Source organism: Pinus tabuliformis, chromosome 1_2, assembly GCF_031772625.1.
Source record: "Pinus tabuliformis cultivar Carrire ecotype Pingquan chromosome 1_2, CPIR1, whole genome shotgun sequence".
NCBI lineage: Eukaryota > Viridiplantae > Streptophyta > Pinopsida > Pinales > Pinaceae > Pinus > Pinus tabuliformis.
Genome location: NC_142298.1, coordinates 359,479,863 through 360,056,578, shown reverse-complemented (window position 1 = coordinate 360,056,578; position 576,716 = coordinate 359,479,863). Strand labels below are relative to the sequence as shown.

At 38.7% G+C, this 576,716-nt stretch overlaps 1 protein-coding gene and 2 pseudogenes across 2 annotated transcripts; 1 reads left to right on the top strand and 2 right to left on the bottom strand.

Moving 5' to 3' along the window:
- Positions 1 to 100,915: 100,915 nt before the first annotated feature.
- Positions 100,916 to 101,489, bottom strand: LOC149205863 (F-box protein At3g58530-like; annotated as a pseudogene).
- A 471-nt stretch (positions 101,490 to 101,960) lies between these two features.
- Positions 101,961 to 106,389, bottom strand: LOC149205862 (uncharacterized; annotated as a pseudogene).
- Positions 106,390 to 116,909: 10,520 nt separating this feature from the next.
- On the top strand, positions 116,910 to 563,344 carry LOC149205861 (putative E3 ubiquitin-protein ligase ARI8). Of its 2 annotated transcripts, none has more exons than XM_089395193.1 (15): positions 116,910 to 117,438; positions 199,137 to 199,261; positions 231,946 to 232,054; positions 232,172 to 232,262; positions 232,744 to 232,916; positions 315,360 to 315,464; positions 315,628 to 315,716; positions 382,189 to 382,296; positions 382,625 to 382,715; positions 382,854 to 382,943; positions 383,065 to 383,112; positions 446,268 to 446,339; positions 468,064 to 468,163; positions 468,317 to 468,454; positions 562,833 to 563,046. In XM_089395193.1, the coding sequence occupies exons 1-15, from the start codon at positions 117,253 to 117,255 to the stop codon at positions 562,835 to 562,837; spliced, it is 1,530 nt and encodes a 509-aa protein (XP_089251319.1). In that variant the 5' UTR covers positions 116,910 to 117,252; the 3' UTR covers positions 562,838 to 563,046. The 2 variants fall into 2 exon arrangements, with proteins under 2 accessions (XP_089251319.1, XP_089251318.1); XM_089395192.1 differs by having other exon boundaries at positions 116,914 to 117,438; positions 468,317 to 468,443; positions 562,833 to 563,344.
- Positions 563,345 to 576,716: the final 13,372 nt, after the last annotated feature.

Genomic DNA, 576,716 nt, shown 5'->3' with positions numbered 1-576,716 from the left:
TTAGATCAGTTGAAAGAGGTTGTTTATTTTTCCAAGTTAGACTTGTATAGTGGCTATCATCAAGTCAGAGTTGCAGAGCAAGATGCATGGAAGACTGCTTTCAAAACAAAGTAGGGATTGTATGAGTGGTTGGTTATGCCTTTTGGCTTAACTAATGCTCCTGCTACTTTCATGAGAGTAATGAATATGTACTCAGACCTTGTCTTGATGATTTTGTTATTGTATATCTGGATGACATTCTTATATTTAGCAAAATGTGGGAAGAACATTTAAAGCATGTTAAGCAGAAATTGGATGTTTTGAAAAGAGAAAAACTTTATGTTAAACTCTCAAAATGTGAATTTGGCAAAACATCTTTGAATTATTTGGGACATATAGTAGGGGGTGGTGAATTGAAGATAGATCCCTCTAAGGTTGCAATCATTATAAACTGGCCTAAACCCAAATCTACTACAGAAGTTAGAAACTTCTTAGGAGCAACACAATATTGGAGAAAGTTTATTTCTAACTTTTCCTTAATTTCAACTCCCTTACATGCTTTAACAAGATTGAACAAGGTGTTTCAGTGGGGAGGCAAACAGCAGAAAACCTTCAACACCTTGAAAGAAAAGATTAGTACAACACCAATCCTAGCATTGCCCGATCTTCAAAGACCATTTGAGATTGAAACAGATGCCAATGACTATGCCATGGGAGCAGTGTTGATGCAACACGGTAAACCCATATGTTATCATTCTGAGACATTTAATTCTGCAGTAGTTAACTATCCCACATATGATAAAGAATTGTATGCATTAGCACAGAGTGTGAAAAAGTGGAAACATTACTTAATGGGCAAAGAGACAGTTATACATATTGATCATCAACCACTTCAGTATCTACACTCCCAAACTAAGTTGCAACAATCAAGACACTATAGATGGATGGGTTTTCTACAACAGTTTCATTTAGTCATCAGATATAAAAAGGGCATACACAATAAAGTTGCAGATATGTTATCTAGACCAATTCTAAATGCATCTACTATACTTAAGCATAATTCAGTATTGCATGAATGCTACATTGAACAATATGCTCAAGATATAGATTTTAAAGATGTATATGCAACTTTGAGTCAAGGCAAAAAGGTAGAAGAATTGGATTAACATATTAAGGACCAACTCTTGTATCATTGTGGGAAGCTATGCATTCCACAAACTGAAAGAGTAAAGATAATTCGAGAATCACACACTTCTCTAATATCAGGTCACTTTGGTGTAAGTAAAACGGTTGCACAACTGCAAAGATTTTGTTAATGGCCAAAAATGAATGAGACAATTTCTAGATATGTAAGAGGGTGTACCATGTGTGCTAAAAGTAAGCCCAGCAATAGAAAACTAGGCTTGTACACTCCACTACCAGTTCCTTCTCATCCTTGGGAAAGTGTTTCCATGGACTTTGTTGGAGGACTGCCTAAATCTAGGAAAGGTCATGACTATTTATATGTTGTTGTGGATAGGTTCAGAAAAATGTGTATTTTAATACCTTGTAACAAAACGATTACAGCTGAACAAACTACAAATTTGTTCTTTCAACATGTATGGGTTCATTTTGGATTACCCGCTTCCATAATATCTAATCGAGATAGCTGATTTATTGGGAAATTTTGGTCAAGTTTGTGGGAATTGATGGACACCAGGTTGAAGAGAAGCACAACTTTTCATCCGCAAACAGATGGTCAAATAGAAGTGGTCAACGGGACAGTGATCTAGTTGCTCAGAGGCTATTTCAGCAAGCATCCCAAACTTTAGGATGAACATTTATGTTATGTGTAGCATGCTTACAACTGAGCTAAACATTCTTCTACACAAAGATCTCATTTTGAGACCAGTTTTGGTTTCACACCAAGATCTCCCTTGGATTTTGTCTTTGGTAAAGACATAGCAGTTGATGGACAAGGCAACCAAGGTCATTGAACAAATCCAAAATATTCACCAGGCACTACAAGAACAACTAGAAAGGAGCCAAGCCAAGTACAAGGCAAGGCATGATAAGCATCGGATGGAGCATAGTTTCCAAGTTGGTGATCAAGTCTAGCTGTATATCAGCAAAGACCAAATGCAAGGAGAAGGTAAGAAGCTGAAGCCAATAAGGTATGTACCTTTCAAGATACTTGAGAAAATTGGTGAGAATGCTTTTCGCCTTGATCTATCAGCTTACATGCACATATACTCAGTTGTTAATGCAGACAACTTGAGATTATTGGAACCTTCATTAATTTAAGATCCCGAAGAGTAGAGTCAATTGCTTTCTATTGATGATCTATTACCTGAATATCTTAATGAGTTGTAGGAAGATACAGTTCTGGACAGGAAGGTAAGAACTAGACACAGAGGGGATGTTGAGTACCTCAGGATCGGACTCAAGGGTTCAAAGCCAAGCAGTGCGAAATGGATAGAAATTGAGCAAGCGAGGAAGCAATACCCTCACTTGATTGATGCTTGAAAGAAAACCAACTTTTGGTCGTCCAAAAGCTTTTTCAGTGGGAAGGTTGTGATCTGAATTGGATCCTAAAACTCTCTAAGTTTTCATGACTGTTCCAAATTATGCTAAAAGATTCAAGTCCTAGAAAAGATCGAAGCTATCAGAAGGAATCCTCATCACAATTGCAGTTGTGGCCAGAGCAGAGCAACGAGGACCCTCGTTCAAGCACGCGAACCGTTGGCCCATGGTAAAGCGCAATGGGACAAAACTGGCAAAACCGAAGGCTAATTCGAGAAACAGAGGTGGATTCTGATATGCGATTAGTGTTAATCACATATTGCAGGGTATCCCCCTCAGTGAAGGAAATCCCAAAGCGCTTAGACCCGAAATCGCTATAAAATTCGGAAAAGTAACTGTTTCAGTTCTGTAGCGCGGGATTCCCCAAACCGGTAGGATATCGAAAGGCTTTGAGGCAGTAAGCAGTTTTTACTGAGCCCCGCATGATGCCACACATCGAGCGACACGTGTCCGATGGATGAGAGAGAAAACCACCCACATCGGATGGGTAAACACCATGCAACTTGTCCGCCCGATATAAAGGACGACGTAGGATCTGGGGGGGTCCAGATCGATGGCGGAGATACGTCCTGATGGCTGAACGGATTTGACAGGTTAAAAAGCAAGATGACAGGGGATTTGAAATCCGATGTGGATGATGAGTTGACAAACAATTCATGTTCACGAGCAATCTTGAAGCAAACAGATTTAACAGCCATTCGAATATGATTCAGGGAATCTGACACCCAGTTCGTTAGTAAACAGGTGGCCACCTCCCTGCGAGGCGTTACTCGGTGATGATGACGCAAAGCAGAGGAATTCAAACGGACAGAGGAAAGGAAACCAGAAGGTTGGGAAGCGAAAACGAACAGTCAAAAGAACAGACTGGCTTTAAAGCCATAAACTGAAAGAAGCAGAGCATACAAAGGCAGGATGCAGAAGGGTAGCATACAGAAAAGCAACACACAGAGAGTAGAATTCGAGCTAACCTGAAGGCAACATTGAGCCAGACATAGCCAGAGAGAGTCAGAGAGTCTGTGTACTCCATTGAAGGCTTGAGAGGTTCAAGCAAACTCCTCGCCTTAGGCCTGTCATACTACTGTGACCCTTAGAGGTCGAGTTTCAGTAAGGAGAGTCTGTGCACTCCATTCCAAATGACTCCACTCTGTTTAGTGAGTCTCAAATCAATCTCATTGTTGTAAAACTTTTCTTGAAAGCATAATAGAGAGGCCACCACTGAAAGGCTGGACCAGGAGACGTAGCCTAGGAGCATTGGGTGAACTCCTTATTAAACTTGTTTTGTTTACATGTTTGACTCTCATGTTTTCTCTGTTTTCCTCAGTGTCTATGTATTCTAGCAATCTTATCGAACCGTTGCATAAGTAACATAGGCACATCCATGCACTTGAGTCTGTAATACCTTTCATTCTTTATCCTAGATAAATTCTAGATCAAAATGCTTTCAATTCCCATAGGAACTTTTCTTTTGGCATGTTTCTCAATATGCTGTAGTATTTTGACCCACATGAACCACTGGTTGTATATCTTGATGTCCAACATAGCACAAGAATCACAAAGATAATGAAGCACTCAAACATGTGCTTGACCTATCAAATGGGCAAGAAACCCATTCTTGATAAAAATAATAATTCTTTTCTTTTACAAGTACAAAGATCAAAATTACATTTATGAAGACCAAACCTAATTACACTTTCTTCAGCACTCCCTCTTAACTAGGGAGGTATTCATAAATCATTAGAAGGCGTTTGTGTATTTTCAATCTGAAGAATTCACATAAGAGAAATCAGATTGGCAATCCATCTGTTCTAGCATCATAGTAACCAACATTGTTTCCTCAACAAGGCCTTGGCTGACAGCTCTATCTCTTAATAGATTAGAGCACAATGTTGGTGAGACCAATGACTATAGACACCTTCATCATTGTCTCTCAAGGTACATACCCACCCGGGTGTTCACTGAATATGACCTTCGAGTACTATTCTTATCTTGGGTTCCCAACCCTCAAAGAATATCGGTCCTCTTTCCTACTCTTGACTTGGATGCCCTACACATCCTCGAAGAGCATCAGATTCCAGATGATTACCCGCTCCTCCATTCTTTATTCCCAAGTGAAGACAATAATGTTGTGTCTATCTCTCCCTCTCAACTAGGGAAGATATTCCCATTCCTGTGAAGGAATGTACCCAAGCTCCCTCTAACCAGGAACTTTCCCAAGCTCCCTCTTAATTAGGGACTTGTCAAAGCTCCCTCTCAATTAGGGACTCTCCTTTCCATCAACAAGTACTTCTTTGTGGGTCCTTCAGCTGCTTGATCACTCTCTTTTCTTGATGTCATGAAATTCAGTCGAGCTTCTTCCTTGTAGGGCATCAGCCATCAATCACCTTCCTTCTTGGTTCATCATGTCATTCCTTTCTACATGGAAGGTGGCCTTCTTTATACATATATGGAACCTTCGTTATATGGCTACTTATTATTCATCATGTTTCTTTTAGGAATTTCCATCCTCTACATGGATGCTAGTTGTATACTTACAACCCTTGTTTCAATAGCCCTGCATGATCTCATCCAAATATTATTCACGAAATAAAACATAACATTGAATCAAACAATACCTGATGAGATGGATTTCCATCATCACATATTATTGCCTTGAATCATCGGCATATTGTATTTCACATCTTCAAGGCCTTCCCAGGTGTCAAGGGTCCTTTGATCTTTTTATACCTTCGTCAGAATTCTCGTGTCTTCTTTTAGGAGATGCCTTTAACAAATTTGTCGGATATTGATTCCTAGTGTCCATGGTATCATTTTATCCCTGATCTCTTTTCTTATATGCTTCTTCATAGGTTTCTTAGTCAACCTCCTCATACTCCATATGAGGAAATTTCTCATATTGACCTTCATCAGTGTGTAAACCACGCCTTCATGCATATTTTAATGAAATAGATCTATCTTTTTATTCTTGACCATGCTTCCAGAGCAATTCTCCATGCTCATTAACACAGATGATGACATTACTTAACTGAAAAATAGATGCATACATATCTCATCTTAGTTCTTTCCTTGATGATCTCAACTTCCTTTGACAGTTTCATGGATTGAGATTACCTCAATCCCCTTTGCTTTCCTACATCTTTCATTACCTTCATATCATCCTTTCTTGAATCCCCATAAGTGGAATTCCTATCAAGACTTCTGCTTTTCTTGGAAGTCATGAACCTTCTATTGAAGATTCCACCAATGGATTCTTGTAGTCCTCATCCTACAATGCTCTTTTCTGTTGATGATAATGGCCTTCTAAGATGATTTGATCATGATCATTCCTTTATGCATTGATGAGGTCATCTAATGGCTTCATCCTTTCTACATGAATATCTTTATAGAGATATCTCTACATAATGTTCCTATATTCCTGAAGATGCCATTCTCACAAATCATGCATCCTATTGTTGCATGTTCCTATGATACCCAAAACTTTAAAGAAGACTTATGTAAAGAAGTTTATATCAATCATATTAGAGATCTGGAGGGTCCTCCTTCTTCTGCTTCTTATCTTCTTCTTTCACTTCTTGGGTAATGTGGGATTCTCCTCGTTTCCTCTTATTGTTTTCCTTTTTGAACTTAGGACAATCCGTCTTATAGTGTCCATATTCTTGGAATCCAAAGCATTGGACTTTGGACACATCAATTTTACCCTTTCTCTAGGGACCAAACTTGCCAAATTTCCTTTTTCTTTTGGCCATAGCAACAAATGCCTGCTCCTTTGATCCCACATAATATTTGGCTTTGAGTCTAGTCTCCTTGATTTTACATAGAGACCAAAGTTCATTCAACGGGGTGGATTCCTTCTTGGTATATATACTTGATGTTAAGTTGCCCCATTCCTTAGGTAATGCATTGAGCACCACAATTGTCATCTCTCTGTTTGACACAACTTCTCTTAGTTCTTGTAGTTGGTCTCTCATCTCAGAGACCTTCATGAAGTAGGGAGTTATTCCTTCTTCCTTAGATATATTCATTTTATATAATTCATTGTGTAACAATATCACTTCTCCAGCTGTACTAACGGAGAATAACTCCACCAACTTATCATAGATTTCTTTAGATGTTTCAAGTTTGGAAACATAAGGAATGAGAGGGTCCTTGATGGATTCTATCAGAATCCTTTGGGCCCTTGTTCATCCTTATTAAACTTTGATAGGAATTGAGTTTGTTCCTTAGCAAGAACAGTGACACACACTTTGATGTAGTCTAGAAGTTCATTTTCTTTGAGAAGTAGGTCAATCCTCTTTTTCCATGAAAGGAAATTAGCAGTCCCAACCAATTTGTTGCTTTCCTTGCAAAAATACATTTTGATATTTTTAGGAGAGGACATAAAAATACTTACTTGAGAGTGTTAGTGATGAGGAGATCTTGTTGCATCCTTTATTAAGTCTCAACTTCTTGGATCTTGGAGTTCTTCAAGATGCTTCCTTCAAGGTGCCTTGTGATAGATTTTCTTGTTGATGAAAACTTCTCAATGTGTAGATCTAGAGATCTTCAATGATGGGCCTATATCTCAGTACCTTCATTTGAATATTATGAGTCTTTGATGTAAGCCCTTCTTGGATGAATCTTCTTAAAGATGCCTTTAGACGAAAGGATTTCTTATTTATTTGTTACCAGGATGGTAGTCCTTCTTGATGGATATAGGAGAGGAGATAGTAATCCTCCTTGTCTTTGATGGATCTGGAACCCTTGCTTGTAGATATGATGTTTCAACCTTTGTGTGCCCTTGCTTATTGTTCTTAATGCTTCAATCTTCTATGTGCTCTTGAGATGCCCTTCCTTGATGTGTCACCTTTGCTCTGATTCCATGTTGAAGAATCTAGGGCATCTGAGTTATAGTGAGATTCTTCTGACAATGATAATAATTTGTGAAGTACTTTTTACTTTTCTTATTAGCACAATATTCTCTTATTATTATTTGTGTGTGTTATATTTCTTCACAAAACAGTTACCAAAATGAAAGAGACAAGAACACAAGATGTTAGCTCTCAGCCCGGGCAAAAACTCTCTCTCCTAGAGAGGAAAACCCTTCTTCAAATTTCTCTTATTGAAGCTTCAATTGACAAATGTTAAACCCTAGGCCCTTGAAAAGTTGATCCTCCAAGCACAAGATACAATCTTTCTTCATTTTGTCCTTTAATTGATTCCTTCTTCTTCCTTCGCACTTCTTCCGACAACTGAGGGTTCTTTTTCCGGCAACTACAGAAACCCTAGGTCTCCTTTGAGACCTCTTCTTAGGAGTCTTCCTTTCCTTCTCTACTTCGCTTGGCAGTCTTCTCTTTCCTTGAAACTTAAGCTAGAGAATGAGCCCTTCCTTGAGAGATATTTCCAATTTAATGGGTTGATCCTCTTACCTTACTGTAGATATAAATTCTTCACACATGTGGTTGATATAGGGCTTGAAATGAGCCCTTTTACTTGCCTCCTTCCTTCAATTTTGGTGTCCTCTTCTTCACTAGAGTTGGAGGCTTTATTTTAGGTCTTTCCTAAGTCCAATAAAACTTGATTATGTTGCTGCACTTGTGGATATGATGTGACTGCAAAACTACCCTCCTTTCTTTGCACGTGTGATAGAATTAGGCACTAAAACAACCCTCCCAAACTTAGTTTCTCTTGCTTCTTCTTCACTGCCATAGAATCACCTTTATGCCCCTTTTTAACACCTCTTTTTCATCCTCTCTTCTTTGTTGATTTCAGAGATGAATGATCTTGCTTTTGTGAGGTCGAATTGCCTTATATATAGGAGTTTGTCCCTCCTTTTAGGCCAACTTGATCAACTGATGAGGTCGACTTTACATTTGTGCATAAAAATTCATTTCTTGAGCCAAATTGAAGAGGAGACTTGTCTTTGTTTTGGAGGATTTTCTTTGATTCTAACATAGATTTATATAATGTAACATGCCCACATGGGTCTTCAACAATTGCATTGACTCTTTGACTTTCCTAGAAGCACTCAAACATGTGCTTGAACTATCAAATGGGTAAGAAACCCATTCTTGATAAAAATAATAATTGTTTTCTTTTGTAAGCACAAAGACCAAAATTACATTTATGAAGACCAAACCTAGTTACACTTTCTTCAACACCTTAGACTAGGTTGTAGTGAGGTTTTGTCCAGCCACCCCTGAGCCAAATTCTTGGCCTATAGGGGATTGCTCTAGGGGCAAAAAAATTGATTTTGTTGGTTGCACCAGGAATCCAAAAAAATCTTCCTTCTCTTGTGTATCCCATTTTCACTGTTTAGACAATGTAATATTCTCCACAGTGTTTGAACCTCGCCATCTCTTGCTAGTGAGTGTTGCTTTTTTCTTGATATCTAGACCTGTCTTTCTAGAACGTATATACAAGTTTTGATGTCCTTGATCAAAGTATCCATGTTTTTCGAACTCTACCTTTTGGTGGTTAGAGTCTAGCTTGGTCCACATCTTTTGGACCAATAAAAGATGTTGCATTCATCCCTTAAATTCTAGATTTTTATTAGTCATCCCTGGTTGGCTTTTAGGTCTGCCTACCAATTCTTGCCGCCCAATCATCTGAATGCCGCATCATCTCTTGCCCCTTTGCTTGCCATTTGTTCTAAGCAACATGTCCTCTTTAGGCAGTTTACAATGTTTAAATTAAGCGGGAAATAATTGGGCTATTACATAGAAGTGGGTGAATCTAAATAGTCTTCAGCAACAAGAAGGTAATTAAAATACCAATATCCTCCATATAAATATAAAGGTTAAAAAGACCAATATTGATATTCTATTCAACTCAAGATCATAGGTCAACCTTATTGCAACAATGTTGATCAACAAATTGGGATTTAAAGTTCGTGATCATCCAAGCCCATATCCATTGGGATGTGTAAATAAGGATGCAAAAATAAAGGTAGTAAAATAATGCAAAATCATATTTGCTATAAGTGCTATTTTTTTATGAAGTAGAACTAGATGTAGTTCCCCTATATATATGTGGAGTGGTGTATGGAAACCTCTATAAACATATGCTAGATGTGATCTTCATGTGAAGAGCTAGCCAATACCACCTTATCAAGGATGGAAAATCATTTAGCATCAATGCACACAAATTCAAGTCAAAAATTTCGTTGATAATTGCTAACCAAGATATGAAACTAATCAATTATAACAAGAAGTATGTTTTACTATTTGAAAGAGAAAATCAATATGTATCAGAGTCAGTGAGAACAAAGGCATCTCTAGAGAGGTGTGCTAAGAAATATAAACAAGTGGAAGAGTTGCTACATGCATACACATATGTGCTCCAGGAACCTAAATGGATACCACCTAAGAGGGAAGTGGAGCACAAGATCTAGCTATTGATGGACTCCCCATTTCCAAACATTGGATTGTACAAGTATTTTTTTATTGCACCGAGAGGCGCTCTACATCCGATTATAGGGGAAATGTGTGTAATGTAGGTAAAGTTGTCAACATTTTTGAATGTCAGCTCAAGTAAATGTATTTAATGTTGACTATATTACAACTAAAAGCAAATGTACAAATACAAAATATACACCAAACATTTCATATTAATATATAATAATAATTATTAATAATTATCTAAATTCCACATCTCTATATATCAATGTACTCTCATTTATAATTTTATTAAAACCTTCATTTAATCTCTATGAAATTGTCAACATGATATTTTTAGTAGTAGTGAGGACAAAGAGTTTAGATATATGTCAAAAGTAATTATAACTTTTTATTTTATTTTGGATTTAATTAGAAAAATGTTACAAAATTAAATTAAATTAAAATATGTTAAAATATTTCGATTGTGAAATGAGTTATGGTTTTTGGGCATGTGGTATTGTAAATCCACGGTATTGACCCATGTTATTGTAGCAAAGCCTATTTACATGTTAACAATATATATGATAAAGTGACAGTAAACATGTATGGTTAAAAATATTTTACCATTAATTGAGCCAACATTTAAATGTTTACACTCATTTACAAACACTACAATATCTCCCCCATAAATATACGACAAACAATACAGTGAATAGTCCATATATTTTTTTCCGTTGGTTTCACCCAATAGGGATTTGAACATTAAATCCCGTGGTTTACATTACTTTAAAACATGACAATGGCCAATAAAACTATCCCCCATGAACATTAAATAGTCTATAATTATATTTTATGTAATTTTTTAGTTTGCCACGTCTTTAATTTAATTTAATTTTTGAATTTTAATTACTCAAACTTATATTTGTACCCTTATATAAGATTTTTATTACCATTTTTATTAAACTTCTTATATTAATCTCTTATATATTAATTATTAATATTAATCCTTTTATAATAATTTCCAATAAAATACAATAATAATATTGACATCATCATTACATTGATATTATAAATTATTAATATGTTAGATGTTTTTTTAATTCTCTTTGTCCTAACTAATTAGTTAAGAACATTAATTTATTAACAACAAGCTTAGATCAATCTTATCTTTAGATCCGCCAAGTGCTGAGAGGGATCAAATATATTTTCAATCTAAAAAATGTTTGCACCTCACAGAGATTTGATCCCTGTCGGCGCTTGGTAGATCCATAGTTAAGATGGATGTAGTTCCCCTATATGTGTGTGTGTGTGTGGAGTGGTGTTTGGAAATCTCTATACGTATATGCAAGATGCAATCTTCATACGGAGAGCTAGTTAGTAGCTCCCTGTCAAGGACGGAAAATCATTCACCATCAATGTGCACAAAGGCAAGTCAAAATTTTCGTTGGTAAGTGCTAACCAAGCCATGAAACTGATCAATTATAGCAAGAAGTATGTTTTACTATTTTTAAGAGAAAATCAATATGTAGTAGAGTTAGTGAGAGAAAAGGCATCCCTGGAGGGGTGCGTTAAGAAACATACACAATAATTGGAAGAGTTGCTACATGAATATATGTATGTGTTCCAGGACCCTAAAGTTCTAGTACCACCCAAGAGGGAAGTGGAGCACAAGATCTAGCTATTGCCACATTCCCCATTTCCAAACACTGGGTTATACTATTATTCTGTTATATAAGCAAGTGAGGTGAAGAAACAATTATAACAACTATTAGAACATGGTGTCATTTGATCAAGTACATTGCAATGAGGGTCACCCATCATCATTGTTCCAAAGAAGGATGGTACTTAGAGAAATTTTATATATTACAGGGCATTAAACAAAATTAGGCTCAAGAACAACTACTCCCTGCCTATAATAGATGATTTGTTGGATTAGTTTCAACAAGTAAAATACTTCACCAAACTAGACTTAAAGTTTGGATACCACTAGGTTTAAGTCAGAGAAGAAGATACTTGGAATACTACCTTCAAAACCAGACAAGGTTTGTATGAGTGGTTAGTCATGCCATTTGGCCTATGCAATGCACTATCTACATTTATGAGGCTAATGAACGATATATTGCACCCTTTTATAGGTTCATTTGTTATTGTCTATTTAGACAAGATACTAGTATATAATGCTACCTCGGAGGAGCACATCTCACATTTGATGCAAGTACTAGGGACTTTAAAGAATCACGAATTGCTAGCAAATCTCAAGAAGTGTGAGTTTGCACATTAGTATTTGGTGTAACTCAAGCATGTGATAGGTGGAGGATACTTGAAGATAGATCTTGCCATGACAGATACCATCATGAAGTGGTCAGTGCCTACTAATGTTTCTTAGGTCATGATTTTAGTTGGGGTAGCACCATACTTGAGGAAATTATTAGCCTTATTTTCAAGGATAGCAACACCACTCCATGCCATAATAATAAGTGGCAGAGTTTCCAGAAAGTAAATGGCCAGTAGAGGTCCTTTAAAGAGTTAAAGAAGAATATTAGTCAAGCATCGGTACTCGTATTACCAAACTTGCAACACCTCTTCGAAGTGGAGACAAATGCAAATGGGTATGCTATGGGAACGGTCTTGGTGCAAGGAGGAAGGCCTATATGCTACCATTTTGAAGTATTTCATTTGGAAGTTCTTAACTAACCTACCTACAACAAGGAGCTTTATGCCCTACTGCAAGCTGCCAACAAGTGGAAACACTACCTAATGGGAAACGAGATAGTAATCCACACAAATCACCAGCCATTATAGTACCTACAGGCCCAGAGTATTCTACAACAAACCGGGAATTACACGTGTATGGGTTTTTTATAGCAATTTCATTTAGTCATCAAGTATAAGAAGGGAAACATAGACAAGTTACCAACATGATTTCAAGATCATCCACATCAAAGATCACAACTTTGGGAACTCTGATGCACATGGAGCCATTCACCCATGATGCATATAGAGAGGCATAATTAGAGGGCAGGGACTTCAAGGAGGTGTATCAATAGTTTCAAATCCAGATTCATGTGCATGATGGTCACAACACGATTAACTACCATCTCAAAGACGAGTTACCCTATAGGTTGGATAAGTTATGCATTCCTAAAGGTGAGCAATTGTAGTTGTTTATATAGGCTCACACCTCTAATGCTGTAGGGAAATTTGGTGTAGGGAAGGCAGTGGCCAACTTGCAGAGGCTTGTGTATTGATCCTCGTCCCTGGTAAAGCATTTCCATGAACTCTGTGGAAGGTTTACCAACAACCAAGAAGGGACTAGACTACCTTTTTGTGGTAGTCAGCATGTTCAATAAGATTTGTGTTTCAATGCCCTATAAAAAGACCATTAGTGGGAAAGAAGAAACAAAATTGTCCTTTTGATAGGTCTTGGTACACTTTGGGATACCATGGAGCAACGTTTCAAACAAGGACACAATATTTCTCAGTGCATTTTGGACTACATTGTGGGAGAAAATGGACATGAAGTTAGAGAAAAAATTAGTTAATAAGACTTTGGTGCATCTTTTGAGGTGTTACGATCAGAATCATCCAAGGACATGGTATGAAAATATGGTATATATACAACACTCTTATAACATAATAATTCAAACTTTTACTGGTAAGTCCCCATTTGATACTTGTTTTAGATATTTGCCACATTCACCTTTGGATATTTCATATGGGCGACAAAGAGGAGTGAGGGAGGATCTTATAAGGGATGCCTTGAGAGAAAAAAAATTGTGGAGAAGATCAGGTAAATCCATATACACATACAAAGAGACATTGTAGAAGTCACAAGAAAAATAAGGGGTGAGGCATGATCAACACAAAACAAAGAAGTCATTCAAGGTGGGAGAGAGAGTATGGTGTTAGTTTTTTTGGGGTAGCAGTAGATAGATGTTCTAGTTTTTAGGATGTTTAAGATGCTAAGGAACACGAGATCTCTAGAACCTGGAAAAGGTTTTGTGAGAAAAGACTTGGAGACACCTTAATACAATTAATTAGCCAATAATAAATTTTTTCCTAAGTCTAACTTAGGAAAATTGGTTAATTAAAGTGAATTAATTAAGAGGGTTTGATTTTGCTCTAGAGACTTCTATTGACGAGGTTAGGCTGATCTTAGCCATCGGTTGATATGTGAATCTGGCCATTGAGACTCCAACAAAAGATTATAAGAGCAGATCGAAGGGTTTGGAGAAGGTATCGAGTATTTTGTGAGCAGTTCGACTACCTAGCTGTCAGTAGTCAACAAGGGAACCATTGAAAATATGGAAGCATTAGAGGTAGGGGGTTCAGAAAACATTTGGGAACATGAGTATTGAGTAAATTTCCTCAATCTTTTCTAGTGTCAGGGAGACAAGAATAGGAGGTCGAATTCATCTGCATAGGAGGCTGCAACAGATAGTGCGAGTAGCTAGATTTCCTAATGCGAGTTGCCGGAGGAGACCACGTTTCAGTTGCTAAAGGCCGGATCTATTTTTCGAAGGTAAAGCGAGTGGGTTTTAGAGGTCAAGGGGGGCAGGACGACTTGATGGAAGGGGGTTCCAGTGGCTGATCAAATTTATGAAGGCTACAATTCACAATTCCCAGAGGTAGTGCGAATATCTTGGGAGAGTGCGAGATGTCGAGAGAGGGCCATATCGAGTAGCAGAGGGAGATAGTTAATCTCTAGATTATTTTTCCAGTGGAGATCAATATTTGCTGGAGGATTGCGAGTGAAAGGCATCTAGTTGTAATTTCTCAAATTGTTGAACATAATAATAATATCCTCATCTACTACACTGGTTTTCCTTGTAGGGTTTTTCGAGGGACATTTGTCCAAAAATAACCGTGTCATATTTTTATGTGTGTGTGCATATTATCTTAGTTCCAATTTTTATATTCTGCAATAGTTTTTAATTGTGAATATTGGAATAGCTATTTAATCGTTATTTTGTGTAAAGTTAATTACATAAGACAAAGAATCTGCAGTAGATAGAAGATTAAATTCTAGTTTATTGCAATTGTGGAAATTTCACATTATTTTATAGCTCTAGAGTGAAGGAAAATAGGGTTGTGTAGTTCACATGGAGATCTGAAGCATAGAGAACCAACAATGTAAATTGAAAAGAGGCAACAGTTCGAATTCCGGTCCAGTTCGGAGGAAAAGTGTGAATTTCCTCATATTAGTAGCAACAACTCTATGTAGGGCAAGGATTACAAAGCACATAGAGTTTTCAGTAGTGGGGATTTCCAAAAAATTCTTAGAGGGTTTTCCAACATTATAGTGAAATGGAGGGAGGACATGATTTCCAGTAAAAGAAGGTTGTGTAGGTAGTGTGAAGTGCCAATGCGAGGTTACCAATTTAGCTAGTGTGTGTTTCAGGGTCAGTAATGCGTGTGCTAGTGCCGAGATATTTTCCAAACGTAGAGTGAGTTACCTAGGAGAAGTAGCAAGTAGAGCAAGTTTCAAGAAGAGATTCTAGAGGCAAGTGTGAATTACCCAGAGAAGAACTATGCACTCCAGAGAGGAGTGCGAGGTGCAGGGAGAAGGTCCAGTTAATTTTCCTGAAGGAGAAGGAGATTTCCCAGTTCGTTAGTTCTCCAATTTATTGAGCTTCACAAAGTTTTCTTAGAGATGGACACAACAATACTAAGAGATCAGGCCATGTTGGATGGAGCGTCCAACTTTGGCCTCTAGAAGGCTAGGATGTTGTTCCTATTAGATGAGGATGGTTTGAAGGAGTTTGTGACAACAATTGTTGTTGTACCAACAAATCCTATCTTGTTACTTGATTATAGGAAGGACATGGCCAAGGATAAGAGGATGGTCCTTGATGGAGTACAAGATCATATCGTCCCACATATTTAGCGAAGGGAACTACAAAGGAGATGTGGGATGCCATTTTCAAATTGTATCAAGATCCTTTAGAGAGCTAGAAGATGATTCCCAAGGAGAAGCTAAGGATGATCAAGATGCAGAAAGGAGAGAATGTAACATTCTATCTCGCTAAGATTCAGGGTGTCAGAGATGAACTTGCAAATTATAGTTTGAGAGAAGCCAACATAGGATGAATTGGTGTGTACAACTCTCAACGAATTTACCAAGGAATGGCGTATGTTCATTCAATTTATTATTGGACATGATAAGCTACCAGATTGGGAACGCCTGTGGAGTGACTTCACTGAGGAGGAGCTAAGGATCAGTCTCATTGATGGTACTACCAACAATAGTGGCAAGGGACTAAAGGTAGAGAAGGAAGAGGAAAATGTCACTCTTGCAGGGAAGGGAAAAGAAAAGAAGGGTCATAGCCAGGGACATGAATCTAACGAAGAGAAGAAGAAGAAAGATTTGTCGAAAGTCAAGTGCTTCAGATGTGGTTAGCTTGGTCATTATGTCAACCAATGTCCGAAGAGGAAGAAGGAAAAGAAGGGGAAGTAGACAACAACTTCAGCAAAGATCAAGGATTTTTGTGCTAGGTTGGAGGATGATTTCACTATGTTTGTAGAATTATCCTCAAGAGGAGGAGGAAAATGACACTCCAGTATACCAAATAGGGAAAGATACGAGGGAAGAGAAACATGAGGTCTACAAATAGCAAAGAAGGGCTTGATCGGTAGATCAGATCTAGTTTCTATGTGTGTTCCCAGTTAGATCATTACCTTGTATATGTGAGCCTAATGATTAAATTAGCAGGAAGATTGAAAGTTCAGCAAGGCGCAGTGAATTACTTGCGAGATAGTGTAGCGCCAGTTAGGCACAATCGAATATTTGAGAGGCAATTGCAAAGCTAGTTTCAGTGACTTAGAAGATGAATGAAGAGATCAATACACACAGTTTCGGTGGTTACAACAACATAGAGGTAGTGAAAGGACATCAATAGTGTGAGATCATAGTAGCGCAGTAGCAATACAGGATGGTTCAGCTACAACATGTAGCAGGAGAATCAAATATTGTGTGCAACATGGATCAGTTATGTTACAACATGTAGCAGGAGAAATAGAGATTATGTGAAACGTGGATTAGTTCAGCTACAACATGTTCCCCCATACCATTAGGTGGTTTATATACTCAAGAAAGCCTTGGGTAGGGAAAAGTTTGTCTATTTCAAGGAACATATTGGCATAGTGGAGGACACCTTCCTTTCTAAGAGAGTGTGTTACCTTTTTGGGGTAGAAATAGACATGTTTTATAGTCTCTATGATGTTTAAAATGCTAAGGAACACAAGATCTCCAAAACCCAGAAAATGTTTCGTGAGAAAAGACTTGGAGACACCTTAATTAAATTAATTAGCTAATAATTAATTATTTACTAATTCTAACTTGGGAAAATTGGTTAATTAAAATGAATTAATTAAGGGAGTTCAATTTTTCTTTGGATATTTCTATTGATGAGGTCAAGATGATCCTAGCCATTGGTTGAGATGTGATCATGGCCGTTGAGACTCCAATGAAACATTATAAGAGCAAGTCGAAGGATTTGGAGAAGGTATGGAGTATTTTGTGAGTAGTTCGACTACCTAGTTGTAGGTATTCAACAAGGATGCAGTTGAAGGTAGGGAAGCATCAAAGGCAAAGGTTTCAACAAAGATTTTGGAGTAGGAGTCCAAAGGAAATTTCCTTAGTATTTTCTAGTGTTAGGGAGATAGGAAGAGGAGGTTGAATTCATCTGCAGAGGAGGATGCATCAGCTAGTGCAAGTAGCCATATTTCCAAGTGAGATTTGTCGAAGGAGACCACATTTTAGTTGTTGGAGGCTAGATCTATTTTATGGATGTAGAGAGAGTGGGTTCCAGAGGCAAAGGGACGCAGGACAAATTGCTAGAAGGAAGTTTCAATGGTTGATAAAATTTCTAAAGGCGACAGTGTGCATTTCCCATAGGCATTGCACATAGCCTGGGATAGTGCGAGTTGCCAAGAGAGGGCCAGATCGAGTAGCAAAGGGAGATAGTTAGGTTCTAGATTATTTTACCAGTGGAGATCAACATTTTATGGAGGATTGTCAGTGAAACACATCCAGTTGTAATTTCTAAAATTGATGAACATAATAATAAAACCCTCATCCCTTGCACTAGTTTTCCTTCGGGGTATCTCCAAGGACATTGTCCAAAAATAATTGTGTCATATTTTTATATTTGTGTGCATATTTTCTCTATTCCAGTTTTTATATTTTGAAATGTTTAGTAATTGTGAAGATTGAAATAGTGATTTAATTGTTATTTGTCATAAATTTAATTAAAAAAGACAAATAATTTGCAGTAGATAGAAGATTCAATACCATTTATTGCAATCATGGAAATTTCACATATGGTTACTATTGAAGGAGAGGCTACAAATTCTTGGTATGAAAATCAAGTTCTTTGATAAGGTCCCTTTGAGATATTGAAAAAGGTGGGAGATAACACCTATAGATTAATTCTATGCCTGTACATGCATATTTACTCAGTGGTGAATGTAGAGAATCTGAAACCCTATGAGCCTTCCATGCCAGATTAGAAAGAGGAAAATGTCATACGTAGAGCATTTGGCATCAGATACTTAGATAGAATTGATAGAATATATATTTTTGCAGAAGAGTCCAAAACTACAAGAGAGGGGAATCATGATCTTTGTTAGGTTGGGTTGAAAGGACAACTTTTAGGCAAGGCTAAATGGTACACCTCAGAGAAGGTAAAGGAAAAATTTCCTCACCTCATTCAATAGAAGCTTTTGAGTACCAAAAGCCTCCCAAAACGAGGAGTTGTGATCCGGATTGGATAATTATATTATTTGTCATCCATATCAATGCTTTTGGAGTGGAAAAACTGGAGGAATCATCTCACAAGATGATTTTTACCAGCAGGATTGAGTTTGGAAAATTAGGATCTAAAACCTTTTGGGAGTAGTTTGAGGCATGAAATGTTTTTTTTTTTTTTTTTTGAGTGGGGTGGGGGGTGAACTTTGTTGCTTTAGCACTACACCTTTTTTCCTATTCTACTCATAAAGACCTTTCCAACGGTGCAAGAATCGCCTTAATAAAAGTCCGTATGTAAAATTTATGCCACTTGGAAGTTTACCTACATGTTTTGACCGCCATTATTCGAGAGGATGTTATGTCAGCCCCCATTACTCATGGAAAAGGGGCTATCCACTTGATCATGATAAAGAAGACTCTAGAAGAGTCAACATTGTAACTCTAATTAAGAGTTGACCTTCTGATTTCTATTGTGTATTATTCTAGTCCATGAGCCATAGGCCTCACTTATTTGTACTTGCATCCATTTTATATGTAGAGAAAGAGAGAAGAGAAGCCTCACCTCATAAATAGGTTTCCTCCCAAAAGGGTTTCAAGGATATATCTTGTTTCAATTGTGGTTTGTGATTTTTTTATTTCACTGTTCTCTATTTTTTGAATAATTATATTTTTCATGCGTACAACACAAACAATAATTTACACATCCATAAATCTAAAGGGAAATAAAACCTCATATTGCAGATTTCAAATTTTAAGTGTAATTTTGTTAGATATGTTGTAACGAGTTGTCCAATAGAATATCCACTACAATTTGTGGATCACTAAAAATTACTCTATTGAACACTAATCTCTGAACAATGAAGATTAGTGACAAACAACTAGGAAGAAGTAAAGTAGAAAAAGTTTAAAATTAAAAGGGAACATAATAAAAGACATACACACATATATAATATATAAAGTATAGTCATATATTCATACCATACAAAAAGTGTGTGTGTGTGTGTGTGTGTCCTTCGTGGGGGCTTAGCACAAAGGAAACCAAGCCCTCCACTCATTCAATAGGAGAATATGTGTTTATTACCTTTGGAATTATCCACCTAATGTTCAATACATAAAAATAGATAATCATCTTAACTAGTAGCCAATGTTTGAAAATAAAAACTAGATAATATGAAATGAATGTTGAGTCAAGTCGAAGGTGGTAGGGAGTTTCCATCCACAAGCTAGTCTTATGGCTTCTTAGTTTCTACCTATTCATCTCGATAAATACAAAAGGATAGGGGAATTAAACTAAGTAGATGAGAGTGGATTGTGTTTCCACAGAGCCAAGGGAGTCCTTCTTATGTTCCATGGAGTTATTTTTGTTAAAAAATTAAGTAACCACAATCTTTATCCCAAACACAAATTTGTAGGTTGTTAATAATTTCTTGTCCAATAGATCAATTATGCAGAGAATATTCTACTATTATAAGCTCCTTTCCTTAAATACTTAGGGAATGAGAGCTTTTACTAACCAAAGAGCTTATAGTATTTTTAAGAACTTTGTGTTGCAAGTTCATGAAAAACCTAGGTCCTAACCTAACCCTCAAATCCCTCTTGAATTTACTCGTTGGACTGTTTTTGTCTATTTTCCTAAATAATACCTTCCATTTTCTCTAATTAAATTTTAACAAAATTAGGGAACCTAGGACAAAAGAAGTGCATTGTTGCCTAAACATATTTCTCAGTGTAGACGACATAGATAAGCTCCTTAGGGAGAGGTTCATTTAAAGTATATGCTCTGACTTTCCTTTTCCCACATCCCCAACCATAGGAGTGTTCCTTTTCTTCATGGTTACTAAGTCTAAGCTGAGACGAAGGATAGACATAATCAAAGACAATAAGAGGGAGAAGTTCATAGAGCTATCTCCTCTACATCACAAGGTAGTGTAGGAGTTCTTGAGAGTCGAAAGTATTCCCTTGTCTTCTTCATATAACTCAAAGAAATGAAACGATAACCCAAACCAAGTGATCTAATTTAGAATATTAGATTGTTGTGCTAAGATCCTCCTCATATTAGAAACAAAATGCATTCATTGTGCTTAAGAATTCATGATTTTTTACAAGTGAAATGATGAGTTTTTATGTTAATTTTATGAGCAATTAAACATAAATAAGAGATTGAACAGCAACATAAACATGTACAGAACATCATCAAAAAAAAATTACAACAGGAACATGATAAAGGAGTTCACCCCTCCTAAGCTACGTCTCCTTGGTCTAGCTTCCAATGGCTTGGGCCTTTCTATTATGCTCAAAAGTGTAAAAAAAAATGTGTTTACAATGCTCAAATGCTTATGAAACCTGCTCCAATGAGTCAAGAATGTCCAAAAATGGCTACCTAGCCTCTTTTTTCATCCAATTTGGTGGAAAACTGAAGAAGTTATGACCTCTCCTAGTTTTCCTAATATTCACTCCACAAATTGCACCATTTTCAGCATGATCCTACAATTTCGCTCCAAAAAGCGCTAACTAGGTGAAAATTTCACTGCGCAGTGACCATAAGCTATCGGCACTGAAAACTCCATCGCAAAGCAATCAGTAGGAACCAACAAGTCTTATGGTTTGTGAACGTAGCGTGGGCGATGTGCAATTGTGATAAGCGGCGGACCCGATGGAACTATCAACTGCAATTTAACTATATTGCATATAGAATATATCACAATCAGCGGAGCCAGGGTAATACATGTAACGAGGCTTTACTCTTTGCGATATGCGATTGTGATATCGCAATCACAACCTGATCTCATTGGGGTTGATTCTATAACACCTCCCTTCTGCGATGTGTGATTGCGATCATCGCATCGCAACCCTGGCTTGTTCTAGGGCCAATTCTTTAATGTCGACCCGCCTGCGATATGTTAGTTAAGAACCAACCTGTGGGCGTGGCGGTAAAGCTTGGTGTTGTTGTGGGTGAGTTCGCGGGTTCAACCCCAACCTCCCCACATAAAATTTTATTCGACCTTTGAGAGGGCATGTGGCGGCCTCCGGGTTTTCCATGTGTCACCCTCTCATTGGTCAACTTGTATAGCCTTCAACCAATAGCATCCTGCCAACTCATGCCTATAATAACATGCCACATGGCACTCAACCATTTGATGATGGGATTACAGTGCCACCTCAACTGCACAGTCAATGCCAACTCGGCATCTTAGTTAGCAGTATGGACTATTGACTGGGATGTCCCTTTTTTTTTCCAAAAATTTACCCATTTGCCAAAGTGAACAAAACGCGTTTTTGAAGCCATATGGGGTCTGTTTCGCGTGAAAAAAGTTGCACCAGATTTAGGATGACGAGAACTACGTGATCATTCAGGTTCCACGCCATTATGATAACTTTGATTTTTTAGCATAATTTTGAGCACTTGATCACTCCTCCCCACTGGAAGCCTTTTGGACCCCAAAAGATCACTTTCAATCTTCCAGAAGGCGAGGGTAAAATTCCCTCACCTTTCCAACCTCTATCCATTTGGATTTTAAAGGATTTGTACCCTTGAGCCCCACTCGAAGATAATCGACACTTCCCATAGTGTCCTACTAAAGCTCATCAAGGAATTCTGGAGAAAAGTATTCAATAGTGTTGAAAATAGCAACACGAAATGATAAAAATAGAATCCAGAAATTCCAATTTTAATTTGTCCTTGAATTAAAAGTGTGAATTAAAATCGAATTTAGTCTCACCAGCTGCTTGGAAATAATTAATTAATTCATTATGGATTAATTAGTTGGAGAAATTCAAGTTAGAAGTCTTTCTACAATCATGCAACAATTATCCCATAAATTAAGGAGATTATCCCTCAATTAAGGAGATGAGATTGAGTTATATTTGAGTTGTAATTAGTTAGCTCAATTTACTGAGTTAAGTCCAGTTAAATTAGTTCCAAATTGTTTGAGGAACTAATTGTGAGTTATCAGTCAGTTGATGCATGCATGCACTTAACCAGTGTACTCTAGATAATTGAAGATTCCCTCATCAGAAACTCATGCATGTCTAATCTGAGAAAGACCCAGTTGAGAGTAAAGACAAGGAAAATGCACTATCAGTTGCATGTTTTCTCCTATAAAAGAAACTCATGCATGCAGAAGGAATAAGTTTCCTTGAGGATTGTGCAATTCTAACAGGGTGTGAGATCAGTTTGAGAGATTAGTGTTCCAATTGGTTGAGATTCTTCCACTTGGTAATAGGAGGATCACCCAGGAGAAACTACACAAGGAAATAGGAGCTTGGAGGGTAGAGGAGAAGGCTTGTGAGAAGCTTTGATTTCTTGTGAGCATCCAAGAGGATTGTACTGAGAGCTGGCTCACTATGAGAGCTAAGGCTTTGTATAATTCTGATGTATTTCCACCTTGTATGATAATATAGATAGTGGGGTTTTTAGCTGAGGCTTTCCCCTGAGTATTTTCTTTGTTTCATGTGCATTGATTCTTATTCTTCTAGTTATATGTGTTCATCTCTGACTCAACTAGATCTTTAAGCTTCCGCAAGTTTGATAATAGAAGTAGATTATAGTATTTTGCTTTGGTATATTGCATTATCGGGTTAATCTACAGTCAGATTTTCTACATAGATCTCAGAGGTAGATTTGTAGATAATTTGCAGGATTTCTACATGGTATCAGAGCTAGCTGATCTATAGAGAAATTTTTACATGGTATCAGAGCTATGAACAATATACGGAGAAGAGAATTCGAAGTTTGAAGTTCGGGGTTGCAGGTACAAATCGAATTCTTATCATACTTCGAGGTTGGCCAATGGCGCTCTATGGCTTGAGACTCAAGTATGCCTTGGAAGGAAGCTCGAATTACATAGAATGGAAAGATTGCATGGAGGTTGTATTAGAAGACAACGACTTGAAGGATTTAATTGATCAAGAAATCCCAAAGCCAGGTTCAACTAATGCACAAGAGTTGGTTGTGTGGAAGAAGTGTGTGGCGAGGGCGAGACGAATCATCCTTGAGGGAGTTGGAGACCATATTGTCTCGAGTCTCCATGGGAAGGATACTCCATATTCAATGTGGAAGACATTGAAGGACCTCTACCAGAACAATAGCGACCAGAGGAAATTGGCGCTCAAGGATAAGCTTCGAAGAATCAAGATGGAGAACGACGATACTATTTCCACATATCTGAACAAGCTCACCACCTATAGAGATGAGCTTGGAAGTGTGGGAATAACTACTACCGATGATGATATGGTGAGCCTCACTCTCCTTGGCCTTCCAAAGAGCTGGAATAGCTACCAGGACTCTATGAATAAAAGGGAGAAACTGTTGGATTGGGAACGACTGTGGTCAGATCTCATGCAGGAGGAGATCAGGAGGAGCACACGAGATGGTTCTTCATCCAAGGATGATGATGAAGAAAATCTAGCCTTAGCAAGTAAGACAATGAAAGGGAAGGGGAAGGATTCCCATTCTGAATCGAATTCTTCTCATGGAGGGAAGAAGGGCGACAAGTCTAAAGTGATATGCTTTAATTGTCACGATATGGGACATTATGCGACTAAATGCCCATCAAATAAGTCCAAGAAGAGATCCTCGAAAGGATCGGAAGGTGAGGCATTAGCCTCTCAGTTCGAAATGGAATTTACCCTCATCGCATGCATGGTGTCATCGATGATGGGTTGTGTTTGTATCTTGACAATGGAGCCTCATTCCACATGACTGACAATAAAAGTTTATTCAATGCCTTGGAGGAGAAAGACCTTAAGATGTGCATAGACATGGGTGACAATGAAAGGTATAGTGTTTCAAGAGTGGGCACGGTTTCTTTTTAGAGGGAGCATGGAGCTCCAATCACCTTGACAAATTTGAAGTATGTGCTTGGACTGAAGAAGAACTTGGTATCGGTCGCGATGTTAGAGGACAAAGGCTACGATGTGTCTATTAGTAAGGGAAAGGTTTTCCTTAGACACATCACCACGAGACATGTGAAACAGGTCGATTCATGAGTCAAGAACCTGTATGCTCTTGAGGTTCAAGATGCATGCAAAGCCTTAAGGAGCAAGACAAATGTTAGAGACATGGTGGTTGAGAGGGAGAGTAAATTACCTATCAACATGTAGTCCCAGAAGAAGTCTCAGACAATCGTGGAGGAGCCACAATTGGAGAATTGGGCAGAGGGATCACATGCAGCCATACTTCCTGGTGTGAGGTGGGGCGATGTGAAGTGATAGTCTCAAGAAGGATAAAATTGGGCAGGGTCCATTGAGAGGTTTTATCTCATGGATCGTACCTTGCTACGGGAGCCCAAATTACATAGTAGCGAGAGGAATCAGTGGGATTGATGTAGTCAGAGATCAAAGTGACAGAGGCTAGAGCAGTCAGATACTGAAGAGCACAGAGAAGGATTGACAACAGTGCAGAAAGGCAGAGTCAGCCGAAGCGCAAATTTTTCAGTTGACAAAGGTAATAACAGTCAGAGACTTTGATGACAGATGCCTCATACTAATTCAGGTTGGATGTTTTTTTTGTTTCTAGATTTGCTAGAGCAACAACACTAGAGAGAAGTGTTGCATGCATAACATTCAAAAGGTTCACGATTGGGATCGAGTTGAATTCCTTTCTTATTGAGAGGGAGTGTTGAAAATAGCAACAAGAAATGATAAAAATAGAATCCAGAAATTCCAATTTTAATTTGTCCTTGAATTAAAATCGAATTTAGTCTCACTAGTTGCTTGGAAATAATTAATTAATTCATTATGGATTAATTAGTTGGAGAAATTCAAGTTAGAAGTATTTCTGCAGTCATGCAACAGTTATCCCTTAATTAAGGAGATAAGATTGAGTTATATTTGAGTTGTAATTAGTTAGCTCAGTTTATTGAGTTAAGTCTAGTTAAATTAGTTCCAAACTATTTGAGGAACTAATTGTGAGTTATCGGTCAGTTGATGCATTCATGCACTAAACCAGTGTACTCCAGATAACTGAAGATTCCCTCATCAGAAACTCATGCATGTCTATTCTTAGAAAGACCCAGTTAAGATTAAAGACAAGGACAGTGTACTATCAGTTGCATGTTTTATCCTATAAAGGAAACTCATGCATGTAGAAGGAATAAATTTCCTTGAGGATTGCGCAGTTCTGACAAGGTGTGAGATCAGTGTGAGAGATCAGTGTTCCACTTGGTTGAGAGTCTTCCACTTGGTAACAGGAGGATCACCTAGGAGAAATTGCACAAGGAAATAGGAGCTTGGAGGGCAAAGGAGAAGGCTTGTGAAAAGCTTTGGTTGCCTATGAGCATCCAGAATGATTGTACTAAGAGCTGGCTAGCTGTGAGAGCTAAGGCTTTGTATAATTCTGATGTATTTCCACCTTGTATGATAATACAGATAGTGGGGTTTTTAGCTGAGGCTTTCCCCTGAGTATTTTCTGTGTTTCATGGGCATTGATTCTTCTTTTTCTGGTTATAGTGTTCAGCTTTGATTCAACTCGATCTTTAAGCTTCCACAAGTTTGATAGTAGAAGTAGATTATAGTATTTTTCTTTGGTATATTGCATTATCGATTTAATCTATCGTCATATTTTCTACATAGATCTCAGAGGTAGATTTGTAGAGAATTCACAGGATTTCTACATGGTATCAGAGCTAATTGATCTATAGATAAATTTCTACAAATAGATGGAATTTGAATATTCTCTCCTTGATCTTCAATTAAAGGAGGCCCATACAACCTTAAATTCTCAACATTAACAACAACATAAATTTGCATCTATGAAGGCAAATCCAACCTGAAGGCATTGTTACCAATCCTTTCCAAAATTCTGAATGGACCATATCCAATTGGTTTTAGCTTTTTACCTTCTCCTTGGACCCTCTCTTTGTTAATGTGAAGCCAAACTTCATCACTGACTTGGAACTTGTGATCTTGAAAATGCTTGTCGTGCCTTGCTTTGTACTTGCCTTGGCTTTTCTCAAGCTGTTCTTGAACTTTTTGGTGTACTAATTGGATTTGTTCAATGAACTTTCTTGATTTTTCTATGTTGCTATGACCTTCAATAACAACATCTTTTGCAATAATAAATCCAAAGGAGATTTTGGCAAGTATCCCAAGCATGCCTCAAATGGTGAAGTTTGAGTTGAAGAGTGCTTGGCTCAGTTGTAAGCATGGTGAATATAGTGCAAATGTTCATCCCACAACTTAGGATGCTTGCTGCAATACCTACGAAGAAGATGTATCACTGTTTTGTTCACCACTTTTGTTTGACCATCTGTTTGTCGATGAAAATATGTACTCTTTTTCAATTTTGTGTCCATGAATCCCCAAAATCTTGACAAAAAATTCCTAACAAACCTATAATATCGATCACTAACAATGGATGTGGGAAATCCAAAATGCACCCAAACATTATGAAAGAATAACTGAGCAGTTTATTGAGCTGTAACTTGCTTTTTACATGGCATCAAAATGCACATCTTGCTAAACATATCCACAACTACATACAAATAATCATGACCTCTTTTTGACAATGGAAGACCTCCTACAAAATCCATAGAAACACTCTCCCACGGTCGTGAAGGAACCGGAAGTGGTGTGTACAATCCTAACTTCCTATTTATAGGCTTACTAATTGCACATAATGAACATCCTTTAATAAAACGAGACACACTTTCAAGCATAGGAGGCCAATAACAATACCTTTGTAGATGTGCCATCGTCTTACTTACACTGAAATGACCAACAATAAGAGAAGTATGTGCCTCTCTTATGACATTAACTCTTTCTCCCTATGGAATACAAATCTTGCCAAGATGGTACAACAAGTTATCATGCAAATGATAATCCAATTCCTCTACTTGGTTACCTGGACTCAAGCTTGCGTAAACATTTTGAAAGTCATTATCTAATGCATATTGATCAATATAACTTTAATGTAAAACAAAATTATGCTTGAGTAAAGTAGTTGCACTAACAATAGGGCTAGAAAGCATATCAACAATTTTATTGTAGATACCTTTCTTATACCTGATTACCAAGTGGAATTGTTGAAGAAAACCCATCCATCGGAAGTGCCTTGATTGTTGGATCTTTGATTGTGATTTCAAGTATTGCAATGGTTGATGATAAATGTGAATGATTGTTCGTTACCCATCAAGTAGTGTTTCCATTTTTTCACACTTTGCACCAATGCATACAATTCCTTGTCATATGTTGGATAGTTAATTACTGCACCATTAAAAGTTTCCAAATGAAAACAGATAGGCTTACCATGTTGCATGAGGACTGCACCCATAGCATAGTCACTAGCATCAGCCTGAATCTCAAATGACTATCTCAAGTCTGGAAGTGCAAGTAGTGGAGCTATACTGATCTTTTCCTTCAATGCATCAAATTCCTTTTGTTGTTTGCGTCGCCAATGAAAAACCTTTTTCACACTTGTCAACGCATACAAAGGAGCAACTATAAGAGAAAAACTAGCAATGAATTTCCTCCAATATTGGTTGCTCCCAAAAACCTTGTTACCTCAGTGACTGTCTTGGGTCTTGGCCAATTTACAATGACATAAACCTTGGAGGGATCTATTTTCAACTCACCTCCTCCAACAATATGACCCAAGTAAATTAAAGAAGTTTTTTGAAACTTGCACTTTGACATCTTAAGATACAACTATTATTTTTTCAAGACATCAAGTACTTTTCTTACATGCATGGCATGTTCATCACGATATTTACTGAAAATTAAGATTTCATCTAAGTAGACTATGATAAACTCATCAAGAAATGGCCTAAACACATCATTCATCACACACATGAATGTAGCAGGAGCATTACATAAACCAAACGGCATAACTAGCCATTCAAACAAACCTTGTTTTATTTTGAATGTTGTCTTCCAAATGTCTCCTTTAGCTATTCTAGTTTGATGGTAGCCACTTCTTAAGTCCAGCTTCGTAAAATACTTTTCATCTTTCAATTGATCAAGTAAATCATCTATTCTAGGCAATGGGTAACCGTTCTTTACCGTAATTTCGTAATTTTGTTCAATGCATGAAAGTCCACACACATGCGCCATGTTCCATCCTTCTTTGGCACCAAGACAATGGGTGAACCACATGGCAAGGAAGATGGTTTGGTGATCCCTTTATTTAGAAACTCTTGAATTTTATTCTTAATTTCAGTGCTTTCCATCATTGACATCTTGTACATGCCAATGTTAGGAAGAGAACAATCTTGCTGCAACTGTATCTCATGTTGGATTCCTCTCTTGGGAGGTAATCCCTTTGGTTCCTGAAACATATCATCATATTGGTTAACTACATCAACCAATTCAAATTTCAAATTTGAATCACAATCTTTAAAAGCTTCATTATCAACATCATTCTTGGGTTTGATCATTAGAAGCACAAAATTCTTACTCGAATTCACTAGTCTTTTCATCTGCCTTGCATTAACAAGCAAAATATTTATTTTCTTGCTATGAGCTCTCACAATATATTCTACTCCATCTTTGAATAAATGATATTTGTTTTCATGTATATGGAAGATAGCTTTTATGTCATAAAGGTACGGGCTGCCCAAAACTATGCCACAAATATCTAACAGCACAACATCAAGCTCCACTTCATCTATGAAATTTGCAGTAATGGCGAATTTCAGTTTACACTTTCTAGTAACCTGTAATTGCGCATTGTCACACACCCATCCAAGTGGATATGGTTTATGATGTGGAACGATTTCCAAGTTTAAACTTTTGACAATGTTTTCAGAGATAATATTGGCTTGAGAGCCACTATCGAAAAGCATATCAATCTTGTTGTGTTTTGAGATTACCCTTATGTGAAAAAGTTCTATTCTCCTCTTTTCATTTGGAGTTTCATTTTGTGATTTTCAAGAAATAGTGCTAGCAATGGATTCTTTTCCTTTTAACCCCATGGCTATGATTTTAGTTTCATCACCTGAATCGGACCCCAAATCCTTTTGAGTGGTTGCAGTTGTCTTTTGTTTTCCCTTGTTACTGTTTCTCTTTGGTCTCATATCAAGATGAAGATTCCAACAATGAGCTTCATTGTGATCCTCCCTGGAACATTGTTTGCATGTAAATTTCTCTCCTTATTTTTTGATAAACACATTTTTCTTTGCCTTCCCTTTGAAAGCCTTTTCCTTTGCTTTACTCTTAAATGGATTTTTACTACCTTCTTCCGGGGTGTTTTTCCCTCTTGCCTCAAGATGAGTGGCTTGCACACACACATCATCTAGATTATTGAGATTAAACATTAAGATAGTATGCCTAAGTAACTATGTAAACCCCCTATGTACTTCAACAATGTGTCCTATGATTGCAAATCTACACCTAACATCAAAGACCTTTTTCTCGATTCTTGGGTGTAATCTTGCACATTTTGACCTTTAAGCTGTCTTAAGTTCTGCCAATTCATGATGGATTTCTTCATATAAGCTAGAGGGTAGAATTGTCTTTTTATTGCAGTAATGAAATCATTACAATAAATTGATATCTTACCGTGTTTTTTAATCTCCTCTTAGGTCTTTGATTCCCACCATACCAGTGTTGCACCCTCCATTCTCAAGGAAACTAGTTGAATCTTTATGTCATCCTATTGAGGTTTTGAATCCTGCAATAGACCTCCAACTGATGAATCTAATTATCAAGCTTCTATGCATTCACTTCACCATTATACATGGGCAGCTCAAATTTAACATCAACTTTAAAAAAAGGTGATTTACCAGTTCCTTTTGAAGTATGATGATGAGTATGAGTAAGGGTTGTGTTAGTGGAAGAGGGTGAAGATGCTAGTGAAGAAGAAGATGAATAAGATGGTGGAGAGGGTGGACGTTTGCCTCCATTTCCATTACCTCCTCCTGAAGAACCTTCTCCTTTGGGAGGTTTGTAACTTTCCCCTTGCAACCTGGTATTCCTCTCTTCATAGAGGACCTTCACCATCTCTATCATATCAAAGAAATCCTTTTTGAAGGTCTTCTCATCTTCTATCATGTTTGCAGGTTCTCCTTCATGAGACATGGTCTCTGGAGTCTCAACTGCAACTTGAGGCTGAACTGGTATTGGAGATTGTGGCAACCTTGCTCTGCTTCCCCTTGACCCAACTTCAGGGCTTCCAACCAGCTTCCCTTCTCCTCTTTTGAGTTTTAACCATGTAAGCATGACATAAACTTGCACAAATAAAACCTAGTGCTCTGATACCAAAATGATATGATTTAGAATATTATATTGGTGTGCTAAGATCCTCCTCAAATTAGAAACAAATGCTTTCATTGTGCTTAAGGATTCATGAATTTTTACAAGTGAAATGATGAGTTTTTATGTTAATTTTATGAGAAACTAAACATAAATAGGAGACTGAACAGCAACATAAACATGTACAAAACATCATCAAAAACACATTATAATAGTAACATGATAAAGTAGTTAACCCCTCCTGGGCTATGTATCCTTGGTCCAGCTTCCAATGGCTTGGGTCTCTCTATTATGCTCAAAAGTGTAAAAAAAATGTGTTTACAATGCCCAAATTCTTCTGAAACCTACTCCAATGACTCCAGTGTCCAAAAATAACTACCTAGACTCTTTTTGCATCCAATTTGGTGGAAAACTGAAAAAGTTATGACCTCTCCTAGTTTTCCCAATATTTGCTCCACAAATTACACCATTTCCGGCATGATCCTACAATTTCGCTCAAAAAAGTGCTAACTAGGCAAAAATTTCGTCGCGCGATGGACATAACCTATCGACACCGACAACTCCATCTCAAATCATAATTGGTGTGAATCGGCAGGTCTTATGGTTTGTGAACGCAGTGTGGGTGATGTGCGATTGTGATACGCTGCGGACCCAACAGAACTATCAACTGCAGTTTAATTGTATCGCATCTGGAATATATCGCAATCGGTGGAGCCAGGGTAATACATGTAACAGGGCTTTACTCTTTGCGATATGTGATATCACAATCGCAACCTGATCCTGTCGGGGTTGATTCCGTAACACCTCCCTTCTGCAATGTGTGATTGCAATCATCGCATCACAACCCTGGCTTGTTCTTGGGCCGATTCTTTAACGTCAACCTGCCTGCGTTATGTTAGTTAATAACCAACCTATGGGCATGGCGATAAAGCTTGGTGTTGTTGTGGGTGAGGTCACGGGTTCAACCCTGACCTCCCCACATAAAATTTTATTGGACCTTTGAGAGGGCAGGTGGCCACGTGTCACCCTCTCATTGGTCCACCTATATAGCCTTCAACTAATAGCATCCTGCCAACTCATGCCTGTATGAACATGCCACATGGCACTAAACCATTTGATGATGAGATTATGGTGCCACCTCAGCTGCACAGTCAGCGCCAACTAGGTAGCGTAGTGAGTAGTATAGACTGCTGACTGGGTTGTCCTGTTTTTTTTTCCAAAAATTTACTTGTTTGCCAAAGTGAATAGAACGTGTTTTTCTGAAGCCACACAGTGTCCATTTCGCGCGAAACGAGTTGCGTCAGATTCAGGATGACGAGAACTACGCGGTCATTCAGGTTCCACGCCATTCTGACAACTTTGATTTTTAAGCACCTGATCACCAAGGTAAGGCACAGTCATAGCCAACCCACCCAACCAAACTCAAAAACTCGAAACTTTTAAACAATAATAGAAATAGAAAATTATGGAATAAGGTATGCGGAAACTAACAATGCTTTCCATTGGTGCACTCATAGGAATTCCAACTTGTATAACCTCTCCATTTTCTTCTAGCAAACCTGGCTTCTTTGGAGCCACAATTGACCTCATGGACACTTAACCTCCATCAATGATGAATAACCCATCACTCTCTATATTAACATAGTGAAAACCATCATTTTCCAACTAGTAGGTTGAGGCTTGAACACCACCAAGTCAAACAAATTTTCCCACGATTCAGAAAATGAGCCATATGGTGAGCTTGACCTTGTATTTTGTTGGGACATTCCTTTCTCCCACACACACAGGGAGACCAAACTCCCTTAGACTTGCATTCATCCCAACTATACTGCCATGTGTATTGATGGCTAGACAACGTACAAGGAGTATCACGTTTCCAACTCTTAACACCCATTTAGGCACATAATAAAATTATGATCATATTAAACTTATTAAAATTAATAATCATTTTTAATTAATATTTATGTCTTAAAATAAAATATGTTTAATAAAATTCTTGTTCACGTGGGTGAAAAACCTATCAACTCAGGTGTCAAAACCTAACAGTGAGGACAGCCATCTCTAGCTGCTAACGTGGAATGTAGGTTTGACTCATCACAGTTAAATAGGAAAACCACGCCACCTGTTATCACAACTATAAAAGAAAATTAAAAATAATAATAATTTTAATAAATTAAATTATTAGGTTTATTAAAAAAATAAAATAAAAATTGTGAACAACCTTTTTTATATTTGAAAACATAAAGACCTAGAGCAACTCACAACAAGCCATAAAACTTTCTGGAATAAAAATAAATAAATAAAACAAGTATTTTTAATACTTTATTATAAATCAATCTAGATCAATCTTAACTTCAAATCTATCAAGCGCCCAAGAAGGATCAAATCTCTTTTCACTTTAAAAGAGGTTTGCAAACTTCTTTTTAAGTGAAAAGAGATTTGATCCCTCGCTTGATAGATCTGAAGTTAAGATAGATCTAGGCTGGTAGTTTATAGATATATATATATAAGAAAACCATGGGAAAAACCATGGGTTAGCAAAACCTACAACCTCAAAGCTCAAATGGTAAATTGAATATTTTACTTCCATTTTATTTTAATTATTAATTCTATTTTTTATTTCATATATATTCTTATATAAGAATACCATGGGCGAAACCATGTGTTGTCAAAACATAGAACCAAGAAATTGACTATTTTTCCTCTATTTTATTTTAATTATTAATTCTATTTTTTGAGAAGATTTCTTCAGCGGAAATCACATTATAACACTTTTGTCGACGCGTTTGGAACCAACCAGTGTGGTTCATCATCAGGACAAGTTGAAGAATTAGATCATCGCTGCATGTTAAATAGGGGGAGCAAATCTTCCAACAGCTATATTTGACTAGGAAACGGCTATATCGGACTGGGCAATTTAACTGAGAAACAACTAAATTTGACTGGCCAACTTGACTAGACCGAGGGAAAGGGAAATATAATTATTACCAAAATTTGAATAAAGATAAAGTTTGTATTTAATAATCAAGAGTATGAATAAATTAGTTATTAATAGGCCTATTTCTCTAATTATAATTATATAAATAAATGGTTCGTTAATAATTATGTAAGTTAGTTTTTGTTATATTTATTACCAAAAAATGTAATTGTTTGAAATAATTACCAAGATCACTAAATCAAAAAGTAGTCATTAATCTAATATCAAAAAACCAGAATTTCTTTTTTTATAATTAAAAACTTAAATCATAATATGAAATAATAAATAAATATATATGTATATTATGAATTAATTATATATATAGTTATAAAATCAAAAAACCTCGAAACAATAATATAACATGGAATAATTTATAAATATATATATATATATATATATATTTTGAATTAAATATAAATATATAAATAAATGGTTAGTTGGTTATTATGCAATCTAGTTTCTTGTTATATTATAAAAAGAAATTGTAAGAATTAACTCCCAAGACCTATTAATAGACCTATCTACTAGTAAAACCAAACAAATAAAAACATAAATCATATATATATATATATATATATATATAAGTTTATTAAACCTAATAAGTTAAATAATGGATCACTAATTAAGTTTAAGGAATCTAATAGTATAGAGAAGAGGCAAATTCCTCCTAATTAAACAACATGGAACTTAAAATCCTTGAAGAAAAATAGGTTGGTTAATTCATTTATAGTTAATAATGTCCAAAAAGGGGGGTTAGATCAATAGTTAATATCAATGTTTAGGAACAGAAGGAACATTCTTAATATATCTGCTCATACAATAAGGTTAATGAAAATGATTATCCATTTGGAGGGAGTGAAAGAAACTCGAAACCACCGAATAAATACTAAAAATAAAGAAACGAGAAGGAAAAAGGAAAACAAACGATAAGGTAATGAAATGATTGGCACCTTATTATCATTGTGAGATTTATCCAATAGCCTAAAATGATTGTAATCACGTTATGATGCTTGCTTTAGAAGTCCTGTGTCTCATCCTACTTTGCAAATATACAAGATAACCTTTATGTTTCCTTTTTCCCTTGGAAAATGATGGATCATTACATCCATTCTTCATGTATACATAGAAATGGGTCTCAAAACATGAAAACTCAGTGCTTATCTCTCTTTCTCTTGATCTTGTGTAAGTGCTTTCTGTGGGTCATGTTACCCACCAAAAGTGGGTAACCCATAGGAGAAAAAATTCTCCTCATTTGACATCCAGCCAACCAGTAGCCACATGATGGTCAAAACATAGCATTATGCTTGAGTTCTCCACCCATTGCTCCAGTCAAATCTCTTTCCTATCTAGCATTCTTCTTGAAGGAAGGTGGGCCATATCTTGGTAGGTACTTGAACGATTCTTCCAATCATGTGCTTTCATTTAATGTTATGGGCATATTGATATGGATCGCGAGGCAAACTAGATGATTGACCTATCTCGATTGTTTCCTTGTTCCACCCTTCACTTGGGAGGTTAGCCTTTGACTCTAGTTCAATGGAACCTCTTCTAAGGCCTTAGAGCTACATAACATCACACGAGGACACGAAACACGGAGGACACCAAAATACGAGTATCCAACGCATGACACTGTGACCCACCGAAACATGACAGGAAGGACACGCTATATATCGTATGTTAAAAAATATAACAAATTAGTGAATTACACAAAAATATGAAATATATAAAACATTTACATGAAGATGATACAAATTCAATCATACAACTAATGCATATAACCAAAATAGCATTGAGTGCAATCCATCTCTAACAAAAAATACATCAATAAAGAGACCCTAAATGGCCTTGTTACCCACCAAAATGGGTAACCCGATAGGAGAATTTTTTTCTCCTATTCTTGACAATCAGTCGCCCAACCACATAGCTAGAAAATCCTAACAACAACCACTAGCTGATGATATGCCATTTTATCTCTGCCACTTGCATCAATCTTATGCTTCTCATCCATCCGACATGAGCACATGGATGAAGGTGGGCTACCTCCCAAAAGGTACTTTGATCATTTTGTAATCAAGTGCTTATGTCGCTTCCCCGCCCTACCCCCGTCCCCAGCCCGTGTCTTCCTTGTTTTCCCCCTCATCCCCTTGATTGTTTGTTTTCCTTTTTTCCTTCTCGTTTCTCTATTTTTAATATTTATTCGGTGGTTTCGAGTTTCTTTCACTCCCTCCAGATGAATAATCCTTTTCATTAACCTTATTGTATGAGTAGATATATTAATAATATTCCTTTTGTTCCTAAACATTGATATTAACTATTGATCTAACCCCCCTTTTGGATATTATTAACTATAAATGAATTAACCAACCTATTCTTCTTCAAGGATTTTAAGTTCCATGTTGTTTAATTAGGAGGAATTTGCCTCTTCTCTATACTATTAGATTCCTTAAACTTAATTAGTGGTCCATTATTTAACTTATTAGGTTTAATAAACTTTTATGATATATCTATATATATATATATATATATATATATGCATATTATATCAATGATTTATGTTTTTATCAGTTTGTTTTTAATAGTAGATAGGTCTATTAATAGGTCTTGGGAGTTAATTCTTAAAATTTCTTTTTATAATATAACAAGAAACTAGCTTGCATAATAACCAACTAACTATTTATTGGTAAAAAGACCTACATAGGAATTTGTTATTCCCCCCCCATCAATTCTAACTTCTATAAGAAAAAGAATCTAGATAAAAATAGTCCTTACAATGGTTTAAAGAATGATATTTCTAGCCTAAGGAATGAAGGCAATATCCTTTTAATGGGTGACTTTAATGCTCGAACTTCAAGCAACCAAGCTATTCTTCTAAGCAATCATTCCAACCCTAATCCTCTTTGGTTAGACGAAGACCTTCCTCTGGCAAGCCGGTACAAAAGGAGTTCTGAAGACCTCGGGGAGAATTTGTTTGGGTCAGAGCTAGTCAAGCTTTGTAGTGCTCAGGATCTCATAATTTGCTATAGTCTAAAGAAGTGGCCCAATTCTAGCTAGATGACCTGCATCCATGGGCTTGGTAGCAGCGTGGTAGACTATGTTATCTCCGATCTCCCTCTATACAACGAAATAACAAAATTTGACATCTTAAACGACCACGAGCTTGACTCTGATCATAGGCCTTTACTTATAACTCTTAATTTTGTCATGCATAGAGATCCCATAGAAGATAATCCTTATAGCCAAAATAAGTTAATCTTTGATAGAAATAAAAAAAGGTCTCTTTCTAAATGAATTAAAAACTAATTGCTTCCTTTATCTAGTATAGACAACATAGAAGATCTCTCTCATAGTTTTACTACAACCCTCTCATATTCTATTAACAAGTTCTCAATTGAAGTTTCAAGTAATAAAAGAAATAACAAAACCAACCCATGGTATGACAAAGATTGTAAAAGTGCGAGGAGAGCAATTAAGGAAGTTGTTGATGAATCTCTTAAAATTAGCAAGATAAAAATATACAAAGCCCTAACTAAAAGGAAAAAAAAGCGGTATATTCGTAAAAGACAAGAGAATCTCTTACACCTCTCTAAGGTAGCTCCTAAGAAATTCTGGAGGCAGATTCTAACTAGGAAAACTAAAGATAATAATAAAATTGCTTTACACGACTGGAATTCCTATATGAAAAAGCTTTATGAATCTCCAAATGTCATGGATAACTTTGAAACCCTGCTCACAACGAAAGAAGTTTTCTCACTAGAAGACATTGATTTTGGGGTTAATCGCTCGGCTAATGGGAAAGCTAAGGACATGGAAGGTTACCAAGCGGAAATCTTAAAAATTGGAGGTCATGTCCTCATCCCCCACATTCACAAGCTTTTCAATCAAGCGGTCAAGCAAGGGTTCCCTAAACCATGGACTCAAAGCCTCATTATCCCTATTTTTAAAAGTGGGGATACAAATAACCCCTCTAATTATCGGACAATTATGATCAGCCATCTCCTAGCCAAGTTATATGTTATTATTTTGGAAAGGAAGTTGAGCATATGGCTTGAAAGTGAAGGTAAGCGGGCTAAAGGCCAAGCGGGTTTTAGAAAGCAACACTCAACAATAGACCACCTCGTTACGCTTAGGATCATTGTGGAGGAATGTTGCAATGATAAATCCAATCTCTTTTGTTGCTTTGTGGACTTTAGAAAGGCTTTCGATACAGTTCCTAGAAACAACCTTTGGAACATATTAGAAGAGCTAAAGGTTCCTTTTGAGTTGAGAGTTGCCGCTATAAGGTTATACGAGAATGTAATTGCCAAGTTAAAGAGCAATGAGGGGTGGTCGAAAGATATTAAGTATAATATTGGAGTTAAACAAGGTTTCCCCCTCTCCCCTACCCTATTTGGCATTTACATCAACAAGCTAGAAGGTTGTTTAGAGGAAGCAGGATGTGTTGACACAATCTTAGCTGGGATAGTCATCATCCTTCTTCTCTACACTGGCGATATTGTTCTTCTCGCAAGGTGCCCATATGATCTTGATAAGCAACTTATACTTCTTAAGGATTTATGCTCTACCATGGGTATGATTGCTAACACTGACAAAACAAAAGTTATGATTATAAAATCCAAGAAGGACAATTATGCTAATTTTATGTATGACAATAGTAACTTGGAGGAAGTGTCTTCCTACAAGTACCTAGGAATTGATATTCATCACAAGCTCAACTGGAACTATAGCATTGAGAAAAGGATTAATGGGGGGTGGAAAGCTTATTTTGGTCTTGAAAATAATTGTAAAACGACAAACCTCGTAATGTGGGATAGAAAGAAGTTCCTCTTTGAAACTTTAGTCACTCCGGTTATCTTATATGGATGTGAGGTTTGGGGTTGTAGCATCTCTAGAGAATCCTAGAGAAAGAGCAAATCCAGAAGTGTTTTATATGTATAACCTCAAAATTAAAAGCAACACACCCTACCCTATTCTCCTTATAGAAGTGGGTCTTTCCCCTATTGAGAGCCTAGCTATGACTAGGCTTATGTTGTACAAGCACAAACTCAATAACATAGGAGACCATAGACTTCCTAAGCTAACTTTAAAGTCCAGCCAAAACCACCTAAGGCTCAAACGAGGTGGGTATAAAGACACCAGGGCCTGGTTAAACCGTTGGGAGATCAACGAGAATGTTGCATTGCAAAACATTAATAACATTAAAAATATTTTTACTTCTAAGTTCAAAGAAAAAAATGTGGTGTGAGAAAGATTTAGCAGTTAAAAGAAAATTAAGATATTATAAGGAGGTCATCAACCCCACCCTAGAAGATCAAAAGTATCTCTCTGTTTTAACTAGCTCAAAGAAGAAAATTAATATAGCCAAGATTAGAACGAACTCTCATGAGCTCCATAGTGAAACGGGTTATTGGGAAATTCCTAAAACACCATGGATGGAAAGGTTCTACCATCTTTGTGAGAATACGAACATCGAGGATGAAAATCACTTCCTCTTAGAGTGACCCGCGTACAACCACATTAGATCTCAATTTCAAAATCTTTGTTGCAATACTGACCTTCCTAGCCTTTTACGATGTCAAAATTACAAAGAGCTTGGGAGGCTTCTCTCCAATATTTTTGAGCATAGGAATAAAATCTTAAATCAAACTAAATAATTCGTTTTTTTAGGTCCGATAGACCAAAGTTTGGTCTCAGTGGACGTTAATTATCATCATTATCATCATTGAATTCAGAATATATATATTTATATATTATTCCACATTATATTATTGTTATAAGGTTTTTTATTTTATAATTATATATATAATTAATTCATAATATACATATATATTTATTTATTATTCCATATTATGATTTAAGTTTTTAATTATAAAAAATAAAAATAAAAAAATTATGGTTTTTTTATATTAGATTCATGGCTAATGTTTGATTTAGTGATCTTGGTAATTATTTCAAACAATTACATTTTTTTGGTGATAAATATAACAAAAACTAACTTACATAATAATTAACTAACCATTTATTTATATAATTATAACTAGAGAAATAGGCCTATTAATAACTAATTGATTCATACTCTTGATTATTAAATACAAACTTTACCTTTATTCAAACTTTGGTAATAAATATAACAAAAATTTTGGTAATAATTATAACAAAAATAACTTTTCCTGTCCCTTTCCCTCGGTCCAGTTAGGTTGGCCAATCAAATTTAGTTGTTTCCCAATCAAATTGCCCAGTCCAATATAGTCGTTTCCTAGGCTATCTTGCCCAGTCCAATCTAGTCGTTTCCTAGTCAAATATAGCCGTTGGAAGATATGCTCTCCCTATTTAACAGGCAGTTGTTTCCTAGTCAAATATAGCCATTAGAAGAAGATCTGCTCTCCCTATTTAATATGCAACCATGATCTGATTCTTCAACTTGTCCTGACGATGAACCACGTTTGAAAGGCGTCAACAAAAGTATTATAATGTGATTTCCGCGGAATAAATCTTCTCAAAAACTTGATATGGATCATAGAAGCTTAAATTCAACAATTATATTTTTTATTTTATTTTATTTTTAAATTTTGTTTTATTTTTATTTTTATTTTGTTTATGTAATTGGACCCAATCAAAATGTTTACAAAACAGGACAAGACATTACAACATCTCTACTAGAGAGTTTATCTCAAGCATTCAAATCCCACTTTGATTGATCATCATCACATGTTAAAGTTATGATTCAAAATAGTGATGTCTTAAGAATAAAAAAATAGGAAGTTATAATTCAAAATAGTGATGTCTCAAGAATAAAAATTAGGTATACGACTAGTTTATGTGAGTTTTGATATCACTCATATGATTAACCTATGGTTTGAGTAGCCCTGACTTATGGGCATCTAAGTTGTCAATATCACTCAGAGATCTCACCCAACCTGGGCCAGCCCTTAGCATGGCTGGATTTTTGCCCACAAAGATTCAAACCAATGACCTTTACATCATAGAATGCCTTAACATAATGCAATTGTCATCATCTATTTTATGCATCATGAATACCATCTATACATTTTAAGAAATATATTTTAATTTTATTTATTATTTAATTTAATATTATAGTTATTTTAATCTATTTGCTTTGCTTGTATATATATATATGAAAATATTGTGTAAAGAATAAGTTTTTTTTTTGTTTTGGCTTTGCTTTTTTATTTTTTGGTTACATGTTTAAGCACCAGCCTAGATCCATCTTCACTCCAGATCTACCAAGGGCTGAGAGCGATCAAATCTTTTTTCACTCTAAAAGGGGTTTGTATCTCAAGAGATTTGATCCCTCTCAACACTTGGTAGACTCAGAGTTAAGATGGATCTAGGCTGGTTTTATTATTATTTATAATTAATTATATTTATAATTATTAGCTATATATTTTATTTTATTTGTATTTCCTGGAATCTCTTCTCACTCTAAAATGGATTTGCATCTAAAGAGATTTGATCCTTTGGACACTTGGTAGATTCAGAGTTAAGATGGATCTAAGATGGTTTTATTATTATTTATAATTATAATTATTAATTTTTAATTTCATTTTATTTTTATTTTTATTTTTAGTTTTATGTAATTTGACCCAAGTCATAATGTTTTATTGATAATTATCATTATTATTATTATTTTCTTAAGTGAGTCAAAATGTTTATTGGACATTACAAAATCTCTACATTTTCAAATGCAAAGTTCCACAGTGGTAATTCATAATGAGAAAAAAAATGTTTATGGAGAAAATGTTTCATAACACTTTATTTATTTCAACAAACGTTGGTCCTACTCTAATATATTAATATTGTAATGTTAATTATTTTAGGCTAGTCTAACTTATAGATAAATAATCTTTTTCATCATAATCTAATATATTAATATTGTAATGTTAATTATTTTAGCCGTAGTCTAACTTATAGATGAAATAGTCGTTTTCATCTACCTATACAATTCATGAAAGATTGTGATTTTTTGTTCTTTATAATACATTTTTCAATGCATAAACGGGTTCAATGCCCTTAAAATTAACAAAAAAAAATGTCGTGAAAAAAGCCATTTCGTCTGTTCATTAGACTATTGGTAATTAAAATAATTTTAATTAATTAAGATTAAGTTAACTAATATTTCAATCTTAATAATTATAATTACTAATTATTTTAATATTAAATAGTTATAAACATAATTATATTTATACTATTTTTTGTGTAAGCTGGTGGCAAATTACATTTTACATATGTTTACATTGTTCACCGAGGGAGGATTTGAACCCTCGGGGGACCAAATTCCTCGCTCAGGCTAATTATATTTATATGTCTTTCATCATCACTTCTAATATTAACAAGTGTTACCTAGTAGCTAGACAAGATTTGAGATGATCAATTAAAGGCTTCATAAAAAAAATAGAAATGAAAGTGAAAATGTTATGCTAAATTGTTTCTTTTTGGTAAGCGCTCTACCTTATTGGTTTTAATGAAGCTTTATAACTTTATTTCTTTGGTAGTGTTTGGTTCAAATTGATATGGAAAAACTTAGTTTCAACTCAATGATATATCAATTCCAAGAAACATATTTTGCACAACCAATTATCTCCTACAAAGTTCATGTTGTACATTATTGATATAGAGTTGAATGCATTTGTGTTTGTGGCAATGAAGGCATGGGAATATGGAACAAAATTTGTAATGCTACCTCTCAAATCTCTGTTTGTTTTAAACATGACTTCTTTCTTTTGCAGAGCAAAATGGAGTTGGGATGATCTATAATTTGTGATTTAGTATTAAATTATTTTTTAAATTAAATTGTAAAAACAAGTTAATTAATAATTATGAATAATTCGTAATAACAATTATTTTACTATTAATTTACAAACTAAATTATGATTATTTTACTATTAATTACAAACTAAATTATGATTATTTTACTATTAATTACAAACTAAATTATGATTATTTTACTATTAATTTACAAACTAAATTATGATTACCATGGTCCGCGTGGGGTAGCTCAAGTGGCAATGGCTGTGGAAATGAAGTCTCACCGAACCGGAAGTCTTGGGTTCAAATCTTGGGCTACCCTTCCCCCGTAGCAGGGTGTGTAATGGACATGAAAATAGGAGAGTCCTACCAGGGTGTGTAATGAATATAGTGAAAAAAAGCACTAATAAAATTTAATTATTAAAATAAATAAAATATATCATTAGCCATTTTCAAATATTTTCTAAATATTATACTTTTTGTTATGATTTATGATTTAGTATTAAAATGGATGAATTTTACATAGTCACTTTGAATAAAACCAAAAATAAAGTTACAATACATTAAACTGCTTTAACAAAATTCATATATTAACTTTTTGGTGTGTAATGAATATAGTGAAAAAAAGCACTAATAAAATTTAATTATTAAAATAAATAAAATATATCATTAGCCATTTTCAAATATTTTCTAAATATTATACTTTTTGTTATGATTTATGATTTAGTATTAAAATGGATGAATTTTACATAGTCACTTTGAATAAAACCAAAAATAAAGTTACAATACATTAAACTGCTTTAACAAAATTCATATATTAACTTTTTGCATGGTAACTCAGGCCAATCTTCTATGTTTGGTTCGAGGAAAGAAGATAAAACAACTTTAACAAACCAATTGAAACAAATGAGAATCGAAGTCTAATCTCCCAATAAATGCCAAGCAATCTCCAACGACTTGAAGCGGAATATGGAACTTCAAAGTGGTATCTTAATCAAGACACACGGAATGATTAAAAAAAAGACTTCTTGAATTCAATTTCTTGTTATAAAATCAATTTCTTGAATTCTTGATATACTTGGAGGCATGACTTAGACGTAAATAAAATAAATTCAACAAAGTTATGAAAAAAATGCTCAAGAGATCCTAAAAATTAGTAACTATACATCAATAAAACTTTCTTAATAAAATTAGGAAAGAAATATTCACAAGATTCTAAAAACTAGTAACTAATTATCATAGTAGTTATTAATTATAAAAACTATGGGTAAACAAGAATTAATGTAATTGGAATTAAAAATAGAGAATTTTTTTTAGAAAAAGACAAAAAAAATATAAGTCAAATTAAAAAAAAAAAAAAAAAAAAAAAAAAAAAAAAAAATCAATACTAGAAAAATATTTTTTAATTGTTTTTTGCTCTTTAAAAATTGTCATCTTAAATTGAAAATATAATTCATGAAAATGGAAATAATAGAAAAAAGAAAAAAAAACAAAAATTCAAAAAGTTAAATAAAAAGGAAATAAAACAAAAAACAAAAATTTAGTAACTAATAGAAATTGAAGTTACTAAATAGTCCATAGTAAGACCTCAACCAATCGCTTTACAAATAAATCAATTTAAATAATAATAAAAAATGAACTCCCAAAGTTATACTAAGATAAGCGATGTAAATTTTTGGTCAAAGACAAACTAAGAGACACTCAATGGAAAAATTGAACACGTAATACCATGCCTCGTGCTGCAGGTATAATAAGTATTTCAATAATAATTATTATTTTATATATTTCTTTATTTATTAATCACTCATTGTAAAAAGATGGGTCCCATTAGTCTCTTTAATATTATATTTTTTGGAATAATAAAACCTTTTCATTAATTTCTTACGTCTCTTTCGGCACCATTGCATTTTAAAGAAATTGTCTTTTTCTCTTCACTTGTGTTTTTCGCTTCATGTCCCTGATGATGGGTGAAAGGTTCAACTTCATCCATTTTGCAACACAATATATTTTTTGGAGTAATAAAACATTTACATTTTCATTAATTTGTGACATCTCTCTTGGCACCATTGAATTTTAAAGGATTGGTCTCTTTCTCTTCACCTATGTTTTTCGCTTCTTTTCCCTTATGATGGGTGAAGGGTTCACGTGAAACATAATATGTTTCATCCATTTTTTCACATAATTCCTCCTTAAACATTTTCTTTTTAACATCCACTGGGTTGGAGAAAACCTCACCTTTTATTATTTTTTAACTAATCCCACATGCTAATGTTTACAAACATTTACACCAGTGCAACATCCCCCACACTTTTTTGCTTTTAGATTTAATTTAAAAATAATATTAGAATAATTTTTTTATTTTTATTTTGAAATGAGTTATGGTTTTTGGGCAAGTGTTATTGATAAACCATGGTACTGGCCCATGACATCGTAACAAAGTCTATTTACAAGTTAATGATATCCATGGTAAATTGGGGGTGAATATATCTATGGTTTAAAATCTTGTTTACACCAGTGCAACATCCCCCACACTTTTTTGCTTTTAGATTTAATTTAAAAATAATATTAGAATAAAATTTTTTATTTTTATTTTGAAATGAGTTATGGTTTTTGGGCAAGTGTTATTGATAAACCATGGTACTGGCGCATGACATCGTAACAAAGTCTATTTACAAGTTAATGATATCCATGGTAAATTGGGAGTGAATATATCTATGGTTTAAAATCTTGTTATATTGTAAATATTAAGTTTTAATTTAAAAAAATGTTATTTATGGTTTTTAAGCATGTGGTATTGATAAGCCATATTATTGTAATGAAGCATATTAGAAGTTAATAATATCCATCTTAAAATCGGGTGAGTATTCATTTTAAAGAATCTTGTTATATTGTAAGTATTAAATATTTATGTGCTATTAATTAAATTTAAATATGGTTATGCTGCCATGCAATCATTGTTTTAATTTATATGGTAAAATAGATCTTAATTTATAACTACTATTTATATGTTGTATATTTTAATGTGATATGTAAAAATGTTCAAACTTACTTACTTACATTATACACATCTCCCCTATACTGGGTTATACAACATCTCTTGGATAATTTATTATATTTTGTTTTATTTTTCCAATTTTTATTTTGTTTTGATTGAGTCAAAATGTTTACATGACATTACAACATCTCAACAGATTGGGTGGGAGAACACCTCTCTAGGCAATTATTTTTAACCTTTATTATTTTTAATTGAGCCCACATGTAAATGTTTACAAACATTTGCACCACTACAACATCTCCCCGGTACCTTTTTGCTTTTAGATTTAATTTTTAAAATGTTATAAAATAGAATAATTTAAAACTTTTATAAAATATTTTGGTTTTGAAATGAGTTATGTTTTGTGGGCAAGAGCTATTGATAACCCATGGTAGTGGCTCATGGTATTGTAACAAAACTTATCTATAAGTTAATGATATCCATGATAAAATGGGGGTGAATATCCATGATTAAGAATCTTGTTATATTGTAAGTTTAAATAAACTCACACACAACATATATTCATTAACTTATATCAACATGACTAAGGGTTGTTACTTCTTCTTTTATCTGATTTCTTTTATCTGCACATATTTTTGAGCCAACAAACATGACATGATTGCACGATGCAGTTTTTGGTTATCATGATTTTCTTTTTATTAGAACTACTTTGCATGTGCTCTTGATGGATGAGCTTTTTGAAATTTTGTATATTGGGGCAAATGTAGTATATGATCCTGAAATATTTATGTTGATATTTTGAGTTGGATTGATCAATATGCATACACATAACAATGTGCCTAATAATAATAATAATAATTATTATTATTATTTTAAATATTTCTGTAGAAGAAAAATTATTAAGCGCTGTGAAAATATACACTCACAAATCAAGTATTAAGTTTCAATTTAATAAATGTTATTTATGGTTTTTGAGCATATTGTATTGATAAGCAATGGTATTGTAACAAAGCCTATTTAGAAGTTAATAATATCCATGTTAAAATGGGGGCTAATTTTCATGGTTAAGAATCTTGTTATATTGTAAGTATTAAATTTTGTGTGCCATTTAATTAAATTTAAATATGATTATGCAATCATTATTTTAATTTATATGGTAAAATGTATCTTAATTTGTGACTACTATTTATATGTTATGTATTTTAATGTGATATGCAAAAATGTTGACAAACTTACTTACTTTAAATTACAAACATCTCCCCTATACTCGGTTATAGAGCACCTCTCGACGCAATACTTTTTGAATACTTCCATTCATTTTGAGGACGATACTCAGGGTAAACCTTAGAATCTCCAGAGCACAACACACTTCCCAACCACTTGGGCTAACCCTAATTGACTAAAGATTCATTTTTTTCCAAAAAAAAAATGTATTAATATTCAAGATGAACATTAATATATTCATTAGGTGCTTCAACACTTCTATCGTAGTCCTTCTAAACCCAAAAATAGTTAAGAGTTCAAAACTTACATGAAAACTAATAAACACCTTTAGCTCATACAAGAACACATGCATCATTTAGTAAGCCCATACATTTTATAGTTGCAATAGTTGGTAGGCCATGGCCTTCCCATCTACAAATTCCAATATAATTGCCTGGATTTTACATAAATCTTCCTTTAATTGCTATCTGCAGTAGTGTTCATTTTTCTGTATTTTTGCATGTACATAATCTTTGTAAACCTTCCTAGAATTTCTTTTATCTATTCAACTAGGAAGCAATATGATATTTGTGTACATGGGATTTATTAGATATAATGAATTTATAACAAGGGAAAACCCACGGTGAGCTTAAAATGTCCTATTATAATGGTGAAATTATCATTTGATGTTGGATCAAACACTCAGCAAACTTGTGGCTATTGAAGGCCATACATTTTTTATATTGGGACACATGAGGTTTTTTAGAGGCACAACTAGTGTAGGTTGATTTTCCTCAAAATCAAACTTGGACAAAAATATAATATGTACCTATTTTTCCATTCACAACTACCTAATGTTTCTACCAAAGGAATACTTTTGTGTTTAACCTCTTGCTTTACTAAAATAAGTTTGATACCAAAAAAATTGAGCTCTATAAAAACCCTATCCTCGCCCTCTCGAGGATCTAATTTTAGAAGTGGTAGAGACCACGAGAGGATTAGTAGCTCCCCTCCTCTTTCTAACATAAAATCCTTAAGATTGTTAATTGTCACTTTGGGCAAACCTGCGAAAACAATAACAACTCAATTCGCTAGGAACTTATAGGAGATCCTTGAAGTAACATTATCCCCAATCCAATGCCAAATATGACAATAGAGTATTAATTGGGAAATTTATGGGGTTAAGGCTATCACCTAGAGTAATGGTGGTTTGGGTCTAGAAGAGTTGGGAGCCCTTGATCAAAATCAAAATGACTTTCTTTTTCTACGAGCAAAGGTTTTAGCCTTTTTATTTGAGACCAAAGAGCATTGGGGTCTTATATTTTGAAGAAAAATTTGTTTATATGGGACTATAGGGATGTGTATGAACTAGAAGATACCCGAGTTCAACATGGAGAAAGGAATTCCTCTAACAATTCTAGTCTGGGTCCAACTTCCTCACCTCCCATTGCATTGTTGGAGTGAAATCATTATGAGATCCATAGGAAACTATCTTGCAATGTATATAGATTTTGCAACATCAAAATATTAAATGTTTGAATGTGTCTGTCTTTGTGTAGAGGTAGATATGGGAGTTTTCAAGGAATTTCCCAAAAAATGTCTTCATAAACCAAGAATCTTTGAACAATGAAGAACAATGGAAAACAACTAAAAAGAAGAAGAGTAGAAAAAATTTAAAATAAAAAGTTCATCACAATAAACAACATACAAACACACACAAAATCTAAAGTATGGTCAAATAGTAATATTATATACACAAATAGGGTGGTAGGTGCAGAGGATGGGTGGGAATGTGATCTTTAGCCCTAGATGACAAGTTGAAATATCATACTCCAGCAGCCTAGACATAGCCTCAAACAATCAAGTAGAGTGGTATGCCTTGTTGCAAGGTATTAAGTTATCTAAAAACTTTCCAGTGCACATGATAACTATGATAAGGGATTCAAACAATATCGTCAACCACTTAAAACTAGGCACCATTCCTTGTAATTGACTTACAATAGAATCAAACTCAACACAAGCATAGTTTTGAAGCTAAAATCCATTCATGTCCTTCATGAGCCAAATGCAACAACATATGCATTAGCAAACCAAGCCACTATATGACCCCATGGAACCTTGTGGGTGAGTGTTTCCACTCAAAACCACTTGATCCCATGATTCAAGGAAGAAAGGCACTTGGATTCCAATTGGAGAGTAATATGCCAAGGTTGATAACAAATCCGAAGCGGGTCCTGGCACATGGAATTATCACCTCACTTAGGAGGCATTAAATACCCTGCAACCTGTGTGGAATGTATTGGGTAGTACATTCTGAGTCTTGACATAGAGGGAAAGTTAACTTGGGTGTGGGAATTATGGAGCCGTGAGCTCTACGTACAAGGAAGACCTTATCCTACAACCATGAAGTTTGTTGGGTCGCTACAATGCATTCATTTGGGAACATTGTCATCATGCTTTAGTGCACATGGAACGATAAAGGTATTAAAAAGGACATATCCCTAGGATCCCCTTTCAGATCCACATATTTCTTATATATTTGTGGTGTTCCTTTGTGCCATTGAATGGGAAGAAAATATAACTATGATGTTGCATAATCAACATTCTAGTTAGAATTTGCAGAGGATAAAGGATGAGGGGAAACATCTCCAATCATCAAAAGGCATGGAAACACGTGAAAGAAGTGAGAAGAGGTTCACGACATCATGGGTTGTGGAGGAATTTGAGCTCCAAGAGAAGTACATGGCCCTCAGTCTATGCACAAAGTAATTAGTAAGGGAACTCACATCCAATATGGAGATTATGATTAAACATTGAATCGTGATTCATAGGTAGGCCGATGAAATCAACATCTTGAGAAGACAATTAGAGGAATTGCAACTTTCTTCTAGTGCCTGTTGCCTCTTGATCTCTTCATTGTGCCTAAGTTTTTCTTCTTTCTCATTTTTCTCCTATTCTAGCCTGCTCTTCTCTTCCTCCTCTTTGGTCTTTTGATCTTCTTGTTGTCTTTTCTTCTCTACTTCTTCCTGGGCCCTTCGCTCCTCCTGCAACTTTTCTTCTAGATGTTTTTCCTTTTCCTCCTCTTCTTGTTGCCTCTTCTTTTCGAGCTGGCCTTGGTCGCTAGAATCTTGAGATTGCTTGAGCTCTTGTGCCCTTTTTCTCTTGAGCTCTTCCTTCCTCTTTGCTAGGGTGGTGTTCCTTTGTTCCAATGTTTCATTATTGTCCTCCTCTTCTGGGTCGCTCAGAATATCTTCAACCTCTTTCTCTTTCTGCTTCTCTGATTTCCTGCTCGCTTTCTATGTCTACCGTTGTTTCTTCTTCAAGGTGGAGGCTCTCTCTCGAAGGCTGGCATTTTCTTGGGAGTGCCCGAGGAGCTCCTCATATCTAGAATGTTGCTCACTAGGATTGAGTTCCCTAGTGGCGTTATACCAATTCTTTACCCCGTCTTCGTGATTCTATATGGCATGTGAATATGACCAGTTGAATTTTACTTTCTTGCAGTGGGCAGTCGCGACTTTCTCAGGATCGTATGTTCGATAGTTGAGGTTTACAAAGTGGCTACCTTTAAATGCTTCAGCTTTTACTTCCACTTGTTTGAAGTTCTCAATTACATATGCTCTAATGATGAGCAGGAAATCTGGCCATGGTTTCTTCTTGCCTTTGCTTAGTACCTTTGAAAAACCTAGCGTTATCTAGTAGCAAACTTCTCGCAGAAGTACTTTGTCTATGACAAACCTAGGCAGAGCATGAGGGGCCTTATGGGTACCGAAGACTCTAATAAACGGGCCCTCCTAGATGCGAAAGTAGTGCGCCACCTTGACCACAGTTTCCATATCCCTCCTAGACATGCACGATGGCTCCTCCCCGAATAGTTGTTGGTATAGTGGGGCGATGAAAGATTTGGAAATAAAATCTATCATAGCCTTATAGGCAGTGTCCCAAAAGACCCTCTAGTGATGGTACATGGGGTTGGCTACTGGTGTATCCCAGTTATAGCTCTAGTTATCAAAGTGACATATTGCGCAGACGACATATAGGAGGTATGAAGCCATGTAGAATTCTGGTGACTTCTCTGGCTCTGGATGCTTGGCTCCAATTATGTTTGTCCTTAGGGATGATGCCAGGATTCTCGCCTAGTTGAATATTGTTCCATGGGTGGCAACAATGTGCATGAGAGGGACCTAGGTACGGTGGAATATGTCACAGTCTTCTTTTCCATATAAGTGGCACATCATAGTGGCAATAAGTTGATACACTTTCCTTGGCCCCTCTATTGTGTATTCCTAATCTTCTCTGACCCATAATTTTAAAGGGTCCTACCACCATTCCCTCAAGATAACTTTAACCGGTATTACAAAGCCAAGGAGCCACCAGGTATTGAAGGTCTCCTACCTCCGAGGGAGTCTGTAATAGGTGGAAATATCAGTAGGGGAGATCACTGCCATGGGTGCTCTACTGTGGTCCCTGACCATCCATGATTATGTATATGTGTTATGCAGGACCTAATCGATAGTTTTAGCGCATGAAAATATCAGAGGGTGTGACGCTATCTTGTGGAGTTTAGACCTCTAGACATTCAGGTATATTGGGAAATTCTCTTGGGTTTCTAGCATGTCCGGCTTCGGGAACTCTTCATAGATATTGTACCAAGAAAGCCTTGTAGTTTTATTTATATTGTAGGTCGTATCCCCATAGATGGGCAGTTCCTCATACTGGTATATTTCCAATGAACTGCTTCCCGAGCTTATATAAGCAACCTTTATAGTTGGGGTCGCCATTTCATCTTCGAAATAGGAGATGGAGATGCACTCAAGGTCCACGACACCTGGAATGTTGAACAAACAATCCCGCTATGAGAGTGATGGCATGAAAATAAAACAAAGACTGCTTAAATAAAATAAATTCCAAGAATATGTAAGGAGGTCTTTTGGTAGGTCGCAGGGGTCGCAAGGCAAGGAGCGCAACTTAGTGACTAAGTATATCAATCACAAGTCGTCACGTCGCACTGGTCACAAGGTCACGGGGTCCCAGTGTTGCACGAGTCGTGAGGTCGTGGGATTGTGAGGTCGCAGGGGCGTGAAGGTCACAGGATTTATGGTATTGTGATTGTGGGCCATGCGACCTATGTTTTAGGCGAGCTAAGAAGGGAAGTTTAAGGCTCAGGGGAGGTCTGGAATTCCTCAAGGCGAAATGGTCAGGCTCATTGGCGAAAACAGGGGTGGCTAAGGGCAAGCAATGGTTGTGAGGGTGGAAAGGGAGATTGCACGGGGCCAGAGTAATTGATTTGAGGTGAAGACTTAGGCCAAAATGGAGATAAAAACCCTCTAGGGTAGAATGTGCATGGTCGGGATGGAAGAGGATAACACTTGGATGGAGAAAATGGTTACAAGGAAGGTGAAAGGTCGTCTACCTGGAAAAATCGTGCGCGCACCCAAGTCGCAAGTCTCCCTCATCTCTCGTGCAACCAAAGGAGTCGTTACAAATGAGCTAGGGTGACCTACTAATTATAGTTTTGGTTGCACGTGTGAGCATCGCATGGGTCGTAAGTCCCTGAGTGGGGGAGGAGTGTGACCTTGCAACCCATGAAGATGGCAAGGGCCTCGTGGTCGTAATAAATACCAATTGCGACCTTTACGACTTAGTGACCTGTTGGTTGCAAGGGTCGCAAAGTTCACAAGCTTCGAGATTCAACCTATGCGACTTGAGCGACCTAGGTTTCTCAGGTCGCATAGGTCGCAGTAGTCGCATGCGAAGGAAAAGTTCGCATTATGAAGTTGCAACTGCCTTACTTGGACCAGCTTGTGATTTAGCTTGACTTAGAAGGAAACCTTGGTTTCTTACGAGGCTTTTCTGGTATGGCTCTCTCTTGAACAGATTCTTAGGATGCGAAAAACTCTTGCACGATAAAAGGGGCTCCTAAAACTTTAAGGTCTTGGAAATTTTGGAGGGGTTGTTGCAGTGGCTACAACAATTGACGATTCACTAGGAGAACTGTAGGATCTCGAGACATCTTATGGCCTAGCTTAAGGGGGACCTGAATGAGTGTTATTTCCATAGAGCTACAGGTCCCACTGATGGTACTCGGGTCTCTTCTTTACACAGATCGGCTATCCCAATATACGAAAACCCAGCCTTTAACACATGGAATAAGACGTCAATTCCTGTTATTCTGGGAAGGAAAGGGAAGCTAAAGTAATGATATGAGCTTTAAGTATTTTCGGTATAGTAGTCATGGTACTCTGGTGTTGCTCCACTGCCAGTGAGCTTGAACAGTACCCCTACCAAGTCACTACCCAGAAATCGCAAACGTTTCTTTGTTGCTAGCGAGCCTGGTCAATACCTCGGTGAAGCCGTTGCCTCACCTCTTTGTGCAAGAATCCTTTCTCAGTCCTTTAGCCCTTATTATTAGTAATTGGATGACATGCTCATTGGCACTTACTTGTCTATGCTTATTTGCACTTATTTAGGGTGGCTTTGTAAGCCTGGGCGGACGAAGGATTCCAACTTATTTGACTTGCAAAGAGGTTGTTTCTGGTGTTTCAGAGACTTTATTGTTTTCCCTAAATGTGTGTATGATCAAAAGGTTTCTTTAGTTCCCCTTCATTCCCAAAACAACGGGTGAGCTATAACACACTATGCTGAAAAATAAAAACAAACTGACTAGTAAGGGAAACAAAATGGAACCATGGTACAATATGGGACTAGCAACCTTGAGGGCTGCTAGGTGAAGTAGAACTTGAGGTCTTGGTCATTCACGGGAAGGGTTTCAACTCGCCCTCCTACAGTTTGCAACTTATAGGTTTGTTGGCTGATTTGCTCTTTGATTTGGAAAGGACCAATCCATAAGGCTTGGAACTTGGTGTGTTTTCCCTTGTCCTCATGGTCCCGATCCCATTTAAGAACCAGATTGCCCACACCAAATTCACAGGTTCCTGCAGAATTTTTGACAAACCACCTTTTAATATGGTTTTGGTGGACAACAAATTTCTCCTTGGTCCTTAGTATCTCCTCTTCCAGTCTAAGGAGTGTGCCAATGCAGCTTTGAATGGCCGGGAAAAGTGGAGCCTTGTGACTCTTGTGTTATTTTGAGGGCCAAGAGATAAAGGCTAGGTGCTAATATGGATTTTTTTCCCTTAAACTAGGAAGTAGGGGGACGTGCCAATGGATGGTTTGGGAGTGACCCGATCAATCCATAGCGCGTTGCTGAGTGCATTGTGCTAGTTCCTTTGGTGAGAGAGAAGGGTTTTCTTGAGGATGCAAATGAGGTTTTTATTGGTAGATTCTGCTAGGCCATTCCCCTTGTGGGTAGTAGTTGGTTGAATGTTTTAAAACAACATTGTTTTCCAATGAAAAATCATACAATTTTAAGGATGAAAAATATGTTGCATTATCAAAGACAAGTGAGGTTGGGACACCAAACTTGGCGATGATGTATTGATTGACGAAAGATATTACCTCATGGTCATTGATTTTCTGCAACGAGATTTCCGCCACCCACCTGGTGAAATAGTCTGTGGCTGTGAGTATATACCTGTGTTGTTTTGATGAGTTCCGAATGATCTCTCCAATGACATACAACCCCCATTGTTGGAAAGGCTCCTCTACCACTATGGGTTGGAATGGGGCGAATGATCTAGCATGTCTGCATGTGTGCTTCTATCAGATGGGACACTTTCGAACATCGACGTGCATGTCCTTTAAGAGTGTGAGCCAGTAGAAACTTGTCTGCATGATCTTATGGGTAGTGGTGTCACCCGCGTAGCGACCTCCTGTGGGTCCATCGTGCAGTTCCTTTAGCACTCGTTGGGCTTCATCATCTTCCAAACATCTTAGTAGTACAGCGAGGTGGTGCTTTCTGAATAGATTTCCCAAAACTATTTGATATGATGTGGCCTTGAGTCTGATGACTCTCATCTGCTTGGTGGACAAAGTATGTGGGAGAGACCCTTGCACTAGGTATTTCTTCAGGTCAGAGTACCATGAAGAGGGATAATGTGAGTCTAGTAGCTCATTCTGGTACATTTCGATCTCATGCTCCTATCCTTCCTCCTTCGAACCCTGTTGATTTGTCGACTTGACGGTTAGTTTACAAAGCCCGTGTCCTTTCACTATATGTGAAGGTTTGATATCCAAATCATACTCTTGGAGGGAGGTCATCCAGTTGGCTCTCCTCTCTCCCAGCTCTCGTTGGAAGAAGAGTGATCTCACGTCCGGGTGCGGGACCATTAATGTGACATGGTTTTTTAGAATGTATGACTTGAAGTGTTTCACTGCTTTGTAGACTGCATATGCATGATTATCGATGTCTGAGTATTTGAGTTTTTTTGCCTTGCAGCCCTGTGCTCATGAAGGATATAGGACGTTCATCATGGTTGCAATCCTTTTGTGTGAGGACTGCGACCAAGGATGAGTCTAAGGAAAAAGTGTATAAGATGAAATCCTTACTAAAATCCAGGTTGAAAAGGGAAGGGGCCTTAGTAATATCTCTCTTGATGCTATCAAAATACTCCTTTTCTTCTTGATTCCATTTGAAGATTGAATCTTTCTTTATCATATTCTACAAAGGTTTGACAATTTGCGCAAAATCTGAAATAAATTTGTGAAGAAAATTGATTTTACCAAGGAAAGACTGCATACCTTTTTTGTTGCTCTGTGGAAGAACCCGTGCTATATCCTTTATGCGATCGGGGTCGACAGTGATTCCATCTTTAGCGATGATATGTTCGAGGAGGTTGCCCTCGGAAACTGCGAATATGCTCTTTTTCGGGTTGAGAGAGATTCCATATTTCCGACACCGTTCAAAAATTTGCTTCAAATGGTGAAGGTGATTAGCCCTTTTCTTTCAAAAAACATTGACATCGTCAAGGTAGACCACCACACTCTAGCCCATTAAACCCTGGAATGCAATATCCATTTCTCTTTGGAAAGTTCCCCACTTTGTTCTGAAGGCCATTTTGATCCGGTCTAGTTCAGCTACTAGGACTTGATTGTAACCGGAGAATCCATCCAACAAGGAGAAAATTTCCAATCCCGAGAAAGTTTGGAGAATCTGCTCCATGGAGGGAATCGGGTAGTTTTCTTTTTATGATGCCCGATTGAGGTTATGGAAATCGACGCATAAACGGATTTCTCCATATTTCTTTTGTATTGGAACCAGATTGGATAACCAAGTAGAGTGTTTAACCTTCAAGATAATGCGAGCATCCAACAAATTCTTGAGTTCCTTCTGGATAAGGGGTTCTAATGCGGGATGCACCTTCCTCAACTTTTGCTGAAATGGTTTGGCCCCTTCTTTCATAGGAATGATTTGCTGGATAATCCGCGTATCATATGTTTTCAGGTCGTCATATGTCCAAGCGAAAATGTCGCGATACCTCTTAAACAAGATGATAAGAGCTTGTCTTTCCTCGGGGGGGAAACCCAGCCCTATGTTGACACATTTGGGATCAAATTCGGTTCTGAGGTTGATTTGTTCATGCGAGAAGGTGGAACTTTGGATATTGGTGTTTGGCGGGCCTCAGAAATGATTTTTTAGATCAAACAAATTTTGTAATGTGACGACTCCTTTAGGTATAGGGTTTCCCTTTCGTGAGTCTGCTTCTTCCTAAAGGGACTTTTCATGTTCCTCCTCTTCAATGGTTGCATCTTTAAACACTTCTGCATTTGTCATGAACTCCAGTATTTGTTGGTCATCATTGAAAATGCGTAAGTTAGTTATGTTATCAGGCACAACTGGTTTATAAAATTTTTCAATTGAAAATCCATCCCTAAGGGGCGTGAATCTAGCTGTTGCATTTTCCAAGGTGTCACCGACGACATTATTAAATCTAGGAACAGAAATAATATTGAAAGCTTTAAACAAGCTTATCAAATGCCATAACTCTTGCTAGTAATTCTTGAGGTGAGGTGAAAAATAGTGAATTTTGTTACGTACCTGTCTTGTAATAATTTCAAAATCCATGATTACCTTCAGACACTCCACCTTTAGATCTATGGCTTTCTTGAGGCCAAGGATTAATGCCTCATATTCTGTAGTGTTGTTAGTGCATTGGAACTCTACCCTATAAGAAATCAAGAATTCGTCCCCTTTAGGGTCTACTAGGACACAACCTGCTCCATCTCTATTCTGAGTCTTAGATCCGCCATAATATAACGTCCATATTCCAATATTGAGGATGGGTGGGTCCGGAGTGTGCAAGTTTAATGCACGGATTTCATTATTATTGGTCGGGGTTTGCAATGGGAGTTCCAACTGGGTATTTGGAGGAATAGTCGAAGTTTGTGACTGATAGCAACCAAATAATTTCACAAGAAAACACACCCGCAGCTCCTCTTGGGCGTAGTTGATTAGCTCATTAGAGCCCTCAAGATTGGTCACGGTGTGTTTCATGCAAGGCTCATTGTTGACTCTGATATGATTATTCTTTACCTTGTAGGGTAGCCATAAGTGGGACCAGCCTATGGCAAAGTAGCCTTGAAGCTTGCAGGACCAATCTCTGTTAAGGAGTGACCCGTAGGCTTCTGGGATGTCTACGAAAATAATGTCAATGCACTGATGCACCCGAGAATCGGAAGACAACCTAATAATAACATTATTCAACTCACCAATGGCCGAGACCTGGGACCTATCCAACTGGATGATTTTAGCATCTGTTTTTCAACTGAATGTTTAGCTTCTTGCAGACTGACCAAGGCATGAAGTTGGTTGACACACTAGAGTCAACGAGGCATGTGTGCACGTTATAGTTGAAAATCTTGAAGGTCAAGAAGAAAGGGGGGGTTGAACATCTCGAGTTTGTGTTTACAGTACTTACAATGGCTTGCAGTTCAACCACGCCCTGGGACCAGCATGAGGAGTTGGTCCTCACTGACAAGGGAGATTTTGAAGGGGTGGGAGAGGTGGAAAAGGTTTTGATGGTCAGCGCATGTTGACTAGTCAACTTGAACAGCTCATACAATGATATGTTAGCCATCGTCTTCTTCATGTCCTCGATAATATTGTAATACAAGTCTATGGCCAAAGTGTCTTCCGACGAGCATTGCAATAATGAGGTGGTTTTAGTTGTTACCCCTTTGGTCTAATTTTTAGGTGTGGATGTGTCCCCTTTGCCAACTGTTGGCGACTCTTTAGGGCTTAGGTCATTTGTCCCTTTGGGGAAAGGGGTGGATGGATGGCTAGTGTTAGCGGGTGGAAGAATCCTTCTTAATAGAGCCCTTTTCTTATCTTCTAGCGTAGAATCCAACACAGGTCCCTTACTCCTAAGACTGTAGCTTTTGGGAGGCTTCGGGGGAGGGGTGTCCCCCATGATGGCCTCTTGAGCAGTCAAAACTTCTCCCCCACAGATGACTTCGAAGGCTAACATGGTGGAAGGAGCATCGTCGTTGGGAGGGGAGTCTTCCTCTTCAGGGTCATTAGTTTCTTCTTCACCCTCTCCCATGGCCTGGTCTTCTAAAATTTGGGTTACTATGGCGGTCATGTTATGGAGCCACTAGGGGCAAGTCTTCTCAGAATGAGAGGCCTGATGGAAAGTGCAGAAGTTGTCCTTTCCTAGTTCTTCCACATTGAAGTTCGTATTGGATCCCTAAGGTGTTTTGGGGGGGGTTTGTTAGTTTTTCGAAAAAAGGGTTTAGTGGGTTCCCCCTCTGGAATTGTCACTGGTCTTTCTCTTCAATTCGGACACCTCATTAGTCAGCTGCTTTAGGGACTTGTCCAATCCTTCGAAATCAAAGGAATCTTTGTCTTTATCGATGGGTTTACTAGATTGAGGCTTAATTTTTCTTGGCGGATGGTTTTGCCTCCTCTCACGAATCGTGCTCGAGGGTGTCGATAGAGAGAATATCCTTTCGATCTCTAGGGTTGTAGAAAATTTTTCCACTAGGGTGAGTTTTGCTTCACGTTTAACGAACACAGCAATGTCCCGCGGCAGGGTCCTTGTGTAATAATCTATCGTGATGGACTCATCAAGGGAAACATTTGTCGAGAACTTATTCAAAATGATGGTGAATCATTGATTGAAATCTTTCACCTTCTCCTTCTGATGGCACTTAAATGTACTAATCTCAGTGAAGAGCATAGAAGTTGTCTCGTCTTCTGAAAACTTATCTAGAAAGGTTTTCCGGAATTCTTCCCAAGTTCGGATGGAGGCAACTGGCAGTGACCGATACTAGGTGGCAGCCTTATTTTCGAAAGTGTGAGGGAAAAGGCGGCAAGCCACATCATCATATTGCACCCTCATCATCTGAAATGTTAGGTATAAGTTGCTAATATGGTCATCAACCAAGGTTCCCTTTTTGAGGTCGAACTTTGGGAGGTGTTTCTCAGGATCGTGGGGCATATCATGAAGTTGGACCCTAATTCCTAATGGGGATTGAGCCATCTAGGTCGACAATTGGTAGCAATTGCCTCTAGGTGGGGGAGGAAATAGGAAGCGATTGTCATTTCCCTCTTATTCACTACCGGTGCCTGACACCCCGCTGGTATGAGGAGGGTGTTTGCCTTCTCTTCGGGGCACTCTGAGGTGTCCTAGGTCTCTAGTATTTCTCGTGTTCCTGAAATTTCCCAGGTTCCCCTGAAATCTTAGGAGTCGTTAATTGTCGTAGAAGTTAATACAGTCTCTAATCTGATCTTTGGTCCCTTGCCCTAGGGTCCCTTCAGTATTCTCTCTCAGAGGTTGGTTGTTGACAATGGTACTTTCTAGGGGATGTTGATTGTTTCCCTACGTCCCTCCCTGTTGTGAATGATTGTTTTCCCTGGTGAATGTATTCTTAGGGTCCTCTCCTTCATCTTCAGGAGGATTGTCCAAACCCTCGATGGAGATCCTTTCAATGGCGTCCGCATAGTCATCGAGCGCTACCCTAATTAACTGCAATATGGAATTAGCTAGGATGCCTTGACACATGTGATGAGGTGTGGAGGTACGAGGGTTGGATAGGGATTTAATGGCAGTAATGCATTTCAAAACCATGGTGAACTATTAAGTAATAGGGTGCATGGCCCTAAGTTGTTCATTGGTGACTTCTAAAAGGGGAAGTTCTTGTCCTCCTGGGACATATTCAAGAGGGGGAGGTTGGGAAACTTCTTTTTGGGGCCTCATGAAAGCTCGACCGTAAGGGGGGATATATGGTATTTTAGGAGGCGTGGGGGGACGGGGTTGGTTACTAGCTTGATCTGAAGTTTCAGTATGAGGGCATGGATTGTTACTTGCCATGACCCTACTTCTAGCAAAATCTATTGACGGGCTGGAATTCTACGCCAATAGCAAAGGGGATCTCCCCGGTGTAAGATCCCAACTAGACCCTACACCGTTTGATTTAGGGATCCTGTCCAGTATGTAGGCCCAGATACCGCTCATATGTGTTGATCTTTCTTTGGACGAAAGTGAGATGCGGACTCAATTGAACACATGAACTTCAATAGACACAAGGAAATAATCGACAAATATCTTATAATGTGCATAACATGAATAGCTAGATTATAAACAACATAAACCTTACGTAAATTAATTGTCAACAGAATTCAAATAAGACTCATGTTCATAAGATAAAGTTCTTAACAATGATAAAGAAGTTCACAGAAATAAAAAATCAATCAACATAAGTAAACATACGGTCAATGATAAATTATGCTAATATCAACGAAATAATTCACCAATACAAGCATAGAGTTAGCAAATCATATACCATCCACGCGTAACAACACAATGTTTGTAGTATGAGACAACACATGAACAGACCATACATCAAAGAACTCTTAGGAACGTTTGATCCATCAAGCGAAAATACTCATGGCATTACGGCATAAAATATTTGAGGCATCCAATAGTGGAACATGACAATTACTCCTTGAATCAATTAGAAGATCATAATTTCTCTCAAATAATATGTCCCAAAAATTCCTCAGCTAAAAGTCCATACAATGTGTCATGAGGGTGTATTTCTAGAATGAGGGTGACCCTTGGCCTACCCCTGACTTTTGGACTTCCTCATGACCTTTCAACTACCTGGTGACTCTTGGACTTCCTCATGACCTTTCATATTCCAAAAATGTCATATCCTATCAAATTACAAACATCACAAAATAAGTTGCTAATCTAATCTATCAATTTAACAATAGTAAGTTCAGGGATGTCCAGGTTGAGCTGCTCCGTTAAGTATGTGCGCCATAGTTTGTACTCGGCTGCAATGGGGTGATCTGCGGTTGTTCTTCATCATGTCTGTGCAGGCATTCGAGTGCATCTAGAATGAGGGTGGTCCTTTTGGCGTTCACCTGGTTATTCAAGGTTACCAATTTGGTGTACATTCTTATTGGTTCCACCACATAGCATGTGATATTTTATTTAGTAACGGGTAGATTGTTTGCATGGTCTGCCTGTTTATATGTATCAATGAAAGCCTACACTTCCCTTGATATATCCTCCTGCTTCATTACATGTTCAACTTCTCTGATAGAAGGAACTCCATGAATTTGGATCATAGACTCTAGGCTGCTGAAAAGGTGTCTGTATGAAGCCAACACCCTGTCCACATCTTCGGCTAGTTTGTCTTTTAACCGGATCTTGATGCGGATCTGAACCTTGGTGTTTTGCATGGTGATCTAATCTGTCATAAGGACTACCATTGGTGATCCTGGGTATTTAACGGACCACTCATGCATGCTATCTAGAGTGACTACAACTTCCTTCAACATTGCAACTCTTTCTCTCGTGTGAGCTTGTATAGCCAAGATTGGTGCCACTGTGTGGTGTAGCTTTGACATCTCTTCATAGACCATTGCCATGGCTTCCCCAAGGGTCTCTACCTCTCCTTTGATTGTTGCCTGGAATTCTGTTGTGCTTGAGTGAATTAAATGGAGGGCTGCATTCTCCTCTTTTGCTCTCCTTCTCTCCTGCTCTGCTTTAGCGGCCCTTTGTTCTGATGTGTAAAGCCTATTCTAAAGGTTCGTGATCTGTTTGCTCATTCAGCCCACATTATGTTCTGTGGAGATTACAAAAGTCATCCCAGCTGAGGCGATCATCTCTAGATTCCCAGTGGTGTTGGGCATAATCTCCTTGGTTATGGTGACCGATAAGGGCTCTACTGGGTTTCTAGCTTAATAGTTCTTCCTTTCCTGCACGATTTTGAGGCTGACTTGGTCGAAGGTGAGCTTAGTGAGATCTAAGACTTCCTCTTCTTGTTCTTCCAAGGGACCCAACTCTTATAAGGGAAGGTGCCCTCCAGTGAGGGGAGTAGAAGGAGGAACATCTAATGGGGGTAGCTCACTTTGTTCCATGTCCAGCTCAGATGTCTTACTGGTCTCTCCCTATTCAAATCTCCTGCTTTCCTCCTATTTACTCTTCATTAGTTCTTCCTGCTCTCACTTCCTCTCTTACTTTGTCAGTGCCTGTTGCCCCTTGAACTCTTCATCCTACCTAAGTTTTTATTCTTTCTCCTTTTGCTCTTGTTCTCTTTCTCCTATTTGGTCTTTTTCTCTTCTTGCTGTCTTTTTTTCTCTGCTTCTTCCTAGGCCCTTCACTCCTCCCGCAACTTTTCTTCTAGCTGTTTTTCCTTTTCCTCCTCTTCCTATCGCCTCTTCTTTTCGAGTTGTGCTTAGTCGTTGGAATCTTGAGATTGCTTGAGCTCTTGTTCCCTTTTTCTCTTGAGCTCTTGCTTCTTCTTTTATAGGGTGGTGTTCCTTTGTTCCATTGTTTCATTATTGTCCTCCTCTTATGGGTCGCTCAGAATATGTTCGACCTCTTTCTCTTTCTGCTTCTCACATTTCCCGCTGGATTTTTGCATCTCCCATTATTTTTTCTTCAAGGTGGAGGCTTTCTCTTGAAGGCTGACATTTTCCTGGGAGTGCTCGAGGAGATCCTCATCTCTATCCTATATCTCACTAGGGCTGATTTCCCTAGTGGCGTTATACCAATTCTTTATCCTGTCTTCGTGATCTTGTCTAGTGTGTGAATATGACCAGTTGAATTTTGCTTTCTTCCAATTGGCAACCACGACTTTCTCAGGATCATACGTGTGATAGTTGAAGTTTATAAAGTGGCTATATTTCAATGCTTTAGCTTCTTCTTCCACTTGTTTGAAGTTCTCAACTACATATGCTCTGATCATGAGTGGGAAAGTCGACCATGGTTTCTTCTTGCCTTTGCTTAGTACCTTTGAAAAACCCTACGTCATCTGGTATCAAACTTCTAGCATAAGTACTTTGTCTGTGACAAACTTGGGTAGAGCATGAGGGGCCTTATGGGTATCGAAGACTCTAATGAACATGCCCTCATGGATGGGAAACTAGTGTGCCACCTTGACCACAGTTTCAATAGCCCTCTTAGACATGCATGGTGGCTCCTCCCCGAATAGCTGCTAGTATAGTGGAGCGATAAAAGATTCGGAAATAACATCTATCATATCATTATAGGCAGTGTCCCAAAAGACCCTGTAGTGATGGTGCACAGAGCTAGCTGCCAATGTATCCAAGTTATAGCTCCAGTTATCAAAATGGCATCTTGCACAAACGACATCTAGGAGGTATGAAACCATGTAGAATTTTGGTGGTTGTTCTAGCTCCGGATGCTTGGATGCAATTATGTTTGTCCTTAGGGACGATGCCAGGATGCTCACCCAGTTGAAGGTTGTTCCACGGGTGGCGACAACGTGCATGAGAGGGATCGAGGTACCATGGAATACGTCACATTATGAATTGCTATACAAGCGAAACATCATAGCAGCAATCAATTGATACACTTTCCTTAGCCCCTCTGTCCTGTATGCCTGATATGCTCTGACCCATAATTTTGACGGGTCCTGCCACTATTCCCTTAGGATATATTTAACCAGTATTAAAAAGCCAAAGATCCACCAAGTATTGGAGGTCTCCTGCCTCTAAGGGAGTCTGTAGTAGGTGGCAATATTCGTAGGGGAGATCGCTGCTAAGGGTGCTCCAAGTCCCTGACCGTCCATGAATTTGTATCCATGTTCTGCAGGACTTAATCGATAGTTTCAATGCACGGAAATATCAGAGGGTGTGACGCTATCTTGTGGAGTTTAGACCTCTTGACATTCAGCTATATTGGGAAATCATCCTAGGTTTCCAATATGTTCATCTTCGCGTACTCTTTATAAATATTGTACTCCTCATAATGGTAGATTTCCAATGAACTGCTTCCCGAGCTTCTATGAGTGGACTTTGTAGTTGGGGGCGCCATATCATCTTCGAAAGAGGAGATGGAGATGCACTCGAGGTCCATGTCACTTTGCATGTCGAACAAAAAATCCCATGATGAGAACGACGACATGAAAATAAAATAGAGACTACTTAAATAAAATCAATTCCAAGAAGTTGCAAGGAGGTCTTTTGGCAGGTCATAATGGAAGGTATGTCGTAGGGGTATCAAGGTAAGGAGTGCGACTTAGAAACTACTTATATGAGTTGCAGGCTTCTGGGGTCGCACTGTTCGCAAGGTCATTGGGTCGCACCGTCGCAAGGTCGCGGGGTCGTGAGGCCGCAGGGTCGCGAGGTCACGAGGTCACAAGCTTTATGGTATCATGGCTATGGGTTGTGTGACCTATGTTTTAGGCGAGCTAAGAAGGGAAGCTTGAGGCTTAAGGGACGTCTGAGATTCCTCAAGGTGCCAAATGGTCAGGCTCACTAGTGAAAACAGGGGTGGCTAAGGGCGAGGAATGGCTGTGAGGTGGGCAAGTGAGATTGCACGGGGCTAGAGTAATTTATTTGAAGTTTGAGGTGAAGATTTAGGCCAAAATGGAGATAAAAACAATATAGGGTAGAATGTGAAGGGTTGGGGTGGAAGAGGACGACACTTAGACGGAGAAAATGATTACAGGGAAGGTGAAAGGTTGCCTACTTGGAAAAATCGTGCGCGCCCAAGTCGCAAGTCTACCTCGTCTCTCGTGTGACCAAAGGAGCCATTAAAAATGAGCCAAGGTGACCTACTATTTATAGTTTTGGTCGCATGTGCGAGGGTCGCATGGGTCGCAAGTCCCTGAGTGGGGGAGGAGTGCGATCTATGTGACCTTGCGACCCATGAAGGTCGCAAGGTTGCAAGAGTTGCGTGGTCGCAAAGGATACTAATTGTGACCTTTGCGACTCAGCGACTTGTTGGTCCCATGGTCGCAAGGGTCACAAACATCACAAGCTTCGAGATCTGACCTATGCGACTTGAGAAACCTAGGTTGCTCAGGTTGCATAGATCGCACTAGTCACATGCGAAGGAAAAGGTCTCATTATGAAGCTGCGTCTTCCTTATTTGGACCAGCTTGCAACTTAGCTTGACTTAGAAGGAAACCTTGGGTTCTTACAAGGCTTTTCTAGTATGGCGAGCTCTTGAAAATATTCTTAGGATGTAGAAAACTCTTGCATGATAAAAGGGGCTCCTACAATTCTAAGGGCTTGAAAATTTTGGAGGGGTTGTTGCAGCGCCTACAACATGGCCTTTTGTGCCTTATTAAAGATAGAATCGTGAAATGGAATTTCACATTTTTATGATGATTTGAAATTGGTCATTAAATGGATACTTGACTAATAATATATAGTTTACATATCATTATAGATAATATAAAAACATCTCAATCAAATCACTCAATAATTTAAAAAAAAAAATCCTTCATACATTGTACAAGGAATTGAATAATGTGGTAGACTCATCATCAAAAGGACTTACTTTGATTCTTGAGACAATTTGTTTGAAAGAATTCAAGAAAGTGTTCATCTTCGACCATACTATGGATGCTTGAATATTTTAATCCTTTTATATTTAATTATGTTTTTTTAACAACTTTCATGTATTTTCAATTATACTAAGAAACATGTAGGACTATGTAATGGCAGATGTCAAAAACTATGTAAGGACTTTTGATGGTCGAGTTATATTGGGTAGATGATGGTTGGCATGGCTAATTTTTCTATGTAGACACCAATATTTAATAGTAGAGTATTTATTTATATCTTCTGATAATATGTACACATGATATATTGAATATAGTATACATTAAGGATCTTTTGTATTCTGCTATCAATACCTTAAGAGTGCATATTTTATTCTATATGGAATAAAAAATGTGGCTTTTCTATGGAAAAAAATATTTATAATCATCTAGATATCATATTTTATTTTCAAATAACAATGCTAAATTAGACTTATCCAAGTGCATACTAGTATAATGATACTTAATATGAAAATTCTATGGTTTTTCAATGGCTATCATTTCAAATTTTAATTTATATTTAAAATTGCAACCCTAAAAATCAAATAAACAGAGAGAGAGAGAGAGAGAGAGAGAGAGAGGGACTCTCTCTCTCTCTCTCTCACTCAACCTTGATAACAATATCATATCTTCATGTTAACAATGTTGGACACGCCAACATGTAAGGGGATATCCTCGGTTAGGAGTCCCAATTAGACCTCAGACCGTTTGGTGTAGGAGTCCGAGCAGTGGGTCGTACGATAATGCCTTGACCGCAACTTTGCATAGAGGCAAGTAGGATAACTTTGTTGGTAGCAAGGGTGTGACAATTGCACTGAGCCAAGGAAGGTGTGTGAGAGGTTCTAACACATGGGGTTTGAGATGAGTGTGCCCCTTAGAAACTTGTGATAGCACACAGTTAAGAAGGGAACACACGAGCGAAGATGCATCTCAACATGGAAGGAAAATTAGCAAGCAATCCAAAGTGATGGTTAAACCAATAACACATTTCAGAAAGATTCATACATACATACATACACAGATAGCTATACATGCATGCGTAAGCAAACCAATACATATATCATTTAGAGTAAATGAGATAGCATAGAATACAATACAACATATGCTTGAAACATGTTGGCTCTTGTTATATTAAGGAGTGTAACTTCCAGTCATACAATACATCCATGTAACCACTAGTTCTGATAGCGGAACGCTACAGCCACAACCGCCTGCTCCTCCAAAGAGATGTACTAGCTTTGCGCAGTGGAGAAGCCAAGGCTCGTTACAATATTGTCCAAGATTTCTCTAAGATACTCCTATTGAAGCTTAGCTGACCAAAATCCTTTACAATGAGTTATGAGGTTCTATTTATAGCAAAGGTTGGGGTGACCCTTGACATTCCCCTTTGTGACAATTCATCTACCCTCATGACTCTTCATCTACTTTATGACTGTTACATCCAATTATCGACACTTGAACTTCCACTTGACAAGACGTTACATTACAATGCACATGTGCTCATGTGAGACAAAATGGATTGAGCAATCCATGCAAGACATCACTGACACTCGGTCCGTTCTGGTGAGACCAACTCTTTGACATGCTTGTGATGGTGAAGGTGATGAGTTGATGACAAGCTTGGTCATCCGTGATGGTGTGCATGCGCTCCATGGTGACATCTTACTAAAGCGAACTCTTGCCTCTGTTGCATCCGGGTCATTCGTATGGCTCCTCCATCCAACTCGTCTGTTAACATGTGCATGGTCTTCTTGGGTGCAGACGAACCGGCAACACACTAATGCATAGTGTCCGTGTTTATCTTCTAGTGTGTGTTGGTGGTCATGTGCATAAACTGTCAAATACATGTTTAGCTCCAGTTGCACTTGCTTCTTGTCTTCACCTCGGTGAGTGTGTCGAATGGGTGGGATCGCATGCGCACGCACAATGACATGCGTGTTGTTGTATTCCCTTGCATGTGATCAACGATACTACTCACCATGTCTACTTTGTGCTAGCTATTAGGATGGATCTTTAACTTGTATGGGTGCAGTTTCATCCGTGAGTGCATGTTGCGCCCACTGTTGTACCTGTTCTTGCTGTAACTCATTCTCTTGTCTATGCAACTATTGTTCTTCCTTGAGTTGTTGCTTGAGCACATGCAACTCCTTCTCTGTTCCGTTCTCTACCTTCGCATGATCTTCATGTCATGTCATCACCTCATAGCCTGAGTCTGCAAAGTTGAGTTCACCACAAGTGGATATGCTTGAGCTTGCAACTTTGTTCCGCTTCTGTGTTGTCAACAACCTTCCTCTTACATTCATTGCATCTGGTATGCTGCCTTTAACTGTTGTTCATGATGTTGTGATGTTGTCATACTACTGTCATCATATCTTAATGTCCTTGTCTACGAACAATTTGATGTCTTTGTGGGTAGGCAAGTCCATAGACACTTTATCGACTGCATCCCCAAGTGTGCTCTTAACAGTGTCTTCGACTCTGCTCTCTTGGAAACCATTGTACCTATACTGCTAAGAGGAAGATGAACACATGTGATACCTGGAGACATGGAAACACTCATGACAAGAAATATGTCGGTCCAAAACCAAAATGGACTTGAGAACTGACTTACAACATACCTGTGTGACTAATCATGAAGGTTGCGCAATTTCTACCGGGAGGTCGGGAGACTGACTCCCAAGTCTGCACAATACATGGTCTGGGCTTCTGCGAGGCTAACTAACTGCTAGAACTATGCAATGCACAGTCCAGTCTGGCTACTGACTATTGGAATTGTGCAATGCGCAATATCAGCTAGCAATGGTTGTAGGCTCAGTGACTGCATTGTACAATTTTCTGGGCCAGCAATCACTGTCCCTCATAATTGTGCAATGCAAGACTGGAGGATAATCAATAGGTAGAAATGTGCATTTCCTGAGAGGAAGACAAAGCCTTACCTCTCAGGATTGCACAATGTTGTCTTGGTGAGGCAGAGTCCGGGCCAACGCTGCCCAGACTCGTCGACGGGCAACTGAAAATGAATGTGAATGTGAATGCATGGATATATTGAGTGTAAGCATAAGTGAATGATCGTGCATGCAAACAGTGAATGAAAGATTCGGAAAATGGAACAACATGCATCTGGGTGAAGCAAGTCGCCAAATCGGCGACCGTTCGTGAAAAACAGTTTCATGCGTGCGACAGTAGTGAGATGTTGACGAAAATTGAAACGGTGCTAGGAAAAGATAATATACATGTAAATGACAATAGGCATTCAAAGAAATCAAGCAAACAATACTCATACAAGCGAAAACATGAAAAGCGACAGAAATGCAACACAAGGCATGGGAAGCAGGATTACCCCAAAACAACTGAGTTGAATGTGCCGATTGCTCCTAGATGTGACATGGAATGTTAGAGCTACAAGGTTGATGTGAAGAATTAGCTCTGTAGTGTCCAGTTGATAATTTTTGATAACATCGAGGTTGTGATGTGCATGCCACAAATCTAGGGAAGCGACACTTAGTGGGAGGTTTCTGAAATGATCCTTGCATGTAACCTCCAACTGCTAAACATAGGTCCCTAAAACAAGGGATGCCTTTGCATGTTGCCTTGGGAGAAGTAGTCCATGCATGTAAGTCAGTTTTTCTCGGTCCCAAGGGGAACCAGTCAACTAAGATGCACATGCAAGAGACTGCTTGATTGCTGGAGAAAAATGTGCATTTCTGGCTGGGAGCTGGGCTGGCTGCCCAAGAGATTTATGCAATTGATGGGCAGAGCAGCTGAATGCTGCCCAGATTTGTGAAAAGTTTGGGCTAAGCAGCCCTAATGGGGAAAATTGTGCAATTCCTGTTGGGAGTGTTGATTGGTAGGATTGCGCAATCTTGGAGCCCAATAGGCTACCAGATAGGATTGCGCAATTTATGGAGGGAAGGTTGGTTGCCCTCCAGAAATGCGCAATTTTCTTGGGGAAGTTGCTCAGCCTGCAGTTGGACCAAGTTTGGGTGAACAACTTATGAGGGGAATGGATCAAGCTGTGATCGATAGGTTGTCTTTGTGCAAAAAAGACATTGAAGCTTGTGAACTTGATGAAGCAAGGCAATCTGTTGTGAAGGTTGGAAGGGAGGCCCCAAAACGAGCCTAAGGAAAACTTTTGGAGGGTGTTGTAGCCGCTACAACAGGTACCACAGTGCATAATCTATTGTGCCTTTTAAATATCTAAAGATTCTTTTTATTGCTAAGTGACATCTTTGCTTTGAAGTTGATTGATATCTTGCTACTAACCCAACAGCTAACATTATGTTTAGTATTAAAGTTGTAAGGTATAATAGGCTGCCAATAATAGATCTATAAAACTTTGGATCACCTTCCAGTGATGCATTATCTTTGCTTAGATTTCATCCAACAACCATGGTACTGGTGACAAGGGAACAATCCTCCATTCTGAACTTTTTCAAAATTTCTTTTAAATATTTCCCTTGAGAGATGATGTTGAAGAATGTAACTAGGTTCGGTCTTCATAATTGTATAATGTAATTTATTTGTCAAAAGAAATTTTATAATGACTTATTAAAACATGGGTTTCATGCTTGAGTTATCATGTTTATAGGTCAAAGCCTCCATTATAGGCTTCTAGGTTTCTTGGGCTTTTGTATTATGTAAAAAGGATTATTTTTAGTCAAATAGGTCATTTGATCTAGGTGGATATTGGTGGCCACCCACCTATACCACCTAGACCTCCAATCAGTTTCATTTGTTTCCTTGTTTATTTCAGCATTTACTATTTTTAGTAGTTTTTAGGGTCCTGAATTTCCGAAGCAGTTTTGACCCCATAAACAGTGGGTTTTTGACGTCCGCTGCAGGCCTGTAGCCAAAGGTAGGGGCATGTGAAAAAATCTTGTAGTACTCAGAGAGACCTTTCAAACAAGGTATCATACACGCCAAATGGAGATAATATGACCAAGTTATGACCCCAGGAAGTTGGCTGCCCAACTAACCCCAACGGGGCCAACAAACTCTTGGTGTTACATCTCATGGGGTTAGGGTTTTGGTTGTTTAGGGTTTTCTCATGTTTATCAATAATAAATAGGCCCTTGAGCCTCATTATAACACAGTTCAGAGGCATGTATCTGCCACATCTCTTCTTGGAGATAAGCTGCCATCACCCAAGCTAGTCTTATTTCCTTTCTGTTTGTAAGCATATTTCAGTATTTGATATTAATGAAATGAAGTGTTATTTCTGCTGCATCTTTGTATTTATGGTTATATCTATAATTTGTTACATTCTTATTTAGATTCAATCAGTGGTATTAGAGCGATCTGCTCTTTCTATATTTTTCTTTACATGTCCCCAACGAGGTCGGGATATAAGGAGTTAGGGCTTGAACTAGTCGAACCTTTACAAGGCCAGCCTCACAAATCCTGACGGACTCCCATGGCAGAAGAAAAGAAAGATGAGGGGGTAGGAGATCCTTTCAAAATATTTCTTGAAGAATTCCTCGAGCGACAGAGGAACGTGATGATGGACAACTTTTCCCAGATCCTTCAACGGCTACCTAAGGGTGACGCATCTACTTCCAGCAACTACTATGGAAGATCCAAATCCTTTAAGGTACAACTTAACTTTGACATTCCCATATTTGAGGGCTAGATAAATGCAGACGTCGTAGATAAATGGCTAACTCTTATAGAAGGATATTTTTTTCTGCTCGTGATTTTTCTAGCTGGAAAAAGATTACTTTGGCTCTTCTCAAAGTCGCTGCCCATGTCAAGGACTGGTGGGAAACCTACTGTGAGCAGAAGGATGAAAGTACGCCCTCACTATTTTCGGCGCACCCCCATGGAATTCATTCCAAGATGCCATCAAGGAGTAGTACTACCCTATTGGGAGCTATGAGGATAAATACATAAAGTGGACCATGCTACGACTGGGAAGGGACCAAGACGTGTCGGAGTTTACCAATGTTTTTCATACCCTTCGCATGAAGTTGGGTATCAAGGGTTCTCAAAAACATTTGGCACTTAAGTACAACGACTGCCTGCACAGGTACATCTAGGATGAGATGGAGTTCTTGGACACCTCCTCGCTCAGCACGACGTACCGATACACTGTCAAGATTGAGTAGAAGCTTAAATAAAAAAAGAGAGACTTTGGATCTGTGAATCTGAAGCAAGGGAAAGGCACCCCCAAACTGCAAAGCAAAGGGAAAATCCAAGGCGAAATGACCTAGGATAACCCGTCAAAGCTGCAAGCAAATAACAACACCACAAAGATAAAGAAGGACACGGGAAAGTGGTGTGAGTTCCATAAGAGCTCCACTTACAACACAAGTGAGTGTCGGGCCAAGAAATCACTAGTGGCCAAGCTGAAGGCTTATGAGTTTGATGCATGTTCTAACTCTGAGTCAGAACCCAACAAGGGGAATGACAAAGGGAATCAAATCATTAGAGCGGAGCCCAGTGCCACTGTGGCCACCACCAAGATCCAGAAGATTGAGCTTGAAGATCCAGCAGAGGGGGAGTGAAAATTGCACTCACAGATGTGGGTGAAGGGTTCTCCACTGCAGTGCATTGTCGACAGCATGAGCCAAAAGAACCTCATTTCAGCATAGGTCATGAAGCCGTTGGGCCTACCAACTACAACACATCTGCAATTGTACACCATTGGGTGGCTTCACCAAGGACGAAATTTCCACGTCAGACAACTGTGTTGCCTTCCCTACAACACCAAGCCCTTCATGGATGAGGTACTACGTGATGTTTATCCTCTTAACGTTTGTAATGTAATATTAGGACAACCATACTTACGGAAATGGCATGTTGTATATGAGTTTAGGCCTCGCTTTGTTATAATTTCTTTGGGTACTAAGTTATACAGGATACCAGACGTAGGGCCCACCTACCACCATCTCTTTGATCTCTACTAAGTAATGTTGTAAGGTCATCTCCCAGGCTAGCAAAATTATTTTCTTTCTTATTTAATCTCAAAGTAAGGGGAAGGTCGTAGTCACATCTTTGGCCCTGGAGAAGGGTTCCTCCAAGTAGTAGAAGCAGGTTGATATGGTCGTGGAAGAATATGGGGACATCTTCTCCTCACCCACAGGGGTACCCTTGCATTGTCAGGTCATGCATTCAATTGATCTGACTCGTGGGCCGATATATCACTGCTCCATTCTGGAAAATGAAGAGATCAAGTGGAAAATCTAGGAATTGCTGCAAAAAGGATACATTTGACCAAGTTCCTCGCCTTGTGGGAGCCTGATTGTACTTATACAGAAGAAGGATGGGACCTGGAGGCTCTGCATTAATTATCATACACTAAACAAAATCATTGTAAGGAACATGTATCCAATCCCATAGATTGATGTCCTGCTGGACCAACTCAAGGGGGCCAATTATTTCAGCAAGATCGATTTGAAGTTTGGTTATCACTAGGTTCCAATAGAGCCCACAGATGTATGGAAGACTGCTTTTAAATCCAAGGAAGGCCTTTTTGAATGGTTGGTTATGCCATTTGGGTTGGCAAATACCCCTATGACTTTTATGAGGCTAATGGATGACATCTTGCAGCCCTTCACCAACTCGTTTGTGGCGGTTTATTTGGAAGACATCCTCATCTTCAATAAGAGTTGGGAAGAACACTTACAACACATTCGGCAGGTCCTTCAAACCCTTTGGTAGCACAAACTGTGTGTCAACTTGGTGAAATGCACCTTTGGAATGAGCCAAGTCCAATACTTGGTTTACATCATAGATGAGTGTGGCGTGCATGTGGACCTAACCAAGATCCAAGTCATTCGGGATTGGCTAGCCCCAACCACTCTAACGAAGCTTTGCAGCTTTTTGGGCCTTGCAACTTTCTATCAGAGGTTCGTGTTGGGATTCTCCAAAATCACTTGGCCTTTGAGTCAGATTACTAATGGTGTGGTGAAAGCAAAGTTTTCCTAGTCTGAATTCCAATAGAAGGCATTCATTGAGTTGAAGAAACCATTTGAGTTCACACTACCACACCTACAACAACCATATGAAATTGAGACAGACGCCTTAGACTATGCTATTGGTGCAGTCCCAACCCAACACAGGCATCTAGTGGCCTATCACAGTGAGACACTTTTTGATACAATTCAAAAGTACCCCACCTATGATAAAGAGATGTATTCCATTATGCAGGCTTACCGACAATGGAAGCACTACATTCTGGGGAAGGAGATGGTCATCCACACCGATCACCAACCTCTTCATTTTATACAGACACAGGGAAAGTTACAAAACAATCTCCATTAGAAGTGGTCTACATATATGTACCAATTCAACTTGAAATTAAATACAAAAAGGGCAACACCAATCATGTTACAAACTTCCTCAGTCGGCCCCCAGTGGCATCACTGACTACTATTCTCAACTCTTGTGGTCACGAGACCTCTAGATGGTTGCAACTATACAAAAAGGATCCAAAGGTGACCTCGACATACCAGATGCTAGTAGCTGGCAAGCAAGTTCCTAATTTCCACCTCGAGGACGCATTATTATGCTACATGGGCCACCTTTGTGTTCCTTCAAGCGAGCGTGCCAAGATGATTTGGGAGGCACACTATAGCCGAGTCGTAGGACACTTTCTTGTGGAGAAAATTGTGGTTGTACTACATAAGCACTTTTATTGGCCCAAACTCCGACTAGATATTAGAAAATATATCAGAACCTTCACTACCTACGCCATCGCCAAGCTAACCATCAAGAAGAAGGGTATGTACACTCCTCTGCCTACTCCCAGCCAACCGTGGGAATCCATTTCCATGGACTATATGTCTGGCCTCCCTTCTACCAAGCATGGTAATGACTGTGTATTTGTGGTCGTGGACATATTTTCTAAGATGCCTATATTAGCAGCCTGCAAGAAGAGTATCACAGAAGAGGACACTGCCAAACTCTTCTTTGAACGATTATGGGTACATTTCGGGATCCCAGAGACCATTATGTCAAATTGGGATAGTAATTACTTGAGCACATTCTAGTTAAGCCTTTGGACACTATTAGACACCAAGCTCAACAAATCGATTTCCTTCCATACCTAGACTGATGGCCAAATGGAGGTTGTCAATAGGATGATAATGCACATACTCCGCATGTACAACTCCAAGCATCCTCGAACCTGGGATGAGAGTATTCCATATGTGTAGCACAATTATAATAGAGCTCTCCATAGCTCAACTGGTCGTAGTCCCTTTCAAGTGGGTCAAGGATTTCAACCATTGTGTCTGATTGATGTTGCCATGCCTCATGCAACTACGTGGACAACATCCACACATGTATTGTTTGAGGCTAATAAAGCAACCAAATTTATTGAACACATCCAACACATCCGCCAGCAAGTTCACAACATCCTGGAGAATTCTAATGCCAGGTACAAGCAGCGACATGATCAACATCGGGTGCCACACAAGCTTTAGGTGGGCGACAAACTCTAGTGCATTTGCAGAAAGAATGCCTTACTGAAGGCCATCGGAAACTCGGACCACTCTAATATGGTCTTTACACCATTACCAAGGCTATTGGAGAAAATTATTTTGAGCTCAAAATTCCCCCATTCCTTAGCCTGCACCTAGTGTTCAATGTGGACCACCTTCGACCATACTTCCAACCATTGTTGGACACATCAGACATTGCAGAACAACTCACACCACCAGATTTAAAACCAGACCACATGGAACATGCCACAACTGATCGCATTATGGACACACGGGTCAAGAACACTCACCAACAAAATATCCAACTATATTGGGTTGTCAAAGCTGGCCAACTCCTGTACCAAGGCAAGTGGCTCACCAAGGACCAATTTCAATAGAAATTTCCTCACCTCATGGAGGATCTACACGCAATGGGGACCATTAATTGCTAAGGGGGTAGGAATGATCTCAGTGGATATTGGTGGCCACCCACCTATCCCAGTTAGACCTTCAATTAGTTTCATTTGTTTCCTTGATTATTTCAGAATTTACTATTTTTAGAAGTTTTTCGGGTCCTGAACTTCCGGAGCAGTTTTGACCCCCTAAATGACGTTTTTTGTAGTACTTAGAGAGACCTTTCCAACAAGGCATCGTACACTCCAAACGCATATAATATGACCAAGTTATGACCCCGGGAATTTGGCTGCCCAACTAACCCCAACGAGGCCCACAAACTCTTGGTGTTACATCTCCTGGGGTTAGGGTTTTGCTTTTTTAGGGTTTTCTCATGTTTTTCATCAATACATAGGCCATGGAGCCTCATTGTAACATAGTTCAGAGGCATGTAGCCACCACATCTCTTATCAAAGATAAGCTACCATTTCCCGAGCTAGTCTTGTTTTCATTCTATTTGTAAGCATATTTTAGTATTTGATATTAATGAAATGAAGTTTTATTTATGTTGCATCTTTGTATTTATGGTTATATTTGTAATTTGTTGCATTCATGTTTAATTTCAGATCAGTGGTATTAGAGTGGTATGATCTTTCTCTGTTTTTCTTTGCATGTCCCCAACGAGGTCGAGATATAAGGAGTTAGCGCTTGAACTGGTCGAACCTTTGCAAGACTAGCCTTACAAACCCCGACGACCACCCATGGCGAAAGAAAAGAAAGACGAGGTGGTAGGAGATCATTTCAAAATCTTGCTCGAAGAAGCCCTCAAGTGACAGAGGAACGTGATGATGGACAACCTTTTCCAGATCCTTGAGCGGGTACCCAAGGGCGAAATATATACTTCCAACAGCTACTCTGGAATCGCCACACCCTTTAAGGTACAAGTTAACTTTGGCATACCCATATTTGAGGGTCTGATAGATGCAGACGCCATAGATAAATGGTTAAATTTGCTAGAAGTATATTTTTTTGTTCATGATATTTCCATTAGGGAAAATATTACTTTTTCTTTTCTCAAAGTCACCCCCCCACGTCAAGGACTGGTAGGAAACCTACTATGAGTAGAAGGATGAAAGTACACCCTCACTATTTTTGGCCGCACCCACTTGGGATTAATTCTGGGACGCCATCAAGGAGCAGTACTACCCTATCAGGAGCTATGAGGATAAATACATAAATTGGAACACACTGCGACAAACAAGACCAAGATGTGCCGAAGTTGCCAATGTTTTTCATACACTTCACACGAAGTTGGGTATCAAGGATTCTGAGAAACTTTTGGTATTCAAGTATTGCAACTGCCTACACAGGTACATCTAGGATGAGATGGAATTCCTAGACATATCCTCGCTCAGCATGACATACCGATACCCTATTAAGATTGAGTAGAAGTTTAAACAGAAAAAGCGAGACTTTGGATTTGCGAATTAGAAGCAAGGGAAAGGGGCCCCAAAACCGCAGAGCAAAGGGCAAAACCAAGGCAAGAAGACCCAGGATAACTCGTCAAAGCCACAAGAAAAGAACAACACCACGAAGACAAAGAAGGTTACAGGAAAGTGGTGTGAGTTCCATAAGAGCTCCACTCACAACACAAGTGAGTGTCAGGCCAAGCAGCCACTGGTGGCCGAGCTGAAGGCTTATGAGTCTGACGCATGTTCCGACTTTTAGTTAGAACCTAACAAGAGTACTAACGAAGGGAATCAGATCATTGACGTGGAGCCCAATTCCATTGTGGCCACCACCAAGATCTAGAATATTGAGCTTGAATATCCAAAAGAGAGGGAGCACCTATTCCACACACAAATGCGTGTGAAGGGTTCTCCGTTGTAGATCATTGTCGACAATGGGAGCCAAAGGAACCTCATTTTAGCAGAGGTCGTGAAGTGTCTGGGCCTACCGACTACAACACATCTGCAGTGGTACACCATTGGGTGGCTTCACCAAAGATGAGATCTCTATGTCAGTCAGCAGTGTCGTCTTCCCTACAGCATCAATCCCTTCACATATGAGGTATTGTGTGATGTTGCTCCTCATGAAGTTTGTGATGTATTATTAGGACAACCATACTTATGGAATCGACATGATGTGTATGAGTCTAGGCCTTGCTCTGTTATTATTTCTTTGGGTACTAAGTTATACAGGATACCGAAGGTAGCCCCACCTACCACCATCTCTTTGATCTCTGCTAAGCAATGCAGTAAGGTCATCTCCCAGACTAGGAAATTTTTTTTCTTTCTGATTCACTCTCAAAGTAAAGGGAAGGTCATAGCCACATCCATGGCCCCTGAGAAGGGTTCCTCCAAGCAGCAGAAGCAGATGGATACGGTCGTGGAATAATACAAGGACATCTTCTCCTCACCCACAGGGGTACCCTTGCATTGCCAGGTCAAGTATTCAATTGATCTGACTCCCAAAGCACATCTACCCAAAGGGCCGATGTATCGTCGGTCCATTTTGGAAAATGAAGAGATCAAGTAGCAAATCTAGGAGTTGGTGCAAAAAGGGCACATCCGACAAAGTTCCTCGCCTTGTGGGAGCCTAGTTATACTTGTAAAAAAGAAGGATGGGACCTGGAGGCTCTGCATTGATTATCAAGAACTAAACAAAATCACTGTGAGGAATAGGTATCCAATCCCACAGATTGATGACTTGCTAGACCAACTCAAGGGAGCCAAGTATTTCAACAAGATCGATTTGAAGTCTGGTTATCACCAAGTTCCAATAGACCCCACATATGTATGGAAGATCGCCTTTAAATCTAAGGAAGGCCTTTTTGAATGGTTGGTTATGCCCTTCGGGTTGACAAGTTCCCCTGCTACTTTTATGAGGCTAATGGATGACATCTTGCGGCCTTCCCCAACTTGTTTGTGGTGGTTTATCTAGACGACATCCTCATCTTCAACAAGAGTTGGGAACAACACTTGCAACACATTCGATAGGTCCTTTAAACCCTTCGGCAACACAAACTGTGTGCCAACTTGGATAAATGCACCTTTGGCATGAGCTAAGTCCAATACTTGGGTTACATCAAAAATGAGCGTGGTGTGTATGTGGACCCGACCAAGATCCAAATCATTCAGGAATGGCCAGCCCGACCACTCTAACAGAGCTTCGCAACTTTTTGGGTCTTGAAAATTTCTATCGGAGGTTTGTGTTGGGATTCTCCCATATCACTTAGCCTTTGAGTTAGATTACTAAGGGCAGGGCGAAAGAAAAGTTTTCTTGGTTCAAATCCCAACAGAAGGCGTTCATTGAGTTGAAGCACTGCCTCTGTTTTGCACCAGTACTCACACTACTAGACCTGCAACAACCATTTGAAATCGAGACATATGCCTCAAACTATGCTATTAGTGTAGTCCTCACCCAACACGGGCATCCAGTGGCCTATCATAGTGAGACACTTTCCAATACAATTCGAAAGTACCCCACCTATGATAAAGATATGTATTCCATCGTGCAGGCTTACCGACAATGGAAGCACTACATTCTAAGGAAGGAGACGGTCATCCACACCGATCACCGACCTCTTCAGTTTATATAGATACAGGGGAAGTTGCAGAACGATCGCCATCATAAGTGGTCTACATATCTACAACAATTACACATGAACATTAAATACAAAAAAGGCAACACCAATCATGTTGCAGTCTGCCTCAGTCGGCCCCTAGATGAAAAACTTACTATTGTTCTCAACTCTTGTGGTCACAAGATCTCTAGATGGCCGCGACTATACAAAAATGACCCAGAGTTCACCTTGACATACCAGATGCTAGTAGTTGGCAAGCAAGTTCTTGATTTCCAACTCGAGGATGCATTATGATGCTACTTGGGCCACCTTTGTGTTCCTTTAAGTGAGCGTGCTAAGATGATCTAGGAGGTGCACTACTGTCAGGTCATTGGACACTTTGGTATGGAGAAAAATGTGGTTGTACTACAAAAGTACTTTTATTGGCCCAAACTCTAACTAGATGTTGGGAAATATATCAAATCCTGCACTGCTTGCGCCATCGCCAAGCCAACCATCAAGAAGCAAGTCTTGTACACTCCTCTGCCTACTCCCAACAGTGGGAATCCATCTCCATGGACTATATGTCTGGCCTCCCTTCTACCAAGCACCATAATGACTGTGTAATTATGGTCGTGAACATATTTTCTAAGATGGCTATATTGGCGGCCTGCAAGAAGAGTATCATAGTAGAGGACACTGTCAGATTCTTCTTTGAACGAGTATGGGTACATTTCAGGATCTCGCGAACCATTATATCAGATCGAAATAGCAGGTTACTGAGCACATTTTGGTCAAAGCTATAGACACTATTGGACACCAAGATCAACAAATTGACTACCTTCCATCCCCAAACTGATGGATAGATGGAGGTTGTCAATAGGATGATAGTACACATACTCTGCATGTACAACTCCAAGAATCCTAGAACTTGGGATGAGAGTCTTCCATATGTGCAACACATTTATAATAGATCTCTCCATAGCTCGACTAGTCGTAGTCCCTTTCAAGTGGGTCTAGGATTTCAACCATTGTGTCTGATTGATGTTGCCATGCCTCATGTGAGTACGTAGATAGAATCCACACATGTATTGTCTGAGGTTGATAAAGTGACCAGATTTATTGAAGGCACCCAACACATCGGCCAGTAGGTTCACGACATCTTGGAGAAGTCTAATGCCAAGTACAAGTAGTGACATGATCAACATCGGGTGCCACACAAGTTTCAAGTGGGCAACAAAGTTTGGTTGCATTTGCAGAAAGAACGCCTTACAGAAGTCCATCAGAAGCTCAGACCACTCCGATATGTTCCTTACACCATTACCAAGGGTGTTGGAGAAAATCATTTTGAGCTCAGCTTTCCCCCATTCCTTGGCCTACACCCAGTGTTCGATGTGGACCACCTTCGACCATACTTCCCACCATCGTTGGACACATCAAACATTGCATAACAACTCACACCAACAAAGTTAAACCCAGACTGAATGGAACATGTCACAACTGATCGCATTATGGATACACAGGTCAAGAACACTCGCCAACAAAAGATCCAACTATATCGGGTTGTCAAAGCTGGCCATCTCCTGCACCAATGCAAGTGGCTCACGAGGGAACAAGTTCAACAAAAACTTCCTCACCTCATGTAGGCTCTTCACGCAATGGGGACCATTGCTTCCTAAGGAGGTAGGAATGATCCTGGTGGATATTGGTGGCCACCCACCTATCCCACTTAGACCTTCAGTCAATTTCATTTGTTTCCTTATTTATTTCAACATTTACTATTTTTAGCAGTTTTTCGGGTCCTGAACATTCAGAGTAGTTTTGACCCCCTTAATGACATTTTTTTGAGGTCTAATGTAGGGCAGTAGTGAAAGGTATGGGCCTACAACAAATATTGTAGTAATGAGAGAGACCTTTCCAACAAGGTATCATACGCATCAAACGGAGATAATATGACCAAGTTATGACCACGAGAAGTTGGTTGCCCAACTAACCCCAACGGGACCCACAAACTATTGGCATTACATCTCCTGGGGTTAGGGTTTTGGTTGTTTATGGTTTTCTCATGTTTTTCAATAATAAATATGCCCTTGAGCCTCATTGTAACACAGTTCAGAGGCATGTATCTGCCACATCCCTTCTTAGAGATAAGCTACCATCGCCCGAGCTAGTCATATTTCCATTATGTTTGTAAGCATATTTTAGTATTTGATATTAATGAAATGAAGTGTTATTTTTGCTGCATCTTTGTACTTATGGTTATATCTGTAATTTGTTGTGTTCTTGATTAAATTTAGATCATCATTTGACACATCCAGACCAAGTTGGCCCTATGATGATGAAGTCGGCCTAGATTAGGGCAATTTGACCCCCATAAGAGGCTATATATAGATAGGCAATTCGATCCTTTTGCTCACTAACTCAACAAGTTCAATACACAAGAAAGAGTGGCAGAAACAGGTGTGAAATTCCAAGAGAAGGAAGAATATTGAAGGAGAAGACAAAGTCGAAGTTTTAGGCCATCTTTCTCTCACATGTGCAAATTTGTTGGGCTATTGTTGGCGCTGAAACTTTGAATTCTACTGTAGGTCAAAGTTTTGTTGCTTGGATCGAATTTCTGATATTGTGGAGGCCGAAATTCATCTATTGCGAGGTCAAAATTCTAGGTCTAAGTTGCTACTGGGAGGACATCACTTGAAGAAGGAGGAAGGGTTGATTTGGTGATTAAGGGAAGTCTGTGTCTAGGTCAAAAGAGTCTTGGACTACCTCATCTTCTCTTTGAATCTACTGAAGGAAGAGTTTTGACAGGGTTTTCCCCTTATAGGGGTTTTGCCCTGGCTGTCTGCCTACATCTTGTGTCTCTTGTTCTTGTGATCTTCATATACACATAAATTGGTCATTTCTTGATGAAACTTAATATAACAAAGAAGTAAAAGAAGCCAACATAATTCACAACTAGTTATCAAAGAAGAGGAATCAAACCCTAATTACTACTAGCATCAATTTCTCAATATGGTGTTAGAGATAAGGTCGAAGAAGGTTGGAGATCACATTGTTGGATTAAAAGGAAAGGATACTCCCTCAATGGAAAGTTACTTGAAGATGGGATTCAATATCAGAAGAATTGCAGGAAGTAGGATTAGAAGGATCTTATACAACCTATCTAAGAAGGTCAAAAGCGAAGGATTCTTGGCTTTACTTACATGTACTCTTGATGATGACAATGCATGTATCATTGATAGTGGAGCATCAAGACATATGATTGGAGAAAGCGGACAACTCCATACTCTATCAAAGGAACAATCAATCTCATGCAATGGAGCTAGGAGACAATAACAATTATGCAGTCAAGGGCCTTGGATCTACTCTTTGAAGCTGGAGAATGGAGAAAAACTACACCTTAACAATATACTCTATGTTCCAGGTTTGAAAAATAATTTACTTTCGATTTCTTAATTAGAAGATAAAGGAGATAAGGTTTCTTTTGTATCTGATAAAGTATTGGTTTGAGGAAGGATTCAAGCATTGAAAAATAAAAAGTCATTGGAGTTCGTGAAGGAAGACTATATAGAGTTTTAACACCATATCCTCAAACCCTAGTTCACATGAAAATCAATCTCATCGAACTATGGCATAGAAGATATGGGCATATACACTACGAGATCATTCTCTCTCTCAATCAAATGGTAAATGGCATCCCTAACATCAAGGAAAATCATAAAGGTGTATGCAATGGATGTGCTTTGGGAAAGAATACAAGGAAGCCTTTCACAAGTAGTGATACAAGGTCTAAATAAATATTGGACCTCATTCATTCACATCTATGTGGGCCTATGTCTAACAAATCACTTGGGGGCCATCTTTATTATGTGACCTTCATTTATGATCATTGTAGAAAGACATGGCTCTACCTTCTCAAATCAAAGGATATATTATTTAAAAAAATCAAGGAATTTAGATCTGAAGTGGAAACCTTAACCGAAAGAAAGATAAAAACCTTGAGATCCGAAAATGGTGGGGAATACACTTCAAAATAATTGGTTTCATATTATAAAGAAGCATGTATTAAGAGGGAGCTCATTGTTCCCTACAAGCCCAGATAAAATGTAGTTTCAGAAAGGAAAAATAGAACAATTGAAGAATGTATACGAACTATGATATTTGATCAAGACCTTCCAAAATTTCTATGGGGTGAAGTAGCTATGACAACAATATATATACAATTCATCATAGAATTATTCAAAATATGACACCTGAAGAGGCATTCAAATGGAAGAAGCCATGTGTGGACCATATTTGAATCTTTGGGTGTCCCAGATATATCCACCTTCCAAAGGACAAGCAAAAGAAGCTAGATTCTACAAACATCAAAGGGATCTTCGTTGGATACATTCTTTCTTCAAAGACATGTATAATCTATGTTAAGGAAAGAAGACAAATTGAATTAAGCATGGATGTTATATTCGATGAGAATCATGCCTACAAGAGATCCAAAAATATTCCAATTGATTTAGTTGATGAAGATACACCACTATTTGAAGAAGAAAAACATAATGATGAGACAACTCCTAACCAAGAAGAAGAAGATGAAGGACCAAGTGAACCAATTCAACCTATGATCATACTTGAAACAAGGAAGAGTACAAATTTCTTGAAAGCTACTCTTGAAGATGTCGAAGGACATGGAGCTGCTAAAGGAACTTTTAGAGAAAGCAAAAGACCGAAAACCAATTCAGGATATGAAACATACATAGAAAAATTGATATAAGTTGAACCAACTAATTTTGAAGAAGTTGCTCATCAAGAAGAATGGAAGAAGGCAATGCAACAAGAATATCAACCCATCATGAAGAATGGAGTCTGGGAAATTGTTCCTAGGCCAAAGTACAAATCAATTTTCACTTCAAAATGGATTTACAAAATCAAACATGCCACTGATGGAAGTATAGATAAATACAAAGCTAGATTTGTTGCAAGGGGTTTCTCTCAAAAGGAAGGTATAAACTATGAATAAAAATTTGCACCTACTGGTAGTTATACTACTATAAGGTCTTTGGTTTCGCTAGTTACTACAATGGGATGGAATATCCATCAAATGGATGTAATTTTGTTTTTGAATGGGACCATCAATGAAGAAGTATACATTGAACAACCGGAAGGCTTTGAAACAAATAGCAGGGACACACATGTTTGCAGACTTAAGAAAGCACTATATCGTTTCAAGCAAGCTCCTAGGGCATGGCATGCAAGGATGGATGCGTATCTCTTAAGAATTGGGTTCGTCAAAAGTTCTATAGATCTAAATCTCTACATTGAGGTAGTGAACAATGAACCAATCATTATAATACTTTATGTAGATGATTTACTTATTACAGGTGTGGACCATAGAATACAAGAATGTAAGAAGATGTTGGAAGTTGAAATCGAAATGAAATATTTGGGACTTATGCACTATTACTTAGTTTTGGAAGTTTGGCAGAAACCAGGAGAAATATATCTGGGTCAAGTCAATTTCAGTTGGAGCCTCGTCATGACCATTGGATAATTACTTTCTTATATATCTCCATGGCACTATGCATCATTACCTAAAATATGATGGAAAGGAAGCTATGTTGACAATTTTCACAAATTTAGATTGGGGTGGCAGTGAGACTCATGGCAGAAGCATTACCGATGGATGTTTTAGTTTGGGAGCTTCAATGATCTCATGGATGAGTAGAAAACAAGATCTTGTTGCATTAAGTAGCGTCGAAGTTGAATATGTTGTTGCATGTGAAGTAGGAAATCAAGTTGTTTGGTTAAGAAAACTCTTGTCATATTTGTTTGGAAAACCTGTGGATCCTACTATAATAAATTGTGATAATCAAAGCAGCATCAAGATTTCCAAAGACCCTGTATTCCATGCAAGGACAAAGCATATCAACAAAAAGTACCACTATATTAGATGTTTGGTACAAGATGGGTTCGTAAAGCTACAGTATATTCCAACAGATGAACGGGTAGTTGATGTGCTGACAAAGTCTCTTCCGAATCAAAAGTTTGAGTATTGTAGAAGCATGATTTATTTGGTTAACATTGCAGGTTTGGTCGATAAAGAGAGATGAAGCATCTAATGGTGGATGCTTGGGAGGACTTCTCATTGACCTATGCGTGTTTGATGTCTAGATCCCGAAGAGGGAGGGTGGCGTTGGTCTTGGAGCTCTAACCTTCGATACACACCTAGATCCTAGGGTTGATGGTTAGTTAGTAAGCCTGATGGTACCTAGAGTGGCTAAAAACTTTAGTCCATCTTATTCCCATTCGGATAGATAACCCTGGTCAGGTATCTAGTTTGTGGCACTTAGTGTGCCTGAACTCTTCGTAGTTCATGTGTTTTTGAGATCTTCCATGTGCGTATATATATATATATATATATATATATATATATATCCCTAGTTAAGAGGGAGTGTTGAAGAATGTAACTAGGTTCGGTCTTCATAATTATATAATGTAATTTATTTGTCAAAGGAAATTTTACAATGACTTATTAACGCATGGGTTTCATGCTTGGGTCATCATTTTTATAGGTTGAAGTCTCCATTATAGGCTTCTAGGTTTTATATTGATTCAATAGAGTCATTGTAAATTTTTTTGGACCCTTCTTGGGATTTTTCTATCATGTAAAAAGGATTATTTTTTAGTCAAATAGGTCATTTGACACCTCCACACCAAGTCGGCCCTATGATGATGAAGTCGGCCTACATTAGGGAAATTCGACCCCCATAAGAGGCTATATATAGATAGGCAGTTCGATCCATTTTCTCACTCACTCAACAAGTTTGATACACAAGAAATAGAGGCAGAGAAAGGTGTGAAATTCTAAGAGAAGGAAGAAGATTGAAGGATAAGGCAAAGTCAAAGTTTTGGGCAATATTTCTCTCACACGTGTGAATTTACTGAGCTATTGTTGGGGCCGAAATTCTAAATTCTACTGCATTTCAAAAAAAAAATTGCTGGGGTCGAAGTTTTATTGCTGGGGTTGAAGTTCTACTGCTAGGGAGGCCGAAATTCTCCTGTTGCCAGGTCAAAATTCTAGGTCGAAGTTGCTACTAGGAGAACATCACTTGAAGAAGAAGGAAGGGTTGACTTGGTGATTGGGGGAAGTATGTGTATAGGTCAAAAGAGTCTTGGACTATCTCGTCTTGTCTTTGAATCTACTGAAGGAAGAGTTTTGACTAGGTCTTCCCATTATAGGGGTTTTTCCCTGGCTGTCCACCTACAACTTGCGTCTCTTGTTCTTGTGATATTCATATACACATAAACTGGTAATTTCTTGATGAAACATAATATAATAAAGAAGTAAAAGAATCAAACATAATTCACAAGTAATTATCAAAGAAGAGGAATCAAACCCTAATTACTACTAGCATCGATTTCTCAACACATCCCTTCTGAGTTTTGTAAGATTTGCAGACCAGGGAAGAAGGAAAGTTCTCCAACCATTGACATTTCAAACTCGGACTTCATTTCATTAGCAAACTATTGGACTAGAGGGCTTTTGTTACTTCCAAATACTATGTCACCAACGTAAACAACTACAATCAAAAGTTCTTTATCATCTAATTTTATGTACAAGTTGTTGCTAGCTACTCCTCTCTTGAAACCTTGCTTTTTAAAATATTTGTCTAAGTGAGAATACCATGTCCATGGTGCTTGTTTGAGACCATAGAGTGCCGTCTTTAATCTGCAAACATTATTAGGATTACTTGATAGTTGGAAGCCTTTATGTTGTTATATATATACTTCTTCTTGAAGCTCTCCATTAAGGAAGGCAAACTTGACATACATCTAGTATGCTTTGAAGTCTTTGTGACAAGAAAAGGCAAGAAACATCTTGATTGCTTCTAGTCTTACCACTGGAGAAAAAAAATTATTCAGAGTTTAATCCTCCTACCTGTGCATAGCCCTTGCACACTAACCTGGCTTTATTTTTTATAATCTTCCCTTGTTCATTCAATTTGTTTTTGAAGACCCACTTTGTGCCTATGATGTTTTTGTTTGTTGGTCTTAGTGTCAACTCCTAAGTCTTATTATTTTCTATCTGGTCCAGTTCCTCATTCGTGTCATCTATCTAGTGTTCATCTTTTCTTGCTTCAAAAAAAAAAATTGGGTTCAATCATGGACAACATGGCAATATGAGTTTGATTTGATGTGTCAACAATTTTTCTTCTTGTATGGACCCCAACATTCTCGTGACCAATGATTTCATTTTCAGTATGGTTCTTTTGTACATACCTCAAAGCTTCTTTCGAATGGGTCTTTATTTCCTCAACATCTTCAAATTGTTCTTCCTCTTCTTCACCGATTGGTTGATCTAAGGGATTGCCAAATCCTATCTGCTTGCTTTGGCTAGGTAATTCCTCATCAACTTTCACATCTATACAGACAACAATCTTGTGCAATATTTTGTTGTAGCACTTGTACCCTTTTCTTTTCATTGAGTACCTAAGGAAGATTCCTTCGTCTACCCTAGCATCAAACTTTCCTAATTTCTCATCATTGTTTTTAATATAACATTTATTGTTGAACACTTTGAAGTGTTTGATTGATGTTGGTTTTCCATGCCATAACTCATAGGGTGTCTTGTCATAGTTAGGCTTGAGATGTGCTTTGTTTAGTATGTGAATTGTTGTGTGAATATATTTTGCCCAATAGGTTTTTGGTATGTTCCTTTCCTGCATCATAGCTCTATCCATTTGTTATATTGATTGATTCTTCCTTTCAGTGACTCCATTATGTTGGGGGTGTCCATAATGGTGTACTATATTTTTATTCCACGTTCATCACATAAATCTTCAAATGCATTTGATGTAAACTCTCTTCCTTTGTCTAACCATATGCACTTTATCTTTCTACCTATTTGATTTTCCACCAGTGCTTTGAAGGCCTTGAATTTCTTGAATGCATCTAATTTATCTCTCAAGAAGGCTATCCATGTTAGTATGGAATAATCATCAATTATTAACATGAATTAACGCTCACCTCCAAGTACTTCTATTCTAGAAGGCCCACAAAGGTCCATATGTACTATTCGAAGTGGCTTGCTAGTTAATAGTTTTTCTTTAGTCTTGAAAGGAACACGAGCTTGTTTCCCCATTTGACATGACTTACAAATAGAATTTTGTGGCTTAGTAATTTTTGGTAGGTCTCTTACAACTCCCTTTTTGTTAAATCCAATTATATGATTGAAGTTTAGATGCCCTAGCCTTCTATGCCATAACCAACACTCATCCTGCTTTCCCAAATAACATTCTTCATTATCTTCCATTAGATAATCTACATTATTTGTTGTTCGGATTCCCTTGGCCAATCTCTTTCATGTTGTAATTGACCTTATTTCACATTATTGAGCCCTAAAGATGAGATCATATCCTCTGTCATCTAACTCACAGTCAATAGATTATGTTTCATCCCATCCACAAAATACACCTTGTGCCTTGCCTCACTATTTATCTCCTATGCTCCTCTTCCTCAATTATGCTTCACTTCTACTCTTCCTCTTTCTCTCTTTGTCCAATAATTCATGAACTAGTTCTCATAGAATTCAATTCATTAATAACTCTGCCATCCAAAAATACATCCTTTTATATACATCACTATTTGAATTTTTGTATTCCAATGCAGGGATTTGAAATGATTCGATGTTCCACCAATTCGTTTCACATTCTTCCAAAAATTTTAAAGATCAAGTCAAGGCAAATGGACCTCGAAATGTTCAAAAAATTCGAGTAATATAAGCCAACAACAATGATTGCATAATTTAAGGACCAAAATTTTCTTTATCCATGCTACAGGACATGGACGTCAATTATCAAATGGTGATCTCGACTACAAACGCTAATTTTCCACTGGAAATCTGGGTTGCAAATGCAAATAGCTAAGCTTTAATAAGTGTCAGTTCCATAAATTAGGGGAAATTCAAAATTATTCTCCCAGATATGCAACCATTTGCATCACAACAACTTCAATCACGTCTACAACATCTTCAACACCAACAACATGATTATGTGAATTCGATTGCAAGTTGGGTACTAGCCAGAGAATTCATGGTTTGGATATAAGTCAGGAGAGTTCACTTCTTGGAAATGTTAACTCAGCCTATAACGTATTGTAAGTTGATGATAATATTCATGTTCAATGGAAATGAAAAATTCTCCAGACCTCATATGTCATGTATTTACCTTACTTATGAAACACAACATCACAAACATTGTTTATGAAACAAACATCATCACAAACATTGTTTACGAAACAAACATCATCACAAACATTGTTTATGAAACAAACATCATCACAAACATTGCTTAGCGTCACAAAATGTTGGTCTGAGTTTAAACAACTATCAAGACACTTATTCAATGGAGCAAGTCACTTCTTCTTAACTCTAAGTCCATATTGAAACTACCAATTACATGTGTTGGCATTCATAACCATTTGAAATCAATGCCAACACTACTAACATGAAAATTTAGCACTGTCTAGCCGCACTTGAGCATATAGATCACTCATATTATAACAAACAACAAATGTTTCTTCTCTTCTTCTTGCAGGTGACTGTTGGGTGTGGAGCCTGATTATCTTCTATAGTACCGGCATATTGGACCCCAGTTCAAAATGGGGCGGCAACGCCGCCAGTAAAATAATCGCTGCCGCCCCCCCCCCCCCCCCCTGGAGGGGGGTTTCGGGGGCATCGCCCCCGAAGCTAAAAACAGCTGTAAAATTGCCTTGTAAAAGTATAGTAATTTCTAGTCAATCTGGGCCGTTCATTAGGCGGATGATCTGACGGTAGAACTTATGTTTAGTTTAGGGTTTTTTGCCCTAGAAGGCAACACCTCTCTTTATATGAGGGCATTGTATTTGAGGCTGCGAGATAGATGTGTATTCGGTGAGCGAGAAACATAGAGGTGAGACTGTGAGAGAAAACAGAGGATATTACAGCGGTTTTGTTGTAGGTTGTATCTCTTCATTTTGCTGGATAATAGAAAGGAAGGACTGGCTGTTCGGGGTGGACGTAGCCCAAACTGGGTGAACCACGTATATCTGTGTCTCTCTTGTTTTATGCGTTTTCTGTGTTTATATTTCTGCAATATTTTATGTGTTCCATTGCTCCGTAATATATAATTTTCTAACAACTGGTATCAGAGCCGAAGGTCTATTTGGCTGATAAACTCGCAGGAAAGAAGGGTTCCTGGTTCGAGTGGGAGCAATGGCGGAAGATGGTAAGTTTAGGGTCGAGAAATTTAACGGCCAAAACTTCTCGCTGTGGAAGATGCAGATGGAAGATTATCTGTATCAGAAAGATCTATACCTACCATTGGGCGGAAAAACAAAGATGCCGACGGGTATGAAAGACGAAGAATGGAACCTTATCGATAGAAAGGCACTCGGAACAATACGGTTATGCCTTGCTGCGTCAGTCGCCTTCAACATTTCGAAGGAAACCACGACAGAGGATTTGATGCAGACGTTGTCGAAACTATATGAAAAACCCTCGGCCTCAAACAAGGTATTTCTTATGAAACGGTTATTTAATATGAATATGTCGGAAGGTGGATCTGTTGCAAACCATTTAAATGATTTTAATACAGTTACAAGTCAGTTAAGTTCTGTAGGGGTAAACTTTGATGATGAAGTTAGAGCTCTGTTATTCTTGTGCTCATTACCAGAAAGTTGGAATGGTTTGGTAATGGCCATTAGTAACTCCGTTTCTGGATCTAGTACTTTAAAGTTTGATGATGTCGTCGGTGCTATCCTTAGCGAGGAAATGCGACGGAAAAGCTCCGGTGAGACATCGGGAAATGCTTTGAGTGCAGAGTCTAGAGGAAGAAAAATGGAAAGAGGAAAGAGCTCATGATATCGCAGTAAATCAAGGAAAGGCAGATCCAAGTCCAGATCGGGGATAGTGTGCTGGAAATGTGGAAAGAAAGGACACCTAAAGAAAGACTGTAGATATCGGAAGGGAAAAGAAGGAGATGCACAGCAAGAAAACAATCATGAAGCAAATGTGACAGGTGAGGTGTTACAAGATGCTTTGATTCTTTCTTTCGAAAATATTACTGATTCCTGGGTGGTAGATTCAGGGGCTTCATTCCATGCCACACCTGATAAGAAATACTTTCATGACTATGTTCAAGGAGATTTTGGACAAGTTCGTCTAGGTGATGATAAACCCTGTAAAATCGTTGGAATGGGTAAGGTTCTTGTAAAACAGCAGAATGGAAACCAATGGCTATTAAAGGAGGTAAGGCATGTTCCAGATCTAAAGAAAAATCTAATTTCAATAGGGAAGTTAGGCGGTGAAGGTTGTGTGACAACTTTCACAGATAAAGCTTGGAAGGTCACTAAAGGAGCCCTGGTAATAGCAAAAGGCGAAAAGGTTGGTACATTGTATTTATGCAATGGTATTTCTAACTCTGTTAATGCTTTAACTTCCAGAGGAGCAGATGCAGCATTATGGCATCATAGGCTCAGACACATGAGTGAAAAGGGGATGAATATTCTTCACTCAAGGAATTTGTTGCCGGGTTTGAAGAATGTTGATTTGGACTTCTGTGAGAACTGCATTTATGGAAAACAGAAGAGAGTCAGATTTCTCAGAGTTGGGAAAGAAAAGAAGAACGAAAAATTAGAGCTTGTGCATACAGACGTATGGGGACCTGCTCAGGTATCATCTCTCGGTGGCTCTCGTTATTATGTTACTTTTATTGATGATGCAACTAGAAAAACTTGGATTTATTGTATTAAGAATAAATCTGATGTATTTGATACTTTCAAGAAATGGAAAGCTTTGGTTGAGATTGAGACAGGAAAGAAATTGAAGTGTCTTAGATCAGACAATGGAGGTGAATATTGCAGCAAAGAGTTTGATAGGTACTGTTCAGAGCATGGAATTCGCAGAGAGAAGAAAGTTCCAAGAACACCACAAGAAAATGGTGTGTCAGAAAGGATGAACAGAACAATCATGGAGCGTGCAAGGTGCATGAGATTGCATGCAGGATTGCCTTTACAGTTTTGGGCAGATGCTGTAGATACTGCTGTTTATTTAATAAACAGAGGACCTTCAAGTTCCTTGGATGGTGGTGTTCCAGAGGAAGCATGGACAGGGAAAAAGGTAAACTACTCTATTTTAAAACCTTTTGGTTGTGAGGCCTTTGTCCATATTGATAAAGAAAATAGAACAAAGCTTGAGGCAAAGTCAAAGAAATGTACCTTTATTGGATATGGTGTTAATGATTTTGGTTATCGCTTATATGATTACGAAAATCACAAAATCATTAGGAGCAGAGATGTAATATTCAATGAAAAGGTCTTGTATAAGAATCAGTTGCAGGAAAAGAAACAGGAAAAGGAAAACAAGGAATACGCAGTTCTTGATGAAATCACTGAAAAAGTAAAGGTGCCTGAAAATAATAATAATCAACAACCACAACAACAGCAACAGACACCCCAAACACCTGAAAGTGGTGTTAGAAGATCTACCAGGACAAGTAGACCTCCTGAACGATACTCTCCTTCATTATATTATTTATTGTTGACTAATTCCGGTGAACCTGAATGTTATGAAGAAGCAATGCAGGTTGAAAGCAAGAAGAAGTGGGAGGTAGCCATGGAAGAAGAGATGGACTCCTTAATGCATAACCAGACTTGGGATTTAGTCAGGTTGCCTGCAGGAAAAACTACATTGAAGAATAAATGGGTTTACAGGCTGAAGGAAGAAGATGGAGGAAAGCAAAGGTACAAAGCTAGACTTGTGGTGAAGGGGTTTGCACAGAAGAAAGGTATTGATTTTGATGAAATATTTTCTCCTGTTGTTAAAATGACTTCAATCAGAACTATTTTAAGTCTTGTAGCAGCTGAAGATTTGCATCTTGAGCAGTTAGATGTAAAGACAGCCTTTCTCCATGGGGATTTGGAGGAAGAGATATATATGCAGCAGCCACAAGGATATGAGGTGAAAGGGAAGGAGAAACTTGTGTGCAGGTTGAAGAAGAGATTGTATGGTTTAAAACAGGCTCCAAGGCAGTGGTATCTAAAATTTGACAAGTTTATGTCTGAACAAGGTTATACTAGATGTCACTCTGATCATTGTGTTTATTTGAAAAAGCAAAATGATGGCAGCTATATTATATTGTTATTGTATGTAGATGACATGCTTGTTGCAAGATCTAACATGCAGGAAATAAATGTGCTCAAAAGAAAATTGGCAAATTCTTTTGCAATGAAGGATTTGGGTGCTGCAAAACAAATCCTCGGTATGAGAATAACTAGAGACAGGAAAAATAGAAAATTAACATTGTCTCGGAATGAGTACATACAAAAGGTGTTGAAAAGATTTAACATGCAAAATGCAAAACCAGTTAGTACACCTTTTGCTAGCCATTTCAAACTTAGCAAAGAAATGTGCCCAAAGACCCAAGAAGACATGGATTATATGTCTAAAGTTCCATATGCATCAGCAGTTGGAAGTTTAATGTATGCAATGGTCTGCACAAGGCCTGATATTGCACATGCAGTGGGAGTTGTAAGCAGGTACATGAACAATCCAGGAAAGGAACATTGGATGGCAGTGAAATGGATTCTCAGATATTTGAGAGGTACCACAAATCAGGCATTATGCTTTGGTGGTTCAAACATATCCCTACAAGGATATGTTGATGCAGATATGGCAGGTGACAGAGATAATAGGAGGAGCACTACAGGATATGTATTTACTGTCGGAGGAACAGCTGTCAGTTGGGTTTCAAAAATCCAAAGTGTTGTTGCACTTTCAACAACAGAAGCGGAGTATGTTGCTGCTACAGAGGCTAGTAAAGAAATGATTTGGTTACAAAGGTTTATGGGTGAATTGGGTAAGGAGCATGATATGGGCACGTTATACAATGATAGTCAAAGTTCCATACATCTTGCAAAGAACTCAGCATTTCATTCCAGGACAAAACACATACAGCTCAAGTACCATTTCATACGATCAGTGTTGGAAGATGGAGAGTTGAAGCTGGAAAAGATACACACTAGCCAGAACCCTGCAGATATGCTAACAAAAGTTGTAACCAGGGAGAAACTGAGAATATGCTCAGTTTCAGTTGGTCTTCAAGGATGACGATGAAGATGAGAAACAACCAGGTCCAAAGAGGAGTCATTGTCCAACAAATGGAGCAGCGGTGGAGTTGCTACAATCAGTCTCCAAGTGGGAGATTGTTGGGTGTGGAGCCTGATTATCTTCTATAATACCGGCATATTGGACCCCAGTTCAAAATGGGGTGGCAACGCCGCCCGTAAAATAATCGCTGCCGAGCGCCCCCGAAGCTAAAAACAGCTGTAAAATTGCCTTGTAAAAGTATAGTAATTTCTAGTCAATCTGGGTCGTTCATTAGGCGGATGATCTGACGGTAGAACTTATGTTTAGTTTAGGGTTTTTTGCCCTAGAAGGCAACCCCTCTCTTTATATGAGGGCATTGTATTTGAGGCTGCGAGATAGATGTGTATTCAGTGAGCGAGAAACATAGAGGTGAGACTGTGAGAGAAAACAGAGGATATTACAGCGGTTTTGCTGTAGGTTTTATCTCTTCATTTTGCTGGATAATAGAAAGGAAGGACTGGCTGTTCGGGGTGGACGTAGCCCAAACTGGGTGAACCATGTATATCTGTGTCTCTCTTGTTTTATGCGTTTTCTGTGTTTATATTTCTGCAATATTTTATGTGTTCCATTGCTCCGTAATATATAATTTTCTAACAGTGACAATTTAACCTTCCTGATGAATACATTTTACAAAACATAAGTTGAGGAAGTAGCCTTTTCAATCTTCTTTCTCAATCTCTTTAGAAATAAATTTCGCTAATAGCCCTTTCATATTACATGAAGTAGCTTCATATCTGTGGCTTATTCATATCTGGCATCCTCCCCTTGAGATTGTAATTCCATTTTTCAATCATTCAATAGTCTTTAGATGCTTCCTTTTGAGTTGAATTAATGAGGAAAAGGAGGTAATATTCCCAATTTTTGCCTTAAATATTCAAAGGGCTCCCTTGCCAAAGGTTGGGTGAATATATCATCTATTTTTTCTTTACTTGATATATACTCCATTTTATAGTCTAGTCAACAACATACTCTCTAAGGAAGTGATACTTGATGGGAATGTATTTAGTTTTAGAGTGAAGGATTGGATTCTTTGATATGTTATTGCACTTGTATTAGCACATTTGATAGAGATTGCTTCATTGTATGTTACCTTCATGTCTTGAAGAGTTTGCTTCATCCAAAGTACTTTTGTGTGATAAGAATTTGTCGCTATGTATTTAGCTCCAGAAATAGATAATGAGACTAGGGTTTGCTTCTTGCTCAACCAAGCAACCAATGATTCTCCTAAGAAAAATGCACCATCACTTGTACTTTTTCTATGATCTATGCAACTTTCTCAATCTACATTTGTGTAAGTTGTCAATAAGAAGCCTTTTATTTTTGGATACCATAGTCCATAATCCATTATGGCTTTTAAATATCTGAAGATTATGTTTTCTGCTAAAAGATGGATTTGCTTTAGAGCTTATTGATATCTTGCTACTAACCCAACTGCTAATGTTATGTTTGGTATTGAAGTTGTTAGGTATAGTAAGCCGCCAATCGTGGACTTATATAATTTTTTATCAGCTTATGGTGATTCATCATCCTTGCTTAGCTTGCATCCAACAACAATGGGAGTGGTGATAGGGGAACAACCCTCCATTCTGAACTTTTTCAACGTTTATTTTAAGTACTTCCCTTAGATGAACATACCTTTTGAGTTTTGTATGATTTACATGCCAAGGAAGAAAGGGAGTTCTCCAATCATTGACATTCAAACCCAAACTTCATTTCACTAGCAAACCATTGGACAAGGGAGTTTATGTTCCTTCCAAATATTATGTCATTAACATATACAACCACAATCAAGGGTTCTTCATCATTTGATTTTATGTATAAGTTGTTGTCAGTTGCCCCTCCCTTAAAACCTTTATTTTGAATATATTTGTCTGAATGGGAATACCATGCTCATGGTGCTTGTCTGAGACCATAGAGTGCCTTCTTTATTCTACAAACACCATTAGGATTCTCTAATGCCCCTCGGGTTATTCTATATAAACTTATTATTCAAGCTCTCCATTGAGGAAAGCAAACTTCACATCCATTTGATATACTTTGAAATCTTTGTGATAGGAAAAGGCAAGAAACATCTTGATTGCTTCTAGTCTTACCACTTGAGAAAAAATTTCTTCAAAGTCTAATCCTTCTATCTGTGCATAGCCTTTGCATACGAACCTTGCTTTATTTATGATAATCTACCCTTGTTCATTCTATTTGTTTTTGAATTCTCGCTCTGTGCCTATGATGTTTTTGTCTGTTGGACATCGTGTCAGCTCCCAAGTCTCATTATTTTCTATATGCTCTAGTTCCTCATTCATGACATCTATCTAGTGTTCATCTTTGCTTGCTTTAGAAAACTTGGGTTCAATCATGGATAACATATCAATCTAAGCTTGATCTAATGTTTCAACAAGTTTTCTTCTTTTTTGGACCCCTACATTCTTGTTACCAATGATTTGATTTTTAGGATGGTTCTTTTGTACATACCTCGAAGGTGCTTTTGAATGGATCTATGCTTTCCCTACATCTTCAACCTATTCTTTCTCTTCTTCATTGATTGACTGATCAAAGGGATTGATGAAACATGTCTACTTGCTTTTGATAGGTAACTCCTCATCAACTTTAACATCTATGTAATCAACTATCTTGTGTAATCTTTTATTGTAACACCTGTACCATTTTATTTTCATAGAGTACACTAAGAAAATTCCTTCGACTAACCTAGCATCAAACTTTCCCATTTTTTCGTCATTGTTTTTAATATAAAATTTACTACCGAACACTTTGAGTGTTTGTTTGATGTTGGTTTTCCATGTCATAACTCATAGGGTGTTTTGTCACAGTTAGGCCTGAGATTTGCTTTGTTTAGTATGTGGATTGTTGTGTGAATAACTTATGGCCAATAGGTTTGTGGTATGTTTCTTTTTTGCATTATGGATTTAGCCATTTGTTGTGCTGATCTATTTTTCCTTTCAACAACTCCATTTTGTTGGGGAGTGTCCGCAATGGTATATTGTCTTCTTATTCCATGTTCATCATATAAATCTTAAAATTCATTTGATGTAAACTCTCATCCTTTGTCTACCCATGTGCAATTTATTTTATTGAATGTTTGGTTATTTTCCAATGCTTTGAATACCTTGAATTTCTCAATTGCATCTGATTTATCTCTCAAGAAAGCTACCAATGTTAGTTTGTAAAAGTCATCAATCACTAACATGAAGTAACACTCACCTCTAGGTACTCCTGTTCTAGAAGTTCCACGCAGGCTGTGTACTAATTGAAGTGGCTTGTTGGTTGATAGTTGTTCTTTAGTCTTGAAAGGAACACAAGCTTGTTTCCCCATTTCACATTATTGCAAATAGGATTTTGTGGCCTGGTAATTTTTTGTCGGTCTCTTATAACTCCCTTTTTTTTGAGTTGTATGATACAATCAAAGTTTATATTCCCTAGTCTTCTATGCCAAAACCAACACTCATATCATTTTCCCGAATGACATTCTTCATTGTCTTCCTTTAGAATATACACATTGTTTGTTGTTCAAATTCTCTTGCCCAATATATTTCTTGTTGTAGCTGACCATATTTCACATTGTTGAGCCCTAAATATGACATCATATCCTTTGTCACACATCCAGTTTACACCCAACAAGTTATGTTTCAATCCATCCAGAAATAATACATCTTGTGCCTTGCCTCTACCCTTATTCATGCTTATTGTAACTTTTCCCACTACATCATTGCCAAAGGTGACATTTCCAAATTTATTTTCATCTGGAGACAAGAACTTGCTCTTATCTCCAGTCTTATGCCTCGAGCAACCATTGTCCACTTCACTGACTATTTTGGTTTTGAGCATAAAGAACAAGACCACACTTACTGGTTTTGTTCTCTTCCTTTTTCTTTTTTCCATAGCATGGGTTCCTTTGTCCTATGCTTATCCTAAGATTGTGATACATAGTTTCTGGGTTGGCATTCATAAGATTTATGTCCAAAGTTGTGGCAATAGAAGCATCTAGTAACATTAAAAAGGGGAGTAAAAGGATTGTTGTTCCTACTTATGTTTCTTCTTGGATTTACAAATCTATTGTTGATCTTATTTCTTTTTTAAGTTCATGTTTCATTCCTTCTGATATATGCTCTATATTTCATTTCTTTGTGTTCAAATTTTTTGCACAAACAATAATATCCATAGAAGAATTTCTCATAACTGGGGAAAGATGGTGCTTGTGAATATGGTCTCCTTGGCATATGATAATTTTGTCTATTGAATAAATAAGGTTTTTGGTAGCTTAGTCCCTGCTGGTCTACTGTTGTTGAGTAGGTTTTTCATTTTCTTACCCTGAGTGGGGTTTATCTTTTGTTGTTGTTGGGTGGTGTTGTTGACATCCTTATTCTTTAGCTATTAATTGTTGTCATTTTCTCCTGTCACAACATTGAAGAAGTTGATGGTATTTTTATCCCTTGTGTTTTGCTTTTTGGTTTCCTTCATAACCCATACCGGTTTTCTTAAGAGGATATCTCTAAGCATTTAGTATCTCACCCAACTTTTTAGACTGCTTAATGTGTTTAAGTTTCATATTTAATTCAACATGTGTTTTCTCTAGCTTCTTTCTCATAACAACTACTTCTTTTTCCAACTTTCCACATTCTTTACCTTTCTCTTTTAACTATTGTAACAGGATGTCTTCAATCTTTTGGGCCTCTTCTAATTCAACTTTTAACTGGAGAATCTCTTCGGACTTAGGTTATTCTTTAACATATTTCATCAAATTTCCTTTAGTTTTTTGTTCTTTTGTTTGAACCTGTCAATTTATTTTACAATACTAAATAACTCTTCTTCTAGATCAACTTCACCCTCTTATTCTTCACTCAACTCACATTCATTGTGTTCTCCATATTGAATCTCTAGGGCCACAAGCATGAACTCACTAATTCCCTCTTCATCAATATATTCATTTGTCTCTTCAAAGAAGTTGCTACCTTCTTGTGTATAAAGATTTTCTTTTTAAATCTTTTAACATTCTTCAATCCATTATATTTTTTATTTTCTCTACCTTTAGACTTCTCTTCCTTTTTAAATGGACATTTTGAGGCATACTACCCTACTCTTCTACAATTAAAGAAATTAAAAAGAAGTTTGCCATTATACTTACCAATCCCTTTCTTTAGTCTTCTTACAAATTTTACTTCTTCGTCTGAGCCTGAACATGAGCACTCTTGGTCTTCTGTAGATTTATTATATGATTTAAATGTTGCATCTCTTGATGTAGAATTTCATTTCGTTATTCTTATTTCATATATTGTTAGATATCCAAGCAATTGATCCATTGTTAGGGTTTCAAAGTTAGACATTTCTTCAATAGTTGATACTTTAGGATTAAACTTGGTAGGGAGTGATCTCAACACTTTTTAGACTATTGTAGACTCCTTAATTTTTTCACCTAGACCCTTCATGACATTAAAAATTTCATCAACTCGAAGAAAGAACTTAGTTATGTCTTCATCATCATTTATTCTCAAGGACTCAAACTGCATTCTGTAAACTTGTAATTTGGCTAATTTCACTTTACCATCTCCTTCATGATTTTTTTTAATTTATCCCACATATCTTTAGCAGTCTTATAATGCATTACTTTTACAAATTATGACTCAGCTAGCCCACTAAGGATAACATTCATGGCTTTGGAATTGAAATAAAATTCAACCTTTCCATCATTGTTAGCTATTACAGGTGGCTCTTCATAGCCATTCACCACTACACCCCAAACATTTGCACCAAGGAAAATTAGATATGTCCCCATTCTTACTTTCTAAAAGGTATAATTAGTACCATTAAACAAAGGAGCTTTATTTGTTGGACACCCTTCCGTACTGGCCATTCTTGTGAACTAGATCTTCCTTCCAGTTTTAGGATGATACAAAAGGAACATGCACTAATATTAATTGTTGGAAACTAGGCAATTACTGAGAGGGGGGATGAATCAATAATTATGTCTTTTAGCATTGACCAATTTAAAACTATTTTAACAACCTTTAAACCTTTTCTTTGGTAATTAGCATAGTTGTATAAGTATCTAGCAATTAACAATGAATTCAAAGGCAACACACAGGTAACACATTCAACACATGTAGACACCATATATAAGTGGAAACCCATAAAGGGAGAAAACCACAATGTTTTGTTGTGATGTAAAGGCAAGCACCCACTCTCTCTTTTAGATCAATTTTGTAGGCTTCTACCTACAAGAGGCTTCATCCACTCGTTTTTTTTTAAGCTACAACTTGCTGGAAGCACCTAATCCCACTTCTTATAGGATCCAACCTATTCTTTATCAGGCTACTACCTAAAAGGAGACACCAATCCCCTAATACATGAAAGTTTTATTTTGCTTACTTACCTAGGCTTTGATTATGAATTATTTCTTCTCTTTGACTATGTTATGTACTATGTCTCTTCCCCCTTTACATTTTTTTATCTCCTCTCCTCCTCTTCCTCACTTATTTTTCACTTCTGCTCCTCTTCCTCTTTCTCTATTTGCCAAGCAATACACGAACTAAGTCTCATACAAATTCAATTCACTAGTTGTGTTGCATTCCAAAAAACAATTTTTATGCAACTCATTATCCCTTTAAATTCCAATGTAGAGATTAGAAACTTGTTGCCTCTTTGCATTCCAGTGTTGTCTCTTTGTGATCCACCCATTCATTTCCCATTCTTCCAAGTTTTAAAGATCAAGACAAAACAAATTCAAAAATAGAGTAACATAAGCTAACTCTAATGAGTGGATAAGAAAGCCATGGATAAATGATCAATAATATACCTAGAGAGTGTTCTCCCTACCATCCTTGTTCTATGATTAAACAATTTTTCAATTCAATTACCCAACTCAAAGTTTCAACTACGAATTTTTTTTACAAATCCATCTAAGAAATTCAAGTGAGAGGCAATTATGGGCAATTTCTTTGACAACAACATCTGTAACATAAACACACCAAGTCAAATTCAACGATACCAACTTCCTTCATTTGGCTATAAATAAAATACCTTCATCAGATAAATTATAGGCACCACACAAGTCCAAGACTTTGAACTCTGTAAGATGTGCAATCTCTTTGTAGGATTTATCAGTGAACTTGATTTTGCATAAAGGTTTGGATATTATATGCTTTCAAAACTATTTAAAATCTACGTCAACCCATTATTTGTTGGCTTCAACCCTGGTCAAGTTCAAATGTTTTAGTCCCTTGTAATGATTCACAATAAGTTTCAAAACTTTTATCTATAAGATTCTTACAACCACTCAAATTGTAGTTCTTGGCCAAGTATTCCACACCTAAATCGGTGACCCTTGCATTTCAATAGATAGAAAAAGACTTTAGTTTGGGACATGCAACAATTACTGCATCTACTCCACTGTTAGTGACTTTTTAGCAATCATTTAAATTGATACACTCTCCTCTCTGGGGTAGCATGCACTTAAGAGACATGAGATTTTGGTCTTCAATATCTTGAGCAAATTTAAGGTTTATCTACTCGACATTCTCCTTCCTCAGCTAGTGGCTTCATTGGGAACACCTATAAGCTTTGAGATTCAAAAGATTTTCTTTCATAACTACGAGAATCATTATGTTGTAGCCATGTGACCGGTTCAATGGGACACCTCTGCATCAAGATTGGTTTTGGAATTGCATTAAGATGCTTAAGCTATAGTGACTTCTATCTTTTAATGCTTCTTGGTGATCCCTAAATTCTATTTGTTTCTTCAATAGGATCTGATATCTCGTCACTACATTTAGTCTGAAAATGGTGCTTATTCAATGATTCCAATAAACTATTTTATTTTTATGTAGTCTGACATCTCTTCTAAGCCCATCAGACGAGCAACAACACTTGGAGTATGCTTTGTTTCACTACTTTGATATTCCATTTCTATCAAATCTCCATTAGAATGGACGTGCTTGTGCATATCCTATGTATTTATTTTGACATAATTGAAGTGTTTGCTCTATCATCAAAAAGTAGTTCTCCTTATGTACAGGTGCAGAGAGAATTTCAAGCCTCCCTTTACAATCTCGTACTATGCCATCACAATCTCGGAAGTATCAAGGTTCAATTTGACAAACCATATATGGCTAATTTCCATAGTCCTCTTTGGACAATATACAAGGATTCCATGTTTGAATTTTCTGCAAGAATTTAGCTTCCTAGATCTCATGGATTTAATTCACAACCTCATTGGTGATTTTTTTATGGTAAAATTCTTTTGGAGCTCCCAAATAAGATCCAAAGCCTATTTCTTTAAGCTTTTGTGAAGATTTATAGCAAACTGGACTTCGTACATTAGGCATCCAATCATGTTGATTGTATATGGCTGATAATTCTTAGGGTTGATTGTCTTCTCCATTACAATTGTTGCAATGTCATGAAATTGCCTCGATAATTGAGTTTTTCTCCTTTCTCGCATTTTGGAGCTCACCTTTATTAAGAACCTCAAAACATACATTTTATTGATCATTTGTTCCAAGAGATTTTATTGAGTCCTTATTTTTTGCCATAATTCCTTTGGAGACATTTGACTATATTGTATAAGACTGCAACACCTCATCCAAAACCTTCTCTTTGGCGCTATTTTAACCCTTCATTAAAATCAACTATGAATCCACATAATGTCGAAGATCAACATTGAGCACTCTATTGGGATGGCTTCTACATAGTGAAGATTCCTTTGACATCAATGACAACGTCACCAACAGTTTGAAATCCCTAGTAGAGAATTGAGATTGATGAAACCAAACAATTTCAAATTGTGGAGTGAAATTAATGGGAAAAGATAGACCCTTCAACCCATAGACTTGATGGTATGGTACCACACTTCCTAATTTATCGTGAAGCAACATTATATGCCTATAATTGTTAATACAATGGATGAAAGTGGGAAATCTCCCATGCTTGACCCATTTGGTGTCTTGTGTTTTGTAGACCGCCATTATCAATTGTCAATTGAAACTATAAAATGATGGTTTACCCTCAAATATGACCCATGCATTCTCTCCTGTCATAATTTGATTTGAAGGATTAAGTTTGTCTATCTCTCTCATTCCCTTCTTGTATGTCGAAACTTTCATGACAATGGTGACCATAGTCACTAGGTTCAATGTGTTTGATCCATAAAATTCCATGGAAATTTCATTGGATAGTTCATCATAACATATCTAATAAAATTATACTTGAAAATCTGAAATCTATATTATGCATATTATTTTTCCTTAGACTTATGGATTTATTAAGTTATAGTTTCATGCATGCAATATGTAAAATGCAAAAAATAGAGAACATACAAAAAGACAATCACTCATAACCATAAGAACAAAAGATATACCTTGGGAAACACTTTTGGGAGAAAAACCAACTGGAGGGTGAGGTTGCTTTGCTCTCTTTTTCCAGATGGAAAATGGATGCAAGAACAAAGAAGTGAGGCTTGTGGTCCATGGGATGCTACTGTGCATGGATCCTCTCTATTTTCTCTCTCTCCCTTTCCACTTTCGACTACTCTACCAATCTATGGAACAAAATGCACTCGAATAGAATGGAACCCCTTTTCCTCTGAGTGGTATGGTTTTAACACAACCCGATTGACTACTAGTGGTTAGGTTTGACTCCTTCAACTCTTAAGTAAAGTTAAAATATTTACTCTTCCATAGTCTTATTCATAATGATCACGTGGTTGGCCCATTTTCTATGAATAATGAGTGCTAATGTGGCATCTTATTAAATTATGGTGGTCAAAATAAGAAGGTCAACTTCCAAGTGGCATAACTTTTGCATATGGACTTTGATTGAGGTGATTCTTGCACTGTTGGAAAGGTATTTATGTATATAATAGTTAAAAAAGGTGTTGTTCTTAAGTGACAAAGTTTTACCCCCCAAAAATGTTGTTTGATGTGTCAAACTACTCCTAAATATTTCAGACCCCAGTTTGCCAAACTGAGTCCCACCAGTAAAAATGGTCCAGTGAGCATATTCCTCCACTTTGAAAGCATCAAGATGGATGAAAAAAAAATAATGATCCAATATTTATCACACCTCCCCATTTTAGGTGGATTTTTGTCACCAAAATCTTATAATAAGTGAGGCAAGGAATTTTTTCCTCCTCCTTCTCTCAGGTGTACCATTTAGCATTTCCTGGAAGTTGTCCTTTCAACCCAACTTTGCAAAGGTCATGCTACCCTTATCTTCAAGTTTTGGATCTCTTCTAGAAAATTGTATCTTTTTTCAACTATGTCTAGATATGTGGTGCCAAATCCTCTACCAAAGGTAGGACTTATTTTTCTTCCTAATCTACATGGAAGTCTCATAGAGTTCCAAATTCTCTACATTCACCACTGAGTAACTGCACATATATTGGGATAGACTGAGTCTATAAGCGTCATCTCCCATCTTTTGAAATATCTTAAAGGGACCATATTACAAAGACTTTATTTTCTTACCAAGAACCTATAGCCTCTCCTTGTTCATTATAATGATACTTTATCTCCCACCCCAAAGGAATTATATGTCATGTGTTGATCATGCCTAACCTTATATTTTTCTTGTGATTTATTAATTATCTCCAATACTTGTATATGGATCTTCCTAATCTTCTCAATCCATTTTTATACCCTCAAGGCATCCCTTGTAAGATCCTCCCTCACTCCTCCCTACTACCCATAAGCAATATCCAAAGTTGAAGGTGGAAAATATCCAAAATAAGTTTCAAATGGGGACTTTTCAACAGAAGTGTGGATTGCTATGTTATAAGAGTGTTGTATATATACCATATTTTCACCTCAAGTCTATGGATGCTTTTGATTGTAACCCACCAAAAGCTACACCAAAGTCGCGTTGACTACTATTTTCCCATTTGTTTGTGTGTGGAATGTTGTAGACATCTTCAACTTCGTGTCCATATTCTCCCACAATGTAGTCCAAAACACACTTAGAAATATTATGTCCCTCTCCAAAACAATGCTCCTTAATATCCATAAGTGCACCTAAACATGTCCAAAGAATAAGTTTGTTGCTTCTTTCCCATTTATGGTTTTTTTACGTGGCATTATAACACACATCTTGCTAAACTTGTCAACTACCACAAACAGGTAGTCATGTCCATTCCTAGTTGTTGGTAAGCCTCAAATAAATTCCATGGAAATGTTTTCTCAAGGATGAGTAGGTATAATAAAGGGATGATATAGACCCTGTTTCCTATTACTAGGTTCATTGGTACAACAAAGCATACATCCTCTTATAAACCTAGCTACTTGTTCTTGCATCTTGGGTTAATACACATACCTCTACAAGTAGGTCATTATCTTCCCTACATCAAACTTCCCTACAACCTTGGAGGTGTGAGCCTCTCTAATCAACTGCAGTTGCTCACCTTTAGAAACACATGACTTATCCAACATGTAGAGTAACCCATCAACTATATTGTCACCATTGTGCACATAACTCACGGCTCTGCAATTGTTGAAACACCTCCTTGAAGTCCTCACCCTTTGAATATGCCTCTTTATATCCATCTTGGGTGAATGGCTCCATGTGGATCAAAGTTCCCAAAGTTGTGATCTTTGGTGTGGGTGGCTTTGAAGGCATGTTGGCCAACTTGATTGTGCTGCCCTTCCTGTACTTGATCACTAAATGAAACTATTATATAAATTTAATCCACTTGTAATGCTTGGTATGTTGTGGCTTGCACATATTCTAGTGTTCAGTGATTTGTGTGGATTATTGTCTCCTTTCCCATCAAGTATTGTTTCCACTTATTCACAACTCGCACCAGGGCATAGAGCTCCTTGTCATAGGTAAGGTAGTTGAGAATTGCCCCATGAAACACTTCATAATGGTAGCATACTAGCCTTCCTTCCTACATCAAGACCGCTCCCATAACATACCCACTTGCATCTATCTCCACTTTGAAGGGCTATTGCAAGTTTAGTAATACTAGAATTGATGCCTAACTAATATTTTTCTTTAACTCCTTAAAGGCCCTCTGTTAAGCCTTTCCCCATTTGAATCTATTTCCACTCATTGTTATGTCATGGAGTGGTGTTACTACTATTAAAAATGAGGCTATGAATTTCCTTACGTACTATACTGACCCATTCAAACTCTTGACCTCAAAAACACTAGTAGGCACCATCTACTTCATGATGGCCTCCACTTGGTAGGATCTATCTTTAACTCTCCTCCACCTAACACATACCCCGAATACACGAATGACCACTGTGCAAACTCACACTTCATGAGATTTTCCAACAGTTGATGCTTCTTTAAAGTCTCCAGCACCTGCTTCAAATGTGATATGTGCTCCTCCAAAGTAGCATTGTATAACATTGTATCATCCAAATAGGTAATAATAAACGAATCTATAAAAGGTTGCAATATATCATTCATTAACATCATAAATGTAGTTGGTGTATTGCATAGGCCAAACAACATGACTAACCACTCATATATACCTTTCCTGGTTTGGAAGGCAATCTTCCAGGTTTCTTCTTCTCTGACTCAAACCTAGAAATATCCATACTTTAAATCAAGCTTGGTGAAGTATTTTGTTTTGTGCAACTAATCCTATAGATCATCTACCCTGGGTAGGGGCTACTTTTTCTTGAGCATAGTTTTGTTCAAAACCCTATAATCAATACACATCCACCAAGTCCCATCCTTCTTGGGCACGTGATGATGGGTGTCCCACATGGTGATGTACATAGTTGAATGACACCCTATTCTAGTAGTTGTTGCAACTGCTTCTTCACCTCACTTGCTTCAATAATGGACTACTTATATAGCCCAATGTGTGCAAATGGGGAGTTCAATGAGAATTGGATCTTGTGCTCCACTTCCCTCTTGGATGGAAACCTTTTAGGCTCCTATAACACATCCACGTATGCCTGTAACAACTCTTCTAATTATTGTTTATGTTTCTTAGTACACCCATCCAAGGATGACTTTGCTCTCATTGACTCTTCTATAGACAGGTTCTCTCTTAAAAAGGATAAAACATACTTCTTGCTAGAATTGATCAATTTCTTGGCTTGATCAACACATACCAATGAAATTTTCGACTTGCCCTTATGTACATTGATGGTGAAGGATTTTCCATCCTTGATGAGGCGATACTAGTTGGACCTTTGCATGAAGATTGCATCTTGCATATACATATAGGGACTTTCAAGCACCACTCCACATACATTAAGGGGAACTACATCTAGTTCTACTTCATCATTAAAACTATAACTAATAATGAATCTAATTTTGCACTAGTTGGTTACCGTTATTTTTGCATCCTTATTTACCCATCCCAATGGATGTGGGCTTGAATGATCATGAACTTCAAATCCCAATTTATTGACTAGCTTTGCAATAATGAGATTCACCTTTTATATTGAGTTGCATAACATTAATCTTTGTCTTATTGACCTATATCTTTATATGGAAGAGTGTAGTCTTTTCATTCTCTTCTTGTTGTTGAAGGCTACTCAGATTCACCCCCTTTTGCACTAATGTATAAATGATATTTTCGTCCACGTAGGAGTTTTTTTCAACCTGAATAAGTGGCCATGAGGTTCTTCTTCTTTACATATTTCTTTTGTTCTTCAAGTTAAGCTTTGGATGTAACTTCCAAGGCTTCTCCTCTATATGATCATCGATGTTACAATGGTTGCAGTGGTTGTTGTGATCTTTTCATTAGTGTGTTGTGGTTTTCATCCTTTTATCTTTTGCCCACTTTCAATTTCTTCTTCCCCTCCTTAGAAGTGTCCCAGAGCTCCTTCTGCTTTTACCTGCTTAATTTCCCCTTCTTTTGGCCAATGTTCTCTAAGTATTATGTTTGTACACAATCCTTGTCCACTTATCTAGGTTTGAACAACATCACTTGATTTCACATATGGCTATGTATACCCCCCAAATGCTCGAGGAGTACACATGGGTTCTTTGGGGAGATATATAGATTTACGACCATCCTTCTAAACTTTGTGGTGTACTCATGTACACTTTTCCCCTGCTTCTACCTAAAGTAATTCCACCAAATGCACTAGTCCTTTGCATACCCAATAGGGTTAAATTGTGACTTTATGATGGTTTTGGAATTATCTCACTTAGTTTTTGGAGGATCTCCGACCAACCTTAAGGTTTCCATGTGGATTTCCCACCAGGTTAAGGATGGCCCTCTAATTTCAACCAAGAAAATGAAATCTTTTGTTCGTACTCTATATGATGAACTCTAAAATAATATTCTAAATGTTGCGACCAATGATTTAGATTCAGAGTGTGATTATCACCTTTGATATGAATTGATTTCAACCTTCACTTCCATTTTTAATAGGGATTGCAAATGGTTCATGACACTTGAACTAGTTTGATTTTTTTTAACTTGTTTCTTTGACTCTTCTCTATTTCTTTCTGATCTCCTGATCTCCCCTTTGATCGGACCTCTGTGTTAGAACATCCATCTTTGCCAAATGGCCCAAGATTATTGGTTAGGGCCACCATGAGGAGGCTCACTTTACTATTTATATCTATAACTTGTGCTTCTAGTAGTGCAAACCCCTCCTCTATGGGATCATGAGGTTTATTCACAAATTTGTCAGTCATGACTTGGGTTTTGTGACTTTCGACTTACCAATTTGGATCCTCTACAACTTCCCACAATATACCTATAGAAACCTTCTCTTATACCAATATGATCCATAAATTTTTGTGGATATTCCACTAGATAATTCGTCACAACAGATCTAATAAAATTATATTTAAGAATATGGAATTTATAGTATGCATATATTTTTCCTGTGACTTTTGGATTTATTGAGTTACAATTTCATGCATGCAACATGTAAAATGCACAAGATAGAGAACATACAAAATACAATTAGTCACAACCATGAGAATACAAGATAGACCATATGAAACCCTTTTGGGAGAAAACCTAGCTAGAAGGTAAGGTTGCTCTGCTCTCTTTCTCTAAATGGAAAATGGATGCAAGTACAAAGAAGTGAGACCTATGGCCTATGGGATACTACAATGCACAAATCCTTTATATTTTCTCTTTGTCCCTATCCATCCTTGGCCACTCTGCCCATCTATGGAACGAATAAAATGTTACCGCCTTTCCTCCTAGTGGTTTGATTTGGTTATAGCCTATTAGTGGTTAGCGTTGACTCCTTCAACTCTTAGCTAGATTTAAAATATCAACTCTTCCAAAGTCTTCTTCATCATGATCACGTGACTAGCTCCTTTTCCATGAACAATGGGGGCTGACATGGCATCTCGAATTATGGTGGTGAAAACATGAACGTCAACTTTCGAGTGCATAAATTGGCATATGGGCTCTGATTGAGGTGATTCTTATGTCATTGGAAAGGTCTCTATGTGTAAAATAACAAAAAATGGTGCCATGCTCAAGTGGCAAAGTTCTACCCCCAACTTCTCTAGAAAGTTTTAGACCTTAATTTTCCAAACTGGGTCCTGCTAGTAAAAATGGTCGTATGAGTTAATTCCTCGACTTTTTCCACTATGAAAGCATCGAGATGGATGATAAACAATATAATGATCCAATTGGGATCAATGCCTTTTGTGAGATGTTAGACTTGTAATGTGTGTTGAGGAGGCATGAGAGATATTTAGTAGTTAATCAATCTATTATTTCTATTATAACAAATAATTTGTATTCTCACAAGGAACTCCAAACTATTGATCATGTAGAAATCCTAGAGATAGTTGTTGAACATAAAAGGAAAATAAAAAAACCTAGAAGAGGAATGCAACATGCTTCATCATATGGTAACAAGCTTAGCTATGAACTCTAAATCAACAATGTCTCAATAAAGAATGTTAATTGGTTCAACACCAAGATGAGCAAACATGGAAGATTCATTCTAACAAAAACCTAGGGAAGTGGAGGTCGAAAACCTATATTAGGAGAATAATCTACTTCGATAGGAATGAAATGGAGACCATAATGAGCATGTTTCTAATTGAATTCCACTCTAAAAGCATTGAGATGGATGATAAACAATATAATGATCCAATTGGGATGAATGCCTTTTGTGAGATGTTAGACATGTAATGTGTGTTGAGGAGGCACGAGAGTTATTTAGTAGTTAATGAATCTAGTATTTATAATATAACAAATAATTTGTATTCTCACAAGGAACTCAAAACTATTGACCATGTAGAAATCCTAGAGATAGTTGTTGAACATAAAAGGAAAATAAAAAAACCTAGAAGAGTGATGCAACATGCTTCAACAAATTGTAACAAGCTTAGCTATGAACTCTAAATCAATAGTGTCTCAATAAAGAATGTTAATTGGTTCAACACCTAGATGAGCAAACATGGAAGATTCATTCTAACAAAAACCTAGGGAAATGGAGATGGAAAACCTATATTAGGAGAATAATCTACCTCCATAGGAATGCAATGGAGACCATAATGAGAATGTTTCTAATTGAATCTAAGTTTATGTTTTGCAAAACAATTTTGATTTTAGGGTAGTATATTAATGTATATACCAATATGTTTTTTATTCTTCAAAGATAGATAGAACAATATTTTATGTTGTAAACTTTCTAGAATTTCACACACTTCTTGATAATTTGGCTAATGGACAACCTTGTTTTTTTGTGTTACTATGCTAAACAATGGTGCTACAACACTTTTATTTTTATAGAAAATGAACTAGTTTAGTATAAAATGTGGTTTAATTAAAGTTCAAGGGTTAAATAAGGCTAATAGGTTATATTATGTGTCAAGAGTTATAGTAGGGATTAAAAGTTGTATTGATATAAAGGGTCAATAATAAGAGGTTTTATTAGAAGTTAAAGGTTAATTAAGGTATGAAGTTATATAGGTGGTAAAGGAGTTTATTAATGCAATGTTAAAATATTGGGAAATTATATTACCATGAGCATTTAGAATTAATGAGCATATATTAGGGTCAAAATACCATACTAAATCTCATGGGTTATGTTAGTATGAGGTCAATATATAATCTAAATTTGGTAAAACATGAAAATATAAGTTATTTATATTGATGGAGATAATCTATGGTTTATTTAGTGTAGTATATTTATCAAGGGTTAACATCATTGGTTATAGATCTACAATACTAAGTAGATCTATAGATATATCATGGGAAAAAGACAATGATAGTTTAGGAGAAAATAAGTGAAAAATCCCCATTTGTAGATCCATCACTGAAGCAAATTTTATAGAATTTGAAATTATGTTTTGGAGCATAGATATATTTTAAAGTGCGGAACTACATTGCATAGGTGTGCCATTCCATTATTATAACCTTTGCCTTGGTTCTTTTTTTAACCTTTAAATTTCAATGAATTCATTATCTATTCAATCTCCCAAAATGGTTACACCTACCTACCAACTAGAAAATCCTAAAAGAGCCTCCATAACAAGCATGGAGAATGTCTTAGCTAGACAAACTTGAAATTATGGAATGTAACATAGGGCATACCATAGACTTTAAATTCCTTAATTTCTTTATTAAACTTGACAACATAATAGAAGCCATTAGTAATGGACTAAAAATAATAGAATATGATCAAATAAATATAAATTAATCAATGCAAACAATGGGGAAAAAACATTAATGTCAATCTCATTAAGAGTGACAAATAAATCATGTGCCTAAGAACATATGTTGATGGTATGCAAGTATACTTCAAAGCACTGGAAATCCACAAACTTTGTCTCAAGGGTGTAGAATCTCTTTGCTCCAAGTAATACCATAAATTTGATAATATTATAAATGTAGGAGGCGTAGCGAGTAGGAAGTAGAAAGAAACACATTTAGACCTACCAGCATGAAATATGAAATTAACAAAACTCTTAAATTGAGACAATAGAAGAAAAGAGGGCCTTGAGATTTATCATTGTAGGCCTTGATGAAATGAATCAAGAAAATACATTTGAAGTTATCAAATCCAAACTTCAATCGCTCTTGGAAATTGACATAGAAGGGATTCTAAAGATAGATATACCAAGAAGAGATCATTGTAAGCTAAGGTTGTATCATCCACATTCAAATATAGTCTCCTTGCTAACTATCCTAAATTAATGGAAATTCGAAGTTTTTTTCATGAAAATTTAATACTAAATGACAATGTAAAATTGAGTAAAGAGGTGAAAAGAACTTAAAGAAGCAAGAAATATTGACAAAGTGGCCTTCATAAGAAAATTAAGTTGTCTTCTTTGAAAAAAATGTTTGACACTACAAAACATTATCACATGAAATGGGAAAGGATCTCCATGGAGAAAGGGTCTTCATCTAAGTTAAGCACTTAAAGATATGTATATGATTTTTTCTCAATAAAACTTGGGAACCTGATAAATTGACTTTCTAATATGGAAGCGTTTAGATTAATCTTGATATGAAAGAAAAGGTATGGAATACATGTGTGGAGGGATTGAATGCTATTTCAGATGAAGTGTATCTAATTATTTTAAGCTAATAAAATTTGATCCAAATCACCAATTTATGCATTTTGAACTAAAAGATAAAGACAAATCAATGTTTTTTGCTATTGCAACCTTACCCCTAGTAACTCTTCTCTTCATAAAAAACATAAATTGGATAAAGGCCTTCCTTGTGACCACTTTGCAATATATTGATAATTTTAATTGTAATGGTAAAATAATATTACTCGATGAATTTTATGCTTGAACACCTCACCAATAATCCATTATCTAATTACGATATTTAACTATATCTTCTCTAGCTTATGGAGGGTTTTAATATAACATGTGAATTTTCAAATATCACATTAAGGACAACTTTGGCAAGGATTTATTATGCTTAATCATATCATCAGGCTTATTATTTGCATTGGCTTAAAATATTGGCCCACTTCTCATTAATTCATATGTATTCATGGAAATGGTAACAACCCTGTAGCCTATGTCATCTCCTCAATATCTTTACTTAATCAAATTAGAGACATTTATATTAGCAATGACAATGAACTAAACTTTGATCACAAATATATTTCTCTAGCTTTAAAAATGAACACAATTCTTGAAAATAACTCTAATATAAGTAATCAAAATTTAACAAAGTTCATATACAAGCCTAGAGATCCTTAACCCTCTTTAAGGGACCTCTACAATTCTTTCCACATGCCTCCTGCCGCCTCTCAACTTTCTATTCTTTATAATACATTCACCTACAAGTTAACTAATTGCATTAACAAGCACTCCCATCTAGTTTGCACCAATCATAATCACTACTAAACTAATAGATGACATGGCCATGATTTTAATGATGTTAGACAAAATATTGGGTTCCCTTGAAGTAAAGTTTGTCTTCGTCACCAAGCAACATGATACTCTTTTAGATCTTTGTATGTGTGCGCGCGTGTGTGTGTATCACTAAACATTTTTGGAAACACATTTTGGCTATACAAGCTATGATTTAGCCTTAGATTGAGACATGCAAATGTATTTTGCACTCTCAAGTAATTATATGTTGCCCCTATGAACATTGAATATGTTTTTAATGATATTCCCACCACATTTGCACACTCTAATCAACTTGTTCTCTTCAAATGACTTTAAAGAAGGCCCGTAAAAGAAAAGACCAAAGACATAGAATGTTGTCAAAATGAAATTCTTGAGATTAATCGTTTTATCTTTACGCCTCACATCCAAGCTCTATTTAATACTTTTATAAGACAAAGATTTCCCAAATAATGGAAGGAAAGCTCCATCATACTTATCTATAAAGGCAAAGATAAAAACAATCCTTTTAATTATAGAACACTAATGATTCCCTTTATTGGCCAAGCTGTTCAAAACTATTATAGAATTGTTGAATTGAGGCTTCTGTGATCCATATCAAATATAAGAGAGTTTCTTCGACGTAAATCACAAGAAATTTCATTTGTTGACGCGTTTCGAACCAACAAGTGTGGTTCATCGTCAGGACAAGTTGAATAAACAGATCAGGCTTAGTATGATTAAATAGATAGAGCATAAACTCCAACGGCTGTATTCCAGGACCAGGTAACCGCCATATTGACAAATAAATTAGAAAATAAATTAGTTGTTTGTTAGATGAAACAAGATTAGAGGTAAATGACAAATTGAGTTCAAGGGCGAGCACTTGTCTGTTGACCACATTCTTACTTTTAGCATACTATTGAAAATTGTCATTGACCACTTTCCTATTTTTGGGATATCGAGGAAAACCATACAACAATAAAGAAGATATATTTGTTTGCTTTATAATTCTAGAAAATCCTTTGACATTTTTCCCACGGAAAATCTTTTAAATTGTATAAAAGACTTAATAACACCCTTTGAGCTTATGTTTCCCATTTATGGACTCTATGGGCAAACCATTCTCAAACCTAAAACAAGTCAAGGTTGGTCTGAGGAAATTAATTGCAACATTGGAGTTAGGAAATATTATCCTTTATCCCCTACCCTTTTTAGAATTTATAGTGTTCATTTGGAAAATTAATTTGAAGAGGTTACATGCATGGGCACCAACCTTCACTACCACAACATTATTTTACTTTTATATGTTGATGTCATTGTCCTCTTGTTCAAACATATTGTAGACCTTGAAAATATTTGAGTGTCCTTCGAGAGTTCTATGATAGGTATAGTTTGATGGTAATCGTTGATAAAATCAAAATCCTGATTATAAAATCCAAAAAGTGAGTCAATTTTGAAATTTCCTTTATAAACTAACCTTTGGATATGATTAACCACTATACTGATTTTTGTATCATTTTAAATCATAACCTCAATTGGAACCTAAATATTAAAAAAATGATATTTGAAGGAAGTAGGGCATATTATGTCTCTGAAAACCATTATAAAGAATAAAAAATTTGGCATCAAGATAAAAATAATTAACTTTTCTCTAACCTCGCAACACCAATGACCCTCTATGATTGAGAGGTTTGTGGTAGAAGCATATCTTGTGAAACTTTGAATAAAATTTAGAAAATCCAAAATCTATTCATACTTACAACTTCAAATTAAAAACAATACTACATATCCCATTCTTCTCATCAAAGCTAGTATGTGCCCCATCAATTGTGTAGCACAAGTACAAATTAGAAAAACACATGCTTCCCATCATTGCCTTGTAGTTTTGCTAATCATCCTTGGCCAAAAAGAGGTTGGAAAAAGGATGTAATCAATGGTTAAAGCTTTGGGACATCCCAGAAGATATAATCTGGCCTTATGATGAAAGTTGAAAGTAAAATATCTAGATTCTCATGCAGTGATGAAACTATCAAATACAAAAGAAAACCAAGTTACCATAAAAAAAGATAAATTATAATCTTAATCATTATTCCAATCCGAAAGCTTATAGGAAAAATTGATGATTGCTGCATAAAAACTAACTTGCATAAACTACGTATAAAATTGACATATAGAATCTTTCAAAATTTCTCTAAAAACACCATGAATTCTAATCTTTGTCACTCTTCAAATCTAAAAGTTTTTAGGAAAAATCGAGGAATGTTAAACAAAAACTAATTTGCATAAGCTACATATGAAACTAAAATATAAAATCTTTAAAAAATTCTCTAAAAACATCATAAATTTTAATCTTTATCATTCTTCCATTCTAGAAACTTACAGGGAAAATTGACGATTGCTACACAAAAAACAAAAACTAATTTGCATAAACTACATATGAAACTAAAATATAAAATCTTTAAAAAATTCTCTAAAAACATCATAAATTTTAATCTTTTTCATTCTTCCATTATAGAAACTTACAGGGAAAATTGACAATTGCTACACAAAAACTAACTTGCATAAGCTGCCTATGAAAAACATATGGAATCTTTTAAAAATTCTCAAGAAATCTACCATATACCATATAGAAGAAAGTGAAATTACTCATTTCCTTCTAAGATGTGGTTTAAGATGTTAATAAAAAAATAATTTTGCCAGATCACAATTTAGATCATGATATCTTAAATTAAGAAAATCAAATTAAGTTCAAAATTTTTATTGAGAATGCAAACTCAAATGGATACTTTAACAAACTAAATTTATATTAAAAAAACATAAAAAATCAATTTTCGAATTTACAAATTTTTGTTTGTTTGTATCCTAGAGGAACCCGTAGCTTGCGTGACATTAGTTACCAATAAACCTCTTCTTAGTAAACTTGGTTGTAACAGAAGGATTTGAGAACCTTGGATCTCTCAGTTTTCTCAGGACTCACATTACTTCGATCACCAATTGAGCTAGCCCCTAGAACCTAACCAAACTATTTTTGTTGTTAGTAAGTTCGACAATGGTCATATCCAAAAATAACACCCAAATAAAACCAGGAATTGAAGCGATGACTTAACGTCTAAAAATGCTTTTAACATCACCATCTACCAAAAACCCCATGAACTAAACTATATATAACTATATATATATATTTTTTTTAAACTAAACTTATTTTTTTTGATTTTATAAATTAAAATTATCTTTAAAATAATATTAAAAAATAATTTTACAACCTAAACTTATCTTAAAAAATGATTAAAAAGCAACCTGACAAATAATTAGATATTTAAAATATTTAGTTTAAAAATTATTACATCTCCCTAAAATAAAATTATATATGTGCAGTGAATGAAAAATGAAACTGAACATTATTATTGAACTAAATATTATAATATTTTTCAGTCATTTGACTTTACAAGTGGAAAAAGACGGAACTTAAAACATTTTCATTTGGATTGAAATTAAAATAATTAAAATATTTTTTTTTGTTTGTTAAAGTGCATGCAACTCACACTGGGTCAACCATTATCATTGTGGAAAATAACCTTAACTTTCATTTAAATCAGAAAATTAACTTTGGCAATGGACGTCCCAAAAAAATATTTTACGATTTTTCTGGACAACATAAAGATGGAAAAGTGTATATAGAGGGGAAATTACTTTTATGGATTACAACAACAGGCAGGGATAAATTGGGAGTTGGTATTTGCAGAGAAGGTAAAAGCAGAAATAAATGCAAGGCAGAAGAGCAGCAGTTTAAGACGAAGAAGCATTAGGAACAGGAGTAGAAGGCGCGCCATCATCCTCGTTGTACCGCTCAGCTTGAATCTGAACGCTGGCACTGGGGGTTTCCCTCAACAACCCACGTTCGAAACCCCTAAAACCCCCCTGACCCCATAGCAAATCCTTCCATCTGCGATACTTTCCCACAAAATGGATTCGGAGGACGATATGCACGATGCCTACGACGGAGATTATCTTGACGACAGCGATGGAGGAGGGGGACGAATTTTAGATTTTGACGACGAGGACAACGTCGACGACGACAGCGATTATGGCTTCGTCGACAATGCAGCAGACGATCTTGATGATCCCGATTTCTCTGCTTGCCGTCCCCAGGTAATCATCACCCAATTTCTGTCATTTGAGGATCCCACCATCTGTTGCATTCTTCTTTAGGGGCCTGATGTTCAAAGCCTTTGCATTTTAACTCTGTGAATTGTGTGTAATTGCGAGCTTAGGGACATGGAATTAACCCCGATTAGTGATTTCTGTAGTGCAATGTTGTACATTGAGCTCCCTAGGAAGTCGACGACGTGACTTGCTGGGATTGACTTATGTTACGGTCATCTCGAGTTTAACAGTTGGATTTGTTTGTTTCTGCTGGCTGTCGAATTAAGGTGGGATTTTGGAAGAATTCGGGGGTTTAGCTTCGGCATTGTGAAAAATTTGTGGAAATTGAGGCAAGTGGCGAAGTTAGCTAAATGCTCATTTGTACCTACCTTTCCACCAGGAAGTAAAACATTACTTGGTGATTTTCTCCAGTTGAAAGGAGAAGTCTATTTCTGTTTCTCTACTCGTTAAATTAACACACATTTTATTGGAACTAGCTGCTGCTCCGTGATAGATTCTGCAGCGCAATTCTGCCAAGTCAAGATAAATGAAAATCAACTAAAAATTGCACCTTTTTTTTGTTGAGAAAAATGCTTCTTTCAACTATTAATATATGCAAAATATGTACTATTAGGGAATTTTACCCAAAAAAGGTTTTTTTTTTTTTTGGTATATTCTAAGCTAAATAGGCGTTCACCACAAGCTAGAAAAAATTGCAGGCATTAAAAGCCATTAGTTTTGCCAAACTCACCTTAGGTCATCTATCATAAAATATTTCCACTTGGCCATAACCATTTAACCTGAATCTCTCATGGTTCCACTTAACCAGATATTGGAAAACTGAGTTTCTCAAAATTGATCACCATCGAGGACAAGAAGGAATGGCAACACATATCTATAAATCATGGAAGCTATTGCTGGGATCATATCTTCATCAGGCTGAGGGTCATCCTTATCAGTCGTGGTAAGTCCCCGCCCCATCATTAGTCAGCTTCTTGTCACAGTATCCCAGCCAATATTTTTGGGCTTCTTCTTATTCTCAGAAATCATTAGTGTTGGAGGGTTGTATGGTTGACTATGATTATGCTCTCTTCTTTTCCTCACAGGCCAGCTTGCGCTGTGCCTTGCCTTCCCGTTGCTGTGATTAGAGTCTAGACTCTTGGGAGCAAGCAAAAGGGTCCATAGACCGAACAAGAGTCTCCCCTCACGGTGCATGGTGCTCCCCCCAATACTCCAGGAGTCGGTGTACTATGATTTGAGCAAAAGATTAACACATATCAAAAACTGTTAGCCCATAAAAGATTTGATCCATCTGGATTTGGCAAGGCAAATAACATTCCTCTTTTCTCCAAATTAATATAAAACTTCAATTCCAATAAGTTACGAGGCACCATGAAACTTGATGTCCCAGACTCTCAAGATAGGTTATCCTCTTTTAGGGCTGATTTTATGAAAGGGAAGCACGAAGGCGTTGGCAAAAAATTCAGAGACTTTCTTCTTGGTCAACTCAGTAAAGCAACAAAGCCATAATAGATGGTTGAGGCTTTCTGTTACCGGTGCAATGGGCGCATGGGTTGGGGAGTTTTAAGATGGACTAATCTGTATCTGACAAGAACTCCACCGAAGGTAAGGGACCAAGCAAAGGCCTTGTTTGACTCCATCAGAGGTTTCTACACACAACAAAGTTAGAATAGCTATTTAGACTACTCAAACATAAGTATTTATGGTTTATTTAGTTGAGCATGCAACATAGGTTTGTGACATAATCACTTGCCACCATCGAATGGCTTATATTTCCTAAATTCCCTAGCCTTATTCCAATTTCAATCCTTTTGCCAGTTTGTAGGAGATTGATGCATTAGCTTCAGTAGGAATAATCTTGATTACGTATCCAAAAATAGCTTGTAAAGGTTGGAGAGTTTGAAGCTCTACTTTAGCTTAGGCCATGTAATCTAATATCTAGACTTAGATGTGAAGAGGTCTTGAATAGTGTTAAGCCTTTTTTTGAAGAATCTCAGTTTCAAGAATTGAGGTGATTAGGCTAGAGTGTTGATAGGTGACCACCAAATCAAGTGTTTGTTGAAATAAATACTCGTCCTTTCCAATTTAGGAAATGCTTATTAGCTTCCTAGGGCTTCCAAATATTATGAGTATCAAAAGTCCCTTTGACTTTAACCATGGACTAAGTGACAAAGAGAGTTTGGAGGTTCAAGGTTGTTCATGTTTTTTTCCCAAAGGGAGCTCCTTAAGTATTACAGTTAGGTAGGAGAACCTTCCAGGCCTCCTTTCCTTCCAATGCTTGAATAACCCATTTAGCAGAGAGTGCGTGAGTTTTTCTGTGAGGATTCGAAGATCCTCATGTGACCCTAGTCCTAGGTAGTGCAACAAAGAAATTCGAAGCTTTCAGAGTTACTTTGAAAGTGTTTACACCATGCTTGGGGGTGATCCATGTGATGTGGAGTGCATGATGTGATGCTTACTCTTGGTTGTATCTTAGTGGATATACACATTGGAGATAGCTTGTTCATGGATTGATAATATATACCTTCACTTGATGCTTGTGTGGCACACTTCCTTGGGAGGTAGGTTTCTTGTGGTATGGTGACATTCTTTATGAGGTGCACATGGAGGGCTTGGTTTCTTTCTTAGGAGGAGAACTCATTTGGAGGAGTGTCGGGGCATTTAGCAAGACGGCATTGAGCCCTAGGTAGCATGGGGCCACTTGGTTATGTACATGGAGACCTGTATTTTACTTGAGAATGATTGGGTTGAGGAGCATTCATGAAGGTGTGGTTGACTAATAGGAGCACATTGCTTAGGAAGTAAGATTGGAGTGTTGGGGATCATTGAAGGGAGTGTTGGACCTTATCTTGTAGAGCACTTAGCTTGGGACCCTTGTTGATGGACATGATTTCCCTAGAGCTTGAGACATGTCACCGTAGAGTTGGAGTGTTTCACATGTGGACCTATTTAGTGATTAGTTAGGTTGCCTGAGATTATTGTTTGTGCCATTTGGAGCTTTTCCACTTTACTACTATTGGTGTCCCTTAAATATTATTCTATATGAAGGGAGGTAAGAGTCTTTATTTTAGTTCATCATATCACATCAATATTGTCTTAGAGATGTGAGAGTTCATTAGGTCATCTATATTTTAAAGATGAACTTATCTTAGAGTCTTTCTATTTGTCTTTATGCAAGGGAGGTAGGTGTTAGGGTTTGTGAGAGCAAAGCCTCGAGGAGACTCAGAGTGGTGGGTTCGAGTCCTATTATGAGAAAGACTTAGGGTTTGTGGCAAAGAAACCCTAGAGGATACTTGGAGAATTTTGGTTGGAAAGGTTGTGTGAGGCAAGCATGGTGGAAGATCAAGCTTGTACTCTTTGATATTGACGCTAGCTTGTTGTGGAGCCCTTGGCGTAGCTAGATAGGTTGGTGGGAGGCCTTGCTAGGCTTTTGTATTGTGGATTAAGGTTTGCTATTTATGGTGGATGGCCTATTTAGGGTTTGGAGGGCATTGGAGAGTCCTAGGTTGTGATAAGCTTGAAAGACTATCTTGTACTAGCTTGTCATAAGTTGTTGGTATGGAGTTGTAGCTCCATTCTTATGTAGAGATTGTTGAGAAATCAAGAGGCCTATGAATTAGGATTAATTTCTTTGCAAGGTATTTTCTTGTGAATTTTTTGGCTTTATTATTATTATTATATGTTCTCTTATTTCATGCAATTACCAAAATATAAATCAAGATCACAAGAAACAATGAACACAAGATGTAGGCTCTCCAAGCCAGGGCCAAAACCCCACAAGGGGAAAACCTAAAGAAATCTCCTCCTCTTATAGAATCAATTCGAAGTGAGAAATCCAAGACCCAAATCCATTGTCAAGAAGCGAAGTCAAGCCCTCCAAATAACACCAATATCTGTCAAAGTCACTTCTATCAATTTCATCTTCATATCCACAGGACACCCATTCTTGTTGAATTGAGGCTTCTGTGATCCATATCAAGTTTATGAGAAAAAGTTTTTCAGCGTAAATCACATGATAATACATTTGTCGACACGTTTCGAACCAACAAGTGTGGTTCATCTTCAGGACAAGTTGAAGAATCAAATCTTGGCTACAAATTAAATAGGGAGAGCAGATCGTCCAACTTGCCATAGGAAGAACTTGCATTTCTCTTAGACTTTCTGCCACAAAAAACTCGCAATTCTGCCCAGGAAACTCGCGTGTCTTTATCATAAAAGTAGCCTATGAACTTTGCATGTTCTTGCCTCAAAACTTGTCACAGAAAAAGCATTGAATTGCTTGCCGAATTGGAGGAGGGGAGGCTGTATGCCAATATATAGTTGTTCTCATATGCGAAAAGTCATGTCTATTGAGTGAGCCGACTTGTCATCTGGGAGGGCCGACTTGGCTTCTCGAGGTGAATTTACCCAAATTACATTTTCAAACAGTCTTTTTTTCCCTTTTCTTTATAAGAAGTTGGGTGTTAGAAGCCCTTACCAAATTGAAGATTAATAGTTCGCTGTAGAGCTTGGTAAATGGATGGAAATGAACAATTACCTTGCTGTTATGTAACTTCAGACTTGTAAAACTGTAAAAAAGTGCAAAAAACAAGTTAAACCCCTCTTTGGGGCCACCCACACATGTAAAAATGTTTTAAGAAGTTGGATCTATTGATTTTTGTGTAGCATCATGAGGTATTCTTGCTTTGCTAAAAGGCCTTTAAGTTGGTGTGATATTCCCACTTAGCGATATTGCTAAAGGGAAATATCAAATTTTGCCCAATTTTGTATTATTTCAAAATTGCACTTAGGAAAGGTGGGTTTAGAGGCCCCACATGAATTTTTGAGTTAAAGGGAGGCCCAAACATTAGAAGAAGGGGGGGGGGGAATGGAATTGCTAGTGGTTAGTGGGGGCTACCCATAGAGACATATGACCCACAAGGAAATACACACTCAGTGGAGGGAGATTGGTGGGGGAAAGTCGATGGTTGGGCCCATGTTTAGCCAATTTAATGTCCTTAAATTGTCAACATAAATTATCGACCAGGGCAGGTATACTGATGAAGCACAAGTGCACTGTATGTGCTAGAAGTTAATTGATGTCGTTAAGATATCTATGTTCTTGTTAAAGTCTAAATTTAGAATTAATATGAATATGGTATTACTGATTATATTAAAGAATTGTGCCTTAAAGTTGTTAGCTACTTATCTTAGAAATTAATTCCTATTGAATCAATTTATGGATGGTTTAAGTGTGATTCTAAGCTTTGCTCTTGTTAGACTATTTTGGATTTTATCTCTGAATTTTATGCTATAGCCAAGCCTAAATTACTATGTGCTAAAGGGATCTATTCTATCAGATTGTAAATGAATGATGTCTGGATTTAACTGTGAAGAAAATGATTGTGACTCTTTTACTCATTCAATGTCATCCAGACAAGTTATAAATCTAATAATCTGAAAAGCAACTATGTTATGAAAATGAAACAGTTGACTACACTAGGTAGAAAGCAAGGAAAATGATCAAACTGTACCAGATAAAAAGCAAATGAAATAACATAATTAAGCTAGGTATAAAGCAAAGGGAATTGCTTATGCAAACAACGATTCAATTATGAATTCCATAACACTGCATTTCAAACACAAAATTGAGCATCTATGATAAAGCAATTAAGGAAATCTATGTGAAATTGGTTAAAGACCTGTACTGGTCGTAAGGGCCGTCCACGAAACAGTCGACAATCTCCAATCAACGTAGTATGGAAAAACATAAACCAAGTCTATTACCTGCAAACAAGTGTATCAAGATGTTCTTAAAATCTACATATATTGGCGCACACCCAAACCACAGAGCGGCCATTGCTTTTATAATACTTCTCTGTATAAAAATACGAGAGTTTCAAGCCTATATATCTTTATTTCGATCCTACTAAATCAAACTATATCGCTAAATAATCGATTTGCTATTTGGAAAAGCAAATCGATAAGATTTCAAAAAAGCTCGGTCTTTGTCTTGGCGATAATGCTACAGTTGACTTTGAGGTTGACCGTGTTGTCATGCGATCTTCTTGAAGGATTGGCTCGAGAGAATAGGAAAGAATCCACGAGGGAATCATTCCTCATCCATCCATATCTTCCTTGGCTAAGCTGGAGCATCTGAACCCTATTAACAAAGGAGATAGTTGCGGAAATCCGAATTAGCTGCAGAAACAGGCCAATTCCGTAGCCAAATGCATACTTTAACAAAACAATAAGGTATATAGACAAATATGAAGAAGAAGACATTTAAATGCTTACTTTTAACAAAACCTTGTGTCTATTGCATTATTTAGGTGATATGTATAAGAAAAAGGAAGAAGTATAGGCAAAAAGGGTGTCAAGGTAAGATAGTCCTTGGACTCTACATTCCCCCATGCTGGAGGTTTTGTATGTCCTCATACAATTCATCATTGTCATTCTCTTGTTCCTTTTGATTATCGCCTTCAGGATTCACTTTTTTCTTCTTTCTGGCAACCACTGGCATCCTTGGTTTCCTCATGAGGATTTTGTATTTTAGGTTGATAATTTCTCTTTGCCTTGTTCTCTTTCTTCAGCTTTTTGTTCTTTTTGTACCACAAACTCAAATGAAGGATAAGGTTGTCACTTTTTGCAATTTGAATCCCATTTTGTGCTTTCAATGTCTGATTTTCATTCTTGAGATATCTGTTCAATGTCTCTAGCTCAAAGATTTCTTGCTTTAAAACATTGGATGCTGAAGGTTCTTGTGGCTCATTGAACTGATTGCTTCCTTCTCCAGGACTTTGGATTGATTCTTTAGTTGTTGCTTCCTTTCTTTCTTATGACTTTATGTAGTCATAAATCTCTTGTTGAACAGGGTCAACACCTGGACTGTGCACTGGACTTTTCAGAGGTGAACTGCAGGGTGGTGATGACACTCTTGGTGATAGTTTTGGTGATTCTTCCTGGGAACCTTCAGGGTTTTCAGTTGGCTCATTTTCTTTGAGATCAATGTATTTCGTAGCTCCTGAGACTGCTTGTTGCATTGTATTCAACCTGGTACTCCTCCTTAGTCCCGGGGTCTGTAATCTCTGTGCTTTCCTTCTTTTGGCTTTTGGCTTTTCTTCCTGAGGAAGGGTCTCGGTTTGTGGTAAATCTTCTGTTCTTTTGCTAGCTTTCTTCCTTCTAAGATTTCCCCTTTTCATTTTCTGCAAAATATCAACTATGGGTAGTTCATCTTCTGATAATTCCTGTTGAGACTGGGGTTCTTTTATTGTTTCCATTGTTCTCTTCTTTCCCTTGAGGGTTCTACTACTGCTGGGCTATTCAAGAGCTTTTTCTTCAAAATGGTTTCTTACCAAGAAATTTTCCCAGTTATCCCCTACACTCTGAAGGTGGAATTCAACCAAGATCTTTACCAATCCATGATGATACATGGTACTGTCTATGAATTGAATCTTCTTTTGAACATTCATGGACATTTTCTTAAGACTATGCAAGAGGAAATAAGGAAGATTCATCTGGTGTTCCTCAAGAAAATGCATCATTATCCTAATGTGGTAGAAATACATGTATCCAAACCGACCCTCACAAGTAATAAATTTTTGAAGTACAAGAAGTAAATTCCTCCATTTACTCTTAAGGGTTGTACTAGGAATACCTTTCTTGAAGATTGTGGTATCCATGTTTGGATTTTTCAGGAAGACTCTCCAATCTTCTCCATTGATTCCCCTGTTTTTGAACCATTTCTCTCCGCTTCTAGGCAATTCAATAGCTTCTGCGATCAGAGACTCCGTTATAGTGAACTTAATGTCTCCTATCTCAACCTCCGTTCCATCAAACGAGCGTGCAAAAGTCTTCGTCACTTCCCTGTGGAAACCGTTGAATTTCTCTATGAATTGTAACCATTGTTTCTTCTGCAACAACTCCCTGGTCTGAGGATATCCTTCTAAGAATTTCTTTCCTACTGGCTCGGTTCGGACAATAACACCCATTATGAAGGATGCTTCGTCTCAAGGACTGCTTATTTTGACAGGAGAAATGGTGTTGGTAGGGTTTCGGTTAGTGGCAGAGAGATAGAAAGGTTATATGAATTCAGAGAAATGGAAGAACATATGAATTATAATGAAGGCTGTGGGAATGAATTTGACCGTTGGAGCGCATTCAAAATAATGATTCGGTGATTTACTTCAACCGATTCGGAATAAGGACAAGACAGAGGTTTTAAGTGGTGGTTTATGATGATTTTGACAGGAGACCTTCACCCTTTATTTGCAATGATTTCGTTTTATTTTGGCAATGCTATGTCCTCTTAGTTCATATATGTAATATATTAATCCTCATTGTTAAATTAAAGTATCACATACCTTTGATTAACTTTGCTAACCTTAATTGTTTTTTGATATCTCCTGCAGGTACTTTGCACTGTCAATTATCCTTCAATTCGAATCACCAAGTGTTCCTGTCAAGTGGCTTCAAAAATTTATTAGGGTTGCAGAAACTTGTCCTAGTTGTAGAAACTTGTCCGAGTTGCGGAAAGTTGTTGATTTTGTAGCTGAAAAGAAAAAACTTTAAGAAAGGAACTTTATTTTTGAAAAGAAAATTTAAGGTGCCAATAGGAGTTGGTTTTCACTTCAAATTTTTTGTATAAACATGCCAACAACATGTTGGTTTTCATGTTTATACTTTTTATTATTATTATATTATTTTTTGAATATTATATATATATATATATATATATATACAATTTATTTATCATTATTATTATTATTTTTAAACATAAAATTGAGTAAAATTTCTAAGGTGGAAAAGAAGGAGAACTCTTTTCAACCATCTTCAATTCTGAATTATCTTGGAAAATTTTGACAAATTCTTCTTTTGTCAATGGCTTCTGATAAAGTTTGAGTCGATGTCCATTTACTAAAAGAGGAATTTTCTCTTCATCAATAGTCCTGATTCTAACTGCACCATTGTCAAAGACATTTTCAACTTCATAAGGTCCAAGCTAGTGGGTTTGGAATTTCCCTTGAAAATTTTTGAACTTTGAATCAAAGAGTAATGCCCAATCTCCTGGATGAAATTTTCTTTCTTTAATGTACTTATCATGCCATCTGGATCTCTGTTGTTGAACTAGGCTGGTTCTCTGGAGGGCTTCTTGTCTTATTTCATCAAGCTCATTAAGTTGTTTCATCCTTTGCTTCTGTGCTTATGATAGGTGAAGATCTAGTTGGACCACTGTTTTATAAGTCTGGATTTAGAACTCTTTTGGAAGTAAGACTTGCTTCCCATATACAAGTTCGTAGGGAGTATGTCCTGTAGTACTTCTCCATGTAGTTCTATATGCCCACAAAGCTTCTGGAAGATTTTTTGCCCAATCCTTCCTATGTAAGTGTACAGTGTTGGTAAGGATTGCTTCAATCACCTTATTTGTAGACTTAACTTGTCCATTGGCTTGTGAATGATACAAAGTAGACTTCCGATGTTTGATTCTAAATTGCTCCACAAGCTTCTGCACTAGTCTGGATGTGATTTGTGTTCCTTGATCTGTTACAATTTCTCTTGAAACACCAAAAAGAGTGAAAATAGCCTAAAAAAGAAATGAAACTACACCATTTATAGTAGCCAAAAGAAGTGCTTTAGTTTCTACCCATTTAGTGACATAATCAGTTCATACCAGAATATACCTCTTTTAACATATTCCTAGTCCAACAAAATCTAGTGTCCACTTTTCAAATGGTTCAATTAGTAGCTGTGGTTGTAATGGCATTTCTTTTGAAAGCGTGGGTTTGCGCATTCTCTGACAACTATCACATCTTTTAACATATTCCTTGGTATCCCTGAAAATGGAAGGCCAATAATATCCTAAAAGTAAGACTTTATAAGCTGTTCTTTTGTCAGAAAAATGTCTTCCACATGGTTTATCATGGCAAGCTTCAAGTATTTTTGGTATTTTGTTCTCTCGAACACATCTTCTGATGATGAGATCTGGTCCTGTTTTGTATAACTTTTCATTTATCCATGAATAAGATGTGCTATTGTGGACTATTCTTCTCTTTTCTCTAGGAGACAAATGAAATGGCATTTTCCCTGTAGCTAAATAGTTAGCAATATCTATATACCAAGGTGATTTAGTAGATACTGCAAAAAGGTATTCATTAGGAAATTTATCTTCTACAGGTTGATCATTATTATCATTTTGAATTCTAGATAAAAAGTCAGCAATTGTGTTTTGTTTTCCGGGCCTATCTAGAATGGTGATGTTAAATTCTTGTAATAATAAGAGCCATCTGGTTATTCTCCCATTAGTGATTGGTTTATTCATTAGGTATCTAATGGCAGAATGGTTTGTGTGAATGAAAGTTTCATAGCCAATTATATAATGTCTGAATTTGTTAATGGCATGAACTACAACGAAAAACTCCTTTTCAGTTACAGTATAATTTAACTCTGCAGGAGTTAAATTTTTATTGGTATAATAGATTGCATAAGGAGTAAGATCTTTTTGCCCTAACACAGCTCCTAAGGCTGAATCTGAAGCATCAGTTGAGATATGGAAAGGTAATTTCCAATTAGGTCCTTTTAAAATAGGTGCTTTAGAAATTCTCTTTTTCAAAGTTTCAAAGGCAGTTTGACATTCAAAATCCCATTTGAATTCACAGTCCTTGGTAAGAAGTTTAAAGAGTGGAGATGCAATTTTTGTGAAGTTTTCTATAAATCTTCTATAATATCCAGTAAAACCAAGAAAACTTCTAACATCTCATTGGCAGTTTGGCACTGATAACTTAGAAATGACTTCAACTTTAGATGAGTCCACCTTAATTCCATTTCCTGAAATATGGTGACCTAAAACAATTCCTTCATTAAACATCATGAAACATTTCTCATGACTTAACGAAAGATTTGTTTCTTTACATCTTATTAACACTTTTTCTAAATTTCCAAGTGCTTCATTAAAAGAATCACCATAAACTGTGAAATCATCCATGTATACTTCCACACAATCATGAATAAGATTAGAGAAAATTCCGAGGACTGCTCTTTGGAATGTTGCCGGAGCATTGCATAATCCAAAGGGAAGTACTCGGTAAGCATAAATTCCCCATGGAGAGGTGAATGTGGTTTTATCTTGATCTCCAGGTGCTATCTGAATTTGGTTATATCCACTAAAACCGTCCAAAAATGAAAAATACTTTTTCCCTGCTAATGTGTCTAAGACTTGATCTATGAAAGGTAGTGGAAAGTGGTCCTTTAATGTTGCTTTATTTAATTCCCTCTAATCGATGCATACTCTCCATTTTCCATTTTTCTTTGGAACTATTACTAAGGGTGAAACCCATTGAATGTCTGATATCAGATAAATGAAATTTACATTTAATAGCTTTTGCAACTCCTCCTTAACAATTTCTTTTAGATTTGGGTTTATTCTTCATTGCGGCTGTCTAACTGGTCTTACATTTTGTTCAATGTAGATATGATGTATGCAAGTTTTAGGATAAATTCCTCTCATATCAGTATATTCCCATGCAAAGCAGAAGAATGTTTCTGCAAGATTTCCATCAATTGATTCTTTTGTAGTTCTTCCAAGTTTTCATTAACATTCAAGTTTTACCTGGAAAGATTTCTATTAAATAATTCCCAAAATTTTCCATAGAGAGCAATGATACTTGTCTAGATGAGAGATATTCATTTCGACTACGATCATAATGTGAGGAAGATTCATTATTTTCCAATAGATTTAAAATTTGGTCTTCCTCTCTTACTTGTTCAGTAGTAAAAACAGGTTGTATATCATCTTCATCATCTATCCATTCTTCATTTTCTGTTTCTATTATTGTTCTTGCAGGAGGGTATAATGTAAATTTCTTTGTAGAATTTCCATCTGAAATAAACATGTCACCTGATCGACAACTGATGAAAGCATCAGCTGTAGCTAACCAAGGTCTTCCTAGGATTAATGGATGTCCTCCTAGATTATTCTTGGGTGTTAAGACCATGAAATCAATAGGATATTCCCAAGAATCTAAGGATACACAAACATCCTCCAATACACCATCAGGTTTGATCACAGACCTATCTGCTAATTGTAATAGCGTTGGTGTGTATTGCAAGTTAGGAAGCCTAAGTGAGTCCATAACTTGTTTACTCATTATGTTTATGGCTACTCCTAGATTAATCAATGTGTTTGGGATTTCAGTTCCATTGATGTGAATTTTTACAATGGAGCTTCCTGGATCTAAATATTTTTGAATTGTCATTTTCTCCATCATGATGTTTGCAATTTTTCCGACTAATTGATTTTTTTTTTTATGTCCTTTTTTTTCATCCCGATCTTTGAGTAGTAATTCCTTAATTGTTTTCTCAAAGATTGGTATTTCTTTTATGGCTTGTAACAAAGGAATTTTGATACAAACATTTCTTAATTCATCCAACATATCATAATCAGGAAATGTAATTTGTTTTTCTACTCCTTCATCATTTTTAATCGTTCAGGGAAAGGTGGCCTAATTGACACCAATGGTTGTTCTATGATAGGAGTATTTATTGGAACATTTTTTGTTTGATTATTTTCTTTTTGAGGGAGAGAGGTCTCTCCTTCTTTAGATTGATTTTTATCTTTATGAAGATTTGGTCTCGTTTTCTGAATAACAACAGGGGGTTTTTTTTGTAACACTCTTCCAGACCTTAATTGGACATTATTTAGATCTAGTGGAGTTATTACATAAGTTTGAGGGTTTTGCCCTTCCATGTTGTACACGAATTGTTTTGGTATTTTATTATTAGGATTCGGAAGTGGTTGAGCGGGTAGTTGATTTGGTTTTGTGGAAATGGTAGGGAGAGCTGTGGGTTTTGATTTTGAACTTGGATTTGAGATAATTGATCAGCTTGGGGAATTTGATTAGATTGGGGTAGAAATTGCGTTGGAAGATAGGATGGTGAATATTGTGGATATGAGCATAAGCCCCATAAGGACTTTGCCATCCTTGATTCCAAGATTGTGATTGTGGCTGAGCTCAAGGTTGCCAAGATGGATTCCAATTATTTTGTGAAGACTAAGCAAATTGTTGTGGTCTGAAGCCTTGTGGTTGATTTGGTTGAGAGTTTTGCCATGGTCTCTTGGCTATAAAGTACAAAGGGTCTACTTGGTCTGGTATTCCTTCATCATTAAATACAGACTTGAGACCTGGTAAAGAAGGACATTCCTTAGCGTCATGATTATCTGCACATATGACACAAGTTTCTATAGCCTTTGAATCTAAGGGACATTCTCTTAGTGCGTGTTTCTTTCGACATCTAGGACAGAAAATAGATAATGCAACATTTTCAGATTTTTCCTTGTTCTGTATTTTAAGGGTGTCTATTTTTTCACTTAGACTCCCTAAAATATCTGTCTTGAAGGTATCAAACAAACTTCCTAATTCTGTCCTGCTGACTGTCCCATTTGTAGATTTATTAATTCTTGATAAGAGGGGGTATCTAGGACTCTTTCCAACTCGTGCTTTACCCCTTGAGATATGTACACATAAATCACAAATATTTGCAAATGGTAATTGAGAAGTATCTCCTTTCCCAGTTAAGTTAAGGAGATCGATCCATTCATCTTTACTAGCGCTTTAAACAATAGGGCTTTTAGAGTTTCCTCATCCAAATTGTCCATTTTTGCTCTTTTAATATTGTAGACAAATCCCTCTACTAAGTCTTCAAGATTTTTCATCTTCTTTTTGTGTCATTTTGAAGACTTCATCTTTAAGGTTACTAGGCATGCAAAAATCTCTATATTTGCCTAGGAAAGCCTCTTTCATTTGTTTCCATGTTCTTATAGAATGTGTCCCTAGACTCATGAATCATTTTAATGCTGAATCCTTTAAGGTAGCAGGGAACAATTTTAGTTTTTGAGCATCATGCAGATAGTCATATGATCTGCATAATACTTCAAATTCGAAGAGAAATGTCTCTGGGTCTTCATTTCTTTTTTCGTTGAAGTTAGGAAGAATTGAGGGTGATATATTCTTCATTATGAGAGTTATATCTTCATCAAGAATAGGAAATCCAAAAAGATCTTGGTTTCCTCTACCTCTACCCCCTCCTCTATTCCTATCTCCACCTCCTCCTCTACCTCTACCTCCTCCAATCCTATTTTCCTCACCATTGACATTGTGTACCTCTCCTTCCCCTTCCTCAGCCATGACAGATTCTTTAGAATCAATATAGGGTTCTTCTAATTCTTCTGGTTCTTCTATCAATGGTTGTTCAAAATAAGTTTCCTGTTTCTCTTCTTCACTAGGAACTTCGAATTCTTCTTGCAAAATTTGTTCACCAGTGGAGGATAGAAAAACTACTCCTGTAGCTGGGGATATAGGATTTTCTTCAATTACAACTTCAATAGATGAAGTAGGTGAAGTTTTGGATTGGATTTTTGATCTTGAGACTTTAGGAAGTCTTTGTCGACCTGCAAATGGAATCCGAGTTTGAGTAGGTGGTGTGGAATTTCGAAATCGAGGTGAAGTGAGTGGATTTGTGGGAATTAAACTTCTTCCTCATCCTACAAATCTACCTCTAGAGTCTCTATCCCTACGCATATCATGTTAATGATTTTTTTTAACTTCTATTTGTACTTCCCCGACAACGATGCCAAAATGTTTAGCCAATTTAATGTCCTTAAATTGTCAACATAAATTATCGACCAGGGCAGGTATACTGATGAAGCACAAGTGCACTATATGTGCTAGAAGTTAATTGATGTCGTTAAGATATCTATGTTCTTGTTAAAGTCTAAATTTAGAATTAATATGAAGATGGTATTACTGATTATATTAAAGAATTGTGCCTTAAAGTTGTTAGCTACTTATCTTAGAAATTAATTCCTATTGAATCAGTTTATGGATGGTTTAAGTGTGATTCTAAGCTTTGCTCTTGTTAGACTATTTTGGATTTTATCTCTGAATTTTATGCTGCAGCCAAGCCTAAATTACTATGTGCTAAAGAGATCTATTCTATCAGATTGTAAATGAATGATGTCTGGATTTAATTGTCAAGAAAATGATTGTGACTCTTTTACTCATTCAACTTCATCCAAACAAGTCATAAATCTAATAAACTGAAAAGCAACTACGCTATGAAAATGAAACATTTGACTACACTAGGTAGAAAGCAAGGAAAATGATCAAATTGTACTAAGATAAAAAGCAAATTAAATAACAAAATTAAGCTAGGGATAAAGCAAAGGAAATTGCTTATACAGACAACGATTCAATTATGAATTCCATCATACTGCATTTCAAACACAAAATAGAGCATCTACGATAAAGCAATTAAGGAAATCTATGTGCAATTGGTTAAAGACCTGTACTGGTCGTAGGGGCCCTCCACGAAACAATCGACAATCTCCAATCAACGCAGTATGGAAAAACATAAACCAAGTCTATTACTTGCAAACAAGTGTATCAAGATGTTCTTAAAATTTACATATATTGGCGCACACCCAAAACACAAAGCGGCCATTGCTTTTATAATACTTCTCTGTATAAAAATACGAGAGTTTCAAGCCTATATATCTTTATTTCAATGCTACTAAATCAAACTATATCGCTAAATAATCGATTTGCTATTTGGAAAAGCAAATCGATAAGATTTCGAGAAAACTCGGTCTCTGTCCCGACGATAATCTTGCAGTTGACTTTGAGGTTGACCGTGTTGTCATGTGATCTTCTTGAAGGATTGGCTCGAGAGAATAGGAAAGAATCCACGAGGGAATCATTCCTCATCCATCCATATTTTCTTTGGCCGAGCTAGAGCATCTGAACTCTGTTAACAAAGGAGATAGCTGCGGAAATCCGGATTAGCTGCAGAAACAGGCCAATTCCATAGCCAAATGCATACTTTAACAAAACAATAAGGTATATAGACAAATATGAAGAAGAAGACATTTAAATGCTTACCTTTAACAAAACCTTGTGTCTATTGCATTATTTAGGTGATAGGTATAGGGAAAAAAGGAAGAAGTATAGGCAAAAAGGGTGTCAAGGTATGACAATCCTTGGACTCTACGGCCCACATGGGCATTTGGGAGGCTCTTTGACAAGAGAGGAGGAGACCATCATTTTTGGGCATTTTTGATCATTTGAGTTTTCTCTTAGACTATCATGGTTGAGTTGAAGCCAAGTCTGCAAGTGCTGTCGAGCACAAGAGGTTTCCAGGCAGAAATATGACTCCTTGCTTCGATGGACTTCGAGTGTTAGCCCAAGGAGGGAGTCTCATCCTTTTCAGATCGATCCAGGAGCAGCGTGGTGTGAGTGTGGGGAAGTTCTAGTAGCAGCAGTGCAGGCACTGCGCAATTCTTTGTAGTGTCGTACGTGGGGGTTTGAGGAGAGAAGGGAATTTTGGGCTGAAACTTGTGGGGGAGTCCGAGAAGGAGATTTGTTGGTGATTGCAGTCATTTTGGGGGCATTCAACAACAGGATTTACAGGTGGGTTGAATTACCCAGCAACAAAGCCATTGAGGGAAATTGGGCCGAAATTCCATGGTGAACATTTGGTCAATTGCTTTGTGGGTTTTTGTGGGTATTTGGTTTTAGACCATGGTTAATTTCTCGAAATTTTTTGAGCACCGGAGGAGGCCCTAACAACTATTCTTCAAAACCAGCAACTCATTTTCTGTGCAGTTCAGCATAGAGCCAAAGGGAGATCAACCAACACACTTGGGGGACTTCATCTTCATCACTTGGGCTTTGCTAGCTTGCCTTGGGCAAGCCCAGGTGCATACTTTCCAAGCACCCATTGTAACCTCATGTTTTATCAATAAAATGGCTTAGCAATGCAATTTTTGGCTCTATCTTATGGTCCGATTTGTGATCAAATTTTCTATATGTTTTTATCTATGAATGCTTTGTTTATTATTGTAAATTTTCCTTAGGGTTATTACAGTGGTATCAGAGCTCATAGTCTTGGCTCGGCCCGTGGGAGCAACATCAATATATGACACCAGAAGACCAACAAAATGTAACTTACTGGAGGCAGAGGTACAGGAGTAGAGAGAGGCAGCTACAAATTACCCTAGATCCAGTGATAGTTGAATCAAAGGTCGAAAGGCCAAATATGGGGCCATACAAGATTTATCTAAGGTTATTGAGGAGCTGAGGTAACACAATTGTAGTAACAATTAGGGCAAAGGGATTCAAGAGGAATTCCAAATTGGTGAGGGCTCAGGTACTTCGCATCACCAAGGGGGTCATGGCCCCAACGCACCCCTCATTCCCAACACACCACTTAGGTACACTATTCCCACATTTGTAGTATCCGGTGCTAGAGGGCCGTAGGGGCAAGAGGAGATGCCCATGGGGGACTATTTTGTGGGGTGTCAGTCATATGGGTCGGACTTTAGAGAGGCCATTACCTTTAGGGACTTTTGTCAGCTGAAAGGTAATAACAGGGCAAAAGGGAAAGGTGGAGGAAGCTACACTCATGGTATCGATTTGCAACGCACCATGGGGAGACTGTTCCTCCCAACTTTCGATGGTTCATCCAAGAGCTCAACGAAAGCATGGGTTGAGAAGTTGGATGTCTACTTCCAGCTCAATCAGATGACGAAAGGAGAGGTAATTAAAATTGCCACATTGCATTTAGAAGGGGAAGCCCATGACTGGTGGTTCCATGGGCTAACCATGATGGGGCATGCTAGAGTGATAACCTATGAGGATTTCACTAGGAGGGTGTTGGAGCGTTTCGAGAGGAGAGACTCGAAGGAGCATTTTGGGGAGCTGACAAGGCTCAAACAGACGGGAAGCGCTGAGGCCTACATCTCAAAGTTTCTGAGGTTGTCAGTGATGGTGCTTGATCTATCAGAGGCTAGGAGGGTCTTCATGTTTGTACAGGGGCTAACAGAGCCATTGAAGGAATTGGTAAGGTCCAACAGGCCCACTACCTAGCAGGACGCAGTGGGGAGGGCTCAAGATCTACATGATGTTCTACCCAGGGCTAGAGCACCTTTACCACCTAGATAGGGTTTCTAGCAGAAGGGAAGAGATACTAGGGCTCCACCACTGAGAGCCAACCAGGGCATGGACAACTGGATGAGGAGACTCGGAGAGACTTCCGGAGGAGGAAGTTATGTTTCACCTGGCAGAAACCATGGGCACCGGGCCATAGATGCGCAATATGTTGACTTTGGGTAGCATCGGATGTGCTCTACCCATGAGAATTGGTGGAGAGGCTATGGCACATAAGATCTCCAAGACCTAGAAATCGTTTGGGGAAATTCCACTCGGATGGAGAGATATTAAAATAATTAATATTTTTAATGAGACCCTAAGTCTAAACTTAGGAAAATTAAAATATTAATGGGTATTAATATAATATGGGTGAGAAAGTTCTAAATGACGAGGATCAAACCAAATCTAATCTAAGCCGTTGATTAGGGACTTAATTTCGGCCGTTGAATCGTCAACATGAAAAATATAAGAGGCTTGAGGGTTAGTTGGAGACACACCAAGTTGATTAAGAATTCGATTTTTTGGGGTAGGGTTTGCTGAGAAATCGAGTTAGTGATCTGTTGTAGTGAGGGGCAGTTCGACTGAAGGCTGAGAATACATATTAGAGAGGTAGAGAAAGTGTTGGAGAGACAGCGCAGAGCTAGGAAGGTTGATGCAGAGGCTGAGGAGGCCAACGCAGAAGACACATAGGGCCAAGAGGCTGACGTAGAGGCAGCAGAGGCTAGCAGAGTTGACACTAGGTTGAAGAGGCAGCGTTGAGGAATTTTCGTGGGGCAGACTAGGAGCTTAGAGGCAGAAGCAAAGCCGTAGAGGGTGACACAGTTCTAGAGAGAAACTTGGAGCAACATTCGATGTCCAATTAAGGAACTGCCAAAGCTGCTGTGGGATCAATCATCCAGTTGCTGATCAATCAGAATATCTGTCTCCGAGGAGAGGTACTTCTGCCAAGGAAAATCTACGAGGGGTGAGCCATTTCTGGCACCCTAGTTATATTCAAAAAACTGCATAATAATAAAACCCTCATATCTGCTGCACCAGTTGTCTCGCATTAGGTTTTTCCGGGGATGATTGTCCAAAAATAATGGTGTACCTTGTGTGATTGTCTTAGTTATTTCAGTTGCTGATCTGTATATGTGTTGAGGCTGTATTTGTGTTTATTTCGTATTTATATTTATAAATAACTTGTTTATGGAAAGAACAAGTAGGAGATAATAAACCCGTTAGTGCAGTAGGGATTTCTGATGTATTAGATTTAGAAATTTCATCATGGTATCAGAGCATTGCAGATCACAGGAGGACTAAAGGCACCAACAAAAATCTGAAATTTGCAACAGTATCAGCTGTCCCGATAGACAGTGCTGTTCCAAAGGAGAAGCAACAAGAGAGGAAGTGACGCAGAGGAGGGTCAACGTAGAGGCAGAAAGGGGAAGATCAGGCCTACGTAGTGCTTGATCATCTTTCTCAACCAGGAAGGATTGACGCTGTGGCCAGGAGGTGCAGATTCAGTTGTTGTCGGGATTGCGCAGAGCTTGAAAGGCTTAGTTTCTTTGGTTGCCAGAGCTTGGGGAGTTGTGGGCAGATTGTGATTTGAGGAGTTGGTGGGAAGCTGTTTCTGTCGAAGCAGAACATTGTCTAAGGAGGCGGGACCAAGGTAGAGGGAGTCACTACCTCGACGAATTTCTAGCCAAGGAATCCAAATCCGAGTTACAGTTGCAAGGAGGATTGGAGAGGAGCGGTTCAACAGTCGGCCAAAAGATTTCCAGAAGGGAAATCAGGACTTAGAGGGATATTTCTAGGAGGGGAGTCGAAACTCAAAGGGAGTCCAGAAGAGGAGCTGAAATGGCAGTGAACAAACCAAGGGATCAGGACAGGTTGGACGGGGCTTCCAACTTTGTCATCTGGAAGGCCAGGATCCTGGCAGTCCTAGATTGACATCGCATCAAGGACTTTGCCTTGAAAACCGTGGCCATCCTAGTTGACCCAACCAAGAATGAGAAGTATGAGGATGCAATGGCAAGGGCGAAGTGCATGATCCTAGATGGGGTCAAAGATCAGGTATACCACATATTGCTGAGAAGAACACAACAAAGGAGATGTGGGACACCTTGACCACCTTATACCAGGGCTCTTCTCTGCAGCGGAAGATGCTATTGGAGAATCAGCTACAGTCATATCAGATGTAGAAGGGAGAGCAGATAGATCCATTCCTTCTCAGGTTGCAGGGGATTTGTAACCAGCTTACTTCCGTGGGGTCTACACCGGATCCATAATTTATGGTCAGACTACCCTGAATGCAGTCTCCGAGGAGTGGGAGACATTTGTCCAAAGTATTTTGGGTAGGGCTACTCTTCCTGGTTGGGAGGAGATGTGGGCAGCTCTTAGCTAAGAGGAGATCAGGAGGATGACCAAGGCGGGGAGTAGTGGCAAGGGAGGTCGAATCAAGAAAGAGGAGGAGGAGGATGCGGCTTTAGCATTTGCGGGACAAAAAGGGAAGAGGAAGAAGAAGGACATCTCCAAGGTTAAGTGCTTCCATTGTGGGGAGATGGGACATTATGCATCCCAGTGTTCTAGGAAGAAAAACAAGGGAGAGGCTTCTGATTCAAAGGCAGCTCCAGCTATGGTGGAGAAAGAGGTCGAGACTAATGACGATTGTGCCATGAGTGCTCATGCACCTTTAGAGAAGAGGTGTCGTGATATCGAGCTGTCGTCAGGTGGACTACATACTAGGGGAAGGATCCTTGAGGTACCCGAACTCTTGGATCACATCTGGCTACGAGAGCCCTTAATGACAGTAGCATGATGACATATGTCAGGTGGAGCAAAGTGTGGTGGGGCAGCAAGGCAAAGCTAGAGTGCAGAAGTCTGTAGCAGTGCAGCAGAGGTTGCATTAGTGCGAGAGGCTCAGAGGTGTTTGCATCATCACAGTGGAAACAAAGGGAGCACGGGTTAGCAACAGAGGCAACTTCAGCATCACGAGGCTTCCAGACTAATTGGGATGTCAGTATTTGGGAGAAGTCAGTTACCTACTTCTCGGTAACTGAGTTGCAGTGCAATAGTTAGCAGTGGCAGTGCTAGGGGCAGCATGGGCAACATATTGAGAGGGAGCTGCAGTATAGATGTAGCAGTGGCAGCGTCATGGGCAACAGTACAGGTAGCAACAGTGCAGGGGATGTGAGGCAGCAGGCCAAGCCTCAGCACATGTACCGATGCGGAAGATCAGTGTGATGTTTCTATGGTGAAGCATTACTAGAGCACATTCCTCGCGAAGAGGGAGTGTTGATTTTTGGTAGCATCGGATGTGCTCTAGCCATGAAAATTGGTGGAGAGGCTAAGGCACATAAGATCTCCAAGACCCAGAAATCATTTGGGGAAATTCCACTCGGATGGAGATTAATATTTTTAATGAGACCCTAAGTCTAAACTTAGGAAAATTAAAATATTAATGGGTATTAATATAATGTGGGTGAGAAAGTTCTAAATGATGAGGATCAAGCTGAATCTAATCTTAGTCGTTTATTAGGGACTTAATCTCGGCTGTTGAAAAGTCAACAGGAAAAGTATAAGAGGAGGCTTACGAGTCAGTTGGAGACACACCAAGTTGATCAAGAATTCGATTTTCTGGGGCAGGGTTTGCTGAGAAATCGAGTTAGTGATCTGTTGCAGTGAGGGGCAATTGGACAGAAGGCTGAGAATACATATCAGAGAGGCAGAGAAACTGTCGGAGTGACAGCGCGGAGCCTAGGAAGGCTGACGCAGAGGCCCAAGAGGCTGATGCAGAAGGCCAAGAGGTTGATGTAGAGGCTGCGCAGAGCTAACGCTGGGCTGAAGAGGCAGCGCCGAGGAATTTTCGTGGGGCAGATTGGGAGTTGAGAGGCAGAAGTAGAGCTGTAGAGGGTGACGCAGTTCCAGAGAGAAGCTTGGAGCAGCTTTCGCTGTCCAGCTAAGGAACCGTTGAAGATACTGTGGGTTCAGTCATCTGGTTGCTGATCAGCCGGAATATCTATCTTCGAGGAGAGGTACTTCTACCAAGGAAAATATCTGAGGGGTGAGCCATTTCTGGCATCCTAGTTGTATTCAGAAAACTGCATAATAATAAAACCCTCATATTTGCTGCATCGGTTTTCGCGCATTGGGTGTTTCCGGGGACTATTTATGAAAAGAACAAGTAGGAGATAATAAACCAGATAATGCAGTAGGGATTTCTGATGTGTCAGGTTTAGAAATTTCAACACAGTAGGCAAGGCTCATTACATTAAGGTCTTTTTTGACAATGACCTGGAGGATGATGTAGAGCTGGAAGTGGGTGGAGATGACAGCATAGCACGTGTGGAGAGGGGACCACCACCACCATCACCACCAGGGGGAGCGCCCTTTGCACCAGCAGGAGGGGTCCTTGCATCTCTGCAAGGGGTACCCAAGTTTTTGACCTTGAGGATCAGGGGCACCGTGCAGGGGCAACATGTTTCAGTTTTGGTGGACAGTGGGGCTACCCACAATTTCATTGATGCATAAATGGTTCAGAGGAGGGGCATCACAACCGAGGAGTTTGAGGGATTTTCGGTTCTTATGTCGGGAGATAGAACCATGTAGTGCAGACGCTATGTTCCTGCCTTGACAGTCACCATGGGGAATTATCTAGTGACATACCACTTTTTTGTGGTTGATGAGTTGGACACCAATGTGGTGATGGGTGTCAAATGGCTCTATTCGCTTGGCCGAGTCTCTACTGATTGACGGAAGCTAGAAATGGAATTCACAGGGCCGGATGGCAAATTGCTTTTGTTGCAGGGTATGCACTCTTACCCTCCACAGACTGTTTTGGTCCACAGGATGGAGGCTGATTTGAGGCATGGTGACATTGAGTAGGCCGTGGAGTTGAGGATTTCTGAGGCTAGGGGTCAGCCCAAGCCACCACACCCAGACATACAAGCTATTTTGGACAGGTTCCCGATGGTGTTTGGAGACATACTACCTGGTAACCATCTGATTGGGGTTTTGAGCATACTATTGAGTTGGAGTCAGGAGTATAGGCCGTGATCACTACCCCTTACAAACATCCCAAGGCATACATGGATGAGATTGAGAGGGCCATTCATGAGTTGTTGGCACTTGGGCATATCAGGCCTAGTTCCAGCCCTTTTGCTTCATCAGTTGTCTTGTTGAAGAAGAAGGATGGGTCCTTACATGTGCATAGACTACTGGGCCCTCAATAAGAAGACCCTGGAGAACCGTTACCCCATCCCATGCATAGATGAGTTGATGGATGAGCTGAGGGGGGCTAAGTTCTTCTCCAAGATTGACTTGCGTTCGAGGTACCACCAGATCAGGGTGAGGGACCAGGATGTCCCTAAGACAACTTTCAGGTGCCACTATGGGCACTTTGAGTTCTTGGTTATGCCCTTCGGGCTAACCAACGCACCAACCACCTTCCAATCCTGCATGAACCATGTGTTTCGTGGGTAGTTGCAGAAGTTTGTGTTGGTGTTCTTTGATGATATCTTGATCTACAACTGGACCTGGGAGGAACACTTGCAACATTTAGAGACAGTGTTGCGTATTTTGGAGGAGCAACAATTTTACGCTAAGCTGTCCAAGTGTGAGTTCGGTTTGACGAAGATGCTCTATCTAGGGCACATTATTGGGGAGGATGGTGTGAGAGTCCATGAGGAGAAGATCAGGGCCATCCGGGATTGGCCAGAGCCCCAGAATGTGACGAAGTTGAGGGGTTTTGTGGGCATCTGTACCTACTACCGGAAGTTCGTGAAGGGCTTCTCGCAGTTAGCAGCTCCCCTCACTGATTTGACGAAGAAGGGGGCGTTTGAGTGGACAGATGGGGCGCAGGAGGCTTTTGAGCGCCTCAAGCAAGTCATGAGCAGATACTCGATGTTGGCACTCCCCGATTTCACAAACCCTTTGTGCTTGAGTGTGATGCATTCGAGGAGGGTGTAGGAGTAGTTTTGATGTAGCGGGGACACCCGCTAGCTTTTGAGAGCCGGAAGCTACTGCCCCACAAGAGATTGTATTCCATTTATGACAAGGAGACACTAGCCATCATGCATGTGCTAGCCAAGTTCAGGCAATACTTGGTGGGAAACAGGTTTTGGGTCAAAACAGATCACAATAGTGTCAAATTCTTCTTGGAACAGAAGCAGTTGCAGGAGAGGCAACAAAAGTGGGTGAGCAAGCTCCAGGCATACGACTTTGACATTGAGTATGTCAAAGGGAAGCACAATGTGGTAGCTGATGCGTTGTCTAGGAGGCCAACTACCCTTTCATTGATGAGCATTGCACCTGATTGGAGGGCACAGTTACTGGTGGAGTATTCCAAGGACTGTTTTGCATGTGAGGTCCTTGACGGTGCAGTGGTGGATGATCGGTATAGGGTGATGAACGAGGTGATTTACTTCCGAGACCGGATTTATTTAGTGCCCAGCTCCCAGTTGAGGGAGAAGATCATGCAGGCAACCCATGACTCACCATTATCAGGGCATTAGGGGTTTACCAAGACATACAGGGCCATCAGGGAGCGCTTTGCATGGAAGGGCCTTAAGGATGATGTTCTGAGGCATGTCCGAGAGTGTGACACATGCCAAAGGAACAAGGGTGAGTAGACACACCTTGTTGGGTTACTACAACCTCTTCCTATTCCTGAGGGGAAATGGGAGAGTGTGTCGATGGATTTTATTACTGGGTTGCCCACAGTGCAGGGCAAGGACTGCATATATGTGGTGGTAGACTGATTGACGAAGTTTGCACACTTTTTCGCCATCTTAACCCGGTCCTCGGCCTCACAGGTGGCCGAATTGTTTTTCAAGGAGGTATTTCGACTTCATGGTCTTTCAAAGACCATAGTGATCGGGACAACAGGTTCATGGGAGGATTTTGGCAGGAGCTGTTTCGACTAGTGGGCACAAAGCTCACTTCGAGTACCAATTATCACCCCAAGACTGATGGGCACAAAGCTCACTCCGAGTACCAGTTATCACCCCCAGACTGATGGGCAGACAAAGATAGTCAACAAATCGCTGGAGGGTTACCTACGTAACTATGTGACGGGCCAACAGTGTGCATGGATACAGTGGTTGCACTTGGGCGAGTACTGCTACAACACCATGTACCACATGTCCATAGGTATGTCCCCATTCAGAGCCTTGTATGGTTATGATCTTTTGCTGACACGATGTTTGGAGACAACAAGGCCCCTAGGGCCAAGGATTGGATATAAGAGAGCCAAGATATCTTGCGGGCTCTCAAAGATAACCTGCAGACTGCGCAGAACCAACAGAAGCTTTATGTAGATAGAGGTTGAGTAGAGAGGCTATTTGAGGTTGAGGACTTAGTTTTCTTGAGACTCCAACCGTATAGACAATCAACACACAAACAGAAGGGGTACGAGAAGCTCAAGCCTTGCTTCTATGGGCTATACTGAGTCACTAGGAGAGTCGGGGAGGTAGCATATGAGCTGGAGCTACCCCCAGGGAGCTGAGTACACAACATTTTTCATGTGTCTTGCCTGAAAAAGGCACTGGGGCAGCAGGTGACCGCAACTACAGAGCTACCACCCATGGATGATGAGGGGCACTTAGTTCTGGAGCCGAAGGCTATTTTGGACACCCGTGAGAGGCACTTGCAGAACAAGGTTATCAAGGAATTTTTGATCAGATGGAGGAACCTACTAGATGAGGATGCCACTTGGGAGGGAGAGTAGATACTTCAACATCCTTCATTACAGTTGCTTGAGGACAAGCAACGTTTTGGCAGGGAGGACTGTGATATTCCCACTTAGCAATATTGCTAAGGGGAAATATCAATTTTTGCCCAATTTTGTATTATTTCGTACTTGCACTTAGGAAAGGTGGGTTTAGAGGTCCCACATGAATTTTTGAGTTAAAGGGAGGCCCAAACATTAGAAGAAGGGGAGAAAATCGAACTATTAGTGGTAAGTGGGGGCCACCCATAGAGAAATACGACCCACAAGGAAGTACACACTCATTGGAGGGAGATTGGTGGGGGAAAGTCGATGGTTGGGCCCACATGGGCATTTGGGAGGCTCTTTGACAAAAGAGGAGGAGACTGTCATTTTTGGGCATTCTTGATCATTTGAGTTTTCTCTTAGCTTCGGTGGACTTCGAGTGCCTGCCCAAGGAGGGAGTCTCATCCTTTTCAGATCGATTCGAGAGCATCGTGGTGTGAGTGTGCAGGAAGTTCTAGCAGCAACAACGCATGCACTGTGCAGTCCTTGGTAGTGTCACACGTGGGGGTTGAGGAGAGAAGGGAATTTTGGGCTGAAACTTGTGGGGGGTGTCCAGGAAGGAGATTTATTGGTGATTGCAGTCATTTTGGGGCATTCAAAAACAAGACTTATAGGTGGGTCGAATTACCCAGCAACAGAGCCATTGAGGGAAATTGGGCCGAAATTCCAAGGTCAACATTTGGCCAATTCCTTCGTGGGTTTTTGTGGGTATTTGGTGGAGAGCCTAGGGTTAATTGCTCGAAATTTTCTGAGCACCGAAGGAGGCCCTAACAATGATTCTTCATAGCCAACAACTCATTTTTTGGGCAGTTTAGCGCAGAGCCAAAGGGAGATCAGCTAGCACACTTGGGGGAATTCATCTTCATCACTTGGGCTTTGCTAGCTTAAGGCAAGCCCAGGTGCATACTTTCCAAGCACCCATTGTAACCTCATGTTTTATCAATAAAATGGCTTAACAACGTAGTTTTTGGCTCTATCTCGTAGTCTGATTTGTGGGTAAATTTTATGTGTGTTTTTCTCTAGGCATGCTTTGTTTATTACTGTACTTTTTTCTTAGGGATATTACAGTCGACCTAGAAAATTTATGTAAAATTTAATTTTTGGAAAGTCAAGTTGACCTTCCCAGCGAAGTGATGTGTCTTCTGGGGTGTCACACCCATTTTGACAAGTATAAATAGAGGGTGTGATGTCTCATTTTCACTACCAACGAAGAGCAAGTCTTTTTATCATTCTTATCTATCTTGGACAACCGCACATGTGAGAAGAAGGTCGAGTTTTTTGGCCAACAAGTTTGATTTCTGTTTTTCGATCGAGTTGAACGGAGTTGATTGAGTTTGACTAGGCTGTAGTTGACCTTAGGGTAGTAGACTGTTGATCATAGGACCGCATTTGATCGAGACTTTGACTGTAGTTTGACCAAAATTTGTATTGTAGTTGACCGAGACTTTGACTACAATTTGATTGTAGAGTTTGACAAATTTACCATAGATTTTAGAAGTGATTTTTGACAGAGTTGACCAGGGTTGTCTAGTATGAATCTGACCAGGTTTGACTGGTAAGTGACTTGGATTCTTGACATAGATTTCTAGACAAATTGGTGATTTGTAAACCTTGCTAAAGAATAATTTGTCTTAAGAAAAGTTGTTGGGTTTTCTCCGAAGGTTGGGTTTCCAGGGATAAAATTTGTTGTCTTTATTGTGCATTGTTGTCTTTTGATGCTCTTTACTATTTCCTTTGCATTTACTGTTGAGATTTTCAAAGTGTAATTATTCAATGGTAGTAGTGGCATAAAATATTGGTCGAAAATCATTAGGAAGTAATTATCTAGCAGAAGATCGTATTCTATTGTACATCTTGTAGAATTTCAACATGGAATCAAAGCTTTGTTGAAAGATTAGCCATTGAAGTCAGGCTCAGAGGCCAGTATTCAACAACTTGATTGGTTGGAAAGTGCCATCAATTTCAGATCTTGGAAAACTAGGATACTTCTTGTCTTGGAAGAAAATGAGCTTCAAGACCATGTGAAGGAAATTATTCCAAAGTCAGAGGGAGCTAAGGAGAAAGTCTTTATTTCTGCTGTTTCAGGCACTATTACCAATAGTAGTGATGTTTGGTTGGTGGAAAATGGTGCTTCTAGTCACATGACAAGTTTATGATATTCTTTTGCAGATTTGTCAGAGAGGGATTTAGCATTGCAGGTGGAACTTGGAGATAATGCCAAGTATGCAGTGAAAGGAGTTGGGTTAGCATTGTTTTAGCTGGAATCCAAAGATTCTCTACACATGAGAGATGTTTTGTTTGTACCAGGATTGAAGAAGAACCTACTCTCTATCTTAGCTTTGGAGGATAGAGGTTACAAAGTTGCATTCGTTGATGGTTAGGTTCTTGTATGGCCCAAAGGCTCGAGCATAGACTCAATAAGAGTAATTGGTGTTTGAAAAGGAGGACTATATAGATTGCTAGGACATCTAACCCAGGGATTTGTGCCCAAGGAGAAGAGAAAGAAGGTCTACATTCCAAGACAATATCATATCGAGGTTAGTTGGGATGTTACTTTTGATGAGGAGGTACCCTTCAAGAGGTTCAGAGAGTCCCTCATGGAGATTGATAGTGAGGAGTAAGAGGCTCCAAAGGGTGCAGGTACATGTCCCTCTAATCCAATTGTTCATCCTTCAGACTATCAGGGGGAGTTGGTAGAGCCAACAGAGCCAGTGGACATATGTAGAGATGTTGCCATGACTAGAAAGAGGCCAGTGATACTTTGCAGGATGCAGAGGGGCATGCAACTCCTTGTGGTACTTTCAAGGAGAGTAGATAACCACAAAGGTTCTCGAGTTATATGGTAGTGATGAGCCACATCATTGATTTCTAGCTGTCCATTTATGAGGAGGCAACAAACTAGCAGGTTTGGAGGAATGCCATGATGGAGGAGTACTAGTCTATCATGAAGAATGATGTGTGGGAGATAACTTCGAGACTTGTAGGGAAGTATATAGTGATTTCCAAGTGGATCTATAAGATCAAGTATGCAACAAATGGCAACATTGAGAAGTACTAACCGAGGTTTGTAGCAAGAGGGTTCTCCCAGAAAGAGGGAGTGGACTATGAGGAGATGTTTGCTCCAGTCGCCAAGTACACTTCTACTAGAATTATTGTTTTCCTTGCTTCAGTTATGGGTTGGAAGATACATCAGATGGATGTAAAGAGCACATTCCTCAATGGTGTGATTGAGTAAGAAGTGTACATAGAGCAACCTCAAGGCTTTGAGGTAGGAGGAGTACCACATTTGCAGATTGAAGAAGGTTTTTGTACAAACTCAAGTAGGCACCAAGGATGTGGTATTCTAGGATTTATGGATACTTAATGAGCTTAGGCTTCACCAAGAGTGATGCAGATGTTGACATCTACTTCATGGTTGTTGGTGGTGATCCTTTGATCTTGGTGTTGTATAATGATGATCTTTTCCTTACTGGGGCAGAGAGGCTTATCGTTGGGTGTAAGAGGGAGTTGGCCTTGGACTTTGAGATGAAGGATCTTGGTTTGATGCATTATTTCTTATGATTGGAAGTGTGGCAGACATTGTTGGGTTGTGTAGCTTGGGAGGTACTCCCACAACCCCTGGGGTACTGGGTTTGTGAGGAGTTGACCCACAGAAGGGCTTTGTGGGAAATATACCCAAGAGATGGGTTTTGTACCCAAAGATGTGGGCGCGAAACCAAGTGGAGAAATTGATGGTTTGATCACTAATGCATGAGGGGCGCCCTTGATGGGCTAAGGGGCACCTAGGGCATAATGATGTGGCGAAAGGAGAAATGAAATGGAATTAATTTCTAAAGTTAGTGGGGTTTTTGGTGTTTGGTTCAAGTGGCTTGATCAATAAGACAAGACCCTTGGCGGAGGATGACACCACCTAAGAACACTATAAGAAGGAATCAATTCAAGCTCATTTCTCACCATCCAAAGTTTAATTCATCAATAGAGGACTACACAAGAAGGCTGCGGACCTTAAGGAGCCGAGTTGCAAGTAAGAAGAAGGATGTGCTTTGGTCTTTTCTCTTGTGTTTTGGAAGGTTGAGCTCAAGGAGGGCTGGACGTGGGTTATCTTGGGAACAAGTTATGTTCTTTATGTGCTATAATTATGTGGTTGGGCCGCAGAAAATTTTGTGTGAAAAAGGAGAGTCATGACCTTTGTTTAGGGCTGGATGAAGGCATGAGGGGCACCCTTGATGGGCTAAGGGGCACCTAGGGCATAATGATGTGGCGAAAGGAGAAATGAAATGGAATTAATTTCTAAAGTTAGTGGGGTTTTTGGTGTTTGGTTCAAGTGGCTTGATCAATAAGACAAGACCCTTGGCGGAGGATGACACCACCTAAGAACACTATAAGAAGGAATCAATTCAAGCTCATTTCTCACCATCCAAAGTTTAATTCATCAATAGAGGACTACACAAGAAGGCTGCGGACCTTAAGGAGCCGAGTTGCAAGTAAGAAGAAGGATGTGCTTTGGTCTTTTCTCTTGTGTTTTGGAAGGTTGAGCTCAAGGAGGGCTGGACGTGGGTTATCCTGGGAACAAGTTATGTTCTTTATGTGCTATAATTATGTGGTTGGGCCGCAGAGAATTTTGTGTGAAAAAGGAGTCATGACCTTTGTTTAGGGCTGGATGAAGAGGCCAAGTAAGGGCCGAAGTCTCCTCTATAATAGTGCAGAGATTGTGGGCTAGTAGGAGTGATCATGTGATTTGGGTGATTGTACGACCGCAGGTCTGAACTATGTTAGGCCAAGATTTGCAGTCTATTTGGTGCCTAGAACCATGGTGTCTTAAGGGACTAAGCCGAGTTCCTAAGAAGGTATGATTTGTGGTCTTAAGTTTGATGAAATTGCTAAGTTGGAAGGTCTGTCCTAAAGCATCTAGGACAATAGGTTAATATGCCCTAGTTAGGGCTTTTTCTATGCGGGTTTAGCCATCCAAGTATCAACCCTAAGACTGGTTCATCTACCCTATGTTCACTGTAATAAAAGGAGGGTCGAGACCCTAAGGAGGGTATGTTTAGTCTTGTGAATGGGCTACATTCTTCAGAGCTTTGGACAGAGGTTTGGTGTGGGTAGATAGACCTTAATGAGGGTTAAAACCAGTGTTCATTGTGAACAATAGTACTTGTATGCAGTATAATAGTGCTAATTTGTATGCCCTAGTTTAGTGAATGCAAGGAGGCATCTCAGTGATAAGGTGGCAGAATTGTATGCCCCAAGCACAGTGAACTAAGTGGGGTTTCATTGTTATGTGGGTTGTGTATAAGGTCCTAGATCAATGGATTGATAAGAGGGCAATTTGAACACCTTAAGTGCATTGACTTGTGGTGTAGCAAAGCAGTGCAAGAAGGTAGATCTGTTCAGCCCTAGTTTAGAAATTTCATGATTGGCAAATCAATGATAAGAAGGTTGAGTATGAAGACTGTTGGAAACACTGAGAGGGGGGTGAATCAATATTTCTTATCAATTAGAATATTTTTAATTTTCACAAAGCATTAATTGTTATTAGCATCATCAACACCATTCAACAATGCATAACAAAATAGAGACAGTAGACACACAGATTTTTTTAGGTGGAAACCCCTCCGGGACAAACACCATCAAATGTCCTTAATATTTGTCTTCAAAAGATTTACATCAAGTTTTCAGCTCGAATTGAAGGAGGCTCCAACCCCCTGATTTATAGGCTCCAACCTGTGGGATGCTCCTATGCCCTTTTTACCAGCTGCCACTGGAAGGACGCTCCAACGCCCTAGATTTCAGGCTCCAACCTGATGGATGCTCCAACACCCTGTTTACTAGCTGCTACTGGATGGATGCTCCAATGCCCTGTGCAAGCTACAACCTGCCCTAGCACCACCTTGTTGCCCTGAAGTGTTCTCAGGCTCCAACCTAAAGGAGACTCCACTCTCCTGCCTTGCACCACCCTGCCACTCTGATCAACCAGTGGACCGCATTTCACAATTTTCAGACTGGATCCACCTGTGCTCTGAATGAATACAAAGAAACTGCAATACTAGAGAACTGCGATACAGACTCTGTCAATCAAATTTGCCTCTGCTTAAACTGCACATCAACCTGTAACCAATCTAATCGCTGCACAATTGATTCTTCTCAGACTGCACTGCAAAAGTCTAGCTGTCATAAAAGCAAGTTACATAATGTTGTCATATAACTGTCAAATTACAATCATCATTATCATGTCATAACACCATCACTGTCAGAGTCATATAGAGTCTAGAACACTGTCACTGTTGCCACATATACTGTCATAACTGTCACACATCAAATCAGATTCTCTGACATTCAAAGCACCAATCAATACTGTCAAGATACTTAATCACCTGTTTCTCTGCTCAATCAATAGCTCTACGAAAACCCTAGTTACAAGGTTTGCTGCTATATAGACGCTGACACTTTCTTACTGTGAATCTGACACAATATTATCATCAACCACAAAATTACTATCATTAATCATATGTTTCATAGATCGCTATCAGTTGTCACATCATAGGTCATACATATCATTACTGTCAACAAGTCCTTGTCAACATTTTTGATGAGCAAGTCACTGTCAATAAGGTTACAGTCACACACAAGATCACTGATGAATTAGATATGAAAACTCTTACTCCTGATCCTGTTGTCAAACTGAATTATTATTGCAAGTGATAGGACAACACAATCTTTGCTGCTATATTAGGCTGCTACTGAACACCTTGAGGCATGCTGCTGTAGAATGAAACTCAACACTGTACTCCTTATAAAACCTTAGTAGCGAAACCTTTATGCATTTTGGTATAGAGATGACAAATACTTTATATCAACAGTCCTGGACTTCAACCGCTGCTATAAGTCTTCCAGATCACAGGCCTCAAATAAATGCTGGTCTAAGGTCAGCTTCAATCCAACTGTAGTGTGAATATGTATAATTAGCATCCAACTTCTTGTCGTTAACTGGAGCCGCAAGCCTGAAGGTTTTGTCAATAATTAATTGCTGTATCGAAGTCTTCTGAAAGTGCTCTAAGCCTGACGAAGTGAACCCTTGACACAGTTTAAGATCTGCTTCAGAGAATTATACAGAAACCCTTCTTCAAGTCTCAGATTTATGATCTCTGCTCTTAACTTGCAATCCACAATGATAAGACCATCCTTAGTCCACCTATAGAAGATGGCCGAATGTTTGGATGAAACCCTTTATCAATTGCAAATTCTGAACTGATTTCATTGCTAGTCTTAGCAAGTCACTTCCTCACTCTCGTTGGCGCTGATCCAAGTGTTCTGCCTCTCAAGGATACGGACTATGCTCAGAATGAACAGGCCCTAATAGAGGGCCGAGACATTCTCCTTCAATCTCACAGGTATAGAGAATCCATGGGCCAAAGTGAGATGAACCTTTAAAGATAGAAGGGCTGTAAAGGATTAGATCGGTTTTGTTCTGTAGATGTAAGCATCAAGAATCCGCAACACATGTTAAGTCACAGATGTAGAAAGTTTTCTTCACTGCATAGGCACAGAAAGATTCATTGTTCCTTGAGCGAAAACCTCAGAACAATGCTCTCAAAAGTTGGTCCTTCCTGCAATGAAAATACTGAAATCCCAAGTGCCAGAAAAACCGAGACACAACTGTATTCCCAAGCCACTCTTACGATGTTTTCGCCGTCTCCTCAGGGCTGAGATAGTTTCAGATCAAAAATCAAATCGAAAGATATACATCAGTTCATACTTTGGATGATAGCTTAGATGCCCTTTTATAGATTTCTAATAGCTAGGAGAGGGCTTCCAAAGATGACCGTTGGAATAAGTTTAGGATGGCAGGTATATTTAAGATTTAATTTTTCATTCTAAAATAATGCCCTTGGAGAAGGCCGCTTGCCCTTTTAGATGAGGTTTTGCATATTTAATAAAGTCCAACAATCCTCAAAATAATATTTAAAATCCCTTAAGAAGTACGCTAGTCAAAACATCGATTTGAACCCTTCTTCCTTGAGTTGAGTAAATGTTGGCCTATGGTAGGGTGCCATGTCAGCATGCATGGGGTTTTAGCCTGTGAACTGGGGTCTTCAACTTCAAACACAAATATCTCTCTAACTGGTTGGCCTCTCGGGGTGTGCCACATACCACCGGAATTGGCTTGACGAGGAGAATCCATTGGCGAGAATCTTTATGGAAAATTCAATGATTTGCTTCTTCAAAAACCTCCAACAAGTGGCGTGGTATGTCCATCAGATAAGACATCCAAACCCTGGAGCTAGGGTTTCCAACCATCCTTCGTTTGGAGCTTCCAATTTGATGTAATCTATGACAACACCATTCAACAATCTCCCCCTTTGTCATTGATGGCAACACTTGTTCTCCCTCTGCGAGTACAACTCCCCTTGACTTCATGCCTTATCTTCTTCTCTAGATTTCTCTCCTCCTTTGACATCAATGGCAAAGGGTGACTCCCTTACAATCTGCTTGCTTCCTATGGACTTGTATCTGCTTGTGCTTCTCTCGATGAGATGCCTTGTTAAATTGGCAACTAGGGCCAAACTCCATGTGGGTCAGCTTATTTATGGCAACTGATAATTTTATTGGATCCCTCTCGTCGGGAGGTGTAGGATTGATCCAAAGATCATCCGATTCCAATAAGTATTTATGGAGATATGAATTTATTTTGTTTATGTAATTATTGTCAAGTCGGCCAGCAACTTGAGTAGGCTCAGAAGCCCAATAGACGTGTCTATTCATCATCTTTGTTTTTAGTATAAATAGGTGAGGACTTGAAGTCATTTGGTGAGATATTCTTGAGTGATCTCTTCCTCTCCACGTCTTGGGTTTTTGGAGAAGGAGGGACACTAAAGAATACGCTGGCTTAGCTACAGATGATGCCCTAACCCTATCCGCTGTAAATAGAGACATATACGCAGGCATATGAGGATGATATACGTAGCAAACTGAGACCTAATATGCTATCCAAAAGTCTTATACGCAGTTCCTAATCTACGCAGTCAAGGAGGCTCCTATAACGCAGTCATAAAGGGTAGCTGTAGTGATATGAAGGAAGCCGTAGTCTATATGCAGTCACTCACTGTCTTGAAGACTTTTATACGCAAGGCATATACCTTACACGTAGTTCATGAAGACATTCATTCACCGTCAGTGTGATGCCCTAATCTGCTCCGTTTTCATAAAAGAGCCGCAGATATTAAAACAGTCAAGCATGGAAGAAGCTGTAGTCATTATAATGTCAAGGAGATCTGGCCACAGTTAAAAGGAGACCTGTAGCTGCCAAACGCAGTGTGAAGGTGTCACCATTACGCAACCCTAAACTACAGCTACGTGGCCCTAAACACTGTAATCATACGCAGTCATGGTTGCCTTTATACTTTGTTCATAAAGACATTTATACACAGAATACAGAGATATTTATATGCAGTCATAACTGCACTCAAGCATAGCCGCAGACTCAGCATACCTGTGTAGCAGAGAAGAATGTATGTGATCTGGGCACATCTATCTTCACGTTGGTAGTCTACATGACCCTCGGCCTACTTGTAGCAGTCTCGATGTGCTATGATCACAACAGATTTTGGTTTTGGTTGGATAAAGAAGATCTCGGTGACATACATCTTGTACAGCGGTAACTTGAAGTATTAGATGATGTTCCTATATGCAGTGATAGTGATCACTCTGCAAAGAGTGTCAGTCTCATCGAAGGTAAGAGACAGGATCATAATCTTACAGTACAGTAAGGTGCAGTTATGATCTCAAGGTACAAAGATCATTTCAACCTCTAGGAACAGTCATGGTGTATAATCCTCTCATCAAAGCAGTGATGAATGATGATGAATAGGGCTGCATAATGATAGAAGGTGCAGCACAGTGGGCATGATAAATAATGAGCAGCATGATGATGAGAGTAGATGAGAGCAGCTCAGTCATCAAGGCTCAACACTGTGACAGTACAGCATGGTGTCACTCGATTATGTGCAGCTAATGATGAAAGACAGCACTATGATAGGTGAAGGAGTCACCTTGGAGAATCAGTTGAAGCAACATGTCTTCAACTGATCCCATCATAATAGGAAATGATCTATGCTCAGATCCGGATAAGTCAAAATGTTGACTTCTGTTGTAAATGTATTATATCTCTCTCTCTCTCTCTTTCTCTGCTGAACTTTGAAGATAAAAGAAGATTTGATCAAAGGGTTTCCCCACACATTGTGGGGTTTGTCCCTGGCTTGCGCCACATCTTGTGTCCTCTTGTCTTGGCTTGTCTTCTGCGTTTTATATTTATGTTCTATCTGCAGTTTATCATAATGCTGATGTGATTGCTAACTGTGAAAATTTAAATAAATTGCTCTAGCATAGAACATACCTAATCTTAACATGGTATCAGAGCTGAGGTGAAGACAATGCCCAAGCAAGAGTGAAATAGCAATCACCGAAGACAGTTGGGACAAGACAGAAGGATCAATGGGTTCCTCATAATTCACCGAGGGTGAATTCAAAGCAAAGAATGTTATCAGAATGGCGCAGCAGAAGATTTTGATGGTCCATCTTAAGATCACTTCATTGGGAAGTTCGGATCTAAGGGTGGAAGGAAAGGCGGATGCCTTGTTGAAATAAGTTCGGCCGTTATGCGAAGGAGTGTCCGTATGGCAGTGACACATCTCTTGATGAAGATAACAATCATTCTTGGGACATCTTCAATGATCAAAAGAATGACTGGTAATGCAGGTCATCAAGGAAATGGTCGACTCTTCCACGAAAGCAAGGAACCCCAAAATCTCTTTTATGTACCTGATCGAACCTGATGTCCATCTCGGAAATGGAAGTCAAAGGTTGCAGGGTGGCACTTATCGATGGAAAGGTACGTGTTTGAAAATAGATCTTTTAAAGATGTTTTTGAGTTCAGGGTTGTATCAAGTTGCAAGAAGTCCACTGGGGACCATGTCCATTGACTCAGCTCTAGAGGTCTGTGAGTCAAATGGTGTCTAGGATGCCTGAATTCAAAAGGAAGCATGAAGGTACATGTCTGAAATGTACCAAAGGAAAATATTATAAGGGTACCATTCCCCTCATGCAGCAGGTTCACAGGTTTGGAACAACCCGAGGAGTTTGAGAATCATGATCAAGGAATCTCATGTATACAGGTGGAAGAAAGCCCTCTATGGATTGAAGAAAAACACCTCAAGCATAATATGAGAGGATTGATAGCTTTCTAATGCAGCTGAGATTCATTAGGAGTGAAACCGATCCAAACCATTACTCGAAGGTTGTGGATGATAAACCTCTCGTACCGGCACCTATGTCTGACAGGTGCAGACCCTCTCATTTATAGGAGACAGAGGGAGTTGGATTCTGAATGTGGGAAGATAAGATGCAAGCTTGTGATTGCCTCGAGGATCTTAACTTTCAGAAGTTATATGGTAATGATGTCGGACCAGATTTGGGAAATGCCTCTGAGTTTCATAAACTCATTCGCGTTGATGTTTTTGGAGAACCTCCGTCCGGACATCTGTGTTGCAGTTAGCATGGTGAGCTCATATTTGGTTGAGCCTCACTAGATTGGTGCCAAGAATCTTCTAAGATATCTTCAGGGCACAATCTCTCATGAACTGAGATACACTGCCGGAAATATGAAACCACATGATTATTCGAATGATGAGTGGGCAGGAAGTATGGAGGATCACTAGAGCACTTCTCAGTGCTGTTTGGAATCTGCCTTGATATCCTGGATGAGCAGGAAGTAGAAGTCGGTAACTCTGAGCACCACCAAGGCAGAATACATTGCTGATAGTATGGCCTTCTGTGAGGCAGTCTGGTTGCTGAAGCTCTTCAGTGAGCTGTTTGTACACATGATGAATACCATTGTGAATCTCTGTGACAACCAGAGATGGGATTCGATTATTGAGGAATCCCGTATTTGACAATTGCTCCAGCAGATAGACATCAATTACTGCCTTATCTGGGATATGGCAAGTCGATGATCAAGGAGGCTCCATCACACTGAGATGATGTACAGGACAGAGCCCTGAGGAAAGATCAAATTTGTGATTTTCCCGAACGACTTGGAGTCGTCGAGAGACCTTTGTAAAAGGGTCCTGCATGCTGCATACATTGAGCTCTAAGAGTTTTTGGGGGCTTGCAGTTCTATTGGAGCAACATACGACCACAGGGTGACTCACCCTCCCCTGGTGGTGCGCACTGAAACAAGATGATTCGCTCTCTTGTGGGACAAGATGATTCGCTCTCTTGTGTAGCAGGATGATTAGTTCTCCTGTGAGGCCTGGATTGATGTGTTCTCCATGGCGATTGTAGCAGGATTGATGTGTTCTCCTGTGAGGCCTGGATTGATGTGTTCTCCATGGCGATTGTAGCAGGATTGATGTGTTCTCCTGTGAGGCCTGGATTGATGTGTTCTCCATGGCAGCCTGGATTGATGTGTTCTCCATGGCGATTGTAGCAGGATTGATGTGTTCTCCTGTGAGGACAGGATTGATTAAGTTCTCCTGTTGAGGCATCCTACCCATGCAGTCTGGGACTCATGGGAAGTACCTCTCATCTGATCAATGAGCAGGGAAATGAAGTTAGGGACCATAGTAGTACCGATGGACGCATCGTTGTATCTACCGTACTCCCTACGCTAGGATGTCCTCCATTGATCTGGGACCAGTGGTAGGAGTTGTACATGCTATGACGCTGACTTCGGGTCGGCTGAGATTGGTCTGGGACCAGTGGTACATACTCCGAGACTGACTTCGTGTCAGTGCAGTATTGGTCTGGGACCAGTGAGAGTGGTACATACTATGACGCTGACTTCGGGTCGGTTGAGACTGGTCTAGGACCAGTGGTACACTCTCTGAGACTGCGATACTGGTCTGGGACCAGTGGTAGGAGTGGTACTTACTATGAAGCTGACTTCGGGTCAGTTGAGACTGGTCTGGGACTGGTGGTATGCACTCTGAGACTGACTTCAGGTCAGTGGAGAATGATATGACTCATTCTCGATCAATTCTTCTTCTTCATAGTTCAGCGGAGATGAGCAGAGCAGAGCAGAGCCAGCAGAGCAAAGCTAGCAGAGCTGAGCTGAGCAGAGCAGAGCCAGTAGAGCTGAGCAAAGCAGAGCCAGTAGCGCTGAGCAGAGCAGAGCAGAGCCAGTAGAGCTGAGCAAAGCAGAGCCAGCAGCGCTGAGCAGAGCAGAGCCGAGCCAGCAGAGCTGAGCAGAGCAGAGCAAAGCCAGCAGAGCTGAGTAGAGCCAGCAGAGCTAGGCAAAGTAGTGCAAGGCACTAATGGCAGAGATAGTACATTCGTACATATGGATTAGTGGATGGAGTTCTCCCTAGTTGAGAGGGAGTGTTAAATTGGCAACTAGGGCCAAACTCCATGTGGGTCAGCTTATTTATGGCAACTGATAATTTTATTGGATCCCTCTCGTCGAGAGGTGTAGGATTGATCCAAAGATCATCCGATTCCAATAAGTATTTATGGAGATATGAATTTATTTTGTTTATGTAATTATTGTCAAGTCGGCCAGCAACTTGAGTAGGCTCAGAAGCCCAATAGACGTGTCTATTCATCATCTTTGTTTTTAGTATAAATAGGTGAGGACTTGAAGTCTTTGGTGAGATATTCTTGAGTGATCTCTTCCTCTCCACGTCTTGGGTTTTTGGAGAAGGAGGGACACTAAAGAATACGCTGGCCTAGCTACAGATGATGCCCTAACCCTATCCGCTGTAAATAGAGACATATACGCAGGCATATGAGGATGATATACGTAGCAAACTGAGACCTAATATGCTATCCAAAAGTCTTATACGCAGTTCCTAATCTACGCAGTCAAGGAGGCTCCTATAACGCAGTCATAAAGGGTAGCTGTAGTGATATGAAGGAAGCCGTAGTCTATATGCAGTCACTCACTGTCTTGAAGACTTTTATACGCAAGGCATAGACCTTACACGTAGTTCATGAAGACATTCATTCACCGTCAGTGTGATGCCCTAATCTGCTCCGTTTTCATAAAAGAGCCGCAGATATTAAAACAGTCAAGCATGGAAGAAGCTGTAGTCATTATAATGTCAAGGAGATCTGGCCACAGTTAAAAGGAGACTTGTAGCTGCCAAACGCAGTGTGAAGGTGTCACCATTACGCAACCCTAAACTACAGCTACGTGGCCCTAAACACTGTAATCATACGCAGTCATGGTTGCCTTTATACTTTGTTCATAAAGACATTTATACACATAATACAGAGATATTTATATGTAGTCATAACTGCACTCAAGCATAGCCGCAGACTCAGCATACCTGTGTAGCAGAGAAGAATGTATGTGATCTGGGCACATCTATCTTCACGTTGGTAGTCTACATGACCCTCGGCCTACTTGTAGCAGTCTCGATGTGTTATGATCACAACAGATTTTGTTTTTGGTTGGATAAAGAAGATCTCGGTGACATACATCTTGTACAACGGTAACTTGAAGTATTAGATGATGTTCCTATATGCAATGATAGTGATCACTCTGCAAAAAGTGTCAGTCCCATCGAAGGTAAGAGACAGGATCATAATCTTACAGTACAGTAAGGTGCAGTTATGATCTCAAGGTACAAAGATCATTTCAACCTCCAGGAACAGTCATGGTGTATAATCCTCTCATCAAAGTAGTGATGAATGATGATGAATAGGGCTGCATAATGATAGAAGGTGCAGCACAGTGGGCATGATAAATAATGAGCAGCATGATGATGAGAGTAGATGAGAGCAGCTCAGTCATCAAGGCTCAACACTGTGACAGTACAGCATGGTGTCACTCGATTATGTGCAGCTAATGATGAAAGGCAGCACTATGATAGGTGAAGGAGTCACCTTGGAGAATCAGTTGAAGCAACATGTCTTCAACTGATCCCATCATAATAGGAAATGATCTATGCTCAGATCCGGATAAGTCAAAATGTTGACTTCTGTTGTAAATGTATTATCTCTCTCTCTCTCTCTCTTTCTCTGCTGAACTTTGAAGATAAAAGAAGATTTGATCAAAGGGTTTCCCCACACATTGTGGGGTTTGTCCCTGGCTTGCGCCACATCTTGTGTCCTCTTGTCTTGGCTTGTCTTCTGCGTTTTATATTTATGTTCTATCTGCAGTTTATCATAATGCTGATGTGATTGCTAACTGTGAAAATTTAAATAAATTGCTCTAGCATAGAACATACCTAATCTTAACATGCCTTCTTCTATCTTCCTTCATGATACCTCATCTTCTTCGAAATGCCTTGATCAATGCTTTCTGCAATAAACAACCTATCTCCCCTTGTTATGTTATGCTTCATCAAGATTGCCATGCTGGCTATACTTGAAGAAGCATTATAGACAATTTCAGTGTAGCAGTTTGGGCAGGAAAAGTTGATATCTTCTTCAAAATGCCTTGATCAATGCTTTCTGCAATAAACAACCTATCTCCCCCTGTCATGTTATGCTTCATCAAGATTGTCATGCTGGCTATACTTGTTGATATGGATCAACTTTGCCTGCCCAAACTACTACACTGAAATTGTCTATAATTCTTCTTCATATCTACCACCTGCCAACTTGTCAGTTATAGTTCTTTAAAAGTGCAATTACTGCTGCATAGGCTACCCCTCTTCAATATTTAAGGAGTCATCATGCTGAATTGTTCAAAATAATGTATGAACCAACTCTTTGGCCAGATCACCTTAAATCTTGGCATTGTCTAATGTAACTGTTGATTCCTCATGATCTTTTGCTTTTGCAAAAATTGAAAGAATTACTACTAAGACTTTCTCATTTGCTTGTTTTCTTGCATTTGTTGTCTTTTCCTGTACATGATATTAGGGTTGTCATTCATAGAAGATTCCATATTGTACCTACAATCTCAAGCTATGTGCCCATAGTTATGGCATTTGTAACATTCAATGTTGGGCCTGAATAACAGAGCATACGACACGTACTTCTTGTTGTCAAAGTTATTGTGAAAGCTGTCTCGTGATCTTGCAAACTTGCTTCTAGGGTTTTGATTCCATTAATAATGTCTTTGATAATTGTACTTGTCATAAGCTTTACAATCCCTAGCCATATGTCCAAAGTTAGTACATGAAAAACAATAACCATTAAACAAATTAGTGTACCTAGATGAGTTATCTTGTCTGGATGATCTTCTGTATTCATTCTTTCTTGGAGGAGGGAAAACCTCTTGTTGATCCTTGTCCTTGATTGCTTCAACATTATTCCTAAGAGTCGCAACATTTTTAATCTTCTTCGGTCCTTTATTTTGATTTGGCTTTTGACTACTGATGAGCTCATCCACTGCTCTAGAGCTACTTGCCAAGTTCTGCTGGACATTTCTTTCCATGCTTTTGTCTGTAGGTAGATTATCTCTGCTTCTAAATCTTCCCTTACTTTGTTACTTTCTCCAAGTTCTCTTCTAAGTGAGTCTTAAATTTTTTTGGCTTCTTCCAATTGTACTTTAAGGCTGATAATGGCTTCCTTTGATTCTTCATTCTTCTTATTGAGGCTTCTGGCATGTTCTTTTGCTATCTTTAGTTCGACTTCGAGAGATTTGACATTTCCTCTTTCAACCTTAAGCTCCTTTATAACTCTGACCATTTGGTTTTGAAATTCAATCTTGTTCATCTCTTCATCATCTCCCTCTTCTTCTTCCAGACTTTCCTCCCTGTTGTCCCTTGCTATGAATAGTTCTTTTACTGTGTCATTTTCTTAGTCATTGTTGCTTTCTTCTTTAGATGAGAAGTTGTTTTCTTTAGAGAAAAAAACTTTTCTTAAAGCCTTTTCTTTTACCTTGCTTATTGAATCTTCTTTGACCCTTCTTCCCTTGCCGGGGTCCTTCATCTTTGTTACCTGAGTCCTTGGGAGGACATTTAACTTCAAAGTGACCAATCTCGCCACAATTGAAACATATTAATGGAAGTTTACCTTTGAACTTACCTGTTCCTCTTTTCATCTTTCTCACAAAATTAGCAATTTCTTCATTTGAGTATTCTTCTTCTTTGCAGCAACTGGAGCCTAGTTTTGATTCCTGTTTGTACTTCTCGGTTTTCTTGGATGCTATGAATGCTGCTTCTCGATTAGATGGACCATCTTGTTCTTTCCTCATTTCATATGCTGTAAGTATTCCATGTAGCTAGTCCATGGTGAGCTTTTCCAAATCATCTCTTTCTTCTAGCATAAAGACTTTAGCATTGAATCTATCTGGAAGAGATCTTAGAACCTTTCAAACAACTACCTTGCTTTCCATTGGTTCTCCCAATGCTTCTATAGCATTCACTATTTCATCAAAACGAAAGAAGTAGGTTGAAATTTTTTCCTCTTCATTCATTCTCAGCTGCTCAAATTGTCCTCGCTAGGTGTGGAGCTTTGCCTCTTTTACCTTCTTGTCTCCTTCATATGTATCTTGAAGCTTGTACAAATTTTTTTTGGCTGATTTGCAATGAATTATTTTGACATATATAGAATCTGTCACACTAGACATGAGGGCATTTTTTGCTTTAGCATTGCTCTCGTAAAGGCTTCGTTCGTTATCTTCTGAAGCTTGAATTGAAGGTTCCTTGTATTCGACCAATGCAACATTCCAAACATCAAACCCTTGTACTTGAAGATATAACTTCATCTTTCCAACCTAGAATGTGTAGTTGTTTCCATTTAGTACTGGAATTCCTGGCTTATTCCACTCTATGATCTCCTTCCAGTTGTTACACTGCTAGTGAAGGAACCTGCTCTGATACCAATTGTTGGAAATATTGAGAGGGGGGTGAATCAATATTTCTTATCAATTAGTATATTGTTAGATCTAAGACTTTTGTGATCCATAATGTAGATAGATGTCTTTCGGATTAATCACATAATTAGGATTTGGTTGACGTTTTGAACCAACTAATGTGGTCCATCCTCAGGACAAGGTGAAGAATCAATCGATCTTAAGGAATAAATAGTATGGATGCATCATTGCCCAAAATTAGCTGTTGAAAACTAGTCGTTGGTAAATTAGTTAGATTAGTTGATAAGGTAAGTAAAATATTATTAAATATTAGAGGTGGGGAGTTATTTATTAAAATAATAAAATATATAACATCAAAAACTAGTTAGGAATAAAAATAAAAATAAATTATTAAAAATAAATATAATATAATTAAAATATTATATTTTAATTTAGAAACTAGCTGTTAGGAGCAGTGTTGCACTAATCGCTAAAATATCACGATTTTTATGAAAAAATCGCGATTTTTATTCAAAAAATCGTGGCATTGTCGGGCAACGCGTGTTTTAAAGGGAAAAACACGATTTTATTTGTCATTTGGACAACAGACAGGCGCGCGACGGGGGTTTGGAGACTTGGTAATTTTGGAGCTGAATCAACTAACTGGAGGAGAAAAACGAAGTGTGTCCTAAGGAAGAGACACATTTTCTCCATAAAACCAGTATGGGCACCAACGTTTTGTGTTTTCACTGTTTTGTAACTTTGTTTTTGTTTTTTTTTGTATGTTTTTGGTTGGGTTTGGAATGGGGTTTCTTAAATTGTATGTAATTTTTTTTTAGTTTTTGTACAATGTAAATACTAAATTGTAAGTTTGTAACTTGTAAATTGTAATCCTTATTTTGCTATAGGTTCATTGGAACACCATTCAAGTTTTCAACTTTTTCAAAGTTCAAAGTCAAACATGCCAAGGAAATTGGACCCTTTGTGGGAATTTGGTGAACCTGATGGAGGGAATGATAGAATAAACTTGTCTTGCAAGTTGTGTGGGCACCATATGTCCGGGGGGGTGTACAGATTGAAGTATCACCTTGCACAAATCCCTAGATTTGATGTAGGGCTTTGCACAGAGACAAATCCTGAAATCATACGAAGAGCCATGAGATCATTGGAAAATTTAGACCACACTAGAGAGGTCAAAGCAGAAATGAAGAGGCAACTAAAAAAGTCAGCTGAACAAGGAAGTGTCAGTGGTTCTATTGCAGCATCAACCAACCCAGTAGTTGCCTCATCATTTTTTGTTCCTCGAACCACACCTGGTTCACAACCATCTATCACTTCAATGCTTAAAAAAATTGAGAAAGAACAAGCTGACAAGTTGCTGGCCAAATTTCTCCTTTGGAGTGATATTCCTTTTAGCATTGTAAGGAATAATCCATTTTTCCAGCCTGCTGTTGATGCTATTGCAACTGTTGGCCCAGGGTACAAAATCCCTTCTTATCATGACATTAGAGGCCGGATTCTTCAAAATGAAAAGCTTGACTGCACCAAAAGATTGGAGGATTTTAGGGAATCATGGGCACAAACAGGATGCACTGTGATGTCAGATGGTTGGACTGACCAAAAGGGGAGAACCCTTATAAACTTCTTGGTTAGTTGTCCCAAGGGGACTATGTTTATCAAATCTGTTGATGCATCTGCACAAATCAAAGATGCAAGAACTTTATGTGATTTGCTGGATGTGTTTATTTTGGAGGTGGGTGCAGAAAATGTTGTCCAAGTCATAACGGACAATGCTGCAAATTATGTTGCTGCTGGCAGGATGCTTATGGACAGGCATCCTACTTTATTTTGGACACCTTGTGCTGCACACTGTATTGATTTGATGTTGGAGGACATAGGGAAAATTTCCTTTGTAAAAGATATTGTTGAGTCATAGAAAAACATTACAAAATTTATATATAATCATACATCTGTGCTTAGCTTGATGAGAAAATTCACCAACAACAAAGAGTTGGTGCGCCCGACCATTACACGGTTTGCCATCAGTTTTATATCTCTTCAATCCCTCTTGAATTCTATGTGGGATGGTAGAGAATGTTTCTTTTAGAGGAGTGGCGTGCTTTGACAATGAGGCGCAAACCAGAGGGAGAGGTCATATGCAGACTAGTTTCATATCAGGAAGACTTCTAGGCGGGAGTGCAGGAGGTGTGCGCCGTCACTGAACCTTTGGTAAAGGTTCTACGATTAGTTGATGGTGAGAAGCCCGCAATGGGCTATTTGTATGAGGCCATGGACAGAGCGAAAGAATCTATTCGGGCCTACTATGATGATAAGGGAGATGAGGGGTTTCAGAGACAACTCCTCCTATGGGGAGTGATTGATGAACGATGGAACAACACACACTCCATCATCCCATTCATGCTGGAGGGATCTCCTTGAACCTCGAATTTTCTTACGCATGTGGGTTCGTATTTGATGCTGAGATCATGGATGGATTCTTAACTTGTGTCCAGAGGATGGTGCGATCTCCAGCAGAACGTACAGAAATTTCTAAAGAAATTGAGACATATAGGATGGCAGGTGGCGCATTTGGCTTTGACATGGCTGTGACTGATAGGACGATTTAATGCTAGGTATTTTTTAGTTTGTTTCAAATTTCATTGTCTCTTCAAATTCCATTTTTTTCTTATGTTTATTTAAAATTTTATTTCTAATTTTGTTGTAGATGCATGTTGGAGAATTTTTCGTGCCAGGGTACCTGTTCTGCAAAAGCTTGCCATTCGAATCCTCAGCCAAACATGTAGCTCCTCAGGATGTGAGCGAAACTGGAGTGTATTTGAAAAAATAAACAACAAGAAGCGCAAAAGGTTAACACTTAAAAATTTAAAATATTGCAAATTTCCAAATAATTTTTTGAATTCATTAAACAATATTTTTTTTATAATTATTATTTCATGATCTTTGTACAGGTTGGAGTCCTAGCGACTTAATGACATGGTCTATGTCCACTACAATCTTCTAGTGTGGGTGAGGCAACTTGAGAGGACACCTGATATGGAGGCCATCTCATTGGATGGGATTGACACCACTGCTGCATGGAGGGTTGAGGCCAAGAGGCCTCTTATGGAGTCTGCTGATAATTGGTTAGTGCAGGATGTAGTGGAGGAGGAGGAGGAGGAGTTGGAGCAACAGGAGGAGGAGGTGAGTCAGGTGACAACACCTGCTCGGGCTACCCTTGCCACGAGTAGAGGACGTGGTCTAGCTCCTATAGCTCCTACTCCTAGTTTTTCAACTTCTAGAGCACATCAGACTCCATTGCCAACTCCACCAGCACCAGCATCTACATGTAGAGGGAAAGGGAAAGCTATGGCATTTTCTCGCAAGCGGGGCAGAGGAAATCAATAGTATTAGACTTTAGTTATTTTGTTCATTTCATTGTATATGACATTATGACTCATGAGATGCATTATTATATTTTTTTTTGGTATTTTGAAGCTGAGTTGGGACTCAGGAATTACTATTCTGGACATGATTCACTGTTATGTGTGATGTAGCACTAGAAATGATATTGAATATCTTATATATTAGTTCTTTTATCATATTTATGTGTCAATGTATTTATTTTATGTCGTAGATGGTTTAGATATTAAAAAAATTGAAAAAAATGAATATTTTTGTATGTTATGATTTTTTCCCGATTATTACCGATTTTTTCCCGATTTTTATGATTTTTTCCCCGCGCCGAAATTATCCCAATAACGATTAGTGCAACATTGGTTAGGAGTAAATAAATATTATATTAATTTTAATAATTAATTAAAGTGTTAAAATAATATATATATTTATTTAAAAATAGCTGTTATAAAATATTTTATTCAATATTTCAATTAATAAGGTAAGTGAAATTTTAAGTCAAAGTCTTTCAATCTATTTTTGAGTAAATATTCTATTTTAATGTTTAAATAATAACTGATTAGATATTATCAATTTATAAAAAAATTTATCGCGAGGCTAACTTAATCCAAATAGATAAAATATATACCTAAGATCAATGAATATAACTCAAGCTAAAGAAATGGTTCTATAAATTAAGACATAAAAATTAAAAACAGGTTGCTTATTAATATTAAATATGAAGAGTTATATACATATATTAGATATATCAATGGCAACACCATTCAACAAAGACGCTAAGAGCAGTAATGATGGATAAACCTTGTCATTGCTAGAGGGTAGTTTGGTGAAGTCCTTAAGAGCAGTCCATCTTGGTGGAGCAAGAGGGTTGCTAGAGGGCAGATCAATGAGCCTATGTTCAGTCATCTTGGAGCAACCAAGAATGAGTGATAGTGGTAGTTTGGTCGGCTGAAGATGCAAACAAATTTGAAGCAGTAGAACTACTTATGATCAATAGAAGAAGTAGCAAATGTCCTACCAGATGTGTTCAAGGTTTGTGGACCGAAAGGGCTATGTAGTGAGCACCTTCAAGAAGTAAGTCAAAAGTACTTTATCCAGTGAAAGGTTGGTAGTCATAGTTGTTGACCCAGAGCCCTAGTCATTCTTGTATCAAGGCTGTATATAAGGGCCATGATCCATGGTACAAGAGCCCTACATTTGTTGTATTAAGATTTGTAACATAACAAGCTTTGGGTTTAAAATTGTCTTGTGCACTGAGTTGATTCACTGCTTTATGTTTTCTGTTGTGCAAAGTGCTTGTGTTGAGGGATTTGCGTGTGTTTGTGATCGTGTTCTTAGACATAAACCTGACTCTTAAGTGCCGTGGAAAATCAACAAAGGTTAGATGAGATCTTCGTCGGACAAGGTTCAAATTTGAGGATATTTGGTATGATGGAATACAAGTCCATGACTACACCTATGGTGACAAATCCAAAGAAGCTTAATGATTCTAGTTTAGATTCAAATTTGGTGTATCCTAGGATGTACAGACAATTAGGAAAAGTAGGAGCAACCTTCCAAGAGGATGTCATGGGATTGAGATTGTCATACTAGATACTAAGAGACGAGAGGTCTCTAGGAGCAGTATGCCTTCTATGAGGGGACCATGCCAGGCAACAGGTATGCTTTAGTAACAGAGGGAGCAACAGTGGCAAAAGGATTTTTTTTTTGTGACAAAGGGAGCAACCAAGGTTGCCATAGGATCTGCTTCAGTGTCAGAGGGAGCACCTAGTTAGGGTGACCAGAAAGCAACTGTGGTGATGGATCCAGTGAAGGAGGCTAGCTAGTTTATGGTTGAGTCGAGGCATGCAGTGAAGCGTGTTGAGGTACCTACGTGGTACAATTGGATATGGTTTGAGATATGTTTTAGGTGGTGAAGTGAGGCTGCAAGGATATATAGATTCAAATTGGGCTGGGAGTGCAAAGGACAGAAAGAGCACCTCGGGTGCTGCTTCAGCTTGGGATCAACTATGATATATCGGTTTAGTAGGAAGTAGACTTTTATTGTACTTAGTACAACAGAAGCAAAGTATATCGAAGCCAATGCCGCAAGCCAAGAAGTAGTGTGGCCTCGGAAGCCTACTTGCAGGGCCATTTGATCAGGAGCTAGAGACGACCTTGATATTTTTTGATAATCAAAGTTGTGTCAAGCTTTCGGAGAATTCAATTTTTTCATAACGGGTCAAAGTATATTGAGATCAAATATCACTTCATTTGAGACATGGTGCAAAATGGAGGAGTCAAGATCCAGTGCATATCCATGGACGAGTAAATTGCAGAGATTCTCACCAAGCCTCTGTCTAGAGCAAAGCTTGTATACTTCAAAGACAAGCTTTGCGTAGTGAAAAATGTCTCCCTCGTTGAGAGGGAGTGTTGATGTCTTTGTAGGATCGAGCAAACATTCTCCCACAAAGTCATGTTGATTTGACTAGTGGGGGAATCATACCTTCACCTGAGAAGCCATGCTGATTTGGCTAGGGGTGAATGGCCTAAGGTAACTGTAGCATAGGGAAAACTCTCTTGAGAGGCCATGCTAATTTGGCTGGGTCATGTTGATTTCACTAGGGGAGGTTGATACATTCACCTGAAGAGCCATGCTGATTTGGCCAGGGGTGAATGGTAAAGGGGCATGCCTTCTCTTGAGAAGCCATGTTGATTTGGCCGAGTCATGTTGATTTGACCAAGGGACATTGATACATTTACTTAAGAAGCCATGTTCATTTGGCCAGAGGTAAATGGCCCAGTATACTCACAGTGCTTGCTCCGGGATGGAGTTATCTATATCTATAGACGGGCATGTGAGGAGACACTACATCAACATAGCAAGCTCATGAAATTTTCTTGTGGAGGAGAAATTGCAACAAAAGAGAAATCTGTTTTTAGCTAAGGAGAATACCTCCCTCACTGTAATGTTCCTATCTAAGATAAACAATGATATACAAAGCAAAGAAACAAACCAACACCCATAGTTCGGTCACCCGACACCAAAACTGAAAAGCCCTCAAACTCTATCGTAGTGATGCCCCTCCTCTGAACCAACTGGGCATCAATGAAGTTGTGGGTAGCCCCACTTTCAACTAAGACTGAGACACGCTGCCCCTGGATTGTACCTCGAATCCGTAATGTCAAAAATTTGGGGACCTCACATAAAGAAGCAAGGAATCCCCGCGATGGAGCAAAAGATGTTCCCCACTATGGAGGTGGTGGTGGTGGTCCCCTCTCTGCCAGACTCTCACCATCTCCCACAACACACTCCAGCTCCACATAGTCATCCTAATCGCTATCTAAGAAGACCTCGATATAGTGGGCTTTGCTAGCTATGCACTGATGGCCTAGTACCCAGGGCTCTCGACAGGTAAAACACAGTTTCCTCCTCTTGAGGTCCCCTTTGGTCTCGTCATCCAGCTGCCCATGTCCTTGGACTGCTCTTTGTGGTGGTGGCCTAGTATCACTCCCCTTCTAGGGGTAGGGAGTGCGTGGAGGGAAGGGTGCTCGTGTCTTCGGGATGCCCCCCTACAAATCTTTAGCACATGTCATTGCTTTTTGTAGCATGGAGGGTTTGCGTGACGTCATGAGTCCACGCAGGGGCTCGAGCCGACCCTCTATAAAGGTGTACACCCTTCGAGCATCTGATAGGTCCGACACCATCACTGAGACTCTCAAGAACTCTGATATGTACTGCTCTGGGTTACTCGTTTGTCTGAGTTGGGTTAGCTCCCTGAAGTGAGCCTCCGGATCCCTCTGATCAAATCGCTCCACCACCCTCCTAGTGAAATCCTCATATGAAGTCACATTGGCATGCCCCAAGGTAGTCAAGCCATGAAACCACCAGTCGTGGGCTTCCCCTTCCAAGTGCAGCGTGGCCATCTTGATGGTTTCCAGCTCTATTATCTGGTTGAGTTGGAAATAAGTGTCCATCTCTACCCAGGCCTGGGATGTGCAATTGGCAGTGCCATCATATGTGGGGAAGTACATTCTCCCAATAGTACGCTGCAACTCATAGCTCTGCGTGCCTTGTCCTCCATAGTTCTTGCCCTTCTCATTCTGCTTGAGCTTGCAGAAATCTTTGAAAGAGAGTGCCTCTCTGAAGTCTGCTCCCATGGATTGCCACTCCTTGAAGTGCTCTCCCATCAAAGAAGGATCTTGTACCCCTGCTGGTTCATTCTGCGCTAAAGGCACGAAAGAGGGCAGTGTAGCTTGAGTTGGCCCACTCACTGATGGAGGTTGTGCAGTGGGTGAAGGATGGTCGAATGGTTGAGAGGCCCCCAAAGTCTCTCCAAACAGAAACTCCCTATGAGTGCTTCTCTCCCGGTTCTGCATTTTGATCTCTTCTAGAATTTCCTTTTGCCCCTTCGCTAAATCATTCAGAGCCTTCAAGACGTTGGCAAAGGCCATCTCCTCCCTGCTCTTGGGCTCTCCCATGCCCTCTGCTACTACTGCCTTCCCCCTGTCCTCCGTGTTTGGAGTGATCTCCAGCTCCCTTTCTCTGCTCCTGTACCTCTGCCTTCTGTACGTGATATTCTGCCTGTCCTCCTCACTCATAGGAAAAATACCCCACCGCTGAGCTAAGATCTGGGCTCTGATACCACTGTAATGTTCCTTCCTAGGATAAACAATGATATACAAAGCAAAGAAACAAACCAACACCCAGAAATGAGAAACAATCATCACACATCCATAAAATCGCTGTGAATAGGAATCATCTGAGTCATTTTATTAATTCTTTTCAGAGCAAGTACAATGGTGATAAAATAGTGCACCTGGGCTTGTCTCAATGGACAAGCGTGGCAAAATCTAGGTGAGAAAGTAATGGCACAAGTGCTGCACAATTACTGCTCCAAGGATGATCTGTGCTGCCTAGAAACTGCGCTGTTTGCTGTGAAGGATATGCTCGTAACTCCACCTCTCGTGCTCAAAAGAGGCTGCAACTTTAGCTCTCGGGTCCTTAACCAAAACCCACCAAAACCCAGAAAGGGTTTGGCCCAGTTCAGACCCTCAGAATTCGACCTTTAAGTACCACATCCCCCTCCACACGTTAGGTAGTACGACCTGTCTGTAACTAGTTGGAAAGACCCTCTAAATCACCCCCAAATGCTTATATGCTTCCCCCTCAGGCTTTTTCCACTTCTTCCAGCTAGCTCCAACTCTATAGCTTCTCCCCTCAACTCCCACGCAAGCCCAGTGATGGCCCTTTGCGCAGTCCTTAGTGACTGTCAATCGAGCTGCCCAAATGCAGCAATCTCCCAGTCCAAAACTCTTCCCAAAGGCTGATCCTCTGCTGTGACTCCAACTCCCAAACTTTCCCGGCAAGTGCTGCCCGGATGAACCCCCAAATCACCTTTGCATGTTCCCCTCCTGTGTGCTCCAGAAATACGCACTGCTGAATCGAAGGCTGAGTGATATGGCTGCAAATCTCCTTAGTTTCTCCTCCAAGGTATTATGAAATACCTTCCTAGGGTGGCACTCAAAGTCCCCCGAAGAAAGGTTGAGTCTCCCGCTTGGAAAACTCGATGCTAAACAACCTGGTAACTTGGCTAAACAACTCGAGCAACACAAATGAGTTCGATATGCAAATGATACCTTGAGTTGGGAAGCTCCTCCTCCTTATATCATCGTGAGCCTTCCTTGCCCGATGTGGGCCCCTCTACCTAGCCATTTGATTCCCCTCCAAGGCAATTCGAATTGCCCAAGCGCCCAAGTGCGTTTTTTCCATGTGGGTGGCCCCCACCTTCCACTAGTGATATAATGCATGGGTTCCTCATTCACCAAAAATTATGCAAAATTGTGGGAGATTAAAACCTGTTACAAATATATTCGGGAAGGGACATTACACTCACTAAGAGGGAGTGTTGATTTTTATGTAGCATTGGGAGGTATTCCAGGTTTGCTAAAAGGCTTCTAAGTCGACCTAGAAAATCTATATATAATTTAAGTTTTGGAAAGTCAAGATGGCCTGCTCAGTGAAGGGACGTGTCCCTTGGGGTGTCACACCCATTTCGAGAAGTATAAATAGAGGATGTGATGTCTCATTTTCACCGCCAACGAAGAACGAGTCTTTCTATCATTCTTATCTTTCTTGCACAGCTGCACGTGTGAGAAGAAGAGTGAGTTTTTTGACTAGCAAGTTTGATTTCTGTTTTTGGACCAAGCTGACCAGAGTTGACTGAGTTTGACTGGGCTGCAGCTGACTGTAGGGCCACAGTTGATTGAGACTTTGGCTGCAGTTTGACTGAAATTCGTACTGCAGTTGACTGAGGTTTTGACTACAGAGTTTAACCAGTTTGACTGCACAGTTCATAAGTGATTTCTGACCAAGTTGACTAGTATGAGTTTGACCAGGTTTGACTGGTAATTGACTTGGATTATTGGCATAGATTTCTAGACAAATTGGTGATTTGTAAAACCTGCTGAAGAATAATTTCTCTTAAGAAAAGTTGCCGGGTTTTCTCCCAAGGTTGGGTTTTCTAGGATAGAATTTATTGTCTCTATTGTGCATGGCTGTCTTTATGATTTTCACTATTTCTGCTGCATTTGTTATTGAGATTTTCTTAAGTGTAATTATTCAATGATATCAGTGGCATAAAATACTAGTTGGAAATCATTAGGAAGTAATTATCAGGCAGAAAATCATATTCTCTTGTACATCTTGTAGAATTTCAACAGGATCTAGGGTTGGACATGATAAGGCAATGAATAAATGACAATATGAACAACTCAGCACTAAAAACAAACGAGTAATTTGAAAGATAATACAATCTGGAAAATATTTATTCATGAAAGGGGTCAAATCCCAGATTTTATGTTTATGAAGAAATTTAATTTTTAGCAAGTTGGAAAGTGGTTTTCACTTGAAATAATGAAGAATAAATTACCCATAAGTGAAAATATGAAAAGGGTTTACAAGTACATACCTTTCAAACCCTTGAATAAGGGTTTCAGTTACCACTTTAAATTTGCTATTGCAAAATACTTGTCTGATCTGAAAACCTTTGGACAGCCCTTTATAATTGCTTTAAATCAGCATTTTGTTACCTTTCTTGGACCGAATGGACAAGATTCAAGCATAACCTAAGAGATAAATCTCATTGAAAAATAGAAATAAAGCTCAAGCTAGTGAAATGTTTTTGTATTTTCATATTTTTTTTTTTAAATTTTTGTATTTTGTATTTATAAAACATAAATTTAAAAAGGTTTTGGATTTTTAAAGATGTGGTTGGCCAGGTGAGCGCTTACCTTATCCTTGCAAATTACCCTTTTCGGTGTCAGATTGTGATCATAACCTCTTCTAGAACAACCTTGTGTTTTTTGACTAAGATGTGAGTTTGGAGTTAAAATACTAGTTTCCCTCACTCTAGTTTAAGATGATGTATTGGTCCCCAAATTCAACTAGGAGAGATTTGCTTCTTAAAATAGCTTCAGGCAATGGATTGACTATGGTGTTGGCAGGGATTTTGTTTTTGATGAAGAAACCCCCGATAAGGGTTATCCAACAATTAGATTTTGATAACTCCAATCCAACAAAGAGAAAGTGAAGATTGGTGCCCTAGCCTTCCTCTTCCACCAGACTATGTAGCCCCTTAATGGATCAATCCACACACTTTATGTAGTTTAGGATACTTGCAAAAATCTTATGAAATGAAATATCTACAATAGCTAAGAAGAGGAAGAATATTTAAGGTCTCAACTGATGTAAATGACCATTTCTGATTCTATAAAGATTTACTGAACTGTCTATCTTTTTTAAACAGAAACTGTCTATCTATTTTAAACAGAGTATGAAACTTTAACAAAATTTCTGTTCTAATTTATGCAAAACTTCATATAACTAATTGCTTGAATCAATGATAAGTACTTACTTGGTCTGCTGCGGATGAGAATGTTTCAGAACCCCTCCAGTTTGCTCCCGTTTATCAAAAGACCGAAACCACCCAGCCAGACTGAGCAGAACCTCGCTACTCAATCCATTAAGATTTTCAGTTGAAGTAGACTATTCCCCCGTGCCCAGAAACCTCAGAACAACCAGCTCTCCTTCGGTAGGTAACTCAAGTTTACTTCTTCCATATCCCCTTCGTTCTTCCTTCTTCCTTCCGATCCCCTCCCAAATTCTTCCTTTTGGTTTATAAACTGATTCTTGGCGGTGGCCGTCCTTCCTCCAGCACCCACCGCTTCATTTCCTCACGACACCCTTCCCATGTCGTGTCATGTATATTCCTTTTTAAAAAGGGTATATTGATTTTTAATTAACTTTCCTTTTTTCTGATTTTATTTTAATATAAAGGTTAGACTTATATTAAAATACTTTATCATTAGTTTATTTTTATTATTTTATTAATTTGATTAATATAATTTATTTATTAAAATTTATTTAATATTACTTTTATAAATAGGTCGTTACATACACCCCCCCTTCAGAAAACTTCGTCCCGAAGTTAGAGTTTTATCTTATATGAATATTCATGATAGCGATTAGTACATTTTTCTTAGGATTATGTATTGAGGTTAAATTCTTACTTAATGTAAGAGCACTACAAATTTTGGTGTTTTGAATACTTTAGGTTTATAACTTTAATGATCATGTTTTATTTCATTAGGTTCCCCAGCTATTACAGAATCATCCTATCCTTCCTAATCTCTTCCACTCCCATCCTATCTGTCCTCTACTAGAGCATGTCATGGCGTCTATTATACTGGCCTAACCATTTATAAACTCCAAGGATGACAGCGTCGGTTATATCGATGTGATCCCTAGTAGTCTTCTGGCAGTCATCATCATACGTCTAGGGGAGCGTGACTCGCACAGTCCTCCCATGACTCCAGGTTTCGGAAAATACACGGTGGGCAACACCTCCATTCCTCCTAGTAGAATCAGGGTTAATACCCTATCATGGAATCTCTTTGAGCCTTAATTGTTCTGAGGTTTCTATCATCATGCGTTCATTTTGCTAACGGATATTATCTGCGATCATAAACACTTGTCCATGCATTTATAAAATGTGCATTAACATATTAAAAAAAAACAAATAGCTTATGTATAATTCACACATGTCAACTACAATATAACATACTCTTGCCATATTCTATTCATGTCATTAACTTTCATATTAAAATGAAATCATTCTTTGATTTCTATCTCATCAATCATATTGATATGCATAATGAAACAAAATTATAATATCTTAATTCCCATCAGAAGCAAAATTACTCAAATATTTAAACTTTACTTTGATAACTATAATTTAGTAGGATCAATAACATGTTCCATGTACTAGCGGAATTAAACATATATGATGTCATAAAATTTCACGTTTATATATGATCATTTCAAAATGGTTCTGAGTCTTTGATTTAAAGTAAAGCAAATATATACAAAACATGATTTAAAGTTCTTCAAAATTGACACAAGTTGGGGTATTTTTGACATATAATTTCCATATCTTCCCAAGTAGCTGATCCAGGACTATACTTGTCCCACTGGACCTTAACTTGGTCTACTAGACGATTTCTGAGCTGTCGAACTCTACGTTCCAGTATATGTAATGGTTCGACTGATATATTTCTTTCGTCTGATACCTATAGTTCCTTCCATTGAAGGTTATGAGATTGATCAACTATATAATGTCTTAATACAGATACATGAAATACATTATGAACTTTATGCAAGTGAGGTGACAGTGCAAGACAATAGGCGACAGGTCCAACTCTTTCCATGACTTTAAATGGTCCAATAAATCGGGGTGATAATTTTGTCCATTTTCTGAATCGAATAGTACTTTTATTCAGTTTGATGCGGATGAAAACCTGATCCCCTACTTCATACTTCTTATCAGTGCTGTGAGCATTAGCATAACTCTTTTGTCTATCCTGTGCTTCCTTTAACCGCTGTTTAATTTGTTTTACTCGCTCTTCCATTTCTTGGATTAATTCTGGTCCTATTATCACTCGATCTTCTAACCTGTCCCAAATTAACGGTGTTCTGCAAGGTCTGCCGTATAATGCTTCTAACGGAGGCATTTCGATAGAACTGTGGTAACTGTTATTGTATGTAAATTTGACTAAAGATAAGTACTTTTTTCCATTGTGATTGCTGATCCATAACATACATCTTCAACATATCTTCAAGTATTTGATTTACCCTTTCTGTTTGCCCATCAGTTTCAGGATGATAAGCTGTGCTTAAATTTAATTGAGTTCCTAAGGTTGACTGCATGCAAGTCCAAAATCTTGAAGTGAATCGAGAATCTCTATCTGATATAATCTTCTTAGGTACTCCATGAAATTTAATAATTTCATTTATGAATACTCGAGCTACGTCAGTAACGTCATAAGTATCTCTTACAGGAATGAAATGGGTGCTTTTCGTTAATTTATCCACTACCACCAAAATGGCATTGTGTCTTTGAGAAGTAAGAGGTAGCTCGATGATAAAATCCATAGAAATAATCTCCCATTTGGTCATATGAATGTCATGAGGTTGTAAAAGACCCGTTGGATGACAATGATCTGCTTTTACTTGCTGACATTCCAAACATCTTGCAATGAATTGAACGATATCACGTTTCATGCCCGACCAGAAGAAGAGTTTCTTGGTATCCGCATACATTTTCTTTACTCCAGGATGTGCACAATACACTGCTCTGTGGGCTTCTTTAAGGATAGTGTCTCGAAGATCCCTATTATCAGGAATATACATCCTTCCATGGAATCGTAAGATTCCATCATTTTCTAGTTCATATCCTTCAAACTTAGATTCTTTTGGCTTTTTACTCTCAAGACTAGATCTCACCTTTAAATACCAACTATTTTTTATGAGATATTCTAGTACTCGTTGCCTTAAGTCTATTTTGATAGGTATGAGAGAAAATATCCGTGGTCTTCTGCTTAAAGCATTTGTTACTACATTTTCTTTTCCCTTAATATATGATATTCCAAAGTCATATTCACTTAGGAATTCACTCCATCGTCTTTGTCTGGCATTTAAGTCTCTTTGGGTGAACAAATATTGAAGACTTTGATGGTCGCTTTTAAGTGTAAAACTTCGCCCCACTAGATAGTGTCTCCAAATCTTTAAAGCTAGTATTACAGTGGCTAACTCTAAATCATGAGTAGCATAGAGTTCTTCATGAGGCTTTAACTTTCTTGAAACATATGCTATTACTCCTCTATCCTGCATTAATACTGCACCTAACCCATGTTTGGATGCATCGGTACATACCGTAAAATCTTTGTCCATATCAGGGACTCTTAAGATTGGTGCAGTGGTCAGTAGTCTTTTGAGTTCAGAGAATGCTTTATTACATTCCTCAGTGCATTCATACTTAACATCTTTACGCTGAAGGGTTGTAATCGGCTTTGCAATTTTGGAGAATCCTTCCACAAATCTTCGGTAGTAACCAGCTAAACCCATGAAACTTCGTACTTCATGTGCGTTTTTCGGTATTGGCCATTGCTTTTACCTTTTCAGGGTCTACTGAGATCCCTTCCCCTGATATGATACGACCTAAGTAATGAATCTTTTCTTGAAAGAACGAACACTTGGATAATTTTCCATACAACTGATGTTTTCTAAGGTAGGACAACACTATCCGTAAATGATCTTCATGCTCTTTCTCATTCTTGGAATAGATGAGTATATCATCTAAAAAGACTTGTACAAATTGATCAAGATATTTGCGGAAAACACTGTTCATAAGATTCATGAATATTGCTGGTGCATTTGTTAATCCAAATGGTACCACAGTAAATTCGTAATGTCCAAAACGTGTTTGGAATGCAGTCTTAGAAATATCGCTTTCAGAAATCCTTCACTGATGATAGCCTGATCGAAGATCAATTTTTGAAAAGATAGCAACTCCTTTCATTTGATCGAAAAGATCATCAATTCGAGGCATAGGATATCGATTCTTTATCGTAGCTCGATTCAAGTCTCGATAATCTATGCATAATCTTAAGGATCCATCTTTCTTTTTGACAAAAATTACAGGAGCACCCCAAGGTGATATATTGGGTCAAATATGTCCTATATCCAATGGTTCCTTCAATTGAATTTGTAATTCTTGAAGTTCTAAAGCTGTCATTCTATAAGGTGTTTTAGAGATTGGTTGAGTACTAGGTTTCAATTCTACTGTGAGATCTAGCTCTCTTTCAGGGGGTAATCCTGGTAGTTCCTTTGGAAATATATCCGGAAATTCGACTAACACCGAATATTGTTCTAAGGATGGTCTTTTTTCTTTACTTCTTGAATTACATATGCTTGGCAACCTTTTCTTAAGTAACGTTTCATTTTCATTGCTGATATGTAGCGTAAAGATACTTTTATCTTAATTCCTTGAATTTGGATCGCTTCTCCTTCATCATTTATGCCTAGAATTTTTTTCTCATAACAATCTACCCAAGCTTGATGAGCTTCTAGCCAATCCATACCTATGACAAGATCATAAGTTCCTAAGGTTGTGACATAAACTTTTAATTTAGTTGAACATACCCCTAGGTCAATTTTGCATTGATCCACACTTAAATCTACGGATTGGAGATCTCTTGAGGCCATTTCTACCTGTCTGAAATCATTTTGTCTGCGAGCTGCCAACCCACATTTGTTTAATGCATATGACGAAATGAAATTATCTGTGGCACCAGTATCAAATAAGATTTTGAGTTTTATACCATTAATAATACCTGAAGATTCCACTACAGTGGATTGATGTGTTGCTTGGTCGTTGTTGACTAATGCATGAATTCTATGATTGCCTTGATTATTTGATATTGGTTCCTTTCCAGTCCTATGTAATATACTCGATGAAACTTGTGGACAATCACGTTGAAAATGCAGTGCTCCACATCCTCAACAGTTAACCTGTGTTGGTCCTCTTGAATCAGGACGTGAATTTTTAGATAAAGAGCTTCGTGTTCTCATGTTGCTTCCTCTTGAATTTCTTCATCTATTAGCAGTTCCACGAGATTTCGATGGACTGGTGTTTGATGATTCAGTGGCTATAGTATTAACTGCCATGGGAGCTCTTGTTCCAACATTTCTTGGGATAAATCTATTACCATAAGGTGGCCTTGAGCTACCTCCCCTGAAGAAATTTCGGGGAGTCTTTCCTGGAAATCCTGATTGTAAAGGTTCTGTTGGCCCTACATCCTTTTTGATTCTTAGATGTTCTTCTGCATAACGGCCACATTCTAGCGCCTCAGCTACCGATGATGGTTTCCACATGCTCACCAAGGCCCTGATGCGAGGACTTAACCCAAATATCAAGCGTTCAACCTGACGTTCATCGGAATCTAAGTAGTGAATGTATTTCACAAGTTCCATAAACCTTATCTCATATTCCTCCACTGTTTTATTACCTTGAACTAATGTATGAAAGGCCCTGGCTTCTTGTTGTTGAAAATACGGAGGTAAATACTTTGCGCGAAATCTTTCCTTGAACAATTCCCAAGGAACATTATCCGTTGTGAGGTGCAGTTGTTTTTCTAGATTTCCCCACCAAATCAAGACGCTTTCCTTTAATTGAAATACTACAATTTTTGTTTTTGCAGAAGAAAAATATTCTCTTAATTTAAAGCATTTGTTCATTCCTTCTAACCATGCCTCAGCACGTTCTCCAGCGCAATCTCCTGAAAATTCTGGGAGTTTAATTTTCTGAAGCTCTCTAGAAATATCTTCCTTTGATCTTTTATACTCAAGATTCTTTGGTTCAGCTGAATTGGTTGCTAAGGGTTGAAGTTCTTCTTTGGTCTTAGCCATGGTTGATCCTTTTAATGTTTCCGATAAGGTTTCCACTGAGTTCATTATTACGGTCAACTCCGGTGCTGGAGCCGTTGGTGTTGGTGATGGTCTCAATGGAGATGATGATGGTGGTGGCGATGGAGATGATGATGACGACAGTGGTGGCATTAATGACGGTGATGCTGCCCGATCACGTCGTCGTCGCTCATATGTCCTTACCATTGTAATATTTCCTGTATACATAATAAAATTTTATAAAAATTTGAGGTATACATTCGGATTTGACATATATTTTTTGCAATTTCACATTTACAAACGGGTATGGTTTTTTCTGCTAGGCAGAGCTTTTTGGTACCGAGGTCAAGGAGGGTGGTCTCGCGACCTTCTTGTCCTAATGCATGGTTTTTCTATCCTAATGCGTAATAGTACTTATTTTAATGCATGAGTCCTTATAAACCACAAATTTTCTAAGTTTCATTCATAATATTTATTCTCTTAGTAAACATTATCCACTAACTCGTATATCAGATTTATACTATGTTTTTATTTAGTTAGGCATAAATCAAAATCCCCAAATAATCAAACAATCAAAATCACCTCGTGCAAATAAAATATATATAAATTTTATTATACAAGACATTATGTCAACATTAATAAATTCCATACAAAAAAATTATGAGTTAGCTGAAATCGTCAAGAGGCCGAATTTAATTTGTTACATCAATGTTGACAATTTTCTATATTCTTTCACTAAAAAAAATAAATTATTTTTGCTCTTAATTCATAACTAAATTATAATAAATATAACTTCTTATAGAAATATTATTAGTAAAATTGTAATGTTTTTATTATTATATATATATATATATATTTTTTTACATAAATAAATTTAATAGTATAAAAACAATTTATAAAACATATAATTTACACAAGTTCAATTTATGATTCTAATCGATATAAATCACAATGGTCAATCTCATAATTACGTTAATTTTTAAACGTAATTTTCTTGAAAAATTGGTCACATTTTTTTTTGTTTTCTTGTTTTGTTTTTGTTTTTTTATTATGTAATTTTCTTGAAAATTTAGGTATCTACGTGGTAGGCTACCAGAACGGACTGCAAGTGTAAGTATGGCTTCGAATTTTGATTATTTTCCTTTCCAAAACGATAGTGCGGTTGTGTGGAAGTGGGCGTTCGTAGCTTTACCAGAAACGAAACGACCTAATCGTTTTTTTATTTATAGTTGTTAGAGCAATTTATTAATATAATTTTATTAATATTAGCCTCACCCCATGAGCCGAGAGGTTTTGAAAACACTGAGAATCTTACCCAACTTCTTCATGAGTGTTTGACGCGTGGAGAGCTGTTTTTGAAACGAGAATTTGATTATTATTTATGAGCGTTTGACAGGTGGAGAGTGGCTTCATGCGTGGAGAGCTGCTTCTGAAATGTAGACATGCCATTTGATAGGACTGACAACGATGAAATCCTAATTCCATTTCATCTCTAACCTGCATCTCCATTCCACATTCCTATTTTATATGCGGAGCAGTATGTTAAGATGGGTCGGTTATTCCTGTAACATTTAGAAAATATGTAATATGTTTGATTAGCCGCGTGAGCATAGTTGAAGAGTCCTTTCGGTGGCCATGAGACCTTGAATCAATTGTGGGTCGGCCTACCGTGGCAAATGAATAAACATCTGTATGTAAGACCAATGACTTCTTAGAAATATGCTACGGACTTGAAGCGGGTCATGGAAGTTCAGACGGAGAAGGAGACGCGAACTAGCCATATCAATTTCACTTTTTCTACTGAAACCTTCGACGAGTTCAGCAATTCGAAAGTTGTGAGGCGGGATTTTGGACTTGAAGCGGGTTATGGAAGTTCAGATGGAGAAGGAGACAGAGATTCATCTCCTTCGACATCGATTAAATTTGCAACACGACATGTGGATGTCTGACAAACTCCTACACGAACAGAGTGAAAAAAAATACACAAGGAGAGGGAATTGACACTGGCGTATGAAATTTCACGCCTCAATCTCATCCATGGCGTCCACCAGAACGAAGCGCTGCTCCACAAGGTCAAGCTAGGTTACTTTGGTGCATGCTTTATTATGACTGTGGAGCTAATGGAATGACAAAAAAAAATTCAGCAATGGAGTATGCTCTGGATGATCTGGAAATTCTAGAAATGAGATCTGAGGTTTTGAAGTTAGGGCATATAGAAGATCAGACTAAAGTTCAAGAATATGTGTGGAGCCTTAAAAGCAAGATAAGAATGATTGGGCAACAAATTGCACAGAAAACCTTGGAAGTGGAGCAAAAGAATCTGGGTCCACAGAAATCCGTAGAAGAATTGGAGAGGAAACATTGTAATGAAATTGTGAAGCTTCAGAGTTATGATTTCCCATTCTGAGCTTGTTTCTTGTTTCTGGTAAGTTGGTCACTTCCCAAAGCTAAGCTTCTTTATTAACGATATAAATTTTCTTATTGCATGCCCAACGGGTATATACAGGGCAGTTCATACAAGGCAGTTCTGATAATTCTAGTTAAGATGTCAGAAAAATTTCAACAATTCTATATACAGTCCTCCTCTTTGATAGACATTCCACTGTAATACGGTAACGGAAAAAATACAAACAAGGAAATGTAGAAGTCACTACATAATTGAATTTCATAAATTAGAAACAAAATAATTGGGGCTGGTTAAAATACAGAAGCTTGAAAACGATATTTAATGGGCCTGTAAGGTCTCACAAGGTTCTAACCTGGGCTCTGATACCAAATGTAAGGTCTCAACTGATGTAAAGGACCATTTCTGATTCTATAAAGATTTACTGAACTGTCTATCTTTTTTAAACAGAAACTGTCTATCTATTTTAAACAGAGTATGAAACTTTAAGAAAATTTCTGTTCTAATTTATGCAAAACTTCATATAACTAATTGCTTGAATCAATGATAAGTACTTACTTGGTCTGCTGCGAATGTCTGTTGCGGATGAGAATGTTTCAGAACCCCTCCAGTTTGCTCCCGTTTACCAAAAGACCGAAACCACCCAGCCAGACTGAGCAAAACCTCGCTACTCAATCCAGTAAGCTTCTCAGTTGAAGCAGACTGTTCCCCCGTGCCCAGAAACCTCAGAACAACCAGCTCTCCTTCTGTAGGTAACTCAAGTTTACTTCTTCCATATCCCCTTCGTTCTTCCTTCCAATCCCCTCCCAAATTCTTCCTTTTGGTTTATAAACTGATTCTTGGTGGTGGCCGTCCTTCCTCCAGCACCCACCGCTTCATTTCCTCATGACACCCTTCCCATGTCGTGTCATGTATATTCCTTTTTTAAAAAGGGTATATTGATTTTTAATTAACTTTCCTTTTTTCTAATTTTATTTTAATATAAAGGTTAGACTTATATTAAAATACTTTATCATTAGTTTATTTTTATTATTTTATTAATTTGATTAATATAATTTATTTATTAAAATTTATTTAATATTACTTTTATAAATAAATCGTTACAGAATAGAAGAATCAATCCACAAGACAATTGTTTGCACCAAAAAAAAAGTTCTTATTATGGCATGATGATCTCATAGTTCACACCCACACAAATGGGAGGAGGGACTAGCCTTGTATAATTTTTCTTCGATGACTAGTTGAATGTTGATTCCAAAAATAAGAATTTGACTTGTCATCATAACCCGAAGACTAAGTCTTTACAATGAAAAATATTTTTTACAGAAGAAATAACTCTCAAGAGGTATGACATAGGTGCACTTGAGAGATGGTCTGCTCTGGGCCTACATAGTGTGATCACCCTTACAAAATCAATGGCTTCTCTAAAGTATGTGTCCAAGCAGGTCCATCTTAAGCCTTCCAATCCTATCTATGATGAAAGGACTTAAGAGTGGAGTCTAAAAGCACTGAGCATGGCCAACCATAATAGGCTTAGACATCAAATGGGCTGCAAGGATTTGACTTGTATTCTCTAGGCTCACAATGGCGTTTCCAAATGAAAATATGCATATAGGTATCCTTGCTAAAATGAAGGTAACAAACATGATAAGATGATGCATAGATAGGCATATGCCCATGGAAACATATGATTATGATGGGATCCAATTGTGAGGGTTGGATGTGGAAACCCCATTGTTTGGTTGCAATATTGTAGCAAGAAGGAATTGAAACTGAAGAGTCCTTCATATCGATAGGTCCTGAAGGGATGGAAGTTTCTACCCCTAAGAATTAGTGGGTTGGAATGGGCATGGTAGAAGGAATGTCTTGGGATAACGAAGCTTTAGACCCTGTCGACCACTTTGTGTCAACTACCCTATAGCAGTATACTTTTTCGTGAAGGGATTCCATCATGTTTGAGCTCTCAAATTATCCTAGACTCATTAGTCACCAGTCATCAATTTGTCAGAGTTATAAACCCATTCTGCAGTTTGTAATGTAAATGATGTTAGTAAGACCATATGTATGTAACAACTTAGGTAAGCCTGCTATTTTGGTAATGATTTTCATTTTAGGAGGTTTTTCATTTCATTGATTCATTTATGTTTCTAAACACAAATGATCGACAAAGTTTCCCCCTTCAATCTCACCCCAAAGCCAGGGTGGATTTTGTGGTCAAGATCTTAGGTGAGTCCTGTTGAAGAAAGTGTAACTAGGTTCGGTCTTCATGACATTTTAATTATGATATTTGTAAACAAGAAAATAAATTTATTATTATGCTTTGTTGCATGGGTTTCATGAGCAAGAGGTTTATTTTATAGATGGCTCCCATTGAGAGCCTTATGATTTATCTTTAAAGGTCAAAGAGTCAAAGTCGTGAATAAGGAGCTCTTCTTGAGCCTATGTCTAATGTATACAAGTCTATAGAAATGTCAAGAAGCCCTCCAAATGATTAGCACAATCCTCTTCATCATGTCGGCCAACAAAACGACGTAAAAGTAGTCATGCCGACTAAAAATGGAGACACGACAGTTCACTATGTCATGTCAGCTTAATATGTGGGTCAAATGACTATAAATAGGCGTGTAAAGTTCAGAATTATAGTCATAGAATATCATACATCTCTGCAACTTTGGATAAGTACAGGAACTCAGATTCTCTCAGATGGGTACAGGGATCCGTATTACAGGAGGGCACAATCTCGTGGATAATCTCAGTGAGCAAATAACAGTCTTCTCCTCGTCAGTGGTATAGATCTCGGTGTAAGGAAATTACAGTCTCCTCCTCGATGGTAAATTGATATCATAGTCTCAGTGAAGGAAACATAGTCATAGTTTCAGTGGTGAAGATGATTTCAGGAATCCACAGTAGCACACACAGTCTCAACATCATCATGATGAAAGGATCTAATAGTAACACACTGTATCTCAACATGTAGTCTAGAAGTAGTGATGATCTTGCTCTCTACATATCTCAGTCTATAGACCTTGATGTCATGGTGATGGTCTTAATGAAGGAGTAGCACTGATCTCAGTAAAAGTGCAACAATATTCTCGGTAAAGGTGCAACAAGGTGTCAAGATCTCAGTGGTGAAATAATGATGATCTTGGTGAAGCAGTAGTGATGAAGATGATCTTAGAAGTAACAAAGAAGAGGATTGGTGTCTTGGTCTTGGAGTGGCCTAATAGGTCAAGGGTCATGGTCTTGGTATTCGTCAATTGGAATCTCTATAAGAAGAATTTTGTGCGGGTTTTTTTCTCCAAGAGTGAGAGGTTCTGGCCCTGGCAGAAAGTCAACATCTTGTGTTTTTGTCTCTTTGTTTTTTTGGTAACTATTTGATGAACATAAGAAGACACACTCTAATAAGAACAAGCGAAGATTGTGCTAAGAAGAAAAATTAAATCACTTCACAAGTAGTTATCATGCTAGAAGAATCTCATTAACTTCACTTGCTTTAGATTCTTCAACAAGTCCTAATGTTTTTTATGGAGTCTTTGTAAAAATGTTTTGAGAATAATTTTAGCTGGCTGGTTAAATTATGTTATTGCAAATCACTTGGTCTACTAGATCATATTTGAGTCGCAGAATTGGGTAAATAATTGAGGGTCTATAACGAACGGGTGTTCCCCCTTCACGGGTTAGATGTAATTATCATATGTAAATAATATTTTAGCCATGGTGTTAAAATGTTATAGGGTTGAAAAAAATTATTAATCCCCTCATATGTCAATTAATTAAATTTTATGGCAAAAATAAATTAAAAATCCTAAGCTAGAAGTTTAATTAATTAGAGTCAAAATTAAGTCTTAGGAAAAATAAATTCTTCAAAATAAAAAATTCGTGGGTTTTAGAGATATTGATTTTTGGAGGTTCCCCATCAAGAGAATATTGAAAATTTCAAGAAATTTTGGACCCTTGGGTCTTGGTGTTTAAGTCAGTCAAATTTTTGAGGAAATTAGCTCAAAATAATTAATTTTGAGCTAATTAAAAATGAATTAAAAGATAAATTCGAAAATTCCTCAAAAAATAAATGTTTCGACGATGGAGATAAAAGATAATCAAATTTTTATCAACGGTTGAGATTACTTTTGCGGGGATCAAACCAACTAGCCGTTTGGAGAATTTATCTATAAATTAGAGGTCATTTGTCTCACAAAGGTTCTGATCTTTGAATTGTGTACTAGCTCTTGAAGTTCTCTTGTAATTTTTCTGGATAATAATAAAACAAAAGTCTTTGGGGTTTTCATTGATGGTGGTGTTTCTTTCTTACTTCTTATGGTAATATTATTCTTAATGCTCTGTTGAAGTATATTTTAGAGGTTGTTAATTATTAGGTTTTGTGGAATAACTTATTGCACATATATGTTTATTAAATTATTGGATCTAAGATAGCATTATAATTCAATTAAATTAACAGGTATATCTATTTTTGAGGATTATAGTGTTATTTTATATCTCTATCGATCTGACAATTTGATTTGAGTGTTCAAAGATCTCTTATATTCGAGAACTTGGGCGTGAGGGGAAGTCTTCAGTTGGACGAGTCAACTCCCAGGGCATAAGATCTAAATAGCCCTCTTGATTGAATTCCCAAGATTTATCTAACAAAGTTTTTTTTGTAGGGTTTCTTGGCTAGTGCTTCATTCAAAATTATCTATTTTTTATATACTGTATTTAATTCAAGGTTGCACGAAATGGGGAAACGGGTATGAGTTTTCGAAACGGGAACCGATACGAAACGCGACCTCCCCAAATTTTGGAAACGAGGAAACACGAATCACGAATATATATATATATATATATATATATATATATATATATATAGGACATTTAAGAAATATGTGCGATCATAAAGCATATATGATACATTCTAATTTATTACATTATGATAAAATTGTCAATTGTCAATGCATAAACTATAAGTCTCTAAATTTACATCACATTTGCTCATGAATGATCACATAATGAAACTAGAAATATCCAAAATCAGCCACGAGAAATTTCTAATTTCTTGTCTCGTGCTTGATTGGGAGTCTCTTCCTACATAGTCGAATGACCTTAGTGCTCTTGATTAAATACAAGTTTCATACCCTAGTACCCTACATGCTCTTGATTATTGGGAGTCTCCCCTGCATAGAGGGCTTGGTTCTCTTGATTAAATACAAGTTCGATACCCTAGTACATGGAAACATTGCAATCCCCCCAATCATGAAATCCTGAAAAACAGATAAGTCTGTTGGATTTTGAGTGAGATCTAAAATTCTACTTCTCCATATGAAGTCCAATGAGGGCGAAACCACTTTCAAACATCCTGAGTCATTTCATGGTAATGTTAAAAATTTAAGTAAAAGGATGAAAATGAAAAATAAAGGAGAATATCACTTTTACCATGAACTGCATATGCCTCAAACTTCCTGATGAACTGCATATCAACACTAGGGCAAAAGTTCACTTTTATAACTTTAGACAGACATCTAGAAGCAACTAGAAGTCATTAGGAAAACCTAATAATAAATTAGAAAACAAAAAAATAAAATATAAAAAAAAGAACAAGTTACAAGTGGAAACGTGCGTCGTACTGCTGTGAAACGCGTTTCCGGCCGTATTGGCCACGTTTTCGCATCGAGAAACGTGCCAGTACGGCCGGAAACGCGTTTCACGACCATACCACACGCGTTTCAGGGTTTTGTTTCGGAAACGGCCTCCTACCCTGCGTTTCTTGCAACTTAGATTTAATTGATAGATCTAATTAGGAAGAATTTAATTTTACTGATATGGGAGCAAAGTTGGACTCATACTCCTCAGATTCAATGGATCCGTATTCTAATTGTATAGATCTGAAATAATTTTTTTTAGTTTTTCTAACTTTTGGGGTTTTTGGATTTTATTTTGGAATTTTGTATATATATATATATATATATTGGGTCTTGGGCATTTTATTTTTCACTTGTGCAAGTGCAGATCTAAGATTATTCAAAGATATTTTTTGGAATTTGAGACAGATCTAGGCCTTGGAGGGCAAGAGTTTGTCTCAAATCTTTGTCTGCAGGGATAAATAATGAGATTATTCAGTCAAGGAACTTGGCATTCAGATCTGGGGTTTAATAAATTTTCGTGATCGATTGAAGGCAAAAATACATAAATCTGGAGTGAGATTTAACTGTTGGGCGAAGGTTTCGTCATTATGAATTTTTTTAGGGCCAAAGACAACCCTCGAACCCTCGCGGCAGCCTCCAAATCTGCCTTTTTTCGCTGCGAGCCTCTCCATTTCTCTCCTGCTGCCTTCACGCTGCTCTCCAAACCCTCCTCAACACTTGCTCCTTTCTCCCTTCTCCGCTTGGCCCTCACCTTATTTTCCCGCGACCTCATCGAGTCATCTTTCCCTAAACCCTCCGCTTTGTTCCCTAAACCCTTCTCTTTTCCGCGACACCCTTCCTCTTTTACGCTGCCTATAGTAGCCTCCATCTACCTGCTGCAACTTCCTTTCCTCCATCTACTCTTCCCTTCTCCCTTCACTGCCTTAACGCACCCTTAAACTGCTTGTTGCTGCCTTCTTTTGCTCTTGGCAGCCCTTACAACCCTTCCACTGCCTCCTCTCAGCTCCCTTTCCTCCATCCGCAACCCTCATTTACTGCCTGTAGCAACCTTTGAGGCTTAAGCTTCCTAAGCCTTCATTTGCTTAACGCATGCCCATTTATTAACTCTTTTCTCTACTGTCCAGGTTGCACTTGGATTTGTTCTCATCGTTGTGGGAGAAATTTTAATTTTCTGAGTTCATACATCTTCAAATTTTGCAGAGAAGTTTGGGTAAGGATTCGTGTTTCAGGTGACACATCACTGGAAACTTTGGGCAAGTAGCTTCAAGGCCTAGCACCTTAGGTTTCGTTTTCTAAACCTCTATTTCTATCACTGTCTAATACATGAAGCTAATCACATCTAAAACAATCACATTAAACAAACACATTGCATAGACATAACTTGGCTTAAATCTATGATCTATAAGGGTTGTCTTATGCTTTCTGAACTCTGATAATAATACTGAATTGCATCTTTATTTTGGAGTACATTTGAGAAAATAATAAATTCAGAATTGTTTAAAATATTTTGGTATTAGTTTGGCGTCCGAAACTTATTGCTGTCATAAGAGAATTCACTGTTGTCCTGAACATAATCTCTGAAATTTCAAGTAAATTTTAGCTCATTGGTGAACTGCTTGCGTCATCAAAATAATTGTTGGCATTGGTATTTGTGAAGTCTAATGTTACTTGTCTTTCTCTGAGTTACATGATTTGAATTTGTGTTCGCTTAAGTTCACTGCCTAAAGAACATTTATTTCACATGTTTGGTCAAGCAAATAGATCTAAAGAATTATTGGTATCTGTTGTTTCAGTTTGCTCAAAAGTTTTCTTGTTCCATTGAATTGTGGAAGACAATTATGCTAAGATCTAGTTCTCTCTAAATTGAGTATCATTGAAGGCGATTTATTCTAATTGCATATCATTGAGTAATTTGAGATTTAGATAATTGATTGTTTGAGATCTAATTGGGCATCTCTTAGATATTTCACTTTGGAGCTTCAAGTAATTGTCATTGGATTTTATACTAGAATTGGATAAGTACTCTATTGTGCATCTTTCGATTATCAAGTTAAGTGATTTCCGTTTTATCTTGTTGGCACTTTCAAAGTTGGCTTTGTGACTGAGATTGTCGATTGATCTTTATAAGTACTTAGCATATAACTCAGATTAAATCATCTTCTAAGTACTCCAAGGCATTATCATCTTGCTTTAATAATCATCTTCTAATATCACATTTGCATTTGGATCCTAAGATAGTCGTGCATATTAAAAATTACCTCCAAGCGTAACCTTGGTTGATAGTGAGATAGGAACACTTTTGCATCTTCTTTTGAGAAGTTTACACTTTTTAGTATCTAAAACGGTGACCTTGCAGTCATCAGAGCCACTGTCTTTGCAGCGTCGGAGGCACCGGGTATGTTAGATTTCAAGGAGAGGGATCGTTAATCACACCCTTGTGTGCTTCACCCTGACTTCTCTCTGCCATTTACTATAGAGTTTAAGCTCAATATAGATAAAGATTAAAGGGTCATACTTAGACTAGGCATTTAAGTAAAATCATCCAAGATTCCTGCATTTCACATAAGTCCTAGGAATTGCATTTCATATAGGATAGTTATTCAAAGCAGTAGCGACCCATCTTGTACTTGGTCTTAAATTTGTAAAGCAAGAGTGATAACTCCACAAGGCACGGGTTTCAAATCTATATATCTAATTGAATCCTTAATATCTTGCTAAATCTAAACAAGTGATAGGCCCCTCAACTGTGTCTCCCAGATTAGTTGGTTCCCAACTACTCCATCTCATTTCCATAGGGTCTACCCCCCATAGTCTGTTGTTGGGAGACAACTTAAATGGAGAGGCTAGGGATTAGGGTGACAACCCCCGACCTAAGTCGTTGTCGTGGTGCCTATACATTTGAACGGCAACAGAGCCCATTAGAAGTTTCCAACTCCAAGTGTGGAATGCTGGCTTATCTACTATGTTGTAGGAAATGTCTACCTAGCTAGCATCCTCATACTTGAAGCTCCAAGAAATGTCAAAACGGGTGCGAAAACCTGTAAATGGTTGTAGTGGTACTGTATGGTGTTTCACAATTTGGAAATGCTGTATGGTATTGTTGAGGCCATTTCCAGGCTGTTTCAGTATGTTTGCACGACATTTTGATGACTTTTTTGAAGTTTGCGGGGCCATACAAGCACCCGAGTGTAGTGGGACCCATGGGCAGCCTAAAAAACCATAATCAATGATTAATGAAGACACAATAAAAGCTAATATAGAGATGGGTTTCCTTCTAATCTGTCATTTATGTGCATCATTTTTATCTTCTTGCAAGTTAATATGATTTCTAAAAAACTATATGTATTTATATGCATGCATGTATGCATGCATGCATGCTTGTATGCATGCATGCATAGATGTATGCATGCATGCATACAAGCATGCATGCATACATACATACATACAATATGTATGTATGTATGCATGCATGCATACATCTATGTATGCACATACATATTGTATGTATGTATACATGCTTGCATGTGTACGTATGCATGTATGCATATGTGTATACATACACATACATATGCATGCATGCACATGTATGTACCCATTTTTTTGTTTGGGTGGAGGTGGCGGCGGGTTGTTTCCAGGCATTGTTTCTGAAACCGATTCAGATTGCCGTGTTTCATGTAAATATCTTGGGAATAAAGCGGATTATAGGCCTCTACAAGTTTCCAATTGCAAAACATTGGTTTAAGCCTTACATACTTTGTTGTAGGAAACATCTACATAGGCAGTGTTCTTGTACCTAAAGCTCTAAGAAATGCTGAAATGGGTACAAAATGCCTTGGAAACAACTTTCAGCAGTAATATACAACATTTCATGATTTGGAAACGCCATATGGCACAGGTGAGGCCATTTCAAGGCTGTTTCAGTATGTTTGTACAACATTTTGATGCCTTTTTTGAAGGTTGCAGGCCCATACAAGCAGCCATGAGGGTCGAGGGACCCATGCGCGACTTAGAAAACCCCTTAATCAATGATCAATGAAAAGACAATAAAATCTATTCCTTCTAAAATGTCATTTATGTGTATCATTTTTATTTTCTTGTGAGTTAAAGTGTTATTCAATACACACATACCCCATTTTATACCCCTTTTTTTGGGTGGGGTGCAGGGGGAGGGTCATGTTTCTGTGCGTTCCCATTTTGGAAACCTATACACATTCCCATGTTTTGTGTTTCTTAGCTTACATATGAATCAATACACTCATCCTGTGTGTCACCTAAGAGCTATTCTAGTCCCTCCTATATGACAATATTTCATATGGAAATTTTCTATACTAGAGAATGGGGGGCCAAGACATGTCTTCTATGAAAGAAACTATGATTGAAATATACCACCAAAATGAAAGGGAAGAGGCACCAAAGAAGAAATTTGAAAGAGGCCGAAAGCCAAAAGGCCATCATGGTAAAAGGAGAAATTAAAGGGTAGAGAGAAAATAGATGCACCAATCTCTTTGTGATTACCAAAATAGTGTAATGAGAAGAGAGGATCTCCTAGGGTTTCAACATGCAAAGGTGATTCAAGCCAAATTCTTTGGAAGGAAGTTGCTACAACATCTATCCCATGTCCACTAGCTTCAGGGCATTAAAGAAAAGAATATGGAATTACTACAGTTTTAGTCTACTCCAGGGTTTAAAAGATTGCAAGGAAAACAAGAAGATGAAAAACAAATGCTATTCTAGCTCAAACAAGCTATTAAATAGTAATCTTACAAATGTATGATGATCCATGATCTAATTCTAGTAAAAAAAATAACATATATGAGACAATAAAGTACTACATAATGGAATGTTTGTAGTTGGATGTTTGGTGATGCTGCAATTTATTGGGTACTTAGTGTGTGTTTTGTGCAATAGTGGAAACACTTGGAGGATCGCTACTTGACTGATAGATATCCATTTGAATTTAGGTGTGTATGTGTTGGATTGCCTTGCAACAGTTCTTTTGGTGTGACCATCTATAGAACCAAATTTTGCCCCGAATCTCTGATATGACAATCCTTTGTTCTGAAACACCCCCTAAAGCGTTAAGAATGAGGAAAGATTCCTAAAAAAGAAACTAAAACCCTGTGGATTGTTCCATAGCTACATAGGATCATACTGATGTCTTGCGTGTGAAGTTATGATGTATCTGATGATGAAATGAGCTATAGAAGTTGTTTATTTATATGGTTTGAGTGAATAGAACTAGAAGTCCTTTATTCCACGGAGAAAAACACAATCCCATTGCTAACACTTCTCTATATCGTGCACCAATTTTAGATACATGGTGCAGAGCACTTGCCTGTTCTAAGTAGTCATAAATGATGAGAATCCAAGGCCAATCAGTGATTAAATTTTACTGAGATTTTATCGCAAAGAAAGACCCAAAAACACAGGAGTAAGGACTAAGGAAAATGACAGGCCTAGAAAGACGTATGGGGGATTCTATAGTGACTAAGAGGACCCAAAAGAGGCTACAAGGTGGACTTAAGCAAATTAAGGGTACACAAAGGTTAATTGTACTATAATCAAGAGTGACTAATATTGTCACCTGCCGCCTACACCTACCTACAGGTTAGTGAGAAAAGCTTTCAACTCCACAAGGTGTGGTTAGTGGCAGGGAACTTAGAGAAGGGGCTGTCACACTGTTCCCAACTCTCTCCGTCTAAGCTATCTCCTAGGTTAGCTAAGGGGGGTGGTCCCTAATGAAAAGTTAAGTTAAAAATGATATGAGGTTCTAGGAGGAAAGTTAATTTGGATTACTTGTCAAAAATAACTTGTTTCCAAGAATTAAGCCAACATATGAATAAATGTGCAAATTTCAATGATATATTCAAAGTATAGACTAGTGCCTTCAAGTAAATAACAATAGCTTGCTCAAAAAATGAAATCAAGATACAATGATAGACAATTCAAATGTTAGACTAGAATAAGCATATGAACACCAATTACAACTATAAAGGAAGTAATACTTTGGAAGAGAATGCCCCAGATAACAAAATACATCAATTACTCATGAGCATAATGATCATCAAAGTAGCAAATACATGAAGTAACCTGAAATATTGTTGCATCAACGAGAATATTCCAAGTACAAGAAAAGCTAATAGTTTCAAAAATAAAGGAATTCATAATATTTGCATAATAGAATAAATGTTTCTTGAAATAAAAATTATATTTGCAGATAAGACTCAAATAAATCCAAGATAGCATAAATACGAGAATTGCATTTGCAAGTAAAGTTAAGTTGTGATGTAGATGTGCTTTTGGTTTATTTTATTAGTTTAACTCTAATAAGAAATAATTCAATTAAACTCCAATCCTCAGACCTCACCCTTGCCCGAAAATTCAGATCTCACAGTGAGGAGTCAATAGAGGTGGAGGGTCCCTAAATGTCTATACAACCAACTTAAGTTGGAGGTTAATTTTGAATGAGGCTTTGGAAGCTTGTAAAATGCAACTAATTTAATATGTCTACTATGTCATGCAAGTAAATTTGTAAAAGTTAAGTAAATGATAGAAATTGCCTTAAACACAAGATTGCATACACATGTAGGATTTGTGAAAAATATTTGCTTTGCCTTATGATAGTTTTGTGATTTACCCAAAAGCAAATAAAACTTGAGAGATGCCTTGCATGTAAGTAAATAACAATGCTTGTGATTAAGTGAACTCAAGATTGATTAACTTTGCAAAAGAAATGGACTTGAATTTGCAATATGAAGTTAAAATGACTTATAGAAAATTAAGTTAATAAACATGTAAAGAGTAGATTGTTCAAAATAAAGTGTTTGTAGTTCAAATCTAAGTTGCACGAAATGGGGAAACGGTACGAGTTTCCGAAACGGGAAGTGATACGAAACACAACCTCCCCAAATTTTGGAAACGGGGAAACGCGAATATATATATATATATATATATATATATATATATGTGCAATCATAAAGCATAAATGATACATTATAATTTATTACACTTAAACATTAAGATTTAATTTACATCACATTTACTCATGAATGATCACATAATGAAAATAAAAATATCAGAATAACCAAAAGCAACCTTTATTATATATCCAAATCTCAAAATCAGCCTTTATTTATATTAATATATGAGGCTGCAAGTACAATAAAGACTATAAGGCTGCAAGAGAGAGATCCAAATCAGGATTTTCTGCATCCACATCCCATTCTTTAGAAGGACCACTGTTGTATTGGGAGTCTCTTCCTACATAGTCGAACGACCTTAGTGCTCTTGACTAAATACACGTTTCATACCCTAGTACCCTACATGATCTTGATTATTGGGAGTTTTCCCTGCATAGAGGGCTTGGTTCTCTTGATTAAATACAAGTTCCATACCTTAGTACATGATAAAATCCAATGGAAACATTGCAATCCCTCCAATCCTGAAATCCTGAAAAACAAATAAGTCTGCTGGATTTTGAGTGAGATCTAAAATTCTACTTTCTCCATATGAAATCCAATGAGGGCGAAACCACTCTCAAACATCCTGAGTCATTTCATGGTAATGTTAAAAATTTAAGTAAAAGGATGAAAATGAAAAATAAAGGAGAATATCACTTTTACTTTAAGAATTTAACATTACCATGAACTGCATATCCCTCAAACTCCCTAATGAATTGCATATCAACACTAGGGCAAAAATTCACTTTTATAACTTTAGACACGCATCTAGAAGCAACAAGAAGTCACTAACATACCCTAAAAGTAAATTAAAAAAAACAGAGGTTAATGAGGAAACGTGGGTCGTACGACCCTGAAACGCGTTTTTCGGTCGTACTGGCCACGTTTCCGTTTCGGGAAACGTGGCAGTACGGCTGGAAACGCGTTTCACGGCCGTACCAAACGCCCCTGATGAACTGCATATCAACACTAGGGCAAAAATTCACTTTTATAACTTTAGACACGCATCTAGAAGCAACAAGAAGTCACTAACATACCCTAAAAGTAAATTAAAAAAAACAGAGGTTAATGAGGAAACGTGGGTCGTACGACCCTGAAACGCGTTTTTCGGTCGTACTGGCCACGTTTCCGTTTCGGGAAACGTGGCAGTACGGCTGGAAACGCGTTTCACGGCCGTACCAAACGCGTTTCTGCATTTCGTACCCGTTTCCGTATGGAAACAGACCTCTATACCACGTTTCCTGCAACATAGGTTCAAATAAACAATTGAAATCGAGAATGTAAAACCTTAAGTTGAATTGTAACAAATTTATTTGAACAAATAAAAATGTGACGAGTGAGGTTTTGTAAATTTAAAGCATGCAATTAAAATGGAAAACAAGAAGATGCAAAAGTTAATTCACCGACATGTTTCTCTTCCTAAATGGAGAGAAGGATGCCATGGGTAAAACCCAAGCTCCCACAAGAAAAATAGATCATTTATTAGCTTTATACAATGAATAGAAGGCCCCTTAATGGGCTGCCCAAAAGATGGAAGAGACAATTACAAAAAATGAGTCTATAAGAACCAAGATCTCCTTCCAAGAAGTGGCAACCACAATGGCCAAAAAACAACTCTTGAAATCTGAAAATTACAAGTGCACAAAGGCCCATGGCCAAACTAATTTGCTGCTATACAAGATTGCCCATGACCTCCCTAAAGTTGATCCTCATGTGCTCTTGGGCTCGTATAACAAATAGTTAGATTTTCAAACTTTAGCTTCCTCAATCCTATCAAAACAAAAGGTGAGCATAATCCATAAATACATCTGAATTTTCTGCAAAACCCACACTCAAACTTAGTGTAAAACAAAGAAAAGTTAGCAAATATAATCTAGAAATATTCTACAAAATTTAGACTAAGGAATTAGAGTGAAACTCCAATTCTTGTCTAATTTTCAACATGCTATTCAATAGCGAAATAAAATCGTTATTAGCACAGAAAATCAAAACAAATGATTTTAATTGAAATTAGGTTTTGAAACACAAGCTAAAAGCCAAGGATCCTTGCAACACAAAATTGTAAGATGAGGCCTTGGGAGATGACAAATGCGGGTTCTTCAATGAACTTGCTCAAGAGGGGTGATTCCTCCAAGAATTTCCATTCACGCTTGAGGCTTGATCCAAGAGATGTGTCTACACAATTTCAAATAAACATTAGATTTACATGGGTTAAAAGAAATACAATGATAAAGAGATCTTAGAGATTTATTGGAAAATCAACTAAAACTTTAACTAGAACAAACTCTCAAAACTAAATGTCAATGTGAGATAACTGCACATTAACAAATCTCTAAAAGCATAATAGGAACTAATGAATACAATAGCATAAGTAGAAAATGAAACACAATGATCAAAATATTACATTGCTCAAGAAGAGCTACACCTCATATGTGAAACCCCAAAGTCTTTTATTGCAATAGAACATAAGTGTACATAAGAGCAACGATTCCCCAAACACAATAGCTCGTTTTCAATTGATACAAATGAGAGGTCAAGACTATTATATAGAACTATGGGAGCCAATCCCATTGTAGAAGTGATTAAACAAATGACATTAGGTGACAATCCCAAAGAGAAATTTGAATTTATTGAATGAAACTCCAATGCCAAGTGTAAAAATCGAATTCTGGCAAGTGGACATCATTTTCTTTTTCCTTTATGTGCCAAATTCGAATTTTATGATGGAATGACAAATGTATATGGGTGGTAACCTATGTGGTGACAATTTCCCGCAAAAATCTCCACGAAATATTCTCTCAAATCATCCCAAATGTGCAATAACTTCACAAATTCGAATTTCCGGGTAAGCAACTTTCTCATTTAGTGCCAGAAATTTGATTTTATTTGAGCACATGTCCTTTCTTTGATTTTAGGAGTCCACATCACCTTGAGACTTCACTTTAACTCCTTCATAATTTTCCACCTCATTTCCATAACATTTAGCATGTGTGAATATTTATTTTTCTCCATTTATTTAATTTATGGCTTAATTAATTGCCAGATTTCCCACCAAACTTAGGAAAAGTGGGTTTTGAGGGTTCAAAACACATTTTTAACTCCTCAAAGTGTTTTATAGGAGAAAGTTGAGGGGAAGAGGTGCAAATTTCATTACCCATACCCCAAACAACTTCTCTAGATATCACTTATTACATTACAAATACCATTTTTATTGCAATTTCTGCAGTGCGGAAAATCTAAAAGATTAAAAAATGACTACTTAGACCTAATCAAATTTCACGAATTTTTTTGTGTGATCTAGTATGGTAATATACATTGACTTTCGACACTAAGATGTGTTAGGGGCTCATCCTTCAAACCATCACCTTGGCTTTGGGGTAAAAAGTGAGTGAAAAAATCCAGAAAATTATTCGCTTCTGGAAAAGAAAGGATAACTAACCAGATAAAAAAAACACTCCAAGGTGTACTCATTTGCTGATCGAGTCCCAACATCCTAGGCATGTTAGTTACTCAAAAATCATCATTATTAGTATCACTTATTACAATTCCCCACAGGGTGTGGAATTCAGGGTACCAGAAAGATGATGAGAAAATAGAAGTAGAGTTAAAAAACTCTGTTGGCTGATGTTATCTGATGGTACAAGTGTCCTCTGGATCATCCTTGGGCATGGAGTCTTCATATAATCATCAGGTACTACTCTAGTGGTCAACAACTCCAAACGGATTCGTGCATGTAATCAAGTGTACAATGGATACATATCTATGTTAGTGTATGGTTTTGAATATCGATTCCTTGACAGTAGAATTTGTCACCAGTAGTTACAACCACCGCCCTGGTGTCATAAGGATACATAAATACATGTCCTGTCAAAACACCAGAAAATAAAAAATTAATGAGTGGCATCAATGATACAAAGTCCCTGTCATAATCTAGTGATAGTAACAAAAATCATTAGTACAACATACCAGGCCAACTATCAGAACTTGATATCAATGAAGTCTGCCCCAAAATGTGCATCAGCAATAGTCACAACACGAAAAGTTTAATCACAGGGGGGCCATCTCTGGATCATTGTCTCTAGGTTGGGAACAACCAGGCGTCTGGGTAGGTTCATCCTCAACCGGTTATTATAGAAGAATAAGATTTAGTGTATACAGATCCATCTGGGGTCTTGGAGATTGAAGATTAGGACCTTTAGACTAGTAAGTGAAAAAGGTTAGAGATTACAGTCAAATGTACGAACATCTTTTAAAATGCACAAGACCATAGATTACAGGAAATACTCCAGTTCAGTCAAATGGCATACAGAATGCTGGATAACTAAATAATTATCGGCTTTGAAAGGAGAATAATGCACTGCATGATTTCTCTGCTAGGCAGGTATGATCCCACCTTGGCAGATAGTATTGAAGCTTTACATCTAACTAGAAGCATAACTGAAAGTCTGGAGGGTATAACCATAGCTGTCTGCAGGTTACCAACTGAAAACCTGCAGAAAACACAGGAACGTACAATCTGTGGTCTAGTTTTGAATCTTGATTGCATGGCCCTAAAATTCAACTGGCCTTACTTTTCATTTCTATATTTGTGTAATGTGTTCAATGTATATCCCTTGCCATGACAGGCACATTTATATGACAGTTCTGTGGTTTTTGCATTGTTTTTTGTGGAACATTTTTGTAATGTTCTTTCTTTTTAAACTTTTATTTGTGTATAAGTGTTCATTGATTTCTGGGCTAATTTTCCAGGTGGGCTAAATTTCCATGCTTTTTCCCAAAAAAGGATACGTTAATTTCCATTTTTTCTAAAAATGATTTGCCAAGTATTTATAATATAAAATTATTTTACTTTAAAGATTGCCAAAATTTAATAGAGACTATACAAAAAACATTATAAATTTGAATATCTTTACAAATATATCACCAAATATTTTACAGTTTGCACATTAGGGACTAGCAAGATTCGCCAAGATTTCAAAACTTTGATATAAATTTCCATCCTTCAAATTTTCCCTGCACAAGAGTCACTTCTGTAGGTTTTTCTTCAGTTTCTTCTGTTTGTAGGTTATGGTAGACTGAGGTAGCAATTTGTTTTTTAAGTATTTATGTCATTGCTCTATTTCTTTTTTGATGATGTACTGTTTTTCATTTCTCTTTGATTGTTTTTTTGTTAACTTCATTTTACCCTAGATTTAGCTTTAGCATTTTCTAGGAGTTGCGTTTGCACTCTCATTGACCTATTTATGGTCATTCGTTGGACATTAATAAAATTATCTTATTTTACCTTGCGATCATACCTCTTCCTCGAGTGAGTTAATGATATTAATATTATTAGGAAGAGCAATGCAGTAATTGCAATGGAATATATTCCAAGCATGCAATAGAGTCATTGCAGACATACTATCCGTATTTTACCATATCTATGCTATTTTTGTATTTAGCCTATTTTTTAAGTTATGTCTTTAAATCAATGTGGAAAAAGTTGAAGTCAGAATTAAATCGGCAAGGGTCCAGAAGTTGAAAAAGTCTTTAAAATCTGGAGTTTTTTGAAAAAGTCGGCAAAATTAAAAAATACAAAAATATTCATTTTTAAAAAAATCCAGACTTTTTCAATAAAATCCCGATTTAAAAAAAAAAAGGTTAAGAAATCGTTAAATAAAGTACCTCATTCACAATTTTTTGGAAAAAGTCCCGATTTAATCCCAACTTTTTCAACTGGGAAAAATCGGCAAAAAATCGGCCAGCCAAAAAAATTGCGTTTTGGGGATTTAATCCCTTTCCCATCTTTTTCCACACTGCTTCAAATCACCTGAAATAAAACTTTTATTTTTCTGCCTGTTTGAGACAGTTTAGAAGTTTCTGTTATGTGACTTTTGAATGGGATTCTAGTTTAGGCAAGAACTAGACTTTGTCTGTTGTATTGTGGAAATTTGAATTAAAGGATGGTTCAGTTTGGCTTTCCTTCATTTCTTGTCTGCAGTTTGATTTTTCTGGAATCTCATTTTGTGAAGATTGATTGAGTTTGCAGCTGAACTACACAATTTTAAGTGAGGAAGACATTCGTCAATGCCAAGAAGAGGCAGTTACAAGCATTTCTACAGTTCTTGCTATATCAAGTGTGAACGCTGGCATACTTCTGCGGCATTTCAAATGGTATTGTTTCAAATGTCGTCTGACAATATTGTTGTTGTTTTGGTTTCTCACTCCTGTTTCAGGTGCATGAATATTGAATTTTTCCAGTGAGCATTTCACGTTAATCATGTGTCTATCTTTCCTTGCTAGTTTTTGTCTTTTGAAAAGACCTGGTGCATATTCGTTGGCTTTATATTTTTCATGTGCAAGTTAGCACGAGTTATTTTCAACAAAACCGTTAAGATGAATTTAAGCAGCCATTTTTAACAGAATTAAAGTAACAGTTGTTTAGGTCAATCCTCTTGACAAAAGGCATTTGTGTGCACCAAAATGTTGACACTTGAGAATGCCCTTTGTCAACCCCACAGTTTTATCTGGGGAGAGGGCCCAGTTAGACCTTCTACCATTGAAATTGTCAAACCCTCCGTATAATGGCCTGGCTGCCATTATCCATTTTATGATTTAACTCTAAATGCAGAATGCAATATGTAAACTTATCTAATTTATCTGAACTAGGAAATAAAAAAGTGAGAGATATAGAACTACCCAAAATAAATGCAAACTATAAGCAGGAAATAATTCACTGGATTAAAGATTGCAGGAATTTCCAGATAACTGGCAGTAATAGGGGCAAATCTACAAATTTTATTGAAAGCTGCAGCTCCATATCCATTTTGCCAGCACAATATATTAAAGGAGTAAGGGCAGATATCAACAAGCATAAGAAAAATATATAACTTTGATATCTGACCTTACAGAATTCCAGATAACCGTGAACAGCAAAGGGTAGTCCATACAAGCACATAACACCAGAATTTTTCACAAAAATATGGACAACAAAGGCTTTTTTATTAACTTGAAGTTCTATTACATTGTCAAGCAAAAGCCCATTCTCATTAGGGTTCATCTTATTTATACAAAAAGAGAGCACGTGAAATTGAAAGGTTTCAGTTCCCTGACCCTTCATTTTCCCAACATTTTTGGAAGATTCCCCTCAACATTTGTTTTACTTTCCACATTTTCTTTCCATGCTTGTAAACCGTTTGGAATATATGAGAATGTGGATAGTTATGCTATTCAAATGGGGCTCGATAGAGAGCTAAGCTATGCTCTACTTTATCTAAATTTTTCTCAGCTTTACGAGAATGGTTTTTGTCTTGCTGATTTCTATGAGAGTAGCTATGTACTCTCTGATTCTTGCCTTGCTAATGCCGGGAATCTGTTCTATTGCATGCCTTTCCTGTCTTTGGCCTTCTTCCAATGCTGAAATTACTTCAACTAGGGGCAAAAATGTATCCTTTGCTTTGAAAGAAGTCAGATTCCATTTGTTTGTGATTTTCTTTGCAACTTGCCAAAGCAAACATCTTCTTCGATGTCGTCATTAAATTTCAATAGGTCTCTTTCTACCATCCAAGCTTAATTCATTTTTTAGGATGTCTCTCTCATTCATTCCAGGGACATTCAAAGGAGCATCTTGGTAATCTTGTTGCCTTTAGGAGATCAAGGCATCTTTTCCATTCCTCCTGTCTTCTTTTCTAGTCCTTCACTCTGCTAGAGAAGGCGAGTACTTCCTAATACTGGCTCTGGAAGTCTTGTAGCCTTTTGTAGAGGCTCCTTTGAACCGTGCTTGCCTCAACTTGAATTCTCCCCTTCTCTGCCTTATAATACTCCAGTTGATTTCTCAGAAGCTCATAATCTTTCTCGTAATCACCAAAATTCTCTCACAACAGAATTAATTAAATATTTCCTAAGATTGGACCTTAGGCATAAAGTCAATAATTTAATTTTTGATTTTATTGGCCACCTTTTTATAAAGCTAAGAGGTCAACGGAAGATTATATTGTGACCGTTAATCTCAATTGTGGAAGTGCATTCTCAACCCTCCATCATTTTGGAGATTAGGTCAAAAATCTATAAGAGAGAGAAATGGGTTGTGGCAGAGATTAGTTTGAGTTGGTACAAGAGCTGGGCATTTACCAGAGACAGGAAGTCGAAGTTACGACAAAGTGTGAATAGCAGAGAGGGAAATTTCAAGGGCAATGAGTAGGCTTGAAGAGGTCAAACTATCCAGGCTGTACAGGTCAATTTAGAGGAGCAGAACAAACTGATTCACAGGGCCGAGTTGGGAAAATCGATTGGGTTAAAGGGGGCTGAGTTGCTGGGCTGATTGCTTAGTACAGGCCATTTTCTAGTGAGCCATATAGATCAATTTGTCTGGGTCATACAAGCCAAATTCCATTGGGCCGTACAACTAATTTGCTGGGTTGAAGGGCTGAAAGCGTTTGGGTAATTGTTGCTGTAAATTTCCAAGGAAATATTTGCTATAATCAATTTTCTGAAGCTGAATAAAGAGCCCAAGTTTGCTGGTTTTGCCACGTTGGGGTTTCCAGGGTAAAAACTGTGTCAAATATTTTTGTTTGCTTGGTTTATTGTTTGTTTATTTTTTCTGTGCATATTGAATTAGGAACCCAAAGTAATTCTTCTTATAAAATTTCAGATTTGAGGAAAATATTTTTATTTTTGTTTTGAGAAATTTTATCGAACATTAAATTTGATCTAGGTTCTAGAAAGCTAACATGGTATAACTAGCATTGGTCTTCATAAAGTAATAAAATATATTTTTTATCAGTGATATTCATCATTATTGTTATTATTTTTGGTCAAAAGCATGTTCTTCATGCTTATAGAGTCAATTGAGTCAAAAGAAATGTATTTGAGTGAAGTGACAAGTCCCATTTGGACATTTTGTAAAGAAAAAGAAAAATAATATTATTTTGAGTCAAAAAATCAACACAAGACCAAGTCAGACCTTCTTGGACAAGTCAGCTTAAGAGGCAGCTATTTGACCATCCTGGACAGCTATATATACAAGTCAACTCGACCACTTGGAAGCTCATTCATTCACCAACACATCACATCGATTTCTGTGCCAAATAAGAAGAAGAAAACCAAAGTCAAAGGGGAGAGAAAATCTGAGTTTTCTGCCCTAATCTAGCTCACACGTGAATTTTTTCCGAGGGAAATTCTGTGCTACTGCAGGCTTGAAATTTCAAGAGTTGACCAGATTTTAGAAGGTTGACCAGTGTTGACTTTGAATTGATTGGAGGAGACTTGGAGGAGAGTTGAATTGGATCTTTGTGGCAGTTTTAGGTCTTGGTCTTGGATCTTGTATATCTCATTTTGATCTGATTCTGTAAGAGAATGATTGGTTGGGTTTTACCCCTTGTGGGGTTTTGCTCTCGCTTGGAGCCTAATTTCTGGTGTTCTGTCTCTTTGTGATCTTTATGCTTGACAATTTTGTATAATTGCTTGATGAAGAGAACATAAAATTAATACGAAGTCAACAAACATTCACAAGTAATTATCAAGCTAAGCGAGATCAATCATTATCTTCTAGCAATTGGTTTCTCAACATGGTATCAGAGCTAAGGTGAAAGAAAGGCAGTTTGAAGATCACATCTTGTTGGCATATTTGAAGATATCCTTGCAGCAGTTATATTTCTTTCTATCGAAGGCTAAAGAAGAAGATTTTAAGTTCATCATCTTTGTAGCAACCATCACTCAAGGACATCCTTGGAAGCCAAATCAATATTCTTGAAGACGTTCTCATAACAATCTTTCCTTCTTTTACAATTCAAGACCAAGTTTTAAAAGTGCTGGAATTAGCATTCGGAGGAGGTGCGAGTGGCTTCAGTGAGAAGTAGGAGGTAGTGTGGTTGTCGAAACAAATTTCCGGAGGCTGATCGAATTTTCAGAGCCAGTTGTGTGCATTTCCCGTCACCAATGCGAGTAGGCTGAGAGGAGGCTGAATTGATTGTGCAAAGGAAACTAGAGCTTCCAGATTAATTTGCCAGTGGAGAAAATTGTATGCCGAAGCTTTGCTAGTGAAAGGAAAGCAATTGTTGTATTTCTTAATTTTGCCGAATAATTAATAATATAAACCCTCATCTATAGATTGATTTTCCCTACATTGGGGATTTTCTAGGGACTATTGTCCAAAATTTTTGGTGTCATCTATTTTTTGTGTGTGCATTATTTCTCAATTTTTGTATTTATTTGTGAAAATTGCAATAGTGAATTAATCGTTATTTGTCGTAATAGTTTCTGAAGACAAATAAATTGCATAAGTTAGAAGATTAATTTGTAGTTGTTGCAATTAAGGAAATTTCACATGGTATCATGGCAGATTTGAGCATAGAGGGTTCGCAGGAGTAAATTAGCACAGGGCATTGGAAGAGAAAACCGAGGGTCTTAACCCAGTTCGGTTTCTTTAGTAATTTGTCTAGTTTATTTGAGTTTCATAGGTTTCCATAGATGGCCACAATAGGATTGAGAGATCAAGACAAGTTGGATGGAGCCTAAAATTTTGACGTTTGGAAGGCCAAAATGTTGTTCCTTTTGGATGAATATGGATTGAAGGAGTATGCGGAAAATGTAATTGGCATACTAACAAATCCTCGGCAACTGGCTACCTATAAGAAGGAGAATTCCAAAATGAAGAGGATGATCCTTGATGGAATTAGGGATCACATCGTTCCATATATCACAAAGAAAGGCACAACGAAGGAGATGTGGGACGCCATTGTAAAACTATACTAGGATCTTTCAAGAAACAAGAAGATGATTCTCAAGGACAGGTTGAGGACCATCAAGAGGCACAAGGGTGAAGACATGACTTCTTATCTCACCAGAATTCGATTTGTCAGGGATGAATTGGCTACAGTAGGGGACAAGCCAAGTGGCGACGAGCTAGTGCGCATAACACTCAATGGGTTCTCAAAGAAATGGAGTATGTTCGTCCAAGTGATTTTTGGGTGAGACAAACTTCCAGGTTGGGATCGTCTATGGAGTGACTTCACTCAGGAGGAGCTGAGGCTCCACTTGGTCAATGGCACCAGTAGCAGTGACAAGGCACCAAAGGTGGAAAATGAGCCGATAAATGTCGCCCTAGTAGGAAAGGGAAAGGAAAAGAAAGGTCCCAATAAGGGACAAGGCTCAAAAGGAGAGAAGAAGAAGAAGGACCTATCAAAGGTCAATTTTTTTGGTTGCAGTGAGCATGGTCACTATGTCAGCCAATGTCCTAACCGGAAAAAGGGCAATAAGGGGAAGCAGACGACAACTTTGGTGGACATTTAGGATTTGTCTTTCGGGCTAGAAGATGAATTTGCTCTCATAGCTTGCTTGCCTCTCTAGCTCTACATTATCAGGTGTCTGGTACATAGACAGTGGACGTCAACATATATTAAGGGGGTTAGAGACTACTTCTCCAGTGACAAGGAGGAGGAGATGGACTTTGAGATATAGATGGGGAACAAGACAAAGTGTACTCCAATAGGGAGAGGTACCATCAACATTCAAAGGGAGTCACACAAGAACACTAACGTTACAGATGTGATGCATGTGCCAGGTTTGGGCATGAACATGATTTCAGTTTCTGCATTATAGGATAAGGGGTATGATGTCTACTTTGTGGGGCAGAAGGTGTACATTAAACACAAGAGTTGGAATAAATTCAAACATATTGGGGTTTGAAGCAACAAATTGTACAAGTTGCAGTTCGATTCTTCAAAGGTACTGATCAATAGTAGTATCAGTGGCAAAGACTTGTGAGAGTTTTGGCCTAGGAGGATGGGACACTTATGCCATGGAGCACTCAGGTTGCTTAAAGAGACTGTGACTGGATTTCCAGAACTGAGCACGAAACACAATGACATGTGCAGGGGTGCGTACTTGGGAAATTCACAAAGGAAGCGCTCCCAAGGAGTGATAGTAGAGCCAATGGTGTGTTGCAACTAGTACACTCAGACATTTGTGGTTTGATGCCCACCAGATCTCTTAGGGGTTACGAGTATTTCGTGACCTTCATAGATGACTTTTCTAGGAAAACTTGGATTTATTTTCGGAAGACGAAGGACGAGGTCTTCAGTCGCTTCCAAGAGTTCAAGGCTCTTGTGGAGAATATGACAGGTAAGAAGATCAAGGTACTTCGTAAGGATAATGGAGGCGAGTACACAGATAAAACCTTCACGGGGTTCTCTGCGAATCAGGATTGGTTGGACAAAAAACCCAAAGTAGAATGGGGTTGAGGAGCAGAAGAATGGGACAATTGTTGGGGCGACAAATTCGATGTTATATGACTAGGATATGCCCAAATTTCTATGGGAGGAGGCATGTAGCACGATAGTGTACATACAAAATAGGGTTCCTCACAGAGCATTGGGGAGGATAAGACCAGAGTAGATCTTCACAAGGAAGAAACCAGAGGTCGGTCACTTTAGGATCTTTGGTAGCATAACATACTGTCATGTGCCAGATGATAAATGCACGAAATTGGATCATACTGCAGAGAAGGGCTATTTCATTAGCTGCAGTGAAACGTCCAAGGCACATAGGATCTACATTCCTGGTAGCAGGAGGATCATCGTGAGACGAGACGTCGTGTTCCAGGAGGAGAAAGCCTTTAGGAGATCTCACGAGTTGCTAACAGATGATCAAAGTGGGCCAAAAAAAGCTCCAGGGGTTGAGCAATCACTATAGGGACAACAGAGTACTAGTACAATTACCAACACAAACATTATCTCAGGTGCAGGAGGTCTTGCGAGTTCACAACAGATGGAGCAACAGGGGCAAGAAGCTCCAACCACCACCAATGGAAGAAGAAGTAGAGATGTGCTTCAGACATTGAAGGATGCGCAGGAGTTCATGGGAGCTCTTAGGGCGAGCACTAGAGAGCGTAGACAACCAAAAAGGTATAAGGCCTTAGTGACAGAGGTCGTTAACAAAGATCCTTCCAAATATCAAGAGGCTGCACAACATCAAGTTTGGCAGGATGCCATGGTGGAGGAGTACAACTCCACCATGATCAACGATGTATGGGAGTCTTGCCTAGACTTGTGGACATGTCAGTTGTAGGCTCTTGATGATTTACAAGATAAAGTATGCTAAAGATGGCAGCGTGGAAAAGTATAAGGCTAGGTTCATGGCCAAGGGGTATGCGCAGAAGGAAGGCATAGATTATGAGGAGACCTTCGCTCTAGTGGCTAGATATACCTTTATTCGAGCAGTGATCTCATTGGTAGCGCAGATTCATTAGATGGATGTCAAGATTGCATTCTTGAACGGGGTGGTAGAGGAGGAGGTGTATATTGAACAACCAGAGGGTTTCGAGACACGTGGGAGAGATACACATGTATGCAGATTGAAGAGGGCATTATACGAGCTCAAATAAGTTCCCAGGGCATGGTATGGTCAGATAAACAACTACTTGCAGTAGATGGGCTTCGTGAAAAGCGAGTGAATTTCAACCTCTACTATCTGATGGTAGGAGGTGAGCCACTCATGCTTGTTTTATATGTGGATGATCTATTCGTGACCGGGTCATGAGGGCTCATAGAGGGCTGTAAGAGGGATTTGTTGAGAAATCTAGGGCATTAGACTTAGGTGGTTTCTCTCAATTAGTAACTGCTTGTGAGTGTCTTTTAATTCATTAGATTTGGATCTTCTCTTTGATTAAGTATTAGTGTTCTTCTTCATCAAACAGTTACCAATACATAAACATAAATACACAGGAGACACAGAATGTAGGCTATGAGCCAGGGCCAAAACCTCTCACTCTTTGAGAGGAAAACCCGCACAAATTCTTCTTATAGAGATTCAAATTGATGAATATCAAGACCAAGACCCTTGACTTAGTAGCCCGTCCACGATCAAGACACAAGTCCTCTTCCATCTTCTCGTTCATTCTTTCTTGGTTCCTTCTGCTTTAGATTTCGCACCATATGTGATGACACCCAACTGTGATCACTGTGTTTGTCAAGGAAACCAAACTTTCTCCTTCAGCAGTAACATCGAATTCTGAACCAAAGTCATTGCCTCTTTTTGATGCCATCAAGACCTTCTTTCTTATCACAGTAATGAGTCCTTGTCACTATGATTTGAACTTACTTCTCTTCTTGTCACTGCAATGTATCCATCCGAAACTTAGAAAGAAATCTGAACTTCTGTTGACTAAGATCAACCCTTACTGCCCCTTCATTTTTTCCTCGTCGTCTCTTTCTTTTCTATCCAAATTTGACATCCTAACTTGTCACTTCTATGCTGTCATTGTGACCTGAATCTCAGAGGGATCCAAATTCCCTTACCTCACTCTTAACTGTAGCCTTCACCAAATTCTACCCTTCATTGAAATGGCTATGCGAATTAGAGATAATCCGAACTTATCACCCATCACAGTCATCATAAAAACTTAGAGAGGGATGTCCGAATTTCTGTCTATGAGGAATAGGTCGCGGTGCTTATTTATAGTTGTCTGTCTGTATATATAAGCCGACATAAGTTTATGAACCGATGTTTCTCCATAATAGGAAGCTGACATGAGTTAGTCACTGTGAGTTGAAGCCGACATGAACAGGAAGACTTTGTGCTTGTCATTGGAGGTTCAATATAGACTCATATACATTTGACATATCCAAAGAAGGGCTCTTCATACATGACATTGACTCTTTGACTCTAATGATAAATCCCAAGGCTCTCAGTGGGAGCCACTAACAAATAAAATCTCTTGCTCATGAAGCCCATGAAGCAAGGCATTACAAAAATAATTTTATTCTTTTCTTTTCATCATTTACAAAGATCATAATTACATGTCATTATGATGACCGAACTTAGTTACATTTTACAACAGGACTTGGCAGCTGAGTTCGTGATGAAGGATTTGGAAGTGATGCATTACTTCCTAGGATTGGAGGTATGGCAGACGGACAGGGGGATCTTCCTTGGGCAAGGGAGATATATTGTGGAGATCCTGAAGAGGTTCTGGATGCAGGATTGTAGACCCATGTACACGCTTATGATTACCAATTGGAGGAAGATAGACACATCATAGGATGCATATGTGGACCCTACCCTGTATAGGCAACTCATCAAACCTCTCATGTATCTAGTCAACACAAGGCCAAACATTTGTTTCACGGCCAACACTCTCAATCATGTTATGTTGTAGACAAAGAAGGTGCACTGGACAGTAGCAAGACATGTTTTGAGGTATCAACATGGTATAGTCGAGTATGATTTGCAATATACGGGAGGTGATGGTGTTTGTTTGTGTGGATATACAGATGCAAACTAGGCAGGCAGTTCAGTGGATCAGAAAAGCACTTCAGGGTGCTACTTCAATATTGGATCAGGGGTTGTCTCTTGGTGTTGTAGGAAGAAGAAGTCTGTGGCACTAAGTTCTACAGAGGCAGAATACATGGCAACTAGCATGGTCACATGCAAAGCTATTTGGCTGTGGAAGTTGCTAGTAGGTTTGTTTGGTCAGCGGATTGATTCGACCAGTGTCTGCTGTGATTATCAAAGTTGCATCAAGCTCTATGAGAATCCAATCTTTCATGATAGGTCGAAGTGTATTGACATAAGATACTACTTCATCAGAGATTGTGTACAACATGGATTAGTTTGACTACAACATGTTCCCACAGATCAACAAGTTGCAGAAATTCTCACGAAGGCCTTGGGTAAGACAAAGTTTGTCTACTTCAAAGTTAAGTTTGGAGTAGTGGAGAACACCTTTATCGCTAAGAGGGAGTGTTAGTTTTTGGTAGCATCGAATAGGTGTTCTAGTCTCTATGGTGTCTATGAGGCTAAGGAACACATTTTCTCCAATACCCAGAAAAGGTTTCGCAAGAAAAACCTCAATTAGATTAATTAGCCAATTATTAAATATTTTCCTAAGTCTAACTTCAAAAAACTGGTTAATTAAATCAGATTAATTGAGGAAAATTTTGATCTAGAGACTTCCGGAAAAGTCACTTGCTGGGGTCAAGATGATCTTAACCATCGATTGTGATTAGATCATGGCCGTTGGTTGCTCTATGAGAGATTATAAGAGCAAGTCGATGGGTTTTGGAGAAGACACAACAAAGACTTAGCGATGCGATTTACAATGAGAGCAAGGGCGTAGAGGAAGACACTAACAACAAGGTTTTAGCAGAGAGATTGGGGAGAGAATTTCTGAATAAATTTTCCAGAGTTTCCAACATTCCAGTGGCAGGAAGGGAGGCCGAATTTATCTGTAGAGAGGTCGTACCAGGAGGTATGAATTAGCTAATGCGCACTTCCAGTTACCCAATGCGAGTTGTAGAGGCTATAGATCGATTTCCAGTGCTGGAATTAACATCGGAGTAGGTGCAAGTGGCTTCAGTGAGTAGCAGCAGGAAGTGTGGTTGTTGGAACGATTTTTTAGAGCCAATGGTGTGCATTTCCAGTCAACAATGCGAGTAGCAAGAGGAGGTGCTAGTAGGCTGGGAGGATGCCGAATTGATTGTGCAAAGGAAACTTGAGTTTCAATATTAATTTGCCAATGGAGAAAATTGTATCTTAGAGCTTTGCCAGTGAGAGGCAAGCAATTGTTGTATTTCTCAATTTCACCAAAGCATTAATAATATAAACCCTCATTTGTAGACTGTTTTTCCCCACTTTGGGGTTTTTTCAGGTCCAAAAATCTTGGTATCATATATTTTGTGTGTGTTCATTATTTCTCAGTTCCTGTATTTATTTGTGAAAATTGTAGTAGTGAATTAATCATTATTTACTGTAATAATTTTTGAAGACAAATAAATCGCATAAGTTAGAAGATTAATTTCCATATTTACTTTGGATTTATCGATGGCCATTGTATTAACTTAGAAGGACAATGAAGGGAATGAACGACCTATCTCTTTTATGAGCGCTAGTCTACAGGGACCAAAATTAAATTACCTTGCCATTGATAAACAAGCATATGCAATATATAAGACAGTGAAGTATTTCAGGCCTTACTTATTGAAAGCTCACACTACTGTGTTCGTACCTCACCCAACAGTGAGAACGCTACTTGTGAAACAAGAGATGGGTGAGAAGAGGGCTAATTGGGTGACCTGTCTTCAAGAATATGATATGGAGTTCAAACCAGTTCATACTATAAAGGGTCACGACCTATGAAAACTAGCAGCCGAAGCAAAGGATGCTCCCGAATAAGATCTCTTAGGACGGGAGTAGGAAATTGGGATGTACAATATTGATCTCAAACCTTAGTCCACGTTCACTGCGCCTTGGTATGTAGAGTTACAACAATTTTTGGAAAAAGGCACCTTGCCCTCGCACTTATCAATTAAACAGAAAAGGGCAATCCGCTTAAAGGCTCTATCATATCAACTAGTCCATGGAGTGCTTTTCCGGAAGCACCATAATGGAGTTCTATTAAGGTGCCTTGAGCCGCAAGATACAAAGAAGGTTCTGAAGGATCTACATGATGGGCCGACAGGTGGCCACTACGTTGGGCTGGTTACTATTGGCCCACTCTTTTCAAGGATGCTCATGCTTATGTCTGCAAGTTCCAAGCTTTTTAGAAATGGGCCGATTGTGATCAAAGGTCAGCCGCCCCAATGCTCCCAGTAGCAGTCGAAGAACCATTTCAACAGTGGTGCCTTGATGTTATTGGAGAAATCCTTCCACACTCGTCAAAGCAACACCGATATATCCACACAGCTACAAATTTTTTCAACCAGTGGTCGGAAGCAGTTCCACTCATACAAGTAAATGACCAGGAAGTCATTCATTTTATACAACAGAACATCATCACTAGGTTTGGCGTTCCTACGTCACTTGTTTTTGATAATGCAACTTACTTCTCATCATTAAAACTTTATGAGTTTGCATTGGAAAACAAGATTTTTCTCAAGCATGTACCTAATTATTATCCCCAGGGAAATGGTCTCGCTGAATCCGCTAATAAAAATCTTATTTTCATTATTAAGAAGACTATTTTCTCTAAAAATAAGAGCTAGCATACTGCTTTGATTGTTGCCTTATGGGCCAACCATGCCACTCCCAAACCTTCCCTGAAGACCTCACCATACTTTTTGAGGTATGGTAAAGAAGCTATCTTGCCTCCAAACCTTTACCTCCCAGCCTTGCAACCCTTTCAAGAGTCACAAGGTAAACCTTGCCTACTGGTTCAAAACATGATAGACACTTTACTAAAACTCGAGGAAGAGTGACTCAAAGCCAAGGACCGATTTGCCGTTCATCAGAACCGTATAAGGCATTGGTTTGATAGAAAATTCGCAAGGGCAAAGAGCTTTAATGTGGGGACCTGGTTCTGAGATGGGATAAACCCCATGAGGACAAAGGTAGACACACAAAGTCCCAACCATTGTGGATTGGACCATTCACAGTTGAAGAGAAAAAAGGCCACAACGCTTTCAAGCTCAAATCTTTGGATGGGAGGATTGACCCCCTACCCGTAAATGGCTGAGACCTAAAACATTATTTTCAGTAGTGGCTATGAGCTGCACTTCCTTTACATATTGTCTTTGCACTTTATTTTCTTTTGTTTTAGTCAGTTGTGTGTCACATTTTTATTATGTTTTGTCATGTCATGTCTAATTGTTAGTCATTGTACATAAATAAGACCTGTGTGTAAAATGCATGGCCCAAAGACTTTAGTGTAATCAAAGAGAAGTGTGACAATTGCAATGCTTGGCTTTTTGATTATTCTCCTTCTTTGTTTGGGAAAGTTTTGTAGGTTGAGGTAAGTCCAGATGGAAAATACGATTCGTCCAATAGGAGAACCTTGAGGGAACCTACTAGATCTGTGCTTATGCTAGCACCTGAACTGCTCAACTTGGCCTATTTCTACTTGTGTATTAACACTTGTCGAATCTAATAGAGAAGGGATAAGGGGAAAATCTGAAGCGAGAAAACCTGAATCAGAGGTTTCTAAATACTTCTCTGAAGGGGCAACCTCCTCTGCTCTCAATAAGTTGGGATCCCTCTTCCGTCCATTGAAAATAATAAGTGCCAATGCACAGTTCTATTAAACAAATAAATAAAGGGTGAAAGAAGAGAAAGGATTCCTGTGCAGGGAGGTGAAGCAAGCGACTTCAACAGTGCACTGTCCAGGCTTGCTAGCAGTGAAGCAATGTTTGTGCTCCTGAAGTGACTCCACTGGGGTATTGTCCAGGCTCGCTGGCAATGGAGCAACACCAAAGATGAAAACTCTATACTCTGAATATTATAAACTCGCCACACAAATTGCCCTTTCCTGAATTGAACCGATTGCAATACAGTGTATCTTTGTGTGAGTTCGACCAAGTAGAGAAAAGAGAGGATGCTATGTATGAAATTGGGTTAAAAGGGGGAGCTTGGGGCAATCGGTACTTCTTGAAGGTCTGACCCCTAACTGAAAGCTAACTCCCGAATAGAGAAGTTGAAGTTTTCCTAGTTTGTCACCAAGTGTTGTTGCTGCTACAACACCCTCTAAAATTTGACTACATTTGAATTTTGGAGCCTACCTCATTGCTGTGTCAAGTGATGCCCTGGTCATCAAGTGTTGTGTTGTGTTGTTTCATGTGTTTTGAGTGTTCTTGACTGTCATCACATTGATTCGAATATCCTTATATGCATTTCATGATCACAACGTCTTTCTTGTTGTAAAACGACATTTTTAGGTCGCAGTTGCACACACTTCACCGTTTGAACTTTGGGAACATACATAAAGTGGTGTTTTGATGTATATTCATTGTTGATCAAGGCTGTCTAATTTTTCTTGATGAGTGAGTAAGTGTCGCACCTGGATTTATGTCTAGAACTCATCTTGCTCACCCCTTAACCAATTATCCAGACTTGGACAAATTTCAGTTGTAAAACGACCCCATTAAGGCCAAGAGCACATGAGCGCACTCTGAAGCCTTGATGGGTGACCCTTCACTGTTTAGAAGTGCACCTTGTGCCCTCTCACAGGGCTGGGCGCGCTCCAAAAGCACGACATCCCTTCCCTCTTCTGAATTGCACCCTCAAAATGTGAGTAAGTATTCCTTGAGTGCACTCCTTCGACTCGAAGAAGTGCGCCCTCCTTGAGCGCACTGGCGCATCCTGAAGGCACAAAGCCTCAACCTTCAGCCTTCAAAAGTGTGTCTTGTGCCTTTCTTGAGGCCTGTTAGGTGCATGAGCGCACCACAAAGGCACGAAGCCTCAACATTCAACTTTCAGGAGTGTGCCCTGCGCCCTCCCTCTCTCCCTTATGTGCATAACGCATTTGGGAAGCCCAAAGCTTTCCCTTTTGCCCTTCGGACTTGCGACATGCGCCCTGCCTTGACAACCTTGCTTTTTAGGGCACATGAGCGTGTGCTGAAGCCCTGAAGCTCCTCCTCCTTAGCCCTTCGGCCTTTCAAGGTGCGCCCTTGCGCCCTACAACTCCCTTGTCTATTTTAAGCGCACCGAAAAGGCACAGAGAGGAAAAACTACATAAAACATGGTACATTAGGAGATTTTCAGACTGATAGTTGCTCATCATGAGTGATTGTAGAAACATGTAGCCCAGGAACCGTATGGTGAGCACAAACAAGGAAGATCAGGCAAAGACGATGAACAAAAGAAGCACAAGAAGAACCAAGAACACCCCTCAAACTCGATGATCAAAGCACCATGAAGACTCCAAGATTGAAGACCCTTTAGAGGGTGGAAGCACTTTGAGTAGATGATGATAAAGAACAGACACAATGGCAACCATGTCACTACTAAAGCAAGTCCATGTCATCAGTCACTATCAATCCCAGTCATCTAAGATAGTGACGTGTCAAGTTTCATCATATGATGATGTGGAAGACAAAATGTATCATTGTAATCATTGTATAAGACAAACGAGTAGAAGTCCAAGAGTCATAAGTGAACTCAAGAGTCATGGAAGTCCAAAGGACATGTAATACCAAAAGTCACATGTAATTCCAAAAGTCATTTGGAACTTCAAAGGTTGTAGAAGTCCAAAGGTCACTAGAAGTTAGAAAGTCAAGAGTCATGAGGATATGAAAGGTCACTCCTCAAGTTATAAAGAGATCCTTGTTTCTCATGTAAAGGACTTTTAACCTTGGCTTCTCCCATAAGGCATAAGAGAGATAAGTTAGTACTTTTGGGGAGCAAGTAGTGGCTCCAACGCTCCACTATTGGAGCAAGTGATGTTCGTTGTATTCATGCATCTTGGGACTTTTACTTAATAATTGAAGCCTGACGACCAACACTTTTTCGTACATGGATTATGAATGTTTGTAAGACTATTTTGTGAATGTTTGTGATTCATGTTTTCTTTTACTAGTACTAAGATAGTTGAACTATTTTGGTTATTTTAGTGCTTATCTAATTGAGAACATGCTGTGATGCTTGTAACGATCATTGCGTCTTTGTGGACTATTCCGCTAGATGTTAGATGAGACATTCCTGTTCATGTGTGTCTTTATTAGGGTGGTACTATTACCTTTCTCTTAGAGACTCACTTTCTCTCCTCTCTGCGGTAGAAGAACCTTGATGCACTTGCAACTGAACATTCACCAGGCACACTAGCTTTCTTTTTGAAGGCACATATGCAATTCTCTCTCTTCTGCTGACAATTAAAGCCAAATCATATCTTTAAGTAAATGACAGTTGGGCCGTATTCCAGATGGGGCTCCTATCCCAAACAATGTGAGGTCTAGTTGGGACCGCATATCGGGGAGACCCCCCTAAATGTTGGTAGGTCCAACATTGTCAACACAAACCTTGTAGAGTTTCTTTAGCAACAAGCTTACTTTTCAAGATACAGGTCTTTCCTTGAAGTTTGCTCCATACCCTTTGTGTAATTTGTAAGCTTTCCTAGCAAGGAAAATACAATGAAAGGATTATTAGTATGCAATACAAACAAATCTAGATGTATGGAGGAAATCAAACATGAAAGAAGAAACAAAGAGCATGATACTTATCTTTGGTAAAATGGTGAAGGCTCCCTCTTAATTCAATCTTTTTGACAGACACTTATAATTTATCAAAACAATTCAAAAATTCTAACAAAACATATTAGATCTATGAATCCTAGAAATCAAAACATAAAAGAAAAATTTACAAAACAATAGTCTAGAAGGATATGCAAGGAAAGACTTAATAGTATAAGTCTTTGACTTTGGATTCTTCGGCCTTGTTCTTCTTAGGTGGAGCTTCATTAGCAACTGTTGCATGTTCCCTTTCTCTTTTCTTGTTCTTGTTCCTAGGATTTTTAGGACATTGATTCTTATAATGTCCCATCTTATGACAATGATAACATTCTACTTTAGATAGGTCAATCTTCTTCTTTGGTCCTTTAAACTTCTTGTGTCCTTTTTTCATGTAGTGACCAGAATATGCATTTGAGGTGTTGTCCTCATCTTCTTCCTTCTTACTATTTGCTAATGAGATGCAGACTTCTTCTTGATTGCATGCATTCCACATTTCTTCAAAGGATGATGTTTCTTTCCAACTATTAATACCTGATGCAAAGGAGCTCTATGGTTTAGGTAGACCTAGTAGAGCAACAATCACAAGTTCCTTGTCTGGAATGATCTCATCAATGGCTTGGAGCTCATCTCTTATTGGGGACATCCTCACAAAATATGAAGATATAGTGTCATCTTTTGCAATCTTCATTGTTCTTAGTTTACTCTTGAGACTCACAACTTGTCGAATGTTCTTGATAGTGAATAATTTGGAGAGCGCTTTATACATCCCTTTTGCAGTTTCTATATTCGATATATAGGGAATTAGATTGTTCTTTACTCCATTTACATTAAGATTCATAGCTAAGATGTCTGTCTCCTTGTATTTTTCCTTTTCTACATCATCTACAAGTTCCTTCACCTTTCATTGAACAATATCCAATACTTTGTGTTTTGCAAGGATGAGATCCATCCTCTTCTTCCATGCTCTATAGTTGGTGGCTCCTTCTAGCTTGTTTTTTGTTTTAATTGAGGTTGCCATAGAATTTATAATGCCTTTCTTATTTGATATAGATGATAGGCTTTCTTCTATCCTTATGATCTTCCTTGAAACCTTTTTCTTGATCTTTCTTTTCAATAGATCTTCAAGTTGCTTTTTTCCTTTCTTTTACCTTAGCTCTGATACCATGTTAGAAAACCAAAAAAGTAGAAAGATTTTTTTATGTTGACAATTACTTGTGATATTCTTATTAGCTTTCTATATGTTCTTCTTTATCTTCTTCTCATCAAGCAATAATCAAATAAAAAACATGAAGATTAATGACACCAAAAGTAGGCACTCAGCTAGGGCTAAAACCCCTATGAAGGGGAAAGCCCAATCAAACCCTTCCACTAATAGATTCAAATCAAATTGAGACAAACCAAGACCTTTGACTAGACCAAAAGACCTTCCTCACTCCACCAAGTTAGCCTTCCAAGATGATAATGCAAACTTCAATAGTCTCTTCTTGTCAACTAGCTTCAACCTAGGTACAACATAAAATTTCAGCCCCCAGCTTCCAGAGTTTTGACCCTTACTACAGGTTTGAAATTTCGTCCCTCCAGCAACAACCCAGAAAATCGCACGTGTCAGAAGAGAGAGAAATTCGGCTTCCTTTTGGTTGACAAGTGTCTCCTTATTCTTTGCTAGGGTTATCTCCTCTTCCTTAGGTATTTCAATCTCCTTTTTCTTCTCCAACAACCAACTACTGTAGCTCGAACTTGCTTGTGTATATCCAAATGAGGTTGAGTAGTTGCCAATATATAGTCTTTCTGGGTGGTCGAATTCCCCTAATGAGGTTGACTTGTCTTCTTTGAGGCCGACTTGGTGGAGGAGGCCTAATTGATTCAATCTAATTTTCTTTCTTGATAGACAAAGCCCAAGAAGTGTCTATTACATGATGACATGACAAGGACTCTTGACATAAACCTTAGAAGCCTACAATGGAGGTTTTGACCTAAAAATAAACTAATAGAGCATGAAACCATGCTTAATAAATAATTTTATTTCATAATAAAATTTATTTTTCTTTTTCTTTTGACAAATACATTACATTATGACTCAAATACAATTATGAAAACCGACACTAGTTACATTCTTCAACATCATTGCTGTATAAGTCCACTCATATTAGAGTATCCAAGGATTCAACTCGATTTACCAAGCCTCTAGTCTTAAGATCAGCAAGTGTATTTGCAATATTGACAAGCACAACCAAAATATACAAGTACAATAGTGTGATGATTATTTGGGTTTTTTCATTATCCTTTTGAAGAATGGATTCCAAAGGATCTTAAGTACAAACCCTTACGAGGTCCAAAGAGCAATATGTCAAGAAAACTAAACATCATTCAATTCTTGATTGTAATATACCTTGTAGTGCTTACAAGCCCTAGGCATTATGAGATAGGGAACAAACGAAAACGGTTTTCATACATATGCTTATCAAGGGTTTACAATCCTAGATGTTAATAACCTTTAACACAATGAGTACTTGCCATCCTAAGCAACTAAACATTTCATGCTAGATTCTTAAATTAACATGATATACATACCTCAAGATTACATACCTTTGTCTTTGATGTTCCATAGAGCTTGTTGTTCTTTTTTGCAAACTGAAAGCATCTTGTTAGATGATAAATAAAACATAAAGAGTAATATTAATACTTGATTTAAATGAAGACTTTGAGTTGGTTCCTAAAATGTTGGATGCCTTTTCCTTGACTGTTGTAGAGGTTTCCAAGAGCTGCTGCAGGACTTAAATAGACATTCTTTTTTCAGTGTTTTTGATAGAGATGCATAGGCTCTTCACAATGATCTTCCTTCACTGATACCTATAGTTTTTCTTTTGTAGGCTAGACACTTAGTCTAGGGCTTCCTCAACGACTGAAGAAGACTTTTAATATACCTTCAAAAGATGCGAACTTGATCTTTGTCAAAAAACTGATATATAATTCCTCCAAGACTGAGATTCCAAGGTTGGTTTCTATGACACCTATGAGGCTCGATCTTTCTTTATATAAGTGCACAAAAATCCATCTTCCTCCACAGGGATCTCGTCTCTTTTAGTTTATGGTGTGACTTTTTGCTTCAGAACAGACCTTGTAATATTTGCTGATCATAAGGACTCCCTTTAGTTCATAAGAGACAATTTGATCACCTTACATTTGTGACATTAGAGCAAAGACATGACAGCTTAGGACTTGAATATAGGCTTTTGAAGTTCGGTCTAGGAGCTCTTTCTTTAAAGATTCTTCTCTCAAGGAACTTGGTTTTGACAATGCTAGATATCTAGCCTCTTGGACCCTTGTGATGATGTTTTCTGCTCCTTAAATTTTTTTTCTCCTTTAGCTTAGGACTACGACCCTAATCACAAAGATCTTTGGCTCCTGTACAAGCCCAAAAAATTATTCTTTTCTAGCTCGGATTTTCTTCTAGGTAACTTGGCCTTCAAGGCCAGACTTGAAGCCCTCTTTTTCACACAAACTTGATCTTCTAGCTACCTAGTTTCATGAACCTAAGCTCTAATACTTTAATGCCCAAAGCAAATTTTAAGTTCCTAAATTCTACTAGAGTTTAACAACTACAATTTAAACAAGAATTTATCAACTTAATTCATAGATACATATCTGGTTTCCGTGTTTGAAGTCGATCCGGAGCTGTTGTAGCACCAAATTTGCTCCTGTTACCAAAATGACCAACACCTCCTTGCCAAATTGGGCACAATCTCAGTACCCAGCTTCAAAGTACTTCAAAATGGAAGCACTCTACCCCCCCTGCCCAAAACTTCAATAACAATTAAGGCGCACTCTTCCTCTTTGTCCTCTCTGTGTATGGCTTCCTCGAATTTTCCTTCACTGTCTGCAACATACTCTCAAAACTCCTCCTCCTCAAATTCGTCCATTGATCCCCTTATATTCTTGAGGTTCCTTCCTCGACAACCTCTCCATTGCCTTTTGACATGACAACATCATGGTTGGAGGTTCTCGCCTTCATTTTACGACAGGTCATAGAGTATCACATATATATAGTCCCTTTTATATATACTATAATTTCTTTTGTTTTTGTTGTATATAATATGTTTCATATATACCATTCCTTTTAATTTGAATATATGTTTGATATTTTATATTGAATTATGTTAATAATAAGAGCAATTACGTATTCAATTTATAAGCATTTAGTCTATTCAAAGTTAATAAAGAGATATTTACCATATATATATACTTTTGGAGTGTTATCAATTATGTTTAGGGTAAGGTTTCCCTTCTTAATTGTTAGGTATTTAATCTAGTATTTTACTAATTAATTTGTTCATCCTTTCTTTAGACATCTTTTATTACCAATTAGTAAGTTTACTAATGCAATGCATGCGATGCATGCATATGTAGCTATATATGCATGCCTTGTATGCATGCTAATACTCCTTTTCTGCCCATAATTCATGGTGGGGTCGTTACAAATACCATGTTGAGAAGTCCATTGGGGAAGCAACTTAGGGTTTTCTTAAATTGATTTCTCTTACTTTGACATTTTCTTGTGATGTCTTCTTATTAGTTCTTCTTTCAAATTATTATGTTCCTATCATCAAGACAAATGCCAAACAATGAAGATCACAAACACACAAGAGGACACAAGATGTGGGGACTCATCTAGGGCAAAACCCCTATGAAGGGGAAACCCAGTGAAACTCTTCCACTAGTAGATTCAAATCAAATTGAGACAACTAGAACCTAAGACCTAGACAGGTGATCTCCTTCACTCCACCAAGTCAACCTTAACATAAACTTTTCAGATCAAGGCATCAAAACCTCAGCGTCTTTCCTGCTCCTGAAATTCAGCTTGCACCCTCTGCCCCTGTAAGTTGCCTCATATTCTTTGCACATGTGGCACAAAAATACAAAATTTTCGGTCTTTCTTTGCTTGATAAACTTTCTTTTCTTCGTTGCTTGAGTTGTCTCTCCTTTTCCTCAACTTTGCACTTCCTTTTTCTACACGAATTGTAGATTGAATGAATTGGATGAATGAGTTATCAAATAGGTCAAATTCCTCCTTATTTATAGTCTCTTTGAGCTAGTCAAATCCCTTCATGAGGCCGACTTGTCCTCTCTTGGGGCCAACCTGGTGGAAGAGTGTTAATTTTAGGTATGTCCTATGCTGAGAGCAATTTGCTTCAATTTTCACATTAACTCAATATCAATTCCAGATTAGCAATCACATTTAGCATGATAGTAAAATGCAGATAGAACATAAACATAAATAGCAGAATACAAGCCAAGACAAGAGGACACAAGATGTGGCGTCAGCCAGGGACAAACCCCAATGTGGGGAAACCCTTGATCAATTCTTCTTATGTTTTTCAAGAGTTCAATAAAGAGAGAGATAGTACATATACATCAGAATTCAATACTTTGACTTGACAAGATAAGAGCAAAGATCTTCACCATGAAGATAACACAATAAGGTGGCTGATCTGAACTCAGGTGAAGGCATACTGCTTCAATTGATCCTTCAAGGTGACTCCATCACCATGTTGCACTCATCACTGTGCTGCACCTCATCATCATGTTGCACCTCATCATCATGCTGCACCCGACACTGTGTTGCACCCAATCACTGAGCTGCTCTCATCACTGTGCTGCTCCCATCACAGCCCTGCACCCAATCATTACTATGCTGCATCATCATTGGCATGCTGTACTAGGCTGTACCCTTCATAGCACTATGTTGCACCCATCATACTCTCAATGCATACTGCAATACATCATGCTGCACTATTCCCATGGAACAACCTTAGCTGCTTGCTATGGCTTGCAACCTAGCAAAGCAGCTGGCTGTAGCAATCTATTCTTCCAACAGGGCTCATTCATGCAGTGATTCATTCAACCTTCAAACAGCAACCCCATAGCTTCTCTTCATTGGATACTTATGCTTAGCATATCATACCAGAACGTAACCATGCTGTCACCTACAACAAGTGGCCAGATGACTGTGCAAGACTTCTTTCAGGACAACAACCAATTACTTTCCTCCTGAAAACAATGAGTAAGAGCTACCTCGAACAATCCTCCTCAACTGCGGATTGAGGCCTCTAATGACTGCATCCTAGTGCACATTTACATGCTGCTGTTTGGAGCCACCTTGAGCTGCCTATAGCACCCTCCTTAACTGCGGCTTAGTTCCCTCCATGGACTGTGTATTGATTGCATCTAGGGCACCAGCTTGTGACACATAAGACTGCGGTTAGGGCATGCTTGAACCGTCTTCCTTTTGACTGCGTCTAGGGGTAGTTAAGGGCTCCTTTGCCTAGCGTGAAGGGATTCTACACTATGTTGCATAGAACCTTCATTTTAGGGCAGCATCTATGTTGCAGGAAACGTGGTATAGAGGTCCGTTTCCGTATGGAAACGGGTACTAAACGCAGAAACACGTTTGGTACGGCCGTGAAACGCGTTTCCGGCCGTACTGCCACGTTTCCCGAAACAGAAACGTGGCCAGTACGGCCAGAAACGCGTTTCAGGGCCGTACGACCCACGTTTCCTCATTAACTTGTGTTTTTTTTTTTTTTTTTAATTTACTTTTAGGGTATGTTAGTGACTTCTTGTTGCTTCTAGATGCGTGTCTAAAGTTATAAAAGTGAATTTTTGCCCTAGTGTTGATATGCAGTTCATCAGGAAGTTTGAGGGATATGCAGTTCATGGTAATGAAAAATTCTTAAAGTAAAAGTGATATTCTCCTTTATTTTTCATTTTCATCCTTTTACTTAAATTTTTAACATTACCATGAAATGACTCAGGATGTTTGAGAGTGGTTTCGCCCTCATTGGATTTCATATGGAGAAAGTAGAACTTTAGATCTCACTCAAAATCCAGCAAACTTATTTGTTTTTCAGGATTTCAGGATTGGAGGGATTGCAATGTTTCCATTGGATTTTATCATGTACTAGGGTATGGAACTTGTATTTAATCAAGAGAACCAAGCTCTCTATGCAGGGGAAACTCCCAATAATCAAGATCATGTAGGGTACTAGGGTATGAAACGTGTATTTAATCAAGAGCACTAAGGTCGTTCGACTATGTAGGAGGAGACTCCCAATACAACAGTGGTCCTTCTAAAGAATGGAATGTGGATGCAGAAAATCTTGATTTGGATCTCTCTCTTGCAGCCTTATAGTCTTTATTGTACTTGCAGCCTCATATATTAATATAAATAAAGGCTGATTTTGAGATTTGGACATATAATAAAGGTTGCTTTTGGATATTCTGATATTTTTATTTTCATTGTGTGATCATTCATGAGTAAATGTGATGTAAATTAAATTTTAATGTTTAAGTGTAATAAATTATAATGTATCATTTATGCTTTATGATTGCACATATATATATATATATATATATATATATATATATATATTTCAATATATATATATATATATATATTCGCGTTTCCCCGTTTCCAAAATTTGGGGAGGTTGCGTTTCGTATCGCTTCCCGTTTCGGAAACTTCTACCCGTTTCCCTGTTTCGTGCAACTTAGGGCAGCATAGAGGCTTCTAGTGACTGTGGTTTAGATGATATCTCCTTGTTGCGTAGACAGGTCTCCTTTGCTGCATAAACTCTCTTTAGACCTGAGGCTAGGGCATAACATGATCCTCATATCTTAGTGTCTAGATGTCTTTACTCAGGACTCACTGCCTTGCTGTGATATCACCTTCTTCCTTGATTGTGTTAGGGCTGCTCCCTTCATGACTGCGTGTTAGATAGGGCATCCTTTAGGCCAGCGGTTAGGGCTCCATACTAGCGTTAAGGCTTCTCTTTGGACTGCGTAGGAGGGCTTCCTTTAGGGCAACGTAGGTGCCTCTATCTTCAATGTGATATCCAGCTCCAAGACTATAATTTAGGGCAGTGTATGGATCTATTCAAACAACGTCTAGGGCTAGGGCAAACCCTTTAGAACATCGTATTCCTTTTGATCGCTCCTACCACCAAACCCAAAGACAAGTGGAGAGAGATCATAAGAGATGATTGTTTAAATGAATTGAAGTCCTCTTCTATTTATACTAAAACATGGAGGATAAGTGGGGGCAATTTGGTTGCTGGTCAACTTTGACGAATTGTCACATAAAACAAATAAATTCATATCTCCATGAATACATGTCGGAATCGGATGATCTTTAGATCGATCCTACACCTCTCGACGAGAGGAATCCAAGAAAAATATCATCTGCCATGAATAAGAAGACCCACATGGAGTTTGACCCTAGTTGCCAATTTTAACAAAGAGGCATAAATGACATTTTTGACTCAATATAATTTTGTTTCTTGATTTACAAAGCCCAATAAGGGTCTGTTACATGATGACAAGGACTAAGACTCTAGACACAAAACCTAGAAGCCTACAAAGGAGGCTTTGACCTAGAGACAATAAAGAAAGCATGAAACCCATGCTTAAATAATTTTCTTTTACAATCATTTTTTCTTTCTTTTGACAAATACATTACATCATGACTCAAATGCAATTATGAAGACCGACACTAGTTACATTCTTCAACAAATCCAGCTCTTCTTATGAGAATATTTCAATTTGAGTATCCTTGTACCTCGTTGTGGAATTATGAATACCTACCTAGCTAAGTCACCTGACACGGGGATTCGGGACACGTAGGATTCGGGATTCGTGGTGTCGGATTCGGGACACGCTGACCCCCGGAACAAGACACGTTAGGACACGTTATATATTATTTTATTATATATATATATATATATATATATATATATATATATATATATATATATATATATATGATGATATATCTTAAAAATTAGTTATTAGCATATTTCTTACACAAATTTTAATTAATGATACAAATTTATTGATTTCAAACATAGATCTTCATCTATAGCTATTAGCATGCATAGTACATACAAAATTCAAATAAATGTCAGTGGTACTGGTCACATAAATGATAAATGATAAATCTATTAAAAATTTAAATCATGATTCATAATTCATAACTGAAAGACAACTTACAACTACAAGATAGTAAGATAAACACACTGACAACTGTAGTTTTCTCATTAAGTCATCAAATCAAAATCTGTTACATAGGTAGTGTTGGTGCAATGCCAATGGCAAATAGAAATAGAAAATATAAAACAACTATAGGTATACAAGCCTCAGGCCCTCAAGGCATCAATCAGCATCAGAATCAGCATCACTGTCCCCATCATCATGGTCCCCACTGCTCTCCTCTGCATCCTCCTCCTCCCCTGTATCCATAGTCGCCTCTGCATCTGCTGGTATGGAGGTTGAGTCATCAAAACTAATAGGGTCTAGCACTGGATCACCGAGATCCATGTTGGCCAATGCCAACTCAACAGTGGTGTCCAGACCCATATCTTCAGGAAAGACATCCCACATCTTTGTCTTTCCCCTCAACCACTCTTCCCTCTGCCTGTAAATAAGACGAAGGTTGGTGTGCACATACACCATTGTCTCTGCCCTGGACTGCTCAAGCCTGTTCTTCTTCACAGTATGCAAATTCCCATATGTGCTCCAATTCCTCTCGCAACAAGAGGATGAAGTCACCTGAGAGAGGAGCCTCATGGCTAACTGCTGAAGAGGACGGCTTGTTGCCCCATGATATGCCCACCAAGAGTAGGGCTTCTTAAGCCCCCTGTCTCTAATCACATCATAACCTGCAAACCGACCAGTGCCAGTGGAAAACTCTGCAAAGGAATCCTCCACCTCAGCAAGCAATGCACTATCCTGATAAATCCGCTGAAGCGCCTCTTTCCTCCCCTGTGAGATTTCACCATCCATGTGAGGAGGGAATCTGCGGGAAGGTCCACCATTCAGCCACTCATGGCTGTAGTATTTGGGGTTCAATGAGTGAGCCAAACAATGTAAAGGTGTACAATTCTTGTCCCATCTGCGGACAAGAATATCATGTATGGTATCGCAGAAGGCCTCTGGTGATGTCTCATACGGGGGGCACTCACTCTGTAGAATAATGCTCCTCACAGACTCAATCATGGAATCCCATCCCTCATAAACCTCTCCTAGGATGGGTTTGTCTGTATCTGCAACTCGAAGCAAAGAGATGATAGGGTCCATGATCCAAATAATTAGATCTACCCTCTCCCACCAAGCATCATCTAGTACCGTGTCCTTCACTCTTTTAGAGGCTGCCTGATCTGTCTTTCTCCAAAAAGACCAAAACTCAGAAATAACCATGGACCCAAGAGCAGTCTTGACCTCCCTCAACCTCTTCAACATCATGAATGAAGATGCAAACCGTGTATCAGCAATCTTCAACAATGATAGATTGCTGTACTCCTTGTAGATAGTGAGGGCATTTGTATGATTTTGCACAAAGTTACGGATATGTCTTGCATCCTCAATAATGCTTCCAATCCAAAGCACATCAGAAGCAATGGATTTCAGTGCTAAGTTCAATGAATGGACAATGCAAGGTGTCCAAAACACTTGTGGATATTTAGCTTCCACAATCATGCCAGCCGCCTTGCAAACAGGTGCATTATCTGTAATGATTTGCACACAAGAATCAACACCTACCTCTTCAATAACTCTAATAAATAACTCACCCATAAATTGTGCATCCTTGTATTCGCCAAGTGTATCCACTGCTTTCAGGAAAACTGGACCATTCAAGGAAGACACCATGAAGTTGATGATTGGGTGTCGTGCTGGATCTGTCCATCCATCAGAAACAATGCTAACCCCAGATGTTGGCCATGATGCCTTAATAGGCTCGAGCATTTTTTGCACCTCTTTTTTTGCCTTCGTCAACAATGTGGTTCTCAGCTTCTCTGACCCAGGAGGCACATACCCTGCTGGAGCCCCTTGAGTTAGAGCTCGGCACATCTCAACAAATAAAGGTGAACGTGCAACATTAAATGATATGAAGTTTTGATAGAAAAAGAAGGCAATGGTGAGATCAAGCTCGTCCCGTCTCTCTTTTTGGAAAATCCTGTCCATTGGACCAAGTGATCTTCTTTTTAATGCTTGTCCCCCAGTAGAAGTAGAACTCTCAAATGGAAATTTGGAGGTGGCTTTCCTCAAAAATGGAAGGGGGTCTTCATTCTTGCCCTTGGGTGCTTTTGATTTTGAAGCCAGTGCCACATGTTCCATACCAACATGGGCCTCCTTTACCAATTCTTTTCTCTTTGGTTTAGGAATATCTTTACAAGCTCCAATCCCCTTACCAGGTATAGCCAACAAATGTGCTCTCACACGGTGATATGTGCTCGTGAAAGAAATGTTACAAAAGCTGCATTTCCATTGCACATTGCCTCCTCCCTTTCCCTTGCTGTTTGACCCATCCTCTCTTGCGACATATTTCCACAATGGATATTTTTCATTGTCTTTAACTCCTCTTCCCTCAAGATTACTTGCAGCAGACTCTGATGATATTGGGGGAGGAAGAGCATCTCTACCCATGACATTCTTGCCCTTCCTTGCTGCCCCTGCCGTTGATTGAGCCATGTTACCTCAACCTGTAAAAAAAATGAACAAACAGTCAAACTGCTGTAAAATTTTTAAAATGCAAACAGCAAAAGAAATGAACAAGAATCAAGTTCATTTTATAGGCTAGCAGTGGCTCACTGCCAACTGGCTGTATAATGTATTCTAGGTTGCTGTATAAAAAATTAAAGACAGTGTTGTAAACTTCTACACTGCCAGGACAGGCCAAGGTCTGAGTGTTATAAAAGACAGTGTTCTCAGCAGCCCTAAATATGTTGAATTTGTGGCACTTCTGAGTACTCTAGGCCTATGCACAATGGGCTATCTTTATCAGCTATACGCACAGCCACTAAGAGGAAGACTTCAGCTCTTTCCAACTCATGCCAATGTGGAGAAACCCGGCCCAGAATTCAATAATACGCAGAGGATGACCCCACACTTACTCCGTTTAGCATTTCAATCACATTATGGAGGCTAAACTATGCCCAGAAATGTACAACGAACTCATTCTTGACTCTGATTTATAGGTTAATGGCCTGTTCTAACATGGATCTTCACTGCAGAACTAAATTATGATGTTTTTGTATATATCGATAGCCGTAAGTTGAACATTACGCAAGCATTTTCTACTTTAAAGCTGTGGCCATGAGATACATATTTCAGACAAAGCCAAGTGTGTCCATTCTGCCAACTGAATAGTGAATACCATACTCCGTTTATAAAAATATCCAAACCCAACACTCTTATTACACACGCTTCTGCTCACTCATTCCATCATCAAGGTAATAAACAAGATGCACAGACTCAGTTCTTGTCATTGCAGCTCTGAAATATTACATATGTAACCTTTATTATAAAACACAGTGGGCCGTGGCGTATACCTTTGTTCTGTCTATTTATTAATTTAACTATGGTTCATATATGTATCATGGTCATTGGTGGCCCGCATCTATCTATAGCTCACACAGAAATGGATCGCACAGTGATAATATAACACTGGCGACTCGTTCATGATTTCAAAGGCTCGTTCTTAACGACTGGAGCATTGTTAGATTTCAGTGGCTCAGATTATATGGCGTTGCTCCATACGTTGTGGTGACTGGTTCTATATACCCAACATTACAGTGGTTCAAGGGTTTTGTGTCACGCAATTTATGCAAACTGATCACTGATAAGGCGTGATACATATTAAGTTTTAACAGCTCAGCAAACTAACCTTAAACCTGCAAATTGCAATGCGGTCCGCCGCTCCAAATCGCTGTTACTCGCTCCAAATCGATGTTAAGGTTGCAAATGCGGTCAAATGGGAATGACAACAGCGAACTTAAACCTACCAGCAGCCCGAAAAACGAATCCGAAACCAGGATTCGATTCCAAAATCGTGACACGTTCTTCATTTTTTTGACACGCTCATGACACGACGTACCCGGATATGACACGACGAGTCATTGAAACATGACACGTGTCAGGACAGAATCGTGTCCGATTCGTCCGATTCGGGATTCGTCCAGGGGTTTGGACGAATCCGGTTTCATAGCTACCTAGTTAAGAGGGAGTGTTGAAAGATGTACCTAGGTTTAGTCTTCATAATTATTTTTGTACTTGTATCAATGTATATTTCATGAAAAAGCAAAAACAAAAAGAAGAAAAAGAAAAATTATTATTATTTTTCTAGTCAAACACGTTCTTCGTGCTTCTAGGGTTTATTTAAGTCAAGAAGAAATTTTGTCGTGTGTCAAAGTCCCATTTAGACATTTTGTAATAAAAGAAAAGTATTATTTTTGAGTCTAAAAGAGTCTTTTTGACCCCCAAGGCCAAGTCGGCCTAGAAGAGGCCTAATTTGACCACATGAAAGACTATATATGAGACTTCGTCCTCATTTGCACAATCACACTCACAAGTTCAATCTCTGAGAAAGAAGAATATTTGTAGTGAAAGTTAAAGAAGGAAGAGCAAAAAGTCCAAGGAGAGAGAAAAGGCCGAAATTTCTTGTTTTCTGCCCACATGTGTGAGGGTTATAGGGTTTTTTCCCTGCGAATCGCAGGGCCAAAGTTGCAGGTCTGAACTGCAGATCCTAGTTGTAGGGCCAAAATTTTTAGTTGGAGCAGATTTGGTGAAGTTTGGCCAGCACTTTGTGAGCTTTGACTTGTTTGAGAAAGGTTTTGAAGGAGGCTGACTTGGGTCTTGAGGAGGTCGAGGTCTTGGTCTTGGTCTTCGGGTCTTGGATGATCTGATTCTATAAGAAGAGAAGTTGGTTGGGTTTTCCCCTTTGTGGGGTTTTGCCCTGGCTTGGAACCTATATCTTGTGTTCTTTGTGTTCCTGTGATCTTCATGTATTTTATGTTTTGGTAATTACTTGATGAAGAAGATATAATTAAGTAATAAAAGCCAAAAAATACTCACAAGTAATTATCAAGTAAGAGGAATCAACTTTAATGTACAAGTACATTGATTTCTCAACAGCAACTGCATTCATTTTATCACTGGTGATGGTATTTAATTTCAAACTTCCATCTGCTCCCTGTACAGAGTCGATAACACCTTGGAGCTTTTCTAAAGACAGCTTTACTTTATTTATTCTACATGATGTCCAGCTTGCAATTCCATGTTTTGGCATGTCCTTTTCAATGTTGTTGGACACACCTTGCCCAACTAATTGATCTGCCTGGATCGAGTTGCTGTTGCTGCTCATCCTACTATCCTAGTCAAAATTTGATCCATTTCAAAGCTTCTCTTCATATACTGCTTTAGCGCTTTGAAATTGACTCCTGTATTTTGTTGCATACACTTGATGGCCTAATTTATCTGCCATTGCCAAGGCATCTTGGAGTGCAGCAATCCATAGACGTCCACAGAATAGCACACTCCAATTTTTATTGCTCAAATATCGACAACATTACATCTACTTCAGTAGCTGATGAAAGTAAAATGTTAGCACAGGTGCCCCTGCTAGAAGGGGTAACACTACCCACCAAATATCTTCCTAGAAGAAGACCCTTGGTAAGAATGCACATGTTGAGCTGTTAATCAAAATCTAATTTATCTTGAGAAATGCCCACTGCTTCGTGATGGAAGCATCTGATGATGCAGTTTATTCCTATCTTTGTTTGAAGTATCCTATGGAATGGTTTAAGCACAGAAATTAAATCTATGGAAACCTGACCAGCTTAGCATAGGTTTGCATTACCATCAGGATATCAAATCAAACAGACATTGTAGATATATAATGGGGATTTGAATTTTGAAACGGAAGAATTGACTATTTATGAAAGTTATACAAATCAACACCCGGATAAATAGTACTTATGATCAGTGTTGATAATATCGTTATCGGCAAAATATCGGCGAGGGTCCAGAAAACATCTTATCGGCAATATCGGCGAAAATATCGGCAAGCATAAAAAATGTATAATATATTCATTTTTTTCAGATTTTTAAACATATAAAGCAATAATAACATGAACTAAACACATTGACACATAAATATGAAGAAAACATTGATATATGATGTCAAATAGAAATGATACATCAAACTTCAAGGGCGATACGAAATCCTGCTGATCCCTGATAATTGTCCAATCAAGGACTCAAACAAAATAACATCATATATATAAAAGTATCTCATCATCATGAGTTATAAACTTATATGTAGTAAAACAAATAAAACTAGCAACTATCTATCTGAGACCAGTGCTCTCTCCCTAGCATCTATCTTTTTGTCTTGTTCAGCAATTGCTTCAAGAGCTTTTTGTATAACCTCCGCACTAGAAACCATACAAGGCATTACATTTGCATCATGTGCAGGGAGTCTAGCCAGATGGTATTTCAATCGCGTAACCCTTCTTGACATCTTGGTCCCACACAATTTGCATGATATATATGCCCGATTTGCCCCACCAACAGGCTCCCCATACTCCCAAAATGGGTCCAAGGCTTTTGGCATATTTGACATTTGTAGTGAACTAATTCAAACCTAGGGCACAAAAAAAATAATTGGCATTAAACTCCCCAACACAAGAAATAATAAGTAATAACCACCACATTTAAAAAAAATTATTACATTATTTGCATTTTGCAATGTGAATGAAAAATGGCAATAAGAGGATGCATAAGAAAGTTGAAAACAAGAAGAAGCTTGCTGTCCAAATATGGAGAAAACCCTTGCATTGGTTCATGGGCTTGAAAATCATAGCAAATGGAAAAAAAACAAAGAAACAAAATGTTGGTAGGCAAAGAGGCAAACAAGCATAACCCTAAACCTATGAAAAAATCATTAACATAGGGGTTTTTAAGAACATACCTGTTAATGGAATAAATGAAGTTTGTCTCACTGTTCTTCAATCTTTGATCAACAAAAAAATCTTAGTTGGTGGTGATAATCGCTGTTTGATCCTCAATCCCTCCTTGACAACCACCACAAAACTCTTCCTCTTCCTTCTCCAACACTCAGAAACAGAAACGGAGAAAAAAAAGACAAATTTCCCTTTTTCTAGCCGTGGCCTAGCCTGCTCGGTGATATTTTCTATCGTCATGTGATATTTTGCCGAGATATCGGCGATATCTTGGAAATATTGCGATATTTTCTCAGCAATATTTTCGATTATCGGCGATATCTCGCCGATATTATCATCACTGCTTATAATGACCGTATTGACATCTAGGGGAAGCCTCACGCGCAGTCATGTTTCAGATATTGGGGATCTCATGAAGGGATAACATGTTATGAGCCACGTTTGATTAGCCAGCAATAGGCTTTTGACTTTGAGTCTGGCAGTTGTGTAGTTATGTGATACATGATGGGACAAATTTATAAAGTGGCAAAACATTGTTAAGCAAAGGGAGTTTGTTAAAACTTAAAATGTCATAAAGAAGTGATTTAAACCTCTGAAAAAGGGATGCAGTTAGAACTATCATGGTTCTGCTACAAGGTTCCGAGTGTTTCTTGTGTGTAATAGAAGCTTCCATATGGAATAGCTAAACTCTAGATTGAATATAACCACAGATCTTCATTCTAGAAATCAAAAATGTTGTTTGACTGATGGAAAAGCTTAATCACTACTTGTCCTTTGAACAGCTGATAACAAAGAAATCACCTTAGACAAATCTTGTCTTCTGAAGAAAGCATGCATGGCATTTTTGGTAGGCCTCAGTAAGTTCATGTCTGATGTTTGGGCAGCTGGACACATCTTCTGCACTCCATTATACTTACCCATGAAGCATATCTTGAAGTTAGCATAATTGTCGTTTTGCATGTCTTCTATAACCAATAATGTTGGTTTGATAAAAAATCTAACTGTTAAATTCTACTAATATGTAATTTATTGTGTGAAAGTACAAATGTTTTTTCTAAAGCAGGACTAGATTGGCTTATTTTCTTTATTACAAACACTGCATATTTTGTCTTGACTTACGTGTCTCATGCAGGAGTGTCAGTAAAGTCAATGATGAATGGTTTGCAGACGAGGAGAATGTGCGAAAGACTGTTGGGCTGTTGGAAAAACCAATTGTAGAAATAAGATCATATGTAAAGGAGGCAAGTAGTCTCTGTGACTTGGGCGACAGCTATTTTTATCATGAAAATGCAATTGACTATGCATCAAAGGAATCCTTTGCTTCATATCATTAGACATCATTGTTTCCTTTTTGGCAGTTAACTTGTGGTATATGCTTTGAAACTTATGGTCGTGAAAGAATGAAGGCAGCTGTTTGTGGCCATCGCTTCTGTGACACATGCTGGGCAGGTATTGTGAAGATGCCTAAATAAGATTACCAACTTATTACATTGTTGGCAAGGCTTTTAGGAAGGGCTTATTGCTTTGTATTTCTGAGGGAGATAATGGAAGCTAGAATTAGCTGTTATTACATAATGGTTTAGATTGCATTCTCCACTTTCATACAGTTCTATGGTTTGCCACTTGATTTAAAACACGTTGTAACTTATAATCTAGCGCTAAACTGGCTAACCTTGCAAACATGTTGACTGCTTTTTAGCTTGGCATTATTCTTTGCTGCTCTATTAATGTATGGTTTATCCTTTATTTCTCACTGCTTATGACAAATGTTCTACAATTTTGTTGTGTTCTGACATGAAAAATGAACTTATTCTCTAATCTTTTTCTTCTGAGCATTTCATGCATGATGTTTTAGATCAGACGAGCTAGGATTGAGTTAACCAATGAGCAGGTTGGAAAAGATGTTTAACTCCTCCTCTCTGATGTGAAGGTTACATCCATACATCAATAAATGATGGACCTGGATGCCTTACATTACGATGTCCTGATCCATTATGTGTTGCTGCTGTTGGTGAAGATATGGTTTTTTCTTTGGTTTCTAATGAAGATAGAAAGAAGTACATGCGCTACCTTCTTAGATCATATGTTGAAGACAACAGAAAGGTGGATATCATTTCCTGACATGCTTTTATCGATAATCGATTTTTTGTTCCTTATTCTCTAGTCACAAATGCACAAACGTATATGTTATTTCTGTTGTCTATTACTAGAAATATCAGCACAGTATGTTTGGATTTATTTTGTTCTTAAGCAGAGTATGAATGATGATCACTGGCAAGTTTTTTAACATTTACTTGTTCATCTCAAGCTGCAAACGTACAAACAAATATGTTACTAGTTTGGATTTATTTTGTTCTTAAGCAGAGTATGAATGATGATCACTGGCAAGTTTTTTAACATTTACTTGTTCATCTCAAGCTGCAAACGTACAAACAAATATGTTATTCCTGCTGTTTATTACTAGGAATATCAGCATAGAATATTTATTTATTTTTAATTTCTAATTTTTGGTTCTTGGGCCAAAAAAGTTTGATAATCTCTGACATGATTATATGAATGATTGATGGTTGTTATTCCATCTCTCATATGGTGACTCACAAACACATAAATTAGTATGTTATAAGTTATAACTTATTTCTGCTATATTTTACTTGGAATGTCAGCATAGTATCTCAAGATATTTTTTTGTTCTTTTTCAATCTTTTGAGCAGAGAATGACTGTTAAAATATAATCATTAATGTTTATATAAATTAACATGTTCTGCCAAGAATGCATGCTTAGCTTCATTAGCCAGATGGCTGGTGATGTGATATACCCTGGTTAACATTTTCCCCTTTTGTAAATAATTGTAATTTCTTTAAAATGACTGAGAAAGGGACACGGATTCCATTGCATGAGGAAGAGGGTTGCTTGAGGGAATGGTTGTTCTTTAAATAACATACCTGGTTGGTGGAAAACAATTAAATGTACTGATTGTGCATTGAATTCAACTGAAAAGGGAAGGACTGGTCCAATTGTCCTTCAGCCCAAACAGCAAGCAAACAAAAGGACAATTTATGAGCAGCATGTCTTGCACTGTCAGGGGATGACTGCTGTGCGACTTGTGAAAGAAGGAAGGCAGTTTTTCCATTGGAGAGGAGGGGTGACAGGCATGGATGGAAGGAGGCACGCTCCCTCTTGATCTCACGTGCACAGACAAGCGGGAGCTATATTTTTTGGCAGCAGATGCAACATTCAGAGCTACGGTGTGTGAGAAAATGCAGAGATGAGAGAGAGAGATCAAGCGGTCTCTAGCATGGAATTGACTCCAGGAAAGGAGCACCTGCTGAGGAGCCTTCTGAGTGAATTGTCAAGGAGGGCGTGGCTTGCTTGAAATGCTGAAGAACCACTGGAAGCTTGTGGATTGATGAACATATTAGATTTGGTAAGAATCACTCAGGTGTTTGTGAGGGCTGAAGAACCACCAGGAATGGCCTTGCGGCTGAAGCTCCGGTGCTTGAATCACTGAGGAACCACCTGGAGAAGTGATTACTTTACCCATTAACAACTTAACCATTGATGAACTTTCCTAATAGTGGACTCTCTTCTCCTGAAAGTGAGCTGGGGTTCTCTATATTGTGAAATGTTGACATGACTCTGTGTATGCATGAATTGTGTGAGTCATAATGAGCTTAGCTAGTGGATGAAGGTAGTAATGGCCTGGTGATATCTTGTTTCAATAGGTTTGGATGGCTGAAAGCACCCAAAAGCACCCCACCTCAAGCTTTGGAATCCAGCTCAGCGGTGACAGTTGCAAGTAAGGCTTGGCTGCAGCTGTCTGTGGTTGGGTGGAGAGTTGTCATGCCGATCTCAGTCGCCAACTCTAGTGCTAAACTCCAAATAAATGTTTGTAAATGTCTTCCTGCTCATTAAGTTCATGTTGAGCTGTTACATTAACATTTTATACACTGTGTGAATGATTCATGGGTCACTGTGACTGGAATGGAACATTCTGATGAATATGTGCTCTTATGTTGTAGCGTTGTGCTAATGCTCTTTATGTAGGAAATGCACGAATACAACTATCTTTATGAGTACTATATGTATTGTGTAACATCATTGTATGTGGTATGAGCGTTGGATGCTCATCAGGTGGCCTCATGCCCGTGTTAATGATCTCTTTATGCTTACTATGTGGCCTCAGGCCTGTAGCAGTGAATGCCTGAAGATTAATAGTGTGGCACTGTAGTTCATGCCTGGATTTCCTGTCCACAAGAGCGAAATGTTTGTGGGCTTGTAGTCTTGAGAGTGATACGTCTGTATTCATGGGTTATGCCTGTAATTAAACCATAGAAGGGGAAAATTCCAGCGTACTTGCAGAATGATCGACTCCTTGTCGCCTTTTTGGCACCATATGTGTTCTGGTTACTCTTGGAGCCTGTTGTGCTTATGTGCTTCTCAAAAGAGGCCTTTGGATCTCTGTGACAAGATCTGTCTATTCCTTGTAAGGTATTGAGGACCCAGATCTTGAGAAGACTGGATTGACAAATTCTTGTACTATGCCTTGTACTTTGGTCGTCAAGACCTTGGAGAGGGTATACTTGAGGAAAGCTTAGGAGGTATAGCACCGAAGTGTGCTTCATAAGCCCTGAATGGCTATGGTTTCACTTAGGCGCAGGTCCAAACGTTTGCAGAACCACTGTGGCTGAACCCCTTTCACAAATGGCGCATAGTGTGGAGTGGGAGAAAGACCTTAGCCACATTCTCAGCCTCTTAATATCCATGACTTGGATGGATGTATTGGGCCGCGCGAGGGTCAGTTGAAAGCTAATTCACTAGCTATATGACTGCAACGCATTACCGAGCGCGAGGCCAGCGATGAAAGGCCAAGATTAAGTGGGGAAATTAACAATTAAGTCAGGGCCCAAGATGACGTTAGCTCGGAGGGGTTGCATCCCAGAAGCCCACAGAAGGTTGCGCGAAAGGAATGCCCAAGCTGGTGAGGACTGGGATAGCATGGCAAGAGTGGGGCCACCAGAGCCACTAGGTAAGGTATAGGGCTGTGGACCAATCAACAACATTGTTAGCGCATAGGTGTGGCTTCGCTAGGGCACGTAAGCCCTAAAGTTATTTCCCGAGAGTGCAAAGCGAGATGCAAGTTTGAAGGGAGCGGGACGATGTATGCTTAGGCCGTGGTGGCAGACACGCGAGCACGACAACCAAACCATTGGTGCAGGTATGCGGGCCCACAGATAGGTTAGCCTGGAGGGTCAACCTTGGAGCAACTCATGAATGCATAAAGTGTAACGGCCTGGTAACGAGACTTGGGCGACGGGAAGTTTGGCAACAGAGGATGATCGTCGAGTATATATATATATATATATATATATATATATATATATAGATGCATACGACCTACATATTAATGCATAACGCGGGGTTATGAAACCCAATCCATGAATGGGTTGACAACCAATAAACCATTGCCAGGTGGCACCAACAAATTAGCTATGGTAACCACGTGGGTGCCATGTGTCAAGGATGATAATGTGGCGCTCTCTAATTTGCCAGAATTTCAAGGTCGTATCTCTTGATCTGAAGGTCGGATTGAGGCACAATTTTATATCACCGGAATCGTCTTGATGAGACGAACGTAATGGTGACGCCTAACTAAGGTTTTAAGTAAGTTGAAAAGATCAACATTTCTAGACCTTATTTCCATAACGACACCTTGGATCTTGGGTCAACATAGTAACCACCTCCTCTTAACCGGTGTTATTGTGAGGACTTAGGAGGGGGTGTATTACGACTGACATCGCTGTAATTGCAAACAGTTACCTAACTTTGTCGATGGCTAGTACCTTTCTAGAAGACGCCTATTTTGCACTTGGATAGTGTGCCACCTTTCAGATAATTCTATCCATTGATGGAAATTTAGTCACTGATTATAAAAATTCAGTTGATTTGGCGAGTTTATGGCTTCCAGTCTAATTCATATGTTCTATCAGTGTGAGTATGCTTGTTCCCGTGTCATGAAATTTTAGTTTGTGCTATTATTCCAGGTTGGAGAAGATCCAGATTGAATGTTTATAACTATATAATATATATTGGTAAGTGAGTGCCGGTAAAAGGAAAAAAAACCTTGAAAAATGGGACAATGCATCCGGTGTTTCTTTGATGCCAATATGGAATGTGATGCACCAACCAAGGTTTGGGTTGAAGTATTATCCTTGGATAATCTCTTCACCGCGACTGCCTTTCATTTTTTAATTGAAGAAGCATTTTCATCAAGTCTCTTGTCTTCTTCCCGTTGCACATATTAGAGGACTTGTTTTCCTGTTTCAATTCGCCTAGCATTACTAGTGTGTTTGAGAACACTGATATTGCATACTCATGGTGCATATGCACCTGAGTAATATGAGGAGTGTGAAAATTTCAAGTCTGAAATCCTATTGCAACAATTGGAATTAATTTGCTACGACAAATATTGAATATATCACACTGCAACCTTCACAAATAAAACTGCGGAAAATAATAGCGTTGGAAACTGAGAAATATCCTAGCGCACACACAAAAATTAACACAAATATTTTTGGAGAAATGTCCCCGTAAAAACCCAATGTGGGAAAACCGGTGCAGCAGCTGAGGGTTTTTATTATTATGCAACAGTGAAATAATTTGAGTACAACCTAGATACCGAAAATTGGCAATTTTGTAGAGAAAATACTGACAAAAAATTATTTGAGGGAAATTACCTTCACTCCAAGCAACGTTGGCACTTGACTGCCTCTGAAAAGCACGCCATCCACCTAGCTCTGTGCAGGCGATGCGTCACCTCTGCGCGGGCCCTCAAATGCTTCATCTCAGAACTTTTGCAAATCAAGCCGTCATGCATGCTGCTGACTGGGAAAATGCTTCTCCGACACTCTGGAACCCTTTCTTGGCCTCTGGAACTGGAAAATTCTTCTTCCTTCAACAAATCGAATTGCCCTCTGAAGCTTCTGCGCAGCCTCCACGCAGCCTCTTGGAGAAATTTCGCCCTCTTTGCAAAGTACTCGCCGGATTTGGAAAATCTTCCTTCGACTTCACTGTCCCTGCCCCTCTCTGTCTCTGCTTTCCTTCTAAAGTTCAAACTCTTCCGACAATTGACTGCTGCTCTCTGGAAAATCGAACTCTCCAAGGAAATCGATCTCTAGTGTGTGTGTTCTCCGTCTACCCATCGACTTCTTCTTATAATCTTATGTTGGACCTTCAACGGCCTTGATTAAAACTTAATCAAGGGTCAAGATCATATCTAATCGATCCGTGTGAGTTTCTAGATGATTCACATGTTATCTTAATCAATTCTGGTTACTTAGCTAGATTTCCTAAGTTTAGACTTAGGAAATATAAAAAAGTAGGCTAATAATCTAATTGAGACACTTCTAGGTGGAATTTCTAGAAATGATTTCTAGGTTATGGAGAACTCGTGTCTTTTAGCCTCTGCACAAAGTTTCAAGACTAGAACACCTCCAATGCTACAAAAACTAACACTCCCTTTTTGCGAGGAAGGTGTTCTAGCACTGAACCATTGTTACAACACCATATCTCTGTATCACCCTCCGTCACGCAGATGATGTCTAGCCACTGTGGCCGCTTGCCACTGCCCAACAACCACTGCGCAACTCTGATGCTCCATCTGTGCTGTTGTTGACACTACTGTATTGCTGCCAACTCTACATCTACACTGCAACTCCGTCTCATCTGTTGTTGTTGCAACTGCAACTGAGAAGCATCCTAAACACTGAATCAACTGTGTCTACTGCATCTATCTCTTGAGTCCTGACTGCTACTAACCATTGTACTGTCTACTGAAGAATTTGCAGAATTGCTGCCTCTGCATTGTGACACTTTGCACTGCTGCCAATACTGCATTGCGCTCCTCAACTCCTGACTGCTACTAGTTTGCAACTATCACTCAGGAATCTGAATGCATCATTAACACTGATCCATCCTTCTACTAAATACTGTGGGCCCCTGTAACAAGGTAATGAATCATGAGGAGGACACCGTAATGGACCTTGCCCAAATTCTGCAACTCTGGGACTACAACTCCATATCGCCCCACCTCATTCCTGGAGGTATAACTACAAACATAGCGAAATATTCCTCCATCTTGAAGGACAATTTATCTATCTCTACGGATGCTTCCGCCTAGTTCTGCTTCTCTTGGTTGTCCTTCTTCCTGAGAGGACACTGAGTACTGTAGTGGCCAAACTTGCCACACCTAAAGCACTTGACCTTAGATAGGTCTTCTTCTTCTTCTCTTCCCTCTGTCCCTGACTGGGACCTTTTGATGCTAGGGTCACATTCTCCTCTTCCTTCTCACCCTTCACGACCTTGCTCCTGCTTTCGCTAATGGTGCTCTTTACTAGAGTTTGCCTCAATTCCTCTTGCTGTAGGTTTGACCAAATCCTGTACCATGCAGGCAATGTCTCTTTGCCCAAGATACTTTGGACAAGCACTTGCCACTGCTCTGAGACACTGTTCATTGCCAACCATACAAGCTTTGTCGGTTGAGGTGCCTCTCCAACTGCAAAATGATGATCTCAAACCTCCTGAATTCTGACGAGGAAGGGATCTATCTATGCCTTCACCCTTTTGCATCCTATGCTTCTGAGTTTCTCTTGGAGAAACGTCTTCCACTGCTCGGAGGAACTCTGATATAGCTCGGAGGCTGCACCCCACATTTCCTTGGCAGTGTTCTTGCCAGATATATGTGAGACTATATGATCTCAGACTCCATCCAAGATCATCTGCATCACCTTCGCCATTTCTTTTCTGTACTCCTTCAGCTGATCTGCATCTTGGGGTATTGCTACCTCATTTTCCACATAGGCTTTCAGGCCAAATTCATCCAGAAGGAAAGATATCCTAGCCTTCCAGATGACATAGTTGGAGGCTCCCTCCAACCTATCCTGATCTCTAAGCCCCGTTGTGACCATCTCTAAATTTGGTTAAAAATCTCCCTCCTTCCCTCTGCTCTACTGTTGGATCTGCTACACACACCCCCTCCGGAGTGAAAAACTCTGCCAATCTCCAACTGGAAAATTGGATTTCTAAAGCTTGAAATCCCTTGAGAGAAATTTCCCTTAGTGTGTGCTATTTCTCTTCCACCTGGCGCTAATTCTGCTTCTGCTAATTGCTGCAAAACCTTCTGCACCCAAACAAAGAATTTGCTCAACGAAAATTTGAGTTGCTGCTGCTCGCTCTGCTTGCCAGAATCACTCAACTGGAAAGTAAAATTTTTCTACCAACATGACTGAAAATTGAACTTCCCCAAGTAATTCGATTTTCCTGGCTTAGGCTTTGCGCAGCGCCCAGAAATTCGCCCTGTTGCTCCCTCTAAACAATGAATTTTTGCCTCCTCTTCTGAGCTTCCCCATCTGTTTAAACACTCCCTCTTCTAATTGTTAATTAATTAACAATTTATTTGCTATGAAAAATATCAAATAAATCACACTGCAACCTTCACAATTAAAACTGCGGAAAATAATAGCACTAGAAACTGAGAAATATTCTAGCATACATAAAAATTGACACAATTATTTTTGGACAAATGTCCTCGAAAAAACTCAATGTGGGAAAACCGGTGCAACAACTGAGGGTTTTTATTATTATGCAACAGTGAAATAATCTGAGTACAATCTAGATGCCGAAAACTGACAATCCTGCAGAGAAAATACTGGCAAAAAGTATCTGAGGGAAATTACCCTCACTCTGAGCAATCCCGATGCTTGACAACCTCTGGAAAGTAAGCCGTCCACCTAGCTCTGCACAGACATTGCATCACATCTGCATAGTCGCTCAAACGCTTTAGCTCAGAATTTCTGCAATTCAAGCCATCTCGCCTACTGCTGACTGGGAAAATGCTTCTACGACATTCTGGAAGCCCTTCCTGGCCTTTGGAACTGAAAACGTCTTCTTCCTTCAACAAATCGAACTGCCCTCTAAAGCTTTTGCGCAACTTCCTGGAGAAATTTTGGTCTCTTTACAAAGTACTTGCCGGATCTGGAAAATCTTCGTCCGGCTTCACTGACCCTGCCCCTCTCTATCTTTGCTTCCCTTATTAATCTTGAACTCTTCTGGCAACTGATTGTTGTTCTTTGGAGAATTGAACTCTCCAAGGAAATCGATCTCTAGTGTGTGCGTTCTCCATCTACCCATCGACTTGTTCTTATAATCTTCTGTTGGACCTGCGACGACCAAGATTAAAACTTAATCAAGGGCCAAGATCATATCTGGTTGATTCGTGTGAGTTTGTAGATGATTCACAACTTATCTCAATTAATTCTGATTAATTAACCAGATTTCCTAAGTTTAGACTTATGAAATATTAAAAAATAGGCTAATAATCTAATTGAGACACTTCTAGGTGGAATTTCCAGAAACAATTTCTGGGTTATGGAGAACTCCTGTGTTTTAGCCTCTCCTCAAAGTTTCGAGACTAGAACACCTCTCATGCTACAAAAACTGACAAGGAGTGTTGCAATGGTTTCTGCATCATTTTTCGATCAAAGATTAGTGCCTTTTATATTCTAACTAGTTAAACTTCTATGTTGCACAAAACTTCTGGGAACCCGATGTTTCGAGACGTACCTGTACCCGAAACTCCGAAACGCGACCGAAACTTGATCGAAACTTGACCATTATGTAATCATCTATGAGAGTTAATATAGACTTGGTTTTCCTTCTAAATTGTCATCTATGGGTCTTTTTCCCTTTTTTCTTGCAAGATAATGTGTTATTCACTTATTTATAAATTTATATATATATATAAACATATATGGCATTTCAGCGAACGTTTCCATTTTTGGGAGGTGACGTTTCTAAACGTACCCATTTCGGAAACTGCGAAATGTTTCGACGTTTCGTGCAACTTAGTGAAACTTCTATTATGGTTGTGATTATTAGTTCAATCCTAGTGGTCCTCATTATTTTATGAAATTTTTATCATAGCATTCAACGTTTCCTAGTCTTGCATTGTTTTGTGTGCCTTGCTGCTATACTCACTATTGTTAGTTGCCAACATGAAGTCGAGTCATACAAGAAATACAACAATGTGATGAATTTTGACGTGCAAACTAGCAAAAACTACTATCATTATTGCTTGTAGTGAGGTTGGCCTTACTGTGGAAGTTGCTCCATTTTGGAAGCTTGGTTTTATTTGACCGGCCTGGTTGTGTATCATTTGCATTACTTCCATGGTAAGTATGTTTTTGAGTTAAACAAATTTTGCTTTATGTTATCTAGGATGACAAGTTTGCTTGTCCATGTGCTTTTTTAGTCATGAGAGACAAATCATTGCGAGTTCTTTTCCAATTTTAATCTCAATTGGTTGAGATGATGTGATGAACTTGAGGTCTAAAGATCAAATTTTTGTAGTGGTGAAAGAATTGTTTTCTTCATAGTGGTAGATGGATTCCTTGAAGTGGGTTGTTCTCCTTCTAGTGGTGAATGGATTGCTTAAGTGGTTTACTTTTTGAAGATTTTTAAAGTTTAGTGTTAAGGAGGGCATGTTTGAAAAATCTATATTCCAAAGGGATGGTATTTTCTGCGGTTGTTCGATATGCATTCTAAAGCTTGTTTCCACAGGGTGATGGTCATATTGGTCACCAAGGGATGGTAATATTAAGTTGGAAAAGTTATTGAATAACTCATTGTACTACAAAGGATAATTGTGTCTGAAATATTTTTCTAATCACCTAAAATTTCTTGAACTTCCAATAGCACCATCTGGTTTTCCAATAGGCGTTGTGATTAGAAAATGGCTATTTGTGTGGGTACGCTTCCTAATGTCATAGCATATGGAAAATATTCTAATGAGTGGGCATATAAAATTGAGCCGTTTCGAACCGCGAGAAACAAGTATGACCTGGTTGTTGATAATGGGTCGCTCCTACTTGTTGAAATATGTGACTAGGTTCGGTCTTCATAATGACATATGTAATCATGATTTTAGGTATTTGTTGTAAAAATAAATATAAATTTATTGTTATTATTCTTGAGGCATGGGTTTCATGCTCAAGGGAAATTATTTTTAGGTCAAGCACCCATTGAGTGCTTCTAGGGCTTGTCTTTGAGTCAGCAAGTCATAAGAGTCATTGTCATGTATAGAAGACCCTTTTGGGCATGTTACATATTGTAAAGAAAAATTTATTTGAGTCAAATTAGAGTCAGAGACCCTCCAAGACCTTGTCATGTTGCCTTAAGCAACTCGGCCTACATGAAATATCAAGTCTGCCTCAAGGAGGCAATTCGTACCCTTGGAAAGCCTATATATAAGAAGGAACTTGACCTAATTTGGATACACAACAAGCAAGTTCGATCTCCTCAAGAAAGAAGTTGGAAAAGGAGGAAATTCAAGGATATGATTTAGAAAAGCAAGACCAAAGTTTTGGATCTCTCTCTCTCTCTCTTGTGTTAGGGTTTCTAAATTTGTTGGGCAAATTGAAGTGCTGGAAAGTTGTTGGGCAAGTCGAAGTGCTAGAAAGTTGTTGGGCAAGTCCAAGTGCTAAAAAGTTGTTGGGGTCGAAGTTGTAGAAGAAACTGCTGGGGTCGAAGTTGTAGAAGAAACTACTAGGGTCGAAGTTGCAGAAGAAACTATTGGATTGAAGTTACTGAAGAAGTTGCTGGGGTCGAAATTTCTAGAAAGAAAGCTCATCAAGGAGAAAGGTTGACTCGGTTTTGGAGGGGTCTTTGTCAAGGTCTTAGATGTTAGAATTCATCATTTGAAGATTCTATAAGAAGAGAAGAATTCTTGTGGGTTTTCCTCTCGAGAGGAGTGGTTTTGGCCCTGGCTAGTAGACTACATTTTGTGTCCTCTTGTCTCTTTGATTTTCATTGTTTGGTAAATGTTTGATGATAGAAAACACAATAATAATCAAGTTAAAGAAGAAGCTAATCAAGTTAAGTAAAAAGACATCACAAGCAGTTATCGAAGTAAGAGAAATCTTTTAATCTAGCTGCCCTAGATTTCTCAACATGGTTTCAAAGCTAAGGTGGCCACGAAAAGAGGAAAAGGCAGCTTGAAGACCATTATTTAAGAAGGATACATAAGGGTCGAGCGCATGGAAATCATCAAGAAGGACTAACCCACTCATCACCTTGAAGGAAGGAACTAAGGAGTATCTAAGAAGACCTCAAAACCCTAGCTCATCCAAAGAAGGGTTCTACACTTGAAGCATTCTTGGGAAGCTCACATATTTTACAATCATCATCACAAGGAAAAGAAGACCTCAAGGACCCTTCCTCCACTCAAAGAAGGACTACACATTGAAGCATCTTGAAGTCTCTATATCCAAGGAAAGCAAGAAAAAGCATTGCCATCATCATCATCATCAAGGAAATCGAAGCAATCTCACTCCCATTGAAGAAAGGAATACTTTTCAAAGCATACTTGAAGGAATACATCTTCATCAAGAAGACATATTCTATTATCAACATCTTCAAGAAGGCATCAAGTTGAAGATATCATCATCAAAGGAGCATCTTCACTTGACAAGTATCTTTATATCTATGTCTGAATCTAAATGACTTCATTCTGCAAGGAAAACAATAAATTGGTTGGGTCATCAAATTTTCTTGCTTGGAAAAAGACGATAGATTTGATCCTCATAAAGAATGAAGTTATTGGGCATGGTAAGGGTTCAATTTCCAATTTATCACAAGAGGAAGCTCAAGCATTGTCGAAATATACGAAAGGAGAAATAAGGGCTCAAAGAATCCTTATAGAATCAATCAAGGATCCCCTCATCCCTTATGTTGCAAAGATGGAGAAATCAAAAGAAATATATGATAAGCTAGTGGAATTATTCTCCGTAAGCACTGCTAGAGAAGTTATATCTTTGAGAACTGAGCTATACAAGATGAAGGTATCAAAGGAAGAATGGATAACACCATACCTTATGAGGGTGTCACAAATAAGAGACCAACTATAAGAGTTGGAGGAAATAATGTCTAACAAAAAGATGGCCATCGTCGTGCTCAATGCTAATGAATGGGGCAACTTTATATCAAGCATCTATGGAAAGAAAGAAGCCACCCCATTCAGTGTCTTTTGGTCATCATGTAAGATTGAGGAAACAAGGTTGAAAGAAAAAAGTGATGTGGGATCAAATGAGCAAGTTCAAGCACTTGCTGCCATGGCTAGAAGAAAAGGAAAATTTGGAAAGTTTGGTCCTTAGAAAAAGAGGAAGACCCAATATGTCTATTATCACAATTTTAGTCACTGGTTTTAAAACGCTGACAGTTTCAGTGTCAACATTAATTTGTACAAAATAATTTTAAAAGCGTTGACAGTTTCAGTATTAGCGCCTAGTTGTAAAACACAGGGTTAAATCGCTCACTGATTAATTGTCAGTGTTATTGTAAATTCCGAAAATCAAAATGCGATGACATTCAGAGTAGCAACACATGTAAAAATGGTCAGCTAAACTTTAACAGTTGGAGTGTCAATGCCAAAGGAAAATTTCAAATTTTGTTTCATGTCCGAATGATGCACTGATGGAGCACACGTCAACAAATGAATGAAAATCTGTCAAGCGAGTGTTGATCAATCAGATGGTGACATGACGTGATGGGTTTATGGGTTTCGTCGCTGAGAGGTAATGTTCCATTAAAAAGTTATGATTGCACGATTTTTTATTTATTTTTTATTTTTTGTTGATGTAAGAACCAATCAAGTTGATTATACGGTTTATCCATTGCCACATTGTGAAATCATTTATTTTAAACGGTAAAGCCCATATGATGTATGGTTCAGTGATGCTAATATCGGCGAGATATCGCTGAATATCGGAGATATCACGATATTTTTGGCGAGTCGAAATATCGTCGAGAAAATATCGTGATATTTTGGCTCATGAAAATATCGCGATATTTCTGAGATATTGCCGATATCTCGGCAAAATATAGCGCGACGATATAAAATATCGTCGGGCAAGCCAGGCTGTGGCTAGAAAAAGGGAAATTTGCCTTTTTTTTCCTCATTTTTGTTTTTGAGTGTTGGAGAAGAAAGGTGGAGAGTTTTGTGGTGGTTGTCAAGGAGGGATTGAGGATCAAACAATGATTATCACCATCAACTAAGATTTTTTTTGTGGATCAAAGATTGAAGATCAGTGCGACAAACTTCGTTTCTTCCATTAACAAGAATGTTCTTAAAAACCCCGATGTTAATGATTTTTTCATAGATTTAGGGTTATGCTTGCTTGCCTCTTTGCCTACCAACATTTTGTTTCTTTGTTTTTTTTCCATTTGCTATGATTTTCATGCCCATGAGCCAATTCAAGGATTTTCTCCATATTTGGACATCAAGCTTCATTTTTTTTTCAACTTTCTTATGCAACCTGTTGACCATTACGTGTCAACCATGCATAGCAGTACACCCCCTTTTTTCGCAAAAGGGATAGCGCCTGATGGACATGTCTGTGCCGTTCAACTATTATCATCAACTTGATCATCATGTTATGTTGTATACCCTTTCTGCCTGTGTAAATTGTAAATAATCTCAACAGATCTGTGTCGTATATGTAATTGCCTAGGTAAACCTAATTTTTTGGTGACGATCTACATTCCGGAAGGTTTTTTTGTCTCGTCGATCTATTCTTGGATGGTCGACAGAGTTTTCCTTCAGCCTTACCCCAAAGCCGGAGTGGATTTTGTCATTGGGATCTTAGGGGAGTCCTTGTGTTTTAGATCGAGTCTATGTAAAAGTTATTTGGGAATAATCCTAACTATTTGGTTAGGTTATTTAATTACAAATTGCTTGATCTGCTAGATTATATTTGTGTCGCAGAATTGGGTAGTCTGTGAGAGTCCTTTTCAGATGGGTTTTCCCTCTCAAAAAATGTGAAAATCATGATGTAAAGTGTCCCGAGGGTTGGAAAGTAATTTATCCCCTCATAGGTTAATTAATTAAATTTTCTGGCCAAAATTAATTAAAATCCTAAGCCAAAAATTTAATTAATTCTAGGTCCTAGGTAAATTTAAATCCTCAAGGGCAAAATTCGTTGGTCCTTAAAAATTAAATTTTAAGAGGACCAGGGACTAAGGTAAATTAATTATTTTGATAAATTTTAAGCCTTTGGTCCTTGGGGTTAAGTCAAAGTCAAAATTTTGAGGAAATTAATTCAAAAATTAAAATTCATTTAATTGGAAAATTCAAATTTCCTCAATAAATTAAAATTTCGACGAATGAGATTAAAAGAAATTTTAATCCTCATCAACGGTCGAGATTGCTTTGACAAGGATCACTCGAACGAGCCTTTGGAGGATTTATCTTTAAATAGGAGGTCATTTTGTCAGTCAGGACCATCCGATCTCAGGATCATGTACTAAGTGGAAAGCTCTCTTGTAATTTTTTTGTGAGCAATAAAGAAAGACTTTGGGGTTAATTTCTGTTGGTGTTACTCTTCATGGAAATACTGTAAAATGTGTCATTTTCATGCATAGATTTATTTTTAGCCATTGATGATAACTTTCTGAAGAGTGATTTGAGTATAGGTATTTTGCTCAGTCGCTGGGGTTTGAATGATAATTTAAGTTTAGAATATAATAGCGGGTATCTCTATTTATTTGAATTTTATTATCGTTTTCTCGCTCTATGTTGATGGTTAAATTGTGTTTTTGCAGGAAATCCTTGATTATTAGATCATTGGGCATTCGGGAAGTTCTTGGTTGAACCAACCAACTCTCGATCCGTGTTTTCTGAAAAGCCCAGCTTAAATTTGATCCCGGGTTTATCATAAGATATTTTTTTTTTTTATGGGTGATGCATGAAGGGTTTTGAGCTCAGTACCTCCTCTAAAATTCAAAAAAATTAACTTTTTCTATGCTAAATCGTTAGATTTGGCTGTTGAGAGCCTCAGATTATCAGATTTGGGAGCGGAGTTGGACTCGCACTCCCTAGATCTGATAGATCTGCCATTCATGTATATGGATCTGTAATTAATTTTAGTTTTCTGACTTGCGTGTTTTTTGGGTCATTGTACATATCGTTTGGGTGTTCCTTGTTGTATTGCAGCTACAGATCTGAAGGAGAAAACCATGTAGAGTCCAGATCTAGGCCCTTTAGGGTAAGATCTGGATCTCTGGGGTTCATCAACATCCTTTTGCAGGGATTTTCTTCAAAAGAATTTTGCAGTCCAGGGTTTTAAATTCTTTTCTTGCATCTGGAAATAATTTCACTAGGGTTTCACTTATATAATATGAGGCATTAAAACACATTAGTGTGAAATTCGTTTTCTTGGGTTTACTTTAAATTGCTGGATGCATTTCTTATGCTGCCGGGGGTTTTTTGGAAAAATTTCGATTTTTTTTGTTTTTTATTTGGGTTTTAATGTTTTTTTAGGATATGGGAATTTTTGTTTGCTTGAAGTTTTTGCTCTGTCTTCTGCATTTGATTTGCTGCTCAAGTCCAAGCTTTAGCTCCAACAAACCTGCATACACAACAAACAAACTTTGACCCTAAACCTGCAAAGAAAATAAAAAAAATAAAAATACGTTGTCCTGCCTCTAGCTCTTCCTCTGGCCTCTGGCCACCCATATGATGCCTGCAAAGGACTGCCTTTCCCTCTGCGTCCAACTCCTCAAACGCTGCATCTGCAAACCTGCGTATAGCCTTCCACCTGCAGCTTCCCTCTTAGCGTTTTTCTCCTTCATTCCTTCTTCCTTCTGTTCAATTTCCTCACTGCCATAGCTATCCTCCCTTCGCCTCCATCGCTGCATCACCTGCTCCATTCTCCTCGCCATCGAAATCACTCTTCGCTGCTCCAACCTGCAATACATTACTTGCTCTCTGCATGAGCCCACGGCCTTCATCGCAGTCCACGTAGCCTTCAACCTCCGTCTACCCTCAACCCTCTCCACGCTGCCATCTCTCTGCCGTCCATCCTCCCATCGTGGCTCCTGTCCACCGTCGAGCCCTATCTCCTTTACGTGTACGTGCAAGCATACTTCCCATCGCATTCTGTTTGCCCTCATTCATTACAAACTCCCTCTTGCGGACTTGCACCAACAACAAACGCATACATACGATTTTTGTTTATACGCTTGTGCGTTAGGTTAGATAGGTAAGTTTAGGTTTGGCATATTTATGATTTAGATTAGTTTTGATATTTTTATTTTCATTTTATTTTTTTAAAGCTTAGGGTTAGAATATGTATTTTACTTTTCATTAAATTTTAATTTAGTTTTGGTTTCTTTAGATAGGTAGTATTAAAAAATTTATTAAGTATGTTTTTGTTTTGATTTATTAAAAAATAAAAAATAAAAAATTTGATTTTTGTTTTCATTTAGATTTTATTTTTTTTGTTTTATTTTGACTTTGAAAAAAAACATTTAAAATTCTTTAAAAATTTAAAAAAATATAAAAATCTAAGAACTTTTAAAATCTTAAGCATAAAATTTTAAATTTGGGACTAAGGATTTAAAACAAAATAAATTAAGGGGTTTTCGCTTAAACATTAAATTTTTTAATGTGGCCTATGGCCTATTAAAAATTTCAATTTTTTAACCCGTTGATTTGTTTTACTTCATTAATGTTTATTGCCTAAATTCAAGTCCTTTGGTGTTTCTGATGTTAAATGCTAAATCTTAAAGTTTATGATGGTCAAGGTGCGATAAATCATATTGACTGTTGGAAAAAGTTAATTAATCCTAGATCTGGGCAGTTGATGAAAATCATTTTAAATCTAGAATATCTTGCGTGTTACAGTTTTGGGCGTTTGTATTGATTATTCATGACTCTCATTATTCGTCACATATTGGAAAATTGTTCTGGATAGCTTGTTTTACTTAATCTGCGGTTAATTGAATATAAAGGCACTGGTCTATAATTGTTCCTATCTTGTGGTCATGTCTTGTTTGCATTAGCATTTAATCTATTCATTTGAGTTAATCGAGATTCGCTTACTTTTGTCAAAGTTGTCCATCATTAAAATCTCCTAGAGTCTGTTTTCTTCATAGGTTATTTCATCCATTTTCCTAGGGACTACCCCCCTTGACTTGTCTAGGAGAGAGTCTAAACGGAGTGAGTAAGGGTTTAAGAGTGACAACCCTTACTCTGAGCGTTGTCACGGTGCCTAGACATTCTGTGCGACTACACACCCTCTTATTGTCATTTTTCATTCACATTGCAAATAATGTAATAATTTTTTAAATGAGGTGGTTATTACTTATTATTTTTTATGTTGGGGGGTTTAATGCCAGTTTTTTGTTTTTTTGTGCCCTAGGTTTGAATTAGCTCACTACAAATGTCAAATATGCCAAAACCCTTGGACCCATTTTGGGAGTATGGGGAGCCTGTTGGTGGGGCAAATCGGGCATATCTATAATGCAAATTGTGTGGGACCAAGATGTCAGGAGGGGTTACGCGATTGAAATACCATCTGGCTAGACTCCCTGCACATGATGCAGATGTAATGCCTTGTATGGTTCGTAGTGCAAAGCTAAGTTGCAGGAAACGTGGCCCTAGGGGGCGTTTCGCCAGGGGAAACGAAACAAAACGCGTTTCCCCGTACCGTACGGCCTGGAAACGCGTTTCTGGCCGTACGGCCACGTTTCCGTTTCGGGAAACGTGGCCATACGGCCGGAAATGCGTTTCCAGGCCGTACGGGCCACGTTTCCCCCAAAAAAACATTTGTTTTTTAATTATTTTTTTTCTAATGTAGATCTCTTACATTTGTTTGCCCTAGTGTTGATATGCAGTTCATGGTAATGTTAAATTCTTAAAGTAAAAGTGATATTCTCCTTTATTTTTCATTTTCATCCTTTTACTTAAATTTTTAACATTACCATGAAATGACTCAGGATGTTTGAGAGTGGTTTCGCCGTCATTGGATTTCATATGGAGAAAGTAGAATTTTAGATCTTACTCAAAATCCAGCAGACTTATCTGTTTTTCAGGATTTCAGGATTGGGGGGATTTCAATGTTTCCATTGGATTTTATCATGTACTAGGGTATGGAACTTGTATTTAATCGAGAGAACAAAGCCCTCTATGCAGGGGAGATTCCCAATAATCAAGAGAATTTAGGGTACTAGGGTATGAAACTTGTATTTAATCAAGAGCACTAAGGTCATTCGACTATGTAGGAGGAGACTCCCAATCAACCACGAGACAAAAAATTAGAAATTTCTCGTGGCTGATTTTGGATATTTCTATTTTCATTATGTGATTATTCATGAGTAAATGTGATGTAAATTTAGATACTTATAGTCTATGCATTGACAATTGACAATTTTATCATAATGTAATAAATTAGAATGTATCATATATGCTTTATGATTGCACATATTTCTTAAATTCCTAATATATATATATATATATATATATATATATATATTCGCGTTTCCCCGTTTCCAAAATTTGGGGAGGTCGCGTTTCGTATCGCTTCCCGTTTCGGAAACTCGTACCCGTTTCCCCGTTTCGTGCAACCTTGGTGCAAAGGTTATACAAAAAGCACTTGAAGCAATTGCTGAACAAGACAGAAAGATAGCTGCTAGGGAGACGACACTGGTCTCAGATAGATATCTGCTAGTTTTATTTGTTTTGCTACATATAAGTTTATAACTCATGATGATGAGATACTTTGATATATGTGATGTTATTTTGTATTGGTTCTCCACATTTGAGTCCTTGATTGGACAATTATCAGGGATCAACAGGATTTGATATCGCATTTGATGTATCATTTCTGTTTGACATCATATATATCAGTGCTTTCCTCATATTTATGTGCCAATGTGTTTAGTTAATGTTGTTATTGCTTTATACGTTTAAAAAACTGAAAAAAACTGAATATATTATGCATTATTATGCTTGCCGATATTTGCCGATATTCTCGCCGATATTGCCGATAAGATGTTTTCTGGACCCTTGCCGATATTATCAACACTGGTATGGTTAACTTGTTATATGTTTTACGCCAAAAAACAAGCTGTTAGTATCCAAAAGGCTCAGGATCAAATCCATCTCCTAGTATCGGTGTTAATGTTTGACGGTGAAAGCTATGGAAAGGGGAAAAAATTGCACAAAGGAAAACCCAAAGCACCCGACCTGCTTGAAATCTATCCAGAAATTCAACAAAGCTTTTGAGACATAGGGTGGGAACAGTTTTTCTCCCGTTGTACAGGTTATCACGATGGTGTTGCCAGGGCTTTTGCGGAGGATTTCGATGGGAAACCAGTTAATGTTGGGGGGAATCTCGTTCCCTGTTATCGAGGAGGTAATTGCAGAGGTCACGGGCCTCCCTGCAGATGGAGAAAGGGCCTTAAAGAGCCATGTTTTAGATGGAATTGATGTGCCATTCTTTTTGAAGGATGAGTTTAAGGAAATGAATTGGAACTCAAAAATTTAGAGGTACTGGTTGAAGGACGAGTGGCATTGCCTCCTACGTATTAACCAATCTTACTTCACATGCAAAGGACACTACAATTGGGTGAATCTCTATGATTTCTTGTTCCTAGCTCACATAGCAGGGCAGTTAAGGATGAACACTCCCTATTTTATGTTAAAGAGTCTAAAGCATATGTCTGCTAGGGTTAGGGCAAGACCAAATGCATCTACTCATTTCATATATCATAAAGGTCTGATAACACTATTGATTGAACGTCACTTGAGAAAGGTAGGGAGGACTTGGGAACATTTTCTGTTTTGGGGAGCATTTGAAATTCAAACTGTAAAACCAAAAAGGGGCAGAAATAAAGCAAGCAAAAAGAAAGCTAAACAACCCCAAAACTTAAAATACGGGACCTCATCTATCCAAACAAGGAGTCAACAAAAAGTAGAACCAGTGCCTCCTTTAATGCTCGAATTACCAAAGGTTTATACCAGAAAGATTGAGAGATTGAGAAAAACAAAAGATGCCCCTTCTCCCACTGTACCTCTACCTACAGAACATAAGTCAGCAAACATACAAAGAAGGGCAAGGGCAAAATGATTGAGTCCGAGATAGAGCGAACACCAGTTGACAAAGAACCCACCTTAGCAGATATGTTCAAAGGTGGAAAAAGACCACACATGACCGTGGAATATGCTAAGATTGAACATCAAACTTAAGCATAACCCTAAGTTGGGAACATAAGTCATAGATGTAGACAAAACCCCTCAGAAAGCCTAAATCATAAACGAAGAGGAGTCCAAAAGCTCAAAGAAAACCAAGAAAATCCAAGGCTCAAGGAAAAGGGTTACTACAGAGGCCCACAAGACTAAGAGACAAAGGAAAACAAATGTTGACATCCTACTGGAAGCAATTAGCACACTTAACTCGTCGGATTTTGATAGCATAGTTTTGATTGCCAACTGCCCAAATGGAATTTTTACTGAAGGCCGATAATCTATTTGTCAACGATTTGCACCGCTAAATGTTGATGAGTGTTAACAGTTTCAGTGTCAGCGCAATTTTGCAATTGATTTCTATAAAAGTGCTGACAAGCAACCCGTCAGAGATCCTAGCCATTATCTGATTTTGAAAGAGTATCAGTGAATTGGTCAGCGCTGGCAAATCAGGGAACCCCTAAAGGAGGAGCAACATAACAGATGTCATTTTTAATATGGGGACGAGGCACAAATTCTAGGAAACAAGGCAAAATATCAGTCAATGATTTTGACCGCAGTTTCTTGCCGATATTTTAGCAGACTGTTTTATCTTTAGATACAAATATTTCTGAGTTTATGTAGTATATTCATGTATTAGATATGCACGCTTTATGTTTAGCAATTTGTAATGAAGAACATACCGGAAACCTGCTTTTTAGTTTGTAATTTTTCCTATAAAGACAAGCTCTTTAGAATGAATAAGGGTTGGTTTTTGATGAGAAGACTTACTGTATATTTTTGAAAGTTTATTGAAGGAAGCCTGATTTTGCAACAGAGATTCTTGTGTTGGGAAATTTGGATATGTGTTCTCTTGTTTCTGTTTTCCTTTTTATGTTGTCATATGTATGTTCTTCGATGATTGATGAGAGTAAATGAACAAAACTCATATATATTGTGCTTTGTTTATATGTTCAGTGATCCATAGTTTTCCTGGTCTATGCTTTGTAGAATTCATCCTTGTGATGCTCTTATAAGTATATCGTTGCCCTCCTATTCTGCATTCCATCTCAACAATTTAAAATATCAAAGTATCTCAGCTACCCTGCCTCTGTGAATGTTTTAGCTTGCTTTCTTGATTAAGCCAAATATTTGACTCCATGCCCATTGGAATTCTATCAAACCCTACCACATTTTGAAAGCCTTGTTACAACAGATCTCGCCATTGTTCTAAGTACATAACCAATCATATTTGGCAGAGTTATAGAAAGGACCCCCTTCGAATTTAAAGGGCTAGCTTTCAATTCAAAAGATTGGTTAGAGGTTACCTTAGATTTATTTATTTATTTATTTATTTATTTTTTTTTTCTGTAAGTGATAACATTTTGGTGCCGTTGCCGAGGAACGGAAGATATATTCTCCCCGAAGAACTTGATTGCTTAAAATCAGATTTTTGAGAGCAAACAGGGATCTAAACATTAGTTTGGTTGCAAGATTTTTCTCTGGCGTCTACACCTCGAAAATTAATGTAATCCTATTGGCTAAGTTCTGGCTCATAGGGGGTTCTACACATAGAGGAACCCTGATTCAAATCCACCACAGATTTTTTCGAGTCGAGAAAGGTTGTTCAGAATAAGAAGAAGATCTCCAGAGAAATCAGGTATGGTTCATTTAGAGAGGTCGTATTCATTACCTAAAAAGGTTGAATCTCTTGATGATATACAATTCGATATCAAATTTGAACAGACTCTATTTAGATCAAAGTCTGAAAGAAATATCTCATATATTGTGTTTGATGAGACCATATTTGAAACTTTTATTTCTCGTTCTGTTAGTCAAGAATTAGATTTGTTGATAGAAGATTAAGAAATTTGGTTTCAATTTCAAAGTTTGAAAAGATAGTCCATGAACTCCAGATAGCTGCATCCAGGTCCCCAACTTTTCCATTTTCTAGTCCATCATTCTCTGCTTCAACTAGCCCTCTAGTTTCTGTGGGACTTCATACTCCTATCTCATCAACTGTCACAACAACAACTTCACTTCCGTTGTCATCTGCATTCTAGATCCCTAGTGTTAGTTCAACATCATCTCATACAACTATGGCTGCTAGATATGCCCCTCTTAACCTCCAGCCTCCACTACACGATCTCCCTCTTAACTATGGACAACAGTTACTTCAGTGTGATGGTACAGGCCCCCTCACAACTCAGTAATATGTAGATAAGTTGAATGATTTCATTGATCTAGAGGAGGTAGATCATGAAGATGTTAAGCTTAGACTTTTTACACAGAGTCTTTCAGTGGAAGTTAAGAGATGGTTCAGAGCTTTACCAACAGCAAGCATTGCTAATTTTCAACAGTTTGAAAAACTCTTCCTTACTAGGTGGGAGGTGAAGAAAAATCCTTTGCAAATATTCGCCGAATATGAGAGTCTGAAAAGAAACCCAGGGGAGACAGTTCAAGAATTTACAAGAAGTTTCAATAAGGTTTACAATTCAATCCTTGCTGTGATTAAGCCCACCCCTAGTTTAGCCCTGCTACACTATCCCGATGGTTTTGATGCTGAACTAGCTTATCAACTCAGAGAGAGGAATCTTGCTACCTTGGAGGCGATGCAGAATAATGCTATAGGAGTAGAAGCAAATCTACTGGCTAAGAAAGCAAAGATGAAGACTGAGAGAAGAGTAGTGTTTAAAGAGGAACCATCTTCTTCATCGGATGTTAAATTTGATGTTATGTTAAAGATGATGGAGAAACTGGTTGACAAGTTGGCCCCTCCCAGAAGTGAACCTCAACCTCAGGTGAGGAACTTGAATTTCAGAAGACCTCAAGGCCCTCAAAATCGTCAAAGAGAACAAAAAGGTCCTAAAGAGCAGCAGGCTGTTAGGCCTCCTTTTCCAGAAAGTTTTGTTAATGAAGATTCAACTGAAGAAACAGATCAACAAATAAGTTGTTTTGATGATAAGGAAACTCAAGTGTTTGCGACCAAGGAAGAGCATGATAATTCTGCAGAGTCTTTAGGAGTAAAAGACAGTCTTTAGACGTGTTGTTCCGAAGTTTACCAGTAGGGTTATAATAACACAGTGGCAAATTTTCAAAAGAAATATAATCTTAGAGGCCGAACTGTTCCAGTTAGAGCTCCACCACAAAGAACAGCAGCAGGAGAACAACAAGTTGAACCAAGAAAGGAGATACTTAAAGACCGGAGGAGCCTAAAAAGGCAAAGGAAGCCAAGAAAGATGCCAAAGAAGTGGAGAAGGCGTAGACATCCTTCAATTTGGAGAGTGAAATTGGTAAACTGAATTTTTTTATCCCTCTTGCTAAACTATTAAAAAATGAATAGTATAGGAAACAAACCTTTTCGATGGTTAGAAGTTCAGAAAATGATAAGATAAATATCGATTCAGAAGATTCTCTCAATTTAGATGATGATGCTCCTGAGTTTGTTTTTGGTCCCGATGTAACTAGTGTGAATGATGATGTCCCTCCTTTTTATGTTAGGTTCATGATATGATCCTTTATAATGCCATGTTGGATTATGGAGCATCACACAATTTGATGCCCAAATCAGTCATGGACACCTTGGGACTTGAGATTACTAGACCCTATAAAGACTTTTTTTCATTCGGTTCGAGAAAAGTCAAGTGTTTAGGGTTAATAAAGGATCTGGTGGTAACCCTGGCACAAATACCTGTAAAAAGCGTGATGATGGACATAGTCGTGGCGGATATTCCACCAAGATTTGGTATGTTGTTGTCTTGGTCATGGACAACAGAGCTAGGATGAACACTTCAAATTGATATGACTTATGCATCCATTCCATTGTTTGGTCAACCAAAGAGGTTATACAGAGAAGTCTAGATGGCTTATATGGCCAGCAACCAAAATCAGTCAGATAAACATCCTGTCTATGCAGTAGATACGGAGATTGGATCTCAAATTTTCTTTAATGACAGCTATGCTGATGCAGAAATACTAGAAAAGATTGAGAGCAGTTTTCAGGAAGAAGAAGGATAGGTAGCTCTAGATGAAGGCATCTGGAATTTAAATTTTGATGGTTCCACCTGTAGAGAAGGTTCCGGAACAGGAAATTGGATCATCCCACCAAACATCACTAGTCAGCTACGTTCTTTCAAGCTATATTTTGACTGCACTAACAATATTGCAGAATACAAAGATTTGATCATTGGGCTGAATTTGTTGAGACAACAGAAAGCAAAGAGAGTTTGTGTTTTTGGAGATTCAGAATTGGTTGTGAATCAGGTCAAAGGTATATATCAGACTAGACATTCAAGGATGAGGGCTTATCGCAATGAGGTATGGGACATGTTTGCTAATTTCTTTTCAGAGCATGAAATTTCTCTTGTTCCTAGAGGAGAAAATGGAATAGCAGATTCTTTAGCTACTGCTGCCAGCACCTTCAAAATTCCCATTTATCCAAACAAAAAATATGAAATTAATGTAAGACACAAACCCTCTATTCCTGACAATACCAAACATTGGCAAGTCTTTGAGGATGATAAAAAAAATCAGGAGATTTCTGGAGAGGACAGATGATTTTATCAATACCACGATTCATAGAGATGATGAGGAAGCAACAGAGAAAAATCCTGAAGCAACAAATTTCTTAAATACTATTGCTGGGAAAGATATCATACAGTTGAACAACAACATAATTCCTAGAGGCTTAGCCCCTTTAGAAAGACTTTTTGACTCAAATGATGTAGCTGTTAAGCCCAAAATTTTACCAAGTGATGGAGAAATAGAGGACTATAATTTAGGGATAGAAGATAATCCTAAGGTAGTCAAGGTCTCTAATTCTTTGAAAGCAGAACAAAAACAACACTATGCCGAATCGTTGAAATAATTTTCAGATGTGTTCGCTTGGAGGTACGAGGATCTGAAGGTTTATGATAACGCTGAACACACAATACTGCTTAAAGAGAATGAGAAGCCCTTCAAGCAAAAATTGAGAAGAATCAACCCTAAGCTGCTGCCATTAATTGAAAAGGAGGTTAAAAGGCTGTTTGCTGCTAAAATCATTGTCCCTTTGAGATTTTCGAACTGGATAGCCAATTTGGTCCCAATAAGGAAAAAGAGTGGAGAAATCAGACTCTGCGTAGATTTCATGAATCTAAAAAAAGTTTCTTTGAAGGATAACTATCCTTTACCCAAGATGGAACACATTTTGCAGAAAGTAGTTAACTCTGAAAGAATTTCTATGCTTGATATATTCTCTGGATATAACTAGATATTGGTAAATCCGAATGATCGGGATAAAATTGCATTTACTACACCATGGCGTACATTCATGTACTCAAAGATGCCGTTTGGGCTCATGAATGCTGGGGCCACCTTCCAAAGAGCAATGGACTTAACATTTGCCGATGAGAGGGACAAATTTGTTGTGATATATTTAGAAGATATTACAGTTTTTTCTAAGTCTGAAACTGATCATCTAAAACATCTAAGGACAGTTTTCACAAAGTACAGAAGTTTGGTGTTTCATTGAATCCAAAGAAATCTCATTTTACCATGAAGGAAGGGAAGTTACTGGGTCATATAGTATCAAAAGAAGGTATTCAGATTGATCCTATCAGAGCAACAACCATACCAAAAATTGAGCAACCGAGGAGCAAGAAAGAGGTTCAATCCTTCTTGGGTAAGGTAAATTTTTTGCGTAGATTCATTCCTAATTTTGCTGAGATTCTGAAAGTTATCACAAGTATGCTGAAGAAAGGTAATGAAATTAAATGGACTGATTAGGCTAAAGAATCTTTTGATGATATTAAAAGAGCTCTAGGTTAGGCTCCTCTACTCATCAGTACCGATTTTTCCAAAGAATTTGTGATTTTCTCTTTTGTGTTCGAACATACCATTTCGGGTGTTTTGCTTCAGAAAAACACAGAAGGTCATGAACATCCTATTTCTTTCTTCAGCAGAGCATTGAGGGATGCTGAGTTGAAATATGATATCATGGATAAACATGCCTACGCATTGGTAAAATCACTCAAGGATTTCAGAGTTTTTGTACTTCATTCCCATATAATTTCTTATGTACCAAATGCTGTGGTAAAAGGTATTTTATACCAGCCTGACAACGATGGAAGGAGGGGGAAATTGATTGCTAAAATGCTAGAATTTGACCTAGAAATCAAACCCACTAAGCTAATCAAAGGACAAGGCTTGGCCATATTGATGACTGAGGCAAATCTTGGAACTCTTGGGATTAATTTGACTATGGAATTATCAGACATAAAGGATGAATCATTTGTAGCAATGGATGATCGTTTTAAAAGTTCTTCATGGTATGGTGATATTGTTTATATATTGCAAAATCTACAAGCTCCACTAGGAACAAATAAAACTCGGGCCAGATTCTTAAAACTCAAGTCTATTAAATACTATATCCTTAATGCTTATTTTTTTCTGGAAAGATCCACAAGTTATTTTACTAAATTGTTTACTTGAAGATGAAGCTAAGCAGATGATGAAATAATTCCACCAGGGAGCATGTGGCGGTCAACATTATTGGAAAGCCACTGTTGACAAAATCTTGAGAGCGGTGTTTTATTGGCCTACAATTTTTGCTGATGTACGTAAGGAAGTTGCAGAATGTGAAAAATGTTGACTTGAAGGAAAAGCTAAGTTGATGTCCTTACCCTTAAAGCCTATTTTTGTAGTAGCACCATTTCAGCGATGGGGCCTTGACTTTATAGGCGAGATTCATCCAACATCATTAGCACAACATAAGTGGATCTTGATAGGAACAAACTACTTCACTAAATGGATTGAGGTTCTACCAACCAGGCAAGCAATTGATCTTGTTGTCATACAGTGTTTAGAAAATATTCTTTCCGGATTTTGTATTCCAAAAAGAATCATCACTGATAATGCTCAATGCTTTAAATCTAAAACACTGATTAAATTTTGTGATGAATACCATATAATTCTTAGTCACTCTACAACCTGTTAGCTCCAAGGTAATAGACTGGCTGAGTCATCAAACAAGAGTCTGGTCGGAATCATCAAAAAGCTACTGGAGGATAATAAAAAAGCTTGGTATACAAAGCTCAAATTTGCTTTGTGGGCTGATAGAATCAATACATAGAGATCAATTGGTACTGTTGTAGCACAGATTGTCACGACAACGCTCAGATCGGGGGCTGTCACCCTGATCCCCGATCTCTCCATTTAAGCCTGTCTCCTGCGGCTAAGGGGGGTAGACCCTATAGGAAAATGGGTGACCAACTGTGAACCAGTTGGGTTAGGAGACATGAAAGGAAACCAACACTTAATTGATCTAGAAGTTAATGGACCAGTGCCTTGTGGAGTAAATGTTTAATCGATTAATTATCAGACACTGCAACAATATAAACCATGAAGAGCAATCATTTATCATGAAAAGCTTAACTTTTGCCAGATACAAGATGATCAATAAAGGCTCAATAGCTTAGAAATTAAAAATTTTAAAAGGTAAATGCTTTAAACAACCATCAGAGATCATATTTACGCAGTTAATCTTCAAATGAACATTTAAGCACGATAAACATTAATTCCCACGTCAAAATTTTAGCCTCAGCATAAAAGATGAAACCTAAAAATTTCCCGAGCTAACACTGATTTTTTTTTTTTTTTTTGAATTTTAATTAATAAAATCTAAAAAGTTGAAACGATGTAAAAAAAAAATAAAACTAAAACTTAATAGATAAAATTTAAACTATTTAACTAAAAAATTAATTCCTAAATTAAAATCTAATGTTAACGTCTATTCTAAATCTAAAGAAAAAAGGAATGAAATTTAAATAAACACAAACGATTTTAATGAATTACGAATAACACTAAAAAAAGAAATAGAAATCTACACTAAACCCTAAACTTACCATACCGCATATGTGAAAAAGTCTGAGCCAAATCGCAGTCACGTTTAAGAAAACCGAGAATGACTCTTCAGGTGCACGCAGAGAGAAGCTCTCATTGTTGACGGCTTAAAAAAAAATAAAAAATTACCCAGCCAACGCACCGATACATGAAGAGATTGCCCAGAAGACCTCAGCGCATGCTTTACGGCCTCAGACAGGACTGCGTGATGGCGTACAGAATGCAGAGAGTCGATAAAAGAGTGAGTCGTTCGCTGGTGGCCCGTATTATGCTTCTTACTACAGGTTGAAGTTTCCGACAGTCACGTAACCCTCCTTGCCCACGCCCGTATCGAAGCGCAAACGCTTGATCATGTTGAAATCAGAGAATAGCTGCTCTTGTAATGGCGTGAATAGAACAATTCGATCAACACCCTTTGCGTTTTACTGAAGCAGATCTTTGATACTTGTTGACATGTATGTGGAATCACTGCGAGAAATGCAAGCGGCTGGGCAGGTGGAGTTTGGATTGCGTGGAGAAGAAAAAGACCGCGGCAATGAGGACTGCAGGTGATGGATTGATAATTTGCTGTTGTGTTAATGCAGGTTAGTTGCTGCGTTGATCCAGTGCTGCAGACTTGGACGTGAAATTTCATGGGAGCAAGGGAATACACAGAGCTTTGGAAAATCAGAGTATGGCTGAGTGGAGACAATCGCTTGGATGGATAGAATCGTTTGTATATGGCTGCGTTTGCTGATGAGAGAGAGAGAGGTAGCCTGAAACAGCGTTGAAGAGATGGCAGCAGGATGATGATGATGAGGGAACAACCCTGAAGCTCTTTCTTAAAACCCTGTGCCTGCAACCAGCTGGGCTCAGCAAGAAAAATGCTTGCGGGAGTTGGTTGGTTCAGTTGAGAACTTCCCCAAACACCCGCTAATCTTCTTTGATAAGGGTTTCCTGCACAGCTTGAATCAACCATCAGTAAAGAGAGAGAGAATAATACTAGTTTTCAGAAAGTAATGGAGATACCTGCCATTACTCCAGAAACCCTAATATCATTCAAACCCTAGCAAGTGAACAAGATACCTGTGCTCACAATACTCTATAATAAGCTGTTATTAATGGCTGAAAAACAAAATATGCAGAAAATAGAATAGCTCACAGCACTTCCAGAGAGTAACACCAGCAAGATTTGAACCCCAAAGTCTTCTTTTATTAGCACCAGAAAAGTTTACAAGAGAGCTTCTTCAACACAAGACTTCAAGATCGAATGATCTCAAATGACCCCTAGCACCCTATTTAAAGGAAAGATTCCCAACAGCTAGTTCGAGTGATCCACGTCAAAATGATCTCGACCGTCGATGAGGATCAAGATATCTCTTAATCTCATCCGTCAAATTTTTAATGTATTAAAAATTGAAATTCTGCATTTATTTACTCAAAATATTATTATTTTATTATTTTTAGGTTTTTTACTTTATTTTTTATTTTATTTTTATTATTTTTTTATTTTTCAGTTATTTTTTAATTTTTTTTTTTTTTTAATTTTTTAATTTTTTAAATTATTTTTAAATGGATCCTCGAACTTAGCCTTTGGAAAAATCACCTAGGACCTAGGACTAAGGACTTATGAAGGGATTAAAACATTTTCTAACCCTCAAGACACTTTACATAATGATTTTTACAATTTTACATCTCAAGGGGGAAAACCCATTTGACATAGACCCTCATAAACCACCCAGTTCTGCGACACAACTATAATCTAGCAGATTAACACACTAGGATTCTCCTAAGATTCTAATGACAAAATCCATTCCGGCTTTGGGGTTAAGCTGAAGGAAAACTCTGCCGATCATGGATCGGTGAGACGAAAAACCTTCCGGAACGTAGATTATCACTTAGAAAATTAGGTCCACCTAGGCAATTTATATACATGACTCATATCTGCTAAGATTATTTACAATTTATACATGCAGACTGGGTTTACAACATAAATTGATCAAGCTGTCGATGACTGTCGAATGGCACGGACATGTCGATCAAGCGCTATCCCTTTTTGCGAAGAAAAGGGGGTGTACTGCTGGGAAGTTGACACGTTGTGGTCAACAGGTACCACTCCTTTTCAGCTGGTCTATGGGGTAGATTCAACTTTCCCAGTTTCTCTTGGGACACCAAATATGAAGTACTTGTAAAGTTGTAAGAATTAGGAGAGGAACCAAATCATTTTCAAAGAAGAATCAATCAATTGATAGAGGTGCAGGAAAATAGAGAAAAAGTGTATGAGCAATCTCAACATTTCCAAGAAAAGATCAAAAGGATATTTGACAAGAAGACTAAGGAAGATGATATCAAAATCCAGGACACAGTTTTAAAATGGAATGCCCACATTGAAGATAAAGGTAAACACAGGATGTTTGACCATATTTGGAAAAGTCCATATCAAATTGCAGCTTTTCGTGGCAAGAATAGTTTTATTTTGCAAGATTTAAAAGGAGAGTTACTGCCTGGAGGTCCAGTCAACGAGCGGTTTCTGAAGCATTACATTTCTTGAGAGACAACATTTCACTTTTTCATTGTATATATCCATGTTATTTGAAAATTTGCAGGTGTGGATAAACATTTTGAAGGACTTGAAGCCCGGGGAGAAGGCCCTAAGGTTATGATAAATGGTTATCAGAGAATAAAAGTTGCTTTACTTTATTTATTTTATTTTCCAGTTCCAAAAGAGTCTATAAATGAATAGGTTTGAAAAAATGTTTTTCGTATAAAAATAGAGTCAGTCAAAGTGTTGCTTTAAGAAAATCTATTGTAATAAACAGGGCTTTGGTATATGGGGTTCTTGCTACCATCTATGATTGACAACATCCCTGTGGAGCCAACGCTTATCACAATTTTAGTCACCAATTTTAAAAGGCTGACAATTTCAGTGTCAACATTAATTTGTAAAAAATAATTTCAAAAGCGCTGACAGTTTTAGTGTTAGGGCCGAGTTGTAAAAAAAGGGTTAAATCGCTGACAGATTGATTGTTATCGTTATTGTAAATTCTGAAAATAAAAATGCACTGACATTCAAAGTGTAAAAATGGCCAGTTAAACTCTAATAGTTGGAGTGTCAGCGCCAAAGGAAAATTTCAAGTGTTTTATGTCCGAATAATGCGCTGATGGAGCACACGTTAGCAAATGAATGAAAATCTGTCAAGCGAGCATTGATCAATCAGATGGTGACATGACATGATGGGTTTCTGGGTTCCGCCACCGAGAGGTAATGTTTTGTTAAAAGGTTATGATTGCACGGATTTTTTTTTTTATGTAAGCACCAATCAAGTTGATTATACGATTTATCCATTGCCAGGCTGTGAAATCATTTATTTTAAATGGTAAAGCCCGTATGATGTATGATTAAGTTGATATATGTTTTATGCCGAAAGAAAACAAGCTTTTAGTATCCTGAAGGCTCATGATTGAATCCCTCTCCCGGTCTCGGTGTTAACATTTGATGGTGAAAGTTATGGGAAGGGGCAAAAAATTACACAAAGGAGGACCCAAAGCACTTGACTTGCTTGAAATCTATCCAAAGATTCAACAACGTTTTTGAGAAGCATGGTGGGAATAGTTCTTCTCTAGCTGTACAGGTTATCACGATGGAGTTGCCAGGACTTTCGCAGAGGGTTTTGATGGGCAGCAAGTTAATGTTGGGTGAATCTCGTTTCTTGTTATTGAGGAGGTAATTGCAGAGGTCACGAGCTTCCCCACAGATGGAGAAAGGGCCTTTAAGAGCCATGTTTTAGCTGGACTTGATGTGCCATTCTTTTTGAAGGATGAGTTTAAGGAAAGGAATTGGCACTCAGAAATTCAGAGGTTCTGGTTGAAGGACGAGTGGCATTGTCTCCTGCGTATTTACTATCACCCAATTTTACTTCACATGCGAAGGATGCTACGATCAGGTGAATCTCTATGATTTCCGGTTCCTATCTCACATAGCATGTCAGTTAAGGATGAACACTCCCTATTTTATGTTAGAGAGTCTGAAGCATATGTCTGCTAGGGTTATGACAAGACCAAATGCATATACTCATTTCATATATCATAAAGGTTTGATTAAATTACTAATTGGAAGCCACTTGAGAAAGGTCAGGAGGACTTGGGAACATTTTCTGTTTCGGGGAGGGTTTGAACTTCAAACTGTAAAACCAAAAAAGGGGTAGAAAGAAAGCTAAACAAACCCCAAAACCTAGAACAGGGGACCTCATATGTGTTGAGATATCTAGGGCATGTATAGTTAAAAGATTTATCTACTTGATAATTGCTTGTGATATACTTTTACTTCTTAGCTTATAGTCTTTTCTTCATTATGTTATTATTGTGTTCTTTTCATCAAGGCAATTACCAATATGCACAACAAAAGACAAGTGACACAGTATGTAGGCTTGTCAGCAAAGGCCAAAACCTCTCACCTCTTGAGAGGAAAACTCAATCAAAATTCTTCTTCTAGATCTTCAATTGATGAGTACCAAGACCATGACACAGACCCTTGACTCTAATATCCTCCCAAGAACCTTGTCACTAACCTTGATGCTATGCCTCTTCCCTATCTTGACTTTCTTCTTGATCTCGAACTTCTCTCCTCGGCTACTTCTAGAGAAACTCAGTCTCTATCCTTAACACTGCTTCTTCTCGACTTCCTTTAGAGAAACTCGGCCTTTATCATCTCACTGGCTTCCTCTAGAGAATCTCGGTGTCGAGATCTCTATCTCAGTTACCCAGATGAAAGCTCCTTTGCTGTCCCAGAAGAAACCTCCTTTGTTGTCTAGAAGAATCCTCCTTCGCTGCCCCAAAAGAAACCTTCTTCGCTGCTTAGAAGAATCCTCCTTCACTGCCCTAGAAGAAACCTTCTTTGTTGCCCAGAAGGATCCTCCTTCGCTGCACTAGAAGAAACCCTTCTTATCACTTCTTCACATTTCTCTTTGTAGCCATTCTTCGTCGCACTTCTTCACCAAGTGTATGTTGAGTTGCTTGTCGAATTGCTTGCCTCCAAGTGAGGCCGAGTTAGGCTATATATACACTTCTTCTCATGTCCTTTAGGCTGACATGATCTCAAGAGTTAGGCCGACTTCTTCTAGCGTGTTCTTCCATCGCTGTAGGCTGACTTTAAGAGGATAAGTGACAAGGTCTTGGAGGATACCTTACATAGACAAGTTTGACTCTATACAAAGTGTAACATGACTTCATTACATGGCAATGACTTTATCATTTTATGACTAGTGACAAATAATTCTTAAAGACTCTCAATGGGAGTCTTGACTCAAAAATAAAATCTCTTGCTCATGAAACCCATGAAGCAAGTAATACAATAAATTTATTTTTCTTTTTTACATCTCATTACATAAAATCATAAATACATGTCATTATGAAGACCGAACCTAGTTACACTTTTCAATGATTTGTGCGAAAAAGGAGTCAACAAAAAGTAGAACCGGTTCCTCCTTTAATTCCCGAATTACCAAATGTTTATACTAGAAAGAGTGAGAGGCTGAGAAAAACAAAAGGTGCCCCTTCTCCCACTGTAGCTGTACCTGCAGAAACAAAAGTCAGCGAACAGACAAAGAAGGGAAAAATAATGAGCTCGAGAAGAGCGGACACCAATTGACAAAGACCCCACCTTAGCAGAGATGTTCAAAGGTGGAAAAAGACCACACACAAGACCGTGGAATATGCTGAGATTGAACATCAAACTGAAGCAGAACCCAGATTTGGCAAAAGAAGTCATAGATGTAGACAAAACCCCTAATAAAGACTTAATCATAAACAGAGAGGAGTCCACAAGCTTAAAGAAAATGAAGAAAATTAAAGGCTCAAGGAAAGGGGTTTCTACAGAGGCCCAAAGGACTAAGAGAGAAAGGGAAACAAATGTTGACATCCTACAGGAAGCAGCTAGCACACTCAGCTAATCGGTTTTACAACAAAGTTTTGATTGCCAACTGCCCAGATGGAATTTTCACTGAAGGACGATAATCTATCTGTCAACGATTTGCACCGCTAAACGTTGATGAGCGCTGGTAGTTTCAATGTCAGTGCAATTTTGTAATCGATTTTTATAAAAGTGCTGACAACCAACCCGTCAAAGATCCTGGCCATTATCCGGTTTTGAAAGAGTATTAGTGATTTGGTCAGCGTTGGCAGATTAGGGAATCCTGAAAGGAGGAGAACCATAACAAATGCCATTTTTAGATGGGGACGAGGCACAAATTCTAGGAAACCAGGCAAAATATCAGTCAACGATTTTGACCATGTGGAAATTCCAAGCTGGAATCCTATTGCAGTAACTGGTATTATTTCTCCTAATTGTTAATTATTTTAACAATTTATCTGCTACGAAAAATATTGAAATAAACACACTACAACCTTCACAAATAAAATTCTGCGTAAAAACAATGTGTTGAAACTGAGAAATGCTAACACATACACATAAAATGTGAGACAATTATTTATGGAAAAGTCTCCCTGGAAAAACCCAACTTAGGAAAACCGGTGCAACAACTGAGGGCTTTATTATTATTCAGCAATGAGAAACTCTGAGTACAACTGGATGCTGAAATTTGGCAACCCTACAACAAAAAATAGTGGCAAAAATCTAGTGAGGAATTTCCTCACCCTACAGGCAAACCCTGACACAACTTGCCTTCATAAACTCAACCCTCTAACCCCCTGCGTTAGCCTCTGCGTTGCTTTGCGCAATTTTCTTGACATCAAGCCTCTGATTGGTCTCTGATGAAGTCGTTCTGCCTTCTGTTGGGTGCAAATATGCTTCTTCGACACTCTGGGATTGCTTCCCGGCCCTTGGAACTGAAGACGTCTTTCCCTCTTAGCAAATTGAACTTGCCTCTAGAAGCCACTGTGCAACCCCTCCACCAACTTCTCTGTGGCTCTTCTGCCTCTCTGCAAATGCACTCGTTGGGTCTAGAATACTTCCTTTAGCCTCATTGTCTCTGCCCCTCACACACTACTCAAGTGTCTTCTCCATCACCACGTCGACTTCCTCTTATAATCCTATGTTGGAGCACCAACAACCAAGATTAAAACATAATAGATGGCGAGGATAATGTCTGGATTGATCTGTGTGAGTTTCTAGATGATTCTTGCCTTGACTTAATTAATATTGATTAATTAACCATATTCCCTAAGTTTAGACTTAGGAAATATTTAAAAGTTGGTTAATAATCTAATTAAGTCATTTCTAGGAGGAACCGGAAATGATTTCTTGGTTTTGGAGATCTCATGTATTCGAGCCTCTCCACCAAATTTCGTGGCTAGAAAACATTCGGTGCTACAAAAAACTAACACTCGCTCTTAATGAGGAATGTGCTCTAGTGCGACACTCCCTGCCACAACACCTTGTCTCTATATCAACTCCTGTCACGCTGCTGATGTTTGGCCATACGGCCCACCAACCACTGTGCAACTCTAATATACGCTACATCTGTGTGGATGTTGACACTGCCATATTGCTGCCAACACTGCAACTCCCTCTCATCTGTTGCAACTGGCTGCTGCAATTGAAAAGCATCCAAAATACTGAATCAACTGTGATCAGTTTGATGCATCTGTCTACCCTAGTCTTTGACTGTTACTAGGATTTGCACTGTCACTGAAGAATCTGTGCTGCTGCTGACTCTGCACTGTGCGAACTGCACTGCTGCCAACTCTGCATTGCGCTCCCCAACATCTAACTGCTACTAGTCTCTATAACTGTCACTTGGGCATATGACTGCATCAACTGTCATTAATCCATCCTGCTACTGGATACTGTGGGCCCCTGTAGCCAGGTATTGATGCATGAGGTGGACTGCTCAAGGACTACAACACCAAATCTCCGCACCTCACTCATGGAGGTATATTTGCAAACATCACAAAGTCTTCCTCTAGCCTAGAGGAAAGCCTATCGATCTCTGTTGAAGCTGCTTGCTGGTCCATCTTCTCCTCCTTGTCCTTCTTCCTGAGAGGACACTGGGTACTATAGTGACCGAGCTCACTGGGGCTACAACACCAAATCTCCGCACCTCACTCATGGAGGCATATTTGCAAACATCACAAAGTCTTCCTCTAGCCTAGAGGAAAGCCTATCGATCTCTGTTGAAGCTGCCTGCTGGTCCATCTTCTCCTCCTTGTCCTTCTTCCTGAGAGGACACTGGGTACTGTAGTGACCGAGCTCTCTGGGGCTACAACACCAAATCTCCACACCTCACTCATGGAGGTATATTTGCAAACATCACAAAGTCTTCCTCTAGCCTAGAGGAAAGCCTATCGATCTCTGTTGAAGCTGCCTGCTGGTCCATCTTCTCTTCCTTGTCCTTCTTCCTGAGAGGACACTGGGTACTGTAGTGACCGAGCTCACCACACCTGAAGCATTTGACCTCTGACATGTCCTTCTTCTTCTTCAGCTCCCCCTGCCCTTGACTGGGACCCTCAGATGCGAGGTCCGCAGTTTCCTCCTCCTTCACCATCTTGATCCGTTGTTGCTTCTCCCACTGATGGAGCTCTTTAACAGAGCTCGCCTCAACTCCTCCTGTTGCAAATCGACCCACATTCTATCCCAGTCTAGTAGCCTATCTCTGCCCAATATGCTTGGACAAAAACTTGCCAATCCTCTGAGACGTTATTGAGTGCCAATCGCACTAGCTCAGTGGATTGAGGTGTTGCCCCAACGACTGACAGCTGGTCTCGGACCTCTTGAATCTTGGTAAGGAAGGGATTTATGCCTTACCCCTTCTACATCCGGATGCATCTCAACTTCTCCTCAAGAAACATCTTCCACTGCTCGGAAGTTCCCTGGTATAATGCATTGAGAGCATTTGACATCTGTTTGGCAGTATCTTTGCCAGCTATATGTGAGACTATATGATCCTGGACTCCATCCAAGATCAACCACTTCGCTTGCGCCATATCTTTCTTGTACTCTTTTTGCTGATTTGCATCCTTGGGAATTTCCACTACAACATCAATGTAGGCTTTCAGGCCATACTCATCTAGAAGGAAGGACATCCTTGGCTTCCAGATGAAGTAATTGGAAGCTCCATCCAACCTGTCGTGATCACGAAGCCCAGCAGTGGCCATCTTAACGAAATGTCAAAAACTTCCTCTTTCCTTTTGCTCGACTACTGCTCTGCTACTCACACTCCCTTCTGGAGTGAGAAGATATGCTCACAACTACCGGCGATCTCCAAGGAAAGTCGAACTTCTTCAAACTAGAAGTTCCCCAAGGAAAATTTTGCCTCTATGTGTGCTCTTCTCTCTTCCACCCCGATGCTGGTTCCACTTCAACATACTGTTGCAAAACCCTTGCGTCCAGCTAGATATCTGCCCAACAAAAGTACTGATTTGCTCCCTTTTCCTCTGGAATCACTCGATTTGGAAGGATCGAATTTTTCTGCCCCTTAGAAAAACAAATATCCTCAAGCAACTCGGCCTCCTGGCAAATACTGTGTTGCCCTTGGGAATTTCGGCCTGCTGCCCTTACTGAGTAGTGAAATTCCTTTCCTTTGTTTTTAAGCTCTCTAGTTGATCAACTGCGCTTTCATACCATGTGGAAATTCCAAACTGGAATCCTATTGCAGCAACTGATATTATTTCTCCTAATTGTTAATTAATTTAACAATTTATCAACTATGACAAATATCAAAATAAACACACTGCAACCTTCACAAATAAAATACTACGGAAAAATAATGTGCTAGAAACTGAGAAATGCTAGCGCGCACACATAAAATATGAGACAATTATTTTTGGACAAATGTCCTTGGAAAAACCTAACTTGGGAAAATCGATGTAACACCTAAGGGTTTTATTATTATGCAACAATGAGAAATTCTGAGTGCAACAATAGAGGGTTTTATTATTATGCAGTAGTGAGAAATTTTGAGTACAAATGGATGCCGAAATCTGGCAATCCTACGGAGAAAAATATTGTAAAAATCTAGTGAGGAATTTCCTCACACCACACGAAAAACCCGACACAAATTGCCTTTAGAAACTTGGCCCTCTGACCCTCTGCGTTAGCCTCTGTGCTGCTTTGCACTGTCTGCTTGACATCAAGCCTTTGACTGGTCTCTGATGAAGTCGTATTACCTTCTGCTGGCTCGAAAAATGCTTCTCTGACTCTTTGGGACTCCTTCACGGCCTTTGGAACTGAAGATGTCTTTCCCTTTATGCAAATCGAACTTGCCTCTAGAAGCTGCTGTGCAACCCTTGTGTCATCTTCTCTATGGCTCTTTTGCCTCTCTGCAAATGCACTCATTGGATCTGGAATACTTCCTCCAGCCTCATTGTCTCTGCCCCTCACACACTGCTTTGATCTTTAGCTCTCTCTAACAACTGACTGCTGCTACTTTGGGAATCGATTTGCCAATAAATTGAACTGCTCAAGTGTCTTCTCCATCACCACATCGACCTCCTCTTATAATCCTTTGTTGGAGCACCGACAACCAAGAGTAAAACATAATCGATGGCTAGGATCATCTCTGGATCGATTCCTTCGATGGCTAGGATGATATCTGGATCGATTCATGTGAGTTTGTAGATGATTCTCGCCTTGACTTAATTAATATTGATTAAGTAACCATATTCCCTAAGTTTAGACTTAGAGAATATTTAAAAACTGGTTAATAATCTAATTAAGTCATTTCTTGGTTGAATTTCGAGAAACAATTTTTGGGTTTTGGAGATCTCATGTATTGTAGCATCTCCACCAAATTTCGTGGCTAGAACACATCCAATGCTACAAAAACTAACACTCACTCTTAGCGAGGAATGTGTTCTAGTGCTGCACTCCCTGCCACAACACCCTGTCTTTGCATCATCTCTTGTCACGCTGTTGATGTCTGGCCATATTGCCCACGAACCACTGTGCAACTCTGATATACACTACATCTGTGCGGTTGCTGACACTGCCATAATGCTGCCAACACTGCATCTGGACTGCAACTCCCTCTCATCTACACTACTTGGGAATCTGTTTACATCAACTGTCACTGATCCATCTTGCTACTGAATACTATGGGCTCCTGTAGCCAGGTATTGATCTATGAGGTGGACTCCTCAAGGAGCCTACCCAATCTCTGTAGCTCTCTGGGACTACAACACCAAATCTCCGCACCTCACTCTTGGAGGTATATCTGCAAATTTGCGAAGTCTTCCTCCAGCCCAGAGGAAAGCCTATCGATCTTTGCTGAAGTTTCCTACTGGTCCTGCTTCTCCTCCTTGCCCTTCTTCTTGAGAGGACACTGGATACTGTAGTGACCGAGTTCACCACACCTGAAGCATTTGACCTTTGATAGGTCCTTCTTCTTCTGCTCCCCCTACCCCTAATTGGGACCCTCAGATGCAAGGGCCACATTTTCCTTATCCTTCACCATCTTTGATTCGCTGCTGCTGCTCCCACTGATGGAGCTCTTTAATAGAGCTTGCCTCTATTCCCGCTGTTGCAAATTGACCCACATTCTATCCCAGTCTTGTAGCCTATCTCTGCGCAATATGCTTTGGAGAAAAACTTGCCAATCCTCTGAGACATTGTTGAGTGCCAATCGCACTAGCTCAGTGGATTGAGGCGCTGCCCCAACGACTAACAGCTGGTCTCGGACCTCCTGAATCCTGGTAAGGAAGGGATCTATGCCTTCCCCCTTTTGCATCCGGATACATCTCAATTTCTCCTCAAGAAACATCTTCCACTGCTCGGAAGTTCCCTGCTATAACGCATTGAGAGCATCCGAAATTTGTTTGGCGGTATCTTTGCGAGCTATATGTGAGACTATATGATCATGGACTCCATCCTGGATCAACTGTTTCGCTTGCGCCATCTATTTCTTGTACTCTTTCTGCTGATCTGCATCTTGGGGAATTGCCACTACAACATCGTTGTAGGCTTTCAGGCCATACTCATCTAGAAGGAAGGACATCCTTGCCTTCCATATGTCGTAGTTGGAAGCTCCATCCAACCTGTCGTGATCATGAAGCCCAGCGGTGGCCATCTCAATGAACTGTCAAAACCGTCCTCTTTCCTTCTGCTCGGCTGCTGCTGTGCTACTTGCACTCCCTTCTGGAGTGAGAAGATCTGCTCACAACTACTGCCGATGTCCAAGGAAAATCGAACTTCTTCAAAGTAGAAGTTCCCTGAGGAAGATTTTGCCTTTGTGTGTGCTCTTATCTCATCCACCTCGATGCTGGTTCCACTTCAACATACTGCTGCAAAACCCCTACATCTAGCTAGAGATCTGCCCAACGAAAGTACTGAGCTGCTCCCTTTGTCTCGGAATCACTCGATTTTGAAGGATCGAATTTTTCTGCCCCTTACTCAGAAAAACGAACATCCTCAAGTAACTCGGCCTCCTAGCAAAATACTGCGTTGCCCTTGGGAATTTCAGCTCGCTGCCCTTACTGAGCAGTGAAATTCCTTTCCTTTGTTTCTAAGCTCTCCAGTTGATCAATTGCGCTCTGATACCATGTGGAAATTCCAAACTGGAATCCTATTGCAGTGACTGGTATCATTTCTCCTAATTGTTAATTAATTTAACAATTTCTCTGCTACGACAAATAACGAAATAAACACACTGCAATCTTCACAAATAAAATACTACGGAAAAATAATGCGCTAGAAACTGAGAAATGCTAGCACACACATAAAATATGAGACAATTATTTTTGGACAAATGTCCCCGGAAAAACCCAACTTGGGAAAACCGATGCAACAATTGAGGGTTTTATTATTATGCAGCGGTGAGAAATTTTGAGTGCAACAATTGAGGGTTTTATTATTATGCAACAATGAGAAATTCTGAGTACAACTGGATGCCGGAATCTGGCAATCCTATATAGAAAAATATTGGCAAAAATCTAGTGAGGAATTTCCTCACCCCACAGGCAAATCTGACACAACTTGCCTTCAAAAACTTGGCCTTCTGACCCTCTGTGTTAACCTCTATTTTGATCTGCACAGTCTGCTTGACGTCAAGCCTCTGACTGGTCTTTGATGAAGTCATTTTGCCTTCTGCTTGTTGGAAAAATGCTTCTCTGACTCTCTGGTACTCCTTCCCGACCTCTAGAACTGAAGACATCTTTCCCTCTCAGCAAATCGAACTTGCCTCTAGAAGCTACTGCGCAACCCTTGTGTCATCTTCTCTATGGCTCTTTTGCCTCTCTGCAAATGCACTTGCTGGATTTGGAATACTTCTTGTAGCCTCACTGTCTCTCCACCTCACACACTGCTTCGATCCTTAGCTCTCTCCTACAACTGACTGCTGCTACTTTGGGAATCGATCTGCCTAGAAATCGAAATGGTCAAGTATCTTCTCCATCACCACATCAACCTCCTCTTATAATCCTCTGTTGGAGCACCAACGACCAAGATTAAAACATAATTGATGGCTAGGATCATCTCTGGATCGATCTGTGTGAGTTTTTAGATGATTCTCGCCTTGACTTAATTAATACTAATTAAGTAACCATATTTCCTAGGCTTAGACTTAGGACATATTTAAAAACTGGTTAATAATCTAATAATTCATTTCTAGGCGGAATTTCTAGAACGATTTTTGGGTTTTGGAGATCTCATGTATTCCAACCTCTCCACCAAATTTCATGGCTAGAACACATCCGATGTTACAAAAGCTAACAAAGCACAGTTTCTAGCTGAAATTTTAGCAAATTGTTTTATCTTTAGATACAAATATTTTTGAGTTTATGTAGTATATTCATGCATTAGATATGCATGCTTTATGTTTAGCAATTTGTAATTAAGAACATATGAGAAACATGCTTTTTAGTTTGTAATTTTTCCTATAAACACTGCTCTTTGGAATGAAGAAGGGTTGGTTTTTGATTAAAATACCTACTTTATATATCTGAAAGTTTAATGAAGGAAGACTGATTCTGCAACAAAGATTCTTGTGTTGGGAAATTTGGATATGTGTTCTCTTGTTTTTGTTTTCCTTTCTATGTTGTCATATGTATGTTGTTCTATGATTGATGAGAGGAAATGAACAAAACTCATATTTATTATGCTCCGTTTATATGTTCAGTCATCCATAGCTTTTTGATCTGTGCTTTGTAGAATTCATCCTTGTGATGCTCTTATATGTATACTTTTGCCCTCCTATTTTGCATTCCATCTCAACAATTTAAACTCTCAAAGTATATCAACCACCTTGCCTCAATGAATGTTTTAGTTTTCTTTCTTAATTAAGCCAAATATTTGACTCCATGCCCAATGGAATTCTATCAAACCCTACCACATTTTGAAAGCTTTGTTACAATAGATCTAGTCATTGTTTTAGGTACATAACCAATCACATTTGACTGAGTTATAGAAGGGATCTCCCTTTCGAATTGAAAGGGCTAGCTTTCAATTGAAAAGATTGGTTAGAGGTTACCTTAGAGTTTTTCCCTCACAGCTAGGGTTTTCTCTAAGCGAGAACAATGTCAAAGATCCAATGCTATGGATGTCAGAAATATAGGCATTTCAAAAGAGATTGTCCTAAAAGAACAATAAGAAAGAAAAGAAAGGAATGAACCTATATCACCGAAAAAGTAGAACAACCTGAGAAGAAGAAATCACAGAAGGAAGGGATAGATCCTCACTTTTAAATTCTCATAAGTACGTAGCAAGGAGAAGTAGGAGGTGAAAAGACTTCTACTCTGGCTATCATGTTGAGAAGCATTGTAAGTATGATAGGATGCATCTTAGTAGAAGATGGAATCATATTAGAAGCGTATGATTGAAGCAAAGAAAGAGCTCATGACATTATTATAGAAGCTTGGAAGTATAACTGAAGTAAAAAGTCTACATGGTTGTAGCAGTCATGATGATAGTAGCTCATACCGAAGTAGTAATTTACAGTTGGAAGAAAGTCATCAAGCATAGAAAGAAATCATCATACATAGAAAGAAATCATCATACATCATCAATAGGAAGGAGCATTTACAGGAAGAGGATATTCAAGATCCCTCAAGTGGAACCTTCATTAGAAGGTTCACCTCTACTTGAAAGAAGAGTCTTGCTGATGGTCTACATTCCACCTTGTGTTGGATTCTTTGTTTAGAAGGATGATGGTATGATGACATAGGAGTGCAGCATGTTTGAAGTACTTTCAAGCAAGAAAAGGAAGCTGCCGAAGGAAGTCTAGATGACCAAAAGGAGAAAAGAGGTATGTATATATTTGATAGATTAAGTCATGTCATCATATACTTGTGATAAGATGGGTGAATGCTCTATCTCATGAGCATGATTGAGCACGAAAGATCTCTTCCTTTAGAAAGATGCATGAAGGGATATACCTTGAACTAGTTCACATATTGATAAGATGAAGTCAACATAATGTGTCCTCATATGGAATATGAGGTGGCTAGCAAGATGAAGAAACTATGTATAAAAGTTCTTGAGGCGAAATATGTGAAGAAAGAAAGAAGAGATCGTGAAAGATGCAACTATAGTCACCTAAGATAAGAGAAAGTGCTCAACATCTGATGACCAAAAGAATTGGCTTGGATATATCCATGAAAAAGGTATGAAGATTGATGAAGTATGGAAAGGAAGGAGACCCTTGACATTGAATATCTTGGAGATGTGTCAGTAAATGTGCAGGATGTTGATGTTGCAAGCAAGCAGATGTCATGATGAAAGGTCATGATAAAAGGTAACTTTGATTTGATGTTCTTTTTTATTTTGAATAACATTTGGTTGGGTTGTAATAGAGCTACCGAAAAGAGAGTTGTAGATGTCACCTACAACTTAGTACTCATGGGAATGGATGAAAGATCTTGAAAGGAACATGACTTGGAAGAGGTAGCTATGTGAAAAAGAACCAGATGTGGACTAGAAGATCACTTTCCTATGCAAAGAAGGATGACATGACTATTGGTCCAACACTATGGCTTGTTGGGAGGAAAGTGATGGATGGACGATGCCCTACAAATAAGAATTGGAAGATGAAGGGTCCATGATGAAAAAGTTGAAATTCATGACATCAAAAGGAGGAGGCCTATTAACAACTAATAGTACCATGATCTCTACCAAAGAGCCGCTGTTGGAAACTAGTCCCTAGTTGAGAGGGAGCTTTATAGGAATGAGTTGGTCCTTCCTGATTAAGAGGGAGTGACAGATATGGATCTCTACTTCATGTGTCATGCATTAGACCATGAGTAATAACCGTTAGTCTTAGTGAATACCATGAGGAGAGATAAACACATCATTCTTGTCTTCATGCTGTGAAGAAAGAATGGAGGATTGGGTAAGCATCTGAGATTGATTCCGATACTCTTTGAGGATGTGGTAGGGCATCCAATAGGCAAGAGTAGTCGAAGAGGAAATTCCTTGAGGACATGTTATTCCAAGATAGGAATTGTCCTAAAAGGACATACCTTGTAAACACTCAGGTGGTGTATGTGCCTCGAGAGACAATGATGATGGTGTCTATCAGTCATTGGTCTTGCCAGCATTGTGCTCTAATCTTGTGGAGAGATAAAGTTGTTAGTCATGGCCTTCCTATGTGACAATGCTGGTTGATATGATGAGATGCAATAAGATCAGCTGAAATGATAGCTTATGGGATGGCTTACCAATCCGACTCTTCTTATGAGAATTCTTTAGTATGAGAATGTCCAAGTACCATGTATGGATTATGAATACCTCCCTAGTTAAGAGGAAGTGTTGAAATATGTAACTAGGTTCGGTCTTCATAATAACATATGTAATCATGATTTTATGTATTTGTTGTAAAAAGAAAAATAAATTTATTATTATTATTCTTAAGGCATGGGTTTCATGCTCAAGGGAAATTTATTTTTAGGTCAAGCACCCATTGAGTGCTTCTAGGGTTTGTCTTTGAGTCAACAAGTTATAAGTGTCATTGTCGTGTATAGAAGACCTTTTTGGGCATGTTACATATTTTAAAGAAAAAATTATTTGAGTCAAATTAGAGTAAAAAACTCTCCAAGACCTTGTCATGGTGCCTCAAGCAAGTCAACCTACATGAAAGATCAAGTCAACCTCAAGGAAGCAATTTGTACCCCTGGAAAGTCTATAGCTAGGAAAGGACGAAATTCAAGGATAAGTAGAAGAAAAACAAGATCGAAGTTTTGGATCTTTCTCTCTCTCTTGTGTTAAGGTATCTAAAGTTGCTGGGCAAATCGATGTGTTGGAAAGTTGTTGGGCAAGGCAAAGTGTTGGAAAGTTGTTGGGCAAGTCGAAGTGCTAGAAAGTTGTTGGGGTCGAAGTTGCAGAAGAAACTGCTGGGGTCGAAGTTGCAGAAGAAATTACTAGGGTCAAAGTTGAAGAAGAAACTACTAGGGTCGAAGTTGTAGAAGACACTACTGGGATTGAAGTTACTGAATAAGTTATTGGGGTCGAAATTGCTGGAAGAAAGCTCATCAAGGAGAAAGGTTGGCTTGGTCTTTGAGGGGTGTTTTTCAAGGGTCTGAGGTCTTGGAATTCATCATTTGAAGATTCTATAAGAAGAGAAGAAATCTTGTGGGTTTTCCTCTCAAGAGGAGAGGTTTTGGCCTTGGCTAGCAACGTACATTTTGTGGCCTCTTGTCTCTTTGATCTTCATTGTTTGGTAGCTGTTTGATGATAGAAAACACAATAATAATCAAGTCAAAGAAGAAGCTAATCAAGTTAAGTAAAAATACATCACAAACAATTATCAAAGTAAGAGACATCTTTTAATCTAGCTACCCTAGATTTCTCAACACTACCAAGCAAAGAACACTTGAAAAATATAATAAGAGAATAAAGAGGCTGGTGCTTTCATTAGAATTTGTGTCTCTAATAATGTGTTTCTTAAAATCAAGCATTCAAGGGATGGGACAAAGATATGGGAAACTTGTAAGAAATTGTATCACAATACATCTAAACTGTGTCTTCCAAATTTCAGAGTGATTTGCATAATTTGGAGTTCTCAAGTAATCTGGGGATTGCACAACATCTAACCACGTTAAAGGATATGTCTGTTGAGTTAGCAAGTCTTGGCAAGAATTTGTTAGAAAAGGGGTTTGTATATATCTTGGTGCTTAGCCTATCTCTGTTATTGACCTTACTACTAAGTTATTTAGGAAGGGCAAAGACTAGTGAAAGAAATTGAATCATTTGGTGAGAAAGGACTTGTGGACTAAGGCAAACCAACTCAAGATTAGATGAAATTCAATTCTCCCAAGGCAGATCAGTCTTCAAAGTAGTATGAAGAAAAAACACAGTAGTATAAATTCAATGGAAATGTTCATTATTGTGGAAAGATTGGACATTGTTGCCTGCACACCTAGGTTAGTGTGGGAAATTTTTTCAACCCCACAAGTTGTGATCTTGGTGGAAAATTAAGAGAAGGGGCTGTCACCTGATCCCAACTCTCTCTGTTAAAGCTATCTCCTAGTGAAGCTAAGGGGGGTGGTTCCTTAAGAAAGTTAATGAAGGAAATGTGAGGTTCGAGGAGATTAAAATTAGTAAGATATACTTATTGAAAGATGACTCAATACCAAGATGTAAACTAGCACATAAATATATGAGCAATATTCAGTGATATATTCAAAGTATAGACCAGTGCTTCAAAGTAAATGACAAGTGTTTGCTCAAATGAAATTCAAAATACAATGATAAGCAATCCTGCGAAACCAATGTTAGATCGAGAATGAAATATGAGCAAAATAAAATATCACTTGTAACATATGAATAGAGAGTGTACTTGGAAGGAATGCTCAAGTAACAAGAGATAATGACATTAAACAATAATGATACAATTCATCATTAAAATAACAAGTACATAAGATAAACAATATTGCAAGTAAATTTGAAATGCTCACAAGATGACTAAATTGAAATGATATGCAACCTATCTAACGTGGAGTGCAATTATCCTAGTTAATTTTTGAACTATATGCCTATCCTAAGTGAGAAATTCTCCTGTCAAGTTTTTACCAAGGGGTAAAGATTGTGGTGACTTGCAAGGAAGAGGGGTAGAGAAGGCGCAAGGCATCATTAACAATACCCTTCCCCTAATCCTTAGAAATCATGCCTGCCATCATTCGTACAAGTGGACAAATCCACCTTCATAACTGCAGGGTCACACACTTTACCTTACTCCATACCAAATGGAAGAAATTTTCAAGGAAAACTTTGTCCTATTATGTCTAGACTCTATACAACCAAGCTTATGCTTGGAGGTAAGTTTTAAAGATGTAAATTAATACTAAAAAATGTCTAAATGATATGATTTAGTATTAATGCTTCAAAGATAAATGTTGATAGCAATACTTCAACTAAGTGAAATGGTAATGCCCAAAATAAACTCAAGGGTTGTAGATGCACCTTGATGCCCTTGAGCATTTTTGTAAAGTAGTGGGGATGCAAGTCAATATCAACAAGACCAAAATAATGATTTTCTCAAATAAAAAGAAGCAGAGCCAGCATACGTTCTTCTTTGAAGGCAACATTCTTGAAGAAGTAAGTGATTACAAGTACCTCAGGATTGATTTCAACAACAAGGTCGATTGGGAGCAGTGTCGCACTAATCGTGATTATATCGTAAAATCGCGAGTTTTTGAAATTGGCGATATTATCGGCTGATAAATACATGTTTTTTTTTGGCAATTTTTATGAAAAAATCATGATTTTTTGAAAAAAAAAATTATGAGGAGGAGGAGGTGACACAACCTACCCAAGCTACCCTTGTCACCTGTCGAGGACGTGGTCTACCACCTGTAGCTCCTAGTTCTTCAACTTCTAGAGCACAGTAGAGTCCACTGCCAACTCCACCGACATCTAAATCTAGAGGGGCAAAGGAAATCAATAGTATTAGACTTTAGTTATTTGGTTCATTTCATTGTATATGACATTATGACTCATGATATGAGATACATTATTATATTTTTTGTTGATATTTTGAGGCTGAGTTGGGAGTCATGCGTCAGGGCTTACTATTCAGGACATGATTCACTATTATGTGTGATGTGGCACTAGAAATGGTATTAAACATCTTATATATTAGTTTGTTTATCATATTTATGTGTCAATGTATTTATTTTATGTTGTAAATGCTTTAGATATTAAAAAAAATTGAAAAAAATGAATATTTTTGTATGTTATGATTTTTTTCCCAATTTTTACTGATTTTTTCCCGATTTTTACGATTTTTTTTCGATTTTTCCGATTTTTTCCCATTTTTTCCCCGCGCCGATTTAATCCCGATAACAATTAATGCAACATTGATTGGGAGCACTGCAGAAAGAAGAGAATTTTAGGAGGATGGAAAGCATTATATGCTCTTCAAAATAGATTCAAAGAGGCAAAGTTATGGGATTGGAAAACAATTAAAGTGCTTTTTGGGCTCCTAGTTTATCTAGTGATATTATATAGGTGTGAATTGTGGGCTAGCAACGTCCTTATCTCAAAATGGAAGCAAATTGAGAAAATCCAAAAATGCTTGGTCATGACCAAGTTTAAAATAAAAAGCTCGGTTTCTTATGAGATAATGCTGAGTGAAATAGGAGCAACTTCCATTGAAGCAATTGCTATGGTGCGTCTCATAAGGTATCTTTAGAGAATTGAGCAAATGGGAGAAGGTAGATGGCCTAAAGTTATCATTGTATCTTCAATGAAGGAATGAGTGAAAGAAAGAAATCATGGATGAGACGAAACAACAAATGGATGCAAAAATGGAATATTCACCTCAATGCATGTCCCACAAATAGTAAGGATTTAAAGAGTTATGTTATGGAGAAGTTTCGTATGCATATATGGGGAAAAGAGTTGGGTAGAAAGAAGAAGTACTATGTTCAAGAATTCAACCCCTCGTGTGATCTCCATCAAAAAGAGTACATTGGAGCTAGCATTCCATGGAGAGCAAAGATTCTCATTGCTCAATTAAGAACTAATTCGCATCAACTACGGTGCGAAACAGGTCAGTGGAAAAGACCTAAAGAAGCTTGGGAAGAGCGGATGTGTACTTTCTGCACTTCTTGGGCAATGGAATCGGAAAAACATTTCATTTTGGAATGTGATGCTCTCAGAGACATCAGAGATAGTTACAATAGTATGCTAACATTGGTTCCTTGGCATTGTCTTTTCAGTGAGGGGACTGTTAGAAGGTTGGGTTAGCTCATCATTAATTTGAATAATAAGAGGATTGAATTGCAAAAGGAAAAATACAGGGAAGCTAGTGGTCCCATAGACTATATCTAGTCTCATGGACATTAATATTTGATTCATTATATCTCAATAACTTATGAAATACCCTGCCAAGTAAAGAAGTGGAAATGAAATAGTGAACTAGTCAAATTTTGTAAAGTAAAATAAGTGCTTGCTTGTAACTTGAATGCACATAACGAAAATTGCCCATAAGAAATGTTGCAAGTTGTAGCTTGAGCAAAAGTAAATTGCACACAAGTATTTTAGCTTGAAAAGGAAATTAAAGTTGCACAATGCAAGCACTTGGAAAAGTTGAAATGGAAAACTAGATAAGCTCACTTGCAAATGGAAAAGTAAATATGAATGATATGCCAATCCCAAAAGTTAATGTGAGTGTTGAGCAAGTTAGAACATTAATGATGCATACAAGTGAATGAAGTGTGGAAGTTTAAACCATGCAAAGTCAATCCACCCAAAAGAAGCCTCCGTCCAAATGGGGAGATAGGATACCATGGGAGAAATCTCCCAAGCTCCTACAAGCAAAACTAAATTTTTATTTGAGAATTTATTACAAAGAGAGAAGAGAAGAGCCTTTTGAGAAGACTTCGCAAGGAGAACAAGGGAATCTTTTACAACATGCCACTTTCAAGGGCTAAATCTCTTCCTCAACAAGTGAAAATTACAAGAGATGTCTTGCCAAAATCTGAAAATACAAGGGACTAATTTGCAGCGGCCAAATCAACCTTGAAAAAATGGAAGATGATGATGCTTGAAGAAGGGAGGAAAAGCTTCCTAAAGCCCACAACCTTGCCAAGGAAAGAGGAAGTCTTGATATCAGATCAAGATCTTGTCCAAATCTGCCCCAAAAATTGACCACAACCCCCCTCAAAAGGCTGCCAAATGAATGCTAAAGGTTCTGTAAGAAATATATTAGTAATTTCCAAGGGTTCCTCTTTCAACCATGTCACCAAAATGAGTTTATAAATCTACTCAAATGGGCTGCAAACAAATCCAAAAATGAATTTGAAAAGACATAAAAGAAAAGAAATGATAATCTACAATTAGTGTACAAGAAGTAGATCAAGACTTGCAAGTAGAACTTCTTAATTGTTTGGTTAGAACCATGCTCTAGATAGCAAATATAATCCTTGAAAGCACAAGATATTGATCAAAAAATATATTGAATTTAATCTTATGTGATCTTAGTAGGCTAGAGGAAAGGAAACTCCCCCTTTCAGCTTCGTTTGATGAGGTCCTTGAGGCAAACCAATTGGGTCCTTCTATCCTTGAGCTTGAGAGTGAGTTAGTCTATTGGAGAGTTCTTCCACGCCCAAGCAATCCTTCAACAAACTCTAAAAATTTCTACACACTTGGAAATAGATGTTAGCATTCATGAAGGAATTAGATACTACAATGGATGATAAGGCTAGAGATTCCTCCTAGAATCATCTTGTGCTCCTCACTCCTAGAGTATTTCTCTAATAAAAAATAAACACAAGATAGCTTGCTTATATTAATCTAAAACAAATGGTAAGATGATAGCTAACTTAAACCAAATTGCATATAGATTTAGAAATTAAAGCACATAAATCAAAACAACTTCACCTCAAGGAGAGAAGGAGAACACCATCAATATAGTACCCCAATGTCTTTGTTATTATATGAAAATGAATACACAATTCAATAGTCTCCTTAAGCCCAATAGCTCATTCCAAAGATACAAAGTGAGAGCATCAAGCTCCTTCAAATAGAGAAATGGGAGCAAATCGCAAGAGAGACATCATGTGACAAGTATGATTGGAGAAGATCCCAAGAAGAGAAAATTGAACCTGAAGTGTGGAGTAGCCATGACACATGTGAAGTCCAACTAATCGAATTCCTCAAGTGTGGTAGTGTATCTCCCATCATGAAATGCGAGCTCTCCATGTGTGAGGTAAGTGGATGCCAAGTGTGAACTGAAGGGAGCCACCTCTCATGTAATCTCAACCACTAAACCAAAAGATGACACATCTCCCCTTTCCCATGCGTAGAGTTGCCACAAAGAAATGCATGGGCCTCTTCTAGATGCTGCGTGGATCTTGACTTGAAGTGAGGTGCCATGTATGAGGGACAATGGAGTTTGAAGTGGAGACAAGACTCCACTAAACTCTCCAGTCAAATATTTAACAAATATTCTCCAACATGAGATATCCTCCCAAGATTTTCGAGTTGCCAAGTCACCAAATTGAGCCCTCTATTGTGGTCCACAAGTTCGATTTCCCATGTGCACAATCTCCTGGATGATGTCATGTGCCAAATCACCTTTTAAATTCCTCTTGACTTACTCTTTGACTTGAGATAATTTCCAAGTCATTTCCATGTCATTTTTTCACATGAAGTTCTCTTATTTTTCTCCATTTAATTTATTTTTGGGTTAATTTATTGCCACATTTTCCATAAAACTTAGGAAAAATGGGTTTTGAGGGTCTAGAATTTATTTTTTACCCCTCAAAGTGTTGATTTGTGGTAGCATCAGATGTGCTCTAGCCATGAAAATTGGTGGAAAAGGTAAGACACATAAGATCTCCAAGGCCCAAAAATGGTTTGGGGATATTCCACCCGGTTGGAGAGATATTAAAATAATTAATATTTTTAATGGGGTTCCCAAGTATAAACTTAGGAAAATTAAAATATTAATGGGTATTAATATAAAACTAGGTGAGAATGTTCTAAATGACATAGATCAAGCCAAATCTAATCTTAGCTATTGATTAAGGTCTTAATCTCGGCCGTTGAAGACTCAATAGGAAAAGTATAAGAGGAGGCTTGAGGGTCAATTGGAGATACACCAAATTGATCAGTGAGTTTGATTTTCTGTAGCGGGGTTTTGCTGAGAGAATCAAACCAGTGATTTGTTCCAGCGAGGGGCAGTTCGGCACAAGGCCGAGAATACATAGTAGAGAGGCAGAGATAGTGCCAGAGAGACGCCGCAGAGGTTGGAGAGGCTGACGCAGAGGCAGGTGGGAGCTACACAAATGTTGAAGAGGCCAGCGTGGGTGACACAAAGGGTCTAAGAGCTGACATAGAGGCTTCAGTAGCTGCGCAGAGGCTAGTAGAGTTGACGTAGGGCCAAGAGGCAGTGCCGGAAGAATTTTCGTGGGGCAGACTAAGTGCTGGTGAGCCGAGAAGGGTGACGCAGAGCAGCAGAGAAGCTTGGAGCAACTTTTGCTATCCAACTAAGGAGCTGCCATTGTTGCTGTGCGATCGTTCATTCGATGATTGATCAACCATAATATCTGTCTCCAAGGAGAGGTATTACTGCTGAGGACATTCTCTATTGGGTGAGCCATTTCTGGCACCCTGGTTGTATTCAGAAACTGCATAATAATAAAACCCTCATATCTGTTGCACCGGTTTTTCCGCATTGGGTTTTTCCGGGGACGATTATCCAAAAATAACGGTGTCCCTTGTGTTGTCTCAGTTTATTTCAGTTGCTGATCTGTATATTTGTGAAGGCTGCTATTGTGTTTATTTCGATATTTGTATTACTAAATAACTTGTTAATGTAAAGAACAAATAGGAGATAATAAACCAGAAATAACAGTAGGGATTTTTGATGTGTTAAGTTCAGAAATTTTCACATGGTATTAGAGCATTGCAGATCACATGAGGACTGAAGGCACCAACAGTAATTTGAAGAATTTGCAACAGTAGCAGCTGTCCCAAGAGACAACGTTGTTCCAGAGCAGAAGCAGTAGAGAAGTGACGCAGAGGGCTTTTGTCATCATTTTGAGCTAGGAGGAGGGTTAGCGCAGAGGCAGAGAGGGGAAGATCAGACCTACGCAGTGCCCGATCATCTTTCTCAGGTAGGGAGGATTGACGCTTTGGCCAGGAGGAGCAGATTCTGCCGTTGCTGGGATTGCGCAGAGCCTGAAAGGCTCAGTTTCTTCAGTTGTCGGGGCTTGGGAAGCTGTGGGGAGATTGTGATTGAGACGCTGGTGGGGTGCTGTTTTTGTCGGTGCAGAATAGTACCTAAGGTGACAAAACCAAGGTAGAGGGAGTCGCTACCTTGATGGATTTCTAGCTAAGAAATCCAAATATGGGTTGCAGTTGCAAGGAGGATTGGAGAGGAGCGGTTCGACATTTGGCGGGAGGATTTCCAGCAGGGAAATCAGGACTTAGAGGGAGATTTCCAGGAGGGAAGTTGAAACTCAGAGGGAGTCTAGAAGAGGAGTTGAAATGGCAGTGAACGGATTGAGAGATTAGGACAAGTTGGAGGGGGCTTCCAACTTTGTCATTTGGAAGGCCAGGATCTTGGCAGTCCTTGATCGACATCGCATCAAGGACTTTGCCTTGAGAACTGTGGCTATCCCGATCGACCTAGTTGAAAATGAGAAGTATGAGGATGCAATGGCGAGGGCAAAGTGCATGATCCTTGACAAGGTCAAAGATCATGTTGTACCACATATTGCTAAAAAGAACACAACAAAGGAAATGTGGGATACTTTGACGACCTTGTATCAGGGCACTTTCGTGCAGCGGAAGATGCTATTGGAGAATTAGTTGCGGTCGTATCAGATGCAGAAGGGAGAGCAGATAGATCTGTTCCTCCTCAGATTGTAGGAGATTCGTGACCAACATACTTCCATAGGGTCTACACCGGATTCGGAGTTCATGGTGAGGACCGCTCTGAATGCAGTCTTCGTTTGTCTAAGGCATTTACTCTTCTAGGATGGGAGGAGATGTGGGTAGATCTTCGCCAAGAAGAGATCAGGAGGTTGACCAAGGCAGGGAGTAGTGGCAAGGGAAGTCGAATCAAGAAAGAGGAGGAGGATGCGGCTTTAGCATTTGCGGGACAACAAGGGAAGAGGAAGAAAGAATGACATCTCCAAGGTGAAGTGGTTCCATTGTGGGGAGCTGGGACATTATGCATCTCAGTCAATGTTTTAAAACTCCGACTCGGCCGAGGGTCGACTCTGACTCCGACTTCAACTTGGTATCGACTCGGCCGACTTGATTTCAGTGACTCAGTCGTTGTAAAAAATACATTAAATATTTATTTTTTATAAAAACACATAATTTTAAAGATTTTCATTCATGTTTCCAAACACACTGCATTAGAATATAGATAGAAGATAACATATGATCAAAGTAGCCTCATGAATATATCCATTATATCAAAATGGCACCCAGTGCGCTGTCCAATACATACACGATGATGATATAGAGATCAAAACAAAAACACATAACCAAGGAGGCTAGAAATGGCCTCTACAACAAAATTCTGTGACCAGTACTACTGGCTACTGCTAGAGTTGCCAACATCATCTGGCTTAGTGTTACTTGGGAACGGGAGCGAAAGCGGGGAGCGAGAGCGAAAACGGGAGCGAGAGCGACATTTTCAGAAGCTCCCGGTTTGGGAGCGAATCCCAGAGGAGTTCGACAACCAATGTCACTAACATCAAGGTACATAGAGGGATTGGTGCTCTTGATTAAATATGAGTTCCATATCCTAATACATGACAAAATTTTGAAATCCTGAAAAACTGATAAGTCTGCTGGATTTTGAATGAAATCTAAAATTCTACTTTCTCCATATGAAATCCAATGAGGCCGGAACCACTCTCAAACATCCTGAGTCATTTCATGGTAATGTTAAAAATTTAAGTAAAAGCGAGGATGAAAATGAAGATTAAGGAGAATGTCACTTTTACTTTAAGAATTTAACATTACCATGAATAGCATATCAATACTAGGGATCAGAGTTAGATAGGGAAGCCTAGGGAGTCCCCAAAAATTAAAAAAAATTAAAAAAAGCCTTTTTTTTGGGTTCACTGGCCGCTGTACGTAACCCGGCCGGGTTGATAAGGACTCGGCTGAGCTGGTCGGGTTAATACTGAGCGAGCCGAACCGGTTCAATGGCCGGGTCACAAAATCCAAGGCTGGCTCGGACCAACTCGGCCGAGTCGGTTTCGAGCCGACCGTTTTTTAAAACACTGATCCCAGTGTCCAAGGAAGAAAAACAAGGGAGAGGTTTTCGACTACAAGGTAGCTCCAGTGAAGGCGGAGAAAGAGGTCGAGACTGATGACGACTGTGCCATGAGTGCTCATGCACCTCTAAAGAAGAGGTGGGGAGACATCAAGTTGTAGTTAGAACTTAGAAGGACTACAAACTAGGCGCAGGATCCTTAAGGTGCCCAAACTCTTGGATCATATCCGGCTACGGGAGCCCTTAATGACAGTAGTAGAGTGACAGATGTCGGGTGGAGCAAAGTGTAGTGGAGCAGCAAGGCAGTGCTTGGGAGCATAAATCTGAGGCAACGTAGTGGAGGGTGCAGCAATGCGAGAGACACAGAGATGTATGCAACAACGCAGTGGCAACAGAGGGAGCACATGATAGTAGTAGAGGTAGCTTCAATTTCACTTGGCTTCCAGATTGATTGGGGTGTCAGTATTTGGGAGAAGTCAGTTACCTACTTCTCGGTAACTAAGTTGTAGTGCAACAGTTAGCAGTGGCAGTGCTAGGGGTTGCATGGGAAACATGTTGAGAGGGAGCTGCAGTACAGATGTAGCAGTGGCAGTGGGAGTGGCAGTGTCATGAGCAATAATACAGGGAGCAACAGTGCAGATGATGTAAGACAACAGGCCAAGCATTAACACAGGTACCGGTGCGGAGGATCAGTGTGATGTTTCCATGGTGAAGCATTACTAGAGCACTTTCCTCGCTAAGAGGGATTGTTGATTTGTGGTAGCATCAGATGTGCTCTAGCTATGAAAATTGGTGGAGAGGCTAAGGCACATAAGATCTCCAAGACCCAGAAATGGTTTGGGGCAATTCCACCCGGTTGGATAGACATTAAAATAATTAATATTTTTAATGGGGTTCCTAAGTATAAATTTAGGAAAATTAAAATATTAATGGGTATTAATATAAAATTGGGTGAGAATGTTCTAAATGACATGGATCAAGCCAAATCTAATCTTAGTCATTGATTAGGGACTTAATCTCGGCCGTTGAAGACTCAACAGGGAAAGTGTAAGAGGAGGCTTGAGGGTCAGGTGGAGATACGCCAAATTGATCAGTTAGTTCGATTTTATTGAGCGGGGTTCTGCTGAGAGAATCGAACCAGTGATTTGTTGCAGCAAGGGGCAGTTCGGCACAAGGCCGGGAATACATAGCAGAGAGGTAGAGATAGTTCCAGAGAGAGTGCAAATGCTGGAGAGGCTGACGTGGAAGTAGCTGGGTGCTACGTAGAGGTAGTTGGGAGCTAAGCAGAGGCTGAAGAGGCCAGTGTGGGTGACACAGAGGGTCTGAGAGCTGACGCAGAGGCTTCAGTAGCTGCGCAGATGCTAGCAGAGCTGACGTAGGGCCAAGAGGTAACACCAAAAGAATTTTTGTGTGGCAGACTGAGTGCTGGTGAGCCGGGAAGGGTGACGCAATCCCTGCAGAGTGACGCAGAGCAACAGAGAAGCTTGGAGCAGCTTTTGTTGTTCAGCTAAGAAGCTACCATTGTTGCTGTGGGATCGTTCATCCGGTGATTGATCAGTCGAAATATCTGTCTCCGAGGAGTGATATTATTGCCGAGGACATTCTCTGTTGGGTGAGCCATTTTTGGCACCCTAGTTGTATTCAGAAATTGCATAATAATAAAACCCTCATATCTGCTACATCGGTTTTCCCGCATTGGGTTTTTCTGGGGACAATTGTCCAAAAATAACGGTGTCCCTTGTGTTGTCTCAGTTTATTTCAGTCGCTGATCTGTATATTTGTGAAGGCTGCTTTTGTGTTTATTTCAATATTTATATGATTAAATAACTTGTTAATGTAAACAACAAGTAGGAGATAATAAACTAAAAATAGCAGCAGGGATTTCTGATGTGTTAAGTTCAAAAATTTTCACACAGTGTATCTTAGTAGAAAGTTGAGGAGGAGAGGTGTAATTTTGAGCACACATACCTCATACAATTTCTCTAGACAACACTTATTACAATTTACAATCATAATTTATTAAAATTTCCGTCATGCGGGAAATTTAAAAAAATTTAAAAATTGACCCCTAGATCTAATCAAATTCCGTGAAATTTTTTGAGTGATCTAGTATGGTAATATATAATGACTCTAGACACTTGGACTCACCCAAGGCCTTACCATCAAACCGCACTCTGACTTTGGGGTTGTAGCTTGGAAGAAAAAAATCAATTAATTATTAAGTGCTAAAAAGTACCAATAATTAATCAAGTAAATTTTTTTTCAGAGTAAACTCACTTGATGACAATATGCCAAGTTACCTAGGCCTGTTACATGACTCGATTCATCACACTAGCATCACTTTACAACCTCCACTGTAGGGCTTGCGGAATTTGAGTACAATAGAAGAATATGAGAAGAAGAAGATAGATCTTAGAAGCTTTGGTGGTCTCTGAACTTTGATGGTACATGAATCCTCTGACATATTCTTGGGCATGGAGTCTTCAATTCTTCAAGTATGCTTCAGTGATCAACATACATGATGTGAAGGGCTGTTGCAAGAAGTAGAAGGACATGCAACGAAAGCAAGGCATGTTTTCATGGCATCAATAATATAAAATTGATGCTCTTTGCATAGCTTTAAAAGTTAATGTTTCTATCAAAGATGAATGAGTAACTGCTTCTGGTCCAACTTGAAAGTTGACAAATCTCCTATGGAATAGAGTATTGGACAATGATCGTAATAATTTTTTTTTTCCTTGGTGATTATACAACCTTAGATGTGTTTGTGACTGTAAACATTAGTGTTGAGGATGGCATGTTCAACAATGCTACATTGGATCCAACTTTGAAGTCAAATCTATTTTCTGTTATTCAAATTGTAAATCTATGTTACAAGCTTGAGGTTTACAAGGAAAAACACTAATCAAGGATATACCAATAACAACTTTAAAGTAGTTGGTACTGATCAGGTCAAATATGAGTTTGACAAATTTGGCAGGTTTACCTTAAATGGGAAGGCTCTGGTTGCAAAAGCAGACAATGTAAGAAGGTTATGGCATGAGAGGATGGGTCATGTGAATTATCAAAGCCTGAGTTTGATGATCATGTTGAAAATGGTGTATGCACTACCTAAGATCTCTCAAAGGCACTAAGTCTGTGAAGGATGCATGTCTGGTAAGCATGGTAGAGAAAAAAATGCAAAGAGTAAATAATGGAGAGCTAAGATTCCCTTTTATATGGTTCATGCCAAGCTTATGGGAGTACAGTACTGACCCTCTATCTTGAGTTCAAGGTATGTTTTGATGTTCAATAATGATTATAACGGAAGGATTTGGTTTTATTTTCTGAAGCACAGTGATGGAGTGTTTGGCAAGTTCAAGGAATTTAAGGATTCTGTAGAGAAACAAGGGTAAATCTGTTAAGTGTTTTTGGACCAATAATGGGTGCATAATGCTTTTGAAATTTCTGTAAGCGAAATGCAATTGAAAAAGAGCATACTGTCCCTTATGCTGCTTAACAAAATGGGGTGGCTGAGAGAAAAATTAGGACCCTTATGGATATAGCTAGGTGTATGCTCTGTGTTAGGAATGTGGATCCTAAACTTTGGGCTGAATCTGTGAATAATGTAACTTAGAATCAATATGATAACCATAGTTGCTGTCAAACATATGACTCCTGAAGAAGCTTGCAGTGGAAGAAAAGCAGTTGTTAGTCATTTCAGATATTTTACTTGTTATGCTTATGTTCATTTTCTTGATGAGAAAAGGAAGAGACTTGATAAGAAAAGTCACAAGTGCTTTCTGACTGGATATATTGAAGTATCCAAGGCCTACAACTTGTATGACCCCCAAACCAATGGAATACTAACTAGGAGAGATGTGATTTTTTACCTTCATCAATTTCTATTGTTACCTTTGATGGCATGACTAATTGAAACTTCCAAATCTTCTGAAGGAGAAATGTCTGTAATAGGTACACAAGATGAAGATGATGAAACCGTCATGAAGAAAATTATTTAGAACATATATGTGTAAATTTGCATAGTACTTTCTCTCTGGAATTGATTAATGAGGATTTCTCTTTTGATGTTTAATTTACAGGAAGCATTTTTGCAGATCTATAGTGATTTTTGGCAGGAAAAGTTCAATTTTTATTTTCAGATTGTATAAGGATTCCCCCTTGAGGTTAGCACGCACTAACCCTATGTGTAGAGGGAACATACAAAGGTGATAGTGTACCTTCTCTAGCTAAGTCTGGGACTGTTTCGGTTTCAAGTATTGAACTTTTCCAGACGATGTAAATGGTAAACGTTGTCCAGGTTTGAATGTCACAAAACTTCAATATTACACGGCTTTGCAAGATGCTGCTGATAGGAATAGTAAGGGAAAGCTCCTTGTGCAAGGCTTTGTGTCTAAAGCTTTTGTTTCCATCTAGATGAGCTGCTGTGACTAGTGAAAGACCTACTATGGGACCTTTTGAAGCAACTTTTAATGAGTAGGTTGGAGAAAACACTAATGAGTTTGTAGCTCATTGCATTTATGAAAATGGACTAATGTTTAATTTAGTGTCTCCCCTTTATTAAGAACCAATGAATAAGGTGGTCAATGAAGCATCAAATAGATACATGAACCTTGGTTATGAAAAAAACACATCACATTGTAGATTAAAGAGATAATTTGTGGAGATACAGTTACAATCAATTTGAGATACATAGGCGGAAATAGTGGTGTTGATTGTTTTTATGAAGGGAGAGACCAAAGAAACCACCATTTAATTAATGTCAATGCAATATGGCCCCTATGGTGTGATGCTTGTGAAGTAGAAAAAGATGCAATGTTCATCTACACAGTTCTTATTGGTGCAATAGGAAATGTGGGTCCTTGGAATGTTGTCCAAGTCGTCATGGACAATGCACAGGTTTGTGGAGTTGCAGGTTTACTTGTGAGGGTCAATATGATCACATATTTTGGGCTCCAAGTCCGATACATTTGTTGAACTTTATGCTTGCCAAGATTGGCAAGATTGTTTGTATCAATAACATATATGTAGAAGTGAAGGAGAGCCAAATGTTCATCATCAACCATTCTCTGCCCCAAGCCATATATCAGGCTTTTGTAAAGTTGGAGATACTGAAGGTACTACTTTTTTAATTAATATTGATTGCTATTATGATTTCATTATCTTTGGAAATTCTGTATAATTTCTGATTTGAGATTTTTTTTGAAACTAGTAGGATTGTTAACAACTAAATTTTTCCATTACAAATTTGGAGGGTTAAATACCAGCACATTTCATCAGGCTGGATGTGCAAAGACAAATGCAGATACAAGGAGGGGCTTGGTTCCCTGGGAGACTACTTCCTGGATGGATTTGATGAATGATTCAGACATAGTTTGAGAGAGTTTTTAGTTTTAACAGGTTCCCTACCTTGTAGGAGACAAAGTTCCAGGGATGGTACAACAATATTGATCACATATACAAAGTCCTTATGAACTCAGGATTCCAATGAGGTTTCTCTGGGTGACATGCGTGGCACTTACCATTTTTAGCAGGTTTCGTTCAGAGACTTTCATGTTTGAGATAATCATATATTTAGAATCCTTGCGAGATTCTAAGTCCGATATGCTACTTATAGGCGATATGTGAGTGATTTCTATTTTTAATAGTACTTGCATGTTGATTCTGATCATGGATCTGGTTTCCTTACTAAAAGACAAATCCAATGAGCATGATTTCATGAGATTATGGGGAGTTTTTATTTTTAGCATTGGTTGTATGTTAGGTCTGATTACACATTTGGACTCCACACTGAGTTATGAGTTTGAGGTGCTGGTTTTGTTTGATTTTGAGGACTTTCTGTTGAAAAATCTAGGGCATCATGAATTAGGTGATTTCTCTTAATTAGTAACTGTTTGTGAGTGCCTTTTACTTCATTAGATTAGGATCTTCTTGTTGCTTAAGCTATTAGTGTTCTTTTTCATCAAACAACTACCAATGCATGAACATAAATAGACAAGAGACACAGAATGTAGGCTATTAGCCAGGGCCAAAACCTCTCACTCTTTGAGAGAAAAACCCGCACAAATTCTTCTTATAGAGATTCCAATTGACGAATGCTAAGACCAAGACCCCTGACCTATTAGCCACTCTAAGACCAAGACACATGTTCTCGTCATAGTCAACCTCCTTCTCAACTCTTCTTCCACTTCGACCTTCTTAGCATCACCGAATCTTATCATTGTCTTCACACCAAGATCTCCTTTACAGTGAGACCTCCTTGCGGTCATATAACTGAGAGCTTACTTCTGTGATGGCATAGATATAATATCGAGACCCTTACTGACATTCCACCGAGACCTTTACTGAGATTCCACCGAGACCTTTACTGAGATTCCACTAAGACTGGTGAGACTTCAATACTGCAAACTCCTGTTGTAGTACTGAAGATGAGAAATACTTGTCACTACAATACTGAAATACTTGTTGCTGCTATCCGAGTTCCTTTCATCGAAATGCTTGTCACTGTAATTGATATTCGAACTTGTTCCTTTACTTTTCACTACAACTGTCATCCAAGTTACAGAGATAAAACAAACTTCTTAACTTCTTCACCAAACAAAAATCTCCTTTCAACACAGAGCTGTAGTCTCCTTCTTCGAACTGTGTCACCGCGGTCTCCTATACAAATAACAGAGATATCCGAACTTGTCTTCTGCACTAGGTCACCCGAATTCAGAGAGATCTGAACTTCTTGAACTGTGTTAATGCGAAGAACCTGCCCACGTATATGTTGTGGTTTATCTCATATAAATAAGATGACCTATAAATCCGAGTAGGTGTGTCTCCATAAGGTGAGTCAACATGAGTTCTTTCATTTCATTTTGAAGCTGACATGAATATGGGAACTTGTGCTTGTCTTTGGAGGGCTACTGGACTATTCTATTGACTCATCTACATGTGTAATATCCCCAAGACTAGTTCTTCATACATGGCATTGACTCTTTGATTTTAATGACAAATCCTAAAGGCTCTAAATGGGAGCCATCTAAAAATAATATCTCTTGCCCATGAAACCCATGAAGCAAGCATTACAATAATAATTTTATTTTCTTCTTTTCATCATTTACACAAATCACAATTACATGTCATTATGAAGACCGAACCTAGTTACTTTTTTCAACACTCCCTCTTAACTAGGGAGGTATTCATAATGGTACATGGTCATTCTCAATCTGAAGAATTTCTCATAAGAAAAATCGGATTGGTAACCCATCTGTATAGCATCATATCAACCAACATTGTCACATAGCAAGGCCTTGACTAACAACTCTATCTCTCCACTAGATTAGAGCACAATGTCTCTCAAGGTACATACTCCACCCGGGTGTTCACAGAGTATGACCTACTTTGGACTATTCTTATCTTGGATAGCCAATCCTCAAAAAATATCGGTCCTCTACGACTACTCTTATCTTGGATGCCCTATCTCTGTTGAAAGTAGTAACTAGGTTCGGTCTTCATAATGACATGTAATTATGATTTTATGTAAAGAGATGTAAATAAATGAAAATTATTATATTGACTTGCTTCATGGGTTTCATGAGCAAGGATTTTGTTTTTGAGTCAAGACTCCCATTGAGAGTCTTTAGGATTTATTTGTCATCTAGTCATAAAATATAAGAGTCATTGTCATGTAAATGAAGTCATGTTACACTATGTAAAAGGTCATCTTGTCTATGTAAAGTATCCTCCAAAGAACTTGTCACCAAACCTCTTCAAGTGGGCCTACAAACATTAAAGAAGCTGCCAGAACAAGTCGGCCTACAAACATTAAAGAAGCTGCCAGAAAAAGTTGGCTTACATCTAGCTGTCAAGTTGGCCTAAAGACCCAAAGAAGAGGGGTATAAGTAGGATAACTCAGCGTCCATTCTAATCATCAAGTTCGAACTCAATTCCAGCGAAGATGTGTAGAAAGAAGTGTGAAAAGGAGACAATAAGAAAAGGGTTTTCTCTAGGGTAAAAAGGACACTCTTCTAGGGTATCGAAGGAAGAATCTTTTGGGTAATTCGAAGTAGAATCTTCTGGGACAACGAAGTATATTCTTCTGGGGTAGCAGATTCTTCTGGGACAACGAAGTAGAATCTTCTGGGGCAGCGAAGAAGGAATCCTCTGGGAGGTAGTGAATAAGTTTCTTCTGGGATAGCAAAGGAAGGAATCATTAGGAATAGTGAAGTAAAGACCGAGTTTCTATAGAAGACCTAAAGACCGAGATTCTCTAGGGCAACTATGAAGGTGCACTGTAAGAAGTAGAGATCGAGTTTCTCTAGAAGAAGAAAGAGAAGAAAGGACAAGGAAGACTGTGTTGGTGACAAGGTTCTTGAAAGAGGATACTAAGATTCAAGGGTCAGTGTCATGGTCTTGGTACTTATCAATTGAAGATCTAGAAGAAGAATTTTATCGGGTTTTCCTCTCTAGAGGTGAGAGGTTTTGGCCCTGGCTAGAGAAGCCTATATTTTGTGTTACTTGTCTTTATTCTGGTATTTGTCTTGTTGAAAAAGAACACACTAATAGACTAACATAGTGAAAGATCATAAGTAACTGAAGAATAAGCATATCACAAGAAATTATCAAGCAGAGAGATTGTTAACATTGAATGCCCTAGATTTCTCAACATGGTATCAGAGCTAAGGTGCTAAAGACAAGAAAGGGTAGACAAAGCAAGCTGACATACAAATCAAACTTCAAAAAGGGAATCAAAGCAAGTCAAAGGTTATCAACAATTCCAAGATCTACATCATAAGAAGGAAGCAGGAAGAGAAAGTAAAACCCTAGAAGCACTTTAGATCATCAAAGGATCATAAATCAAGCTCTCTCTCATTAAAAAGGCCATCCATCAACATCAAGAAGAAGGAGGAAGCAAGCAACAATTTGACAAGTAAGTCCATGACTATATCCGATAATATCAAAATATCTTTTTGCAAGGAAAGCAATAAACTAGTTGGGGCTGCAAACTTCCTTGCATGGAAGAAAAGGACTGACCTCAATCTTATTGAAAATGAGGTCATGGTTCACATTAAGGGATCAATAACCCAACCTCCAAAAGAGGATACTCAAGCTCATGCTAAATACATGAAGGGAGAAGTGAGAGCTCAAAGGATTCTTATAGAATCTATAAAAGACTCTCTAATTCCATATGTATCAAAATTAGAAACTGCAAAAGCTATATATGACAAACTAGTAGAGTTGTTTTCTGTAAGTACCGCAAGAGAAGTAATCTCCTTAAGGAAAGAACTCTACAAGCTAAAGATATCCAAGGAAGATGGAATAACCTCATACTTCATGAGGATATCAGAAATTCGAGATCAACTACAAGAACTAGGAGAATTTATGTCTGATGGAGAGATGACCACAGTAGTGCTAAATGCACTACCAGAAGAATGGGGTAGCTTCACGTCAAGCTTATATGGAAAGAAAGAAACTACTACATTTCAAGATTTATGGTCACTATGTAAGATCGAAGAAACCAGACTAAAAGCAAAAGTTGATGTTGGACCAAGCGAACAGAATCAAGCATATGCTGCAATGACAAGAAGAAAGGGAAAATTTGGTCCCTCAAGGAAAAAGAACATGGATAAGAAAAGGTGCTTCGGATGTTAGGAGCTTGGACACTGCAAAAGAGTTTGTCCTAATCATGGTAAGGACGAGAGGAACAAAGAAGGATCACACATTGCTGAAGAAGTGCAAGAACCTGAGTCCAAGAAGCCTAAGAATGAAGAAGTAAAAGATCTCTACTATGACTGAGATGATCTTCTTCTCAAGAAGGTACTTTTCACTTGTAAATTATGGTCTTGATGCAGTTTAAAATTAGATAGGATGCATCTCATTAGAAAAATAACGTAGAAACATTAGAAGTAAGAGCTCGTGACATAGGAAGAAAGTATGTCTGGTCCAAATCCTACTGATTAGGAAGCTCTTAGGAAACCTCATGAGTATTTATAAAAGGCAAAAGATCATCCTCGACTGGGATCATCACAGAAGAAAACATTTGTGGGATAAGGACATAAAAGATCCTCAAGTTTCTTTGAAGGACTCACCGATAGAGAAAGGAAGCAATTTTTTTTATTTTATTAAGGAATTCCAACTTGTGGGATTCAAGGAATAATATGATGACACAACAAGGAAAGCATGTCTGAATGATAAAGTCCTTTCGGATGAAGCTACAACAGAAAGTCTAGATTATCGAAAGAAAAAAATAAGGTATGAATTATTATGAAAATCATGTGGTTACAATATGATCTAGAGAAGAAACTATCTCCTCCTCCTAGGTATTGCAAAAGAGCATAAGTCAGACTAGATGAAATCAATATAATATATGCAACATAAGGAAGCTAGCTACAATCAAGATTGAAAGTTTCTGGGAATAAAGTGTGTGAAAAGAAAGAAAGGGATCGTGATAATATACAACAATGATAGAATGCATTCAAAGTCCAAGAAGATTTGACTAGAATATCTCATGGAAGAAATCGGAAAATGATAGAGACCCTTGACACTGAATATTTGTGGAAGATGTGTCAATCTGTAGGGTGTCGATACTTGCATGAAGATGTCATGGTGAAAGATCATCACAAAGGTAATTCTAATTTGAAGTGTACATTGATTATTTTTGAACTAACCTCTGGATGGGTTTATGTAGAACTGTAAAAGGGAAGATCTGTGAATGACTTCCAAGCAGACCATATGGAAGGATGTAATGTTCTTCCAAAAATATGGATGAAAGCAGAATAACATGAAGCAAAAACAGATGGAAAATCTGATGGATCACTTTCTGATGAGTTGGGGGCATGACTAACTCATGGACAAAAGTGATGGATGATTTGTGTCCTATATATACAAAAGTTCCCGAAAGTTGATGACTCTTTAAAAGAAATTCATGACATCGAAGAAAGGAGCTCTTCATGCAACTAAGTGTTCTATAGGTCCCTGGTTAAGAGGGAGCCTGAAAATAAGTTTCTTACTTGGAAGAAACTTTGAAATTTCTAAGCCGTAAGCTTAGGTACATTCCTCTGTGATAGGAATGGGTATATCAAAGGAATAGAATCTCTTGGTATAAGAAGGAGTGATAGACATGTTCTTCTGTGCTTCACTAGAGAAGACAAAATGGAGGATTGTGTAATCATTTGGCATCCGATGCTCTGGTGGGATGAGTTAGGGAATCCCATGGAAGAGTAGTCGTGGAGGATCTATATTCTTTTGGGGACTGGGGAGTCCAAGAAAGGAATATTCCCCGTGGAAAATATCTTGAGAGAACTCGGGTGGGGTATGTTCTAAGAGAGACAATGATGAGGATGCCTATAAATCATTTGTCTCGCTAGCATTTTTCGCTATGGATAGAGCTGTTAGTCAAGGCCTTGCTATAAATGTTGGTTGGTATGATGCTATACAAATGATTTACAAATCCGAATTCTTAAGAGAAATTCTTCAGATTGAGAAAGTCCAAGGTACCATTATGAATACCTCCCTAGTTAAGAAGGAGTGTTGAAAGTTGTAACTAGGTTCGGTCTTCATAATGACATGCAATTATGATTTTATGTAAAGAGATGTAAATAAATGAAAATTATTATATTGACTTGCTTCATGGGTTTCATGAGCAAGGATTTTGTTTTTGAGTCAAGACTCCCATTGAAAGTCTTTAGGATTTATTTGTCATCTAGTCATAAAACATAAGGATCATTGTCATGTAAATAAAGTCATGGTACACTATGTAACATGTCATCTTGTCTATGTAAAGTATCCTCCAAAGAACTTGTCACCAAACCTCTTCAAGTCGGCCTACAAACATTAAAGAAGCTGCCAGAAGAAGTCGGCCTACATCTAGTTGTCAAGTCGGCCTAATGACCCAAAGAAGAGGGGTATAAGTAGGAAAACTCAATCTCCATTCTAAGCATCAAGTTTGAACTCAATTCTAGCGAAGAAGTGTAGAAAGAAGTGAGAAAAGGAGGCAATAAGAAAGGGTTTTCTCTAGGGTAAAAAGGACACTCTTCTAGGGCATCGAAGGAAGAATATTTTGGGTAAATCGAAGCAGAATATTTTGGGACAACGAAGTAGATTCTTCTGGGGCAACATATTCTTTTGGATAGTGAAGTAGAATCTTCTAGGGCAGCATTATCTTCTGGGGCAGCGAAGAAGGAATCTTCTGGGATATCGAAGGAAGGAATCCTCATGAATAGTGAAGTAGAGACTGAGTTTCTCTGGAAGACCTAGAGACTGAGATTCTCTAGGTAAATTGTGAAGGTGCACCATAAGAAGTAGAGACCATGTTTCTGTAGAAGAAGCAAGAGAAGGAAGGACAAAGAAGACTGGGTTGGTGACAAGGTTCTTGAAATAGGATACTAAGATTCAAGGGTCAGTGTCATGGTCTTGGTACTTATCAATTGAAGATCTAGAAGAAGAACTTTATCGGGTTTTACTCTCTAGAGGTGAGATGTTTTGGCCCTGGCTGGAGAAGCCTATATTTTGTGTCACTTGTCTTTATTTTGATAATTTTCTTGATGAAAAAGAACGCACTAATAGACTAACTAAGTGAAAGATCATAAGTAATTGAAGAACAAGCATATCACAAGCAATTATTAAGCAGAGAAATTGTTAACATTGAATGCCCTAGATTTCTCAACAATCTCACCCTCAAAGAGCATCGGATGCCAGATCTTTACCCAATCCTCCATTGTCTTCCCAAGTGAAGACCATAATGATGTGTCTATCTCTCCCTTTCAATTAGGGAGGACATACCAATATCAATAAAGGGATCTACTCATTCCTATGGAAGGAATGTACCTAAGCTCCCTCTTGGCTTAGGAATTTCCAAGTTTCTTCCAAGTAAGAAACTTGTTTTCAGGCTCCCTTTTAATTAGGGACCTACAACAACTTCTCAGGTGGAGATGGTGGGATAATTAGCTACTTGAAGAACACCTTCCTTCGATGTCACGAATTTCTTCTTTGTTACGTAGTCTTCATCTTTTGGAACTTCTTCATAGGGTATAAACCATCCATCACTTTCATTTATGAGTTAGTCGTGTTATCATTCCTTTTATCAGGAAGCGATTCATCAATGTACATTTGGCCTTGCTTCATGTCATGCTGCCTTCTTAATACCATTTTCTTTGGAAGGATCTTACATCCTTCTACATGGTCCTCTAGGAAGACATCCACAGTTCTTCCTTTGGCAGACCTGCATAAACCCATCCAAATATTTGTTCAAAAATAAGAAATGAACACTTAAATCAAAATTACCTTTGTGATGGTCTTTCATCATGACATCTTCCAGTTTGCATCAACATCCTGCATACATGTTGACATATCTCCCAAAGATATCCATTGTCAAGGGTCTCTTCCTTTTTCAGACTCCATCAGAGTCTTCACATCTTTCCGGGAGATTTTACCTTTGTGATGGTCTTTCATCATGACATCTTCCAGTTTGCATCAACATCCTGCATACATGTTGACATATCTCCCAAAGATATCCATTGTCAAGGGTCTCTAGCCTAGGAGAGGTTGCCCATGCAAAGTCGCAGCCAAAGAAGGTAAGACGCTGGTCAAAGTAGGCCTAAATCACCCCAAACAAGATGGCTGTACCTTTCTGCGTCCTCGATGCCCTAGCTGCGTCCTCACGATGATGCCCTAACTGCGTCCTCTTTTCCCACATGTGAGAGAGTCTTCTTTATCCTTCGTATACCCAAGAGACAAGGAGAGAGAAGAGATGTGAGGATGAGAGTGAGTGAAATGAGACACAATGTCTCCTCTTTTTATATGCAACGTTGAAGTTAGTTGGGGGTGTGCAACACAACTTCACTTGCTGGCCGACCTTGGCAAATTGTCAAGAAATACAAATCAATTCGTATCTCCATGAATACATGTCAAAATTAGATGATTGTTAGATCAATCCTACACCTCTCGACGAGAGCAATCCAAGAAAAATATCAGCTGCCATAAATAAGATGACCCACATGGAGTTTGGCCCTAGTTGGCCCTAGTTGCCAATTTAAACACTTTTACTTCATTAGATTAGGATCTTCTTGTTGCTTAAGTTATTAGTGTTCTTCTTCATCAAACAACTACCAATGCATGAGCATACATAGACAAGAGACACAGAATGTCTGCTATCAACCAGGGCCAAAACCTCTCACTCTTTGAGAAGAAAACCCGCACAAATTCTTCTTATAGAGATTCCAATTGACGAATATCAAGACCAAGACCCCTGACCTATTAGCCACTTCAAGGCCAAGACACCAGTTCTCTTGATAGTCAACCTCCTTCTTGACTCCTCTTCCACTTCGACCTTCTTAGCATCACCGAGATCTTATCACTATCTTCACACTGAGATCTCCTTTACAGTGAGACCTCCTTGTTGTCATATAACCAATACCTTACTTCTGTGATGGCATATATACATCACCGAGACCCTTACTGACATTCCACCGAGATCTTTACTGAGATTCCACTGAGACTATGGTGAGACTTCAATACTGCAAAGTCTTGTTGTAGTAGTACCGAAGATGAGAAATACTTGTCATTGCAATACTAAAATACTTATTGCTACTATCTGAGTTCCTTTCATCGAAATGCTTATCATTGTAATTGATATCTGTACTTGTTCCTTTACTTGTCACTACAACTGTGATTCGAGTTACAGAGATAAAACGAACTCCTTGATTTCTACACCGAACAACAATCTCCTTTCAACACAGAGTTGTAGTCTCCTTCACCGAACTATGTCACTGTGGTCTCCTATACGAATCAAAGAGATACTCGAACTTGTCTTTTGCACTAGGTCAACCAAATTCAGAGAGATCCAAACTTCCTGAGCTGTGTTAATGCGAAGACCCTACCCACATATATATAGTGGTTTGTCTCATATAAATATGCCAACCTATAAATCCGAATAGGTGTGTCTCCATAAGGTGAGCCGACATGAGTTCTTTCATTTCATTTTGTGGCACATGAATAAGAGAACTTGTGCTTGTCTTTGGAGGGCTACTGGACTATTCTATTGACTCATCATGTGTAATATCCCCAAGATGGGTTCATCATACATGAAATTGACTCTTTAACTTTAATGACAAATCGTAAAGGCTTTCAATGGGGAGCCATCTAAAAATAAAATCTCTTGCTCATGAAACCCATGATGCAAGCATTACAATAATAATTTTATTTTCTTCTTTTCATCATTTACGCGAATCACATTTACATGTCATTATGAAGACCGAACCTAGTTACACTTTTCAACACTTTCTATTTTTAGCAGTTTTGGCATGGAAATGTTGATAGCGTATTTAGGTTCCCCATCAGATGATGAGTCTATGATATTGTGGGCATGTAGTGCGATTTCTATTTTTAGTAGTGCCTATTTTTAGGTGTATATATGGTATGGTCCCCATCTATTTCAGTCATTTCCTAATTTTTCATATTTTTTGGGGATTGCTATTTTTGGCATGTCTATTTATGGTAGGGTGATGTTGCAGTTTGAGGGGTTAACACATGGAAACAATCGTAAGTGGACATGAGTCATCAATGAGGTGGCAAAGTGCATGAGTTGTCATGGCAATTAAAGCAATTAAATATCCTCTTTCCTAGTGTGTTTGCCTTCCCTCTTTCCTCTCCTACATATACTCTTTTATCTCCTATATCCACTCCTATTTTCCTTCCTATTCCTACTCTCATTTGCCCCCCTTATTTCTCTCCAGTTTCCCTATTTTTACTCCTTATTTCACTCCCTTTTTTTCTCAACAAAAAAGCATAGCAACTAGACTTCTTAAATTAGCCAAATTGTATTTCTAAATATGGTTTGATGTAGGAAAATTATGCCAAGTTAAATCACTTGAGGCAAAATTTGCTAATGATAAGCAAAAATTACCAAAGTCTAATTAGCCATGTTTACACTCACAGCTATTTTTGTCACGTGACAACTTGGAGATACGTCAGTCTAACTCAAACAAGGTCCACTTAACCTAGTTTTCCTCTATAGTCAAAGCATAGTTCAACCCACCATGCACATCAGAGACCATTAATAGGGATTTCGACCTCTTCCTTCTCTTGGTATGAATTGAAGGGGAAAATAATTATAAATACAAGGGTAAGGCCAACCTTCCAATTTGAATTGTCTTGAGCAAATCAAGTTGCCTTCTCTATTCTCTCCATCATTCTTCTCTCTCTCTTCATGCTCTCTTCTAGCTCTTATCATTTTGTGGCTGGCTATCCTTGTCTTCATTTCTAGAATAGTCATCTTGGTGTAGCCATCCTTTTGTCTCTTGCGGTATAAAGCTTAGTTTTGATCCAATCTTTCCAGGTTTGTTTGATTCAATGATATTTTGTGCAGTTTATTAAGAGTTATTTGAGCTATGTATTTTGGTAACCAGCCGCTTAAATACATTTTCATTTTACTCTATTTTTCCATGCAAAAGGCTGATTTGCAAAGGACCATTCCACACATTAAATTTAAGAATCTTTACAAACTCGTTTGGCCACTGATTTGCTGGTAAAACAGCCATTGCTTTGCTGTTTTTTACATGTTATGTTGTAGATTTATAGTTGAAAACAACACTTTCTAAGACTAGGGACAACCCCCTAAGGTTGGCATATACTAAGCCCAAATGGAGACAGAGATTTGCTAGTGACACTTGGGGAGATTTATTGTAATTAAGTAGACTTGGAAGAGATATATTTTCCCTTTTAAGGGATAACTTGTAAACCTCTCCAAGGGACTTGCTCCATATCCTCTTCATCATATAAGAGGATCATTACTAATAACAATAACTTTTCTTTTGGGAGCTTGGGGATTTTTTCCCCTTGACATACAACCCTTCCCAAATTGGTGAAGATATTCATGTGCTTGATTGATTGGTTTGTTTCATCACTTTAAAACCAAAGTAGATTAGACTAGTTGTAATCCTTCCATCCACTTTTCATTTCATAGTTCATTGTCTCTAAAATTTACATGCATACCTTTGGAATGAGTCTCATGAACTAAGTTTCAACTATCTTCTCTTGCAATTAACTATAGTGTATAGCTTGCTCTATTGCAATTCCTTTTCTCTTTTTGCTCATAAGTTCCTCATAAGTTGTTATTGTGCTTTTTTAAGGTATCATTTATTTATTGAGACATCTTTATCATAAGTTTGGCAATTGTAATCCTCTCATTTCCTTATATTTATGCCATTAGCCTAGTTTAGTCTCTTAACTTGCTAGTTTTATTAAATTGGAGTTCCTTTGCACTTAGAGGAAATTAACGTCCAACTGAATTGGTTGTATAGTTTAATAGGTCCCCTTTTCACCCATATCTTTTTCCAAGCTTGGAGACGGTAAACACTCGACTTGCTAAATCAGGTTGGGCATGCCCAATGTTGGATCTACTTGCGAGTGGGTTGATTTGAGAAATCGATGACAGATCGGGTTAACCAGACAACCAATAACCCCAAGCTAACTCCACACACAACTCTGTATTAAACTCAAATTCCATAGTATTTCATGCAACATTAATATATGCAGTTAACTCAAGAATATGCATTTACTTTGATAAATTCCATGAGGGATCTTTCTCTCATCTTCGAATCTCTTCCTCACCTCATCCAATTACATATGCTTCCACGTAACAAATGGTGCAACATGCAAGTCAAATGGGCATTTAGAAACTACACACGCAATCTTGAAATTTTTGCCTGTAGGCGCTGCGAAATGGTTTCGTAGCGCAATGAAACGTCTTGTAGGTGCTACAAGATAATTTCGTAGCTCTCCTTAAAACTTTTCTTTTCGAATTTCGGGGAGGTGAAACAACTCTACTCCCTTCTTAATCAATTCTCCATGACCTTGACTTGCTTCTTAACACTATCACTGACTTACTCTACAACTCTTCATCGAGATTTACAATGCTAACTCAAACTTACCATTCAGGAACAAATGCAGAGGGGTTTTGTTAGCACTCAAAATAGGGTCCTCTGCTTTTCTATTGTAACAACTCAACAATCAGTGACAAAAAATCACACAGCCACTATTCACACAACCACTATTCCAGGGCACAACTACACATTCTTCTACAGAGTTTACAACAGGAATCCCAAAAAGACAAATGGGCAATCACACCATACAATTTTGCTAGTCAAAAAAAGGTCAAAGGGGCATTTTTGACAACGTTTCCAAAATAGAGTGCTATGTTTCACCTTGACGACATTCAAACTGCTATAAATCTCACACAATCACTACTCTAGAACATAGTCAACATTCCTCTGTAGATTTTCGAAACCATTGCAACACAATGCCAAAGATGCATGATTGAAGCACACAACAATCGAAGCCACAATGTACCAACTCTTAATATCAATCGATTCAACAGATTACAAGGTCTCAAAATGACCAAATGCACATATGTAGATATGTTTAGCTCCAAAATTGCACTTGAACCAAAGCATCAATTTGCCTCCAAAGCATACAACCACCACACTTCTCGACACATTTAGATTCTTAATATAAATCAACTCAACAAGTGTAGACTTCAATAAATCGAATCTTCATTAACAATATACAGACAGAGAAGTTAACAAACACAGAGGCATATAAACATGTTACTCATTAATCAAATTCAAATATACATTAAATTGACTAGATATACAATGTGGGCATATGTAGCCCAGGCCTCTTTCGACCTTTGTCTCTTCTCCTTGCTCTGGAGCTTCTCTTCTCTTCTTATCCGCTTCTTCTGCATCTCCCTTCCAAACACTCTTTCTCCTTGAAAAGAAAGCTAACATGGGACAACCAAGAGTCACAAGAGATGAATCGTTTCCCCTTCTCCACAAAATAAGGGAAACTGAAACTATATTTACATTAGGAAATAATTCCTCCAATTTATTCTAAAAACAAAACTCACTTCCTAATGTAAATATTTACAATTTCTTACAAAAACATTTAAATTTCTCCCAGCATCATCATGTGACCATCCCATCACATTGGCAAGCTTTAGTCTAGTCTTCATCAAATTTTGTGCTCCATCTATACACCTACATCAGACTCCCAAGGTACGAAAATTTATGACTTCCTAGTCATATGCATCTGGTCTTCTCGTAACAACAACTCGTGAGTTGAAACACACCTCTGTAGTAACAAGTCTCCACCTTGCTACATGATACCTCACCAAACTTTCTCCTGAGTTTGGGCTTTTGGCATCTTCTTGGTCCTCTTCTTTGGAACCCTTTGAGCACTCCTTGCTCTAGGCTGCTACAAATCTCCTCACCTTCCTCTACTGTCACCTACACAGTGAAAATTAAAAATATTACCAGATCTTTAATCAACTTGTACCTTCTTCTACTACTTCTGCTACGAACTCTGACCTTTACTTGCTGCCAAACTGTTCAAACTTGCCAATACATTGCTCAAAAATTTCCTTAGAATCATAGGTTGTCTCTTCATACAACCAACTATACCTTCCTACTTTCCTTTTGTCAATTTCATCTTCTAATTCAGTCCTTGGCTGAAATTCACTGTCTTCAGGCTGTTGCATGCCTTCTTGTCACAAAATTTAAACAATCTTCATTTAATTCTGGTTTATTCCTTTCCTTTACATCCTGCTATTTGTAGCTTGTAGTTTCATCTTCATTGTCATCTAAGACAATCCTCTCCAACAACTGTAGTTCAACTTCACACCTTACAAGCACTTCATCTTTCTCTAGAACATAAATCAAGTTTTGCTTGTCCTTCCTCATCTCCATTTTGTGATCATGTTCAAATTCAATACTTTGCAAAAACATTTCTTCGACTTCTCCACTTATAACAGAATTCAAGATCTGCCCATATTTGTAACAATCTATAAAGATTGTCCATCATTCTTTGTTAAACCTGCATTCACACCCAAATTGTCAGTGTCAAAAGCATAAGGATTTACAACTTCATTTGATGCTTTTGGCACCATTTCTTCATCTAAGAGCTTTTCCTGTTGTTCCTCCTTTGACATAGCTCACTTGCTATGATAACTGCTACCAATTCAGTCCCGCAAACACAATTCTTTTAATGACCAAGTTAGCATAAACATTGCATTCAATTTTTGAAGGATCTATAACAAGATCTCGTCTTCCACAATATCTTTGTAGCTGTCCTCTCATCATCTCTAGCTGTAATTTAATTTCAGCTACTTCTCTATCAAGTTTTTTTCTGACTTGATCTACTATGGCTTCTCTCTGAACCTTTACCATGACTCTCAATAGTCACAATCTCCTTCTTCCATGAGCTGATTCCCTGCTCACTGTGAAGTGCACACAAGCCACTGCAACAAGCTAACTCCATCAACCTGTTTGTAAATACCATACTAAGCTCTTCCATGCCTAGTCTTCTCCTGGTATTTCTACTGACTCCTTCCTCTAGAATCTTCATTTGAGCACTCTCTGCTCTTCTGGCTTTTGCATGCAATTTACTCACCTTCTTCCTCTGAGAACTTTGTTATTCTTCCTCACTTTCTACTACAAGGTTCCTTGCCATCATCCTCAACTGCAAACATTCATCACTGCTACTTGTAATAAGCAATTAATCCACAATTAACTGAAAACAAAAGACCATTACCTCCTTGTTCAATCTTCACTTGAACACACAACTGCTGTTGTAGAATTATTCTTATTGCTGTCATCCCTTTGTTGTTGCAGACCTTCCTGTTCTTTAAATCAACACCATTCTTCCTCTTGATTGCTTCCTAAGTCAATCTGTTCTACTTCAAGGTAGACATCCTCCACTATGTCTGCACAACACCTCACAATCAATTCAATTTAATTTGAAAACAAAGATTTACCTCAATCTGTTGTAAATTCGACTTCCTCCAAGAGCTTCTTCCTATATCTCTCTAAGGGTTGTAAAGCTAAAAGCTTTTCATGGCTCTGATACCACTTGATGATAGATCTGGTTACCTCGATTGCCAATAAGCCTAGGCTAACTCCACACACAGCTCTATATTAACCTCAAATTCCACTGCATTTCATGCAACATTAACATATGTAGTCAACTGAAGACTATGGGTTTACTTCAATGAATTCTGTGAGAGATCTTTCTCTCATCTTCCAATCTCTTCCTCACCTCATCCAATTACATATGCTTCCACTTAAGAAATGGTGCAATGGGTAGGCCAAATGAGCATTTAGAAACCAAACATGCAACCCTGAAATTTCTGCTTGTAGGCGCTGCAAAATAATTTTGTAGCGTAGTACAAAAATTCGGCGTTATGAGATAATTTCGTAGCGCTCCTTAAAACTCTATTTTTCGAATTTCGGGGAGGTGAAACAACTCGACTCCTTTCCCAATCAATTCTCCATGGCCTTGACTTGCTTCTTAACGCTATCACTGTCTTCCTTTACTTCTCTTCATCGAGATTTACAACGCTAACTCAAACCTACCATTCAGGATACCAAAAGCGCCAAAAAGGGTAAAAAAGCCTTGGATATGAAAAGGTCCGCACTACTTTGTTGGCATCAGAGAGATAATCCGTGGATAGACAACTATAGGAAATCCAGGATACATGGGTAGAAACAAGGGTGTTCATCATTTCTGATGGATGGAGAGACCAAAGAAAACACCCATTAATTAATGTTGTTGTAGTATGCTCCCAAGGGGCAATGTTTTTGAAGGTTGTTGATTGTAGTGTAATAGAGAAAAATGCATCTTTCATATCCACAATATTTACTGATGCAATAGAAAGTGCGGGGCCACATAATGTTGTCCAAGTCGTTACGGACAACGCACAAGTTTGTAAAGCTGTAGGTTCGATTGTGGAGGGTCGATATGATCACATCTTTTGGACTCCACGTGTAGTACATTCATTGAACCATATGCTGCCAAGATTCGTGAGATTGAATGGATTAATGAAATATACGTAGCAGCAAAGGAAATTCGATTGTTCATAACCAATCATTCAATGTCCCAGTGTTAAAATTGGCAACTAGGGCCAAACTCCATGTGGTTCACCTTATTCATGGCTGATAATATTTTTCCTAGATTCCTCTTGTCGAGAGGTGTAGGATTGATCTAAAGATCATCCGATTCCGATAAGTATTTATGGAGATATGAATTTATTTTGATTATTGACAAATTATCAAAGTCAGTCAACAACTTATGTAGGCTTAGAGGCCCAACAGACACATCTATTCACCTTCAACGTTTGGATATAAATACAGGATGACTCCTCCTCATTTGGTAACTCACTACTGATCATATCTCTCTCTCTCTCTCTCTCTCCTGCGCAGAAAAAGAGTCTATTCTCTCCTGCGCAGAAAGGCTCTCTCTCTCACCCGAGCCGAAACAGGTCGTTCGAAATCTTGGACTGGTGCACGGTGAAATCTTGGATTGATGCACGACGAAGTCTTGGACTGGTGCACGACGAAATCTTGTACTGATGCGTGGCGAAGTCTTGGACTGGTGCAAGACGAAATCTTGGACTGGTGCACGGACATCTTGGACTGGTGCATGGCGAAATCTTGGACTGTTGCACGACGAAGTCTTGCACTGGTGCACGGCGAAGTCTTGGACTGATGCGCGGCGAAGTCTTGGACTGGTGCACGACGAAATCTTGGACTGGTGCACGGTGAACGACTCGCCGATGGAGACTTGTCGAGTTAGACGTTCGGTGGGAACGCCCAACGAGTTTGATCTAGGGTTTGCTACTGCTGATATAAATAAGATCTTTGTACTATTTCTCTCTGCTGAATTATTGAAGATAAAAGGACATTTGATCAAAGGGTTTCCCCATATTGGGGTTTGTCCTTGGCTAGTCGCCACATCTTGTGTCTCTTGTCTTGGCTTGTTTTCTGTTGATTGTTTAAATGTTCTATCTGCACTTTACTTAATGTACATGTGATTCCTAATCTGTGGATAATAAAAAGAAAGATAAGTAAACTGCTCTAAGCATAGAACATACCATAATTAAACCATAGTTTTTAAAACCGTTTTGAAAAAACCGGTAACCGGTCCAAACCGGCCAAAAAACCCGGTCCAACCTTGCATTTCGCCATATTTGAGGCCCTGGCCGGTTTAGGACAAAACCGGCCGGTTTTAGGCACGCCCAGTGAAACATGCAAAAAGGTGGATTTTGACTGTGGTTTAGGGGTTTTGGGGGGGGAAGTAAAGGTGTTTTCCCTCCAAAAGGCTATATAAATGATGTAAGGGTATATAAATGAATGTAGGCTGTTTGAAAATAGAACCAGCCCAAAACACCATAGAACCAAGAAATTTTAGCTGTGATTATTGGCTTAAACATAAAGAAAGATATGGTGCACCTTAGAAGAGCAGCAAAAGAATACTTGTAGATTCCACCAGTACCCATAACTGTATAGACATCAACTAAGCTAAGCAACTGAACCTAATTGTGTACCCCACTCCATAGTTAAAATCATTGATCGATAAAAGGTCAAGACAGTAAAAAGATTCCATAAAGTCATGGTTCAAATACAAGAATTGGAACATTTAACACAACTCTATGCTCTTCAGCTCAATGAGATGGGTAGGGTACTAGGTGTTGAATAGTTGATGCAGTGGGGTGCTTATAACATTAACCTTGAAGAATAGTTCAAGTAATTTCACTGGAAAAGACAACATTATGAACTATATGGGTTGAAAGTTCCCATCACAAATGATCTACAACTAATAGAAAGGGGGCAAGAAACACAGACAAACATATAACCACAAAGAAAGTATGTTACCATGGATTATCAAGGTTTCACATTGAATAACTAGGCCAAAAGACTTTAGAATATGATGTGCACACTGCAAAGGAACCTCACCATCACTCAAATCAAGAACTGAGTCAAACTCCCACAACCAAATAAAGATGATGCTACCAAGAAAGCATGCTCAGCAAGAGAAAATCTCATTTACTATGCTTTGAGAACAAAACATTCTTAAGAGGGTGGCAATGTAGTAGGAACAGTACTAATTATGCCAATGAAAGGTCAAAGGCCACACACCTCGTGACCAATCACTGTATATCTATACACAGTCAAGAGGCCCAATGTTGATATCATTCTTAATAAATTCTTATCAATCAATCATTATCCAGTGTTTTAATTTACAATTGCAGATATACTCTATCAATCTTAGTAATAAACATGGACTATTTATTCCAGTCTCCATCCATGAGGTGGTTATGGGACCCCACATCAGTGCTTACAACAACCTTAGTCACCTAAACTAATTTAAAATAATGGTCAGCTCTTAAACCATAGCAATACAAGTAATGACGGTGCAAAAAGGCGGATTTTGACTGTGGTTTAGGGGTTTTGGGGGGGAAGTAAAGGTGTTTTGATATATTCACCTTTACATGGTATATAAATGAGCAAACTTTGCATATTTTGTCTCTATTAGCTTGGAATCATGGTTTTACATCTTAAAAATAGTTTTGTTTCATTAAAAATTAATTATTTAATGTATTTTTTTAAAACCGGTTCGTTTAGACCAAACCAGTCCCGGTTAGACCGGTTCCGGTCGGTAAACCGGTTCATTAGGTGGACCGGTCCGGTCACCGGTTCCGGTTTTAAAAACACTGAATTTAACACCTAGTCCATATATGGATGTTTTGCAAAGTTGAAGCTACTGAAGGTACTCTTTCTTTAATCAATATTATTTGTATTGGAAATTCTTAATTTTAATTACAAATTTATATATGATTTTTCATTTAAGATTTGACTTTTTGAAACTTGTAGGTTGCTGAAACTCGTTTTGCCTCCTACACTCTTGTCATAAAGAAGCTTGTGGAGGTGAGACAAGCATTACAAATAATGACCATTGACCCTCTTTGGGAATCATGGAAGACTTCCACTCGTGTTAGAGGGAAAAAAATCAAGTCCATCATTCTTGATGATGCATGGTGGGACAAGGTTCAATACTTTTTGTGTTTACTGAACCAATCTTGATCTTGATCAGGACATTTGACACAGATACCCCTTGCTTGGGGGAAGTTTATGAAAACATTGATAGTATACTGGAGAGGATAAGAGAAATTATCAAGGCAAGCGAAAATGACCCTTTTGAAACATTCTATTTTGAAGTGAAGGACATAGTTACAGAAAGGTGGAACAAAATGACCACATCATTACACCTTTTGGCTTATGCATTGCACCCCAAATATTATCATTCCAAAATTTTGTCTTGACATGGTAGAACAACGTCAAACAAGGATTCTAAAGTGGTAAACGGATACAAGACAACTTTGAGGAAAAATTATAGAGATGTGGGAGTTGCAATGGAAGTACGCCAAGATTTTCGAGGATTTGTACAATCTATTGGTAGCTTTTTAGATCTAGTAGCTATGGATGATCAAGGGAATCTTGATCCTATTACTTGGTGGGGCTTCCATGGTGGGGATAACATTCATCTCTCCACTCTAGCCACCAGGTTGTTAGTTCTTCATCAACTGAGAGGAATTGGAGTACGTATGGATTCATCCATTCAGTGAAGTGAAATAGGCTGGTAGCAGCAAAGGCGAAGGATCTTGTGTATGTTCATTCCAACCTTCGTCTTCTATCACATGTTGAAGTAGAGTATAAAGAAAGTCTGAGCAGGATGTGGGATGTGGAGCTTGAGATCTCTGACTTGAACCTGACACTGAATGCCATGACTCACCTCAACCTACTTGAGGATATTGTTCCACCACTAGTCCAACCCATTGATGCAACTTCCTACATTCCAGGACCCCCATCATCTATTCATGATGTAGAGTTGCAATATGCAGAAGATAATGTAGATCCATTTGAGGATTTGTAGTTAAACCTACTGCACATTATGATATTAGTATAGTGATCATGGATGAGACGCTTATTTTTGTACTTACTATTATCATTTATGATATTATCCTTTTTGTATGACGGAGGATGCATCATTTTAGTGTTTTAGTCTTCATATTTATAATATATCTAATGGTTTCTGTTTTAAATGTTGTGATTTATAGGTGGATTTGATTTTTGAACTCTAAAGTGTTTTTTAAAATTTAAAAAATATTATTATATTTTAATTTATTTGTACTTGAAGTATTCTTGCCGTATCTGGATCCTGGATTTTCAAAAAACTAGCGGATCCGGATCCGTATCCGTATTCGAATCCTGGTAACTTAGCATTAACTTAGCACAACTCTAATCAAGCCTTCATTTTATCCTTTAGGGACTACCTCCCTTGGCTTCACTAGGAGTTAGCCTAGACGAAGGAGTTGGGAATTGGGTGACAGCCCCAACTTGCAACTTGCCCCCAAGGCCACACCAAGTGGAGTTAGAGACTTTCTCCATGATAATCTCAGGTGTGGATTTAGGTGGTAACAGACCTTTTATTAACCTAATTATTATTTATTTCTTATTGTTATGTTTGTTACAGGTTGGAAGTTGAAGTTTGGCCTCTGTAAAGATTTACACCCTAATAATGTGTTGTAAGAATGGATGGAGATTCAGGAAAGAAACGACTTTGTTGAATTTTCTGAATGTCTCACAGATAAGGTCTGAGGCAGCCTTTGAGGGCTAGCCTCCTATTAACTGTTCGGTCAGTTACTAACATTCAGAAACATTTGATTAATGACATTAGGACTTCTAACATTTAAAACTGGTGTACCACTAATGTTAAAAATTATTACACACCATTTTGTTATTTCATTATATTACATGATAGGTTTCATGGCACTGCAGTCTAAGGATTTTATTATCCTGTTGGAAGTTTGCCAAATTTCTTTTAGACACCATTGTTAAAAATGTACTGCTGTCAAGAGTTGTGTATTCCCTTTTCTATTATAACTGGATTACAGGCTAAGTTATGGATAGATTGTGTATGGAGAAGAGGACAATCTTGAACACTGAATGCACTTGCAATAACGGAGAGGCAGCACAAAATACAGAAGCTAGAGCCAGAGCAGGAGATCTTAGGAGCAGGTCTTCAGTTCTCATTGTTTGTTTCATTCTACAATATAAATTTATGTTTGATTGGAAATTTCATGGTGAATATCTGTGTCCGTCCCAAAGCCTATTCATGTTTTTGCTACAAACACTTTGCTTGCAACAATTTAAAAGAATGGGAAATTAGGATCCCTGTATTCTGTTGTGGGCTCATATAATTGGATGTTCAAACTTGGATGGTGTTTAAACTTCAGAATCTTTATGAATTGTCTAGTCTAATGGGAACTAACAATTTGCATTGTTAATAGACTTGTGACATGGCCCCTGGCTGTTTGTATGCCAAATGATTTACCGTCATTGCTCTGTTTCACTAGATATCTATTATCGCTAGTTAAGATTTCGTCATCCTCATTTTCTTTCATTTGTGATCTTTTCTTATCAGGGCGACCAATTTCCGCCTTTTGTTTGTTGAATGAAGATTACACTACCCTCTTTCTAATGGTTGTGGGCTAAAATATTATGTGCATTGCCTGAGAGAAAACGTTCTTGTATGTAGCATTGGGAGCTTAGTGCTTGAAGAAATGACAGGGGTTTTTGAAATCAAAAATCTCATTGGACCTTATTGTCTGTTTGTTTCTGTAGGCTAAGTGGTGCCCAGCACCTGGCTGTGAATATGCTGTAGAATTTGTCCTTGGAAGTGGCAGTTATGACGTTGCTTGCAAATGCTCCTATATCTTTTGCTGGAATGTAAGTGGAGTTTATGCCTTTGTTTCAATGTTCTTCATTGGCTAAAGTGGCAGGTGTTTTTTTCCAGTAACTCTAACAGGTGATATAACTCTAACATTGCTTATTCAATTTTATTATTTTAATATCATTATTTGCATTTTTTTGCGATTAAAACCATTTTCAGTGTTTGGAGGAAGCTCATCGTCCTGTAGACTGTGAGACAGTGGCAAGGTGGATCTTGAAGAACAGTGCAGAGTCAGAAAACATGAACTGGTAATCTATGACATGTAATTTTTATTTTTGAAAATTGTGTTATATTAACAAAGAGATATTTACAAAAGAGGAAACAAAACTGGAAGGGTATATACATTGTACAACACTAGCTCATATCCTCTTTCTCAGTGCTAATAGAGCGGAAACAATGTCAGAATATGCCAGAGCATCTAGATGCTTAGCATCTATAATAAGAAGTTAGCCTTCAGTGAATTACCTGTTCTTACCAGTCAGAACAGAAAGACTGCTTTGAACTGACCTCAATAGCAAAAGCAAGGTTGCACCTTAACTAATAGATAGTAAACAATGAGGTAATTCTGAGGCAGTTCCAGATTTCTGTGAAAGCAGAAAGCACGAGATATCTGGAGTCACCAAAGATTCCAGCTCTCTAATGCACCTTTCCCTGAAATAAAACTGAATACTGATCCTGTATATGCTGCCAACAGTCCCTTGCATATATACAGTCCCAAAAGACGTGTTTCACTGTATCTAGTTTAAGTTTTCCACAAACTAGACAAAGTCCATCTGTGAGCTCACTCTTCACCAAGTAGGCCTTGGATGGAAGCCCCTGATAAATGACTACCAGGCAAAGACCTGTAATTGTAACACTGGTAAATGGACCATACAGTGTAGCTTGGGAATCCACCTTTCTCAAATTCAAACGAGGTGCAATGAGCATTATCAACAGGGGCTAATACATGCTTCTGACGTAATTGGGAGTAAAGTTTTTATAATCATACTGTGGAACTTGTCTACCACACACCCAGCCACCACTAATCTAGTCACAATGTGCCCCTCGTATCAATGCTCAATTTGAACAAGTCTTCAGAGGGGAATCAACCCGACAATATCTTTTTTTGAACTAGTTTGTCTGAAGAATGGAGGGCTTTCTTCTGAGCTAAAGCTTTCCATTACTTTAGGATATAACACCAAAGTCCCAATGATCCCTACAAAAAAAATGCCTTCCCTCCTTAACATTCATGCTTGGAACCACAGGAGTTCGACTGTGCACCGATTCTGCTATTTCCAGCTCCAAATTGGGTGCCATGCCACTTCCGACTCTAATCTGCTTCCTGAATATTCCCACTTAACTAACTTGGCAACAGATTTCCAGGCCTTCCAAATACTTTTGTAGATGAAAGAACCAACAATCTGATACAAATATGGATATGAGATTATGTCACAGCATCGAAAGACCTCTCGCCTTCAATATATGTTGGGCTGTAAGCTGTCCATGTGGCAAGAGGCCTTGCCATGGAGAAGCACCCTCAAGGCATCTCACCAATTAGCTGCAATAATATTTTCTTGTGAGGCAACATCAATAAGACTCAATCACTCCTCGTTGTGCATAATACAAATATCCCAAGGAACCATTGGAGAACCTCTCCTCTCCATATTTGGGTCACAAAAAGGACCTAAGAATTGTTAGAAAAGGTACCAAGGACAAGTGTTCCTAAGGCATGGTGTCTAGCCTAGGAAAGAGTGTCCTCATGTGACCCCCTTTACTTAACTTTATGGAAATAAAGTTAAAGTGAGTTTACAAGTCATAAAGTGACTTTAAGAGAAATAAAGTCAAAAAGTGACTTTATAAACATAAAGTGACGTTAAGTCATATGGTGACGTTATAAACATAAAGTGACTTTAAGTCATATAGTGACATTATAAACATAAAATACTTTGAGTAATTAATGAAAAGGGGACTAAGGGGAAAAGGTGTCTCATGGGTCAATGAGAGATTAGATCTCCACGCTTGATCTAATTGACTAAGATCTAATCTCAACCATTAGATCTTAGGGTTAGGTTGTAACATACCCCCTACTATCAACCCAAACTAAGGTTAGTAGGAGGCATGTCACTATACTAACCCAAGATCCAACGTACTGTTATGGAAATGGGGTCTAAAATTTTCGCTTTTTTCAATTGGCATAAAACATCAATTAAACATCACCGTTGCATCCATCTCGTCAAGACGATTCCGACGATATAAAGTTCTACCTCAACCGGACTTCCGGATCATGAGATAGGACCATTTGTATTTCTGACAAGTCAGAAAGCACCACATCATTAACCCTGCCACATAGCACCCATGTGGCTAAGCTAGCCGACACCACTGGCAATGGCGTACTAGCTGCCGACCCACTCATGGTTTATATTTTCACCATTAACTCGTTTATATACATACAAACATATACATGTCCCCGCCCACTCAATCTAACCTTGCGTTATTACAAAAATGAATATATATATATATATCTATATATATATATATTATGATTAATAACATTAGATGGGCCGTTAACTATCAACATCCTTTTCATTACCTGGGTTTTGTTACTTGGCTTTTATCTCCTTCCCCAATTGCTTTGGGGTAGGCTTTTCGAGTTGACCTGTCAATGGGTCCACCCTTGTGCCAATAATCAACTTGCTTGGCTCATGTGTCTGCCACCACGTCCCAATTGGCATCATCCTCCGCCCTTTTAAATTCGCTTCACGGCTGATTGCCGGGGTTCGGCATCTAAGGTTGTGTCCCGGCATGTCCACACCTCCGCACCTATAATGCTCCCCTTTGTCAGCTCCGACGACCTTGCTTCGGCCACGGAAGCTCGACGCTGAGTCATTCTGACTCTCTTGTGTGTTGAATTTCCACGATATTGGGTCTCAGATAGAATCTTCAAATATCTGACGATAACAAACCAAGAATCTCAACGATGCTACTTCGCATAGCAGAATATAAACAACAATAAATCACACATGCATAGAATATAGATAAATTTTTACAATTTTCAACCCAACTTTGTTATATTAAACAACATATAATACAATAGTCTAGGGCTCTTGTACTAGGGATAATGGACCTCATACATCCACTAGTACAAAAATACAAACTGGGGCTTGGTGTCAGTACATCGACAACCAATCTACCCTCAACAAGGTACTCTGACCATTTGGCTGTCACATGCTCTCTCAGCTCCTCTTGGTCGTACCTTATACTCGCTCGGTCCTTCGACTCTCGATTTGCAGCTTTTGCCTCTATCAATGCTCCAAGTCTATTTGGCCATTGAACCTTGATTGTCAATCTGCTCTCTAGTTGTGCCTTAGTCCATCAAGGGCACACCACATCGAGACTCCTGTTCACAACTCTGTTTGTGACCAACTCTCAATCTGCCCACTGTTGCTCCTCAGCTACTCAGGGACTTCAACCCACTATGGTCTACCCGTGCTGCTCTGATGAAGACCAACATAGGGCACGAAGGTCTGCCACCTATCATTGTAAGGTGTCCATCTCCCACAATGAACATGGGCTAGGAGGACTGCCCATCATTTGCTATAGATGTCCTTCTCCACACACAAGTCTAGGGCTCCACAAATTGCTCCTGGTTGATCAGACCCTTGAGCTCAACAACTACCACTCTAGCAACTACTTTTGTCCATCAAAGTGTTGCACACCGGGCTCCAACTTGGGCACTATCACGCTGTCCTCCAGCAGACCATAAATGCCCAATCACGTCCACACTTGGTCCACTCTCACGCTGCCCTCCAACAGACCATAAGAGACCAATCCTCGCTCTAGCATCTTCCTTTGGCTGGGCATCCTCACACCTAGGAAACCCTCTTGGCTGCCAACAAACTCCTTCAACTGTCCAACCCTTGGACACCTGTCCAACTAGTGATCAACTCTATCAAAACAGATACCTCTGCAAGTCCTTAAGGGCTGATGGCTTCCTTTACATGGTCGCTGCTCAGATATTGTTGCTCAGCCGTTGCTCAACTGCTGTTACTCGACCGCTATTGCTACTCAGCTGTCTCTCAACTGTTGTTCTCGGGTGCTGCTACTACTTGGTCGTCGCTAAGATGCTATTACTTGGCTGCTGCTACTACTTGGTCGTCACTCAGCTGCTATTACTTGGCCGCTGCTGCTACTCGGTCGTCGCTCAACTGTTGTTACTCGACAGCTGCTGCTACTCGGCTGTCACTCAGCGGCTGTTACTCGGCTGCTGCTGCTCCTCGGCCACTGCCACTGCTCAGTCGTCGCTTAGTTGTTGTTACTCGACTGCCGCTGCTACTCGGCTGTTACTGCTACTTGAATGTATTTTCTCAAGAGATAAACGCACTTTTTGGATGTGTTCAAATGATCCTCACTCATCTCATATTTATACAAAAACACGAGGGCTACATGTGATGTCAACAAGTCTAATTTGGACCTAAGTCGACTTGGTTTTTTTCTCCCAAATTAATCCACAATCACATGTATTAACTTCAAAAATTCATAACTCCATTTGTACAACTCAGAATCAGATGATCTTCGTTGCATCGGATTCGTCTCGACGAGAGCTATCATCCTCATCCATCACATGTCGAAATGTGCTCATGGTTTTGGCCCAAATCACGATGGGTGCAAAACGCCAAGCTTGGGTTTCAAGCCCACAAGGCAACTTGTGGATCTCCTTCCTCCAAACTCTCGGTCCATAAGGCTTGGAGTACCTCCCAAGCTACAAAAATCAACATTGTGAACATTGTGCCTTGTTACCTTTGGGAGACAAACTCCAGGACATCAAATTTAGCGTCGATTTCCGCAATGTTTCTTGTCTAAGAGGGTCTCGCTTACCCTTTTTGAATATTGCAATAATCTCCTTTTACGCAAAAGTTGGTTCCTCAGTCGACCAATGCACGATCTCCAAGTCATCTCGACCCACTCCACATCACCAGCACTACCATGCTAGTTCGGTCCTCGTCAACCCAACCTTTCTCTTGTGTGACTTTCTGTGGGCTTCTGTGATGTAACCTTCAGGCTTATGTCACCCTGGGCCCTTGTCCAACGGGTGATCGCCCTGCTTAATTTTGGCCATTCATTATATTGGCCTCGCGCTAGGTTATGCCTTGTGGTCGTATGGCTAGCGACTTGGCTTTCTAGTCGACCGTCATGCGATTTGGTAAAATATCCAAGCTCATGGCTAAGATTGAAAGGATGTGCATATGAGATAAGGTCCTTCTCCCGCTCTGCACAATGCGCCATTTGCGAAAGGGTTTGACCATAGCTCGACTGCGATGATTTTGTAAGCACTTGGAATTGCGCCAGAGTCCAACCATAGCCATCAAGGTTTTATGAAGCACACTTCAGTGTTATTCCTCATGAGCTCACCGCAAGAATACCATATTAGGGTTCTTAATGACAAAGATACAAGGCACGATTCAAGGACTTGTCCATTCAGCCTCTTAGAGTTCGACAGTTCCTCGGGTCCTCCATGTCTCATAGGGGACAGATTGAGCTTGGCTCAAAGATCAACAAACCTCTCTTAAGAAACAAATAAGCACAACAAGCTTATAAAAACAACTAGAGAACTTATGATGCCAAACATACCACAAGGACTACAAGGAGTCCATCATTCCACGAGTAAACAGGAAATCCCCCTTTATGGATTGATTACAGGCATAAACCATGAATACAGGCATATAACTAGCAATATTACAAGCGTTTCATTCTTATGGATGAGAATTCCAGGAATGGACTCCACAGAGAATCCTCATAGATTTTGTGCTACAGGCCTGAAGTCAACTAGTGAGCACCCAATGCTCATACCATACACGACAGTGTTACCCCATGCATAGTGCACCCAAACAAGTGGTTATATACATATATACACAAGTGTTCCCTGCATAAAGAACAATGATACAACATCACAACAATAGTGTACACATGCATCAAAGTTTCACTATTCCAATCTTAGCGAACCATGAGCCATTCATATAGTAAATACAACAATGATTTACAACTCAACATGAGCTCAATAATAAGGAGATGCAATTACAAAACTTATCTGGAATTAATACTAGAGTTGGCAACTGAGATTGGGACAACAATTCTCCACCGAACCATAGACGAGTTGCAGCCAAGTCTTTCTTGCAGCTGTCACCCCTGAGCCAGATTCCAAAGCTTGAGGTAGAGTGCTTTCAGAGGAGTTTTAAACCAATATTATCAACTAAAACAAGGTGTCTCGAGGCTGGGTCACCTCCACCCACCAGCTTTCAAAATTAATTAAACATAGTGAACTACTCTGCTCACATATAACCATCATCCACTAAGGGGATTAAACCAATATCATCCACTGAAACAGGGTGTGTGAAGGCCACACTGCATTCACCCACCAACTATTCAATGATTCCACATTAGGCAAGAATACGTTCCTTTAGACAGAGGGACTTATAATACAACATCCTAATATCTCTAGTGATTTGGATGCAGAGAATCTTAATTCAGATATGGAAAGAGATAGATATAGTTAATAACGTGGAGGGTTTATCAACTATGTTACCTTTGAAGGAATAAGAGTGCGCTTTCCAACAACTTAGTGGAATCTCTCGCTCGTGTTCTCAGCCCAATCCCATGGAACTACCATCAGGTGTTATTAACCTAGTAGCCTTGGGTGCCTCCATCTCTCAAAGGTTATCAACCAACAAAGTCTCTAGTGGATTTATCAGCCTTGTAAGGCACAACCACCGTTCTGTGGTTATCAGTGAGCAAGCCTCATGGGTTTCTCAGAGTTAAGCTCTGTGATTATCAATCAACAAACCTTATGTGTTTTTCAGTTGGCTATCATCAAAGCTTCTCATCTCCCTGAATTGTCTTAGTCCTGATATCTTCTCTATGCTCTCAACAATTCAACTTGCTCTTCCAAGAGCCTCATAACCTCTTACCTTTACCTGTTCCCTTCTCTCCTTGTGTGTATGTATCGCAGATGTTTTCCCCACAGGAGCCTCTCAACCTTCACTTCTTTCTTCGTCAAGAGCGTCTTGTCCTTCTTTCTTTGTTTATAGCAGGAGCCTCTCGGCCTCCTTGCTCTTCTTTCACAAGATCCTATTGGCCTCCTGTTCTCGTGGTCACTCTTCCTCTGTGCGCATAGGGTCCCTGTTAAAATTGGCAACTAGGGCCAAACTCCATGTGGGTCTTCTTATTTATGGCAGCTGATATTTTTCTTGGATTCCTCTCATCGAGAGGTGTAGGATTGATCTAAAGATCATATGATTTTGACATGTATTCATGGAGATATGAATTTATTTGTATTATGTGACAATTCGTCAAGGTCGGCCAACAACCAAATTACCACCACTTATCCTCAACGTTTTGTTATAAATATAAGAGGTCTTCAAGTCATTTTGACACACACTTCTCCTAAGATCTCTCTCCACCTGTTTTGGGTTTTGGTGGCTAGAGAGATCAGGAGGGAGAAGCCCTAGATGTAGGAGGAAAGGAGACTAAGGGAGCTACCCTAGCCCTAGACACAGTCAAAAGGTGAAGGCTCTACGCAGGGTTATATGCAGTCAAGAGGAGGCTCTTCTAGCAACAAGGAGAGGGTTTCTATAGCTTTCAATGAAAGCCCTAGATACTGTTAAAGAGAAGTCTAAAACGCAGTTAGTGATCCCTAGCCGCAGGCATGGAGGAGTCTTATCACAGTAAAGAGAAGCTCCTGTGCTGTCCTAAAAGAGGCTTCTATAACGCAACAAGGAGAGGCTTTAATGCTGTCCAAGATCGCTGTTTCAGGAAGCCCTAATGATGACCTAAACGCTGTCCTAAAGGAGGAGACACATCCGCTGTCTTAGAAGTGCCATTATGCCCTAAACGCAGGCCTTACTAGAGGTCTAATCAACTGCCCTTATACACAGTCCCTTTGTGCCCTAATTTGTTGTCCTGAAGATATATACACAGGCTCCTTATTGCTGTCACAAAAGGCCCTTATAGACAACCCTCCTAACTGTAGTTTGTGAGGCACTTATCAGAAGGCTGAACCTTGTATTACAGCGTGAAGGATATATGTTGATTTAGGTGACAGCGAGTTCTCTCAAGGCTGTTTGGGACAACAGATTGCACAAGGAGTCAGAGCCCCAATTTGTGGGTTTTTGGGTGAGTATAGGGGCTGGTGTTAGCCCTATACTCCTACATAGAACAACAACAAAGAAGAAGGACCTAGCCGCAGTGTTAGTAGCTTGTTTGGGTGCATGCTTGAGGGCTGGTACAGGCTGCAACTTACCATAGTGCCACAAATGGTGATGACAAGTGAAGGATGGTCTTGTGGAAGGCAAAGCCATTGTTAATGGAGAACAATTGCAAGTCAAATCTGGGCAGATTTCGGGACTGTTAGGAGACAGTGCTTTGGGCCTTATTCAGGCTCAGTTTTGCTGAGCTAGGCTGCAGGCCATAGCCACCACCATAAGGATATTAGGACTATATTGAGGTTGATTCAACCAACAAGGAGCAACATGGTGGTGTAAGGGTCTCACCTTGAAGAACCTTATTTTAGAAGCTTGACATGCTGCAGATCAGTTGAAGATTGAGGGCTTCTCTATTAGCATTTCAAGCTGCAGTCCTTGGTGCCAGGAGTATAACTCCATTGTGTCATCTTCATGGTGTAGATATTTTTGAGCAAGTCAAAGTGTTGACTTCAAGAGCGGGAAGTGCTGGATTACATGAAGGATAAAATCCCTGAGCCTCCATCAAATGCACCAGCTGCTACAAAGAATAAAGTACACTAGGGGTGGAAGGAAAGGTAGATGCCTTTCTTGCAATGAGTTTGGCCTTTATGCGAAGGAGTTGTCTGAATAGAAGGGACATATCACTTGATGATGATAACAATCATTCCAGGGCTATCTTCAAGGAATGACAGGTTCAATGGCACAGGAAAAAGGAATGTAAGTCTTCAAGGAAATGGCCGACTCTTCAAGAAAGCAAGGAACTCCTGGTATGAAGAATCAAATGTTGTTTTTGATAAGCAAATGGAGTATTATCTTATATTGGCCCTCTCCATTACTTCTCCTTTGGACTCGTTGGGAAATTGGCTTATTGATAGTGGTGCCTTAAGGCACTTTACTGGATTCAAGGAAGCGCTCTCTAATTTGATAGAGAAGGAAACAATCGTGGAGATTATTCTTGGAGACGATGCCACCTATCCTAGAAAGGGTGTAGGGGTGCTACCCTTCAATCGAATGAGGGTAGCACAATTCTTTTAGAAGAAGTTCTTTATGTACCTGATCTCAGGAAGAACCTGGTGTCCATTTCGGCAATGGAAGTCAAAGGTTTCAAGGTGGCATTCGTTGATGGAAAGGTACGTGATTGGAAAAGGAATTTGAAAGATGCTTTTACTCTTGGGTTCAGGGCTGGCAATTTGTATCAAGCTGCAAGAAGTCCATTGGGGACCATTTCGTGTGTCACATCTCTTCTATGGCACTAGAGGTCTGATTATAAGGCTCTACCCTATGTAAGTCGGATGGTGACAGGGATGTCTGAATTCAAAGAAAAGCATGAAGGTACATATCTGAGATGTACCAAAGGAAAATTTACAAGGGGACCATTCCCCTCATATAATAGCAAGCCCACAGATGTGGAACAACCCAAGGGGTTTGAGATTCATGATCGGGAATCTCATGAATGCAGGTTGAAGAAAGATCTCTATAGTTTGAAGCAAGCACCCCGGGCTTGGTATGAGAGGATTAACAAGCTATCTGATGAAGCTGAGTTTCACTAGGAGGGAAGCTGATCCAAACTATTGCCTTAAGGTTGTGGATGACAGACCTCTCATTTTGGTACCTTATGAGGATGACCTCTTTTTGACAGGAGCAGACCCTCTCATTTGCAAAAGTAAGAGGGAGTTAGATTCCGAATTTGGAATGGTGAATTGCATGCTCGTGACTACCTCGATGGAGCCTAACATTAAGAAGCTATGCAATAATGATGCCATACATGATTTGGGAAATGCCTCTGAGTTTCGTCAACTCATAGTAGCATTGATGCTCTTGGTGAAATCCCGTCTGGATATATGCTTTGTAGTTAGCATGTTGAGCTCATATATGGTTGAGCCTCATTGGATTGGTGCCCAAATTCATTTTGAGATATCTTCAGGGCACAATCTCTTATGGATTGAGATACACTGTCGGAAATATGAAGCTGCATGATTATTCTGATGCTGTCTGGGTAGGCAATGTGGAGGATTGCAAGAGCACTTCTGAGTGCTGGTTCTCTTTGGGTTCTGCTTCGATATCCTGGATGAGCAGGAAGCAAAAGTCGGCTGCTTTGAGCACCGCTGAGTCCGGATACATAACTGTTAGTATGGCCTCCTGGGAAGTTGTCTGGTTGTGGAAGCTCTTTTGTGAGCTGTTTGAACACGTGCTGGATACCATCATGATCTTCTGTGACAACCAGAGGGGGATTCGATTATTGAGGAATCTCGTGTTCTATGATCGCTCCAAGCATATAGACATCAGGTGCCACTTTATCTGGGATATGGTACAATGGAGAGCAAGAAGGCTCCACTTTGACACTGATGTGGAGATGAAGTCCTTGGGAAAGGTCAAATTCTTGACTTTCTAAGAATGACTAGGAGTTGTGGAGAGACTCTCTCTTAAAAGTCCTGTATGACATGGACATTGAGCTCTGGGAGCTCTGGGGGGATTGGGGGTACTTCTTGGAGCGATGAGCAACCATAGGGTGAGTGGTTCAACCTTCCCCTAGTGGTCTGCTATGTAGGCAGGATGAGTGGTTCATCCTTCTCCTGCTGAGACACAATCATAGGGCGAGTGGTTCAACCTTCCCCTAGTGGTTTGTTGTGTATAGGGTGAGTGGTTCAGCCTTCCCCTGGGGTGCCCCACGGCGACATGTAGGAAGGATGAGTGGTTCATCCTTCTCCCGCTGAGACATCCTACCCATGCAGTCTGGGACTCATGGGAGGTACCTCTCATCTGGCCAATGAGTAGGGAAATGAGGATAGGGACCATAGTAGTACTGATGGACGCATCATGTTATTACTGTACTCCCTATGCTAGGATGATATTGATCTGGGATCAATTGGACTGACTTTGGGTCAGTAAGAGCGGTATGATACACTCTCTTTATTTGGAACTAATTTCGGATCAATAAGAGTGGTATGATACACTCTCTTTATTTGGAATTGATTTCGGATCAGTAAGAGTGGTATGACACACTCTCTTTATTTGGAACTGACTTTGGGTCAGTAAGAGTGGTATGAGACACTCTCTTTTATATGGGACTGACTTCGGGTCAGTAGAGGATGGTATGATACATTCTTGATCACTTCTTCTTCTTCATAGTTGAGCAGAGCAGAGTAGTGCAGGGCATTGCATTGATGGCAGAGATAGTATAGTCTGGCAGATGGATTAGCAGATGGAGTTCTCCCTAGTTGAGAGGGAGTGTTAAAATTGGAAACTAGGGCCAAACTCCATGTGGGTCTTCTTATTTATGGCAGTTGATATTTTTCTTGGATTCCTCTTGTCGAGAGGTGTAGGATTGATCTAAAGATCATCCGATTCCGACATGTATTCATGGAGATATGAATTTATTTGTGTTATGTGACAATTTGTCAAGGTCAGCCAGCAACCAAATTACCCCCACTTATCCTCAATGTTTTATTATAAATAGAAGAGGTCTTCAAGTCATTTTGACACACACTTCTCCTAAGATCTCTCTCCACTTGTTTTGGGTTTTGGTGGCTAGAGAGATCAAGAGGGAGAAGCCCTAGACGCAAGAGGAAAGGAGACTAAGGGAGCTGCCCTAGAGGAGATGCCCTAGCCCTAGATGCAGGAGGAAAGGAGACTTAGGGAGTTTCCCTAGAGGAGATGTCCTAGCCCTAGACATAGTAAAAAGAAGAAGGCTCTACGCAGGGTTATATGCAGTCAAGAGGAGGCTCCTCTAGTAGCAAGGAGAGGGTTTCTATAGCTGTCAATGGAAGCCCTAGATGCTGTCAAAGAGAAGTCTAAAACGCAGTCAATGAAGCAAGCCCTAGCCACAGTCATGGAGGAGTCTTATCACAGTAAAGAGAAGCTCTTGCGCTGTCCTAAAAGAGGCTTCTATAATGCAACAAGGAGAGGCTTTAATGCTGTTTAAGATGATTGTTTTAGGAAGCCCTAATGATGTCCTAAACGCTGTCCTAAAGGAGAAGCACATCTACTGTCTTAGAAGTGCCATTGTGCCCTAAACACAAGCCTTACTAGAGGCCTAATCAACTGCCCTTATACACTGTTTAAAGATGCCCTTATACACAGTCCCTTTGTGCCCTAATATGCTGTCACGAAGACACATACGAAGGCTCCTTATTGTTGTCACAAAAGGCCCTTATACACAACGCTCCTAACCACATTTTGTGAGTCCCTAATCAGAAGGCTGAACCTTGTATTATGGCGTGAAGGATATATGTTGATTTAGGTGAAAACAAGTTCTCTCATGGCTGTTTGGGACAACAGATTGCACAAGGAGTCAGAGCCCCAATCTGTGGGTTGTTGGGTCAGTATAGGGGTTGGTGTTAGCCCAATACTCCTAAATAGAACATCAACGAAGAAGGAGGACCTAGCTGCAGTGTTAGTAGCTTGTTTGGGTGCATGATTGAGGGCTGGTAGAGGCTACAACCTACCATAGTGCCATAACCGGTGATGACAAGTGAAGGATGGTCTTGTGGAAGGAAAAGCCATTGTTAATGGAGAACAATTGCAAGTAAAATCTGGGCAGATTTCAAGATTGTTAGGAGACAGTACTTTGGGCCTTATTTAGGCTCAATTTTGCTGAGCTAGGCCGCAGGCCATAGCCACCAACATAAGCATATTAGAAGGACTGCGGTGAGGTTGATTCAACCAAAAAGGAGCAACATGGTGGTGTAAGGGTCTCACCTTGAAGAACCTTATTCTAGAAACTTGACATGCTACAAATCAGTTGAAGATTGAGGGCTACTCTATTAGCATTTCGAGCTGCAGTGGTTGGTGCCAGGAGTATAACTCCGTTGTGTCATATTCATGGTGAAGATGTTTTTGAGCAAGTCAAAGTGTTGACTTCAAATGTATTTGTACTATCTCTCTCTCTGTTGAACTATTGAAGAATATAAGAAGAATTGATCAAGGGTTTCCCCACATTGGGGTTTGTCCCTAGCTGGTGCCACATCTTGTGTCCTCTTGTCTTGGCTTGTCTTCTATTGTTTATGTTTATGTTCTATTGGCGCTTTACTATCATGTTGATGTGATTGCTAATCTGGAATTGATATTGAGCTAATGTGAAAAATTGAAGTAAATTGCTCTAAGCATAGAACATATCGAAATTTAACAATCCCCTTCTTGTAGCGCATGAGAGAATATGAATCCATAAATGCTCTCTCTTGTTGGAAAATGTAACTAGTTTCAGTCTTCATAATTGTCAATGTAATAAAATCATTATGTATATATTATGTTAAAAGAAAAAGAAGAAACAAAAATATTAATTTTAAAGCATGGGTTTCATGCTCCATTTTTGATGGTCATCTGGGTCAAGCATGTTCTTCATCCTTCTAGGGTTTGTCATCTTAAAAGAATATTTTTCTTGAGTCAAGAGAGTCTTTATCATTTGTTTAAGACCCTATCGAGAAAGATGTAACATGTAAAAGATATTGTTTTGAGTCTAGAACGTCCTGGAAACGTCCAAAGCACAAGTTGGCCTAAAGGAAGGTACTCGAACCCCTCAGATGTGTATAAATATAGGTAGCTTCGACCTCATTTGGCACTCACTCACTCACAAGTTCGATCTCTCAAGAAAAGTTCGATATGAAGCTAAGAAGACTAAGAAGGCTAGAGTGAAGATCAAGGAAGGAAGAAAAAGTCTTGGATATTTGTTTTTGGGCTCTATCTCTCTCACATGTGCGAAGAATTAGGGTTTTTGTAGCTTCAAGGAAGGCCAAAATTGCAGGTCTGAATTGCAGAAGAACAAGTTGCAGGATCAAGTTGCTAGAAGAGTGAATATTCTGATTTGACCCCATTGACTTTGGGAAACATTTTCTTGCTCAAAGGAAAAATTCTTGAGGAATTGTCCTAGGGTTTCTGTGGCAGCTACAAGGTCGAAATTGCAGGGTCAAAGCTGGGGGTTGAAGTTGTAGCTGGACGCTGGTTGATGCAAGATTGAACCTTGTTGATCTGATCTCATTGGATGATCTTCTTGGAGGGTTGAGTTGGTGCTTGTAGAAGGACTTGGTCTAGGGTTTGGTTCTTGGTTGTCTCATTTGAAGTAGATTCTATAAGAAGAGAAGATTTTTTTTTCTGGTTTTTCCCCTCGGATAGTTTTTTCCCTCACTTGGAGCTTAATTTCTGTGTCCATTGTTTTTACTATTTTGCACTTGATAATTGTTTGATGAAGAGGATTTAATAAGGAAACACAAGAAGATAAATAAAGTACACAAGAAATTATTAAGATTAAGGAGAAATTGAATTAATATCTGCTCTACCATATTCTCCAACATCTCCTGCCTCGTTGTTCTTCGCTGTAATTCCCTAAATTGCTCTTGTCCTCTGACTGCATGAAGAGTATCCCTCTACCTTCTCGACCACGATGGTTTTGTCCTTTTCCTCATTGGTTTATTCAAATCAATCACCTTAACAGTGCAACCCATATTGCTGATTAATTTTTGTCCTTTCTTGCTTGTACTGTTGCCCAAAGAGACATGGGCATGTCCTTCATTTGTCTAGCTGAATTAATACACAGTCAGCGCATTAAAACGCACTTAGGCAACCCCTGATTGATATTTACAACAACCAACTTCTTCAAGCAATCTCCCTACTCAAGCAATGGAATCTGTGTCCCTTTCTCAACCATTTTTAATTTATAATTTTATAACTACAAGGAGAACGTTTTACAAGGGGAGTTAACTCGCAGGTGATGTCACAATCTCCTACCCTCTTGCCGTCCTAAGTGTTCTATGACCGATCATCGAACACAAAATTAAAACATGCCGTAAATTAAGCGTAATAGATTTGGAGCTTTATATTTGCATCTTGATTGCAATTGCAGTTCACATATACAGTTGCTTGCCCAACAACTAATAAACATGAAAATTATCCTTGGATTAGCCACTTTTTGTGGCTCCTTTGCAGTGTTCTTGGTGTGTGTGCCGCGTGCTCTGATGTCTTCAAGTTGCTGCAATCCTCTTTTCAGTTAGTTTCATTCGCCCAAACCGGGTGATTCCCATGCTTTCCTGTAACATGGCATACAATCTCTGATGAGATTCATAATAGAAATTTGGAAAAAGTTAAATTACACCTCTTGCTTTATCCCTTGAGCGGTTGCTCAACCACTCACACATCTGTCTTTAGCAAAGCCATTTATTAGGTATTCTTAACGACTTCCTGCTGTTATACCATAGTGGCTATAAATCAGTGATTAACAAGCCCATTTATCAGGGGTTCTCAACAACTCCTCATTGTTACACCACAGTGACTACAAATCAATAATTGACAAGCCCATGTATCAGGTGTTCTCAACAACTCCTCACTGTTACACCACAATGGCTACAAATCATTCATTGACAAGCCCATTTATCTGGTGTTCTCAACAGCTCCTTGCTGTTACACCATAGTGGCTACAAATCAATCATTAGCAAGCCCATTTATTTGGTGTTCTCAACTACTCCTCGCTGTTACACCACAATGGCGACAAATCAAGTCATTGACAAGCTCATTTATCAAGTGTTCTCAACAACTCCTCATTGTTACACCATAGTGGCTACAAATTAGTCATTGACTAGCCCATTTATCAGGTGTTCTCAACAACTCCTCACTTTACACAACAGTGGCTACAAATCAGTGTAGACATTCATGCAGAGCACAAAGAGTCTCGGTTCAGTCGTGGAGAGAGAGATATAGTTAGTAATGAGGATGTTTTATCAATCGAGTTATATCTAAAGGAATAATAGTGCACTTTTTAGCAGCTTAGGGGAGCTTCCACCTGTGTTCTCAACCCAATCCCATGGAACTACATCATGTATTATCAGTTCACTAGCCCTGCGTGACTCCATCACTTAAAAGTTATCAACCAACAAGCCCTTTGGGTTTCTCAACTGAACTATCATCTAAGCTTACTCTATGATTATTAGCCAGCAAGCCTTATGGGTTTCTCAGTTGTGATATCATCAGAGCCTCTCTGTGATTATCAATCAATAAGCCTTATGGGTTTCTCAGCTGGGCTATCATCAAAGTTATGCTCCGTGATTATCAACCAACAAGCCTCATGGGTTTATCATGTTGAGAAATCAGTGCTTGTAATAATTAGGGTTTTGATTCCTCTTTCTTCATATTACTTTTGATGTGTGTTGGCTTCTTTTACTTCTTTATTATGTTGTCTTTCATCAAGCAATTACCAAATCAAAAGTGCATGAAGATCACACAAACAAGGGACACAAGATGTATGCACTCAGCCATTGCAAAACCCCTATGAAGGGAAAAACCCAGTCGAACTCTTCTTCTAGTAGATTCAAATCAAGGTGAGACAATCCAAGACCCTTTTGACCTAGACAAAGACCTCCTCTATTCACCAAGTCAACCCTTCCTTCAAGTAGACAAACGCTGCCAAATCCTCCAAGTGTCAGCTCCTCAAATATTGCTTTAACCAGAATTTTGGCCCCCCAACAACAAAAGTTCGGACCTGCAATTACTGCAGAAATTACGGCCTTTGCAACTTGCCCACAAACCTTAGAAAACTTGCACGTGTGAGAGAAAGAGATGCTCCAAACTTCAATTTTGCTTCTTCCTTGAATTAGGTTTTCCTTCTTGCAATTCGCTCTTCTTTTTCGTGCTCTTTCTCTTATAGAATGAACTTGTTGAGTGTGTGCTCCAAATGAGTCGAACTTACCCTATTTATACTGCTTCCACTAGGTCGAATTCCCTCTAACTGGGCCGACTTCTCCAAGACAAGGCCAACTTGGGGAGGAGGGGTAAAATGATTGTTTTGACTCAAAAATAATTTTATTTACATGATACAAAAGCGCAAGAAGGGTCTAATAAATGTGATGACGACTCTTTTGGCTCAAGACAAAACCTAGAACTTAAAGGCCTTCAATGGAGGCTATGACCTAGAAAATAAATAAAAGAGCATGAAATCCATGGTTCAAAAATATTTTTCTTTTATAATAAAAATTCTTTTTCTTTTCTTTTGACAACTACATTGCATCATGACTCAAATACAATTATGAAGACCAACACTAGTTACATTCTTCAACAATCCCTCTTAATTAGGGAGGTATATATCTATCTATATATATATACACACAAGGATGAACTCAAAATGATATGATCTATGAAGAGTCACAACACACGCAATGCTACAGATTAGATACTTGACCAAGGTATCTAATCGGGTGGGACTAAAGTGTGTTCCAAGCAGTGTTGCAGGGAAGCGCCCACCCCCCCGCCACCCACCTTGATCCCGCTCCCAATCCGTGCTCCGGGGTGAGCGGGTCGGGAGTGCGCTCTCGAAATTGCTCTCGATAAAAAAAAAATTGCGCACCCTGCCAAATCCGGGAGCGTCGCTCCCGTCGCTCCGCGAGCGAAATTTAAAGCCCGGGAGCGGTCAGGGAGCGATCGCTCCCCTATTGGTCTCGGGCTTTAAATTTCGTTCCCAGAGCGACGCGCGTGGAGGCCAGGAACGAATTTGGCAGAAAAAAAAATTGCGCGGCTAAAAAATCAATTTTTTTTTATATACTGAGGGAGGGAGGGATTTTATGATTCATTGTGACTTGAGTGAGGCTGAGAGCTAGGAGTGAGACTGAGATCTAGGTGCCAAGGAGCAAGCTGCAAGCAGCAAGGAGCAAGGAGTCTTGGGCGCATTTGAGGTAGGTTAGCAAATTTTTTTTTAATGTTTATTAATTTACTCCTAATTTCTAAATAAATAAATAAATTTTTCTCTATTTCGGTTTCCCATTGGGCCATTCCCATTCCCATTCCATTTTATTAAATTTTGCAGATTGAAAACTACAAATTTCAAACATCATGGTTATATTTCTTGGCATTTTCTTCATCTTGGTTCCTTTTCTGGTTATTATGGTGCTGGAGGGTAGGAAAAGGAGGGTTCAAAATGAAGAAGGGCATGAAGAAGGGGACAAAGTGGATTTGATGAAAACCCCGGTGAGGAGGAGGGTGAACATGATTCAACAGCTGAAAAAAATAAACAAGATCAAACCCCATTGTGGAAATATGTTAACAGGCTTGAAGCAGGGAAAGGGGGTGGAACCACTAAATTTCATTGCCCCCATTGCAACAATAATTACACAGGTTCATACACCCGTGCCAGAAAACACCTCTGCGGGAAAATGCCATGGGATGGAGATAAACAAATAGGAATCAAAACTTGTGCAGGTGTGTCAACAATAGATAGAGCTAAATACATAAGGGAAGAGGAGGAAGCCCAATACAAATGTAAAAGATCAAGGGGTTTCTTTGAACCAAGCTCACAATCACAAGCACAAAGAACTCCTTCAGCATCCTCCCACGACAGTGGATATGGAGGCACAGGGTCACCAGGTTTAAGGCGTAGAACCATATCAGATTTCCTTGATGAAGGGTGTAGGAATGATGTGGATTCAAAAGTTTACAGGTTTCTCTATGCATGTGGGATACCATTCAATTTTCTTCGTTCACCTTATTGGCACGAAATGGTTTCTGCCGTAAATGATGCCCCTAAAGGATACAAGAACCCTGGGTATGACAAGGCAAGAACCGTTGGACTTGATCATGAAAAAGCAAAAATATCACGTTCTTTGAATAGAATGACAAGTTCTTGGACTGACCATGGGGTGTCCATTGTATCTAATGGAGGGACAAATGTAAAAGGCAAGCCATTGATAAGTGTTCTGACTGTGTCTATTAGTGGTGCCATCTTTCTAAATGCATATGATTACTCAGAGAAGTTCAAGACCGACATCAACATTGCAGAAGCATTACTTGAAACAATTGACCGTATTGGGCCATACAATGTCATCCAAGTCATCACTGATAATGCTCCTAATTGTAAGTCAGCGGGAGCAATTATTGAGGATAAATACCCCAACATATTTTGGTCTGGGTGTTTGGTTCACACATTGAAGTTTTGAACCTTTTGATGCATGCTGTTGTTAAGAACAAAAATGAACAATACAAATGGATTGGCGATTTGTACAAAAAAGAAAACAAATGATAAAATTTATTACAAATCATAGCAATACCCATGGCCTTTTCTGCAGCCACTCAAGATTGGAGTTGTTGAAGATTGCAAAGACTAGATTTTGTAGTTATTACCTCACCTTCAGACATGTTTTGAAGGTAAGAGAGTCATTGGCTAGCATGGTATCAAGTCCACACTGGCAGATATTAAAGGAAAGGGCTACAAATGCAGCTGACAGGTGAGGTTTTGAACTGGTGGAGGAGGCCGCTCTTGATGGTATGTTTTGGGCACGTGTGAGGCAATTATTGGGTTTCACCAAGCCCATTTATCACATGATTCGGTTTGCAGATACAAATAAACCAGTGATTGGCGAGGTGTATGAGCAGATGGATACCATGTTGGGGCAAATAAAAGATATTGTTCATAACAACGATCCCGACTTGTACAAACTGATTCACGATTGTGTGTGTGTACGGTGGAATAAACTTAATCTTCCACTACATTGCTTGGCGCATATCCTTACACCGAAATACTACTTTACATCTTGGTTGGGCCAACCTGCACCAGGGGGTGGGGTTAGGGCCAAACCCCATATAAATGAAGAGGTATCTAAGGGATATTTGGAAGCATTAGAAAATTTGATACCTGATAGGGAGGAATGTGCTAGTGTGCACCTTGAAATAGGCAGATACTTCAGTGGCACTGGTTTGTTTGGTACCTTCCATGCAATGGAAGACATAGACAAATTTGATGCTCTTACATGGTGGGAAACATATGGCGGCCATGGACTTTTGCTAAAATTGGCAAAAAAGGTTCTATCACAGCTTGTAAATAGTTCTGCAGGGAGGTGTTGGAGCACCTACAACTTCATACATAATGTGAAAAGAAACAGACTCAATGAAAACTGGGCAGAAAGCTTGGTTTATGTGCACTACAACTTGAGGTTGTTGAGTCATTACTGTGATCGAGCTTATGAGGATCCAACATATAAAATTTGGGACAACCACCCAGAGGATGACAATTTGGAGGATGGTGCTATACTTCTTGAAGAACTGGAAGAGGAACTTATAAGGGAGGAAGATGAAGCAGTAGCCATGCCACCTCCACCATCCAGTAGCAGTGCTCGAGTTCAGAGTCTTGTTCCTTTGCCGTTGCCAGCTCCATCTACACCCTCACGTGGAGGGCATGTGCCTTCTAGTTTTGGTTGTCGGTCTGTGTGAGAGACTCCTAGAAGACCACCACGACTTGCTCATACAATTGACTCTCGTGGCAAGGGCCACATGCAGTAGTAGATAATAGATTTACAGTTTACTTGTCTTTTCTAGTTTCTATTAGTTTTCATAACTGTTGAGTCTTGAGTCTTGACTCTTTCATATCATAATGGTTTTTTTTTTAAACAATATATCACTGTGACAATGAAAGTTTGAAGTTTGAAGTTGGCAATTATAACTCATTGGTAATGATTCTGAATTATGAATATGATGCTTCGTGAAAGTTGTTTCATTTCATTTCATAATTCATTTTATATCATTTCATTTCATGTTAACAGTTAGATATTATTTCTTGTAATGGTTAAACTTAGCTTACAAGTACAACTTTGGTGATCAATGATGATAAATGTTATATATTGAATTTTCAATTTTGAAAGCTTGAAGTTGAAACTTTAAGATTGATGAATCATGATTCACGAGACTCAATATGTTGTAATATGAATGTTACTAACTTGTGGACGTGGTTGATAAAGATTATAACTTCTAGATAATTGATGTGATATGGTTCAATGAACAATCTATGTTTTTTTATGTTTCTTATATCTAATTCATCATTCTACATGTTTTTGTTGACATATATGTATCAAAATATAAAAAATAATATATATATATATATATATATTTAAAAAAAATCGCTCCGGGGTTCGCTCCCAAACCGGGAGCTTTTGAAAATGTTGCTTCCGCTCCCGTTTTCTCTCCCGCTCCCCGCTTTCGCTCCCGCTCCCAAGTAACACTGGTTCCAAGCTTCAACCACTATAGGTACCATCAGGCTTCAGCTCTAACACCAACCCAAGGATCTAGGTATCGTATCCAAGGTCGGAGCTGCACAAGACCAACAATACCGTCCCTACTTCGGGATCTAGACATCATCACATAGGTCAGCCAGATGTCCTCCCAAGCATCAGGCACTCAGCCCCAGATGCTTCAATTCTCCATATCTACTAAATCTATAATGTCAACTAGTCTAAGCATGCTTCTGAAATATTCGAACTTCTTATTTGGAAGAGATTTTGTCAACACATCAACTACTTGTTCATCAGTTGGAATGTATTGTAGCTTCACAACCCCATCTTGCACCAAACTTCTAATATAGTGGTACTTGTTATTAATATGCTTCGCCTTGACATGGAACATAGGGTCTTTAGACATCTTGATGCTGCTTTGATTATCACAATTTATCACTGCAGGATCTCGTGGTCCTCCAAACAAATCTGGTAGAAGCTTTCTTAACTGGACTGCTTCTTTTCCTACTTCACATGCAACAACATATTCGACCTCAACACTACTTAAAGCAATTGTATCTTGTTTTCTACTCATCCAAGAAATCATTGCGGATCCCAAACTGAAACAACCACCGGTAGTGCTTCTTCAATCTGTCTCACTACCACCCCAATTAGAGTCGGTAAAACCTGTTAATCGAGTCTCCTGCCCATCATATTTTAGGCAGTGATGAATAGTTCGACGTAAGTATCTCAAAATGTGCTAGTAATAGTTAATGTAAAATCCTAGGAATGAAACCCTAGGTTTATGTGCTTCCGTAGGATTGAAACCCTAGCCTGGTCAAAATTGTTGTATATCTAATTTTGAAGTTTGATGTTTGTATCTATGGTTTACGATAAAAACCCTAGTAAGAGATTGATATAAGTTTCTAGGGAATAATAATGAAACCCTAGATATGAAATGCTAGAATGCTAACTTGATTGTTGATATCCATGATTTAGTTTTATTGATGAAATCTAGGGTTTGTGACAAAACCCTAGTAGAGGTTCTTGTAAAAGTCTAAGATATAAAAGATGTAACCCTTGTTGATTGTGAACCTAACTAGGTTTTAGATGTCTAAAGCTTGTTTGTTTTGATGCTCCGATGTTGAAGATATTCACCTACCTCGTAATTGAAGGTGACTTGATAATAACGATGAGCATGATGGAAAGAGGGAGCTGTAAGAATGATGATGACATTAAAAATGGATAGATGACCTTGTTGCCATAGAAAGAATGATGTTCGTGAAAGGTTGAAGTTTCTTCGATGATATGATGATACAAATAAAAGAGCTTGTATGGCTGGAAGAAAAAGGCTTCTGTTATAAAGAAGAAGCTTGGATAGAGAAAGGGTATATCTCCCCAGTTAAGAGGGAGGGCATATTGTGACAACTATAAGACCTTGAAGAAAGAACGTGATTGAAGAATAGGTAAAGCACTATAAATGGTTGTTCATGATTAATGAAGTTATAAACAAGATATGTTCTAGAAGAAGTGCTGAGGCTGAGTTTGGCGTTGCTAAAAAATTGAAGAAGGAAGCTTCCGATGAGATGTGTTTGGATAATATGATGATGCCCTAAGCAACATTAGAATATTTGAGGACCCTGGAGGTTTGTGCTAACTTGTATATATTTGAAAGTTTGTTGCTAATTGGGGTCGTAACTGTATAGGCAGATCTCTCCATAAGAAGGTTCAACATTTTGGAAGCATGCTTGGATTGGTGGATATATCTAATTTAGTCTATAGAGAGAGATGAAGCATCTTGGTCTGCGCGCCTATATGATGCTTGGAAGGACATCTGGCCAACTTGTGATGATGTCTAGATGTCGAAGTAGGGAGGGTATCATTGGTCTTGTGGAGCTCTGACCTTGGATATGATACCTAGATATTTGTGGGTTGGTGTTAGAGGTGAAGCTTGATGGTACCTATAGTGGCAGAAGCTTGGATAACACCTTAGTCCCAACTAGTTAGATACCTTGGTCAAGTATCTAATCTTTAGCATTGCATATGCTATGACTCTTTGTAGAACATATCATTTTGAGTTCATCCTTGTACCTATATATATGTATAATTATGAATACCTCCCTAGTTAAGAGGGAGTGTTGAAGAATGTAACTAGTGGCGGTCTTCATAATTGTATTTGAGTCATGATGTGGTGTATTCGTCTAAAGAAAGAAAAAAGAAAATTTATAAAAGAAAAATTATTATTAAGCATGGATTTCATGCTTTGCTTCTCTGTTTCTAGGTTAAAGCCTCCGTTGAAGGCTTCTAGGTTTATGTTTTAAGCCAAAGTGAAAGTCATAGACCCTTTTGGGCTTTGCATACTAAGAAATGAAATTATTTTGTTGTAATTGAGTCATCATTACCTCCACCATCAAGTTGGCCTACCCACAATACAAGTTGGCCTAATAGAAGAGCTTTGAACAACTATAAATAGCAATGAATTCAACCTATTTGAGACACTACCAAGACAAGTTCGATCTGCAGTTTGAATAGAAGAAAAAGGAAGTGCGAAGAAGTTAAGGAGGCTTTTATCATCACAATGAAGGGCTAATCACAACAAAGGAGGAAGAGACCTTTGAAAATTGAAATTTTCTATGTTTCTGCCACACGTGTGAAGGAGACTAAGATAATTGTAGGGCTGAAGATGTAGGCCGAGCTTCAGTACCGCAGAAAGGATTGAAACCCTTGTTGTCTTAAGTTGAAAAGCTGATTGATGTTATGACTAAAGTTTGACTTGGAGGTTGATTTGGTGGATGGAGGAAAATCTTTGTTTTGGTCAAAAAGGTCTTGGTTGTCTTAACTTTATTGGAATCTACCAGTGGAAGAGTTTGACTGGATTTTCCCATTCATAGGGGTTTTTCCCTGGCTGAGTGCCTCATCTTGTGTTCTCTTGTTGTCTTTGTCATCTTCATAGTTTTTGGCAATTGTCTTGATGATGAAAATATAATAACAAAGAATAAGTAATAACTAATCACAAGAAATTGTCAAGTAAAAGAGAAATCAAATCAATAAAAAACCGTAATGCTGCCCTAATGGATTTCTTAATCGCTGGACCTCCAATACTTGGTCACTTGGCCATGGTATCTTTCCTTGAAGTCATTCCCACTTTGTTTTCACCGTTTTCACACACACCTATGGATTGATGGGCTAATTTGGGATGTGTCACTTCCCCTTTGGGTCTAGAAACACCTAATAGGGTTATCCATTTAGCCATCCCTAACATAAGGAAGTAACTTGTTTCCGAGACTCAATCTAGTTAGGATATTTGAAAGTGAGCTTTGTGTGAAGTATTATAATGCCCTCAACATTAAGTATGGTCCATTATGATGCATGTATTGTTATTCTATCTGATAATTCTTGATTTTCACTTGATCTTAAGAGGGTTTTATCAAGTGGTTTCGTTACTTTCATCACAACAACAAAGGCCTTTTGAGATGATTTCCCTCTTTTCTTAGTAGCATTGCATAGGTCAGTTTACCGATTCTAGACAGAGAATATGACCTTTTTGATAGAGTGTTGCCTATGCAGAGTAGAACATTGGGCTTGATGGTCCCACATGATGCTTGACACTCCGAGGTGCCCCCAGATACTGAAACACTGAGCCCATCAAGCTTGGTGTTAGAGATATTAATGATGAGCCCAATGGACCTAGGATGTCTCTAGGTTGGTCTTCACACTATTTCATTCGCATTACTTGTTTTGTTCATACTATTTGATTGGCTATCTAAGTTTTGTTAATCATGGGTAGAAACGAGGTGCACTATCATGAGTGATGGATGGACAGATTGGAGGAATAGAACTTTAATAAATTTCCTTGTATTTTGTCTAGTAGGCACAATGTTTCTCAAATTAGTGGATGCCTCATACAAGGTTAAGATTTCCCAACTTATTTGTAAAATGATGGAGGAAGTCATTCAAGAAGTGAGAGAAGAACATGTTGTACAAATTGTCACTAACAATGCAATGAATTATATGGTCGCTGGTAGATTTTTTGAGCTTAGTCACCTCACTATTTTTTGGACCTCTTATGCTGCCCATTGCATAGATTTAATGCTTGAGGACATTGGTAAACTTCCTTGGATGCGTGAGGTTGTCAAGAAGGCAAAATCCATAACCAAATACCTGTACAATCACACTCTTGTCCTCAACACCATGAGAAAATACACTGAAGGTAAATAAATTGTTCGACCTGCAGTGAGCAAATTTGCAACAAATTTCATATCTTTGCAATCTGTGGTTGATCAAAAGATAAATATGAAGAGGATGTTCTTGGGACTTGAGTGGATGGCATCTAAACATTCCAAGGCCTTTGAAGGCATTGCAATTGTTGCACTTGTGTTTAATGACAGTGTCTGAAAAGATGCCAAAGAGATTATTGCTATGGCAGAGTCCCTTGTCTGAGTTCGCAGGTACTTCAAGTCTTTTAACTTTTTCATTTTAAAATTTCGTTTCAAGCTTCATTTCATTTTCAAAGTTTCATATTTCATTGAATTTGAAGGTTTGAACTTTCATGATGGTTGATGGTGACAAACCCGCTATGGGTTACATGTATGAGGTGATTGATCTTGCAACGGGGGCCATCAAAAGAAGATATGGGCATGAGGAGGCCATGTATATGCCTCTTTGGGACGTTATTGGTGCACGTTGGGATAGGAAATTGCATTGCCCCAGACCCCTTACATGTTGTTGGGTACTTCTTAAACCTGCAATATTTTTATGATAAGAACAATTTAATGAGGATGGGGAGGTTGGTAGATGACTTATGATATGCATTTAAAGGTGCTTCCCTCATCAGGAAGTTCAAAGCTGTGTGTTTACCTAGGTACAAGAGTATAGGGCGTCGACCAAACTGTTTACCTATACTAGTACTATACAAGAAAGGACTAAGATGTTGCCAAGTACCCTTTGAATCTTGAAGGCTTTATCAATTCATGAAATTTGTTTATTTTGTCTGTTAAATGTTTTACTAAATTTTGTCGTGTTTTTAGTATTTATCATCTTTGATTCGTACTTAGTACATACTATTCATGAACCCTTGCCACTTGCTAGGTCTTTGGTGGCAAAAATTTAGTAGTGATATGCCATATTTGAAGAGATTTGCCACTTGAATTTTAAACCAATCATGCAGTGCTTCAGGTTGTGAGCACAATTGAAGCATGTTTGAGAAAATACATTCTAAGAGCCGATTAACACAAAAGTGCTTAAATGACCTTGTATTTGTCCATTAAAATCTACGACTTCACAACAAGAAAATACAAGGTGAGAGTCGAGACACTAAGCCTTGAGGAGAAAAAGGCTTGGCTTACTCATGCATAATTGCATTTGAATTTGAAGGTTTCATAATTTGATTTGCACTTTAAAGTTCAAACTTTAATTCACATTTTCATGTTTCACGATAATGATAGGGTTGTATCATTCACAAATCGACCTTGAAGATGTTGGACATTGGATAAACCAATGCTCCCTGTGTGTTTCGTGACATGGACTAACTGCCTCTCGTGGATCCTTATCTCTAGTGATGTGATTATTGACAAACACTTGAGGGTTTTGGTTTAACGATAATTGTGATTTCCAACAAGTGGTATCAGAGCTAGGTTACGAGTTCAATACAATTGTTGGACATTGGATAAACCAACGCTCCTCTTGTGTTTCGCGACATGGACTAATTGCCTCTCGTAGATCCTTATCTCTGGTGATGTGATCGTTGACTAACACCTGCGGGTTTTGGTTTAACAACAATCGTGATTTCCAAAAGAAGAGATAGATCGGCATACCAAAAATGCAAAAGATTGGGTCCAATCGGAGGAGGCTCCTCTTGTAAGTCTAGATGACTTGGAGAATTTTGAGAGTCAAACATTTGAAGGAGTGGGAGGAGTCGCTTCTAGTTCTCACACTTACGAGTCTTAGTTACTGATTAGTGTGAAATATTTTGTAAACTTTAGAAGGAAATGCTTCTAGTTCTATGTAGTCACTAGTTAGGAGTCATGATTTAGTGCTTTGGATCATGTTTGAACTCAGAACATATATGAGATACTTATTCATTCATGATATTTTGGACTCTATTAATATTATGCATTGTTTGGACATGGCTTTATTGAATATCAATGAAAAATGTTTTTTTAAATTCAATATATGTGTATATCTTTATTTATCGAATTCACTGATTTTTTCCCAATTTTTTCTTAATCCTATTAAAACTATTTGCTCTTTTGCCTCGCCGATTTATTGTCGATTCCGAGTCTAGTAACATTGCTTTATAGACATGCCCATGATCTAGGAGCTACATATTGGAGTATGGAGCACTCATTAGTCCACATGACACTTATTTGTAGCATTTAGAGCTCATTTGGAGGATGACATCATGCTTGAGGAGTTTTTTGTCCCACATGTGGGAATTTATGGCATTTTTTGTTATGTTTTTTAGCATTGAGGTTGGCTTGTAACCTCTATCTCTTAGAAAAATTTTAATTTGGGCTTCCTTACTCGTATTATTGTGGAAATGAATGGGATGAGTCTCATATAAATAGACTCCCCTCATTTCATTTTCTCATCATCACACACTACATTCTTTTCCTCATTGAGAGAGTGCAAGCTAGTACTTTTTGCTACTATGGGTAGGATGTAATTTTTTGGTGATGCAATTTTCTTGAGGATTCAATTTTTGCATGGAGATGTTATTCTAGGATTGAAAGGTTCAAAGAAGTGCCTTTTGTGGAGAATTTTCTATATTAATTTCTTATCACTGATATTTTGCTTGTTGAATGTTTGGAGTAGGGTTTGTCTTGTGCCATGACTAAACGCCTAATCATTGTTGGTATTTTGTTGCATCATTGCATGTAAAATTGTTCTCTTAAAGCCCTATAGGGAGACTCTTAATATGCAACCCCTATATTTAATTTCTCCCCTCACAAGAATAATAGTTAAGGTTTTAAAAGAGGATGTCCTAGCCAAGCCCCCTTACTCCATCAAGGTATTTCCCATGAAGTTTAATCCTAAAGAGTCCATTAAACCCTAGTAGGAAAAGGTACTAATCTTTGGTGTGTCAATCATCCATAAAATTTTTGAGTTTTCATCATCCTTTTCTCTCTCCTAGACATCTAAGGCAACTATTAGGGTTTCTAGGGTCGATTTATGCATTAAAGTGAGTTTTGTGTGGATGAATGTGGCTAATAAATTAGGATTGAGTCTATAATTTGTTTAAACGTGACATCTAGCATTGTCCATGGTGGTACCTTCCTAAATAGGGCTGATGTCATAATAGCCATAGAAATAACTTTCTTGTTGGAATTTCTAAGTCTAACTGTTAGAAACCCTTAATCTACTTTATTGATTTATTCCTACCTACTTGTTCTGTTAATTAACAAGTTATTTACCATGTAAACACTGGAAATAAATACAAGTACATGCTCAACACATTACAAATCATCAATTTAAGGAAAAAAAACAAGCACACAAGTGACACCATTGTTTTTGGACCAGTGTCCCCGAAAAAACCCAATGCAGGAAAACCGGTGCAGCTATCTGAGGGTTTTATTATTTTGCAGTTTCTGAATACAATTAGGGTGCCAAAAACCGGCTCACCCAGCAGAGAATAATCTCGGCAGTAGTACTTCTCAGTCGGAGACAGATGTTCTGGCTTAAACCCCGGATAATCACTTCGGCAGCTTCACAGCTCCAATCTGCCCCACGAAACCTTAATGTCAGTCTCTAGGGACAGTGCCAGCCCTTTCTGGCCCAACGTTTGCCCAACGTCACTCTGGCTTAGCTTGCCTCAGCATCTGGAGGCATTGCGTCAGCCCTCTGGCCCTCTACGTCACCCACGTTGGCCCTCTGAGGCATTGCGCAACTCCTGGCTGCCTCTGTGTGAGCCCTGACTGGCTTTGTGTGAACCCCTGGCTGGTTCTGCGTCCCTTACTCTCGGCTACTGCAGTGATCCTCCTAGTGCCATCTCCGCCTCTCTGCTTCTGTATGCACTTTTCCTCAGCTGCAACTCTAATCTCTCTCGACTTCCTCAGCAAACCCAGCCCCAGAAAGTCGAAATCTTGATCAACAGAGTGTGTTCTCCAAGTGACCCTCAAGCCTCTTCTTATACTTTTCTCGTTGACAAATCAACGACCGAGATTAAGTCCCTAATCAATGGCTAAGATTAGATCTGACTTGATCGATGACTTTTGGACCATTCTAACAAAATTTTATATTTATTCACATTAATATTTTATTTTCCCTAAGTTTAGACTTTGGGACTCCATTAAAAATATTAACTATTTTAATATCTAATAAAATGTTTAGAATCTTCCCAAACCCTTTCTGGGTATTGGAGATCGCATGTGCCCTAGCCTCTCCACCAATTTTCGTGGCTAGAGCACATTCGATGCTACCCCAAATCAACACTTCCTCTTAGTGAGGACTATGCTCTAGCATTACTCCTCACTGAGTATCACCCTGATCATCCGACATCGTTCCCTGTGCTGATGCTAGCCCTGCTGCCCGTCATCTGCACTGTTGCATCCTGTACTGCTACCCATGGCCTTGCCACTGCCACTGCTGCATTCGTACTGCAACTCCCTCTCATCCTGTTGCATCGTGCTGCCCATAACACTGTCACTGCTAACTGCTGCACTGCAACCCAGTTACTGAGAAGTAACTAATCTCCCAACTTTGACATCTTTGTCAGGCTAGAGACACCCATGATGCTGAAGCTCCCTCTGTCGCTGACAAGTGCTTCCTCTCTGACCTCTACACTGCTGCAACTATTCCATGCATCTTGCACTGTTGCACACCTCTCTGTGCCATTTTGCACTTGGTGCAACACTCCCGTGCTTCTCGCACTACTACGTCACGCTGTCCTGGGAATCCTGCATCGTAGCTCCCTCTGTCTCTCCATCCGCATCTGTCGCTACTGACATCCACCACTACTGCTACTCCTCTTCGGGGCTCCCATAGCAAGGTCTAATCCAAGAGGTTGGGTACCTCAAGGGTCTTGCCCCTCATCGCCTGTAGTCCGTCTGACTACAGCTCGATGTCTCCCCTCTTCTGCTCAAGTGGTGTGTGTGCACTCATGGCATAGTCATCGTCTGTCTCCACTTCCTTCTCTGCCCTTGCAGGCACAACCTTGGTCTCGGAGGCTTTTCCCTTGCTCTTCTTCCTTGCACGCTGGGTCGCATAATGACTCAGCTCCCCACAGTGGAAGCATTTGACCTTGGAGAGGTCATTCTTCTTCCGTTTCTCCTGCTTTCCCTCAGATGCTAGGGCAGCATCCACCTCCTCCTCCTCCTTGATTTTGATCCCCTTGCCATTGCTTCCCGCCTTGCTCAGCCTTCTGATCTCTTCTTGGCAAAGAGCTGCCCACATTTCCTCCCAATCTGGAAAGGTCGCCCTACCTAGTATGCTCTGGACAAACACCTCCCAGTCTTCTGAGACTGCGTTCAGGGCTGTTCTCACCATCAATTCTTGATCCGGTGTGGCCCCTATGGATGTCAGTTGATCCCGTATCTTCTTCAATCGATCGAGGGAGATGTCGATCTGTTCTTCCTTCTGCATTTTGTATGACCGCAACTAATTTTCCAGTAACATCCTTCTTTGCACAAAAGTATGCTGGTACAATTTCTTTAGGGCCTCCCACATCTCATTTGCCGTGTCCTTTTCGGCAATATGTGGTACTACATGGTCCTTAACCCCGTCAAGAATGATGCTCTTGGCCCTCGCCATTGCCTCCTCGTACTTGTTGTTATCAACTGGGTCAATTGGGATTGCTATCGTCCTCAAGACGAAGTGCTTGACACGATTCCTGTCTAGAACGGATAAGATTCTGGCCTTCCAGACTACAAAGTTTGAGGCTTTGTCCAGTCTGTCCTGGTTTCTTGAGCATCATTCTTGATCCGGTGTGGCCCCTATGGAAGTCAGCTGATCCCGTATCTTCTTCAATCGATTGAGGGAGATGTCGATCTGTTCTTCCTTCTGCATTTTGTATGACCACAACTAATTTTCCAGTAACATCCTTCTTTGCACAAAAGTATGCTGGTACAATTTCTTTAGGGCATCCCACATCTCAATTGCCGTGTCCTTTTCGGCAATATGTGGTACTACATGGTCCTTAACCCTGTCAAGGATGATGCTCTTGGCCCTCGCCATTGCCTCCTCGTACTTGTTGTTATCAACTGGGTCAATTGGGATTGCTATCGTCCTCAAGACGAAGTGCTTGACACGATTCTTGTCTAGAACGGATAAGATTCTGGCCTTCCAGACTACGAAGTTTGAGGCTCTGTCCAGTCTGTCCTAGTTTCTTACCCCGTTCACTGCCATCTCGCAGCTCCTCTACTTCCCTACTGGAAGTTCTTGGTGTGACACCCTATGAGCCTCGATTTCCCTTCTGGAATCCCTTGTGCCAATGTTGAGATGCCCCCACTCTGATCGTTAGTGTAGTTGCACCACTGATCTGGATTTCTCGGCTAGAAATCCTCGTTTGCAACTCCCTCCTCCTTGGCCTTGCCCTGTTAGGTACTGTTTTGACTACAGTACCCCACCAACTCCACTCTGCAACTTACCCACAGCTTCCTAAATGCCAGCAAACTGAAGGTTAGAGCTCCTAGGCTCTGCGTAATTAGGCACTGGCTGAAATTCTCCCCTAGCCAACCGCGTCAACCGTCCCGGTTTCTGCGTGAGCCTTTTTTGCCCTCAGTCTCTGTTCTGGCTTTTTCTTGGCTCAATCTTGATGACGCAGGCACTGCGTCACCCCTTCCTTGCTGCTACTTTGCTAGGAACAACTTCTGTCACTTGGGACAACTGTTTTCTGCTGCTGCTGCTCTGCTTGGCTGATGTCCTCAGTTCTCCTGTGATCTGCAACCACGCTTTGATACCATGTTGGAATTTCTAAGTCTAATTGTTAGAAAACCTTCATGTACTTTACTGATTTATTCCTACCTACTTGTTTTGTTAATTAACTAGTTATTTACCATGTAAATACTGGAAATAAATACAAGTACATGCTCAACGCATTACAGATCATCAACGGAAGGAAACAAAACAAGCACACAAGTGACACCGTTGTTTTTGGACCAATGTCCCAGGAAAAACCCAATGCAGGAAAATCGGTGCAACTATCTGAGGGTTTTATTATTATGTAGTTTTTGAATACAATCTGGGTGCCAAAAACCAGCTCACCCAACAGAGAATAATCTCAGCAACATTACCTCTCAGTCAGAGACAGATGTTCCGGCTGAAACCCCGACTAATCACTCCGGCAGCTTCACAGCTCCAATCTGCCCCACGAAACCCCAACATCAGCCTCTAGGGACAACATCAACCCTTTCTGGCCCAGTATTTGCCCAACGTCACTTTCGCTTGGCCTGCTTCAGCCTTTGGAGGCACTGCGTCAGCGCGCTGGCCCTCTACGTGACCCTCGCTGGCCCTCTGAGGCATTGCATAGCTCCTAGCTAGCTCTGCGTGAGCCCTGGCTGGCTTTGCGTGAACCCCTGGCTGGTTCTGTGTCCCTTACTCTCGGTTATTGCGCTAGTCCTCCTTGTGCTATCTCTGCCTCTTTGCTTCTGTATTCACCGCCCCTCAGCGGCAACTCTAATCACTCTCTCGACTTCCTCAGCAAACCTAGCCTCAGAAAGTCGAAATCTTGATCAACTCGGTGTGTTCTCCAAGTGACCCTCAAGCCTCGTCTTATACTTTTCTCGTTGACAAATCAACAACTGAGATTAAGTCCCTAATCAACGGCTAAGATTAGATCTGGCTTGATCCATGACTTTTGGACCATTCTAACACAGTTTTATATTAATTCACATTAATATTTTATTTTCCCTAAGTTTAGACTTAGGGACTCGATTAAAAATATTAATTATTTAATATCTCCCAAATTGTTTAGAATTTGCCCAAACCCTTCTAGGTATTGGAGATCTCATGTGCCTTAGCCTCTCCACTAATTTTCGTGGCTAGAGCACATCTGATGATACCCCAAATCAACATTTCCTAGCCAAGTCGTAGTCTTTATTAGAAGATCTTTGATCCTTTGTTGTTGAAAATCATTGGAAAATCTTTTCTTAGGTTGATATATGACATTGAATACCTTATCATTGCATATCATCCAAACCCTAACTTATAACAACCTTATTATTGGTTTATCCATAGAGTATTTGAATAGCTAGTATTGAAAACCTAGGTCATTTTAGGCCTTGCCGATATTCTATCCAATATTATAAACCTTTACTCATCACCTTGAGACCATAGCATTTGGACATCCTTTAGGTGATTTAGGGAAGCCTCCCTTGTGGTTTAATTCCACTAGAGAGCAGGAGAAAGGTTGTTGAGGTGACAGTGGAAACCTTTTCCCTTGTTGCCATAAGGTTTGGCCCTGCACATTGAGGCTTTGCATTGGGTCTGCTAGATTTTGTGGCAATAGGTACTAGCACCTTATATCCTTATCTTTGAGTTAGGGCCAAATTTTTTTCCCTAAGAGGTTGATGCAACTGAAAGAAAGATAAAGGCATATGAAGCCACAAGTCAAGAAAATGAAAAATGCAAAAGATGGTTGGGAAATAGCAAGCACGTGGGAAAAACCGTATCATGAGCTCTACCCCCCTCATTAGCCATCACCAAATTCGTAAGAATTTCATGCTCTATCTAAAACAAAGGAACTTATGAATGTACCAAAGCGATAAATTGCTACATCTTTAAGGGGTGTTGGAAAAGCATAAAACAAGTTGGATATCCTAAATTATGTGAGAAGGAAAGACAAATCATTAAAGTAAAAGGTGCACCAGAGTGGTGGGAAAAACAGGCTGAGGAAAGGGCTAACTCATGCCTCCATGATTGCTCCTTCTTTTGATCCTAATGCATAGAGATTTTGGACCTTCTTGAACTCGTACCATTGAAGTCTTTCCCATTTCATGACCACCTTTATCACATGAATCTATTGATTAATGGGTCTACTTGTGAAATGCTCTTCCCCTTGGGAGCTAGAAGCACCTAATAGGGTTAATTTCATAATCATCCCTAACATAAGTTTGGTAACTTGCTTACAAATTGTGATCTAGAACGACATTTGAAGGCATTGTTTGGCTAAACTATTTTTGTGCCCCTAATTGAATTTGGTCCACTATGATACTTTAATGGTTTTTGTCCCTAATGATGTTGATCTCACTTGATCTTAAGGGTATGTTTCAGGTGGTTTATTACACATGCAACAAAGATCCCTCGAGGGATGGATTGACACCTCTCCAACACCACTAACAGGATGTCTAGCCTAGTTTAGAGAGAACAGATGACTTTGCAGCCCCAACGTCGCCCTCCTAAGACGAGCGTCGGGCTTTGAGGAGCCTCCACATGGTTGTATGCACCTTGCTACACCTCTAGTTGCTGAAACCTTAATCCTAGAAGCCAAGGCATTGGCTTGATTGATGATGTGCCTTGATGGACCTAGGATGCCCCCAGTCTGGTCCTGACCCTGTTTGATGGATTTTGCCTTGTTCTAGAGTCCAACTGATGATGGAGATCATTGAGATGGTTTGGGAGGGCTAACACACCATACTTGATGCCAATGATTTCTCCTAGGGTTTCAATGTCACCCATGCATGCCCAGAAGGGTGACTTGAGCCTTCTTGATTATGACATCATGGTGGAGGAGATGTTACTTGGAGATATACCCATGCACTTTGGTGATGTCCCTTGGAGTGAGGAGCACTCTTGGACCCACTTTGTCACTAGCTTTATGGAGATCTTCATCCTAGGAGGACGCTATCATATTGGAGAGCATTTATGCTGACACATGTGGAAGGTTTATGATATAATTTTCATGTTTTATCAGTTTGTAAAGTTATCCTAAGGTCAACTTGTGACCTTTAGGCCTATTTGAATTCTCCAAGTAAAATTGTAGGGATTCTCATTATAAATTTGTGAAAAGTATCTTGGTTTCCCTCATATAAATAGAGGGAAGTCACTTTCACTCATTCATCATCACACACACTCTTCTCTTCTCTCTTGAGCGAGTGCCCACTAGTCCTCTTATCTTTCTCTCCTGGTCACTAAGGATGAATGATGGAGCAAGTTTTCTTGGGAGGGATATTTTTTCATGGAGAGATTATCTTCAGATTGAAGTGATTTTTGATTGAATGGTGTAAGTTTATTGTCATTTTTCTTCCATTTTGCATGCAATGCTTTGAGACTAGGGTTTTTTATGTGCCATATTAAAAAGTGCAAATTATTTGATGAAATCTTGTTTCTATATGTTATGCAAAATTTTTCATTCAAGTTTCCATTAGAGGAACTTGTTGCATGCATCTTTTGACCTTAAATCTCCTACTACTAGAAGTCACTAGGGTTTCCAAAAGAGGATACTTTGTCTTTGGCCCCACTATATTTGACTCCATAGCCCAATTGAATAGAAACACTAGTACATTTTTGGGATCACCTTGTAAACTTACCTCTTTGACTTATTTCTTGGTTAATAGGGTTAAGGTTTGGTTTAAATTTGTATTTAATGGTAATTTGCATTTATATGTTGTATTATTGACAGAGATTGCATTTAATAAATTAAAAATGTAACATCTTGCATTAATTGCATTCTTCACCCCAAAAGTAGGGTTCATGTCTAGATAATATTGCTGTTTTATGCATTTAAAACGATTAAAAACCTAAGGGTTTCTTTACCCCTTGCTTACCTCTTGATAGCCTTTGATTCCTTGTTGAATCTATATGATTTGAAGGCTACTTTATTGAGGTTATGTGCTATTGCATGTTGTAAATCTGCATACCATAAGAACCCCCAGTTTATAACAACCTTCTTTTGAGATTTGATGGAATGAAACCCTTCTTGAATGACTCAAATGTCATCATGAATTTCTCTCCCATGCAAAAAGCCAAACTATTGCTTAAAGATAGATTCAGAAAATTTTTCTTCACTCTTACTGCTATGATTTTTACAATAATTTGATAGATGCAATTACATAATGCTATGGGCTCGAAATCATCAAATGATATTGGGTGGTTCTTTTTGAGGATAAAGCACATGGACATTGAATTAAAAGCCCATAAACCTCTACATGAATGGCTTGTCTCCTCTACCGTCCCACTTTCATCCATTATTAGAATCCTATAAAGAATTCCGTTGTCCAACGTTTTGGGCTTGGATTATTGTCTTTATAGAGGGAGACCAGGAATGCTTGAAATTCTTCTTTGGAGACTTCCTCTACCATAGATTCATTTTGCTCTTCTCCCAAAAAGCTAGGAATCACGGAGGCCATCCTGACTAGTCTTGGAATGAGAAATAGGAATATCCACTATACCTTTGAAAGTCCTAACTATGCTACCATGAGCTTGCTGCATTTCTCATATAGTATTTACAATTTCCTTGTGGTTAGCAAAATTGTGAATGTATTTGATTTTCTCATCACCATTTGACAGCCATAAAGATCCACTTTTAAGTCTCTAAAGAGCTACCTCATCTTCTAACATGTTCCACTTTTAAGTCTCTAAAGAGCTACCTCATCTTCTAACATTTTCCACTTTTACTGCTTTAACTTCTTTTTCTCATTCATGTTGGGTTTCATTAAACATGCACAGTCCTTCCAAGTCATGGGCATCTATTGCTACAAATTGCTCTTCCATCGGTATTACAAAGTCCTTATCATTACTTCTCTTATAATATGCCCAATTTGACAACCCTTCCTTGATATTTTAAAGGTTAGCAAATAATTGAAGACTAGTAGACTCCCTTAGAGACCTATCATAACTAGTCCATTCTTCCTTTACTAAAGAAAATCTTCCTTGTTTGACCATCGTGAATTGGATTTAAAGGAAGTTATGGGTTTAGTCTTCCTTTCTAGTTGGGAAAGTATAGGGAGGTGACTAGAGTCTTCACCAACATCTATCTAGGTTTTGATCCTTTTTGGTTTACTCAGGGTAGCTTTAGAAGCTAAAAACATGTCTAATTTCTTTGAGAACATTTCTATCCCTGTGCTTATATTCCTCCATGTAGGAACCATCTTCATTGGCTCCACATCCCCAAGTTGAGCCTCCTCAAACTTTTGGATAAAGAGTTTAGCTAGTGGATGCTCCTTTACAACAATCCCCTTTTCTCAATGCCTTTGATAGTTAAATTTGTTGAGAAATTGGGAGGCTTAAGAATTAGGGTAGATTTCTCTTCTTTGATAATTGCTTGTGAATGCTGTTGGTTTCTTATTAACATTTATTATGTTCTCTTCTTCAAACAATTGCCAGACTTAGAGAACATGAAGTTCACAAGAAACAAGGAACACAAGATATAGGCTCCAAGCCATGGAAAAACCCCTCCAAGGGGAAAACCCAAAAAAATTCTCTTCTTATAGAATTAGATCAAAGTAAAATATCCAAGACCCGTGACCACAGAAAGATTCCAACCATCTAGATGCCAAGTCAAAACCCTCCTTCTGCACAACAAATCCATCAACAACAAGAGACCAACAACATGTACAACATAAAAAATAATCCTTTTATAAGAGACGTGTCAAGGCAAAACTTCCACAAATTCAAGCCCTTCTTTTTCTTGTCAACTTCACATTTCAACCCTCCTTTTTGCGAAATTTTAGAACAGATCAAACGAATTGTGTGTGTCCAAATGAGCTCAACTCACCCTCTATTTATACTGTTTAGAGGGGTTTGAATATACATGTCCTTTGGGGCACGACCGACTTGGCATTTAGAGACAATATTGACCCAAATTACGTTAAATCTGAAAGTTCTATGCAGAAATGTAAAAATTCTTTGCAGAAACTAAAAAGTTCTATGCAGAAAACTAAACGTACTTTGTAGAAAACTCAATGTACTTCGCAGAAAGCTGAATGGAAGTGAATGTACTTTGCAAAAAACTGAATGTACTTGCAGAAAATTGAATGTTTTATATTGTTACAATCACTTAGAATGCAAATTTCTTCTTCAAAACTTTTCATATCGGCAAATGTAGATAGAGCATAAACTTAAGGATCATATGAAGACAACCAATCACAAATATGAGACACTTAGATTTTGGTCCAATGACTTGGGCAAAACCCCTCAAGGGGGAAAAGCCAATTGACTCTTGAATCTTTCTGTATTAGATTTCTTCAATTGTTCAACAAAGTGCAGAGAGAGAGAGAGAGAGAGAATGAATAAAGTCACCAATGTCTGATCAACTTGTAGTTGAAGTGCACCTGCTTTTTGCTTGAAGATCTCTTCTTTCTCTTGATCAGATCATGTCCTTCACACTTGCTCTAGCTCTTTCCTTTCTCTTGCTCTTCACTGGCTCTCACACATCTTTTGCACACACTCAACACTTGTTCTCCTTCTTCACAATGAACATGCTACTCTCAACTCACACTTTCTCTTGCTTAAATAGATGAGAAATGAGAGGAGTTACAAAATGAATTCATGCCTTGAACCAATAATAGGAGAATTGAATTCCATGAGGGAGGAGTTACTTGAGGAGAAGTGTAACTAATTCAAAGAATAGAGAGAGAGATAAACTTGCCTTGAGAAGTTACAATTTGAATTAGGGAGAGAGAGAGTTACACTTAGACACGAGAATATTTTTGGAGAGTTAGAAATCGAATTGAATGAGGGAGTCACAAGTTCATACATTGAGTTACAAGTGCATACTTTTCCCATACATTGAATTAGTGAGGGAGAGTTATATTCTCTTAAGTGTGGAGTTACTATTTTATTCCAAGAGAGATGTTCGATTTGCCAAGTAAGAGATTCTCAATTTAATTTACTTATTCCATGAGAGAATTCGTTTTATTAATCCATTAAAGCTGAATGACTTTAGACTATTTTATAAATAATAGTATCATAATAATAATAATACTAGTAAGGATAAAAATATTAATTCTTGACTTGTATAATCATGATTGATTTGATTTTAAAGTAGATTTCATATGTCGAGATCATCCTTCATTATTTAGACATGGCTTTCTATTTTTGAAAATTCACTTTCAAATTGAGATGTGACTTACTATTTTTGGAAAATCATATTAGAATTGTCGGAAATGGAAATGAAATTATATTATAGGTGGTTCAAACATAACTGAAATATGTGATTTTTTCTAAGAGAAATTCATCCCTGAGCTACCAGATTTTAACAAATTACATATTTGAAAAATATTTTTCAAGGGTATAAATAAGCCTTTGACTTTGATCAATACAAATAATAATGAGCATGAAGAACATGCCTAAATAAATCAATTATTTTGACTTGAGCATGTTGAAAATTGGATGTCCTATGTTGAAACAATTACTTAAAATAAAACTTCTTCCAGCTGTAAATTTAGTTAAAGCAATTGTAGATAGAACGTACAACATATAAACCATATGAAAAATAGAAGACAACCAATAACACAAAGAGACACATAAATCTAGGTCCAATGAATAGGGAAAATCCCACAAGGGGAAAACCCAACCAGATTCTTCTTCTATTAGAAATCAATTGTTCAACAGAGAAACAAAATATAATGAGAGAATGATGAAGTTCACCCAAATCCGAAGAAGATCTCTGATAGCTGCAGGCTATAGTTAATGCAAACACTGAATCACTTTGGCTCACCAATTTCTTGTTTTACTCTCCAAGTCTCTCTCACACTCTTTCAATCCTTCGCTAGTATCTCCAACTTTCTCTTTTACAAGTTCAAAGTCTCCTTTCACAATGCACAAATGAGTAAGAGTGAAGATGAGAGGCACATCTCCCCTTGAGGGGGGGCTACATATGCCATTTAGGGAGGAACGCATGCCATTTGTAAGTCACACTATTAAGGAGGTACGCTTGCCTTTGTAACTCATGCCATAAAGAGGAGTACACATGCGTTGAAGGAGAGAGTGTATCTTATGCATTGAAAAGTGCGTAAGAGGAATATTTTATGACGAGACTTTAGTGCATGTAAGAGGAATGCAACGGATCCATTAAGTGTGTGAGAGAGAGAGAGGTACGAGTGCCATGGAGAGAGAAACGTACGAAGTAGCATGATTAAGTGCCAAGTAGGAGAGGTGACTTGTATTTCTATTTTAATAATAATATTATAGTATCAGAAGGATAATAATAATTTTAAAGATAATATTGATGATTAAATAAAAATTGAACCATTGAGATTGATTAAGGATAAGTTAAGTAATTTTCCTTCATCTATACTTGATGACCAATTGAAGCAAGGTGATTTACTATTTTTGGAAAGTCATGCTTGAAATGATAGACATGAATTTCTATTTTTAGAAATTCACTCTAGAATTGTCAGAAATGAGATTTTATTCAAGGATATTCATCACTTAGGTGCCAAATTTCGACAAAGCATGAAACCCATGCTTGAAAATTAAAATTCATTTTTTTCTTTTTACATAAAATATACAATTATGAAGACCGAACCTAGTTACATTTTCCAACAAAAGTTTAGATCCGTGAAGCCCCACCACAATCAGATTCTTAGTTATGAAGAATTGCTGACCCATCACAACCTCCTAGAAAAGAAGTCTGTCATGATGGGGGACATACATATTCATTGCTGTAAAGGCTTAAGTTTGTCATCATGGGGGACATACAAATTCATTGCTGTAAAGGCTTTCGCTAGCTCCATTGAGAGTAATTTAGTCACTATCTTCAGGCAATGAAAGCATAATTCATTAACATCATTGATTCCTTCCTCCAAGAGGTGAGTAAACCTTTTGAGCATCCTGTTGCTTCAATTGCTAGGAATCCTTATTCCTTCTAGGATTGGGGCAAGTCTCTATGATCTTATAGCCCTTTCCCATTGTCTCTTGAATTGTGATGATATCATGTTTATGAAGATCCATAAGGTGTTCCAGGACAAGTTTTTTCGTATGGCTTTCCCATCTCTTTGATATTTAGGGATAAGATAAGATAAGATAATTTTATTAATGTCCTCAGTTGACCTCAAGAGTAGGACAATGGGACTAAAGTATACATCCAATGTAAGTACAAGACATGAAGTCTCCTGAATCATGATTATGTCATGTTTATGAAGATCCCTAAGGTGGTCCAAGACAAGCTTTTTGTATGGCTTGCCTATCCCTTTGATATTTAGGGATAAGATAAGATAAGATAATTTTATTAATGTCCTTGGGTGACCACAAGAGTAGGTCAATGGGAATAAAGGATATATCCAACATAAGTACAAGACATGTGGGAGTGCAAATGCAACTCCATTGTAACTACAAAGCTAATAAGAATAAGATATGACTAAATTAGGACTGACATGAAACAAAAATACAAATAGAGAATGTATAAAGTCATATAAGATGACCAAAAATGAGAAATGTGATGTATGTCTGCTGTTGGATTATGCAACACTAGAGAAGCCAATGGGGTCAATATCTCTTGAATTTGATGGCTGATGGTAAGGGAGGAGAGCAAGGCAACCTCTCTGTTAATTTTAGGCAACAATGGTATGTTCTATGCTTTAGAACAATTTTACTTCAATCTCTTTATTAGCCCAATATCAATATTCAGATTAGCAATCACATTAACATGATAGTAAAATGCAGATAGAACATAAACATAAACAGTAGAAAACGAGCCAAGACATGAGAACACAAGATGTGGCACCAACCAAGGACAAACCCCAATGTGGGGAAACCCTTGATCAAATCTTCTTTTAGTCTTCAATAGTTCAATAGAGAGAGATAGTACAATTTACAAATTTGATAATTTATAATAGTAGCAAAAGAGCCCTAATAAGAAAAGTCAATGATGGTCAACAGGGCAAATTTGACCCTCAGCAAATCGGTCAACTTCAGTGAACTTCAACCTCCAAACAACAAGATAAAACAACCCTCAAAACAATCAAATTCAGTGCAGTCAAAGTCTGGTCAAACAACCCACCTGCAGTCAGCCCTAGCTGCAGTCAACGCTAGTCAATAGTCATCATTTAGTCTTGATTTTTGTGCCCAGAAATGCGGCCTGCCCTCACAAAAACACAGTCAAAGGAGGTCAATGCATGCTGGTCAATGCTTGGTCAAACTGTCCAGAAATTTGGTCTCTTGAAATTTCGGCCTCCTAAAATTTTGGACGTGTGGAGAGAGAGAGGCCCAGAAATCCGTACCCAATCAATGAGGAGAGAGAGAGAGAGAAGTGTGAAGATGAGTGTGTCCAAATGAGGCTAAGTCACATTCTATTTATATGCAACATTGACGATGAATAGACGTGACTGTTGGGCTTCTGAGCCTACATAAGTTTGCTGGCTGACCTTGACAATTTGACCATATTCAAAATAAATTCATAACTCCATTTGTATATGTCAGAATCGGATGATCTTTAGATCAATCCTACGCCTCTCAGAGAGAGGAATCCAAGAAACATATCAACTGTCAATGTGTCATAAATAAGATGACCCATGTGGTGTTTGGCCCTAGTTGCCAATTTTAACACTCTCCCTGTTTGGGTCCTCCAAAACCGTCGAGAAATCAAATTGCATAATCCTAGGGGAAGTAGATGAGCAAGTGATCCTCTTAACATTTGAGGCTGAAAGGAAAAAGCTGTTGATAATTCTCTGTCTGTTGTGTTGTGTCTAGGAGCAGGTTTGGCTAGTGGGAGGCGCCCTATGCTATATTTGTGTCGAGCCATTCCCTTTAGCTCTTGGGTAGGTCAATTGAAGCATGGTATTGCATCCACGGGTCAATCGTGAATGTACTTGTCTATCAAAAACGGGGGGGTGGGGTTGCAGAAAACCTCGAGGTCTCTCCATTATCCCTTCTGCTGCAAACTGAGACTCTGCTTGCCGCTTGTTGTTTGGACCAAAGGAAACAACCTGGAAGTAAGAGGTAATAGATCTAGGAAGCCCATGGAGAGTCAAAGTGTGCAAGTGTTGAGATTTGTAAGTAAAGATCTCCCTAATAAAAAGGGCTAGGCATCTCTGGTCCTGGTACCAGAAAAAAGTAGAGAGGGAGCCCCTGGGATCCCTGTAGAGACAGTGGAAATGTCCTCTGATCTCATAGTACACTGGGCATCTGAATATAAGGTGCCACTTAATCTCTGAAATCTGAAGATGGCATACCTGGCAAATTCTGTCTGACCGAGGAATATGATGGTTAGTCTTGACTCTAAGATGATGTGAGCCAACACGAAGTTGCCTTAGGAGGGAGTTGAAGATGAAGCCAATGGGTCAACATCTCTCTAATTTGATGGCTGATGGTGAGGGAGGAGAGCAAGGCAACCTCTCCTTGTCCGGGTCCTCTAGAATTGTTGAGAAATCAAACTGCATGATCCTAAGGGGAGTAGATGAGCGAGTGATCCTCCTAACATATGAGGCCGAAAGGAAAAAGCTGCTAATCATTCTTTGTCTGTTTTGTTGTGTCTAGGAGGATATCTGGGGATTGGGAGACACCTTATGTTGTCTTTGCGTCGAGCCATTCCCTTTGTCTCTTTGAGGGTAGGTTGAATGAAGCATGGTATTGCATCCGTGGGTTGATCATGAATGTACTTGTCTATCATGAACGGGGGGCGGGGGTTGTAGAAAACCTCGAGGTCTCACCCTTCTCCCTTTTACTGCAAACTAAGACTTTGCTTGCCACTTATTGTTTCGACCAAACGAAACAACCTGGAAGTAAGAGGTAATAGATCTAGGAACCCCATGGTGAGTCAAAGTGTGCAAGAGTTGAGATTTGTAGGTAAAGATCTCCCTGATAGAAAGGGCTAGGCATCTCTGTCCCTGTTACCGGGAAAAACTAGAGAGGGAGCCAATAGGATCAGCATCTCTTGAATCTGATGGCTGATGGTGAGGGAGGAGAGCAAGGCAACCTCTCCCTGTCCGGGTCCTCCAAAACTGTTGAGAAATCAAACTGCATGATCCTAGGGGGAGTAGATGAGTGAGTGATCCTCCTAACATCTGAGACTAAAAGGAAAAAGCTGTTGATGGTTCTCTGTTTGTTGTGTTGTGTCTAGGAGGAGGTCTCGTGAGTGGGAGGTGCCCTGTGCTGTCTTTGTGTCGAGGTTTGGCGAGTGGGAGGCACCCTATGCTGTTTCCCTTAGAGAAGTGTGGGGGGAGCTGAAGATGAAGCCAATGGGGTTAGCATCTCCTGAATTTGATGGTTGATGGCGAGGGAGGAAAGCAAGGCAAACTCTCCTTGTTCGGGTCCTCTAGAACCTTTGAGAAATCAAATTGCATGATCCTAGGGGGAGTAGATGAGCAAGTGATCCTCCTAACATCCGAGGCCAAAAGGAAAAAGCTTCTGATCATTTTCTGTTTGTTGTGTTGTGTCTAGGAGGAGGTCTGCGAGTGGGAGGTGCCTTGTGTTGTCTTTGCATTGAGCCATTCCCTCTAGCTCTCTGAGGTTAGGTTGATTGAAACATGGTATTGCATCCATGGGTCAATTGTGAATGTACTTGTCTATCACAATCGAGGTCTCACCATTCTCCCTATTGCTGAAAACTGAGACTCTACTTGTCGTTTGTTGTTTTGACCAGACAAAACAACCTGGAAGTAAGAGGTAATAGATCTAGGAACCCCATGGTGTGTCCAAGTGTGCAAGAGTTGAGATTTGTAAGTAAATATCTCCTTAATAAAAAGGGCTAGGCATCTTTGGTCCTGGTACCGGAAAAATGTAGAGATGGAGCCCCTGGAATCCGTGTAGAGACATTGGAAATGTCCTCTAATCTCATAGTACACTGGGCATCCGAATATAAGGTGCCGCTTAGTCTTCGACTCCTGAAGATGGCATACTTGTCAAATTCTGTCCTACCAAGGAATATGATGGTCTGTCTCGATTTTATCGCGATTTTATCGGAAAATCGCGATTTTTTCGCCCAGCCGATTTTATCGCGATTTTTATCCATAAAAATCGGCAAATTTTTTTTATACACGAGTTTTTCAAAAAATCGCGATTTTTTGTGAAAAAATCGTGACAGGCGCGGGCAGCGGGCTTTTATATGCAAAAAATCGATTTTTTTTTTATTCATTTGGCTGTTCACGCGGAGGAGGAGGAGAAGAGGTGAGGGAGAGCAGCTGAAGGGTTTCCGTCGGATTTGGGAGCAAATCCAAGCGTTTTTAGGAGGAATCCAAGCCAAGATCACCAATTTGTCCATAAAAGAGGTATGTAGATTAATTTTTTTTGGTTTTGCTTCTATAAAAACTTTGTTTTTCATTGTTTTTAAAGAATTTTTTGAAATTTTTCATTGATTTGGGATGGGTTATTTGTTATGACTATGAGAACCAATTTTTTATTTTTATTTTCTCATTTTTTTTAAACATTGTTTATTTTTTTTGAATTTTCATTGTTTTTTGGCATTTGGTTGGGTAACTTGGGTTTAGAAATTGGGATTTTGGAAATAATTAACTTGTAATTTTGTAAATGCTAAATTGTAATTTGTATTTTGTAATCCTAAATTCCTATTTCCTAATCCTTATTTTTCCATAGGTTTGCAAATTCAAAAACAAACATGCCAAGGAAATTGGATCCTTTCTGGGAATATGGTGACCCTAAAACTCCGAATGATAGACAAAACTTGTATTGCAAGTTGTGTGGAAAGGAAATATTCGGGGGGGTGTACAGGTTGAAGTTCCACCTTGCACAAATCCCTGGACATGATGTGGGGCCCTGTCTAAATACAAATGCTGAAATTATCCAAAAAGCCATGAGAGCATTGGGAGAATTAGAGCACACTAGAGAGGCCAAAGAAGAACTCAAAAGGCAACTAAAAAGGTCAGCTGAAGGAAGTGGGCCAAGTGGCACTGGTTCTACTGCAGCGTCAGTCAATCCGGTAGCTGTATCATCATATTTTGTTCCTCGAACCACACCTGGTTCACAACCAACTATTGGTTCAATGCTAAAAAGAACTGAAAAAGAAAAAGCTGACAAGTTGATGACAAAATTTCTCCTCTGGAGTGATATTCCTTTCAGCATTGTAAGGAATAATCCATTTTTCCAACCTACTGTTGATGCTATTGCCAGTGTTGGCCCGGGGTACAAAATCCCTTCTCTTTATGATTTCAGAGGCCGGCTTCTTCAAGATGAAAAGTGTGACTGCACCCAAAGATTGGAGGATTTTAGGGCATCATGGGCACAAACAGGATGCACTGTTATGTCAGATGGTTGGACTGACCAAAAGGGGAGAACCCTTATAAACTTCTTGGTTAGTTGTCCCAAGGGGACTATGTTTATCAAATCTGTTGATGCAACTCATCAAATCAAAGATGCAAAAACTTTATGTGATTTGCTGGATGTGTTTATTTTGGAGGTGGGTGCAGAAAATGTTGTCCAAGTCATAACGGACAATGCTGCAAATTATGTTGCTGCTGGTAGAATGCTTATGGACAGGCATCCTGCTTTATTTTGGACACCTTGTGCTGCCCATTGTATTGATTTGATGTTAGAGGACATAGGGAAAATTCCCTTTGTCAAAGAGGTTGTTGACTCATCAAAAAGCATCACAAAATTTATTTACAACCACACATCTGTGCTTAGCTTGATGAGAAAATGCACCAACAACAAAGAGTTGGTGCGCCCCGCCATTACACGGTTTGCGACGAGTTTCATATCTCTTCAATCCCTCTTGAATTCTATGTGGGATTTGAAGAGAATGTTTCTTTCAGAGGAGTGGCGTGCTTCGTCAATGAGCCGCAAACCAGAAGGAGAGGCCGTCTGCAGAGTAGTTTCATACCAGGAGGACTTCTGGGCGGGAGTGCAGGAGGTGTGCACTGTTACAGAACCTTTGGTAAAGGTTCTTCGGTTGGTTGATGGTGAGAAGCCCGCAATGGGCTATTTGTATGAAGCCATGGATAGGGCCAAAGAAGCCATTCGGTCCTACTATGATGACAAGGGAGATGATGGGTTCCAGAGACAACTCCTTCTATGGAATGTCATTGATGAGCGATGGAACAACACACTCCATCGTCCCATTCATGCTGCTGGGCTTTTCCTGAACCCTGCATTTTCTTATGCATGTGGGTTTAATTTTGATGTTGAGGTCGTGGAAGGATTATTAACCTGTGTCCAGAAGATGGTGAGATCTTCAGAAGAACGTATGGAGATCTCTAGACAAATTGAGCAATATAAGTTGTCAGGTGGCTTATTTGGCTTTGAGATGGCTGTCATTGATAGGACGGTTAAAATGCCAGGTATTTTTTAGTTTGTAGTATGTACTTTGTAACTTTGTTTCAAATTTCATTGTTTCTTCAAATTCCATTTTTTTCTTATGTTTATTTAAAATTTTATTTGTAATTTTGTTGTAGACGCATGGTGGAAGATGTATGGTGGCAGAGTACCCCTTTTGCAAAATCTTGCCATACGCATCCTCAGCCAAACATGCAGCTCCTCTGGATGTGAGCGCAATTGGAGTGTATTTGAAAAAATACACAACAAGAAGCGCAATAGGTTAACACTTAAACATTTAAAATATTGCAAATTTCCAAATAAATTTTTGAATTCATTAAAGTTTTAAACAATATTTTTTTTATAATATTAATTATTAATTATTAATTTATTATTTCATGAACTTTGTACAGGTTGGAGTCCCATAGACTTAATGACATGGTCTATGTCTACTACAATCTTCGATTGTGGGTGAAACAACTAGAGAAGACACCTGATACGGAAGCCATCTCATTGGATGGGATTGACACCACTGCTGAATGGAGGGTTGAGACCGAGAGGCCTCTCATGGATCCCACTGAGGATTGGTTAGTGCAGGATGAGGGGGAGGAGGAGGAGGAGGAGGAGCAGGAGCAGGAGCAGGAGGAGGAGGAGTTGGAGGAGCAGGAGGAGGAGGTGACACCGCCTACCCAGGCTACCACTACCACCAGTAGAGGACGTGGTCTCCGTCCACCTCAGCCTCCTGTAGCTGCTACTACTAGTTCTTTAGCTTCTAGAGCACGTCAGACTCCACTGCCATTTCCACCAGCACAGGCACCAGCTTCTACATCTAGAGGGAAAGAGAAAGCTGTGCCATATTCTCGCAAGAGGGGCAGAGGAAATCAATAGGATTAGACTTTCATTTTATTGTATATGACATTATGACATGATGAGATACATTATCATATTTTTTGTTGATATTTTGAGGCTGAGTTGGACTTGGGACTCAGGATTTACTATTCAGGACATGATTCAATGTTATGTGTGATTTTAGCGCTAGAAATGATACTAAACATCTTATATATTAGTTTTTTTATCATATTTATGTGTCAATGTATTTATTTTATGTTGTAGATGGTTTAGATATTAAAAAAATTGAAAAAAAATGAAAAAAAATGAATATTTTTGTGCCAAACGATTTTTTCCCGCTTTTTTCCGATTTTTTCCCGATTTTAACGATTTTTTCCGCTTTTTTCCCGGCGCCGATTAAATCCCGATCGCGCTTTTAACAACATTGGTCTCAACTCTAAAATGATGTAAGCGAACACAAAGTTGCCTTAGGGGTATCTTGAGAGAGTGCATCCAATGTTGGTGCAAGTAGGGGGGTTGGATGATGAGGCCATCTGTTATGAAACCAGCTCAAGAAAAGATAGAAAAGATAGATCAACGCCTTAGAATTCAGCCTCTTCGAGGGGGTAACCTCCTTTACATTACATAAATGAATAATTCTTGGATGATTCAAATGACAAAACCTCCTTTCTATATATAGGAGTCTAAGGAGTCACAATATAATCCAGCCGACCTAACAATAATAATATAAAGCCACAAAAATAACAATAGAGGGATTCTATGGGCACATTAATAACAATATGGGGGCAATGGGGGCACAACAATATAAATAAGGGGTATAACTACAATAGTAATGGGGTAATCACTAGTATTATAGGGACCCAACATGCCCCTCTCTTTCAAAAAAGTGTTGTCCTCAACGCTTGAGTAGTTCTGGATATTTCTGCATAAAATTCTCATCCTCCCATGTGGAATCTTCAGCGGATAAGTTCTTCCACTTGATAAGGTACTTTGAAATTGATCGATTTCGTAGCTGTCGAGTTCTTGTTTCTATAACTGCTTCCGGTTCCAATATAATTTTTCCTTCCTCGTCAAGTTCTGGCAATATTGTTTGAACTGGGAGTTTGTCGCCTATAACCTTCTTTAAGCATGAAACATGGAAAACTGGGTGCAATCGAGAAGCTGCAGGAAGCTCCAATTTGTATGCCATAGTACCCATCTTTTGCAACACCTTGTACGGACCATAATACTTTGGTGATAATTTATTATCCTTCTTAGCTTGCTTGAGGGACATTAGCTTATATGGTTGTAGCCGTAGGAATACCCAATCACCTACATCAAAACTTCTTTCACTGCAATGTTGATCGACCTGTTGTTTCATTCTATTCTGTGCCAACACGAGGTTATCCTTTAAGAGTTGGAGGACTTGTTGTTGATGTTCAATGTGATGTTCCACTGCCTGAACCTTAGAATTTTCTCTTAAATATGATGCGATGGATGGTGGTTGATACCCATAAAGTGCCATAAATGGGGTCATTTTTGTTGCTGTATGAAAAGAAGTGTTATACCACCATTCAACCAGAGGCAACCATTTGACCCATTGTGTCTGTTTATCAGATACAAAGCAACGAAGATATCCTTCCAAACATTTGTTTACTATCTCAGTTTGCCCATCAGATTGAGGATGATAAGATGAGCTATGAGCTAACTGAGTACCAAGACGAGAAAATAATTCTGTCCAAAAATTTCCAGTGAAAATGGGATCTTTGTCACTTACAATAATCTTTGGGTTTCCATGTAGCTTTTGAATTGTTTCCATAAATGCAGTAGAAACTGTACTGGCTCTAAATGGATGTGATAATGCACAAAAGTGTGCATACTTGGTAACTCTGTCAACTACCACCATGATGACACTCTTTCCCTCATACTTGGGTAAACCTGTGATAAAATCCATTGATACCTCCTCCCAACGTTGGCTTGGAATGGATAAAGGTTGTAATAGACTCGGTGTCTTAATTGTTTCAACTTTATTTTGTTGGCAAACCAAACATTCTGCCACAAACTTTTGAATATCTGATTTAAGGCCATCCCAAAAGAATTCCTTCTTAACCCTGTGGTAAGTTTATAAAAATCCTGAGTGCCCTCCTAAGGGAGAAGTGTGCAATTCCATAAGAATCTTTTGTTTGAGTTGGGAATTCTTACAGAGGTATAAGCGATCTTTGTACCATAACGAATCATTTTTCCAGCTAAATGTATAAGACGTACTGGAATCTTGTTGTAGCTTTCGAATAAGTGCCCACACTTCTTCGTCATTCTTCCATTCCTCCCTTGCTTCATTTATCCAATCTGGTTGGATGATAGAAATAGCGTACAACAATGCTTCCACATCCTCATCCTTTCTTGAGAGTGCATCTGCCACCACATTTTGCTTCCCTTTTTTGTAGATGATTTCAAAGTCATAACCCAACATCTTTGTGACCCACTTTTGTTGCTCTTCAGAGGATAATCTTTGTTCTAAAAAGTATTTAAGGCTATCATGATCCGTTTTTACCTTGAAGTGTCTTCCCATTAGGTAGGGTCGCCATTTCTTAAGTGCATGGAGTATTGCCAACATTTCCTTCTCATAAATAGCTTTTCTTAGAAACTTTCCCTTGATTGGACGACTTTCAAAAGCAATGGGTCTTTCATCTTGCATTAGAACATCACCAATTCCATTTCCTGAAGCATCACATTTCACAATAAAGGTTTTTGTGAAGTTCGGTGTAGCTAAGACCGGTGCTTGGCACATTGCCTCTTTAAGATGTTCAAAGGCCTTTGTTGCTTCCGGAGTCCATGAAAATGCATCTTTCTTCAATAATGTCGTTAGAGGTGCTGCTATTCTCCCATAATTCTTAACAAACTTGCGATAATACCCTGTCAACCCAAGAAATCCGCGCAAATGCTTTATGGATGTGGGGATTTTCCATTCCTTAATGGCTTTAATTTTGCTAGAGTCTACCTTAACTCCATGAGATACAATATGACCCAAATATTCCACCTCCTGGACTCCAAAAAAACATTTGGATCTTTTGGCATATAATTGTTTCTCCTCCAATAGTTGTAGCACCCTGTCAACATGTTCAACATGATCCTTCCAAGACTTGCTGTAGATAAGTATATCATCAAAAAATACTAACACAAATTTTCTAAGGAATGGTTTGAAAATTGAATTCATCAAACCTTGAAATGTTGAAGGTGCATTGGTAAGGCCAAAAGGCATGACCAAAAATTCATAATGACCCTCATGAGTTCTAAATGCCGTTTTCGAAATGTCTTCAATCTTCATTCTGATTTGATGATATCCTGAACGAAGATCCAACTTGGTGAAGTAAATTGATCCATGCAATTCATCCAGTAATTCATCAATGACAGGAATGGGGAACTTATCTTTAATAGTGAGCTTGTTGAGCTCCCTATAATCCGGACATATGCGCCATGATCCATCCTTCTTGTGCACCAATACTACTGGAGCAGAGAAAGAACTTTGACTTGGTTGAATTATACCAGCCTCTAGCATTTCTGCAACCATACGTTCAATTTCACTTTTTTGGACATAGGGATATCTGTACGGCCTGATGTTTGGAGGAACACTTCCTAGAATCAGATGAATAGCATGATCATGATCACGCATAGGTGGGAGACCTTTGGGAGTCTCAAATACCTTGGAATGATTGTCCAGGACTTTTTGGAGATCTGGAGAAATAAATGATTCTAATGTGGAAACATCTAGTGAACATAATTGTGCAATTACACCCCTTTGCTCCTTTTTTAGAAGCTTTGTCATACCATTAGAGCTGATTATCTTTCCTGGTTTCCCTGCAATACCCCTTAATTCAACTTCCTTTCCTTCCGTAGAAAATTTGATGAAAAGTTCTTGAAAATTAAAAGCTATTGTACCCAAGGATTGTAGCCATTGGACTCCTAGTACAACATCAACACCTCCCATTGGAATGGAAAGCATTGGGATAGTCAATACATATTCTCCCATGGATAGCTTGATATTTTGGCACTTTCCAGAGCAATTTATTGTTCCTCCATTTGCAATCATCACTTGACACTCTGGTGCTGGATATAGGAAGCAATTCAATTCTTTTGCTACCCTATAATGAATAAAATTGTGGGTGCTTCCTGAATCAATCAACACTATTACCTTTTTCTTCTTGATTTGTCCTTCTATCTTGATGGTTTGAGGAGTGGTAATTCCCGCCAATGCATTACAAGATATGGTCGGATTTATTTGTTCTTCATCTAGGCTTTGTTCCTGGAGCATATCCTGTTCTTTTGACCTTTCTTGCTCCTTTTCTTCTTCCTCTTCACAATCTATGTAGAATAATTTCTTCTCAGCACACTTATGACCTTTAGTGTATTTGTTATCACAACTATAACAAAGCCCTTTTGCTCTTTTTTCTTCCAATTGTTGTGGTGTCAACCTTATAGGTTGTGGAAGACTAGGGGCAACTGCACTTCCGTCTTTATAGTTGTGAGTGGTATGCTTCCTGGTTGCCATAATTTTGCTTTCCATTTTTCTTGCTAACCTGAATGCCTTCTCTAATGAATCAGGTTCCCAAAGTCGAACATCATGTTGGATATTATCCTTTAAAGACCCTATGAATACATCAACCCTATGCTCCTCTGGAATATCTTTTACCCTTATGTTCAATTTTTGGAACTCCTCAATGTGCTCCATTATTGAACCCTTTTGTTTGAGACTTATCAATTGGCTAAAAAAAGTGTTGCTTTTTGTATCCTCATATTGTGCTATCAATTCTTCCGTAAAAATTGCCCAAGTGATAAATTGTTTACGAGAGCAAAGGCATTGATACCATACAAACTGATTTGGTTCCAAATATAAAGTTGCCATACGTACCTTTTGTGTGTTTTGCACATTATTGAGATCAAGGCACTGCTCCATCTGTAATATCCATGTGGCGGGATCCTTGCCATCAAACTTGCTCATATCGATTTTTGGAATATGGTGAGTCTTCGATCCAACATTAGAGTCTATGGAATCATGATTAACATTTCTTTTGTTCACATCATGAGTTTCCTTTACAACCTTTTCACCATTAGTAAGTATTTCTTGTAGAAAATTTGTCAAATCTGTCTTCAAATCTGCCATGTCTGTCTTCAAATCTGTCCTCAAATCTGCCTTCAGATCATCCATCTTAGCTTCCATGCCCTTTATCTTAGATTCCACGCCATTTATCTTAGCATCTGTTAGCTTTTGTGAGCGTGACATTTGTTGCACTTGTTCTTGTAATTTTGATATATCATGTAGCATTTCTTTCTCTTCTTCATGAGTCATGCTAGAGCTTTCAGGTTCCTTACTAGGTGTTTGCATTTTCTTTCCTCGGGGCATCAGTTACCGATAATAATGCTTTACTATGCCCTTTGAATTCCTTCAAACCTAGCTTATGCAAAAATTAAAAAAAAAACTACACACCTTTTTTTTACTTTGTAGAAGCCTGATATTGAATCTGATGTATCTCTGTAATTTCGAATCATCTAGTTCTGAAATTGTGACCTGTAGTAGCCTTCTATGTCCTCTTTCCAATGCCACTAGTCTAATCCAAATTGGATTCTCCAAGAAAGAGTTATGCACAATCTCCCGCAGTGACCTGATTATAGACTAGTTCAGTAGAGCGAACTTGTATGAAGTGCCACGTGTCACTGTTTCAACCTTTGACTTTGAAAAATATATAAAAGAAAACTACAGTCCGTCCTCTTTCTGTACCTTCTTACGAAATTTCAATCCGATGCTCAGAAAGAAAGTTATGACGATTTTCCCCAGGTCACCTGTTTTGAGTGTAATTCAGGAGTCTGCAAAAAGACCAACTTCCTCAGATCATATCTTCGAAAATATCGCCCGAAAAGCTCTGAAATTCGGACCCAACGTTCAACGCGATTTCTTCTCAAATGGGTTTTTTTTACGACTTCTGAAACGTCACAGAAAAAAAGTTATAGCGAAAATGCCACGATGACCTGTTTGGAGCAGCGAAACCCTAGAATCCAAAGCTCTGATACCAAATGTTATGAAACCAGCTCAAGAAAAGATAGAAAAGATAGATCAACGGCTTAGAATTCAACCTCTTCGAGGGGGCAACCTCCTTTACATTACATAAATGAATAATTCTTGGATGATTCAAATGACAAAACCTCCTTTCTATATATAGGAGTGTAAGGAGTCACAATATAATCCAGCCGACCTAACAATAATAATATAAAGCCACAAAAATAACAATAGAGGGATTCTATGGGCACATTAATAACAATATGGGGGCAATGGGGGCACAACAATATAGATAAGGGGTATAACTACAATAGTAATGGGGTAATCACTAGTATTATAGGGACCCAACACCATCTCGTAGCTCTAAGAAATGCTCCAAATAGAAAGACATTTTCGGACCAAGGTCCGTAGGAGGTGAAGCCCAGGTGACCTAAGTGTATAGTCGATAGATATGCTCTCTGATGGACTGGTTCAACCCCTGTTTAGTAGGTAGAAGATGATTCGACACATCACGAGAGAATTTGGATGGGGGGAGGTGCTCTAGGGAGATGGCCACAGACTGGAGGAGTTAAGATGCCTTTGAGAACCATCGACGAGCTCAACCTGTAGACTGGTTTGAAGTGAGGGCCTCTAAGGAGCAAGGTGCTAGGTAGGGGCAATGTTCTCTCCCTGCCACCGAGTCTTGGAGAGCTCTAACTTTATGGAGGAAAGAGACTAGGTGGAAGATTACCTCAAGGCAAAATGGGTGGGCACCAAACTCTACCTGGATAATAGGCTATGGAATGTATGTTTGAATCTTATGATGCATCTAAGAAGCAATGTCTAGACTCTCTCCATCTGTACCAAGCTTGCTCCCCAGACCTCAAAGCCATAGAGAACCATAGGTTGAATAATCATGTCCATGAAGTGGAGATTGGACGAGATGTCCTGAAACTGTCTCTGGAAGCACTGTCTCTCGATGAGGGCAAGAGAGCCATTCCCTTTGTTGAGCTGGGGCTAGAGGGCCTATCTCATGCCAAAACGAGTCCTTGTGAACTACGCTCCTAAGTAAATGTAAGATGTGGTGATCTCATTCTCTTCTCCCTGAAAATAGAAGTGCAAGTCTCTAAGAGATATCTTTGATGGATAGGATTAACATTTTGTAATCACCTCCAGGTTATGCCTTGCTCTAAGGGATGCGTTAAGGGTTAATTGTTTGCTTTCTGTCACCTCCCAAAAGGCTTTGTTTTGGGCCAAAGAAATATGGAACTTCCTTCCCCTTACTAGAAGAGGGATACTCTTATCCCCTTCCCTTTCCAATCCCCCTACTATACCACTAAAATCATTAAAGCTAAGCATTTTTCTAGAATTATGGGTGCTTGAAAGAGATAGATGTTGTTCCACCCTCCCTTTTTGATTTGGTAAAGAGGAACGTTAGTACCCCTTGAGTCTTCTTTCCCATTAACAAACTCAAAGTACCTCTTACTTCCTTTATTAAGGGTGATCCTTTTTGCCTTGATCCGACCAAACTTTCCCTCCTTAGCTGTTATCCTCTTTTTACCGTTCAATAACTTGTCTAAGGTAGGGCACTCTAAGCCACTCAATATTCCAGAATTATTTACTAAATCAACAAATTAAAACAGCTAGGTAGCTTACAAATTAACACTGGATCTCGATATGCTAGAGATTCTTGATGAATTGTCTCTCAGTCCAATAACATCCTACTTACTGATTGATCCATCATTGCTAGTTGAGTGTTGGAGACCATTTTCGATTCCATGTCCCCACCACCTTCTTCCATGATGTCCTCTCTTGTCCTAGTAGTTGTAGATTGGAATAAAATACCTTATTTTCTCTTTTGATTCCAACCCGGATCATTTCCTGTTTGAATGTCTACTTCCAAAGATTCGTTCACCTCTTTCCCTTTCTATACACCTTCCTCCAACATTTTCTTCATATTCCAATTTTTTTGACCTCCACCAAATGCCCATGCACATGGCATCCTAGGCATCAAAATGGTAAATCAACATTGTCCAAAGACTACCCATAACATTATTGCCCACCACGATCTCTATTGGTTCTGCTAAACCATCCATGATCTTTGATTCCAACAAATATTTGAACAATGGAATGAGACTTCACTATTTAAAGATTAGGGTAAAACTTTAGGATTTTTCTAGTGTTTTCCTCGTGGCTTCAAAGACACCCTCTACTCACAATTTTGAGGCTAAAATCAGTAGATTGACCCAAATTGGACCCCTAGTGACTTGCTTTGGTCTAGGTTAAAAAATGGAGACCATGTTTTTAGAATAAGAGAGACAAAACCCCAATCCAATTTTGCCTCCATTATCAATTGGTCGTCTTCTTCAGAATGAGAGTGAAATGCTAAAATGTCATGCACTGTTACTAATTAATCCAGCAAGGTCCTAGAAGGGGTTCCTAGACAGCAACTACTAGGTCAAATGGAAACAATGGAGCAATAGCCCACTGTCATCTCAGCTAAGGCTCCCTGCTCTTTACGGACTTTCACCGATTGGTTGAGTCTCAGTAATAGGGAAATCACTATGAATGGTATATCAATGGTATAAAAACAATGATTTCAAGGGCCTATTCAAAGGAGAGACTCAAATGAAAGAGGATACTTGCTCAGGAAGCAAGGTGGATGGTTCTCCCAGAAGGGCTAAAGGGATCATAGGCTTAGGATGAAGGGTTATGTCATGAAAGGATGCCCTAGACCTAAGAATCCTAGGAGAATAGGCCTCCCAAGATGGTCCTTGTGAAATTTAAGTGATAAAGATATGGGACCACCAAGAAGCCTAAGTGGACCCAAATAAGGTCAAGGGCTTTGGATGAAACTTTAAAGAAAAGGGTCTTGACCAAGTGAGGGAGGGGAAAGGGATCAAGGGATCAAGGAAGTTAGATTTGTCTTGAGATTTAGTGTAGTGATCCTCAATGAAGCCTAGAGCTAATAACAAAGCTGGAGCTAGGCTTGGAATAATTCCAAATCTAGCGATGGGATTGATCCCAAAATTTGTGAGGGCATAGAGCACACCCTAACGCATCTATGGACCAAATCACTCACCAAATGGATGGCTTCAATAAAATTCGGGTGATGCCCTAGGAGACACTAGGGTTAGGGCTTAGAGAAAGAAAGAGAGGAGGCCTGAAGGTGAAAAGATTTTCGTGGAAATGATCACCAAGGATTAGACTAGTGCCTAGTTTATTAGGAGAGTGGACTCAATGTGATTTCAACCTTCGAGTATCTTGTGCCCAATCAAGGAGTTCCCCAACAACTTCGTATGGTCCTAAAGGCAACAACTAAGCTACCAAGAAAATTTATACTTCTTACTGCTGCCATTTGATGACTTATTAAGGAAATTACATAGATAATAAACCCCCAGGAACATTCATTCACCATACTAGACATATAACATATGCAAAACCCTCAAAAAATCAAATTCATACTTCAATTAGGGTAGAAACATAGATTCCATGAGCGAAAATTCCATACATTATACATGTGACATAAAATAGAGAAATATACCATGAAAGAGTACTCACAAGTATAGTGAATATATCCAATCATCAAAGAGAGAGAAAACCAAAGCTCCAAGACTAAGACAAGATTTCTAGATATCAAAATGCATTAAAGGTTATCCAATTCGTCCTCCAATAACTATAGCGAAATTCTCAAGAAGAGATAGAATCCAAATCCAAGTGATGATAAGAGGAGAATGAGCCTCTCATCAATTTATATCATCCACTAAGGGTTGAGTTTGCCTAATTATGATGCCTGAACTACTAAAATAATATGCAAAAATAACATTACTTGGTGACAAGCCCACCAAGATAGCTCCATAATACAAAAACAAGCGTCTCAAGAGGGCAAAATGATAGATACAATAGGTCAAAGGGACTTTGAAGAGGCCTAATGGAGTCCAATATGTGCCAAAATGAATGGGTGGGCTCCAAATGTAGTGATAAAGCGGGTGGCCCCTTGATATCTAAGCAAAGGACTTGTGGTGCCTCCAAGTGGCTATGGGCATGCAAAAACATCTTCATGAGCCTCCAAATGGATCGAACAAGCTTGTATCTGATCTGTAGGGTTGTAAGAATGATGCAAGCCCTCCCTTTGTCCCCCATGGTGAGACACATCCTCATCTGGGCCCTGGATCAACTACCAAGTGTGTGGTGCAAGAGGGTAGCTGGTTGGGCAATGTGTCCAAGTGCACCATCATCATCCAATAAATGGAAGACGAGCAAGCGACTGAAGGATCCCATGACTTGGTGATTTGTTCTCTGCTATGGTGGAGGCCCATGGGTCTCAACGCTCACCCTTCAGATGCCATTATGACCCTCTAGAGGGCTTGGACCCCGTATAGGGAGACCAGACCCAAGATTAAGACTAACCTGCAATCGTGTATAAGATCCAGTGCGTCCCCTCACCTTCTAGTACAACAAATCATTAGTGAAATTGAGTAAATGAGCTTACAAATCATGGAACCAAATGGACACTTCATAGTGGCATGCCCTTCCATAATGGGCTTTAGAACATACAAGTGTCTCCAAGTTCAAGAAGAAGGTTAGCCAAGGACCCTATTAGGTGGTTTCAACCTCTAAGGCGAGTGACATGTCCATGGTACATCCATCAAATGGCAGATGGCATGTGATACAATGATGGAACAGAGTGGGCATCAGGGGAAGGCTCCAAGCCACATGGCTTAGCACAAGGGTAGCCATGATAAGGGAAGCCCACACTTGGGTGTATGAATGTAGGAGTGAGAAATCATGGTACATGAGTTACCTTGGCCTTTTTTTTCCACCCTTCCTCATATGCCTCTTGTCTTTTATTAATTTTTCCTTTTATAATTGCTCGGGGCTCCAGGGGATGAGAGCATGATGTGTAAAATATAACAATGAATACCCCTTTTAAGTGAGGTAGTTTGTCACCCACCAGGGGTTGGGACAATCATGGGTTCCTTAATGATGTAGGGGGCCAATATAAGGGGCCTTAAGAACCAGGGTGATGACCATAATGATAGGGGCAAAGCTCGTGTTTGGCTTTTTCCCACATATTTGTATGTTCTGACCATCTTTTGCATTTCGTGGTACATTTCCTATTGAGATTGACAAAATTATGCTTTTTCATTTCTTTTTAGTTGCATCAATCTCCGGGGTGTCGTTCCAAGCCCGACCCAAAGTGTGGACAAGGGGAGGGGGAAGCTAACTCCTTATGGACCCAATGGACAAATGTGGACCTAGACAGGAATTGTGGTGAACGCAGTTAGAATGAGCGAAAGGGAATGATGTATGTGTTTTCAGGAAGTGGGACCATGCACCCAAAATTGAAATTTCCCATGTAGTGCCACCCCTAAAGCTAGTAGCCAATAAAAGAGATTCCACAAGACTAGGGTACAAGGTTAACCATCAAATTGGACTGAGGAGACAAGAGTACAAACCAAGCCCACTCTTTCTGCCGAATTCCCCCACTAATCCATGTATCCATGATAAGTAAACAAGAATACCTAACTACACAATGAAAAGCCATACCTTCAGGGTTGGAAGGCCCACCTTCAAACATACGATCATAACAAATGGATGAGGGAGCATATGGTTGGTTTAGGTGGCAGAGATAATGGCACATCGAGCTATTTGGTGGCTACAAGGGGCGGTGGTTGCCGACTGAGGACCATCTAGGAGAAAAATTTTCCCCTATGGATATCACCTATAGGCGGTGGGTAACATCTGACTCTAACTGATTTGTCAGAAGAGTGCAAAAACGTAGTTGAACGGGGAGGTCATGAGAACACTAGCAATCTCTTGGGACCGCAAACATGTTACCTGCACATGTCAAAGAGCAAGCACATGGGGCAACATGTTTTTGGTGGTGTCTTATGATCGCCCATACTTATATTAGGCCATAAAATTTAGCAAGAAATAAATATTATTCTAAATGAAATTCTAATCTAAATGCACCTATTCTAGCGTGATAAAACGATATGACCTTAGTTATAATGCGAAAATCGATATGCAATGCATCCTACCCTAACATGCATATTATTTCAGACAAATACTATGTGTAATCATAGAGCCAGTGTAACCAACATATCATTAGATCAACACAAATATGCTTGTCTATATGATTACTCTTGAAATAGATCCCAAAAGCCAACATAGACACAATCACATGGTGGATGATGCGGTTGGGAGCCGGGAAAATATGATATCCATTTGATATAGAAAGGAGTCCTAGATGAGGAAAAATATGTCAATCTAGAAGTGCGGAGCCCTTCTTCTCAGCATAGGATGGAAGATTGAATGATTAAATCCAAGAACTCCTTATCACAACGATGCAATCATTGTTCAGAATGTTATGCTTTGTGGATGTGAAAAGGTCATGATGGGAAAGAAAAAGGGACTGAGGAGATGGAGGGGCACAACAAACAGGTTGCTTGATGTGATGGTCATGTTGGATAGGGGCAATGATTGTGTGCTCATAATCTTGATGCTATGCTTGGGAAGAGGAAATACATCTTATATGTGGTTCTTTCCCAACATCATACTCAAGAGGGGAAAAGGACTCACTAACATCGATGATGGCATGGGAAATGGCAAAGCAAGGGTTCATAGATAGTGCAACTATGACTTTGGAATCTTGGAGAAAGCAAGGGAAAGTGGGGCTCTCTTTGTGGTCATCATTGTCATCATAAATGGGGCCATCTACTTTCCACAATTCTTCTTCATGAATGGGAAAAAGAATGATCCTCCCTTTAACTTGTGTGAATGGGAAAATCATCATCAACCTCATTTTCCTTGTCGGTATCATAGATAGGGTCACTGTCAAAATGATGGTCACCTACATCCCATTTTCCTTAATTAATGCATAAGAAACCATATATGTCATCTTCCCGGGGAGCTACAACATCCATACCTTCAAGATCCCTTTCTTGAATGAGAGACTCCACTTCAACATGTTCATCCTTATGGACTTCCATGTGGCTTTCATTTATGCCATGCTCATTCCCAATTCCTAAACTTGTAGCTAGAAGGTCCTCCATGGGATCATGGTCATCGTGATCCTTAGGGTTAGTCCATCCTTTCATATATCCATCATTCTCATGAAGGTCTCCCACATTTGGATTTTTTTTTTAGGGTGACCTTGATCATCCAATTGATTACATTCTATGGGGCTTTGTGATTGATTATAATATTTTTCATTGACAAGATCAGTCAGGATATTGAAAGCACAGGTGTGGCGAGCAAACTCAAGGAGACGATTAGGATCTTTCTCATAGGCACATTTTACTACGTAAAGTTCCTTGCTCTATATGCTACAATATCTGAGTATGAAATCTTTATCCATGTTCTCCACCAAATCTTCATAAAACTCAACACATTGGTCCACAGTCTTTTGTAGTTCTTGAAAGTCTTGATCATTGAGTTTTGCGAATAGAGAACCAAGGGTATTTTCTTCTTGACAATAAGCCATTTTTCATGATTTTTCATATTAGGATTAAAATGGAGTCACCAGGGTGAATCCAAATGCCTTGATAGATGCTTGCTTCACCCGACAAGCATTAACTTTGAAGTTCAATGAAGAACTAGGGCTTCTTTCTTGCAATGGAGTCGCCAAAATGATATATCAATAATGTCGTAAGGGAACAAGACACATGCCTCGTGTCCTCGACAATGACGCTAAAAATGTAACTGCTCAATCTAGCAGGGTCCTAGGACGGGTTCTTAGAGAGAAACTAGTAGGTCAAATGGCAAGAATGGAGCAATAGCCCATCGTCACCTCAGCTAAGGCTCCCTGCGCTTTACAAACTTTCACCGATGGGAGGGGTCCCAATAATAGGTCAATCACTACGATTGGTATATCAATGATCTAAAAGCAGTGATTTCAAGCACTTATTCAAAGGAGAGACTCAATTGAAAGAGGTTTCTTGCTCAAGAAGCAAGGTGGATGGCTCTCTAAGAAGGGCTAAAGGGATCCTAGGCTTAAGGATGAAGGGTTATGTCATGAATGGACGCCCTAGACCTAAGAATCCTAGGGATGAAGGGTTATGTTATGAATGGACGCCCTAGACCTAAGAATCCTAGGAGAATTGGTCTCCCAAGATGGTCCTTGTGAAATTTGATTGTTAAAGATGTGGGACCACCAAGAAGCCCAAGTGGAACCAAATAAGGTCAAGGGCTTCAAATGAAACTTCAAACAAAAGGGTCTTGACCAAGTGAGGGATGGGAAAAGGACCAAGGAAGCTAGATTTGTCTTGAGACTTAGTGCAATGATCCTCAATGAAGCCACTAACGAATGAAGCCTAGGTCTAAGAACAAAGTTGGAGCTAGGGCTTGGAATAATTCCAAATCTAGCCACGATATTGATCTCAAAATTTGTGAGGGCCTAGAGGACACCCTAACACAACTATTGACCAACTTGCTCACCAAATGGATGGTTGCAATAAAATTCAGGTGATTCCCTTTGAGACACTAGGGTTAGGGCTTAGAGAAAGAAAGAGAGGAAGGCAAATAGATTTTCGTTGAAGTGATCACCAAGGATTAGACCAATGCCTAGTCTATTGGGAGAATGGATTCGATGACATCTCAACGTATGGAGTATCTTGTGCACAATCAAGGAGTTCACCAAAAACTTCGTATGGCCCTAAAGGCAACAACTAGGTTACCAAGAAAATTTATACTTCTTACTGCTGCAATTTGATGGCTTATCTAGGAAATTTCATAGATAATAAACCCCTAGGAACATTCATTCACCATACTAGACATCTAGCATATGCAAAACCCTCACAAAATCAAATTTACACTTCAATTAGGGCAGAAACATAGATTTCATGAGCAAAAATTCCATACATTATACATTTGACATAAAATAGGGAAATATACCATGAAAGAGTACTCACAAGCATAGCGAATATATCCAATCATCAAAGAGAGAGAAAATCGAAGCTCCAAGAGTAAGACAAAATTTCCACATATCAAAGTGGATCAAATATTATCCAATTCGTCCTCTAATAGCTATAGCAAAATTATCAAGAAGAGATAGCATCCAAATCCAAGCGATGATGAGAGGAGAATGAGCCTCTCACCAATTTATATCATCCTCTAAGGGTCGATTTTCCTAATTAGGCCTAATGATGCCCAAACTAATAAAATAATTTGCAAAATTAACATTACTTGGTGACAAGGCCACCAAGATAGCTCCATAATACAAAAACAAGCATCTCAAGAGGGCAGATGATAGATACAATAGGTCGAAGGGCCCTTGAAGAGGCCTAAAGGAGTCCAATATGTGCCAAAATGAATGGATGGACTCCAAACATAGTGATAAAGGGGGTGGCCCCTTGATATTTGAGCAAATGACTTGTGGTGCCTCCAAGTGGCTATGGGGGCACAAAAACATCCTCCTGAGCCTCCAAATGGATCGAAAAAGCTTGTATCACATCTGTAAGGGTTGAAAGAATGATGCAAGCCCTCCCTTTGTCCCCCATAGTGAGACACATCCTCATCTGGGCCCTGGTTCAACTACCAAGTGTGTGGTGCAAGAGTGTAGCCGGTTGGGAAATGTGGTCCAGGTGCATCATCATCATCCAATAAATGGAACACGAAAAAGCGACTGAACGATCCCATGACTTGGCGATCTACTCTCTACTATGGTGGAGGCCCATGTCTCTCAGCCCATGTCTCTCAACGCTCACCCTTCAAATGCCAATATAACCCTTTGGATGGCATGGACCCCATATAGGGAGACCAGACCCAAGATGTAGACCCACTTGCAATCTTGTATAAGATCCAATGCGTCCCCTCACCTTCTAGTACAACAAATCATTAGTGCAATTGAGTAAATGAGCTTACAAATCATGGAACCAAATTGACGCTTCATAGTGGCATGCCCTTCCATAATGGGCTTTACAATGCACAATTGTCTCCAAGTTCAAGAAGAAGGTTAGCCAAGGACCCTATTAGGTGGGTTCAACCTCTAAGGGGAGTGACATGTCCATGGTACATCCATCAAATGGTAGGTGGCATGTGATATAATGATGGAACAAAGTGGGGCATCAGGGGAAGGCTCCAAGCCACATGCCACAACACAAAGGTAGCCATGATAAGGGAAGCCGACACTTGGGTGTATGAATCATGTACCCTGACCTTTGTTTTATCACCCTTATTGATATGCCTTCACCTTTTATTGATTTTTCTTTTTATAACTGCTTGGGGTTCCAGGGGATGAGAGCATGATGTGTAAGATATAACAGTGAATAGCCCTTTAAGGTAGGGTAGTTCATCGCCCACCAAGGGTTTGGACAATCATGGGTTCCTTAATGATGTAGGGGGCAATATAAGGGGCCCTAGGAATGAGGGTGATGGCCATAATGATAGGGGCAAAGTTCATGTTGGATTTTGCCCACGCGCTAAATTTGTATGTCCAGGCCATCTTTTGCATTTTGTGGTACATTTCTTGTTGAGAGTGGCCAACTTATGCTTTTTCCTTTCTTTCTAGTTGCATGAATCTTCGGGGAATCGCTCCAAGCCCGACCCAAAGTGTGGACAAGGGGAGGGGCAAGCTAACTCCTTGTGGACAAATATGGACCCAGATGGGAAATGTGGTGAAAGGGGTTATAATGAGCGTAAGGGAATGATGTATGTGGTGTTGGGAAGCAGGACCACGCAACCAAAATTGGGATCTCCCATGTAGTGCCGCCCCTAAAGATAGTAGTCAATAAAGGAGATTCCACGAGACTAGGGTAAAAGGTTAACCATCAAATTGGACCGAGGAGACAAGAGTACGAATCGAGTCTACTCTTTTTGCCGAATCTTCCCACTAATCCATGCCCAAAAGTGTCCATGATATGTAAACAAAAATACCCAACTACACAATGAAAAGCCATACCTTCGGGGTTTGAAGGCCCACTGTCAAACATACAATCATAACAGAGGGGCGAGGGAGCATATGGCTGGCTCAGATGCGGAGATAGTGGCACATCGAGCTATCTGGTGGCTGCAAGGGGTTGCTTGCTGCCGGCTGAGGACCATCTAGGAGAAAATTTTTCCTGCATGGATATGACCCACAGGTGGTGGGTAACATGCACTAAGTATTGAAACAGGACATATACCGTAGCTTTTGTGACCAATTCCCCTCAATTTATAAGGCAAGGAATTTTTAGCTAAGAACCTTCCATAGAAGTGAGTAGTTCGGGTTTTACTAGACATGTCTATTACCTGAGCCATTGTGATATCCTTCCCCAATACTAGCCTTGTGTTTGCTTTTGATAGCTTAATGCACTTATGACTCTTCCTCCCCATAGATATTTGGAGTTGGGGCCCTTTCTCTACCTCTTCCTTTCTCCTAGAACCTCTTAAAATCTTGTCATCTGCATTGGGGAACCTTTCTCATGCACCTAGCTCAGACTATTAGGCAGCTGACTACCCTCTCCATTCCCATTCAAAAGCCTATCTTGCGCCTTTAGTAAAGAAGAATCTGCCAAACTCATTTCAGTGCCCTTCATTAAAGGGATATTTTCTAACTAGCAACAAAAGGTGGTGTTACACTTATTTCACTCTCTTGTTGTATCATTTATTTATTTATTTTTTTTCTTTTTTGTCTGTGTCATACATTTCATGAGGAAACCCACTAGGCACTTCCCTTCATTGCAAGGATGGCACCTAAGGTAAAGGAGATTCTGTAAAAGCTCGAACCTGTTTTAGATATGTTCATTAAGAGCTTAACATGTCACTTGTGGGTAGGGAGGGTATCACTCCTCTCAATCACTCAAGCTAGACCCAATTGACATCTCTTGTTGTATCAGCTACAGGGTCTTTTGATCTGTTTGAAGGTGGACCTACCCTAACGATGGAGCTTGCAATGGCTTCTTCATTCCACATATCTCCACCCACTCCCTGTCATCTTGAACTTCGCTTTCGAGCTAAGCATTGGAGTGGCCCTTTCTTTGTCTTGATACCCATTCCTAGAAGCTTCACCCTCCATAGTTACCTTGAGTCCTCCCACTATGAGGACTGGAAGCCCGTACATTGGGTTTGTGGAATATTCTTTCTCATCATCAATCCCTAAACCCTGCAAAACCCTAAAATGACATAGTTGTCGTTGCTGTCCACCGTCCTAGAATCTCTTCTCCCTATCTCAAATCTTTTTCAAAAAAAAACATTACCTTTATGTGCTCCCTCTATGGAGATGGGGAAGGACAATTTCTACAATATTTTTGGTCTCTGCAATTCTATATGGGGATGAATTGGAGCTGTGCACTGATGTTATTAATGATTCTTTTGTCTGTTCAAAGCCCAAAGACTACCACTCGCTGACACCCAACTCTAAATGCAAGAAATTCACAGATCTGTTCAAAGCTCATCCAATCATTGCAACCACAATTCGGGTTCAGACACCTCCAAGGCCATTGCTGCTCAGGGATGGACCATACCGCTGTATTCATCCAGAGTATTTTGTTATGTGATTTACCAGTATAAATCCATGTTTTTTCTCATTCAGAATGTTTAGATATGGTTAGTTTAGTTAGATTCTTGGCATTTTGAAGTAGATCAATCAACATTATAATTTTTTTCTGACGTACACCTTGATTTTACAATGGAATGCCAGGATACTTGCCAATTCAAAGCCTTGCCCAAAGTGCAAACGTCCAATTGAGAAAAACCAAGGTTGCATGCATATTACCTGTACACCACCATGTAAATTTGAATTTTGCTGGTATGTCTACCGTAACCATTTAAAATTTCAAAGTTCTTTTATGTAGCACTGTGTTTGTTTTGAAGGTCTGAAAGTTTCACATATGTTCATTTGGCTTTTTCTATGAATTCTTCCAAGTTACATTGGTTAAAATTCATATTTGGTAGACTGCTATACGAAGATGATAGGAGTGAAAACATGATCTGAGCTTCAAATCACACGCAAATAACTGTTCATGCATCTTGAACTAAAAGTGTTTATGTGTTATGAGAAAATCACTTACTTCTGTACGGAATACTTGCAAATCAGATCACTTACTTCTGTATGGAATACTCATGAATCTGTGCAGGCTTTGTCTGGGTGCTTGGTCAGATCATGGTGAAAGAACAGGTGGTTTTTATGCCTGTAACCGATATGAGACAGCAAAACAAGAAGGAGTTGTGCGATACTTGTCTTATTTCCCCTTATTGCTGGATCAACAATTTTGCAGTTTTATGTTTGATGGCTGATGTGAATTTTTCAATCTTAGCCATTGCATATATTTGTTGCTGTTTCTTATGGTGTACTTATATCTCCAGTATGATGAATGTGAGAGAAGAAGGGAGATGGCGAAAAATTCCTTGGAGAAATACACTCATTACTATGAAAGATGGGCGACAAATGAATCAGTTTTGTTTTGCTTTCCTGCTCTAATTTCTTTAGGGCATGTAAGATTCTGTTGGTGTTGAAGGTTGTCCACTGCAGCTAGAAAAGAGCTTCTAACTTTGTGATCTCCTGTGTTGGGTGCAGTCCAGGGCAAAGGCACTTGCTGATTTGCAGCAAATGCAATCTGTGCAGGTATTAGTTGCACTTGCATTCTATTTGCTCATAAATAAATTTATTGGCATGAGTGACTAAAAAAGTTATTATCTCTATTAGGTTTATAACTAAGTCAGCGGCCTTTTCCCAATTGTCTATAAAAAATTATGGAGATGTACTCCTTATTTCTGATGACACTTTTCAGAAAGCTTAACAAGCTTTATATTTGGTTGTAGCTTTTGTAGTTTTTATGGATTTGGATTGAATTTTCTGGTATCCGGGGTTTGTGGGTGGAGGTATAGGTATACGATTTTCAAAGTCAGAGAGCTTGGGGTTGCGGGGAGGGGGAGGAGAGGGGCTGTGTGTGTGTGCGCATTGTGTGGAACATATGTATATATTATCAATACTTGTACATATATTATCATATATTATACATCACATATTCGATATATGCAGATAATATGACTCACACCCTAAGACACAATGATAAGAGATTAATAATATTATATATTATATACTATATACATGTAACTTGTATACGAACCCTACGTGTAACATATATACCTGCACCCACAGACCTTGATTACTTAGTTACAATGCATATCAAGACTATTATGCACTTATCTCATATATAATCACTATAACCTTAAATATGTATGTATTTTTTGAATTAAAGCTTCCTTTGAGTATTAATATAAATAGTGTGCGCAAGGCTTTAATTAAAAAAATGGGCCATGAATGCAGCCTTGCGCAAACATAGCCCACGAAACAAAATTCTGCATGGGCTGGCTTAACCAAAACACTTATCTAGATGTTGAGAGCAAAATAAATGGGCTGGATTAGGCCAAAACATTTGGAATGAAAAATAAGAGATCATAAAAGATATAGGGCAGAATTCCAAATATAAAGCACTAAGAAATTATTGTGTTCGCTATAGAATGGGGTTGCTTATGGTCATTTGGGGGTCAGCTCCATCAAGTGACTGAAGGATCCACATTAGCGGGCTGCACAAGGTCCCATCCAGTGCAAGCAGGATCTGAGGGCTTGGACTTCTTAGAGATGGTCAAGGTTAGAGTTGGAAAACATTTATCATTTTGCTGTGGTGTTGGATTGGCTTAAACGAGAACACCCATGAGCAAGATGTTGAGGGCAAGAAAAACAGGCTCAGTTATGCCAAATACTTCAAATGTAAAACTTGATATTATAAAAGACAAAGGGCACAATTCTATGCCTAAATCACTGAAAAAATGACCATGCTAGCAGTGGAAAGAGGTTGGTCATGGTCATTTGAGGGTGAGCTCCACTGAATAACTAGAGAATTGACATTGACACTGTGCATATCCATGGCTAGCAGGATTTGGGAGCCTGGACTAGTGTTACATTTATGGGCAATATATCACCAATATTGTGATATGTCACAATAAATTCCTGAAGTTGATAGTATCAGGTCTATTTATTGCGATAATTTCATTTTTTGAAATTAGGACAATAAATTCAAAATTTTGTGATAAATTCTGATAATATCACAAGTCGATGCAAATTATTGACCTGATGCCTCAAACATGTTTCTTAACCATTTTTTGGTTTTTTGAACTTCATTTTATGTAAGTGAGTGAGGAGGGGATTGAGCTTTGAGGATACTATGACCATTTTACGTCAAGGAAACTTGAGGAAATCTGCTGTTTTCATTGCAATTGATCGAGCAATTGTGGAGTGCGGATTTACTCTGATCTACTCTATGCATATTCCAAAGTTTGTAGAAATATTTATGCTTGTGTCTTCTTTGTTTTTCAAGATTTAGTGTAGGGCTTGCAATGCCCATTAGATATACCTCTTGTTGCCCTTTTTTAATGGGATTTTTGACTCTTAAGTAGCTCTGATATTTTAATTGCAGCATTCGTTAAGTTTTGTGTTGAATTGAATTTCCCCATTGTTTTGTTTCAGAGGTTTAAAACTTTAATCAATGCCCTACAAAATGTCAAAGCCATTGGACCCAATGTGGGAGCATGCTGAACCATATAAGGGTCATAATAGATTGAGGTTTAACTGCAAGGTATGTGGAATGGAAATGTTCAGTGGAATCAGCAGCTTGAATTACCACCTTGCCAAAATCCCTGGGCATGAAGTGGATTATTTCCTTGCATCTACGCGATGAATTGTTCATACTGCATATCAATCAATTTTTGATGTTGCTAGGAAGAGAAATTAGAGGAAAGAAATGAAGCTCAAGCTTGGAAATAAAACATCAAGAAGCATCTCAGGTGTGGGGGAAACCCAATCCTCGACCACATCTTCTATAATGCCCTCGGTATCCTCACATTTCTTTGCATTGAGCTCAATGCTTAGAAAACAATATAAAACAAGGGAGAAGGAGGAAGACAACAGTATTATGGTTAGATGTTTCCTATGGAGTGACTTTCCTTTCAATGTTGCGAAGAACAATATATTCTATAATTCAATGTTTGACACTGCTAGTATTGTTGGCTTGATGTACAGTGGCCTTCCTGTATTGACTTTAAGGTGCCTCTCCTTCTAGGGGATAAGATTGATTGCACTGAGAAATTGGTTGAGCTTAGGGAATGATGGGAGATCACTATATGCACCATTATGTTGAGCAGATGTGAAGGGCAAGTCCATTCTCAGTTTCTTGGTTAATTTTCCCTAGGGTACACTGTACAATGCTTATCAAATCTATTGATTCGTTTGTGTTTGAAAGATCCACATTTACTATGTGAATTTTTGGATGGTTTCATACATGAGATAGGCCTGTAGACTTGTAGTATGTTGTCCAAGCCATTATGGACAATGCTGTTAATTATGTTGTTGCTGGCAGGTTGCTTACTGAGAGCTATTGGACTGATTGTGCTGCCCATTGCATTGATTTGATATTAAGAGGACATGCGCAAAATTCTTGCAGCATGGAAATCATTGATTTAGCTTGGAGTGTCACGAAGTATATATATATATATATATGACTGATTGTGCTGATTTGATGTTAAGAGGGCATGTGCAAAATTCTTGCAGCATGGAAGTCATTGATTTAGCTTGAAGTGTCATGATATATATATATATATATATATATATATAATTAGAGATATGTTCTCATGCTCATGAGACAGTTCATAGGGAACAAGAGTTGATTTGTCTTGCAATCATGTGTTTCACTAGTAGCTTCATTTCTCTTTAGTCTCTCCACATTCTATGGCGGAGTTATAGATGATGTTTTTTTCATATAAGTGGAATGCTTGTGTCTAAAGCTCTAAAGGGGATGGGCAAGCCATAGCCCAACTTGTAAAACACAATCAATGTTTTTGGATGGGATTGTAGGTTTTTGTGTGCCATTGGTGAACCTTTGGTAAAGGTTCTTCATTTGGTTGATAGTGACTGCTACCACAAAATCTAGCAGTCCTAGTGTAAACCCTGCCCAGGTAGACATAGATCTCGTGGAAACAAGAGATTGGCCACCACTGTCACCTCAACAGCCTTTCTCCAGTTATTTAGTGTAAGTAAACATCAAGGGAGGCTTCCCTATATGCAAACCACATAAAGGATAGTCAATAATGAGGTTCAAGGTGATGCATAGGTCCAATGATTGGGATAGGATACTAGTAGAGCTAGGAGGCCTAAGATGTTCTTTACCAAAGTTCAGGCACACTATCCTTAGACCACATAGAGTGCATTTATGAGTTAGGTTTGATAGATTTTCAATGATATGTCATGTAATGTCATATAACAACTAGAAGAAATAGTCTTACAATAGTAAATCAACAAAGGATCAAGACTATTAATGAGATATATAAGGTTTAGGGTTTGCAATGGAGTTTTTATCGTTGAAACATGCGTAAAACCATAGTTTAAAAAATTGGAACCGGGTTTTTGTTGAGAAATCTAGGGCATAAAGATTAAGTGATTTCTCTTCTATTAGTAACTGCTTGTGAGTTATTTTTACTTCTTTAGATTAGGATATTCGTTTACTTAGGTTATTAGTGTTCTTCTTCATCAAACAACTACCAATGCATAAACCATAAAGAGACAAGAGACACAGAATATAGGCTATCAGCCAGGGCCAAAACCTCTCCCACTTGAGAGGAAAACCTGAACAATTTTTTCTTCTTATAGAGATTCCAATTGACGAATACCAAGACCAAGACCCTTGACCTATTTTCCACTACACGACCAAGACACAAGTTCCCTTGATGAGATGCTTAGACAACGATAGTCAACTTTTTGCTCCTTCCCTTTTCTCGACTCCTCTTCCACTTCGACTTCCTTCTACTTCAAACCTTTGGCCTCGTTGAACTAGGTCTACAATCCTAATTCAAAAACCCTAGCTTATGCACAAGACCTTATCTTATGCCTTCCCTTTCTTCACTTTGGATAGGGTCTTCTTCTAGCTTGACATGACTCCCTTTTTATCTTGACTTTCTTCCAACTTGGCTACCCAATGAGGACTGTTATTCTTCTCAACTTCTTCTGCTACAACTGATCTCTTGCTACCTCACACATGTGGAGCATATCAACCCAAAAATAGACTAGAAATGAGCTCGAATTATACTCTTCCTTCCTTTGCTTGATAATAAGCTTCCTCGCTGCACTTCACACCTCTTACTTCAAACTTGATGACCACCGAAATTCTCTGCTTGAAATGATACTTAGCTATCCTATAAATAGTTGTTTCCTCATCAAAATAAGCTTACTTGACAGCAAGCTGGGTTGACATGTCATTTGGAGAGGTATTGTTATTGTTCTTGAAGCCGACTTGAAAGGAGATACTTGTGCTTGTCTTGGAGGGCTATTTGACACTTTCATTGACTCTCATACAAATGTAACATGCCAAGAAGGGTCTTTCACGCATGACATAGACTCAAATTAACTTTTATGACTAGATGAAAAATCCTAAAGGCACTCAATGGGAGCCATCACTAAAATAAAATTCCTTGCTCATGAAACCCATGAGACAAGTATTACAGTAATAATTTTATTTTTCTTCTTTTCATCAATTACATAAAATCACAATTACACGTCATTATGAAGATCAGAGCTAGTTACACTTTTCAACATTCCCTCGTAACTAGGAAGGTATTCATAATGGTACTTGGTCATTCTCAATCTAAAGAATTTCTCATTAGAAGAGTCAGATTGGTAACCTATTTGTTTAGCATCATATCAACTAGCATTGTCACATAGCAAGGCCTTGACTAACGACTCTATCTCTCCACAAGATCTGAGCACAATGCTGACGAGACCAATGATGTATAAACACCCTCATCATTGTCTCTCTTGGAACATACCCACCCAGGTTCTCAAGGTGTGTTCCACCAAGGCTATTCTTATCTTGGATTCCCAGTCCTCAAAGCATACATTATGTAACCAGTGCACAAGATAGAAGAGAAGATAGATCAACACCTTCAAAATCAACCTCTTCGAGGGGCCCTCCTTTACATTACACAAATGAACAATTCTTGGATGATACAAATGAAAAAACCTCCTTTCTATATATAGGAGTCTAAGGGGTCACAATATAATGAAAGCCGACATAACAATAATAATATAAGGGCACAATAATAACAATAGTGGACTTCTATGGGGCACAATAATAACAATATGGGGAGAATAGGAGCTCAACAATAACAATAAGGGCTACAATGACAATAGTAATGGGGGAATCACTAGTATTATAGGGACCTGACATGCCCCTCTCCTTCAAAAAAGTGTTGTCCTCAATGCTTGAGTAGTTCTGGATGCTTTTGTATAAAATTCTCATCCTCCCATGTGGAATCTTTAGCAGGTAAGTTCTTCCACTTGATGAGATACTCCAAAATTGATCGATTTCGTAGCTGTCAAGTTCTTGTTTCTGTGACTGCTTCAGGTTCCAATATGATTTTTCCTTCCTCGTCAAGTTCTGGCAGTATTGTTTGAACTGGGAGTTTGTCACCTATAACCTTCTTTAAGCATGAAACATGGAATCGATTTCGTAGCTGTCGAGTTTGTGTTTCTGTGACTGCTTCAGGTTCTAATATGATTTTGACTTCCTTGTCAAGTTCTGGCAGTATTGTTTGAACTGGGAGTTTGTCACCTATAACCTTCTTTAAGCATGAAACATGGAAAACTGGGTGCACTAGGGAAGCTGCAGGAAGCTCCAATTTGTATGCCATAGTACCAATCTTTTGAGGGACATTTGTTTATATGGTTGTAGCCGTAGAAATACCTAGTCACCTACATCAAAACTTCTTTTGTTGTGATGTTGATTTCCCTGTTGTTTCATTCTATTCTGCGCCAAAGTGAGGTTATCCTTTAAGAGTTGGAGAACTTGTTGTTGATGCTCGATGTGATCTTCCACTGCTTGAACCTTAGAATTTTCTCTTAAATATGATGTGATGGACGGTGGATGATATCCATAAAGTGCCATAAATGGGGTCATTTTTGCTGCAATATGGAAGGAAGTGTTATACCACGATTCAGCTAGAGGCAACCATTTGACCCGTTGTGTCTATTTATCAGATACAAAGCAACGAAGATATCCTTCCAAACATTTGTTTACTATCTTAGTTTTCCCATCAGATTGAGGATTATAAGATGAGCTATGAGCTAACTGAGTACCAAGACAAGAAAATAATTCTGTCCAAAAATTTCCTGTGAAAATGGATCTCTGTGGCTTACAATAATCTTTGGGTTTCCATGTAGCTTTTGAATTGTTTCCATAAGTGCAGTAGAAATTGTACTGGCTTTAAATGGATGCGATAGTGCACAAAAGTGTGCATAGTTGGTAAGTCTGTCAACTACCACGATGCTGACACTCTTTCCTTCGGACTTGGGTAAGCTTGTGATAAAATCCATTGAAACCTCCTCCCAACGTTGGCTTGGAATGGATAAAGGTTGTAATAGACCTGGCGTCTTAATTGTTTCAACTTTATTTTTTTGGCAAACCAAACATTCTACCACAAACTTTTGAATATTCGATTTAAGGTCATCCCAAAAAATTTCTTTCTTAACCCTGTGGTAAGTTTTTAAAAATCCTGAGTGCCCTCCTAAGGGAGAGGTGTGCAATTCCATAAGAATCTTTTGTTTGAGTTGGGAATTCTTACATAGGTATAAGTGATCTTTGTACCATAACGAATCATTTTTCCAACTATATGTATTAGATGTACTGGGATCTTGTTGTACCTTTTGAATGAGTGCCCACACTTCTTCGTCATTCTTCCATTCATCCCTTGCTTCGTTTATCCAATCTGGTTGGATAATAGAAATGGTGCAAAGCAATGCTTCCACATCCTCATCCTTTCTTGAGAGTGCATCTGCCGCAATATTTTGCTTCCCTTTTTTGTAGATGATTTCAAATTCATAACCCAACATCTTTGTGACCCATTTTTGCTGCTCTTATGAAGATAATCTTTGTTCTAAAAAATATTTAAGACTATCATGATCCGTTTTTACCTTGAAGTGTCTTCCCATTAGGTAGGGTCGCCATTTCTTAAGTGCATGTAGTATTGCCAACATTTCCTTCTCATAAATAACTTTGTGTAAATACTTTCCTTTGATTGGATGACTTTTGAAAGTAATGAGTCTTTCTTCTTGCATTAAAACAACACCAATTCCATTTCCTAAGGCATCACATTCCACACTAAAGATTTTTGTGAAGTTTGGCGTAGCTAAGACTGGTGCTTGGCACATTGCCTCTGTAAGATGTTCAAAGGACTTCGTTGCTTCTAGAGTCCATGAAAATGTATCTTTATTCAATATTGTTGTTAGAGGTGCTGCTATTTGCCCATAATCCTTAAAAGACTTGCGATAATACCCTGTCAACCTGAGAAATCCTCGCAGATGCTTTATGGATGTGGGGATTTTCCATTCCTTAATGGCTTTAATTTTACTAGGGTCTATCTTCACACCTTCATGAGATACAATATGACCCAAATATTCCACTTGTACTCCAAAGAAACATTTGGAGCTTTTTGCATATAATTGTTTCTCCTCCAATAGTTTGAGCACCCTGTCAACATGTTGAACATGATCCTTCCAAGACTTGCTATAGATTAGTATATCATCAAAAGATACTAACACAAATTTTCTAAGGAAGGGTTTGAAAATGGAATTCATCAAACCTTGAAATGTAGAATGTGCATTGGTAAGGCCAAATGGGATGACCAAAAATTCATAATGACCCTCATGAGTTCTAAATGCTATTTTTGGAATATCTTCAGTCTTCATTCTGATTTGATGATATCCTGAACGAAGATCCAACTTGGTGAAGTAAATTGATCTATGCAATTCATCCAATAATTCATCAATGACAGGAATGGGAAATTTATCTTTAATAGTGAGCTTGTTGAGCTCCCTATAATCAAGACACATGCGCCGTGACCCATCCTTTTTGTGCACCAATACTATTGGATCATAGAAAGAACTTTGACTAGGTTGAATTATACTAGCCTTTAGCATTTCTGCAACCATACGTTCAATTTCACTCTTTTGGGCATAGGGATATCTGTAAGGATTGATGTTTGGAGGAACACTTCTTGGAATCAAATGAATAGCATGATTGTGATCACGAATAGGTGGGAGGCGTTTGGGAGTCTCAAATACCTTGGAATGATTGTCCAAGACTTTTTGAAGATCTAAAGAAATAGATGATTTTGATGTGGGAACCTCTAGCAAACATAATTGTGCAATTATGCCTCATTGTTCTTTCTTTTGAAGCTTTTTCATTTCGTTAGAGCGGATATTTTCCTAGTTTCCCTGTGATACCCCTTAATTCAACTTCTTTTCCTTTCGAAGAAAATTTCATGAAAATTAAAAGCTATTGTACCCAAGGATTGTAGCGATTGGACTCCTAGTACAACATCAGCACCACCCATTGGAATGGAAAGCATTGGGCTATTAAGTACATATTCTCCCATGGATAGCTTGATATTATGGCACTTTCCAGAGCAATTTATGGTTCCTCCACTTGCAACCATCACTTGACACTTTGGTGCTAGATATAGGATGCAATTCAATTCCTTGGCTATCTTACAATGAATAAAATAATGGGTACTACCCGAATCAATCAACACTGTTACCTTTTTCTTCTTGATATGTTTTTCTATCTTGATAGTTTGAGGAGTGATAATTCCGACCAATGCATTACAAGATATGGTTGGATTCATTTCTTCTTACTCTAGGGTTTGTCCTTGGTGTATATCCTCTTCTTTTGATGTTTCTTGTTCCTTTTCTTCCTCCTCTTCACAATCTATGTAAAATAATTTCTTCTCAGCACACTTATGACCTTTAGTGTATTTGCTATCACAACTGTAACAAAGCTCTTTTGCTCTTTTTTCTTCCAATTGTTGTGGTATCAACCTTGTAGGTTGTGGAAGGCTAGGGGCAACAACACTTCCATCTTTATAGTTGTAAGTGGTAGGTTTCCTTGTGGACATAATTTTGCTTTCCATTTTTCTTGCCAATCTGAATGCCTTCTCCAATGAAACAGGTTCCTAAAGTCGAACCTCATGTTGGATGTTATCTTTTAATGTCCCTATGAACACATCAATTCTATGCACCTCTGGAATATCTTTAAACCTTATATTCAATTTTGGAAGTCCTCAATGTGCTCCATCATTGAAACCTTTTGTTTGAGATTTATCAATTGACTAAAAAAAGTGTTGCTTTTTGTATCCTCATAATGTGCTATCATTTCTTCTGTAAAAATTGCCCAAGTGACAATTTGTTTTCGAGAGCAAAGCCATCGATACCATACAAACTGATTTGGTTCCAAATATAAAGTTGCAATGCGTACCTTTTGTGTGTTTTGCACATTGTGGATATCGAAATATTGTTCCATCTGTAGTATCCATGTTATGGGATCCTTGCCATCAAACTTCCTCATATCGATCTTTGAACATGGTGGGTCTTCAATCCATCATTAGAGTCTGTGAAATCATGATTAACACTTTTGTTCTCCTCATGAGTTTCCTTTACTACCCTTTCGCCATTAGTAAGCATTTCTTGTAGCAAATTTTTCAAATCTTCCATGTTGCCTTTAAGTTTTTCTTCTATACCATCCATCTTAGCTTCCATGCCTGTCTTCAAATCTATCATGTTGCCTTTTAAGTTTTTCTTCTATATCATCCATTTTAGCTTCCACGCCTTTCTTTAAACCATTCATCTTAACTTCCGCGCCTTTGTTTAAACTATCCATCTTAGCTTTTGTTACTTTTTGTGAAAGTGAATTTTGTTGCGCTTGGTCCCGTAATTTTGATATATCATGTTGCATTTCTTCCTCTTCATGAGTCATGCTAGAACTTTCAGGTTGCTTACTAGGTGTTTCCATTTTCTTTCTTCGGGGCATCAATTAATGATAATAATGCTTCACTATGTCTTTTGAATTCCTTCAAACTAATTTTTCAAACCAAACTTATGCAAAATTAAAAAAAAAACTGCACACCTTTTTCACTTTGTAGGAGCTCAATATTGAATTTGTTGTATCTCTGTAATTTTGGATTTCCAAGGCCTGAAATTGCGTCTTGCGGTAGCCGCTTGAGTCCTCTTTCCAACCCCACAAGTCTGATCAAGATTGGGTTCTCCAAGGAAGAGTTATGCCAAATCTCCCACGATGACCTGATTATAGATTGGTTTAGTAGAGCGAACTTGTATGAAGTGCCATGTGTCACTTTTTGACCTTAAGACCTGAAATCGATACACAAAAAACTACAGGACGTCCTCTTTCTACAACTTCAGAAAGAAAGTTATGATGATTTTCCCTAGGTCACCTGTTTGAGATATAATTCGGGGTCCTGCACAAACCCTAACTTCCTTGGATCATATCTTCGAAAATATAGCGAGACAAGATTTGAAATTCGGACTTGAGGTTCAGAGAGATTTCGGCTCAAATGGGGTTTTTTTTTTTAGCTTCTGAAACGTCGCAAAAAAAGTTATAGCGAAAATGCCACAATGACCTGTTTGGAGCAGCAAAACCCTAGAATCGAATGCTCTGATACCAAATGTTATGCAACCAGCTCCCAAGATAGAAGAAAAGATGGATCAACACCTTCAAAATCAGCCTCTTCGGGGAAACCTCCTTTACATTACACAAATGAACAATTCTTGGATGATACAAATGACAAAACCTCCTTTCTATACATAGGAGTGTAAGGGGTCACAATATAATCAAAGACGACATAACAATAATAATATAAGGGCACAACAATAACAACATGGGGACAATAGGGGCACAACAATAACATAAGGGCTACGATGACAGTAGTAATGGGAGAATCACTAGTATTATAGGGACCTAACAAAATATCGGTCCTCAACGACTACTCTTATCTTGGATGCCCTAATTCATCCTCAAAGAGCATCAGATGCCAGATGTTTACCCAATCCTCCATTCTGTCTTCCCAAGTGAAGACAAGAATGATGTGTCTATCTCTCCCTCTTAATTAGGGAGGAAATATCTATTCCAATAAAGGAATGTACTCATTCCTACGGAAGGAATTTACCTAAGCTCGCTCTTGTCTTCGGGATTTCCAAGTTTCTTCCAAGAAAGAAACTTGTTTCTAGGCTCCCTCTTAATTAGGGACCTACAACAACTTCTCAGGTGGAGATGATGGGACAACTTGCTGCTTGAAGAACTCTTCAAGATGTCAGGAACTTCTTTTCGTTATCTAGGAGTCTTCATGTTTGAGACTTCTACTAGGACATCGACCATCCATTACTTTCATCCACGATTAAGCCATGTCATCATTAGAAAGTGATCCATCTGTCCATTTCTGGCCTTCCTTCATGCCATGTTGCTTTCTTCATGCGATGTTTACTTAAGGATCTTTAATCCTACTACATGTGCATCGGTGGTGGAAGACATCCATAGATCTTCCCTTCACAACCTTACATAAACCTATCCAGATATTTGTTCAAAAATAAAGGAATGAACATTAAAATCAACAATTACCTTTGTGATGGTCTTTCATCATGACATCTTCTAGTTTGCATCAGCATCTTGCATACATATCGACACATCTCCCAAATATATATATTGTCGAGGGTCTCTTTCTTTTTCAGACTCCATGAGAGTCTTCATATCTTCCATGGAGATATCCTAGTCAAATCTTCTTGGTTTATCAAATGTTGATAGCCTTTATCATGGTTACATATTCCACGAGCTCTTCCTTCCTTTCTTCACATTTTTCATAATTAGAGTTCCTCAATTGTAGTCAACCACCTCATACTTCATATGAGGACATACTATGTTGATTTCATCTAGTGAATGTGGGACCCATGCATTCCTGCATCCCTTTGAGGGAGGAAATCATTTCTTTTGATCATGCTCTTAGGATAGAGCATGGTATCTACAACCACATGACATGACTTCCACAATATAAAAAATAAGCACACATACCTCATTTTTCCTTTGGGTCATCCAGACGTCCTGCAATAGCTTCCTTGATTGAAATAGCTTCAATCCCTTTATCTGCTTCACTTTTATCTCATCATACCATCATCCCATGAATTCCATAAGTTTGGAATTCTTGATGAAACACTTGCTTCCCCTCATGATTGGTGAACCTTTCAATGAACATTCCATCAGAGAATCTTGAGGATCTAATTATCCCCATCAACAGATGTTTCCATTTGACAGATGTATGATGAACCTTGTACTAGATGACCTTGCCGCTTGTGTTTTCAATGAGATTCCCAAGAGCTATATCCTTGACTTCCATAGATGATAACCATCTTTCATGCTTCTCTATGATGATGTCCCAAGTTCTTGCTTTCAATGCTTCTATGATGCATTGATGCATCCCATTATTTTACTTAGTGAATCATAAGCCATATCTTAGAAGACTTAGGAACTTGAAAAGAACTTATGCGAGGAAGACTATCTCAATAATGGAGATCTATTAATGCCTCCTTTGGATTTCTTCTTTTCAGCTTCCTCCACTTCCTTGGTGATGTGGGCTTCTTCTCTTCCTCTTTTGTTATTGTCCTTCTTGGGCTTAGGACAATCTCTCCTATAGTGCCCATATTCTTGACACCCATAACATTGTATTTTAGCCATGTTCTTCTTCTTTTTCTGAACACCAAACTTTCCAAATCGTTCCTTTCTTTTTGTCATTGTAGCATAAGCTTGATTTTGCTGACCTGCCCCCACATCAAATTTGGCCTTTACTCTAGATTCTTCAACCTTGCACAGTGACCATAGATCCTCGAATGGAGTACTTTCTTTCTTCCCATAAGTACTTGAAGTAAAGTTACCCCACTCCTCCAGTAGTGCCTTTAATACAACTATAGTCATTTCTGTATCAGACATTACTTCTCCCAGATCTTGTAGTTGATCCTAGATCTCAAATATCCTCATAAAGTATGAGGCTATTCCATATTCTCTTGACATCTTCAGCTTGTAGAGTTCTTGCCTTAATGAGATGACTTCTCCACCAGTGCTTACGAATACAACTCTACTAGTTTGTCATAGATTTCTTTTGAAGTTTTGAGTTTAGATACATATGGGATGAGGGGATCCTTGATGGATTCTATGAAAATCTAAGTTGCACGAAATGGGGAAACACGTACAAGTTTCCGAAATGGGCACGGGTATGAAACATGACCCCCCCCGCCCCAAATTTTGGAAACGGGGAAACGCGATATATATATATATATATATATATATATATATATATATATATATATATATATTAGAATTTAGGAAATTTAAAAAATGTTATGTGCAATCATAAAGCATACATGATACATTATAATTTATTACATTTAAAGTTTAAACATTATGATTAAATTTACATCACATTTACTCATGAATGATCACTTAATAAAAAAAGCAATATCGGAATATCCAAAATCAACCTTTATTATATATCTAAATCTCAAAATCAACATTTATTATATATATGAGGCTGCAAGTACAATAAAGACTATGAGGCTGCAAGAACTATAAAGACAAAAGACTAATCCTCATCATCATAATCCTCATCGAAAATAGAAGGAGAAGCATGCTCAACAATGGATGGTGGTGCTGAAGAAGATGATGGGCCAATTCCACTTCCAGGTTGGACCTCAATATTTAGGGCAGCAAGACAGAGATCCAAATTAGGACTTTTTGGATCCACATCCCATTCTTTAGAAGGATGACTGTTGTATTCTGGACCCCTACGAGATGCAAGGCGAAGGTTGGAGTGCACATAAACAAGATCCTTTGCCTTTTGTGAGCCAACCTATTGCTCTTCACAGAATGAATAAAACTATAGGTGCTCCAATTCCTTTCTGCTGATGAAGAGCTTGCCACTTATGAAAGAACACGAATGGAAAGGTTTTGCAAATGTACACCATTTGCTCCATGAAAAATACACCACCTAACTGGATTCATAGTGTTTCTCTCCAAAGTTGATATATCTGCATAATCATCTAATCCTGTAGCAAAACTGGAAAATTCTTCCTTTACCTCCCTGTGTAGATGAGATGGAAATATTCTCATAAGGGCTTTTTTCACCCCATTAGCCACCTCTCTATCCTTATGGGGTTCCTTCCTCTTCCCATTGCTTTGAGAAATAAGCTCCTCATCATAAAATTTGGGGTTCAAGGCATGTGCTAAAGTGTGTAATGGAGTGTTGAAATTGTTCCACCTATCATCAATGATTTTCTTGACTAAATCAACAAAATGATCATCAACAAACAAAAGTTGTGGAGACTCTTGTGAAATGATTTCTATAGTTTTCTCAACCATGGAATCCATGCCATCATATACCTCTCCTAAGAAAGGTTGGTCAGTGTCAGCATTCCGAAGAAGCTCAAATGCAGGGGTTGTGAACTTTAGCAAGAAATCTATCTTGCTCCACCAATCCTCATCAAGGCACAATCTACGCACCATATATACCCACTCTAAACCTGCTTGTCTCCACTCAACCCAAAGTTGAGTCACCACTATAGAAACTAATGCATGCTTAACCTCAACAAGGCAGTACAACATCAGGAAGTTTGAGGCATATCTTGTCTCAACAACTTTTAACAACTCCAATTTGGAGTACTCTCGAAATATTGCCTGGGATTGGTGGTGGTTGGTGATGAATTTAACAATCTCCCTTGCTTCCCCTATGGTTTCCTTTATCCATGGAACTTTGTTGTCGATCTACTCTAAGATCAGATTCAGATTATGGACAATGCAGGGTGTCCAAAAGATGTGGTCATACCTCCCATCAATAATTAAACCTACAGCTTTGCAAATTGGTGCATTATCCGTGATAACTTGCACCACCTTGTAAGGCCCTATTTGTTCAATAGATTTTATAATAACATCAACATTGAACTGTGCATCTTTTACCTCTTTTGAGCAGTCTTCTGCCTTTATAAATATTGCTCCTTTGGGGGAAGTGGCAATGATATTTATCAATGGTTTGTGCCTTGTATCTTTCCATCCATCTGAGACTATGGTAACCCCAGAGCTACTCTAGGAAGAACGAATTGGTGATAAGATATCCTCCACAAGCTCCTTCTCATTTTTGAGAAGCTAAGTTCTGACTTTCTCATAGTTGGGCCCTTTGTACCCTTGATGAGCTTTGTTAATTGCCCTTATCATATATTGTCAGTAAGGAGAGCAAACAACATTGAATGGGATACCACATGCATAAATGCACCTAGCCACTCTGGAATCAATTTCTTCTCTCGCTTGCACATTCACCAATTTAGCAATTCTGCTACCCTGAACTGAAGGGGATGCCCCTTCGGTATTTTTGGATGTTGGTTGTTCACGATGTTGAGTGGCACTGGCTCTCCTCTTCCTTGCTTCAATTACAATCCTTGGCTCCATGTTAGATGGAGCTTGAGGAGTAGCTTGACTAAGCTCATCATGCCTTCTCTTAATTCCATCCGCCTCATCTTGCTCTCTTTGATATGCCCTCCTTACCAATGGGTCTGTTGTTTTTGTGCAACCTTCAATCCCTTGTCCTCCTCCATGCAAAAGATGTGCCTTCACTCTTTGGTAAGAGCCCTTTTACAAATTACTGCAAAGATTACATTGTCATTCCCATGAGCCACCATCTCCACATTTTTGAAGCTTCTGAACATGCCTCCAAAGAGGATAATATTCAGCCCCTGGGTTGGCCTTGGGGCTTGAACTTGCAATTGCACTTTGGTTGGAAGCCATTGCTACAAAAAAAAATAAAAAAAAACAAATCTATAAAGAAAAAACGTTTTTCATATTTTTGGCAGCATAAACCCTTGAAAAATTGAAGAAATAGTAGGAAAAAATTAAGAAAATGAATTCTTTTTACCCAAATTAATTTTTTGTAGTTGAAGCTATCCTAAAATTTTAGAAAAGACGAGAAATATGGCTGTAGCTGAGCCAAAAGCCAAGAATGTCGTAGCCAGAAACTCTGCACTCCAAATATGCTGCTGAAATCTCTTTCTCTTGTTGCCGAAATCTCCTTTGCTCACTGTTGAAAATGCCCTAGTTGAAACCACTGCTCTCTTCGTCTTTTTTCCTTTGCTAAAATTGTCTGTCTCCAAGAGAAACGACTTGCTTAATGGTGTGATGAGAGAATGAGGTGAGAGTCTTTTTTATAACTTGAGAGAGGCATCTAGAAGCATCCAAAAGATATTTTAGTCGCCCAATAAAAAATTAGAAGCGAAAAAAAATAAAAAATAAAAGAAAACGACAAGTGTTAAGTGGAAACTCCGTCGTACGACTTGGAAACTTGTTTCCGGCCATATTGGCCACTTTTCCCTAGCGTAAAACATGCTAGTACGATCGGAAATGAGTTTCCAGGCTCTACGATATGAGTTTCCTTGTTTCCATTTCATTTTTAGCTGGAAACAAACCCCTGGGCAACGTTTCTTGCAACATAGATGAGAATCCTTAGAGCCCTATCTTTCCCTTTCATAAACTTTGGAAGAGCTTGAGCATCTTCCTTTTTTGGTTTATTGATAGGTCCTTTGACATGTTCCATAACCTCATTTTCAATGAGATTCATATCTGTCCTTTTCTTCTATGCAAGATAGTTTGAAGCCCCAACCAATTTGTTGTTTTCCTTGCAAAAAGACATTTTGACAGATTCATATGTGGACATAAATATACTTAATTGATAGGATGTTCCTTCTCCTTACTACTTCCGTTATGTTGATGATGATATAGAGAATAGAAAACTTCTCCTTGATGAAGTAGTTTTCTTTAATAATGATAATTGATCTCACAAAGAGGGAGATCCCTTAGGATCCTTTGATGGTGAAGTTTTGTTGATGATGATGTCTTCAATGGTAGGAATCTTGCTTCAACGAGAGAGAGATCGCCTTAGGGTCTTGATGACAACGCCTTTTGATCTCGCTTTGATGCCTTCCTCAAGACTTGATCCTTGAGTGTCCCTTGATAAGATGACCTTCCTTGATTTAGTCACTTTAGCTCTAAAACCATGTTGAAAAATCTAGGGAATAGAGATTAAGCGATTTCTCTTCTATTAGTAACTGCTTGTGAGTGCTTTTTACTTCTTTAGATTATGATCTTCTTTTACTTAGGTTATTAGTGTTCTTCTTCATCAAACAACTACCATTGCATAAACCATAAAGAGACAAGAGACACAGAATATAGGCTATCAGTGAGGGCTAAAGCCTAAAATCTTTCCCACTTGAGACGAAAGTCTGAACAAATTATTCTTCTTATAGAGATTCCAATTGATGAATACCAAGACCAAGACCCTTGACCTATTTTCCACTGCAAGACCAAGACACAAGTTCCCTTGATGAGATCCTTAGACAACGATAATCAACTTTCTGCTCCTATCCTTTTCTCGGCTCCTCTTCCACTTCGACCCCCTACTTCAAACTTTCGGCCTCCTTGAATTATGTCTGCAATCCTAATTCAGAAACCCTAGCTTATGCACAAGACCTTATCTTATGCCTTCACTTTATTCGCTTTGGATAGGGTCTTCTTCTAGCTTGAATTAGCTCCCTTCTTATCTTGACCTTCTTCCAACCCGGCTACCCAATGAGGACTGTTATTCTTCTCAACTTCTTCTGCTACAACTGATCTCTTGCTACCTCACACATGTGGAGGATATCAACCCAAAAAGAGACTAGAAAAGAGCTCGGATTATACTCTTCCTTCCTTTGCTTGATAATAAGCTTCCTCGCTGCACTTCGCACCTCTTACTTCAGACTTGATGAGCACCGAAATTCTCTGCCTGAAATGATACCAAGCTCTCGTATACATAGTTGTTTCCTCATCAAAATAAGTTGACTTGACAGCAAGCTAGGCTGACCTGCCATTTGGAGAGGTATTGTTATTCTTCTTGAAGCCGACTTGAAGGGAGATACTTGTGCTTGTCTTGGAGGGCTATTTGACACTTTTATCGACTCTTATACAAATGTAACATGCCCAGGAAGGGTCCTTCATACATGACATAGACTCAAATTGACTGTATGACTAGATGACAAATCCTAAAGGCTCTCAATGGGAGTCATCACTAAAATAAAATTCCTTGCTCATGAAACCCAAGAGACGAGCATTACAATAATGATTTTATTTTTCTTCTTTCCATCAATTACATAAAATCATAATTACACATGTCATTATGAAGACCGAACCTAGTTACTCTTTTCAACAATTTTTAACTGACCACTTATCTAAGCAGGTTTGGAAACAGAATTGGATCAAATAAGATTGAACTGGATTCAATGAACCAAATTTGAAAAAAATGCATAAAATAATTAGTTTATAATGATTATTTTTTAGGACTTCAAACCATGATTCCAAACCATGAGAGACAAAATATGCAAAGTTTGCTTGTCTATATACCATTTGAGGGTGAATATATCAAAATGGCACAGATTGCAATACAGATCCACAGCAAAATACATAATCAATGATGCTCTAAGTGGTCTCTAGAGTTCAAAAACAATGCTACAAGTTATTGGGCCGCTAGTCTACTACAAATCGTTGATGAACACAATCGCTCAACAAATTCATCACTTATTCACCACTATTGGAAATGGGATCATCAACAAGAGCTACATAAACATCATCTAGTTCAAAGTCGTCAAACTTGGATTCCTCAACCTTATAATATGATAGAAATTGAAAAATCTTAACATACCTAATCAATGTTTTTGGTTTGACTAAAGGGTTCATCTCCTCAACCTTATAATATGGTAGAAAAAGCTTAGCATGCCTAACCAATTAAGGGTATTGTTACTGCTCAAATTGGCAGGGTTGGCAAGGTTCAACCAAGCCTGTTAAATGATAAGCACTATTAGGAACACACTTGTCACCTTAGCATATTCCTCTTTCTTTAGGCTAACTCCTACGAAAAACTAGGGGAGGTATCCCTACAAATGCACACTCAACCAAAAGTATAAGTAGACCAATGCCTAAGTACACATATATGGAAAATGTAGGAGTTAATTTAATAACAAAATCCTATTTGATAAAAGATGTAACAACATAACTATATTTAAGACAGGAAAAGAAAATACTCAATGGATCAATGAACTGAGCTCGAAAGATACCACAAATTAAGTATTGAGACTTCAAAATTATTTGGAACTTTTATACCTGATTTGTGTGGCTGTAAGGAGACGAACTTACTGCTCAAATCTGCAATTTCTGAGGCTTGTGCTAGGACATAAGCAAAAGGCCACTTTAGGGTCCCAAAAATAGCCCTTGGTGGACCTGAAACTCAAGCAACTTGGTTGGAAGTGTTAGTACTATGAAAATTCTTTCCAATGAGTACAAGAACAACAAATTTGGATGAGTAGTTGGAAAGATATTCAATTTGCAAGTTAACTACTCAGATAATGGCGCTCACCTGTCAGGGGGTTGAAAATAAGCTAGATCCAAATGAATGATCAGATGTGCAAAATGATTTGTGAAGCCAATATATGATTTAAAAACAATGAATAATCAAATGAAATCCTCTTTTACTCAATCATAAAGGATACAAGAGGATTATGCTTGAGTTTCATGTATCCCAAGGAAAGGGTTTGCATCCAATTATTTTCAATTGCTGTAAGTAATTTCCAACACCTGTAATAAGCCTTGAAACACTTGGAAATAATGTTAGAACAACAATATAAGGCAAAACAAAGTGGGCCATTTAGCCTTAGGGCTTCCCAAAATGGAAATTTATAGTGATTTATCCAATGAAGATGATGAATTGCTGCAAATTAAACCACAACTTGTGAAGAAATTTACTTTTAAAACATGTTGTATTTTCTTATATGATATTTTTTAATTTTTTGGAAAATATAATTTTTTTAAGAGTTTTTTATATGTAATTCTAAATAAAAATTTACAAAAGTTACAATAAATTTTGAAAATATTTTGGAGAGTTTTATTGTAAATTGTTGGAATAAGGGTATGATCTCTTTTCCATGAGAGTCAAGGACAAAAAATTATGTCCACTCTTAGATTTGGTATCACAATGCTTGAGGTCTTGATACTAGGTGGAACACCAAGGATATGACCCTAGAATCAAGACAAGACAAGACAAGAAATGGAACCAAAATTCTACTAGGAGGGCTTCTTATGGAACAAATCCTCCAACTAAAGAAATCAACAATTATAAAAGATAAGGTTACTTACCCTCAAGAGAAGTGTTCAGCATATCCCAAAAGAGAACAACACTATTTTGAATGATAAGAAATTTGTGTGAGATAGAGCCCAAACCTTCCTATTTCAAGCCTTTAGGAATTGGTTTCCTTAGCCTTGTAGTAACTTTGAGATACTCCACAAATTTCCTTAGAATATTTTTGTTCAACCAAGTAAGAGAAGAAAATTCTTGTGTAAACCATTTTGCCTCTTGAAAATTTCACATTTTATTTGATAGCTCAACAAGTTCACAATGATTCGCCAAGGAGGAGAAGGCCTATAGTTATAAATGAGGCTCTTCAAAAATTTCCTCTGTGGTCTCCTACAAAATAAGTAACCTTCCATCAACAAAATTCCTGGAGGCTAAGTCAAGATTTAATTATTTCAAATTTACATTGAGTAAAACCCTAAATGGAGGCAAAAATGCTACATCAATATGAACAAGAGGGGCCAATTTGCTTCTAGAGGCTAGACGTTCCACTTGTGAAGGTATGGTTAGCTTGCTTGCAAAATTAGCTCTTCATTGGTGCTCCAGTGAGTTGATTTGACCCTTGAACGACTAGGCTAGGGCTGGCTGCTAGGCTTAGGTGGATCTTGACACTTGAATCAATTTGGGTTGACCCATTCCTTGCAATGTCTACTTCTTGACATTTCTTGCATGATGAATGAGGGCTCGACCTCTGTTCTGTTGGCATTTTGGCACAGGTGTGGCGCTACGGTACAGGTGTTGTCCTTGATGGCAACTCTCTTTGATAACAGATCTCAGTCCAGACTACAAGAATGAAGAGAAATTTCATATACGCAGGTTCATTAAGCCCAAGATGCGTATACACGCTGGTACGCTATATACTGAGTCGCAGATACGCAGGTTTGCCTTATACGAAGTCGCGTATACACGCAATTTTATGAACAGAAAAGAGCGTACATGTCGAGAAGCTTCCCTTTGGTCCGTGGTAGTTAGTCCTTGGTACTTGAGCCTATGTTGTTGGACCAAGGTATCTCGACAGTCGTGTTGATCCCGAGTTTTGAAGTTGATGGTATTGTATTACTATGGTTTTGGCTCGTGGTATTGAGGAGGGCCTAATGCTATATAAGGAGAAGAAGATCATTAGGCTTGTGTATGGAAAAAGTCTTGAATATCTAATGAAGAAAGAGATCTAGTATGCAGGTTCTGGGTTGATGCTACATTGCTTGATCTGAGCTAAGGAGAGATCACATCGGTTGATGAAAGAATAGATCGGGACCAAATTGTTTGAAATGAACTATCGGTATATGGTTGATTACGCATATTTTTAGATCTGCATACTGACGCAATGTTATGTTCTGAGTATGACTGATGACTGGTACAGCTGCAAGTTATGAGAAATTATTTTTAGATCTGTACGCAGGTTGGCTTCGGTAAAAGCGCATGTATACGCGGGTTTGTTTCATTGAAGTAGCGTATATCTTTTGAAGCTTGATTTTTGGGTTGCAGTTGGGTCTGTCTGTTATTGCAGGGTTCTGTAGTCTGCTCTGTGTTCTGGTGACTGGGTGTTGACAGGGTTTCAGTGGTTCAGTATTGGTTGTTTTGTGCTCCTATAATTTGCTATGAAAAGTGAATGAATCGTGGTCTTCAGATTGAAATGTTGTGCTTCAGGAATATCCAGTCTGAAAATTGATGAAAAGTGGTACCTGAAGGAAAGAAGGTTGTAGGCCAGCACCTACGTACTAGTATCTTAGCTAGTACAAGAGCAAAAAAAAGGGGGTTGGAGCTCCCTTCCAGGAGAGTTTGGAAAACGAGAGAAGGTTGTAGCCTTCTGCAGGTTGTAGCCTGCGTACTGGTATAAGGCTGCATCAGTACAAGAGATTGTAAATTGAAGTTTTCTTATTAAAGAAAGATAGAGACGACTTGCAGCAGGTGGTTTTCACCCGCATTGGGTTTCCACCTTATATCATGGTGTTCATGTGTGTGGCTTTTGTGTGATGATCTGTTCTGTTATACTGCATCTGTTTATCTATAATATGGTTAATAATGTCCTGATGCCTTTACAGAAGATAAATCAACTGAATCATAAGTTTTCTGGTTATACGCTGGTTGCTTTAGACACAGTAGCGTGTACACGCTGGTTCACTTAACTGAAGTAGCGTATATGTTTCTGAGTATTGAAAATTTTATTGATATGATAATACTGATTCACCCCCCTTCTCAGTATTATTTCCAACAATTGGTATCAGAGCAGGTCCTTCAGAGAAGCTTGATCGCTTGAAGGTAGATCGTTCATCATGAGCAACTACGAGAGAGAAGCATCAATCAGGCCACCGGTTTTTGATGGGACAAACTTCAATTATTGGAAGGTAAGAGTTACTGCCTATCTTCAATCTCTTGGTACAGAAGTTTGGGACATCGTAGAGACAGGCTACGCTTTTCCTTCAACTACTCCTACAGATGCAGCCGAGAAAAAGAAGTATGAAACAAATGCAAAAGCAGTCAGTACCCTATTAGGATGTATATCCCAATCAGAATTCATGAAGGTAATGCACTATAAATCCGCAAAAGAAATATGGGACAAAATTGTCACAAGCTATGAAGGAGACGAACAAGTAAAGCGTGCTAAACTTCAAACTCTCAGGATTAAGTATGAGACTCTCAGAATGTATAACGATGAAAGTGTGGCTAACTATTTCCTTAGGGTAGATGAGATTGTTAATTGCATGAAAAACTTGGGTGAAGAAATAAAAGAGGCTATTGTGGTTGAAAAGGTTCTAAGATCTTTGTCCCCCAAATTTGAATCTAAAGTGTCTGCAATAGAAGAAAAAGAAAATCTACGAATTCTTACTATGTCTCAGCTTCACGGAATTCTAACTGCTTATGAAATGAGAAAAGGAGGTCCATCAGACAGAAGAGAGGCTGCTTCCAAGGCTTCAGGCAAAGAAGATTATTATGAAGCAAGTCACGTGCCAGAAGATGAAGAAGAAGAATCAAATTTTGTCAGAAATCTTCAAAGGGGTTCTAGAAGGTTCAGAGGTAAGTTACCTTTTAAATTCTTTGCTTGTGGAAGAGTAGGTCATTATGCTGCCAAATGTCCTCACAAAGATAAGAATGACAAGGGAAAGGAACCTGTTAAATGGAACAAGAAACAGAATGAAAAGAAGAAAAGCTATTACACTCATGAAGATAGTGATGGTCTTTCAAATAATGACGAAGATGAACAGGGTTATAGATATAAACTTTTAATGGATTTTGAAGATGATGACTACATGGATGCTATAGATGTAGAAGGCTTTTATGAAGAAATGAATAATCTCAAAGTTTGCTTAGAAGAGAAAAGTGCTATTATTGATTCCCTACAATGTCAACTGGCAGAAAAGGAAAAACATCTTGAAAAATTGGAATGTGAGATTGTTTGTCTTAGAAAGGAGATTGAGAAAACAAAAGCAATTAATCTTAAATTTGTTAAAGGATCTGAAACCTTGGATGAGATTATCAATGTGAAGCGTTCTCCTCTGATCAAGACAGGTCTGGGATATAATGGAGAAACATCTCAAGCTTCTACCTCTAAAAGTTATCTTGATGCAGCAAGGAGGAGCGAACAAAGACCAAATAAAAGTCATCAGGTGAATCAGGGACAGTTTACCTCAAGAACAAATAAAGACTATCAAGAAGTTCGGGGACAAGTGGCCTTAAGGACAAACAGAAGCTACAATCAGCCACAGGTAAAATCTTCCAAATTTGCCCCAAGAATGGATGTCAATAGAAGCTACAATCGGTTGGATGATAGATCTGATTATCGGAGAAATTTCTTTAATGGCCAATGCTTCTCTTGCCATAACTTCGGTCACAAAGCAGCTCAATGTGTTGCCTACAAGACAATCATGACTAGAGAAGCTCAAAAGCAAAGAAGTATGACTGGAACCATGAAAAGGACTTATAACAACTTTTCGGTTCTTGAAAATGAAGTTGAATGCTCTATTTGTAATAACTTTGGTCATGAAGACTCTGAATGCAGGAGCAGGTTCTGGAAGACAACTCAGAAGGAACAAACCTCAAATGTCAGAACATGGAGAATAAAGGAACCGCAACCAGAAAGATGTGGGATAGCCTTTTATGCAGAAGGTCAAGAAAGTCTATGGTACATTGACAGCGGATGTTCGAAGCATATGACAGGGGACGAAGATAAACTTGAATCATATACCGCATTAGAAAAGGGAAAGAAAGTTTCTTTTGGAAACGATATCTCTGCAGCCATAAAAGGAAAAGGCGTTGCTCCATTGAAAGAGAAGGTCAAAGCTGGAAATGTTTTGTATGTTGATGGATTGAAGCATAATCTTCTAAGTGTCAGTCAGATGTGCGATCAAGGAACATAGGTAATATTTAGATCAAATGGATGTTGTGTTCGTGATCTTGATACAGGTGAAATAGTGATCAAAGGAAGGACTCCAAATAATCTATACATATTTGAAGAAAGACAACAACAATGTTATTTGAGCAAGAATGATGAACACTGGCTATGGCATCGGAGGTTGGGGCATCTAAGCTTTCCACAAATAAGGAAAGCATGCAAATATCAGGCAGTTCGTGATCTTCTAGATATCAAAATTCCAGACAACACCATATGCAAATCATGTCAGTTTGGAAAGCAAACTAGAACTAATTTTCCTGAGAAGGAAGGATCAGCTAGCATGCCTCTTGAGCTAGTACATACAGATACATGTGGTCCATTCAGAAAAAGAACACCTCGAGGAGAAGAATATTTGATATTATTCATTGACGATTTCTCCAGGTTTGTCTGGTTAGGACTTATGAAGCACAAAGATGAAGCATTCGAAAAATTCAAATCCTTCAAAGCCTTAGCTGAAAATGAATCAGGACACAAGATTAAGTGTCTCAGATCTGACAGAGGTGGGGAGTTTACCTCCAATGAATTTTTCAATTTCTGTGAAGAACATGGGATAAGAAGAGAATTTTCTACAGCTAGAACTCCGCAGCAAAATGGAGTTGTGGAAAGAATGAACAGAACAATCCAACAAATGGCTCGTGCTATGCTTGATGAATCAGGTACTCCCGCAACTTTCTGGGGTGAAGCTGCACATGCTGTGGTTATTATTCTCAACAAAACAAATGTCCGAGTAAACAGCACTCAAACTCCTCATGAGCTCTGGTGTGGTAAGACTCCTTCGGTGAAGCACTTCAAAATCTTTGGGAGCAAATGTTATATTAAGAATACTGATGAGCAACTTGGCAAACTTGAACCAAGAGCAGACGAAGGCATTCTTCTTGGTTATTCTCCACATAGCAAAGCATACAAGTGCTACAATAAAAGACTCGGCAGAATTGTTGACAGCATTGATGTTGTGGTTGATGAAAAGGGATACATTCCTAGGCAAGTTCATCATGAAGACATCGAAGAAGATGAAGGCTACCCTCAAAGACAGAATGATGAAGAAGAACCTCAAGAAGAAGAAGAACCTCAAGAAGAACCGGAGGAGCAGACAAGAATAGAAGAGAAGACTCCATCCAGATATGTCCAGAAGAATCATCCAGAATCTCAGATTGTGGAATAGAAAGAAGCAGGAGTACAAACAAGAAGAACAATTGCAGAAGCTTCAAGCTATTTGGCATTACTCTCCTCCACTGAACCACAAAATGTGAAAGAGGCATGCAAAGATGAATGTTGGGTCAAAGCAATGGATGAAGAACTTGAGCAAATCGAAAAGAACAACACTTGGGAATTGGTTCCTAGACCAAAAGATAAGAACGTTGTTGTCGCGCAGATTGACACGACAACGCTCAGACCAGGGGCTGTCACTCTGATCCCCGATCCCTCCGTTTAAGCCTGTCTCCCGCGGCTAAGGGGGGTAGTCCTTGTGAGATGATGAGACCAACTGTCGACCAGTTGGTTGGGAGACACGAGACACGATGTAAAAAGCACTCGATGGATTTGATTAATTTAGCAGACCAGTGCCTTAAGAGATTGTGGTTAAAACGATTACTTGTTAAATGATATAAAAAAATGGACCATGAACAACAATCATCTATCATCAGCTAAATCATAATGCTCTTAAAATGACCAAAACGATATCCAGCATCTGAAAATTTAAAAACGATGAATGCTTTAAACCACCACGAATCATAAACCATTAACCAGATATCAACTTCGCATCTCGACTTGAAAATTCAGCATGAAAGATATAACATGAAAACCACTGAAACTGGCAAAAATAATTTTCCACAAAATTTTTATATTTTTTCAAATTTTTTAAATCTTTTTTAATTTTTTAATTTTTCAATATTATAAAAAAGAAAATTAAAAAATCTAAAAATTTAAAATTTAAAATCTATTCTAAAACTAAATTTTATTAAAACTAAACTATATAAAAATAAAACTCACCTAAAAAAATTACAAATAAATCTTTTTTTTTTTTTTTAATTTTTATTTTTTTATAAAATTGAAATTATTTAAAATAAGAATTAAAATCTAAAAAATGAAATACGTGACTAAAAAAAAACAAAATAAAATCTAACTAAGATCTAATTTACAAATAAATCTCAAAACTAAATAGATTAAAATCTAATCAAAAATAAAACCCTAACCTAAGCGTGAAACGTAACTATACAAAACCCTAAACATAAACTAAACTATATACAACGCCCATGTATTATCGTGACATCAAATCGACGATGGATCAAATATATGGCTAAAGGCCGAGATATGAGTTAGCAGAATGACGAAATCGTGACCCTAAAAAAGGGACACTCGACTGAATGCGTTGAGAAAATACCTGAGATTGAAGACGGCGAACGGATTGCCGCTGTTACCTGAGGATACAAAGACAGAAAAACGCAACGAAGACTGCAACTCGACCATGGCACAGCTGATGGCGCAGATCGTTTTTTGAAAGCTACCTTACTCATGAGACACTTTGCCCGCGTGGATGGTTTGAAATTTGCAGACGGAAGCTGGGAGGTATCTCTCTGCGTGCTTGTAGACGCGCGATGCCACTGATTTGAACGCTGCGGATGCCAATTTGAGGCGCGGAACAGGTTTAAGGTCTGATCGGATACGAAATGAAGTCGATTTACCTTGTGCTTATCATGCCCTTGCCTCAGTCGATGCAGGCCAAACGGAAATGCGTGGCCAGTCAGTTCTCTGCTAAGTTGAATCCATATTAAAGCACAATGCTGATGCCAGAAAACGCAGGAGAGTCAACCGATCACCAGAGTTTGGAGGCTGGCGTAATGAAAACTCGTTTTCCTTGCTCACGGATACACTTCGACGGACAAGCATACATATTTATAGCTTCCAAAATTACTCAATACAGCACATAGTATGTCAGCTGGCGTTTGCTGAGTAATTGAACTGTTTCACGTGAGACTTTGCCGGATTACGCGTGATGGCCTGCAATGATGGGTTCAAAGACGTAAACCCTCCGTGACCTTACCATGGAAAATCTCAAGCAACTTGATCCTCTGAGTGTGGGAAAACTGTGGCTACTGGCAAAATAGGGTACGGATGATGGCCTTGGAACCTGAAAAAGACAAAATCACCCAAGGAGAAAAATATGTACATAAAACCAAAATCAAAACCCTAAATAAAACTGACCTAAGCAAAACTAAAATTGAAACCCTAGATCAGAAAATTTTGAAACCCTAAAACAGCTAATAAATTTACAGATTTGGCCCCTTAACAGCCAGATTAATCAATAAGCACAGAAATATTTTTAAGAAAAGAAAATTTAGGTTTTCACTGTGAAGAACTTCAGAAAATCTCTCATGCAAATTAGAAAAATAAACCGAATGATAGACCCAGGATCAAATCCAACTGGGCTCAACAAAAAATGCTTGCGGGAGTTGGCTGGTTCAGCCGAGAACTTCCCCGAACGCCCACAAAATTTCCTTCAATGATGTTTTCTGCACAGCTCAAAACAACTATCAATAAAGAGGGCAAAAATGCTGTTATATCTCAGGAAGTAATGGAGATACCTGCCATTACTTCAGAAACCCTAACAACACCCAAACCCTAGCAAGTGAGCAAGATACCTGTACTCACAATACTCTACAAAAAAGCTATTATTAATGGCTGAAAATAACATATGTAGAAAATTTAAACAATCTCACAGCATTTCAAGAGAGTAACACCAGCAAGATATGGACCCCAAAGTCTTCTTTTATTAACCAGAAACAGATTTACAAGAGAGCTTCTTCAGTATCAGACTCACAGATCCGATCCATCTGAAATGACCACCTAAGACCCTATATAAAGGAAATGATCCCAACGGCTAGTTCGAATGATCCATGTAGAAATGATCTCGACTGTTGATGAGGATCAAGATATCTCTTAATCTCATCCGTTGATTTATTCACTTAAAATATTATTATTTTTTAAATTTTTAAATTTTTTATTATTTTTTATTTATTTCATTTTTTAAATTTTTTATTATTTATTATTTTATTTTATTTTTTAAAATTTTAAAATTTCTTAATTTTTATTTATTTTATTATTTTATTTCATTTCTTAAATGGATCATCGAACTAAGCCTTTGGAAACATCACCTAGGACCTAGGACTTAGGACTCACGAGGGGATTTAAAACATTTTCAACACTCAAGACACATTACATCATGACTTTTACAATTTACATCTTAAGGGAGAAAACCCCTTTAACATAGACCCTCACAAATCACCCAGTTCTGCGACACAACTATAATCTAGCAGATCAACACACTAGGATTCTCCTAAAATTCCAATGACAAAATCCATCCCGGCTTTGGGGTCAGGTTTGAAGGAAAACTCTGTCGATCCATGGATCGGTGAGACGAAAAACCTTCCGGCACATAGATTATCATAGAAAGTTAGGTCCACCTAGGCAATTTTACATACATGACTCTGATCTGCTTAGATTATTTACAATTCATACATGCAGACTGGGTTTACAATTGAAATGATCAAGCTGCTGATGACTGTAGGCTGGCACGGACACGTCGTTCAGGTGCTACCCGTTTCTGCCAAGAAAAGAGGGTGTACTGCATGGGAAGTTGACCAGTAGTGGTCAACATCTGGCTCTACTTGGGGACACGTTGCTGCTTGCAGGAATGTGAGAATCCAGAATCTGCACCCATACAACACACAGATAAAAATAAGTAGCGTCCATCCAAAAAATCAGCATATACATTAAGCACAATAAAGATAAAAGCTCTTCATTTATTAACTATCTAAAGCAGAAATGAAAATGCGGAAAAAACAAGGAGTAGGGTTAGAAATACGATACAAAGGATGCCCTACGGCATCAGATGTGTTCAATATAGTGCATACTGAGCATTTGCCTGCTTTCAGGCAAATCTGTCGGCTGCTTGTCGGATGTGCCATGTCCAATTTTGCATATGGTAGGACTCTTTCTTATCCGAAAATCAAGCTGCTCACGGCCGTCTGATGCATCAAATCTTCTTCTTATTTTCTTTCTCTTACGTTTTTTCCTTCTGGCAGGTTGAATTACTGATGACCTGGAACTTTCTGTTTCAAAACTATCAGATGAAGTATGCGTGATATGTCTTTCTTTAGCCCGCATCTGATCTTTATCATTCTTAAGTCTATCCGGATCACCTTCAATTAACCATCTTTCAATCGAATCAATAACCTCCTCATAATAAGATGGAGCTTGTTGCAGCACATGAGAAGGCTCCTGATCTATTGATGTCACCTGGTTTCTTTCATCTTCCAATTGCTGAAACCTTTGAACCTGTATTCTAATGGCATCCATCTGTCTAGAGTGTTCAACCTTTATAGCGCTGATTTGTCTGGCATGGTGTTCTTGCATATCTTTTATTACTTTAACATTTCCTTCCTTTATGTTCATCAAGCAATGCTGTATGGAATTTATTTCTTCTCTGTGATTTGCTTGCATGTCAGCCAACTGATTATTATGATTGAACGTCATGATAGTCATTTCCTCTTCCATAGTTAGTAAGTTGTTTTGCATAGAGTCAATTTCCCTATCATGATCAACTTTCATGGTCACCATATTTTCCTCTAAGACTGACATCTTGCTTTGCATGCTTCTAATTTCTGTTTCATATTTAGTTTTCATGGCCTCAATCTCCCTATTACGTTTTTTCAGGTGGGTGCATAAAGTTTTCACATCATTGACATAATTAGTTTGATTGATTTCCATATTTCTGACCAGCATCATTAGATCTCGTAAAATTTGCTTTTGTTCTTCCCTTTCATTTTCATTTGTCCCTGATTTTTCACTATCATGAACTTGACCTGCAATATTTCCGGTGGATGACACATTCTGACATGATGAATCGTCTTGGGATCTTTCAGCTGGACCGCTTATCAAATTACTTTCATTCTGTTGCACAATTTTAGAGGCAGAAGGCAAGCTGTTTGGATAACCATATCTATTTTTAAAAGCATCGACAATGTCTTCTAAAGAATTGAAAAAATCATTAGGAAAGTTATTAAACCAATTCAAATTATCACCCTCTAAAGAATGGACAAAGAGACGCATCTTGAAATCTTCATGATTATATTGAGGAAATCTACAATATAAGATCATTACACAAGTAAACATGTTTAAATGACGTGTAATAGCGACCGAATCATCACCCGAGAACTTAAATAATTTAGAAATGGCCTCTTTCGGAAGATCATGGAGATTATTAGTAAAATGACATGGTTTACATGAATAATCCATGATGAACAGTAAGGGATCAAATGGATGATAGAAAGATATTTCTGCTCAAGAAAATTAAGAGATGAAAGAAATGGAGTCGCCACTTGAACAATAAATCTGATTCTAGGATCCAAGAAGTAATCAACAAACATATATGCGGCAGACTTCTTGTCTGGGAAAAAATAAGAAAATGGAGTCGCCACCCAAACAAGAAACAAACCCAAGAGATGCTGCTGATATGGGATGAAAAGATGCCAAAAATATTGAATCTGCCAGCTCAACTTAGAGATAAAAAAGAGAAGGAAGATTGTCGTTGAAACGTCGAGAAAACAATTTCCCCGGCAACGGCGCCAAAAAATGTTGGCGTTGCCGGGCCATATGAAGAGATAAGAAATGAGAAAAATGATTTGTCGTTTGAAACACCGAGAAAAAGTATCCGCGGCAACGGCGCCAAAAAATGTTGGCCTTGCCGGCTCAAACGAATGATAGACAGATGAATGATTAAAAGATCTTGAAACACCAAGGACAGAAAAACTCTATCCCTGGCAACGGCGCCAAAAAATGTTGTCGCGCAGATTCACACGACAACGCTCAGACCGGGGGCTGTCACTCTGATCCCCGATCCCTCCGTTTAAGCCTGTCTCCCGCGGCTAAGGGGGGTAGTCCTTGTGAGATGATGAGACCAACTGTCGACCAGTTGGTTGGGAGACACGAGACACGATGTAAAAAGCACTCGATGGATTTGATTAATTTAGCAGACCAGTGCCTTAAGAGATTGTGGTTAAAACGATTACTTGTTAAATGATATAAAAAAATGGACCATGAACAACAATCATCTATCATCAGCTAAATCATAATGCTCTTAAAATGACCAAAACGATATCCAGCATCTGAAAATTTAAAAACGATAAATGCTTTAAACCACCACGAATCATAAACCATTAACCAGATATCAACTTCGCATCTCGACTTGAAAATTCAGCATGAAAGATATAACATGAAAACCACTGAAACTGGCAAAAATAATTTTCCACAAAATTTTTATATTTTTTCAAATTTTTTAAATCTTTTTTAATTTTTTTATTTTTCAATATTATAAAAAAGAAAATTAAAAAATCTAAAAATTTAAAATTTAAAATCTATTCTAAAACTAAATTTTATTAAAACTAAACTATATAAAAATAAAACTCAGCCTAAAAAAATTACAAATAAATCTTTTTTTTTTTTTTAATTTTTATTTTTTTATAAAATTGAAATTATTTAAAATAAGAATTAAAATCTAAAAAATGAAATACGTGACTAAAAAAAAACAAAATAAAATCTAACTAAGATCTAATTTACAAATAAATCTCAAAACTAAATAGATTAAAATCTAATCAAAAATAAAACCCTAACCTAAGCGTGAAACGTAACTATACAAAACCCTAAACATAAACTAAACTATATACAACGCCCATGTATTATCGTGACATCAAATCGACGATGGATCAAATATATGGCTAAAGGCCGAGATATGAGTTAGCAGAATGACGAAATCGTGACCCTAAAAAAGGGAAACTCGACTGAATGCGTTGAGAAAATACCTGAGATTGAAGACGGCAAACGGATTGCCGCTGTTACCTGAGGATACAAAGACAGAAAAACGCAACGAAGACTGTAGCTCGACCATGGCACAGCTGATGGCACAGATCGTCTTTTGAAAGCTACCTTACTCATGAGACACTTTGCCCGCGTGGATGGTTTGAAATTTGCAGACGGAAGCTGGGAGGTATCTCTCTGCGTGCTTGTAGACGCGCGATGCCACTGATTTGAACGCTGCGGATGCCGATTTGAGGCGCGGAACAGGTTTAAGGTCTGATCGGATACGAAATGAAGTCGATTTACCTTGTGCTTATCATGCCCTTGCCTCAGTCGATGCAGGCCAAACGGAAATGCGTGGCCAGTCAGTTCTCTGCTAAGTTGAATCCATATTAAAGCACAATGCTGATGCCAGAAAACGCAGGAGAGTCAACCGATCACCGGAGTTTGAAGGCTGGCGTAATGAAAACTCGTTTTCCTTGCTCACGGATACACTTCGACGGACAAGCATACAGATTTATAGCTTCCAAAATTACTCAATACAGCACACAGTATGTCAGCTGGCGTTTGCTGAGTAATTGAACTGTTTCACGTGAGACTTTGCCGGATGCATACGCGTGATGGCCTGCAATGATGGGTTCAAAGACGTAAACCCTCCGTGACCTTACCATGGAAAATCTCAAGCAACTTGATCCTCTGAGTGTGGGAAAACTGTGGCTACTGGCGAAATAGGGTACGGATGATGGCCTTGGAACCTGAAAAAGACAAAATCACCCAAGGAGAAAAATATGTACATAAAACCAAAATCAAAACCCTAAATAAAACTGACTTAATCAAAACTAAAATTGAAACCCTAGATCAGAAAATTTTGAAACCCTAAAACAACTAATAAATTTACAAATTTGGCCCCTTAACAGCCAGATTAATCAATAAGCACAGAAATATTTTTAAGAAAAGAAAATTTAGGTTTTCACTGTGAAGAACTTCAGAAAATCTCTCATGCAAATTAGAAAAATAAACCGAATGATAGACCCAGGATCAAATCCAACTGGGCTCAACAAAAAATGCTTGCGGGAGTTGGCTGGTTCAGCCGAGAACTTCCCCGAACGCCCACAAAATTTCCTTCAATGATGTTTTCTGCACAGCTCAAAACAACTATCAATAAAGAGGGCAAAAATGTTGTTAGATCTCAGGAAGTAATGTTGATACATGCCATTACTTCAGAAACCCTAACAACACCCAAACCCTAGCAAGTGAGCAAGATACCTGTACTCACAGTACTCTACAAAAAAGCTATTATTAATGGCTGAAAATAACATATGCAGAAAATTTAAACAATCTCACAGCATTTCAAGAGAGTAACACCAGCAAGATATGGACCCCAAAGTCTTCTTTTATTAACCAGAAACAGATTTACAAGAGAGCTTCTTCAGTATCAGACTCACAGATCCGATCCATCTGAAATGACCACCTAAGACCCTATATAAAGGAAATGATCCCAACGGCTAGTTCGAATGATCCATGTAGAAATGATCTCGATTGTTGATGAGGATCAAGACATCTTTTAATCTCATCCGTCGATTTATTCACTTAAAATATTATTATTTTATTTTATTTTTTAAATTTTTAAATTTTTTATTATTTTTTATTTATTTCATTTTTTAAATTTTTTATTATTTATTATTTTATTTTTTAAAATTTTAAAATTTCTTAATTTTTATTTATTTTATTATTTTATTTCATTTCTTAAATGGATCATCGAACTAAGCCTTTGGAAACATCACCTAGGACCTAGGACTTAGGACTCACGAGGGGATTTAAAACATTTTCAACCCTCAAGACACATTACATCATGACTTTTACAATTTACATCTTAAGGGAGAAAACCCCTTTAACATAGACCCTCACAAATCACCCAGTTCTGTGACACAACTATAATCTAGCAGATCAACACACTAGGATTCTCCTAAAATTCCAATGACAAAATCCATCCCGGCTTTGGGGTCAGGTTTGAAGGAAAACTCTGCCGATCCATGGATCGGTGAGACGAAAAACCTTCCGGGACATAGATTATCATAGAAAGTTAGGTCCACCTAGGCAATTTTACATACATGACTCTGATCTGCTTAGATTATTTACAATTCATACATGCAGACTGGGTTTACAATTGAAATGATCAAGCTGTTGATGACTGTAGGCTGGCACGGACACGTCGTTCAGGTGCTACCCCTTTCTGCCAAGAAAAGAGGGTGTACTGCATGGGAAGTTGACCAGTAGTGGTCAACAAACGTCATAGGGACAAAATGGGTCTTCAAAAATAAATTGAATGAAAATGGAGAAGTAATTAGAAACAAGGCCAGACTTGTTTGTAAAGGGTATGCACAGCAAGAAGGAATAGATTTTGAAGAGACCTTTGCTCCTGTTGCAAGACTTGAGTCCATCCGAATGTTCCTTGCTCTCTCAAGTTTTCAAAACTTCAAAGTATTTCAAATGGACGTGAAATCAGCCTTTCTGAATGGAGACTTAGAAGAAGAAGTATACATTGAGCAGCCAAATGGTTTCATTCTTGGGAATGATCCAAACCTTGTGTGCAGATTAAAAAAGGCTCTCTATGGTCTCAAACAAGCTCCAAGGGCTTGGTACTATCGGTTGGACAAATATCTTCACCAACGAGGCTTTTCAAAAGGATTAGCAGATAGCAATCTCTATATGAAAGTTGAAAATAACAAATTGCTAATACTTGTTGTGTATGTAGACAATATTATCTTTGGCAGCAATGAAAAGGCTATGAGTCAAAACTTTGCCTTGGTTATGCAGAAAGAATTTGAAATGTCATTACTTGGAGAATTGACGTACTTTCTTGGATTGCAAATCCAACAAAATGAAGGAGGTATTTTCTTGTCTCAAACCAAGTACCTCAAGCAGATCTTGAAGAAGTATGGCATGGAAGATTCAAAGCCAGTATGTACCCCCATGGTTACAGGATGCAGCCTCAGTACAAATGATGAATCAACAGCAGTTCATCAACCAACTTATAGATCCATGATTGGGAGTTTGCTTTATTTGACAAGTACCCGACCAAACATTATGCATGCAGTAGGAATTGTTGGAAGATTTCAAGCCAAACCCAAAGGAAACTCATCTTCAGGCAGTCAAAAGAATCTTCAAGTATCTTCAAGGGACTCAAAACTATGGCCTATGGTATCCTGGAGATACAGATCTCACTCTTCATGCTTACACAGATGCAGATTGGGCCGGAAGTGTGGATGACAGGAAAAGCACAAGTGGTGGTGCATTCTTCATGGGTTCCAGATTAGTATCTTGGTTCAGGAAGAAACAAAGTTCGATTGCCTTATCTACAGCTGAAGCAGAATATGTGGCTGCGGCATCTTGTTGCACACAACTTCTTTGGATGATGCAGACCTTGCAAGATTTTCAAATCACTTGCACTCCACCAGTCTCTATCTTATGTGATAATACAAGTGCAATCAGCATTTCAAAGAATCCAGTCATGCATTCAAAGACCAAACACATACCAATCAAGTATCACTTCCTCCGGGAACAAGTGCTTGAGCAGAAGGTCAAGTTGGAGTATGTTCCTTCTAAGGAGCAAGTTGCTGATATTCTCACAAAACCACTGCCCAAGGAAACTTTTGAATATCTCAGACAAAAGCTGGGAGTAGTTGATGCTTCATCTTGCTGTTAAAGCTTGTCTGTTCTAAAGAAAAGTTGGTGTACGCGTGTTGTATAAAGAATATCCGCGTACATACGCTGTTTTATGCGGGGAAAGTCGCGTATATGGTGTACGCGTGTTGTATAAAGGATATCCGCGTGCATACGCTGTCTTATGCAGGTGAAGTCGCGTATATGGAGTTTTGAACAGCTAGGGCAGACTCTGGTTGGAGAAGGTCTGAGATGGGTATGCCAGAATCCTTCAGGCACAGTTTCAGGGGGTGCAACAGGCACAGTTTCAGGGGGAGCAGCTTAAAATCTAATAAAGCATTGTTGGCATTTAGATGTTTTTGGTTCTAGTTCACAACTGTTGTTGGTTTCAGGAGAAGGAGCTCAGACGGAAATCTTGGCTGCTGATCTAAAAGATGATTATCAGATGCTGCTGATGACTTTCATAAGTCTTGATCTAGATCTTTCGTCTCTATGTCATGTATCTCTTTTGTGATATCTCTTTTATGGTGTCAAGGTCATGTAACGGCCTATGTTGGTTTCCCCACTATGCCTGGGATGAATGATGTAATATAATTGGTTGTTATTTTCTGATGTATCCCCTCTTGGTTGGGAGTATGGATGTATGTATTGAGTCTTTTGGTGATAGGAAGGTCCTTTAGGGTGTATAAGTCTTGGTTCTTTTTGAAGAACATCTTTTGCAGATCTTGCCTACAGTCAGGGGGAGCATGTTCAGCACAGCAGAGCAGAGATATCAACACATTCACAGGGGGAGCACAACCCTTTGCCCTTGATGACAAAGGGGGAGAATGATTCTAAGGATCTTGGGGTTGCCATCAAGTCCAAAGGGGGAGATTGTTGGCATTTTGGCACAGGTGTGGCGCTACGGTACAGGTGTTGTCCTTGATGGCAACTCTCTTTGATAACAGATCTCAGTCCAGACTACAAGAATGAAGAGAAATTTCATATACGCAGGTTCATTAAGCCCAAGATGCGTATACACGCTGGTACGCTATATACTGAGTCGCGGATACGCAGGTTTGCCTTATACGAAGTCGCGTATACACGCAGTTTCATGAACAGAAAAGAGCGTACATGTCGAGAAGCTTCCCTTTGGTCCGTGGTAGTTAGTCCTCGGTACTTGAGCCTATGTTGTTGGACCAAGGTATCTCGACAGTCGTGTTGATCCCGAGTTTTGAAGTTGATGGTATTGTATTACTATGGTTTTGGCTCGTGGTATTGAGGAGGGCCTAATGCTATATAAGGAGAAGAAGATCATTAGGCTTGTGTATGGAAAAAGTCTTGAATATCTAATGAAGAAAGAGATCTAGTATGCAGGTTCTGGGTGGATGCTACATTGCTTGATCTGAGCTAAGGAGAGATCACATCGGTTGATGAAAGAATAGATCGGGACCAAATTGTTTGAAATGAACTATCGGTATATGGTTGATTACGCATATTTTTAGATCTGCATACTGACGCAATGTTATGTTCTGAGTATGACTGATGACTGGTACAACTGCAAGTTATGAGAAATTATTTTTAGATCTGTACGCAGGTTGGCTTCGGTAAAAGCGCGTGTATACGCGGGTTTGTTTCATTGAAGTAACGTATATCTTTTGAAGCTTGATTTTTGGGTTGCAGTTGGGTCTGTCTGTTATTGCAGGGTTCTGTAGTCTGCTCTGTGTTCTGGTGACTGGGTGTTGACAGGGTTTCAGTGGTTCAATATTGGTTGTTTTGTGCTCCTATAATTTGCTATGAAAAGTGAATGAATCGTGGTCTTCAGATTGAATTGTTGTGCTTCAGGAATATCCAGTCTGAAAATTGATGAAAAGTGGTACCTGAAGGAAAGAAGGTTGTAGGCCAGCACCTGCGTACTAGTATCTTAGCTAGTACAAGAGCAAAAAAAAAGGGGGTTGGAGCTCCCTTCCAAGAGAGTTTGGAAAACGAGAGAAGGTTGTAGCTTTCTGCAGGTTGTAGCCTGCGTACTGGTATAAGGCTGCACCAGTACAAAAGATTGTAAACTGAAGTTTTCTTATTAAAGAAAGATAGAGACGACTTGTAGCAGGTGGTTTTCACCCACATTGGGTTTCCACCTTATATCATGGTGTTCATGTGTGGCTTTTGTGTGATGATCTGTTCTGTTATACTGCATCTGTTTATCTATAATATGGTTAATAATGTCTTGATGCCTTTACAGAAGATAAATTAACTGAATCATAAGTTTTCTAGTTATATGCTGGTTGCTTTAGACACAGTAGCGTGTACACGCTGGTTCACTTAACTGAAGTAGCGTATATGTTTCTGAGTATTGAAATTTTTTATTGATCTGATAATACTGATTCACCCCCCCTCTCAGTATTATTTCCAACATGTTCAAGGAAAACGACTCGCTGGTTTGGTTAAGAATGCTTGAAATTTGACTTAAAAATAATTGAAATAGCTGTTGGGGGCGCGGGCCATGCATAAGCCTCCTTACATTTGCTTGAGGAGGGCTTAACTTTGCTCAAGGATGTCTCAAACTCCTTCCTTGGTCTTCAAACATCCCAACAACTACCTTACTTGAGAGAAAAATACTTGTATTTGACATTTAATTTAACATTGCTTTGCTTGATTTAACCATTGGGGTTGTGCTTCTTCCTTCGTTCATTGAACGTTCACTTGGGGATGCTTAAGACCCTAGATTATGCTACTTCAATGAATTAAGCTAGAGGTTATTTTCTCTAAGTGCAAAAAGGATTTAAATTAAATAAATTGACAAGCTAAGAAACTAAAATACACTAATTGCTCAAAGGAAATGGAAAATTTGCAATTGCCAAACTAGTGATAAGATGCCTTGAACAAATTGATGATGCCAAATAAAGAACAAGAACAACTTATGAGGAAATTAGAGCAAATAGGCAATTGAAACTTAAAGAGAGCAAGTTATAAACAATAGTCAAATGCTACTCAAAGGAGATGCTCAAAGTAAATTAAATTAGTTCACAAGTCTCATCCAAAGATTTTGCATGTAAAGTTTAGAGAAATATGAAAGATAAAAATGAATGAAAGTAAAAGCTACAAAATAAGATCATTGAACCACCAAATCAACCACATTAAGGTCTTCCCCAAATCAGGAAGAGTGGAATGCCAAGGGGAGAAAGTCCCCAAGCTCCCAAGAAAAAGTGTCTCTTTATTATATTAGCTCCCTCTTATAAAATGAGGGATGAAAGGAAGTTGTTTTGGGAAAAAGTTTAGAAATAATCCGTCAAAAGGGAAAAATGTTGAAGAATAATGTAGCCATGGTTGACATTTTTCATTGCAAAAATATCAAGAATAATTTAATTTTTGATCCCCTAGAAGTCAGCTTCAAGGACATCATGTCGGCCTACTAGGGCTAATTTTCCCTCACATGATGCCTATATATATGAGCTCATCGACTCTCATTTCGTCCACCACCATCAACTCAATTTGGTCTAAAATCTCAGAGCTTGTTTACATGTGCAAAGGGCAGATAAGGTTTTCATTACAACTTCTTTGACTCCTTTGTTGACTACTCTTGTCTTGGGGTACTTCAACTTCATTTAGCATCTATTCTGTTCATCTTTTGAGGCCGAATTCTACAAAAGAACCTGATTGGAAGCTCACTCATTTGATGTGACAATCTTCTAAAATTGATTGAGGGTTTTGGGTCGAATTTTAGGACAATTTGTTGGCATCTTATGTGGTGACTAGAGGGAGAATTTCAGCCATCTATAAGAGTAGCTATAGGCCTAAGTTTCAGACTTTCTAAGAAGACCTTATTTATTAGAAAAAAGTGGTTTATCTCTCCTATGAGCAGAGTTTGATTGATGACTAATTTGGATTTGTTGGAAAATTCTGATGTGCTATTGATGGACAAAATCTCTCTCTCGTAAGGAAATAATTTTTAGGTTTTCCCCTTGTGGGGTTTTCCCTAGTTGTGAGTCTAATCTTGGTGTTTCCTATCACTTGCTTACTGTCTGTTGTACATTGTCTACTGTGATCACTATTTACTGCTCTTGCTGAAGAATTAATGGTTGAAGATTTTCATGTATAGCTACTTGTAGACTAAAGTATAAAGAACGAACAAATTTGTATCAACAGGAGTTGTCAATTGTGGAAAACTACTGTAGTCATTGCAACACTAGAATTTCAACATGGTATCAGAGAGAAAATCAAAGATTTGAGCAGTGTAGAGGACGAATTTACTTGTGATTCTATGGTACAAGCCTCCTAAAGATCAAGATACTATCTGTGGTCCGAATTCCTGGCTTAGGGTTATTGAGATTTGAGTTTGGTTATACAAAATTGATCCATCTCTGTGAAGAAGATTATAGTAATTTGAATGTAAGTGAAGATCAAAGTACGAAGCTGTGACAATGATGGTCAAATACTAGCTTTTTTGCAGACCTGGGGTCATCATAGTGGTATGATTTAATACATGGCTTTGTAACCCACATTCATTACAATAACTCAATGTGATCTCTAAGGTCATGCCAAATATTTATGCATTGTTTTACCAAGACGTTGTGAGGCATGTCCTTAAAGAATGGTCCTTGCAAAAAGACATAAGGTAAAGTAATGGCAGAGAGGTATGTACAATTTTGTTTTAAGTTAGGGTTTTACAACTTACTTTGCTTGATAATAATCTAGGGTTAGTAGATCCTATTTTTCTTTTAAAGGTTTTTGGTGTCCCTAGGGTTCATAAACCCTTGATGGGACTTGGATTGGAAAACCCTAGGATAGTAAAAACCCTAACCCTAATTGACTATCCCCTCTCAAGAAAGGCTAGCTTTTGGAAAATAATATCTAGTGTTTGCAAGATCTAAATTTTTGAAAGGATAATCTAGGGAATGTGCTAAAACCCTAGCAAGGGTTGAAGTGAAAATGAATCCTAAGGTTTGAAAGTCAAATCCCTAGGGTTGAAGGTTTTTACTGAAATTCAAAACCCTACAAGGGATAGGTCATGGGATTTCTAGGGTTTGCACCCAAAACGCTAGAAGCACACTTTTGAGAAATCATGAAAACCGTAGGTTGTCAAAATTGACATCATGCTCTTATTTTTGTATGTCTTGCTTGGTTGTACTTGTCAATGAAAAATTGCAGATACACTATCAAGGAAGCAAGATGATGATGAGCGTGATGGAAAGAGGAAATTTTAAGAACCTTGATGGACATGATGATGAGTTCATGAAGCAGAACCTTGTTGCAGTATGGGGACAAAACATGCAAAGGAATTTAGAGGGAGCTGTCATGATTTGAAAAGATAAGTATTTTTGAGCTTTGTTTTTGTTTTACTAATGTTGTGGAATTCTTGATGATGATATAGATTCCTTAATAATGATATGATGATGATATGGACTCTTTGATGATGTGAAAGAATGATTTGGTTGAAAGATTAAGAGAGAGCTGAAAAGGATGTAGGCTTGTTGGTAATGTGAACTCATGATGTGGACTCATTGACGATGATAAAGACTCTTGATAATTTTGATGATATGGATTCATGATGATGATGAGAACTCTTTGATGATGACATGGACTTGTTGACTACATGGAATCGCTGATGACATGAACTCGCTGATGATGAATTGGACTAGATATAGACTCAATGATAATGTGCACTCCTTGATGATGATATGGACTTCTTGATGATGTAGATGATGATATGGATTCCTTGAGGATGGTGACGTGGACTCCTAATCATGTGTATTCTATGATGTTGTGTACTCCTTGTTGATGATGATAAGTACTCCTTGTTGGGAATGATGTATGATGATGATGATTAGACTCCTTACTCTTTGATGATGATGATGATGTGGACTCGTTGATGATGTTGATGGTGATAATGAGGACTCGATGACATGGACTCGACGACATAGACTTCTTGATGACGTGGAAGATGTGATTAGACTCCTTACACTTTGATGCTTACTCCTTGATGATGATGATGATCTGGATGATGATGATGTGGACTCGTTGATGATGTTGATGGTGATAACGAGGACTTGATGACATGGACTCCTTGATGATGAATTGGACTAGGCTCCTTGATGATAATGTGGAATCATTAATCACATGGACTCTTTGATAATGTTGATGATGATAATGTGGACTCATTGATGACATGGTTTCGTTGATGAATAATTGGACTAGACTCCTTGATGATAATGTGGACCCATTGATGCCATGATGATGTGGACTTGTTGATGATAATAATTTTGACTTGATGATGATATGGACTCCCTAATAATATAGATGATGTGTACTCTTTGGTGATATGGACAAGGTCAACTTCTTGATGATGATATGATCAACTTCTTGATAATGACATGAATTCCATAATGATGACGATGATAATATGGATTCCTCAACGATGTAGACTACTTGATGATGATGAAGATATGGACTCGATGATAATGTAGACTCGATGATGATGAAGATATGGACTCGATGATAATGTAGACTCCTTGATGACAATGATGTAAACTCCTCGATGATGATGTAGACTCCTTGATGATGATGATGATTGTTGACCATGTACATGTCAACAATCCAAGAAGCAAGGTATAAAGTAGCAGAGAATTTTTTTTTCAATCAATGTCATCATTGTAATCCCAAATTCTTCTTTTATATTGTAAAAATGATTCTAGTATGGATATTAAGCCATGTAACAACACCTAGGTAAGCGTATGATTCTTCTCAAAGGTTTTCACTCTAGGGAGTCTTTTAACCTCACCAAATTATCCGTGTTTGTAAACACAGATAATTGGCAATTTTTTTCTCCCAGATATACCCCAAAGCTAGGGTGAAGCTCATTGACAAGGTCTTAGGTGAGTCCTAGTGTTATCGAGTCTATGTATTTTTCTCATACTAGATCATGTGTCTTGTTGCAGAATTTGGTTGAATCTTAAGAGTCTGAGTCTATATGTATTTTCCCCTTCTAAGGGTTGAATTTGTAATATTTTGATGTAAAAGTGTGTTTAGAATTTTTTTTGGTGAATGGTTCCTCATATTTAGAACACCATTACCACAATATTTTTTAGACACACTTAGAGGGTGGAAAAATAATTAATCCCCTCTTGAGTCTTTTGAATTTTAATTTCTGGCAAAAAATAAAATTAATATTAGCCATAAATTATCCAAAAAATAAAATGAAGGGAAAATTAATTACCCTCCAAGTGGAAAATTCATCAAAAATTATTTGAGACTATTTTCAAAGGAAAATAATCTAGTCAAAAATCAAATGCCTCATTTCCAAGGCAGAGGGACCCAGTCCAGAAATTTGTTGGACCCAAAAGATTATTTTCTCCAGCAAATCAAATTTTTGGGCCAAGCAGAGGATTATTTTGCACAAGTATCGAAAATTATATTTTTTGGACGTTCTCCATGGTCGAGAATTCAAAGTTCCACCCCTCCAGCGCAGTGAACAAGGAAGGTCGAAATGTTTTGGTGATTTTTGCTAGCTTATCAAGGGGTCGATTTTTTTTTCCAGGATCAAGCCATGGATCGACACAACTAGCCGTTATTTCCACTTGGAGGGGTTATTCCCTCTCATTTTTTCTATATAAGGAAGCTCTCAAGCTCCTCATTGTAACTTCAACGATATTGAAAATCTTTTGTATTGAGCTCAGCTCTGCTGGAATTTCTGCATTAATAAAAAATCTTTAAGGTTTCAATTCAAGGTGTATTCTCACTTAATGATTCATGATATGTGTTGAATTAAGTTTAATGCTTGAATTGTTTTAATTGAAGATTATTGTTCCATAGCTAGTGGTTGGATTATCTATTAGCATAGGTATCTTGCTTTAGGTATTGGGTTAGAGTAAGCACATTGAACCTAGCAAATCTAGTAGGTATCTCTAGATCTCTAGACTTCTTGTGTGAATCAAGCCCCTCTAGAACTGATATTCTATCGTGTGTCTAGAGATCTTTAGATATTCAGCCCGTGGGTATGACCCAAGTACATGGACTTCAAGATGATTGCATTTTGTTTGGACTCTGAGCTTATCTAACGATATATTGTGCAAGGTTTGGATTGGTACATTAAAATACAAATTATTTCCATGACTTATTTTTAAATCTACTTGGGCTATAAATGAATTATTTGCTAATTGGAGCTAGTAATTCCCTGTAGATTATTGTAAATAATTTGTAAATTATTCTAACCCTTGAATATTATTTTTCTCATTTGTAAATAATAGTTTTGGGGTTTTATTTTAGAAATTTCTAGATTTTGTGTCTTGGGCTCTATTTATTTATCTTGCAGGTGTGAAGGCTCAAGGATTTCAAGGATAATTTGATTGTGAAGAGCCTTAGTCCTCTCCTAGCCTAGACAGCTAGGGTTTCTGGGTATAGAGGCCTAAGGAGGAGCCATCCAAGCAAAAGATCAAGGTTGTTCAAGGTTTAAGGCCTGATCTAGGGCCTATAGGCCTAGATCTAGCATACCCACCTCTCCAAGCTTCAATGCCTAGCCTAGAAGAGGAGGTCGCTAGCCCTAGGAGGGCTTTTTCATTGAAAATTCATGGTTTTCTTGTCATTTGCTAACATTTGAAGCTTGTTGCAGGTGTCTCTTGTGAGTTTTCATCATTGATTTGGGCTCTAAAGATCATTTTTGTGCTTGTTTGAGGTAGTTGTGGGGTTTTGAGGGCTAATTTGCCCTAGCCGCAAGGATTTGAGGCCTCTAGGCCTTTGCCAGAGCCCTTCTAGGGCCATTTTACCCTAGTTGCAGGCCTAACTAGGCCTTGGAGACTAGGTCGTAGGGGTTTTTGGAGTGCTACACTTGCTCATTTTTTCCCCTAGTCCTTCTTTGATTGCTGGCCTAAAGGCATTGATCTCAAGGGTTTTTAAGTGATTTTCATTGGTAGTTTGCCATTGTAAATTTTCTGAGTCATTAGAGCTTGAAATAGAATTATTTTTTGTAGCTAGATTTTGTGTTTGCAGGCCCTAATTCACTTGGAAGAAGGGGTAGAGGGCTGATCTCATTATACCTCAACCATCTAAGGCCGTCTAGCCCTAGCCGTGAGTCCTAAAGCCTCTTTCATACTTGGTCGCAAGTCTGATTGGGCTTCCTAGGTTTAGCTGTAGCTCTTGGAGGGCTAGATCCATCATACACATTTGTTTTAAGGCTGATTCATTGTTGTTGCAGGTCTTTTTAGAAGGGTTACAAGGCCAAGATATGAAAATTTCCAAGACCTAGTTTAGTTATCTAGTGTTGTACAAGTCTGGTCCATTATTTGCATATGTATTTGGGCTAACAATTTGTGGTTGCAGTGGTCTAACTTCTAAGAAGTCTGCTCCTTGTGTTTGTAGCTAACCTCTTGTGAGTGCAGGCATTGGTTGGGCTCTCTCTCTTGGGTAATCCCCAATCTTGGCATAGGCTACTAAGGGTTTGCATCTCCATCCCTCTCCTTTCACTGTTAGAGTGTACATCAGATCTGAAGTGTTAACAACAGTGGCATAAGTGACGCAAGAATTAATATCAATCATTAAGAAGAAGTCCTAAATCTAATCTAAACAATTTCAAGATCCTAAAGGTAATTCACTAAATTAACAAATAGTAAATTCATCACTGTTTTTACCTCATTTCGATTGAAATATTGAATTGAAATCTTTGTAAAAGAGGTCTGATCAGATTTGAAGTAAGTGCTTAGGACTTAAATCTAATAAGCTTCATAAGCCTAAAAGTCACTCCATAATTATTCAAAGTTTTGCCATTGAAATAGTGATTGTTTTCAAGTGGATTTTGGGACTGCTATTATGCAATTTGTGGGCTGACCTATAACAGTGAAGTTACATTGGTGTCTTGATACTAGCCTTCCATTGCATTTCTTCTTGCATCATTGCAAAATGTTGCATTGGCATTAAAGGATCTCTCTCATTTCAAATTGTTAAAGTGCTAGTTGTATTTTGCATATTGCATCTTTGCATTATCATTGCACTTAGCATAGCATATCTTAGCTACTCTCTTTGGCATACTAACCCTTGCATTTGTATTCTTGCATTGCCATTATATTGCTTTGCATTCTTGACATCTCATTTTTGTAGTTGCATTAGTTTTATAAAAGAAAATCACTGTTAGCAATCTCTTATTGATCTTGCCAATATTGTGTTTGAGATCATCTAATGTGCTTCATTGACCTATGATCTAAGGGATAAGTGCTATAAGATTTTTTCTTGTGCCTAATTGTTAAATCACATTATCATAAGAATAATTGAATGAGACCTTGTTGACATATCAATAAGCTCTTGAAGAAATCGAAATTGCTAATATTATTTCATTGGTATAATTGCTAATTGGTATAATTGCTAATTGTACTTCATTTAATTCCTCGTCATCTTGTGTTGAATATCATTGCAAGCATTTTGATTTCAAGCGATTTAATCTTGTTGAGGTACTTAACACGTCTAAAAAATCCCATTGGAGCAATCACTCACGTCTTGCACCTTCATTCTAAGTTAGAAGTGCATTCCTAAAATTTACCACCAAGCATAAGCTTGGTTGTAAGAAGATAGGACCACCTTCTTCAAACAATTTGAGGACTCTAGACCCTCATTCACAATTAACATAGGTCACCTTGCAGTTCTCTTGCAGGCATTCCCTTGTAGGAACAGAGGCACCTAGGTGGTTAGAACCCCATGAGAGGTATTGTTAATGAGACCATAACCTCCCTTCAGGCATCTCCATATAACTTGCGTTCGAGACTAGTTCCAAAAGAATTGAGAAGAAGGATTCACCAAGATAGGGCATCTAACTAAAATTTACCAAGAGCTTGCATCTCACATAGATTTAGGTCCTGCATTTCATCTAGGATGGAATTTGCATCCCATAGCAACTTTTCATTCAGTGACTTGGAATTTAATTCATATTGTGCAAGTAACCAATTTTTAAAGGCATTGGTCTCTAATGTATAATCTTAAGGAATCTAACTAAATCGTGCTTAATAATCATACTTGCTGCTTAATCTCAACCAAGTTGCTAGGCCATTCAGTTTTGTCTCCTTGACTTGTTGATTCCCAACAAGTTGTGTTGGCACGAATATGAAAACAGGTTAGAAACCATGGGTTCGGGCACAAGGGGCCAACAAGGCCCTGCTGTAGTCTAGAACAACGCCGACATTTTCACCTTACTCAGAGAGGGCAAGGAGTCTCACCCGACGCATGCCGCGACTGAAGTTAGATGGGGTAGAATGAGGCACCAAGGGAATTACAACAAGCAGACGATATTGACTCATAACAATCAATCATCCACATTAATCCAACCATACTGTTCTACTCATATCATCTTAGGAAACCATACAATCTATAGATATACATTCAATTTTTTTTAAAAAGCAACACAGAACTCAATAGCACATTGCTGATCCAAACTGTCTCTTTCATTAAGCTTAATGTAAGGAAATACATAAGGAATTACAAGAGGCTCGAAGCCTGATCATCAAGGACATAAGTAACATAACCCACAGGAACAAACATAGATAGGGCGAGGAGCGGTTCACGCCTTTTCGCAACTTAGGAAGGCTCCACCAATCCCTGGCTCGCTCGTCTGATCAACAACCAACCATTTCTCGCCCTCCCTTCTGCCTTTTATTCTCTGCCCTATGCTCAGACTGCCAGTTTCGCTTATCTTTTGCTCTACTAACTTTGCCCTTGGTTGCCTTTTCTCTCCCCTTGCTCGACTACTCTTGTTCTTCTCCGCCTTGGCAACCCCAACAGTGGTCCCCACCACCCGTTCCTGGCTCTTCTTTCCGCAAAAACTCAAAACAAAGGCCCCAACAAGCCCCGACCACAGTTCATTGACTCGTCCCCGAGTCAATCTACCCTAGGTGCTGTCTGCATGGTTGATGTTTCTGCCGGTGCCTTTGTTGTTGCCGCCGTTAGGAGTTTTGTTGATGTTGTTGCTGCTTCCTGCTATGCCGGTCCTACTTCTTGCGGCGCTGCTGTTGCTTCTTGTTGGTCTTCTTTTCCAAACGAAGGCCCCAACTTAGGCATTGCAACAACAGTTTCCTGGCGGAATTGAGTGTACTCTTTGAGGGCTGCTTGTTAGGTGGTGATAATTGTGTCAGCTTTCTTGAGGAACTCTGCAGATGTGCGAGAGGTTGGCTGGTCAGGTTGACTGTTCAGTAGGGAGCTCCACTACTCCTCCATTTCATCACAAAGTTCGTGTAGAGCGTTGACATGGGAACCAATCGTTGGCCTGAGATCCCAGATCTTCTTCTTAGTCTTTGTCGACTCATCCTCAATCTGCTGAACCTGGGCTTCCAAAGAGGCGACCTCTGTATCGATCCTCTTCCGCTGGTCTTTGTCTTTGCAGTTTCGGCTGTCAGTGAGGAGCTGTTGAATTTGCTGTCGAAGTGGGTATACCAGTTGATTTTTCATGGCCAAGCTACCTGACCAGTCATGGACTTGATCCATCAAAATATACCCCTTGGCTACGGTGTCAACAATAGAGGCTTTCAGGGAGACAGCAATAGTGAGCTTTTGGTAGAGATCATCCCAGTGCATGCGGCTTGAATATGGCCGCAACATTCAACCAAGGCACACGCAAAAAAGTCCTCTACGGCTTCGATAACTATCTCGGCAATGGTACGCCAAAGCGATTGAAACCATGATGTTACCTAGTCAACCTGTGTATGCAGCTGTTGATTTCTCTGACGGAGCTGATCTCTCTCGGCTGTGAGAGTGGTGATTTGTTGCTTCTGCTGCTCATGTTTGGCAACACGTTCATTGCGAATATTCTCCGCCTGCTATGCTGCCTACTGAATGAATCCAAACAATTGTACAGAGGACCAATTCTGAAGATTATCTTGCTGCATAGTGGATGGGTCCAATAATTTTCTCTACAATGGTTGGCCACTAGCAATTGGCCATGGGGCGAGGTTGCTTGCTGTGAGGGTTCTACAAACTGAGGTGTTGGAGGAATAATAACTGGGTCGGGAACAACAAGAAAATTTAAAGAAAATGGAGTGCCAAACAGTTCAGTTCAATAGCTGTAACCAGTGGTCGCAAGGCGACAGGCACTTCACCTGGTAGTGGGCTTGACCCCAATAAAAATGATATCATGGATGTGGTGTTTCTTTGTCCCCAAAGGAGCTTCATGGTCGAATGAATGGCCGAGTCGATCTCCATATCTTCAGTGCCTATTCGGGTGCCGGAGGGAATGGGGTCTAATAGTGTTGCGAAGGTTGAGGCCGTATGCATGGATGGATCCTGCAAGCAAGGTGGAACAATAGATGTGGAGGGTGGGGTTTCTTCGACAATCGAGGAGGTCGAGGCACTCTAGGGTCCCGTGCTAGTGAGGTCAACTACAGTTACTGTAGGCATGGCCTTTTGCTTCTTTGGAGCAGGGGCTTGGTGCTTTTTGGCTGCCTGGGCTTGGAAATTGTTGGCTTGGATAACGAATGGGGCCCTACATGTGGGATAGCAACAACTAGGGGTGTAGTGATCGGATTATGCTGCGAAAAGCCTTGCAACTCAACAGACTCAGAGGCCTCACCTGATGAACCAGTTAAGCTCGCAATGGTCTGCTTGATGGAACTCATCTTTTTCTTCATTTGAGTGACCATTGGCTGCAATTCTTGCTTCGCCATCCTCTTCCTGGTGTCAAGCCTGCATCTCCTGTCAACGGTTTCGGTACCATTCCCCCGAACAAGTATCTGTATCTTCCTTCTCTTATCTTGCAGGCAACTCCTGGCCATGACCCGAATTTCGCGTGGAATGCTTCAGCTGTTAATGTGAACTTTTGTGCCTGCATTTGGAAAGTGACTGGATGGACACAGTGTGGCTTGAGGAAAGTGTTGACTTGCGTCACCCCAAACCAGATTACCTTTGAGTATTCATCGAGCAACACCTTGGGAACCCTTTCGACGACCCTTATGACCCATAGCATTTTAACATACCACTCACTGAAGGACACTTCGTTGATTTCTTTGCTGCTGGGGTCCCCTGACGTTCACCATGGTGTGTATCTGAGAGTGTAGGGCTGGTCTTCGAAGATCTGTGCCAAGTCCCTTCTTGGAGGAGGGCACCACTTCCACATTGCTAGGGTCATGATCAAATAACCGAAAATAAAATTAGTGCTTCTTTTGTACACATCCTCGCATGCCTCAAACAATTCATTCAATAGGAATGCAAACCAATTTAGCAATGCATCTTTTGTGCAGTGCTTCACAACTGAGATGGTGTCCAAAGTGCATTCATTTCTTGAAAAGTGTCACATCACCTTCCCGACGATGATATAGAAGGAAAATCTAATGTGTTCTTTGTTGATTAAGTCGATCTTTGCTCCCTTCTTGCCTCGCTTGGTGTTGTATTTGCTATAATAGTCGTTATCTCCTTCCTTCTTTGCTCTTTTTGAAGCTATCTGAAATGCCGTTGAGATTACATTCCCTGTGGCCGATAACCCTGTAAGCATTGAATATCATCTACATGAATTGGGTATTCTCTGTCCAGCCAAAGCGACCCCTTGTGCATCCTACTGATTAAAAGTTTTGTGCATTGCATCGCAGCCAAAGTCATGCCAAACACGAGCAAACTTCTCAAGTTTATCAACATTGATTGCTGAATTCCCTTGAATGCCACCTTGGCTTTGGTCACCTTTGTTCCATCTTCCTTTTTAATTGTCTTTGTGTACACTTCTCGCTTCAGTGCCGGGAATTGGAAGCAATCCGACAGGTCATTGTCCACTAGCGTGGCCTTGTCATATTTTCCATATAGCGGCTTTGTGACTGTCTTGTCTTTAGGGACTAAAATTATCGGCTTCGTCATCTTGTAGCATTGCTGATAAACTACAATCATTGGATGCTGACAACGAATGCTTGGGCGACAGTGTTGAGGATCAGACTGTGACTCAGACGATTCTACCACCTAAACTTGAAACTTTAAGAACTTCGGCATATCCATGCAGATTAAGTAGACCAACTTTGACACGACATTTCTGACTAGACTTGCTAACTAATTACTATGACAACTTTCCCTATGTAGACTCGAATGGGTTAATCCGTTGTGGGCTGATATATCCCTCACTTGGCTAATGTATTTCGGGAAAAGACAAGGTGGAGCGGATGGGTAATAATGTTAGCGTAATGGCAGACATTTAGGAGTTAATTCTTTCTATAACGGGAAAGATCCTATGGAAATTTGGACTGACAGTGGTATTATTGCCTAATTATTACGGAAAAGACACTTGGTACGTGTGACTGACCTCCCCCCCGACCACAATCAGTTGCGGTGTGGTGACATGGAAGCTGCAACTAAAATTGACATCCTGGGTTTGTTTTATTGAAAATAAACTAACTGACGAATTGATTGACTGACTCCTACTGACTTTTCCTAACCCTACCTACAGTCTCTGTGCAGAGACTTCATCAATGTTGAACATGAATGTTTGGTTGGTGGAAGGGTTTCAGGCGTGCACCATTCACCCAACCTGGTAGCAGTATCCTATCTAGTTGTGTGAGCTTCACCGCTCCAGACTCCCTGATCTCCGCAACTATGAACGACCCTAACCAGTGCATCTGTAGCTTGCCCGAAAAATTTTGGAACTTGCTGTCATATAACAAAACCTGTCCCCCGACCGTGAAGGATTTCTTCTTGATGTGTCTGTCGTGCCATGCCTTTTTCCTTCGTTGCTCAATTGATTGGTGGAAGTTTGCTAAGAACCTAGCCTCGTCTAGCTCTGATAATTCCTCTAGTCGATTCTGTAGCGACTCGTCTTTTTGTCATCCTTGTGGCTTGGGTGATGAAGATGTTATGGATTTCAAACTTTGTAGGCACAACGGATTCTCGGCCATATACCAACTGGAATGGTGTCTGCTTGTGTAATCTCTTCACTGTTGTGCGATACAACTAGAGCATGGCTGGCACTCTTTCATCCCAATCATCTTGATTTGCCGAACACACCTTGGTTAAGCCCTTCTCAAGTATCTTGTTAAATGCCTCTACTATTCCATTAGCCTGTGGATGATATGGGCTTCTCTTGTGGTGTTGGATCAGGAAGTTTTGCAACAGAGAAGCGACCGTTTCATTAATGAAGTGAGTTCCTTGGTCGCTTGTCAGGCTTCTTGGGCAACCAAATCTTGAGATGATATTTTCATAAACCTTGCGACTGTGTCTGCTATACAGTCTTTCAATGGTGTCGCCTCAGTCCATATCGTGAGTGATCCAGGTGGATATTGGTGGCCACCCGCTAATTCCACTTGGATCCCCTCTAGTGCTTCTTACAGTTTTTATCAGTTTCCTTAATTATAGCACAGTTTACTATTTTTAGCAGTTTTTTGGGTCCTAAACTTCCGGAGCCGTTTTGAGGCCCTAAACGACGTTTTTTGGGAAATCCACCGCCAGCGATTTTTCTGATAAAAGTCGTCTTTTCCGTCGTAGTCCTCGGAGAGATCTTTCCAACGGGCTATCATGCACGTCAAACGGAGATAGTATGACCAATTCGCGACCCCGGGAAGTTGATGTACCAACTTACCCAAAAACGGGGCCCACAATTTGGCGTTTCATCTTCTAGGGTTAGGTTTTGGAATGTGAAGGGTTTTCCATTGTTTCTCAACAATAAATAGGCCCTCGAGCCTCATTGTAACACAATTCAAAACAGTTCAGAGGCATGTAGCCGACACATCTCTTCTCAGAGATAAGCTACCATCGCCCTAGCTGGGTTATTTCTATTTGTAAGCATATTTCAGTATTCTCCATTAATGAAATGAAGTATTATTTCCGCGGCATCTCTGTTTTTATGGTTATCGCATATTATTATTTCTGTTGTATCTCTGTTTTTATGGTTATCGCATCTCTGTATTTATGGTTATCTCTGTAATCTATTGCGTTCCTGTTTAAATCCGGATCAGTGGTATCAGAGCGGTCTGCTTTTTCTCTGTTTTTCTTTGCATGTCCCCAACGAGGTCGGGATATAAGGAGTTAGGGCTTGAACTGGTCGAACCTTTGCAAGACCAACCTCGCAAATCTCGACGTCCTCCCATGGCGGATGAGAAGAAAGACGAGGGGGCAGGAGATCCTATCAAAATCTTGCTCGAAGAAGCGCTCGAGCGGCAAAGGAACGCGATGATGGATAGCTTTGCGCAGATCCTTCAGCGGCTACCCAGAGGCGACGTATCGGCTTCCAACAGCTACTCTAGAAACGCCACACCGTTTAAGGTACAAGTTAATTTTGAAATCCCCATCTTCGAGGGTCAAATAGACGCAGATGCCGTAGATAAATGGTTAAATCTGCTAGATGGGTATTTTTCTGTTCACGAATTTTCAAGTCGGGAGAAGATTGTTTTCGCTCTTCTCAAAGCAGTCCCCCACGTCAAGGACTGGTGGGAAACCTATTGCGAGCAGAAGGATGAAAGTACAGGCTCACTATTTTCAACCGCACCCACTTGGAATGACTTCCGGGATGCCATCAAGGAGCAATACTACCCCGTCGGAAGCTATGAGGACAAATACATCAAATGGACCACACTGCGGCAGGGATGAGACCAAGATGTGCCGGAGTTCACAAACATTTTTCATACCCTTCACACACAGTTGGGTATCAAAGATTCTGAGCTGCATCTAGTACTCAAATACCGTGGCTGCCTACACAGATACTTCCAGGAAGAGATGGAGTTCTTGAACATCTCCTCACTCGGCACAACATACCGATACGCTGTCAAAATCGAGCAAAAGTTCAAACAGAAGAAGCGAGACTTTGGATCTGCAAATCCAAAGCCCAAAGGACAAAGCCAAGGCGGGGTGACCCAAGACAACCCGTCGAGCTACAAGAAAAGAACAACACCACGAAGCCGAAGAAGGACACAGGAAAGTGGTGTGAGTTCCACAAGAGTCCCACTCATAACACAAGTGAGTGTCGGACCAAGCAGTCGCTAGTGGCCGAGTTGAAGGCTTCCGAATCAGATGCATGTTCCGACTCTGAGTCAAAACCCGACAAGGGGAATGACAAAGGGAAGCAGATTATTGATGCGGATCCCAGCGCCACTGTTGCTACTGCCAAGATCCAGAAAAATGAGCCCGAAGATCCAAAGGAGGGGGAACGTCTTTTCCACTCACAGATGTGGGTGAAGGGTTCGCCGCTGCAATTCATTGTCGACAGTGGCAGCCAAAAGAACCTCATTTCAGCAGAGGTCGTGAAGCGGTTGGGCCTACCAACTACACCACACCCACAACCGTACAGTATCGGTTGGCTTCACGAAGGACGAGATCTCAAAGTTTGCCAGCAGTGCCGCCTTCCCTACAGCATCAAGCCCTTCACAGACGAGGTATTGTGTGATGTTACACCTCTGGATGTTTGTGATGTACTATTAGGCCAACCATACTTGTGGAGGCGACATGCTGTGTATGAGTCAAGGCCTCGCGCTGTCATCATTTCTTTGGATAATTCATTATACAGGATACCGGAGGTAGCCCCACCTACCGCCACCTCTTTGATCACTGCTAAGAAAGGCAACAAGCTCATCTCACAGACTAGGAAATTTATTTTCTGTCTGGTTCGTTCCCAATGTAAGGGGAAGATCGTTGCTACATCCATGACACCCGCGAAGGGTTCCTCCACACAACAGCAGCAACAAAAGGATACAGTCATGACAGAACACAGGAACAACTTCTCGTTACCTGGAGGGGTACCACACAAGTTTCAGGTGGGCGACAAAGTTTGGTTACATCTGCAGAGGGAGCGCCTTACCAGAACCCATCAGAAACTCAGACCACTTCGACATGGTCCTTACACCATTACCAAAGCTATGGGAGACAATGCATTTGAGCTCAGCATTCCCCCATTCCTTGGCTTGCACCCGGTGTTCAATGTCGATCGCCTTCGGCCATACTTTGCACCATTACTAGACACATCCGACATTGCAGAACAACTCACACCCACAGAGTTAAATCCAGCTTGCATGGAACAAGTTGCAACTGATCGGATCATGGACACACAGATCAAGCACACTCGCCAGCAGAATATCCAACTGTATCAAGTTGTCAAAGCAGGACAACTCCTTCACCAGGGCAAGTGGCTCACCAGGGACCAAGTGCAGCAGAAGTTCCCTCATCTCATGGAGGAACTCAACGCAATGGGGACCATTGCTTCCTAAGGGGGGAGGAATGATCCAGGTGGATATTGGTGGCCACCCGCTAATTCCACTTGGATCCCCTCTAGTGCTTCTTACAGTTTTTATCAGTTTCCTTAATTATAGCACAGTTTACTATTTTTAGCAGTTTTTCGGGTCCTAAACTTCCGGAGCCGTTTTGAGGCCCTAAACGACGTTTTTTGGGAAATCCACGGCCAACGATTTTTCTGATAAAAATCGTCTTTTCCGTCGTAGTCCTCGGAGAGATCTTTCCAACGGGCTATCATGCACGTCAAACGGAGATAGTATGACCAATTCGCGACCCCGGGAAGTTGATGTACCAACTTACCCAAAAACGGGGCCCACAATTTGGCGTTTCATCTTCTAGGGTTAGGTTTTGGAATGTGAAGGGTTTTCCATTATTTCTCAACAATAAATAGGCCCTCGAGCCTCATTGTAACACAGTCCAAAACAGTTCAGAGGCATGTAGCCGACACATCTCTTCTCAGAGATAAGCTACCATCGCCCTAGCTGGGTTATTTCTATTTGTAAGCATATTTCAGTATTCTCCATTAATGAAATGAAGTATTATTTCTGCGGCATCTCTGTTTTTATGGTTATCGCATATTATTATTTCTGTTGCATCTCTGTTTTTATGGTTATCGCATCTCTGTATTTATGGTTATCTCTGTAATCTATTGCGTTCCTGTTTAAATCCGGATCAGTGAGATAATCGGTCGTCGTGATGATGTACCTGGCTTGAGTGTGATGCGCTGGCAGATTGATCAGCTCGATGAAATCAATTGCCCACTTTTCAAATATCTGCAAAGCTTGTACTGGTTGTAGCAGGAGTTCATCACGATGCGACGATTGCCCAACCCTCTGGCATGCATCGCATCCTTTGGCGTACTCCTTAGCGTCCTTGTAATTTGTTGGCCACCATAGCCCCGCCTGCAAAACTTTCCTTGCGGTCGCCTTGCCCCCTACGTGGCTACCCGCGACTCCGGAGTGACATTCCCATAGAACTTCCTGACGCTCCTGTTGGAGGACACATCGTTGCAACACCTGATCTAGCCCCAACTTGTACAAGTGTCCTGGGATAAGCTAATAATTGGTTGCTCGCACGACCATGTATCTTCTCTACGTCACAGTGTACTCCTCTGGACATTTCCCTGTGGCCAGGAATGTTGCAATCTCTTCTAAGTAGTCAGGTATTGCTTCCACTCTGAATAAATCGGCATTAGATAGTTGGTCGTCTAGGGAGCCCCCACTTTCTCCCAATTCCAATCTAGACAGGTGATCAGGCTTGACATTCAATCAGCCTGGTTTGATGATTACCTCGAATGTGAACTCCTGGAACAGTAGCAACCATTTGCATATCCTCCCTTCTAATACTGGCTTGTTGACTAGGTATTTCAATGCCGAGTGATCTGTGAAGAACTTGAATGGGCCCCCAAGCAAGTAGTGCCTAAACTTTTGTAAGGAATACACCATGGCTAATGCTTCTCTCTCAGTCGTGGTGTAGTTTTTCTCTGCAGTGGACAACTTCCTGCTAGAAAAGTAGATGGGATGGTCCAAGTTCCCTTCTCTCGGTTGCGCCAACATTGCCCCTAGAGCAATTCCAGATGCATTGATATGTACGTGGAATTGCTTATTCCAATTAGGATATACTAAAATTGGAGCACTTACCAGCTTCTCCTTCAGTATATTTAATGCAACTTGACAATCCTCTGACCATGTGAATGCTTCCACTTTCTTGAGCAACTTTTCCATTGGGGCGGTGATGGAAGCGTAGTTACGGATGAATCTGCGATAGTACCCTGTGTGGCCCAATGTCGATCACAACTGCTTCACATTGGCTGGCGGGTCCATGTTTACAATTGCCACAACCTTGGCAGGGTCCATGCAGACTCCATCCTTGCATACAATGTGGCCTAGTAGTGTGCCGAATGGAACTGTGAATATACACTTCTTCAGGTTCAAGGAGATTTGTAATTGCCGGCAATGATCAAACATTACCCTGAGTAGGCTGGCGTGCTTCTTCAACAAGCTGTATACTGTCTAGTCATCCATGTATACGTCCAGGAATCTGTGAATGTAATCTCTGAATGCAGTGATGACAATCTGGGAGAATACAACAGGCACATTCTTGAGGCCAAATGGCATCACATGGTAAGCATACAACCCCCACTATGTCTTGAAAGTGGTCTTCTTCTTGTCGTCTTTAGTGATTCTGACTTGATGGTACCTTGGAAACCCATCCGTGAAGGAGTATGCTTCGCCGTAACGTTGTCTAGGACCTCATCGCTGAAGGGTGTGGGGAATGGGTCATGCACAAAAGCATTGTTAAGGTTGCGATAGTCTACGCAGATCCTTATATCCGTGGCATCTTTCTTATTCTATATCACTATTGGGCTGACCCATTCTGCCTCGTCCACCGGGAAAATAAGTCTTGCTTCCAACATTTTGTCTATTTCCTTCTTGACCTTCTCCTTTACTCTTGGGTTCAGCCTGTATGGTTTGTGCTTTACTGGCTTGGCGTCAGGTTTCAGTACAATCTTCATTTCCTTGATGTCCCCCTTAATTCCTTTTAACTCTGCAACCGAAGTTGGGAACAAATCCTCGTACTCCTGTAAGAGATAAAAAATTTCCCTTGTCATGTGCTCATCCCAGTAGTCCCCTATTGATGCCATCTTAGGTTTATCCTCCGTGCCAATGTTGTGCTTCCGCAATTTTACTGGGAGCAAGTGCAGAACATCTGTTGCAGGTCCTTCCTAGATATCCCTCTCCCCTTCGGTCTCATGAAATGTAAGGTGCCTCAACCCTTCCAGGTCATCCTCCTTTGGATCTGTGTTCACCTTCCCGCAGGCCATGGCCTCTGGGTATCCTGACTCATAAAAGTACTGTAGGAACCTCTCATCAATGCATCCTTCCCACAATTGGCCTGAGGTGAAGAGGATCCTTTTAATGGCATATAGAGCCTCGATCAATCGTCTGTCACTATCCTTAAACGAGAAACTGCTACTGAATTATTCAGTCAGGGTGTCCCAATCCCCTGTTTGTCTTCGTACCTCTTCCTGTATGTACCACGCTAGAGGGACTATGCCTAAGGTGTGTTCGAACATGTGTACCCATAGTTCGTTCAAAACTCTTTCTTTGTTCTATCTATTTGTGTAGTTCTCCAGGTGTTGTCGAGGATTTGAGTTCCCCCTGTATTTTGCGATTTTTTGCGGGCGATCCCCCTCCTCCCCCGCTTGCTTGAATTTTTCCCTTATGGCCCTCTTGATCCTTCCGCAGTCCTAGAGGTTGTTGCGGTGGACTCCCCACTAGCGTGCCGGGGTCGCTTGCAATGCAATGTTTAGCAATGATATTTTGTGGCTTTCCCTTATAGTTTTGTCAACCTTATTGAGAAATGTATCTACTGAGTCTATGCCATGGAAAGTGGGAAAATCCCTTACCGCTGTTCCAATCCAGTTGATGCGGCATATCGTAGCACAACATTTGGTATCAACTTCGTATCTGCCTTGCTGCCAAGCATCCCATGCATGCCTCAGAGCCAACTTCCAAGCTCTGTATACTCCTCTAGCTGATTGATCCTTCTGCTGTGTGATTGATGTAATCTTCTCTCTTTCTTGCTGTCAAACAGTAGAGATGGTCTAGCATCCTTGGGTCGTTTCCGTCGTATGCCGGTTCTGCGAATCTTGGTACCTGGTACGAGTCCAGTGGCTGGATGAATCGTACTCCTTCCACTTCAAAGATCATCAACTCCTTCTTTAGATCGATAACAGCGTAGTTCTCATAGGCCCAATCAATACCTAGCAGTGTCAGGTAAGGATCTTTGTCTCCCATGATATTAATCACTTCAAAATCTGCGTGTGTCTTCACCCCGCCACATCTACTTCTATGTCCTCTAGTCTCTCGATCGAGAATATACAATACTGGTGGCCATCTGCAATTGGATTGGTGAGAACTTCAATTGCAGTTTTCCCAGTGCCTCCCATGTCTTCCTTGGTAGGATATTGACGTCGAAACCTAGGTCTAACATAGTATCTTTAATTTGAAACCTCTCGACTTGTTGATCAATCCTGAACTCCCTACCTGTTCTCTTCTTATTTCTCCTGACTCGCCTTGTGTGTTTCTGATGTCATCGATTTGGGTATAGAATCTTCACTTAGGGTTTTCATCGTCCAAACTGCAATATCTGAGTGTGTTTTTCTTCAACTGGCTTGTCTTCTTCTTGAGTTGTCATATTCAGTGGATTGGTATTCATTCCATTCTCTTCAACTTAAATTTCTTCATTTGAAGATTTCGACACTTTCTTCTCAATAAGTTGTTGTACCTTGTTTTCCAATGACTTCTTGTCCTTCTTAAGCTTCTTAATTTGTGTTAGTAATTTTTCACTATGGTCCTTAAGCCGAGAAACTTCTTCATTTTTGTCAGTGGTGATTTTGTTAACTTCCCTTTGCATATTTTGTTTTGCCTTTATACTTTCATGAAAAATTATTTTGAGATATCTTGTATGTCTTTTCGTGTTATTGAATTTGGCTTCAACGTAACGTCCTGGAGTGTTATGTTCTTATTCCTGTAGGAAAATGTTAAAAACTTCTTCTTATTTAAGTAAAGGATCCTAGTATGTCATCCCAGATTGATCATTCCATAGGGATTGAATAGAGAATTGCAATGTTGCAAACATTGGCATCGAGCTAAAATCGGCAAGGGTCCAGAAAACCAAAAAATCGTAAAAATCGGGAGAATATTGGTAAAAACCGGCAAACATTGACAAAATCAAGATATCATCAAAATATCAATAAAAATTGGTAAACATTGGCTAGGCCAAAAAATCGTGATTTCGAGGTAAAATCAGGATGTTATCGAGATTGTTCGCAACACTGGAGAATTGCGATATAAATGTATAATCCCCAATGTTTAACTGTAAATAAGTTATTTCGTATTGGTTTTTGTCCAAGAAGTCTAATTTTTCGATTATATTTGACTCAAGAATCTCCAATTGGTTTGTAATTTTAGGGTTTATATAATTTTTGCTTTCAGCAGGAGATAAAAATAGTAACATCTTTGCCCACGAGAGTTCCCTTAATTCTAAATAGCACCTTAGCATAGTTGAGTGAGGTTTCTGGAAATCTTCCTTCCATTATTTCTGAATTAGAGTTCATTTTGCTTTGTTGATATGAACTTAGGGTTTTCAAGGTAACCCCCTTTTTTTAAATAATCCTTCAGAACTTTTAATTTATTTTATTCAATATTTTTTATGAGCTTTGAGAATGTCTTTTCTTGTTACTGTTTCCAAAACCTTCTTTTATATATGTTTAAATATATATTAAATATTTTATATTTATATGTAAGCACTTAACTTTGGTAAACAATAACTTCCTTCCCCGAATTTCACTTTGAAGAGAAGTATGTTTGATATAGTCCTTCATTTGTTTTTTTTAATCTTGGGTTAAGATGAATGGGTGTCTTAAAATGGCATGACACCATTCGAAAGGCCGCGTCCCTCTGTCTTCACGACACTTTCAACGCTTGATATGTGTAGTTCTTTCTGACCAGGTCATGAACCGATAAACAATGACAATGTTAGAGTGGTCAAATGGAATTCATATGACGAAAACAACACAGTGACAAGGTTTGACTTTAAATGGATGTGGATTGCAACGAAGCGGACCACTAGTTGTTGACGGAGTTATGAAGATAGGGCATTGTGTGCAGTTGGAAAGATGGCAAATGAGCTAAGAAATGGCCAAAGCGAACAATGAAGGCGACCACTGATAGACGATGGACGACGGTGGTCGTTGTCCATCATGGGTTGAAGCTGACAGTGATAGGTGTTGGGTTGGGGTGTCCGGTGGTGGCGGCTTGCGACTGCGTGCAACCGGTGGACTCCAGTTGTTGGCTGAATGAGCGACGATTGACTGTCGAGGTTGTTCATTTTGAATTTTTGTTTTAACCTTTATTTTTTTTTTATTTTTTTTTTTAAATTGTATATATATATTAAATATATATTTTCTTAATATATTTGTTTTTTGAATTTTCTAATTTTTTTAAAATCATTTTTCTTTTCTTTTGTTTTTTTAATTATTTTTTTCTCTTCTGGCCAAGGGCCAATTTGTGAAAATGGAGAAACTCCAAGTTCTGTAGTGAAACGCTTCAGTTGTGATGACAAGAAGGTTGACGGAGGATTGATGGCCAAAGGCTAGATCAAATTGGTTCTTTGTAGTGGTTAAACGACCAGAGTATCAAACAACTCTGATACCAATGTAATGAACAATGTTCGTATACACAACAATATACTCAGAATATCTGATATATGTAAATATCCATGATAGGACAAACAATATATTATATAAGAATGTACAAAAGATATGAGATGATTGATTGTTATAATGAGGCCCACTTATATATCTAGGCAGGTGCTTCTTCATGGAAGGTCATGTCCCATTAGACATGCCTCTTTAGTGTTAATTACTAATTAATGCTCACTAATTAATCATTACTATATTTACATTATTTTTATATAAATTATATTCATAACAACAACCCAAATCATTCAACCTTACAGCTGCAACAACCAAGTATACCCAATGTCTTTCTCCTTCTAGAATCACCCTTTCAATGAAATGACCTTCTATTTATAGTCTTCTCTTCCATCCCTAGAGTGATTAGGTTAAGGAGTAAGAAATAAATAACACTTCTTTTTCTTCAATCTTTTCATTAAACATTAGTTAAGAAAGTCCTAGAAGATGGTTGGTTATGCTCTTGGTGTTATAGTGGCAGCTATGAGGTTTGATCCTTGGTCTCCCATAGATTAGGCCTGGCAGTTACCGATTCACCATGTGGTTAAAAAAAAAAAAAAGAAAGTCCTAGAAGATGCGTTTCCACCTTTTTCTTCACAAAAAATGCTCACACACTCCATAAAATATTATTAAAATGTCCCTGGAATTGCCATGACTTAAGGTTTGAAAAGGTCTAGTTAGTTGCATGCCATCTTCATATGCCATAACTCCCTCATTGCTCAATATATGCCTTCAATGTGGAACACTCTTTTAGATTATTGCAATCTTGGTTTTTGAAGTGTGAGAAAGGGTCTATATTAACCATCCTAATGGTGAAATATGCCTCCAAATATGTGAAACATGTCTTAAACTATATATCCTTACCCCAAAAGGCCTCAAAGATGCTTCCAAATGTGTGGAACGTGACTTGAACAATTTGTTCTTATGCCAATGTCTTCCCCAAAGATGGACCCACCTTCAAATATGTTCTAGCCCCATCAAAAGACACATCATTCTTCTAACATAAAACATCTCAAGGATGGTGCTGGCCTCCAGCATGCTGTCATGAGGTTAACAGTAGGCTTAACAACATGAAAAGTCTTCTCAATTTCTTTTACTCCCATTTCATGAGTCAACAGATCCCTTGAGATATTGTTCGATGTCATTGTCAGTGTAGGAGATATATGAATGTGGACTAAAAGTATCTTAATGTTTGCACTAGTTAGCAGGCTGGAGTTTAGCTAATGATTTTCTTCGAGGTGAAATGATTCAATTATTAATAAGAATAAGGATGAAATTTAAAAGAATAAAGACTGCTTTTTAAATATCCTTGGAATTTTTAATGCTAATGTGTTGTTTGATTGATTTGCAGATTGAAATCTTGAGTGACAAACAGAGTCAACCTGTTTCACAACTAAAGTTTGTGACTGAAGCATGGATGCAGGTACTTAAAATGCTGTTTCATTCATTACTACTTTCATTGCTTTTCGGATCTAGAATGATGCACCTTTTCAATTATTACCATACACTAAAGTAAGCCTCTGTATTTTAAACTTCTAAGGCAATTTGGGGGGATGGGGAAACGTAAGGGTATATATATATATATATATATAAGGCAATTTGGGGGGATGGGGAAACGTAAGGGTATATATATATATATATATATATATATATATATATGCAAATTCATATTCAATAATTAAAGCATAAATATATTGATCCATACATAGTTGAATTAAATAATGAAATACACTGATCCATATTCATCGTTCATACTGGTACATCCATCATTCATTCTCTTAATTCATCCATAATGAGATTCAATAATGAAATACATTGATCCTTATTCATCATTCATCATTCTAGAATCTAATTAATACTAAGAAAAATAGACTATAGTAGATACTGAAGTCTGAAGATTAGAATAGTAAAATGATATAACTCAAACTCAAAAGGGGTGCATCTGGGCATCCCTCTTTTCAGGGGGTGTGCCCAGAAGCACCCCTTATGAGAAAATGTGTCTCCCACACTGGGTAAACGTTCCCTCCTTTGTCTCCCCAAAAGGGGGATGTGGGGAAATGTTTCCCCAGGTGTCCCCCTGTCCTAGGTGCGTGGGAAGTGTGGGGTGCATGCACCTCACCCTAGGGGATGCATCCCCATGGAACAACGTATAATAATAATAATACAATATAATATAATTTTCTAGTCTGTATTTTTTCCAATCTGTACATTTGCGTTAATGATTCTTCACAAGTTTATCCTAAGTTGTAGGTAATAGATTCAAGCACAAAAATTTATAGAAGTCTTATGGACTGATTTCCTGATCTCCTATTTCTGTAAGAACTTCAAGCGTAACTTTGTTGAGAGAGGCTAGCAATGCAATGCATTTCAATTACCTTTACTGAGAGTGTAGAAAATTGAAATTTATATTAATATCCACAAAAGCTGGAGATATGTCAAATGTATTAGAAAGTACACCAAACATTCGCTGAAAGCAATTGAGTATGATAAATCAACATGAATGACACAAAGCATACAAAAGGGGGTGCAGAAAACATTTGCTGAAAGGAATTGAGTATGATAAATCAACATGAATGACACAAGGCATACAAAAGGATTAAGCCAAATGAGGGTGCTTTGGAAAGTGAAGTGCCAGTAAGGAGACATAGTCTTGAGAATAAGGCACTGTTGCTCACAAGTTTGTTGGGTAAACAAACGGTCTTAAAGACTTCACTTATTTAAGTTGAGGCCGGATAAAGGGATACTGCAAAATTACAGAGGACAATGATGATATCATCATATGCAATTCAATCAGTAATGAGAAATGATTCAGAATGGCATGAGAAGTTGACCAGAATTATGGAAACAGAATTTCCTGTATTGTGCACCCTGTATAAAGATTTACCATATAGTGGGTTCGGCTAAATGAAGAGCAGAGGAGGACGAGGAAGTATTTACTATTTAGCCTCCCACCTAACAAAGGGAAAATTATCAGCAGCTCACTCCTTGTGCTAAGGCTTAAAAAGAAAACTGGTGTATGACTCTGCAAAGTTTAATTCTGAGGAGGAGAACCTGCTGGTATATGGAAAGTAGGTTGGGAATGTCTCTTTTGGAATGCAACCATAGCTTGAATATGAAGCCAGGGAAAGCCTGGGTATTGATACCTTATGACTGAGAAAATGTCCAGCAGGACAAGGAGTGGCAGAACCTTGTTTTCACAGTCCACTGTAGACAAATGGCTCAGAGTATTAGCTTCTTGCTTTCCAGATCCGAGACAGCTTTTATTGGGGCTCTTATACTACGTGGAGGCATTTCAGGGCCAAGAAGCAAAGCAGAGTTGGACCTAATGTTTGCAGTTTATGGTAAAGTGGACTGGTTGTAATTGCCAAGGTTTTGGTAAAGGCGCGCCTGCCACGGACAGTAACCATTAAGCCTAGGACCTGTGGGACTAGGATCCACTGTTTGAGGTCTGTAGCAGCCTTCTCAGCAAATAGGACCCTGTGGCTGATATGAGAGCAATATCAAACTGCCAGCATACCCATTTGCGAAACTGACACAGAGCAACCAGCACACTAGTGTTTTAAGAAGGGTATGAAGGGCTATAGTGATATAGGCATATACAGGTCTGAGCACTGAAATAAATTGAAGGCTGACTTACATTTATTTTAAAGCTGATTTATCAGTATCAATTTGATTAAGGGTAACCTATATTATATATATAAATTCACACAGGGCTGACCTATGTTTACTAAAAAAAATAAAGAAAATAATCTGGGTATTGGATGGTAGGGTGAGGCAACCTCAAGTGTTGAAGTTTTAAAAGGGTTGATGTTATCCTTGGACAGTTTGTAATTTGGTTTAAATTGATGTATCCTTGCCATGTAAGGGTATTGAGGACATGTAAATACAAGTATTTGACACAGGACACAGCGGCCCTGGAAACAGGACACAGGGACACATTATATATATATATAATACTGAAATATAGTGCCTGATTCATATTTTTGAGAAATTAGAACATCTACAGATACGAATCATGATGATATCTGTTTAGTAATTTACTAATTTAGTATTTACAAATTTACAATTTTAGAACTAGCTAGTTTATTAATTTACTACATCAATGATGTTCATAGTTGAATGTTCACTGCTCATGTTATTAACAATTGTTCAAACACATAAGAAACTAGAAATTTAGGAATATCATGATTGATAAAATAAAAGTAGAAATTTAGAAGTAGAACTTAGATATTAAAACCATATATTGGAGGTTTTTCATTAAGTCATCAAAATCAAAAAGTATTACATAGATACCGAGGGAATGCCATTGAAAAATACAAAAGAGAAGATACAAAATAGGTAGGAATATCATAGCTTGTCAGTGGTACTGGTCATGACTTTATCAATAGTCCAGGGCCTCCTCCATGTCATAATCACCATTACTACCATTGCCATCTAGCTCTGCTCCATCCTGCTCCTCTATGCCCAATCCAATATCTGCTGCTGCATTAGTTGTTGTGGAGGATGATAGTCGCAAATCTGTGCACAAATCCCTTTGTCTGCCTTGAATCGATGATAGTCACATGCTCAACAATATTCCCCTCACGAACAGACATGAAATTGACAGAAAAAATGTAAAAAATATCAAGACGTGGTGCTTTTTTACTTTGGGATTTTAGTGGGACATGTGTCCTAAAATCGGGACACATTAAGGCACATGTCCGACACGACCCAAATACGTGTCCTGATTTTATGACATGTTGAAAAATGTGTCAGACATGTTTTACGGGTCGTGGCATGTCCAACACGTGGGATATGGGACATGAGACCCCTAAGGGCTGTATCCTGTGACTTAGCTTAAAAGAATACAAAAATACTCATTATTTTTTCAAAATTTTAACTTCTAAAGGAACATCAACATCAAAGAAACACATTGCTGCATAAATATCAAAATAAAATTGATATATAAGATTTATAAGATGTCAAATGATACATCAAATATCGATACTGAAATATGATATTTGTCTTGAGTCATAAGATATGACATGATGATACAATATCACATCAAAACAAAATAAATGTATCTCATGAAATGAATCATGGCAGTGAAAACAATTGTTTTCCCCTTCTTTGTTTGATGGAAAATGGTGACAACATCCCCAACAATGCTATTAGAATTGGACCAAAAGATTGGTTGACCAAAAAATACATAAAATGTTCAAATTATGAAAAGAACATATTAGTGAAGCACGACCTGCATAAAACCCGCGGGTAAGGATAGGTCCTATGCTGGCCAGGTCACTCGCACAGAACCCGCGGTCTAGACCCCAACCCGAGGGGATTTGTATAAGACTGACTACCTGCATCAAACACATGGGTAGCCCATTAAACCGGCATCGGACCTGTATAAGACCCTCCACGCATCAAAACCCACAATCTGTCCAAAAATTCGATTTTTTTTTTGGAAATGAGGTGGAGGAAAAGGGAAACCGGGGGAAAAAAAGCTTTATATTACCTCTCTCCCTTGCATTTCTCATTCACTTGTCATTTGAGTGTTTGGCTAATTTGTGCGAGTGTTGAAACTTGAGAGTGAAGCTAGAGGAGCGTGAAGGCGCTGTTGGAGGAGGCTAAAGGAGGCTTCATCGGATCAGACTAAGCTTCAAGTCGGCTTCATGAATCTAGTTAGAATGTTTTCCATATATTCATTTTTGTTTTTTATTGTTTTAATTTTTTTTTTTTTTTGATGTTTGCAATTTTTTTTGTTTGTTTGGGGATGCCAGTGGCTGAGTTTCTCAGCCACATAGCAGCCCTATGTGGCTGAGAAACTCAACCATACAGCCAAAAAAAGTTGCAAACTATAAAAAAAATTTCAAAACGAAAAGATAATTTTAAAACCAAAAAAAATTTAATTTCTTTTTCTTCTCTTCTTCCTAATTTTGTTACCATGCCACCAAAGGGTTTCAGACAGTCTCGTGATCCAGTATGGGCACATGGTCAATGAATCATTCCTAGTAATGACCACAATATCAAGTGCAATTATTGCAATGCCACAATGCATGCAGGCATAAACAGGGTGAAATACCACCTAGCCAAAATTCCTGGGAATGGTGTGGGATGTTGTCAAAGTTGCCTTGATGAAGTCACTATTGAAATGGTAGCTTCTTTGGAATCCATTAAAGAAGCAAGTTCTAAGAGGGCAAGAAGGAAGGATGAGTTTGTTGGGATAGGTAGATCTTCATCTCAGAGTGAAACACAGTTTCAAAGTCCAGGTAGTGGTAACTCCTCTTCAAGTGCTGTGGCAAACAGGAGTATAACCTCTCTTTCTTCAGTCCTCATACAACTCCAGGATCTCAACCAACCTTGGACAGTTTCAATGATAAGAAGAGGAGGGAGGTAGATATGGTAGTGAGGAGGTTTTGGTACCATAACAGTGTTTCATTCAACTATGCAAAGTCTTATTTTTATTAACCCATGGTGGATGCCATTGCATGTGCTGGCCCAAGATAGAAAGCCCCATCTTATAATGCACGTAGGGGTAAAGAGCTAGATGAGGAGCTTGAGTGTGTCAAGGAACAATTGGAGAGCATTAAAAGCTCATGGAAATTTACAGGTTGTATACTTATGTCTGATGGGTGGACAGATCAAAAGGGTAGAACAATAATAAAATTTGTTGTAGCTTGCCCTAAAGGAACCATGTTCCTAAAATCCATTGATGCATCTGCAAGTGTAAAAGGTGCACATTTGATTCTTTCATTGTTGGTTGATGTGGTGGAGGAAGTTGGGGTTGCAAATGTTCTCCAAGTAGTCACGGACAATGTAACAAATTATGTGGCAGCTAGAAGGTTGCTTTGTGCCAAATATCCCACCAGTTTTTGGACTGTAGGAATTTACAGGGTAAGTTCCTCAGACAGAACACCAAAGGACACCGCTCACAAACAGATCGCAGATCAATACACCAGTACTTTTGATGTGGTTAAAACCCTCAAAGAGGGAAATAGTCCACGGCCTGAGCCAACGCGGCCACTTCAAGCAATTTATTAATAAAAGAATGAAAATTTACATAAGCTTCTCTCATGAACGGTTAACCTACAAATGACCCTCCATGCTCTTTAAATAGAGATCATGGACCAATCGGGTGTTAAGCCACAGATCAAGTGTTGATAATACCGAGGAGAGAATGAACCGTCGGATCACTACATATCGTGACCGTCGGATTGTAAGTTACAAAATGTACATAGTAAAGAAACACACTTTACCTAACTCTATACTAGACCAAGTTATACTTAACTATTTCCTATGTGTCGGAATATCCTAACATCCCCCCTTAAGAACAACTTGGGATAGGATTGAAGGATTTACAAATATGACACAATAGGAGAAGGAAGGAGGCACTAGAGCCTATCCCCCCTTAGTGACAACTTCTTGAACTCCAACCATAAATCGAAGTTTAGTGAACTTCGCCTCTGTGAGAGCCTTTGTAAAGATGTCTGCAACTTGATCATCTGTTGAACAATATTGCATTTCAAGAACATGGTTGTGGATGAGCTTTCTGATGAAGTGCATGTGCAGTTCAATGTGTTTGCTGCGCTGATGTTGGACTGGATCTTTGCATAGTTGAATGGCACTTTGATTATCACACCAAAGTGTAGTCGGATGCTGCTGCTGAAAGCCAAACTCTGACAGGATCTGACGAAGCCACAAGGCTTCCTTACTAGCTTCTATGGCACCACGATACTATGCTTCTGCTGAAGAAAGAGAAATGGCACCTTGTTTCTTGCAAGCCCATGTAATAGGTCCTGAACCAAGAGTGAACACATAACCTGCAGTAGACTTTCGATCATCAGGGTCACCAGCCCAATCGGAATCAGTGAAACCAACAAATAGAGGAGATGCTTCGGCACTGTAATGAATCCCAAACTGAACTGTACCTCGAACATAACGAAGTATTCTTTTAGCTGCTTTCCAATGACTTTCACGTGGGTTTTGCATAAACCGAGCAACAAGGCCAACAACAAAGGAAAGGTCAGGACGAGTATGGGTTAGATACAAAAGTTTTCCTACAAGTTGACGGTATAAGGTAGCATCAACTTCAGGAGAAGTACAAGTGACTAAAAGTTTGACTCCAGACTGAAAGGGAGAAGGGGCTGGCTTACAGTCTTCCATGTGAAAATGGCGTAGAATATCACAGGCATACTTGGACTGGGAAAGGGAAATACCTTCCTTGGATTGCAAGACTTGAAGACCAAGAAAATAATGTAAGTGTCCTAAGTCTGTCATTTCAAACTTCCCTTTAAGGCTAGACTTCACATGGTTTATAAGGTTGGGATCACTACCAGTCAGGATAAGATCATCAACATAAAGAACAAGAATGATAAGAGACTTGCCCACTTTCTTGGTGTAGACAATATTGTCAGAATGACACCTAGAAAATCCATTTTCTAAAAGAAAGTTATCCATTTTGGCATACCAAGCTCGAGGAGCTTGCTTGAGACCATAAAGGGATTTCTTAAGCCGACATACAAGGCTGGAGTCTGTTTGTATAAAGCCAATAGGTTTTTCCATATAGATTTCTTCATGCAAGTCCCCATGCAAGAAGGCAGATTTAACATCCATCTGATGGACTTCCCATTTGAAAGAGGCAGCAAGGGAAAGAACAAGGCGGATAGAGTTCATTTTGGCAACAGGGGAGAAGGTTTCAGTGTAGTCAATGCCTTCAGCTTGTGAAAAACCCTTAGCAACAAGACGAGCTTTATGTTTATCAACTTTTCCATCTGGTCCATACTTGGTTCTATAAACCCATTTGCATCTAACAAGTTTTCGTCCCTTTGGTAGAGGAACAAGATCCCATGTATCATTTGCCAATAATGAATGATATTCTTCATTCATAGCTGCTTCCCAATCTGGATGGCCTGAAGCTTCTGCAAAGGTGTCAGGATCATAATTCACTGAAGCTTGAGCCAGTAAAGAAGAGGCTCTCTTGAACTGAGAACGTGTACGTCGCTGATTTGTAGGATCACCGACAAGATCACCTGCTACATCCCGAGTAGCACGGACCCATTTTGGAAGCTGAGGAGCTGAAGGAGGATCCTGAGAAGGTGGGGGAGGATTGTCATCCTCGCTTTCATCATCTGAAGAAGAAATATTTTCAAAAGTAGAAGAGATAGGAAGAGGTGGCACATCCGCCGAACTAGGCTCGTAGGCCGATATATTTTCAGCAAACTTTACATCTCTTCTAATGATAACATTCTCGGACTTAAGTGGAATAAGTCTATATCCTTTGACATCTTCAGAATATTCAACAAAAATACATTTTTCACTCTTAAGTTCTAAGGCTTTATGTTTCTCATCTGGAATATGGGCCCATGCTTCACTTCCAAAAACACGAAGGTGACTTACATCTGGTTTAATTGAGCTCCATGCTTCTTCTGGAGTGATATTCTTTAAAACCTTAGTAGGAGTGCGATTTATTATGTAATTTGCACAGTTAATTGCTTCTGCCCAATAATGAAGACTAAGTCCTTTAGATTGAAGCATACAATTAGCCATTTCCTTTAAGGTGCGATTCTTCCTTTCAGCTACACCATTTTGTTGTGGAGTATATGGAACAGTATGTTGCATTTGAATTCCATTCTCAGTGCAAAAGTTGATGAATTTGTTGTTAACATATTCTCCGCCATTATCAAATCTTAGCTTAAGAATTTGATGTCCAGATTGTTTTTCAACAAAGGCCTTAAAGGCCAAGAACATGTTAAATACTTCACTCTTGAGTTTTAAGAAGTATACCCAAGTGCGTCTGGAGAAATCATCAATGAAAGTTAAGAAATACTTGTAGCTAGAGAATGAAACAACTGGAAGTGGACCACATAAATCACTATGCACGAGCTATAAAGGGGCTGAGGCGTGTCAAGAGGCACGTTTTTCAAAACTGTCCCGATGATGTTTTCCGAGTACACATCCGGAACAAACACCATCTCTGCAAGATACCATTGGAAGACCTGTCATCATATTTTCTTTACATAGATTCTGAAGAGAGCGATAGTTTAAGTGACCAAATCGCTCATGCCAAAGTTTGCTCACCTCATCATTATGAGCAACAAATACCGAGGGAAGATTTGATGACCCAAAGTTGTGAAACTTATACAACCTTGTAGAATCATCAGCAATGCCAGTAGCTAAAATCCGTCTAGGATCTCTTAGGTCCTTAATTACAACATCATGAGGTGAAAATTCAACGATTTTACCTTCACCTGAATGGGTTATCTGATATAAAGATAGAAGGTTGCAGGATAAGGTTGGAACACATAATACATCATTAAACTGACCATTGTCTATATGAACAGTTCCAGTCCCTACAACACTAAGAGATCTATCATCACCAACATATATATTTTGGTGTTACAATCATTTAAAGAAGAAAACATGGCTTTGTTTTTGGCCATGTGATAAGAAGCTCCAGAATCAATGAGCCACTCATGAGAATGAGAGGAAGAAGATAAATTTAGTGCATAGCCAGACCGAGATGCTTGACAACCACATGCAGAAAGTGCCATTCCTGAAGATGAAGTTGAAGTTGAAGAGTGCTCCAAATGGATGTTATGCTTCTTCATTGCTGCTTCCAAGGCTTCCATCTTCTTAAAGCATTTGGATTCTAAGTGGCCATCTAGATTACAAAAGTTGCAATGTCTATTAGTCTTCTTCCCTTTGTTTTTATTTGTCTTATCATTTTGTTGAAATGATTTTTCATTTTGAGGCTAAGATTGCTTAGGACCCTTGTTTGGTTTAGGACCATTCCTTTTAGGATACAACTTCTTAGGATTCTTTGGATTTGGTTGCTGCTGGACGGCTAACACTTTCTTAGAAGAGTTTCCAAGATTAAGAAGACCAAGGTGTAAGAGTTTTTCTTGTTCTCTTATTAAAGAATCACAAAAAGAATCAAAGGAAGGGGACTTGTAGTTTTGTCCTTGAGAAATGAAGGCTTCTCTTGTAGAATGGAAGGTGGAAACAAACACAGAGTAGGCTGGTCCCAACTTAGTAAGAATGGAATAGATAAGGTTACTATCTTCTTTCTTAACCTTAACACCTTCCAAGAGAAGTCTAAGGGTCTTGAACTTGGACAAAAAATCTTCAATGCAAGAAAAATTATTGGGGTCCAATGTAAGCAACTCATTTTCAAGTTGATGGGTTCTAAGTTCATTTTTTATTCCAAAAAATTTAGTAATCTGTTTCAATGCTTCATTAGGAGTATCAAGTTCTGCAATATGGAATCTAAGATATGGAGAAATAGACATCCCTATCAACCCACATGCTTGATCTTGCCTATTTTCCCATTTAGCTGCCTTATCTTCATCTTTCGGTTTGGTTTCTTGGCCTGTCGCTATTCTGTAGAGACCTTTACTTCTAAGTAAATCCACAATGTAGGACCACCATTGGAAGTAGTTGGTGCTGTCAAGAATAACTTGGCATGGACTTTCCATTTTAACAGAAACTGAAGCTATAGATGCTGAAACTAAGTGTTCCAATGGAAAGATCTCGAAAAATTAGGCTGTTTAAAAAAAAACGGTTCTGAAAACGGCTTCCGAATGAAGAAGTTATGTCTTTTTGAAGAAAATTTGATGAAGATGTCGATGAAGTGCGGGAATGTGCGGAAATGAAAAATCCACCCCCACAAAAAGGAGACTTGAACTCAAGACCTCTACTCTCATAAATTAGCTTTGGACCAAGTGAGCTATACAAAAGGTTTGAGAGAGAGAGAGGGGGGGTTGAAGCTTTGGGTTGCGTGCTTGCTTTGAGAAAGCTCTTTTTCCCTACAAAACAAAAAAACACAAAACCTAACACGGATATAGAAAAAAAACGAACCTTGCGGCTCGAAGTTAGCTTTAGCTGGAAACTAAATATTTTCCTCAATGTTTCTGATTTTCCGAGATCACACTAAGGCGCAGCGGAAAAGAGCATACGCATGAGAAAAATCCTTCCTTTCTGTTTCTGATTTGCCCTGATCGCACAGAGTCCCGGGGCAAAGAGCATACGCAGAAATGAAAGGTATAGATCTGGTAATAAAAAAAAGCGAAATAAACCGAAACCGAAATAAACAGAGAGAAAATAATTGTAAACTGCAAATAAACACTGTATACCTCCAGATCTTAAAAATGACGCAGCTAGGGCTACCGGAAACCTTTTCGCGTGAAACAAAAGAGGTTCCTCACTGGAACAGATGCTCCCAACACAACAGAGCAGTTCTTTCGACCCAAAAGCAGTGAGAAACAGTAGATCTAGGAAACGACAGTCGGATGCAGTTCTACCGGCTTCAGATTTGGATCACCAACTGACGCGATCCTCAAATAGCTCTGATACCATGTAGGAATTTACAGGGTAAGTTCCTCAGACAGAACACCAAAGGACACTGCTCACAAACAGATCGCAGATCAATACACCAGTACTTTTGACGTGGTTAAAACCCTCAAAGAGGGAAACAGTCCACGGCCTGAGCCAACGCGGCCACTTCAGGCAATTTATTAATAAAAGAATGAAAATTTACATAAGCTTCTCTCATGAACGGTTGACCTACAAATGACCCTCCATGCTCTTTAAATAGAGATCATGGACCAATTGGGTGTTAAGCCACGGATCAAGTGTCGATAATACCGAGGAGAGAATGAACCGTCGGATCACTACATATCGTGACTGTCAGATTGTAAGTTACAAAATGTACATAGTAAAGAAACACACTTTAATTTACCTAACTCTATACTAGACCAAGTTATACTTAACTATTTCCTATGTGTTGGAATATCCTAACATGGACTCCATGCACTGCCCATTGCATTGACTTGATGCTAGAGGACATTGGGAAGTTGGAGTGGGTGCAAGATGTTGTGCATGAATGCAAGCATATTACCAAGTATATTTATAATCATGCTTGGGTGTTGAACCTTATGAGGGAATTCACACAGGGTGAGCTTGGTCGCCCAACTGTCACACAGTTTGCTACAAACTTTCTTTCCCTCCAAAGCCTTTTGTATGAGTACCAAGATTTGAAAATAATGTTTTGTAGCCAGCAATGGGTATTTTGGAAAGATAGCACAAAACCAAAAGCAATGTCTGTGAAAACATCTGTCTTCGTTGATAGTTTGTGGGACAAAGTGACTGAGATTGTCAGCTTCACTAAACCCCTTGTGAAAGTCTTGAGATTGATGGATGGAGAGAAACTTGCAATGGGATATATTTATGAGGGGATGGCCAGGGCCAAAGAGGCCATGGAGACTTTCTATAAGGGAAATGAATCTAAATATCTCCCTATATGGAAAATTATTGATTCTAGATGGGACAGGAAACTACATTCACCATTGCATGCAGCAGGAGCATATCTGTTAAAATTGGGAACTAGGGCCAAACTCCATGTGGGTCACCCTATTTATGGCAACTGATATTTTTCTTGGATTCCTCTCTTCGAGAGGTGTAGGATTGATCTAAAGATCATCTGATTCTGACATGTATTTATGGAGATATGAATTTAGTTATATTATTTGACAATATGTCAAGGTTGGCCAGCAAGCAAGTTACCCCTAGCTCAACCTCAACGTTGCATTTAAATAGGGGAGACCTCAAGTCATTTGTGGAGCACATCACTCATGATCTCTCTCTCTCCACTCGTTTGGGTTTGTCCTCTTACAAGGAGGATGTAGTGGAAAGAGTCATTAAAGAGGCCATGCCCTAGCCGCAGTCTTGAAGGAGAAGAGGCCATACCCTAGCCGCAGGCATGAAGAAGAGAGATCTGGTTGCAGTCTAAAGAAGCCTCTATCCGCAATCAAGTGGAGACCTATCGACAATCAAGAGGAGCTCCAATATGCAGTAAAAGGGAGCCCTAATCCATTGTCAAAAGGAGGCCCTAATCCGTAGTCAAGAAGCCCTAGCCATAGTCAAAAGGAAGGCCTTTAAGCACAGTTAAGGAGAGCCCTAGCCGCAGCAAAGAGAGGCCTAATCCGCAACAAAGAAAGAGCCTAAACATAAGCACAAAGAAGACTAAAAGGGACAACGTAGAAATTCGGTTTGCTGTAGGTGACAAAATGATGAAAGAAGCCATCTGTGGCATGGGTTAAGGATTGATAGGGGAGATGCAACAATGAGGAGTTGCTATGTGCTAGGCCGCAGGCCATAGCACCATAGCAAGGGCTGCATAGGGCAGTCTAGAATGTGCCACTGTTTCATAGCAAAGGGAGGACTTACTCAAGCATATGCCGCAGCTCTCTTAGGACTGTTTGGAGATTGTGAGGGAAGTTTAGGGCTACTTCAAGTGCCCTAATTAGATCAGCAAATCAACACTGTTAAGGGAGTTTAGGGCTGCTGCAAGTGCCCTAACCAGAGCAACGATCTACTGTAAAATGAAATCAGAATTATGAGCAGTGTTTGGGCTGATTGTGTTTACATTTGAAGGCCAAAGTTCATTGGACTTGACCAAGCCACTTAGAGAAATACTTCTGTCCGGTTTGACCAACATTGACTTCTTTGGTCAAGGTCTTTCTACTGTTGTCATAAAATATCAGTTTTGTATATTTGTACGATCTCTATCTTTCTGCTGAACTATTGAAGAATATAAGAAGAATTGATCAAGGGTTTCCCCACATTGGGGTTTGTCCCTGGCTGGTGCCACATCTTCTGTCCTCTTGTCTTGGCTTGTCTTATGTTGTTTATGCTCATGTTCTATCTGCACATTACTTACATGCTAATGTGATTGCTAATCTGGAATTGATATTGAGCTAATGTGAAAAATTGAAGTAAATTGCTCTAAGCATAGAACATACCGAAATTAACAATATCTCAATCCGAGCTTATTCTATAGTGAGGGGTTTAACATTCAAAGAGATCCCGAGGTGATGAGAGGTGTCATGATATGCATTGAGAAGATGTTCCCAGATCAAGATATTCAGGACAAAATCAACATACAACAAGATATGTACAAGAAAGCATCTGGCATGTTTGGATTCAGCTCAAACCAACGTCTCAAGGATAAGAAAATTCCTTGTAGGTGCAAATTGTTAGAACTTAGCTTGTAATTTTGCTAGTTCTATTTTATATGTTTGGCATTGCAAACTGATAATCTTTGTTGTTATTTTTTTACATTTCATTGGTGGATAGATTGTGGCACTGAGGCACCACAATTACAAGAATTCGCCATTAGAGTCTAAGTCAACCCTGCAGTGCTTCTTCTTGGGAGCGCAATTGGTCAATGTTTGAGTACATCCACAACAAAAAGAGAAATAGGTTGGAGCATGAGAGCTTGGAGAAGTTGGTTTTCATCTACTACAACCTTCGAATGCTCACAAAACAAGTGCAACCAAAGGATACAAATCCAATTTTATTGGATACTATTTATTTAGAGTTTGATTGGGGTGTGGAATCTACACCATGCAAAGGCCTATTCTGGTTTCTTGCCCTCCTGTGACTGCTTTCAATTTCTTCTTGTGCATCATGTGGCTCGCTACCACTGTAGTTGCTGTCACTATTCCTAGAATAACTCTGACTCTGACTCATATTTGTAAGTTCAATGTAGCTTGTAGCCTGTAGGTTGCAACCTGCAACAAGGGTTTACTGTTTATTATAAAACCTTTAGGCTTGCCGCTTTATGGCATCTACATACTGATTATTGTACACAGTGAAAATAAAAAAAATTAAAAACATTACACAGGCTGACTAATACTAACAACACACACATTCAACACTGATTTTTTTGTTTTGTTTTTGTATAACAAGAAAAAATTAAAATTAATACGCAGTTAACGCTAAAAAATTAAAAAAATTTAAAATTTACAAAAAAAATGAAAAAAAAGTCAAGTTTCAACACTGAAAAATTTAAAATTTACAAAAAAAATTTGAAAAAAAAAAACACAGTGACAACCTATAGGCACACAGTCAACACAGAAAAATTAATAAAATTTACAATTTACAAAAAAAATGAAAAAAAACTGCAATGACAGGCTGCAATCATCAATGTTAAATTGTTGATGTTACTTACTGTGGAAACTGTGGCCAGGTAAAGTTGATGGGGGCTGCAGTTCAACTTCAAAGTCGACAGGCTACCTGCAGTTCAAGTGCAACTGAAAAAAAACTTCAGAGTCCCCAAGACCCTGGGCTGCCTGCAGTTCAATGAAAACTTTGAAACTTCAAAGTCGTGAGGCACTTAGGCAAGTCACGGTTCAAGAATGAAGGCTTGAAGCTGAACAGTGAGGTGGTTTTGTGACTTGTCGTTTGACAACGTGCAACAGAAACAGAGATGGCATGCAATAGAGACGGAGGTTTCAACTTTCAACGACGTCCAACGTCCAAGTCCAACAACGATGTCGGATGGCGTTCGCGGTCCATCGTCCAGGTTTCGATGGTGTCAGTATCCAGCAGCAACAACGTTAGAATGTTGGAGTGAGGGCGTGTCAGGCTTCAACAATGAAAACTAAAGTCTAAAACCCTTGTGGCCGGAAATACGAAATAGTAAAAAACAAATAAAAAAATTATAATTATGATCTAAAAAAAATCATTAAAAAAAAACGAAATTGGTCAATGGAAACGACCCCCCATGACCCTTGATGACCCCTTGCTACCCTAGACGACCCTCTTTTGCGGAAATGAACCCCTGGCAAGTCCCCTTGTGTACCCTGTTTTTTGGGCGTGTGGGGAAATGACCCCCTCTCGTCTCCAAGTCCCTAGAGCACGGGGGAGCTAGGAAACTCGACCCCTAGGTGGGGGGATGCGACCTCGTGGAACATTGTTTATAACGAGGGGGCAAGATTCAACGTAATGGAGCGTTCAATGTATGTATGGAAGGTAATGACAACGCTATATGGGAGGTATTAAAGGAGGTAATGACAGCGTGGTATTGGTGAAAATGGTGTGCGGGAGGACCAACCATGGTATGGGAGATACGAACCGCAACAGTTTGGCGGGTCGTATTCCATAGGAGGACCAATATGGGGAGGAGGTGAGTATCACAGTCATGATAAAACCACAATTATATATTAAAACCGGTATGGGGAGGATATTATAGCAGAAACCAACTTGTGGAGCGGTGTGAGAGCAGTTATATATTATAACAGTCACGTCAATACGCCAACACAGTATTACATAATGGGTGGATGGTATGGGAAGGAGCTGCAAGTAATATGACTCTCAACACCAATATACCAATGGCATTATATCAATCTTTACGCAGAAAAACCAGTGGTATTATAAAAATAATTTAACATATCCCAAACCTCAACGTAGTCACAGTCACAACGTTCCAACCTCAACGCACTGTCATTCAACTATTCTCATAGCACCACAACTCCTCCAGGGGGCAAATGTCTGACACCCTCATGCATTCAACATCTCCAGGCAGCAAACTCTAAATGGGAGCAGAAAATTGGTAGAATACAGGAGTTACAAGTCTAAAATGGGACCTGTGCTTTGATACCATGTCAGGCCAGGAGGTAACTCCTCAAATGAATTGTGTTTTTCCATTAAGGCTGATCATAGATATATACATGAAGGGAGAGACTCTTGGGCTTCATCTCCTAGTGTCTCTTCATATTCCTATTCTCCTTATTTTCTATTTACACTATTTTACATATATTAACACAATCCCAATGATTAGGTGTCAATAGACTCACCTAAGACTCTACCATCAAGCCGCACTCTAGCTTTCGAGTATATATGGGAGAAAAACTCAACCAATTATAAGTGTTGAAAAGCACAAACAATGGGTTGAGGAAAAAAATTTCCCTTGAGCAAACTGACTTGGTAGTATAGTCTTAAGCTACCTAGGCCTCTTATATGACTCTTTTTCATCTGACTAGAATCATTTTTACAATATCCCCGGAGGGTTGCAGAATTTGGAATATAAAACTAATGAATTCTGGCATTCTGACATGATCTGATGATGATGGAATGTTTCTGAATGTTCTTTGCCCGTGGAAGCTTTGACAAGTCTTCAAATTCAATTTGAGTGGTTAACACGTACAACAATGTATTGTGTCATCTGTTGTCGCACATAATGTGTAGACACCACGACAACGACTCAGATCGGGGGTTATCACCTTGATCCCCAATCTCTTCATTTAAGCTGTCTCCCTACAACAAGCTAAGGGGGATAGACCCTACAAAAATGGAATGAAAGAGAACTAATTGGAAACTAGCTAGTTCGGGAGACATAGTGGGCGACCAAGTACTTGATTTAGATTTAGCAAGATTTATAGGATTTGATTAGATTTTAAGCAATTGATGCCAGTGCCTTATGGAGTCAACTATCTTGCTAGGAAATTTAGGACCAAGTAATTGATTTGCAACTGCTGCTTGGATGAATGACTATCTTATATGAAGTGCAGATACTAAAGCTAATATGAGATGCAAGAATCTTGGTTAATTTTAGTTAAATGCTTATCTAAGTTTTAACGCTTCGATCCTTTCTATATTGAGCTTGATTTCGTAGTAATTGACAGGAAGAAGATAAGGTGAAACACACTAAGGTGTGATTAATGATACCTCTCCTAAAAATCTAACATACCTGGTGCCTTCGGCTTTACAGAGAGCTGTGGCTCTGACGACTGCAAGGTCACCGTTTTAAGTACTATTAAAAGCATGCTTCTCAAGCAAAGATGGACGAATACCTATCTCTCTATCGACCAAGGTTATGCTTGGAAGTAAATTTTATTTATGCAAAACTAACTTATATGCAAATGTACCAGATGATGAGATGAAGTTAGATTCAAGGATGAAAAGTGCTTATGCTACGATCTGATTCAGAGTTATATATCAAAGCCCTTAATTGTCAAAATGGATGTTCACTTCACTAGACAAAGATTGAAAGATAAATTTCTTAGCAATATCACAATTAGACCACAAGCTTACTTCAAATCTTCTAGATTCTTTCAAATGCAATTATAGCTCAAAGAGAACAAAAGCGTCTTCACAAATTAATATCAGATGCTCGAAAAATACTCAGTTTATGAAACAAAAGATATGCATTTTATCACAATTCCATAACGGAGTACTTAATTTTCAGAAATTAGTTTTTAGGACAGTAGTAAAAAAAACTTTATGACAACAACAATATGACAATGAAAACAGTAAGCTATCAATGATATCTTTATGCCAAAAATCTACCGAAAATTTTCCAAACTTGCCCACATGAATTATCAAAACTTTTCAGCCTGTTATGATGTGATTCTAGAATTATATCAGATCTGGTATACTTATTACAACCAACAATTAAAACATGAAATAAGCCTAATGATGAATGCCCAATTCAAGAAATTTATTTCTTAATATATTAGACAACTTAGGAACTGATTTTAGGCTAACCCGCATGAAATTTTGTCACTGTTATATTTCAGACTTCAGAAATAGAATTATTCATAGATAACAGTGACCCAAAATGCAGATCTAGGCCAAATTTTTGATACACATCAAACATAAATGACTTATTAATGTATTTAGCAACTTTTTTAGTTAATTTCAAACCACTTAGATGTGTTTTTTACCACTATTAGAAAGGTATATGACTGCTGTAGCAAACAATGAGGAAAAATATGGTTTAGAGATCAAACCCTTAGGCCCTAGGCCGTGAAATCACTTGTCTAAGTTGCCAAAAAAATTTCAATACTTGAAACACAAATTTTTACCAAATTTTCTGCAAAAACCCACCAAGGATTAGCTTTAGAAAATCAAATATTCAAATCAGAAATGGAGTAAGGGGAATCTAGGACCAATGAGAGCTAGCACTAGGCCCAATAGAACTAGCGTTGGGCCGGGAGAAGATAGATTTGGGCTTAGGAACCCCAAAATTTGAAACCCTTGTTCTAAAAGAAAATTATTTTGGTTCAGATCTTCAGATTTATTGCAAATCTTTAATGGTTGGCCTTGCAAAAATATTTGGGACAAGATATTGCACTCTAGGACCTAGATCTGTCTCAAAACCCCCAGATCTGCTTGAAAAAGTCTCAGATCTGAAGATTTATTTGGCTGATTTCTCAGATCTATTATTGCAAACAATCTTTGAACTCAAATCTTACCCTCCAAGGTCCAGATTTAGCTCAGATCTAAAAATTTTCTTGGCTGATTTTTCAAATCTATTCCTGCAAACAATCTTTGAGCTCAGATTTTGCCCTCCAAAGTTTAGATCTAGCTCAGATCTGAAGATTTTCTGGGTTGATTTCTCAGATCTATTACTGCAAACAATCTTTGAGCCCAGATCTTGCCCTCTAGGGTCTAGATCTAACTCAGATCTAAAAATTTTGTTGGCTGATTTCTCAGATCTATTCTTGCACAAGTGAAAAGAGAAAAACCGAATACCCAATATGTACAAAAGTAGAGAAAATCTCAAAAAACCGAAGTGTTAAAATTCAAAATTATGTTGCAAAATTTCAGATCTACACAAGTAAATAACATATCTATATAAATAATTTATAGATCTATCAGATCTAAGGAGTATGAGTACAATTCCGCTCGTAGATCTGATAATCTAAGGCTCTTAATAGGTAGATCTATCAAAATTTCCACAAAATATTTAAAATATTCGTACTAGCCCAAAAACAACCTTCAAAAAAAATATTCATTAGATAAATCTTGAGGCTTATATGCAGTAGGCTCTTCAGAAAATATGTGTTGAGAGTTGGCTCGTCCAACCAAAGACTATCCCCAAACACTCAATCAGAACTTGAGAGATCTTCTGCAAACACTAGATCAACCATCAAATCAAGTAGAGAAATAGAACAACAATAAAATTCTGAAGAAATAAAGATACTTGCTACTTCAATCAGAATAAAAAATGTTACCCTAGATCCAACAAACTGAATAAGATACCTGTATTCAGATTATTCTAATAGAGCTATTGATTGACAAATTTCACATAATATTAAGCAGAAATTAAAACAATGTTACCATAAATTTATGAAGAGGAACACTACAACACGTTGAAACCCCAAAGACTTTTGCATTAATTCAAAAAAGTATACAAGAGAGCTTGAGAGCTTAGTACACGATTCAAAGATTGAATGAATTGACTGACAAATGACTTCCTATTTAAAGATAAATCCTCCAATGGCTAGTTCGAGTGATCTTCGTCAAAGCAATCTCTACTGTTGATGAGGATCAAAATTTATTTTTAATCTCATTCGTCGAAATTTTAAATTCTTGAGGAAATTCAAATTTTTTAATTAAATGCATTTTAATTAACTCAAAAATAAAATTTGAGTTAATTTCCTCAAAAATTTGACTTTGACTTAACCCCTAGAGACTAAAGGCTTAAAATTTAGCAAAATAATTAATTTACCTTAGTCCCGAGACGTTTTAAAATTTGAATTTTAAGGATCAACGAATTTTGCCTTTGGAAAATTTAAATTTACTTAGGACCTAGGATTAATTAAATTTTTGGCCTAGGATTTTAATTAATTTTTGGCCAGAAAATCTAATTAATTAGCCTATGAGGGGATAAATGATTTTTCCGACCCTCAAGACACTTTACATCATAATTTTCATATTTTTTACATCAGAAGGGGGAAAACCCATCTGAAATAGACCCTCACAGACTATCCATTTCAGCGACACAAATATAATCCTACAGACCAAACAATTTGTAATAAAATAACTTAACCAAATAGTTAGGATTATTCCCAATTTTTTTTTATATAGACTCGATCTAGAACACTATAACTCGCATAAGATCCCATTGTCAAAATACATTCTAGCTTTGAGGTAAGACTGAAGGAAAACTCTGCTAACCATCTGAGAATGGATCAGTGAGACAAAAAACCTCCCAGAATGTAGATCGTCACCAGAAAAGTTGGTTTACCTATGCAATTACATACATGACACAGATCTGCTGAGATTATTTACATCATATACATGCAGAATGGGTTTACATTATAATATGACAATCAGGTTGATGATAAAAGCTGGATAGCATGGAAACATCGATCAGACGCAATCCCTTTTGTGAAAAAAGTGGTGTACTGCTATGGGTCGTTGACACGTAGTGGTCAACAAGTATCATTTTAATTTTTTTTATTATTGTAGTTGCAGGGATTGCAACTTTGCAGTTACTGTGATGTTCCAAAGTGCAAACTGTATCACTGAGATCAACCCCAACTTTGAGGGACAATTAGTTGTGGCAAATACCAGTGGAATCACATTTGCTCACAAAGTTATATATATATGAATTTTCCTCTTAAATTCTTGACTGGGAATGTTATGCTCAAGAAGTACCATATTGTTTATAGTTATATGATGAATTTGCTGTATATTTTATAGGGTAGTTCTGTATAATAATTGCTTTTTACTAAGTTACAAGGCACCTCGAAACAGTGCCTGTGTCCCATATCCTATGTGTCGGACACCAATACATGAGGACACATGTCTGAGAGATGTCTGACACATGTTTGGCATGTGTTCTATTAATAGTACACCTTCCAAACACATGTCTGATACATGCCCTCGCTGTGTCCCTCGTGAAAGAAGTCTGTACCCCATGTAAACATGTTTTCCCTTCCATTCAAGCTCATTTCGCTTAACAAGGTGGAGGTGTCAGATGTTTTGGAGTGCAGCTGAGGGTTATGGTGTAGTGTTAGAAGGGATTCCAAGTGCTTTGTAAGTGGATTTATCCTCGAATCCTCAAGTTTTTTCTTACAGAAGTCCACTGTCTTCTTCATTTCACAGAAATCATGGCTCTATGATCAAGGGCTGTTGGAAAAAGTTAAAAGAAAGGGAAGAATGCCCCCATTGATGTTGTCCCCCCTCTTTCATTTTCTTTGGGGCCTGCAAGTGCTCCATCTGCTAGGAGTGGGGCTGCAATAGTAGTTTCAAATGCTGAAAAAACATTATTTTAGCAAGACAACAGGCTAAAGAGAAAATGTTGTATGATGGAATTTGTGTCATGATCATGTAAAATTCTAAATGTTTTTAGTTTCTAAATTCTCAAAAAAAGTTGAATACTTGTCTATATTAGATATTTCTTTTTTCTGTGTAATTTATAATTTGTTATATTCTTTATATATATATATATATATATATATATAATTTGTGTGTGTGTGTGTTGTCCATATCCTGTTTCCACGGTCACTTTGTCTCGTTTCGGACACTCGTATTTCCATGTCATCTGTGTCTTGTTTCATGTGACTTAGCTTTTATATGTTGGTTGTAACTTGCAGATAGTTGAATGTAGACGTGTGTTGAAGTGGACTTATGCATATGGCTATTACCTTCCTGAGCAGGAGCAATCTAAAAGGCAATTCTTTGAATATTTACAAGGTATGCTTTACAGAGAAGTTGGTCATGACCTTTGTAAAGAAAATAAGGATGTATACACTTTTAAATTTTAAGCTTATTCCAGAGTTGCAGTTGAAAGTTGAAACTTAAGACTCAAACAGGGAGGATGAAATATATGTGGTATTGTTTATTTAGGTGAAGCTGAATCTGGGTTGGAAAGACTTCATCAATGTGCTGAAAAGGAATTGCAATTTTACCTTGAAGGTGACATCCCCTCAAAGGACTTCAACGAATTCCGTACAAAACTTGCTGGGCTGACAAGGTATCATTCCAGTTATGTCGCTCTATTTTTCTTTATCTTTCAATGGTCTCTGTGAGTCTTAGTCTTCTCAGGCCCTGTGCTTTTCGACAATGCCTAGTTCTCTGCAGTTCATTCAGTTATCAATATGAAAGAACAAGAGGCTGAATATTGTTCAGCATGCTATCATTGCATTTATAGGATAAAATATTCTTTTGACATATTTTCCTATACAATGTGTGCAGCGTCATTGATACAAGTATTTTGCCTTCTCGATCTGTTCTTGCTACTTTGTAGCTGGTTATATTTTCCAGAGTGAATTGCATTGCGCATTGTCTCTGGTTAATACCTAGAGTTGCTTGTTTCAAAGTCTGTCATTGTCAAGTGAAGAATGTGATACTAAATTTATTTAAAATTTTTGAAGAGTTTGTTGAAGTGTAAGAAATTAATGTGGCATAAAGTAGTGTGACGAAGATTGGAATCGGGAAAAACTTCGTGGGAATTATCAACTTGGGAAATTGGAAAATTTTGAAAAAAGTCAGTGAAAGTTGGCAAACATAAATTTGGATTTGAAAAAATGGGAAAATGGGTGACCTGAAAAACTTGTAAAATTCTGGACAAATCAGAGAATTTTGCAACATGTATATAAAGTACAAATTTTTTTGGATTGCATGCTAGAGTAGTGATGTAAATTTAAGTGGTAATCTATCCCTGTGAGTATCAGCAGAGCATTTTAGTGCATGGAAGCTCCACAGTTTTGAATGCTTAGCATATACAGAATAAGGATTAGAAGCACACACATCATCATCCACAAAAGTCCAACCATACTAAATAAAGCTTAAATGGAAGCAAAGGGAACAATGAATTATTATTGAGCAACATGCAAGAAATAAAGTTGTAAGCATATAAATGTTCATAGTTGGATGTTTGCGTGCACGGGTCATATACATCAACCAGTATATACTATATACACTAACTTGCACAGTGCACTATTGGCATTGTTGAGTAATTGTCTATAGTAATAATTGTTGAACTTGTATTTCCTAAGGCCAATGGTTCAATGTCAATGAGATAGAATCAAGTATGGACATAGAAATATGCGCGTGCAGGTGAATACCCGATGATCCCTCCAATAACCCAGAAGGATTGAACAAAAACTCCTGACATAAAAAACAACCCCTGACATTAAAATTTGATCTCCCTCCTTGGCTTAAAATTTTAGCACATTCTTTTTAAGGCCAGGGAGTACAACCCCTAGCTCAGACCACTCATCCTTTGCGTGGGTTGTAGCCTTCATTTTCTAGATTTGGCTAAGGCACAAAGCCCTGTTTGGCTAACCCGGGCACCTAGCCCACTGTCTTCAGGATGAGCTAGGGAAGAGTACCCTAATTAATGATAGCCACATTGACTCAGTGCCTTAGTGATTCCATGACAAGGCATAGGGGTGTTGAGGCCCTTTTTAAAGGTGTGACGTACTATTATTTGCACCCAATGGCTTACGGCTCAGTGTTGCACTAGGCTCAATATTACCTGCTCGGGGTGAGCCGCATACGAGTATGGTCAATTTCATTCCTGAGATGGCGACAAACCCAGGAACACCATGCCTTGTTGGTATCATTTTTTATTATACTACCCACAGGTTATTTTATAACCTAAAGATAGCTTTATTTTTTATCATAGATGATAGGAGGGTAGTATAGCAATATTTGTAAAAAACAGAAAGAATAGCCTTATATTCATCAGACACACGTCTATTTACATATGTATTTGTGATAAATGGAATGGTGGATCAATCATAATCAGTGTTGCACATATCGTGTTAATATCGAAATTATCATGATATTGTCACCAAACCTCTGCTCGTCGATATTATTGCCTTAATTCATTGTGATATTTTATATGCTTTGAAATTATTGTGATAATTTAATTTATTGTAATAATTTCCTTATTTATTGGGAGGTGACAGCAAATTATCACCCTGCTGCTCAATTCGGTGAAATAAAAACTCCGGATTGGGTATCTTGAGGTCATTTTGGGTTTTTATTTTGCTGAGACTGAGCCTTGAGGGTAGTGTGAGCCTTGTGAGCAGTTTTTAACAAGCAAACAGGGGAAATCCATAGTTTTATTTGCCATTAGCTGAGCATTTGTGGAGTGGAGATCTTCTCCAATATACCATATCCATATTTCCTGGTATATAAGAAAATTTCCTTCCTTTTCTTGTTTTTCAAGATATAGTATAGGATATGCAATGTTCATTAGATATACTTCTTTTTTCCCACTTTGATTGGAGGATTTAATACTTATGTAGCTAGGGTATTTTAATTGGAGCATTTTTTATGGTTTTTCAATTTTGTGGATTTGTATTCAATTTCTAAGTTCTCATCCTTTTTTCTGGTCCCGTAGGTTTACAAATTGAATCAGTTCTATAGAGTCTACACATTTCAAGAATCAAAATGGCAAAGCTAGTGGATCTAATGTGGAAGTATCATCTACCCTCTGAGGGTCATAATAGAATGAGGTTGAAATGCAAGTTATGTGGTATGGAAATGTTTGGTGGAATCGACGGTTTGAATTACCACCTTGCCTAAATTCCAAAGAATGATGTGGATCTTTTCCCAACGTCCACCCCAAAAATTTTCTACATTGCAAACCAATCCATTTTTCAAATGCATAAGACGAGAGATCAAAAGGAAGAAGTGAGGCTTCAACTCGCAAATATTGTGGAAAGTGGGGAAAATCCAATCCTCAAGCTCACACTCTACAATGTTTGGCCCCATAGCGTCACCTTTCTTTGTTCCGCCATTTGTGCCTAGGGAGCATCCTTTTATTCAGTGAATGGTGAAATAGAAGGAGAAGGAAAAGGTTGACAAAATTGTGGCGAAATGATTTCTATGGAATGACATACCATTCAACATTGCCAAGAACAACCCATTCTACCATTCCATGTTTGAAGCTACTACCATTGTTGGTCTAGGCTACAAGGGCCGTTCTTATAATGACTTGAGAGAGCATTTCCTTCAAGGCGACAAGGTTGATTGCTCAAGGAGATTGGTTGAGCTGAAAGATTCATGGGTGATCACAAGATGCACCGTTATGTCAGATGGTTGGATAGATGGGAAGGGTAGGTCCATTCTAAATTTCTTGGTTAATTGTACCAAGAGGAGAATGTTTATCAAATCTATTGATGCCTTTGCATATGTTAAAGATGCACAATTATTATGTGAGTTATTGGATAACTTCATCTAGGAGATAGTTCTGCGATATGTTGTCGAAGTCATTATAGACAATGTTGCTAACTGTGTTGCTGTAGGAAAGTTGCTTATGGAGAATTTCTTGGTTAATTGTACCAAGAGGAGAATGTTTATCAAATCTATTGATGCCTTTGCATATGTTAAAGATGCACAATTATTATGTGAGTTATTGGATAACTTCATCTAGGAGATAGTTCTGCGATATGTTGTCGAAGTCATTATAGACAATGTTGCTAACTGTGTTGCTGTAGGAAAGTTGCTTATGGAGAGGGCTTATATTGGATTCCATGTTCACCCATTGCATTGATTTGATGCTAGAGGGCATGGAAAAAATTCTTTGGATCAAGGAAATTGTTGAGTTGGCAAGGAGGGTTACAAAATATATTTACAATCATACATTTGTTCTAACACTCATGAGACAGTTCACATGGGGCAAGGAATTGGTCCATCTTGCTATCACACATTTCGCAACTAGCTTCTTTTCTTTTCAATATCTCCACAATTCAATGTTGGATATGTAGAGGATGTTTCTCTCAGATGAGTGGAACACTTGTGTCTATAGCACTAAAGTGGATGGGCATGCCATAACCCAACTTGTGAGACACAATCAATGTTTTTGGATGAGAGCTGAGGAGTTGTGTGCTATCAGTGAACCTTTAGTAAAGGTTATTCGCTTGGTTGATGGTGAGAAGCCCGCAACAAGATACTTTTATGAAGTCATGGATAGGGCCAAGAAAGCTATCCATTGATGCTATGAGGTCAAGGGGGAAGATGGATTCACTAGACAAGACAAGATATGGGGTGTGATTGATGACCGATGGAACAACACCCTCCATCATCAAATTCATGTAGCAGAGCTACCTTGCATTCTCTTATGCATGTGGATTTAGGTTTGATGTAAAGGTTATCGATGGATGTTGTTAAACTCACATGGAATGTAAACATGCATAAATGATAGAACATTGAATTTGCCTATATTATTGATATGATATACATTTATAGTACATCAATGTGACCCTTGGATTCATATTCCAAGTGGTCTCTTGGACTTCGGTGGCTATTCACATTCCACACCAACCCATAGAGGATTAGGTGTCCAACATTCCCCCCCTTAATCCGAAGGGTTATGTATGAGTCCAAGAAGAGAGCTATAATACAAAATGTGAAAAAACATGCATGGAAACACTAGGCTGAATGTGCTTTCTGAAATGTTGGTATAAGGGGGGTGGTTTAAGGATAACCACCAACACTGAAATGCTTAGTGCAGTTCCCAGAACTCTTCCAAGTCTGACAAGAAGCTAAGGTCTTCGGCTAGAGGAAGTGCTCTTGATGTTTTGAAGAGGAAAACCTTCAACCTTGAAAGGGAGGCCTCACCCTGCATAAAAAGGGAGAACCTTAACTTGAAAAGGGAGGTCTCAACCTGTGATGGTTTAAGGATGACCACCAACTGAAGGCATGCTTAGGGGCATCTTTGTCTCCTGCTACAACTCTGACTTTGGTATGGCAGGTTGTGGCTCAGGCTCGCTTGATGTGTTTTTGAAGCTTGTAGATGACCATCACTTCCCCCTTGTTAGATACAAGGTGAGATGATGGAGAAAACTCAACTGCAAGATTGTTTAATACTCTAGAACAAGTTCTAACATATGACTGAAATATCTTCTTGGCTGTTGATGCCCATTACCAAGAAGCGATCCATCCAAGACGAATCTTTGTTCTTGCAGCCTACAGGGGGCTTGTCTTTGAAGCATCTATTTGAAGAATGAGTCATATTATGACAATGCTCACATGGATGAAGATCAAAATAGTGATCTTTCATATGGCCAACTCGGTCACATTGTTGGCATTTAACAACTTTTGAATGCGAATGTGGAGGAGCAAAATCTAGAACAACTGAAGGTGAACTGCCATGAAGAAACCCAACACTCTAAAATTTGATGGGCTTTGAGTAATCTGGAATATGAAAGGACACATCCTTGTCATATCCTAGACCAGTTCTGTGCTTGTTATGGACAAACTCTTCCCAAGGTCTAATGTTGGGCTTGTGAAGTGCAGACTGAACTTTTGCATCTGCATGTAACTTTGCTGCTTCATTGGGCCCTAGATCTGAATCTGTAACATTATTGACTTGTTGTTTATGGGAGTCTGTTTCAATGTTTTGAATAGAAACAAGTTTATAATGATGACTCCATTGTTGTAATTCTTCTTGTTGTAGCTGAGATTCAAGCTACAAAAATTCAATCTTGTCTTGTGCATTTTGCAAGCATGTTTGAATGTTAGATAGGGTGCCTTTGCCAATTTTGATTTTATCATGAACAATTGAGTGTATTAAAGTATTTAGCACCTCTAATACATCAATAATTTTATTCATTTTCTCCAATGTCAAACTTACACTTTAAAAAACTGATGACACCTATGGATCAATGAGGAAGGAGCAACACCCACTTACAACATACATGGCAGAGGCATATTTGACCCACAATAGTAGTACACCAACACTCAGTAACAATAAATAAGACTCAAAAATTAGTGTTTAACGCACATACCAAGGTCTACAACTACACAACGCAAACAATGGCACCTACACAATGCAGAAAGATGCACATACATTGCTAAACAGTCACACTATATATAAACACATTTAATCTGCAACCCATTTCATAAATATATCACAGCTTCAAAGCACATATAAAACCAATCTTCAATCAACTTGACAATATGCGTTCACAATCTACTGTTCTATCCAACAACGAGTGTATAAACTCCAATGCTTCAATAGAGAATTAATGCACAGTTAAGGAGAGATTTTATGTTCCAGTTTAGAGGTAATGCTGTGGACAACAGGTTCTAGCAGTTGAGGTGTAGTCGATACACTCTCTCCTGAAAGCAACCTCCCAGTTCCAGAGAAGGATCTTGAGGTAGATGATGGCCGAGGTTGGTCAGCAGGCCCTTCCAAAGCTCCAAGTTGTCTAGCCCGATTGAAAATAGCATCAATATTGCTGTTTTATTTGGATGGATCTTGGACTAGCATGCCACTCTTTTCTCCTCCAGTGTAATACTCCTGGGGACCATTGGAATCACTGTCAGAACCAGAAACCGAAGGGCGATTGAGGTCAGAGAGCGTCCTTTAGCTTCGACGAAAATGGTTTTGCTTCTGGCTCGGGCTCTAGTTCCGGGTCCAGTGGAGGCTCTGGAAGAGCTGGTAGTTCTGATTCCAGTAGCGACAAGGGATTCGGTTCTAGATCAGGTAGGTGCAACAACGGTGGAAGCTTTGCCTCTAGATCTGGATCGAGTTTGGGTTTGGTTCTGGGCGATCTTCGGGAGGCCCAGGGATTGGAATATAGATTTTTATATTCACCTCACATGTTAAAATGATGGGTGCGTATTTTTCGGCATGTCAAACTTTCATGGCTATGTATATAATACATCGTCTATGTTTGATGTTTGTCGCTTGAAATTTGTCATAGGATCTTCTCTGTCCATTCGTTGTGGCCGAATCTAGTGGTTGAAGAAGCAGGCTTCAGTGGCTGATTTTTTGATAGGCTTCTTCTCAGTTTATTTTCTTCAGACTTCTCGGAGTGCAGAGTGTGCATGGTGTTGGCCGAGCCTACTGTTTGAATCATGGCTTTTAGTAAAGTGGTTGCAAACCTTCCTCATCCATGGGTTTGTAATCAGACAGTCCAATTCTCACACACTCTCATTCCTCCGATACAGTAAATAGGTGTTGCCAACTACAAATGGATCCCCAAAAGAGTTGTCCACAAGTTGTAGGCATGCACCTCTACTTTCCTTGCAAAATAATATGGGAGGATTAAAAACTTTTTGTTGAGATGGTGAATCTTCTGTATTATGCTAATCGATGTCGATCATACATTTCACATGAAATAACTATTGAACATGAATGCGCATTACTTATTTGACGAAGGAAAAATCAGACAAGAGAGAGATTAATCTCTGAATAATTTCAAGTCAAATCACACAGAATTGAACACATTTATTGCTTCGACATGCATATAAAGAGCATGAACTAATATTCAAGACTTATGCATAGAGACTTTACATTGTTCTGTATTCCTTGACCAGTGCACAAAAAATCAATTTCTCTGATCCAATGCAAAAAGATGTACGAGCTGTGAGTTGGGCGAATAACCATGATCATTGGACAAACGTTACATTCATCGAAAGTCACATTCCACCCTTTGGTTGTGATCGAATTCCCTCCTTTTGCAAGGAGACAGAGATGCAGAACATGCATACTACCAGATTTCCATAGAAGTGTGCTTATTCCATAAAGAAATCAACCAGGAGTTTCAACGCTCCATTCCCAATAAATGACACTCCAACATAGCGCACAATTTGTGATTCAACACAACATACATTCTAATTCTCCTTTGTAATCGCTGAATTGAATGTTGGAGAGATGCGTTTCTTTTACCTGTTCACCGCAGTTATAATTAAAATCGTGAATCTACTAGCCACCTAACTTGGATGGCGCATGTCTAACAGGTGGGTCGTGCAATTTGACGAACGCTGGCTGATATTGGGGTTGCACCTGCAAACTGCCCAAAATAACTTACATCCAAAAATAGTGCCGAGAAAAGAAACTGACACAAAATTTGCAGGGGAAATGGAAGATTTGAGAGAGGTATACAAATACATTATATTGGAAAATGAATGCATTGCGGAAATAAAAGGATAGAATGGAAAGGCATCTAATTCAAAGGTGCGGGACTGACATGCACAAAAAAGACCACAAAAACTAGTGGTTCAAACAAGATTGAGCAAGTTAGGAAGGTACCCGCTCTGATACCGTGTTAAACTCACATGGAATGTAAACAATCATAAATGATAGAACATTGAATTTGCATATATTATTGATATGATAGACATTTATAGTACATTGATGTGACCCTTGGATTCATATTCCAAGTGGTCTCTTGGACTCCGGTGGCTGTTCACATTCCACACCAACCCATAGAGGATTAGGTGTCCAACAGATTTTACCAATGAATTTAGAGGATGGTGTTGACTTCCACTATCCACTAAACACAACGAGATTTCCAAGCAACTTGAGGTATATAAGTTGAGTTCTGTGACATTTGAGTATGATATGGCTATCTAAGATAGGACTGCTAAGATTCCAAGTAAGCTACAAGTAAAATTTGTTTCAATTTTCAAACTTTCAAATTTCATTGTGTTTCCTTTCTATCTATGGTTCTATTTGACATTTGTTACTTAATGGAAAAATGAAATATAATTCATTGTCTTTCCTTAGAAATTTGAATCGTTGCCATGTTTACGCTGTAGATGTGTGGTGGGAAAACAACGGTAGAAGAGTCATAGAGTTGCAAAAACTTGCCATTTGGGTGCTAATTCAACTTGTAGCTCTTCAGGATGTGAGCACAATTAGAGTTTCTTTGAAAAGATACACTCCAAGAAGCGTAATAGGCTATAAATTTTCAAATTTAATTTAAATTTTTTTGTAAGTTCATTAATTTATTTTACGACATATCCGTAGGGGATACTATCATCTTATCACGAAATGCCCCTCATGCATGTTAGATGTGCATTGCCTCAATGACATGGTCTATTTTTACTACAATCTCAGGCTATGGGTCTGGTAGATAAACAAAGTACTGGAGGCACTTGACACCATGTGTTTGTGGAGGGTGGAGACCGAGAGGCCTATCATGGAGGAGGCACTTGAGTGATTGGAGCAAGAGGTTGAGGAGTTGGAGGAGGAGGGGGAGGGGGAGGAGGATCCTCCACTTGTAGGAGAGACAAATCTAGAGCAGGGGGAGGATATTGAAAGTCTACCGCAACCAATGCTGCCACGACCCTCCACAGAGACTTCCAATTAGTGGAAGAGGTGGAAGACAACCCACTTCATCTTCCACCTTTTAAGCTCAATCTTAACACGTCCACCCACTACTTCTAGAGGAAGAATGACACTGGTGACCTTTTCTCATAAAAGGGGTAGAGGCAATCGTTGATATTTTAGTGCATCATGATTAGCCTTGTAGAATCTAGATGCTTCATGATGTTCATCTCATGAGATACACTTTCTTGTTTCGATGTGATTTTTTCTTATCTTATCAGGATTTGTGACTTGGGATAAATATCAAATTTCACTATTGATGTCTAATGTACCACTTGACATTTTATACATTTTATATAGTAGTTTTATCTTCATATTTATGTAACAATGTGTTTGTTTGATGTTGATCTTGCTTTAGAAGTTTAAAAGTTTGAAAAACATGATTATTTTCTGTATCTTTTAAGTTTCCCAATAATTTACAATAATTTCCTCGATATTGCCGATAATTTAAACTTTGGATCTCTAGCGATAAATTGCCAATAACAATAATTGTAATCTATTCATGATGATAACTTAGGTTGAAAAAGGAGATGTGTTATAGAGAGCATTATTTATGTAGACAAGGGTTAGAGAGAAGCACACTGTTCATCCAATGAATTAGAACCTCCTATTCCAGGTTTCATAACAATGACACGACTTTACGATCCCTTTGAAAACTCATAAAGTTCATCTTTTGAACACATTGCAATTCATTATTGATACCGTATAATACTTCACCACAAAAAGACTAAATGCCCAAATACATGTCGATGACAAATCTTGGGCTAACATTTTCTCTAGACACTATTGTTGAGTATCTTGCTCAAGTAATATGTACACTATCGGTTTTAATAGATGAAATATTTGATTCTTTTATTGGTGTTGTCGTTGTTGAAATCAATATTGTTAATGATACCCTAGGTGATATAGACTATATTGTTTCTATATTGACTTTCTTTCTCTTCCAATTTTTTTGAACTTCCTTATATTGCTTATATGCTTCTTTTGCAAGTTTCATCAAATTTTCATAATTTGCATCCACGAAGTCTCTTGCATCCACCTAATATAAACATCTTCATCTTCTATGTGAATTATCTCAGTCTATACTCTCATTTTCTTCTATTTATGCTTCAAGATTGTGCTCTATAACCATTGTTATCAAACCTAGACAAGTTACATAATTACTGGTTGACCCCAAAAATTGGAACTTGAAGAAAAAATCGGGAAAATGGTGGACCAAAAGGTACATAAAATATTCAAATTTTGATTAAAAAATATATTCATGTACATCCATGTGCATCCAAACCATTAGACACAAATATGGAAAGTTTGGGAATTATATATATATATATATATATATATAGATATATATATATATAACTTGTAATATTTTAATATATAATTGTATAACATATATATTTCATAAGTTATACTAAGTGTGTAAACTCATTCAAATTTATACCTTGGTCCATGATATATATATATACATGGTTATAATATGCTCTGGGTAAATGTATGGAAATGATGAATGACTCATTGGAATACAAAGAGCACAACTGAGAACATTGTTGAGTGGGATATAGAAACACAATATTGGTTTGCATAGTATAATGGTTCACAATATTTAGCATTCTAAGTTGTTGGGACCTGTTAGAATTTAGGTGATGTATATTGCACGGTAAGGGACACATAAAGTATGCATTTGTATAGCATTTTTGCTAATGCAAGAATTCCAACATCCATTTTGACTAGGATGTAAATACTAAGTTACTAGGAAATAGAAATGGATACATATTTGGATACAAGTCCACGCGATTTTTGAAAAGCCAAGTTCTGGATACAGGGGTGAAACACCACATACAAAAAATACAATAGTATTTATTTGATTTTAAAACCATAATAAAAGCATACTCAAAAATCAAAACCATTCATGAATCACAACATTAGAATTGAAATCATTATATAATTTATAAATATGAAGACTAAAATCGTGATGCATTCTCCTTTATACAAAAGGATATCTGTAAATACAAAATTGGGTGTCTCATCAATGATTACTCTATTGATATGATAATGTAGAGTAGGTATAACTACATGTCCAAAAATGGGTCTACATGCTCATCATCTAAATATTTCGGCTCTCCATCATGATCAACCTATCATCTAAATTCCTATCTAGTTACAATGGTAAATGAATATTGTACATAGTGTGAGAAGATGCTATAATGTATGTGTTGACCATACGTGTCAACTATCCATAGCAGTACACCCCCTTTTTCGACAAAAGGGATAACACTTGATCGACGTGTCCATGCCATTCGACTGTCATCATCAACCCGATCATGTTATGTTGTACACCTAGTTTGCATATGTAAACTGTAAATAATCTTAGCAGATCTGAGTCATTGCCTACGCAAACCTAATTTTCTAATGATAATCTACGTTCTGGAAGGTTTTTTGTCTCACCAATCCATGATTGGCAGAGTTTTCCTTCAGCCTAACCCCAAAGCCGGAATGGATTTTGTCATTAGAATCTTAGGGGAATCCTAGTGTGCTAGGTTGAGTCTATGTAAAAGTAATTTGAAAATAATCCTAACTATTTGGTTAGGTTATTACAAATTGTTTGATCTGTTAGATTATATTTGTGTCGCAGAACTGGGTGGTCTATGAGGGTTTATGCCAAATGGGTTTTACCCTTGAGATGTAAAAATCATGATGTAAAGTGTCTTGAGGGTTAGAAAATGTTTTATCCCCTCATAAGTCCTAGGTCCTAGGCGATTTTTCGAAAGGCTAAGTTTGAGGGTCCAATAATAATAACAAATAAAATTAAAAAATTAAAAAATAAAAAATAAAATAAAATAAAATTAAAAAAATAAATTAAAAAATAAATAAAAAATTTTGAAAAATAAAATAAAATAATAAAATAATAATGAGTCAAAGCTTTGAGGAAATAAATGCAAAATTTTAATTTTTAATATATTAAAATGCATTTAAAATTTCGACAGATGAGATTAAAAGAGATTTTGATCTTCATCGACGGTCGAGATTACTTTGACATGGATCACTTGAACTAGCTGTGGGAAATTTTCCTGTAAATAGGGTGTCAGAGGTCATTTGAGATCATTCAATCTATGAGTCTTGTGCTAAAGAAAGCTCTTTTGTAGTCATTTTTCATGTGCAATAAAGAAAGACTTTGGGGTTGAAATCTCGCTGGTGTTACTCTTCTAGAAGTTCTGTAAGATGTTTTATTTCTCTGCATAATTTTATTTCAACCATTGATGATAGCTTGATGAAGAGTGATTTTAAACACAAGTGTCTTGTTTGGTCGCTAGGGTTTGAATGGTAGTTAAATTTCTGAATATGATGGTAGGTATCTCCATTACATTTGGATTTTAGTATCGTTTTCTCCTTCTTCGTTAATGGTTGAATTAAGCTGTGCAAGAAATCCTCTTTTTTAAAGATTACCAGGCGTTCGGGGAAGCTGTTGGCCGAACCAGCCAACTCCCAGATTGCGTTTTCTGAAGAGCCCAGTCAGTTTTGATCTCGAGCTTATCATTTGAATTTTTCTTGTGAATGCATGAAGGGTTTTCTGAAGCATCTCATAGTAAATTTAAAATTATGAAAATATTTTTGTGGCACACTGACAAATCTGGCTATTTAGAGCCTTTAGGCTGTAAATATTGTAATTGTTTAACTGGTTTTAGGGTTTTTAGTTTTGTTTCTTGCAATTTTACTTCTGGGTGTTTGGTTTTGTTACTGCAGGTTGCAGGTTGGAAGAAAGCATTTTGTCCGAAGCCAGATCTAGGCTTTGGAGGGCAAGATCTGGCCTTAGAATCGGCTCTTGCAGGGGTACTTTCAAGATCTGGAAAATTTTAGGGGTTTTTCATTTGACAATCTGAAGCAGCGGATTTCAAAAATTCTAAATTAAGTTTCTGGAAAAGGTTTCTGAAGAAATTCGAGGTTTGCCAAGCTATTTGTTTGCTGTTTGGGGTTTCATTTGCGTAGGAATTTTTTCGATTTTTTTTTTGGTATGTGATCCCCTGGGCCTACAACAAACCCTCAACGTGCTCCTCATACGCTATTGTTCTCCTTCCGCCGCCAGAACCTGCAACAAAACATTCGACCTCCCTTTTTATTATTTGTATATATGCGTCAAATTTCATCTAGTTTAGCTTTAGGGTTAGATTTCATTCGATTTTTTAGGTTAGCGTATTTTTTATTGAGTGTGTTTTAATATATAAAAAAAAAGTAAAAAAAAATCGATTTTCATTGTTGTATATTTGATACAATTAGGTTTTAGCTTTAGATTTTTTTATTTATTATTTAACTTTGATTTTATTTAGCTTAGGTTCTTGTTTTAGTTTTAGAATCCGATAGTTCTGTTTTTATTTTGTATATATATATATATATATATATATATATATATATATATATATATATCAGTGTTGATAATATCGGTATCGGGAAAATATTGGCGAGGGTCCAGAAAATATCTTATCGGCAATATCAGCGAAAATATCGGCAAGCATAAAAAATGCATAATATATTTATTTTTTTAAGATTTTTAAACATATAAAGCAATAACAACATGAAATAAACACATTGGCACATAAATATGAAAAAAACACTGATATATATGATGTCAAATAGAAATGATACATCAAAGGCGATACCAAATCCTGCTGATCCCTGATAATTGTCCATTCAAGGACTCAAATGTGGAGAACCAATACAAAATAACATCACATATATAAAAGTATCTGATCATCATGAGTTATATGTAGCATAACAAATAAAACTAGCAACTATCTATTTGAAATCACTGCCCTCTCCCCCTTTTACGAGAAAACATGATGGGCTGTTTGCCAGGCCTGCCCCTAGTAGTAGGAGGCCTTGACCCTGCGTCTGCACCTAATGTCAAATAATGAGTGCTAGGTATGGGGCTATGCTCTCCTATATCTATAGCAGATGGTGTTGATGCTGATGCTCCCGCAATGTTGCAGGTTGTAGCTTATCTAATCAAATTAAAATATAATTACTTCTCAAAGTTCATAGTTCACTTTAAAAAAATAAATAGAATCAAAATTTACTATTTAGAAATCAGAATGTGATATGCTTGGTCTTGATTCTTGAATACTCAATGTTCATTGTTCATGTACAACTTACAAGCACATAAGAAAATAACTAAAGTCTAATCCTATTGATTTCCTCTGCCCCTCTTGCGAGAAAATTCCACAGCTTTCCCTTTCCCTCTAGATGTAGATGCTGGTGCTGGTGGAGTTGGCAATGGAGTTTGCTATGCTCTAGAAGCTGAAGAACTAGAAGTAGGAGCTATAGGAGGTAGACCACGTCCTCTACTGGTGGCAAGGGTAGACCGGGCAGGTGGTGTCACCTGGAAACATTACAATCTCCCAATCTTGAAATCCTAAAAAACTGATAAGTCTGCTGCATTTTGATTGAAATCTAAAATTCTACTTTCTCCATATGAAATCCAATGAGGCCGGAACCACTCTCAAACATCCTGAGTCATTTCATGGTAATGTTAAAAATTTAAGTAAAAGGATGAAAATGAAGATTAAGGAGAATGTCACTTTTACTTTAAGAGTTTAACATTACCATGAATAGCATATCAATACTAGGGCCTAGAACGCTCAAACCCTCCTTGGCAGCAACCACATAGCTCACCCCTTCCTTCTCCAGCAATCAGAAATGAAAATGATATGAAAAAAAACCAAAATCAGATTTTTATAGGCCATGTAGAAATTTTTTACAGTCACCGGGTGATATTTTTAATCGTCGCGCGATATTTCGGAAATCGCGCGATATTTTCAAAAGCCAAAAATATCGCGATATTTGTCGGCGATATATAGGCTCGCCGAAAATATCGCGATATTTCCGAATATCGCCGATATCTCGGCGATATTATCAACACTGATATATATATATATATATATATATATATATATAACATTCTAAAAAAGTTAAAAAAAAAAAGTTGATCCTTAGGCTTTTATTTAGAATTTTGTTTTATAGTTTAGATTTTTATTTAGATTTAAATTTTATGTATTTAGACTTTAGTTTTGTTTTATTTTAATCTTTGAATTTTATAAAAAATATAAAAATATATAAAAATTAAAAAGCTAAAAATTGAAAATTCATTTTTTGGTGTCTTTTGTGGTATCCACTTCTCTATAGTTAAATGCATGTAAATGTTTATTGAAGTTAGCTATATGAAAGTGGTAATTGGTTAGCATTTAAATTGTATGGTTGTTTAAAGCATTCAATCTTTAGAAATTTAATTGCTGGATCATTATTAAAGCGTTGTGAGTTTATTGAATAGCTTGTATTGCTTGGGATATTTGATGATAAATGATTGTTTTACAAGGTTCATATTTCTGCAACATTTAATAAATAATCATTTAATCATTAACTCCATAAGGCATTGGTACATTAATTTCTAAAATCAATTAGGTGCTAAATTGCTTTGTTGTGTCTCCCAACCCAACCAGTCCACAGTTGGTCTTCCTTTATCCCATAGGGTCTACCCCCCTTAGCCTCGGGAGACGGCCTAAATGGAGAGATTGGGGATCAGGGCGACAGCCCCAGGTCTGAGCGTTGTCGCATTGCCCAGAGAATCAGTGCAACAACATTTTTTGGCGCCGTTGCTTGGGATAGAGTTTTTCTGTCCCTAGCATTTCAACGACATTTCATCTTCATTCTTCTATCTCATCTGGAATCTTTTCATTTGAGCCAGCAATGACAACATTTTTTGGTATCATCTCATCTTTTCCGCTATTCATTAGCATGTCAAACGACCAATATTCTTTGGCGTCATTTAATCTTTTCATCACCTTATCTTTCGTCATATCAGCAACCACTCTTCAGTTTGTTTCTTGTTTGGGTGGCGACTCCATTTCTTTTATTTTTCCCAGACAGGAAGCCTCCCTCATATCTGCTTGTTTGTTGCTTTTTGGATCCTAGAATTAGATTCATTGTTCAAGTGGCGACTCCACTTCTTTCATCTCTTGATTTTCTTGAGTAGAGATCTCTTTCTATCATCTATTTGGTTCCTCATTATTCATCATGGATTATTTGTTTACCCCATGTCATTATACTGATGTTCTCCATGATATTCCGAAAGTGGCCATTTCTAAATTACCTTTGTTCTTGGGTGGTGATTTAGTCGCTGTTAGAAAGCATTTAAGCAAGTTTACTCGTATAATGATCATATATTGTAGATCTCCTCAGTATGATCATGAAGATGTCAAAATGCATCTATTTGTCCTTTCTTTAGAGGGTGATGCTTTGAATTTGTTTAATAATTGTCCTGAAGATTCTTTAACTTCTTTACAAGACATTGTCAATGCTTTTAAAGATAGATATGGTTATCAAGATAGCTCGTCTTGTGCCCCTAAAATTGTGCAACAGAATGAAAGTAATCTTATGAGAGGTCCAGCTGTCAATGAAAGATTTCAAGACAATTCTTCATATCAGAATGTGCCATCCACCTGTACCATTGCAGATCAAATCCATGATAGTGGAAAAGCAGGGACAAATTGTGAAATCAATGAAAAGGAAAATTAGAAGCAAATTATACAAGAACTAATGCGGTTGGTTAAAAATATGGAGATCAATCAAACTAATTACGTCAATGATATGAAAACTTTATGCACCCACCTGGAAAAACATGATAAGGAGATGGACATCATGAAAATTAAACACTCTGATCATGTAACCGACATGCAGATTTAGCATGCTAAGGAAATTGAGACCATGAAAGCTAATCATGACAGGGAAATTAATTTTATGCAAAGCAAGTTATCAGGCTTAAAGGAAAATATGACGATCATGGAACTCAATCATTCAAATCAAGTAACTGCTAGGGAAGCAAGTTTTCAAGAAGAAATAAGTGGTATTCAGAACAAGTTGTCAACTATGGATGATGAAATGACCATCATGAGATTTGATTATAATAATCAGTTGGCTACCGTGCAAGCAAATGATAAGAAAGAGATAAACTTTATGCAACATTGCTGGATGACCATAAAGGCAAAGGACGACAAAGTAATAAAAGATATGGAAGCCAGTCAAATATGTCTTCAGAATAAGTTACTGATCATGGAAGAAGACCATGCTAGGAAAATCAGTGCTATGAAGGTTGAATAGTCTAGTCAGATTAGAATACAGGTTCAGAAATTTCAACAGCGGTTGGAGGATGAAACAAACCAAGGAAAATCAATAGATCAGAAGCCTCCTTATCTGCTGCAACAAGCTCCATCTTATTATGAGTTTCCTTTGTTCCATTGAAAAGTGGCTAATTGAAGGTGACCTGGATTAAAGGGAAATTAATAATCAGGTTGATGCTCACATGGTTAATCCACAAGTCATAGAAGATCAAGTTATAACTCATGGCACCTGTGAGATTGATCCATCATCCTTGACAGAGCAGATGCAAAATGAAGAAAGTCATGTCACGCATATCTTACATACTTCATCTGAGAGCTTTGAAGAAGAAAGTTCCACGTCATCAGTGATACAGCGTGCCACAAAGAAAAAATGCAAGAGAAAGAGAACGAGAAGAAGATTTGATGCATCAGATGGCTGCGAGCAACTTGATTTTCGGATAGGAAAAAGTCCTAACGTATGCAGAATTGGACATGGCACATCCGAGAAGTAGTCGACAGATTTGCCTAAAAGCAGGCAAATGCTCAGTATACACTATATTGAACGCATCTGATGCCATGGGGCATCCTTTGTATTTCTAACCCTATTTCTTGTTTTTCCAGCATTTCATTTCTGTTTTAGGATTAGATTTACTTTTCATGTTACTAGATAGTTAATAAATGAAGAGCTTATATCTTTCTTATGCTTAAGGTTATATGATTATTTTTGGATGGACGCTACTTATGTTTTGTTGTGTGTTGGATGCAGATTTTGGATTCTCACATTCCTACAATGCAGCAACGTGTCCCCAAGTAGAGCCAGATGTTGACCACTATGTGTCAACTACCCATAGCAGTACACCCCCTTTTTAGACAAAAGGGATAGCGCTTGATCGACGTGTCCGTGCCATTCCACTGTCATCATCAGCCCGATCATGTTATGTTGTAAACCCAGTCTGCATATGTAAATTGTAAATAATCTTAGCAGATCTGAGTCATTGCCTAGGAAAACCTAATTTTCTAGTGATAATCTATGTTCCGGAAGGTTTTTTATCTCACCGATCCATGATCGGCAGAGTTTTCCATCAGCCTAACCCCAAAGCCGGAATGGATTTTGTCATTAGAATCTTAGGGGAATCCTAGTGCGATAGGTCGAGTCTATGTAAAAGTAATTTGGAAATAATCCTAACTATTTGGTTAGGTTATTACAAATTGTTTGATCTACTATATTATATTTGTGTCGCAGAACTGGGTGGTCTATGAGGGTCTATACCAAATGGGTTTTCCTCTTGAGATGTAAAATTGTAAAAATCATGATGTAAAGTGTCTTGAGGGTTAGAAAATGTTTTATCCCCTCATAAGTTCTAGGTCCTAGGCGATTTTTCCAAAGGCTAAGTTCGAGGGTCCAATAATAATAATAAATAAAATTAAAAATAATAAATAAAATAAAATAAAATTAAAAAATAAATAAATTTTTTTGAAAAATAAAATAAAATAATAAAATAATAATAAGTCAAAGTTTTGAGGAAATAAATGCAAAATTTTAATTTTTAATATATTAAAATGCATTTAAAATTTCGACAGATGAGATTAAAAGAGATTTTGATCCTCATCGATGGTCAAGATCACTTTGACATGGATCACTTGAACTAGCTGTTGGGAAATTTTCCTTTAAATAGGGTGTTAGAGGTCATTTGAGATCATTCGATTTATGAGTCTTGTGCTAAAGAAATCTCTCTTGTAGTCATTTTTCATATGCAATAAAGAAAGACTTTGGGGTTGAAATCTTGTTTGTGTTACTCTTCTGAAAGTGCTGTAAGATGTTTTAATTTCTGCATAATTTTATTTTCAGCCATTGATGATAGCTTGATGAAGAGTGATTTTAAACATAGGTATCTTGTTTGGTCGCTAGGGTTTGAATGGTATTTAAATTTTTGAATATGATGATAGGTATCTCCATTACATTTGGATTTTAGTATCGTTTTCTCCTTCTTCGTTAATGGTTGAATTAAGCTGTGCAGGAAATCTTTTTTTTTGAAGATTACCTGGCATTCGGGGAAGTTCTTGGCTGAACCAGCGAACTCCCGGATTGCGTTATCTAAAGAGCCCAGCCAGTTTTGATCCTGGGCTTATCATTTGAATTTTTCTTGTGAATGCATGAAGGGTTTTCTGAAGCATCTCATAATAAATTTAAAATTCTGAAAATATTTCTGTGGCATACTGAGAAACTTGGCTATTTAGAGCCTTTAAGCTGTAAATATTGTAATTGTTTAACTTGTTTTAGGGTTTTTAGTTTTGTTTCTTGCACATTTTACTTATGGGTGTTTGGTTTTGTTACTGCAAGTTGCAGGTTAGAAGAAAGCATTTTGTCCGAAGCTAGATCTAGGCCCTAAAGGGCAAGATCTGGCCTCAGAATCGGCTCTTGCAGGGGTACTTTCAAGATCGGGAAAATTTTAGGGGTTTTTCATTTGACAATCTGAAGCAGCTGATTTAAAAAATCTTAAATTAAATTTCTGGAAAAGGTTTCTGAAGAATTTCGAGGTTTGCCAAGCCATTTGTTTGTTGTCTGGGGTTTCATTTGCGTGGGAATTTTTCCGAATTTTTTTTTTTTGGTATGTGCTCTCGTGGGCCTGCAACAAACCCTCAGCATGCTCCTCATACACTATCGTTCTCCTTCTGCCATCAAAACCTGCAACAAAACATTCGACCTCCCTTTTTATTATTTGTATTTATGCGTCAAATTTCATCTAGTTTAGCTTTAGGGTTAGATTTCATTCAATTTTTTAGGTTAGCGTATTTTTTATTGAGTGTGTTTTAATATACTAAAAAAAAATAAAAAAAAACGATTTTCATTGTTGTATATTTGATACAATTAGGTTTTAGCTTTAGACTTTTTTATTTATTATTTAATTTTGATTTTTTTTAACTTAGGTTCTAGTTTTAGTTTTAGAATCCGATAGTTTTGTTTTGATTTTGATATATATATATATATATATATATATAAAACATTCTAAAAAAGTTAAAAAAAATTGTTAATCCTTAGGCTTTTATTTAGAATTTTGTTTTATAGTTTAGATTTTTATTTAGATTTAAATTTTATGTATTTAGACTTTAGTTTTGTTATATTTTAATCTTTGAATTTTATAAAAAATATAAAAATATATAAAAATTAAAAAGCTAATAATTGAAAATTCATTTTTTGGTGTCTTTTGTGGTATCCACTTCTCTATTGTTAAATGCACTTAAATGTTTATTAAAGTTAGTTATATGAAAGTGGTAATTGGTTAGCATTTAAATCGTATGGTTGTTTAAAGCATTCAATCTTTAGAAATTTAATCGTTGGATCATTATTAAAGCGTTGTGAGTTTATTGAATAGCTTGTGTTGCTTGGGATATTTGATGATAAATGATTGTTTTACAAGGTTCATATTTCCGCAACATTTAATAAATAATCATTTAATCATTAACTCCAGAAGGCATTGGTACATTAATTTCTAAAATCAATCAGGTGCTAAATTGCCTTGCTGTGTGTCCCAACGCAACCGGTCCACAGTTGGTCTTCCTTTATCCTATAGGGTCTACCCCCTTAGCCTCAGGAGATGGCTTAAATGGAGAGATTGGGGATCAGGGTGACAGCCCCCAATCTGAGCGTTGTCGCGCTGCCCAGACAATCTGTGCGACAACAGTGTGTATCATATTGTTATAAGAGGAATCTTCACTTATTGTTGGATGGGATTGACCTAATTAAATTGTTAGTGGCATAGCTATCCCTTGTACACTATACATTATTATCTATCTACTATATCAAAGTTTTCTTGTTATCATTATCAAAAAATATAAATGAAAAATTTGATGTGTCAAACCTTTCCTGCTAGCATTATGATGTGCTATACAACCTCAAGGTGGTTAAAAACTTATACAACTATACAAACTATATATATATATATATATATATATATATATATATATATTTTTTTTTTTTTGTGGTGTAAATTCTATTAACTACTAAAATAGAGGTTTACATAGTGGATTAAAAAAATTTAGCTGATCTCTCAGAGGGGAGACCAATTCATAACCTAAAATATACTCTCTTTAGGGAGGATAGAGACATCTGAAGGCTAAAAGATATCCAAGAGACTACACTAACGCTAAGGCACTGGACTAATTAGCCTTGTGCAAAAGTAAAAATAAATCTAAAATTACAAAACAAAGTCATATCATCATCAAGCCAAGGGTTTAGAATCAAAGCTTACCACTGGGATAAGAGTAGTTAGGTCCCTTAGAGGTCTTCCTGTGTGTAGAGGAATGCTAAGGTGTTGTTCCATCCGCTTCATTTGCCTATCAAGATCCTTTAAGTGGTTGTGCAGGTGGTCAAGTGATTGAAGAATGTCCATATGAGATTCCTCGTAATCCAACATAAATTTCATTTTCCGATATAAGTCAACCGTTTGCATAGTCTAATTAAACTGGCCCCTAGTATGGCTAATATTAGGGATCCGGTCTGCCCACTTAGGTAAAACTTCAATGTCGAAGAGTGAGGTTCTATGAGAAGAGGCCTCCCCTCGATGATTTGGTAAGCTTGTCCTGTATACGGATAGTGGTGAGCTCATGGTGGTGAGTAGCAAAGTCCTCAATTTGATGGTGCAGATGAGTATGTCCTTTGCAAGCTTGCTCTTGGTAGTAAGCGGGCCCCTTCTTAACTTTGGCCCGTTGATAAGGCATGTTGTTCCTGATACCTGGAGACTCTACTTCACAGTGAATTCCACACTGGTCGAGAGGAGCTTGACGAAAACACACCCACCCCAGGTTGAGACTCTTCGCAATAATGAGTAGAATGACACAGTGGCGTGTCAAAGTGAAATCTATACCAACCTGACATTGGGAGAGAGAAGAAATTAAATTTCGTGGCCACCACCCACCTCGTCTACAATGAACTCCCCCTGACCAGAATGCCACTAACCACACAAAAGTGACATAGATGCACCGGTCCTAGTAAAGAGATAAACCAACTCCTATACTTGAAAGAGAAGGACTAAACCAATACCAAGGATATAGACGTGCATCCACCAAGATCGCTTAGACCTCAACTCACTGACAAAACACCAAAGGTTAGAACAAAAGAGATTCCCTGAAAATCCAATTCCCCAATCATAGATAATAGAAAGATCCAACCTCGCCAGCAAAATCTCCCATGCAAAAATAATAATGAGTAGAACCTCTCCAATCCCCAAAGCTTTGCCCAACAACCAACTTTCAGGTGGTGAGTGTCCCACCACAGAAAACGACCAAGTAGTGAATCCTAGTTGGGAGATTAGAACATTCCCAAAGCCACTATTATCATAATGAAAACTACATTCTTGCTTTCATGCAAAAATCCAAAATAACAGGACGAGGTCACCTGGCACGGAAAAAGGAAAAACCATTTTTGGAAGCCTGAACGTCTATAACATCAACAACCAACTCATCACATACACCACCTTCAAGCTAGAGTGTCGGCTTATTGCCCAAATAAGATGAAGAGTCCCACATCCAACATGCCAATTAGTCAATTTGCCATCCACTAGAATCATCCCAGCTTGAGGGAAAGTCACCTGCTTTCAACATAAGATATACGGCTAAGAAAGGAAACTTTGTGGCGGGTAAGTAATCCATGGTTCATCTCACTCACATACCATGCATCCCTTGTACCTTTGCCTACATTGCAAGAATTGTCTGAAGCTTGTTTTTCCCCTCCCATAGCCGAGAATACCACGAGTTTCCTGAGATTTATCGCCAATAGAGCCATCATGATCTCCTCCCTCTCCACATGCACTAGGCATTCAAATGGTTCCTTGTGATGTCCCCTCATCAATAACATTTCTGTGGAATTAATGTTCCACATTATTGCATTTACACTTTCCAGGGGTGCGTTGCCACGTCCCTTGGCTCATTGGGCAGTTGGGGTTGTGGCAACCCACCTCGGTTCACCCCTCATTTGTCACCCCATCCAGGTTATACAACCTATAGATTACTAATAAGAAATTTAACTAAAAATCTAAATAGAAAATTTTCTTTTTAATGTTTCAAACATGTGGAAAATATCCTTAAAAATATGAAAAAGAAACCAAAAATTCAATGTTTTCCGCTTGGGATTTGATGTGTGAGGGCTAACTGGTCTAGCATTTGTTTCAATATCATGGGATCCATTTTAGAGTTTGAAGGAACCATTTATGTGGCAGATCCTAAGTGGATCCGTATTCATTTCTGAAATTATATATCCACGAATCTAGCATCAAGACCACGTGGATCTGCTAACACAACACACACATTGATGATTTAATCCATTTAGGGCATAACCATTTATCCAATTCAAGCATATAAGTCACATGACACGACGACAAGGACATATGAGTCCCTGACACAAGACACTTTGACTCTGGGAACATGACATGTTTTATCTCTCTATCTATATATATATTACTAATTATTAATACAAAGATGAAATATAGACAAAAAGGTCCAATTTCTTTAAAAATAAGGGCATTTAAAAAGCAGTTGGAATCCATTCAAATCTCAATTTTACCATTCACCTACACCTTGAGAGATCGAAAGTACTCTTTTTATAAAACCAAAAGTGAGAAAATAAGGACAAAAACTGTTTTCGAGTCGAATCGATAGAACACTTCTAGGGAATATGTTTGACACTTGTTTGGTACATGTCCCATTTTAGGATTGTTATAGATTTTTTTTTTATCGTAGTGCAAGGGCTCACTAGGAGACCAAGAAAATGAGTAACTTGGGAGAGTTACCATTGTCATCTCATCAACTACTCCACTCATTTTAGTGATGGATGCTATTCAACACAAGGGAGGTATACCTTGTAGATCTTAGCAATGAAATGGACTAGACATACTAAGTCAAGAGCTCCCTAAAGCTTCTACTTCTTATACCACCAAGAGGAGTAAACAATTAGGGTTTATGGTGGATTTTGAAGGTAATCTCCAAGGTTGAGTTCAAAGGCCCCCCCCCTAAGGCTTCTACTTCTTATACCACAAAGAGGATTAGAGAGTTAGGGTTTATGGTGGATTTTGAAGGTAATTTCCTAAGTTGAGTTCAAAGGGTCCTATCTCTATTCTAGAGGCTTAGGTCAACCAATAAAAAGTGTTTTCAAACCTGGCTCAATTCGAATCGAAAGTAGTCAAACCAGTCGATTGAACAGGGCAAGTAACAAATCAGCCAACAAACCAGAACAATGGGTTGATTTGTGTTAGTTTGGTACCAACGTGCTACAAACCAACCCAAATCGGCTAGTCCCCATTTGAACCAGCCCAAATTGGCCAATACCCATTTGAACCAATCGAGTAGGTAAATCTGCCTTGAACCCCATGCACACAGAATTCATGAGGGATTATATGTTCTTTTTTATTAAGAAAGGGGTAAATTTCCTCCCTAAACCCTCACACTTTGCTATAAAGAGACTTCTCCCCCTTTAGATTTCCTAAGAACTCTCATTGTGAGTTTTTGTGAGCATATGTGAGCTTTCTAAATTTTGCAACAATATTGAATTTTTCAGTTGTAGTCTAGCTGTAGCAAGCTTGGAGTTGGTTTTTCATATATGATATTTTGGAGTTGTCTAGTGGAGTTGACATCTTTGGGAGGAGCCTACAATCCATCTTTTTATTCCTAGGTATGCTTTCTGTCTTATGAAATTGTAGCTCTAAATTTTATCCCTTTTTATCCTCTCTCTTGCAAGTTAAAACCCACCCCTTGTTCTTGAATCTATGATTGGGCTTGCATTATAATTTGTTGCATTTTGTTTTCTTCAGTTTGCAGATTTCTTTCGATTTAAATTCCATCATCCATGGCCCCAAGAGCCACCATTGTGATGTTATGTTGTGAAAAAGACAAGATGGAAAAGTCAGAAGGGATTGTGAAATAGACAAGATGGCAAAGTCACAAAAAGAAATATTTTGCCAACACTTTTTGGAAAAAGGCATAAGGGCTTGGTAAATCAGCGAGCCTGCTGTTAAATTGTTGTGGTTGGTGGATAGGTAAAACATCAGTTACATTTATGAGGCTATGGATCAAGCAAAGGAGAAAATACTCTCTGTCTACAAGGATAGAGTAGGTAAGTGTGCACTGTGGGCCTATTTAGGAGATCATTGATAAGAGATGGAACAATCAACTCCATCGTGCTATACATGCAACTGGGTATTTATTGAACCCAGGGTATCATTTCAAAGCTTGTTTAGGAGAAGATTGGAATAGGTAGATCAAAGATGGGTTGTACGAGTTCTTGGAGTGCATGGTCCCTAATGAGGCTAAGCAACTGGAAATGCATCAACAAATTAGTTCTTTCACTAGGGCCACAAGTGCCTTTTGGCAAAAACCTAGGAGTGATTAAAAGAGATGTGGACCAACCAAGTAAGCAACTGGGAGTCAACCACTAGCCAACACCATCAGGCTAGACGACCCAGACACAGAGAGTAGACCAATCGAGTTACCATCATAGTCTATTGCAAATTGGTGTAGCGATTTTTCTTAGTATAGGGCCCGAGACATGACACAAGAGATCTTTCCAGTTTGGAGGAGATCAAGCAATCACATGGCACATGCATTGATACAAGGAACATATTCATCATTTCAATATTCTAGTGATCGCATGCGACATGCAAGCACTTTCAGTGTTAGTTGAGTTTTCACGCATGCATTGTGTTGCATGGCAATTTAGACACCATATTCGGATTCCTCTTGAAATTTTGGATCCAATGGTTGTCTTGCATGCATTAGTAGTTTTCAGTATGGCTCCATATCATAGTTATCACAATCGAATAGGTTATTAAACCGGTAGACCCCCCGGACTGGGAACCAATTAGAACCGTATGGAAATCAAAAAAAAAAACCGAACCAAAAAATGGTCAACCAAAAGCACACAATATTCAAATTTTAAAGAAAAACATATATATTCATGTGCATCCATATGAATCCAGACCATTTATATACAAATAAGCAGAACTTCTCATTTATATAGCATGTAAGGGTGCACATAACCAAAATAGCACCAAGTGCAATCCATTTCTAAACTGAAAATACATCAACAAACAACTCCACATGGCTTCTAGCATCCAAAAATATTTTGCTACAACAAATGCCTACATATCATCAAAATCATTGCCTATATTGGGATCTTCATCATCAATACCACCCTCTAAGCATTAAAATAAGATAGAAAAACCACAGCATGTCAAGTCAAGATTTTGTTTGAGTGATGGGTATTTTTTTAGTAGGCTCATGATAGAGGAGTTCAACAACCAATGCCACTAACATCAAGGTAGAAATATAAGCCCTAGAAATGCTACAACAATATTGATTTGATAGTTGTAGGTGTACTTGTAGTTGGGCAGATGAGAGTGTGATGGGCTAGGCCTCAATCCTAGTTGTATTGGTGAAAGGGCTGACTGTGTATATTAGTATTGTACTAGGGTTTGTAAAGGGCCATGATCCCTAATATGGGATCCCTAAGGATTTTTATTAATGGAAAAATAAGGAATGTGTTTTGGGCCATGAAATCTTATGTTCAGTTGTTGAACTCGTTGTTATTATTTCCTGTTGTGCAAATTTGTTTAAAGTTGGGCATCTCTAGTGTGTTTGTGTCCCTAGCTATTGCATAGACCAGACCTAGGGTGCATGGAAATTCCAACTCTAAGCATGTCCCTACCACTTTTATAGTTGATGATATTACTCAGTTGTACATGTTTGACAACTTTGGGTTAAGATCTTTTCCGTTAGTTTTTATTGCTCATAATGATAACTTAAGCAAACTTTGGCATGAGTGATTTGGTCATCGAAACTATCTCTCACTAGAATAACTATGTAATCAAAATATGATGATTGGTCTACCTCTCGTTTCTTGCATAGATGGTGTTTGTGTTGGTTGTGTTCTCGACAAACATCATTGGGACAATTTTGACAAACATGCCTCTTGGCATGCCTCAACCCATTTGCAGTTTTTTCATAGTGATTTATGTTGTCCACTTTTGTCTCCTTCCTTTTCTAGATTCAAGTACTTCTTAACGTTCTTTGTTGACTTCTCCATACACACTCTAGTTTATTTCTTAGAACTTAAGAGCGAAGCTTTTTACTTGTTCTTGGCCTACAAGGCCCTTGTATAATCATTAGAAGCAATGTTATTGGAACTGGCCGGTCCAACCGGTTTGTGCCCAAAGCCAGTGCCATTCTGGCTTCAGAACCAGAATAAGCCATTTTGGTACCAAACTAGTTGGTTATATAACATAAGTGACTGGTTCAGTACTAAACCGACCTATTTCATCGAACTTACTAGGTTGGGACCGGTTTCGTGCGATTTGTACCGATGTGAGCTAGCTTAAGAAATTTACCCTTTTTTATTTTTTATTTTTTCATTTGGTTGGCCCACTTCTAATTTTCCCCTAGGCCAACCTAATATTCAAACCTATGGCCCTAGTATTTCTATGCAATTCATGGTAATATTAAATTCTTAAAATAATATCCTTTTTCTTTCATTTTCATCCTTTCACATAAATTTTTAACATTACCATAAAATGACTCAGGATGTTTGAGAGTGGTTCCAACTTCATTGGATTTCATTTGGAGAAAGTAGAATTTTAGATCTCACTCAAAATCCAATTGTCTTAACAGTTTTTCAGGATTTCAAGATTGGGGGGGTTGCAACACTTCCATTGGATTTTATCAAGTATGAGAGTATGGAACTAGTATTTAATCAAGAGAACCAATCCCTTTATTTACTTTCATGTTAGTGGCATTGGTCGTTGAACTCCCCTATCATGACTCTACTAAAATGTACCCATCACTCAAACAAAATCTTGACTTGTCATGCTACATTCTCTCTATCTTATTTTAATGCTTAGAGGGTTATATTGATGACGAATATCCGAATATGGGCAATGATTTTGATGATATGTTGGTATTTATTGTAGAATGAATTTTTTTTTTTGGGATGTTAGAGGCCATCTACAGCCTATTTGTTGATCTATTTTTGGTTCAAAGATGGATCACACTCAATGTTATTTTGGTTATGTTGCACCCTTACATGCTATATAAATGAGAAAGTTTGCTTATTTGTGTATAAACAATTTGGATTCATATGGATGCACATGTATATATATGTTTTTGTTTAAAATTTGAATATTTTGTGTTTTGGTCAATTGGTTTTTGGACCATTTTTTATTGGGTTCCGGTTTGGTTTTCTTAGGTTTCCGGTCCACAAGGTTTTCTGGTTCAGTCACTGGCTCGGTTCCAATAACATTGATTAGAAGAGATGTTAAATTTGATCAAAATATCTTGGCCTACGAGCCTAATTCGACGGTTGTGCCCTCTTCAACCTATGAGTTGTCTTTGGCATTTGTGCCACCTTCTCTTCCTATGCTCGTTTCTTCTTCAAATGATGACATTGGGAATGAAAATCCACCTCCACTTGCTCACATTCCTCTATATGATTCCATGGAATTTGAACTTGCACCAACACCTCAACTTCCCAAATGGGCCCGTTTAACACAAGAAGCAGTTAGTGACCTTGCCGGTGATCCTACAAATCAAATTTTTACCCATTCACATTTTTAGCGAACCTCCTTCCTTTTGGCTCAATTTTTAGAGACATGATTTGGAAACATTTGTAGAAGCTTCAAGCCATCGATACTGGAAAACAAGAATGAAAGAAGAATATCATTTCTTGATGGCGAATGATACTTGGGAACTTGTAGCTCATCCACATAAATGAATACTTGTCAGCTGTAAATGGGTATACAAAACTAAATATGCATTAGATGGAAGTGTTGAAAGACATAGGGCCTGGTTATTTGTTAAAGGATTCTCTCAATTTCAAGGAATTGGATACAATGAAGCCTTTACCCCTATCTCCAAATGAATTCCATCCAACTTGTTCTATCCCTTGTTGCCTTAGATGGATGGGAGTTCCATTAGATGGATGTGAAATCCTCCTTTCATGGGGATCTAAAAGAAGAAATCTACATGGAACAACCTCTTGGCTATGTTCAAAGTGACTCCAACGTTGTTTGTCGCCTTAAGAAATCTCTCTATGATCTTAAACAAGCTCATTGAGCTTGGTATTCAAAAATGCATAGCTTTTTTCTTGACACCACCTTCTCTAGATGTCATTTTAACCCCATTGTCTACACCATAAAAGTAGGAAGCCATCTCATAATCCTTGTTCGTTATGTTGATGACCTTATCGTCACTAGTAATGACTCTAAACTTTTAACCCATGTGAAGTCCAGTGTTGGGAAGAAGTTTGAAATGACAAACTTAGGATATTTACATTATTTCCTTGGCTTGCAAGTCTTGCAAATGATGGAAGGCATTTTTCTTTCCCAATCTTAGTATGCACGTGACTCGTTTATTGTTTTCACATGCATGATTGTATACTGACCCCTTCTCCCTTTCAATCAAGAATTGCACTTTTGCCACTTGCATTGCATCTTAAGTTGATGCCACTTTGTATTATCCGTTAGTTGGTAACATCTTATATTTGACTCATAGCCGTCTTGAGATTTCCTTTGTTGTTGGTCTTGTTGCGCAGTATATGCAAACACCACATGAAAGTCATTGGAAAGCAACAAAAGAGGTACTTTGATATATTCAGGGTATAGTCCAGTTTGGGATACATTAAGTTTAGGGGGATTCCTTTGTTGGTTGGTTTTGCTGATTCAGGTTGGGTTGGTGGACTTGATGATTGGAAGTCCATTGTAGGTTATGTTTTCAATCTAAGTTCTGAACCTATCACTTGGGCTTATAAAAAGAAGCTAGCCATTCTTCTTGCTTCAGTGGAAGCAAAGTTCTGAGTTGTGATTAATGCATGTCAAGAAGTCTTGCAGCTTCAACAAAACCTTTTGAGTTTGGATTCCAACAACAACATCCAACCACGTTCTGGTGTGACAGTCAGAGTGCCATCAAGCTCGCCAAAGGTCCAATTCAACATCAACCCAACAAACACATTGAGCTACAATTGCACTTCATCATAAAATTTCTTTATGATTAATTTATTTAAGTGCACTTTTGCCCTACAAATGATCAAGTTGTAGACATTTTCACAGTCTCTTATAGAAGCGAAGTTTTCTTAACTTCGATCAATGTTAGGTAAGAAGTTGTCATTAAGGGCGAATAGGCTCTAATGCTTCCTTCCTTCTCCTGTTGTCTCACCTTTGTAAATGTGAAAATTTCAACTATTGCAACAACTAAATTGATTAACAGTTTATTTGCCTAGACAAACAACGAATAATTCACAACTGCAATTTTCACCAAAATAAATTCTGCTGAAGATAAACTGGAAACTTAAAAAATATTGGCACACACACAAAAATATGACAATTGTTTTTGGAAAAAAGTCCCTGAAGAAACCCAACTTGGGAAAACCGGTGCAACAACTGAGGATTTTTATTATTAAGTAGTAGTGAGAATTTCTGATTACAATAAATATCGCCAAACTAGCAAATCTATTCAAGAGGAATACTGGAAAAAATTATTTGAAGGAATTTACCCTCATTCCAAGCAATCCCTACACTTGACTTCCTTTGAAAAGCTAGTCGTCCAAGCAGCTCTGCGCAGGCTTGTGTCACCCTAGTGCAGTCCCTTACACACTCTGCCTGAATCAGCTGCCAATCTAGCCATCCTGCCAGCTGTTGACTAGGAAAATGCCTCTTCGACCCTATGGAAAATTTTCCTGGCCTCTAGAACTGAAGATGTCTTCCTCTTCAGTTGGATCGAATTGTCTTCTTGAGGCTCTGTGTTGTCTTTGCACAACCTCTTGGAGAAAATCTCGGCCTCCTTTGTCCAACTCTTCGGAACTGGAAAATCTTCCTCCGAACTCACTGTCTCTGCCCCTCTCTGTCTTTGCTTTCCTTCTTTGCCTTGAACTCTTCTGACAACTGTTGCTGCTTTCTGGAAAACTGAACTGCCCAAGGAAATTGAACTTAAGTGTCTCAAGTGTGTATCTTCGTCTACCCATCAACTTCTTATAATCTCCCCTTGTGACTCCAGCGACCAAGATTAAATCTTAATCAATGGCTGAGAATATTTCCTAGTCGATTCATCTAAGTTTATAGATGAGTCATACCTTTTCAATTAGTACTAATTAATTAACCTCTTTTCCGAAGGTTAAACTTAGGAAATATTTAAAAATAGGTTAATAATCTAATTGAGACACTTTTAGGTGGAATTTTCAGAAACGATTTCTGGGTTAGGTGAACTCCTGTGTTTTATCCTCTCCACAAAGTCTCCAGACTAGAACACATCTGATGCTACAAAAACTAGCACTTCCTCTTAGCGAGGAAGGTGTTCTAGTGCTGCACTACTACAACACCCTGTCTCTGTATCACCCTCTGTCACGCTGTTGATGTTTGGCCACTGTGATTGCCTACCATTGCCCATTGCACAACTCTGATGCTGCATCTGTGTTGCTGCTGACACTACTGTACTGCTGTCAACTCTGCATTTGTACTGCAATTCCCTCTCATCTATTATTGTTGCAACTGCACCAAATGCAATTGAGAAGCATTCAAAATATTGAATCAACTATGTCTTTGTGTTGCAATTGTCTCCTGAGCATCTGATTGCTACTAGCCTCTGCACTATCTATTGAAGAATTTGCGTTGCTGCTAATTTTGCACTAAACCAACTGCTTTGCTGTCAACACTGCATCTGCACTCCTCAGCACCTAACTCCAACTAGTTTGCAACTGTCACTCTCGAATCTGACTGCATCACCAGACACTGATCTGTCCTACTAATGAATGCTGTGGGCCCCCATAGCAAGGTAATAATCCATGAGGAGGACACCTCAATAGACCTTGCCCATCTCTACGCTGCCTTGGGATTATAAATCCATATCGCCCCACCTCACTCCTAGAGGTATAGCTACAAACATGGAAAAATCTTCCTCCAACCTGGAGGACAACCTGTCTATCTTTGTGGATGTTGTCGCCGGGTCCTGCTTGTCCTTCTTCCTTTGAGGACACTGAGTATTGTAGTGGGCAAACTCGCCATACTTGAAGCACTTGACCTTAGATAAGTCCTTTTTCTTCTTCTCCTCCTATCCCTGACTGGGACGCTTTGATGTAAGGGCCACATTCTCTTCCTCCTTCTCACCTTTCAAATCCTTACTGCTGTTTCCACTGATGGAGGTCTTCACAAGAGCTTGCCTCATCTCCTCCTGCTGCAAGTTTGACCACATCTTATCCCACCTGGGTAGAGTATATCGTCCTAGGATGCCTTGGACGAAGATCTCCCAATCCTCTGAGACATTGTTCAGTACCAAACGTACAAGCTCTGTATCTTGACATGCCTCCTCAACTGTTGCACGCTGATACCAAATTTCCTGAATTCTGGTGAGAAAGGGATCAATGCCTTCACCCTTATACATCTTGATGTTTCTTAGCTTCTCTTTCAAGAACATCTTCCGCTGTTTGGAAGGATTTTGATATCGCTGAGTGAGAGCATCCCACATCTCCTTGGCAGTGTTCTTGCCAAATATATGTGAAACTATATAGTCCCAGACTCCATTTAGGATCATCGGCTTCACCTTGGCCATTTCTTTCCAGAATTCCTTCAGCTGATCTGCATTAGTATGTTCTGCCAAAACATTCTCTTCATAAGTATTCAAGCCAAATTCATCTAATAGGAAGGACATCCTAGCCTTCCAGATGACATAGTTGGAGGCTCCCTCCAACCTATCCTGATTTCAAAGCCCAGCCGTAGCAATCTCTGGAACTGGAACGGAAATCTCCCTCTCTCTTTCTCGACTGTTGATTTTGCTATTCGCACTTCCTTCTTGAGTGAGAAAATCTACTTGCAGCTACTTTCAACTGCAACTGGAAATTTAGATTTCTAAACTAGAAACCGTCTGAGAGAAATTCCGTCTATGTGTGCACTTTTCTCTTCCACTCAACGTTGATTTTGCTCTAGCAAAACTATTGTAAAACCCTTTTGTGCCCAAACAAGGAACCTGGTCAGCAAAAATCTAATGGTGCTCCCTCTGCCTACTGAATTCACTCACTCTAGCGAGTCTACTTTTTCTGCAACACTGCATTGAAAATCCGAATTTCCCAGCAATTCGCACTGCCTGGCTAGGCACGGTGCAACCCCAGAAAATTCATCCTGCTGTGCCCTCTAAACAAAAAAAATTCTTCTTCCTCTTCTGAGCTTCCCTGTTTGATCAAATATGCTTTAATACCATGTGAAAATTTCAACTATTGCAGCAACTGGAAATTATTCTTCTAACTGTAAATTAATTAACAGTGCATTTGCTCAGACAAACAACGAATAATTCACAATTGTAGTTTTCACCAAAATAAATTCTATAGAGGATAAATTGAAAATTGAGAAGATACTCACATACACTCAAAAATATGACACAATTATTTTTGGACAAAAGTCCCTGGAAAAGCCCAACTTAGGATAACCGATGCAACAACTGAGGGTTTTTATTATTAAGCAGCGGTGAGAATTTGTGAGTACAATAAATATTGCCAAACTGGCGAATCTACTCAAAAGGAATATTGGCAAAAAATATTTGAGGGAATTTGCCATCACTTTGAGCAATCCCGGCACTTGATTGCCTCTGAAAAGCTAGTCTTCCAACCAACTTTGCGCAGACCTTGCATCACACTAGTGAAGTCCCTTACACGCTTTGCCTGAATCAACTATCAATCTAGCCATCTTGCTTGCTATTCACTGGGAAAATGCTTCTTCGACCCTCTAGAAAATTTTCTCGGCCTCCTAGAATTGGAGATATCTTCCTCTTCAACATGATCAAATTGCCTTCTTAAGGCTCTGTGTTGCCTCTGTCTCTCCGGAACTGGAAATCTTTCTCCAGACTCACTGCCTTTGCCCCTCTTTGTCTCTGCTTCTCTTTTATGGCTTGAACTCTTCTGACAACTGTCGCTGCTTTCTGGAAAATCGAACTGCCCAAGGAAATCACTTTCAAGTGTCTCAAGTGTGTATCTCCATCTACCCATCAACTTCTTCTTATAATCTTCAGTTGGGATTCCAATAACGAAGATTATATCTTAGTCAATGGCTGAGATTATTTCCTAGTCAATCCATGTAAGTTTTTAGATGATTCACGCATTTCTGAATTAATACTGATTAATTAACCCTTTTCCTATGTTTAGACTTGGGAAATATTGAAAAATAGGCTAATAATCTAATTGAGACATTTCTAGGTGGAATTTCCAGAAATGATTTCTGGGTTATGGAGAACTCTTGTGTTTTAGCCTCTCCACAACGTCTCAAGACTAGAACACCTCCAACGCTACAAAAACTAACAGTAAATCCTTCAATCCTATCCCAAATTGTTCTTAAGAGGGGGTGGGGGATGTTAGGATATTTAGACACTTAGGAGTTAGTTTAGTTCGACTTGGTCTAATGTGCCTTAGGTAAAAATATGTTTCTTTAGTATGCATCAGTTGCATTGTAATATGATGGTCACAATATGTTCTAGACATAGAATGATTTGATAGCTCATATTCTCCTCGATACTAACTACTATTGATCTGTGGCTTAACACCCAATTTGTTCACGATCTTTATTTAAAGGGCATAAGGGGTCATGGCTGATGATTGATAGTGAGAACTCTCTTATGTAAAATATTTTCTTTTACATTAACAAAATTGCCTCAAGTGGCCGTGTTGGCTAGGGTTGTGGATTGTTTCCCTCTCAGAGGGTTTTAACTGTTAATTTTTAACAATGTTCTATGTTGTAACAATTACTCAAACAATTTCTTCTTCCATTAACATTCATTTTTTAATTTAATATTCAATCACCCAATAACAATGAGCAATTGTAGATAGAATAGTAAAATGTATGCACAATAGAAGACAACCAAGATCAATGAGACGAAGATTTAGGTCAAAGACCAGGGAAAACCCCACAAGGGGGAAAACCCAACCAAATTCTTCTTCTATTAGTTAATTGATGTTCAACATGAGATACACAGTACATCCATGAACAAGAAAAATTCAAGATTTGACTATTCTAATTCAACTAGTCGAAAAACCTTTCAAAGATGAGAGAAATAGACAAATCTACTCAAAATACCAGTTTGCAATTTTCGGCCCAGTAAAAGTACAATGAACTACAGTTGATGGCCAACCCTAACTAGTCAAAGTCAATGTCAAAATTGCTCAAAAAAATTCAGTCTACCCAACAATGAATACGACCTTCTTTCCTCAGTCAAACCTAGTGAAAACAGATCCAAAAACCTTCCTACAATTCGATCAAATCCCACAATCAACGTGCAATCAAACCCTAGACAAAATTTGTGGTCAAAGTTGGTCAAAGTGCCCAAAATGATTTGGTCAAAGTCTTCTTCAGCTCGACCTCCGAGACAGATCATAAATCCGGTCAAAGTAGAACAGATCAACCCAAGTCAACATTGGTCAAAAAGTCCCAAAACAGAAAGTCAACAAAAGTCAAACATAAGCTCTTCTCTCTCCTTCGCGCGTGTGAACTTGTCCCTGCAATTTCAGAATATATCAAACCTTTTGATGACGATGTGTTGTGAAGATGATGTCTCCAAGTGAGGTCAACGAGCTCATATTTATTTGGGTTGGAGGAGGGTCAAATTTCTCTCTCTACGCCGACTTGACCTTTTTCATGTTGACTTGGACCAACATAATAATAATATTTTTCCATGTGCAAATTTATTTTTTCCCAAGTAAAAGAGGGGTCTCCTTAGGAGTTGTTGTGTGAGCAGTTATTGTTGGTGTTCATCCTGTATCGAATACCATGTTTACTCAAACAACCAATGTCCTTAATTGCAAATGTTTGTAGGTAGAGTCCTTAGCAAAACTGGCATTTCTTTTAAGTGTGAGCGCAATTAGTCTGTTTTTGAAAGGATCACACAAGGAAGTGAAACCATTTGGAACAAAAACAATTAGATGATCTCGTCCTTCATGTAGTACATGCTCCGATTAAGATCCTAACACTTGTGTAACAAAAGACTTGATACAAAGCATATTGTGTTGGATGACATTTATCCAAATTTAGAATGGGTCGAGGGGTCTCAACGAGCAGAATTTGATGCTAATTTTGAGTTTTATGCCATGGAGTTAGGGGGGGGGTTTGATCTTCTTGTAGAACTGGTAGTCTAACTGGGAGATGAAGTGAAGCACCAAGCATGGCACATGAAAGACTAGTCTTGTAGCTTAGCCAACTCATGCTTTTGCTAGGCCTAGTACTAATATAACCACTGCGACTGCTACTACTGAGGTTGTAGATGTCCCTAAGGAGTTTGAGTCATCTGAAGACTTTGAGCCAAATAGTGTTTATGTAGCTCTTGTTGGTGATCCCATTTCTAGTAGTGGTGATGGGCTTGATGAGTGGTCATGTCAATTAATTATTTTTAGTAGGCTAGTGGTCCAATAGATTTTAGCATGCTTTTTGGACTCTGTATGCAATTTAGAGCCTCATTGATTATCTGTTTTGTTGCTGATATTGTACTTGGTGCCATTTTAATATATGCACACTTTCATGGTATAGATGAACAAACTTTGCATATTTTTTTCTAATGGTTTGGAATATTGGAAGTAACTATTTTCATTAAAGTTAATTATTTTATGTATTTTTTTTAGAACTGGTTTGTCATGTCCCTTCCTAAATTATTTTGGAGCAGTAATAATTTCTACATTTTGGGGCCAATTTTGGAGGTGATGGGGGCCCATTCAATTTTATTAGGAGGCTAGACTTAGTACAAATTATTTCAATGTGATTAGGTATACGTGGGGGCCACCCATACTAGGGGAATACGAATTCCCTAGTTCGATTTGCATGGAGAGAAAATTGATGGTTAGGTGAGGGACCAATGATGGAGGGAAAATGGAGGGAAAAGCGCTCCACAAAATCTATATAAAGAAGGCAGCCCTCCTCATTTGGATATCTTATCTTTTGACATATTGAACTGAATCTTAATTGCTTGAGTTTCTTAGCCAAGTTACTGTGATGTTTAGCACACGAGTGTCTCCGAGCAAAGATCTCAACTCTTGCTTCGGTGGATTTCGAGTGCTAGCCCTAGGAGGGAGTTCTTCTTCATCTCAGTTTGTAGCAGCGACAGGGGGACGAGTTACAACAACTGCAAGTCGAGTACCAACAGCAAGGGGAGTAACAACATCGTAGAGATTACGCAGTCACAGCGTGAGGCACTTAGAGAAGTTGGGGAGACAGGAGCATACTTTCATCGTTTTCAGGAGTATAAAGGGCAGCTATAGACAAGAGGGCCATCCTACACAACTCTCATTTCATCACGCGTAGGACTGCGTCATCTCCTCCATGACTGTGCAGTCATTGGAGTGAGACTCTTTCAGGTAGCACCATCTGGGGGAGTTTTGAGCTGGGGTGTTGGGAGATCATTTGGAGGGCCATTTGTGGAGGATTGCTGGAGTTGGGAGAGCAGAGATTGATAGGATCAGTCACAACAACAAAATTCGAAATTGGAGGAGGGCCAAGCTGTGAAGCGTCAATTTTTTAAGGTTGGAACCAAGGGGAACCCTTTATGGGTTTTTCTGGATTTTAGGCAAGGATCACACTACTAATTTTATAGAATTTTCTAGGCAGATCTGAGGGGTCAAACAGGGGTGTCCCAACTTAGCGAACAACTAGTAGAGCTAAGGGGAATTTGGGCCAAAATTCTGAGGGCAACATTTGGCCAATTTCTTCATGGGTTATTCTGGGTTTCTTGCATAGAGGCTGGGATTAATTTCCCAGAATTTTCTGAGCAACATGGAAGGCTCTAACAACAGATCATTTTAGGCAGCAATACCTTTCAAGGCAGTAACATGCAACTCTTGGGCCGGATTACTAGCAAATTTGAGGAGGGTGTTCGATTATTCATTTTGGGCTTTTGCTAGCTTGCCTAGAGAAAGCCCAGGTGCACACATTCCAACACCTTGTTGTACACCTCTTCCCATTTAATAAAATGAGTAGACAACGTAGTTTGGTTGCCAATTTTGTGGTTTGATGGTCTAATTTAATTTTATGTTGTTATTTTTATTGTTTGCTTTGCATAGCACTATTTTCCCTAGTTTGGAACATTACAGTGGTATTAGAGCATGATCTTGGCCCAGTTGTGGGAAATTAGAAAGAAGATCATGGAAGGTTTGGGTATGAGTGCACAGTGACAAGTGAAACCAGTGACAAATCCATGGCTCAAGGAAAATCTAGTATGCAGAAATTCTCGGGTAGAATTCATTAGGATGATGAGAGGTTGGCCTAGTTGAAGAGGGTGACAGACCAAACCCATCCTCGCCCTTACAACAGAGACGTTAGAGGTGAACAGGTCGTGGGGGTGCAGCCATCTACATCATGTGGGGAAAGCCAACCAGATCAGGGCCCCAGATCTCCTGAAAAGGAGCAAGCAGGACAAAGACAATTAGAGGGTGAGACCAGGGGGCGCTTTTGCTGGTGGAGACTTGGCTTTAGATATCAGGAGCATGAGGAGGAGGTTGAGCATGATGTTGCGAGCCCACAAGATGGTGAGGATCACATTGATATATCTAGTGTGGTGCATGAGTCACCTTTATTAGAGACCTCTTTGATAGCCCCAATTGACACCTTGGTGGAGAGGATAGAGCCTACACACATGGAGCCATCTATTGAGAGGGTGCCACCAATAGAGAAGATGCCAATCGTCGCTGAGGTATCTGGAACTGTGACCAAGTTTACAAGTGATAGATGCCCACGACGATTCCACCAGTTTCATGCCGACCTTCTAGCATTACAAAGGAAGGTCACGTTAGTGCGAGTGGCTATTCTGCAGCAGAATGAGGAGTTGGAGGGCATGGGAATGGTTTGTGTTGAGTCCACGGCCAAATTGACTCATGTTGGGGAGCGGTTGGATTCCCTACTAGTGCAGCTAGAGTGCACGTTGGGGAGTGGTTGGATTCCCTAATGGTGCAGCTAGAGTGCACGTTGGGGCGTGAGAGCAGCCCTCTTCGGGCATACATAGACAGGGTTGGCAGCACTGTTAAGTTACCTTGTCCCATTGGGCAGAGAAAGACAGAGCTACCTAGTCAGATTTCAGGTATTGACCAAGATAGCAAGATGAGACGATAGACGGGGTTTGCAGCATTGTTAAGTTACCTTGTCCCATTGGGCAGAGAAAGACAGAGCTACCTAGTCAGATTTCAGGTATTGACTAAGATAGCGAGATGAGATGACCTGAGTTGCATAGGGTGCAACACCCGCATGCTAGTGTTGTTCTATGTGTGGGAGTCCGTGCATTCGATCCCTCTCTTGGGGTTGGGTGGTGAGAGATTTTAAGTTGGTACCCTGTGGAGTGGGCTATGGAGATGGTGGTGGACCTGGGTGTAGCTCAGCAGGAGCTTCCATGCACTGGGGATACTAGCAGCGCACACTGGCATTGAGTTTCGAGTGGGACTACCTATCATTTCCCAAGTATGTCGGTTGACTACAACTGGGATGGTGCAGTTGACCTAGTAGTTGAGCATGCACATTTGCTAGGGGAGTCTCGGTCAACGCTAGTGGCCGACCAGTTTATGGATAGATTCTTTTGGTTTTCTTGGTATGGCATTTATACACGAGACCACTAGGTGATCAACATACTCTGGTAGGAGTTTGTCGAAGGAGGTGGAATTGGTAGGCCACCAGACGGTGCCTTGTATGGAGCTAGGGGCTCTTCACTTTTGTGTGGATCACAAAGGATGCAAAGGAGTGGAGCAATGGTGGCATCACTGGTGACAGATAGGGAGAGTCACTTCTCGGATCCCTCAAGGGGGAGGGAAGATCCATTCATCGACGGGGATAATGATGCGATGGTGGAGGTGATGATACTAATCGAGTGTGGCCTGACACGTAGAGACATAGCTCTAGGCCATCACATCCAGGGATGTGTGGGAGCATCTAGCATTGAGCAGTGGTCTACAGGTGGGCATGGAGATGCATTGTGGTGTGTTGTAGAGTGTTGGACTACATTGTGGAGTGGGAGTGCCTCACATCACATTGAGTACATGCGGGGAGTGACAGGTGTAGTGACACAGGTGGGAAGCATGACGATACAGGATGGAATAGTTGTAGCTGAGGGTATCTAGCAGTGCACATGGGTGGCCGCGGTGTACAGTGGCATGTCCAGGAGTACTGGGATGATTGGTCGTATGCAGAGGCGTATGGTGCTGCACAATGAGGTCTTGGAGTGTTGCCTCTAGGGACACCCATGGACAGAGATACCAAGCATACCTTTGGGTGTAGTTCACCCAGGATCGATGGGGACACAAATGAGCAATACTTGATGGTATCCACGGGGACTCACACGCCTGATCCTCTTCTACATCATTGACAGGAACGGATGATCTGGTTGTTGTCCTTTGGCAATCTGGGCACGAGCAACAGGGAATGGGGAGCTCACCCAAGATATTTGGATGACACTTGGTATGATAGAGGGGAGACTTCTCAGCAGAGGCATCGAGTCGGTGCGCAAGTTGACAGCCACAGGTTGGGGGATGAGGTGATCACCAACAAGGATGGCATATTATTCATCTTTGATCTTATCCCTGGGGAGCTGGTCACAAAGGAGACATGTGTCACTCTTTCCACAGGGCATGTTTGGACCATGCATGAGCAGAGGATACCATGTACGGCTAAGATAGTTGTCCATTATGTATCAAGGCTCCTGACATTGTATCGACACATTCTCCCGGGGTGGGTAGCCGAACCAGTGGCAATGGTTGGCAGGAACAGGATGGATCCACATACACTGAGTCGATTACGCATATCAGATACCCATTTACTGGTTGCATTAAGGGGGTAGCTATTTGGCACACATGGCTTCTAGTGGTCATCAGTACTACACAATGGCAGGCACAAGACAATTTAGCATGCTTCAGGTTAGTTCATGATGTATGGAGCCTATATATGGGTGGCATGCAGGGACTAGAGATGAGGGCCAGAGGGATTCCATTCGTTGTCACGGCTATGTCACAGTAGGTCTGGCTATGGGATGCAGGGATTCAGTTGATCGATAGATCACTCATGATGAGCGGAGTTGTGGCAAAGAGTGATATAGTTTGCTTCTGGGATGACACATGGGGGTTCACAGAGGGTTTCATCATATGGGGAGGCAAACATTCTCTGTTGCTGCACAAGTTCAGAGTTAGATTTGGATGGGTAGGCCTTAGTGCCATGGAGATGCCTAGGCATGATGTGTCTTGCCTCTTTGAGTATTCCACCATCGAGTTTCAAGAGAGGAGGATACTGTCTTCACCCGATGGGGAGTATGACATAGTCAGAGTAGCGCAATGTCAACATGGTGGCACCACTTTGGGACTAGCTGGGCACTGGGGCATCACAACTCTTCACAACTCAATAACCTTTAGGGATGCGCCGACTACTACAGGGGGAGATCATACAGATATTCCATTGGGCTTTAGCGAGTCACTGATGGAGCAAAGGGCTTCTGGTACTTGCACCAAGCAGGATAGTGAGTGGAGCGAGGGGAGCTTCAAGTTGGAAAGGATGCCCTGGGATCCTGGTATTGAAGGATTCTTTTATATCAGGACATTGTTGAGGTCAGGGACGATTCAGTGGCACATCTGGGACCTTGGCACATGTTGCAGTGACAATGGGGAGCAACAGTTACAGAGGATGCTCGTTCAAGGATTGCTTAAGGACAAGCGATTTTTGGTGCATTGAAGGAGCTTGCCAGTTGAGAATCCTACTTGGGAGGGCGAGCACATACTTGAGCATCCAACACTGAAGTTTCTTAGGGACAAGCAACATTTGGGAGGGGGGGACTATCATGTCCCTTCCTAAATTATTTTGGAGCAGTATTAATTTCTACATTTTGGGGCCAATTTTGGAGGTGATGGGGGCCCATTCGATTTTATTAGGAGGCTAGACTTAGTACAAGTTATTTCGATGTGGTTAGTATACGTGGGGCCCTGGGGGCAACCCATACTAGGGGAATACACATTCCCTACTTCCATTTGCACGGAGAGGAAATCGATGGTTAGGTGAGGGAACCACAATGGAGGGAAAAGTGCTCCACAAAATCTATATAAGGAAGGAAGCCTTCCTCATTTGGATATCTTATCTTGTGACATATTGAACTGAATCTTAGTTGCTCAAGCTCCTTAGTTGGGTTACTGTGATGTTTAGCACACGAGTGTCTCCGAGCGGAGATCTCAACCCTTGCTTCGGTGGATTTCAAGTGCCAGACCTAGGAGGGAGTTCTTCTTCATCTCAGTTCGTAGCAGTAGTAGGAGGACGAGTTACAACAACTGCAAGTCGAGTACCAACAACAGGGGGAGTAAAAACATTGTAGGGATTACGCAGTCACAACATAAGGCACTTCGGGAAGTTGGGGTGATAGGAGCATCCTTTCATCATTTTCAGGAGTATAGAGGGCAGCTAAAGACAAGAGGGCCATCCTACATGCAACTCTCATTTCATCACATGTAGGACTGCGTCATCTCCTCCATGACTACAGTCATTGGAGTGAGACTCTTTCAGGTAGCACCATCCGGGGGAGTTTGGAGTTAGGGTGCTGGGAGATCATTTGGAGGACCATTTGAGGAGGATTGTTGGAGTTGGGAGAGTAGAGATTGACAAGATCAATCATAGCAACAAAATTCGAAATTGGAGGAGGGCCAAGCTGTGAAGAGTCAATTTTTGAACGTTGGAACCAAGGGGAACCCTTTTTGGGTTTTGGGAAAGGATCTCACTCCTAATTTTATAGAATTTTTTGGGCACATTCTAGCACCTTGTTGTACACTTCCCATTTAATAAAATGAGTAGACAACGCAGTTTGGTTGCCAATTTTGTGGTCTGATGGTCTGATTTAATTTTATGGTGTTATTTTTATTGTCCGCTTTGCATAGCACTATTTTCCCTAGTTTGGAACATTACATTGTTCATTGAATCTAGTGCGACCTGAGTCTGGTTCAAAACTTGCTTTGATAGGTAGCCAGTTCAAAGACTGTTTCCAAGTTTTATAACCATGCCAATAAGGCTCAATGAAGGTTCCCAAACACACAATCAGAAGATTACACTTGAATAAAGTAAACTAGCATGAAAATTTAGAAATTGTAGCAATACACTAGTTTATAGCAACAATACAACTAGCCCTAGAATCTATTATAGTAAAGTGAAAAATTAAGGGCTATTGTGAGAGTAAATAAGAGAATTAATTACAAGAATCTCTTGTGGTAAAAGAACATATAACAACATTAAAGCTCCAGACATCAGCCCTAAATTATGTATGAAAAATACACCTTAAATGACAACTTTGGTTTTCCAATATATTCAAAACAATATCCAACCCTAAGACAATGACATCTAAGCTAATAAATGCTGAAAGAAAATGATTTGCAGTAATTGTATCCTAATTTACTTTAAACAATAAAATGAATGATTTTTAAAGTATAGGTGATTGCTACAATAAAGAGGACTAGTTCCTTTCTCAATCTAGGGCTAATGAAATCAAGTATCAACAATATTGGTAGGAATATGGAAAGGATGTAGGTTTAAAAGAGTAAGGGCGACCCACTTGTGCTTCTTGGAAATTTAACCTAGGTGTCCTGCAATTTTCAAGGGTAAATAAGGAAGGGAGCTACACTTAGTTCACCTCAAAGAACTTGATGAAAAACTTTGTCTAGGGAGAATAATGAGATAAAAATACCAACAACAATTTGGTGAACACTTATTTTGACAAAAGCAATTGATTATATTGAATTTAAAAAGGAGTTCTCAAACAAAACTGGAAGAGAGCGGACAAAGAGATATGAAAGGTCTAGACCACCTAAGTTTACAATGCTGAAGAGATAATTTCTGTTTCTGTCCTTTGCTGAATGGTCTATTCTACTATACTATCAGACGAATTGTCCTACTAACAACAGAAATTTACAGAGCATAATTCAAAAAATTCAATGAGACGTAGTGCTATTCCAATCTGCGCCAGTTTGCTGGAAAACTGTGCTTTGAGTTGATTGCTTCCTCGGGGTCATTTGCGATGCTGAACAACAAAGGGATGGTCCCTCTCCCAGATGATCGAACTTCTTGGTAAACTTTTCTAAGCTAGGATATTGCTCCAGTGCCGCATTACTCAGGGCAGCAATTGCCTTCTCTGATTATTTGGAAAAGTAAGGAATGGGGATTTCCATAAGCATTCAGTTGATGACTGCTTCTCGTTGCAGCCTTGCACACATGCTGTTGGGCAGATGATTTGCCTAACTATTATTCTCTCTCAGAACATGAAGGAATTGAACCTCTGCTGTACTTTTGAGAATTGATCTGATATGATTGGAGATTTGAGATAGAGCAATATTGCTGAATTCCTTCTTTCTTATCATTTGGTTAAAGAAGATAGCTAAGTCACCTATGACGATTACTAAGTTAATTTGCCATTTGCTGATGATCCTGACTCCCATGAGAAAAACAAGAGCCTCTGCTTTGTTTTTGGTGTCGTTGCTCAGCCCCCTTTCGAAAATTGTTTCTTCTTTCCCTTCATTGTCCAGAAGAACCCCCTGCACCTGCCATGCCCTGATTTTTCTTAGAGGTTCCATCAAAAAATAATATGTGTTTTCGTTGCTCCTTTTTCTCTGTTGCATATTCATTCTTGGCCAAGTTCTCGACTAAGTTTTTTGGCTTAAATATTTTGCATTTCCTTGGGTGGATTTTCGGTGGTTCATGATCTTCTAAGACACCTCCCTGTGACGACAGCCATGACAATTAATTGCAGTGATCTAAAGTTGTTTGTTGACACAATTTCAACATTTGTTTCGTGTGGATCTTTTGAGACTCTTGCCCTTTTTAGTGTTTGATATAAGGATTTTTCAGCCTGTCTTCCAAAGGGTGAATAAGACACTTGCTTGGCTAGTTCCAGTAGCAGAGAATGGAGATCATCATAAAGAGCAGTGAGTTGACTTGTTGAACTCTGTGCAATAAGAATCATTTGTGCAAGGGTTTGCTAAAGCTAAAATCTCCTCATTATCTAGTAGGCATCTGAAGTATTTGAGGTTGCATCCAAGCTATTTTTAAAAGTCTGTTAAAAGGCTTCTTAAAGAATACAAGGGACAACTGTCACAAGAGTTAACTCAGGTGTATTTTCAGCTCTCCCTCAAGGACTAGTATCCAAGCAGATAAAAAATCCAGAATAATGCAAGCGGTTTGAACCAATGTTATCAAAACCGAACAGGTGATCGAACCGGAAAACCCTCTGATCCGGGAACCAGTTGGAATTGGACTGGAACCGGTAAAAAAACCAGACATCATTTATGCACAAATAAAGATGTACATGACCAAAATAACATCGAGTGCAGTCTGTCTCTGAACCGAAAATACATCAACAAACAGGCTTTAGATAGCCTTTAACATCCCAATAAAATCACACTACAACAAATCCCTACCTATCATCAAAATTATTGCCTATATTAAGATTTTCATCATCAATATCATCCTCGAATCATTAAAATAACATAGAAAAAGCCTATGTTGCTAGGAAACGTGGGTTCGAGGACAGGGACGAGCACTGGTACGTCATTTTTTGAAACAAGGTGCGTGGTTTTTTCGGGGGTATATATATATATATATAATATAAATATCATATTTTATAAATTATAATATATATGAATTTGTATATTTTTCAACTTTAAACAATAAAACTATAATATTTATGATTTAAACTTTAAAGATTTAAACATGCACATCATTGAACATTCAACATACACATTGAAATTTCAAAATTTCTAGTTTGATATCAAATGCAAATTGGCGTTTACATATTAATAAGAATCATGATATATGTCCATTGTCATACTACATTCAAAGTTTGCCTTAAGGCATCTCCAAACATGAACTAGGAAATCTTAAAATACTAAAATAAAAATAGCTAATAATGGACAATGGCTTCGTCAAGCCATGTCATCAACATCACTCAGATCTTTAGTTAGCATGCTCTCTAGGTAGGAATTACTCTCATCTTGAGGCTCTTGGTCATCCATAGCAACTGGAGGTAGCTCAATAAGGCCATTTGGTTGTATCTCCTCATCCACACACATAGCATCATTTGTGTATTGGTCCCATCTCTTGAAAGGACCCTCCTTGTACCTAGGGTTTTTTCGAGATATGAGACGAAGTGTGCTATGAACGTACTCTAAGTTCTTTGCCTTCTTTGAGCCCAACCTATTTCTCTTTACTGAACGGATAAAGACATAAGTACTCCAATTCCTCTCGCAAGATGAAGAACTAGCTACCTGGAATATTAGGGGAAGGCCATTAAATTAATTAAAATTTTAAAAATAAAAACTAAAATAAACTCCAAAGAACTCAATTTTGGGATTCCAGGTACCCATCATCAGGGTTCTCTGTGCCTATTAAGACAAAAGAACCCAATTTTTTTAATGCAGAACCTGGTTCTTCGTAGACAGTTCTTCTCAGAAGCACCTGTACCCGAATCCAGTATTTGTGGACAAGAACTCAAGACGGGTTTGAGAACCCCACCTTCGGGTTCGCAAATTCGTGAAACATAGGAAAAAACATGGCATGTTGAGTCAAGATTTTGTTTGAATGATGGGTACATTTTTTGTAGGGTCGTGATCGAGGATTTCAACAACCAATGCCACTAAAATCAAGGTACATAGAGGGTTTGGTGCTCTTGATTAAATGCTAGTTTCCATACCCTCATACATGACCAAATTTGATGAAAGTATTACTACCCCCACTATCCTGAAATCCTAAAAAACTGTTAAGTCTGCTGGATTTTGAGTGAGATCTAAAATTCTACTTTCTTCATATGAAATCCAATGAGGTCGGAACCATTCAAACATCTTGAGTCATTTCATGGTAATGTTAAAAATTTAAGTAAAAGGATCAAAAGGGAGGATAACATGAAATGCATAGCAATACTAGGGCCATAGGGTTGAATATTAGGCTTTCCCCACACAAAAATTCTTGTTTTTTCTAAAAAAACGGTGTTTCAAACATCTTTGATCAACTTATACCGAACCGGTTGGCTTGGTACAAAACTGGTTGGTTCAGTGAAAAAAGGCTGGTTCGGCACATTTTTAGTTTTCACATCTAACCAGACCAGTTTGGTCCCCAAACTGGTCGGACTAGCTGGATCCACCGGTTCCGATCCAGTTCTAATAACATTGGTTGGAATGATATCATTGACAAAATACATAACCAATGAGGCTCTGAATGGCCTCTAGAGTCCAAAAACAATGCTACAACGAGGCTTAAAACGACTTCCACAGTCCAAAAACAAAAGCCTACAACTCAAGCTACTGGGCCACTAGCCTACTACAAATCAATGATCTGCTGAAGGAAATGTAACTAGGTTCGGTCTTCATAAATGTACTTTTGATATTTGTATTTATCCAAGAAAAGAAATATTATTTTTATGATATATGTCAATGAGTTTCTTTCTCGTTGAAGTATGTCTAGCACATCTTAAAGTGCTATAGGTAAGTCAAAAGTTCAAAAGAATTATGTTAAAGACCTTAAGGGTATGTTACATTGTGTATAAGAGTCAAAGAAGTCACCTCCAAGCAAAGTCAAGTCTCCTCCTACCAAAGACACCATCAAAAGAAGCAATGACACCATTAAAAGCACCCATCAAAGCAAAGGAAGTCAAGTCAGCCTAAAGGAGGGACAATCCTCTCTATATAGAGGTTGTCCCCTCCTCCAAAGAGAATGTAATCATCTTTGAAATTAGCGAGCAAGTGAAGTCAAATAAAAGGTGGAAAAGCCGAGTTTAAAGGAGCCTCTAGTGCAGCGAAGGAGGAGGAGATATAACCGAAGTATAAAGGATTGTTTTAGGGTGAACTGCAGTCACACGTGTGAGGAATAGGAGGGCTGTCTACGGTGACTACAACAACAACATCAAAGTTGCTCATCTCTCATCGTTTGGGCTACAAACTAGGCCTACTAGGCCTCCTATCCAAGCAAAGAAGGAAGGACCTCAAGTGAAGGAAAGAGGAGCCATACAACATCAACAAGAACTCTCACACGTGCAAGAATTAGGGTTGTAGTGCTGTCACACAAAGCCTACAACTATACATCAAGAAGGAATTCTGTTGGTCAAGAGAAGGAAGGAGTATCATTAGTTGAAGGATCTCACTAAGTACAAAATATAAGTGTCTCTTCTAGAAGGACTACTGTTAAATTTAGGTATGTTCTATGCTAGAGCAATTTATTTCAATTTTCACAGTTAGCTTAATATCTTTTCCAGATTAGCAGTCACATCAACATTAAACTAAACTACAGATAGAACATAAATATAAATCGCAGAAGACAAGCCAAGACAAGAGGACACAAGATGTGGTGCTAGCCAGGGACAAACCCCAATGTGGGGAAACCCTTCGTCAATTCTTCTTATATGATCTTCAATAGTTCAGTAGAGAGACAGAGAGAGATAGAGATAGTACATTTACAACAGAAGTCAACACTTTGACTTATCTAGATAAGAGCATAAATCATCTCCTAGGATGATGATACATGAGATCAGTTGAAGACATGCTGCTTCAACTGATTCTCCAAGGTGACTGCTTCACCTATCATAGTGCTGCATCTCGTCATCATGCTACACCTCACTGTGCTACACCATGTTGCACCGATCATCCAATGCTGGACCTCATGCTACCACTGTCCTAGTGTTTAGCACTACTGTACATAGTGCCACTGCTACACCATGCTTACTATTGTCTCAATGTAATTGCTGTTGTCCATGCTTTACCATGTTGCTGTTGTCCATGATTCTTCATGCTTGCAGCTTCCCATGTTGCAGCTTTCCTTCATGCTGCACCTTCAGTAACTCTCACAGAACTATTATACTATGCATCACAACGTTCATCCTAAGATACCAAGGTTGCTTGCTATGGTGCTTTGGCTTGCAACCTAGCACTTAGCAATGCCAATGTAACTGGTATGAGTTAGGATTGCTGCAATAGTCCTAACGGATTGACCCGCTGCCTAACATAGTTCAGTTGTCATCTACAACTCACCCAAAAACATATTTCCTTACCTTGATTGTTGTCCAAACAACCTTAATTAGGCTCTTGTAGATACTTGGCCTAACAACCCTACACAACTCCTATGCAGCCTCCTTCCCCACGCAGTAGTAGCCTCTCTCTGCAAGTCAAATATAAGTGCCGTAATTGTTTTTACTCCAGCATCTTGGTGCTCCTGAATTGCCTTCAAGATAGGCTTGCGAGGAGCCTCCTTAAGCAGCCTAATCTCCAACTCCTTGTTCCTTTGATACAACCCTGTTCTTGGGCCTATTTGCACCCTCAAACAACCCTCAAACCAACCCGCATCCCCATAGCAACTCGACCTCTAATTAGGCCCTCCACTCTGTCCTCACGCTATCTCTTTTGTTGTGGCTAGGGCATAATGTGTTTTCCCAATCCTTACTGTGACCATGATTGCATTTAAGTGTCTCTTCTTGCTGCATATTGTACAACGTATTAGGGCATCAAGTGGCTTCTCCATACCAGCATTAAGGTTGGCTTTATGGGCTGTAGTTTAGGGCAGCATAGGTGTCCTTAGAAAACCCTTACAACTCCACGTCTAGGGCTTCTCCTTGATAGTGTATGAGAAACTGTGTCTCCTCCATGACAACGTTAGGGTCTAAGGCTTCTTCTAGGGCAGCGTATCATCTTGAGATCTCTCCTCCCACCAAAATCCAAAGAAAAGTGGAGAGGAAGAGACCACAAGAGGTGTGTGAAATGACTTGAGAGTCACCTTTATTTACAGTGCTACATTGAGGATGAGAGGGGGCAATTTGGTTGCTGGCCGACCTTGACGAATTGCCCCATAACACAAATAAATTCATATCTCCATGAATACTTATCGGAATCAGATATTCTTTAGATCAATCCTACACCTCTGGACGAGAGGGATCCAAGAAAAATATCAACTGCCATAAATAAGATGACCCACATGGAGTTTGGCCCTAGTTGCCAGTTTTAACACTCCCTCTCAACTAGGGAGAACTCCATCCACTGATCCATCTGTTCAAATGTACTATCTTTGCCATCAATGCCATGTACTACTCTGCTCTGTTGAACCATGAAGAAGAAGAATTGATCGAGAATGTCTCATGCCATGCTCTACTGACCCGAAGTCAGTTTTATTGATTCCAGATCAATATCACAAGAAAGTGTCTCAAACCACTCATACTGATTCCAGATCAGTTTCATTGATCCCAGATCAATTTCATTGATCCCAGATCAATGGAGGTCATCCTAGCATAGGGAGTACGTTAGATACAACGATGCGTCCATCAATAGTACCCCCAACCCCATTTCCCTGCTCATTGATAAGATGAAAGGTACTTCCCATGAGTCCCAGGTTGCATGGGTAGGATGCCTTGACAGGAGAACTAATCATCCTGTCCACAGGGGAACGAATCCTCTTGTCCCATAGTCGCCACGAGAGAAATAATCATCACGGCCCACAAGAGAACTAATCATCCTGTTTCACAGTTGCCACGGGAGAACTAATCATCCCGGCCCATAGGAGAACTAATCATCCTGTTCCACAATTGCCATGGGGTATCACAGGGGAATGTTGAACTTGTCACCCTTACATAGCACACCACCAAGTGAGGGTGAGTCGCCCTGTGGTTGTATGTCGCTCCAAGAAGTACCCTGTGCCCCCTTGAAGCTCCTAGAGCTCATTGTGTACATCATACATGACCCTCATAAGAGGGTCTCTGAACGACACCAAGTCATTCTCAGAAAGTCAAGAATTTGACCTTTCCCAGGGGCTTCGTAAAAAATGTCGGCGACCTGCTCATCTGTACCGATATGTTGCCTTCTCGCTCATCAACTTACCATATCCCAGATAAGGTAGTATCTGATGTCTATCTGCTGGAGCAATCATCGAATACAGGATTCCTCAATAATCAAATCCCCCCTGGTTGTCACAGAGAATCATAGTGGTATTCATCATGTGTACAAACAACTCACTAAAGAGCTTTCACAACCAGGCAGCTTCACATGAGGTCATACTTGTAGCTATGTATTCAGTTTTAGCGGTGCCCAAAGTAACCGTCTTCTGCTTCCTACTCATCCATGATATTGAAGCAGAATCCAAAGAGAACCAGCACTGAGAAGTGCTCTAGTGATCCTCCACACTACTTGCCAAATCAGCGTTAGAATAATCATTCAGCTTCATATTTCCGGCAGTGTATCTCAATCCATGAGAGATTATGCCCCGAAGATATCTCAGAAGATTCATGGCACCAATCTAGTGAGGCTCAACCAAATATGAGCTCACCATGCTAACTGCAAAACATATATCCGGACGGAAGTTCACCAAGAACATCAATGCAAATGAGTTTATGAAACTCAGAGGCATTTCCCAAATCTGGTCTAGCATCATCACCATATAACTTCTGAAAGTTAAGATCCTCGAGGTAGTCATGAGCTTGCAGTTTACCATTCCACATCCGGAATCCAACTCCCTCTTACTTCTACAAGTGAGAGGGTCAGCACCTATCAGAAATAGATCGTTCTTAGAAGGTGCCAGTATGAGAGGTCTATCATCCACAACCTTCAAACAATGTTTTGGATCGACTTCACTCTTAGTGAATCTCAGCTTCATCTGACAACTATCAATCCTCTCATACTATGCCCAAGGTATTTTGCTTCAAGCCACAAAGGGCTTTCTTCCACTTGTATACATGAGATTCCCGATCATGAATCTCAAACTCCTCGGGTTGTTCCAAACCTGTGGACCTGCTACATGAGGGAAATGGTACCCTTGTAGGATTTTCCTTCGCTACATCTCAAACATGTACCTTCATGCTCTTCTTGAATTCAGGCATCCCTGTCACCATCGGACTCACGTCGGGTAGGGCCCCATAAGTAGACACCCGGTGTTATAGATGAGATATGTCAATTGACATGATCCCCAATGGACCATCCTACAACTTGATACAAATTGCCAACTCTGAACCCATGAGAAAAAGTATCTTTTGAAAATTCTATTTTCAAACACGTACCTTTCCATCAATGAATGCCACCCTGAAACCTTTGACTTCCATTGCCGAAATGGACACCAAGTTCTTCTTGCGATCAGGTACATAAAAGAGATTTTGTGAATGAATCGAGTTACCCTCATTCAATTGAGGGGTAACACCCTTTTTGGGATAGGTGGCATCGACTCCAAGTATAATCCCACGAATGTTTCCATCTCTACCAAATTAGAGAGAGAGCACCCTTCTATTCGATGGAGTGCCTTGAAGCACTACAATCAATAAGCCAGATTCCCAAAGAATCTGAAGGAGAGGGCCAATACAAGATAAAACTTCTTTATCTTATTAGAAATTACATTTGATTCTTCATACATGGGGTTCCTTCCTTTCTCTGAAGAGTCGTTTGTTTTCTTGATGGCCTGCATTACCCGTCATTCCTTTAATCATTGAAGATGTCCCTGCAATGATTGTTATCATCATCAAGTGATGTGTCCCTGCCATTCGAACACTCCTTCGCATAATGGCGGAACAAGTCATCTGTCTTTCTTTCCACCCTTAGATCCGAACTTTCCAATGAAGTGATCTTTAGGTAGGCCATCATAAGCTTCCACTGCACCATTCTGATAATGTTCTCTGCTTCGATTTCACCCTTGGTGAATTGGAAGAGGGATGAGGAATCCATTGATCCTTTTGTCTTTTCCCAACTGTCTTTGGTGATTGCTCTTTCACTCTTGCTTGGGCATTGTCTTCACCTTAGCTCCGATACCATGTTAAGTTTAGGTATGTTCTATGCTAGAGCAATTTATTTCAATTTTCACAGTTAGCTTGATATCTTTTCCAGATTAGCAATCACATCAACATTAAAGTAAACCACAGATAGAACATAAATATAAATTGTAGAAGACAAGCCACGACAAGAGGACACAAGATGTGGCGCTAGCTAGGGACAAGCCCCAATGTGGGGAAACACTTTGTCAATTCTACTTATATGATCTTCAATAGTTCAGCAGAGAGAGAGAGAGAGAGATAGAGATAGTACATTTACAACAGAAGTCAACACTTTGACTTATCTAGATAAGAGCATAGATCATCTCCTACGATGATGATACATGAGGTCAATTGAAGACATGTTGCTTCAATTGATTCTCCAAGGTGACTGCTTCACCTATCATAGTGCTGCATCTCGTCATCATGTTGCACCTCACCGTGATGCACCATGTTGCACCCATCATCACAATGTTGGACCTCATGCTGCTACTGCCCTAGTGTTTAGCACTGTTGTACATAGTGCCACTCCTGCACCATGATTACTGTTGTCCCAATGTACTTGTTGCACTGTACTTGTTGCTGTCCATGCTTTACCATGTTGCTGTTGTCCATGATTCTTCATGCTTGAAGCGTCCCATGTTGCAGTTGTCCCTATGTGTCACCAAGCTTGTAGTTGTCCCACTTGCAGTTGTCCTTCATGCTGCACCTTCACTGAGTCTCATAGAACTGTTGTACTATCACTATGCATCACAACGTTCATCCTAAGATACGAAGGTTGCTTGCTATGGTGCTATGGCCTGTGGCCTAGCACTTAGCAATGCCAATGTAATTGGTATGAGTTAGGATTGCTGCAATAGTCCTAATGGATTGACCCGCTAACTACCATAGTTCAGCTGTCATCTACAGCTCACCCAAAAACAGATTTATCTTACCTTGATTGTTGTTCAAACAACCTTGATTAGGCTCCTATAGATACTTGGCCTAACAACCCTATACACAACTCCTATGCAACCTCCTTTCCCACGCAGTAGTAATCTCTCTCTGTAGCTCAAATAGAAGTGCCCTATCTGTTTTTACTCTAGCATCTCGGTGCTCTTGAATTGCCTTCAAGATAGGCCTGCAAGGAGCCTCCTTAAGTGGCCTAATCTCCAACTCCTTGTTCCTTTGAGACAACCTTGTTCTTGGGCCTGTTTGCACCCTCAAACAACCCTCAAACCAACCCGCATCCCCACAACAACTCAGCCTCTAATTAGGCCCTTCACGCTGTCCTCACACTGTCTCTTTTGTTGCAGCTAGGGAATAATATGATTGCCCAATCCTTGCTGTGACCATGATCACATTTAAGTGTCTCTTCTTGCTACGTATTGCACAACGTATTAGGGCATCAAGTGGCTTCTCTATACTAGTGTTAAGGATGGCTTTATGGGCTGTAGTTTAGGGCAACGTAGGTCTCCTTATAAAACCTTTACAGCTCCATGTCTAGGGCTTCTCCTTGACAACGTATGAGAAACTGTGTCTCCTCCATGACAACATTAGGGTCTAGGGCTTCTTCTAGGGTAGCGTATCATCTTGAGATCTCTCCTCCCACCAAAACCCAAAGACAAGTGGAGAGGAAGAGATCACAAGAGGTGTGTGAAATGACTTGAGAGTCACCTTTATTTATAGTGCTACGTTGAGGATGAGAGGGGGCATTTTGGTTGTTGGCCGACTTTGACGAATTGTCCCATAATACAAATAAATTCATATCTCCATGAATACTTATCGGAATCAGATGATCTTTAGATCAATCCTACACCTCTTGATGAGAGGGATCCAAGAAAAATATTAGCTGCCATAAATAAGATGACCCACATGGAGTTTAGCCCTAGTTGCCAATTTTAACAACTACTAACAGTGGAAGGAGGAATGAAGTGTCGGAAGGAGGATGAAGTGTCGAGGAACAAAGTGCCGAAAGAAGGTGGACAAAGTGTCGGGGAGACATAGTGCAGAGAAAAGGAAGGACTTGACTTGTGCTTGGAGAATCTTCTAGTCAAGGGTCTAGGGTTTGGCATTGATCAAGTAAGAAGCTTCAATAAGAGAAAACTTACCGAAGGGTTTTCCTCTCAAAAGAAGAGAGGTTTTGGCCCTAGTGGAGAGCCAACATCTTGTGTTCTTGTTTTATGTTTTGATAGCAATTTGATGAAGCACACACACATGCATTAATAAGAGAAGAAGAAGATTAAGCTAACAAAGATAAATTGTAAAAAGACTTCACAAATTGTTATCTAGTCCCGAAGAATCACTCTACACCAAATTGCCCTAGATTCTTCAACATGGTATCAGAGCTAAGGTGACACATTAAGGAAGGGGCATCTCAAGAACACTCATCAAGGAAGGACATCTGCAAAAGTTGAAGCATGAAGCCAAGAAGTCTCTATTACATCAAGGACAAGAAGGTCTATCATCTATCATTCATTAGGGGAGACTACAAAGCTAGAAGAAGAGCCTTATATAAAGGCACCTACAAAGAAGAGTAGATCAAAGAGGGACCTAGATCAAGCCACAAATCATCAAGCAAGCCCACTTGGAGAATTCATCTCGAGGAACATCAAGAGTTAAGGAAAGCAAGCCATCAAGACTTCAAGGAGAAAATAAGTCAACTACATTTCAAAATATATCAAGTAAGTATATGTCCCCTTCTGAATATACATCAATGCCTCTTTGCAAGGAAAGCAACAAATTGGTAGGTACCAATAACTTTCTTGCATGGAAGAAGAGGACTAATCTACTTCTCAACGAGAATGAACTTCTAGAACATATCAAAGGGAATATCACTATCCTTGCTAAGGAACAAACTCAAGCCTTAGCCAAGTATAATAAGGATGAGATAGGAGCTCAAAGGATTCTAATAGAATCTATCAAGGACTCTCTCATTCCTTATGTCTCCAAATTTGAGACATTTTTTTTTTATGATAAGCTAGTAGAGTTATTCTCGGTATCCACAACGGGAGAAGTGATATCTCTAAGGAATGAATTGTACAAGATGAAGATAACAAAGGAAGGAATATCTCCCTACTTCATGAAGATCTCGGAGATGAGAGATCAACTTCAAGAGCTAGGGGAAGTCATGTCCGACAAAGAAATGACAATTGTAGTACTTAATGCTCTACCTGAGGATTGGGGCAACTTCACATCTAGCATATATGCCAAGAAGGAAGCTACCACACTAAGTGAAATGTGGTCTCTATGTAACATAGAGGAATCCAGACTCAAAGCTATGGAAGATGTGGGATCAAAGGAGCAAGCATTTGCTACCATGGCCAAGAGAAAGGGAAAATTTGTCAAATTTGGTCCACGAAGAACAAACAACAAAGATATGTCCAAAATCCAATGCTATGGATGCCAAGAATATGGACACTACAAAAGGAATTGTCCTAAGCTTAAGAAGGACAACAACAACAAAAGAAAGAGGGAAGAAGCTCACATGACTCAAGAGGTGAAAGAAGAAGAAAAGAAGCAAAAGAAGGAAGATCCTCCAGATCTCTACTATGACTAAGTCAAACTCTTCACTTAAAGTCTTATTTCAAAGTTTTGAGTAGGATAGGAACATGTAGGAATAAAATAAAAATTGCATGGCTAGAAACATCTTCTAGAATCTAGAAGCATGGTGTACATAGAGTCCTAGATACTCATGTAGAAAGAGCATTTATAAATGAGAAACAAAATGCATGGTTAGAAATATCTTCTAGAATATAGGAGCATGAGGGACATAGCTCAAGATATTCATGTAGAAGGATTAGACCTAGAATAGGACCTCATCCACAATGAAAGAAAATTGATCATGATTAAGAATCTTAGAAGACCTCTATCATCAAAAGAAAAGAAACATTTGCAAGGCAAGGATATTTGAGAACCTATGATGGAATCTTCAAAAAAAGGTTCATGAACCAAAGCAGATGTCTCATTGGGAATCTCGTTCATGGGATTCAAGAAAAGGATGATATGCAGGCAAGCTAAGATGAAGCAAGAAGGGCCACACCAAGGACAACCAAATGAGGCTAAGATGATCAAAGGAGAATCAAGATGAGGTATGTTTACATCAAAGTTTAGTCATGTTATCATTTGTATATCATTGAGTCATGGTAATAGTTCTATAACATGATCAAGTAGGAAAGAATTTGTTTCATGAATGACATGTGCTACAATGCAATATAGGTCAACAAAAGGATATGCTCACATAAGGAATATAAGATTGTTGGCAAAGAAGCAAGAGGAAATGTTGACTAGTCCAGGAAGCAAGCAATGAAGAAGTGCTCTCACAAGAAGCATAAGGTGGTTGACCAATCTATCCAAGAAGAAGCAAATGAAGAAAGAGATCAAGCTGTGAAGAACAACATGATCACAAAGAATCACTATCTGACAAAGAACCATTGAAGATATCTCCTGAAAGAAGGCAGGACAACTCTGATAAAGGAAGGAAGGACCCTTGACACCTATGAAGGCCTTCGAGATATGGAAGATGCAGATAACTGATTCTACTCTATGAAGATGTCATGATGAAAAAGCCATCTAGCAAATGCACCATTTAATGTTTAAGCAATATCAGGATGAAGTCATGGTGGGCTACTAGGTCGAAGCATGTAAACAAGCAAGTACAATGAAGCATCCATGAGAAGAGTATTCTGAAGCATGGTTAGATGACAAAGGAGTAGCCAGATGACAAGAAAACCTGATGTATGACAAGAAAGCCACTTTCCATGAAGGAAGTGACGACATGACAAACCAGGAAGGAAAGTGATTGATGGATGGTGCCCTACCTAGAAGAAGTTCGAACAAAGACTTCATGACATCAAAGAAAGGAAGGAGATCAAGCAGCTGAAGGACCCATGAAGAAGAAGTTGCTGATGAATGAAAGACTCCCTAGTTAAGAGGGAGCTCCGACAGGTCCCTAATCAAGGGGGAGTTTTGAATCACCCCTGATTACAAAGGAGTGACAATTGTGTTTTTCATTTCATGTGTTATGCACTAGACCAGGACTAACATTCGTATGTCTAGATGAAAGCCATGAATGGAAATGTAGACACAAGATAGACACAACATTCTTGTCTTCACTTGGAAAGAAAGAATGGGAGGATTGAGGCATCCAAGACAAGAGTAGGCAAGAGGACCAATATTCTTTGAGGGCTGGGAACCCAAGACAAGAATGGTCCTACAAGGTCATACTCAGTGAACACCCGTGTGGGTATATACCTTGAGAGACAATGATGAAAGTGTTTATAAATCATTGGTCTTGCCAGCATTGTAGCTCATGGTCTTATGAAGAGATGGAGCTATTAGTCAAGGCCTTGCACTATGACAATGCCGATTGATATAATGCTATAATAGATGGATTGCAAATACGGTTTCTCCTATGTGAATTCTTCAAGATTGATAATAGCGAAGCACCTTGTAATGTTGTATGAATACCTCCCTAGTTAAGAGGGAGTGTTGAAGGAAATGTAACTAGGTTCAGTCTTCATAAATGTAATTTTGATATTTGTATTTATCCAAGAAAAGAAATATTATTTTTATGATATATGTCAATGAGTTTCTTGCTCATTGAAGAAGTTCTAGCACATGTTAAAGTGCTATAGGTAAGTCAAAAGGTCAAAAGAATTATGTTAAAGACCTTAAGGGTATGTTACATTGTGAATAAGAGTCAAAGAAGTCTATCTTCCTTGCCCATTAGTGAAATAAGACCCGTTCACTCAGAAAAAGAGACTATTTCATTCATCAAATCACAAGTATCTAACATATTCTTACCTAAATATTTAAAACAAAAACGAAGTGGTGACCAAACGTTTGTATTAATCTATGATTTGTATAGATCCTTCAATTTACTAACTCGATTGAATCCATTTGTTCATGACAAGAGATATATTTCCTCGATCGAAGAGATTTCTACAACGCCTTTGACAAAAGAACAAATAGTCAATTTGGAAAAAACTTTTTGCCAACCTTTTTTTAATAGATTTGATTCAGAACAAGCAAAGTCAAGTCTCCTCCTAGCAAAGACACCATCAAAAGAAGCAATGGCACCATTAAAAGCACCCATCGAAGCAAAGGAAGTCAAGTCGGCCTAAAGGAGGGACAATCCTCTATATATAGAGGTTGTCCACTCCTCCAAAGAGAACACAATCATCTCTGAAATCAACGAGCAAGTGAATTCAAATAAAAGGTGGAAAAGTCAAGTTTAAAGGAGCCTCTAGTGTAGCAAAGAAGGAGGAGATATAACCGAATTCTAAAGGACTGTTTTAGGGTGAATTGCAGTCACACGTGCGAGGAATAGGAGGGTTGTCTGCGGTCACTACAGCAGCAACATCAAAGTTGCTCATATCTCATCGTTTGGGCTACAAACTAGGCCTACTAGGCCTCCTATCCAAGCGATGGAGGGAAAGAGGAGCCATATAACATCAACAAGAACTCTCACACGTGCGAGAATTAGGGCTGCAGTGCTGTCACACAAAGCCTACAACTATACATCAAGAAGGAACTTTGTTGGTCAAGAGAAGGAAGGAGTATCCTTAGGTGAAGGATCTCACTAAGTACAAAAGATAAGTGTCTCTTCTAGAAGGACTACTAACAGTGGAAGGAAGAATGAAGTGCCAGAAGGTGGACAAAGTGTCGGGGAGACATAGTGCAGAGAAAAGGAAGGACTTGACTTGTGCTTGGAGAATCTTCTAGTCAAGGGTCTAGGGTTTGGCATTGATTAAGTAAGAAGCTTCAATAAGAGAAAACTTACCGAAGCGTGTTTTCCTCTCAAGAGAAGAGAGGTTTTGGCCCTAGTAGAGAGCCAACATCTTGTGTTCTTGTTTTATGTTTTGATAGCAGTTTGATGAAGCACACACACATGCATTAATAAGAGAAGAAGAAGATTAAGCTAACAAAGACAAATTGTAAAAAGACTTCACAAATTGTTATCTAGTCCCGAAGAATAACTCTACACCAAATTGTCCTAGATTCTTCAACATGATCAACATGATCGCTCATCAAATTCATCACCACTACTACACATGGGATCATCACCAAGAGCTCCATAAACATCATCTAACTCAGAGTTTAAGGACTCGTCAAACTCCTCTCGAGCCTCAATAAAAGTACTTGTAGTAGCATGAGTAACAACACTAGGCCTATCAGAACTAGAAGTACGAGTTCTCTAAGATGCACGACTACTGGTTCCCCCACAAGTCACTATGTGCCATGCTTGGTCTTGGTGGTTCACTTCCTTCAACTCCTGGTTCAACAACTACATCTGCATTGGGATCAACACCCCCCAACTCCACTAGATAGCTCCAAACCAACTCCAAAATGACAAAGAACCTCCAAACTTCTTGTCGTTGCTCCAAAACTCAATGTTGTTGTAGAACTATGCAAGCTCTCGTATGCTCACAAACACTAGAAATCAAATGTGTGAGGCAAATAGGAGCTTAGGCATCTTTTTATAAGCTTATGGGGCCAAATTTAGTGGGGAACCTACCATGGTTTGCTAAAAACCACTTCCAAAAACCACCTGTGAGTCCCATGTGTTGAGAAATGTAACTAGTATCGGTCTTCATAATTGAGTCATGCTGTAATGTATTTGTCAAAAGAAAAGAATTTTTTTATTGTAAAAAAAATTGACTTATTAAATCATCGGTTTCATGCTTGGGTCATTGGTCAATAGGTCAAAGCACCCATTGTATGCTCTAGGATTTTTGTACAGAGTCAAAGTCAAAATCATTATGTAAAAGACCCTTCTTGGGCTCATTATGACAAAGAAAGAAAATATTTTTATGTCAAAAATTAGGTCTTGTTTCTCCTCCATCAAGTAGGCCTAGCCTTATATCAAGTCAACCTCCTCAATAGTCTAGTCGGCCTAATAAAGGAACACGTCCACGTTGCAAAAGACTATATATAAAGGAGCATTCGATCCATTGTGGAGATTAACCAAAACTATTATCATTCATTCTGAAATGTCTATTGAAAAAGGAAGTTCAAAGAGGCACAAAAGGAAAGAACTATCTGTTAAAATCAATGAAAGAGTAGGACCGAAGTTCGCTAAAGAAATTGCAGAAGCAAAGTTTGCTAAAGATGTTGCAGGACCAAAGTTTGCTAAATTTATTACAGCACCGAAGTTTTGGAGCCTAAGATACATGATGACAGAGAGGGTCAAGACCCTAGTACAACTGTTTGATTTTGATTTATGAAGAAATGAACTAGAAGATGGCTTATGTGCTTGGAAGGCTGACTTGATGGATGGAGGGAGGTCTTGGTCTAGGTCAAAGGGTCTTGGTTTGTCTCAACTTGATTTGATTCTATTAGAGGAGGAGTTTGACTGGGTTTTCCCCTGGCTGAGTGCCTACATCTGGTGTCCATTTGTCTTTGATGTTCTTCATGTTTTGGTAGCTATTTGATGATAAAGAAACAATAACAAGAATAATATAAAATTCTGTCACAAGCAACTATAAAAGTTAAGAGAAATCAATTATATAAGCCCTAACTAATCTGCCCTAGATTTCTGAACATGGTATCAGAGCTTGGTATTGGCATGAGGACAGCTGGAAGATCAAGCAAGTGATACAAGGCTTCAAGACATTAAGAAGAAGTCAAATCTCTAGGACTGAGCTCCTAGAAGGAAGAAAAGGACAGTTCTGGGCATATTTGTAAGTCCTTATCACCATGACTAAGGCCACAGTCTTGTGCATGAGGAGCAAAGGTTTTTGGAAAGAATTAAAGCTCTGTTCACAAGGACCAAGAAGCTAAATCAATAGCCTATACAAGGCCGAGAATCCTGAAGAAGAAAACACAGTTCTGAGCATAATCTATAAGGTCTGAAATCACTATTAAAGGGGTCCAAACTCTCTGTGGCAACTCAGAGATCCGAAGCCTCAGTATCCTGTGCACTTTTGTGGATGACCGAATTTATCTCAGACCATCTTGTGAAGCCTTGATAGCCAGCGAAAAGATAGCTTGTTGATAAACCAAAGTCAAAGTCTGTTTGATGCATTATAGGCCTAATAGGTAGGCCTATCCTAAAGCTACAAGGAGCCGAGACTCCCTCAAAGTTTCGAGCATAAGTGTATTTGGAAGGCTTGAATTGAAGCCTCTATCATCTACAAAAGGAGCCGAAAACCTATACATAGAAAAGGACCCAAGGCCAAATCTACAAGATTGGTCTATCACCTATATACAGTCACCATATTTGGAGTAAATTCAGAGTCCTGTATCTATCGTATACAGTGGTATAGAAGCCAAGACATCTGAGGCAAATGTTGGCAGTCCTGTAACATATATACATATATATTGCAAGCTGGAACAGTCATATTTGAGGTCGACTTTGTGGTCCCTATTCTGAGGATATATATATATATATATATATTAGAAGTCTGGACAGTGGAATTAGAATCTGATTTTGAAACCTCCTCAATGTTTGACAGTCAAGGGTACATATATACATATTGTTCTCGAGACTTGTAGAAGTCTCCTCACTACAAAAGATTGTCATTCTAAAGCAGAAGGCATACTTATGTTTGAGCACACTTATTGGGTATATCAGTGTTTTTGAAGAAGCCCTAACCAGAGGGTCATTACAAGTTCTCATAACAACATATGAAGTTTATCTCTCTTGGCAAATAGACATCATTGGAAAGGCAGTTAATTATCTTGAAAAGCTACAGGTATTCTTATAGGAGGAGATCCTCTTGATAAGATCCTTTTGCATCATAGCAGTAAGAAGACTTGTGTAAAGTCCCTGTCTCAAGGAGAAAGGAGAAAAACATTGCAACAACTCTCAGTGATCATGAAGAACTAAGGTATGTGGTCCTTAAGGTATGCATAATTGTTTTTATGAATAAATGAATATAGGCTTTAGATTTCTGATACATGTTTATATGGACCTCGAATTGTTGAAAGATTTTTGGATTATAAACTCTAAATGATACTTGGAAATCCTAATTGGGAATTGAAATCCCTAGATCTGATATTTTTGGATTTGGATCTGGAAAACCTTAGGTTACAATCATAGTCTTGTACTTGTGTATTTTGGATAGCACTTGTCAAACAAATGTTGCAGGTACATATAGAGAAGGTGATCTGATAAAGAAGTTCTTCAAGGAGACGCCTCCATCTTCTCACCAAAGGGAACAAATTCAGAGGGAGTCATTCTGTTAAAATTGGCAACTAGGCCAAACTCTATGTGGGTCATCTTATTCATGGCTGATTATATTTTTATTAGACTCCTCTCGTCGAGAGGTGTAGGATTGATCTAAAGATCATCCGATTCCGATAAGTATTCATGGAGATATGAATTTATTTTGATTATGAAATTATTATCAAGCCGACCTACAACTCATAAAGGAGGACTTTTCCTCATTTGCACTCACTCATCTCATCACATCTCTATCTCTCTCTTGCGTAGAATAGAGGCTCTTCTCTACTGCGCAGAAAAGAGACTCTCTCTCACACATGTGGAAGGAAGCTGCTGAACCTAAAGCTGCAACTACAGATCCAAATTTTGACCAATGTTGACCATCAAACCTCCTCTTCTGAACTACGTTGTAGGTCCATCTAGACCTCCTCCGAAGGCTGCATTTTTTGGTGGTGGAATCAAGCTGATCCGACGGTCGGTTTGCGAAATATCGATTGTCCTAGTTTTGATGATGGAGCTGCTAATGTTGATTCCGCTGATCTAGGGTTTGCTACTGCTGATATAAATCAGATTTATTGTACTATTTCTCTCTGTTGAATTATTGAAGATAAAAAAAGATTTGATCAAAGGGTTTCCCCACACATTGTGGGGTTTGTCCCTGGCTAGCCGCCACATCTTGTGTCTCTTGTCTTGGCTTGTTTTTTGTTGACCGTTTAATGTTCTATCTGCACTTTACTTATGCACATGTGATTGCTAATCTATGAATAATAAGAAGAAAGAAAAGTAAATTGCTCGAACATACCATAAATTAACATGGTATTAGAGCTAAGGTGAAGACAAAGCCCAAGCAAGAACAAGAGCAATCACCAAAGAGAAGATTGGCAAGGCTATCCTAAAAGAACTATGGGGTCCTCATCACTCTTTCCCGCCAAAGACAAGCTCCATGAGAAAGCTGACTATCACAAATGGAAGATGCCTATCGATCTAACCTTAGAAGATGAAGGAGTAATGGACCATGTGAGAGGCATTATTGTTGAGCTTCCATCAAATGCAACCGATGCTGCCAAGAACAAATGAAAAACCGGAGAAGTCAAAACAAAGAAGATCATTCGGGACTCTATCGACAAGCGCTTGGTGGCCTACATCTCCGACCTGAACACCTCCAAGGAATCTACGATAGATTGGTGAGTTTATTTAAAGTTAATGATGCAAATCAAGTTTTGTTTCTTAGAAATAAGCTGAAGGAAATTAAGAAGGGTAAAGATGAGAGTATGCAAGCGTACTTCTTAAGAATCACCAAGATCAGGAACGATCTCATATCTATTGGGGAGACTATTACTGATAGGGAAATGGCACTCACGACTCTTGGAGGATTACCATCCAAATGGTACGTGTTCAAGACTACTCTTCTGAACAATAATGTAATTCCTGGTTTCAAGGAATTAATGGCTAGATGCATTCAAGAAGAAACAAGGGTTGAAGAGCAAGAAATGCCCATGCCTAAAGGTCCTCCTGCTGCTTTTTCTTCTCATACTAAGAAAAGAAAATATTCTGGAACTAAATAAAAAAGAAAGGTTGGATCTAAGGGTGGAAGAAAAGGACGATGTTACATTTGTGATAAACCAGGTCACTATGCTAGGGAGTGCCCTGATAGAAAGGACTCACACCGGGACGATGATCAAAATCCATCTCATGGCAATCAAAGGAATGACAAATTCAATAGCAAAGGTAAAAGGAGTGCTTGTAATCAAGGAAGAGGACAACCATTCAAGAAGGCTAGAAATTCCAGGTATGAATCCAACATTGTTGAAAATAAGCAGGATGAATATTATCTACTAGTTGCTCTATCTACCTCTGCTCCTTCGAACTCAATGGGAATTTGGCTCATTGATAGTGGTGCCTCAAGGCACTTCACTGGTTATAAAGAAGTTCTCCATAATCTGATAGAGAAAGAAACTAACTTGGAAATTCTCCTTGGAGATAATATGAAATATCCCATGAGAGGTGTAGGCAATGTCTCTCTTAAATTGAATCAGGGAAATACGATCCACTTACAGGACGTATTATATGTACCTGACCTCAAGAAGAACCTAGTGTCCATCTTGGAAATGGAAGACAAAGGCTACAAGGTGAACTTCTGCAATGGCAAGGTACGTATATGGAAAAACAATGTTAAAGATGCTTTCACTCTTGGGTTTCGAGTTGATTCATTATATCAGGTCAGTGGAAGTCCGCTAGGTGTCATGTCTTGTGACACATCTCTTTAGTCCGAACTTTGGCATCGGAGGTTTTCCCACCTTCATTATAAAGCTCTACCCGATGTAAGACAAATGGTAACAGGGATGCCCGAATTCCGAGTAGAGAAAGAAGGTGTATGTCCGGGATGTGCTGAAGGAAAGCTCAAAAGGGGACCATTCCCCTCAAGCCAAAGCAAGACCTCCAACATATTACAACTGGTTCACTCAGACATATCTGGTATGATGCCTGTGAACTCCTTGGGAGGATATTTATATTACCTTACTTTTACAGATGACTATTCTCGAAAGACTTGGATATACTTCTTGAAGAAGAAGGATGAAGTGTTCTCTTGGTTTCGACACTTCAAAGCCTTGGTCGAGAATCAAACCGAAAAGAAGATCAAGATCTTAAGGACTTATAACGGGACTGAATATGAATCTAATGAGTTTCATGACTTTTGTAAAGAGGCTGGCATCAAGAGGGAGACTACTACACCATATACTCCTGAACAGAATGGTGTGGCAGAAAAGAAGAACCGTACGATTGTGGAAGCTGTCCGTTCCATGCTCCATGATCAAAGACTTCCAAAGTTTCTATTGGCCGAAGCTGCAAATACTGCTGTATATGTACAAAACCGATGCCCTCATCAAGCATTGGGTTCCAAGACTCCTGAAGAAATGTTCACTGGTAAGAAACCTGATGTAACTCATTTTAGAATTTTTGGAAGCCCTGTATATTTTCATTTGTTGAAAGAGAAGAGGTGTAAATTGGGTGCATCTGGAAAGAAAGGAATTTTCGTGGGCTATGGTGAAAATACTAAGGGCTATAGAATCTACGTTGTAGGTCAAAGGGAAGTCATGATTAGTCATGATGTCACCTTTGATGAAGATATGGCTCTCAGCAAGGTGGACAATCTTCCAACTTTAAGGAACTCTCAAGAAGCCGACACCAAGGAACCAAAAGAAAAGGATGATGAATCAATCCCTGATGTGGAAGAACCCATGGATCCTATTGATTCACCTGAGCCTTCCTCTTCTAGGAAGAGGCCCGCTTGGCTTCAGGGGCTACTTGATGATGCTGAAGGACACACTGCACCTCGAGGAACCTTCCGTAAAAGTAAGAAATCCAACAGGTATTAGGGATCCCTGACCATCATGAGCGCGATCATACAAAATGAGCCTTCTTCATTCTCAGATGCCGTCAAGCATCAAGTATGGAAGGATGCTATGACCGAAGAATATGAGTCTATTCTGAAGAATGATGTCTGGGAAATAGTTCCCAGACCCCAGGACAAGACAATTGTCACTTCTAAATGTATTTACAAGATAAATCATTTAGCAGATGGAAGTACAGAAAAATATAAGGCTCGTTTTGTCACTCGTGGCTTCTCCCAAAAGGAAGGTATAGACTATGATGAGATATTTGCACCTATTGCCAAATATACCACCATCCGCTCGATCATAGCCCTTGCGGCTTCATAAGGATGGAACCTACATCAGATGGATGTCAAGACCATGTTCTTGCATGGTTCGATCAAAGAAGAGGTCTACATGGAGCAACCCGAAGGATTTGAGATTTATGATCGAAAATCTCATGTATGCAGGCTGAAGAAAGCCCTCTATGGGCTGAAGCAAGCACCCCGAGCATGGTATGAGAGGATCGATAGCTACTTGATGAAGTTGGGATTCACTAGGAGTGAAGCCGATCCTAACCTTTACTTTAAGGTTGAAGATGACAAACCTCTCATACTAGTGTTGTATGTGGATGACCTCTTCCTAACAAGTGCAGACCCTCTCATTCACAAATGTAAGAGGGAGTTGGCTTTTGAATTTGAAATGAAGGACCTAGGACTGATGCACTATTTCCTAGGACTTGAAGTTTGGCAGAAGCCAGGGGAAATTTTCCTATCTCAAGGAAAATATGTGGTGAAGATTTTGGAAAGATTCGGTATGACGGACTGCAAGCCCGTAACTACCCCAATGGAGTTTGACTTCAAAAAGTTAAGCGGTAGTGCTGCTGGACCTATTTTACGAAATGCCACCGAGTATCATCAACTCGTCAGAGCATTAATGTTCTTGGTGAACTCCCATCCAGACATATGTTTTGCAGTCAACACATTAAGTCAACATATGGTTGAACCTCATCACATTCATTGGATTGGTGCCAAGAATCTGTTGAGATATCTTCGTAGCACAATCACTTATGGGTTAAGATACACTGTCGGAGATGTGAGACTACTTAGATATACTGACGTTGATTGGGTAGGCAGTGTGGTGGACTGTAAGAGCACTTCTGGGTGTTGTTTCACCTTGGGATCTACTTCGATATCCTGGATGAGCAAGAAGCAGAAGTCGGTGGCTTTGAGCACAGTTGAGGCAGAGTATATTGCTGCTAACATGGCCTCCTGTGAGGCAATCTGGTTACGGAAGCTCTTTAGTGAGATGTTTGGATTTACACTGGATACCACCGTGATCCTATGTGACAACCAGAGTGGGATTCGTTTGTCAGAGAATCCCGTATTTCATGATCGCTCCAAGCATATCGATATCAGGTACCACTATATTCGAGATATGGTGCAGCGGGGAGCTATAAGGCTCCAACATATCGGTACAGATGAACAAGTCACCGACATTCTAACAAAACCCTTAGGGAAAGTCAAATTCCTGACTTTCTGAAAACAACTTGGTGTTGTTCAAAGACCCTCTGATGAGGGTCCTGTATGATTCATTGAGCTCTAGGAGCTCCGAGGGGGTGCGGGGTACTTCTTGGTGCTACATATGACCACAGGGTGATTCACTATCCCCTGGTGGTGTACATGTACACCCCGTGGCGACTATGTAGCAGGATGATTAGCTCTCCTGTGAGCCCTGGATGATGTGTTCTCTGTGGCGACTATGTAGCAGGATGATTAGTTCTCCTGTGAGGCCTGGATGATGTGTTCTCCGTGGCGACTATGTAGCAGGATTATTAGTTCTCCTGTGAGGCCTGGATGATGTGTTCTCCATGGCGATTGTGTAGTAGGATGATTAGTTCTCTTGTGAGGATGAGATTGATTAAGTTCTCCTGTCAAGGCATCCTACCCATGCAGTCTGGGACTCATGGGAAGTACCTCTCATTTGATCAATGAGCAGGGAAATGAAGTTAGGGACCATAGTAGTACCGATGGATGCATCGCTGTATCTACCATACTCCCTATGCTAGGATGACCTTCATTGATCTGGGATCAATGATACTGGTCTAGGACCAGTGGTAGGAGTGGTACCTACTATGACACTGACTTTGGGTCAGTTGAGACTGGTCTGGGACCAGTGGTACGCGCTCTGAGACTGACTTTAAGTCAATGGAGGATGATACTGGTCTGGGACCAGTGATAGGAGTTGTACCCACTATGACGCTGACTTCGGGTTGGTTGAGACTGGTCTGGGACCAGTGGTGCATACTCTGAGACTGACTTTGCGTCAGTATGATACACCCTCGATCATTTCTTCTTCTTCATTTTTCGGACAAAAGCAGAGCAGAACAGAACAAAGCAAAGCAAAGCAAAACAGAGCAGAGTAGTGCAGATCAGTACAGGGCAGAACAAAATATAGCAAAACAGTGCAAATTAGTACAAGGTAGAACAAGACAGAGCATAACAAAACAAAGCGGAGTAGAGCAAAACAGAGCAGAGTAGTGCAGATCAGTACAGGGCAGAACAGAATAGAGAAAAACAGTGCAGATCAGTACAGAGCAGAACAAGACAGAGCAGAGCAGGGCAGGGTCAAGTTGTACCAGGCAGTGCATTTGATGGATGAATAGTAGTGACCAACAGACAGATTGCAGATGGAGTTATCCCTAGTTGAGAGAGAGTGTTAAAATTGGAAACTAGGGCCAAACTCCATGTGGGTCATCTTATTCATGGCTAATTATATTTTTATTAGACTCCTCTCGTCAAGAGGTGTAGGATTGATCTGAAGATCATCCGATTCCGATAAGTATTCATGGAGATATGAATTTATTTTGATTATGGAATTATTATCAAGCCGACCTACAACTCATGTAGGCTCAGAAGCCTAACAGTCGCATTTATTCAAACATCAACAATTGTGTATAAATACAGGAGAACTTTTCCTCATTTGTACTCACTCATCTCATCACATCTCTCTCTCTCCCCTACGCGGAAAAGAGGCTCTTCTCTACTGTGCAGAAAAGAGTCTCCCTCTCACACGTGGAAGGAAGCTACTGAACCTAAAGCTGCAACTGCAGATCCAAACTTTGACCAACGTTGACCATCAAACCTCCTCTTCTGAACTGCGTTGTAGATCCATCTGGACCTCCTCCGAAGGCCACATTTTTTGGTGGTGGAATCAAGCCGATCCGACGGTCGGTTTATGAGATATCGACTGCCCTAGTTTTGATGATGAAGCGCTAATGCTGATGTTGCTGATCTAGGGTTTGCTACTGCTGATATAAATTAGATTTATTGTACTATTTCTCTCTGTTGAATTATTGAAGATAAAAGAAGATTTGATCAAAGGGTTTCCCCACACATTGTGGGGTTTGTCCCTGGCTAGCCACCACATCTTGTGTCTCTTGTCTTGGCTTGTTTTCTGTTGATCGTTTAATGTTTTATCTGCACTTTACTTATGCACATGTGATTGCTAATATATGAATAATAAGAAGAAAGAAAAGTAAATTGCTTTAAGCATAGAACATACCATAAATTAACACATTCATTTGTAAACCCTACAAGGTTTGTTGCAAGAACAATTCAGGGTATGTAAAGTTGAAAATGTGTAGCAAAGAAGAAGGTTTAATCATTTTTGAAATTTGCTTTATATTACTGACTTTTTCATGTCTAAGGTTGCGCTATAAAGGTTCTTATATTGTTAAGGATGATTGATCTTTAGATCAAATCAATCCTTATCATACTATCTATCTTGTACTCACTTTGGTAAAACTCTAACCTTTAGGGTTCATTGTAAAGCCCTAGCCTTTTGATGCTTAGGGTATGTTGAAACCCTAGCCTGCTTAGGGTTTGTTAATAAAGTCCTACTCTCTTGATGTTTAGGGTTTGATGAAACCCTAGCCTTTTAGGGTTTGTTGTAGATATCTAAGATATACAATGAAACCCTAGATTTTTAGGGTTTGGTAAATTAGGGTTTATGGCAAAACCTTTGTATTAGTAAAATCCTAAGAATGAAACCCTAGGTGTATGTGTTTTCATTTGATTGAAACACGAGTTGGTCAAGTTGTACGTCTAACATTGAAGTCTTAATGTTTGTGTCTAGGGTTTACGACCAAAACCCTAGTAGAGACTGATATAAGTTTGGAAGGCTTGATAATGAAACCCTAGATACAAATGCTTTAGTTGTTAGTCTTAATGATGGAATCTAGGGTTTGTAACACAAACCCTATCAAAATGATTATAATAAGTCTAGGGTATGAAAGATGTAACCATTGTTGATTATCAACTTAACTAGCTTTAGGTTTTGATGTCTAAGTTTGATTTCTTATTTTGATAAATGCTCCCATTGTAATGACATGCTAACCCTATTCAGGTAAAGTTAACTTCATGCACCTATTTGTACTCAGTTGTACTTGTTGCTAAAAGATTTTGCAGGTACATAATCTTCAAAATGTTAAAGGTGCTTACCTCATTCTTGATGACATATTGGTGATGTTGACCATGATGGAAAGAGGGAGCTATAAGAACGTTGATAACAGGAAAGATGATTGATAGATGACCTTGGTAACATGTCAAGATAGAGGAATGATGTTCTAGAAGATTGAAATTCTACAATGATATGATGATGCGAAAGAAAGAACCTATGTAGTTGTTAATGGAATTGTCTCTCGCTGAGAGGCAGCTTGATTAAAGAAAGTCTATATCTCCCCAGTTAAGATGGAGGGCATGTTGTGACAGCTATAATGAAGGCGTTGAAGAAAGAATGAGACCAAAGAATGGATAAAACACTACAAATAAATGTTCTTGATTCATGAAGTTGCAAACAAAGACTTGGTTGTGTTGAGAAGTGTTGACGCTGAGTTTGGTGCCGCTGAAGAAGTTATAGAAGAAAGCTTCCGATGAGATGTGTTTGGATAATATGATGATAATTTAAGCAACATCAAAATGATTAAGGACCCCGAAGGTTTGTCCTATATATATATATATATATATATATATATATATATATTGAAAATTTATTACTAATTGGGGTTGTGATTGTACTAGCAAATCTCTCCATAAGAAGGTTGAACATTTTGAAGCATGTTTGGACTGGTGGATATATCTGATTTAGTTGATAGGGAGAGATGAAGCATCTTGGGGCTACAAGATGCTTGGGAGGACATCTGGTCAGCGTGTGATGATGTCTAGATCTCAATGTAGGGAGGGTATCATTAGTCATGTGGAGCTTCGACCTTAGATACGATACCTAGATCCCTAGATTGGTGTTAGAGATGAAGCCCCCCCACACTCCATCGTCAAGGACTAGGATCCAAACGTGGCTAAAACAAGATCTCTGAATTAGGAAGATAATTAGGCTCTGTTTCCCACCATTTTGTGGGTGATATTCCTAGGAGAATTTGTTCTCCAAGATGGTCCTTAGCCTGTAGCCAACAACCCCTTGGAGCCACCAACTAGCTCATTGTGACATTTCTCCATCACCTGAGCCAGCCATGTGGTCCCTCACCCATCTACCATGATCGTATGTTTGAAGGTGGGCCTCTCAGACCTAAAGGTATGCCTTGTCATTTAGTAATTGAGTATTGCAGTTTGCTTATCATGGACACTTCTGGGCATGGATTAATGGGGGGATTCGATGGAATGAATGGGTTAGGTCTGTGCTCTTGTCCCCTAGACCCCTTTTGGATGTTAAACTTGGATTCTAGTCCTGTGGGATCTCTTCTACTAACCTTTTGGTTTTAGGGGTGGGATTTCATAGGAAACCCTAATTTTGGTTGCGTGGTCCCACTTCCCCATCCACATATATTACCCATTTCCACTCATTATTACCCTATTCATCAATTCTCCCACCTAGTTCCACATTTCCCCACTGGGTCCACATAGGGCTAGCTCTCCCCTTCCCCTTGCCCACACCTATTGGGAGCACCACAGGTTTATTGTTTGGAGAACAAGGGGCCAACCCCTTATCCATCACTTTTGAGGGTCTTATTCTTCATTATGCAACCTATGGACCTCATCAGGCCTCTTGGAGGGCCCTACGAAATGCGTAGATTATTATTTTACCTCTTGAGAGGCTTATTATTTTATTTGTGAGCTAGTTTGGTGGGCTTGTCACCAAAAGTTAGCTAATTTGCACATTATTTTATTTGAGGGGCTAATGTAGGCCCAATTTGGTAATTCGAACTCCTAATGAGTGTATAAGTGGGAGTTAGATGAATTCACTTTGTATCATCACTTTGGATTGGATCTCTTCTCTCTTGAGAATTTCGCACTTTTTCTTGGATGATGAATTGGAGCTTTATGGATGAATTTTGATATTTGGATTTGGTTTATCTTATCTTGGAACTTCTCTATTGTCAAATTGTGGATGGTTGGATATCTTATATTACATGTAAGTACATGCTTTTAATGCTATTCTTGTTTTACTTTGTCATATACATTGGATTGGGAATTTCACTATTTTTAGCGCTAACTGTTGCATGCATTTACTGCTTAAATTGTGGAATTGTCTCTATATTAGCATCTCTCAATGTATGGGCTATGTAATTTTGAATGAAATTTCCTAGGGATAATTCTATCAATGAATTCATCCTGATAAGCCATCACCTTTTGCAAGTCAAAGTATAAAAGCTGTAAGGTTGCTTGCCTTTTCCCAAGAGGGCTAGCGAGGTAGTCTTAAAGCCTCCCTAACTAAGAAACAAGGCCCTCATTTATATTTATCCTAGACTCCATTCTCCCAAGACTAAGGCACTGATCTACCAAGAGATGGTCACTCAAAATTCAACTCCTTTTCACTTTTTCCTAGGTCTAGCCAAGTTGGGTCACCTAGGGCATCATTTTCCTGACAAAATAGCCCAAGTAAAAGTTCAATCTCCTAGTCTCTACTACGTTGGTGTGTCCTCAAGGCCTCCTCCAATTTTGAAGCTATTTCAACGGTGGAGTTGTGAGATAACCTAATCCCTAGCTCTGAGACCAAACTTTGCCCTGGTGTTCCCTAGGCTAGTGCCTCATAAGATCAATTTGACACCTTTAAGTAGAAATTCTTTCTTTGATCCTTTCCCCTTCCTTGTCTGTGTTGGAAAATGTAACTAGGTTCGATCTTCATTAAATGTATTTGTGTCATCTTGTAATTTACTTGTCAAAAGAATAAAGAAAAGAATTTTATTTTATTATTGTGACTTATTAAAGCATGGTTTTCATGTTTGGGTCACCATGTTTTAGGTCAAAGTCCCCATTGAGGAATTCTAGGATTTATTCTGAGTCAATAGAGTCATTGTACTTTTAAAGAGACCCTTCTTGGGCTTTTGAATCATGTAAAAAGGTTTAGTATTGAGTCAAATATAATTTATGTATCCTCCACATCAAGTCAACCTAAGGACCTCCCTTGAAGTCTATAAATAGAAGCAAGTCGAATTCATTTGAAGCATCTCATCTCAAGCTAGTTCGATATGTCTAAGGAAGCTGGAGAAGTGCGAAGTGGGTCTAAGGAAGCCAAAAGAAGTGTGAGTTGGGTGGAGTATAAGGAGAAGAAGAAAAGCGAAATTTTGGTGCCTCTCTCTGTCTCTGTTTTGTGCCCTAGTTTGGGAGATCGAAGTCTTCCTAGTTTTGTTGATGCTGGAAGCCGCTACATAGTTGAAGTTGCTGGAAAGGAGGTTGAAGATCTGGAACGCTAACTTGGTGTGGAGGGAAGGTTTGGTCTTTGTCTAGGGTGAAGAGTCTCAAAGAATACTATTGAAAGGAAGAGAATTTTGACTGGGTTTTCCCCTCGAGGGGGTCCATTGTTTTATGTACTATTGCTTTGGTAATTGCTTGATGAACTAAAGAGAGAAGATATAAAGAACCTTAATAACAAATCAAGAACATCACAAGCAATTATCAAGTATAAGAAAATATTTCTGCCTTTTGATTTTCTAACAGTCTGGGTTAAGAACATCATTGGTTGCTAGACTCTTCCCACTTAACCTAGGTTGGGTCCACTTGGTACCGCACTTTTGAAAGGTCAAATCTTCAAGAACCATTCGGGAAGTCAAGTCCAATAAGGATTTTAGGATTATGAAACTCCTTCATAAGGCATATTCCTCTAACCTAACCCTCAAATCCTCACCTCATCCTAGAAATCATTGTACCTTGCTTTAAAAGAAAGCTCGCTCTATTCTTAAACCCCCCTTCTAGGAAGAGGATCATTAAGGTCATTTCACATCCATTGGTTGATCCATCCTTCACAAGTGATTTTCTATATACTGGGTCTCCTCCCATCAGTGAAAGTTCGTAAAGAGTAGGGAGTCTTAGCTGAGGTGACAGTGGGCTAAGCCTCCATCGTTGCCCTTGATCTGGCAGTTGTCCCTTTAGGAGTCCCTTTTATGCCCTTGCTAGTTTGAGCAGTAATAGGCTCCACACCCAACAATATATATATCGTTTTTCCCTGTTTCCAAAATTCGGGGAGGTCATGTTTCGTACCCATACCCATTTCGAAAACTCATACCCATTTCCTCGTATCGTGCAACTGAGACTCAACGTCATCATAGAATGGACCCTCATGAAACCACAAAATGTCTAGGGTGCTCCAACATGAGCCTCAAGATCACGTGATACCAAAAGTAAAATAATCATAATGATATGTGTAATAATGTGAAAAGGGAGCACATATGCCAACTGATCAATGATAAAGATATATCCATAATACCAAGGTGGAAACATTGATGAAATATAACCAAAGTGTCAGTGTCTTCTTAGGTTTCATCCATCACCAACAATGTCTAACATAGTGATCTCTATCATGAACAAGATACAATCTCAATCGCGATGTTGAACGCATAACCACTGAAAATATTTTTAATGCATAGGGACATAAACCAATAACTTTTCACTATTTAGTTTCCTCTAGGAATCATATACGCAACCATTGAGCATTTAGTTAGTGTTGATTCTTCAAGTGCAATAGATACAAGCACAAATTTTTGAACCTAATAATTACTTTTAATGATATTGATATTATTTTTAGCACTTCTAGTTTATCATTAAGAAATTACACTTCAGAAATTCAACCATAAAATGCAGTAGGACAGAGAGATCACAATAGAACAATGACGCACAAAGACACAACAAGATTTACCTTGGGAAAACCCTCTTCTAGGTAAAAATCCAACAACATTTGCTTAGAGAAATTAATCAATTCAACAAGAGATACAATCTAATCTTTTCAGTCAAAATAAAGTCAAATAGACCAACAACAAAACCCAGGTCAAATTTGGTCAAATCGTCCACAAGCTAAGTCAAACATCTACTTAGAGAATTTGGTCAATTCCTGGTCAACTAGGCTGAATTTCGGCCTGCTACTCTTCCATAGAAAAGTCGGTCTGCTTCCAACGAAATGACCAGAAGAATTTCGGCCTCCTTTCACACGTGTGAGGTCAAGTTGAGAGAGAACAATAGTTTGGTCAAGTGTTGCACTGTCTTGGTCAACTTTGGCCTTTTTTCTTGTGACTCCTTCGCCTAGATTAACAAAAAATATTATTATCGTGCGATTGAAATTGATGGATTGAAGAGGAAATTGAGTAGCACATATATATTCATCTCATGAGCCTGAATAGGTGTGATTAAAAGGGTAGGCTGATCTGAATTGTTGGAGACATAAAATCTAAATTTCAAGAATTGAACATCCCTCTTTTGAAGCCGACTTGGAATTCTCATTTATATTTATCATTCCTTATATATTTTGAGGGTTAAAACTTAATTATGAAGACCGACCATAGCTACAAAATTTAGCACTCCCTCTTTTAGCTAGGGAGGTACTCATAATAACTTCTTCAAATGATCTCTTGTTGAAAAATTTCTCTGTCCCAAGAAAAGGTTGAATGAACTAGCTATGTTGATGAATCCATCCACCTCATGTTGTATACCAAGACCATGTGGAAAGCATCATGCATCAGCATCATGCAAAGGAATTTAGTCATCCACTAGACCAATCCCCTTTGCAAATGGATCTAGTCACCCACTAGCCAAAGGCCTTGTAGGGTCCTGTTGGCCAAATACCTTTTGGCCTTTTGGGGTCAAGAGTAGTCCTTGTTTCACCAATCCATAAAGTCGTCACTTGGAATCAAGGACCCCCTGACACATGGTGGAACCTTGGGCCCATTTACCATTCCCACATGTCGTCACATGCTATTGAATGGAAAATCACTTGCCCAATGCTATAGGCATTCACCCAACCCACTAGCCAAATAACCATTGACAATATGGTCAGGTAACCCTTGATCAGGGGAGTACTTTGGGCCTTGATGCTATCTAGGCCAATCTCCCTAGCCACATTACATGGCCCCTAGTCAATATCCATGACTTGTCAGTATCCTGACCTAGGGAGAATCTTCGCCCCATGATGCTGCAACATAAACACTCCCTTTAACCAAGGGAAGCATTCTCAACCACTCCAAGCTCGTCCTTGAAGTATACAAACTTCATCATGGGACAAAGGCTTTGCGAGAATTTTAGCAACCTGCTTGCCCATAGAAATTCATTAGAGCCTCAATACTTCCTTCTATACCATGTCTCGAATGTGGTGGTGCCATGATCTCAATGTGCTTCAACCTGTCGTCATGGTTGTCTCCTGCCCCTAATCAAACAATCTTGTGAATTGCTTCTGAAGCCACATTGTGTCCCAACTTTCCAAACAAGCTGCAATATACTCAACGTCTATAGTCCTGAGTGTGATAGATGTCTTCTTCCTCCTCATCCAGGATATCATAGCATAATCAAAATTGAACTATCATACTAATGGTCTCTCCCTATTTTCAACACTCTTTGCTCAATTTGAATATGTATATTCCAATAGTTGTACTTCATCATTTGAGGCATATCTCAATTCACATCCAATTGTACCATGTCGGTACCTCAACACAAGTCGTGTCACAACTACTTTTCGGTGACCTTAACTAGGTGCTCCCTCCGACATTGAAATAGATCATTTTGTGGCAATCCTGGCTGCTCCCTCTGCGACTTACCTTCTTCATATTGGTTACCATGCGAGTGGCCATGGCCTGGTTGTCCATCATCCCAAATCTTTAAAGGATCGTAATTGCTTCCTTTGACCAAGGAAGATCTCACCTAGCATTTGCCACACTTCTTGTCCCAGGAAGTAAGGTATCCAACCAAGATCCTTCATCTCGAACTCAAAGGTCAACTCCCTCTGACATTGAAGCAAGGCTTGACTGCTTCCTCTGTCACTGAAGCAAAGCCTCCTGCCTACTGCTCCCTCTGTCACATGAATCCTGCTCTCATTAGAAACAAGTCATATAAGATCAACCAAGACTCATAAGATATCCATCAATACGATAATACCAAGCCTGAGGTCTGTATAAACTTTAAAGCCTTCTTTAATTTGCAAACATGAGATTCCCTCTCATTTACTTCAAAGCCCCGTGGTAGCTCTATGTACACTTATTCTTCTTCAATCACTCCATTGACGAAAGCAGTCTCCACATCGACCGGATTCTAATTTCCAACCCATAATAGAAGCAGTAGAAATAACAGTTCTAGCAGAAGTGTACCTAATAACTGGAGAAAATGTCTCACATAGTCCTCTCCCTCTTTCTGGGAGTATCCTCATGAATCTCGCTTTGTACTTCTCTCTATTTCCATCTACCTCATACTTCATCCCGAGATTCACTTGGAAGTCACCATTGACTTCTCTTTGGCACAATTTCCTCCATCATAACATTCTTCAAATTTGCTAGCTTGCCTACTCCCTCTAAAGACTAATCTAGGAGCTCTTTTGGTCATTAGGTACAGTTAGTACAATTTCTCTCTTGAACACAAATCACTGATCCTAGGAGAATCCTCTTGTCACAAATTTTTCTTCATTCTTCCAATGTGTCCATCTGCTGCTAGAGCCTTGCCAGCCTTAACAATATACTTGCAACCCTCACTAGGAGGTTGTGGAAGAAATGACTATAACCCAGCAAAAGAAATAAAGACAAGGGGATAACTAATAATAAAGCGATAATAATCAAGGAAGAGAGTTATAAAGTACTTATCTTTTGAGGATTGTAGGAAATTTGTCAACTCCCTCTTGATCCTAGCTTTCTTGCAGAAATAATATCCATCTGCAAACTCATCATCCTCATCCTCATCATTACCATGTTTCTTTCCTTTCCTTCCTTGCATAAGCTAGGGTTTCTTCTTTTAGCAGAACATTGATCTAGGGGTAGCTCTAGGGTTTAATCAACAAACCTTAGGGCTTTCTCATCCAAGCCATAAAACCCTAGGACTTCAGAATACAGACTTTGTCATGTGCTAATTGGATTTTGTTGCTTTATAGGTGAAGAACCTTTTCTCCTTTGTTTCAATTTGTAACATCAAGGACCAAGCAATGACACCCTAGCACTAGCAACGTAACTTAGCCAATACAATCATTAGCAGCTTATGCAAGGCCTTATCGAACTTTGAACCATAATCCAAATTTGTGATGGTGTCATTACTTCTTGAATTATCAAGGTGGCTTATATGCTCTCAGGTCTTCTAGGGTTGACAAATAAGATCATCAAGTAAGGTCGTGCACAACGTTTCTTGCTGTAGTCAATATAGATGCTGACAGTTCATCCAAAGCAAAAGCATTTTCCATGGAGTCTCATGCCTTTGCATATGTGATTGTTAACAAAGTGATATTATTAGGCAATCAAGGAATGCTCCATCTAGTCCAAGCATATTTATAATGATAGCCTTTGTAAGGCTTGCATTCTAACTATTTAACATTATAAAGAAGCAACATCTTCCAGCTTCAATTATGAAAGGAGATGTCTCCATCATATCAAAAAGTTTCTCTAGGACAACCTTATAGTTACCATCGAGGCCTCAAGCTAGGGACAATATTGTCTTTCTTGGACATACTTGCAACCCTCATAACCTCAACTGTCAGCCAAATGAACTCGGTTCATGTGTAAGTTGAAGAAAATAGATTCTTTCTATTGGCCCCTTCTTCATTGTGGGAGAATGCAAAGTTTTGAAGACTCTTGATTTAGCCATTTCTAGAGTAATAACTTTAAAAGTTATTGACCACTGCACATTATATAGATAGTCCTTCTTCCCAAATGCTTACAGGGACTTCACCTCTTGATTAATAAATTCTTCCTTGAGCTCTCTCTGTTGATTTAGGGTAGCATCAAATGTGCTCTAGCCACGAAAATTGGTGGAGAGGCCAAAGCACATGAGATCTCCAATACCCAAAAATGGTTTGCGCAGATTCTAAACAATTTGGGAGATATTAAAATAATTAATTTTTTTAATGGAGTCCCTAAGTCTAAACTTAGGGAAAATAAAATATTAATGTGAATTAATATAAAAGTATGTTAGAAGGGTCCAAAAGTCATGGATCAAGCCAGAATTAATCTTAGCTGTTGCTTAGGGACTTAATCTCGGTCGTTGATTTGTCAACGAGAAAAGTATATAAGGAGGCTTGAGGGTCACTTGGAGAACACATCGAGTTGATCAAGATTTCGATTTTCTGGGGTAGGGTTTGCTGAGGAAGTCGAAAGAGTGATCAGAGTTGCAGCTGAGGGGAAGTGAATACAGAAGCAGAGAGGTAGAGAGGGTACCGGGAGAATCAGTGTAAAAGTCGGGAGAGAGGGACGCAGAGCCAACCAGAGGCCACGCAGAGCCAACTAGGGCCCACGCATAGGCAACCAGGAGCTGCACAGTGCCTCAGAGAGCCGACGTGGCTGACGCAAAGGCCCTAGAGGCTGACGCAGTGCCTCCAGAGGTTGACGCATGGGCTATTGGGTTGACGCTGGGCCAGGAAGGGCTGACGCAGTCCCTAGAGGTTGACACTGGGCCAGGAAGGGCTGATGCAGTCCCTAGAGGTTGATGTTGGGGTTTTCGTGGGGCAAATTGGAGCTGGAAACTGTCAGAGTGTTTATTCTGGGTTTCAACCGAAATATCTGCTTCCGAGTAGAGAGGTACTACTGTCGAGATTATTCTCTGTTGGGTGAGCTGGTTTTGGCACCCAAATTGTATTCAAAAACTGCATAATAATAAAACCCTCATATAGCTGTAGCAGTTTTCCCGCATTGGGTTTTTCCGGGGACATTGGTCCAAAAACAATGGTGTCACTTGTGTGCTTGTTTTGTTTCCTTCAGTTGATGATCTGTAATGTGTTGAGCATGTACTTGTATTTATTTTCAGTATTTACGTGGTAAATCAGAACAAGTAGGCAGAAATAAATCAGAAAAGTAAATGAAGGTTTTCTAACAGTTAGACATAGAAATTCCAACACTCTCTGTCTGGATGTGCATATAATACCTTATTCAGATATGCCAACCTTCCAAGTCTTGGTGAATACATGTCCAGCAAAACAGTTTTCTCAAATATACCTTGCTATCTAGTTTTTGTTCAATACATATTTGTCTTCAAGGACATGGATATAATAAACCCATTAACCAGCTTGAGAACGCTTAGAATATACAAAGGTACTTCAGATTTACCATGGTTTCAACACCACTGTTTATAAAAACTTCAAACAAATAAATTTCAAGTTCTAATCAAGGAATTACTCAATTTGAAACAAATGTGCAAGCCTTTGCTTTCCGCTGTGTGAGAAACCTGGTCCAAAAATTTGTGTTGTCCTTATTTTGACAAAGTTCTTTTTCAGATTTGAGTGTTTTAGGGTCAAAGATCCTTATTTACCTTAGCTGAGGCTTTCACCTTCCTTCTTGGACAACATCCTAGCTGCAGAGTAGTTCTTCATCCTTCCTTAACCTTCTCGGCCCTTTCTATTCATCATACAGACACATTTTCGGACCTTTCTGAGCACTGTCTAAGGCCTTTTGATCCACTCTTGTCATAGACTTCAAGGGCTTCGATAAACACTTCATCTTTGAACAAACTTAGTCCTCTTCTAGATGTCTTCAAGAGTGATCTTCAAATCCTTTCTTAACCAAACGTTGGTACCATGTTGATTTTTCAAGTGCATTAGATACAAGCACAAATTTCTAGAACTGATAATTACTTCTAATGATATTGATATTATCTTTAACACTTCCAGTTTATCATTAAGCAATTACACTTAAGAAATTCAACCATAAAATGCAGGAGAAAGGGATCACGATAGAACAATGATGTACAAAGACACAACAATATTTACCTTGGGAAAACCCTCATCTAGGGAAAAACCCAACAACCTTTTCTTAGAGAAATTATTCAATTCAACAAGAGATACAATTTGATCTTTCCAGTCAAAATAAAGTCAAACAAACCAGTGTTGGGGGTGGCAGCTCAATTGGTTAATTCAAAGTTTGTGAAATCGTGGAAGCAAGGCAACCTAGGTTCAAATCCTCCCTGTAGCAAGCCCAGTTTATGGCAAGGAGGATAGCTTGTAAACCCCCAAAGGTTTACTAGTAGTTACGTGTTAGATGGGCTACTGGGTTCCTCTGGGATACCCGAAAAAAAAGTCAAACAGACCAGCAACAAAACCCAGGTCAAACCTGATCAAACTGTTCACAAGTCAAGTCAAACTGTTGCTCAAAGAATTCAGTCAATTCTGGTCAACTAGGCTGAATTTCGGCCTGCTGCTCTTTCACAAAAGATTTGGTCTGCTTCCAACAAAATGCTCAGCATATTTTCAGCCTCCTTTCACACGTGCAAGGTCAAACAGAGAGAGAACAATAGTCCGGTCAAGTGCTGGACTGCCTTGATCAACTCCGGCCTTCTTTTCTTGTGATTTCTTCTCCTAGATGAACATAAGATATTATTATTATGTGATCCAAATTTGTGGGTTGAGGAGGAAATCAAGTAGCACATACATATTCATCTCATAAGCCTAAATATGTGTGATTATAGGGGCAGACTGACTTGAATTGTTGGAGACGTGAAATTTAAATTTAAAAAAGTAAAATTCCCTCTTTTGAAGCTGACTTGGTACTCTCATTTATATTTATCATTTCTTATTTATTTGGAGGGCTAAAACTTAATTATGAAAACCGACCATAGCTACAAAATTCAACAGTTAGTAGAACCATAAAGGTAATCCTAGGGAAAGTGTGTGTATCCATAAATGCACTTTGGATCAGGACAATCATATGCCCAAATCATCTGCAAGTATATGCCACATGCTAAGAAACAAGATTCAACCCTAACCCCTGTCGTGTCATGAATTGGGTGAAACAGACACAATTTGCTGCGACATGTGTCCTCCAGATCGTGTCCTGAGCATGTTCGGACGGACTCTATCGTGTCTCAATCCTGGGACACAAATCCCCTTGTCTAGCGTGCTGCGCTGCCCATAAAGGGCAGTTTTGGCCCATTTCACAATGACTTTTCATTTTCTCTCTTGTTGTGGGTGTGGGAGTGAATAGCAAAGGGTTTGGGAGCATTTTGGAGGCGATTCAAAGAAAAGGTAAGTGCATTTTGTCTCTATTTGTTTTTCATTTTTATTATAGCGGTTTGCATCTGCATTTTTTGTTTATTTTTTTACAACATTCATGGCTCAACCAAGGGCAGCAGGGAAGGGGAAGAATGTCCCCATTGGAGATGCCCCTCTTGTTCCAATTTCATCAAGGTTTGCAAGTGTTCCCTCTATTGGATGCAACAACAACTTCAAATGTTGAGTTAAGACAACAGCTTCAAGATAACAAATATCCCTTGTGGAAATGTGTCACAAGAGAGCAAGGGCCAGGAAGCAAGTTGAAGGGAGGATGCAATGTTGCTTGGAAATGCAACTATTGCAACAATCATTTCATGAGCACAAATTACTGTGTGAAATCTCATTTGTTGGATTTACCAAGTTGTGGATTCGCAACATGTCTACAAGTGTCTTTAGCTAAGAGGAAAGAAATGGAAAAAGAGGCCAATGTTTTTATGGAAAAGGTGGCTGCAACATCTAAAAAAACAAGAATGATGATCCCCTTCCATTCTTGAGGAAAAGCAGCAACAATTTCCATTTGAGAGGTTTGGTGGGGGACAAGCAGCAAAAAGAAAGGCAGTGGCACTTGGTCCAATGGTCATTTCAGAGAGAGAAACGAGAAGAACTTGATCTCACCATTGCATTCTTTTTCTATCAGAACTTCATATCCTTTAATGTTGCACGCTCACCTTTATTTATTGAGATGTGTCGAGCTCTAACTCAAGGGGCTCCATCAGGGTATGTGCCTCCTGGGTCAGAGAAGCTTAGAACCACATTGTTGACTAAGGCAAAGAAAGAGGTGGAAAAAATGCTTGAGCCTATTAAATTAGCATGGCCAACATCTAGGGTTAGTATTGTTTCTGATGGATGGATAGATCCAGCATGCCACCCATTCATCAACTTCATGATGTCTTCCTTGAATGGTCCAGTTTTCTTGAAATCACTGAATGCACTTGGACAATACAAGGATGCAAAATATATGGGTGAGTTGTTCATTAAAGTTATTGAAGATGTAGGTGTTGATTCTTGCGTGCAAATCATTACAGATAATGCACCTGTTTGCAAGGTTGTTGGCATGATTGTGGAAGCTAAATATCCACAAGTATTTTTGACACCTTGCATTGTCCATTCTTTGAATTTAACACTTAAATCTATTGCTTCTGATGTGCTTTGGATTGGAAGTATTATTGAAGATGCACGACATATCCGCTATTTTGTACAAAATTATACAAATGCCCTCACTATCTACAAAGAGTACATCAAACTATCATTGTTGAAGATTGCAGATACATGGTTTGTCTCTTCATTCATCATGTTGCAGAGGTTGGAGGTCAAGACCGCTCTTGGGGCCATGGTTATTTCAAAGTATTGGTCTTTTTGGAGAAACACAGAGCAAGCAGCCTCAAAAAGAGTGAAGGACACAATGTTAGATGATTCTTGGTGGGAGAGGGTAGATCTACTTATTAAGATCATGGACCGTATCATTTCTTTGCCACGATTTGTAGATACAGACCAACCTATCCTAGGAGAGGCTTATGAGGGATGGGATTCCATGATTGAGTTTGTGAAGAGCATTATTTTATAGAGTGAGTGCCTCGATTATGAGACATCATCAGAGGCCTTCTTCACCACCATACAGGATATTCTTGTCAGCAGATGGGACAAGAATTTTACACCTTTGCATTGTTTTGCTCACTCATTGAACCCAAAATACTACAACCATGAGTGGCTGAATGATGGACCTTCCCACAGATTCCCTCCTCACATGGATGCTGAAATTTCACAGGGGAAGAAAGATGCATTGAGGCAGAATTTTCATGATAGAGTATCCCTTGATGAGGTGGAGGATGCCTTTGCAGAGTTTTCCACTGGCATTGGTTGATTTGCAGGATATGATGTGATTAAAGACAGGGGGGCTAAGAAGCCCTATTCTTGGAGGGCAACTCATGGGGCAACAAGCCCTCCTCTACAATAGTTAGCCATGAGGCTCCTCTCTCAGGTGACTTCATCCTCTTGTTGCGAGAGGAATTGGAGCACATATGGGAATTTATATAGTGTCAAGAAGAGCGGGCTTGAGCAGTCCAGGGCATAGACGATGTTGTATGTGCACACCAACGTTCATCTTATTTACAGGCAGAGGGATGAGTGGTTGAAGGGAAATACAAAGATGTGGGATGTCTTTCCTGATGATATGGGTTTGGACAATAATGTTGAGTTGGCATTGGCCAACTTGGATCTTAATGAGTCAGTGCTAAAGCCCATCACTTTTGATGATGGTAATACTGTAGAGGGGTTATCCTCCACACCAATAGATGCAGAGATGACATTGGATACAGAGGAGGACGATGCAGCAGAGGAGAGCAATGGTGACCATGATGATGACAGTCATGCTGATTTTGATGATGATGATTGATGACTCATGAGCTACCTACTGCCTTGAGGCTTGTAGTTGTTTTCTATTTGCTATTTCTATTTGACATTGGGATTGCTACTACCTATGTAACACATTTTGATTTTGATGACTTCATGAGAAAACTACAGTGTCTTGTATTTCTCCTATTGGATCATTGATGAATATGTCACAGTTGTATTTGTATGCATAATGTTACTTTGTAAAACTTACATCTAGAGGAAGATCTATGTTTGAATCAATGAATTTGTATCATGAATGAGAATTTGTGTACGAAATATCTAATTTTTAATATATATAATAAAATAATATATAACGTGCCCTATTTCAGGGGGGGGTTCAACGTGCTCGTATTGGACACTTGAATCCTCGTGTCCCGTGTCCTTGTGTCACGTGACTTAGGTCACATGTGATAGGATGTGCAAAATAATGCTCATATATCATAAAAGGGCCAAGAGATGACCTAGCATCCTTTACAACAAGGTACATACCCATCAAATAGGGAGTGACTCAAGGATGTTACCTAGTTGTTCTCTGTGTTCTAGTGATGGCAAGGGATGTTTTCTGCCCACCCCACGTTACATCACCTACGAAATATGCCCTTGTGCTACACTGGTTTGTATCAATCTCCACATAACAGATCATGTCACATAAGAGGTTATAAGTTGGATTTTGCTATTGGTTTAACATAGATAAGAGATGATTGTATGGATTTTCCATCCATTTATTGTATGTTTACAAGTGAGAACAGAGTCTTATAAGTGTGTCTCCCTAATGCCTTCCAACCACTAAATATGCATGTAAATTTACAATAAAATTGTTAATTTTCTTAGGGCTATATTGTTCTTTGCTTTAATAATTACATTTCTTCATTAATACATTAAGTTCACCCCATAACATCATAACATTATTTTGATTTACATCATTATTAAGCGGCATATGCAACTATGTAGAAAGAACAATATCATCGTCATCAATGCAAAGGAACGTACAGGAACAATAGAAGAAAAGCATGCACACATAGAGACACCAGAATTGGTCAGAGACTATGGGGAAAACCCTTTCAAATACTTCTTCTTAGATTGTCATCAAATGATTCAGCAAAAGAGAGTACAATAATCCATATCTTCATCTATGCAACTAACCAGCAAAACAACTTCAACATCCATGAAATGAACCCAACAATGTATATGCTCAAAACTCTGATTTTGAAGATTGTAATGAACTGTCACTGTCTGTAGTCAATTGCTGAAATCTTCGGAAGACCGAGGTTTCATCTTTTAGATCCTGGTGGCATGGAGGAGGGGTCATGTGAGCGACTATAGCTTTCCTAGCCACTCCCTTAAGGCTGGCATGCGAGCAACTGGGGTTAGATTTGGACAGTGGAAACCCTAAACCCGCAGTCGCATGGATGGAGAGTTGTCCGTGCGATTGGAAGGCTCCAGTCACATAGATGAGCTTATGTGCATGTGACTACAAGCGAATTCTTCCTGTTCTGTGCCTATGACTGGGGCCCAAAACCCTAAATTAGAGATGTGAGCTTCACACCTTGCAATTTCACCTCAAAGCAAACCTGATCCTCCGCGAACGAGCCTCAAACCTGTGCGAGTCGAGGCAATTGTATTTATAGCCTTTCAAGGTGGTCCACTTTGTTTTAGGGCTGACCTTATCAAATGTGCACATGTGGGCTTTTCTTCGTTAGTTCACTTTCCCTTATCCAATTTGAGTGATCTTTAAGTTGATTTTGGTCCTCTTGAAAAGAGGAATTCAATGCAATCATTATCTCCATCAGGTGAGCTGTCCAAAGTGAAATTTTACCACAGTTGAATATTTTAACACTCCCTCTCAACTAAAGAGAATTCCACCTGCATCATGTCATGTGTATCCTCTCATCAAATCATATCTAGTCTCAAGTATCTCATAATCTTGTATCATCATTGATCATCTCAATTCATCTCTTGCTCATTCTTGCTTATCTCTTAATTGTCCCTGCTCATATGCAAAATATTCTCGAATCTAGAAGAAGAATTTTTCATTGGAGGGGAGCCTAAGCTACCACCCTCTATTCATTTGGCTACTACCCAGAATCTTTGTCAGCGAGCTACTACTCGGAAACTCTATTAACTGTCTATTACCCAAAAATATCAGTGAGAAGTCAGATCTATGACCCGCATCATGATCGGAGAGCATATCATCAGCGAGCACATCTCAACTTGAAACCACATTGGGGAGCTACTACTTAACTCAAAATCTCATGGGGGAGCTACTACTATGACCCCATATCAAGCAATAGGTGATATAGGGGTGCTACTACTCAACACATCCTATTGCCTACTGATCTTCCCAACAATGACCCTAAAGAGTCGTGGTAGAACACCAGCATCATAATTCAAGCTTGGATGAGATGCTCAACTTACCAAGAGGTAAGGATCACAGGCCTCCAAGCCTCAACTCGTTGGCCAGACGAGGAGTGACAATCCCAACAAGCCCTACTTGTGGGTATGATGCCAACTGGGGTATACTCTGCAAAGACCAAGATAGGGTGAGCTACTACTCCAACCCTATGGGTAACAAATATGGGTGATACCGTATTGTCCAAAGTTCCCTCAACCCCAGGAGCCCTTTATCTCAATTCCACGCCTTGGGAGCTCAAACAGGGGAGGAAGAGTTGGCTTAGTGTTCTTGATCAGTCCTACTCTCTATAGATCAGAAACATATCATCGTGCTCATATTTGGTAATCATCATGTCTCAATAGCAGTTGTCTCTTGTTTATACAGGAGATCAAATATCATATTAGAACATAAATAATCATATATATCACAAAAAGGATACCATATTTGACCTCCCTCTCAAGGAAGTGTTAATCACAACCCTGAGCTTGTCTCATACAACAACACTGTCTCAATATATGAAGGTATTCACTACCAATCGGTTCCCACTTTTTGTCATCATAATGTATCCACGTCATATCCAAATCTTTCTCAGACGACTCTCCAAGGAGCTTCTTCTTCTTGCCACATGGCTAGTCATGCTAGCAATATCGTACTCAACCTTAGTTGTGCTATGGACCTCTCATCCAAGATATCATGGCAGGTCACATACTAAGGCAACATCCAAATGTGCTCATCTCATCAATAACGATCCTAATCATCATTAGTACACCCAAGTAGTCACATATGACAAGTTAATCGTCCCATGCAAGTAATTTTAAGGATGTTAGGCAACAACTCAAATTGAATGAAGCGCTCAATCATGAATCAACTCGGCTTCTATGCATATCATGTATATATACAGATGGATGTTCAAAACAGAACATCAATGCTTCAATCAACTGTCGATTACCAAGTCAAGTTCAACAATATCTCTTCACAACTTCTTGAAATTCAATCAGAGTGTCCAAGGATTTTCATTTCCACTTTCCAATACTTCTTCAATAGCTTCACAATATAGATTTTCTTTTCCCAACTTTAGAAATCGATTCATCATGCCATGATTTAGTATTTCGAGCTTCATAAGCCATCTCCCTCTTAGATCATCAGAGGCTCATTTCTTGTCAAGAGTAGACCATCAGTATATAAAACCAAATTCAAAATCAAAGTCGTACCTTGGAACACTTCTGAAGTAGAGGTTTGGATCAACACATCTTCTTGGCTTCACCAGATAATTGTCAATGCAGACATATCTGGATCGGGGAGCTTGCTTCATACAATGCTCTCTGCAAATATAACATTTTTCCAAACCAACATGCTTAGACTTACAATATGGTACAATCAAATCAATGAAGACAGCTCATCAAAGTTTAGATGCCAGATTAGAACCAATATCAAAATCATCACAATATCACAGTATCAGATTCTTTAGACCAAGTGACAGGGAGAGCTCTCATCAAGTCATGACTTCATCTATTATCACGCCGACAAGTTGTCATAAGCAATATCAATCCAAATTTCATCAAGTCATCCTTATGATCGTAATATAAGTCACTAGATGCAAATGCATACATCAAGGATAAGCCATGCGAGTTCCAATCATTCATGGAGATAGCTTCATGTTGAATCACAATTGTCAATACTTCAACCAATGTGCTAAGAACGAGGAGGCCAATTCAAAACCATTATCGAATACCAATATTAGTCATTGGAAGTTCATATGTCATTCTCATCAAGGAAAATCATCAGTCGTCGAATCAAATAATCAGTCATCAAGTCAAATCCCAAATTTTCTTTCATAGAGAGATCTTTAGTCTAGAACATATCAAGTCAAAGTTCTTAAGTCATTATCAAGCATCATGTCAAAACTCCAAACATTGCTCATCTATATCAATCAGCGAAATCATGTCAAACTCTTGTTGCACAAACTTTAAACATAATGACATATTTGTATGCATGTCCCAGTCACCTGCAAACACAAGTTCAATATATATATATATATATATATATATATATATATATATATATAGTAAACATTCAAACTTTCCTTCTCACAGATCATTCTAATGTCTGCTCCACATCTGTAACACTGACATCTTTCAGGTGAGCATCCAATTTCATGCACAAAACTTCGTTTTCTGTGTCCTGTAGGCATATTCCCACCCTTGACCTTACTTTCATGTAGCTCAAAGGCTACAGTCGCACCTGTGAACTTGCTTTTGTGTGACTGAGGTTTAGGGTAAGGGAAAACTTTCTCTTCTTAGATTAGAACTTTGTTGTAGATGAACAATGTCAGATGCCCATAAATCATACTTAAACAATAAAAGAATATAGATATAATGTAAATGGCAATAGGAGAAGAGATCTTATGGAGAGATTCTCCCCTCTAAATGGGAATCCACTTCAGTCATCCTCATTCATGCCATCAACTTGTCGATAATACTGTCATACATCAGTAGATCTGTTAGATCATAAATTCAGACACATTCATCATGGTCATATATGTTAACATTTGCTATTTCACCATTACATCAACATGAATCTTTCATCAAGGGTTAGTGTCAAATAGCTAATAGGAGTATACTTCAAGGATCATGATCACAACATTACTTTGTCACGTAATTCAATCCATCAAGTCAAGGCATTCAATTATAATTACTAAGTACATCAAAGCAAAACCATGGTCAACAAAAGATCATGAATACCAATCTCATTGTTATACTTCTATCATCATGGCTATCTGCTTTCCACAAACAAAATCAGTGCATCAAGTTACCATCTATTAGAATCAAGAAGCTAGCCTTCTTCATGGGATCAAGATATATAAAAATGTTAGATGATAAAGTTTACCAACATATCAAAGATCAATATTAAGTAGCCTCATAGAATCAAGAAGTTCATCATGATCAAGAAGTAAAATACTTGTTCAATACCAAGTGCACCATTTCACCATAAGAAGCGTGGATCCAAATCACTTTCATATGCATGCATGAGCCATTTGAGAAAGAGACATTCTCATCATACGTTAGGGCTTACCATTCCATTACAGCTGAAACATAACATTGAAACAATATACCATGCATACCTTGTAGTATTCAAATACCTATGCACCTTTTCATTTGACTTAGGCAACTTGTACCACTTAAGTCATCTTTTCATCAAGTGCGTCTTTACCTTTTCTAGCTCTAGCTTTTCTTTCCTACATCTTAAATGATCCTCAAGGAGGTTAGAAACATCCAAATACTCAAATATATATGCAAAAAGTATAAGTAATGATCAAAACAATAATCAAATCCATGAGTCTAAACAAAAGTAAAGACATAAAGGAGCATCATAAGTCAAGAGATACTTATCTTCAATGAGGGTGATCCTCTCCGTCTTGAACCAACCTTCGAGAGCCATCATTGTCCATTGTCCATATAACAATATTGCCTTCAATATTTCAACCAACTTTATCAACAACCAGACCTACTAGAGACTATCCCATCTAGGGCTTCATCAAATCTGTCACAAGTGCTTGAGCATATTTACATTGACCATGTTAGATTTCATATCTCATATTTTTTTTCATAAACCAGGGTTTCTCTCAAACCCTAACCTCATAATATCCATCAAACACTAATGCACAAATTCCCTAAGGTTTTCTTCAAACCCTAGAATTCTTTTAGGTCTCCACCGTCCTCTTCTTGCTTCCATCAAAGGTGTCTCCATGGGGGTGATCTCTATGACTTTTCTTTAGCCCAACTCTGAAACTATGTTAATTTTTCTTAGGGCTATATTGTTCTTTGCTTTGATAATTGCATTTCTTCATTAATACCTTAAGTTCACCCCATAACATCATAACGTTATTCAGGTTTACATCATTATTAAGTAGCATATGCCACCAATAGAAAGAACAATACCATCGTCATCAATGCAACATAACATACATGAACAATAGAAGAAAATCATCCACACATAGAGACACCAGGATTGGTAGGAGACCATGGAAAAACCCACTATGAGGAAGAACCCTTGCAAATTCTTCTTCTTAGATTGTCATCAAATGATTCAGCAAAAGAGAGTACAATAATCCATATCTTCATCTATGCAACTAACCAACAAAACAACTACAACATCCATGAAATGAACCCAACAATGTATATGCTCAAAACTCTAATTCTGAACACTGTAATGCACTGTTACTGTCTTAGTCAATTGCCGAAACCCGCGGTCACTGAGCGAAATCTTCAGAATACTGAGGTTTCATCTTTTAGATCCCGGTGGCACAGAGGAGGTGTCATGTGAGTGACTATGGCTTTCCCAATCACTCTCTTAAGTCTGGAATGCAAGCAACTGGGGTCATATATGGACATCAGAAACCCTAAACCCCCAGTCGCATGGATGGAGAGTTGTCAGTGCGACTGGAAGGCTCTGATCGCACGGATGAGCTTCTGTGCATGCGACTACAATTGAACCCTTCCTGTTTTGTGCCTGCGACTAGGGCCCAAAACCCTAAATCAGAGATAGAGCTTCGGACCCTACAATTTCACCTCAAAGCGAACCCAATCCTCCGTGTACGAGCCTCAGACCTGTGCGAGCCAAAAATAAGATAGAAGCGTGTCTCATCATTGTGTCCAATGAGGTAGAGGGCACTTGTATTTATAGCCTTTCAAGGAGGTCCATTTTGATTTAGGGCCAACCTGATCAAATGTGCACATGTGGGCTTTTCTTCATAAGTTCGCTTTCCCTTATCCGATTTGAGTGATCTTTAGGTCGATTTTGGTCCTCTCAAAAAGAGGAATTCAATGCAATCATTATCTCCATCACGTGAGCTGTCCATAGTGGAATTTTGGACCGCAGTTGCATTTTTTTAACAAAAATGATATGGTTAGCATTCAATCAAGCCTTCTCAAACTCTAGGGGTAATTGGTTACTGCCCATAAACCTGGGAACCATGAAAGAGAGGATAAAGCATGCCTGATGTGAAACCTCCTATGCAACCAAATACAAGCATGGTCCATTCTGCTAGATGTTCATTAGCATTATTTGTGATGAAAAATTTAGACATGGTATTGGTCCATTATTTTGTGGCATGATTTAAGCCTCTCTTTTTACATAGGAACTATAGCTTGTCTCTTGCAATCCTGTATCATGTATGGCCTAATCATTGAAGCCAGACTTTTACCTTTTAAAATGTGAATGTATCCTAAGGGATTGGGATGTGTTCCCTGCTTTCGTAGTAACTCTGGATACAATAGTACAGTTTGGGAACATCTTTGGCTATCTGATGAGTGGGGATATCCTGTTGTACACTCAACTTGATGAATGACTGAGCTGTGGCGGGTATGGTCAACCGTCACATAGTGGACTGCAGATGAGGATACATTATAGATTTTAAAACAAGCAAAGAGTTATGGACTTCAAAAAATGTAAATCTAATAACTAATTTAAAAGTTGACACTGACCATTAAAACTTTAACTAATTCTAAGCCATTACTACCTCTGCCCATTTAGTTGTTCTTGTCACCTGGTGTCATCCCTCCAGTCTCCAGCTGTAGTGAATGCCTGTACCAATGTCCTATCCAATAGTTGATTGTTTCTTATTTTACCTTTCCATGTTATGGTAAATTTTCTTCATGTTTACATTTCTTTTTATTTATTAGTCTTTCATTCTTAGTAGTTTTTAGTGTTCATCTTCTTTTCTTAATCTTTATAATCTGTAGGATGCCTTCTTCATGTTAGTTTCAATCAGTTTTATTATAATTTATAGTTGCTGCATCCTTTGTTGGTCTAGCAAAACATCTAAAGTCTTCCTTTTGGCATGTGTTATACTTGTTAAACATTGTCTTGCCCCATGCACTGGTGACTGGAACGTTAAAAACCCCGGGTCTGGTAATTCATTTAAAGCAATCAGAAGTTTATTTAATAAACATTGTTTTTAATTGAGTTGTATCTTTGCTAGTCTTTCAAGCTAGTACAGTAGGCTTCTTCTCTGCCATCCTGTGGCTTTGATGCTTTTAGTGAAAGCCCTTCTATGTAGGAGATATTCTACGCCAGGTCAAAAAATATGCAAACAGTTATACACATAAGGTAGCTCTTTATTTATTTGAATGACTTACTGGCATTATTAGCGGGGTGGGAGGGGGAAGGAAAAGGACACGAGAAAGATGAAGCTTTATATAAGAAAAATATATTTCTTGAAGAAAGTACAACTATGTCGATGCATATATGGAAGTATTGTTCAGGAGTTGCAAAAATCGGCAATGCAAATGGTTTCTCAGACAATGAGGCTCATAACCTAGAGATGCCAAACATTTTGGGGAAACTCGACAGAAAATGAAAAATGTAAGTAACAGTTAGAATGTTATTATTTAGGTTAGTTGGTGGATGGCTGGTTTCAAGTGGATTTGTGGCGATGATGCCAGAATTTCGATTGTATCTGTTTCCCAATGCCCAAGTTTATTTTATATTTATTTTGAATTCATATTTGTATGTGAGCATGTTATTTGTGCAAAATATCCAGTTTTATGATTAATTGAATGTGAGTCTCAAATGTGATTTTTTTTGTATCCCAAATGTGGTATTATCATGCATTCCTGCCTTTTTACGTACACTGATTCTGTTTTTTTGACAATGATATAGTGTGACACGCAATTACTTTGAGAACCTTGTTCGAGCATTGGAGAATGGTCTGTCGGATGTGAACAATTCACAAGCAGCTAGCAGCAGAACCAGCACCTCGAAAGCTTCTGGTAGCAGCAAGGGAAAAGGTGGATTTTTAAAGGTTGGAGGTTCAAAAATTCGTTCAAGCAGGACTGGAGATATTGCAGGCCGCTGGAGCTGCACTCACTGTACATTTTCAAATGTGAGTTCCATGACAGTCTGCAGTATCTGCCATCGTCCACGATGATGTAGCCCCTGATGACAAAGTCTGTTGCCAGATATCATAGAATGCAAAGCTCTGTATTCAGTTCATTTCTTTTTCCATGGATGTCATTCAGCTCCCATGTTGCAGATCAAAATCTGCTTTGTAAGGACATGTTTTTACTTGAACCTGTAGAACAGGATGCTTCATGCTCTTGTATCCTGATCTATTTGTTGATGCTTTTATCCTTAAATGGTGCTGATATAATCTAAGAGGAATGATTCTGATTTCTGGTGCATTTGAAATGAGGGGCTATCATCCATATAACTAGGTTGGTTGAAGGTAGTTTCGCTTTAAGTTCAACCAACGTCACATGGTTTGGGTTCAGCAACAATCAAGTTCAATTTGAATTCAAAATTTTCAATCAGGTTTGAATGAAGTTCACCGTTAAGTTTGGATATATATATATATGCTAATCAATTAACTTACAAATGATTTAATTCACATATCGAACAAATTTATGTATATCAATCTTTTATAAAATAATGTTAAAAGTTTATATAAGTGGTAGTCCGATTTGGAGTTTTTCTGGGCATATTTTCTGGTATGATTTGCCTAGAATCTGGTAGGGGTTTATTGGAATCACACGTTTGATTTGTGAACTCTCCACAATTCAAGTGGCCCATGTTGAGAAACCAAGTGTAATAAAGATCGACACCTAATTTCTCTTTTTTGATAATTACTAGTGAATATTAAATGTCTTCTTTTATTACTTACATTTTCGTCAAGCAATCATTCAAATGTTCAATCTTTCTGTTTCAGGAATACAAAGATCACAAAGAGACAAAAGAAACCAAAATCAGGTTGTTAGCCAGGGCAAAACCAAATTGCCACCAAAAGACCAAGTCACCTTCAAAGTCAAAGTCAATGCTGGTCAATTTTTCTCCAAATTTATCAAACCTTAGAAATTCGGACCTGCAACTAGGGCTAAATTTCAGTCCGCAACTACATAAGAATTTGACCTCTTTCACAAATGTTACAGTCCACACGTGCAAGCTACTACAAGGTCAAACTTCGGTCAACTTTGGAATATTCTTGTCTTTGACTTCTTTCTTCTCTCTCCTTTGACTTGGTTTTCTCTTCTAGTTTTCTTGGTTTAGATCTGTTTTTTGGTGTGCGTGTGAATGAGCTTTGAATGAGTCAAACTTGTCTTTTATATATAGTTGCCCAGGGGGGTCGAATAGGTGTTTATTGGAGGTCTAGGCCGACTTGTCAAGGAGGGCTGACTTTGTCTTCTTATGGACCTCTGACTCATGATCAAATTCAAATTCTTTTTCTTTTCAAGTATCCAAATGGGGCATGACTCAGATACATTTTCTTTTGACTCATAATAATTAATCCTGACTCTTTTCACTGTCTAATCATGTGGAACATGCTTTGACAAGATATAATAAATGTAAACAATAATAAGTATGATAAATACATTAATGATAAATTTATATTATGAAGACCAACTGTAGTTACAACTTCAACAACCCAGGGGATTTTTAGGCTGCTGAATTCATATATGCAGCCAAAGATGCATTTTAAACAATAAAATATCACTATTTGGCCAAAAATTGTTTCACCAGTTTCCAACCAAAAACTCCAAAACAAACACTAGTTAACCAACACTTTTATATTATAATGTAAATAGCATCTCTAATAAATATTGGATACTATGAAATTAATTAACATTGATTAATATTATATACCATGAAATTAATTAACATAGATTAATAGAAAGTGGTACATGTGATTTCTGATTGCATGTGCGTGTTGGATTATAGGTCGAGCAATCTGTTGGATTTATTTCCTTTCTACACGAGTCGGATTTGTTCTCAAACATGCTCCTGTTACCTAATTAGTGGTTTAGTAATTCATTTATTTGCATACAATAAAACAAACATTGCACTATGGATGTGTCATTCTGCCAATCCAATTCATTTGCATACATAGCAATTGTAGATTTCCGTTGTAATTCGAGTAGTAATTTAATTGGTAATTTTACAAATGTTACAAGCCAAGGTCAAACTTCGGTCAACTTTGGAATATTCTTGTCTTTGACTTCTTTCTTCTCTCTCCTTTGACTTGGTTTTCTCTTCTCGTTTTCTTGGTTTAGATCCGTTTTTTGTTGTGCATGTGAATGAGCTCCCAATGAATCAAACTTGTCTTTTATATATAGTTGTCCAGGAGGGTCGAATAGGTGTTTATTGGAGGTCTAGGCCAACTTGTCAAGGAGCGCTGACTTGGTCTTCTTGTGGACTTTTGACTCGCGATAAAATTCAAATTCTTTTTCTTTTCAAATATCCAAATGGGACATGACTCAAATACATTTTCTTTCTTACTTTTTTGACTCTTTAATCACAAGGAACACGCTTTGACAAGATATAATAAATGTAAACAATAATAAGAATAATAAATACATTAATGATAAATTTATATTATGAAGACCGACTCTAGTTACAACTTCAACAACCTAGGGATTTTTTAGGGTGTTGAATTCATATATGTAGTCAAAGATGCATTTTAAACAATAAAATATCATTATTTGGCCAAAAAATTGTTTCACCAATTTCCAACCAAAAACTCCAAAACAAACACTAGTTAAACAACGCTTTTATATTATAATGTAAATAACATCTCTAATAAATATTAGATACTATGAAATTAATTAACATTGATTAATATTATATACCATGAAATTAATTAACATACATTAATATTATATACCATGAAATTAATTAACATAGATTAATAGAAAATGGTACACGCGATTTCCGATTGCATGTGCATGTTGGATTATAGGTCGAGCAATTTGCTAGATTTATTTCCTTTCTACACGAGTCGGATTTGTTTTCAAATGTGCTCATGTTACCTAATTAGTGGTTTAGTAATTAGTTTAATTGCATACAATAAAACAAACATTGCACAACTACGGTTGTGTCATTCTGCCAATCCATTTGCATACATAGCAATTGTAGATTTTTGTTGTAATTCGAGTAGTAATTTAATTGGTAATTTAATGCATGAATTCATTCATTTGATTGGTAAAATGGTCATTAATCCGGTGAATGCGGCGACTTATGGTATAAGCAAACCTAAACAAACCAAAACATTTTTTTGAGGTTTAGTCAAATTTCAAATCTGAAGGTTCAAATTCGATGATCCCTATGACATAGCGTTCAACATGAATTCAAGCATTTCAACTTGTTGAATTCAATGTGCATATTATATGTGATGTTAGCTCACATTAAGTTGTGATTGTTGTCTATATGTCTCACTTGTCCTGAAACTTAGACAATTGTTGCGACGCATTCATGTATAGTTGAATTGTTAAGTCAACTTGGTTCTAATGATAGCAAGCTATACAACAAGCCAAAAAGCTCGAGAAGAATTGATTTTTTAGTATCAAGCTTAACTTTAGTATTTTGTTTATGGAAACCACATTATGCTATGTAGGTTTCAGTCCTTTTTGACAAAGATTGCAGAGGCAGAACTATAAGAGAATAGATTCAAAATTGGGAATGGAGCAAACAACTCTTCTCGTCATTCAATAACAGTTAAATAAACTACATAGGAGACAAGGAAACAAACAACAACAAATAACTGGAGAAAGTCCCAACTAAAACTCAACTAATTGAACGAAATAAAATTTGACTATGAGACAACAAACAGTGAGATTAATGCTCTTAACACCCCCTCCTAATCTCAATTGTTACAATTATTGGCACTTATAATGCTCAAGTGTCCTCTTTGAAATTCAAATACATTTTTGTCCAATGGTTTTGTAAAACTATTTGCAACCTGATCTCGTGATCCACAAAAATCAAGAAAGATATCTCAATCATTGACAAGCTTGCGAATGAAATGAAAGCATGTTCCAATATGCTTACTTTTTTTTTGTGAAAGATATGATTTTTTGATAAAGAAATGGCAGAGTTTTTATCATAGAAAATAGAAGTTGGCTCCTTTTGAACATTTGAAAGATCCTTCAATAGCCTTCTCAACCATACTGCTTGACAAGTTGTTGAAGTTGCAACTACATACTCTGCCTTTGCAAAAGATATTGAAACAATGGGTTGTTTCTTGAAGGCCCATGAGATGAGATTTTTGCCCAAGTGAAAAGCGTACCCTGAGGTAATTTTCTGATCATCTAAGTTGCATGCATAATCGCTATACGTGTAGCCTAAAAGTGAGCAATCTTTAGAATGTGTGTAGAACAAGCCATAGTCTAGTGTCCCTGCAACATATCTTAAGATTCTTTTTGCAACCTTCCAATGGGAATTCTTGGGTGATTCCATAAATCTGGAAACAAAACTAGCTGCAAACATGATGTCAGGTCTAGTTGCAGTGAGATACAAGAGACTACCAACTAGACTTTTATACAATGTAGAATCAACTAATGGTCTTTCATCTTATTTGCTCAATTTTGTGCCTAGAGCAATTGGAGTGTCAATTGGTTTGTAGTTGATCATTCTGAACTTTTGGAGGATGTCAATGGCATACTTTTGTTGACAGAAAAAAAATAAAAAATAAAAAATAAAAAAATTCCATTAGCAGATTGTTGAATTTCAATTCTTAGGAAGCACTTCATGAGCCCTAAATCAGTTATATCAAACTTTGTTTGCATGACAACTTTAAATTCTTGCAACATCATATTTCTTGTATTAAGCAGATCATCAACATAAAGGCAAACAATGAGAATTTTACCTTCACGAGTTTTTGTATAAAGGGTTGGGTCATGGCTGCTTTTGCAAAATCCACTTTTGATGAGGTAAGTATCGATTCGACTATACCGAGCTCAGTGAGCTTGTTTCAAGCCATATAAGGATCTCTTCAACTTATACACCTTATGCTCTTGTCCTAGAACTTCAAAACCAAGGGGTTGATCCACATAAACCTCTTCTTGCAATATGCCATTTAAGAAAGCAAATTTTACATCAAGTTGAAAAACTTGCCATTTATGTTGAGTTGCAGTGGCCATAATAGTTTTGACTATGTCTAACCTTGCTACTGGAGCAAAGGTTTCACCATAGTCGACACCAAATTGTTGTGAGAATCCCTTGACAACCAACCTTGCCTTATGTTTATTGATTTCTCCTTTTTCATTCAGTTTGGTCTTGTAGGCCCATTTGATGCCAATGTTGGTTTTGTCTTTTGGGAGATCAACTAGTTCCCAAGTCTCATTCTTCTCTATGGCTGTGATTTCCTGATTCATTGCATCAACCCAATGTTTCTCTTTTACTACCTCTTCAAAATGGGTTGGTTGACAAGAAAGAAAGACTGATTTTGTTGATCAAAGTTACACTCCTGCTCATATATTTCCTTGATGCTTCTAGTTTTTTGATTATCTTCCGAAGATGATGAATCACTATTGGAAGATGTACCATTTTCAGAGTGGTATGGCTCTTCATGTACATACAATATTGGAAGTCATCGCAGATGAGCATACTAATTTAAAGCTTCATCAATTTGATCTTACCAAGATTTATTTTCAAAAGGTTTAACATCTCTGCTTAAAACAAATTTCTTGGTGATTGGATTGTAGTCTATAGGCTTTTGACTGTTCACTATAGCCTACAAAGATACATTTTCCACTTCTATCATCAAGTTTCTTTTGTGGCTTCTCAAGAACATGTGCAATTGCTACACAACCAAAAATTCGAAAGTGAGAGACATTCACCTTCTTACGATCCCAAGCTTCTTGAAGCACTGCATCTTTGACATTAGTTGTTGTAGATTTATCGAGAACATACACTGTAGTAGCAACAACGTCAGCCCAATAATCATTGGACAAATTTTCACGAAGCATGCATCTTGCCATATTTATGATCGATTGATTTTTTCTTTCTGCTACTCCATTCTGTTGCGGAGTGTATCTTCTTGTGTTCTGCATGATGATGCCTTGCTATTGACAAAATGTTTTGAAATCATTAGAACTGTATTCTCCTCCTTTATCTGACCTGAGTATTTTCAAAGGCTTTCCACTTTGCTTTTCTACTTCTGCTTTGAACCCTTTGAATCTTGAGAAAGTATCAAACTTATTTTTGAGAAAATAAGTACATATTTTTCTACAATAGCCATCAATAAAAGTCATAAAATAAATACTACCACCAATGGATTGTGTTTGCATATATCTGTGTGAACTAGATAAATGGGCTCTTTTGCTCTAGTGGAAGATGTGGGAAAGTTGTCTCTTTTATGTTTTCCTACAATACAATTTCATAGTCACAATCTTTTTCATTCACAACAGGGAGACCAATGACCATATAATGTTTTTGAAGAAGACTTAGACTCTTGAAGGGAATATACCCATACTTAGAATGTCATAATTGTTAGAAAATCATAAACGCGGTAAATATTTTTTTGTTCTTGATAATTACTTGTGATGTTTCTTATTATTACGGTTCTTTATATTTGTTTTCTTTATTTCTTCAAGCAATTGCTAAAAGAAGCAACACATAAAACAACAAACACAAGATGTAGGCACATGCCAAGGAAAATACCCCTTCGTGGGGAAAACCCAGTCAAGGTAATTCCTCCTTTCAATAATATTCTTTAAGACTCTTCACCCTAGACTAAGACAAGACCTTCCCTCCACACCAAGTCAGCGTCCCAGAATTTCAACCTCTTTCTAGCAACTTCGACTAGGGAAACAACTCACGACAGCTGGCAACTTCCGGCGACAACGAAACTTAGGAGACTTTGTTCTCCCAATCCAGAATAAAAAACATAGAGAGAGGCACCAAAATTTCTATTTTTCCTTTCTCCTTAGACTTCCCCAAAATTGCAATCACTTCTGCTTCCTGGCAACAAACTTCACACCTTTTCCCAGCTACAAGAGAACTTCGCACTTCTGCCCATCAATAAGAAAATTCGAACTTGATGAGAGAATGATGCTCCAAATGAATTCGTTGTTCTTCCTTTTATAGGCTTCTTGTGGGGTCGAATAGGTTGCTTAGGCCAACTTGAACTTCTTCTAGGTTGACATGGTGTGGAGGTTACATAATTCATATTTGACTAAATACTTAACCTTTTTAATTATTCAAAAGCACAAGAAGTGTCTCTTTAAATGTACAATAACTCTTTAGACTCAAAATAAATCCTGGAAGTCCTCAATGGGGACTTTGACCTAAAACATGGTGACCCAAGCATGAAACCCATGCTTTAATAAGTCACAATAATAACAATAATAATTCTTTTCTTTATTATTTTGACAAGTACATTACATAATGAATCAAGTACATTCTTGAATACCGAACATAGTTACATTTTCTAACACTCCCTCTTAACTAGGGAGGCATTCATAATGTACGAATATAATGGAATATCTCAAACTATATGAACCATGAAGAAATTTAAACACCACAATGTCATGTACTAGATTTCTGACCAGGGAAATCTATCCAAACAATCATTCAATAGTTTAGTCACTGTAATGCCAAGGACTAGATTCATAACCAAGGAAATCTATCTAGGTGGGACTAAGATGGACTCAAGCTTTCAGCCTTTTTAGGTACTCTCGGGCTTACTTGCTAACCATCAACCCAAAAATCCAAGTGTGTATCCAAAACATATCTCTTTGATCAACACCACCTTTCCAAATTCGGGACTTGGACATCAACACAAAGTGTCAACCATATGTCTTCTCAGACAATGCTTCACTCACAAAGCTTAAATACCCCTTGATCTGGCAAATCAAGAATGACCAATCTCTCCAAATCAAACTTGATTGGGAACCAACATTTTATCAAATCATTTGAGAGATTCACCTGTACAAACACAACCCCAATCAATAATATTTTCATATATACATAATCAAATACAAATCTCTGGGTTCTACTGGACAACAGATGTTGCTTCTCAACTTTCCATAGTAGGCCTGTCAACTGAATCTTTGACAGAAGATTCCTCAGTCATACATTATTCTTCCTACTTCATATGCAACATCATATTCTTCAATCGGATCCTGCTTTCCTTTCTTCAGCAGCACCTCAAAATGCATTCTCCAATTTCCTTCTCCTACTCATGGCCCTCACTAATGCTTACGATTGTTAGTCCTGGTCTAGTGCATGACACATGAAACAGAGAATCATATTTGTCACTCCCTCTTAAACGGAGAGGATCTAATCATTCCTATACAAGGAATATTCTCAACCATCCTCTTATCCTAGGGAGATTCCTTCCATTTGAGCTCCCTCTTAACCTTAGGAGATTTCATCCAGACTCCCTCTTAACTTAGGAAGTTCTAATTCTTATTTTCGTCATCGGAGAATTTTTCGTGGTTTCCAACCATTTCATCAGAGTTATTATCATCCCCATCATGTTTATCACATCAATGAGCATCTTCACCATATTGAAGATTATGTACCTGCACAACTTAAATAGAAAGTACAACCAAATCTATAAAAACATGATGTTAGCCATATCAGAATCACGAAAGCATTTCACATTTATGCATATCATATACGCAAATGAGACATATACTCTTAAACATCTTGCTAGGGACTTTGTTATACACCTTAGACTAATTCATAACAACATTCATTCCATCTAGGGCTTCAATGTGTCTTCCAAATGTATGACATACCTTACTACAACATATAGCAAACCCTAGAGACACTTCAAAACACACACACATATATAAAGTATCTAACAACCTTTCAAAATACATATGTTAGACTTCTCACTAAGATTCACAGATGTTAAAATTGGCAACTAGGGTAAAACTTCATGTGGGTCATCTTATTCATGGCTGATAATATTTTTATTAGATTCCTCACGTCGAGAGGTGTAGGATTGATATAAAGATCATTCGATTCCGATAAGTATTCATGGAGATATGAATTTATTTTGATTATGGAATTATTATCAAGCCAACCTACAACTCATGTAGGCTAAGAAGCCCAACAGTCGCATCTATTTACCCACCAATGTTGTGTATAAATATAAGAGAACTTTTCCTCATTTGGACTCACTCATCTCATCACATCTCTCTCTCTCTCTACTGCGCAAAAATGAGTTTCTTCTCTACTGCACTGAAATGGGTTTCTCTCTCACACATGTGAAGCTGGAAGCTATTGAATTTGAAGCTGCAACTACAGAAGTAAATATTGACTTGCGTGGCCTAGAAGATCTTCTCTTTGGAACTGCACTGTAGATTCATCTGAACCTCCTCTGAAAGCCGCAACTTTTGGTGGTGGAATGAAGTCAATCCGACGAACGGTTTGCAAGATATCGAATGCCCTAGTTTGAAGCCGGAAACTACTGAAATTGAAGCTGCAACTGCTGAAGCAAAGATTGAATTGCGTGGCCTAGAAGATCTCCTCTTTGGAACATGATTGATTAGTTCTCCTATGAGGACAGGATTGATTAATTCTCCTGTCGAGGCATCCTACCCATGCAGTCTGGGACTCATGGGAAGTACCTCTCATCTGATCAATGAGCAGGGAAATGAAGTTAGGGACCATAGTAGTACCGATGGACGCATTGTTGTATCTACCATACTCCCTACGCTAGGATGACCTCCATTGATCTGGGATCAATGATACTGGTCTGGGACCAGTGGTAGGAGTCGTACCATACTGTGACGCTGACTTCGAGTCTGTTGAGACTGGTCTGGGACCAGTGGTACATACTCCGAGACTGACTTCGTGTCAATGCAGTACTTGTTTGGGACCAGTGAGAGTGGTACATACTATGACATTGACTTTGGGTCGGTTGAGACTGGTCTGGGACTAGTGGTACACTCTCTGAGACTGCGATACTGGTCTAGGACCAGTGGTAGGAGTTGCACCATACTATGACGCTGACTTCGTGTTGGTTGAGACTGGTCTGGGACCAGTGGTACATACTCCAAGACTGACTTCGTGTCAGTGCAGTACTAGTCTGGGACCAGTGAGAGTGGTACATACTATGACGCTGACTTCGGGTCGGTTGAGACTGGTCTGGGACCAGTGGTACACTCTCTGAGACTGTGATATTGGTCTGGGACCAGTGGTAGGAGTGGTACTTACTATGAAGCTGACTTCGGGTCGACTGAGACTGGTCTGGGACCAGTGGTACGCACTCTGAGACTGACTTTGAGTCAATGGAGGATGATACTGGTCTAGGACCAGTGGAGTTGTACTCACTATGAAGCAGACTTCGGGTTGGTTGAGACTAGTCTGGGACCAGTGGTACATACTCTGAGACTGACTTTTGAGTTAGTATGATACATCCTCGATCATTTCTTCTTCTTCATAATTCGGACAAAAGCAGAGCAGAACAAGAACAATGCAAGAGCAGAGCAAAACAGTGTCGATCAGTACAAGGAAAAACAAGACAAAGTAGAATAGGCAGAATAGAGCAGAGCAAGGCAAGGGTCAGGCTATACAGGGCAGTGCATTTGATGGATGAATAGTAACGACCGATAGACAGATTGCATATAAAGTTCTCCCTGGTTGAGAGGGAGTGTTAAAATTGGCAACCAAGGCAAAACTTCATGTGGGTCATCTTATTCATGGCTGATAATATTTTTATTAGATTCCTCTCGTCGAGAAGTGTAGGATTGATATAAAGATCATCTGATTCCGATAAGTATTCATGGAGATATGAATTTATTTTGATTATGGAATTATTATCAAGCCGACCTACAACTCATGTAGGCTCAGAAGCCCAACAGTCGCATCTATTCACCCACCAACATTGTGTATAAATATAAGAGGAATTTTCCTCATTTGGACTCACTCATCTCATCACATCTCTCTCTCTCTCTCTACTACGCAGAAATGAGTCTCTTCTCTACTGCGCTGAAATGGGTCTCTCTCTCACACATGTGAAGCCGGAAGCTATTGAATTTGAAGCTGCAACTACAGAAGTAAATATTGACTTGCGTGGCCTAGAAGATCTTCTCTTTGGAACTGCACTGTAGATTCATCTGAACCTCCTCTGAAAGCCGCAACTTTTGGTGGTGGAATGAAGTCAATCCGACGAACGGTTTGCAAGATATCGACTGCCCTAGTTTGAAGCCGGAAACTACTGAAACTGAAGCTGCAACTGCAGAAGCAAAGATTGACTTGTGTGGCCTAGAAGATCTCCTCTTTGTAACTGTGTTGTAGGTTCATCCGAACCTCCTCTGGAAGCTGAAACTTTTGGTGGTGGAATGAAGTCAATCCGACGGTCGGTTTGTGAGATATCGTCTGCCCTGGTTTGATAATGAAGCCGCTAATGCTGGTGCTGCTGATCTAGGGTTTGCTACTGCTGATATGAATCAGATTTATTGTACTGTTTCTCTCTGCTGAATTATTGAAGATAAAAGAAGATTTGATCAAAGGGTCTCCCCACACATTGTGGGGTTTGTCCCTGGCTAGCCGCCACATCTTGTGTCTCTTGTCTTGGCTTGTTTTCTGTCGATCGTTTAATGTTCTATCTGCACTTTACTTTATGTACATGTGATTGCTAACCTGTGGAATATAATAAGAAAAAGAAGCAAACTATTATAAGCATAGAACATACCATAACTTAACATGGTATCAAAGCTGAGGTGAAGACAAAGCCCGAGCAAGAGCAAGAGCAATCATCTAAGAGAAGATTGGCAAGGCTATCCTAAAAGAACTATGGGGTCCTCAACACTCTTTCCTGCCGAAGACAAGCTCTGTGAGAAAGCTAACTATCACGGATGGAAGATGTCTATCGATCTAATCCTTGAGAATCAAGGAGTGTTGGATCATGTGAGAGGAAATATTATTGAGCCTCCATCAAATGCATCCGCTGCTGCCTGGAACAAATGGAAAAATGGAGAATTCAAAATAGAAGATCATCCGTGACTCTATCGACAAGCACTTGGTATCCTACATCTCTGAATTGGACACCTCCAAGGAAATCTACGATAGACTAGGAAATGGCACTCACGACTCTTGGAGGATTACCATCCGAATGGTACGTGTTCAGGACTACTCTTCTGAACTATAATGTAATTCTTGGTTTCAAGGAATTAATGGCTAGATGCATTCAAGAAGAAACAAGGGAAGAAGTGCAAGAAATGCCCATGCCTAAAGGTCCTCCTGTTGCCTTTTCTTCTCATGCTAAGAAAAGAAATAATTTCGGGACTAAATCAAAAGGAAAGGCTGGACCTAAGGCTATAAGAAAATGACGATGTTACATTTGCGATAAAGCAAGTCACTATGAATGAGATCATGAGCATCATGATGAATGAGATCATGGACATAAAGGGCAACATGAGGTCATGGACATATAGGACAACATGATGATGATGCACACTAGTTTGAGCAGCATTATGATGGATAAAATCATGGACATGGGCAGCATGATGATAATCATGATTAGAGCAACATGGTATAGTATGCAGTGGTGCAACTAGAAATCCCTCTGATGGCAATCAAAGGAATGACAAATTCAACAGCAAAGGTAAGAGGAGAGCTGGGAATCAAGGAAGAGGACAAGCATTCAAGAAGGCTAGAAATTCCAGGATGTATTAAATGCACCTGACCTTAAAAAGAACCTAGTGTCCATCTCAGCAACGGAAGACAAACGCTACAAGGTAACCTTCAACGATGGCAAGGTACGTATATGGATAAATAATGTTAAAGATGCCTTTACTCTTGGGTTTAGTGTTGATTCATTATATCAGGTCGATAGAAGTCTGCTAGGTGTCATGTCTTATGACACATCTCTTCAGTCCGAACTTTGACATTAGAGGTTTTCCCCCCTTCATTATAAAGCTATACTCGATGTAAGACAAATGGTGGCAGGGATGCCCAAATTCTGAGTAGAGAAAGAAGGTGTATGTCCAGGATGTGCCGAAGGAAAGATCAAAAGGGGACCATTCCCCTCAAGACAAAGAAAGACCTCCGATATATTACAATTGGTTCACTCAGGCATACCTGAGGTTGGCATTAAGAGGGAGACTACTACACCACATACTTCTGAGCAGAATGGTGTGGTGGGAAGGAAGAACCGCACGATGATGGAAGTTGTCCGGGCCATGCTACATGATCAAAGACTTCCGAAGTTTCTATGGGCTGAAACTACAACCACCGCCGTATATGTACAAAATTGATGCCCTCATCAAGCATTGGGTTCCAAGACTCCTGAAGAAAAGTTCACCACAAGGTGAACAATCTTCCGACTTTGAGGAGCTCTCAAAAAGCCGACACAAGGGAACCGAAAGAAAAGGATGATGAATCAATGCCTGATATAGAAGAACCCATGGATCTGATTGATTCTCATCCACATGAGCCTTCCTCTTCTAGGAAGAGGCCTTCATGGCTTAGGGGAATACTTAATGATGTTGAAGGACATGCTGCACCCTGAGGAACCTTCCGTCAAAGTAAGAAACTTAACAGGTATCAGGGATACCTGACCATCATGAGCACGATCATACAAAATGAGCCTTCATCATTCTCAGATGTCGTCAAGCATTAACTATGGAAGGGTGCTATGACCATAGAATATGAGTCTATTATGGAGAATGATGTCTGGGAAGTAGTTCCCAGACCCTGGACAAGACAATTGTTACTTCAAAATGGCTTTACAAGATAAAGCATGCAGCAAATCGAAGTATGGAAAAGTATAAGGTTCATTTTGTTGCTCGTGGTTTATCAGAGAAGGAAGGTATA

Coding starts and splice junctions, on each gene's coding strand:
- LOC149205861 (XM_089395192.1), top strand. CDS start 117,253: ATGGATTCGGAGGACGATATGCACGATGCCTACGACGGAGATTATCTT. Junction 382,716..382,853: donor CAGCAAAACAAGAAGGAGTT/GTGCGATACTTG, acceptor TTATATCTCCAG/TATGATGAATGTGAGAGAAG. Junction 383,113..446,267: donor AGCAAATGCAATCTGTGCAG/GTATTAGTTGCA, acceptor ATTGATTTGCAG/ATTGAAATCTTGAGTGACAA.